The sequence below is a fragment of the Hyla sarda genome, chromosome 1, assembly GCF_029499605.1.
Source record: "Hyla sarda isolate aHylSar1 chromosome 1, aHylSar1.hap1, whole genome shotgun sequence".
Taxonomy (NCBI): Eukaryota; Metazoa; Chordata; class Amphibia; order Anura; family Hylidae; genus Hyla; species Hyla sarda.
In genome coordinates, this window is record NC_079189.1 from 47243768 (window position 1) to 47820483 (window position 576716).

General features: G+C 45.1%; 4 protein-coding genes and 4 long non-coding RNA genes across 17 annotated transcripts; 6 read left to right on the forward strand and 2 right to left on the reverse strand.

Annotated features, from left to right (window-relative positions):
• Positions 1–20767: 20767 nt before the first annotated feature.
• NAT8L (N-acetyltransferase 8 like) lies at positions 20768–101443 on the forward strand. Of its 2 annotated transcripts, none has more exons than XM_056554958.1 (3): positions 20768–21864; positions 39045–39209; positions 100533–101443. In XM_056554958.1, exons 1-3 carry the CDS (start codon positions 21279–21281, stop codon positions 100715–100717), a joined length of 936 nt encoding a protein of 311 aa, XP_056410933.1. In that variant the 5' UTR covers positions 20768–21278; the 3' UTR covers positions 100718–101443. The 2 variants fall into 2 exon arrangements, with proteins under 2 accessions (XP_056410933.1, XP_056410932.1); XM_056554957.1 differs by lacking the exon at positions 100533–101443 and adding an exon at positions 90863–97405 and having other exon boundaries at positions 20774–21864.
• Positions 41930–287369, reverse strand: POLN (DNA polymerase nu). Of its 8 annotated transcripts, none has more exons than XM_056554952.1 (28): positions 287234–287369; positions 284144–284250; positions 274572–274672; positions 267900–267952; positions 266141–266548; positions 264848–265008; positions 251356–251459; positions 245912–246054; positions 237993–238061; positions 236605–236665; positions 232390–232454; positions 231968–232051; positions 221763–221855; positions 218399–218455; positions 217527–217580; positions 216264–216329; positions 215787–215844; positions 212848–212925; positions 203449–203563; positions 162581–162663; positions 150800–150928; positions 130439–130549; positions 127041–127119; positions 113843–113910; positions 113215–113270; positions 110027–110086; positions 74701–74833; positions 41930–42094 (listed from the first exon to the last, which is right to left on the reverse strand). In XM_056554952.1, the coding sequence occupies exons 3-27, from the start codon at positions 274633–274635 to the stop codon at positions 74813–74815; spliced, it is 2340 nt and encodes a 779-aa protein (XP_056410927.1). In that variant the 5' UTR covers positions 274636–274672; positions 284144–284250; positions 287234–287369; the 3' UTR covers positions 41930–42094; positions 74701–74812. The 8 variants fall into 8 exon arrangements, with proteins under 8 accessions (XP_056410927.1, XP_056410926.1, XP_056410924.1 ...); XM_056554951.1 differs by having other exon boundaries at positions 287181–287309; XM_056554949.1 differs by having other exon boundaries at positions 287167–287293.
• HAUS3 (HAUS augmin like complex subunit 3) lies at positions 287231–311196 on the forward strand. Of its 2 annotated transcripts, none has more exons than XM_056554956.1 (5): positions 287231–287371; positions 292271–293189; positions 294376–294815; positions 297112–297337; positions 309377–311196. In XM_056554956.1, the coding sequence occupies exons 2-5, from the start codon at positions 292290–292292 to the stop codon at positions 309596–309598; spliced, it is 1788 nt and encodes a 595-aa protein (XP_056410931.1). In that variant the 5' UTR covers positions 287231–287371; positions 292271–292289; the 3' UTR covers positions 309599–311196. The 2 variants fall into 2 exon arrangements, with proteins under 2 accessions (XP_056410931.1, XP_056410930.1); XM_056554955.1 differs by lacking the exon at positions 287231–287371 and adding an exon at positions 287383–287476.
• A 40804-nt stretch (positions 311197–352000) lies between these two features.
• On the forward strand, positions 352001–353584 carry LOC130300815 (uncharacterized). The gene is made up of 3 exons (XR_008851637.1): positions 352001–352140; positions 352788–352852; positions 352955–353584. It is a non-coding gene; the product is annotated as an uncharacterized LOC130300815 (long non-coding RNA).
• Positions 353585–361315: 7731 nt separating this feature from the next.
• LOC130300825 (uncharacterized) lies at positions 361316–362854 on the forward strand. The gene is made up of 3 exons (XR_008851639.1): positions 361316–361466; positions 362107–362171; positions 362274–362854. It is a non-coding gene; the product is annotated as an uncharacterized LOC130300825 (long non-coding RNA).
• A 21513-nt stretch (positions 362855–384367) lies between these two features.
• Positions 384368–385840, forward strand: LOC130300835 (uncharacterized). The gene is made up of 3 exons (XR_008851640.1): positions 384368–384443; positions 385092–385156; positions 385259–385840. It is a non-coding gene; the product is annotated as an uncharacterized LOC130300835 (long non-coding RNA).
• Positions 385841–407341: 21501 nt separating this feature from the next.
• LOC130300846 (uncharacterized) lies at positions 407342–408828 on the forward strand. Its single transcript, XR_008851641.1, has 3 exons — positions 407342–407407; positions 408055–408119; positions 408222–408828. It is a non-coding gene; the product is annotated as an uncharacterized LOC130300846 (long non-coding RNA).
• A 46912-nt stretch (positions 408829–455740) lies between these two features.
• On the reverse strand, positions 455741–549001 carry MXD4 (MAX dimerization protein 4). Its single transcript, XM_056554959.1, has 6 exons — positions 548555–549001; positions 543884–543983; positions 483978–484007; positions 476503–476617; positions 474601–474760; positions 455741–468139 (listed from the first exon to the last, which is right to left on the reverse strand). The coding sequence occupies exons 1-6, from the start codon at positions 548616–548618 to the stop codon at positions 467991–467993; spliced, it is 618 nt and encodes a 205-aa protein (XP_056410934.1). The 5' UTR covers positions 548619–549001; the 3' UTR covers positions 455741–467990.
• Between the last annotated feature and the right edge of the window lie 27715 nt (positions 549002–576716).

Sequence of the window (576716 nt, forward strand, 5' to 3'; positions counted from 1 at the left end):
CACACCCAACACAGACAAAAGTAAAAGTTTTCTCATACATTCTTTTATGTTTGAAAATCTACCTTCAATATATATAGAGTATATTGCAGCAATTGTAATCTTTCATACATAGGTAGCACTATACGTAAATTAAAAAAGAGAATTCAGGAACATACCGTATATGCTCGAGTATAAGCCGACCCGAATATAAGCCGAGGCCCCTAATTTCACCCCAAAATCCAAGGAAAAGTTATTAACTCGAGTATAAGCCTAGGGTGGGAAATACATCATTCCCCCCCTGTCATCATCCAGACCCCCGTCATTAACACCCTCATCATCATCACCACCTGTCATCATCACCGCCTGTCATCATCCCCCTTCATCATCACCGCCTGTCATCATCACCGCCTGTCATCATCACCGCCTGTCATCATCCCCCTTCATCATCACCGCCTGTCATCATCACCGCCTGTCATCATCCCCCCTTCATCATCACCGCCTGTCATCATCCCACACCCCCCCTTCATCATCCCCTTGTCATCATCACCACCCCCCTTCATCATCCCCTTGTCATCATCCCACACACCCCCTTTCATCATCCCCTTGTCATCATCTCCACCCCCCCTTCATCATCCCCTTGTCATCATCCTCTTGTCATCATCCTCTTGTGAACTCTCCACCCTCAGTGGTCTTCAACCTGCAGACCTCCAGAGGTTTCAAAACTACAACTCCCAGCAAGCCCGGGCAGCCTCTGTAGGTCCGCAGGTTGAAGACCACTGCGGCCTTCGACATCTTCCAGCCCCCTCTCACTCCCTTTAGTTCTGTACTCACCTCCGCTCGGCGCTGGTCCGGTGCTGCAGGACTGTCCGGTGGGGAGGTCGTCCGGTGGGATACTGGTTCCGGGCTGCTATCTTCACCGGGGGGGGGGGGCCTCTTCTCCACGCTTCGGGCCCGGAATAGAGGCGTTGCCTTGACGATGACGTTGGTAATAAACGTACCTCTGCGTCGTCGTCAAGGCAACGTGACTATTCCGGGGCCGGGCCCGAAGCGCGGAGAAGAGGCCCCAGGTGAAGATGGTAGCCGGGGGGGGGGGGGGGTGAAGATGGCAGCCCGGAACCACTATCCCACCGGACGACCTCCCCACCGGACAGTCCTGCAGCACCGGACTAGCGCCGAGCGGAGGTGAGTACAGAACTAAAGGGGGTGAGAGGGGGGTGGATGATGTCGAAGGCCGCAGTGGTCTTCAACCTGCGGACCTCCAGAGGCTTCAAAACTACAACTCCCAGCAAGCCCGGGCTTGCTGGGAGTTGTAGTTTTGAAACCTCTGGAGGTCCGCAGGTTGAAGACCACTGAGGGCGGAGAGTTCACTCGAGAATAAGCCGAGGGGGGTGTTTTTAGCACGAAAAATCGTGCTGAAAAACTCGGCTTATACTTGAGTATATACGGTATACGTGAAGCCCAAAATCTGCATGGTGTGAACATCTCGGATGCTTCACGGCACTTTCATGATATTCACTGTGGAGATTTGACTTTACTCATGTTCCATGGGTGGAATTAAGTTTGCAAACAATGGCGAGGAGGTGACCATCTAAGATTGCTAACAAACAGAGAGGTCTTTTGGATTCATACTTCTCAACCTAGTGGTTTAAATTATAGGTCATATTTAAAGGGGTATTCCAGGCAAAACCTTTTTTTATATATATATCAACTGGCTCCGGAAAGTTAAACAGATTTGTAATTTACTTCTATTAAAAAATCTTAAGCCTTCCAATAGTTATTAGCTTCTGAATTCGAGTTGTTGTTTTCTGTCTAACTGCTCTCTGATGACACACGTCCCGGGAGCTGTGCATGATGGGAGAATATCCCCATAGGAACTGCACAGCTCCCGGGACGTGAGTCATCAGAAAGCAGTTAGACAGAAAACGACAACTCAACTTCAGAAGCTAATAACTATTGGAAGGATTAAGATTTTTTAATAGAAGTAATTTACAAATTTGTTTAACTTTCCGGAGCCAGTTGATATATAAAAAAAAAGTTTTGGCCAGGAATACCCCTTTAATCCTTCATTTCGAACATATACCTACACTTTTTCCACGGTGTAATTTCTTATGAGATCAAGTTTTACTTACAGTCGGTTTTCATACTATGAATTAAATATGTGTTATATGTACTGGTAGATCAATCAGTGGTCAGGTGTGAGTTAACAGGTTTATTCTTGTTATTTGCCCCTCCCCTTGCCCTTAGAGATCACCATAAAAACCTGCCTGTTACTTGTAACCTTGTGCATAGAGAAAGGGTTACAACCCAAAATGCGTCCACTAGAGATGATCGAACTTACAGTAAATTCGATTCGTCACGAACTTCTCGGCTCGGCAGTTGATGACTTATCCTGCATAAATTAGTTCAGCTTTCAGGTGCTCCGGTGGGCTGGAAAAGGTGGATACAGTCCTAGGAGACTCTTTCCTAGGAATGTATCCACCTTTTCCAGCCCACCGGAGCACCTGAAGGCTGAACTAATTTACGCAGGATAAGTCAACAACTGCCGAGCCGAGAAGTTCGTGACGAATCGAATTTACTGTAAGTTCGCTCATCTCTAGCGTCCACACCTTCCTTTGCTCTGTTGCAAGTTTTTAGCCATATGTTGTGCCTTTTACCTGTTCCAATAAAGATGTTGATTTTCCCACTGGCTGATACTGACCTTTGTTCCTAATTTACAAATCTGTATAACTTTCTGGCACCAGTTGACTTTAAAACATCTGTTTTCCACCGGAGTACCCCTTTAGGAGGAATCAAGGGGACATAACAGACATACCCACCATAGAGGTAGTGGTGTTGGCTCTCTGGCTACCTCTCCAATTATCAATTATATAGATTTCAAGGTCCTTCTATGCAAAAAATTAATAAAAATGTTGACCTCCCACCATACATGTGAAGTTAAATTGTGTCCATGTGTATCTGTATCACCCAGTGGTTTAATTTAATGTGTACAGTGGTCCCTCAACATACGATGGTAATCCGTTCCAAATGAACCATCGTTTGTTGAAACCATGGTATGTTGAGGGATCTGTGCAATGTAAAGTATAGGACAGTGGTCTATAACCTGTGGACCTCCAGATGTTGCAAAACTACAACTCCCAGCATGCCCGGACAGCCAACGGCTGTCCGGGCATGCTGGGAGTTGTAGTTTTGCAACATCTAGAGGTCCGCGGGTTGAAGACCACTGGTATTTGAGATTATACTCACGTGTCCCTGCCGCTCCGGACCACTGCCCTGGATGTCGCCTTCCATCACTGTCGCAGCATCCCCGGGGTGTCCCCGACGCTCCGGGAAGGTCTCTGCTGCCTGGGAATGGCGCTCTCTGTCGCCGCCATCACGTCACTACGCACGTCGTTCCTATTGGATGACGGGACGGCGTGCGCAACGACGTGATGTCGACGAAGGAGAGCGACAGCGATGCAGGGGATCCCGAGGAGTACGCTATGGAGCCCCAAGGACAGGTAAGTGTTCTGCAAGGGTTACAACCCGAAACGCGTCCACACCTTCCTATGCTCTGCTGCAGGCTTTTATCCTGGCTATCGCCATGTGTTGGGGCTTTTACCTGTTCAAAAAAAAAATGTAAATTTTACCACTGGCTGATACCTACCTTTGTCCCTGATTGCTTGGAGTCTGCAGCCATGTTGGGGATCGTAGCGAGCGGACCTTCTTTACACTTTCTGCAAGATATGTAAATGACTTCTATTTAAAACCCTTCCAGTACTTATTAGCTGCTGTATGCCCCAGAGGAAGTTGTGTAGTTATTTCCAGTGTGACCACAGTGCCCTCTGCTGCCACCTCTATCTGTGTCAGGAACTGTCCAGAACAGGAGCAAATCCTCATAGGAAATCTATGACCAAGCAATAGACAGAACACCCGACGCTCCGGTAAGGTCTCTGCTGCCTGGGAATGGCGCTCTCTGTCACCGCCATCACGTCACTACGCACGCCGTTCCTACTGGATGACGGGACGGCATGCACCTCGACGTGATCACGACGATGGAGAGCGCCGACGATGCAGGGGATCCCAAAGAGGACGCACCGGAGCCCCGAGGACAGGTAAGTGATCGTCAGCGGACCACACGGGGCACCGTAAACGGCTATCCGGTGGCAGCTGAAGCAGTCTGCGCTGCCGGATAGCCGTTTATGCGATGGCCCCGACATACAAAAGCATCGTATGTTGATGCTGCCTTCAACATGTGATGGCCTCTGAGAGGCTATAGTATGTTGAAATGATCGTATGTTGGGGCCATCGTAGGTTGGTGGGTCACTATATTAGGGTACGAGGGGAAAGTTTAACATGGGTTCTCCTAGTCTTGTGGAAAAACACTCAACAGATTATACCAAATTTGAAAATTTCTTACAGAAAACACTGCAGAAACTGTACACGCCTGAGAATTTGTTGGAAAAAATTGGTTCTGTCTCATCTCAAATCCGTTGTTGGAACTGAATCTCTTCCTGAGTGCTCAAGAAGGAATTTCGAGGTGGTCATGGTGAATTAGAAGTGACTCTGAAGAGATGATGACTCCTCACAATGCTCAGGAGATGGAATTATTCTCTTCTACATTCCAATGAGAGCTATGTTACGTACTGGAACCGGGCTTGCTACGAGCTCAGCATCATTGTCAGCTCCTCAACAGAAGTACCTTTCATGGACCCTTCCATAGATTTCCACCAGTTACCATATTTGTATTCTCCAGTATAAGATACAGAATCGGTTGGTTTATTGGCCTACATTGGGATATTTATCGATATTCCACCTATAATCCAAAATTCATCAACAAATCTCAGTTTTACCATCATCCTGTTATGTCAGTTTAATAAAATTCCATTCACTTATGTCTGTTTTTGGAAAGCTGGGTGATAAATTGTACCCCCACTACACTTACAGCTTGGGGTTGACACACAGTTCTCCCTGATAAGAAAAATACAATCTTAGATTACTTTACAGAAATATGAGTTTGATGGTAGGATTAGGACAATATGCCAGGTTCACCTGTGGGGCCCACAATTTAAACTCCATACAGACCTATCACTGTGTTTTGGGGTGTGGGACAAAGCCCACAAAAACATTGGGAGAATATACAAACTCCTTGCAGCTGTTCCACTAAAAGTTGTGGTGGATTTTGATTGCGGGACTCCAACGCTGCTAACCACTAACCGCTGAACCACCATGCCACCCACAAGGTCTTATCATCCCCTGGTCTCCGTCACACCATGCTGCCCTTACTGCGGTGGCTTCCATTGGGCTCCAATGACAATGAGGAGAATGCAAAAGATAGATAGATGTATGCAGTTGTGGATGAAAATCAAGGAGATCGTAAGCCAGCAAGTTCACAGGACTAACTTTTATTGAAAAAGAAGTCAGAAGAAAAGGGGGGGGGGGACAACGCGTTTCTGCACACACTCGCTCCTTCCTCAGGTCCACAAAATTATTTTCTGTAGTCCTGGCTGGAGTTCCTGTGTGCTGGCTTACAACAAGGTGCTGGATGTTTCAGACCTTACAAGCCTGGTAACTGATTGCACAGAGGCACATTCACATTGTAGGGTCCATCCCAATAAGGTCACCTTATTGTGGTGGGATGGTCCAAACTATTTGGCCAAATGGTGAGCCAAGCGCCTCAATTTTTCATTGTAGCAATATAGCATTTCATGTTTTATCTGTATCTCTGTGCTAGCAGTGTGCTGCTGTATTCTCCTGTTTGTGTATATTTAGCCTAGCAGTGTGCACCTGTATGCCGGGTCCATGCAATAGTTTGGTATCAGTATATGCTGGACAACTTATCCTTTTTAGATAGATAGATAGATAAACATGAGATAGATAGATAGATAGATATGAGATATATAGATATTAGATAGATAGATAGATAGATAGATATGAGAGATAGCAACAGAAGAATAAAGCAGCACTCTGCTAGCACAAAGATGTAGATACAACATGAACAGCTATACAGCTATGGTGCAATAAATGGAAATATGAAATTATGAAGTAATGAAATAGTGAGGTACTTAGCTTGCAATTTGGCGGCCAAATAGCTTGGACCGTCCCACCACGGTAAGGTGACCTCCTTTGTTTAGATATGAGAGATAGATAGATAGATATGGGTCCATATGAATGGGGGCTTCTCATACACTTGAGATTGATAGTATATAATAGTATAAATATGAGCACAGAACTAGTATACTTGCAATATGCTACTATAATATAGTACTGTATTCTGCCAAAAAATGAACCTTTATGGTATAAAGTGACCTTTGCAGACATCACTAGGGTGTCTGTTTCATCACACAAGGAATGAGAGGTGGGGTGGGGTGGCCCCTGGTATCTGGCCAAATAGAGTCTTCAATGAACCCCTGGCTGCATTCAAGGATCAGTGCAGTTTTCAGGGGCCGCCAGCCATCCCTAGCACAATCCCACCATTCACCTGCTCCCTGTGCATAGTTGTGAATGGGGCGGAACAGGGGAGGACAATGTCACCATTCATTTGTATTTGGTGATGAGGCTGGGGAGGGTGATCTCAAGGGAATCTTCAGTGAGAGAGCGAGAAGGGTTGGGGGCAAGGCCAATGCTTCCACTTCGCAAGACAAATTGCTCCTTTTCCTAGAAGCCACCCGCTGGGAACAGGATGACTTTGAGAGAGAGAAAAAAAAAAAGAGAGAAAAATCAATACACATTTTGTAAAGTGAGAGATCAGGATCATGTAAGCGGAGAATGAGGGGTGCGGGGGGTTAAATATATACAGTCATGGCTGTAAATGTTGGCACCCCTGAAATTTTTCAAGAAAATGAAGTATTTCTCACAGAAAAGGATTGCAGCAACACATGTTTTGCTGTACACACACTTATTCCCTTTGTGTGAATTGAAACTAAACCAAAAAAGGGAGGAAAAAAAGCAAATTGGACATAATGTCACCAAACTCCAAAAATGGTCTCGACAAAATGATTGGCACCCTTTCAAAATTGTGGAAAAATAAGATTGTTTCAAGTATGTGATGCTCCTTTAAACTCACCTGGGGCAAGTAACAGGTGTGGACAATATAAAAATCCCACCTGAAAGCAGATAAAAAGGAGAGAAGTTCACGTAGTCTTTGTATTGTGTGTCTGTGTGCCACACTAAGCATAGACAACAGAAAGAGAAGAGAACTGTCTGAGGACCTGAGGACCAAAATTGTGGAAAAATATCAACAATCTCAAAGGGTTTCCTCCCTTTTTTGGTTTAGTTTCCAATAAACACAAAGGGAATAAACATGTGTATAGCAAAAAAAAGTGTTACTCAATCCTTTTCTGTGAGAAATACTTCATTTTCTAGAAAAATTTCAGGGGTGCCAACATTTACGGCCATGACTTTAAGTCTGGTGGCCCAGTATGGGAGTGGTTACCCCGTACCCTTGCTTCCCTGTCAGGCAGCCTCCCTGCAGTGTCCCCGGAGCCCCCCCCCCCCCCCATCTGTTCTACTGTAATTGTATATTATCCCCTATGTTATGTAGATAAGAATGTTGTATCTTTAAGAAATGTTCCCATGTGATCAACAGTTGTCATGTGATTGTTACCCAGGAGGTATCAGTGACCAGGTGACTTAAGGGTGACCAATGGGACCCCACCAAAGTCTCCCCCATAAAAGCCCTGGGAGGAGTCTCTTCTCTCTCTTAGTTTCAGGTCTTTGCTAAGGTGCAGTGGAGCCTAAGAGTCTGGAGTCATAGGAGCCTCAAGTCAAGTCTGCAGCCACAAGCTACAAGTAAGATAAAGTCACAGCTTAGTCTGTCTCCAGTCAAGTCAAGTCAGTCACTGTCATCTATTGTCAAGTCAACGTAGCCTGCGCTAAATTGTCCAAAACCCCTACAAGTCCCAGCAAGCCCTTAAGGTCTCTGAAGTCACTGATCACCTCCGTGGGCCTGGCTATACTGTATAGACTGTACCATCTGTCACTCAGTAAAAATACCATTGTCCGTAACTTGGCGTCAGAGTCACTATTGCCCCCGTGCATACCCCAGGATCCAGCGAAATACCTTTGGGTGGTATTGAGGTTAAACCACGCCCTGGCATCACGAATACAAGGGGTTAATGCCTTCTGCCCCTAGGGTATTTCCATCTGCCCTGCATCTCACACCCAAAATGACATATGCGTTATTTACCGATCTCTAAACTTAATGCTGGAGGAGGTGTCAGCAAAACAGAAAACTGCAAGGACGGATTTCCGGAGACGCAGCACTGAATAAGCAGCTTCTGGAGGAAAATGATAGAAATCAGACTCCATCATTTACACATTGTCAAGGCCTGAAATGCAGTAGTGCTGTTCTATGGAAAAAATATATATACAGTGCTGCAGAATATGTTGGTGATATGCAGGAATGCACAGGTGGCATTCACACCCAGTCCCTCAAGGTCCCTCTACACATCAGTATTATAAATGGTTCATGGGAAGTGGGGGGACTTATTGCAGATATTCATCATAGGTCCAATGATGTGACCAAAACCATCAGCACGGAGGAATGATGAAATATAAGGGAGAAGGTTGAATGGACAGCAGTAATGAGGACAGATAAAGTCCTCAATATAACAGTAGCCATTGCCTATGAAAGGGCATGCACCACACTCTATAATAGGTCCTTACAAAGGTGGCTAGGTCATGTCACACATCAGGTAATGGATATAGAGACCTGAGAATCAATGGGACACAGCTGGTAGATAACCTGTGGTAGGTTCAGTAATGTCCCTATTATAAAAGACCAGTAAGTGAGCAGTATACACACTATGATTACATTCCTGACAAAACCTAAGTAAACATTAAACACAGGGCGTAGCTAGAAACCCAAGGGCCCCGGTGCGAGAAATTGCCTTGGGCCCCCCTACCACCTGACAACCCGCTTCCCCAATGTCGGACGACCCCTTACTCGGCCGCACAAACGTATCAGTGACTACAGCACTGATGGGACACAGTCAGGAGAATACACAACTATATAAGTGACTAACAGGCAGGGCCAGACAGACAAAACATATGTCCAGGCATTTAAGAATAAGCAGCCCATTTTTCTAGTGGGGGTCCAACTGCTGGGACCCCCACCAATCACCCAATCACCCTGGTTCCAGTTGCTCTCCAGCTGTTATAAAGCTATAACTCCCATCATGTCTGGAGAGCCTCCGGCATTATAGGAGTTGTAGTTTTGCAACAGCTGGAGAGCCCCAGATTAGGGTACAGCATCACCCATCATCACTGTGGAACTTACAAGTGACTCCAGCTGATGGGACAGTCAGGAGAATACACAATGATATCAGTGACCTGAGTGATGTCTTCTCTGTTGTCTTTTCTTTTCTTCTTCATCTGGTTCAGACATCAGGACTTCTTCCAGCTCCATCTTCTCTGCAGAGTCTGACGCCCGGACATCATTAACTCCTCATCCTCTGTATGAATATAATAATCATTATTATTCTGCTAAATACTGTACCCCTGAATATAATACTGCCACCCACTGAACCTCCTGCATATACTACCACCCACTGTACCCCCAAATATAATACTGCCACCCACTGTATCCCCTGAATATAATACTGCCACCCACTGTACCCCCTGAATATAATACTGCCTCCTACTGTACCCCCTGAATATAATACTGCCACCTACTGTACCTCCTGAATATAATCCTGCCACCCACTGTACCCCCTGAATATAATCCTGCCACCTACTGTACCCCCTGAATATAATCCTGCCACCTACTGTACCCCCTGAATATAATCCTGCCACCCAATGTACCCCCTGAATATAATACTGCCACCCAATGTACCCCCTGAATATAATACTGCCACATACAGTACATACACACACACCATTCATACATATAGTACATACACACACATCATAGACACGCCGCCTCCGCCCCCCACCCCACACATGCATAATACATACATACACACACATCATGCATACACATATCATACATACACCCGCCGCCTCCAGATCCCCCCCGCATAATACATCTCCACACATCATACATACATCTTGTTTACACACATCTATCATTCATACACACACATCATTCATACATCATACATACAGTACATACACACACACATCATTTACACACACACATCATTCATACATCATACATACAGTACATACACACACATCATTTACACACACATCATTCATACATCATACATACAGTACATACACACACATCATTCATACATCATAGATACAGTACATACCCAAACATCATTTATACACACATATCATTCATACATCATACATACAGTACATACACACACACCATACATACACACGCTGCCTCCGGACCCCAAATTCTATGATCACCTAATGAACAAGCAGATACCATTATTCAGGATGGCTGAACGTGTGCAGCCCACAAATCGCCCCCGCCCCCCTCCCCCCACAGATTCAATAAATTTTCTGCTGCAGATTTGCTGCGGTAGATTGTAGGGTCACATGTAACAGATCAGTAGTGTATGTTACTCTGCTGATCCGTCAATGACTTGACCCTATAGTGTGCCTCCAGCTGTTTTCCCCCGTGTCCTGCTTACAGCAGCAATCCGCCGCTACGAGCCGCTCCATGATGTTTCCGAGTACACAGCATGTGCCCGCGGTGACTCGCAGGTCCCTGTGTGGCTGCTTGTTAGTGGCAGATTGCTGTTGTGAGCAGCACATAGGAGGGGAAAACAGCAGGAGGCACTCTATAGAGTCAAGTCATCGGCAGGTCCGCAGCGTAAAATACACTGCGGATCTGTTACATGTAACTCTACCCTAATGTTAATCTGTACAGGATGATTTATGATAAGAGGGGTTTTCACAATATATATTTCTCTAACCTAAAGGAGCAACCCGAAGGTCCGATCCTTTGGCGATTGACCGTGTCGGCCCATCATCAGGAAAAAGGGCGTATACCCTGTAGAACAGTGGACAGTGTTGTTGTAAATTTCTAGGAGTTCAGGCAACAACCGGGGCCCCTCTTCGTGCTTTGAGACAGAGGCAGCTCTGACCATTTGGATGAACACTTGATTGATCCTCTCGCAGAGCCCCTTCCCTTGGGGATGGTAGGCCGTCGTCCGGAGCTTCTTGCAGTCATGCAACTGGCAAAGTTCTTGAAACAACTGGGCTTCAAAGGCGGTTCCCCGATCCGTGAGGACCGATTCGGGACACCCCAGAGGTTGGACCCAATGACGATAGAAGAGCTGAGCAGCTGTCTTGGCGGTAAGGTCCTTGACAGGGACCACGACCACCCACTTGGAGTAATGATCCACCATGGTCAGAGCATGGCAGTAGCCAGATCTAGTGGGGGCCAACTTCACATGATCCAAGGCAACAATCTGGTTCGGCCTTTCCGTACAGATGGGATGTAAAGGGGCCCTTGCGTCCCTTTGGGGATGCTTGATAACATTGCACACGGAGCATTCAGCGCACCATTTCTCGATGTCTCCCCGCATCTCTATCCAGTAAAATCTTCTTCTAACGGTGGCTTCAGTCTTATGGACCCCGAAATGCCCGGACTGGTCATGATTAGTGTTGAGCGGCATAGGCCATATTCGAATTCGCGAATATTCGCGAATATATGGACGAATATTCGTCATATATTCGCGAATATTCGCATATTCGTTATATTCTCGTTTTATTTTCGCATATGCGAATATTCACGTATGCGAAAATTAGCATATGTGAATATTAGCAAATACAAAATTAGTGCGCGCGAAGAATCGCATATGCGAAAATTAGCATATGCTAATTTTCGCATATGCGAATTTTCGTACGCCAGTCTCACACAGTAGTATTACAGCCTTCTTTACACCACACAAGCTTGAAGCAGAGAGGGGTGATCACTGTGATGTGTACTGTGAAGAAAAAAAAACAAACAAAAAAAAAAACGAATATTCGTCATTACGAATATATAGCGCTATATTCGCGAAATTCGCGAATTTGCGAATATGTGATATTCGCGAATAATATTCAAATTGCGAATATTCGCGAGCAACACTAGTCATGATAGGCATTCAGGACCATGGCTGCATCTCTTCTAGGGACCACAATCTGATGTATGCGATCTCCGGAAACAGGGTCCAGGGAATTTCGGTATACCAACCCTTTGTGCAGGAACAGGCGATTCCTCTGTCGCCACAGCCGTTTCAATTCAAAGTCCCCTTGTGTCTTGTGCAGCTGAGTGGGCATTTTCTTATGGAGGCAATAGTCTAAGAGGTCCCCGATAACCCGGCTTTCGTCCTGAAGTGTCTTCCATGTGGATAAATCTTCAGGGACTTTGAGAGATTCAGGTTCGTCTCCCTCCTGGGCAGTTAGAGCACTCTGGCTCACGAACCTTTGGTAGAAGGGAGGCATCTCCACATCTTCCCACACATCTTCAGCAGGAGGTGCTTCCCTCGGGGCCATACGAGAAAGTACATCCGCACTAACGTTAGTTTTTCCGCTGCGGTACTTGATGTTGAAATCATAGTTGGCCAACCGGGAGGCCCAGCATTGTTCAAGAGCCCCCAACTTAGCAGTGTTCAAATTGGCCAAGGGGTTGTTATCAGTGTAGACCGTGAAGGGAGTAGCAGCCAGATAGTCTTTAAACTTCTCTCTAATGGCCCAGACCAAGGCCAGAAGCTCCAGTTTAAAGGAGCTGTAGTTAGCGTCATTCTTTTCGGCACCTCGGAGATGTCGGCTGGTGTAGGAAATTACCCTCTCTTTGCCATCTTGTACCTGAGATAAGACTGCTCCCAGACCTTCGAAGCTAACGTCTGTATATAAACGGAACGGCAGGCTGTAATCAGGATACACCAAAATAGAGGGTTCCGTGAGGAGGTATTTCAGGGCTCGGAAGGCATTTTCTTGATCTTCGGCCCACTGTATGGGTAGCCTCCCATTATAATTCTCCCGTGCAGTTTCCTTCAGTAACTCGGTCAAGGTTCCGGAAATTTGGGCAAAGTGGGGGATGAAGCGCTGGTAATAACCAGCAAATCCCAGGAAACTTCGGATGTCTTGCACTGTCTTGGGTGTAGGCCACTCTCTCACAGCACTCACTTTGTCCGGATCAGGCTGAACTCCTTGGGCACTGACGACATGTCCCAGATAGTGTACTTGCGGCTTCAACAAGTGACATTTAGAGGGTTTAACCTTGAGCCCATGTTGGATAAGGACTTGGAAAACCTCTTTCAGGTGGTCCAGGTGCTCCTGATATGTCCGGGAATAGACAATGACGTCATCTAGAAACAACAGAACACTCTGGAAGTTGAGATGGCCCAAACATCGCTCCATTAAGCGTTGGAAAGTAGCCGGCGCATTGCACAGTCCGAAGGGCATGCTTTTGAACTCGAAGAGTCCCATGGGGGGGTCACAAATGCTGTCTTCTCTCTATCCTCCTCCGCCATTGGTACCTGCCAGTAACTGCTTGTCAGGTCCAGTGTGGAAAAGTAGGAGGCAGACCCCAATGCAGTCAAGGATTCTTCAATACGGGGGAGAGGATAGGCATCCTTGTGAGTTATACCGTTCAGTTTCCGGTAATCTACGCAAAAGCGGACAGTCCCATCTTTTTTCCTCACAAGGACCAAAGGTGCGGCCCAAGGGCTCTGGCTTTCTTGGATAACATCAGCCTCTTTCATCTCCACGAGCATCTTCTTTATGGTCTGATACATTCCAGGAGCCACAGGGCGATGCCTCTCCTTAATGGGTGGACTGTCCCCAGTGAGAATCCGATGTTTGATCATCTTGGTCCTACCAAAGTCTGTGGGGAACTTGCTGAAAGCCTCTTGATATTGTTTAGTGACTTGGATGACTCCTTCCACCTGTTCCCTGGGGGTGTCTTCGTTCCCTATTTGCAGTTGAACCCACCAGGGTTCCGCTGGACTCTGATCAGGTCCTCGTTGGGCCGTTTGTGACTTAGAGACCACATCTCTTGCGTCCAAATCCTACAGTTTAGCCACGGGGGTATATTTGGGTAGCCGGATGGCAACTTCAGAGAGATTAATTAGTCTTACCGGAACTTTCCCCATTTCGTGCTGTCACCAGGCTTCTAGCGGCTCGCACCAAGGGACGATCTTCCAGCAAGATGGGCTCCAAGAGTGCTTTGTAATCTTGATTTTTCACCCCAGGTCGGGCACAACACCAAATAACTGTCTCCGTCTGTGGTTGCAGAGTAACAGCGCGTATGTCTTGAATCCTGACTCAACAGATTTCTTCTTGATGATTCACAGACTTCTGTTCTGCTTGGAGGATTTTGAGGTGGTGTTGTGCAGCTCGCTGGCCTGGAGGTGACAAGTGAGGGAGAGATGCATGAAGTGCACAGACAATATCATCAAAACAGTGCCTCATGATATTCATTCCTAAAATGAAGTCAGCTGCCCCTTCATCCCTAACATTGGTGACAATCACACCCTGCCTTCCTAACACATGCTCTCCCACCTTCACCGTGGGCTCCCAGTAGCCATGTCTGGGTACTGGTTTCCCGTTCCCTGCAATTACTCTAAATTCCACTTCTCTAGGCTCACACAACCTTTCTGGACCCCAATACTTATAGAAAACTCCCTGCAGAATGGTGGACACCTGAGACCCCGTATCTATCAGAGCTTGTAACCGGATATCCTCAACTATCACCTGTAGATAAGGGCAAGGAGCAACATACATAGACAGTCCTTTCTTGTCGCCGGTTGGTTCTGGACCTTCAGCAGCTACTCCTGGGGTGCGGTCCTCGACCCCAGGGGACGCCCGTTTAAAGCCCAGCATTGGCTTTTCCAGTGTCCATTCTTGTTACAATAACTATAGACAGGTCTCTGACTTCCAGGGGGTCTCACAGGAGGGGTATTAGGTGGATCAGCAGGGCGGGGGTCAGGTTTCTTAGGTGGAGGTGTTGCAGATCTAGAAGGATTGGGCCGCACAGCCATTTCTTTAAAGGCCTTAGCTAACTGTTCAATGTCCTGCTTAATGTCTTGTAGATCAGCTGTCCAAGGGCTAGAAGAAGGTGTTGGAAGGGCAGGCTGAGAAGGGACAGGTGACTGGGGCGAGGGCCCCGGAGATTCTGTAGCGGGAATACTAGCCTCTTGTGTCTGGGGTCCTGATTCGATCACTTTAACCGCTAGTCTCTTAAAAGTTGGGAAAGCCATGTCAGGATTTTGCACGGCCAACATCCTAAGTTGGGCTTTATCCCATTTGCTCAGTGCCTCCAGCAAGATGAAAAAGTAAAGTAACCATGCAGCAAATAAATGTTTTTTTCTCTGGATATATAGGCCCTAGACACATAAAAATTATATGCACGTGATCAGGATTAGGTACTGAGTAACATATAATTTTTATTTATTTATTTATTTTTTGCGCTATGACAGGTACGCTTTAAGCTTATACAGTGTATAATAAAAAGTTCTGTAAATTACCCAGAAAAATAATAATAATATATATATATATATATATATATATATATATATGTATAGATTTAGCCTATGTCACATTACCTCACATTACATCACCTACAACTTGTGTTTTCTTGCGTGGAGAGGTTATACAATAGGTTATTGGTGTGAAGGAACTGCTGTCAAGCTTCTTCTCTCTAAAAAATAAGGTGGAAAATGAGGCTCTAAAAACAGTGTATGAACATAGCCATAGAGTTTGACAGACTACTTGCTAGAGATACTGATGCTAACAACCACACTCTTTTTAATGGAGTTGTCAGACAGTAGGACTAGTGTTGCTCACGAATATTCGCAATTCGAATATTATTCGCGAATATCGCATATTCGCGAATTCGCGAATTTCGCGAATATAGCGCTATATATTCGTAATTACGAATATTCGTTTTTTTTTTTTTTTTTTTTCACAGTACACATCACAGTGATCATCCCTCTCTGCTTCCAGCTTGTGTGGTGTAAAGAAGGCTGTAATACTACTGTGTGAGACTGGCGTGCGCGAAAATTCGCATATACGAAAATTAGCATATGCGAATTTTCGCATATGCGAATTTTCGCGTGTGCTAATTTTGAATATATTCTAATATGCACATATGTTAATTTTCGCATACGCGAATGTTCGCATATGCGAAAATAAAGCGAGAATATAACGAATATGCGAATATTCGCGAATATATGACGAATATTCGTCCATATATTCGCGAATATTCGCGAATTCGAATATGGCCTATGCCGCTCAACACTAAGTAGGACTCCATCTCACTGTTTCCCAACCAGGGTGTCTCCAGCTGTTTCAAAACTACAAGTACATCCTAGCTGTATCTAGAGCCTGTTAGAAGTCTTGCACTCAGACCCCAACTGACCCAAACTTTTGACATGTCCCTGTGCAATGTCAAATGGTTTGTATACCAACAAGGACACTTTAAACTTACATTCATGCAGAATAACTTAACCTCGTTTACACTAGAGAACCCAGTACCATTCCAGTTGCTAGAATCTTCTTACCCAAGGCTGATCAAGTCGTGATTACACTACTGTGTGGGGTTTCAGGAGGTTTACCCAAAGAGTTCAGTCCACGCAGAGTGGGCATCCACTGTTAAGTAGCCTGTTTCCTTCACAGAGTAGGAGAATTCTACAAGTCAGAAGTGGAGAACCAGCAAAGCAAGGACCCTTCTGCTTACCCTAATCTTATTTGAAGTTAGTGCCATGTAGCTAAACACATTACAAAAAGTCCTACAGCATACCCCTGTGATAGGGTATCGTGATTGCTAATTTCTTTGGGTCCAGTTGCTGAGAACTCCGCCAATCTAAAAAAAAACAAGGGTCCTGAGTCTCCTGTCTGAATGGAGTGGCAGTCATATGTGCCCATTGCCGTTCCATTCACTCTCTATGGGACGGCCAGAGATAGTCAAGTACAGCTCTAAGGCATAGCTCCAACTGTTGTAATGGTGACATGGTAATAAAAGACTTTACTTATTTCCACGTTGTGTCAGATGCCGGTGGCCATGTATAGATGGGTCAATTACAGCTGTTTCTTTCCTTTTACTAGATACTCATCAAAATAGCGCAATATTCCATGGTTTACAAATGCAGATTTAGATTTACATGGTAATGACATAGCTCACCTTTAGCTGTCCCAGTTGCAACATAGTCACCATAAAAGTACAATCCAATCTACCGGCATCATGTTATAGAGCAGGAGTCCAGTGGGTGGTGCTAATCAGAGATTGAACTCCTTCCCTGCGTGCATTCAGAGATAGCTGTCACTGATTAGCACCGCCCACTAGACTCCTAAGCCCAGAAGGAACAGAGGTTTCAATGAAAAAAAATACAAGCTGAACAGAATCTTTCCCCACATATCTATATATGGATCTTCTCAGCTCCTTCTGCTCTATAACATGATATTGGCAGATCAGACTTCACTTTTAACAACTAAGGCCCCTTTCACACTTACAGGTATCATCCTGTAAAAAACCTCCGTTATTAAGTCCGGCAAAAAGTCCTGAAAACGTCTGTCAAAAAATCCCATTCATGTCAATGGGATTTTTTGACCATCCTTTTGCATCAGTTATGTCCATTTTTAATAATGTCAGTTGTTTTTGCCAGCACAAAAGACGGTGCATGCACTCATTTTTGGTCCGGCAAAAAACAAATGGTGAAAAATGGGACGTAAAAATTTAACATTGAAGTCTATGGGAACCGGATGTTAAAAAAAAACATCAGTTATTGTCAGGTTTTTTAACATGTTTTTTGTACTGAGCATGCTCAGTACAGCTTTGCTTAAAAATAGGGTTAAAAACCAGATTTAAAAAATGGTTGTAACTGGTAATAACGGATGATAACGGATGATAAAACATCAGGTTTTTAAAGATAAAACCCATAAAAAATAACGGATGATGGTCATCAGTTATCATCCGTTATTACCTGTTATTGCATCCGTTTTTTTTTTCATCCCTTATTGTAAAATAACGGCAATAAAAAAGCAGGATGATACCTGTATTGTGAAAGGGGCCTAAGTCTGACTGCTGTGACCCCTATGAATCTCACCAATTGGGGCCCCATCTTTCATAGCACAGTAAGCAAAGCGTGCAAGAGCTCAATCCATGATCATGTCCTCTATGGGAGATAAAAAAAGAAAAAACAAAAAGGCGCTGCCTGTGGAGTAACATAGGTGTTAAGGGTATGGGGAAATGAAGAATTCAATACCACTTACCGAAAGGGGTTGTGCACCAACATACACAACAATGGTAAAGGTGTGTAGTTGAATAGGCGTCCGTCTGCAGCCTTCCTGGAGTTGTAGTTATCAGTAGAGAGAAAAGACTTCGTAATACCAAGATTTCATGGCGCTGATCAGGACGCAGGACTTACAGGTTAAAAGTAACGACCACCAGGCTTATTGACAATAATGCAACGCGTTTCCCTGCACATGCGCAGCTTCCTCAGGCTTCCTGAGGAAGCTACACATACGCAGCGAAACGTGTTGCATTATTGCTAGTAAACCTGATGGTCGTTACTTTTAACCCAGCACAGCTCCACAAAATCCTGGTATGACAAAGTCTAAGGGAGATATGGAAACAGCAGGGCACGCTCATTCAGCTCTTTCTATATGTCCCATAGTAAAGTGTTTAGTGACGGATCTACCGATTAGCGGGAACTATTGGATTTGTGCTGATGCCAGCAGGAGGAAGAAGGAAAGGAATCATTGGCATATACCCTCCACGAAACATAAACATGCCCACATATTTAGGTTGTAAATTCTTAGGGATTACCAAATCGGGAGATTTTACAAAACAAAATTCACCACTAAGCAATAGCAATATGCCTATCCCCGGGCATTGGTGCCATACTTCTACTAGGTCAGTCATCTCCAAATTGTGGACCTCTATCTGTTGCAAAACTACAACTCCCAGCATGCCCGGACAGCCAACGGCTGTCCGGGCATGCTGGGAGTTGTAGTTTTGCAACAGTTAGAAGTCCACAGTTTGGAGACCACTGTGCTACTAAATGCAACAACATTGCACACTTATGTGAAATGTATTGTGCTGGAACTTGTAGTTCCCATGGTGCCTTACTAACAGTTCTCAGGTATTGTAACCAAAGCTGTGTGTCCTCTGTAGTGTTGCTCGCGAATATTCGCAATGCAAATTTTATTCACGAATATCGCATATTCGTGAATATTCACGAATGTAGCACTATATATTCGTAATTGCGAATATTCGTTTTTTGTTTTTGTTTTTTTCCACAGTACACATCACAGTGATCATCCCTCTCTTCTTCCAGCTTGTGTGGTGTAAAGAAGGCTCTAATACTACTGTGTGAGACTGGCGTGCGAATTTTTGCATATGCGAAAATAAAACGCGAATATTACGAATATGCGAATTTAGCGAATATATGACGTATATTCGTCCATATATTTGCGAAATATCGCAAATTCGAATATGGCCTATGCCGTTCTACACTAGTTCCTCTACAGAAAAATCTTTTTGTCCTGCTGGCTACATACAGTATGTCGGCATCTCAGGAGCATGGGACATCTTACGGGCATCTTTTAAGACTCAAGTAAAGTTGTATTCCCCTTGCAGTATTATCGTTATTGTCATCATCAGTGCATTATACAGTGGGATACATGGGCTTGCTTGTAGTTGTAGTTCCTTTGCAGTATCATCATCATCAGTGCATAATACAGCAGTATATATGGCCTTGCTTGTAGTTGTAGTCCCCTTGAAGTATTATCACTATTATCATCATCAGTGCATTATACAGCGGGATGCATAGGCTTGTTTGTAGTTGTAGTCCCCTTAGAGTATTATCAGCAGTGCATCATACAGCAGGCTATATGGGCTTGCTTGTAGTTGTAGTCCCCTTGAAGTATCATCATTATCAGTGCATCATACAGCAGGATATATAGGCTTGCTTGTAGTTGTAGTGCCCTTGAAGTATCATCATTATCAGTGCATCATACAGCAAAATGCATGGGCGTGCTTGTTGTTGTAGTCCCCTTGCAGTATCATCATCCGAGCAATATACAGCAAAATGCATGGGCTTGCTTGCAGTTGTAGTGACCTTGCAGTATCATCATCATCATCAGTGATTATACAGCAGAATGCATGGGATTGCTTGTAGCTGTGGTCCCTTGCAGTATTATCATCATTGTCATCATCATCATCATCAGTGCATTATACAGCAGGATGCATGGGCATTCTTGAAGTTGAAGTCCCCTTGCAGTATCATCTTGATCATCATCAGTGATTATACAGCAGAATGCATGGGATTGCTTGTAGCTGTGGTCCCTTGCAGTATTATCATCATTGTCATCATCATCATCATCATCATCAGTGCATTATAGAGCAGGATGCATGGGCATTCTTGAAGTTGAAGTCCCCTTACAGTATCATCCTCATCATCAGACTGCAGACTGCATGAGCTTACTTGTAGCTGTGGTCCCTTGCAGTATCATCTTCATCATCATCAGTGATTATACAGCAGAATACATGGGATTGCTTGTAGCTGTGGTTCCTTGCAGTATTATCATCATCGTCATCATCAGTGCATTATACAGCAGGATGTATGGGCATTCTTGTAGTTGAAGTCCCCTTGCAGTATCATCTTCATCATCATCATCATCATCATCATGAGCATGAGCTTACTTGTAGCTGTGGTCCCTTGCAGTATTATCACCATCAGTGCATTATACGGCAGGATACATGGACATTCTTGCAGTTGTAGTCCCCTTGCAGTATCATCATCATCAGTGCATTATATGGCAGGATACATGGACATTCTTGCAGTTGTAGTCCCCTTGCAGTATCATCATCAGTGCATTATACAGCAGGATGCATGGGCATTCTTGAAGTTGAAGTCCCCTTGCAGTATTATCATCATTGTCCTCATCATCATCATCAATTCATTATACAGCAGGATACATGGAAATTCTTGCAGTTGTAGTCCCCTTGCAGTATCATCATCATCATCATCAGTGATTATACAGCAGAATACATGAGTTTGCTTGTAGCTGTGATCCCTTGCAGCATTGTCATCATCAGTGCATTATACAGCAGCATGCATGGGCATTCTTGTAAATGTAGCCCCCTTGCAGTATCATCATCATCATCAGTGATTATACAGCAGAATACATGGGCTTGCACCCAGTATGACCTCAGGTGGTACACATGTAACCCCTTAGTGGTACAGAATTTCCAGCACAGGACATAGAGAGTGTATGTCAAATTTGCAGACAAGCCGGGTCATGACCACTTACAGGCAATAGACAGTGTCTGGATAGGTGGGGGTAAGTGAGATCATTCTATTACCCCACCCAGCCTGCCAGCATCACATGGCCTCGAAGTAGCCGGCGCTAGGACCTGGGAGGCGCCCATGCTGCAGAGTGTACCGGCTTTGCTGCAATATAAATACTTGTGTAAAATGCAGAGCACATTCTTTCCTGCTTCCCAGCTGCAGAGTCCACAGCATCCCCAGTGCCCGGGCAGCATCTCCCCCATCCTTTGCAACCCTCACCATCTTTCTCTCTCTCTTTGCACATCCCCCCTTTTTTTCTCTCCTCTGGCCATTTGCATGCATTTTATTCCTCCAAAAATGGTTTGTGAGACTGGAATCCTGGCAGATGATCACAGCTCCATAGCAGGACCCCAGAAAGACCCCCTGATCGTCTCTTCATCCCAGATGTGGCCCCCTCTGCCCAGTGCAGCCAGCACCACCTCTCCACTGGTGCCCCCCACTTCCACCACCAATACTACCACCAGCTCTGGGGGGGCTGCAGAAGAAGAGGTCTTCATGAAGAACAAGAAGGAGCAGCAGCTTTATATTCGGGAATTTCAACCCTCAGACCAGGAGATTGCAAGGAGAATCTTTTATGAAGGGATTAAAGAGAGGATCCCCAGCTCTGCATTTAGGGGGTTAAAATACCAGCCCCTGCTCCAGTGCCTCTATGCCCTGTTCACATGTAAGTAGAAGAGTGTGTGTGTGTATATGGGGGTAGTGTTGGGTATGATCACTACTGCCTTACTTCTTTTAGTGCCCCATTCATTGCACCCATCATATATATAACTGCAGTGCAGGCCTCCCGGTCCTGGCATTGGCTTAGGTGACATTGCAGAACCGTTGAAAAGTTGATACATTTGTGTTTATTGTTTTGTTTATAACTGATACATTGTTGCTGTCATCAGGAGACCTGAACTGCTTCCTGCCTGGGCTGTAATAGAGTGATGCTGCCCAGGATGCCACTCTTTATAAAGGTGATGCCCATTCATTTCAGGCTTCCATCTGGCATGTAGAACTTTTGCTCAGTCTTGAAGAAAAGGGGTGTGAGCCAGGTGGGTGACACTGCTCTGAATGGAGATAAAGGGATGGGGGGGGGGGGGGGTGGTGGTGTTTTACTTTATATGGGTGCGTTCACACTGAGCAAATCAAGAGGAATTCACGCTGAAAAATTTACGTGCCGAAAAAAGAATTTTCTTTTCGTACGAAATTTGCGCAGAATTTGCGCGGAAATGGGGGAGAAAGAAATGAAGGGTTTTTCTGCCATTTCCGCACAAATTCAGTGCAAATTCCACGCGAAAACGATGTCGGCCGGAATTTTTTTTACCATTGATTTGAAGAATGAACATGCTCTTTCTTCAAGCGGAACGGAATTCAGCTAGCAGAATTTCCGCAGTGTGAACAGGACAGCGGAAATAACATTGAAGTCAATGGGCAGAGGAGATGTGCATTAATTTGGAGCAGAGAATTCAAGAGGAATTACTCGAGTAAATTCCTCTTGAATTACTCAGTGTGAACGCACCCTATCAGTGATCTCCAAACTCCAGACCTATTGCTTTTGCAAAACTACAACTCCCAGTATGCCCGGACAGCCAACGGCTGTCCGGGCATGCCGGGAGTTGTAGTTTTGCAACAGCTGCAGACCATTGATGTATAGAAAGGCTTAATAGGTCCCATCGAATACATGATATCAAGAGAGGGAGTGGAAAGAAACCAGTTCCATCCTGTTTGGACTCAACCACTGCTGCAACGGATAAGGCGTCCCATAGGGTCATTTGGAAAGTTTCCCCCCTTCTGTCATGGACTGGAAACCACTAAGTACTACGACTACACCTGCTGTTGCATTAATGCGACACCTGGGGCAGGTTTGGGCTTGGAATGGTACAGAGTATTTAATCACGGCCAGGAGGCTAGTAGCATGCATGATGAACTTTTTACATTGGTGCACACGTCAATGGGGTCATCATTTCCGCCGTTAGAAGTTTATTACAACATATCCACCTCTGCTACATCTGACATGTTTGAATGCAACACTGCACGATGCCTTTTAGCATTTGCCTAAAGCGTAGTGTTGCATCCTGTAGTATGATCTCAATGATCATGGCCATTCTTGATGCCAACCTTGATGTACCATGTGTAAGGGGCACTTACTAGTGCATCCATGCAATCATGGTTGCGATGTACCGACCTTAGCACAGTTCTGCAAGAATTGCAGATAGATAGGCGGTGCCAAGGGAAAAAGAAGGGATGTGGCCTGGAAGTTTCTGGCTGTCAGAGTGACTTCACTGCATGCATATGTTTTGGTACAGTGTGCCATGCTACGTTTCATTCATTGCTCATAATTGGGCATCCGTCCCTTATAGCATGATCTGCAGTATGCAGCTGCTTCAAAGACCCCTGGCAGTGCGGGCGTTGCAATGGGCTGCAGCATGTAGAGGTAAAGGTGGGTCGGTGCAAAGGAATAGTGTGGGTGTCCTCCGCAAGCCCCTCTTGTGAAACAGTTACCTAGATACAGAATGGAATGTAGGCCAATGAGAGGACAAGCCTGCCTGAGCCTGGCCGCCTTCTCCCCACCCTAGTGCTCTAATACAATGCAGATGTAGAATAATGGTCCCCTCTGCACCTGCGCAGAGAAAGCACGTGCTAATCCATGAATAAAATACATAGAGAAGCAGCAAAGCCGAGTTTGCAATTGGCTGCTGCGTGTGTCACGATGTTACGATAAGTATCGTGGGGGGGCTGAAATATTAATGTGATGGATATATCTGTATCGTACAGAATTTTAGGATCTGCCCCTATAGATATGTTAATATTATAGATGATAAATAAATTGTAACCAATGCACTCGCCCCTGTAGATATATTATTATAAATGATAAATAGATTGTAACCAACACATTCTCCCCTATAGATATATCAATATTATAAATGATTAATAGATTGTAACCAATTCATTCGCCCCTATAGATATATTAATATTATAAATTATTGTAACCAATGCACTCGCCCCTATAGATATATCAATATTATAAATGATAAATAGATTGTAACTAACACATTCGCCCCTATAGATATATCAATATTATAAATGATAAATAGATTGTAACTAACACATTCGCCCCTATAGATATATTAATATTATAAATGATAAATAGATTGTAACCAATACATTCGCCCCTATAGATATATTCATATTATAAATTATTGTAACCAATGCACTCGCCCCTATAGATATATTAATATTATAAATGATAAATAGATTGTAACCAACACATTTTCCCCTATAGATACCGTATATCAATATTATAAATGATAAATAGATTGTAACCAATACATTCGCCCCTATAGATATATTAATATTATAAATGATAGATTTTAACCAATGCACTTGCCCCTATAGATATATTAATATTAGAAATTATAGATTTTAACCAATGCACTCGCCCCTATAGATATATTAATATTATAAATGATAGATTGTAACCAATGCACTTGCCCCTATAGATACATTAATATTATAAATAATAAATAGATTTTAACCAATGCACTCGCCACTATAGATATATTATAAATTATAGATTGTAACCAATGCACTCGCCTCTATAGATATATTATTATAAATGATAGATTGTAACCAATGCACTCGCCCCTATAGATACATTAATATTATAAATGATAAATAGATTGTAACCAATGCACTCACCGCTCCTTGCTGTAATGAATAGATCCTGTATTTGCTCTCTTAATTGTTTGCTACATTTGCGTATTGAGTGATATTGATTGAAGTTGCTGACATTTCAGTCTTGACTATACGCACCCCCTCACCCTTAGCTTATCTCGGTATTTTCTAACCAGCGTGTCTCCAGCTGTTGCAAAACTACAACTCCCAGCTGGTAGTTGTAGTTTTGCAACAGCTATAGACACACGTTAAAAAAAACACTGGCTTATCTTAGTAGTTTATCTTATTTTAGGCTTACAGATATACGTACCCATGTGTACATATCTGTAAAACGGCACCAATATACTGCAATGGACTCTGATTTACACAGATTCCTTTGTATGCCATATCATAGATTTAATACATCTAGGAGATACTAAGACATCCCACATGGCAATAAATCACGTGTCTACCAGCCTATGATACACTAACACATGGTTTAGGCATGTGCATTGACTTGCCTATACAGAAACTGGATGAATTAGTGGTTTAAAGGGGTTCTCCGGTGCTTAAACATCTTATCCCCTATCCAAAGGATAGGGGATAAGATGCCTGATCACAGAAGTCCCGCCGCTGGGGACCCTCGGGATCTTGCACGCGGCACCCCGTTTGTAATCAGTCTCCGGAGTGTGTTCGCTCCTGGTCTGATTACGGGCGACCACTTGGCCTCCGCCCCCGTGTGATGTCACGCTCCGCCCCTCAGTGCAAGTCTATTGGAGGGGGCATGACACGCTACGGGGACTGATTACAAATGGGGTGCCGCGTACAAGATCCCGAGGGTCCACAGCGACTCCCGCTATCAGGCATCTTATCCCCTATCCTTTGGATAGGGGATAAGATGTGTAAGCACCGGAGAACCCCTTTAATGGCTGTTTGGATATCTGAAAGGGTTCTATGGGTCTTAGGCTAGGTTTCCAAACAGGTTTTTTTTCTGGAGTTTTTTGGAAAACTGTCACTGCAGTTTTTGAGCCAAAGCCAGAAGTGTATTCAAAAGGAATAGGACATATAAAGGAAGGACTTACACTTCTCCTTCCTAATAGATCCACTTCTGACTCAAAAACTGCTGGCTCAAAAACTGTAGTGGCAGTATTCCAAAAACTGCCAGAAAAAAACCCTGTGTGGAAACCTAGCCTAAATGGGGAACTACAAATAGAAAAAAAAAATGTTTCAAATAAACTGGGGCCAGAAAGTTAAACAGATTTGTAAATTAATTCTATTTAAAAATCTTAATCCTTCCAGTACTTATCAGCTGCTGTATGCTCCAGAGTAAATTGTGTAGTTCTTTCCAGTCTGATCACAGTGCTCTCTGCTGCCACCTCTTTGTCAGTAACTGTTCAGAGCATTAAAGGTTTGCTATGAGGATTTGCTCCTACTTTCTTTTTAACTTTCTGGCCTCAGTTTATTTGAAAACATTTTTTTTTCTATTTGGAGTTCCCAATTTAGGCTAAGTTTCCACTTGGGTTTTTTTCTGGCAGTTTTTGGATATCTGCCACTGCAGTTTTTGAGCCAGAGTCAGAAGTGGATCCATAAGGGAGGAGAAGTATAAGTCCTTCCTTTATATTTCCAATCCCATTTGAATACACTTCTGGCTTTGGCTCAAAAACTGCAGTGGCAACTATCCAAAAACTGCCAGAAAAAAACCTGTGTGGAAACCTAGCGCCTAAGACCCATAGAACCCTTCCAGATATCCAAACAGCCATTAAAACCCTAATTTATCCAGCAAATCCTCATAGCAAAGCTTTAATGCTCTGAACTGTTCCTGACACAGAGGTGGCAGCAGAGAGCACTGTGGTCAGACTGGAAAGAACTACACAACTTCCTCTGTAGTATACAGCAGCTAATAAGTATTGGAAGGATTAAGATTGGTAACCAGAAGTAATTTACAAATCTGTTTAACTTTCTTGCACCAGCTGGTTTGAAAACATTTCCCTCTGGAGTACCCCTTTAAACTGAGTTTGTGAACAGACAAACATTTCTTCTTAACATGCAGATGTCTATAGTAGATGTCTCTTTCCATATGATATAAGTGATGTTCAGAGAGGGAAGAATATGGATGTATCCTGTCCATAGAGCAACCTTGGCCATAGCTGTGGCCATGAGATCAGCTCTTAAAAATGTTTTGAGGAGTTATCTGTGTAGAAATGTTCTTCCAAATACAGCACCACCCCTGTCCTCAGGTTGTGTGTGGTATTACAAGTTGGCTCCATTCACTTCAATGGAACTGTGCTGCAATACCACACACAACCTGAGGACGAGTGGAGCTGTTTATTTTGGAGGGGCAAGCTGTGCATAACTAGCTTGCCCCCTGACTGGTGAGCAGTTAAGGGGTTAAGAAATATACAGGCAAGGTTTTTAGCCCCCTCCCCCGTCTGTAAAAACTTGTTGGTAACTATAGTGGTATGTCCCATGGGTGGGGGGGAAGGAGTGCACCAATCAGGGGTGTAATAGTTTCCCGGGCTTTCAGGGGCCCTCCCCTGGGTATTTATAGCTGTGGTGCCTCCCTTCCCCCCTCAATCTGCCCAGGACCCGGAGTTTTGACTGCTGGCTGGTATGTGGCTTCCCCTTATTTGTGGCCTGGATGGAGCAGGAGGGTGAGGGCTGGCATGCTCCCTTATGGCTGAGCTGGCCTCCCCTCCTGTTGCGCCCGAGGCGGGTTTGGGAGGCTGGCGGACCTCTCACAGTCCCACTCTCCTACCCACTATAGTCCCTGTGAGCCCTGTCCCGCCCGTTCCTTTTGCCCTCTTCCCTGCCCGGGGCCGAAGCCCTCTCCCCTGCCTGTGCCTGTATCCCTCCCTCAGGGTGTGCTCCTTATGAGCATGCTCTGCTGTTTTCCTTGTCCCCCCCCCCCCCCATCTCTTTTTCCTCTTTGCGGTCCCCTCCGTCTCTTCCCCCCCGTTCCCCCCCCCTGGCTCTGGAGACAACGGCCCCTGGGGGGCTGCTGCTGTTTTAACTCCCTATGTGCAAATGGACGCTTATTAAGCGCGCATTATATCCGTGGGGTCCCGGTTGCTCTTACCAACCAGGACCCATGCTACGCCGGACATCGCCGATCGGGCAGTTGTCCGACATTACATCTTTAGACGCGGCGATCTAAGTTTATCGCTGCGTCTGAAGGTGTACTTTCAAGCATCCCGGCTGCTCAGTCGGGCTGACCGGGACCATCGCGATCTAATCGCGTTGTGCCGATCAGCTGGGACGCAGCAGGAGGGTCACTTACCTACCTCCTGCGCGTCCGCTCGTTGATTGATTGCTCCAAGCCTGAAATTCAGGCTTGAGCAATCAATCGTTGATGGCACCGATCATTGCCATGTTAATACATGGCAAGTGATCAGTGCTAGGAGCAGTGTGTGCAGGGTTATGGCTCCTATGCATGGAGCTATAACATTGCAAACAAAAAAAATAAATAATAATTAAGTCAATAAAGGTCATTTAACCCTTCAATAATAAAAGTTTTGTTTGCCCCCTTTTCCTCATCCAAAATAAATAAAAAAAAAAAATATATATATATATATATATATATATATATATATATAAATAAATGAAAATAATAAAAAAAAAAAAACGATAAATAAATAAATAAAAGTGTGTATATGTGTATGTATGTATATATAGGTATAACTAAAAATAAAAAAATAAATAAATAAAAAAAATATGTGTGTTGCAGACATGCATGTATGTGGTATCTCCTCATGCGTGCATGTCTGGGGTATAACAATATGTCGTTGTTTGAAGTGTTCCGTCTATGGCGTGCACGCAAATATAAATAAATGAATAATTCAAATAAAATTATTTTAAATTAAAAGAAATAAATAAATTTCATTATACACGTGATATACATAATAAATAATATTGGTAATTTAATACACATATTACATTTCTGTTTAGCATATTCGGTCAATTTTTCTACTGTATGTATTAATAAACGGCGTTCACAAAAAAAAAAAAAATAAATAAATAAAAAAATTTAAAAAATAAAAAACAATCCGAGAAAATGGCAAGGGTACTGCGGGCTCTTTCGGATTACGGCGCAAACTATTTGAGCTCTCCTATCGTCCCCTCTCATTTACCCAGCTGCTCACTCCGCCCACGCTGGCACCTCTCCCCTTACCACACCCCCCTGCCCACTGCATCTGCCCCCCCCCCCATCACCTCTCCGCCCCGTGTTCCCAGATCTCCCCCCCCCTTCTTCCTCCTGCCACTCCAATGCCCCCTGTGGAGGGGTAGTGAGTGTGGTGGCGGAGTGCCCGCGACCCGGCGGTTTCCGACTTGCCTTGTCCCACGCCTGCGGCGGTGGTGAAGTGGTTCTTCTAGCTGTTGGCTTCTCCGTCTTCTGGAATTGGTGGGTTTTCTGATGCGGGGCTTGGCCCCTTCCCCGGTTAGTGTGCTTATGGCTGCGTTCTGTGCAGTGTTCGTCCTTTTGTTTCTGTGTGTATGTTGAGTTTGGTCTCTGGTTGGGAGTTGAGTACAACCCTTCTTGGGTTCTGGCTGTAGGTCAGTGGTCTGAGCAGCCATCAGTTGAATGTGTATTGTGTGGGAGACCAGAGTTCTAATCCTGCCTTCCTCCTCTATTTCAGGGTGCTTTGGTAGGGTATCATAAAAAAGTAAAAAAAAAATGTTTTCTGCGGTGAGTGCTCTTTTGGCCTTACGCTCTGGGTGGCCGGGGTTTGGCAGACTTGGCTCCTGCGGCTTGTTCCTTTTCCTGATTCGGTGGGTGCCGCCCAGTTACGGTTTTGTTTCTTTTGGTTTTCTCCCCCTTTTGTTTGGTTTATCTCTCCGAATTTTCCCAAGCTCTGGTAGGCATGGGACTTCTGTATGTCGTTTTGGGTGCTTTAGCTGGTGTGTTCGGTGGGTAGGTTTCGCTTGAGTCTCTGGGGGTAGGTTCGCTTGAGTCTCTGTTTGCCTTGCCTTGTGAGTTTTTCTGTTCGTGGTGGTATTCCGGAGGGTGATTCTCCTGTGCTCTGCGCTTGTGGGGGGTGGTTTGTTGTTGCAAGGCTGACATGCAAATTGTGAAGCGTTCCATATTTGGTGCTCGCTTCGGCAGCACATATGTTAAAATTGGAACAATACTGAGTAGATTAGCATGGGTTCCGCATGCCGCGTTGGCGTTGGTCTGCTGCTTTCCTGTGGTCAGGGTGTGATTGCGTTTTCTATGTTTTGGTTTCTTCGGGGCTCGCTAGGTGCCCTGGTTACGGTCCTTGCTGGTTTCCTGATTGTTCCACGTGGAATATGGTTCCGGGCGGAGTTTTTTCCTCCAGGTTGTCTCTGGCCGCCGAGGGTGTGTGGTATCTGTGCCCCTGCATATGTGCCCCGGGTGCACTAAGGGCTGACGTTTCGGCTGGTTGGGGTTTTTTCATGTGTCGTGCAGTGGACAGGCCTGCTTTCTGTCCCCGTTGCAGCTCACGGGAAGCTCGCTCTGTTTCCGGATGTGGCCGGTTTGGTTGGTTGTTGGTGTGGTTTGGTTTCCCAGTGGTGCTGCTGGGTGGTTTAGCCCTGGGTCTTGGTAGTCAGTGGGTTTCTGCCATGCTTGGGTTTTGTTAGCGCTTTTGCCTTGGTATTGGTTGTGGGACTTTGGGTGCTTGCTTCGGCAGCTCAGGTTCTGGACTTGTAACGATACTGTGTGGGTTGGCTTAGCCCCTGCGCTTGGTAGCGCTCTAATTTGGTGTTACTTTTCTTCTTTTCTGGGGTGCTTTGAGTGATCGTGGCGTGTTTTCGGTCTGACATTCGGGGAGTTGTCACTGATATTACTCTTGCGGATTTCTTCTTGTGTTCGGCTTGTTGTGCCTAGTGCTTCGCTATTTGGAGTTACTATTTATTTTGGGTTTGTGCTCCCTGGGGTCGGTATTGGGTGTTGACGCTTTGTCTTGTTTTTCTCTGGCAGTGGTTCCGGAGGTTGCTCCCTTGGGCGGAGTCGGAAGGTTTGCCTGTGTGGCTGGCCTGTGGGTCATCGTGGAGTTTGGTGTGTATTTCTTGGTCCGCTTTGGTGGCTCCTGCGACTTGGTCACACTCACGGTAAGGCGTTTGCGAGTGGTTGGTGGTGTGGTGGCCGGGATGTCTACAGTGGAGGGGGGTCTCGGAGGTTCCAAATGTGTCTGTGGATAGGGGATTTGTTTTTGGTACCTGGAATGTCCTTTGTAGTAACCTTCCGGGCTCTGATGTTTATTCCTATTTCGTTTTCATATGATGTGATGACGGAAGTTGACTGCTGTGTGACCTCTCCAAGGAGGTTCGAGATTTGGGCTGTGTTCTCTGTGCATCCAAATAACATTCTTAGTACATGACACCGGGTATCTTCACCTGTTCATGTGAATCACCTTCTATTCAAAAAAAGGAGAATACAGGTGGGTGGCTTTCCCATTGTGCTGCGACCCAGTGGGGTGCGGTTGGCGCATGGCGGGGGGTAATTTTTTCTTTTCTACTTTGCGGTTGGTGGGATGTTGGTGCGTACCTAGGGGCTGGGCCCGCGAGTGGGTGGCCTTGCTGTAGGTGAACGGTTTTTCCTATCAGTTTTGGGTCACTTGGTGGCAGCTGCGGGTCGGATTTTTGGTTGTCGCTTTTGCGTCGTTTTACTCATCCGAGGTTTGCGCTGGCTTTTTTCGGGGCTATGTGGATGGGGCACTTCCTTTCTCCTCATCTGGGACTGGGGTGTCTGTTTTTTGGGTGCCTATTTTGTGCAATTTGCGACACAGTAATAAAAAAAAAAAAAAATTATAAAAATTAAAGGCCCTCTTTTTTGTCCGAGACTGCTTCGGCGATCCAGGTAGCGCAGCTTGTGCTGCATGGGGGTCAGCGAATTACAGTTTTTTCGGGTTGTCGTCCTATTGCTTGACGGGGCGGCTGTGGGGCGCCCCCCCCCTTTTTTTTTTTTTTCTTTTTTGCTCCACGCCCCCGATTATTCAGTTTCGAGTTTTTTGTCTGTTTTGGGTTTTGCTTTTCTTTGATAGGATGGGGTGTTGTGAGTTTGAGATTCGCCCTCTCTTGTATCGGGGCCGGCGGGGATGGCTTGGTTTCCGTAGAGGGTAGCGCAGCGCGTGGGGCGCTGGCGATCTGCATGTTGCATTGCTATTTTCGCCCAGTTTGATGTTTCCCATATGTGTTATGTTTTGCGAGTGGTTTTCCGCAAGGTGGTGCGAGTGCTGCGGCTCTCTTCGATGTATGGGTGAGTCTGAGAGATGTGTTCGCACAAGAGTTAGTAAAAAAAAAAAAAGAAAAAAAAAAAAGATTAATAAATAAAATGAATGAATACAAATTTATATAAGAAATAGGTCCTGGCGGCAGGTACCTCGGTTTTCCTGGAGAGGAAATGTGTTGGGCGGATTTCCTGGAGAGGAAATGTGTTGGGTGTGTCCGGGGGGCTGAAGTGGCCCCAGGTGTTGGCTATCCAGTATCTCTTGGGTGGGGGTCGGAGCCCAGTGTAGGGCTAACTGGTCTCCTCCGTGGCGGTAAGAAGACGGTGAAAGCGGGGTCAACCCGGGGTAGACCTCCACACAGGACAGTGTGGCAGCACCTCTCGGGTTGGCAAGAAGCCAATCGGTGTCTTTGTTACAGTTAAATTGTTATTTATATAAGTAGTTTTATAAATAAAGCTGTGGCCGATCCCCACCCATAAAAAGTTGAATTTGTGTCAGTTATTATTTAATTAATTATTGTAATAAGGGGGAGGGGTAGTTATAGCCTGCTAGGAGCTAATTGGGTCTCAACAGTCTGGAGGGGCAAGCTGTGCATAACTAGCTTGCCCCCTGACTGGTGAGCAGTTAAGGGGTTAAGAAATATACAGGCAAGGTTTTTAGCCCCCTCCCCCGTCTGTAAAAACTTGTTGGTAACTATAGTGGTATGTCCCATGGGTGGGGGGGGGAAGGAGTGCACCAATCAGGGGTGTAATAGTTTCCCGGGCTTTCAGGGGCCCTCCCCTGGGTATTTATAGCTGTGGTGCCTCCCTTCCCCCCTCAATCTGCCCAGGACCCGGAGTTTTGCCCTCCCTCCCTCCCTTTTTTTTTTGTATCTCTGTTTATTGTAAGTCACAGCTTGGCGGTAAGAAGACGGTGAAACCGGGGTCAACCCGGGGTAGACCTCCACACAGGACAGTGTGGCAGCACCTCTCGGGTTGGCAAGAAGCCAATCGGTGTCTTTGTTACAGTTAAATTGTTATTTATATAAGTAATTTTATAAATAAAGCTGTGGACGATCCCCACCCATAAAAAGTTGAATTTGTGTCAGTTATTATTTAATTAATTATTGTAATAAGGGGGAGGGGTAGTTATAGCCTGCTAGGAGCTAATTGGGTCTCAACAGTCATTTATGTTGACATATTAGCTCTATTTTTCTAACCCCTTACATAGAGTTCCTATTGGCAATGATCCCCTAATATACCCTTTTAGGGTACATTCACATGTACAGGATCTGCTGCATATTTTCTGCTGCTGAAATCAGCAGATACTGTACATGTGAACGTACCCTTATAGCACTTTTTCACAGTCTTTTTTGCAACTAAAGAATATGTCCAGTGATAAAAAAAAAATGTATCCCTATCCGCAACATAGGGAATTGGTATCTGATTGCAGGGGATCAACCGCCGGGACCCCCCTTGATCTCCAGGGGCCCCGGCTCTGCTCTGTTAAAGTAAGTTCCATACCCAGCACGTCAGCTGGTTGAAACACGTCCCCTCTATTCATCTCTATGGGAGAGGCAGAAACCAATGAATGCTGTGTCTCCACTTCTCCCATAAAGGTGAATGGAGGGGTTTGTTTTGACCAGCTGACGTGCTCTAAACGTCATTTCCTGGAGAAGAGCCAGGGCCCCGTACGGTAGATCGAGGGAAGGGTCACAGCACGATCACAACCACCCCCACGATCAGACACTTATCCCCTATCATGCAGATAGGGAATAAGTTTTGTTTCACTGGACATTGATGACCTCTTCCTTAAGATAGGCTACCAATGTCTTATTGGTGGGTTTAAGAAGAGCAAGTGAATAGGGCTGAGTTGCAATACAGCAGACAGTTGAACCCCCATCAGTCAAAACTACTGGTATATCATAAAGATAGCCATCAGTGTTTTAGTCAGGGTTTTCAGTTTTAGTTTCCCTTTTAAAGGCAATTTGTCAGCTCTTTCATGCTCTGAACTTGTGTCAAGGAGATGTTGCCGAGCTTTAGCATGCATGCCTCCTCCCTCCCCCACCCTCCCTGCCTTGAAGGATTGATGTACAGGGCTTGGTGCTGAAAGCCAGGCCCTGTTCATCAATCATGAAAACCAGAGAAGGTTTGGGGAAGGAAGAGGTGTGCATGCTGCAGCTTGGCAGAACCTCCTTCACACTTGCGCTCTGAGCATAAAAGATTCCCTTTAAAGGGGTACTCTGGTGGAATTATTATTTTTTTTTTAATCAACTGGTGCCAGAAAGTTAAACAAACTTGTAAATGACTTCTATTAAAAAATCTTTACCCTTCCAGTACTTTTTAGCAGCTGTATGCTACAGAGGAAATTCTTCTCTTTTTGAATGTCTTTTTTGTCTTGTCCACAGTGCTCTCTGCTGACACCGGATGCCCGTATCAGTAACTGTCGAGAGCAGGAGATAATCCCCATTGCAAACCTATGCTGCTCTGGACAGTTACTAACACAGACAGAGGTGTCAGCAGAGAGCACTGTGGACAAAACAAAAAGAAATTCAAAAAGAAAAGAATTTCCTCTTTATCATACAGCTGCTTAAAAGTACCGGAAGGGTAAAGATTTTTTAATAGAAGTAATTTACAAATCTGTAACTTTCTGGCACCAGTTGATTTAAAAAAAAATAAATAAATAAATAATGTTTTCCACCGGAGTACCCCTTTAAAGTTTTTTATGGCACATTGATCCACAAAATGCCAAATTTGCCTAGCAGTGCTCCAGTAATGTCTATGGGAGATGCAGCAAATTCCATCCATCCCATAAACCAGTCTTTCCCAACCTGTGGCTCTTCCGCTGTTGATAAAAAAAACTATAATTCCCATCATGCCCTGACCACCTTCAGCTGTCTAGATGGAAGCTGTAATTTTGCAAAAGTCGGAGAGCCAAAGACTGCTTTAGCAGGGTTCTATATGTGCAGCTACCACCAGGTATGGGGGACTTATGCACCCCAGTTCTTAGAATCTATAGGGGGCTTAATGGTGGGATAGCTTAACCCTGTTTAGTGATATTGATCATGCTTGTCATCTTTTGCTGCAGTACAGTGAAGGCATTTATAGATAATGATCCATAAATAGAGGTCATACAACTTTTTGGCACTGTAACCCCATTCACCTATTATCAACGATTTTCTTTTCTTTTTATTTAAAAAAAATGTAGCAGCAGTTAATGAAGCGTTGCAGAACTGTCAGGTAACACGTCACAGAATCTGTTATGCGGTATGTTATACCCAACTGAAGTGACAGGAGGCCATGTTCGATAGCAGCCCTCACGATGAACTCTTCAGGTATCTAGGTTGACCTGTCAGATCTTATAGATATAAAGACAGTTAGACAGAGTTTAAAGGGGTACTCCGGTGAAAACCTTTTTTCTTTTAAATCAACTGGTGGCAGAAAGTTAAACATATTTGTAAATTATTTCTATTAAAAAATCTTGATAGCTGCTGAATACTACAGAGGAAATTCTTTTCTTTTTGGAATGCTCTCTGATGACATCACAAGCACAGTTCTCTCTGCTGACGTTTTTATAATAATAATAACGCTTTATTTATTGTTGTCCTTAGTGGGATTTGAACCCATGGCCCCAGCGCTGCAAGGTAGCAGTGCTAACCACTGAGTCACCATGCTGCCCTTAGCATTCATCTGCTATGCATGGTTGCTAAAATGGACAGAGATGTCAGCAGAGAGCACTGTGCTCGTGATGTCATCAGCGTTCCAAAAAGGAAGGAATTTCCTCTGTTGCATTCAGCAGCTAATAAGTACTGGAAGGATTAAGATTTTTTAATAGAAGTAATTTACAAATATGTTTACCTTTCTGCCACCAGTTGATTTAAAAGAAAAAAGGTTTTCACCGGAGTACCCCTTTAAGAGCTGCACTTCTTAAAGGAGCTGTGCAGAGAAAACTAGCATATGGATGGGGAATAAGTAGCTGATTGGGGGGTCCAACCACTGGGACCTCCCCGAGGTCCTGCAGCCACCATCAAGTTGAGTCAGTCCCTGTCATCTGTCAAGTCAGCGTGGTCTGCATTAAATTTTCCAGTCCTACTACAAGTCCCAGCAAGCACTTAAGGTCTCTGAGCCACTGGTCACCTCCTTGGGCCCTGGCTGAACTTTATAGCAGAGCTACAGTACTAGAAATTAAAAAAAAAATGTTTTTTTAATTTTCTCTGTAATTTAAATTTTTTTTTTAAATGACACACAGACGTCAAAAGTTTGCATCAGTCGGGGTCTCAGAGCTGGAGCAAATATTTGTGAGGGGATCTCAGGAGTCATTCTTAGGTTGTGTCCATTGGTCCTGGAGACTAATGAAATGAAGATAGGACAAGACTTGTTATGTGGAGGATGGGAGGACATAATAGATGATGCTTTCATTGCCAATGTCATACATCCATTGGCAGATTTCCTTATATTGTCCATGTCCAGATGAAAAGGGGGGTGAGCCACCATTCGACTGGTTGTCGTTTCCTACTGTGGTCATAGACATCAGATATCTGTTGGCAGATGAAGCCAACTTTGGTAGGATCTGTAATGTCCATCAGGTCGGTCATTATATATCTGGCCATACTCACTTGCCCATAGGCATGCACCCTGATGAATGTGCAGGTTCATTTTGATCAGGATACGGGGAAAAGTTGCTGCTACAGCTTCTGTTTGAGCTGTCATGTTGAAATTCAACATGGCTCCATTGTTTGTGCTTAAAGTGTACCTGTCTCTTTAAAAAAAACTTTCGTCATGTCCGAAAGATGTCAAAAGGTTTGTTTGTTGGGGGTCTGAGTGTCAGCCATGCTTTTCTCCCCACTGGTTCTTAAAATGGGTTGGGGTCTGAACAGAGACATTCCCATATACTTTCATTGTAAGTTTGTCCTGCGCAGTGTGCTCTTCGATTGCTAAAACTAGCTGAAAGATCGCGGTCTGAACACTGGGAGCCCAGCCAATCAAAACTTTTGACATGTCATTGTGATCCTACAGTCCTATCGGCTTGAGTCCCTGTACGTCCTCAGGGATCACCTGCAGTGTTCCCCCATAAAGTGTATTAGGTTGTACATAAAGTGTAAAGGACCTTTCATATGGTTATTAGTCACATGATGATAGTTGTCATATGTTAAGTCACATGTTTTGTTACCCAGAGAGCACCAGGTGACCAGATGACCCCCAGCTAGCCTATGGGCTCCTTGCACAGCCCCCTTTATAAGGAAGGGAGGAGCTGCAATCTGCCTCTGTGATCATTCATTGCTCTTAGACCCTGAGGTCAAGTCCAGTCCAGACGTCTCAGAGCCAGTGTTCAGCACATCTGGAGGCCTCAAGCCTAAATTACAGCCACAAGTCAGTAAGTCAGGTCATCTCTGTCCGCTGTCACTATCTTCAGTCAAGTCTATTATAGTCAGTGTGGCTGTGCCAAAGTGTGTCAAGTCACTGCAAGTCCCAGCAAGCTGCGAGGTCCCCTGTGTTACTGGTCACCTCTCTGGGATCCTTACTACCCAGTAAAGACTGTTAGACCTGTTCTAACACCATCTACCCCTGGGCAACACCATCTTCCCCTTCACCTCTCATCGCACCCCCGTGGCTCACCACATCATATTTTATTTTTTTTATTTTAAATTAACAGTGCCCATCTATTTTCTTTACTTTCTACCTTGTTTCTATCTATCTATGTAAATTTTTTCTTTTTACAAAAAAATAGAGGACACTTATGGCTGTGACACACAGGGGGGAGATGAGGGGACATTAATAACTGACACACAGGGGGGAGATGAGGGGACATTAATTACTGACACACAGGGGGAGAGATAAGGGGACCGTAATGACTGTGACAAGCAAGGGGAAGATTAGGGGACAGTGATGACTGTGACACACAGAGGGAAGATAAGGAGACATTTATAAATGTGACACACAGATGGAAAATAAGGGGACATTAATAACTGTAACACACAGGGGAAAGATAAGGGGACATTAATAACTGTGACACACAGGGGAAAGATAAGGGGACATTAATAACTGTGACACACAGGGGAAAGATAAGGGGACATTAATAACTGTGAGATGCAGGGAGATGATGAGGGGACATTAATAATTGACACACACGGGGGAAGGAATGAGGGGACAGTAATGACTGACACACGAAGGTGAGGGGACAACAGTAAATGAAACATGGGGGGAATGAGGGGACAGTAATGACTGTGACAATAGGGGAAGTTGAGGGACAGTAGTTACTGTGACACACAGGGAGAGATGTGGGGACAGTAGTTACTGTGACACACAGGGAGAGATGAGGGGACACTGACTTATCATAGGACGTCACATAACATCACATTGCGTAGTGAGGACATGTTACGTCACACGTAGCAAAATGGCTTCTAACTATTTTTTTTTTTTTTTGTGGCTTCTAAATTCATAACTAATTTTGAAGCCCTGATCTGAAAGACAGTCTTGCGATCAATCAGACATCAGCTGCCTTGTGTATCAAAGAATAACCTACATTAGGTTCTGCTGACTTAATGATGTAGCATGGTTGATTTTGTCACATTAACACTTTTGGACTCTCTTATCCCCTCTCTAAAATAAAAAGTGTTGTCCAGAATTGGGGAAAACAGATCTAATTTCTCGTAAAACCAGCACCACCCATGTCAGCAGGATGTATGTGGTATTACAACATTTCTTTATTCATGTCAATGAAATGGTGATGCAATACCACACACAACCTGAGGACAGGGGTGGTGCTGTTTTTGGAAGAAATCAGCCCTGTTTTTCTCATCCTGGATAACCCCATGTAGGTTGATTTGTAAGGTCACTATGCATTGTTATATCACAGTGAATTGTATCAATTTGCCTCTGCTACGTGTGTATTGATATGTGTCCACGTGCATTTGTTTCTGGTCACTGTCATGTGTAAACCTGTGCTCTCTGATTCTTGTTATTTGGGATTTTTCTATTCCGAAATCAACACTAAATTCTCTTTTCTGACAGGTATCGTTTATTTCTCTTCCTTATCTCCATAGTAATATGCTTTGTTGTGACCAACTCCTTGATGCTGGCGTGCTGTATGCCCATCATTCTATTGGGCATGAGATACTACTTCAGTAGAAAAATAATCCTCCACCTTCTCGAGTGTGCTCTACGCACGGATATGTCCGATATTGAACAATATTACATGAAACAGCCGGGTGAGTATAACCCCCCCCCTCCCCTCTACATAAAGGAACATTCTACGCTGAGCCCCTTATCACAGCCCCCCCCTTTATTCTTGCTTCGAGGCAACACTGAAAAATGGCGCAGATATCTTTTCAATTTTTATATATTTTTTTGCTTTAACTAAGTCCGGGAATTTTCATGCATGTTCTTCTGCCTAGGCTAGAAAAAAAAAACAGATTTTTTTCTTGTGGTTATTGTCTGTGTATATATCTGACTGCAAGTCAAGGCTACCAGCGACACGCATTATCTGGACACTGCATGAGCTGGAAAGGTAGGTATGTGTTCATTTATTTAGGTGTCCTGGGGTGTAGTAGTGCAGCAGATGTGTATAACAGGGTTTCGAAACCAGCCAGCCTCCAGAAGCTGCAAAACTACAACTCCCAGCATGCCTGGACTCCCGGGCATGCTGGGAGTTGTAGATTTGCAACAGCTGGAGGCACGCTGGTTGGGAAACACCTGATGTAAACAGTTGTGGTCAAAAGTTTTGACACTGACACACTGGTCCAAAAGCTGGCATCCAACATGTCAGGAAAAATCATCTTGAAAAAGAAGAAATGTCAACGCTGTCAATATGTATTTGTCAATAAAAGAATAAAACCTTATGAAATGCTTAGAATTCTACTTCAGTATAGAAACATCTGACTTAAAATATCGAAAATCAATCAAGCAGCAAACTTTGTAAAAAACTAAAATTTGTGTCGGTCTCAAAACTTTTGGCAATATCTGTCAGCATGGCAGAGTTGAATTTGTCATTGGTTTTATGTAGGACTGTGGGTTATCAGGGTGCATGTACATTCAGCTCTGCTTTATCTGCCTGGCAACTAAAATGGTCACCAATGCAAATAAAAAGAAATATTATTTGGCTATCATATATCTGTCTAGGATAACATAGATATGAGAGAAAGATATGGGAGACATGAGATAGATATGAGATAGATATGAGAGATAGATAGATAGATACAGGACAAATAGAAACGGCACAACCAAAGTCCAAAAGGAAATAAGAGGTAGGGGTGCCCGCATACTTGGAACCTGGGACCACTGGTTCCTCAGTCAGTACACAGAACAATATGATGCAGCATGCCACAAGGTTGCAGAAAATGGTGGTTTATTCCATCATGTGCAAAGACAAGACACATCATGTGCCAGCCTCACACTGGCTTTTTCAATAGATAGATAGATAGATAGATATGAGATAGATATGAGAGATATATAGGAGATAGATAGATAGATAGATATGAGATAGATAGATATGAGATAGATATGAGAGATAGATAGGAGATAGATAGATAGATAGATAGATAGATAGATATGAGATAGATAGATAGATAAATATGAGATAGATAGATATGAGACAGATATGAGATAGATAGATAGATAGATAGATAGATAGATAGATAGATAGAGCAGGAAAGCAGCACTCCAGGGTAAAAAAAGGTGCTCGGGTGCCTACTGTGTCGGGTCTAGGTTGGGGACCCCTCCAAACACAGAAAAATTAAATAGACAGTGGCACACCAGGTGTCAGCAAAAAAAATGTGATTTATTCAAAAGACGCCTAACACGTCTTTTGAATAAATCACATTTTTTTTGCTGACACCTGGTGTGCCACTGTCTATTTAATTTTTCTGTAGATAGATAGATAGATAGATAGATATGAGATAGATAAATAGGAGATAGATATATATGAGATAGATAGATATTAGATAGATAGATAGATATGAGATAGGAGATAGGAGATAGATAGATAGATAGATAGATAGATATGAGAATAAAGATAGATATTAAAATAATTTGAAAACGAGTAGATAGATAGATAGATATGAGATAGATACACTGGGGATCAAAAGTTTGGGCACCCCAGGTAAAAATTTGTATTAAAGAAGTCAAGGCATAAGTCAAGGAAAGATGGAAAAATCTCCAAAATGCATCAAATTACAGATTAGACATTCTTATAATATGTCAACAAAAGTTAGATTTTATTTCCATCATTTACACTTTCAAAATAACAGAAAACCAAAAAATGGTGTCTGCAAAAGTTTGGGCACCCTGCAGAATTTATAGCATGCACTGCCCCCTTTGCAAAGCTGAGACCTGCCAGTGTCATGGATTATTCTCAATCATCATCTGGGAAGACCAGGTGATGTCAATCTCAAAGGTTTTAAATGCCCAGACTCATCTGACCTTGCCCCAACAATCAGCACCATGGGTTCTTCTAAGCAGTTGTCTAGAAATCTGAAACTGAAAATAGTTGACGCTCACAAAGCTGGAGAAGGCTATAAGAAGATAGCAAAACGTTTTCAGATGTCAATATCCTCTGTTCGGAATGTAATTAAGAAACAGCAGTCATCAGGAACAGAGGAAGTTAAAGCAAGATCTGGAAGACCAAGAAAAATATCAGACAGAACAGCTCGCAGGATTGTGCGAAAAACAATTCAAAACCCACGTTTGACTGCACAATCCCTCCAGAAAGATCTGGCAGACACTGGAGTTGTGGTACACTATTCCACTATAAAGAGATACTTGTACAAATATGGTCTTCATGGAAGAGTCATCAGAAGAAAACCTCTTCTACGTCCTCATCACTAAAATCAACGTTTGAACTTTGCAAATGAACATATAGACAAGCCTGATGCATTTTGGAAACAAGTTCTGTGGACCAACCAGAGATTAATGGAAATAACGGAGCACTCACCCCTTTAATTCGGTGCAGACAAAAGCTTCTTTATTCAACCAGTACATGCAGACAGGGATATCAGCAATGCAGGGAAGGCTGATATGATGTTAAGCGGGGGGTCCAGCCATCACACAGTCCGTATCTCGCAGTTGCGCTTCGTCAGGCCCCCAGGCGTTCTGTGGACTGATGAGGTTAAAATGTAACTTTTTGGCCGGAATGAGCTAAGGTACGTTTGGAGAAGAAGGGGAACAGAATTTAATGAAAAGAACCACTGTCCAACTGTTAAGCATAGGGGTGGATCAATCATGCTTTGGGGTTGTATTGCAGCCAGTGGCACAGGGAACATCTCACTAGTAGAAGGAAAAATGGATTCAATAAAACTTCAGCAAATTTTGGATGCTAACTTGATGCCATCTGTGAAAAAGCTGAAGTTAAAGAGAGGATGGCTTCTACAAATGGATAATGATCCTAAACGGGGGATTACATCAAGAGGCGTAAACGGAAGGTTTTGCCATGGCCTTCACAATCTCCTGACCTCAACATAATTAAAAATCTATGGATAGACCTTAAAAGAGCAGTGCGTGACAGACAGCCCAGAAATCTCAAAGAACTGGAAGACTTTGTAAGGAAGAATGGGCAAAGATACCTCAACCAAGAATTGTAAGACTCTTGGCTGGCTTCAAAAAACATTACAAGCTGTGATACTTGCCAAAAGGGGCAGTACAAGATATTGACTCTGCAGGGTGCCCAAACCTTTGCAGATGCCATTTTTTTGTTTTCTGTTATTTTGAAAGTGTAAATGATGGAAATAAAATCTAACTTTTGTTGACATATTATAAGAATGTCTAATCTGTAATTTGTTGCCTTTTGGAGATTTTTCCATCTTTCCTTGGCTTCTTTATGCACATTAATGCAATTTTTAACGTGGGGTGCCCAAACTTTTGATCCCCACTGTAGATATGAGATAGATAGATATGAGATAGATATGAAAATAAAGATAGATATTAAAATAATTAGAAAAAGATTAGATAGATAGATAGATATGAGATAGATAGGTATAAAATGGATAGATAGAAACTCACTGTATCTATCTCAAATCTATCTATATCATATAGATAAACAGACAGATATGATATATATATATATATTGGATAGATAGATATGAGATAGACACAGTGGGGGGGATTTATCAAAATTGTCTATTTTCCGGATCAATATAGACCAACCTAAGGCCGGTCTATTGTGCACCTAATTTATCAAATGGCGCATGGCTCTTGATAAATTCTGTGCACGGACTTGGGGATCTGTGGTTTAGACAGTATTCAAACCTGCTCCAGCATGGTCTAACATTTCAGCATACTTTTGCCCGATGCGAATTTTTGCGGAAAAGTCGCTATTGATAAATTCAGCACCAATGCATTTTTCCATCTAAAATAGACTAGAATGCATCATGAACTAAAAATCCTCCAAAGAAAAAGTTGCGAAAAAGTATTTAGACTGCGACTTTCTGTACGACAATTTTAGACAGGAAAAACCAGTCTAAATCCTTTGATAAATCTCCCCCAGTGAGTTTGTATCTATCCATTTTCTATCTATCTAGCTATCTATCTCATATATATATTATCTATTTCATATGTGTCTGACTGTCTATCTATATATCTATCCATTTTCTATCTATCTCATATATAATATCTATTTCATATGTGTCTTACTGTCTATATATCCTGCTGCAGTCAGATAATGTAGATTTCTACACATTGACAAAGAAAATTTAAAAACAAAGTAAAATATTTTATGACTTGTTAAGGTTGGAGTAATTTTTATGCTTTTACATTTCACATTGTTATTATTAGTTGTTAATCTGAAGTCACATGGTTAGTTGCGCTGTTCCCTTTCAGACAGGAGACTTGATGCGGTCCGCTGACTGTCTATTTTGTATGACTAGAGCCTGGATGCCTCCAGATAGCTCTCGGCTAGAGAAACAATGATCAGACAAGCTGGATTTTTACCTGTTTAATCCTTTGTTTCCACAGATAATCAGCACCTTCCTCCCTAAATAGAAATAATAGGCCGTATTGTACTAGTATACGTATGAGAGAGTCTATAGCATTCAGTCTACCACTACTCTATGGCAATATGAAGGCCTATTGGAGTCTATAGACCTTTGAACTTAAGAAGACATCAGTATTATCAATGGCACCTTGCATTGGGCCCCAGGAGCCTCAAGTAATAACACTAAATATAGTATTCATTCATTCATTGCTATCCAATGGCTGTAGCATTCTGTCACTGGCTTTTAGCCTATCACTATTCCATCACATGAACCTTTAGCCTTTAGCCTACCGCTATTCCATGACTGCAAGGGAAAATGTATCAATACCTGTATAGAGGAAGAGGAGTGGTGCAGTAGCCCATAGCAACCAATCAGAACGCTTCTTTAATTTTTACAGGCCTCTTATAAAAGTCTGGTTGCTATAGGCAATTGCACCACTCTTCCTCTACATAGGTTTTGATTAATCTTCTCCAGTGTCCGTATGCTACCCCAATTTCATCAATATATACTTTAGCCTACCGCTATCGCATCACTATATACATTAGACCACTGCTATCTGATCACTAAATACTTTAGCCTACTGCTATCTCATCACTATATCCTCTAGCCTACTGCTATCTCATCACTATATACTTAGCCTACTACTATCTCATCATTATATACTTTAGCCTAGTACTACATCATCACTATATACTTTAGACTACTGCTATCTCATCACTATATACTTTAGACTACTGCTATCTAATCTCTATATCCTTTAGCCTACTGCTATCTCATCACTATATCCTCTAGCCTACTGCTATCTCATCACTATATACTTTAGCCTACTGCTATCTCATCACTATATACTTTAGACTACTGCTATCTCATCACTATATCCTTTAGCCTACTACTATCTCATCACTATATCCTCTAGCCTACTGCTATCTCATCACTATATCCTTTAGACTACTGCGAACACATCACTATATACTTTAGACAACTGGTACATCATCACTATATACTTTAGACTACTGCTATCTCATCACTATATCCTTTAGCCTACTGCTATCTCATCACTATATCCTCTAGCCTACTGCTATCTCATCACTATATACTTTAGCCTACCGCTATCTCATCACTATATCCTCTAGCCTACTACTATCTCATTACTATATACTTTAGCCTACTGCTATCTCATGACTATATCCTTTAGCCTACTGCTATCTCATCACTAAATACTTTAGCCTACTGCTATCTCATCACTATATCCTCTAGCCTACTACTATCTCATTACTATATACTTTAGCCTACTGCTATCTCATCACTATATACTTTAGACTACTGCTATCTCATCACTATATACTTTAGACTACTGCTATCTCATCACTATATACTTTAGACTACTGCTATCTCATCACTATATCCTTTAGCCTACTGCTATCTCATCCCTATATCCTTTAGCCTACTACTATCTCATCACTATATACTTTAGACTACTGCTATCTCATACTGTATTCTTTACACCACTGCTATCTCATCACTATATCCTTTAGCCTACTGCTATCTCATTACTATATCCTTTAGCCTACTGCTATCTCATCACTATATCCTTTAGCCTACTGCTATCTCATCACTATATCCTTTAGCCTACTGCTATCTCATCACTATATCCTTTAGCCTACTGCTATCTCATCACTATATCCTTTAGCCTACTGCTATCTCATCACTATATCCTTTAGCCTACTACTACCTCATCACTATATACTTTAGACTACTGCTATCTCATCACTATATCCTTTAGCCTACTGCTATCTCATCACTATATTGTTTAGCCTACTGCTATGCTATCAGTTTAGCCTTCAGTCCATCACTATCCCATCACTTTAAGTTTCAGACTACCTCTATTCCATAACTATAGCCTTGAGTCTATCACTGTCCAATCACTTTAGCCTTCAGTCTACAGATATGCCATAACTTCAGCCTTCAGACAAGCACTATCCTATTACTTTAAAGGGGTACTTTGGCCCTAAGACATCTTATCCCCTATCCAAAGGATAGGGGATAAGATGTCTGATCGCGGGAGATCCTGCTGTTGGGGACCCTCGCAATCTTTCATGCAGCACTCACCTGTGTGAGCTGCATGCATCGCTGAAGGCTCCGAGTCTGAAGCCTCACGACCACAGGGCCGGAGTATCGTGACGTCATGACTCCGTCCCCGTGTGACACCACATCCCGTCTCCTCAATGCAAGCCTATGGGAGGGTATCCAGAAAGAAAAAGAAACACGCAAAACAGCGCACACCCATAAATATAAAAAAAAAGTACTCTTTATTAATACATGAATCAAAAAGACAGACAAGATTCTTAAAAACATTTAAAACAGGCCTAAAGCAGCCAAAGCACAAAACAGGGTGAGCTCCCTCAGCAAAGGGATCCCCACCCAGGGCACATGCCTATTACATTACATCAATATCGTCCCTATGTCATACAAATAAGCTACCGCATAACACTAAATTCATCACAACAGCCCATATACAACCTGTATTCTCATGTAGCAAGTAGTGGTGAAGTGACACAGGACGGTTAATGGAGGTGTTACCAGGCAAGTGCCCCCCTAAAGACCCCACGCGTTCCGTTGCCCGTCGGCAACTTCCTCAGGGGTGTTGTGCTTCTATTTCCTTGCATCTGTCTTATATATATTCCATAATCAACTTAATTGCAAAGGTCTGTTTGACCAGAAGGAGATACCTGTGAGTCTCTGTGGTTTCATGTCCGAGCTCCACTTCCGGGTCTCCTACCCGAGCGCTGTCGCTCGCTTGAACTTCCGGATCACACCCGTAGCTTCACATATCAACCACGCATGCACACTCCATACTGCAGACTTCCGGATCACATCCGCAGCTCCGAAACATCATCCACGCATGCGCGCTCCATACTACAAAATTCATTGCTTGCGCTTGCGCAGTGCGCTCCAGAATACACTCCGTCATTCATTCATTCTTGGGCTACGTCCTGACATACCCCTATGTGTATCACTTGTAGCTGTGCGCTCTACCACTATGGTCACAAGCTAATTCATCCATCCCCCTCACTATAAACCATAGTCTTTCAAATAGTGGTCCCTCAATACTATGTATTTCAATAAACCGATCTTATATTATAGACAAAAAAAAAATATATATATATATATACACATAGAAGATTTTATAGACAATTAAAGATCATTATCCTAAGCTAGTAAAAAATATAAATATATACAGAATAAATAGTATACCATATGAACTCTGTGTGATACAGCCAATATTTAACATACCAGTTCAGACCTTATATAGAGAGGGCTGGCTAATATCCCACACATCAGTATGAGACATGGTTATTATTATTGATAACAAGCATTGATAACAAGCATACAAGGGTAGCAACCCACGTGAACACACCCATAAACATAGCCATGGGCGTATATATAGAATATTTTATCACCTAATCTACCTATGTGCACATCAGAACGCACCTACATATATCCAAAGAAAAAAAAAAAATATATATATATATAAAAAATTTTTTTTATATAAATATATAATTAATAAATAATAATAATAGAATGAAATATATTATAATAATGATAAATGGTTAAGTAGCAATATATATATAATCCATATCCCTAAATAAAATCATACACTATTCCCTAGATGAATTCATCATAATACATCCAAGTGATTATGACTCCCAGTGAGTATAAATTAACATAAATACAAAATCACAAAAGTTACATATAGTGTTAAAAAGCAATAAAGATAATAATAATATAGTGTTAAAAAGCAATAAAAATAATAGTAAATATCAACTAGAGCAATTTGTATTATAATCATAAACAATTTTTGTGCCATTATTATTATGTATCATCAATAGAAACCATTTGTTTGTTATTTCAAATGTTGCCATACTCAATACAGGCGTAACCATAGTGACAAGTACGCGCTAAAGAGCCCATAAAATGGGTCCCAGTATCTTTTTATAACCCAGATGAGGTACCTATTTTCTCTCATATAGTACAATAGAGTACATGGTTAGGCCAAGGGGAGCGCACCCCCACATATCCCAATAAAAACCGCAACATACATCAACCCACATTGCTTCATCATACCATACCACATGTGCACATCATACATACAGTACCACACAGTTATTCTTCATCTTCTACCTACTAGACCACAGGTATCTCCTTCGAACTCAATGTATTGTCATGTAACTACATTTTATTGAACAGACTAGTTATTTATAACCAATTAATCAAAGACTACTGTCATATATATATGCAATACACATAGTGCGGCCGACCATAGCCCCCACCAGCTCACCTTACCCTACTATGTTTCTGGTGGTTCTTGCTTTGGAGGGCAAAAACATTTCCAAAAGCAAGACCTATAATAATAATAATAATAACCATGTCTCATACTGATGTGTGGGGTATTAGCCGGCCCTCTCTACATAGGGTCTGAACTGGTATGTTAAATATTGGCTGTATCACACAGAGTTCATATGGTATACTATTTATTCTGTATATATTTATATTTTTTACTAGCTTAGGATAATGATCTTTAATTGTCTATAAAATCTTCTATGTGTGTATATATATATATATATATATTTTTTTTTTTGTCTATAATATAAGATCGGTTTATTGAAATACATAGTATTGAGGGACCACTATTTGAAAGACTATGGTTTATAGTGAGGGGGATGGATGAATTAGCTTGTGACCATAGTGGTAGAGCGCACAGCTACAAGTGATACACATAGGGGTATGTCAGGACGTAGCCCAAGAATGAATGAATGACGGAGTGTATTCTGGAGCGCACTGCGCAAGCAATGAGTTTTGTAGTATGGAGCGCGCATGCGTGGATGATGTTTCGGAGCTGCGGATGTGATCCGGAAGTCTGCAGTATGGAGTGTGCATGCGTGGTTGATATGTGAAGCTACGGGTGTGATCCGGAAGTTCAAGCGAGCGACAGCGCTCGGGTAGGAGACCCGGAAGTGGAGCTCGGACATGAAACCACAGAGACTCACAGGTATCTCCTTCTGGTCAAACAGACCTTTGCAATTAAGTTGATTATGGAATATATATAAGACAGATGCAAGGAAATAGAAGCACAACACCCCTGAGGAAGTTGCCGACGGGCAACGGAACGCGTGGGGTCTTTAGGGGGGCACTTGCCTGGTAACACCTCCATTAACCGTCCTGTGTCACTTCACCACTACTTGCTACATGAGAATACAGGTTGTATATGGGCTGTTGTGATGAATTTAGTGTTATGCGGTAGCTTATTTGTATGACATAGTGACGATATTGATGTAATGTAATAGGCATGTGCCCTGGGTGGGGATCCCTTTGCTGAGGGAGCTTACCCTGTTTTGTGCTTTGGCTGCTTTAGGCCTGTTTTAAATGTTTTTAAGAATCTTGTCTGTCTTTTTGATTCATGTATTAATAAAGAGTACTTTTTTTTTATATTTATGGGTGTGCGCTGTTTTGCGTGTTTCTTTTTCTTTCTGGATACTGTATTACATTGATACGTATAGCAGCACCCCTTTTCTAATTGATGTGGCTGAGCCCGCTCACATTGTAGTGATTGTAGCCTATGGGAGGGGGCGTGACGACAGTCTACAGTCCGTGACAACAGTCCTTAGGGGGTAGGCGAGATAGATATGATGATAGATAGATACAGATAGATAGATAGATATGACAGACAAACAGATAGATATATATGAGACAGATAGAGAAATAGATAGATATTAGAGATGAGCGAACTTACAGTAAATTCGATTCATCACGAACTTCTCGGCTCGGCAGTTGATGACTTTTCCTGCATAAATTAGTTCAGCTTTCCGGTGTTCCTCTTTCCTAGGACTGTATCCACCTTTTCCAGCCCACCGGAGCACCGGAAAGCTGAACTAATTTATGCAGGAAAAGTCATCAACCGCCGAGCTGAGAAGTTCGTGACAAATCGAATTTACTGTAAGTTCGCTCATCTCTAATAGATATGAGACATAGATAGAAACTCACTGTATAGATAGATACAGTGAGTTTCTATCTATGTCTCATATCTATCTATATATCTATTTGTCTGTCATATCTATCTAATATCTATCTATCTGTATCTATCTGTATCTGTCTTATATATATTTTTCTCTATTTCATATCTGTCTGACTGTCTATACATCTATTTCATATCTATGTATCTATCTATCCATCCAAGTATTCACATACTAAACAAAAGTTGACATAATAATACACACATGGGGGCAAATTTATCAAAACCTGTGCAAAGGAAAAGTTGCCCAGTTGCCCATAGCAACCAATCAGATCACTTCTTTCATTTTGCAGAGGCCTTGTTAAAAATGAAAGAAGAAATCTGATTGGTTGCTATGGGCAACTCAGCAACGTTTCCTCTGGACAGGTTTTGATAAATCTCCCCCCATGGGTTTTCCTGCTGCAGTCAGGCAGATAATGTATATTTTTACACATACTTACATAGGGAATAAAAGTTTAACCTATGAGATCCTGGCTGGACTCGCTGACCAGCGCTGTGGGTACACACCACTAGTCTAATGAATATCTCCATTTTGCTTCTGCATTTGATTTTACAGCGGCTTCTCATTTATGAAGCTAACTTAATTTACAGCAGCTTGGCCAGGGACGCATTTACCAGAGCACTTCACTATAAATTGACAGTCTGTATGATTGCCGCGGAATCAATTAGATTTGCCGATTTCCGTATAATCATTGGTCTATTCTGACACATCGAATTCTACAGACTTTGGTTCCAGATGTGGGCAAGCTTCATAAATATGTTATTTTTTTCTGTAGTCTAGGCTAGTGTTTCCTAACCAGTGTGCCTCCAGCTGTTGCAAAACTACAACTCCCAGCATGCCCGTCCAGCCGTTGGCTGGACGGGCATGCTGGGAGTTGTAGTTTTGCAACAGCTGGAGGCACACTGGTTGGTAAACCTTGTCTTATGCATACACTGCAGTGCGGGCTTGCTGGGAGTTGGGGTTTTGCAACAGCTGGAGGCACAATGGTCTAATTCACCCATTGCAGTCCAGGCATGCAGGGATTTTGTTGCTTCTCCCCCTCCTCTTTACTGGCAGCAAACAAACCGGATGAGAGCAAGACATGTGCAGAGACGAGCAAATACAGAGTATTCACATAGATAAGATGCCGGAGTCTCTGTAAGGTGCCAGATTCCTCTAGATTAAGTAATGTCAATTACTATGGAGGTTGGATTATAATACCATGGATCTGTTGATCCATAGTAATGCATGGTAAAGCGTTTCTCTGTCTAAGGCTGGGTTCAGACCACGTTTTTGCAATACAGTTCCCGTACCAGGTTTTTGATAAAAAAATTGATTCCTCAAAACTTGACCAAACTGTATCAAAACATGTGTACACATTTGAATCCGTATACGGTTTGAAAAATGATGTGTGGTTGCATCCGTTTTTTAATAAAAAGTATACGTTTAAAAATTTCCACTCAATTATGAATAAAGATTCACTTGTTTGATTGAAATTCCAAGAAAAAATCTGTGCAAAGTCAAAAACCGTATGGTGAAAACCGGATGGAAACGTACGCACATACTGTTCTGTATGGTTCCCATTGATTCCCATGTTAAAAAAAAAAGTATACGTTTCAATAGGGTTTTTCACCCGGACCAAAAACCGTGGTAGGCTATGGTTTTGGGTACGGGAAAAAAAACTGACAAAACCTTACAGGATGCAAAACAGACACAACCGGAGGCATCGTTTGGCATACAGTTTTCAATGGAGAGTCAATGCATTTGGTTTTCAATACGGTTCCGTATGGTTTTCAAATTGAAAGCGTATACGGGAACTGTATTGCAAAAACGTGGTGTGAACCCAGCCTTAGAAAGAGTATTTTCAAATGCCATATAAGGGAATTGTAAGTAGTTATACTTATAGATAAGGGAGTCAATAGTAGGGGACAGCAAAGGGTCTCTGGAGGACATAGCACATCCATGCATTACACAAGCAGCCCAATGGTTTCAGTGGGAATTATGTAATGCTTACTTTCACCTGTGGAGGTGCTACAGGGAAATCCAACACATGTTGTAAGGTTCCACAGATTGCATTTAATCGCCCTCTAGTCTATATGCTGCCCTCTAGTCTATATGCTGCCCTCTAGTCTATATGCTGCCCTCTAGTCTATATGCTGCCCTCTAGTCTATATGCTGTCCTCTAGTCTATATGCTCCCCTCTAGTCTATATGCTGCCCTCTAGTCTATATGCTGCCCTCTAGTCTATATGCTGCCCTATAGTCTATATGCTCCCATCTAGTCTATATGCTGCCCTCTAGTCTATATGCTGCCCTCTAGTCTATATGCTCCCCTCTAGTCTATATGCTGCCCTCTAGTCTATATGCTCCCCTCTAGTCTATATGCTGTCCTCTAGTCTATATGCTCCCCTCTAGTCTATATGCTGCCCTCTAGTCTATATGCTGCCCTCTAGTCTATATGCTGTCCTCTACACTGTTTGCTGATCTACAGGGTCGGCCATTTATATGGATACACCTTAATAAAATGGGAATGGTTGGTGATATTAACTTCCTGTTTGTGGCACATTAGTATATGTGAGGGGGAAACTTTTCAATATGGGTGGTTGTCACGATGCCGGCTGGCAGGTAGTGGATCCTCTGTGCCAGAGAGGGATTGGCGTGGACCGTGCTAGTGGATCGGTTCTAAGTCACTACTGGTTTTCACCAGAGCCCGCCGCAAAGCGGGATGGTCTTGCTGCGGCGGTAGTGACCAGGTCGTATCCACTAGCAACGGCTCAACCTCTCTGGCTGCTGAAGATAGGCGCGGTACAAGGGAGTAGACAGAAGCAAGGTCGGACGTAGCAGAAGGTCGGGGCAGGCAGCAAGGATCGTAGTCAGGGGCAACGGCAGGAGGTCTGGAACACAGGCTAGGAACATACAAGGAAACACTTTCACTGGCACGATGGCAACAAGATCCGGCAAGGAAGTGCAGGGGAAGTGAGGTGATATAGGGAAGTGCACAGGTGATAACACTAATAGGAACCACTGCGCCAATCAGCGGCGCAGTGGCCCTTTAAATCGCAAAGACCCGGCGCGCGCGCGCCCTAGGGATCGGGGCCGCGCGCGCCGGGACAGGACTGACGGAGAGCGAGTCAGGTACGGGAGCCGGGGTGCGCATCGCGAGCGGGCGCTACCCGCATCGCGAATCGCATCCCGGCTGGAGGCGGTATCGCAGCGCCCCGGGTCAGTGGATCTGACCGGAGCGCTGCAGTGAGGAGAGTGTAGCGAGCGCTCCGGGGAGGAGCGGGGACCCGGAGCGCTCGGCGTAACAGTACCCCCCCCCCCTTGGGTCTCCCCCTCTTCTTAGAGCCTGAGAACCTGAGGAGCAGACTTTTGTCTAGGATATTGTCCTCAGGTTCCCAGGATCTCTCTTCTGGACCACAACCCTCCCAATCCACTAAAAAAAAGGTTTTCCCTCTGACCTTTTTGGATGCCAGAATCTCTTTGACGGAGAAGATGTCCGAGGAGCCGGAAACAGGAGTGGGAGGAACAGATTTGGGAGAGAAACGGTTAATGATAAGTGGTTTAAGAAGAGAAACGTGAAAGGCATTAGGAATACGAAGAGAAGGAGGAAGAAGAAGTTTGTAAGAGACAGGATTAATCTGGCACAAAATTTTGAAAGGACCAAGATAGCGTGGTCCCAACTTATAGCTAGGGACACGGAAGCGGACATATTTAGCGGAGAGCCATACCTTGTCTCCAGGGGAAAAAATGGGAGGAGCTCTTCTTTTCTTATCCGCGAACTTCTTCATGCGTGATGAAGCCTGTAAGAGAGAATTTTGGGTCTCTCTCCATATGATGGAAAGATCACGAGAAATTTCATCCACAGCGGGCAGACCAGAGGGCAAGGGGGTAGGGAGGGGGGGAAGAGGGTGACGGCCGTACACCACGAAAAATGGGGATTTGGAGGAAGATTCAGAGACTCTGAAGTTATACGAGAATTCGGCCCATGGTAGAAGATCTGCCCAGTCATCCTGGCGGGAGGAAACAAAATGTCGTAAATAATCACCCAAGACCTGGTTAATTCTTTCTACTTGTCCATTGGATTGAGGATGATATGCAGAAGAAAAATTTAATTTAATCTTGAGTTGTTTACAGAGAGCCCTCCAGAATTTAGACACGAATTGGACGCCTCTATCCGAGACGATCTGCGTGGGCAACCCGTGAAGACGAAAAATGTGTACAAAAAATTGTTTAGCCAACTGAGGCGCTGAAGGAAGACCAGGAAGAGGGATGAAATGTGCCATTTTGGAGAATCGATCAACGACCACCCAAACAACAGTGTTGCCATGGGATGGGGGTAAGTCTGTAATAAAATCCATACCAATCAGAGACCAAGGCTGTTCGGGGACAGGCAGAGGATGAAGAAAACCAGCGGGCTTCTGGCGAGGAGTCTTATCCCGGGCACAGATAGTGCAGGCTCGCACAAAGTCCACAACATCCGTCTCCAGAGTCGGCCACCAATAGAAGCGAGAGATGAGTTGCACAGATTTCTTGATGCCTGCATGACCTGCGAGATGGGAGGAGTGACCCCATTTGAGGATTCCGAGGCGTTGGCGTGGAGAAACAAAGGTCTTTCCTGGAGGAGTTTGCCTGATGGAGGCTGGAGAAGTGGAAATCAGGCAGTCAGGAGGAATGATGTGTTGCGGAGAGAGTTCAACTTCAGAAGCATCCGAGGAACGAGAGAGAGCATCGGCCCTAATGTTCTTATCGGCAGGCCGAAAGTGAATTTCAAAATTAAATCGGGCAAAGAACAGAGACCACCTGGCCTGGCGAGGATTCAGCCGTTGGGCAGACTGGAGGTAGGAGAGGTTCTTGTGATCGGTGTAAATAATAACTGGAAATCTTGATCCCTCCAGCAGATGCCTCCATTCCTCAAGTGCTAATTTAATGGCTAGAAGCTCTCGATCCCCGATGGAGTAGTTCCTCTCCGCCGGAGAGAAGGTCCTAGAAAAAAAACCACAAGTAACAGCATGCCCGGAAGAATTTTTTTGTAGAAGGACAGCTCCAGCTCCCACAGAGGAGGCATCAACCTCCAATAGGAAGGGTTTAGATGGGTCAGGTCTGGAGAGCACGGGAGTCGAAGAAAAGGCAGACTTGAGCCGTTTAAAGGCGTCTTCCGCTTGAGGAGGCCAAGACTTGGGATCGGCATTTTTTTTGGTTAAAGCCACGATAGGAGCCACAACGGTAGAAAAATGTGGAATAAATTGTCTGTAATAATTGGCGAACCCCAAAAAACGTTGGATAGCACGGAGTCCGGAGGGGCGTGGCCAATCTAAGACGGCAGAGAGTTTGTCTGGATCCATTTGTAGTCCCTGGCCAGAGACCAAGTATCCTAGGAAAGGAAGAGATTGGCATTCAAACAGACATTTCTCTATTTTGGCATAGAGTTGATTGTCACGAAGTCTCTGAAGAACCATACGGACATGCTGGCGGTGTTCTTCTAGATTGGCAGAAAAAATCAGGATATCGTCCAGATATACAACAACACAGGAGTATAAGAGATCACGAAAAATTTCATTAACAAAGTCTTGGAAGACGGCAGGGGCGTTGCACAGGCCAAAGGGCATGACCAGATACTCAAAGTGTCCATCTCTGGTGTTAAATGCCGTTTTCCATTCATCCCCCTCTCTGATGCGGATGAGATTATAAGCACCTCTTAAGTCCAGTTTGGTAAAGATGTGGGCACCTTGGAGGCGATCAAAGAGTTCAGAGATGAGGGGTAGGGGGTAGCGGTTCTTAACCGTGATTTTATTAAGACCGCGGTAGTCAATGCAAGGACGTAGAGAGCCATCTTTTTTGGACACAAAGAAAAATCCGGCTCCGGCAGGAGAGGAGGATTTACGGATAAAGCCCTTTTTTAAATTTTCCTGGACGTATTCAGACATGGCAAGAGTCTCTGGGGCGGACAGAGGATAAATTCTGCCCCGGGGTGGAGTAGTGCCCGGGAGGAGGTCGATAGGACAATCATAAGGCCTGTGAGGAGGTAGAGTCTCAGCTTGTTTTTTGCAAAAAACATCCGCAAAGTCCATATAGGCCTTAGGGAGACCGGTTACAGGAGGAACCACAGAGTCACGGCAAGGGTTACTGGGAACCGGTTTTAGGCAGTCCTTGGAACAAGAGGGCCCCCAACTCTTGATCTCCCCAGTGGACCAATCCAGGGTTGGGGCATGAAGTTGAAGCCAGGGAAGTCCAAGGAGAATTTCAGAAGTGCAATTGGGGAGGACCAAAAGTTCAATCCTCTCGTGATGAGGTCCGATGCACATTAGAAGGGGCTCCGTGCGGAAACGTATGGTACAGTCCAATCTTTCATTGTTTACACAATTGATGTAGAGGGGTCTGGCGAGACTGGTCACCGGGATGTTGAACCTGTTGACGAGAGAGGCCAAAATAAAATTTCCTGCAGATCCGGAGTCCAAGAAGGCCACAGCAGAGAAGGAGAAGGCAGAGGCAGACATCCGCACAGGCACAGTAAGACGTGGAGAAGCAGAGTAGACATCAAGGACTGTCTCACCTTTGTGCGGAGTCAGCGTACGTCTTTCCAGGCGGGGAGGACGGATAGGACAATCCTTCAGGAAGTGTTCGGTACTGGCACAGTACAGGCAGAGATTCTCCATGCGGCGTCGTGTCCTCTCTTGAGGTGTCAGGCGAGACCGGTCGACCTGCATAGCCTCCACGGCGGGAGGCACAGGAACAGATTGCAGGGGACCAGAGGAGAGAGGAGCCGGGGAGAAGAAACGCCTCGTGCGAACAGAGTCCATATCCTGGCGGAGCTCCTGACGCCTTTCGGAAAAACGCATGTCAATGCGAGTGGCTAGGTGAATGAGTTCATGTAGATTAGCAGGGATTTCTCGTGCGGCCAGAACATCTTTAATGTTGCTGGATAGGCCTTTTTTAAAGGTCGCGCAGAGGGCCTCATTATTCCAGGATAATTCTGAAGCAAGAGTACGGAATTGTACGGCATACTCGCCAACGGAAGAATTACCCTGGACCAGGTTCAACAGGGCAGTCTCAGCAGAAGAGGCTCGGGCAGGTTCCTCAAAGACACTTCGAATTTCCGAGAAGAAGGAGTGTACAGAGGCAGTGACGGGGTCATTGCGGTCCCAGAGCGGTGTGGCCCAAGACAGGGCTTTTCCAGACAGAAGGCTGACTACGAAAGCCACCTTAGACCTTTCAGTGGGAAACTGGTCCGACATCATCTCCAAGTGCAGGGAACATTGGGAAAGAAAGCCACGGCAAAACTTAGAGTCCCCATCAAATTTATCCGGCAAGGATAGTCGTAGACCAGAAGCGGCCACTCGCTGCGGAGGAGGTGCAGGAGCTGGCGGAGGAGATGATTGCTGAAGCTGTGGTAGTAACTGCTGTAGCATAATGGTCAGTTGAGACAGCTGTTGGCCTTGTTGCGCTATCTGTTGCGACTGCTGGGTGACCACCGTGGTGAGGTCAGCGACAACTGGCAGAGGAACTTCAGCGGGATCCATGGCCGGATCTACTGTCACGATGCCGGCTGGCAGGTAGTGGATCCTCTGTGCCAGAGAGGGATTGGCGTGGACCGTGCTAGTGGATCGGTTCTAAGTCACTACTGGTTTTCACCAGAGCCCGCCGCAAAGCGGGATGGTCTTGCTGCGGCGGTAGTGACCAGGTCGTATCCACTAGCAACGGCTCAACCTCTCTGGCTGCTGAAGATAGGCGCGGTACAAGGGAGTAGACAGAAGCAAGGTCGGACGTAGCAGAAGGTCGGGGCAGGCAGCAAGGATCGTAGTCAGGGGCAACGGCAGGAGGTCTGGAACACAGGCTAGGAACACACAAGGAAACGCTTTCACTGGCACGATGGCAACAAGATCCGGCAAGGAAGTGCAGGGGAAGTGAGGTGATATAGGGAAGTGCACAGGTGATAACACTAATAGGAACCACTGCGCCAATCAGCGGCGCAGTGGCCCTTTAAATCGCAAAGACCCGGCGCGCGCGCGCCCTAGGGAGCGGGGCCGCGCGCGCCGGGACAGGACTGACGGAGAGCGAGTCAGGTACGGGAGCCGGGGTGCGCATCGCGAGCGGGCGCTACCCGCATCGCGAATCGCATCCCGGCTGGAGGCGGTATCGCAGCGCCCCGGGTCAGTGGATCTGACCGGAGCGCTGCAGTGAGGAGAGTGTAGCGAGCGCTCCGGGGAGGAGCGGGGACCCGGAGCGCTCGGCGTAACAGTGGTGACCATGGCGGCCATTTTGAAGTCCGCCATTTTGAATCCAACTTCTGTTTTTTCAATAGAAAGAGGGTCATGTGACACATCAAACTCACTGGGAATTTCACAATAAAAACAATGATGTGATTGGTTTTAACTCCTGAGGAAGCCGCAGATAGCGGCGGAACGCGTGGAGCTGCTGTGGTCCCCTGTCCTGGTGAGGTATCCCTGGATCACACATTTATATTTGTGATCAGTGGTATTTTTCTTTTTCCCTTGTTTCGTACTATTGGGCTCTTGTGTATTTTCAGTTCATTTTCTGATATATTGTTAATCTTTGTACTGCCCGTACGGATACAGGTTTTTACCTCCCTGTGTGTTGGGACACCCACCAGGGACCATTGTTGGTCTGGCAGGGGGCCTTAGGTGTTTTTGTAGGGCTACAGCCCTCCACCTGATTTATGTATGTGTTTTTAAATTTTGGTGTTGCTGCCTTATGTATCAGTATTAATAAAGATGTGTATATTTTCCGTATGATTTCTGGTGTGCGTCTTCTATAGTGGTTACTTTTTCTTTTTTTCAGTATAGTCTTTGCTTAACCACTGACTGCACCCGCCCATGATTGTGGTGCCCATCCTGTAATTTTGTTTGTGTATTGGTTTTAACGTAACTTTATTCTTTCATGAGTTATTTACAAGTTTCTGACCACTTATAAAATGTGTTCAATGTGCTGCCCATTGTGTTGGATTGTCAATACAACCCTCTTCTCCCACTCTTCACACACAATGCTAGCACAGGCTTCAAGTATCCGTAGTTTCAGGTGCTGCACATCTCGTATCTTCACAGCATAGACAATTGCCTTCAGATGACCCCAAAGATAAAAGTCTAAGGGGGTCAGATCGGGAGACCTTGGGGACCATTCAACTGGCCCACGATGACCAATCCACTTTCCAGGAAACTATTCATCTAGGAATGCTCGGACCTGACACCCATAATGTGGTGGTCACCATCTTGCTGGAAAAACTCAGGGAACATGCCAGCTTCAGGGCATAAAGAGGGAAACACATCATCATGTAGCAATTTTGCATATCCAGTGGCCTTGAGGTTTCCATTGATGAAGAATGGCCCCACTATCTTTCTACCCCATATACCGCACCATACCATCAATTTTTGTGTTCCAAGAGTCTTGGAGGGATCTATCCAATGTGGATTAGTGTCAGACCAATAGCGGTGGTTTTGTTTGTTAACTTCACCATTCACATAAAAGTTTGCCTCATCACTGAACAAAATCTTCTGCGTAAACTGAATTTTTGTTTTGCCCATTCTGCAGCACCTGAAACTACGGATACTGGAAGCCTGTGCTAGCATTTCTCCTGCGGTGTTGCTATCAGTGTGTGGAGAGTGGGAGAAGAGGGTTGCATTGACAATCCAACACAATGGGCAGCACATTGAACACATTTAAACCAAGCACATCATAGTTTTTCTTGTGAAATTTCCAATAAGATTGATGTGTCACATGACCCTCTTCCTATTGAAAAAACAAAAGTTGGATTCAAAATGGCCGACTTCAAAATGGTCGCCATGGTCACCACCCATCTTGAAAAGTTTCCCCCCTCACATATACTAATGTGCCACAAACAGGAAGTTAATATCCCCAACCATTCCCATTTTATTAAGGTGTATCCCTATAAATGGCCCACCCTGTATATGCTATATTCTGGTCTATACGCAGTCCTCTAGTCTATATGTTGTCCTTTAGTCTATCTGTTGTCCTCTGCGCTGTTCGCTGATCTATATGCTGTATTCTGGTCTATACGCAGTCTTCTAGTCTATATGCTGTCTCCATTTGAATGGCTCGAAGACTCAGCATGGTGAATATATAGTATATACCGAGTCAGCAGCACATTAACATGTTCCATAGCACACATCCTCATCAGAGTGATCCCCTGAAGACATACATCTGTTACTGCAGTGAGAGAGTGGATTGAGTTGTAAATGGGATATAATAGGAGTGCCACTAAGTGCTATATTTTTAATGAGTTTATTTTAATAGATGCAAAACGGAGACATTTTCTGGAAGTGTCAGGATTCTAATAATCACCTCAAACATTTGTGTCATGTTCCGACACCCACCTCTGTTTGGATATCGTCTCTAATTTCCGTCACTGTCACAAATATTATTTTTGACATGTTTGGTTGTTCAGACAGTCTGCAGCAAAAAAAAAAAAAAACTATTCTTGGTAATGTGATAAAAGTTAATAGGATACCGTAAATGTGGCTCTCACTTTGTAATTCTAAAGCTGTTCATATACATACTGAATACTCATTCGACTGACTGCTATCCCTTCCATACACATGAACGTTGGACTTGGCTATCATCTGTTGGAGAAGAGTTGGAAGAACCCCACTAATATTAGCTGGTTGGATGGTCCCACTGATATCGTCAGGTTCGACCAACAAGGATGTTGGGCCAATCCCCATAGACCTCAGTGTAGAGGACCACAGGCATCCACAATTGCCTCTCATGTACTCTATGGGGGAGATTTATCAAAACCTGTGCAGAGGAAGAGTGGTGCAGTTGTCCATAGCAACCAATCAGATCGCTTCTTTCATTTTCCACAGGCCTCTAAAGAGGCCTGTGGAAAATGAAAGAAGCAATCTGATTGGTTGCTATGGGCAACTGCACCACTCTTCCTCTGCACAGGTTTTGATAAATCTCCCCATATGAGGCTTTGATAGGGGTCGGGTGAGGTCTACTCCTATGCCCATTTCTTTGTAAATAGATAGGAAGAATTTTAGCCTTAACAATCTTTTCTTATCATAAGAGATATGCATTGCCAGGTGTGTCTGACCACAATTTCCCACATAGAGATCACTTACCCAGTCAACTGAGGCGAAGAAGGTTGTAAATGTGGAAGTTTATAAGGTACACTCTTACAGACAGCATAAGATTCTGATTCCTACCACCCCTATGTAAACGTAAGAAGAAAAATGTAGTTGTTGCATTGCCACAGCCAGAAATCCATCCTGTGGGGTCAAAGTTGCCCCCACATGTATGCCACAATGTGACTACATTTACTTTCATTAGTTGCAATGCAAGCATGTGACACCGGAATCATTGGCCACACAACCTGTGTCACCGTGCAGCCTTTGCCTAAATTCACTCAAATTAGAAGTCAAGAAAAAGAGGTATTTTTGCTAAATCTCTCCAGCCCGAGGCCTATAACCTTTCATCTTGAATCTAAATTTAAAATCAGAAGATTAACCAAGCACAAAACTGCACCGGAAATCTTGTACACTGATTTACTGAGCACAGAGGAGCTGTGGATTAGTCATTTTATGCCATTGCTTTCATTGCCTTTTAATTGCTAACCAAAGTATAGACACAAGAAACAACCTCTGCTACATGGCCTGCAGCTGCTACATTGCCACAGCACGGGGACGGGCAGAAATCAGACAGCGGAGGAATCAGTATATCAGGAGTACATTGTATATATTGTATGTAGACTGCAGGTTAATCTTTATATATCTATAATATATATACTGCTGATTAATCAATATTTCATTAAAGGGGTACTCCGCCCCTAGACATCTTATCCCCTATCCAAAGTGACAGCTGTCCCGCCCCCTCTCATAGATTTGCATTGAGGGGTAGACTGTGACGTCACATGGGGGCGGAGCCTGCACGCCCCCTCAAATAGACTTGCATTGAGGGGCGGGGTGTGATGTCACATGGGGGCGGAGTCGTAACACGTCACGATCTTCCCTACCCGTGGTCGAGATGGACTCAGCCTGAGGACCTCCAGCGGTTCCAGAAGCCACTAAAGGTGGGTGCCGCATGGTAGATCCCGGGGGTCCCCAGCAGCGGGACCCCTGCGATCCGACATCTTATCCCCTATCCTTTGAATAGGGGATAAGATGTCTAGGGGCAGAGTACCCCTTTAATTATATATAGACTACATAATAATCAGTATATCAGTAATTATATATAGACTACATAATAATCAGTATATCAGTAATTATATATAGACTACATAATAATCAGTATATCAGTAATTATATATAGACTACATAATAATCAGTATATCAGTAATTATATATAGACTACATAATAATCAGTATATCAGTAGTTATATATAGACAACATAATAATCAGTATATCAGTAATTATATATAGACTACATAATAATCAGTATATCAGTAATTATATATAGACTACATAATAATCAATATATCAGTAATTATATATAGACTACATAATAATCAGTATATTAGTAATTATATATAGACTACATAATCAGTATATCAGTAATTATATATAGACTACATAATAATCAGTATATCAGTAATTATATATAGACTACATAATAATCAGTATATCAGTAATTATATATAGACTACATAATAATCAGTATATCAGTAATTATATATAGACTACATAATAATCAGTATATCAGTAGTTATATATAGACAACATAATAATCAGTATATCAGTAATTATATATAGACTACATAATAATCAGTATATCAGTAATTATATATAGACTACATAATAATCAATATATCAGTAATTATATATAGACTACATAATAATCAGTATATTAGTAATTATATATAGACTACATAATAATCAGTATATCAGTAATTATATATAGACTACATAATAATCAGTATATCAGTAATTATATATAGACTACATAATAATCAGTATATCAGTAATTATATATAGACTACATAATAATCAGTATATCAGTAATTATATATAGACTACATAATAATCAGTATATCAGTAATTATATATAGACAACATAATAATCAGTATATCAGTAGTTATATATAGACAACATAATAATCAGTATATCAGTAATTATATATAGACTACATAATAATCAGTATATCAGTAATTATATATAGACTACATAATAATCAATATATCAGTAATTATATATAGACTACATAATAATCAGTATATCAGTAATTATATATAGACTACATAATAATCAGTATATCAGTAATTATATATAGACTACATAATAATCAATATATCAGTAATTATATATAGACTACATAATAATCAGTATATCAGTAATTATATATAGACTACATAATAATCAGTATATCAGTAGTTATATATAGACAACATAATAATCAGTATATCAGTAATTATATATAGACAACATAATAATCAGTATATCAGTAATTATATATAGACTGCATAATAATCAGTATATCAGTAATTATATATAGACTGCATAATAATCAGTATATCAGTAGTTATATATAGACTGCATAATAATCAGTATATCAGTAATTATATATAGACAACATAATAATCAGTATATCAGTAGTTATATATAGACAACATAATAATCAGTATATCAGTAATTATATATAGACTACATAATAATCAGTATATCAGTAATTATATATAGACTACATAATAATCAGTATATCAGTAATTATATATAGACTACATAATAATCAGTATATCAGTAATTATATATAGATTGCAGATTAATCAGTAATTATATATAGACTACATAATAATCAGTATATCAGTAATTATATATAGACTACATAATAATCAGTATATCAGTAGTTATATATAGACAACATAATAATCAGTATATCAGTAATTATATATAGACTACATAATAATCAGTATATCAGTAATTATATATAGATTGCAGATTAATCAGTATATCAGTAGTTATATATAGACAACATAATAATCAGTATATCAGTAATTATATATAGACTACATAATAATCACCTCCAGCGATCAGCTCAAGAGACCATAACAAGGGAAACTTGTGGCCAGTCCATGTAACATATAGACATAATGGGGGAGATTTATCAAAACCTGTCCGGAGGAAAAGTTGCTGAGTTGCCCATAGCAACCAATCAGATCGCTTCTTTCATTTTTCAAAGGCCTTTTCAAAAATAAAAGAAGCGATCTGATTGGTCTCTATGGGCAACTCAGCAACTTTTCCTCCGGACAGGTTTTGATAAATCTCCCCCCATTAATATGTTACATGGACTGACCAAGTGGCAATCTGAAAGAGACAATCTGGTTGCTAAGGGCAACTGGGTAAACATTTCCTCTGGACAGATTTTGTTGCCCAGTTGCCCTTAGCAACCAATCAGATTGCCTCTTTCAATGAAAGACGTGATCGATCTTATTGGTTGCTATGGGCAACTGGGAACGTTTCCTCTGGACTGGTGTTGATAATCCAAGTGTCCTCTATAGCAGTGGTCCCCAACCCAGTCCTCAAATCCCACCAACATTTTAGTTACTCCATTGCAATTAAACGGAAAAAAATCTATATCCTGGATTGTTGTGGGCCCGAGGACTGGGTTGGGGACCTTTGGTTTAGAGAATGTTTGTCCCCACCCTTCACTTCTAGCTTACTCTCCAGGATTGTGGTGGTCCCCTACCATCAGACACTTATCCTTTGGGAAGGGAATAAGTGCTATAGACTGGAATACCCCTTTAAGTTCCCCTCCCTTGTAAGCTTATACATACCACATGTTCATGCTATGGATAATGTAATACTACTGTAAATTAGATCATGAAGTAATGGCTGACATTTTAGCCATAACTTTACACATATATCACTGTGGAATATGACATGTCTGTGCGGAATTCATCTCACTGTTCGGCAGAGAGCAGCTTAGTCTTATGTCCTAGGACAAGGGAATGATACAGATGTGTAATAAGGTAAAGTGTATAGCATCCGAATAGCATTTTGTAATAAATATCTAAAAAAAAATCTCCTGTTGCCCCCTGCAGGCTAGGTTCTATTAAAAAAATGTTAATCCTACCAGTACTTATCAGCTTCTGAAGTTGAGTAGTTCTTTCCAGTCTGACCACGGTGCTCTCTGCTAACACCTCTGTCTGTCGGGAACAGTTCAGAGCAGGAAAGGTTTGGCTGGGTTCACACCACATTTTTGTAATACAGTTTTATATCAGGTTTTTGATTTAAAAAAAAAAAAACAGATACCTCAAAACCTGACTAAACTGTATCAAAACGTGTGTACAAATCTTAATCTGTATACGGATTGAAAAATGATGTCCGGTTGCATCCGTTTTTTAAGGAAACTTTTCACTCCATTATGAATAAAGTTTCACTAATTTGATTGAAATTCCAAGAAAAAAAACAGTGGAAAGTCAATAGCCGTATAGTGAAAACTGGATGGAACCACACGCACATACGGCTCTGTACAGTTCCCATTGACTCCCATAATAAAAAAAAAAAAACGTATACGGTTTAATACAGTTTTTCACCCGGACCAAAAACCATGGTAGGCCACGGTTTTCTGTCCGGAAAAAAAAAGTAAAAGACCGTATGGTTTGAAAAACGGAGACAACCGTATACATTATGGTGCATACGGTTTTAAATGGGAAGTCTATGGGCACGGTTTTCTGTACGGTTGCATACTTTTTTTTTATGAAACCGTATGCCAAAACCGTATAGCAAAATCGTGGTGTGAACCCTCCCTTTGCTATGGGGATTTGCTCCTACTCTGGACAGTTCCTGAGACAGACAGAGGTGTCAGCAGAGAGCACTGTGGTCAGACTGGAAAGAACAGCTAAACTTCAGCAGCTGATAAGTACTGGTAGGCGATTTTTTTTAATAGAAGTAATTTACAAATCTGTTTAACTTTTTGGAGCCAGTTGATGTGACGTCTAAGATGTGCGGTTAACCTATGAAGATCCAATACCGGGTATTCATACATTTATTAGAAAGACTGGTCCTGTACTATGTAGAGAGGCAAGGTAATAACATCTGGCAACAGCAGTCTTTTGTCCGGGCATGCAGAAGGAAGTTGTAATTTTGCAACAGCTGGAGGCGCACTGGTTGGGAGACACTGGTCTTATCTAACCATATATGTGTATATGTATGGGCTTTGTTTTCCCATTTGTTGGAGTCTATGTGCCCTTTCTTCTTCACATTCTTTCTCTCCTCTTGCTGACTATTTCTGCTGCCTCACTAGAGATAAGCGAACTTACAGTAAATTCGATTCGTCACGAACTTCTCGGCTCGGCAGTTGATGGCTTATCCTGCGTGAATTAGTTCAGCCTTCAGGTGCTCCGGTTGGCTGGAAAAGGTGGATACAGTCCTCGGAAAGAGTCTCTTAGGACTGTATCCACCTTTTCCAGCCCACCGGAGCACCTGAAAGCTGAACTCATTTATGCAGGAAAAGTCATCAACTGCCGAGCCGAGAAGTTTGTGACGAATCGAATTTACTGTAAGTTCGCTCATCTCTAATCAAACCCACTAACACAGATAAGTACTAGGGCATATTCTCATGGCCGAATCTGACGGATCTGTTGCCCCGCCCCCCGGATCCGCCACTATACACAAAAATGCATCTCTGAGCGGATTCCTCCAGAAAAAAATTACCATGTCTATCCTTTCGCCGGAGGCCGGGATTTCCGCCGGAGATGTTTCCACTACAGAAATTCCGCCACGTGCATGGTGAAACAGAATCCCACTGAATACAATGGGACTCTCAGAATTTCTGAACAGTATTTTGCCGCAGCATTCTGCTCTGTAATTCCATTGTGTGAACATGGCCTTAGGCTCGGGATGAGAGCCACAGTTTGGCGAAATCGGTGCAGATCATTTGTATATGTGAGTCGAAATCCACATTGCTGAATACTGGGGCTTTTAAGTTCCACAAAAGCTGCAGAATGTTGACTCGTCTCTAGGGTGTTTTCGTATAGTCTTTAGATGGTGTACCGCACCGCCCGCCAACTTAATCTCGTATATGGAAAAAAATTAGCTGTTAAGCATGAAATGGAAGCAGCTTTCTGCTCTGAAGCAGATTTCTCCAGACAGCGGGAGGGAAAGCAGAGTGCATCACCGGCCTCCAGTTCTCCAGATTAGCTGCAGGTATTTTATTAAACTAGCGGGAGGTTTTATCATAGCTTTTAGCAGCTTTAAATAGTGGCGCATTGTGTGCTCACTTTCTATTTTGGGCTCGTTTGCGATAGAGTAGCGTATGAACGGCTTGCACACAATGGTCTATTTACAAAGGGAGGTCAAATTGGGGCGTATTGCTGCGGTTACTGGAATATTGCAGCAAAATGCTAAAAAAAAGAAAACTCGACCACATTGTGTTAAACTGGTTTCACCCATTTTTGCATATTTTTGCTATCAGGTACAGATGACATGTGATACCAAGTCAAGGAGGGGACAGGTGAACACTGAGCTGATGTCCAGTCATATCTTCATTAGGATTTCATTAATATTTCTCCATTTATATTTAGTTTCTATCAGTGTTTCCCAACAAGAGTGCCTCCAGCTGTTGCAAAACTACAACTCCCAGCATGCCCGGACAGCTTTCGGCTGTCCGGGCATGCTGGGAGTTGTGGTTTTGCAAAAGCTGGAGGCACACTGTTTGGAAACACTGGTTTCTATATTGAGAGACGGAGCAGTAAAAAAGGTTGGGGCGCTCTCTCATGGATGATGGGGATAAACTTATCAAGAACCACTGCACTCTGGGGTGGTGTGTTGTCCCGCCGAGGTTATCAACAGGGACAGCACCTCACCTGGCGAGTGCAAAGTGGAAAGTAATAACGGCAGTTGTGCTGCTCGAGACCCCCTGTCCGTGACCGCGAGGGGGTACGGAAATATTACAACCAGGAAGAGGAGAGTAGAAAATGGGGATACTAGACGAGCGCTACTGCTAGAATAAAAAGGATGCGGAACGCCAATAAAGCACAGGACATTTTATTGTGGTTTAGAACAAACGGACAACGCGTTTCGGCACCAGCATGTGCCTTCTTCAGGTCCATAAAATAAATGATTTTGGCGTCCTGAAGCCTATGGTGTGCTGTGGTGGCGTGCTGCACACCATAGGCTTCAGGACGCCGAAATCATTTATTTTATGGACCTGAAGAAGGCACATGCTGGTGCCGAAACGCGTTGTCCGTTTGTTCTAAACCACAATAAACTGTCCTGTGCTTTATTGGCGTTCTGCATCCTTTTTATTCTAGCAGTAGCGCTCGTCTAGTATCCCCATTTTCTACTCTCCTCTTCCTGGTTATATTGAGAGACAGTAGCAGGAATGGTGGACGGGGATAGTCATATGTAGCAACCAGGTTTCAGGGAGCACATATCTCATCCAGGGAAAGCTGGGTGAGATATAAGAAATCCCAGACATCCCAGAAATCCCTAGCAGACCATAGTTGCTGAGAATTTTTGTAAAGTCTGTTTTCGGACCTAGATTTTTATAGAAACAGAGGCAAGTTGGTAATGGGGCCTGTCATTCCATTCATTGGCCATTCTAGGTTTTCAGTGTGTCCCGAATCAGCACAGGTGCTGAAGACTGATTGTACCTGGGCTTTAATATAAGGTGCAACTCTGCAAGCTAAGGGACTGGGAGGGACTTCTCTGATGAGAGTTGGTATCTCCCATCAGAATTAGAATCCTGAGATCTGCAGATTCAAAAAGGGGACATTTTGACTTGTGTAACACATTATTTTGTTGGGTGGCTAGTAGTAAGCTACCTGTACACATAAGGAATACTGTGTTAGTGAACGCTTTTAAAAGCAGGATTTATTTTGTCATTTTATGCCTGAAGATAAAAGCTGTTCTTTTGTTTTGATCTGAAAAAAATGACTGGAAAAGACTTACTATACTTCTGTATCACTGTCTCTGATTGCTGTTTTACCATTACTTGCCTGGCTCTATGGAGCTAACCTTCCATTACTGTAAAGGGGGCCCTGTCAGTGTTGGATCAGTGGAGGTTTGACCGTCAGGACCAATCTTCAGAATAAACATGCTGTATCACTACGGCGAGCACCGCTGTTTCACACACAGTCATAGCTGTGAACTAATGTTCATAAAGCATTGTCATGTTGTTGGTAGTGATGAGCGGCGGGGGGGGGGCATATTCGAATTTGTGATATTTTGCGTATAATTGGACGAATATTCGTCGCATGTTCGCAAAAATTAGCATATTTGCTATGTTTTTTTCATGCAAAAATTCCTAATGAAATTTGCATAGTGCGCATGCGCAATTATATCTTTCACCTAAAAGAAGGGAGGAATCAGTGTCCAGTCTGGAAGTGCCGATATTCGCATAAAGTTGCATAAAAATTTGCATTAAAAATATATTCGTCATTATGAATATATATCACTATATTCTAAATATTCGTTAAATCGCGAAGTGCCAATATGCGCGGTAAAAATCAGCATTTCGAATATTCGCGCTCAACACTAGTTGTTGGACTTGCATAAACTAAAATTTTTATCAAAGTATCAGAAAACCGTTGTAGTTGCATATATAAATGTCCCTTTTCATATACAGTGGTCCCTCAACATATGATGGTAATTTGTTCCAAACGAGCCATCGTTTGTCGAATCCATCCTATGTTGAGGGATTCGTGCAATGTAAAGTATAGGAAGCTGGACTCACCTGTCCCCGCCGCTCGAGATGGTGTCCCCGGGCCTCCGCTGGGCTCTCCACTGTCTTCTCTGGTGCTCCGCTGTCTTCTCCGGTCCTCTGCTGTCTTCTCCGGTCCTCTGCTGTCTTCTCCAGTCCTCTGCTTTCTTCTGCAAGGCCTTACTGGGCCTGCGTAGCAACGTCATTACGTCACTGCGTACGCCATTCCTATTAGATGACGTGCCCAGCAGCGTATTGACATCATCGGAGAGGGCCGAGAAGACACCGGAAGACCAGCACTGGACCCAGAGGGCACCCTGGAGCATCATGGAGGGGTAAGTAATACTAACCGCACCACACGGGGAACGTTAAGCTGCTATCCGGCAGTAGCTTAAACATTTGGCGCTGCCGGATAGCACTTAATGTGATGGCCCCGACATAAAAAAGCCATCGCATGTCGATTTGATCATATGTCGGGCCATCGTAGGTCGGGGGGTCACTGTATAAATGCCCCTCATTGTCTACTTACGGTAGTGATGTAGCTGTAGAGGGTGCAGATTTATGCAGTTGCACCCAGGCCTGGTAGTTAGAGGGCCCCTCTGCCATTTTAGAAGACATCAGTATAATAAATAGCACTTAGTAGGTGGTTGGCCCTGGTGAAGATTTTGCAGACTGACTGCTCTTGTCTGTCATAGACATAAGAAACATTGAGGCAGATAGATAATGGCAGTCTGTAAACCTGAATTCTTCAAGGCAATAAACAATTGTGTAAAAGTACCAGAAGTACATAAAACTTAACAATGGCAAAGTAAATTAAATTGCCAAAATTCTAAATAAAGTAAGAATATACAGCATATATATCTGTACTGAGAAGCATCATAACCCTCAGCAGAGACTGACGGAAAACTACACCTGTCCTGCAGACAGTGAGAATACCTCAGGGGTATAGACAAAAACACAGTGGACTCAATATAGACAAAGTATGCCCTGCGAGATAGGGGTCACAAAAAGCATACCCCCAGACAACCCAACTCATTTCTGTTGCAGTGTGACTCATGATTTCCTCAGGGGGGAGAAACCACTGGAGGATATGTGAGCAACAACCAAATATGTGTAATGTGGTGATAGACGCCACCAATCACTCACACAACGAAATACAGTAAGATAGACCTAGACATACGCACTTCTCTGCATGCGTTGGTTAGAATGATGCTTTTCATCTGGTAACATAACAGTAGGGGACACCTCTGCTGTAAGATATAATCACAGTCTCCCAGGAAGCGGCTGCTGTTACCTCCTGCTATATAATTAGAGATGGATTCCAACTTTCTTCTCCTTATTTTGTATTATTTACTTATGTTTATTTCCCTCGACAGACACTTTGTATAGGACGATAGCTAGATGGTGTCTTGTGATGCAACTATCATTGAGAAAATTGTCAGTAATTTCTCTCTGTGTATAATCTCAGAGGCTATTGATTAGTTAATGAGGTTTTCCGACCTCTAACAACTCCCTATACGTTTGCAGTTTTAAAAAAATAATAAAAGGGTTTTCCAAAGATGAAACCTATTTCAACTGTCTATGAAATGAACATATATTTAAAAAAAAATTTTTACTACCTTTCGGGGCTCGATTTCTGAAGCAAACGGTCTGCTCTGCTGTCTTTATTACCCTACTTTTTCTCTAGTGTAAACTTTGTAACAGACTTCCTATTCCTCCTGTACACTCTAGTCGGGAACTCAGCCACAGCTATCTTCCTCTCCCGGTGAGGGAGATTTATTAAAACCCATGTAGAGGAAAAGGTGACCAGTTGCCTATAGCAACCAATTAAATTGCTTCTTTCATTTTTGAATAGAATCAGTGAAAAAAGTCTTCCTGATCAATCGTAATGTACATATTTAAACATAACCTTTAATAACACATCATAAAATATGATACTAATATACAAACATTGTACAGAAATTAGTGTAAAAATTGTGCAACACCATACAAAAGTGTATGTGGAGCCCCGGGGTGTATATCAAATCGACCTAATGGTGGGGATAATAATATCTACTAATGGTCAGATTTAAAGTACAGTCCTCCAGGTATTAAGTACAGTCCTATAGGTATAAAAGTCTAAAGGATGGTTAGATGTTATTACCATTTGAAATAATAGGTAGATATAACAGATTGAATATGAGACTGGGGGAGGGGTGTAGTGCCCACTAGTTCTATGATGCCCGCCCCTCTGTCCCTGCCTTTCGATGGATCCACCTCCTTAACAGGTTGGCATCAACCACGTGCCGGACCCTGTTCTATCCTAAGTGAGGGATAAAACAAGAAACTAAATGACACAGCAAGTAATGGTCAGATACACACCACGGGGCTCCATTGTAAACAAACGCCAAATAAAAAAAAAAAACGTGAGACACACAGGCTTAATAAAATTACCAATGGGAACAAAATTCCCAATTCCAACGTGTTTCAGCTGTCAAATTTATACAGGATCATCAGGGAATCAACATTGGAAATAAGCTAAAGTTAATAGCAGACAAAATAGTTGCACATTGATAATACAACAATAGGTATACACTAATGACTTAGTACACCTAATTGAGAAGATATCTTATTTGCACACACTGGCGCTATAGAGCAAATAAACCACACTGGGAATGTTAGACTGATATTATTTATTAAATATAGACGTATATTTCTTATACAAGTCACAATAAATCGCTCAATGCATGGTGACGCTTTTTTTTAGTTTGACGTTTGTTTACAACGCAGCCCCATGGCGTGTATCTGACCATTACTTGCTGTGTCATTTAGTTTTTTGTTTTATCCCTCACTTAGGATAGAACAGGGTTCGGCACCGTGGTTGAGGCCACCCTGTAAAGAAGGTGGGACCCCCAAAAGGCAGGGACAGAGGGACGGGCATCATAGAACTAGTGGGCACTACCCCCCCTCCCCCATTACCATATTCAATCTGTTATATCTACCTATTATTTCTAATGGTAATAACATCTAACCATCCTTTAGACTATTATACCTATAGGACTGTACTTCATACCTGGAGGACTGTACTTTAAATCTGACCATTAGTAGATATTATTCTATCCCCACCATTAGGTCAATTTGATATTCACCCCGGGGCTCCACATACACGTTTGTATGGTGTTGCACAATTTTTTCACTATTTTTTGTGCAATTTTTGTATATTAGTGTGGTAGCCCTTGGGGGGTGTATGGTAGTTGGGGTGTTGTTTATGTAGATGAGGGGTTAAGGTTAACCCTATAGTTTGTGACACCAGGCTGAGGGCTAGTATGCTGAGGTAATTCTCCGGCCTATCGCCGCCCTTCCCAGTAACGATGGTGCATGCATAAAATGACTGAAGGTCCACAAGGTAGTTGAACTTGGATAACTTTCTACTTAAATGCTTGTGGTACATCCAATGAACAGTAACAGTCTCATGCAAACAGTCTCTATATAGTTCAGTGACTGACAGTTGTTGCGGACCTTGAATAGTAATACAAGTCTCTGAATTTAGGGTAATTTGCGAAGATCCGTCCGGATTTAGGGGATAGATAAGGTCCGGTGATCTTGCAGAGTGCTTAGGGATTGATACACTCACGATTCTGAACAGATCAGCCGTTGCCGCAAGGCTCGGGCCTAACTCACTGCGGAAGATAGCTGCGCAGATCCTGCTCATTTGACAACCCGGGAACAAGAGAGATCCTTACTGCTTGGCTGCGCAAGAACAAGAGAGATGCTGCTTGCTTCGCAGCCCAGGAACAAGAGAGAGAATCATGGCTCCCTTATATGGGCAGGGGCGGGGTTATTTTGATTGGTCCGAATATCTGTCACTCACCGTCACAAAGCATGGTGGGTGCAATATGTCACAGGGACCTCCAAAGGTCCTTAAGCAAAAAACCATAGAGTTTACCTGATCACGTGACCCGCAGGTCCTGCTACGCTCCGGACAGGTAATTAACTAGTTATATACATTAGTACTATTATATTTACATGAATCCTGAATAAACTATTAGTTCAATGACTATCTAGATGAGAGGTGACAAGGGGCAGATCAGACAAAAAGGACCCGACGTCCTAGGGACTCTGGCTATGGGGACCTATATACACAGGTACCATATAGGATGCGGTACCGGGACACCAGATTAGTATGATATGTACAGTGCGATTGATCAGGAGGACTTTTTTCGGTGAGTTTTTGGCTGAATTGCCTTGTGTCTCCTATTGTTTCTACTTCAAACTGCTCCACCGTTTGTAGTCTTTTTTCGATGAAGTTCTGATTTTTGAATAGACATCTAAAAAACAAAAGAAGCAATCTGATTGGTTGCTATGGGCAACTGCTCCACTGTTCCTCTGCACAGGTTTTGATAAATCTCCCCTAATGTGTGTTGTGGGTGGGGTCGTGGTCAAGAAGGTGTAGTGGGAGGGAGAAAGAGCTGGCTGAAATCCTGGCTAGAGTGCACAACAGAAAGTCCACCAGACAGGAAGAGGGGCAATGAAAACAACAAAAACAACAACTTGCATTAGGAGCAGAAGGAAAGCATGAAAGGGAACAGTAGCAAACTTTATTTACCAACATATGTTCATTTATTAGACAGATAAAAATCCACAGGTCAAAAAATGTTAAATCAACCTTCTGTACAAACATGTATTGTATGGTGGTCACTCAAGGAGACAATTGTGTGCAATCTGAATCAAATGAGACAACGATACTGTAATACTAATAAGCCTATATGAATAGTTACTATACTGGAGTATTTACATTGAGGAAGAGGAATATTGATAAAATCAGTCCACAATGTACCACTAATGCTTGCATTCATCTATGACAGTGTTCCACAACCAGTGTACCTCCAGTACCGGACAGCATGCTGGGAGTTATACTTTTGCAACAGTTGGAGGCACACTGGTTGGGGAACAGTCATCTGACATTATACTTTATACATTATACTGGTTTACCCAATTAAATGGCTTTCCTAATGGTTGGACGCACTGATTTCTCTGGCTCACGCTAAGACGTGATATATGTTGCATAGCAAACACTCTTCTTAAGTGAATTTACCTGTTTTCCTGATAGTATCTGAACCAGTAACTAATTTCGGTCCCTTCACGTAAATACTAAATGATTGCGATGTCTGGTTTTAATTTCCATGGGGAAAGTAACTTTGCGAGGATTAACTCCCCAGGGTTCGAAGCTGCGAAAGTGATTACAAAATAAAGTAGATTAAGCTTTTTTAATGACAGAAAAACCAATACAAATATCCCAAAGTCTTTTATTAAGTCCTTAACTCCACTTGAATACCTGAATCGGAGCGAGACAACCTGCCATGAAAACATGAAATTTCATCTGACGGTAGTATTTGAAATTGTGTGTGGATTTTTCCAAGCGATTTAGAATGTTACAGTTACAAAAAAGGAGCAAATGCTAACATAGTTGCCCCCAGCAATACTATTTCTGGCCATTATAAAACTTGTATATGGTATTTTTCAGCAGATTTCTGCTCTGCAGGTTTCATCTATAATTTGCAGTTCTCTCAGAGCTGGTTGGCAGAGCTCCTCCCCCCCTCCATAGACTTGTATTACTTTTCTGGCAGACACATGACAAAGCTAAGCTTATTTTCAGGGAAGAAGATTTTGGCAGGAGAGAGGAAAAAGTTTGATAAGAAAAGAAAGAAGCATTTTTGTCTGAGATACATTACAAAATATATTATATTTGCTTGTACTATTGATCTATGTAACGTTGGTTCAAATTATTTTAATATTTAAATCTAGTTACTGTAAGAAATACAGTAAAGTATCGCCTGGTTTGATCTGTGTACCTTCAGTTCACTGCCAGTTATGTGAGATTACCAATAACATGAGATTAGACTATAAATCAATGGTAATAATAAACACTGGTGCCAAGGGTGTAACTATAGGGGGTATAGTGGTAGCAGTTGCACCGGGGCCCTGGTGCCCAAGGAAGACCCCATGGCACATCTGCCCCATAATAGACTAGTATTATAAAAGACACATGTGGCCCTGTTGCGAATTTTGCATTGGGGCCCCAAAGCTACAAGTTACGCCTCTGACTGGCGCATAAGGATACAACACAAAAGAGTTAAGAAGTGGATATATAAATGAAAAAGATCTTGCCAGTGAATATAGTGAGTGCACAGATAAGGACTCATACACATTACTAGCAAATACAGCATTACCTGGAATACCACAATACAACTTTTTATATAGAAACCTAGATGTTTTCGGCAGATAAGAACCATTTGGCCCATCTAGTCTGACCAATAATCTGAATCCTATCAATCGTCCCTGGCCCTATCTTATATGAAGGATAGCCTTATACCTATCTCTATCTTATATGAAGGATAGCCTTATGCATATCTCTATCTTATATGAAGGATAGCCTTATGCCTATCTCTATCTTATATGAAGGATACCCATATACCTATCTCTATCTTATATGAAGTATAGCCTTATGCCTATCTCTATCTTATATGAAAGATAGCCTTATACCTATCTCTAGCTTATATGAAGGATAGCCTTATGCCTATCTCTATCTTATATGAAGGATAGCCTTATGCCTATCTCTATCTTATATGAAGGATAGCCTTATCCCTATCTCTCTTATATGAAGGATAGCCTTATGCCTATCTCTATCTTATATGAAGGATAGCCTTATGCCTATCTCTATCTTATATGAAGCATAGTCTTATGCCTATCTCTATCTTATATAAAGGATAGCCTTATACCTATCTCTATCTTATATGAAGCATAGTCTTATGCCTATCTCTATCTTATATAAAGGTTAGCCTTATATCTATCTCTATCTTATATGAAGGATAGCCTTATGCCTATCTCTATCTTATATGAAGCATAGCCTTATGCCTATCTCTATCTTATATGAAGGATAGCCTTATGCCTATCTCTATCTTATATGAAGGATAGCCTTATGCCTATCTCTATCTTATATGAAGGATAGCCTTATGCCTATCTCTATCTTATATGAAGGATAGCCTTATGCCTATCTCTATCTTATATGAAGGAGAGCCTTATGCCTATCTCTATCTTATATGAAGGATAGCCTTATGCCTATCTCTATCTTATATGAAGGATAGTCTGATGCCTATCTCTATCTTATATGAAGGATAGCCTTATGCCGGGCTAGCCGACTGCCTTAAAGAAGTACTCCAGCGCAACATAACTATCCGAAGGATAGGGGATAAGTTATAGATCACGGGGGGTCCGAGCGCTGGGGCCCCCCAGTATCTCCTGGACGGTGCCGCAGCAGTATGCTGGAAAGGGGGCGTTCCATCCCCACATGATGTGGCGGCCGATACGCCACCTCCATGTACCCCATAGAGATACATGGAGGAGGCGTGTATGCCGCGGCTTTCTGCTGGGGACGAAACTGCACTTCCTGCAGACTGCCGCAGCTCCGTCCAGGAGATCCCAGGGGGCCCCAGCACTCGGATCCCCCGCAATCTATAACTTATCCCGTATCCTTTGGATAGTTATGTTGCACTAGAGTACTCCTTTAAGGCAGTCGGCTAGCCCTGTATTCTCTTCTACATACCTTCCTTCCTTTGTTTTTAATTTAGTTATTCCTTCCTTTAATTTCCTTTCTTCATTTATATATCTGAAGAATGTCTTATCCACTTTTTTTCACAGACTGAGCTAGTTTTTCTTCTGCCGGCGCTTTAGAAATACTTATAACTTGCTTGGCCTCTTTCTGTCTAGTTTTGTAGATTTCCCTATCTTCATTGCTCTGGGTTGTTTTTTATGATTTTGCCACTTCTGTTGAGTACCGCAGCCTTTTTCTGCTTTTACTGACAAGTCTAATGCTATTTTCTGTTGCCTTCAATAATGCTTCTTTTAAGTAGTCCCATTTCTCCTGGACTCCATGTAATCCGTTCCAGTCTGATAGGGACTCATTTATGACTAATCTCATTTTTGAAACGTCTGTTTTTCTAAAATCTGTGTGGTGTGACTCCTTCACTGTGTGGTGTGACTCCCCTTAAGGAACAAGGGCATACCTGTACGCTGTGAGTCCGCTCCCGCTCTATAACTCGGGGCTACGGTGTGGCCCTGCATCATAGCGGGTCGGGCCCAGCCTCTAACAATGGCCCAGCCTCTACCTGTGGGTAATAGCGCGCGGCACTGATCGTGGTGCTGCACGCTATTAACCCTTTAGACGCGGCGTTCAAAGTTGATCGTCGCGTCTAAAGTGAAACTAAACTACCCTTGGCTAGCTCAGCGGGCTGTTCGGGATCGCAGCAGTGAAATCGCAGCATCCCAAACAGCTGTAGTACAGCAGGAGGGTCCCTACCTGCCTCCTGGTGTCCGATCGCCGAATGACTGCTCAGTGCCTGAGATCCAGGCATGAGCAGTCAAGCGGCAGAATCATCGATCAATGGTTTCCTATGAGAAACCATTGATCAATGTAAAAGATCAGTGTGTGCAGTGTTACAACAATAACATTGCAAAAAAAAGTGAAAATAAAAGTTAATAAAGATCATTTAACCCCTTCCCTAATTAAAGTTTGAATCACCCTCCTTTTGCCATTTAAAAAAAACTTTATAAATAAAAATAAACATGTGTGGTATCGCCGTGTGCGGAAATGTTTGAATTATAAAAAAAATTTGCGCGCACGGTCAATGGCGTACGCGCAAAAAAATTCCAACGTTTAAAATAGTGTATTTTTTATATCATGAAAAAATGAATAAAAAGCGATCAAAAAGTCCGATCAATACAAAAATGGTAAATGGTAAAACTTCAGATCACGGCGCAAAATATGAGCCCTCATACCGCCCCGTACATGGAAAAATAAAAAAGTTATAAGGATCAGAAGATGACAATTTTTTTAAACGTATACATTTTCCTGCATGTAGTTATCATTTTTTCCAGAAGTACAACAAAATCAAACCTATATAAATAGGGGATCATTATAATCGTATGGACCTACAGAATAAAGATAAGGTGTCATTTTTACCGAAATATGCACTGCGTAGAAACGGAAGGCCTCAAAATTTACAAAAATGTGTTTTTTCTTCCATTTTGTAGCACAATGATTTTTTTGTTGTAGAGATAATCCCATGAGGGAATTTAGAATATTTGTACTCTTGGCAGAACTAGCTATTTTGGTTTTTCAGTTTATATAAATTGTGCAAAGGTGTAGGTTGAATTTCCTACGCTTAAAAGTACAATGTAACAGGGCACCTCAACTACCATGTTGTCATTTATAACATTGGCGCCTACTTATATGGCAAAAGAGCAAGCTCTGCAATTCCTATAACTATGTCATTTACCATATTTTTCGCCCTATAGGACGCACCGGCGTATAAGACGCACCCAATTTATAGGTGCAAAATCTAAAAAAATAAAGATTTTGAACCCAATAGTGGTCTTCAACCTGCGGACCTCCAGATGTTGCAAAACTACAACTCCCAGCATGCCCGGACAGCCGTTGGAAGGGGTATTCCAGGCAAAAACTTTTTTTTTATATATCAACTGGCTCCGGAAAGTTAAACAGATTTGTAAATGACTTCTATTAAAAAATCTTAATCCTTCCAATAGTTATTAGCTTCTGAAGTTTTCTGTCTAACTGCTCATTGATGATGTCACGTCCCGGGAGCTGAGCATGATGGGAAAATATCCCCATAAGAACTGCACAGCTCCCGGGACGTGTGTCATCAGAGAGCAGTTAGACAGAAAACAACAACGCAACTTCATAAGCTAATAACTATTGGAAGGATTAAGATCTTTAATCGAAGTAATTTACAAATCTGTTTAACTTGATATATAAAAACAAGTTTTGGCCTGGAATACCCCTTTAAGGACCCAGGGTGTACCTCTATGCCCTTGGGAATTCCGGTCCCCACCGCTCGCCGGGTGGGGACCGGATCGGGATGCCTGCTGAAATTGTTCAGCAGGCATCCCGTGCCAACGCCCAACCACGCCCCCCCCCCCCCCCCCCCATGTGTAAATTTAGAGACCAGTGCCCTAAGGGTATGGACACAAATCGCAGAAATGCTAGATCATGTGGATTTTCCACTGTACATTTTGGTGCAAGACGCTAAAAAGAAATGTTCCACTGACAGCTGCCAGGATGAGCATGGAGATCGGGGACATGATATAGGACATTTACTGCTGCTGGTTGTCTGAAGGGGAAGGAGGGAGCAGTGGCACATCCAGGGGGGGGGGGGGCAACAGGGCAACCACGATGGGACGGTCCAAGCTATTTGACAGTGGAGACAAATTTGCGAGCTAAGTGCCTCACTATCTCATAGTTTCACATTTGCATCTATTACACCATAGCTGTATAGCTCTACAGGTTTTATCTGCATATTCATGTTTCACCTATATCCTTGTGCTGGCAGTGTGCTGCTGCATTCTCTTGTTGCTATCTATCTATCTAATATCTATCTATCTCATATCTATCTATCTCATATCTATCTATCTATCTCATATCTATCTATCTCATATCTATCTATCTCATATCTATCTCATATCTATCTATCTCATATCTATCTATCTCATATCTATCTATCTATCTCTCATATCTATCTATCTCATATCTATCTATCTATCTATCTATCTACCTATCTCATATCCATCTATCTCATATCTATCTATCTCATATCTATCTATCTCATATCTATCTACCTATCTATCTCATATCTATCTATCTAATATCTATCTCATATCTATCTATCTACCTATCTCATATCTATCTATCTCATATCTATCTATCTATCATTTCGAAGGGGGGGGGGGGGGGGGCAGGCCTTGAGCTGTGTAAGGGACCCCATAAATTCTGATGTCAGCCCTGAGTATGAAGAGTATGCTCAGGGCCCAGGGGATTAGGGGGATAGAATATATGCCACTGTTAGGGGCACTATATCGTACAGGAGGAGGGGGAGGGGGATTTAAAAACTTGGGGGCAGAGAAAAGGGAATATTTAATGTGAGGGGCTGCAGGGCAAAGCACAAGGGGCGTTATATGTGAAGAGCACATGACAGGGGGGCCCCCTGTGCTGTGCCCACAGATATAATGCCCCCTGTGCTGTGCCCCTGACATATAATGCCCCCTGTGCTGTGCCCCACACATATAAATTATATGTGTGGGGCACAGCACAGGGGGCATTATATGTCAGGGGCACAGCACAGGGGGCATTATATGTGTGGGCACAGCACAGGGGGCATTATATGTCATAATGCCCCCTGTGCTGTGCCCCACACATATAATACCCCCGGTGTTGTGCCCCTCACATATAATCCCCCCTGTGCTGTGCCCCTCACATATAATGCCCCCCGTGCTGTGCCCCTCAAATATAATGCCCCTTGTGCTGTGCCCCACACATATAATGCCCCTATCATGCACCCCTCATACATAATGCCCCCATCATGCGCCCCTCATATATAATGCCCCCATCATGCACCCCTCACATATAATGCCCCCATCATGCACCCCTCATATATAATGCCCCCATCATGCACCCCTCAAATATAATGCCCCCTGTGCTGTGCCCCTCAGATATAATGCTCCTGTCATGTGCCCCAAACATATAGGGGACAGGACAGGGGGCATTATATGTGAGGGGCACAGCACAGGGGGCATTATATGTGAGGGGTGCATGATGGGGGCATTATATGTGAGGGGCAAAGAACAGGGGCATTATATGTGAAGGGCACAGCACAGGGGGCATTATACGTGTGGGGCACAGCACAGGGGGCATTATATGTGAGGGACGCATGATGGGGGCATTATATATGAGGGGCAAAGAACGGGGGCATTATATGTGAAGAGCACAGGACAGGGGGCATTATATGTGAGGGGCACAGCAAAGGGGGCATTATATGTGAGGGGAACAGCACAGGGGACATTATATGTGAGGGGCACTGCACGGGGGGCATTGTATGTGAGGGACACAGCACAGGGGGCATTATATGTGAGGGACGCATGATGGGGGCATTATATGTGAGGGGCAAAGAACGGGGGCATTATATGTGAAGGGCAAAGCACAGGGGGCAATATATGTTAGCGGCACAGCACAGAGGGCATTATTATTATGTTGGGGGAACAGGACGGGTCATAATTATTATATGTGGGGGCACAGGATGGGGCATTATTACTATATGTGAAGGCACAGAGTGTTCTGCATTTCAGAAGTATAGTGTATATTATGGGGAATTTCTGAGATGGTACGTTTTTTATGGGCCGCAATACATTACGGTATTTTACTCAGAGGGTGTACTGCACAGCAAGTTATATTCAGAGAGTGCAGTGTTTGGTAGCATTAAATTTAGAGGGCACAGTGTGTGGTAGTATTATATTCAGTGGGTACAGTGTGTGATAGTATTATATTTAAGGGCACAGTGTGTGGTAGTATTATAGTCAGAGAGTGCAGTGTGTGATAGTATTATATTTAGAGGGCACAGTGTGTGGTAGTATTATATTCAGAGAGAGCAGTGTGTGATAGTATTATATTTAGAGGGCACAGTGTGTGGTCGTATTATTATTCAGAGAGTGCAGTGTGTGATAGTATTATATTTAGAGGGCACAGTGTGTGGTAGTATTATATTCAGAGAGTGCAGTGTGTGATAGTATTAAATTTAGAGGGCACAGTGTGTGGTCGTATTATTATTCAGAGAGTGCAGTGTGTGGTAGTGTAATATTCAGAGAGCGCAGTGTGTGATAGTATTATATTTAGAGAGCGCAGTGTGTGGTAGTGTAATATTCAGAGAGTGCACTGTGTGATAGTATTATATTTAGAGGGTGCAGTGTGTGATAGTATTATATTTAGAGAGTGCAGTGTGTGATAGTATTATATTTACAGGGCACAGTGTGTGGTAGTATTATATTCAGAGGGTGCAGTGTGTGATAGTATTATATTTAGAGAGTGCAGTGTGTGGTAGTATAATATTCAGAGAGTGCAATGTGTGATAGTATTATATTTAGAGGGCACAGTGTTTGGTCGTATTATTATTCAGAGAGTGCAGTGTGTGATAGTATTATATTTAGAGGGCACAGTGTGTGGTTGTATTATTATTCAGAGAGTGCAGTGTGTGGTAGTATTATATTTAGAGAGTACAGTGTGTGATAGTATTATATTTAGAGGGCGCAATGTGTGGTAGTATTATATTCAGAGGGTACGGTTTGTGGCGGTATTATATTCAGAGAGTGCAGTGTGTGATAGTATTATATATAGAGGGCGCAATGTGTGGTAGTATTATATTCAGAGGGTACGGTGTGTGGCGGTATTATATTCAGAGGGTACAGTGTGTTGTATATTCAGGGGGTACAGTGTGTCAGAATTATATTCAGAGGGTGTGTGCCAGTATTATATTCGAAGAATACAGTGTTTGGCAGTATTATAATAATTATTGTTTTCATATAGAGGATCAGAATCCGCTGACATAGTGAGGAGCCATCTGGGTATCAAGTTCTGCAGAGAGAAGATTTAGCTGGAACAAGTCCTGGTGGTATGTACCAGCTGAATTAGAGAAGGAAAGACTATAGAGAAGACGTCACCTGTAGTCACTGATATCATTGTGTATTCTCCTCACTATAGAGAAGACGTCACCTGTAGTCACTGATATCATTGTGTATTCTCCTCACTATAGAGAAGACGTCACCTGTAGTCACTGATATAATTGTGTATTCTCCTCACTATAGAGAAGACGTCACCTGTAATCACTGATATCATTGTGTATTCTCCTCACTATAGAGAAGACGTCACCTGTAATCACTGATATCATTCTGTATTCTCCTCACTATAGAGAAGACGTCACCTGTAATCACTGATATCATTGTGTGTTCTCCCCACTATAGAGAAGCTTCACCTGTAGTCACTGATATCATTGTGTATTCTCCTCACTATAGAGAAGACGTCACCTGTAGTCACTGATATCATTCTGTATTCTCCTCACTATTTCTCATCAGAGCTGTGGTCACTGAAGAAGTTCTGCAGTAATGATGGGTGAAACAACAACTCCCAGCATCCCCTTACCACTGCTTAGGTCATTCTGGGAGCTGTAGTTTTAATGGTAAAAACTTCTTTAGCACTTTCCCATTCTGTGGCAATTGGTATATTTGATTATTATTCTGACATATGAGCACGGCCTAAGAGTCTTAAACAAGGTTAGGACTGTATGATACATTTAATAATATTGTAAGTTCCGTAATCTTATTTTCTGTCTGCCAACACAAAATACTCTAATAGTGCCCCTCCCGAGACTCGACTCTGGATCCGCCCCTGGAGGGGAGGCTGTAGAGAATTGTTCCTCTGATCTGTCCGCTCCTGTAGGGTTTGCAGAGAACTGTGTCCAGGCACAGCAAGGCTGCAAAATAGTGAGCAGAGCAGACTGCACCCCCCCCCCCCCCAACAACCAATAGTATGGAGCGGGTGTGTGCGTCAATCACAGTGGCTTTGCCTATAATTTATAGTAAGTTATCTTTCTAGGCTTTAAGCAGCAATGCCATTCAGGAGCACTGAAAAACTATGTGATAATTTCTCACCTAGCTTTCTGATGCTCCTGAATGGCATATCTGCTTATAATAGCTCAGCTATTATAGACATATTTGCCTAGAAGTTATAGACAAATGTGCCTAACCCCTTCCTGCAAATAAGTGTTAAAAAAATAAATAAATAAATAAAGTAATACAATGGAATTAACCCCTTCCCTAATAAAAGTTTGAATCATCCCCCAACATGTGGTTATTAAAGTATATTTTATTATATTATATTATAATTATATATTTTTTTTTATTATATATAAATATGTGGCACCCTCTTTAGCCGTGCACCCCACCCCTCTCAGACTGGAGGTGGTTTAGTCAATGGCTGATCCAACATGTCACACAGTCAGATGCTATATGCACAGCAGAGGTGAGTTATCATGTTAGGGTCCCATTCGATATGAGGCCACCTCCGCGTGGTGGATGGGGGGACACATTTTGATCAAAAAGTGTGCTGAGAGCCTCCATTTTTTGACCTAGAGTGCTGTTGCAACTTTCTTGTTTGTACATTATATATATATATATATATATATATATATATATATATATATATGTATTTTATAATCTTATCTATTATATTCTATAAAGTATGTAGTTATTTAAATATAATGTTGAGTAATCCGCATGGTCAATGGCCCAATTTGGATATTGTTGTAATCGTATGGACCTACAGAATAAAGCTAATGGGAGAGATTTATCAAAACCTCTGCGGGCGAAGAGTGTTGCAGTTGCCCATAAAAAAACAATCAGACTGTTCTTTTTTTTTTTTTTTTTTTTAAAGGCCTCTGAAAAATGAAAGAAGCAACCTGATTTGTGTCTATAGACAACTGCATCACTCTTCCTCTACACAGGTTTTGATAAATCTCTCCCAATGTGTCACTGGTTGCGGAAAGTGCATTGTGTAGAAAGCCAGTCAAAATTACATTTTTTTTTTTTTCAATTTTGTCCCACTAATATTTTGTGTGCGTTTCACTGTAGATTTCATGGTAAAATAAGTGATGTCATTGCAAAGTACAAAGGGTGATGCAACAAACAAGCCCTTATATGAGTCTGTAGGTGGAAAAATAAGAGTTATGTCTATTCGAAGGCGAAGTGGAAAAAACGAAATCCCCAAAAATGAAAGTGTTAAGGCTATAAGCAGCAATGGCATTTAGGAGCTTGAAAAAGCTTGGTGCCAATTTTTCACCTGGCTTTTCCATGCTCCTGAATGACATATCTGCTCATAATAGATCTGCTATAAGACAGATGTACCTTTAAGCAGATATGCAATTCAGGAACACAGAAAAGCTTGGTGACAATTTCTCACAATTTCTAGCTTTTTCATGCTCCTCAATGTCGTATCTGCATATATCAGCTCAGCTTTTCTAAACAGATATGCCATTCAGGAGCATGAAAAACACAATTAAAGTTGTTTAAAGTGCATCTGTCGCACATTAGTTTCACACTGCTGTTGTGCCCCGCCCTTAAATGGCCCTTAGGCTCTTTTTTCTGCCTTTAACGGACGTTTTTGGGACAGGGCACAATGGGCAATAACGAGCCCTGATGGATCCCATTTTCTATAATGGGGTTTGTCGGGCGCCGTTATTTTGTAATGGGACTAGAAGGAGAAAATGACGGCACAAGCAGTCCATATTGTATGTTTAAGAGCGGGAAAAGTTGAGCTGATGGTTTTCTCACAGGAGAGGGGATAACTATTGATGGAGGTCCAAACACCACTGATCACAAGTACAGGTACTGTCAAACCACTATGGATTACAAGTATAGAGAAAAACCGTCCCCCTGAATGAATGGAGGGCTGTGCGGGTGCACGGTCAGTGCTACATTCATTCTCTATGGGGCTTCTGGACATTGCCGAACATGGCACGTTCCTCTTTCATTTGAGAGTTTTTTCTTTGAGAGAGTTTATCTTCTGCTCTCGTACCGGTGATGGCCCCGGTGTTCAGACCTTCATCTATCAGTTTGTCTACAGGATAAGGAACAACTTTGCAAGTTGGGAATACCCTTTAAAATAAATGTCTACCTTTTTTAACATCATGTCCTTTTTTTCGGTCCCAGTGGATGGCCGTAGACAGCCAGCATTTTATCACTTTACTCTGTCTGTGCAGATGGTTTCGGCCTCATAAAAACAGACTGCTATAAGAATTCCTGGATCAGAATAGTGTTCTGAAGTGTCTATGATGGAATGAATTATCTCTGTGTGTATCCAGGCCAGGAGATAAATGGTGACACATTCCCATTATAATCTGAATATTCAGAGGGCCGCTAGTAATGTAGCACATGGCCTCTTAACTTACAAGTACTTTCCCAGCATAAAAACTAATGGTGTAAAAATAAAATCCATCTCTAATGATATTAAACCATTGTATCACTTGGCCTGAGAGACATAGTCCTATCAATCACTACAATGCTTCAAAGAGTCACAATGCCTCAGGGAGATGTTCTCAGGATACGGCGGCTGTGTGTGGATATTGCTTCATTATATGGGCTTGAATTCTATTTTGGATAATGTCGATATAAGCTTTGGTCAAACTGTATGACATGATATATATTCCATTATCTCAGGTTTACCTGCAGTAGAAAGACTGTTGCTCCTTTAGTTCAGGTACTGTGGAGATTTAGTAAAGGTTACCCCATACCATGTTGGCCCTTTCCAACAAATCAGCTATATTAGCGAACTAAGGAGGAAGACCTTGTTCAAAGATGAAAAGAGGGAAGGATTATTGCATATTAGCTTCAGAACGAGGGCCCCATTTCATTTTATCTACCGGCCACAAGTCCTTCTCTACCAGCCACAACTTAAAGCTCATGGGCCCCAATGCAAATGGTAACAGCCCTTATATGGAGCACTTATCTTATAGGACCTACAATGTGGAAAGTCATATGTATCCGCTTGAGTAGCCAGATTCTAGTCAGGGCTTCAGCAGATTGTGGTTATTATTTGCCCCACTTCAGCTTCGCTTCTCTTAAGTTAGCCATATACTGTACATTAGATTAACATCTGACAAACCTTATTTCGGTTATACCAGCTGACCATCTAATATTTATGGTGGCCTCTAGACTCTCCTTGGACAGCAGATGGTAGGGAAGAGAAGAATCAGACAGTTGGATTTCGGTGTATCCGAACCTTTTGTTCTCAGGAGAGATAAGCTGCTACCAGAGGTGTCTAGCATCGGCTTACCCCTCTTTTCTTCTTAGAACATGCTGTCAGTTCAATGGGCTTTTGGTCAGCAACTATGTAATGTCGACAGCATTCTTAAAGGGGTACTCCAGGGATGCCGAGATATCATCACACTACCTGGATATGTTCCCTGTAACCCACCCTGCCTGATATGCATGGCTTTACAGCTCTGCCAGCCGTCTAACTTTCTGAGAGCAGCCCCCACCCTCCTGCTCTGAACAGCAGAGAGATCCAGTGTCTGATTGTCTGAGACCACAAACACCTCCCAGTTCTCAGCACTAAAGAAAGCATGACTCATCAGAAACCACATGGTCTGTGTCTCTCAGGAAGGTGGGGGCTGCTTTCAGAGAGGGCAAAGACAGAGAGAGTGAATGGCTGGAAGATGTAATTCCCTCACTTCATGCATGTAAGTGACAAACAACCAAACAGGGGAAACTGCTCTGTGTAGCTAATGAATGATATTTAGACAATTAAATAGGTTGATGAGAGGGGAAGGATGGGCTATGGGTTTAGTTCCGCCAAGTACCCCTTGACCACTATGTGAGTTCTGCAAAGGGGCTTCACCCCACTGTTAAAAAATGTAGATGTAGTTAATGTGTAACTTTGAGGTGAAGTTCCTCTTCCTCTGTCAATTATTATTATGTTGGAAAAAAGGTATAAGATTTCTCCATGAGGAGAGCTCTATAATAATTTAAGGCGATTCATAGGCCATAAGCACTCCACTGCAATCACGCTATGTCCATTGGAAGTAGGCAGTTTATCATGCAAAATCACCTAGCAATCTAGTAAGGAATTTACCCAGATGAATGCCTCAATCCTAGTAAGGAGACTTTGCCATAATCCAGTGAACCCTGCTGAAAAATAAATTATTATTTAGGTTTGGTGACAATTATGGTGAAACATCTCTAAAAGACCACCGCTTAGACACCTAATCCAGATTTTTATGTGACAGATTTTCAGTCCACCATACATTATGTATTGTGGCTATTTTCTTTAAAAAGAAACACATAAAAGACTATGTGAATGGCACAATTGATATTTCTTGTTGGATACGAGGTTGTTCTAACACATAGATGCCGGGAGAGCTGCCCGAGTTTGGTGGTCTGATTGGTGAATGTTAATATCCCTATTATGTCCATTATGTCTGATATTCCAGGTCCCTAATGCTGACATAATCACTAAACAACATTTATACCTTTATTACAGTAGTTTACATATGAATAAATGCCATTTATCTTCTACAGCATTCGTGATCAGTGATATGTTGATGAAGTGATTACAAATGATGATTCCTGTATCTCAATAGACTCTTCTCTAGTAAATGGTGAAAAAGAGATTCAATTTTATTTTTTAGTGTTGTGATGATCATATTACGTTTAGTGCTTCCATGTGATTGAATAGAAATGATTTTAGCATTTGTTTAACCCCTTCAGGTTATAGTATGCAGTAAAGAACATTGGGTAAGGCTCATAGTTACCATCACATTGAAGTCGACCACACACAGGCCAATATTCCTGCCCGATCAGACCATGTAGGGCTGATGTCAGAAGACTATTCATCATACTTAACTTCTTCAGGTAGACATGAAAACACTTGGCCTAGAGGGCAGGGGATTGGCAACAAGAGGGGGGGGGGGGGGCAGATATTGCAGTTGCACATGAATTTGGGTGCCTGAATGGGTCCACAATATCCCATATTAGGAGACCAAAGCTACAAATGATGCATGACCAACTACTGTATGATTCAACTTATCTACAAGGGAACTAGGGCCCCACTGAAATCCACCAACCCAGCTATAACTTGTAAAACCATTTGGGTAAGCCTAGGACGAAAGACACAAGCCAAATGTAAGATTTTAAACTGGTCACAGCTTTATTTAAACATTTAACCAAGAAAACCACCCAACAACATAATATATTTGCCACAGAGACAATATAGAAACCTGAAACACACAAGAGTCTCTAACACAAGATGAATATCCACCATCTCTAGGTCTGACTCCCCAAATATAGCTATAATTGCTCCAAATTTTTTTCCCCAACTCTGCAGCCTTTACCTCTGCCGCATCAGTGGTGGGGTAAACTAAGCGCACAGTGTAAACTGCACCAGATTTTCAGCCTGAGACACTTTAAAAAAAATCTTGCACAATCTTAGACTAACTATTCTTAGTAAAACTAAGCAAATATGTCCTCCGCAGTGCAGACCTTAAAATTTGCACCACAGATAATTTTTTGTGTGTAGATGGGATTTCAAAAATTACATCTACTTTACTGGTGCTCTAATCTGTTGCAGATTTGCCATGCAAATTTCCACTCAGAAAATTAGAAGTAGATCTGTCTAGTGTGCAGTTACCCTTTCTGTATAGATCTTGTCATATAGGAAACATGGAAAAAAATATGGGAGAGTTCCAGGTACATTACAAAAAAAGAGGGAAGCTCTTTAACGCCAGTTGGTGAAAATGCCTATGATCTAGAAAAGTATCCAGAACAATTCTAATGGGCTTCTATTTATCCATACTTATTTTTTCTTCTAAAGTATGTTCTGTCCATGTCTCAGAGTTGAATATTTCACACAATTAACTGTGGCTTTTTAGGTATTGGGGGCTTTTGTTATTGCTCAGGACTAGACTTATTTTGCTTTATCCCCATATAGCAGTGATCTCAGACCTATGGCTCTCCAGATGTTGCATGTTGGGAGTTGTAGATTTGTAACAGCTGGAGAGCCACAGGTTTTAAGATCACTGGTGAGTTTTTTTTAGAATGCTGACACTGCAGTTTTTGAGCCAAAGACTGAAGTGGATTCAGTAGGAATGAGAAGTATAAGTCCTTCCTTTATATTCCCCATTCCTTTTGAATACACTTCTGGCTTTAGCTGAGAAAATGCAGTGGTAGTGTTCCAAAAAATGCAAGAAAAAACCTGTGTGGAAATCTAGCCTTAGTCCATCTTTGATACTTCTCCTTTCTTTTGGATCCACTTCTGACTTTGGTTCAAAAACTGCAGTAGCAGTTTTCCAAAAAACGCCAGAAAAGAAACCTGTGTGGAAACAGTCTAAGGGCTCATGGCATACAGAGTGTATATTGCAGCTCATAGTGGCAGTCATACACATAGCTTTCAGCTGTATAGACTGCTATCTCTCCCGATCTCCCCACACGCATGACCAAACATTTCTGTATTTTGAACAGACAAAGCAGCTGGCAGACTCCACTGGTGGTGGTTTATCTCTCTGTGAAGAAAAGGATTGGGGAAGAGTCAAGAATGGGTACCATACACATTAGTTGAACAACCAGTTCCATACAAATTGGGCCAAGCCATCACACCGAATGGAGGTGTATAGTATTTGCCCATAGCAGTCTACAGATATCAACTCCATGAACCTTCCATGAGTATGATGCCATATGTAGTATTTGGTTACAGTGTATATCTTATTGTGATAATGCTTAGCAGTTCTTCATAGCAGTTCACTTCAGGCTGATTTTAACACCTCTAGACTCTTCCCTTGCTCATACATGTCTTTGCGGTTGTGTTTTTTCAGGATCATGCTTCTGGGTGGCAGTCCTAGAGGGAAAAGTGGTCGGAATAGTGGCAGCTAGAGGCAATGAAGAAGACAACGTCGTTGAGTTACGCCGGATGTCTGTCGATTCCAGCTACCGTGGGAAGGGTATCGCCAAAGCCTTGGGCCATAAGGTCCTTGAGTTCGCCATGTTAAACCACTATTCTTCCATTGTGCTTGGAACGACGGCGGTGAAAATAGCAGCTCACAAGCTGTACGAGTCCTTGGGGTTCAAGCATGTGGGTGTCGTAGAGCATTACACCATTCCTGGGATGACACATTCATTACTGGAAAGAATGTTTTTTCAGCTTCGCTACCATCGCTACTGTCTCCAGCTACGTGAAGAATAATGGAACTCTGTCCACCCTCCCCGTTCCTGCATTCATTTTCTATTAACCCATTCCTGCAGCGACAGCAGATATTTTTTTTTATTTGCTGTTTTATCCCCCCCCCCCCACCCCTTCATTCTCGAATGTATAACAGGCTCTTCCTCGCATGCTGTGAGATGGAAGCTGGGCCATCTTCTTCCTCGCGTGCCGTATGGACAGGTCACCTATTGGTTAGGTAGAATTTACCTAAGAGTTGCATCTGTATAAAGCACAGACACTGGAGCGGTGGCCTGATAAAAATATTGTACTTTTTAGGAAGAAGAAAAAATATATATATATCAATTTACTAACTACCATTCAGATATAGGGATGTGAATTCAACCTAAATGCAATGCATTACACCAGTAGGGAGCGCTATCAATAGATCAGTTAACCTATTTTCAAGACAATGTGAATACTGATGCTTGGTACATACAATGCATGAAAAGGAAGTGTCTGCACGTTCACAAATACAACACACAGCACTGCCAATGAGGCACCGAGGTTGCACTTTCTTGGGTTGCGCCCAAGAATTCTGCCAAACCTAAAATGGATTCTTGGCGCATCCAGATTTTGCAACCTTTCCTAGATGTCATACACCTTTTGAAGCCAGCAGAAAGCCTGTTACATCCAACCTGAGCCCATTTCTAAAGTATTCTGTAGATAAAATAACTCTTCTACATGTTTCATTTGGTCATGATAAGACTTGATTTGAGGTGTGGGGGGAAGTGTCCATATGGGCATTGAAGGGTTTTTCGGGAGGTCCCCTCCCCCCTCTCTCATTCTCTGGCTCATAGAAGATGTCAATGAAGCACAAGAGAAGCTATCATTTCCTCGGCGATGCATTTGCACATTCTTTGCATACCCTTGAGACGTGCAACAATCAATTCCTAGAAGGAAGGAATTTATAGACCACCCATCGACGACACCTTCATGTCATGTATATAGAACCTACACTGCAGATTCTCTTGTAAATGTGACCCGCTTTATCTACCTTGTAAGAATTCTGACTTGTCTCATGCAAATAGCAATGCAAAGCAGATTTGGCATGTGTCTGTACTTGGTATGTCTGTACAGTGCCTGCCAAAATACCGAATCCAAGTCAGCAGCTTCTTCTGTCTTGAAATGTATAGATTTTTTGTAAAATGTGAAAAATCTAGATTTGCATGTAGTATGTATAGGATGGGGGGAGGGTAGATTCCAATTTAAAAAAGAGGAAAAAAAATCTATATTTAAGATGCATTTGATATGTATGTAGAGAAGATATAGTTTTTAGTTACTTTTTAGAGAATGCATTTCTAGATGATAGAATTCTAGTTGTTGTATTTTTGTTTTATAATTTAAGTAAATGACGTTAGACAGGGAAGGGGACAATAGCCACCAGGAGGACAACCGTGGCATTACATAGAGCTGGGTCTCCCAACCAGTGTGCCTCTAGCTGATGCAAAACTACAACTTCCAGCATGCTGGAGGCCCACTTGGTAGGGAAACACTGACAATTCCCTATGCATAGATAGAGGCATATCTCTGTGATCGGAGCTCTGCAAGGGCATTCCTAGATACCACACACTTTCTTAATCCTGACTTTTCTATTAGAAATCCCCCCCCCCCCCCTCCCACCAGCTTTTAAACATGCCCTGAATGTATACAATCACACAGGGAGTCTCATGCTAACAACCATTTTCCATTTTCCTTTTTTTTGCAAAAACAGCACCACTCTTGTCCATATGTAGTAGTGCAGCTCGGTCCTATTTACTTCAATGAAGCCGAGCTGCAATACCAGACACAACCTGCGGACAGGTGTGGTGCTGTTTTTGCAAGAAAGAATTGTTCCTTTTTAACGATAATTTGTTTTCCCTTAGTCATCACAGCATCACAAATGGGGGTTATTTCACCACCACGAACTGGTAAGACCAATGAAATATTTAATGACAAAAGTCAATGACAAAATAGTTAAATATAAGGGGGGAATCACACTCAGTCCTCTGTATATAATTTACAAGAGGAAAAGAAACTCAAAACTAGGGAGGGATATTAGTGTGCTACTGTTAGGACTAAGGGAAAACAGATTGTTAAAAATTGACAATTCTCTTACATCCAACAGCAGCACTGATAGGGATTTAGAAAAAAAAAAGACCCCATGGGATTTTTTTTTTAATGTCTGGTGGACAATAAAATAGATTGCCCAAAGGTAGAATAGCTATAGATCATAGAGTCCAATCTATAATGGGTATCAAAAGTAGATCAACAACTCCAAGAATCAGATTTGTAGATGAGTTCCAGTTGAATAAGGATTCTTTTAGCAAATTATGTAGACAGCATGGTTTCTTGGAAAGTTACAGCTCATAAAAAGAGAACAAACACTAAAATACACTCTTTGCCCACAAAGAGGCGGGGCCCATAGAAAACAAACAACTTCCCCTATACAAAATAGCTTCAAAGCTGCTAAGCAGCTAATAGAGAAAAAGCACCCGCCCGGTCCTGGACAAAAATAAAATCAAAAGGATGCAGAGATTGTAAGGGGTGCCGAGCAGAAGCCACGTCACAGCCCCGTGATGCCACTTTTTTCAAGATGGCAGTACCCGACAGAGACACGTGGGCCAAGAGGAACAGGAAGAAGATCATAAAAAGGTGATCATAAAAAATAGATACAAAATAACTAATGGTGCCTGCAATGTAGCGGACGCCAAAAACTCCTATTAACACCTAGAAAGGGGAAATAAGTCACCAAAGAGGTAACCAGCTCAATAAAAGGAGTGCAAGAGAAACACATATAAGGGTAAAAAGTTTCTGAAATGACTGGCACAGTAAACAATAGCACTACACCTGATGTCCCAGAGTGAAATCACCATCAGTCCTACAGTCCGGGAGGACATTAAAAACACGGTGGGCTGAGGGGGATCTCCCTCTTTATAGGGAGAGGGTGTGTTTAACTCTTTTTAAATCAGTCCTACCCATTTGCAGGGGGTGGAGTACCCCATCTGTGTTTCTTGTAGGATGTAAGAGGAGCAGCATTTTTGTAATCCTAGACAACCTGTTTGATGGAGACGGAGGTCATGTCGGAGAAACAGAGATTCTGCATACTGCCATATTTTTAAATGGTGGTATGCATGGGCCCATGAAAGTGCATCATCGCCATATTCAAAATCGGTGTGTGAAATTCTTTTTTCACTGTTGGTCCGTAAAACTATTTATCCAGGAATCAAAAAACAGATAATTTTTTTCAAAAACCGCTCCCCGTCAGTCTCCCGGTTGGGTGTGGTTCTGCAGCTCAGTTATATTGAAGTAAATGGAGACAAGTTGTAATACTGCACCCAAAGTGGAGACAGACAGGGAGCGGTCTTTGCAAAGAAATTTAGGTCTGTTTTTCGATTCCTGGATAACCCCTTAATTAAAGTTCTCTATTATCAGTTGTGGGGAATTGGGAGACCCTTTGGGAGCCATAAGTAGCACCCCCCAGTCACAATTTCTACGGCACCAACATGCATTCTCCATGTAATGCTCTTAAATAGGCTCATATAGAACACTGATCTCAAGCTGTGGCTATGAGAAGTACAGCCTTCTATGACAGTCTGGCATGCCAAGACTTGCAGTCCATAAATCACAGCACCATAAGCCCATCTTCTTCACCTGCCCATCGTTCAGCATAGCATGCATTCTCTCATGTTGTATTAGAAATATAAGTTTAGGTACCGGACTATTTTTTTCTTTCTATATATATATTATACAGTTTGTATGAATTACACATGTACAGAATAAGCGTCAGTATTGTCCGAGCTTTGCAAGTAAGTGACACAACTTCTGCTGGTCCATATTCTTCTACTCTAGTGTGAACCTAAATCTATGTACAATATAATGACACACTATAGATCTACATATACACACACACACTGCAAAATATGCATTGAGTGAGCGCTTAGGCACCTGCTCTCGTGTTTTTACATTTACTTGATACTCAAGTGGCGCGGCCAGCAGTAGATCACTGTATTACGTTAAGGGAATAATCTTGCATGCTGAAATGTGCCAGCGGGTGCAGTAATATTTACTAACTCTGTATATATATATACGTATGTCTGCCTATTATTATTGTATATGCTATCGCAGATTATGTACATTTTCACCAGACAACAATATAACAATGTACAGAAGGTCCTGTAATGTAAAGGGTTATGTACAGTGTATAGAAATTGGGGAAAGTATTTTCTTGTTGCTTTTAGCCACAGATGAGTTTAAATAGACAGGTGGGAAAATTGTTTAGCCCGGGGATATCAGATTGTGCCTTTCTGTTCCTTTCCTCTCCCCGTTCTGGCAGTGCGGTCGCTACATTCGATTACTGCCAGTGTATGTTGTTCCTGATAACATATCGTCTAACATAAGCACTTACATCTGTCCCCTATTTATGTTCCTTTCTACCGGGGATGTGTGGGCTGTGTGTAAAATATTGACATGTTTTATTCTGATGCAATTTTACAGTATGTCCAGATTGTTAGTAGGATAAAGCAACATATTCTCAATGTAAGATTTGTATTCAAGGTCCTTTAGTGTACTCTAAAATTCTAAAAACAAAAAACTGTCCCCACATGACAAAACTGACTATACACATTGATGAATGTCAGCTGAACCCACCAATTTCAGACTGGTTTACACTAAAGACATTTAGGTGAAATCAGTCGGCACTAGGACCGCTAGGACACTCACCCTCACCATTGATGGCGATGAACATGTTTATTCTTTCGGCGGAGTCTGGAATTGGAATTTTCCGCCACAGAAATTCTGCAGTGTGAAAACAATGGGAGGCTGCTGCACCAGAATTTCTGAGCGTAATTTCTAAGTAGATTTTACGTTTGGAAATTCCATAATGTGGATGCACCTTAAGTGGTGAGAGAAGGATCTGGCATGTTGGATTTCAGATGCTCGATCCTTTTGTTTTTCGGAAGATAACATACTGCTAAAGTAGTCTGGCAGCAGCTTACCTCCTTCTCTCTCTATTGAACACACAGCCATACTCAGCCAGGACGAGCAGGCATGTGTATAAGGGGGTCAACATCTAAATTGTATAGCCAGCTTTATCCATGTGTGTTGTGGCAGTTATGTGTTATTGGGCCCTGTAGCAACAAATCAGATGTTTTCTTTTTTTTCCATCTTCCTATGTTAAAACTGATTGGTTGTTATCAGTGTCCCTGTGATAACACTGGACTTCCAGAGCACTGGGTGGGACTCAGTTACCGAAGACAACTTAAGGCCTTTTGGCACAGGGCAATTATGAGCTGAACATTGCCCCGTATACAAGGCCCAGCGATCAGCTGACAGCAACTTTTATGCAAGCATAAAAAAATCCAAATTTTTCTGCAGTATACCCCGTGTAAACAGAGATGTGCTGCCGACAGTGATGGAAGTAAATGGCCGCATAGACAATCTAGCAATGGATCATATGACCCTACACTTCCAACAATTGCTCTGTGTAGACTGCCATTTCAACTAACTTATCTATAGTCGATCGGCACTTGTATAAGGGAGTTGTCTGCCCTTCTGCAAGGACCTTTACATATCACACAAGCAATATATTTTTATTCACATTTTAGAACACCCTAAAGGGCTTCATTCTTCTGTAAACTATGTACAAAAATGTCTGTTTCAGGACTGCAGCAACATAACCAAGAAAGGCTCCCTCTCCTCCATGGTTTCCTCAGAGCCATCTGAAATATCATAAACAGAAGGTGTAAGAAATGACTCCATGCACTGAAGACTCTAGATTGGCTCTGGATTCAATGGGGGGGGGGGGGATTAAATGGGAGGCTTACTTTTACTACAGACCATCGGGGTTCATGTATCGATCTGCCTAATGCAGTGAGCAGGAAAGAAGGGTGCTAAGGACATGTACCATATTTATTACATTCACCAACATCTAGAAAAGGTGTGTGGCCAACCAGGTGCCATCCTGCAACACACATGGGCTGTCCTCACCCATAAATTGCAACAGTACCACAGAATGGTGCGCCACAGAATGGTGGTATGCTGCAAAATTCATCACAGGATTGGTGCTTTTGATACATAATTATTAAATTCTCCCACAGAGTACCCAGGGTATAAAGATTACTCATACAATTCCCTTCAGGGCATAGAGCCCCTCCGGGACTAAACCCTTTACTAGGGTAACCCCTTAAAAAATCACTTTTACTATTTTCCTTTAAAATTCCCAATAATATGTAAATAATACAAATGTGTTTTGAAAAACACAACCGCGGTGTTGGATTTAGGTCTTCCTTGGACCACTGTTCTATTGGAGATATTGATATAGGATCTTCTATAGGTTGTATTACAATTCCATTCAATAGGCTCCTCTAATTCTCCTCTTATTCCAACCCTGGTTGCTAGTTAAAATACTGTCTTTATTATCCCCCCGAAGTTTCGCCGTTATAAACCGGCTTTGAGAAAGCCGGTTTCTACCGGCAAAATGTCGGGGGGATACTAATGACACGAAGTGTCCTGCACCTTGAGAAAGCCGGTTTCTACCGGCGAAATGTCAGGGGGATACTAAAGACACGAAGTGTCCTGCACCTTGAGAAAGCCGGTTTCTACCGGCAAAATGTCGGGGGAATACTAAAGACAGTATTTTAACCAGCAACCAGGGTTGGAATAAGAGGAGAATTAGAGGACCCTATTTAAGGGAATTGTAATACAATCGATAGATGATCCTATATCAGTATCACCGAACTAACAAAGGTCCAAGGAGGACCTAAAACCAACACCTAGGTTGTGTTTTTAAATACGCATTTGCATTATTTACACATTATTGGGAATTTTTAAGGAAAATAATAAAAGTGATTTTTATTTAAGGGGTTACCCTAGTAAAGGGTTTAGTCCCGGAGGGGCTCTATGCCCTGAAGGGAATTGCTATTGATACATAAAACCTGATGGTTCAGCACCACAGACAGCAACATGATGTCCTATTCCAGTACTATAGTTTCTTTGCACGGCTCACTCGTGTAAAGTGTGCAAAACAGTGGTAGTCACATGATGATGTTGCTATCTGTTGCCTTAATGTGCATTTTGAATACTGAATTGCATCCCTGTGCCTTGCTAATCTGACTCCTAGTAGTGCAAACATCATGGAACCTCCAAGAGGCTGCTCACCTGAACATAACTATGGCTAATGCAGTAATAAGAAGTAGAGAATGTCCTGCCAAGACTCATGGGGGGATTTATCATTGGTTTTAGTCTTTATTGCGGTGTATATTTTTTGCACATGGCTTTTTTTTTTTTGCTAATTTTTGTAACACTAACCTCCACAGTGGTTTGGAAAAACAGAAGTTTTACTCCAGTGGTCAAGAATTTACCAACTATGAACATTTGCAAACATACAATGCAAATGGTCCATAAAAGACTTTATTACACTTTTTTAATCTCACAGCCTTCTAAAGTGTACACATCGTGCAAACTTTTAATAAATTTCCCTCAATTTTAAATTCAATGCAAAAACAACGCAGAGAAAAGCAACTTCACACAAGGTCCAATGATAAATTTCCCCCCATGGACTCTTCTTTGTCCAGAGGTTGAGCAGCAATTTTACATTGAGCTCAAGATCAGAGTAATCTGAGACAGACTGGTTGCTATTGAAGTGGTGCCCTAAAATCTTATTGGTTAGGGGGCGGTACTGCCTAGTGTGCTGGGTCCTAGAAAAGATAAGTATAAGGCACTTTGCCTTGGCCAAGGTATTTAGATACAGGTCTCTGCCACTGGCTTTGGTTGTGGTACTGCAGCTCAGTCCCATTCACTTCAATGGAGCAGAACTGCAATACCAGACACAACCTGTAGACAAGAGTAGTGCTGTTTTGGAAGAAAGAAGCAACTTTTTTCTAATACTGGACAACCCCTTAAATGCAACATTTCTAGACATGGCCTATTAAGATTGTATAAGTAAAGAAAAGTTGGAATATTCTTAGTAGCCTATAGGAGAACAGTTGTTTGGTGAACCCTTATGGGCTTTTATGTCATAAGAAGGATACAGCATAGCCTCAATTTAAATCCAGTTGCTATCTATAGGTTTATAAAGCACAATACTGCAAGGAACTATGAAAAGACTGCAGTAGTATACTCATCTGTGTTCTGCCCACAGATCCTCAGTATATGTTCTGTATTCGGAATTTTACCATTTCTCTACACTCATTTCTACCTCTTAAATTTGAAAACCAAAACCTGTGTGCATATATATAAAAGTATAAAGGAGATTAAGAAGCTGTCACGTGAGTGAGAAGTTAGCATTATCTTAATCAGCATTGACTTGTGCTTAAAATAATAATAATAATTAAAAAAACAAAAATAAAAAAAGCACCCTGGGTAAGGTAAACCTCCTCAAGGCTATGTTAACATGGTGTAATTTCCAAGCAGAATCTGGCTTAAAAAATCTTGTTGCAGCAGAGTCCTGTTGTTTTTAAGGGGATTCTGCTGCAACGTGCAAACGGTGGAATTTGCGTGGTGAAAACCTCTGCCGTGGAAATTCCGATTCCAGCCCCCGCAGAAAGAATTGACACAGAATCCGTTTGTAGATGCATTGCCGTCAATATAGATGGTGCATTTCCAAGTGGTCCTAGTGTTGGCATGTTCCGCCAGTGCCTGCTGTCTGGGGAATATCCACCAGTAAATTTTCTGCGCAGATGTTCCGGCATGCGTACAAAGCCTTAAAGGGGTACTCCACCCCTAGATATCTTATCCCCTATCCAAAGGATAGGGGATAAGATGTCTATTCGCAGGGGGTCCGGTCACTGGGACCCTTCGCGATCTCTGGCACCCCGGTTTTCCGGACATTTATGTTCAGAACTCCGGTTGTGCTAGGCTACATGCGGCCATGGTCGTCAGGCCCCCTCCATTAACGTCTATAAGAGATATATGGAGGGGCGTGACGGCTGTGGTCGCTAGTAATCCGGCCCGGAGCGGTGTCCGCTCTGTGCATGCAGATTACTGGGGTGCCGGAGATCACAGGGGGTCCAGAATTTGGATAGAGGATAAGATGTCTAAGGGCGGAGCATTCCTTTAAAGTAACCTCAGAGAAAGGGAAGCTGTCAGCTGCAGTTCACTTACTGACACCGTCAGACAGCTGTTAGGACAAGTAGACACATGGTACCTTTCATATATCTGTCTGTGTTTCTATTACGTAGAAAAATGCTTTTATCCTGTGGTGTAAAAAGTTGCTCTCCCTCTTATCTCTGTCCCTGCTTTATTGGCAGTCAACTGGAAGCCAAGCCCTGTTTTTAAATCTCACACCTGCATACAATTTGTATACACAGTGCAGGAACGAGATCTGGAACAAGAGAAGATAGTCCCTCCTTTCCATGAGATGAAGCATGAGGAGATAGGCCCCTCCTACAATGGGAGCATAAGACGAATCAGAAGACTATGCAGAGGAAACACATTTGTCATTGCAAGAAGCAGCTTATGGAGACCTAGTTTATCAAAGAGAGTTATAAATTAATTTAATTTAAAGAGCCACGTGTAACCTTGCCAATGCCAATAAATGTGTACTGTACATAGCTGTCAATGTAGCTGCCATTTGTGCAGTCTACAGAATCCATAATGGAGTATTTTGATAGATTTAATACACCAAGACCATACAGATATCATATTAAGAAAATTTTACGTTAACAGCGCAGGGTCTCCGATTTAGGATCACTGGCAGAAATTCTGCCGTGTGAATAGACCTTAAGGAGAAACCTTCCAATAAAAAGGGTTGTCTAAGGTAAAATGCCCTTTAAAACTTGGTTGTTTTAGAATAATGTCATATAATTTATGGCAATATACATTAACAGAATACAAGCTTGGAAGCTACTTATATATTTTTATGGAATATTTTTGCTAAATAGGTGTGAAGAAGAATGAAATTATAAAATCTTATTTCAGAACATATCCTGAATAATGCTTAAAGGGTTATATATTTGCTGCCTGGAAGTTGCACTGGGAATACATGTAGTTTTCTGTTCAGGTTAATGCTTGCATGTTTGAGCAGTATAGTGTTTATATACCATCGCTGCTTGTCTTCGCTTTACTTATACCTTTAGCATTTAATGCTATTAGATTACAGCCTTGTGAGGGAGTCTTGTGCTTGTGTGCACAGCAATAAGGACTCTATTCATGGGTTGTTGTCATGAATGTGCTACAGTAAGGCTAAGTTTCCACTTTTTTTTGGGGGGGGGGGGGGGGGGGGGAATGCCAAGAAAAATGCCAATTCTGCTGCATGGAGTTTTTTCAGCCAAAAACACTGCAGCCAGATGTTAGCTGTAGTTCATTGAGAAATCGCAAAATTCTTTTTCCACTTTGCGTTTTTCAGTTTGGCTTTTTAAAATAATTTTGGCATTGTTTCACTCTTTTTTTGGCGTTTTTCAGCTCCTTGGTGGTTTTGCAAAGCCGCAGCATGTTGAGCCTATGGTATTTTTTTCCCTGAAATCATGGCGTTTTTCTCCCATGGAGGTCTATGGGAGTAAAAACGCCAAGAAAAACAACTTGTGGGTTTTAACTTTGGTGTTTTTGCAGGCAGTTTTAATTATTTTTTTGGACTTTAGCGATCCAAAAAACTGATGGAGATACCTTTTTAATAAAATTTTTAGGGTACTATTAAAAAAAATATTGTAAAAAAAGATACAGTAGTGATGGAAAAAATTGTATTTAACGAAATGTATCTTTATTATAACCAAATTTTAATTAATCTTTAAACAGGTATCAATTTATGTGGGCGGGCAGGGCACTAAAAATGTAGCCAACAATAATAAAAATGTTATGTGTGTGTGTTTTTCACTTTTTAGGTGGTACAACTACTCCCAGCATGGAACACACTGTTCTATGATGGGAGTAGTAGTACCTTTACTAATTGACAGATCGCCCATGTCACTCCTGACACCTGTTGCGATCCTCCTGTATAATGTATAGATGTGGCCTCTCTTCTATGGTCTCCTGCACTGCCCTATATATACACATATTCATATTTCCCACACAGAGCTGTGATTGGCCAGATGGTTCCAGCCAATCACAACTCTCTGTGGGAAATATGAATAGGTGTATATAAATACGTCAGTGCAGGGGACCATAGAAGAGCGGCTGCCCGCATATATACATTATACAGGAGGATCACAGCGATCTGTCTATTAATGCAGCTACTACAATTCCCAGCATGGGGCTGTAGTACCTGCAGTTAAGGACAGATCACAGCGGGTGTCACTCCTGACACTGGCTGCGATCATTCTTCATCCCTGAGATGTGGAGTGGCTTTCTCTTGCACTCGCATCTCTGCTCTGTACTCTCACTCACCATCGGGAAATCGCTGAGAGTGGTGATTGGCTGCCACCATCCAGCAAATCCCCACTCTGGGTGGAAAATATGAATGAGTGATGTGAATTTCTATTCACATCACTGGCCGGCTCAGAATACAAGTGTAGAGATGTGAGCGCTGTAGAGAGCCACTCCGCATCTCTCCTATATTATGGATGATCGTATCTTGTGTCAGGAGTGACACCCGGGGCGATCTGTCTATTAGTACAGGAACTACTACTCCCATCATGGAACAGTGTGTTCCATTCAGGGAGTAGTAGTACTACCTAAAAAAAAATGTTTTTTAAAGTGAAAAACACACACACTACATTTTTATTATTGTCGGCTACATTTTTAGTGTCCTGCCCGAGCTCACATTCTGTCTATTTCCTCATCAGGATTTTATTCACTAATACTTATGCTAAAAACTAGAACCTGCTATTTTTCTGCAAGCCCGGGCACTGCTCACCCTCCCATAGGCGACCGCCAGTGTGAACCAGCTACAAAGGAAGCATCTTTCCAGTACGGCACCAAGATACTTGCAATTTTATTGCATATATTGTTTATAAAAACATTAAGATTTTTGCTAGTTATACCTCGCTGTCACTAAAATATCAGGAAATGGGTAAGAAAAAGTCCGGCGGGGACCACCTTTTCAAATGGGTTGTGTCATCCAGATAACTCTCCACCTAAATGCAACTGCCCTGGTTGCCTGGGACTGGCTGCTGCCACACATTTCCCCTGCAGCGGTCATTGCTGGAGTACTGCGGTATTACACAGCGCCCAATTAAATGCCTGGGTACCATATAACAAAGTTGGGCCTAGTCCTCCGGAGAGGGAGACCTGTTTTACAATGGCTCTCTACTATGGATAACAGTGAGGTCCAACGACTATGATGCCCAAATGAGAAATGGATGTATTGACATTAAACATTGCCTTTCTATTACAAAAATGTTATTAATATATTTTAAAAAATTTTACCTCAGCCATTTAAGAGCAAAATATGCCTTAAAAGGAAAGCTCTGCTTTGTGCATTTCTGCAACATTTAGCAGTATCAATCTATAAAATATAGAGCAGAATTGGGGATACTTTGCACTAGTTTTGAGTTTTATGATGTTTTTTTAAAGTTGAATTTAGAATTTTTGGGGTTTCCTGTTATTAGTACAGTACATTTTTGGAGGCAGTGTAGTAGCTCAGTGGCATACATAGAAGAAAGGGGCATCATGAAATATCAAACTGGGCAACCAATAAGGTACATACACCCTTGATGTAGCTATAAGGGGTGCATTGCAGTGAAACCCAAGACCTGGCGTGTAAAGCTGCCCATACACATAAGATGCACCAAGCATTTATTGTGTATGGTGACTTATCAAATCCCACGTCAGCAAATGTTGGGAGAAAAGAGGGATCAAGTATGTTGGGTTTCAACTACCCAATTCTTTTGTTTTTGGGGAGATTAGCCACCACCAGAGGTGTGCGGCAGCAGCTTCCTTCCTATACCACACACATGCATGCTCAGCCAAGCATGCATGTCTATAAGAAGGTCAGGACAATAATACACCTATAGACAGAGATGTCTCATTATACAAAGGGATATGGCTTTATAATGTACTTAGGTCATTTACAGTGGCAGATGATGGCTGGGGAATAGGGAAGATGGGCAGTTATGTAAAGATGAGCTGTAGATATTATGGGGGACATTAGGGTGTTTCATTTTGCAAGGCAAAAAATAAAATGTTAAATTTTTGCAGAATAAATATATGCCGAATTTCAAGAAGATTGGATAATACTGTATTTAGAGGTTGCACACTTTGATCAATTTTGTAAAAGTTGGCAAAAAATATGATTTTTCAATGTTAATTTTATTGGGAAAACTAGAAATCACAAACTTAAAATAATATTAAAACTAGACACTAAATTAATAGGGAGTATAATAGACAAAACATTAGATTAACTTTTTTTCTTCGCTTGGTGACGACTTTGATGTTTTTGTTGTAAGTCCCTAACAGATTCGTTAAACTTTTTTATCAGAGCAGTTCCTCTTTCTGCGGTATCATTGACCACCTTAAAGGGGTACTCCGCTGCTCAGTGTTTGGAAAAAAACTGTTCCGAACACTTGAGCCGGAAACAGGAGCTCGTGACATCATAGCCCCGCCCCATCATGCCATCACGCTCCGCCCTCTCAATGCAAGTCTATGGGAGGGGGCGTGACGGCTGTCACGCCCCCTCCCATAGACTTGCATTGAGAGGATGTGGCGTGATGGCATGAGGGGGCGGGGCTATGATGTGACTAGCTCCCATTTCCGGCTCAAGTGTTCACATGGCTACTTAGAGAATCTCTGCAATATTCTGTCACGTTGTGGATCCCAAACAATTCGAAGAACGTCTTTGTTTTATTAGTAACGAAATGGCTCAGGTCTTTTCCTTCAAAAATTAGGATTTTACCCTCTAATAGTTTCATTTCGGTTTTCTTTGCAGGTTTGGTTTCTAAATTTTTAGTCATATTTTCCTTATCAGCCTGAGTAATACGTTCGTCCAAAAAAGCCAATCCTACGTTTGTTTCTGGCAGATACCAAAGGTATCTCTTAGCAACTGTGAAAGCACTTTTCTTGACGTCTGCATCTGGGTAAGTGCTCGGAAGCTGTAACATATCCAAATCATTCTTTGGAGCCCATTGACTTACAATTGTCTCGTGCCAAAAGGGAACATATATGAGGCTGACAAAATGTACAACCCGTTTCATTCCTTTCAATTCTCGTTGAGGAATATTCAACTGTTTAGGGAAGAGGACAATATTAAGTGTATACAATGTCTTTGCCATCCACCTTGCTTGATGCAGAGCCCCTGGGATCCCGAAACTGAATATTAGAAATTGATTGAGATAAAAGTGATCAATGTGTGCAACCCTTAAATATTATCTTTCGTTCAGAAACGAAAGAAGCGATCTTATTGGTTGCTATGGGCAAATCAGCAACTTTTCCTCTGTACAGGTTTTGGATAAACCTTCCCCGATGCCTTTTTCCAAGGGCTACCAGCAGGAATGTGAATATTTGTATTTTAATGGGGAAAATAACACAATATAATTCAAATCAGAGCAAAATAAGTGAAGCAACCTATTCACAAAGTAACTTGGTTAAAAGTTTTCAAGTGTACCTGTGTTTTGAAAAAACTTTTAACATGTCACAGAGACATGTCATGAGTTTTGATTGGTTGGGATCTCAGTGCTGAGACCCCCACCATTTAGGATAACAAGCTGGGAGAAGTGTGCTGCACACCCCACCTTGAAGTGGTCAACGCCCTGCGATTACATTATAAGGGACGGAGAAGCTGGACCAAGATGGCTGCAAGCTGGGGAATAAAGTGCCATACCGCCATATGCTTTTTCCTGCTTGTTCTACTGATCAGTGGGGGACTAAGCACTGGGACCCCGACTGATGAAAACTTTTGACATGACTCTGTGACATGTCAAACGTTTGTCTAAATGACAGGTACACTTTAAGGATGATATACATGGCCTGATTCATAGAACCAGTAAAGAAGCCCCTTCATTCAGAGCATCATCTGGGTGTTGGCAGTCGGACCCTCACCAGTGATGTAATAATGGCATAACCTAGTAATATGCAATCACTTACTATGGTGGGAAAACCCTAAGAGGAAAATGAATCCTTCAGACCCCCACAAGACTTTTGCACTAGGCAGATGTGACCACCAAGACACCTCATATATGGCATTAATGTATTTTGCTATATTATTGAGCAGCGTTTCCTGCACCGATTAAATGGGGGTGCTCTTTGTAACATTATCAGCCAGAAATCTGAACAGGACAGCAGTATAATGTCCTTGAGATGTCAATCACCAATCTGTCTCTGTCTATATCTGCTTGTGCGTAGGATACGTATTTTCCGTGAAACAGTACACATATAGCAGCTTGTAGCAAAAACCTTATAGTAAATGTGACTTGTACTGTTGTGGCAACTCCAGCAGGTTCCCCTGTTTACAGAGCACCTTAGTATCGCTCATCGGGGGCAGCCATTTATTTTAGAGATGGTATTCAGATGAGCTAATGCCTCCCAGTTATGGCGTTACGTCTCAATGTAGACTTGGTGTGTCAGGCTCTACAATAATTTAGTCCGTACCTAGGAAATGTGAACAGTTTACAACCAATGCCAAAAGATTTCATAGTGTTTGCTGTATTTTATAGCATTACTGTATAAGCAGCGCCACAGTGCTCCCATGAGGATTATTATTGGGATTCTTGCCTATATATCCCTTTATGTTCTCAGTCCTTATATATATATATATATATATATATATATATATGTATAATGTGTATTTGATTTTGATAATACATAACTCCTCGGTTGCCTTTATTTGTTGAGCAGAAATGATCCGTAGGCACTTAACCCTTTCATCATCTCTGGCTGCATAAGCGTAATGTGGGACCCTGAGGGCCGATGTTACTGTGAATATCCGACTAGCTGCAATGTTTAATATTTCTTTTTTTTTTTTTTGCTGCATAAACTTTCATTGTTTTTTTTCTATAGAAATCAGACGGTTACAAATGATATGTATTCTGCTGATGTAAATAATGTTTCAATAAATCATCAAACCTAAATCTGTCTTATGGTTTTTTTTTTATATGTTTTGACAATTTCCTGGTGCCATTTCCCAGGGTAAAAGGGATACTCCGGAGAAAAAATAATGTTTTCATAAAGGTCTGTGTGCAGGAGGTGCTGCCGGAATCGGCACTAATGTTTACAAGGGCATTAGGCACCGTCATCATTGACAGGTTGAACCCTGCCGAAAAAATTAACATCTTCATTCTTTCAGCAGAATCCAGAATTTCCCCCACGGAAATTCAGCATTTTGCACACAGCAGCAGAATTCCATTAAAAACATTAGGAAGCTGCCACAAGCAGAATTTCCATAGTGTGCATGGCCCTTAAGGAAGAATTTGAATGAAGCGAATGTACCCTATGGCTCTAGTTAGTGTTCAATGTCTTTGGGGCTGATGGAATCAGCCAGGTGCTATACATCCTAAACTCTAAAGACATTAAATGAGTTGGTAGGGCCCATATGTGGCCTCTGCTCCATTCAAACTCCTGCTCACTATGGCCCATGCAATGAAAAGGATTGGGGGTCTATTCTAGTGATTAGTAGGGTCCAAGCAATTATATATTTATTACCAAACTTGTGGATAGCTGATAAATGTTTTTTTTTTTTTTTATAAGATAACCCCTTTTAAAGGGGGTTCTTCGATTTAACTTAAAAACAGACTGGTGTATAGTAGAGTTATACATTAACACATTGTTCTGTGCTCACCTTGCCAGCACCCTGATTGGCCTGGATCCCTGTGGTTACTCACCCTGATGACACACTGAGGCTGCAGTGTGTTTCGTATGTCATCAGTAAGTATGATATTTCACTACCATTCTGCATTCAGAGCTTTCACTGCTCTGTACTGCTCTATAATGTCCTTCATGCTGCTGCTGCTTCTGGGGGAAGGCTATAGAGACATGGGGAGCAGGATTCCCACTTATAACATAGCAGCTAGTCTCTACCCAATAGGTCAGGCACAGCTAAAAATTTAAGATGACGTTTGTGAGAAATATTGCTTAAATTGGCACTGTCATGAAAAAATACCTTTGACATGATGTAGAGACATATCAAAAGTTTTGATTGATCTGAGTGTTCAGACTCCAACCATGAAAACAAGCCGGGAGAAGTGGACGCGTAGCGCCTTCTCTACTGGCTCTGTGTCCCGTGACCAGGACAGACTCATTACGTAAGTCTATGGGACCGTCCTGGTCACCGTCCTTCTTTCGGTGTTTATTCTAATCATCGAGCATGGGCCAAACATTTAGACCAAAAAAACTTTTGACATGTCCCTAGGACGAGTTAAAAGTACATGGTACATTGCTACTTCATGTTCTCCACGCAATTTTTATTACAAGAATGGGTAAATATAATCTTGTTAAAAATGACGCAACTTTTCTAAAGTAGCACACCAGAAAAACTGACACACTGTGTAATCCTGTGGCACATGAGAATGGAAGTCAAAGAACAACATCCCAGAGAATTCCAGTGTCATGTGGTGCTCCCCTCAGGTCCTGCACTATATTGGACAGTGTATCAAGTTTAGGCAGAATGTTGCTTTATTTTGAAGTCATAATTCTATGAAATATGATAGAGCTTTTTGGTAAAGCACATTATTCTACTGTTTACCTAAAACGAATGAGGCCTACAAAGAAAAGAACACAGTGCCTACAGTGAAATATGGTGGAGGTTCAATGATGTTTTGGGGTTGTTTTGCTGCCTCTGGCACTGGGTGCCTTGAATGTGTGCAAGGCATCATGAAATCTAAGGATTACCAACGGATTTTGGGTCGCACTGTACAGCACACATTATTCACACCAAGGGAATAAACATGTGTATAGCAAAACATGTGTTACTGCAATCCTTTTCTGTGAGAAATACTTCATTTCATAGAAAATTTTCACGGATACCAACATTTACGGCCATGACTGTATATACACTGCTCAAAAAAATAAAGGGAACACTTAAACAACACAATGTAGCTCCAAGTCAATGACACTGTCCACTCAGGAAGAACACTGATTGACAATCAATTTCACATGCTGTTGTGCAAATGGAACAGACAACAGGTGGAAATTATAGGCAATTAGCAATAAAGGAGTGGTTCTGAAGGTGGCGACCACAGGGCAGACAGATAAACAATGCTATATGCTTCTGCAATGTTTTAATTTTTATTTTTGCCTGACGTCAGAATACCCCTTTAATGCATTTCAGCAGGTTAAGTGCACAATGCACTAATCCCATGTAGTGTAAGGTGATTTCACACATGGCAGATTTATTGTAGAAACTGCCACAAAAGAATTTCCAGTCACAGACATTTCTGCTACAAATCTGTTACATGTGAATTTCACCTTAAAAGTTCATCCACACAGGACGCTGCCCCGCAGGCCCCAGAGATCGTGGTGCCATAGCAACATAATAATTGAAGAAATTCACACTTCTAATGTAAACGGATATTTAATGCAAACAGGAGAATTAACACCTCTATCCGTGGCTCAGTAATGAGCAGTAACGTATCTGTATTCACACCATTGAAGGATTATGAGAATATATTTCCTCCAAGATAGAGCGCGGTGATGAAGATGGATGTTATTCAGGCCGCTTTTGTTCAATAACCATTGCAATTTAAGAATAAAAACCTGCAGCTGCCGGCTGAGTTCCGCGACTAAAAAAAGTACAATAAACTGGCACGAACCGGCTTCTGTCCTAGCGTGGTTGCCCGTGGCTACAGACAGAATGATACAAGACAAATTTAAATGCCGACTATTAGGTGCTGATGAAAGATCAAGCTAAGCAGTTGCTTAGCGATTCACAAAAGTATCAGCGCAGGCCGGGTAAGTATAAGGTTACCAAATCACAGTCATGTAAGTCTCTGTTCTACTTTACTTGAAGCTCAGTCATGCATCCCCAGGATTTTCCAGAGGTTAGTGTTACTTTCAGAGGCACCTAGGGAGACATAAATATTGGGTTCTTATGAGGATCTACGAATGTATAAATGTGTGAAAATGCAACTGCATAAATCGTAATGTATGGCTTCACGCTTTGTTCTCTAAATATGGTTTTTAAAACAGTGTAACTAATTACAGTGAAAACTAATTACAGTGCAGGGTGAGAGTTGAAAGAACGTTCACAGTCATAGACAGAACTTACCTAAGGTAAGAGAAATCCTGGGCAATTGCAGCAATGGGTGCCCTTTGGGCGGCGCCCATCGCTGCAAGTGCCCAGAATTTCAATCTCTTATTGTTAATTGCCTCCTTCTCCTGCATTTGTTTGACAGCTTCTGAACTTGGTGTTGTAAGCGATTGAAATGCAGAGCATCTGTCGTTTATTTGTATGTATGAAATAACCATAAATACTAAATTACTCTGCTCACAACTTTACGTTCTCACACCTAAAGGTATGACTGTGAAGGTGATTACGAACATGCATGCGATTGAAATGCGTTAGTTTTGTCTGATTCCTATGCACGGAGGTATGTTGTCTTAGAACTTTTAACAAGATGTGCTTTTAAGGTGTGCATGATCAACAAACCTTCTTCTTTTCCATTACTGTGAAGGTGCTTTAGAGCCCCACTTAGTGCTGTGATCTTTCATATGTGAAATCATGAGGCTATGACTAAGCGTCCGTCTCCGTGCTGGCTGCTACCCTATGGCCCAGTGAGCACAATAAAATAATGTGTTTTGATCTAATTGTAAATGCCACGGATATATTCTTTATTGTACTATGTTATATTTTAGGCATACAATCTAGGCCTACAATCAAGTGATTGTGTCTTTAAAGGTTCGCATAAACTTTAGCCACAAGTCAGACAAACCCAACCAACTTCAGTGGGAATGGCTGACTGTCTAAAGTATATGACAGCCTCTTGACTCTCTCTCGACTGTTAATGTTAGGGAAGTAAAGCGTTGAACATGTTGGATTTTAACTGTTTGGCCATTTTGTTCTGAAAGAGATGGGCTGCCATCAAGCCTGTCTGGCATTTGTTTTCCTCTCCTCTTTCCATAGAGAATACATGAACATTTGGCAATGCCTAAAGTTCAAGAGTATAGGGCGACCAGGATAGATAGGTGTTGGCTGAAGAAACGTTCGGCTGACAGCTATTGAAAGAGCTTGGCCACCTTTACAGTGTACCTGTAAAGTTATATGAATAATTATTGTAATGCCAAATTGTGCACAATAATAATTTTTCTAATTGACTCAAAATGTTTAAATCACCATAAATACCTCTACGAAGCAGTTATTGTACGTACTCTTGGCCACTCAGAACTGTGCCTCCTGCTCCATCTCCATAGCACCCATAGCCAGAGAATCACATCTACTGGTGCTAAAGAGATAGAACAAGAGGCTCCATCTCTTAATGCGCAGTTATGAGTGGCAAGGAGCATGGACATTTGTCACTCTCAACAGGTACTTTGAAAATTAAAGTCATTTAGAAAAACTATTATTCTGCACAGTGCTGCACTATAATAATTTTTCATATAGATTTACATGAACACTTTATTTAGTAGCTGAAAAGAAGTTGACACGTTTGCATTATTTAAATTTTTTAGTCCATTGTATGTATCATGTGGTTTTAGAGGAAGAGTTGGAGTTGTACGTTAAATGGCCCAGGAGCTAACTGCAGCTTGGTTAGGATCAGAGATAACTCAGATCCCTGTCCTAGCAACCTAGGTTTTTAGTCTAGTGCCACTCCTGTCTGGCTTACCTAGAGGAACCAATAAAAATGTAATTACCTGTATTTATCGGCGTATAACACGCATTTTTTTGGCTAAAATTTTTAGCCTAAAGTCTATCTGTGTGTTATACGCCGATAAGCCGCTGCAGTTCAATTATTTAAAGCGGGCGCTTTAAATCAATGAACTGCAGCGGCTTTTGCAGGTCCAGAGACCTGCCGTCGCTGCCCGATTCTCTGCCCCTGCCTATCCTGGGATCCAGAGACTGCCGGCGCAGCTGCCCCATCCCTGGTTTTTCTGACCCTGCAGAGGCCCCCAGGAAAAGCAGGGGGAGAGAGGCCGTCGCTGCCCGCTTCTCTCCCCCTGCCTTTCCTGGGGTCTAGAGCCCTGCTGCCGCCGCTTCTCTCCCCCTGGTTATCGGCACCGCTGCCCCATTGCCTCCCCCATCCCCGGTTTTATAATTACCTGTTGCCGGGGTCGGGTCCGCGCTAGTTCTGGCTCCGGTGTTGCGTCTCCTGCGTTGTTGCTATGCGCTGAGCTGCGCAATGACGAGTGATGTCGCATTGAAGATGTCACTCGTCACTGCACCTTGCAGCGCATAGCAACGACGCAGGAGACGCGACACCGGAGCCAGAAACAGCGTGGACCCGAACCCGGCAACAGGTAATTATAAAACCGGGGATGGGGGAGGCAATGGGGCAACGGCGCCGGCAATGGGGCAGCGGCGCCGATAGCCAGGGGGAGAGAAGCGGCGGCAGCAGGGCTCTAGACCCCAGGAAAGGCAGGGGGAGAGAAGCGGGCAGCGACGGCCTCTCTCCCCCCTGCCTTTCCTGGGGGCTTCTGCGGGGTCAGAAACAGTGTATTCGGGTATACACATGCACACACACGCACCCTCATTTTACCAAGGATATTTGGGTAAAAAACTTTTTTTACCCAAATATCCTTGGTAAAATGAGGGTGAGTGATATAGGCCGGTGCGTGGTATAACCTGATAAATACGGTAGTTATTTAATTAATAAAAAATCTTTTTTTAAATCATCCATAGTTAATTCCTCCATAATAAAGATTGAAACAACCCCTTTATCCCATTTTTCCAAATGAAAATACATTTCCAAAAAATGTATATATTTGGTAGTATACAAAAATGTCTCCACTATTGAAATATAATTTTACTTATCCCTCATGATGAATGCTGTAAACACAAAAAAAAAATAAACTAAAGAATACTCAACGCCAAAATCTCTCCCATCCTTCTGAGAGACCCATTGCTTTTATTGTGTGTGTAAGGTTTTTATTTTCCTTTTTCCTTTGCACCGGTGAATTGTGTATTTAAGCATAACAGCATTATATGGATGTATATACCGTCATCTTTAGCACTGAACATTCCAGTTATTATATTACCTTTAATTGAACACCATCGGTGTGTTGCATGGATTCCATTACGCCTTTAACAACTTCTAGAAATATAGGGGGAAAAGATGACGATATAATGAATGTGCTGAACAATCCATAAAACATAAAGAGGTTTCTCATAAATGACTGACTGGAGGTCTGACCAACTTTCACAGTGCAATACCTCTTCATCTACTGTTTGCTCTTATAAGATTTCGCCATTAAGGAAATAAAGTCTGGATCTAATAAGAGGCTGAAGGTTTTCGTAGACAAGCACATGTTGCATCGAGACCATACTGACACTCAATGGAGTCATGGATGAGACACCCCAATTTATACTGACTCAATGCTTGTTTTCAGATATATATGATATTAATGGAAAGGAATGTAATCCAGTGTGTTAAGACGATCATACAAAGATAATTTCCCCCCAATCTGACCAGTGTCCTGACATTTTTTACTGTGGTGCTGGTCACTACCTACATTAAAGCACATCTGCAGTGATGGAAAGATCTTTCATTTGTAATAGTGTTCCAAGTGTTGTAAATATCTCTTATGCGTGGTGCTAAATCTGTATTTTGGACAACCAATGATCTTAATACTATACATATTTCTATCAGCATACTGTATATCTTACCTGCAAATTCTTTTAGCCGTGAATCCTGAACTTCAAACAACAATTCATCATGAATTTGTGCAATAAGCCTGAAAGAAATTCATCATGTATCAGTGGGATTATTCTCTAAGGGTAGGGTCACACTGTCGTATTTTACGGATCCGCAGATGATGGACCCTGCAGTGTGCCTCCAGCTGTGCCTGCTCGTAGCGGCAATTCGCTGCTATGAGCAGACACACGGCGATCTGCGTCACCATGTGCATGAGCAGTGTACTCTCACACATCGCGGCTGCCCTCGTTCTAGCTCAGGGAGCAGGGGGAGCGGGCGCAATGTGTGGGAGTACACTGCGCATGTTCGAGGTGACTCGCAGATCGCTGTGTGTCTGCTTGTAGCGGCAAAATCCCGGTACGAGCAGGGACAGCTGCAGGCACACTGTAGGGTCCATCATCGGCGGATTCGCAGCATAAAATACACTGCGGATCCGTTTTGTGTGACCCTACCCTAAAGCAATGTTTCCCAACCAGGGTACCTCCAGCTGTTGCAAAACTACAATGCCCAGCATGCTCGGACAGCTAAAGGCTGTCCAGGCATGCTGCAAGTTGTAGTTTTGCAACAGCTGGAGGTACCCTGGTTGGGAAACACTGTTCTAAAGTGTAGATCCACTTTTGAAGCTGCTTTGATTGATAACCACATGCAGAAAGGGGTTATGCAGGAAAAGAAAAACATAGCTGCTTCCTTTATAAACAGTGTCACTCTACTACAGAATTATTTTGAGCGGAACTCGGCTTGAAGCAGGCTCCTATTGTTTTTAATGGGATTTTGCTGCTTTATGCACACTGGAAATTTCGGTAGCGGATCCAGGTGTGGTATTGATTTTAGAAGAAAAATGCTACTGCCAATTGAAGGAGCTATATTACTTATTATAGAAATAATGGCTTATAAAATAGACCGTTAGGGGTCCCCATACCATCCGGAACATAATCCTGTCCAGCTGCAGCATCATCTTTGTCTTAACTGAAACACAGGCTGGTATAAAGTCCAGGAAGTGAGGGTGGAACTAGTACTCCTCTGTGCTCACTCCTGTCCTATCAGATTCCAGCATTAAAACAGAGAGGAGGGGGTTACAGAGCAGCCTGCAGTGATATGATGAAGAAACCCAGCACAGCAGACTCAGGGGGGGGGGGGGGAAGAGAGTGCATGGTGAGTGAGGGCAGCCTCAGTGCTTGTCTCGGACATGCCCCTTCCTGAGCAGTGGATGTCAGAATGAGGAAGCAGCAGATCAGTGATTTGTGGGCTAAATACAGAAGCTAGATACATAAAAAAGATATGTTAAGACTGCATTTACCTAGTGAGAAACTGTCACGATTCGGCTGGCAGGAGGTGGATCCTCTGTGCCAGAGAGGGATTGGCGTGGACCGTGCTAGTGGACCGGTTCTAAGTTACTACTGGTATTCACCAGAGCCCGCCGCAAAGCGGGATGGTCTTGCAGCGGCGGTAGTAACCAGGTCGTATCCACTAGCAACGGCTCAACCTCTCTGACTGCTGAAGATAGGCGCGGTACAAGGGAGTAGACAAGAGCAAGGTCGGACGTAGCAGAAGGTCGGGGCAGGCAGCAAGGATCGTAGTCAGGGGCAACGGCAGGAGGTCTGGAACACAGGCTAGGAACACACAAGGAAACGCTTTCACTGGCACAATGGCAACAAGATCCGGCGAGGGAGTGCAGGGGAAGTGAGGTATACATAGGGAGTGCACAGGTGAACACACTAATTAGACCAACTGCGCCAATCAGTGGCGCAGTGGCCCTTTAAATCGCAGAGACCCTGCGCGCGCGCGCCCTAGGGAGCGGGGCCGCGCGCGCCGGGACAGGACCGGCGGAGAGCGAGTCAGGTACGGGAGCCGGGGTGCGCATCGCGAGCGGGCGCCACCCGCATCGCGAATCGCATCCCGGCTGGGGGCGGTATCGCAGCGCACCCGGTCAGTAGATCTGACCGGGGCGCTGCAGTAGCGAGGATGTTGCGAGCGCTCCGGGGAGGAGCGGGGACCCGGAGCGCTCGGCGTAACAGTACCCCCCCCTTGGGTCTCCCCCTCTTCTTGGAGCCTGAGAACCTGAGGACCAGACTTTTGTCTAGGATGTTGTCCTCAGGTTCCCAGGATCTCTCTTCAGGACCACAGCCCTCCCAATCAACCCAAAAAAATTTTTTCCCTCTGACCGTCTTGGAGGCCAGTATCTCCTTCACGGAGAAGATGTCAGAAGAACCGGAAACAGGAGTGGGAGAAACAAGTTTGGGAGAGAAACGGTTGATGATGAGTGGTTTAAGGAGAGAGACATGAAAGGCATTGGGAATACGAAGAGAAGGAGGAAGAAGAAGTTTGTAAGAGACAGGATTAATTTGGCACAAGATTTTGAAAGGACCAAGATAGCGTGGTCCCAGTTTGTAAGTGGGGACACGGAAGCGGACATATTTAGCGGAGAGCCATACCTTGTCTCCGGGAGCAAAAATGGGGGAAGCTCTTCTTTTCTTATCGGCAAACTTTTTCATGCGAGATGAAGCCTGTAAAAGAGAATTTTGGGTCTCTTTCCATATGGTGGAAAGATCACGAGTCACTTCATCCACAGCGGGCAAACCAGAGGGCAAGGGAGTAGGGAGGGGGGGAAGAGGGTGACGGCCGTACACCACGAAAAATGGGGATTTAGCAGAAGATTCAGAGACTCTGAAGTTGTACGAGAATTCGGCCCATGGTAGAAGATCTGCCCAGTCATCCTGGCGGGAGAAACAAAATGCCGTAAATAGTCACCCAGGACCTGGTTAATTCTTTCTACTTGCCCATTGGATTGAGGATGATAAGCAGAAGAGAAGTTTAATTTAATCTTGAGTTGTTTACAGAGAGCCCTCCAGAATTTTGACACGAATTGGACGCCTCTATCCGAGACGATCTGCGTGGGCAAACCGTGAAGACGAAAAATGTGTACAAAAAATTGTTTTGCCAACTGAGGCGCTGAAGGAAGACCAGGAAGAGGAATAAAATGTGCCATCTTGGAAAATCGATCAACGACCACCCAAACAACAGTGTTGCCACGGGATGGGGGTAAATCTGTAATAAAGTCCATACCAATCAGAGACCAAGGCTGTTCGGGGACAGGCAGAGGATGAAGGAGACCAGCAGGCTTCTGGCGAGGAGTCTTATCCCGGGCACAGACAGTACAGGCCCGCACAAAATCAACAACATCCGTCTCCAGAGTCGGCCACCAATAGAAACGAGAGATGAGTTGCAAGGACTTTTTGATGCCCGCATGGCCTTCGAGGTGGGAGGAGTGACCCCATTTGAGAATCCCGAGACGTTGGCGTGGAGAAACGAAGGTCTTCCCTGGAGGAGTTTGCCTGATGGAGACTGGAGAAGTGGAGATCAGACAGTCAGGAGGAATGATGTGTTGCGGAGAGACCTCTACTTCCGAGGCATCCGAGGAACGAGAGAGAGCATCGGCCCTAATGTTCTTGTCGGCAGGGCGAAAATGAATTTCAAAGTTAAAACGGGCAAAGAACAACGACCACCTGGCCTGGCGAGGATTCAGCCGTTGGGCAGACTGGAGATAGGAGAGATTCTTGTGATCGGTGTAAATGATAACTGGAAATTTTGATCCCTCCAGCAGATGCCTCCATTCCTCAAGTGCCAATTTAATGGCCAGTAGTTCTCGATCCCCGATGGAGTAGTTCCTCTCCGCCGGAGAGAAGGTCCTAGAAAAAAAACCACAAGTAACAGCATGCCCGGAAGAATTTTTTTGTAGAAGGACCGCTCCAGCTCCCACTGAGGAGGCATCAACCTCCAATAGGAAGGGTTTAGATGGGTCAGGTCTGGAGAGCACGGGAGCAGAAGAAAAGGCAGACTTGAGCCGTTTAAATGCGTCTTCCGCTTGGGGAGACCAGGACTTAGGATTGGCATTCTTCTTGGTTAAAGCCACGATAGGAGCCACAATAGTGGAAAAATGTGGAATAAATTGTCTGTAATAATTGGCGAACCCCAAAAAACGTTGGATAGCACGGAGTCCGGAGGGGCGTGGCCAATCTAAGACGGCAGAGAGTTTATCTGGGTCCATTTGTAGTCCCTGGCCAGAGACCAAGTATCCTAGGAAAGGAAGAGATTGACATTCAAACAGACATTTCTCCATTTTGGCATAAAGTTGATTGTCTCGAAGTCTCTGAAGAACCATGCGGACATGCTGGCGATGTTCTTCTAAGTTGGCAGAAAAAATCAGAATATCGTCCAGATACACAACAACACAGGAATATAAGAGATCACGAAAAATTTCATTAACAAAGTCTTGGAAGACGGCAGGGGCGTTGCACAGGCCAAAGGGCATGACTAGATACTCAAAGTGTCCATCTCTGGTGTTAAATGCAGTTTTCCATTCGTCCCCCTCCCTGATGCGGATGAGATTATAAGCACCTCTTAAGTCCAGTTTGGTAAAGATGTGGGCACCTTGAAGGCGATCAAAGAGTTCTGAGATAAGAGGTAGGGGGTAGCGGTTCTTTACCGTGATTTTATTAAGTCCGCGGTAATCAATGCAAGGACGTAGGGAGCCATCTTTTTTGGACACAAAGAAAAATCCAGCTCCGGCAGGAGAGGAGGATTTGCGGATAAACCCCTTTTTTAAATTTTCCTGGATGTATTCAGACATAGCAAGAGTCTCTGGGGCGGACAGAGGATAAATTCTGCCCCGGGGTGGAGTAGTGCCCGGGAGGAGGTCAATAGGACAGTCATAAGGCCTGTGAGGAGGTAAAGTCTCAGCTTGTTTTTTGCAAAATACGTCAGCATAGTCCATATAAGCCTTAGGGAGACCGGTTACAGGGGGACCCACAGGGTCACGGCAGGGAGTACTGGGAACCGGTTTAAGACAGTCCTTGAAACAAGAAGTACCCCAGCTTTGATCTCTCCTGTGGACCAATCAAGGGTTGGGGAATGGCGTTGAAGCCACGGTAGTCCAAGGAGAATTTCGGAAGTGCAATTGGAGAGGACCAAAAACTCAATTTTTTCGTGATGAGGTCCGATGCACATTAGGAGGGGCTCCGTGCGGTAACGCACGGTACAGTCCAATCTTTCATTGTTAACACAATTGATGTAGAGGGGTCTGGCGAGACTGGTCACCGGGATGTTGAACCTGTTGATGAGAGAGGCCAAAATAAAATTTCCTGCAGATCCGGAATCCAAGAAGGCCATAGTAGAGAAGGAGAAGGTAGAGGCAGATATCCGCACAGGCACAGTAAGGCGTGGAGAAGCAGAGTTGACATCAAGAACTGTCTCACCTTTGTGCGGAGTCAGCGTACGTCTTTCCAGGCGGGGAGGATGGATAGGACAATCCCTCAAGAAGTGTTCGGTACCGGCACAGTACAGGCACAGATTCTCCATGCGGCGTCGTGTCCTCTCTTGAGGTGTCAAGCGAGACCGGTCAACTTGCATAGCCTCCATGGCGGGAGGCACAGGAACGGATTGCAGAGGACCAGAGGAGAGAGGAGCCGGGGAGAGAAACCGCCTCATGCGAACAAAGTCCATATCCTGGCGGAGCTCCTGACGCCTTTCGGAAAAACGCATGTCAATGCGGGTGGCAAGATGAATAAGTTCATGCAGGTTAGCAGGAATTTCTCGTGCGGCCAGCACATCTTTAATGTTGCTGGATAGGCCTTTTTTAAAGGTCGCGCAGAGGGCCTCATTATTCCAGTATAATTCGGAGGCAAGAGTACGGAATTGGATGGCGTACTCGCCAACAGAAGAATTACCCTGGACCAGGTTCAGCAGGGCAGTCTCAGCAGAAGAGGCTCGGGCAGGTTCCTCAAAGACACTTCGAATCTCCGTGAAGAAGGAGTGTACAGAGGCAGTGACAGGGTCATTGCGGTCCCAGAGCGGTGTGGCCCATGACAGAGCTTTCCCAGACAGAAGGCTGACTACGAAAGCCACCTTAGACCTTTCAGTAGGAAACTGGTCCGACATCATCTCCAAGTGCAGGGAACATTGCGAAAGAAAGCCACGGCATAACTTAGAGTCCCCATCAAATTTATCCGGCAAGGATAATCGTAGGCCGGAAGCGGCCACTCGCTGCGGAGGAGGTGCAGGAGCTGGCGGAGGAGATTGTTGCTGGAGCTGTGGTAATAGCTGCTGTAGCATCACGGTCAGTTGAGACAGCTGGTGGCCTTGTTGCGCTATCTGTTGCGACTGCTGGGCGACCACCGTGGTGAGGTCGGCGACAACTGGCAGTGGGACTTCAGCGGGATCCATGGCCGGATCTACTGTCACGATTCGGCTGGCTGGAGGTGGATCCTCTGTGCCAGAGAGGGATTGGCGTGGACCGTGTTGGTGGACCGGTTCTAAGTTGCTACTGGTATTCACCAGAGCCCGCCGCAAAGCGGGATGGTCTTGCAGCGGCGGTAGCAACCAGGTCGTATCCACCAGCAACGGCTCAACCTCTCTGACTGCTGAAGATAGGCGCGGTACAATGGAGTAGACAAGAGCAAGGTCGGACGTAGCAGAAGGTCAGGGCAGGCAGCAAGGATCGTAGTCAGGGGCAACGGCAGGAGGTCTGGAACACAGGCTAGGAACACACAAGGAAACGCTTTCACTGGCACAATGGCAACAAGATCCGGCGAGGGAGTGCAGGGGAAGTGAGGTATAAGTAGGGAGTGCACAGGTGAACGCACTGATTAAGCCTGCTGCGCCAATCAGTGGCGCAGTGGCCCTTTAAATTGCAGAGACCCGGCGCGCACGCGCCCTAAGCAGCGGGGCCGCGCGCGCCGGGACAAGACAGACGGGGAACGAGTCAGGTACGGGAGCCGGGATGCGCATCGCGAGCGGGCGCCTCCCGCATCGCGAATCGCATCCCGGCTGAGAGAGATATTGCAGCGCACCCGGTCAGCAGGTCTGACCGGGGCGCTGCAAATGCGAGGATGCTGCGAGCGCTCCGGGGAGGCGCGGGGACCCGGAGCGCTCGGCGTAACACATATTTCTTGGTCTTGGGGTAATCAGACCTTACCAGTTAACCTCAGGCTATTTATTGATTGAGCTGCACTACCCTTGATTTTATTATGATTTACAAAGCTGTTTAACTTTCTGGCACCAGTTGATTTAAAAAAAAAAAAAAAGTTTTCCACAGTAGTACCCCTTTAAGGCCCTTTCTCGAGATTGCATGGTCCTACTCTCAGGATAGGGGTTAAATGTTATAACTCGCAAAACCCCATTTATTAATGGCATGAACATGGTCAGCTGATGACTTCGTTCAGACCATATACATTATTATTTAGCTCTACTTAATAGCACAAGCCATGCATTTAATAACAGCACAATAAATATATATCCACAGGAAGTAGCTGATAACCATGGTTAAAGAGAGTGGACCCACTGCTGTGTTCATGAGTATACTTCAGTATCCTTTTTTTTTTCTTTTCTGATGGACACTTGGGACATCCAGCATAAAGCCTGTCTGAATACATCTTTATAATGTTCATGTTTATATTGTTGCGCTCGTTGTGTTAAGGCCCATTACACTATGAAATTTCTACCTGGAGATATCCTGGGCGGAGATCTGTGAGCAGCGGGCACTGTCGAAAACTAAGAATTTGTAATTCTACCAAATGAATGAACAGAACGGAATCATGTCGATAATTCTTTGGAAAATCTGCAGTATGCAAGATGCAGTAGAATCCCATTGAAAACAACGGGAGGCTCCTGCACCCGAATTTTCTGCCAAAATTGCCAAGAGGAATTTTGCTCGGAACGTTTACTGCAATGTGAATTGTTTGTTTGCAAATGTATACCTATTTTATCTGTTTCTACTTTTTAAAAAAAGGTAGGTATTGTCACTAAATACTTCTTCTATTAATGTTGGTGTACGCTTGAGAAAGAGGGCCTCCCCTCCCCTCCTCCCAAAATGACTCAACGGCAGCAGCGTTCCTTAATGTTTGAGTCATGTGTCCTTCTAACAGCTCCAGATGTAGTGAAGGTTACAGCCTGGAGATCATTGGCTGTACTCATGAGCACTTCTGAGTGATTGAATAATGTGTATTAATCAGTAATAGTTTTTTGCAACTAAGAAGATAAACAAGGAATGTTAAAAAGTGAAATACTTTGAGCACCATTTATTGATATAGGGGAACAGCTCCTTGATTATCATTTTGGACAATCCCTTTAGGTTAGAAGGGCCTGACCAAAAGTTGATCCCAGGGTTTCCTACTGCTAAGACCCCCCCAGCGATCAGATGTAATCTATACCACTACAGGGGAAAAAAGCATTACACAGGTTACATTAAAATCAATGTGCTGCCTAAGTAATGGACACATGTGCCAGGCCCTTAAAAGCAATAGACACACTATAGGGGGAGATTTATCAAAACATGTCCAGAGGAAACATTGCCCAGTTGCCCATAGCAACCAATCAGATAGCTTCTTTCATTTTTAACAAGGCCTCTGCAAAATGAAAGAAGAGATCTGATTGGTTGCTATGGGCAACTCAGCAACTTTTCCTTTGCACAGGTTTTAATAAATCTCCCCTATGTTACTACCTGAGGCTATGGCTATTACCTGAGGTTGCTGCCTTCCTCCCCTTTTTATTAAGTCAAAGGGCCGTGATAGAATATTTGGAAATGGATTTTCTAAACTAGACAATTTCTTTATAGAGCAACATTAAAACCCTAAAAAAAATATCATGTGGTAGCCCTTGGGGGGTATAGTGTAGTTGGGGTGTTGCTTCAGAATATAAGGGGTTAATTTAACCCCTGTCACTCGTGACGCCAGGGTGAGGGTTAATACGCTGAGGTAAATCTCCGGCCTATCGCCACCCTTCCCAGGAACGATAGGTGCGTGCTTAAATGAATGAAGGTCCACAATGGAGATGAACTTGAACTTGCATAAACTTTACTGAAGTACTTGCGGTACATCCAATTAACAGCAACAGTCTTAATAAAACAGTCTCTATATAGCATGGCAGTGATTGACAGATGCTGAGGACCATTGACTTATCCAAAGAGTTATTAGATTTAGGATTTTTGCAGAGATCCGTCCGGATTTAGGTGAATATTTAGGTCCGGTGATCTTGCTGAGGTAATAGGGATTGAAGTAACTCACAGTTTTTAGAGATGACCGTTGACGCAAGGCTTAGGCCTGGTTATTGCTGATGACAGCTGTGCAGATCCGTCCTCATCAGCAGCTCACGAGGAAAAAAGAGCTAGTAATGGCCGCCGCTCCCTTATATGGGCAGGGGCAGGGCCGTCCTGGATTGGTCCGTGTCAGCTGTCACTCACCGTTACAAGGCATGGTGGGTGAACACGTCACGGGGACCTCCAAAGGTCCTTAAGCAAAACCATAGAGTTTCTACCTGATCACGTGACCCGCAGGTCCTGCTACGCTCCATACAGGTAAATAACCAGATATATACAGTTTCTATACCTATAGCTATACAAATATCAAATAGAACCACTATATATCTACTGACTAAGTGAGAGGTGACAAGGGGAAGACTAGACAAGAGGGACCCCGACGTCCTAGGGACTCTGGCTATGGGGACCTCTATACAGGAAACGTATAGGATACGGTACCGGGACACCACAATCATATCCACATACATATGGAAATACTGTTTGATAGCAGAGGCTGGTAGACATTTTATCTAACTTTGTGTTAGTCATAAAAATTTATAACACTTCCGTTAGCCCCTTTCCAGCCCAAAGTGGCTGACACCAGAAACAATAGGAGGTAATCCAGGGGTACTCCGCTGGGAAACATTTTTTTTTTTTTAAATCAACTGGTGCCAGAAAGTTAAACAGATTTGTAAATTACTTCTATTTAAAAATCTTAATCCTTCCAGTACTTATCAGCTGCTGTATACTACAGGGGAAGTTCTTTTCTTTTTGAATTTGCTTTCTGTCTGACCACAGTGCTCTCTGCTGACACCTCTGTCCATGTCAGGAACTGTCCAGAGTAGAAGCAAATCCCCATAGCAAACCTATTCTGCTCTGGACAGTTCCTGACATTGACAGAGTTCCTCACATGTCAGCAGAGAGAACTGTGGTCAGATAGAAAGGAAGTTCAAAAAGAAAATAACTTTCTCTGTAGTATACAGTAGCTGATAAGTACTGGAAGGGTTAAGATTTTTAAATAGAAGTAATTTATAAATCTGTTTAACTTTCTGGCACCAGTTGATATAAAAAAAAAATCAACTGGTGTCCCTTTTTAAAACTAGAAGACTCTCCTCCACTTGTCCCAGATTATAAGGGTATGTTCACATTGAGTAATGTGAACAGAATCTCCGCTCTCAGAATTCCTCAAGTGGAGATTCCATCAGGCGGCCCTGCGCCTTCACCATTGACAGCAATGCAGGCCTCGCGGACACAGCTTGTAGACAGAACTTGTTGGTGCACAACAACTGACCACTGAACAGAAGCCTGAAGCCCTAAGGATTAAATGAAGATTTAATTTTTGTGGCTTCAGATATATTTTCCTATGAATAAATTCCTTAATTTATCCGTATAGTAGAACACTCTTGGAGAGGTTCTAAGAATCAGGGATCCACTCCACGTGTAAATGTAGATTTCAAGCATCCATGATTAATCCACTACTCATCATGAAAAGCATCTGGATTGAGGACAGAGAGTACACAGAAGGCTCTCCTGCTGTACCTCACAGCTTTTCCCTTCTTCCCACTTGGCTATAGTGTATAGTATACTGTACTCCTACTAATAAACTGGAGGTGTAACTTAAAAACTCTGGCCCAAAATGCCAAATAAAATCTGTAAGAGGACACCTGCCTGCTAGGTGTTTTCTTACATGGTAGAGAGGGCCTCCTTTGGCACCAGGGTCCTGATATTTCTGCATTAACTAAAAGCAGTACCCATATTGGAGAAGAAGAGAAAGAAGCCGGAGAATATTCATAATGTTCATGGGCCCTGATTGGAAACTAGAGCCGTGCATAGATGGTTTTGTGTTACTTTTGTGCATTTTCTAGGATGCCAATGATGTTGCTGCTCCCCCCCCCCCCCCCCTATTCACTTCTTCACTTTCCAGACGCAAAATCTGCAGCTATTTCCAAAGAGATCGTTTGGGGAAAAAACATTGCTTCTTTGATACTTGTGTGTGCGTATAAACACTAACAGGCATCTGCCACCAAAAAGTGATAATTTTTAGATGTTTTTAAGTTTTAAAAAGCATGAAAAAATCTGCTAGTGCAGTGTGTTTTAACCACTTCTCGCTATGTGACATGGGTAAGTCCTTGCATCGTGTACGTTCCTATAACAGGACATACCCATACGTCACCCAATAGATGCCCTTGTCAATTCTGACCACGGCATCTATTGGACTGATAGTGGGTGGGGGCTCCACCTTTCCCCCATTGGTGACTTCACAATGTGATCGTGCATAACCCCCCTCCCCAGAAGCAAATCTAAAAAAGTCCAGCAGCAGCACAGACCGATGTGGACGTCCACTGCATGGAATGCAGAGAGCATACAGAGAGATAGGTTGCCACTATTACCCCATCAGTGCCCTGGTACGCAACTGCAGGATGCCTTAGGTTTGCATAGCAACCCGGGGGTAAATGACAGTATAGTATGTGATGTTCCGGTACGCGATATGCATCCCACAGTCCTATCAACTTGCAGTGTACCCCTATAATCTGTACAATTGTATATTATGTGTAAAGGACCTTTGATATGGTCACATGGTTGTTAGTCACATGATAATGGTTGTCACATGTTAAAGTCACATGTTTTGTTACCCAGAGAGCACCAGAGGACCAGATGACCTGCAGCTAGTCTATGGGCTCCTTGCTCAGCCCCCCTTTATAAGGAAGGGAGAAGCTGCAACCTGTCTCTTTGATCATTCATTGCTCTTAGATCCTGAGGTCAAGTCCAGTCCAGACGTCTCAGAGCCAGTGTCCAACACATCTGGAGGCCTCAAGCCTAAATTACAGCCACAAGTCAGTAAGTCAAGTCATCTCTGTCCGCTGTCACTATCTCTAGTCAAGTCAAATCTATTATAGTTAGCGTGGTTGTGCTAAAGTCTGTCAAAGTCCCTGCAAGTCCCAGCAAGCTGCGAGGTCCCCTGTGTTACTGGTCACCTCTCTGGGATCCTGGCCTAGCTGTAAAGACTGTACCATCTTTTTACCTCAGTAAAGCTACCGTTAACCCTGACCTGGCCTTAGACTCTTATTTGCCCTGCCTAACTAGGACTAGCGGTGCTACCGTTCAGGTGGTGCTCTGTTAAAACCACGCCCTGGCGTCACGAACACAAAGGGGTTAACAACACTTGCCCCTGGGCTACAACACCTGCCCCATACACCTCACTTCACACCCCATGGCTTCATCACAACTTTGTCAATAATCAAAAGACTGCATGGTCAAGCCCTCTAGTAAGGCTAAGAAAATATAACAATATAAACTATATAAAATAAAAGCTATAAAAAAAATTCAAAATTGTAAAAAGAAAAAAAAACACACAATTTTGTCCTGTTAGGAAATGTAAAAAAAAATACAAAACAATTTTAAAAAGTACACATAATTTGTTATTTATCCTGTACAGGGAAACAAACAGGTAGCCAAAATGTTACCAATGAAAAAGTCAACTCAAAAACATATATATTTTTATTGTCAAAAGAACAAAACAAGTAAAATAAATGACATTTATTTTGTACCACCATTAATCCTGAAAATAGTCAGCAACCTATACTGTGAACCAGTGAGCACTGTGAAAAATATAATTCCCCCTTGCTCTAAAAAAAAAAAAATGTAATAAAATGTTTTCAATATGTTTTCAATAAAATGTTTTCAATATATTATAAGTACCCCACAACAGGCTCTCATGGTTCTCGCCCAGAAGCCAGTGATACCAAAATAAAGCATTAGATATAATGGAGAAACATCTGACTAGAATTCACAGACGTATATTTACTGCTGCTTTTTATATTCAAGGTAAATGATCTTCAACCATAAGAACGTGGGATGTTGGGAATATATTTCTGCCTCAATAAAAACAAATGAATTGCCTTTTTTCTCATTCTGGGTGAAACGTTCTTTTTATATATCTCTTAAATAAAAAATAGTCGTGTTCTCCTAAAACCTCTCTCTCTCCACTGTGTAAATGTCTTACGCTAATTATAGGTACAGATTTCAATAGCTAACCAGAAATAATAAAATTGTAGCTAAAATATGAAGGAAGCTGATTTGCATTTATATGAACATCTACTAACCTCGCTGTTAAGTAGAAAGACGATGTGACTGACGCAGAAATTTTAATCATTGCCAGTTTGCACAAGTCAGCAGCGGATCCTGGAAAAATAAAATTATATCCAACACGACTCAGAGGAATATATTAAAACCAAATGCAGAAATTATTACACACAGAAATACATTTACGTGATCACACCATATTATCCAGTGCCTGCAGGGTTTTTTTTTTTAATATAAGGCAGATTTATTATAAAATAAAAAGTTTTGCTACTTTAAAAAAAAATAATGTTTAAACAATATTTAACACTACTTTCTGTCAGGAAATTAAAACTTTCTTGTTTACATTCAGAGGCTAAAAGCTTATGTAGCTTGAATAGTCCCCTACTATACCTGACACTTCTACTTGTCACACTGAATGTTAGAAACTAGAGATGAGCGAACTTACAGTAAATTCAATCCGTCACGAACTTCTCCGCTCGGCAGTTGATATCTTTTCCTGCATAAATTAGTTCAGTTTTCCGGTGCTCCGGTGGGCTGGAAAAGGTGGACTGTATCCACCTTTCCCAGCCCACCGGAGCACCTGAAGGCTGAACTAATTTACGCAGGAAAAGTCATCAACTGCCGAGCCGAGAAGTTCGTGACGAATCGAATTTACTGTAAGTTCGCTCATCTCTATTAGAAACCACTGGTCCCTTTCACCACAATTTACATATAAAACCCTACATTGTTGTAATGTCCGTAGTCAGGCACTATCGTTTTCAGACTAGGGACCCACAGTGACATCTATTTTACCCTAATAAAGGGAACCTGTGACCACTTTTATGCTGCCCAAATAGCAAGCAGCATAAAGGTGGCTGCAGGCAGCATGATCTTGACATTCTTTGATGTATTTTTATACACAGGGGCGTGTTATGGAAATCATAATATAAAAATGCAGCTGGGACCCGGGTAAGTAGTCATGGAGGGTGGTCCCAGCGGCTGCTCTCCACTCCGCAAGCGTTAAGTGATGCCTCTCTCCCTATCTTGCAGGGGCTCGCTACTATAACTAGTTATCCGGCCCCAGCAGCATTTTTAAACTGTGATGATTCTGAAAGGCCCAAGTGTATCAGAGTTTTTCACTGTATACCAGGATCGTGCTGCATGCAATAGTTTTGGCAGCATAAAACTGGCAACAGGTTCCCCTAAAAATTGAGGCATAACCACAACTCCTGGAAAACTTCAATATTTTCCTATGGAAAATAAAGATACACGTAGCCTTGCCACCATTGACAACATGTGCAAGTTCACTTTTCATAGGGAACCATTGAAGTCCCCTTTGAGCTGCAGTAATCATTAAAAAAAAAATATATATATATATATATATATATATTTACCGTATTTTTCGCCGTATAAGACGCACTTTTTCTTCCCCAAAACTGGGGGGGGAAAGTTGGTGCGTCTTATATGGCGAATACACTTCTATCGCGGCGGTCCCTGCGGCCATCAACGGCCGAGACCCGCGGCTAATACAGGACATCACCGATCGCGGTGATGTCCTGTATTAACCCTTCAGACACGGCCATCAAAGCTGACCGCCACGTCTGAAGGGAAAGTGACACTAACCCGGCTGCACCGGGAGGGACCTTACCTGCCTCCTCGGTGTCTGCTCCGTGCCGGGATTCCCTGCATGGCCGGCGCTCTCCTTCGTCGCCATCACGTCGTCGCGCACGCACGTGAGGATACCGGGCAGCAGAGACGTTCCCGAAGCTAAGGGGACACCCCGGGGACGCGGCGACAGCGATGGAGGGCGACATCCAGGGCAGCGGTGACGGGTCCGGAGCGGCGGGGACACGTGAGTATTACCTCCTATACCAGTGGTCTTCAACCTGCGGACCTTCAGATGTTGCAAAACTACAACTCCTGGCATGCCCGGACAGCCAACGGCTGTCCAAGCATGCCGGGAGTTGTAGTTTTGCAACATCTGGAGGTCCGCTGGTTGAAGATCACTGTGACCTATACTTTACATTGTATTCTAGATTTTCCTCATTTAAAATTGGGTGCGTCTTATATGCCGGAGCGTCCTATAGGGCGAAAAATATGGTATATATATATATATATATATATATATATATATATAAATTTGGTATAGTTGTAATTGTCCTAACCTGAATCAACATGTCAGTTTGACCCCACAGTAAATGACATAAAAAAGAAACCCTAACAAATTAGCAAAATGCATTTTTGTTTTTCAATTTCCCCACACAAATATTTTGTTCAGTTTTGCAGCATATTTTATGGTAAAATGAAGGATGTCATTACAATTGGTTATCATAAGGATCTGTAAGAGATGGAAGAGTTATAGCTATTAAAAGGAAGAAAAATGTCAAAATGAAAATTTCCTGGGTCATAAAAAACTGTGTTTTTACTTATTTGCTATGCTGTACTATCTGATTGACTATCTGTGTTTTCACTGAATAGTCAGATGTGGATGAACTTTCTTTAAAAAATAGTGTGAATATGAGGCTGAGGGGCTGTGAATCCTGTTCAGGGGGTGCGATTCTGAAGCTTCTAATCACATCCCCTTGAGCCCAGCATTCACACCCCATTTTTCAAGATAAAGTGAATGCAGAAAAAAAAAGGATGGATTTTCCTATCTTTACAATTCATTCCTGTTTTCAGCTTCAAAATACCTATTCAAACTAAATCTGTCATCAGGTTTATGCTGCCCAAAGTGCGGGCAGCATAAAACTGTTGCAGGTAGTGCGATGCCAGAACACTATGAATGACTCTGATACGCTCTAATGTTTCAGAGAAATCATAGTTTAAACATGAGCAACTAGTGGTGGGATCGGGTCCTGCGGCCTGCTCCCTACCCCACCAGCACTGAGTGACACATCTCTCCCTACACACATAGGGAGAGACACATCACTCAGAACAGCCAGGTGGAAAGCAGCCACCACCCCCGTGACTGGTTACTGACAGTATTTTTAAAGGGGTACTCCTCAGCTAGGCATCTTACCCCCTATCCCATAGACATGAATGGAGGGGGCGTGGCTTTACGTCACAAGAGGGCATGATGTAACGACCACTGCCACCGGGACCCAGCGTTCGTTCAGAGCGCTGGGTGCTGCACGGAGATTGCAGGGGTCCCAGTGGCAGCACCCCCGTGATCAGACATCTTATCCCCTATCCTTTGGATAGGGGATAAGATGCCTAGTGGCAGAGTACTACTTTAAACTTTGATTACTCTGAAACACCGGCACGTATCAGAGTAAATTATAGAGTGCTCAGAGCGCGATGCATGAACCAATTTTATGCTACCTACGGTTTGGCCAGCATAAAACTTGTTTCCTTTAACAAACCAACAGGTCTTGAACTTGTGACACTGTTTCTGCATCCTTTACTTACTTATGTTTATTGAGTGATCATGGTTATTTACCTTGGATGACAAAGTTGACAGCCTGCCTTTCTGCCTGGGCCCTCAGGACATAGTTCCTTGAATTAATATGAGGGAGAGGCCTTTTGCGTCCCATCAGTGAAATCACATATCCTAGAAAACAGAACATTAATAAAAATTATCTTAAAGAACATAAAAGTAAGCCTCTAATACAAGTGAACCTTGTAAAAAGAGCAGCTTTTATCAGCCACATGCATGTGTTTGTTTCCCGGGCTCCCTGATTTCCTTTAATGCTCCATATAGGGACAATAAATGGGTGTGTGGTGTCCGGTACCGCATCCTATCTGGTACCTTTGTATATAAGTCCCCATAGCCAGAGTCCCTAGGACGTCGGGGTTCTTCTTAACTAGCCCGCCCCTAGTCACCTCTCATTTAGGTATTAGTTATCTAATAATTCTTCAGGATTTGTATATATATATAGGATTGTACAAGTGTATATAAATGTTTAATTACCTAGGCATAGCGTAACAGGACCTGCGGATCACGTGACCGGGTGAACGCTATGGTTTTATGCTTGAGGACCTTTGGAGTTTCCTGTGACGTTTATCTCCCATCACTCCTTGTAACGGTGAGTGACAGTTGATTGGACCAGTAAAAATGGCCCTGCCCATATGAGGGAGCGGCGGCCATTGCTCACTCTCTTTCCTTGTGGGCTGTTGATGGAGAAGGATCTGCGCTGCTGTCATCAGTGAGTTTAGGCCTGAGCCTTGCGGTGACGGCTGATATCTGCTAAATTGTGAGTGTGTCAATCCCTAAACACTCTGCAAGATCACCGGACCTTATCTATCCCCTAAATCCGGACGGATCTTCACAATATTCCCTAATTCAGAGACTTTTATGAGAAGTCAAGGTCCGCAACAACTGTCAGTCATTGCAATAGATAGAGACCGTATTCCTGAGACTGTTACTGTTCATTGGATGTACCGCAAGCATTTAAATAAAGTTATCCAAGTTCAAGTACCTTGTGGACCTTCAGTCATTTTATGCATGCACCTATCGTTACTGGGAAGGGCGGCGATAGGCCGGAGAATTACCTCAGCATACTAGTCCTCAGCCTGGCGTCACGAACTATAGGGTTAACCTTAACCCCTCATCTACCGAAACACCACAACTACCATACACCCCCCAAGGGCTACCAAAGGTGTGCCCAAAAGGGACAGCAATTGACATGACTATTGAAAATCTCATAATAATATAAAGGTGCAATATATGCTTCAGGAATTAAAGTAAAATTATTGTCCTATCGTTCCCAGTCTGCCTAATAAAATACCAAACACTTAAACTCACCTTACCAATACATTCCCTCATAGCGCCGGTATCGGTGTGCCCCATTCGTGGACGATGACTCTACTTTCCCCCGAGCTGCAGAGCATAATGTCTCAGGAGGCAGGGGTTTTGCTGAACTTTCTGTCATTATAGAGAATCTGACAGATAGTTTTCAGACATGTGCCTGTATACTCGATCTGATGCAGTGAGAGTACAAAGATTTTTTTTTTTTAAACTGCACATGGGGGGCAATTTCTCACTGAAGAGTCTTTTGGGGTGAGACTTTCTTGTTTTTCTGATACTGGACAACCCCATTAGGGTTAGTTATTATTATTAGTTAATTATTATGTGGGGAACCAGGAGAGTTGTGGTGTCTGGGGTGTTGCGGTGATGTGAGTGCAGGGTCTGGTGGTATTAATCCTTAGTTGTCGTGACACCAGGGTGAGGTTTCCTTAGTGTTAATGGACCTACCGCCAACCGTCCCGGAAACGGTAGGGAAAATAACGGAATGTCCACAGCAGACTTTATGAATAAACTGAAGAACTTTACATGAAGATTTTATGCAACAGTCTTCAAACATAACAGTCTCTTAAGAGGTAACCGGAATGCAGGTTCCTCACAGGTTTTGCTGGGACTTTCAAGCAATGAGTTTGATGCAGACCACTGTGCTACTAATTATAATATTTTAGCTGGTAGTAGTCACACAGGATTTGATAGATTGAGCTTTGTAACTCACGGTTTAGTGGCTGCAGGTTCTTACAGGCTTTGGCATAGATGAACTGAATTCTGTGCTGAGATATTTGTGCTTGCTTGATAATCCGGAACTCAAGAGAGTGCAGGAACAAGAGATAAGAGAGTGAATTTAGTGGCTACAGCCCTTTATATAATAAGGAGCTGGACTAAGCTCATTGGTCAGCAAACCTGTAAGTCCTGAACCCAGTGAATACATCACATGACCCTGGAAGGTCCTTGAACAATTATACAACCATAATTATCATCACATGACCTGCGAAGGTCCTATACATACCGTATATACTCGAGTATAAGCCGACCCGAGTATAAGCCGAGACCCCTAATTTCAACCCAAAATCCCAGGAAAAGTTATTGACTTGAGTATAAGCCTAGGGTGGGAAATACATCATCCCCCCCCTGTCATCATCCAGACCCGTCATTAACATCATCATCATCACCGCCTGTCATCATCCAGACCCTCATCATCATCACCTGTCATCATCCCCTTGTCATCATCCCACCCCACCCCCCTTTATCATCCCCTTGTCATCATCCCCACCCCCCTTCATCATCCCCTTGTAATCATCCCACCCCCCCCTTCATCATCCCCTTGTAATCATCCCACCCCCCCCCTTCATCATCCCCTTGTCATCATCCCCACCCCCCTTCATCATCCCACACCCCCCCCTTCATCATCCTCTTGTCATCATCCGCCCTCAGTGGTCTTAAACCTGCGGACCTCCAGAGGTTTCAAAACTACAACTCCCAGCAAGCCCGGACAGCCATCGGCTGTCCGGGCTTGCTGGGAGTTGTAGTTTTGAAACCTCCGGAGGTCCACAGGTTGAAGACCACTGCGGCCTTGGACATCATCCAGCCCCCTCTCACCCCCTTTAGTTCTGTACAGTACTCGCCTCCGCTCGGCGCTGGTCCGGTGCTGCAGGGCTGTCCGGTGAGTAGGTCGTCCGGTCGCATAGTGGTTCCGGGCTGCTATCTTCACTGGGGGCGCCTCTTCTCCGCGCTTCGGGCCCGGAATAGAGGCGTTGCCTGGACGATGATGCAGAAGTACGTTGGCAATGAACGTACCTCTGCGTCGTTGTCAAGGCAACGTGACTATTCTGGAGCCGGGCCCGAAGGGCTTAGAAGAGGCCTCCCCGGTGAAGATAGCAGCCCGGAACCACTATCCCACCGGACCACCTCCTCTCCGGACAGTCCTGCAGCACCGGACCAGCGCCGAGCGGAGGCGAGTACTGTACAGAACTAAAGGGGGTGAGAGGGGGCTGGATGATGTCGAAGGCCGCAATGGTCTTCAACCTGCGGACCTCCGGAGGTTTCAAAACTACAACTCTCAGCAAGCCCAGACAGCCGATGGCTGCCTGGGCTTGCTGGGAGTTGTAGTTTTGAAACCTCTGGAGGTCCGCAGGTTGAAGACCACTGCGGGTGGAGAGTTCACTCGAGTATAAGCCGAGGGGGGTGTTTTCAGCACGAAAAATCGTGCTGAAAAACTCGGCTTATACTCGAGTATATACGGTATATATTATCTTTATATATTAAACAATATACAATTTATATGAAGCGACCAGGGGTAAGCCTTGCAGGAGAGTCCTATGGGAATGAAGGGACTCTGGCTGAGGGGACTCTAGACAGGGACAGGACCAGGTCCTGTACTGGGACACCACAATTATAATTATGTAATTTTAATTATTGGAATCTAATACAGAAAAGCCCTGCGTGTGTGTTGGGATCACTTTACAACTGAATCTGTTCTTGGTGTACACAGTAAATGAATATTTCATACACTGGCCATCTGAAAACAACATTGATTTATAAAAATAAACAAGTATCTTGTGGAGATCCTTTTATTGCCTCCTACTTATTATTATTATTATATTCTTACTTATCCCTGTGGTTTTCCCAGAAACCCATTTTGTATTCCACAGCCAACACTTTCTTTGAAACAGCTGTGTATTTTCAAGACGTTTGGTTAAATTTCCCATTTAACTCATTTGATGATTTGTTTTTATTAGAAATTAGGTTAAATTATGATAACATCAGCCTAACAGTATCAACCTACCAAGCCGGAATACATATGTTATCTCCATAGCTAAAGCAAGATTTATAGATTGCATTAAATTGCTGTCATTAAATGGCCTAAAATGCAATTACAGAGAGGACTTATTATAAATCTAATAGAGATCTATAGCAGATAAGGAAAAAAACAAGGTAGAGGAGGACATCCTATTGGGAAACTTAGATTAAATCCATACCTTCTCCACTCACAATTTCTGCCATTATTTATTGTCGGAATGCTGCCTATCAAACATTTCAGACTATTTTCAGAGGCATACACTACCTAAATGCTAAAGGAGTGGTCACCAAATAAAATCCTTTTTTTTTTGTCCAAAGTTGGCTTAAAGGGGTACTCCGGCGAAAAACATCTTAACCCCTATCCGAAGGAAATATTGGAAATATATTTCACTTACAACATTGTGGGCTAAAAATTCTACTTTTTCTGAGTAAGTCATCCCTTCCAGCTATTCATCTGAAATAGGGGTGTGGCATGTACTTCTTCCCAACAGAGAGGGGTTAAGTAAATGAAAACCTCATTGTTTAGTCATTTGGGCACAGTTTGGCACATCTACCCAAAATTCATATTCAAGAATATGAGGGAAAGCGGACTAGAAATTTAACATGGAATGAAAAGAGAAAACATCTGTGTGTACCTCTGTCACGTCAACTGCTTTAATTTAGATGCTACAATTTTAGAAAGAAAGAGACAGAGAGAGCTGAGCCCCTTTTACTACATAAGACATAAATGTATGTCCTGGTGCCCTGGTACTTAACGCACCATGATGTACATTTACGTCCTAAGGGGCATTCCGACTATAAAGCGAGTGAAGGAGTTAAAGTTGCTTCATAAATTGTGGGGGTCCAATAAGTTTATAATGCGGCCGGAGGTCCCTCCGAAGATCTTCTTATATAGTCTGCCCACAGAGGCAGACTATGCAAGTACATCGTTGATATCACAGATTTTTGGTCACATCACATCATAGAAAAAAATGGAATAAAAAGGCATATGTGCGCAGATGTGGTACCGATAAAAACTACAAATCATTGTCCAAAATATAAGCCCTTATACAACCGCGTATATGGAGACAAAAGAAAGATATAGGGGGTCAGAATAGGGCATTTGTTAAGTACAATAATAGAAAAGCATTGAAATATCGGTATCATTTTAATAGTACCGACCTACAGAATAACATGTCCTTTTAACCGTAAAGTGCACTCCATAAAAATGAACCCCCTCAAACATGATCACACCCTATCACGGTGATCATTTTGGTGCATCTTTATGCAGGCTACAACCTTGCACTGTCTAAATATTAGACAGGATTAGTAAAATTGTTCCAGTGTCTCTACAGATTTATTTTAGATAGATTTTTTTGGGAGTCCTGAGAACTGTAATTCTCCTTGCTCTCCAGAATGGAGCTTTACACATTCCCAGCAGAGAGCTATGTGCTCATGGGGGAACATTTATCAATGTTGGTGTGAGGTAGTAGAGATTTTTCCCATGTTTTCTTGGTGTGTTTTTTGGCGCAACCGCTCAAAATTTACCAAAATGGTGCACGGGACTTGATAAATTCAGTAAAATTATAGAAACCAGTGAGCTGCAGAGCTAGGTTTAAAGGGTTTACCCAGGAAAAAACTTATATATATATATATATATAGCAACTGGCTCCAGAAAGTTAAACAGATTAGTAAATTACTTCTATTACAAAATCTTAATCCTTTCAGTACTTATGAGCTGCTGAAGTTGAGTTGTTCTTTTCTGTCTAAGTGGTCTCTGATGACACGAGTCTCGGGAACTGTCCAGAGTAGAAGCAAATCCCCAAACCAAACCTCTCCTACTCTGTGCAGTTCCCGAGACAGACAGAGGTGTCAGCAGAGAGCACTGTTGTCAGACAGAAAAGAACAATTCAACTTCAGCAGCTAGTAATTATTGGAAAGATTAAGATTTTTTAATAGAAATAATTTACAAATCTGTTAACTTTCTGGAGCCAGTTGAGATATGTATATATATATATATATATATATATATATATATATATATATATATATATATATATATATATATATATATATATATATATATATATATATAAATGTTTTTTTCCTGGAATAACCCTTTAAGCTTTGTGCTCTGGCATCTGGCACAGTTGTGAAAAAATATAGGATTTGTAGTGTCAGATGGAGATTAGACCTAATGTGCACTTAGATGGATTAAAACTAATTTAGTCTTTCACTGGGATTTAATGAAAATACAATTATCAATTATGGCACTTAACAATGGACTTCTTCATCCTGTTCTTATGCTGCAAATCTTACTGAAGAAAAATTACATAATTGCAGCTTACCTGAGAAAGTCTTGTCACAAGCATGGTCATACTGTCTAAGAAGCTTACAAGACATTCACTAAGGATGTTCCTGCTCATAACCACTTCATATGTTTTATAAAGGAGTTGGGATATGTCCTATTAAAGTTAATCGTTGGGGCTTACATCCAGAGTTCCTTTGTAAAATCATACACATTCACCTTGGCTCTAAGGCACAGATGAAAACAATGGTGAACCATGAAGACATTTCATGGCTGAGCAGAAGTTGTTTAATTATTTAAAGGAGTACTCCACTGGAAAACAATTAGTACAAGGATTAAGATTTTTAAATAGAAGTAATTTACAAATTTAGAAAAGAACTCCGCCCGGCACCAAAGTATGGGGTAAAAGGCTTGTCTTTATTTATTCCACAGCAGTCTACGATTAAGCCCTGTAAAGGGCGAAACGCGTCAGACATCTTGATCTGTATGTATCCTGCTGTGGAATAAATAAAGACAAGCCTTTTACCCCATACTTTGGTGCCGGACAGAGTTCTTTTCTAGCATAAGGAGTTGCCGGAGGCGGTGCCGGAAGTCCGCTGCACAGGTGTGAGAGGTGTCCAGTACTGGTGAGAGTGGTATCCATATTCTTTTGCCTAATTTACAAATTTGTTTAACTTTCTGGCACCAGTTGATTTAACCCCTTAAGGACTCAGCCCATTTTGGCCTTAAGGACGCAGACAATTAAATTTTTACGTTTTCGTTTTTTCCTCCTCGCCTTCAAAAAATCATAACTATTTTATATTTTCATCCACAGACTAGTATGAGGGCTTGTTTTTTGCGCGACCAGTTATCCGTTGTAATGCCATCACTCACTTTACCATAAAATGTATGGCACAACCAAAAAAAAACTATTTGTGTGGGGAAATTAAAAAGAAAACCGCAATTTTGCTAATTCTGGAAGGTTTTGTTTTCACGCCGTACAATTTACGGTAAAAATGACGTGTTCTTTATTCTTTGGGTCAATGCAATTAAAAAGATACCCATGATAACATACTTTTCTATTAATGTTGCGCTTAAAAAAAATGTGCAAACTTTTTAACCAAATTAGTACGTTTAAAATCCCCCTATTTTGAAGACCTATAACTTTTTCATTTTTACGTATAAGCGGCGGTATGAAGGATAATTTTTTTGCGCCATGATCTGTACATTTTATTGATACCATAATTGCTTATATAGAACTTTTAATCCATTTTTTATAAACATTTTTGGGAATAAAATGTTATAAAAAAGCATCTATTTTGGACTTTTATTTATTTTTACGTTCACGCCGTTCACCGTACGGTATCATTAACATTTTATTTTAATAGCTCAGATATTTACAAGGTGGCCAACTCCATATAAGTTGGCTCAACTTGTAACAGCAGTACACACAGCAATACAGTTGTAACATGAAAACTTGCTTGTAGAACACAGAACACACTTTTCCCCTAAGAACACACTGGTATTGATTCTGTCCCTCTTGATCACACCAACCTGCTTTCTTTCTCTGATATATATGGACTTTTACTAGGCAGTCAGTTTCTCACTACCTTCATTTTCTCCTTCTCACCCTATTAATTTTTCGGTTTTGCTACATGTGGTTTACTAATTCCATGATGTAAGTTCCCTAACAAGTTATAGATGCACTACGATCTTGTATAAATTTACATCCGAACATGTACTTTATAAATAAACACTTTCCTACGTGTAGATGTGGTCCCCATAAGATCAGCTTAGGAGCCATATTATTGAACACAATATAGTAGACAGTGTAAGCATGTCTGTCTTGTGCTATGAGAAGTAATACACCAAAAAGGGGAAGGTAGGATTACTAAATAGCTGCAGGTGAAGTGTTAACAATATCAATATACTCCAAATTTAGGCACTAATACCAAAAATTACAATAAAGTATATAAATCTTTATGAATCCAAAATACAATAGTACATTAAAAAACACATTGTAAATACATCAATTGGCACTTGAAAATAGATCACAACTGGGAGTACACTATTGGGATAGGCAGGGTAACATGATTATTACAAAAAAAGGGGCAGAATCATGCAATGTAAACAAGTAATGGTAGTCAGATCAAATAGCAGTAAAATGCTCAGTGAATATACATACAAGGATAAGACTAAAAACATGAATAGTAATAAATAGGTACCGGCATCCACTATATACATACAAGCAGGGGCGTCGCTAGGGAGGGGCTAATGGGGCTGTACAGTGATGTCCCTGATGCCGTGCAGAGGAGCCGCAGGAGACGCCATTCGTCACAGTCCACAAGACCCGACGCATTACCTGAGCCTGCAGAGTGCGGCCAGGTAAGGAAATATGAAAAATAGAAAAAGCAGCCTGCGGGCACGGGGCCCAGAGCAGGTGCTCCAGGAGCGCCAATGATGATCCGGCCCTGGCTGTAGCCCCGGGTCTTAGGTCTATAGCCCCGGGTCTCAGACGCCACTTTCTTTTCCTTTAAATTCTTGCCACCGCTGCTTTAAGACAGCGGTGGCCCATGGGAGGTGGCGTGTCGTGCCGTGCTGACTGGCCACCTCCCACCTCTGTACAGACACTGACACAGGGACAGTGGGAGCAGACAGGCCTCGCACATGCCCGCATCAGGTTTGCCCTAGCCTCTGCGTACTACCACCAGCACAGAGTGAGGGGGAGGTAGAAAAGGCCGGCATACTATCCTGATCCTCTAAGCGCTGCTGCCAATCCACGCTACATACATTTTCCCTGATGAGCAGCGCTGATCTCCTGCAGTCAGGGTAAGTGAACCAACTGGCAGCCAGGCAAGGGAGCTGGGGTTGGTTGTAAATAGGGGAACTTGGTTGTGGCGGCAATTAGTTGGTTAGGGGATTTGGTGCTGGTTTTAGGTGGAGGGGTGTGTGCATGTATGTATGGTGTATGTGTGATGTATGTTTGTATGATGTATGTATGATTTGTGCATGTATGTATGATATGTGTATGGCAGTGTTTCCCAACCAGGGTGCCTCAAGGTGTTGCAAAACTACAACTCCCAGAATGACTGGACAGCCAAAAGTTGCCAAAGGCTGTCCAGGCATGCTGGGAGTTGTAGTTTTGCAACATCTGGAGTCACCCTGGTTGGGAAACACTGGTGTATGGTATGATGTATTCATATATGTAAGATAGATGTGTGTGGCTGGGCTGCCTCCAAAATTTATAAGATAAATCAGTGTTTCCCAACCTGTGTGCCTCCAGCTGTTGCAAAACTACAACTCCCAGCCTTTGGCTGTCCGGGCTGGGAGTTGTAATTTTGCAACAGCTGGAGGCACACAGGTTGGGAAACACTGTCCTCAGTAATAATAGGGGTGCTGGGAAAACATAAAAAAAAACTTCTTTTCACCTAGCCCCGGTCCCGGTCTGTCACAGCTTCCGTTCTACTTTGTGGGGTCCTGGTAACATCTCTCTTCCCCCATCAAGTACTGGTTTCACAACCTTTTCCACTTATTGACCACAACAGACTCACATGCCAGGCCAGTGATTGGCTGAGTGGGAAAGGTCCTGAAACCATCACTTGTCTGGAGCAGAGAGAAGATACCGGGACTGCGTGAAGGAGAACGGGAGCTGCGGCGGGCTGGCGCTAGGTAAGCATTAGATTCTTAGTTTTTTTTTTTATGTTTCCCCCATGCCCTGGCACAAACTTAATGGGGAAGATGTGACATGAGGGGGAGATGTGACATTATGGGTAGAAATGTGACACGGCGGGGGAGATGTGACAGAGAGCAAATATATTAAACACATTTTTCTTTACTGTATTCACCGAGGAAAATGAAATGCCAGGTGAAATACAGCGAGATAAGGTAAACTCCCCTGTACAGGTCCCCTGTGTAACCCAGGAAGAAGTACAGTGCCGCCTACAAAAAATCTAAATAGACAAATCACCAGGTCCAGATGGCATTGACAACTGTGCTCTAAAGGAGTTCAGTAATGTAACAGACAGACCCCTATTTTTTATATTCATGGACACTATAGTAACAGGGACTGTTCCCCAGGACTAGCGCATGGCAAATGTGGTGCCAATATTTAAAAAGGGGTCAAAAGGTGTCCCCGGGAATTATAGGCCTGTTAGTTTAACCTCCTTTGTATGTAAATTGTTTGAGGGTTTTCTAAGGGATGCTATTTTGGAGTATCTTGATAAAAATAAATGTATGACCCCATATCAGCATGGCTTTATGAGGGATCAGTCCTGTCAAACTAACCGGATCAGCTTTTATGAGGAGGTGAGCTCCAGACTAGATCAGGGGAAATCGCTGGATATCGTATATCTGGATTTTGCCAAAGCATTTGATATGGAGACACATAAAAGATTGGTGCATAAAATTAGACTGCTTGGACTGGGGGAAAATGTGTGCAAGTGGGTAAGTAACTGGCTCTGTGATAGGAAACCGAGGGTGGTTATTAATGGTACATATTCTGATTGGGTGACTGTTACTAGTGGGGTACCACAGGGGTAAGTCTTGGGTCCCGTTCTGTTTAATATTGTTACGCCGAGCGCTCCGGGTCCCCGCTCCTCCCCGGAGCGCTCGCTACACTCTCCCCACTGCAGCGCTCCGGTCAGATCCACTGACCCGGGGCGCTGCGATTCCGCTTCCAGCCGGGATGCGATTCGCGATGCGGGTAGCGCTCGCTCGCGATGCGCACCCCGGCTCCCGTACCTGACTCGCTCTCCCTCGGTCCTGTCCCGGCGCGCGCGGCCCCGCTCCCTAGGGCGCGCGCGCGCCGGGTCTTTGCGATTTAAAGGGCCACTGCGCCGCTGATTGGCGCAGTGATTCCAATTAGTGTGTTCACCTGTGCACTTCCCTATATCACCTCACTTCCCCTGCACTCCCTTGCCGGATCTTGTTGCCATCGTGCCAGTGAAAGCGTTTCCTTGTGTGTTCCTAGCCTGTGTTCCAGACCTCCTGCCGTTGCCCCTGACTACGATCCTTGCTGCCTGCCCCGACCTTCTGCTACGTCCGACCTTGCTTCTGTCTACTCCCTTGTACCGCGCCTATCTTCAGCAGTCAGAGAGGTTGAGCCGTTGCTAGTGGATACGACCTGGTCACTACCGCCGCAGCAAGTCCATCCCGCTTTGCGGCGGGCTCTGGTGAAAACCAGTAGTGACATAGAACCGATCCACTAGCACGGTCCACGCCAATCCCTCTCTGGCACAGAGGATCCACTACCTGCCAGCCGGCATCGTGACAGTAGATCCGGCCATGGATCCCGCTGAAGTTCCTCTGCCAGTTGTCGCTGACCTCACCACGGTGGTCGCCCAGCAGTCACAACAGATAGCGCAACAAGGCCAACAGCTGTCTCAACTGACCGTTATGCTACAGCAGTTACTACCACAGCTTCAGCAATCATCTCCTCCGCCAGCTCCTGCACCTCCTCCGCAGCGAGTGGCCGCCTCTGGTCTACGCCTATCCTTGCCGGATAAATTTGATGGGGACTCTAAGTTTTGCCGTGGCTTTCTTTCCCAATGTTCCCTGCACCTGGAGATGATGTCGGACCAGTTTCCCACTGAAAGGTCTAAGGTGGCTTTCGTAGTCAGCCTTCTGTCTGGAAAAGCCCTGTCTTGGGCCACACCGCTCTGGGACCGCAATGACCCCGTCACTGCCTCTGTACACTCCTTCTTCTCGGAAATCCGAAGTGTCTTTGAGGAACCTGCCCGAGCCTCTTCTGCTGAGACTGCCCTGTTGAACCTGGTCCAGGGTAATTCTTCCGTTGGCGAGTATGCCGTACAATTCCGTACTCTTGCTTCAGAATTATCCTGGAATAATGAGGCCCTCTGCGCGACCTTTAAAAAAGGCCTATCCAGCAACATTAAAGATGTTCTGGCCGCACGAGAAATCCCTGCTAATCTACATGAACTCATTCACCTAGCCACTCGCATTGACATGCGTTTTTCCGAAAGGCGTCAGGAGCTCCGCCAAGATATGGACTCTGTTCGCACGAGGCGTTTCTTCTCCTCGGCTCCTCTCTCCTCTGGTACCCTGCAATCCGTTCCTGTGCCTCCCGCCGTGGAGGCTATGCAGGTCGACCGGTCTCGCCTGACACCTCAAGAGAGGACACGACGCCGCATGGAGAATCTCTGCCTGTACTGTGCTAGTACCGAACACTTCCTGAGGGATTGTCCTATCCGTCCTCCCCGCCTGGAAAAACGTACGCTGACTCCGCACAAAGGTGAGACAGTCCTTGATGTCTACTCTGCTTCTCCACGTCTTACTGTGCCTGTGCGGATGTCTGCCTCTGCCTTCTCCTTCTCTACTATGGCCTTCTTGGACTCTGGATCTGCAGGAAATTTTATTTTGGCCTCTCTCGTCAACAGGTTCAACATCCCAGTGACCAGTCTCGCCAGACCCCTTTACATCAATTGTGTAAACAATGAAAGATTGGACTGTACCATACGTTTCCGCACGGAGCCCCTTCTAATGTGCATCGGATCTCATCACGAGAGGATTGAACTTTTGGTCCTCCCCAATTGCACTTCTGAAATTCTCCTTGGACTTCCCTGGCTTCAACTTCATTCCCCAACCCTGGATTGGTCCACTGGGGAGATCAAGAGTTGGGGGCCCTCTTGTTCCAAGGACTGTCTAAAACCGGTTCCCAGTAACCCTTGCCGTGACTCTGTGGTTCCTCCAGTAACCGGTCTCCCTAAGGCCTATATGGACTTTGCGGATGTTTTCTGCAAAAAACAAGCTGAGACTCTACCTCCTCACAGGCCTTATGATTGTCCTATCGACCTCCTCCCGGGCACTACTCCACCCCGGGGCAGAATTTATCCTCTGTCCGCCCCAGAGACTCTTGCCATGTCTGAATACGTCCAGGAAAATTTAAAAAAGGGCTTTATCCGTAAATCCTCCTCTCCTGCCGGAGCCGGATTTTTCTTTGTGTCCAAAAAAGATGGCTCCCTACGTCCTTGCATTGACTACCGCGGTCTTAATAAAATCACGGTTAAGAACCGCTACCCCCTACCCCTCATCTCTGAACTCTTTGATCGCCTCCAAGGTGCCCACATCTTTACTAAACTGGACTTAAGAGGTGCTTATAATCTCATCCGCATCAGAGAGGGGGATGAGTGGAAAACGGCATTTAACACCAGAGATGGACACTTTGAGTATCTGGTCATGCCCTTTGGCCTGTGCAACGCCCCTGCCGTCTTCCAAGACTTTGTTAATGAAATTTTTCGTGATCTTTTATACTCCTGTGTTGTTGTATATCTGGACGATATCCTAATTTTTTCTGCCAATCTAGAAGAACACCGCCAGCATGTCCGTATGGTTCTTCAGAGACTTCGTGACAATCAACTCTATGCCAAAATTGAGAAATGTCTGTTTGAATGCCAATCTCTTCCTTTTCTAGGATACTTGGTCTCTGGCCAGGGACTACAAATGGATCCAGACAAACTCTCTGCCGTCTTAGATTGGCCACGCCCCTCCGGACTCCGTGCTATCCAACGCTTTTTGGGGTTCGCCAATTATTACAGGCAATTTATTCCACATTTTTCTACCGTTGTGGCTCCTATCGTGGCTTTAACCAAAAAAAATGCCGATCCCAAGTCTTGGCCTCCTCAAGCGGAAGACGCCTTTAAACGACTCAAGTCTGCCTTTTCTTCGGCTCCCGTGCTCTCCAGACCTGACCCTTCCAAACCCTTCCTATTGGAGGTTGATGCCTCCTCAGTGGGAGCTGGAGCTGTTCTTCTACAAAAAAATTCTTCCGGGCATGCTGTCACTTGTGGTTTTTTTTCTAGGACCTTCTCTCCGGCGGAGAGGAACTACTCCATCGGGGATCGAGAGCTTCTAGCCATCAAATTAGCACTTGAGGAATGGAGGCATCTGCTGGAGGGATCAAGATTTCCAGTTATTATTTACACCGATCACAAGAACCTCTCCTACCTCCAGTCTGCCCAACGGCTGAATCCTCGCCAGGCCCGGTGGTCTCTGTTCTTTGCCCGATTTAATTTTGAAATTCACTTTCGGCCTGCCGATAAGAACATTAGGGCCGATGCTCTCTCTCGTTCCTCGGATGCCTCGGAAGTTGAACTCTCTCCGCAACACATCATTCCTCCTGACTGCCTGATTTCCACTTCTCCAGCCTCCATCAGGCAAACTCCTCCAGGAAAGACCTTTGTTTCTCCACGCCAACGCCTCGGAATCCTCAAATGGGGTCACTCCTCCCATCTCGCAGGTCATGTGGGCATCAAGAAATCTGTGCAACTCATCTCCCGCTTCTATTGGTGGCCGACTCTGGAGACGGATGTTGTGGACTTTGTGCGAGCCTGCACTATCTGTGCCCGGGATAAGACTCCTCGCCAGAAGCCCGCTGGTTTTCTTCATCCCCTGCCTGTCCCCGAACAGCCTTGGTCTCTGATTGGTATGGATTTTATTACTGATTTACCCCCTTCCCGTGGCAACACTGTTATTTGGGTGGTCGTTGATCGATTCTCCAAAATGGCACATTTCATCCCTCTTCCTGGTCTTCCTTCAGCGCCTCAGTTGGCTAAACAATTTTTTGTACACATTTTTCGTCTTCACGGGTTGCCTACGCAGATCGTCTCGGATAGAGGCGTCCAATTCGTGTCTAAATTCTGGAGGGCTCTCTGTAAACAACTCAAGATTAAATTAAATTTTTCTTCTGCATATCATCCCCAATCCAATGGACAAGTAGAAAGAATTAACCAGGTCTTGGGTGATTATTTACGACATTTTGTTTCCTCCCGCCAGGATGACTGGGCAGATCTCCTTCCATGGGCCGAATTCTCGTATAACTTCAGAGTCTCTGAATCTTCCTCCAAATCCCCATTTTTCGTGGTGTACGGCCGTCACCCTCTTCCCCCCCTCCCTACTCCCTTGCCCTCTGGTCTGCCCGCTGTGGATGAAATTTCTCGTGACCTTTCCATCATATGGAGAGAGACCCAAAATTCTCTCTTACAGGCTTCATCACGCATGAAGAAGTTCGCGGATAAGAAAAGAAGAGCTCCTCCCATTTTTTCCCCTGGAGACAAGGTATGGCTCTCCGCTAAATATGTCCGCTTCCGTGTCCCTAGCTACAAGTTGGGACCACGCTATCTTGGTCCTTTCAAAATTTTGTGTCAGATTAATCCTGTCTCTTACAAACTTCTTCTTCCTCCTTCTCTTCGTATCCCTAATGCCTTTCACGTTTCTCTTCTTAAACCACTCATCATCAACCGTTTCTCTCCCAAATCTGTTCCTCCCACTCCTGTTTCCGGCTCCTCGGACATCTTCTCCGTCAAAGAGATTCTAGCATCTAAAAAGGTCAGAGGGAAAACCTTTTTTTAGTGGATTGGGAGGGTTGTGGTCCAGAAGAGAGATCCTGGGAACCTGAGGACAACATCCTAGACAAAAGTCTGCTCCTCAGGTTCTCAGGCTCTAAGAAGAGGGGGAGACCCAAGGGGGGGGGTACTGTTACGCCGAGCGCTCCGGGTCCCCGCTCCTCCCCGGAGCGCTCGCTACACTCTCCCCACTGCAGCGCTCCGGTCAGATCCACTGACCCGGGGCGCTGCGATTCCGCTTCCAGCCGGGATGCGATTCGCGATGCGGGTAGCGCCCGCTCGCGATGCGCACCCCGGCTCCCGTACCTGACTCGCTCTCCCTCGGTCCTGTCCCGGCGCGCGCGGCCCCGCTCCCTAGGGCGCGCGCGCGCCGGGTCTTTGCGATTTAAAGGGCCACTGCGCCGCTGATTGGCGCAGTGATTCCAATTAGTGTGTTCACCTGTGCACTTCCCTATATCACCTCACTTCCCCTGCACTCCCTTGCCGGATCTTGTTGCCATCGTGCCAGTGAAAGCGTTTCCTTGTGTGTTCCTAGCCTGTGTTCCAGACCTCCTGCCGTTGCCCCTGACTACGATCCTTGCTGCCTGCCCCGACCTTCTGCTACGTCCGACCTTGCTTCTGTCTACTCCCTTGTACCGCGCCTATCTTCAGCAGTCAGAGAGGTTGAGCCGTTGCTAGTGGATACGACCTGGTCACTACCGCTGCAGCAAGTCCATCCCGCTTTGCGGCGGGCTCTGGTGAAAACCAGTAGTGACTTAGAACCGATCCACTAGCACGGTCCACGCCAATCCCTCTCTGGCACAGAGGATCCACTACCTGCCAGCCGGCATCGTGACAAATATATTTATCAATGACTTGTAGAGGGGTTGAATAGTAAAGCAGCAATCTTTGCAGATGATACTAAACTCTGTAAAGCGGTAAACACAATAGAGGACAGTGCACTGTTACAAATGGATCTGGATAGGTTGGAGGTTTGGGCTGAGAAATGGCAGATAAGGTTCAACACTGATAAATGTAAGGTTATGCACATGGGGAAGAAAAATCTGGGCTGGGATTATGCATTAAATGGGAGAACACTTGGGACGACTGACGTGGAAAAGGACTTGGGAGTCTTAGGTCTTAGTTAACAGTAAATTTAGTTGTAGTGACCAGTGTCGGGCAACTTCTGCCAAGGCAAATAAAATCATAGAGCATCAATAGGGGCATAGCTGCCCACGACATGGAAATAATTCTACTGCTGTATAAATCACTAGTCAGACCACACATGGAATACTGTGTACAGTATTGGGCACCAGTGTACAAGAAAGATATAGTGGAGATGGAGAGGGTTCAATGACGGGCAACCAGAGTAATACGGGGAATGGGAGGACTACAGTACAAGGAAAGATTATCAGAATTAGGGTTATTTAGTTTAGAAAAAAGAAGGCTTAGGGGAGACCTAATAACTATGTATAAATATATCAGGGGGCAGTACAGAGATCTCTCCCATGATCTATTTATACCCAGGACTGTATCTATAACAAGGGGGCATCCTCTACGTTTAGAGGAAAGAAGGTTTCTACACCAGCACAGATGGGGGTCCTTTACTGTAAGAGCAGTGAGACTGCGGAATTCTCTCTGCCTGAGGAGGTGGTCATGGTTAACTTGGTAAAAGAATTTAAAAGGGGCCTGGGTGCATTTTTGGAGAATAATAACATTACAGGTTATGGATTCTAGATCTATAGGGACAGAACGTTGATCCAGAGATCTATTCTGATGCCATTTTGGAGTCGGGAAGGAATTTTTACCTCGAGCATACGTTTTTTTTGCCTTCCTCTGGATCAACTCAGTAGGGACTCATTAGGGTTATAGGTTGAACTTGATGGACTCTGGTCTTTGTTCAACCTTATGAACTATGTTACTAAATGTGACATGAGGGGGAAATGTAACAGGGCGGGGGAGATGTGACATGATGGAGAGAAATGCGACAGGGTGGGGGAGATGTGACAGAGAGAGAGAAATGTGACATGAGGGGGATAATGTGACCGGGAAGGGGAGAAATGTGACACAGCGGGGGAGATGTGACATGAGGGGGGAGAAATGTGACATAGAGGGGGTGATGTAACACGGAGGTGGAGAAATGTGACATTGGGGGAATGACATAAAAAGGGGGATGTGAACATGAAATTAGGGAATTTCCCCCTTTTTTTTTTATATCACATATTAAAATCGCAATATTTACCTCCCTAATCGCAATCACACATTTTCCATAAATCATGAAGCCCTAGTGTGTATGATGTGTACATGTATGATAGATGTGTGTATCATAATTGTGTGTGTATGACTGTCTATCATATATACACCATGCATATACCCATCTATCATACATACACACATATATTGTATGCACATCTATCATACATACATATACAAAAGACTAAGGGTTCTGGGGAGGGGATGGAGGGGTATGGAGAAGGAGGACAAAAGGGTCTGGAGGAGGCAAACAAAGGGGTCTGGAGGAGAAGCCGGGAGGAAAACTGAGGGGTCTGGAGTAGGGGGACAGAGGAGTACAGAGGAGTCTGGAGGATGAGGAAACAGGAGCTGAGAGGAAGATTGAGGGGACTGGAAGAGGGGGACAAAAGAGTCTTAAGGAGGGGAACAAAAGTGTCTTAAGGTGGAGGACAGAGGAGTCTGGAGGAGGAGGACAGAGGAGTCTGGAGGAGGGGGACAGAGGTTTCTGGAGAAGGACAGAAGGGTCTTAAGGAGGAGGACAGAGGAGTCTGGAGGATGAGGACAGAGGAGTCTGGAGGAGGGGGACAGAGGGGTCTGGAGAAAGACAGAAAGGTTGGAGGAGGGGGACAGAGAGGCATGAAGGAGGAGGGCAGAGGGGTCTGGAGGAGGGGACAGAGGGGTCTTGAGAAGGACAGAAGGGTCTGGAGAAGGGGGACAGTGGGGTCTGAAGGAGGACAGTGCAAAGGTGGGATTCAGCAGAACTGAGAAGAAACATTGTGTGGCAGAATTATTATTACAGGTACAGTGTGTGGAAGGGGGCACAATTTCTGGCAAGGTTATATACAGGTGGCACAGTATCTGGCAAGATTATAATGCTTATTGTCTTTATAGAGAGGATGAGGATCTGCTAACAAATTAAGGAACAAATTATGTTAGGGCATTAGACTCTGCAGAGAAGATGTAGCTGGAAAAAGTCCTGGTGCCTGGACCAGATAAAGAAGAAAAGAAAATGATCACCACTGTAGTCACTTGTAAGTTCTGCAGTTATGATGAATGACACTGTACCCCAATCTGTGGCTTTTCAGCTGTTACAAAACTACAAATACCATAATGCCTGAGACTCTCCAGGCATGATGGGAGTTGTAGCTTCACAACAGCTCGAGAGCAACTTGAACTGATGTGATTGGTTGGGGTCCAAGCAGTCGCATCCCTACCAAAATACGGGCTGCTTATGCCAAAATATTTCAGCTCGGCCCTGCTGCAGGCCCCTGTGATGTACTGACAAGTCCCTTGTACTCCCTGTGTGGCGGCCGCTGGATACGAGTGGGCGCCACATGCCATACCAGTGCTATGTCAGTCATACTACTAATATCACCCTAATCATACTACACTAGTGTTATGTCAGTCCTAATATATATATATATATATATATATATATATATATATATATATATATAGTCTGTGGTGGTAATTATGAAGGTTGTTCTCAGTCTGCCAATATAGGAGGTTCCCCTAAACTCAGGTGACAGGCTGGCAGCATTATTGATCTTAGAGGTATCTCTAAGATGTAAAATGATCCCCTATCCACAGTAGATAACTAGGTGATCGGGGGAGGGGGGTCTGACTGCTGAGACGCCCTCTGATCACCAGAATAGAGGATTAATGTCCCCGGAAATGAAGAGAGTGGACCAGCGCTCTATGCATTTTCTTTAGAGAGACACTGCTCCATAAACCATGTTGTCGCGTATGTGCAGTGTGTTGTGTAGAAGTGGGAGAATATTAAAGAAGGGAGCTGGGTGAGGTTGGGGGCGTGTTTTAGTGTCGGGTAATGGTGTGGCTGAAGGTGTGTGTTAGGGGTGGGGTTGGGCTGTGGTCTCTAGCCCCGGGTGCCCCTGCATACAAGCCTTACCAATATGCATACAGACCCCAACATATGTTTCGCTCAAACAACTGAGCTTCCTCAGAGGGCGTGGTTCACGCCCCCTGAGGAAGCTCCGTTGTTTGTGCGAAACATATGTTGGGGTCAGTACGCATATTGGTAAGGCCTGTATATATATAGTGGAGGCCGGGACCTAATTATCACTATCTAATGTTTGTAGTCTTATCCTTGTATATATATATGCACTGAGCACTTTACTGCTATTTGATCTGACTACCATTGCCTGTTTACACTGCATGATTCTGCATATGATATACAACTATTCCCTATTCCAATAGTGTACTCCCAGTTGTGATCTATGTTCAAGTGCCAATTGATATATGAAAATATATATATATTTAAAGTACTATTGTATATTGCTATGATAAGTAAACTGAATTCATTTATGATGACTAAAAACATATGACGATGGAGTGTTTGGCCAACAGCCATCTCTTGATTCATAAACCATCAATAGTGAAAAGTTAAGACACAATTTTCAGTACCTTTACTGTGACACTCTTGAATAACTTTCTGGGTAAAATCAGATACCCTGTACTTTTGAAGAAAGCATTCAATAAATGTATTAGCTTCAGCTGGTGTTGTTCCAAGACATTCTGCAAGACGCTCTTTTCCTACAACACAAGTACTGTTATGTTATACTTCTACCTTTGAAAACAATTGTTTTAATTTTCTCAATGATACAAAATAAAAAATAAAGCAACTTTGCAATAAGTGTTAACTAAAAATGTCTGACCGTTTGGTTCCACAGCTTCCACAGCTTCCACAGCTCCTATACAGACAGTGGTAGCAGGCAATAAACACACTTTGTACACTGTGATCCTGCAGTCATACTCCTTTTTATCTGTCCTCTACTACTGGCCAAACTAACAAATGTGTGTTAGCACAAAGTAGGGGACAGATAGATGAAAGTACACAGAATGTGTTTGTTGTCTGTTATCAGACACTTAGTCTACAAAAGAGCTTTAGAAACCAAACTGTATTAAAAGTTTAGACAAGAACGAGGGTAAAGTTGTTTCATTTTGGATTTCTTTGGAAAAAAACGGTTGCGAACTGTGTACTAACTAATATAAATGTATACAAATGCTAAGTAATAATAATAAACCAAATGTTTCAACTGTGGCTAATTGTAAATAATGGCAATCCTACCATTCTGCCAACCATTTAAAAAGATACCAAAAAGAAAAAAGGAACAACAGCACAACAAGGACTTCAATCAGGCATGCTTAGTATAGCTGAGGGTGCATGACATATAACATTTACCATATTCACCTTAAATAAACTATACACTGACCAGAACAAGTTCTCTGGTTTCGTCAGCTATACATACACCGTACCCAGAAAAATATTCTCCTATATCATCAGGGCAACTTTATAAAGTATACTGACAGACCGCAGTACAGTGGTCCCTCAACATACGATGGTACTCCATTCCAAATGAACCATCGTTTGTTGAAACCATCGTATCATCGTATGTTGAGGGAACCGTGAAATGTAAAGTATAGGAACTTGTACTCACCTGTCCCCGCCGCTCCGGACTGTCACCGCTCGTCACTGCTGCCCTGGATGTAGCCCTCCATCGCTGTTGCCGCAACCCCGTGATGTCCACGTCACTCCGGAATGTCTCTGCTGGCCGGGAACGTCGCTCTCATGTCGCCGTCATCACGTCACTACGCACGCCGCTCCTATTGGATGACGGGACAGGTAGGAGACCATCACCGGAGCACACGAGGCACCATAAACGGCTATCCGGCGGCAGCTGAAGCAGTCAGCGCTGCCGAATAGTCGTTTATGTGATGGCCCCGACATACAAAAGCATCGTATGTTGATACTGCCTTCAACATGCGATGGCCTCTGAGAGGCCATCGCATGTTGAAATTATTGTATGTCGGGGCCATCGTAGGTCGGGGGTTCACTGTATTACATTGGCACAGAGAAAATTTTGGGAGAGGCTCTTATCAGAGTAGTGACCTGCAACCCGAGCAACTCAAATGGCACCTATACCCACGGTATCGAAAATGGCATAGTAAAGAAGTTGAGGCTCAGGGTCTAGAATAAATGGTAAATAAAGTTATTTATATATGTATTTACACAATGTTAAAATTTTATATGTGTACGGTGACTCACAGGGCCCTTGTGGGTCAGTGGAAACACAAATAGATAGAGGCAATATTCAATCAAAAATGGCAAAAATACAACAATCTAAAATATGACAATACTTAAAATAGAATTAATAAAATTAATAATAGGCCACACGTCTGTGGTTATCCAGTTTGTAAAAGAAGTCAGTATCACATGTTTAAAAAATGATCCCAATAAATATAGCAGCAAAAAATAGTAATGAATGAAATCTGTTGGTATTGGTAATGGTAATGACCACAGAAATGGACAAATCAAAGCTCACTAATAGAGACTCAGCCGTCTAATAGATATAGTGATGCTTTGAAGTAGATTCAATGTTAGTGGTGGATACAATGTTAATAAGTAACAGATGGACTGGAATTGCTACAATGTAGCCCCGCTCTCAGAGCAGAGAGCTCACTGTTAGAGACTCCGCAGTCTCACACGTATACAGCGATGTGTGTGGGCTTTAGACAAGGGGACTGCAGTGCCTCAGAATGCAATCACGTACATGGTACCTTATTAGAATGTTAGTCCCGGCTCATATGAGGAATGTGATGGCTGTTAAAGACTCTGCCATCTCAAAATATATAGCGGTGATAGTGGTAAGTCCGGTCTTTTAGGAGCGCTGTGGTGGTTTCATTCATTCAGCCCGAGGGCCGGCAATCTCCTCGCGGCTGTGGTGATGTGCACAGAATTTATCTGTGTCTGAAGGATGCCGCAATGGGAACTGTTACGCCGAGCGCTCCGGGTCCCCGCTCCTCCCCGGAGCGCTCGCTACACTCTCGTTACTGCAGCGCCCCGGTCAGATCCACTGACCGGGTGCGCTGCGATACTGCCTCCAGCCGGGATGCGATTCGCGATGCGGGTGGCGCCCGCTCGCGATGCGCACCCCGACTCCCGTACCTGACTCTCTCTCCGTCGGTCCTGTCCCGGCGCGCGCGGCCCCGCTCCCTAGGGCGCGCGCGCGCCGGGTCTCTGCGATTTAAAGGGCCACTGCGCCGCTGATTGGCGCAGTGGTTCTAATTAGTGTGTTCACCTGTGCACTCCATATATATACCTCACTTCCCCTGCACTCCCTCGCCGGATCTTGTTGCCCTTGTGCCTAGTGAAAGCGTTCCCTTGTGTGTTCCTAGCCTGTGTTCCAGACCTCCTGCCGTTGCCCCTGACTACGATCCTTGCTGCCTGCCCCGACCTTCTGCTACGTCCGACCTTGCTTCTGTCTACTCCCTTGTACCGCGCCTATCTTCAGCAGTCAGAGAGGTTGAGCCGTTGCTAGTGGATGCGACCTGGTCACTACCGCCGCAGCAAGACCATCCCGCTTTGCGGCGGGCTCTGGTGAATACCAGTAGTGACTTAGAACCGGTCCACTAGCACGGTCCACGCCAATCCCTCTCTGGCACAGAGGATCCACCTCCTGCCAGCCGGCATCGTGACAGTAGATCCGGCCATGGATCCCGCTGAAGTACCTCTGCCAGATGTCGCTGACCTCACCACAGTGGTCGCCCAGCAGTCACAACAGATAGCGCAACAAGGCCACCAGCTGTCTCAACTGACCGTGATGCTTCAGCAGCTACTACCACAGCTTCAGCAATCATCTCCTCCGCCAGCTCCTGCACCTCCTCCGCAGCGAGTGGCCGCCTCAGGCTTACGACTATCCTTGCCGGATAAATTTGATGGGGACTCTAAGTTTTGCCGTGGCTTTCTTTCACAATGTTCCCTGCACTTGGAGATGATGTCGGACCAGTTTCCTACTGAAAGGTCTAAGGTGGCTTTCGTAGTCAGCCTTCTGTCTGGAAAAGCTCTGTCATGGGCCACACCGCTCTGGGACCGCAATGACCCCGTCACTGCCTCTGTACACTCCTTCTTCTCGGAAATTCGTAGTGTCTTTGAGGAACCTGCCCGAGCCTCCTCTGCTGAGACTGCCCTGCTGAACCTGGTCCAGGGTAATTCTTCCGTTGGCGAGTACGCCATACAATTCCGTACTCTTGCTTCTGAACTATCCTGGAATAATGAGGCCCTCTGCGCGACCTTTAAAAAAGGCCTATCCAGCAACATTAAAGATGTTCTGGCCGCACGAGAAATTCCTGCTAATCTACATGAACTCATTCATCTTGCCACTTGCATTGACATGCGTTTTTCCGAAAGGCGTCAGGAGCTCTGCCAGGATATGGACTTTGTTCGCACGAGGCGTTTTTTCTCCCCGGCTCCTCTCTCCTCTGGTCCTCTGCAATCCGTTCCTGTGCCTCCCGCCGTGGAGGCTATGCCAGTTGACCGGTCTCGCCTGACACCTCAAGAGAGGACACGACGCCGCATGGAGAATCTCTGCCTGTACTGTGCCGGTACCGAACACTTCCTGAAGGATTGTCCTATCCGCCCTCCCCGCCTGGAAAGACGCACGCAGACTCCGCACAAAAGTGAGACAGTCCTTGATGTCTACTCTGCTTCTCCACGTCTTACTGTGCCTGTGCGGATATCTGCATCTACCTTCTCCTTCTCTACTATGGCCTTCTTGGATTCCGGATCTGCAGGAGACTTTATTTTGGCCTCTCTCATCAACAGGTTCAACATCCCGGTAACCAGTCTCGCCAGGCCCCTCTACATCAATTGTGTTAACAATGAAAGATTGGACTGTACCATACGTTACCGCACGGAGCCCCTTCTAATGTGCATCGGACCTCATCAAGAAAAAATTGAGTTCTTGGTCCTCCCCAATTGCACTTCCGAAATTCTCCTTGGACTACCGTGGCTCCAACGCCATTCCCCAACCCTGGATTGGTCCACGGGGGAGATCAAGAGCTGGGGTATCTCTTGTTTCAAGGACTGCCTTAAACCGGTTCCCAGTACTCCCTGCTGTGACCCTGTGGTTCCCCCTGTAACTGGTCTCCCTAAGGTCTATATGGACTTTGCTGATGTGTTTTGCAAAAAACAAGCTGAGACTCTACCTCCTCACAGGCCTTATGACTGTCCTATTGACCTCCTCCCGGGCACTACTCCACCCCGGGGCAGAATTTATCCTCTGTCCGCCCCAGAGACTCTTGCTATGTCTGAGTACATCCAGGAAAATTTAAAAAAGGGGTTTATCCGCAAATCCTCCTCTCCTGCCGGAGCTGGATTTTTCTTTGTGTCCAAAAAAGATGGCTCCCTACGTCCTTGCATTGACTACCGCGGTCTTAATAAAATCACGGTAAAGAACCGCTACCCTCTACCTCTTATCTCTGAACTCTTTGATCGCCTCTAAGGTGCCCACATCTTTACCAAACTGGACTTAAGAGGTGCTTATAATCTCATCCGCATCAGGGAGGGGGATGAATGGAAAACGGCATTTAACACTAGAGATGGACACTTTGAGTATCTGGTCATGCCCTTTGGCCTGTGCAACGCTCCTGCCGTCTTCCAAGACTTTGTTAATGAAATTTTTCGTGATCTCTTATATTCCTGTGTTGTTGTGTATCTGGACGATATTCTGATTTTTTCTGCCAACCTAGAAGAACACCGCCAGCATGTCCGCATGGTTCTTCAGAGACTTCGTGACAATCAACTTTATGCCAAAATGGAGAAATGTCTGTTTGAATGTCAATCTCTTCCTTTCCTAGGATACTTGGTCTCTGGCCAGGGACTACAAATGGATCCAGACAAACTCTCTGCCGTCTTAGATTGGCCACGCCCCTCCGGACTCCGTGCTATCCAACGTTTTTTGGGGTTCGCCAATTATTACAGACAATTTATTCCACATTTTTCCACCATTGTGGCTCCTATCGTGGCTTTAACCAAGAAGAATGCCAATCCTAAGTCCTGGCCTCCTCAAGCGGAAGACGCCTTTAAACGGCTCAAGTCGGCCTTTTCTTCTGCTCCCGTGCTCTCCAGACCTGACCCATCTAAACCCTTCCTATTGGAGGTTGATGCCTCCTCAGTAGGAGCTGGAGCAGTTCTTCTACAAAAAAATTCTTCCGGGCATGCTGTTACCTGTGGTTTTTTTTCTAGGACCTTCTCTCCGGCGGAGAGGAACTACTCCATCGGGGATCGAGAGCTACTGGCCATTAAATTAGCACTTGAGGAATGGAGGCATCTGCTGGAGGGATCTAAATTTCCAGTTATTATTTACACCGATCACAAGAATCTCTCCTATCTCCAGTCTGCCCAACGGCTGAATCCTCGCCAGGCCAGGTGGTCTCTGTCCTTTGCCCGGTTTAATTTTGAAATTCACTTTCGCCCTGCCGATAAGAACATCAGGGCCGACGCTCTCTCTCGTTCCTCGGATGCCTCGGAAGTAGAGCTCTCTCCGCAACACATCATTCCTCCTGACTGCCTGATCTCCACTTCTCCAGCCTCCATCAGGCAAACTCCTCCAGGGAAGACCTTCGTCTCTCCACGCCAACGCCTCGGAATCCTCAAATGGGGTCACTCCTCCCATCTCGCAGGCCATGCGGGCATCAAGAAATCCGTGCAACTCATCTCTCGTTTCTATTGGTGGCCGACTCTGGAGACGGATGTTGTTGATTTTGTGCGGGCCTGCACTGTCTGTGCCCGGGACAAGACTCCTCGCCAGAAGCCTGCTGGTCTCCTTCACCCTCTGCCTGTCCCCGAACAGCCTTGGTCTCTGATTGGTATGGACTTTATTACAGACTTACCCCCATCCCGTGGCAACACTGTTGTTTGGGTGGTCGTTGATCGATTTTCCAAGATGGCACATTTTATTCCTCTTCCTGGTCTTCCTTCAGCGCCTCAGTTGGCAAAACAATTTTTTGTACACATTTTTCGTCTTCACGGGTTGCCCACGCAGATCGTCTCGGATAGAGGCGTCCAATTCGTGTCAAAATTCTGGAGGGCTCTCTGTAAACAACTCAAGATTAAATTAAACTTTTCTTCTGCTTATCATCCTCAATCCAATGGGCAAGTAGAAAGAATTAACCAGGTCCTGGGTGATTATTTACGGCATTTTGTTTCCTCCCGCCAGGATGACTGGGCAGATCTTCTACCATGGGCCGAATTCTCGTATAACTTCAGAGTCTCTGAATCTTCTTCCAAATCCCCATTTTTCGTGGTGTACGGCCGTCACCCTCTTCCCCCCCTCCCTACTCCCTTGCCCTCTGGCTTGCCCGCTGTGGATGAAATAACTCGTGATCTTTCCACCATATGGAAAGAGACCCAAAATTCTCTCTTACAGGCTTCATCACGCATGAAGAAGTTTGCTGATAAGAAAAGAAGAGCTCCCCCCATTTTTTCTCCCGGAGACAAGGTATGGCTCTCCGCTAAATATGTCCGCTTCCGTGTTCCCAGCTACAAATTGGGACCACGCTATCTTGGTCCTTTCAAAGTTTTGTGCCAGATTAATCCTGTCTCTTACAAACTTCTTCTTCCTCCTTCTCTTCGTATTCCTAATGCCTTTCATGTCTCTCTTCTTAAACCACTCATCCTCAACCGTTTCTCTCCTAAACTTATTTCTCCCACTCCTGTCTCCGGTTCTTCGGACATCTTTTCTGTAAAGGAGATACTGGCCTCCAAAAAGGTCAGAGGGAAAACCTTTTTTTTGGTTGACTGGGAGGGCTGTGGTCCTGAAGAGAGATCCTGGGAACCTGAGGACAATATCCTAGATAAAAGTCTGGTCCTCAGGTTCTCAGGCTCAAAGAAGAGGGGGAGACCCAAGGGGGGGGTACTGTTACGCCGAGCGCTCCGGGTCCCCGCTCCTCCCCGGAGCGCTCGCTACACTCTCGTTACTGCAGCGCCCCGGTCAGATCCACTGACCGGGTGCGCTGCGATACTGCCTCCAGCCGGGATGCGATTCGCGATGCGGGTGGCGCCCGCTCGCGATGCGCACCCCGGCTCCCGTACCTGACTCGCTCTCCGTCGGTCCTGTCCCGGCGCGCGCGGCCCCGCTCCCTAGGGCGCGCGCGCGCCGGGTCTCTGCGATTTAAAGGGCCACTGCGCCGCTGATTGGCGCAGTGGTTCTAATTAGTGTGTTCACCTGTGCACTCCATATATATACCTCACTTCCCCTGCACTCCCTCGCCGGATCTTGTTGCCCTTGTGCCTAGTGAAAGCGTTCCCTTGTGTGTTCCTAGCCTGTGTTCCAGACCTCCTGCCGTTGCCCCTGACTACGATCCTTGCTGCCTGCCCCGACCTTCTGCTACGTCCGACCTTGCTTCTGTCTACTCCCTTGTACCGCGCCTATCTTCAGCAGTCAGAGAGGTTGAGCCGTTGCTAGTGGATACGACCTGGTCACTACCGCCGCAGCAAGACCATCCCGCTTCGCGGCGGGCTCTGGTGAATACCAGTAGTGACTTAGAACCGGTCCACTAGCACGGTCCACGCCAATCCCTCTCTGGCACAGAGGATCCACCTCCTGCCAGCCGGCATCGTGACAGGAACAGATGGTTGAATGCTGGATATGGCTGGATAAAGTGGCGATAATAGATTAAAGCTGGACGCGTTTCAAGTCCTCCAGCAGCAGCTTGGAATATATCCCAAATGGTCTTTTTGGTGGAGTATTTATATAAGTAGCTCCTCCCTTTTAGGGAGGCATCACAACCAATTAGCAAAAAAATTGGATTTTTGTAGAAAACGTGGAAAAAAAGTCAGTTTAAATGCAGACTTTATAATAAAAATAAATAAATAGAGTGTGATGTAACATATATAAAATAATTTAATTTAGACATGCATGACTGAAGTAAGCTTAGGAAGAATTGCAATTGAATAGAATGGAAAAATAGGTTGGAATCGGATAAGATGCAGCAAATCACAAATGATATATGAGTAAAATAGAATAAAATTATATAAAGTAAAATAACATAATTATAAATAGAAAATAAAATAATAAAAATAGAAATAAAAGTAATACGAGATTATGATAAAAATGGAAATAAAAATGATAATAACAATAATATAATAATTAAATTATATGTGTATATAAAAAATGTGAGTAATAAAATGAAAAAAATTATATAGTAGAATATAATAAAAAAATATAAAAAAGATGAAGAAAAGGATTAAATAGAAAACTAGGAAACTGGATAGATAGAAATAGGAAAAGACATTCGGATATATTGGTGAAATAGGTATAAAAATAAGATAGAAGACATTTATTGATATGAATGGAATGAATAAATATAGTGAAGTGATATTGTGAGATTGTGGGGTACTAATAGTCTTGTGATAGTTTTGAGTGCGAAATAGTGAATTGGATAGGTGAAGTGAGGTTGTGGTGTGATAGGGTAAATTATTGTGTATTATGTGATGCATGGGTGATGTTGACTGCAGGAATAACTAAAAAATGGACTATTCTAAAGGGAACTGTTTAAAATGGGCTGACAGTGGATGTTTTTCATTTTGTTATTTGATATTGTATCTGTGTTCGAGTATACGTGTTTTCAGAGCACGTGATTTACACCATATATATTGCTTTTGGCAAGGATATTCTATTATGTACACCACTACAATTGAGGAAATCATTGATTTTATGTGTATATTTGTTGGTTTTAGATTTTACTTCTGTGGTTCTTTTATCAAATTGGGTGGCTTTGCAATTTGGACATTGTCCACATCTAAAGAATTCTTTTAGGTCTACTATTGTAGATAGGGGTTTGCGATTAGAATTAGTCGTCCAGACTGTGGGTGCTATTTTTATACCTAGGTTAGATGCTCTGGTGTATACGATAGGCTGTCGGTCTGGGAGGAATTAGTTTAAAGTTTTGTCTTCGCAAAGTAGTGGGCAGTATTTTTTGATGATATTTTCTATTTTGTGGTGTTGACTGTTAAAGGGGATAATGAGTTTAGGAAGATCCTTATTGGTTGGTGTTTGTGTGATTGGTGTTCTGGGGGTGAAGAATGAAGTCCTATCGAGGTTCCGCACTTTATTGAGGGATTGGTGTAGACTTTCTAATGGATATTTTTGGGTAATGAATTGATTGGTAAGGAATATAGCTTCAATTTCAAATTGCTCATTGTGGGTACAATTTCTTTTTAGTCTCCTAAATTGGCTTGTAGGGACATTAATCAGCCATTGAGGAAGATGGCAGCTTGTATGGAGAATAAACCTGTTCTTTGCTACAGGTTTATGATATGTACTACATGTAAGTTTGTTATCATTGGCTGATATTAAAAGATCTAAAAATTCCACAGATGTGGTACTAGTGTTTGGAGTGAATCTCAGGTTAAAATTGTTAATATTAAAAGAAGAAATAAAATTATTCAAAGAAGATTTACTACCCCGCCAAATAAAAAATATATCATCGATATATTGATGCCAGGTCACCAGAACCCCACACAGGGGTTGATGGCATTATTTTCCCAACTGGCCATAAAAAGGTTGGCATAGCTGGGGGCGAATCTCGTGCCCATAGCAGTCCCGTTTGTCAGTAAGTAAAAATGTGAATCAAATGTAAAATAGTTATGTGTTAAAATGAAGTTAATGCCTTCTAAAATAAAATTGATCTGTTCTGTGGGTAAATCTGCATGTCCCTCTAATGTGTCCCGGATAGCTGCTATGCCTTGCTGATGATTAATAATGGTATATAGGGAGCTCACATCTAGTGTTCCCAAGTGCCATGATGGATCCCAATTCATGGTTTCAACAATTTGAATGATCTGTGTCGTATCTCGTATATAAGATGGCATAGTCTTTACATGGTTGTAGCATTTGGTCAATGTATTGGGAAAAATTGGCTGTGATTGACCCAATGCCTGACACTATTGGGCAGCCTCGTGGTTGTATCGGATCTTTGTGTATCTTAGGTATGGTATAGAAAACTGGTATGCGTTTATGGGGACTTGTGATAAATTCAAATTCGTGTTTGGAGAGAATCCCTATCTCTTAGCATTTGAACATCATTTGGTCAGTTCTTCTAGGAACTGTGCAGTTGGAGCTCCTTTTAATTTGGTATAAGTGGTTGCATCATTAAGTTGTGACATGCATTCGGACATGCTCTCTATTAATGAGCTTTGATAAAAAAAAAAAACTAAAAAAAAAACTGAACTTTATTATTTCTGTGGACATTACCATTACCAATATCAACAGATTTCATTCAATACTATTTTTTTGCTGCTATATTTATTGGGATCATTTTTTAAACGTGTGATACTGACATATTTTACAAACTGGATAACCACAGACGTGTGGCCTATTATTCATTTTATTAATTCTATTTTAAGTATTGTCATATTTTAGATTGTTGTATTTTTGCCATTTTTGATTGAATATTGCCTCTATCCATTTGTGTTTCCACTAACCCACAAGGGCCCTGTGAGTCACGGGACACATATTAAATATTAACATTGCGTAAATTCATATATAAATATAAATACATTTATTTACCATTTATTCTAGACCCTGAGCCTCAATTTCTTTACTATTAAGACCGCAGTATTAGCTACCGCCAACTGTAAGTGATGCGGGCTATTACCTGACTCTGTGAGGAGCCTACATGCAATCTTTCTCTTTTCTGTTCTGCACTGGTCCAGAAGTACATGGTTCTGTGAAGTGAACTGTGCTTTAAGTGGATAAGATCCAGAAGACTACTTTATGACCTCTGCCAAGTGTGGGAGTGCTTCTGCAGGTATGTATAGCTGACGATACCAGAGAGCTTGTTCTGGTCATTTAAGCTGAATATGATATATGTTATGCATGCTCAGCTTCACTAAGCGTGCCTGATTTAGGTCCTTGTTGCACTGTTGTTCCTTTATTGCTATCTCTTTAAAAAAAATAACAGACAGACAGATACAGTAGAAAGATAGACAGATAGATAGACAGACAGATAGATAGACTGATAGACACAAACAGAAAAGGGCCTCTGCAAAAAGCAGTACATGGGCCTCAATATAATAGATAGTAGGAAGCTTCTTGCTACTTTCAAGGTGGTATTGGCCCCCTTATCTATTGGGCCCTGTGTAGCTGCAGAGGTTGCACCAATGGCATGTCCGTAGGTAGAAAGGTAGATAGCTAATTAGACAGATAGATAGATAGATAGATATGAGACAGCATTAACTGTACAGTTTACATTTCTATTCCTCTTCTTTATACTGTTTCCCAATATATAAATAGCATAGGTCAGATGCAAACAAATGTGAAGTGATCTTTGTTTCCTGAGTCATTGCATAATTTTCCAGATACTTTACATTAATCCCGATTAATTTACCTATTCTGTTCTTACCTATTCCATAGATGACAGAGTACACTACTCGCTTTGCTTGTTCTCGCTCAGCCTGGGTTATATTTTCATACTCTACATCTTTCCTGTGTAACAGAAAATACATGTTCGCATAGAATATGAATAAAACTGTCTTATTGACTTAATCCAAAGTAGGCTTAAATGAGTATTCAGTAGAGGCAAGAAAGGACTGAAGACCAAGCTGGCTGACAGAACAGACTGTAAAAGGCATTAAGCAGCTTGCTAGGTATTGTAATGTATGCATGCTGCTGATGCGAAATGGTGCTCAAGACTACAACATATATTAAAAGGGCCGTCCCTACATATTGGGAGCCACGTGATAATGTCTAGTTATGGAACAACCTCTTTAAGTTGTACAACAATGCCAGTTGGAATACTTGTAGTCTGGCAGCATCCTACTCCAGGTGCCCTCACTATCCAAGTATGCTGTTAATACTGTACTTGGGTTTATGATTAAAAGACTTGTTACATGGCTAATACTTAATACATTCACATTGCTGGTATTCAGGCCTTCTGTGCTCAGACCTCAGTTCCTTTGCTGGAAGCATGTGGGTTCTCTTGTTAAGAGTTAAGACTGTGTCACACTGTGACGATTAAGAGTTAAGACTGTGTTGGGCGATGATGCGAGGGCCTCAGTATCAGAGATGGCAACCCTAGTGGATACTGGTCTCCCTAACAGCCGGGGGAACAGCTCAACTAGTAGTGTGGGGGATGGTAGCGCAGGTAGGCCAAGACAGTTAGTTGTGGTAGGGGATTCTATAATCAGGAAGACGGATAGAATAATTTGTCACCAAGACCACCTCAACCGAATGGTTTGCTGTCTCCCTGGTGCCAGGGTTCGGCATGTGGTGGAAAGGGTGGACAAATTACTAGGGGGGGCTGGGGATGACCCAGCTGTCGTGGTCCATGTGGGAACCAACTACAGAATACATGGTAGGTGGAGGTCCTTGAAGAATAATTACAAGGAACTAGGTGCCAAGCTGAAGGGAAGGACCTCTAAGGTTGTGTTCTCTGGAATACTTCCTGTGCCATGCACATCGCAGGAAAGACAGCGGGAGCTTAGAGAGTTAAATGCATGGCTTAAGTCGTGGTGTGAGGGGGAAGGCTTTGGGTTTTTAGAGCACTGGGCTGACTTTTCATTGGGGTACAAACTCTATTCTACGGATAATTTGCACCTGAATGGAAGGGGGTCTGCTGTGCTGGGGGAGAGAATCCTGGAAGGGGTGGCTGAGTATTTAAACTAGGTGAGTGGGGGGAGGATAATAAAGCAAAGAAAGCAGACAGTGGGATGGATAGGTTAGAGAGGGGTCAGGACATAATGGCGGGTGGAGAGGAGTCCTGTGGGGGGAGGTAAAGAGCAGTGGATAAGGAGATTCATGCGTTACAAACCAGCTGTAAAAATAAATGTAGCCCGAAAAATTGTAATCCCAATAATTCAAAAAATTCCATTAGCCCCAATAACTCAATAACTACAATAAGCCCCATTAACTCAAAAAATACCGTTAGCCCCAATAACTTAAATAGCAACGTTAGACGCAATAACGCAAAAAATCCCATTAGCCCCAATAACTTAAATAATAACGTTAGACCCAATAACTCAAAAAATCCCATTAGCCCCAATAACTTAAATGGTACAATTAGCCCTTATAACTCAAAAAATGACATTAACCCCAATAACTCTGAAAATCACATTAGTGAGACTATATGTGTAAAACTTAATGGAAATGTAAAGTATATGTTCACAAATGCCAGAAGCCTAGCAAATAAAATGGGGGAGCTTGAGGCCTTGATACTGGAGGAACATATTGATATAGTTGGGGTCACTGAGACATGGCTGGACTCCTCGCATGACTGGGCTGTTAATCTGCAGGGGTTTACATTGTTTCGCAAGGATAGAATGAAAAGAAAAGGTGGTGGAGTCTGTCTGTATGTTAGAAGTGGTATGAAAGTCAGTGTGAACGATGCCATAGTGTGTGATGATTCTGAGGATGTGGAATCACTGTAGGTAGAATTACAAAAGGAGGGAAATACTGAAAAAATAATATTTGGTGTAATCTACAGACCCCCTAATATCACTGAAGAGATAGAAGGTCAGCTGTATAAACAAATAGAGAGGGCCGCCCGGGCAGGTACAGTGGTAATAATGGGAGATTTTAACTATCCAGATATAGATTGGGGCCGGGGGTTGGCTAAAACTACAAAGGGGAGAAAATTCCTAAATTTATTGCAGGATAATTTTATGGGCCAGTTTGTGGAGGACCCAACAAGAAGTGATGCCTTGTTGGATCTGATCATTTCCAACAACGCAGAGCTGGTTGGTAATGTAACTGTGAGGGAAAACCTTGGTAATAGCGACCACAATATAGTTACTTTTGACTTAAAATGTAGAAAACAAAGACAGACGGGGAAAGCAAAAACATATAACTTTAAAAAGGCAAACTTCCCTGGGCTGAGGGCTGCACTACAGGACATAGACTGGGGGGAGGTGTTCTCAAATACTGATACAGAAGGTAAATGGGACATCTTTAAATCAACTCTAAATAACTATACAGCTAAATATATACCAAAGGGGAACAAATATAAACGATTAAAACTAAATCCTACATGGCTGAAAAATGAGGTTAAAAGAGCAATAAACAACAAAAAAATAGCCTTCAAAAAAATACAAATCTGATGGGTCAGCTATAACATTTAAACAGTACAAGGAGCTTAATAAAATCTGTAAAAATGTAATAAAAACAGCAAAAATTCAAAATGAGAGACAGGTGGCCAAAGAAAGCAAAACTAATCCTAAATATTTTTTTTGATATATAAATACAAAAAAACCAAGGACAGATCATGTAGGACCCATTAATAATGATAATGGGGAGGTTGTCATGGGCGATCAAGAGAAGGCGGAGCTACTGAATGGGTTCTTTAGTTCTGTATATACTATGGAAGAAGGAGCTGACATTGGCCAGGTCAGTGCTGGTAACACATCATATAATGTATTGAACTGGCTTAATGTAGAGATGGTACAAGGTAAGTTAAGTAAAGTAAGTGTAAGCAAATCTCCAGGGCCGGATGGACTACACCCAAGAGTTCTTAGAGAGGTAAGTTCAGTAATATCTGTACCCTTGTTCATGATATTTAGAGATTCTCTGGTGTCTGGTATTGTGCCAAGGGACTGGCGCAAGGCTAATGTGGTACCAATCTTCAAGAAGGGCTCTAGGTCTTCGCCAGGCAATTATAGACCGGTAAGTCTAACGTGCATTGTGGGTAAATTGTTTGAAGGACTTATAAGGGATTATATACAGGAATACATAGGGGATAATAGTATTATAAGTGATAGCCAGCATGGGTTTACTAAGGATAGAAGTTGTCAAACCAATCTAATTTGCTTTTATGAAGAGGTGAGTAGAAGCCTTGACAGAGGAATGGCTGTGGATATAGTGTTTCTGGATTTTGCCAAAGCGTTTGATACTGTCCCTCACAGACATCTGACAGGTAAGTTAAGGTCCTTGGGCTTGGAAACTTTAGTTTGTAACTGGATTGAACACTGGCTCATGGATCGTACCCAGAGAGTGGTGGTCAATGATTCGTACTCTGATTGGTCCCCGGTTATTAGTGGTGTACCCCAAGGTTCAGTACTGGGCCCGCTGCTGTTTAATTTATTTATCAATGATATAGAGGATGGTATTAACAGCTCTGTTTCTATCTTTGCAGATGACACCAAGCTTTGTAGCACGGTACAGTCTATAGAGGATGTGCGTAAGTTACAAGATGACTTGGATAGACTAAGTGTCTGGGCATCCACTTGGCAAATGAGGTTCAATGTGGATAAATGTAAAGTTATGCATCTGGGTACTAATAACCTGCATGCGTCGTATGTCTTAGGGGGGATTAAACTGGCAGAGTCACTGGTAGAGAAGGATCTGGGTGTACTTGTAGATCACAGACTACAAAATAGCATGCAATGTCAGGCTGCTGCTTCCAAAGCCGGCAGGATATTGTCATGTATCAAAAGAGGCATGGACTCAAGGGACAGGGACATAATACTCCCCCTTTATAAAGCATTGGTACGGCCTCACCTGGAATATGCTGTTCAGTTTTGGTCGCCTGTTCATAAAAGGGACACTGCGGAGTTGGAAAGGGTGCAGAGACGCGCGACTAAACTAATATGGGGCATGGAACATCTTAGCTATGAGGAGCGATTAAAGGAGTTACAATTGTTTAGTCTTGAGAAGAGACGTTTAAGGGGGGATATGATAAACGTATATAAGTATATAAATGGCCCATACAAAAAATATGGAGGAAAACTGTTCCAGGTTAAACCCCCCCAAAGGACGAGGGGGCACTCCCTCCGTCTGGAGAAGAAAAGGTTTAGTCTAAAGGGGCGGCACGCCTTCTTTACCGTGAGGACTGTGAATTTATGGAACGCTCTACCTCAGGAACTGGTCACAGCAGGAACAATTAACAGCTTTAAAACAGGGTTAGATACATTCCTGGAACAAAATAACATTAATGCTTATGCAGAATTATAAAACTACATCCCTTTCCCTTATCCCCTTACATCCTTCCCTTCAATCCCCTGGTTGGACTTGATGGACGTATGTCTTTTTTCAACCATACTAACTATGTAACTATGTAACACCAGGAACCAGAAAAACCCTGACCTCTTCCCCTTCTATAGTCTTAGGACATGTTCACACTCAGCAAGGAAAAGTTCTTCCTTGAATGCCTCTGTGGATCCGCATCCTTTCTGCAAAAATGATGATGAATCCACTCTTACTTTGAGAAGAATGTGCCATGGAAATAAGCACTAACAATCTAAATCCAGTTGAGAAGAATGTGCCATGGAAATAAGCAATAACTGTCCAAGTTGGATATTAAAACACCAAATGCTGACAGCATTTGCTGTTTTAATAAGCAGCATAAGGATCAGTACACCTCATACTGGAAATAGTTGGTACCATTATGAATAATTCCCCAAAAATTTAAGGAGGCATCCCAGAGGGGAGCATATATACCAACTATAGGAGATATAAATAGGAGGGCAAACTCCATTATAAACTTATCCAGGAGCTGCGTTTTTAAATACACATCATATTTTGCTTGATTTACACAAGTTTTTAAATATGAACTAATAAAGGAAAATTTTTAATTGGATAGGGTTCCCTAGTTTGGGAATTTAGTCCCAGTAGGGCGCAAGCCTGAATGGGAATTAGTATTTTCGATTGATAACCCTGGGAAACCCTCAGAGAGAGTCTTGGATTTATGTAATCCACATGTGGCCATCCTAATTGTGTAGTAATTCTGTCATTCTTTTCTGGACTCACCCTAAAGAATTGCAAAGTGTCCAGACTACTTTTTCTTAAATCCTGACCGTGTGAATTACCTATAAGTTTCTTCTTGTTAATCGTCTGATCAGAGAAGCTACAATTCACCACGCTCTAGGAATCAAACACAGCTGTAGATGACTTCATTATATTTCACAGCTTGACATTTCTGTGTCTGTTTTCTCTGATTTATTACTTGCCCTGTTATAAACATTTTCCCGCTTGACATATCAGGCCGCCCTGGTAGTGAGCTAAAAACAGTATATTCTGCTAGATTCTTTAAACTGCACTGAACTGTTAAGGTGCAAAGGGTGCAAACAAATGGGAGAAAAAAAGGACCACAAAAGGCGCCTAGTGTGTTACCCCAATAATAGATAGGTAAAACGTATTATGCTCACCTGGAGCGCAATACAAATGCGCATATCACCCAGACTTAGTGGGTACGAAGTTACAGTAAAGTCCAGAGGAATTGCTTGGCTGTAGGGATATTGTCACGATGCCGGCTGGCAGGAGGTGGATCCTCTGTGCCAGAGAGGGATTGGCGTGGACCGTGCTAGTGGACCGGTTCTAAGTCACTACTGGTTTTCACCAGAGCCCGCCGCAAAGCGGGATGGTCTTGCTGCGGCGGTAGTGACCAGGTCGTATCCACTAGCAACGGCTCACCTCTCTGGCTGCTGAAGATAGGCGCGGTACAAGGGAGTAGACAGAAGCAAGGTCGGACGTAGCAGAAGGTCGGGGCAGGCAGCAAGGATCGTAGTCAGGGGCAACGGCAGGAGGTCTGGAACACAGGCTAGGAACACACAAGGAAACGCTTTCACTGGCACAATGGCAACAAGATCCGGCAAGGGAGTGCAGGGGAAGTGAGGTGATATAGGGAAGTGCACAGGTGAACACACTAATTGGAATCACTGCGCCAATCAGCGGCGCAGTGGCCCTTTAAATCGCAAAGACCCGGCGCGCGCGCGCCCTAGGGAGCGGGGCCGCGCGCGCCGGGACAGGACCGAGGGAGAGCGAGTCAGGTACGGGAGCCGGGGTGCGCATCGCGAGCGGGCGCTACCCGCATCGCGAATCGCATCCCGGCTGGAAGCGGAATCGCAGCGCCCCGGGTCAGTGGAACTGACCGGAGCGCTGCAGTGGGGAGAGTGTAGCGAGCGCTCCGGGGAGGAGCGGGGACCCGGAGCGCTCGGCGTAACAGTACCCCCCCCCCTTGGGTCTCCCCCTCTTCTTAGAGCCTGAGAACCTGAGGAGCAGACTTTTGTCTAGGATGTTGTCCTCAGGTTCCCAGGATCTCTCTTCTGGACCACAACCCTCCCAATCCACTAAAAAAAGGTTTTCCCTCTGACCTTTTTAGAAGCTAGGATCTCTTTGACGGAGAAGATGTCCGAGGAGCCGGAAACAGGAGTGGGAGGAACAGATTTGGGAGAGAAACGGTTAATGATGAGTGGTTTAAGAAGAGAAACGTGAAAGGCATTAGGGATACGAAGAGAAGGAGGAAGAAGAAGTTTGTAAGAGACAGGATTAATCTGACACAAAATTTTGAAAGGACCAAGATAGCGTGGTCCCAACTTGTAGCTAGGGACACGGAAGCGGACATATTTAGCGGAGAGCCATACCTTGTCTCCAGGGGAAAAAATGGGAGGAGCTCTTCTTTTCTTATCCGCGAACTTCTTCATGCGTGATGAAGCCTGTAAGAGAGAATTTTGGGTCTCTCTCCATATGATGGAAAGGTCACGAGAAATTTCATCCACAGCGGGCAGACCAGATGGCAAGGGGGTAGGGAGGGGGGGAAGAGGGTGACGGCCGTACACCACGAAAAATGGGGATTTGGAGGAAGATTCAGAGACTCTGAAGTTATACGAGAATTCGGCCCATGGCAGGAGATCTGCCCAGTCATCCTGGCGGGAGGAAACAAAATGTCGTAAATAATCACCCAAGACCTGGTTAATTCTTTCTACTTGTCCATTGGATTGGGGATGATATGCAGAAGAAAAATTTAATTTAATCTTGAGTTGTTTACAAAGAGCCCTCCAGAATTTAGACACGAATTGGACGCCTCTATCCGAGACGATCTGCGTAGGCAACCCGTGAAGACGAAAAATGTGTACAAAAAATTGTTTAGCCAACTGAGGCGCTGAAGGAAGACCAGGAAGAGGGATGAAATGTGCCATTTTGGAGAATCGATCAACGACCACCCAAATAACAGTGTTGCCACGGGAAGAGGGTAAATCAGTAATAAAATCCATACCAATCAGAGACCAAGGCTGTTCGGGGACAGGCAGGGGATGAAGAAAGCCAGCGGGCTTCTGGCGAGGAGTCTTATCCCGGGCACAGATAGTGCAGGCTCGCACAAAGTCCACAACATCCGTCTCCAGAGTCGGCCACCAATAGAAGCGGGAGATGAGTTGCACAGATTTCTTGATGCCCACATGACCTGCGAGATGGGAGGAGTGACCCCATTTGAGGATTCCGAGGCGTTGGCGTGGAGAAACAAAGGTCTTTCCTGGAGGAGTTTGCCTGATGGAGGCTGGAGAAGTGGAGATCAGGCAGTCAGGAGGAATGATGTGTTGCGGAGAGAGTTCAACTTCTGAGGCATCCGAGGAACGAGAGAGAGCATCGGCCCTAATGTTCTTATCGGCAGGCCGAAAGTGAATTTCAAAATTAAATCGGGCAAAGAACAGAGACCACCGGGCCTGGCGAGGATTCAGCCGTTGGGCAGACTGGAGGTAGGAGAGGTTCTTGTGATCGGTGTAAATAATAACTGGAAATCTTGATCCCTCCAGCAGATGCCTCCATTCCTCAAGTGCTAATTTGATGGCTAGAAGCTCTCGATCCCCGATGGAGTAGTTCCTCTCCGCCGGAGAGAAGGTCCTAGAAAAAAAACCACAAGTGACAGCATGCCCGGAAGAATTTTTTTGTAGAAGAACAGCTCCAGCTCCCACTGAGGAGGCATCAACCTCCAATAGGAAGGGTTTGGAAGGGTCAGGTCTGGAGAGCACGGGAGCCGAAGAAAAGGCAGACTTGAGTCGTTTAAAGGCGTCTTCCGCTTGAGGAGGCCAAGACTTGGGATCGGCATTTTTTTTTGTTAAAGCCACGATAGGAGCCACAACGGTAGAAAAATGTGGAATAAATTGCCTGTAATAATTGGCGAACCCCAAAAAACGTTGGATAGCACGGAGTCCGGAGGGGCGTGGCCAATCTAAGACGGCAGAGAGTTTGTCTGGATCCATTTGTAGTCCCTGGCCAGAAACCAAGTATCCTAGAAAAGGAAGAGATTGGCATTCAAACAGACATTTCTCAATTTTGGCATAGAGTTGATTGTCACGAAGTCTCTGAAGAACCATACGGACATGCTGGCGGTGTTCTTCTAGATTGGCAGAAAAAATTAGGATATCGTCCAGATATACAACAACACAGGAGTATAAAAGATCACGAAAAATTTCATTAACAAAGTCTTGGAAGACAGCAGGGGCGTTGCACAGGCCAAAGGGCATGACCAGATACTCAAAGTGTCCATCTCTGGTGTTAAATGCCGTTTTCCACTCATCCCCCTCTCTGATGCGGATGAGGTTATAGGCACCTCTTAAGTCCAGTTTAGTAAAGATGTGGGCACCTTGGAGGCGATCAAAGAGTTCAGAGATGAGGGGTAGGGGGTAGCGGTTCTTAACCGTGATTTTATTAAGACCGCGGTAGTCAATGCAAGGACGTAGGGAGCCATCTTTTTTGGACACAAAGAAAAATCCGGCTCCGGCAGGAGAGGAGGATTTACGGATAAAGCCCTTTTTTAAATTTTCCTGGACGTATTCAGACATGGCAAGAGTCTCTGGGGCAGAGAGAGGATAAATTCTGCCCCGGGGTGGAGTAGTGCCCGGGAGGAGGTCGATAGGACAATCATAAGGCCTGTGAGGAGGTAGAGTCTCAGCTTGTTTTTTGCAGAAAACATCCGCAAAGTCCATATAGGCCTTAGGGAGACCGGTTACTGGAGGAACCACAGAGTCACGGCAAGGGTTACTGGGAACCGGTTTTAAACAGTCCTTGGAACAAGAGGGCCCCCAACTCTTGATCTCCCCAGTGGACCAATCCAGGGTTGGGGAATGAAGTTGAAGCCAGGGAAGTCCAAGGAGAATTTCAGAAGTGCAATTGGGGAGGACCAAAAGTTCAATCCTCTCGTGATGAGATCCGATGCTCATTAGAAGGGGCTCCGTGCGGAAAGTATGGTACAGTCCAATCTTTCATTGTTTACACAATTGATGTAAAGGGGTCTGGCGAGACTGGTCACTGGGATGTTGAACCTGTTGACGAGAGAGGCCAAAATAAAATTTCCTGCAGATCCAGAGTCCAAGAAGGCCATAGTAGAGAAGGAGAAGGCAGAGGCAGACATCCGCACAGGCACAGTAAGACGTGGAGAAGCAGAGTAGACATCAAGGACTGTCTCACCTTTGTGCGGAGTCAGCGTACGTCTTTCCAGGCGGGGAGGACGGATAGGACAATCCCTCAGGAAGTGTTCGGTACTAGCACAGTACAGGCAGAGGTTCTCCATGCGGCGTCGTGTCCTCTCTTGAGGTGTCAGGCGAGACCGGTCGACCTGCATAGCCTCCACGGCGGGAGGCACAGAAACGGATTGCAGAGGACCAGAGGAGAGAGGAGCCGAGGAGAAGAAACGCCTCGTGCGAACAGAGTCCATATCCTGGCGGAGCTCCTGACGCCTTTCGGAAAAACGCATGTCAATGCGAGTAGCAAGGTGAATGAGTTCATGTAGATTAGCAGGGATTTCTCGTGCGGCCAGAACATCTTTAATGTTGCTGGATAGGCCTTTTTTAAAGGTCGCGCAGAGGGCCTCATTATTCCAGGATAATTCTGAAGCAAGAGTACGGAATTGTACGGCATACTCGCCAACGGAAGAATTACCCTGGACCAGGTTCAACAGGGCAGTCTCAGCAGAAGAGGCTCGGGCAGGTTCCTCAAAGACACTTCGGATTTCCGAGAAGAAGGAGTGTACAGAGGCAGTGACGGGGTCATTGCGGTCCCAGAGCGGTGTGGCCCAAGACAGGGCTTTTCCAGACAGAAGGCTGACTACGAAAGCCACCTTAGACCTTTCAGTGGGAAACTGGTCCGACATCATCTCCAGATGCAGGGAACATTGGGAAAGAAAGCCACGGCAAAACTTAGAGTCCCCATCAAATTTATCCGGCAAGGATAGGCGTAGACCAGGAGCGGCCACTCGCTGCGGAGGAGGTGCAGGAGCTGGCGGAGGAGATGACTGCTGAAGCTGTGGTAGTAACTGCTGTAGCATAACGGTCAGTTGAGACAGCTGTTGGCCTTGTTGCGCTATCTGTTGTGACTGCTGGGCGACCACCGTGGTGAGGTCAGCGACAACTGGCAGAGGAACTTCAGCGGGATCCATGGCCGGATCTACTGTCACGATGCCGGCTGGCAGGAGGTGGATCCTCTGTGCGAGAGAGGGATTGGCGTGGACCGTGCTAGTGGACCGGTTCTAAGTCACTACTGGTTTTCACCAGAGCCCGCCGCAAAGCGGGATGGTCTTGCTGCGGCGGTAGTGACCAGGTCGTATCCACTAGCAACGGCTCACCTCTCTGGCTGCTGAAGATAGGCGCGGTACAAGGGAGTAGACAGAAGCAAGGTCGGACGTAGCAGAAGGTCGGGGCAGGCAGCAAGGATCGTAGTCAGGGGCAACGGCAGGAGGTCTGGAACACAGGCTAGGAACACACAAGGAAACGCTTTCACTGGCACAATGGCAACAAGATCCGGCAAGGGAGTGCAGGGGAAGTGAGGTGATATAGGGAAGTGCACAGGTGAACACACTAATTGGAATCACTGCGCCAATCAGCGGCGCAGTGGCCCTTTAAATCGCAAAGACCCGGCGCGCGCGCGCCCTAGGGAGCGGGGCCGCGCGCGCCGGGACAGGACCGAGGGAGGGCGAGTCAGGTACGGGAGCCGGGGTGCGCATCGCGAGCGGGCGCTACCCGCATCGCGAATCGCATCCCGGCTGGAAGCGGAATCGCAGCGCCCCGGGTCAGTGGAACTGACCGGAGCGCTGCAGTGGGGAGAGTGTAGCGAGCGCTCCGGGGAGGAGCGGGGACCCGGAGCGCTCGGCGTAACAGATATGCAGACAGATGGCAATCCGTCCGAATAAGGTAGCAGCAAATTGTGGAAAAAAATCCCTCTATAGGCGCTAAACGTCGGTAAGGATATCACAGATGCAAGATGGTCATAGTAAAAGTATAGTTTAATCACCAATGACACGTTTCGGGTTTAGGCACCCTTCTTCAGATTGATATAGCAAATAAATATACAGACAGTGTATTTATACACACATAAAACTGCCAAAAGGCAGGTAAAATGGGGGGAGGGTTTAGGGTAAAGGTCACAGAAGTGACGTGAAGAGAACTGTACAAAACCACAAAATAAAAAATTGGTAAATGAAATCAAGCATATATAGGCATGAACAAGATCAAGTCCATTTGAATAAATGCAAAACTGTAGAGCATCTAAGAATTTCAGAGGTCCGTGGTGTGTGCGATCGGAATGACCGGAACAGGAAAGTGAAAAATGTTACACATAAGGACGCTTATCCTCTTCCAAGAATCGAAGAGTCACTTACAGCCCTCGGGTCGGCTGCTTACTTCTCCAACCTGGACTTAACCACTGGGTATTAGCAAGTGCCTATGGCTGAGGAAGACCGAGAGAAGACAGCCTTGGTGACACCCATGGGACTGTTCGAGTTCAAGAGTATGCCTTTTGGGCTGTGCAATGCCCCTGCTACTTTCCAGCATCTAATGGAGCAGTGCCTGGGCCATCTAAACTTTCAAAGTGTCCTGTTGTACCTAGATGATGTAATTGTCTACTCCAAGTCCTACCAGAAACACCTTAGTAACCTGTCAGCCGTCTTCTAAGTCTTGATCAAACATGGGCTGAAGATTAAGCCGTCAAAGTGCCATCTGCTCAAACCTCAGGTACACTACCTAGGTCATGTTGTCAGTGCTGAGGGCATCCAGCCTAATCCGGAGAAGGTAGAGATTGTCAAGAACTGGCCTTCCCCTCGCACGGTGAAAGACGTCAATAGCTTCCTGGGATTTGCCAGCTACTACTGCCACTTCATTACCCACTTCACTCAGATTGCAGAACCCCTCACGGCTCTCCTGAGGGGTACGGCGAAGGAGAACTACAGTGGAAGATTACTTTTTCAGTCGGCCAAAGAGCAAGAGACAGCGTTCTGAGCTCTTAAACACCTGCTGACAGAACCACCCATCCTGGTGCATCCAGACTACAGTCAGCCATTCCGGTTGTATACTGATACCAGCTTTGAAGGTCTGGGAGCTGTCCTCTCCCAAGTTCAAGAAGGGCAAGAGCGAGTGATAGCCTAAGCCAGTCATAATCTGCGAGGAGCAGAGAAGATTAATGCTAATTACAGCTCCTTCAAACTGGAACTCCTGGCCCATGTATGGGCCATAGCTGAGATGTTTAAAGTCTACTTAGCTTCCACGCCATTCATTATCTACACAATAACAACCTGTTAGCCCATTTGAATACTGCTAAACTGGGTGCCATCGAGCAGCGTTGGGACTCAAGATTAGCCAATTACAACTTCCCCATCAAGTACAAAAGCGGTAAGTCAAATGTCAATGCTGATGTACTGTCTCAAGTGACCCCCGGCGAAGAACCACGAGTGGGAAGACGTGGAGATGCCCCCATTTTACCAGAGGTTCGTGAGTCAGAATACTGTGACTACCCTTGAAGAGGGTGAACCCAGGTCTGAGAAGGTCCAGAAAGACCAATACACCTGGAAGACTCTACAAGACGAGAATTGATGAAAAAGTTACAAACCCGCCTATGTCTGGCCCAGTGTGACTACGAGTTAAAATGTCTGTGGCGACAGAGGAAGCAACTGTTTGTGCACAAGGGACCATTGTACCAAAACTCTTTGGATCCGGTTTCTGGTGATCTACTTCATCAGATTCTGGTTCCCCGAAGAGAAGCAGCGATGGTCCTCAACGCATACCATGATCAGTCGGGACACTTTGGAGTCCACAAAACCAAAGCTACTGTCAGATTAAGGTTCTACGGGATTTGGATGCGGAGAGTCATCGAGAAATGGTGCAGTGAGTGTGTCGTCTGCAACGTCACCAAGGATGGACATAAAGACACCAGAGCACCCCTCCATTCCATCCAGAGTGAAAGGCCTAACCAGTTGGTTGTGCTAGACCATGTCAAGTTATCTCCTACCCGGTCCGGGTACACTTATGCTCTCACCATGGTGGACCACTACTCCAAGTGGATTGTCGTAGTGCCGGTTAAGGACCTTACAGCCAAAACCACGGCCCAGATGTTCTACACTCATTGGGTACAAATCCTTGGGTGTCCGGAGTCTGTCCTAAAGGACCGAGGAACGACCTTTGAGGCCCAACTCTTCCAGGAGCTATGTCGGTTCCCCGCCTGCAAGAAACTCTGGACTACTGCTTACCACCCTCAAGGGAATGGGCTCTGTGAGCACATCAATCAAGTTTTTATCCACATGCTGCGAGCAGCGTCCGTGTCAAAGCACGAAGAGTGGCCTCGGTTGTTGCCCAAATTGCTGGAAATTTATAATAACACAGTCCACTGTTCTTCTGGATACACCCCATTCTACTTGATGATGGGTCGACACGGGCAGCTGCCAAAATATCAGACGTTTGGACTTCAAGCTGCCTTCAACAACTCTCCGCAAGCTTCTATGGAGTGGGTCTCTGACCACCAAAGAAGGATCCAGGAAGCCAAGGAGATTGTTAATAAAAAGATGGGCAAGGCTCAGCAAAGGCAACAGCAAGACTACAACTGTCATGCCTCCGCCAAACACTTCCAGTTATGTGACAAGGTCTGGCTGCGGAAGTTAACAAGGACCCACAAACTGGACTCCATCTGGGAAATGGAGCCCTACATGGTGACGGCCGTACCCTACCCAGACCCAGATGTGTACGCAATCCAGAAACCAGGGTACGAACTGCAAGTCTTCCACCGTAACCGAATAAAGTCATGTTGCAAGGAAGACCTGTCTGAACCTCCTATACCTCCTCCCCCAGCTGTCAGACCTACACGGGAGTATGTGCATGGAGAAGGGATCCACCCATCCATGGATGTCCCAATGTTCTCTCCCAGTCAACCTGCAATCTTTTGTCTCATGCAATCTCAGGGGCCGGTGCAACCACCTCAAGTCACCCCACCGGCTCCAGTCCTGTCACCTTTGGCACCAGTCTACACTCCGGTCTCCATGTCTCCTGTATCTTTGCCAGCCAGTCCGAGTTCAGATAATCCAGAACCAGTCGTGCCAAGAGCTCCAGAAGAAGGTAGTGTTCCTGATTCACAAGAGGTGGTGCTGAGTAGATCCCAACGGTCTACCCAGGGTCAGCTACCCACCAGATACAATGACTAACACCATGTACAGTCTAGTACCACACACAGTCCTTAAGTACAGATAGTCATGAACACATATCAGTCATGTCATTATATACCACACACCAGTCCATATAAATGTCATTAAATTGTCATATGTATAATGTAATCTTCTTGTGTCCACGTGCTCAGGATACTTTGCTGGCCAGAAGGTATTCCTTTACCGGCAACGCACATAACTAAAACGTCTAAGGTAACAAGTGTCAATTGTTGTCTAGAATCTATATATCTAGTGTTCTGGGGCAAAGTGTGTAATGCCAAGGCCAAGGCATTGGGCAGAAAGCCTCAGGCAACCCAATCCGCAATCATTCTGTCTCTAAAGTAAATATTCAGTTGTAGTCATATGTTAAGTTATCATATGCATAGTCATAGTCTCATAAGTCGTGTTTATAACAGTCATAAGTATGTCGTTGGTGATATATAGTCCTTATCCTCCGACAGTCCTGCAGTTAACAAGGTTATCAGAGCATGTATGGACATTTGTACAGAGACTCTTAATCATCATCCATTCTCTTCAAGCACAGCCTGGATATGGACGTTAAGTGTAATGCCCCAGGACTGCATGCGGCCCCGTGGCCACTTTGCTCCTCCACCCTCCAGGACTGGCGTTGAGGGTGACTTCATTTAAGTAAGGGGGTTTGTAATGTCCTAGCACAGAATGTTGCCGTACTGTACTTCTGCCCTATCAGGCAGAGTCTCTGCGTGTCCTTGGGGTTCACCTGCAGCAAATGCTATAGTATTTACAGGTTATGTGTAGTTATGTATTATGAGTGTAATATACCTTTACATCTGTACCACATGATTGTATTGTTACCCAGAGAACCCCAGTGACCAGGTGACCTCCCAAGTGACCTATGGGCTCCTTGCACAGCCCCCTATATAATATGTAATTTCTCTCTTTTCCATGCTCTTGAGTTCCTACTGAGGTCCAGTGCAGTCAAGTGTTCCAGTGCCTGTGTCCAGCCATTGGAGGCCTCAAGTCTAAATTACTGCAGCCACCAGTTGGCCCTGAGTAAGTCAAGTCAGCTCAATTGTTGTCACGATGCCGGCTGGCAGGAGGTGGATCCTCTGTGCCAGAGAGGGATTGGCGTGGACCGTGCTAGTGGACCGGTTCTAAGTCACTACTGGTTTTCACCAGAGCCCGCCGCAAAGCGGGATGGTCTTGCTGCGGCGGTAGTGACCAGGTCGTATCCACTAGCAACGGCTCAACCTCTCTGACTGCTGAAGATAGGCGCGGTACAAGGGAGTAGGCAGAAGCAAGGTCGGACGTAGCAGAAGGTCGGGGCAGGCAGCAAGGATCGTAGTCAGGGGCAACGGCAGGAGGTCTGGAACACAGGCTAGGAACACATAAGGAAACGCTTTCACTGGCACAATGGCAACAAGATCCGGCGAGGGAGTGCAGGGGAAGTGAGGTATACATAGGGAGTGCACAGGTGAACACACTGATTAGAACCACTTGCGCCAATCAGCGGCGCAGTGGCCCTTTAAATCGCAGAGACCCGGCGCGCGCGCGCCCTAGGGAGCGGGGCCGCGCGCGCCGGGACAGGACCGACGGAGAGCGAGTCAGGTACGGGAGCCGGGGTGCGCATCGCGAGCGGGCGCCACCCGCATCGCGAATCGCATCCCGGCTGGAGGCGGTATCGCAGCGAGAGTGTAGCGAGCGCTCCGGGGAGGAGCGGGGACCCGGAGCGCTCGGCGTAACAGTACCCCCCCCCCTTGGGTCTCCCCCTCTTCTTAGAGCCTGAGAACCTGAGGAGCAGACTTTTGTCTAGGATATTGTCCTCAGGTTCCCAGGATCTCTCTTCAGGACCACAACCCTCCCAATCGACCAAAAAAAAAGTTTTCCCTCTGACCTTCTTGGAGGCCAGTATCTCCTTAACGGAGAAGATGTCCGAGGAGCCAGAAACAGGAGTGGGAGAAACAAGTTTGGGAGAGAAACGGTTGATGATGAGTGGTTTAAGAAGAGAAACGTGAAAGGCATTAGGAATACGAAGAGAAGGAGGAAGAAGAAGTTTGTAAGAGACAGGATTAATCTGGCACAAAATTTTGAAAGGACCAAGATAGCGTGGTCCCAATTTGTAGCTAGGGACACGGAAGCGGACATATTTAGCGGAGAGCCATACCTTGTCTCCAGGAGAAAAAATGGGGGGAGCTCTTCTTTTCTTATCAGCAAACTTCTTCATGCGTGATGAAGCCTGTAAGAGAGAATTTTGGGTCTCTTTCCATATCGTGGAAAGATCACGAGATATTTCATCCACAGCGGGCAAACCAGAGGGCAAGGGAGTAGGGAGGGGGGGAAGAGGGTGACGGCCGTACACCACGAAAAATGGGGATTTGGAGGAAGATTCAGAGACTCTGAAGTTATACGAGAATTCGGCCCATGGTAGAAGATCTGCCCAGTCATCCTGGCGGGAGGAAACAAAATGCCGTAAATAATCACCCAGGACCTGGTTAATTCTTTCTACTTGCCCATTGGATTGAGGATGATAGGCAGAAGAAAAGTTTAATTTAATCTTGAGTTGTTTACAGAGAGCCCTCCAGAATTTTGACACGAATTGGACGCCTCTGTCCGAGACGATCTGCGTGGGCAACCCGTGAAGACGAAAAATGTGTACAAAAATTTTTTTGCCAACTGAGGCGCTGAAGGAAGACCAGGAAGAGGGATGAAATGTGCCATCTTGGAGAATCGATCAACGACCACCCAAACAACAGTGTTGCCACGGGATGGGGGTAAGTCTGTAATAAAGTCCATGCCAATCAGAGACCAAGGCTGTTCGGGGACAGGCAGAGGATGAAGAAGACCAGCGGGCTTCTGGCGAGGAGTCTTATCCCGGGCACAGACAGTGCAGGCTCGCACAAAATCCACAACATCCGTCTCCAGAGTCGGCCACCAATAGAAACGAGAGATGAGTTGCACGGATTTCTTGATGCCCGCATGACCTGCGAGATGGGAGGAGTGACCCCATTTGAGGATACCGAGGCGTTGGCGTGGAGAGACGAAGGTCTTCCCTGGAGGAGTTTGCCTGATGGAGGCTGGAGAAGTGGAGATCAGGCAGTCAGGAGGAATGATGTGTTGCGGAGAGAGCTCTACTTCCGAGGCATCCGAGGAACGAGAGAGAGCATCGGCCCTAATGTTCTTATCGGCAGGCCGAAAGTGAATTTCTAAATTAAATCGGGCAAAGAACAGAGACCACCTGGCCTGGCGAGGATTCAGCCGTTGGGCAGACTGGAGATAGGAGAGGTTCTTGTGATCGGTGTAAATAATAACTGGAAATCTTGATCCCTCCAGCAGATGCCTCCATTCCTCAAGTGCTAATTTAATGGCTAGTAGCTCTCGATCCCCGATGGAGTAGTTCCTCTCCGCCGGAGAGAAGGTCCTAGAAAAAAAACCACAAGTAACAGCATGCCCGGAAGAATTTTTTTGTAGAAGGACCGCTCCAGCTCCTACTGAGGAGGCATCAACCTCCAATAGGAAGGGTTTAGATGGGTCAGGTCTGGAGAGCACGGGAGCCGAAGAAAAGGCAGACTTGAGCTGTTTAAAGGCGTCTTCCGCTTGAGGAGGCCATGACTTAGGATTGGCATTCTTTTTGGTTAAAGCCACGATAGGAGCCACAATGGTAGAAAAATGTGGAATAAATTGTCTGTAATAATTGGCGAACCCCAAAAAACGTTGGATAGCACGGAGTCCGGAGGGGCGTGGCCAATCTAAGACGGCAGAGAGTTTGTCTGGATCCATTTGTAGTCCCTGGCCAGAGACCAAGTATCCTAGGAAAGGAAGAGATTGACATTCAAACAGACATTTCTCCATTTTGGCATAAAGATGATTGTCACGAAGTCTCTGAAGAACCATGCGGACATGCTGGCGGTGTTCTTCTAGGTTGGCAGAAAAAATCAGGATATCGTCCAGATACACAACAACACAGGAATATAAGAGATCACGAAAAATTTCATTAACAAAGTCTTGGAAGACGGCAGGGGCGTTGCACAGGCCAAAGGGCATGACCAGATACTCAAAGTGTCCATCTCTAGTGTTAAATGCCGTTTTCCATTCATCCCCCTCTCTGATGCGGATGAGATTATAAGCACCTCTTAAGTCCAGTTTGGTAAAGATGTGGGCACCTTGGAGGCGATCAAAGAGTTCAGAGATGAGAGGTAGGGGGTAGCGGTTCTTTACCGTGATTTTATTAAGACCGCGGTAGTCAATGCAAGGACGTAGGGAGCCATCTTTTTTGGACACAAAGAAAAAACCGGCTCCGGCAGGAGAGGAGGATTTGCGGATAAATCCCTTTTTTAAATTCTCCTGGATGTACTCAGACATAGCAAGAGTCTCTGGGGCAGAGAGAGGATAAATTCTGCCCCGGGGTGGAGTAGTGCCCGGGAGGAGGTCAATAGGACAGTCATAAGGCCTGTGAGGAGGTAGAGTCTCAGCTTGTTTTTTGCAAAAAAACATCCGCAAAGTCCATATAGGCCTTAGGGAGACCGGTTACAGGGGGAACCACAGGGTCACGGCAAGGAGAACTGGGAACCGGTTTAAGGCAGTCTTTGAAACAAGAGGAACCCCAACTCTTGATCTCCCCAGTGGACCAATCCAGGGTTGGGGAATGGTGTTGAAGCCAGGGTAGTCCGAGGAGAATTTCGGAAGTGCAATTGGGGAGGACCAAAAACTCAATTTTCTCGTGATGAGGTCCGATGCACATTAGGAGGGGCTCCGTGCGGAAACGTATGGTACAGTCCAATCTTTCATTGTTAACACAATTGATGTAGAGGGGTCTGGCGAGACTGGTCACTGGGATGTTGAACCTGTTGATGAGAGAGGCTAAAATAAAATTTCCTGCAGATCCGGAATCCAAGAAGGCCATAGTAGCGAAGGAGAAGGTAGAGGCAGATATCCGCACAGGCACAGTAAGACGTGGAGAAGCAGAGTTGACATCAAGGACTGTCTCGCCTTTGTGCGGAGTCAGCGTACGTCTTTCCAGGCGGGGAGGACGGATAGGACAATCCTTCAGGAAGTGTTCGGTACCGACACAGTACAGGCAGAGATTCTCCATGCGGCGTCGTGTCCTCTCTTGAGGTGTCAGGCGAGACCGGTCGACCTGCATAGCCTCCACGGCGGGAGGCACAGGAACGGATTGCAGGGGACCAGAGGAGAGAGGAGCCGGGGAGAAAAAACGCCTCGTGCGAACAAAGTCCATATCCTGGCGGAGCTCCTGACGCCTTTCGGAAAAACGCATGTCAATGCGAGTGGCTAGATGAATGAGTTCATGTAGGTTAGCAGGGATTTCTCGTGCGGCCAGAACATCTTTAATGTTGCTGGATAGGCCTTTTTTAAAGGTCGCGCAGAGGGCCTCATTATTCCAGGATAGTTCAGAAGCAAGAGTACGGAATTGTACGGCGTACTCGCCAACGGAAGAATTACCCTGGACCAGGTTCAACAGGGCAGTCTCAGCAGAAGAGGCTCGGGCAGGTTCCTCAAAGACACTTCGAATTTCCGAGAAGAAGGAGTGTACAGAGGCAGTGACGGGGTCATTGCGGTCCCAGAGCGGTGTGGCCCATGACAGAGCTTTTCCAGATAGAAGGCTGACTACGAAAGCCACCTTAGACCTTTCAGTAGGAAACTGGTCCGACATCATCTCCAAGTGCAGGGAACATTGAGAAAGAAAGCCACGGCAAAATTTAGAGTCCCCATCAAATTTATCCGGCAAGGATAGTCGTAGGCCTGAAGCGGCCACTCGCTGCGGAGGAGGTGCAGGAGCTGGCGGAGGAGATGATTGCTGAAGCTGTGGTAGTAGCTGCTGTAGCATCACGGTCAGTTGAGACAGCTGGTGGCCTTGTTGCGCTATCTGTTGTGACTGCTGGGCGACCACCGTGGTGAGGTCGGCGACAACTGGCAGAGGGACTTCAGCGGGATCCATGGCCGGATCTACTGTCACGATGCCGGCTGGCAGGAGGTGGATCCTCTGTGCCAGAGAGGGATTGGCGTGGACCGTGCTAGTGGACCGGTTCTAAGTCACTACTGGTTTTCACCAGAGCCCGCCGCAAAGCGGGATGGTCTTGCTGCGGCGGTAGTGACCAGGTCGTATCCACTAGCAACGGCTCAACCTCTCTGACTGCTGAAGATAGGCGCGGTACAAGGGAGTAGGCAGAAGCAAGGTCGGACGTAGCAGAAGGTCGGGGCAGGCAGCAAGGATCGTAGTCAGGGGCAACGGCAGGAGGTCTGGAACACAGGCTAGGAACACACAAGGAAACGCTTTCACTGGCACAATGGCAACAAGATCCGGCGAGGGAGTGCAGGGGAAGTGAGGTATACATAGGGAGTGCACAGGTGAACACACTGATTAGAACCACTTGCGCCAATCAGCGGCGCAGTGGCCCTTTAAATCGCAGAGACCCGGCGCGCGCGCGCCCTAGGGAGCGGGGCCGCGCGCGCCGGGACAGGACCGACGGAGAGCGAGTCAGGTACGGGAGCCGGGGTGCGCATCGCGAGCGGGCGCCACCCGCATCGCGAATCGCATCCCGGCTGGAGGCGGTATCGCAGCGAGAGTGTAGCGAGCGCTCCGGGGAGGAGCGGGGACCCGGAGCGCTCGGCGTAACAATTGTTTGTCACCATCTCAAGTTAAGTCAAGTCATCTATAGTCACTGTGGTCTGCATTATAGTCTTTCAAGTAACTGCAAGTCCCAGCAAGCCTGCGAGGTCTCCCTGTGTCACTGGCCACCTCTCTGGGATATTGGCTGAACTGCATAGACTGAAGCTACCTTTACCCTTAACCTGGCCTTGGACTCATTATTGCACCTGCCTAACCTAGGATTAGCAGTACTACCTTCGGGTGGTTATAAGGCCAAACCATGCCCTGGTGTCACGACAAGAAGGGGTTAATACCATCTAACCCTGGGGCCATAACATCTGCCCCCTTACTCCTCACGTCACACCCCGTGGCGCACCACAGGCAGACTAAGGAACGGCATCTACATCTGGGAAAGCTGGGCACTGCTACAAAAGTGGATGAATGGAAAAAATACAAACACCTACTTGCTGGCGGCATAAAGATGGAAATTACCAGTGGTGTTGCTTCAGGTCTGAGGGTATAGAGTTGGTAGTAATAAATAAAACATGATAGGATGCAATGGGGTCCTCGGAAAAAATACAAGACAAAGTGATAAATATGGACAGTTTGATAAATATAAGTAATATCTATATGGTAAAAACGGCATAATAACTAATTATAAATATGAATAGTATGGATCTTATAAATTATTATAGATAAATAAAAAATATATATGATAAATATGGATAAAAATAAACATAGTTATTTGGACAGTGATACTGAAAGATAATAAATAATAAATAGTAGTGGATAAAAATACGGTGCTGGATAAAAAAGTTAAAACAGCGGCGTAAGGAAGTGTAATTTGAAAAGTTTTAATTGCTTGAATCTATTGTGTCCTTCAGAAATATGTTCAATGGGAGTGATGATAAATGGTTTAAAACAACTGTCATGGTGGATGGTGGCATGCCGAGAAACTGGATGTTACTCCTGTGCTTGTTGATACGGTTTCTCAGGCTTTGGGAGGTGCGTCCTATATATTGGTGACCACACGGACATTCGATTAAATAAATAACAAAAGAAGAGCCACAATAGAGGAATGAGCGTATTCTAGTTTAGTGACTCGAGAGGTGAATTAAGTTTTTCTGTGTGTTATATTGTTGCAACATTTGTAGCGAGAATGTCTGCACTTTTATGCCCCTCTAAGGGGGATGCAAGGAGATATAGCAATGTGACTACCTCTTCTTTTTGATGTTTAAAGTGACTCGGTGCAAAGATATTTTTTAAAGTGCGAGCCTTCCTAAAAGTGACACAGGGTTTAAGTGGTAGGATAGAATGTAAAAAATTGGCCTGCATTAAAATAGGCTAGTGTTTCTCAAGTACTTTCTTAATTTTGCAGTAGTCTTTAGAATATGTATTATAAAATTACACTGACAATCAGTATCATTTTGATGGTTCCTTGGTAACAGGCACTCGCTTGTGTGAGAGTGCTAACTCTTTTAATAGATGCTTCAATAAGTGGTTTAGTATCCTTTTTTGCTTGGAACCTTATTGCTATTACCTTACTCCATTCGTTGTAGTCCTCCGTGGTGGTGCAATTTTGCCGTATCCTTTTAAATTGTTCACAAGCCATTTTCGGTAGTGGTTTCTGTAAAAATGCAAGTAACTATTACTGTTGACTTGCTTGAAGAATGTTTTTGGGGGGATCGGTTTATTTGTTGTGACTACAATGTCTAAAAATTCAGCATTGTTTGGGAAAACAGTATGAGTAAAATTCAGACCCCAATTCTTGGAATTAAGTGCATTTAAAAACAAATCCAATTCAACAGGTGAGCCTTGCCATACAATAAAAATATTGTCAATTTAGCATGTATAAAAACGGCAGTGATGGAATAAAGGGTGATTGTAGATAACATTTTATTCAAAAAGCCCCACAAAAAGGTTGGCAAAGCTAGGGGCAAAATGAGTCCCCATAGCTGTGCCCACATGTTGTTCAAAAATCACTTGGTTGAACTCAAAATAATTATGCTTGAGGATAAACATGATTGCATTCAAAACAAAAGTATTTTGAGGGAGTGGCATATCCGGATCTAGAGATAAAAAATGATCAATGGCATTGACACCTAAATTGTGGTCTATTACCATATATAGGGAGGTGATGTCCATGGTGGCAAAGAGACAATCGTCCTCCCAGGGTACTTGTTTGATGGCCTGGATGAAAACGGCAGTATATTTCAGATAGGAAGTAAGGGAGAGAACATGTTACTATAGTAAAATATCTACACAGTGAGATAGATTACAAGTCAGCGAATTTATACCAGATATAATTGGTCTCCCTGGAGGTTTAGTGATGCTTTTGTGCACTTTCGGGAGAAAGTAGAAAATCGGGAGAGATGGTTCATTGATCAAAATGTAATTCATTTCATGTTTGGTTAGAATTCCAGTTTCATATCCTTTAGTAATTAGTTTTTTTGAGAATAGCAGCGTGTTCCGTAGTAGGGTTGTTTTTGAGTGGTTTATAAAAGGTGGGGTCTGATAGAAGTCTTTCTGCTTCGGGGATATAATCTATTCTGTTCATGATGACGATTCCTCCACCTTTGTCTGCTGGTTTTACAATTATGGAGTTATTTTTAGCTAGAGATTTTACTACTTGTCTCTCCTTGGCAGTGAGATTTTGATTTTGGAAGTTACTAGGGGACTTAGTGATGTTTTCAAGATCCACTAGAACTAGCTTAGAAAAGGTGTCAAGGAAATTACCTTTGCATTGAATGGGGTTAAAATCAGATTTGGGACGCAGGTTGGTGGGAATGGGCAAAGGAATGCTAAGTGAGTCGGGAGTAGTATTGTTGGTGGATGTATCGGTGGGGGGTTTGCAAGGCGCAAGGGAGACATAAAGCCCACTCACCTTCCCCTCCCCAAAAACTGCTGTAAACCTATGATACATGTTATGCTATGGGCCAAATAGAGCACAGGGGTCCGCGCGCTATTTCCTTGTTTGTAAACTCACCTATTGTTAGATAGATGAAACACTGCATGAGATGGCTCTTTGCTGGAGAAAAGGCCATCTGTTTTTCTGGGGAGGATTTTGTTGCTTCTGTACGGCTGGTATTGTGTAATTCTATCTTTACAGATAACTAGTTCTTTTCAAGATAATTGGATTGTGAAAAACGAAGAAAATGTAAATGAAAGGAGAAACATGATGGTACTTCAGCCTTCTTCTAATGGATGCAAAATTACACTGCTCCAATACTGCACACCTGAAAACTAAACATTTTAAGTGATGTTCTATTTTTGGGCAAGTTTACAATAAAATAAAGATAATTTAAATTCATCGAAGAGCAATATGCATTAAAGGGGTTCTCCAACATAAGGTGATTTTAGTACGTACCTGGCAGGCAGTAATGGACATGCTTAGGAAGGATCTGCACTTGTCTTGGGGCTAAATGGCTATGTCATGAGATTACCGTAACACTGTGGCTGTCACGATCCCGGCTGGTAGGAGGTGGATCCTCTGTGCCAGAGAGGGATTGGCGTGGACCGTGCTAGTGGACCGGTTCTAAGTCACTACTGGTGTTCACCAGAGCCCGCCGCAAAGCGGGATGGTCTTGCTGCGGCGGTAGTGACCAGGTCGTATCCACTAGTAACGGCTCAACCTCTCTGACTGCTGAAGATAGGCGCGGTACAAGGGAGTAGACAAAGCAAGGTCGGACGTAGCAGAAGGTCGGGGCAGGCAGCAAGAATCGTAGTCAATAAGGCAAGCAGGAGGTCAAGTACACGGTATGGATAAACACAGTAACGCTTTCACTAGGCTCTAAGGCAACAAGATCCGGCAGGGGAGTGCAGGGGCAGAGATCAGATATAGTCTGTGAGCAGGTGGAAGCCAATAAAGCTAATTGGGCCAGGCACCAATCATTGGTGCACTGGCCCTTAAAGTCTCAGGGAGCTGGCGCGCGCGCGCCCTAGAGAGCGGAGCCGCGCGCTCCAGGACATGACAGCAGGGGACGGGAACGGGTAAGTGACCTGGGATGCGATTCGCGAGCGGGCGCGTCCCGCTGTGCGAATCGCATCCCCGACGGCCATGACAGTGCAGCGCTCCTGGTCAGCGGGACCGACCGGGGCGCTGCGGAGAGAGAGACGCCGTAAGCGCTCCGGGGAGGAGCGGGGACCCGGAGCGCTAGGCGTAACAGTACCCCCCCCCCTTAGGTCTCCCCTTCTCTTTGTCCAGTAACTGCCTCCCCTGGAATGAGGACACCGGGAAAGAATGGAGGGATTCCTCAACGGCAGGCAGTACAGCAGGAGTGGGAATGGGGAGGGAGGGCAGAGGGCGAGGCCTGGCACGGGGCAGTGTGACACCAGGACGGGGGCCATGAGGAGGCACCGAGGCTTGCCTGACTGGACTGGGAGGGGGGGAGAGGCACTTCTTATGGCAGGGCGGCAGACCGGTTACAGGGGGAACCACAGGGTCACGGCAGGGAGTACTGGGAACCGGTTTAAGGCAGTCCTTGAAACAAGAGGAACCCCAGCTCTTGATCTCCCCTGTGGACCAATCCAGGGTTGGGGAATGGTGTTGAAGCCAGGGTAGTCCAAGGAGAATTTCGGAAGTGCAATTGGAGAGGACCAAAAACTCAATTTTTTCGTGATGAGGTCCGATGCACATTAGGAGGGGCTCCGTGCGGTAACGCACGGTGCAATCCAACCTGACTCCGTTGATCGCGGAAATGTAGAGTGGCTTGACGAGACGGGTCACCGGGATGCGGAATTTATTCACCAAGGACTCACGAATAAAATTCCCAGAGGCACCAGAGTCCAGGCAGGCCACGGCTGAGAGGGAGGAGTTGGCTGAAGGGGAAATCCGCACGGGCACCGTGAGACGTGGAGAAGCCGACTTAGAATCAAGAGACGCCACACCCACGAGAGCTGGGTGCGAGCGTGCGTTTCCCAGACGTGGAGGACGGATAGGGCAATCCACCAAGAAATGTTTGGTACTGGCACAGTACAGACAAAGATTCTCTTCCCTACGGCGATTGCTCTCCTCCTGGGTCAGGCGAGACCGATCCACTTGCATGGCCTCCTCGGCGGGAGGCCTAGGCGTAGATTGCAACGGAGACTGTGGGAGAGGTGCCCAGAGATCTAAGTCTTTTTCCTGGCGGAGCTCTTGATGTCTCTCAGAAAAACGCATGTCAATGCGAGTGGCTAGATGAATGAGTTCATGCAGGTTAGCAGGAATTTCTCGTGCGGCCAGAACATCTTTAATGTTGCTGGATAGGCCTTTTTTAAAGGTCGCGCAGAGGGCCTCATTATTCCAGGATAGTTCAGAAGCAAGAGTACGGAATTGTATGGCGTACTCGCCAACGGAAGAATTACCCTGGACCAGGTTCAGCAGGGCAGTCTCAGCAGAAGAGGCTCGGGCAGGTTCCTCAAAGACACTTCGAATTTCCGAGAAGAAGGAGTGTACAGAGGCAGTGACGGGGTCATCGCGGTCCCAGAGCGGTGTGGCCCATGACAGGGCTTTTCCAGACAGAAGGCTGACTACGAAAGCCACCTTAGACCTTTCAGTAGGAAACTGGTCCGACATCATCTCCAAGTGCAGGGAACATTGTGAAAGAAAGCCACGGCAAAACTTAGAGTCCCCATCAAATTTGTCCGGCAGGGACAAGCGGAGGCTAGGAGTGGCCACTCGCTGCGGAAGAGGTGCAGGAGCTGGCGGAGGAGATGGTTGTTGCTGCTGTAGCTGAGACTGAAATTGCTGTAGCTGTGACTGAAGCTGCTGTAGCTGCGACTGGAGTTGCTGTGTCATGGTGGTCAAGTACGACAGCTGGTGATCCTGTTGGGCGATCTGTCGGGCTTGCTGGGCGACCAGTGTAGGGAGGTCGGCGACAACCGGCAGAGGAACTTCAGCGGGATCCATGGCCGGATCTACTGTCACGATCCCGGCTGGTAGGAGGTGGATCCTCTGTGCCAGAGAGGGATTGGCGTGGACCGTGCTAGTGGACCGGTTCTAAGTCACTACTGGTGTTCACCAGAGCCCGCCGCAAAGCGGGATGGTCTTGCTGCGGCGGTAGTGACCAGGTCGTATCCACTAGCAACGGCTCAACCTCTCTGACTGCTGAAGATAGGCGCGGTACAAGGGAGTAGACAAAGCAAGGTCGGACGTAGCAGAAGGTCGGGGCAGGCAGCAAGAATCGTAGTCAATAAGGCAAGCAGGAGGTCAAGTACACGGTATGGATAAACACAGTAACGCTTTCACTAGGCTCTAAGGCAACAAGATCCGGCAGGGGAGTGCAGGGGCAGAGATCAGATATAGTCTGTGAGCAGGTGGAAGCCAATAAAGCTAATTGGGCCAGGCACCAATCATTGGTGCACTGGCCCTTTAAGTCTCAGGGAGCTGGCGCGCGCGCCCTAGAGAGCGGAGCCGCGCGCGCCAGGACATGACAGCAGGGGACGGGAACGGGTAAGTGACCTGGGATGCGATTCGCGAGCGGGCGCGTCCCGCTGTGCGAATCGCATCCTCGACGGCCATGACAGTGCAGCGCTCCCGGTCAGCGGGACCGACCGGGGCGCTGCGGAGAGAGAGACGCCGTAAGCGCTCCGGGGAGGAGCGGGGACCCGGAGCGCTAGGCGTAACAGTGGCTAGCTTTTTGTGAACTTGTATTTCTTGTTTTACTTATGTTTTTTTGACTACAAATCCCACAATGCCCTTTTCCTCCCTCCCACACATCAACCCATTGAAACAAAAAACCTGTGGTTTTCAATCAGGGTGCCTACAGCTGTTGCATTAGTTGCAGATTGATCCCTCCACCCATTGAAGCAGATAGGCTCTCTGTCATCAGCTGACTAGTGAGTCAGGTCTCGGCCACATTGCAAGCTGGGAAAAATCTGAGACAACGGTCATTTTGTATGCTGTTAAAAATAAATAGTGGCGTGAAAATCACAGAAGAATTGTGAGAAAACCGTCACACACAGGAACATACACTATATTATGAACTCATGAACTTTACAGCCCCTGTAGAATAGTCAAATAAAAAAAAAATCCTGGAATACCCCTTTAAGCTCCTACGATTCCCTAGTGGGGGCTGCAGGCAGCATCACTTTACAGTATTTTATGATTCTATGTCTTCACTAGGGGAGATGGGGCGCTGTTTGGGTAAACCAAAGCACTGTTTATGTAATTAAGTTTTAGTGATGATTTGTAGACCACAGGTTGTTCAGCTGTTCACACTCCATGCATTCAGCTACAAACTATAGGAAAATTTGAAGACAATTATTTAATTTCCCTGCATTGCCACCTCAAGGGAAACTGAAGTATTAGGGTGGGTTCACACTACGTTTTCTCCCATACGGGAGCGCATACGGCAGGGGGGAGCTAAAATCTCCCGCTCCCGTATGTCACAGTATGCGCTCCCGTATGTCATTCATTTCAATGAGCCGGCCGGAGTGAAATGTTCGGTCCGGTCGGCTCATTTTTGCGCCGTATGCGCTTTTACAACCGGACCTAAAACTCCCGTATGGGAGAAAACGTAGTGTGAACCCAGCATTAGACTGTTTTTTATCACAAGAGGTTATCCAGCTAATAAAACTTAGCCCCTTATCCACAGATCTGCAGAACGTAGCCCATTTCTTAACCAGACACTTATTGCCTATCCACAGTTTAGCAATCCTCTATCTATAATAGTTATAATAATAATATCTATTCCATTTTAAGAAATGCTATGAAATGCATAGTGTTGGGTCCTCCAGGGCCAGGAAAACACTTTGTAGCTGCTAATAAAAAATAAAATAAAAAGTAATTCTTCATTATTGAAGTTATCTGACATTAGTTACACAGGATCGGCAATTACTAGCTGGACAGTGGGATTCCTACTGATCGTAAGAGCAGGGGTAAATTGTCCCCTTGTGGATTGGAGTGGCAGAACTCATGCTTGACCACCGCTCCATTGATTCTCTTTGGGATCTGGAAACCATCTGGAAACCATCACCTATGTATGGAAAGTCTGACAGACAGTGAATGGAGCAGTGGCCAAGCAGGTGGAAGACACTCCATTCACCCAAGGGATAGATGACCTAGCTGAAAAGTACTGGAAGGATTAAGATTTTTTTTAATAGAAGTAATTTACAAATCTGTTTAACTTCTTAGAGCCAGTTGATACAAAAAAAAAAATAAAGTCTTTCCACCGGAGTACCCCTTTAAACATTCACCCATGTGATACAGAAATTGGCCTGCAGTGAAGCCGAAAACGTTTAAGATGGCTGCCTTACATAATTTACATAACTCCCATTGACATTGACAGGAGTTGCATAAACAGCATAGCCCAGTTAGCTACTCTGTTTACGTAGCTCAGTGTTTTCCGAACAGCCAAAGGCTGTCCTTGCATGCTGGAAGTTGTAGTTTTGCAACAGCTGGAGATACACTGTTTGAAAAAACACTGGCATAGCTTCCAAAAGTACATCACAAGTGTTGCTCCTGGTGAAACGCCATTTATGCAACGCCCATTAATGCCCATCTCCGGTAGCTGCAAAGAGGCCATGAGTAGATGAGAACAACATTTAGGCTTCACGGACAAACCTCTTTCTAATTTATTATGTGTTCAGACACTTTTTGCACTATTCTAGACAGTTTTGAAAAGTGCCTAGAAAAGGATGGGCGGCTATGAAGAATTGTAAAATGCATCAGCACAGTTGGCCAGACAAGAGGTAGAGTAAGAAACAAAAAAAGTGTCTGACATATCTAGCAGGGTGTGCCATATGCACTGTAATAACCTTTAGCTACCTGCTTTATTTTTATCCTTTCTAAATTTTAGCACAGAATTAGTAAGCCCCCCCATCCCCAATGAATAGAGAAATATCTCACAAGAGAGATAATGTATATTCGTCAGGACCATGGACAAGGCTTGTTCTAGTACAGGTGAATATAAACATGTTGGTAGAACAAAGAACACTTACTAAAGACATAATAATTGTAGTGCGCCGCTAGAAATTGTGTTTGCAAAGTATAGGAAGTAGAAATGCAATTGTATTTATATATTTTAGACTTTGGAAAAGCCTCCCATAAACCACATGGTGAATGTCTGACCTCCTCCCAGCTTTTGTATTGTTCCCTATAGTAACACATCATCTGCTTCATTTATGGCTTGTTTAGAAGGAACCGCGCTTTTCTTGCCTACATGCTGTGTCTGGTGTTGCAGTCCCATTCAAGTGAGTACTGTCATATCACACAAGACTGTTGCAAACCTACAACTCACAGCTGTGGAGGAACACTGGTTGGAAAACACTGCCATAGACAATGGTGGCGCTATTGCAGATTCTATTCTTTTTCTAGTCTTGTATTACTTCTTTAAGTAACATACCCAGCAATTTATGCTCTAGATCAGTGATTTCCAAACTCTGGCCCCCAAGATGTTACAAAACTACAACTCCCAGCATGCCCAGACAGCCGTTGGCTGTCTGGGCATGCTCGGAGTTGTAGTTTTGCAACATCTGGAGGACCACAGTTTGGAGACCACTGCTCCAGATGGTATATCCCTAAGTAAAAAATGACGGAAGCCTAGTTAGAACATTGGAACGCATTTACTGAAACTCTAATTAATTAACTAGACGGTCTAAAGCCATGTTCACGCATTGTAAAATCAGTAGTTTTATTCTCGCCCCTAAATAGTTAAAAAAAACGGATTTATTTTGCTTTACAAATGGCTTTCTAGATCTAAAAAGGACAAAAAAAGTCTGTGAGGCAAAACACTGCTGTGTCACAGACTTTTTATACTCACTTTTTACTTATAAAGTAAGTAATTATACTTATTTGTTTACTTATTATTTGGCTTAACCCCTTAAGGACTGAGCCCTTTTTCACCTTAAGGACTCGGCCATTTTTTGCACATCTGACCACTGTCACTTTAAACATTAATAACTCTGGAATGCTTTTACTTATCATTCTGATTCCGAGATTGTTTTTTCGTGACATATTCTACTTTAACGTAGTGGTAAAATTTTTTGGTAACTTGCATCCTTTCTTGGTGAAAAATCCCAAAATTTTATGAAAAATTTGAAAATTTTGCATTTTTCTAACTTTGAAGCTCTCTGCTTGTAAGGAAAATGGATATTCCAAATATTTTTTTTTTATTCACATATACAATATGTCTACTTTATGTTTGCATCATAAAATTGATGAGTTTTTACTTTTGGAAGACACCAGAGAGCTTCAAAGTTCCGCAGCAATTTTCCAATTTTTCACAAAATTTTGAAACTCGCTTTTTTTCAGGGACCAGTTCAGGTTTGAAGTGGATTTGAAGGGTCTTCATATTAGAAATACCCCTTAATTGACCCCATTATAAAAACTGCACCCCAGAAAGTATTCAAAATGACATTCAGTAAGCGTTTTAACCCTTTACGGGTTTCACAAAAACAGCAAAAAACCCCACATGGCATACCATTTTGGAAACTAGACCCCTCGGGGAACGTAACAAGGGGTAATGTGAACCTTAATACCCCACAGGTGATTCACGACTTTTGCATATGTAAAAAAAAAAAAAAATTTTTACCTAAAATGCTTGGTTTCCCTAAAGTTTTACATTTTTAAAAAGGGTAATAGCAGAAAATACCCCCCAAATTTGAAGCCCAATTTCTCCCGATTCAGAAAACACCCCATATGGGGGTGAAAAGTGCTCTGCTGGCGCACTACAGGTCTCAGAAGAGAAGGAGTAACATTTGGCTTTTTTGAAGGAAATTTTGCTCTGGGGGCATGCCGCATTTAGGAAGCCCCTATGGTGCCAGGACAGCAAAAAAAAAACACATGGCATACCATTTTGGAAACTAGACCCCTCGGGGAACGTAACAAGGGGTAAAGTGAACCTTAATACTGTACAGGTGTTTCACGACTTTTGCATATGTAAAAAAAAATAAAAAAATTTACCTAAAATGCTTGGTTTCCCAAAAAAATTACATTTATACAAAGGGTTAAAGCAGAAAATACCCCCCAAAATTTAAAGCCCAATTTCTCCCGATTCAGAAAACACCCCATATGGGGGTGAAAAGTGCTCTGCTGGCGCACTACAGGTCTCAGAAGAGAAGGAGTAACATTTGGCTTTTTTGAAGGAAATTTTGCTCTGGGGGCATGCCGCATTTAGGAAGCCCCTATGGTGCCAGGACCGCAAAAAAAACCCACATGGCATACCATTTTGGAAACTAGAGCCCTCGGGGAATGTAACAAGGGGTTAAGTGAACCTTAATACCCCACAGGCGTTTCACGACTATTGCATATGTAAAAAAAATAAAACATTTTTTACCTAAAATGCTTCTTTCCCAAAAACTTTACATTTTTAAAAATGGTAAAAGCAGAAAATACCCCCCAAAATTTGTTAGGCAATTTCTCCCGAGTACGGCGATACCCCATATGTGACCCTTAACTGTTGCCTTGAAATACGACAGGGCTCCAAAGTGAGAGCGCCATGCGCATTTGAGGCCTAAATTAGGGATTGCATAGGGGTGGACATACAAACATCCCAAACAGGGTGCCTCCAGATGTTGCAAAACTCCAAGCATGCCTGGACAGTCAACGGCTGTCCGACAATACTGGGAGTTGTTGTTTTGCAACAGCTGGAGGCTCCGTTTTGGAAACCGTGGCGTACCAGACGTTTTTCATTTTTATTGGGGAGGGGAGGGGGGCTGTGTAGGGGTATGTGTATATGTAGTGTTTTTTACTTTTTATTTTATTTTTTGTTAGTGTAGTGTAGTGTTTTTAGGGTACAGTCACACGGGCGGGGGTTCACAGTAGTTTCTCGCTGGCAGTTTGAGCTGTTGCAGAAAATTTGCTGCAGCTCAAACTTGCAGCCCGATACTTACTGTAAGCCTCCGCCCATGTGAGTGTACCCTGTACGTTCACATTGGGGGGGGGGACGGGGGGACATCCAGCTGTTGCAAAACTACAACTCCCAGCATGCGCTGACAGACTGTACATGCTGAGAGTTTTAGTTTTGCAACAGCTGTAGGCACACTGATTATGTATCACGGAGTTTGTGACCTTACTCAGTGTTTCAAAACCAGTGTGCCTCCAGCTGTTGCAAAACTACAACTCCCAGCATGTACGGTGCATGGTGTAAGGTGACTGCTGGGAGTTGTAGTTTGCAACAGCTGGAGGCACACCGGTCGTGAAACACTGAGTTAGGTAAAAAAAAAAATCTAAGTTTCACAACCAGTGTGCCTTCAGCTGTTGCAAAACTACAACTCTCAGCAGTCACCGACAGCCAACGGGCATGCTGGGAGTTGTAGTTATGCAACCAGCAGATGCACCACTACAACTCCCAGCATGCACTTTAGCTGTTTGTGCAAGCTGGGAGTTGTAGTTATACAACAGCTGAAGGTACACTTTTCCATAGAAAAAATGTGCCTCCAGCTGTTGCAAAACCATAAGTCCCAGCATGCCCATAAGGGAATGCTGGGAGTTGTGGTGGTCTGCCTCCTGCTGTTGCATAACTACAGCTCCCAGCATGCCCTTGTTGCATGCTGGCAGCTGTTGCTGAGCAACAGCAGGAGGCTGTAACTCACCTCCTGCTGCTGCTCCATCGCAGGCTGTTCCTCGCCGCCGCCGTCGCTCCTGGGGCCCCGATCCCAACATGGACGCCGAGGATCGGGGTCTCCAGCACCCGGGGTCGTCTTCCCGCACCCGCTCACACCCTCCGGAAGAGGGGCGGAGCGGGTGCGGGAGTGACGCCCGCAGCAGGCGCCCTGATTGGTCGGCCGGTAATCCAGCCGACGAATCAGGGCGATCGTGAGGTGGCACCAGTGCCACCTCACCCCTGCAGGCTCTGGCTGTTCGGGGCCGTCAGAGATGGCCCCGAACAGCCAGTAATTCCGGGTCACCGGGTCACTGGAGACCCGATTGACTCGGAATCGCCGCAGATCGCTGGACAATTCAGTCCAGCGATCTGCGGCGATTCCGAGTCAATCGGGTCTCCAGTGACCCGGTGACCCGGAATTACTGGCTGTTCGGGGCCATCTCTGACGATCGCCGACATGGGGGGGCATAATGACCCCCCTGGGCGATATGCCGGGATGCCTGCTGAACGATTTCAGCAGGCATCCGGCTCCGGTCCCCAACCGGCTAGCGGTGGGGACCGGAATTCCCACGGGCGTATGGATACGCCCTGCGTCCTTAAGGACTCGGGATGCAGGGCGTATCCATACGCCCTGCGTCCTTAAGAGGTTAAAGAGTACCTGTCATGTTCTTGTTAAATTTTCTAATCCTCCCAGTTCACTGCCCCCATCATGATAAACCACCTCCTGCCTTTTTAAAAAAAAATTATTTCTTGTTTTCTACCTTGATATTGTTCTGTATTTTCTGCTCAGTCTCAGTCAGATTCACAGACTGGGAAGGAGTGTTCCCCAGCAGGTGTGACATCATCTGAAGCCATACAGGGGATAACTTCCTCCCTCACTTTGCTACACACAGCCCAGCGCAGTACAGTATGAGATGAGCTATGATTGGCTAAGGCTGCACACACATAACCTCAGCACTTCAGACTGCATTTCCTAATTTTGAGAGAGAGAGAGAGAGAGAGAGAGAGAGATGAGATAGATATAAGATAGATAGATATGAGATAGATAGATAGATATGAGATAGATAGATAGATATGAGATAGATAGTTATGAGATAGATAGATATGAGATAGATAGATAGATATGAGATAGATAGATATGAGATAGATAGTTATGAGATAGATAGATATGAGATAGATAGATAGATAGATAGATAGATATCCAGCAAAAAGAAGTCCAGCAGAACACCAATCTTAGTGAAAAACTCAATGTACTTTATTCACCCAGTGGCTGCCCACTTGCAGCCTTTCTCAAGCATAGCACATGTGATACAAACAGGGTATTATATACAAGTGGTTCCAATTAGTGAAACAAGCCAGCTTAACCCCTTAAGGACTCTGGGTTTTTCCGTTTTTGCACTTTCGTTTCTTCCTTCTTACATTTTAAAAATCATCATCTTATTTTTTGCACCACCAATTCTGCAGTGACTTTAGTCATTTTACCAAAAAATCCATGGCGAACGGAAAAAAAATTCATTGTGCAACAAAATTGAAGAAAAAATGCAATTTTGTAACTTTTGGGGGCTTTCGTTTCTACGCAGTGCATTTTCTGGTAAGAATAACACTTTTTCTTTATTTTGTAGGTCCATACGATTAAAATGATACCCTACTTATATAGGTTTGAATTTGTTGTACTTCTGGAAAAAATCATAACTACATCCACGAAAATGAATACGTTTAAAATTGTCATATTTTGACTCCTATAACTTTATTATTTTACCATTTATGGGGCAGTATGAGGGCTCATTTTTCGCGCCGTGATCTGGAGTTTTTACCGGTACCATTTTTAGATTGATCGGACTTTTTTGATCGCTTTTTATTCATTTTTCATGATATAAAAAGTGACCAAAAATACGCTATTATGGATTTTGGAATTTTTTTACGCGTACGCCATTGACCGTTCAGTTTAATTAATGATATATTGTTATAGTACAGACATTTCCGCATGCGGCGATACCACATATATTTATATTTATTTTTATTTACACAGTTTTTTTTTTAATGGGAAAAGGGGGCTGATTCTTACTTTTATTAGGTAAGGTGTTAAATGATCTTTATTAACTTTTTTACCCTTTTTGTTTTTTACCCCCTGGTGGCTATTTCACTGCACATGCCGATCTTATACACAGATCATTGCCGTGCATTGACACGGCAAAGACCGGTGTAATCGGCGGTCGAATGCTCAAGCCTGGATTTCAGGCGTGGAGCAATCAATTGCCGATCGTACGTGATGGAGGCAGGTAAGGGGACCTTCGCTCGCGTTCTAGCTGATCGGGACATCGCGATTTCGCCGCGATGGTCCCGATCAGCCCGACTGAGCTGCCGGGAAGAATTTACTTTCATTTTAGACATGGCGATCAAATTTGAACGCTGCGTCTAAAGGTTTACTAGCACGCGGCACAACGATCGGTGCCGCGCGATATTAGCCCAGGGTCCCGGCTGTCATAAGCCACCGGGACCGACCCGATTTGACGCAGGGTCACGGGTCCTGCGTCCTTAACAGGTTAAGTGTATGATCATCTGATCTCTCAATAGGTAACCGTTAACGCTATACCAGCTGTCACCAGATAGTAAACAGGGAGAGAATAGAACATTATTTTCAGGACCGACTGGGGGAGACAGGGAGAGTGAACCCTAAAACTGACCCTGAAAACACTCTCCCTGTCTACTTGCCCATCCATCCTAAATGATGGATCGACAACTGGGTGCCGGTCCTTTCCAGCGCTAAAGTGCAGTGGCATAAAAACAAATAATAAAACACAGTTGGTCACGAGCCAGAACATTACAGAAACATAAATCCTGGACTCGGATAACTAACATAAACAGATAAAGTTCAGAGGACACAGATCAGAGAGTTAGCACAAAGGAACACTATAGACCAATGGTAAAGCACAGAGGAAACACAATTCAGTGATCAAGAACTCTATGATCAGTGCATGTACTAACAAACTCTAAAGATCCTTTCAACCAAATAGGATATAAATATAGGACACTGTTCACACTGGACACAGATAACTAACTAACAGATTAGGTCCAGAACACAAGACTGGGAAACGGATGAGTCTGCATAGCAACAAACATGAATAATAAACTCAATACCCCAGAACACCTCCAGTAAACACTGGAATGTCTTGATACCAGAACGCAATCTCCCAGAGTCCGATATGGAGCACGGAGATCTCTTGTCCTAATTCTCAATTCCCCATAAAAAAGGTAACAGGGATGTCTTGTTACAAAAATACAGAAAATGGATACAGTGTGAACAGCTACTTAGCAGAAAGGACATACTAATCAAACACAGATTAAAATCTACTATGAGCATGCTATATAACCATGGCTAAAAACCCAAAGATAAATACAAAGTGCATGCTAAGGCAAAATAGTAGATTTAAAGCTCAAACAAACAAAGTGTTTCACCAACAGCTTCATAGCAGCATGTCATTCACCAGCCCAGAAGCTTGACTGAGCTGGAGATTTCTAGGTACATCTGCACAGCTATTGGGTGAAAAGATAAAAGCTTTAACTATTTCCTAGCCAGGAAAATATCAACCTGTTCAGACACAACCAAAATCCAATGGCCGAGTCTGAACAGAAACCAAGACAGACATTACAATTATATGCAATAGATAGATGGATAGAGATAGCAGACCCAGTATACACTGACAAGAAAAGATAATTTGGAGTATAATAGGAAAAATTATAGAATAGTTAAAAGGAGTAGAAATATATCAAATAAAAATAAAATAAGCATAAAAAAGAAATATAACACAAGTAAAATTAAGTATTAAATGTGATTGCGCTCACGTGACCGTTTACTCTAAGACATGCTATTTTGAAGTATCTTGATAAAAATAAATGAATGACTCCATATCAGCATGGCTTTATGAGGGATCGGTCCTGTCAAACTAACCTGATCAGCTTTTATGAGGAGGTGAGCTCCAGACTGGACCAGGAGGGATCGCTGGATGTCATATATCTGGATTTTTCCAAAGCATTTGATACGGTTCCACATAAAATGAGAGGTTTGTACATAAAATGAGAGGGATTGGGCTGGGGGGAGAATGTGTGCAAGTGGGTAAGTAACTGGCTCAGTGATAGGAAACAGATGGTGGTTATTAATGCTACTTATTCTGATTGGGTGACTGTTACTAGTGGGAAGTGGCAGATGAGGTTCAACACTGATAAATGTAAGGTTATGCACATGGGGAAGAAAAATCTGGGCTAGGATTATGTATTAAATGGGAGAACACTTGGGACAACTGACATGGAAAAGGACTTGGGAGTCTTAGTTAATAGTAAATTTAGCTGTAGAGACCAGTGTCGGGCAGCTGCTGCCAAGGCAAATAAAAGCATGGGGTGCATCAATAGGGGCATAGATGCCCACGACAAGGAAATAATTCTACCGCTGTACAAATCACTAGTCAGACCACACATAGAATACTGTGTACAGTACTGGGAACCAGTGTACAAGAAAGATATAGTGGAGCTGGAGAGGGTTCAAAGACGGGCAACCAGGGTAATATCGGGAATGGGAGGACTACAGTATCCAGAAAGATTATCAAAATTGGGGTTATTTAGTTTAGAAAAAAGAAGGCTTAGGGGCGACCTAAAACTATGTATAAATATATCAGGGGACAGTACAGAGATTTCTCCCAGGACTGTATCTATTAGAAGGGGGCATCCTCTACGTCTTGAGGAAAGAAGGTTTCTACACCAGCACAGATGGGGGTTCTTTACTGTAAGAGCAGTGAGACTATGGAACTCTCTGCCAGAGGAGGTGGTCATGGTGAACTCTGTAAAAGAGTTCAAAAAGGGTCTGAATGCATTTTTGGAGAAAAATAACATTGCTGGTTATGTATACTAGATTTATCGAGACAGAACGTTGATCCAGGGATTTATTCTGATGCCATATTTGGAGTCAGGAAGGAATTTTTACCTCTAGTATGAGGGTTTTTTGCCTTCCTCTGGATCAACTCAACTCAGTAGGGACTTATTAGAGGTATAGGTTGAACTTGATGGACTCTGGTCTTTTTTCAACCTTATGAACTATGTTACTATGTTACTCAGATACACGCAGGCGCAGTGGATTCTACTCCACGCTTATGGCGCCATGTTGTCCCTACATAGCGGCATCACCTCTTTGTATATTTGTATATATTTGTAATTCTGTATTATAATCATGTGTTTGCAATTAATTTATGATCATGTGTGATCTATTGCATAATTTATGTATAGTTATGGGAGTCATGTTTTTCAAGCATCTTTTATTAGATTTTAAACACTATTGCACATCTGTATGCACTGTATTATATGTATGGCACGGAAAAATAGATATGGACAAGAAGAGATGATCCAGCTCTTGCAGGTAAAAACTAGGTTTTATTGGCACCCAACCACAGGAAACATGGACAGAAGTAACGCATTTCAAGCGCCAAACACTGCGCTCTTAGTCATGTATGACTAAGAGCGCAGTGTTTGGCGCTTGAAACACGTTACTTCTGTCCATGTTTCCTGTAGTTGGGTGCCAATAAAACCTAGTTTTTACCTGCAAGAGCTGGATCATCTCTTCTTGTCTATTTGCTTGTGGCTGACACAGTCCGGTGTCGTAGATCCGCTGCTCCATCTGTCCGGGCTGGGTGAGCTGGAGCTCTCTCTCTGTCCACGGAAAAATAGATATATATGAATAATTAAAAGGTTTTTATACTTTCATGTTTAATTGTGATTTGATCGATATTGGATTCACGTGATTTGTCATTATATCACTTTTGCTGGGTATTTATACCCCCTATAATGTGTGGATCACTAAGCTTTAAAATGGTTCCATAGGAGCAGAAACATTGCTGTGTTGAGACATGAATGAATAAATGCACTTTGTTTATTTGAGTGCTGCACCATTGGAATTTCTTTATCTGGAGGGACCCTGATCAGGTTTAGGGCGCTGGCACCACAACTACAGATTTGGCTGAGTAGTCCTGCGACTTTTTTCTATTTTTTATTGATAGATAGATATGAGATAGATGGATAGGTAGATAGATAGATATGAGATAGATGGATGGATGGATAGATGAGGAAATGTAATCATCAAAGCCTCTATGTGCCATTACGGCTCCCAGGCCTGACCCACGCTCTTACATTCTGTCCTGCTGATAAAGAGCCTCGGGTTATTAGTCCCTTAGCAACTAAAATGTTACAAATGCTTCACTGCCATATAATTGTGCCTCATATTGTAAGTGCTTTCTCCAAGCCTCAGTCCGTCATTCTGTAGCTCTGCATCTAGCATGGCCAGGTTATTGGCTCATTAACAGGATACAACAGCCACATATCCAAAAGCTTTTGCCAGAATCAATAGTAACATATGCATGTGGCCATTGTGACCCTTTCTAACCTTTCTGTATTACAATATAGATGCATTCCCTATGAAATAACAATTCTAGAATATATTTTCTTATTGCTGTTGTCCCATTCTTACTAATAATTTATCACTCAATTGCCAACTGAGTGTTACCAGCTGGTAGCGTGTGCGTACACAATGTAGCAGTGTCAGATTTGACTGGATTGTGTTGGACAGTGTATGGACACAATTGGCTATTTATGTATACATTTCTAGTTAAACTAACAAATAAATAGTATAACACAGAGCTGTAACAAATATGCTCCAGAATTGTTACTTCGCGTGGCGTTGGTGTGCAGGCTCTGGTATGTCCTTCATATGAGGATATACTGGCGAATGTCTCAATTTTAACATCAGTGTTGAGGGATAGCCAATGTCATTGTATACATCTACCACAGTAGTGCACCATATTCCTGTATTGTATTATCCCCCAAGGATATTAGAAAGTTCTACAATTCCTCATAATATAAATTCTCTCTCTCCTCATAATATACATTCTCTCTCTCATCATTGTGGTATAGTGATGCAATTTGTTTTCTAATTAATAATACTCAATATAACTTATACTCACCACTGGGAAGCTAGGGCTGTAAATACATCAGTTCTTTCTGTTTCATGGAATAATTTCAGAATGGCTGGATCAGCAGAAAAGTGAGCAAGTAAACGCAGTTCTATCTGAGAAAAATCTGTAAAGAATTTTATTTTTTTTACCTAGCATAAAATAATCAATTAGATGGGTAGAAACACAACACATAATGAGAACTCGGCCTCCAGTGCTAATAGATCAGGAAATGCAATGCCAGCACTTTTATAAAATACATAACATTAGGACTATGTTGCGGTGTTTAAGGGTCTGTTCTCTTTTACTTTATATTAAGCACATGTGCCAGGAAAGCTCCCAGTGCACAAGTCAAGCATATCCATTAGTCCTCATACCCCACACATATGCAAAAAGAGTGTCAAGAGTGTTTAAAAGACCTTTTTCTACTATATAGGAAGCTGTACTGTGATAGCCTGGGGAGTGTAGGGTATGGGGAGTGTAGCTGTGCAGTAATTAAAGGGTGCTTGTTAACCCTTGCTAGTCGTGACGCCAGGGTGAGGGTTCTTCAATAACGCTTTTCTACCGCCACCCTTCCCAAGAGCGATAGGGAGGTAGATAAGAAGAATAGATTGTCCACAACCGGAGAGTTTCTGAAACAGCATTAACTTTTACTGAAGGTTTTCTGCAAGCTTCAATAATACAACACTCTCTGAGCATAACAACAGCTTTTCTTGGAGATTGACAAAGGTTGGGACTTTAGCAATAAGAGTCTTTTAGTACTATGCGTTGCTCCACTGGATTTAGGGGTTAGTTGCGGTCAAGTAGTCACGCTAGCATTAGCGGGGATTTAGATTTGAACTCACGGTTTTGGTTGCGCTGAGGCCAGAGGTTTTGAGGCCTAGCGTGTCTTTGAAAGTTGTGTAGCACCGTCCTGTTAGTCCAGCATCCACGAGAGCAGCAACCCAAGAGAGCGATAATTGAACGCAGCTTCTTTATGTGGGCAGGGGCTGGACTAACGTTAATTGGTCCATACTGATGTCAATCCCCATTACAGAGATTTGTGGGTAACACGTGACCCAAGGACCTCTTAAGGTCCTACAACATACCATAGAGGTTACTAGCATGGTCACATGAACGAAGGTCCTGCGATGCTGAACAAGGTAAGTACTATACATTACTATGGAAAATATAATTATTAAATATATACATATATATTAACATTAGACATAGACTTTAGGAGAGGCGGCTAGGGGCTGTCCCACCTGAGGAACCCTACCTGAACGTAGTTACTCTGACTTTGGGGACCTCTACACTAGGTACGGTATGCAATATGGTACTGGGACACCACAGTACTTTTATGGCTGCTTCTCTACATGGCAAAAAGTATGCTGCACAGTATGCCTATACACTCCAATGGAAGTCAATGGCAACAGATGCCACAATATAAAAGAGGTGTATATATGGATATATATACTGATTGCATATTTTCTCAAATCGGGGCTTATATAGTTAGTTAAATACTAAATAGTTGTAAATAAATTGATTTATGTGTTGGTGGTATAAGGTGAAAGAAAGAAAAGGATGTGATATATATATATATATATATATATATATATATATCCAGGTATATCACCTGAGTATATGTGTATGTAGAAAATGTGTATAAATATTAAGTAGAAATTACAATAAGTGATTGGGTGATGTGAGTGGATAGTGTATGGGTGGTAAATAAGTGATTTAGGAGAATTCAATATATTTCAATATTTATTTATAATATAGTGACTATCTACCCCTGCAGGGCCCTTGCATAGGGTAGAATAGTACAATTGATAGTAAAATAGTTTAAAATGTATAACTTTTAATTAAAAATAATAAAAAAATAATAATAAAGCTTATAAAACTTATACACATATATACATATATATATATATATATATATATATATATATATACAGGTGTGTATATATATGGAAACCAGCTATTGTTCGCTTTCCAGGATAAAAGGCAATAGTATTGGATAACCTTGCAGTATTATAGTTTGTATCCGGTTTGTGAAGATAGTTTAGTGTTCAATTGTTAGTATCACAATGGTTGTGGTAAAACGTGGATACCGGTATCCTTAAAAAAATTGTTTTTATAGCATATATTCCTATGGACAAAGGTGGTATATTGCAATTATGTATCCATATGATGGTGCACAGCACCACTTACCGATCCTCCTAGCGGTAATCCTAGGCACACAGTCAGGCTGGCGCGGCTTGCATCCGGCTCTAGGTTGGTAGATGCCTGTCTGGAGGATAAGCCGCAAAGCAGGTACGTGGGATCCCGTGATGCCGGACTGGCACGGCTGGCGTCCAGCCGATGGAAACTGTCCGGGCTGAGCGGGTGTCCACGGAAGCGGTGGTAAAATAGAGGATCAGCAGTGGATGCTGGCAATGGATACTGGCAGTGTCCTCGTGTGCTGATGCGCACGTATTGCAGTGGGCCCCAGTTCTAGGGTCTCCAGCGGTTGCAAATCGTAAAGTGTGTTCCTGGCTTTTGATCAAGGTGTCTGTATCAGACTGCTGGTATAAGGTGGGTGGGCTAGACACGTTTCGAGACACGCTTCGGTCTCTTTTTCAATAGCTATTGAAAAAGAGACCAAAGCGTGTCTTGAAACGGTTGTATGGGTTACACAACCGTGTCTCGAAAAGGTTGTATGGGTTACACAACCTTGGAATGAGTACTCATCTGGCAGTGAATTCCATACAATCACATTTTCGGTTGCAGCTACCTCCCTACATTTTTCATTTTAGATGCCACAATATGCCTATACACTGGCATGCATTGAAGGCACACATCTGTGAACAATCCATGCAAATATGCTTTATGGACAAAGGTGCAGGCACTTTTACAACATCCCATTCTTAATATATAGGCATCAATATGGACATTCCCCTCCCCCTTTTAAAGATATAACAGTTCCCACTCCTCTGGGAAGACTTCTTACAAGATTTTAGAGGTGTCTGTGGAAAATTTTCTCTATTTATCCAGAAGAGCATTTATAAGATCTGATACTGCTGTTGAATGAGAGGGTTTTGATTGCAATTTCCATTCTGATTCATCCCATGTTGGATTGGGTTGAGATGCAGCAAGTCAAGTTCTTCCACAACAGACTCCTCCAACCATGGCTTTATGGCCCTTGCCTTGTGCACTGGGACACAGCTGGAGAAAAATAGGGCCGAGCCCAATCTGGCAGAAGTAAAAAAAACGAATCCTGATTCACAATCTGTATTATAGTCTATTTACTACTCTGTAGGCTCCAAAGCCAAAATCTCATGAATTCTCTGATAACTTGACAATTGCTTACACTGGTGACTTACATTCTTGTTAGACTATTATACACACCAAGGCACTACACAGTAATCTAATGTAAGAAAAGCCACCATACACATTAGATTGAAGTAGATTGATAGTGAAACACTGAATGACCGATTATCTAGTAAGCAATTGTCTCACAGACACAGCTATACACATGTTACCCCATATTGAGAGTTACAGTTAGTCAAACTAGTCGTACACAATTAAACATGGAGAAGAATGAACAATCTGTCTGGGAATGTTCTGGGAATGTCCTTTCAGTACAGGTTGCTTGTCCGAACACTGGCTGCAGTGATGTCCCATCTTGCCCAGCCATTCTCTAAGTTGCAGTATGACACATTGGGCCCGGGTGCTTCTGTTTTCGACGCTGCAGCTTCAGGAAGAAAATCACTGCAGGAGACCGGAGCAGGACACCTGAGGCACCGCGGGTGCACTAGAGGTAAGTAGATGTTTATTTATTTATTTATTTTTTATCTCCCACACAATGGCCATGATTAGAAAAAAGAAAAACCTTCCCATCGGAGCTGGGATCCCCTCAACTCCTATAGCTATGACACTGGACAGGGGTCCACTACTGAAAATTTTCAGTAATTTGCTTTACAGCAGCTCTTCTGTTGGATTGGACCAGATGGGCACTACCTCTCACTTCCCACATGCATCAGTGAGTCTTGGGCACTTAAGACCTTGTTGCCAATTCACCGGTTGTCCTTCTTTGGAGCATTTTTGATAGGTTCCTGTATACTGGGAATACCACACAAGCTATGCTGGTTTGGAGATACTGTGACCCAGCTGTCTAGCAATCAGAATTTGGCCTTTGTCAAACTCACTCAGATCCTTATCCTTAGCCATTTTTCCTGCTTCCAACTCCATCAACTTCAATAATTCACTGCAAGATTAGGCTGAAAAAATACACTACCGATACCCTTATTAGGGAAATCAATCAACTTCAGAACACCAGTGCCAAAAAGGCACAAAAAGCCCATTACCCCTAATAATAAAACTTAACTTTTATTTGATATTTATTTGATATATATGGTGTTCTCAAGATTAGGTTGGGCTCACATGTTGTATTTTGGTCAGTATTTGGTTCTCTGTTTGGTGCTCATTTTAGTCAGTATTTTCAATACAATTATAGTTTTTCTCTTTGTCTGTTACTGTGGTGTCCCGGTACTGTATTGCATACCGTACTTTGTATGGTGGTCCCCAAAGTCAGAAAGTCAGAGTAACTACGCTCAGGTAGGGTCCCCCAGGTGGGACAGCCCCTAGTCGCCTCTTCTCTACTCTAATTCTGTGATGTTCATATATGTATATATTTAATAATAATGTGTATATTTAATATAATGTATAGTATACTTACCTTGACCTTCGGTCATGTGACTGGGTTAAATCATCTATGGTATGTTAGAGGACCTTTGGAGGTCCTTGGGTCACATGTTACCCATAATCCTGTGTGAAGGTGATTGACATCTGTATTGGACCAATTAGCACTAGTCCAGCCCCTGCCCATATAAGGGAGCTGTAGCCAATTATCGCTCTCTTGGGTTGCGGCTCTCGTGGATGCCGGACTAGCAGGACGGATCTGCGGAACTTTCAAAGACACACTAGGCCAGAAAACCTACCAGCCTCAGCAGAACCTAAACCCGTGAGTTCTAAACTAATCCCCGCTAAAGCTAGCGTGACTACTGGACCGCAACTAAATCCCCTAAATCCAGTGGAACAACGCATACCAATCTAAAGACTCTAAATTGCTTAAGGTCCCAACCTTTGTCAATCTCCAAGAGAATTTGCATTTGTAGAGACTGTTCCTGTTGTGAAGTTGCATAAAATCCTCAGTAAAAGTTCCAACTGTTTTCAGCAAACTCTCCGGTTGTGGACATTCAATTATTCAATACCTCCCTATCGCTCTTGGGAAGGGTGGCGGTAGGACAAGCATTACTGAGGACCCCTCACCCTGGCGTCACAAATAGCAAGGGTTAATCAGACACCCTTCAGTCACCGCACAGCTACACCCCATATACCCTACTCCCCCCAGGCTATCACATAACATTTAAGGTTTTGGCTAAAAATACCGAGCAAATACTTTGTGTGAAGCAAGACTTCTTTATTAATAATAAGTTATAATAACCCACTTTCTACATTCAGTTAACAGATGCAGAGGGCAAACATTAAATACAGACTGTGTCCTTGAGAAATTGTGTAAGGAACCCCACAACTATGGTGACTGCAATGAATTTCAATCTAGCAAATATTTACATTTGTGTCATTAACGCTATCCAGTATGACCGAAGAATAAATCACAGCATAGTTATTACGCTCCGCAGGGTGCAAGTAATCACTGGAAAAGCATTGCAGGATGTAGAAGCAAAGGTCTCCCTCTTGTGGACACCAGCATCTCACAGAGGTAAGAACAACCTTGTAACACACTTCATATGATCCGAAATGGGCATTCAAGGTTCAGCACTGATTTGTATACTAAATTTGTGCCTATTCAGCATCCAAAACATGTTTTTATCTGAGCATAAGTGTTATCTGATTTGTTTTTTTTAAAGTGTACCTATCATTTGCAAAAACTTTTTATATAATGTAGAAAATAACATTATATGTATATTTGCAATATACAGGGTGGGCCATTTATATGGATACACCTTAATGAAATGGGAATGGTTGGTGATATTAACTTCCTGTTTGTGGCACATTAGTATATGTGAGGGGGGAAACTTTTCAAGATGGGTGATGACCATGGCGGTCATTTTTAAGTTAACTTTACAGCCCCTGTAGCATAGTCAAATAAAAAAAAAATCCTGGAATACCCCTTTAATTGGTGAAATACCTCACAGAATACATTGCTGTCTATGGGAATCAGCAATGTTCATGCAGTCCTAGCACTCACTTATTTAGTCTGCGTCGGCCACCCTCGAAATGTTCAGCAGGAATATTTCCGGCTGAGGATTATGTAATGTAAACCCAGACTAAGTGTTCAACTGTCTCTCTACAGTGCTAGATTCACAGTGACACTGCCTATTGCTGCTGTGAAAGGTCTACCATGCTGCTGCTCCTATGAGTTAGGCCCCATTCACACCATGGACTCCGCCTTGTACCAGACTCCTATTGATTTCAATGGGTTTTTCAGGGCTCAGTTCATGCGTCGGAATTTTTGTGACAGAACTTTCAAAGAGGAACTGGATTCCAGCGGAAGGAGTGGCAGAATCTGTTGTCACGTACCTGGATGCGGATGTCACGGAGCTGGTAGTGAATCCTCTACCTGTGTGGCTAATGACTCGGACCGTATCGGGGAGCTGAGTCTAAGGTGCCGCTGGTCTTCACCAGAGCCTGCCGCAAAGCAGGATGGATTTGCTGCGGCAGGCGACACCCAGGTCGCTACCCCCGACAGGGCTCGACCACACAGGTACTGGGAAAGGCGCGGTACAAGAGGATGAGACAGAGGCGTAGTCAACGTAACAGAAGGTCAAGTAGGCGGCAAAGGTTCGGAGTCAATAAACGTAGCAAGAGGGTCTGGAAACACAGGTAGACAAAACAGGCTATGGGAACGCTTTCTCTAGGCAATGAGCACTGAAGATCCGGCAGGGGAGTGTGGGAGGTGCAACAACTTTATAATGTGCTGTTCAGGTGCATACTAATTATGGGTTTACTGGCCCATTAAATATCAGAGCACCAGCGTGCGCGCCCTAGGAGACGGGGACACGCGCGCTGGAGCTGAGACACAGTCGGAGGCAGCCAAAGAACTAGGTAAGTGGCGGGCGGGCACACGCACGCGGTCACGTCCCGCGATGCGAATCCCGGCCCCGCCGGGAACAGGGACAGTGCGCTCACGGCCGACATGTGCGGCCGGAGCGCAGGTTGTAACATCTGTTTACGTTCCAATTGTCAATGGAGCAGCGATTATACACACGACAAATTCCCATCTACATATGCATCAGTTCTGGATCATTTCTGTGCATCCACAGAGGAATTCCTCTCTTAATTTCCACAGTGTGAACATAAGTAACCCTAATAGGGTAACAGGATCTCCTCACCTGAATGCACAATAACGATGGTTAGGCCGTGTTCACATGGCAGAATTTCTGCACTGAATTCTACATGGAATTCTGCATGAAAGTTCTACATGAATTTATAGCCAATACACTTCAATGGGATTTCACTGTCCCATTCACACAGCAGAATTTCCACTGTTGGAATTTCATTGAAGTGAATTGGCTATAAATTAATGCAGAATTTTCATGCAGAAATGCTTCCTATCTGCATAAATTCTGCATTCACATTGATTTTCGGCAAATTCCACAGTTTTTCAACATTTGTGGAGTCGGATGGGGAATTCATGTGGAATTTGTATGAGTAATTTCCACACCAATTCTGCATGATTCCACAAATGTTGAATAATTAATTTAATAATTAATTTAATAAAGCTTGTGCGGATTCCGGGTGGAATCTGCATGCATTCCACACACATTCTGGGCAAATTCTGCACAAATACGGCAGAAATCAAGCCCCATTCACTTCAATTGGATTCTGTAGCCAAAGTTATTTATTTTCGGACTGCGAAAATCAGGGGTAGATGGTACAACACACAGTACGGAGCAGAGTAGAAGGGGTGCAGTGTAAACTTTGGGAGCACTGTTGCCTTGCTGGGACTTATGGGGAGTTTTACCCACTTGAATTATATAGACTTGAGATTTGAGACTTGAAGATATCCCACGCTGACTAGGGTTCTGACAAGGTCCAATTACTAACCCCGCCAGGGTATGATTCACCAATTGTACGGGGGAACGCTTGCAGAATGGTGGGGCTGACTTGATGAAATATTTTCTTTAGGCTTCCCTCTGGATCACCACACAATCTCCTTTCCACACTGCAGCTCACGTGGAGCTCTGCACACAGCAGTGACTGGAACTAATCTGGGGCAACTCCTACCCCCCTACACTATATACAGGACAATATGGGGGCTCCCATTGGGCAGACAGGGTCACCTGGTTGTTTCGCATCTCCTTCTTAAAGGTACAGTACATAAATGATACAAAAATATAGTGAATATAATAAAGTGCCTGAACATGATAAACAATGTAACAGTGGGCCCAACACAGGAGCAGCAGGCATGCCCGAGGAGATCCTCAGCCCACAGGACAGCCTTTGGTGCTGTGACACCACAGATCCTTAATCATGGCATAATAATTAAAGGGGTACTCCGCCCCTAGACATCTTATCCCCTATCCAAAGGATAAGGGATAAGATGTCTGATCGCGGGGGTCCCACCGCTGGGACCCCCTGCGATCTCTGCTGCGGCACTGCAGTCATCCAGTGCACAGAGCGATCTTTGATCCGTGCCTGATGACTAGCGATGCAGCGCTGACATCACGGCCATGCCCCCCTTGTGACGCCCCCTCCCATAGACTTGCATTCAGGGGACGTGGCCGTGACATCACAAGGGGAGTGGCCATGACATCACGAGCCTCCGGTGCCACAGCTGGCATTGCAAACTAACGCCAGGTGCTGCAGGGAGATCGCAGGGGGGTTCCCAGCAGCGGGAACCCCGTGATCAGACATCTTATCCCCTATCCTTTGGATAGGGAATAAGATGTCAAGGGGCGGAGTACCCCTTTAAGGATCTACCTTAATCCGAAACGTGTCAGAGTTATTTGTGGTTGGATGTATCCTGTTTGATCCAATAAAGAAGTTCCTAATTTCACTGTATCCATATCGTTGGGCATTCCTTCTTTTCTTACCATGGGACTTCTGAGCTACCTTATGTAATTTCTACAAAATAAATAGAAACGTGACACTCTTTTTTCTTCTTTGCAATTTCACCATGGTAAGGATTCCATTAAAGTTAATTGAACCTTTTTGTAAGAGCTGAACAGGCAAATCAATGCTGATTGCCGCCGTGTAAATAGGGCTTTAACATTTATTATTATAATTGCTCCAAGACTTCTCTTGTGCCGCACCACAGGGTACACAGTCTATATTTAAAGCAAATACTGTACATAGTTATTTGGGACAAAGATTATGTAATCAAAAGAAATCTAATGTTATAGCACAGTTTGCTGTGTACCTTACCTGCTGCGAGGAATGAATAGCCCTTAGTGGACACAAACATGGACCTTGGGTTGATAGCTATTTCTTCTTTGCTTTTTCCTTTTATATAGAAATACAAATTTTAAATATCAATGATAATTGGTTTATTCACGGATAGTTAGATTATGCTGACCCAAATAAGCTGCTGTACCTCACATCTGAAAATGAACAATTTAGCACACATAGCAAGTAGTATGATATTTTCCTACTCACCAGTCTTTTCTTATTTCTCAAAGTGGTCATCTGGACAACCTTTTTGGCATATCAACACTATGGGGAAATGTTTTCCAACCAGTGTGCCTCCAGCTGTTGCAAAGCTACAACTGGGAGTTGTAGTTTTGCAACAGCTGGAAGCACGCTGGTTAGGAGACACTGCTATAGGGGATTGTTCAAGAGGCGGTTCAGTTATTGGTACTGAGGTGCAGCACCAGGTAGGGTCATTACAAAACTTATGACAAACTGACTCTTGAGGGTGCCTGCGGATAGACCATCAATACTAACGTCCCAGAAAAATCTCTTTAAATGCTCATTGTAGTGGTAAAAGTAAATACAGGAAAAATGGCAATATAGGTAACCACAGCTTATGTCTCCTAAACTCCTCATGCGATGGATACACTCAGGTTACAGCTGTCCATAGAGGGAAGGGAGAGTGATTAGAGAGAGGCAGAGGCAGAATGACGCACACAGCTAGAGGCTCCAGCAGCTTGCATTTAGTGTAATATCCAACCCCAATGCTGGACTTACATCTTACTTCTTTGTACTGAACTATAATGCTCAAATCAACTGGTTTCAGAAAGTTAAACAGATTTGTAAATTACTTATATTCAAATAATCTTAATCCTTCCGGTACTTAACAGCTGCTGTATGTTCCCGAGAAAATTGTTAAGTTCTTTTCAGTCTGACCACAGTGCTCTCTGCTGACACCTCTGACTGTGTCAGGAACTGTCCAGAGTAGGAGCAAATCCCCATAGCAAACCCCTACTGCTTTGGACAGTTCCTGACACGGACAGAGGTGTCAGCAGAGAGCACTGTGGTCAGACTGAAAAGTCAGTATAGACTGGTTCCTATCTTCTAAGTATATGCGCAGGTCTCTGTGCGCATAAAACTGGCGCATGCGCTCATTTACCAAAGATCAGTCACGGACACTATCAGTCAGCGCAACTTTGTCTGCACAGTCAGGGCCACCTGTTTTTCCGACAGGATTGATCAATCAGATGACGATACATATCTCTCCCCTATTGGCTCTTTAAGAAGTACCCAGGAGTTGTTCATTCAGCTGTCCATCATGTTTTCAAGTCTTTGGGATAGGTTCTCACTCACATCAATCAGAAATATCCACTCCTATTGGAGTGACAATTTATTGATGTCTCCAAGGCTAAGTTTCCACTTGGTTTTTTTCTGGCAGTTTTTGGATATCTGCCACTGCAGTTTTTGAGCCAAAGCCAGAAGTGTATTCAAAAGGAATAGGACATATAAAGGAAGGACTTACACTTCTCCTCCCTTATGGATCCACTTTTGACTTTGGCTCAAAAACTGCAGTGGCAGTTTTCCAAAAACTGCCAGAAGAAAACCAAAGTGGAAACTTAGACTTAGGCTGGGTTCACACTATGTTTTCTCCCATACGGGAGCGCATACGGCAGGGGGAGCTAAAAGCTCGCGCTCCTGTATGTGACCGTATGCGCTCCCGTATGTCATTCATTTCAATGAGCCGACCGGAGTGAAACGTTCGGTCCGGTCGGCTCATTTTTGCGCCGTATGCGCTTTTACAACCGGACCTAAAACTGTGGTCAACCACGGTTTTAGGTCCGGTTGTAAAAGCGCATACGGCGCAAGAATGAGCCGACCGGACCGAACGTTTCACTCCGGTCGGCTCATTGAAATGAATGACATATGGGAGCGCATACGGTCACATACGGGAGCGCGAGCTTTTAGCTCCCCCCTGCCGTATGCGCTCCCGTATGGGAGAAAACGTAGTGTGAACCCAGCCTAAGGAAGGTTTTATAACCTCCTCTTGGTGTTTGGGACATGCATTGCCCTTTTGCCTTTTGACAAAGCCACAGCTGTGGAGGGCATTGTGTTATGATTTTAACTCCTGTGTGCGTTAGCCCTAAATGTGTAGCATCTACTGCAGAGATGCTCTTTATTACAAATAGTGACATTACCAGAAGGTGCTAATGTGTAGCAGCTAATTTAGCTCACACTCATTCCTTTCCTCCATGTGAAGATGGACAGAATGCACACAGTATAGTTTTTAATCTTTTGTGTTTTTCAAGATAATAAAGATTATATAGTGCAGTTTATTTTATTTTGGTTGGTAAATGTAGGGTATTAGTGACCACCTCAGGTGGTTTATAGTAAATTGCAGACTGAAAAGAACCTCAAAACTTCCTCTGGAGCATACAGCAGGGGAATTTCACAATATAAACTTATCCCCTAGACAGGATTGGGAATAAGTGTCTGATCGCTGCAGGGTCTGAGCTCTGGGACAGGGACCCGACTCCCAGCTGAATGGATCTGTCGGTATGCGCTCCATTGATTCTCCATGGAGCCACCAAAGATGGTCGAATGCATCTCCCAACGGCTCCACAGAGAATGAAGAAGCTAGATGCGCATGCAGTTTCATTTACCGGGAAGAGTCAGGCCCCTGCACATACATTTCAGCTCCATAACTATCCACATAATAGCAATATTCAGCTTTTACCAAATATTAGTGATTCCCAACCAGTATGCCTCCAACTGTTGCAAAACTATAACTCCCAGCATCACAGGACAGCCTTTAGCTGTCCAGACACGTTGGGAGTTGATATTTTGCAACAGTTGGAGGCACCCTGGTTGGGAAACACTGATATATATATATATACCATTTGCAACTACTTTCTTACACAAAATTAATCTTTAATAAAAATTTAAAAAATGTTCACCTTGTATTTGTGGTTGCTTCTCAAACTGAACTGAAAACTTGGAAATACCTTGGATGTTCTACAACACAAACATTACACATACACATTATATTACACATAAAATTTCCCCAATATGATTTACCCAGAGGTTATGGTTTAATATCACAATCATGCGCTAGAAATCAGAAGCTTGCTATTGTATAACTTATGTGGTACATTGAATGACTGCTTTACTATATATAGTAACATTGTGTTGATACTGTAAAAGAATATACCATTGCCAATTGGTGGTGCCCAGGTTCCCACTGCTCATCGCTACCTGTGACATGCGGATATGCAGGAAATGCCCGCATGGCCACAGCAGTAATTGCTGGTCAAATAAAAGTATTTCTGCTGCTGTTTACGTTACTACAGTTCAGTTTACTGCCAATAATATGGGGGATGAAGCACTTGTGAATTTGCTATGTGGCTTTATAAATGAGTGTAACACCAACTTACAGGATGTTTTGCTGAAAGCCTCCCGCTTACAGTGCCTGTCTGATTCCAGGTGGGAGACACGCAGCCCTAGAATATAAGACAAGAATGTAAACTTACAGCAGATAAATTCACATTGAAGAGACTCTGTCAGGTCCCTGTGCCCCACACAACCAGCCCCTAGTATCTGACAGATTGGGAGAACAGCTGTCTGATGATGTTCTCCTATCTTCTGTTCAATGCAGCAACAAATCACTCTTATGCAGTCAAAATTACCAGACAAATGATGGGAACACCGCTGTTGTTACTACAAACAGGATGTTTCTGGGTATAGCAGGAGGAGCTGTTTGCCTGGCTACAGCGACAATGTAGCTGGTATCCTCCAGGGCTTGCACCCCCCTCTTCTAGATACCAAACTACAAATTTACTAAGGGTCTACCACTATATGGGGACACAGAGTGGGCACTATTACTGTGTGGGGGGCAATACACATGGGGATTTTGTATAAAGGTAGGGATTTGTGCTGGAGCAAGGTGCCTAAAATGTGTGTCTGGCAGATTCTGTGGAGACGAGCCTTTGCCTGGGAGAAGTCTTCATGGCAGTCTGAATTGGATAGAGAAGAACAGGAACAAGTGACGCTGTCACATGTGAGTAGCTTGATGTAATCGTAATCACCTATATGGTCAGCAGAGCGCTAACGTGCAACTGGTCTCTACCACTATATGGTCACTAAGCAAACCAAAAAACAATGGAGCTACTCAAAATCAGTATACACCGGGACTACTGCTTATATACTACTATATGGTCACTGTGGGGGAGATTTATCAAAACCTGTCCAGAGGAAAAGTTGCTGAGTTGCCCATAGCACCCAATCAGATCGCTTCTTTCATTTCTCAGAGGCATTTCCTAAAAATGAAAGCAACTTTTCCTCAGACAGGTTTTGATAAATCTCTCCCTGTATGTGGGAATACTGGTTTTTGTATAGTGGATTTTATTCAGTAACAATATAGCAGTACTATTCAGTAGGAATGGGGGTCATGTTGTGGCAGTGGTATTTGAAAAAGGGGTGGAGTTTACATAGGAAGGAGTGGGCTTAAGCAGAAAGAGAAGTGGACTTGGCACAAAGGGATGAAACACATTTTATTTAAGGAATGCCCAAGTTAAGCCAGGCCTAAGGAAGCACAAAACATATCATTTATTTATTTTGAGGGAAGCGTTTTGAAAGTTAAATATATGAAACACATTTAAGCACAGCATAAACACAGTAAAGCACAGCATCATTAATACCTTATTGACATAGGTTAGGAGGCCGTCAACAAATGTTGACTTTATTTTTTGTATCTGTAAAAAACATGAGAATTATAATAGCATGACTGATCAATAATCTTGTATACTAGCTCCTTTATATACTGTATTACACCATAAAATACAGTATTTCACAGTAGAAACATGAAACAGCTGAATAAACATTAGAATAAAGGATATTAAAGGAAACCAATTAGATTGTACCACGTATAATGCTTGGCAATGCGTTAAATATAGTAAAATCTGTATCCCTAGGGGAAGTTTTTGCCCCCAGGGATGTTGAATTTATGAAGTTACTAGCTGAGTACCCGGCGTTGCCCGGTTTTTCCTACCTAATCCTTGTGGTGAAGAAAAAGCATCATAGGAGGAAGTACTTGTCTTCATATCCCATCCTCATATCCCGACCTCATATCCTGTCCTCATATCCCGACCTCATATCTCGTCCTCATATCCTGACCTCATATCCTGTCCTCATATACTGTCCTCATATCCCGACCTCATATCCTGTCCTCATATCCCGACCTCATATCCCGTCCTCCTATCCCGACCTCATATCCCGACCTCATATCCGTCCTCATATCCTGTCCTCATATCCTGTCCTCATATCCTGTCCTCATATCACGTCCTCCTATCCCTTCCTCATATCCCGTCCTTATATCCCGACTTCATATCCCATCCTTATATTCCGACCTTATATCCCATCCTCATATCCCGAACTCATAATAGCTTTCATTGGTATGCTTACCGCATACACTGGTGGATTTCTCAGTGCATAAAGCACAACACAAAATAAATGTGGTATGAAAAGAGGCTAAATCATGTAAGTAAATGAATAATAAACATATATATCTTACTTGTCTAAATTGTAAAATAATTCCAGGCAATGGATGCAGGTCTTTAAGTTGATTTAACTACAATAATAATAGAAAAGATCATTTCCAATCCCTTTTTACAGGTCTTACAACAAAAAGTATATATATATATATATATATATATATATATATATATATATATATACACACACACATGCACTGCTCAAAAAAATAAAGGAACTCTTAAATAACACAATGTAACTCCAAGTCAATGACACTTCTGTGAAATCCCACTGTCCACTCAGGAAGCAACACTGATTGACAATCAATTTCACATGCTGTTGTGCAAATGAAACAGATAACAAGTGGAAATTATAGGCAATTAGCAAGACACCCCCAATAGAGGAGTGATTCTGCAGGTGGTGACCACAGACCACTTCTCAGTTCCTATGCTTCCTGGCTGATGTTTTGGTCACTTTTGAATGTTGGTGGTGCTTTCACTCTAGTGGTAGCATGAGACAGAGTCTACAACCCACACAAGTGGCTCAGGTAGTTCAGCTCATCCAGGATGGCACATCAATGCGAGCTGTGGAACAAAGATCAAAGGTCTGTCAACGTAGTGTCCAGAGCATGGAGGCGCTACCAGAAGACAGGCCAGTACATAAGGAGATGTGGAGGAGGCCGTAGGAGGGCAATAACCCAGCAGCAGGACCGCTACCTCCGCCATTGTGCAAGGAGGAGCACTGCCAGAGCCCTGCAAAATCATCTCCAGCAGGCCACAAATGTGCATGTGTCCACTCAAACGGTCAGAAACAGACTCCATGAGGGTGGTATGAGGACCCGACGTTCACAGGTAGGGGTTGTGCTTACAGCCCAACACCGTACAGGAAGTTTGGAATTTGCCAGAGAGCATCAAGATTAGCAAATTTGCCACTGGCACCCTGTGCTCTTCACAGATGAAAGCAGGTTCGCACTGAGCACATGTGACAGATGTGACAGAGTCTGGAGACGCCATGGAGAACGTTCTGCTTCCCGCAACATCCTCCAGCATGACCGGTTTAGCAATGAGTCAGTAATGGTGTGGGGTGGCATTTCTTGTGCTTGCCAGATGTAGCCTGTCTGCCATTAGGTACCAAGATGAGATCCTCAGACTCCTTGTGAGACCATATGCTGATGCGGTTGGCCCTGGGTTCCTCCTAATGCAAGACAATGCTAGACCTCATGTGGCTGGAGTGTGTCAGCAGTTCCTGCAAGAGGAAGGCATTGACGCTATGGACTGGCCCGCCCGTTCCCCAGACCTGAATCCGTTTGAGCACATCTGGGATATCATGTCTCGCTCCATCCACCGCCTTCTGCAGATGTCCAGAAGGTGGCCACCTCATCAGGAGCATGCCCAGGCATGTAGGGAGGGCATACGGGTATGTGGAGGCCACACACACGCACTACTGAGCCTCATTTTGACTTGTTTTAGGGACATTATATCAAAGTTGGATCAGCCTGTAGTGTGGTTTTCCACGACAAATTTGATTTCTATTGATAATTTTTGTGTGGTTTTGTTGTCAGCACATTCAACTATGAAAAGACATATGCAGGGATAGCGATGCTATCTGGTAAAATGCCAGGGTACGAGGCGCAATCCGCTTGGATGGAGACCAATACAAGTTGAGTATTGTGCAAGGTTTCTTTATTTAGCCAATATCAGACGCGTTTCGGGACCGCACATCTCTTTCTATATGAACAAATGGCTTCCATTGGAGTACTGTTCTATAGGAAGCTCTGCCTTTTTTTCTTTATAGTTCAACTATGTAAAGACCAAAGTATTTCATACGATTAGTTCATTCATTCAGATCTAGGATGTGTTATCTTAGTGTTCCCTTTATTTTTTTGTAGTGTGTCTTGCCTACAGTCAAGGGGACAGTCATTGAGGGAACCATGAATTCCAACATGTACTGTGACATACTGAAGCAGAGCATGATCCCCTCCCTTCAGAGACTGGGCTGTGGGGGCAGTATATTCGAACATGACAATAACGACAAACACACCTCGAAGGCGACCACTGCCTTGCAAAAAAGCTAAGGGTAAAGGCCAGGCATATCTCTAGATCTAAACCCTATTAAGCATCTGTGAGGCATCCTCAAACAGACGGTGGGGGAGCACAAGGGTTCTAACATCCATCAGCTCTGTGATGTGGTCATGGAGAAGGGGAAGAGGACTCACTACCCACTACTTTAAATTGTGTCAGATTGTCATTTCTTCAGTGTTGTCACATGAAAAGATAAAAAAAATATCAGGGGAGGACTCACATGTGAGATACTGGCTGTACTCACATGTGACATTTAATTTCCTGAACTTGCGGTAAAAATTGTGCAAATGTAAAATATTAAAAATATTATTATTATTATTTTTTTTTTACTCTTGGCTAAATCCACCCCTTTCCCTTCCTGTCACCTTAGGCACTCGGCCAAGAGTGCCTAGTGACAGATACGGACCTGTATTTTCAGTCATATATTCACTTTAGTCATCAAATGACAAAAACTACATCTACATATAACAAAAACGTGTACAAAACTGTACTGTCTACTCTAAATACACATACAGATCACTATTATTAGTGATTTACATAATGCATACATGAAAATCTTTGCTTTTATAAATCATATTGGTAAATGCAAAGTTTAGATGAGGAAAATATTGATGATTTAGCAGCATTTACCAATAATCCATGCCTCTGAAATAAACTTGCATAAAAAATAAATAAAATGGCACAGATACCACAATTACATTGATGGGAAGGTTCATTCGGCAGTTGTTGTAACATTTGGCATGGAATCCCTTTTATCATCATGTCGCTTTAAACTTCAAAGCTCTGCACTTGTAAATTTCCTAATATATCTTTACAGTCGGAGGGTACGGCTGTGATACAGAGATCCAAATTCCCAGCATTGACATAGAGGTAAAAGATAACATTTTGGCTTCCTACAGCTGCCTTAGAGAGAAATTCATAGAGGGGAGCCCCTTCTATGAAATCAATAAGTCCTTATTGGGCATATGGACAACAACTGTCCAGAGGGGAACATTTTAAATTTTTATTGGTGAAACAATTGTACAAGGAAAACAGTGTGCCAGTCTATGCAACAGCATTAAAAAAAAAGAAGAAAAATTGCACAAAAGAAGATTTTTTATTTCTTTTACACTTATGAGTACAACAAACCCCCAGCCCTCCCAGAAAATCTCTTAGTAACGTTGCAGCATCATTGCTCATGCAAATGACTAAGGGAAATGAATACTGTGAGATATAAATGTTTTCCAGCCTAGATATAGGACTACACTTATATATATTATGATATATGTTGCATACATAAACAAATATGCACAGAATACTGTGCACCACATATACTGACATTACCGCAGGTTCCGCTGTAGATAAGCGATGGCCCAAGTTTGTCTGGGGAAGCTTACTTTTACACTTCAAGTGCAGACGGAACTTTTCATAAAGTATCTAAAACAACAAAATAAGAACGATAACATTACCAACACATTTTAGTTCTGAGCAAAGGCATAAACAGCTAATGGTCTTTCCTTTTTTTTTTAGGTATTTATTTAGTTTTGCACTTTAAAGAACAGACATTACCAACAAGGTAAAAAAAAAAAATAACATAAACAACAGCTTCCGTAGGTCCCAGAGACCGACTCCATAATAATAACAAGAAGTCAAAGGTATGCGTAAACATTCGTCAACAGTAAAGAAGGGCACACCTGAGACTCGACCAGAGAAGGCCCAGCACAGACAGACAACCAAGCACTCACTCAAGCAAACTTCCCGGTAACCCCAACCCCCACAACCCAGGCCCCTCCCATATAAGACAGCACCAGGGGCGTACCTAGAGCATTTAGCACCCGGGGCGGACCCTTTGTTTGGCACCCCCCACCCGCACCCCCCCCCCCCCTTAATTACACCCCCTCCCTCCCCCCCCCCCTTAATTACACCCCCTCCCAGGAGCAGACTGACAACACTCGGGGCCCGCGGACCAAAAAAAGCAAGGGCCCCTACTAGGCTCTGCAGCTCGACAATCTTCTGCCACGCCCCTATTCCACCTAAATCCCACACACAATAAACTAAAATTTATATATGTAAGAAACACTTTAACATAGGTAAATTTCCATGACCAATAATACTGGCATACAAGGAGTAAATATATACCACCACACAATAACTGGATAATACCGCCATACTGTACTGACTAAAACCCCCATACACAGACAAGTATACTATAAAGGATCTGTATAAGTGATTATATACAGGACCATATGGCGGTAGATATCAGCTGTACACAGGATCTGTATACCATATAAGTGATTGCAGTTACATTTTGGGACTCAAAATTACGTATTTTTTGATCAGCGGCGTCCTCTTTCCTTTTCTTCTCCGTCCGGATAAGACCGCCATGTGGATCTCTTAACATCTGCAGGAAAAACATGTCAGACTCTGCATTTTTCCAGTGCTCTCCCCTCCTCTACAATCTTTCCATCTATAGGCCCAAAAACTGTAATAATGCCCTCCTTGGTGTCCTGCACAGTAAACGGGCAGGTAAGTAGGTAGCCAGGTAAATAGGTAACTAGGTAGGTAGATCAGGAAGCCAGATATGTAGGTAGGTGACAAGTTAGGTAGGTAGGGGGCTAGCTAGGTAGTTAGGCAGCCATGTATGAAGGCCAGGTATGTACATAGTTAGGTAGCTGGGTATGTAGGTAAGTAGTTAGGCATCCAGGTATAAAGTTAGGTAGCCCCCTTCCCTGTAGGTATAGGCAGCAGAGTTAAACCCCCTTCCCAATAGGTATAGGAACAGAGTAAATCCCACTTTCTCCTTAGGTATAGGCAGCAGAGTCCCCCCACCCCCTTTCCCCGTAGGTATAGGCAGAGTTAAAAAAAAACAACTCCCCCCCCCGTTTCCCATAGGTATAGACAGAGTTAAACCCCTTTTTTCCCATAGGTATAGGCAGATTCCCCCCCCCCCCCCCTTCCCAATTGGTATAGGCAGAGTTACCCAACTATTCCCCATTGGTATAGGCAGAGTTACCCCCCTCTTCCCCATTGGTATAAGCAGAGTTACCCCCTCTTCCCCATTGGTATAGGCAGTACCCCCTCCCTTTCCTCCCCTTTCCCCATAGGTATAGTTACCTTCCCCCCTCTTTCCCATAGGTATAAGCAGGTACACCCCCCCTCTTTCCCATAGGTATATGCAGTTACACCCCCCCTCTTTCCCATAGGTATATGCAGTTACACCCCCCCTCTTTCCCATAGGTATATGCACTTACACCCCCCCCTCATTCCCATAGGTATATGAAGTTACACCCCCCCTTCCCATAGGTATATGCAGATACACCCCCTTTCCCATAGGTATATGCAGTTACACCCCCCCCTCTTTCCCATAGGTATATGCAGTTACCCCCCCCTTTCCCATAGGTATATGCAGTTACACCCCCCCTTCCCATAGGTATATGCAGATACACCCCCCCCTTTCCCATAGGTATATGCAGTTACACCCCCCTCTTTCCCATATGTATATGCAGCTACACCCCCCCCTCTTGCCCATGGGTATATGTAGAGTAACCCCCCTCCCATTTACCATAGGTATATGCAGTTACACGCCCTCTTTCCCATATGTATATGCAGCTACATCTCCCCCCCCTCTTTCCCATAGGTATATGTAGAGTAACCCCCCCTTCCCTTCCCCATAGGTATATGTAGAGTAACCCCCCCTCCCCTTCCCCATAGGTATATGTAGAGTAACCCCCCCCTCCCCATAGGTATATGTAGAGTAACCCCCCCTCCCCTTCCCCATAGGTATATGTAGAGTAACCCCCCCCCCTCCCCTTCCCCATAGGTATATGTAGAGTAACCCCCCCTCCCCTTCCCCATAGGTATATGTACAGTAACCCCCCCCCTCCCCTTCCCCATAAGTATATGTAGAGAGTAACCCCCCCTCCCCTATAGGTATATGTAGAGTAACCCCCCCCCCCCTCCCCATAGGTATATATGTAGAGTAACCCCCCCTTTCCCTTAAGTATATGTAGAGTAACCCCCCTCCCCTTAGGTATATGTAGAGTAACCCCCCCCTCCCCTTCCCCATAGGTATATGTAGAGTAACCCCCCCCCCCTCCTCCCCTATAGGTATATGTAGAGTAACCTCCCCCATAGGTTTATGTAGAGTAACCCCCCCCCCTTCCCCATAGGTATATGTAGATTAACCCCCCCCCCCTCTTCCCCATAGGTATATGTAGATTAACCCTTCCCCCTCCCCTCCCCTATAGGCAGAGTTGAGGAAAAATAAATAAAAAAAGGATGCTCACCTGATATCCCACGCAGCGATCTCCTCAGCTGCAGGGCCTGCGTCTTCTCCCCTCCACAGTACAGGCGCCGATGAGTGACGTCATCAGCGCCTGTACTGCGTGCTGATTGGGGGCGGAGGTCACGTCTCCTCTGTGTAAGCTGCAGGTGCAGCTCACACAGAGGGGACGCCTTCTCCTGTATGTGCGTGTATCGCTGTCTGCTGGGAGTGTCCCAGATCCTCAGTAGTGGTGGCGGCGGGTCAGTCCGCCCCTGGAACCCCCCTTGTGAGCGGCACCCGGGGCAGGGCGGGCCCCCCGCCCCCCCCCCTTAGTACGGCACTGGACAGCACCATACCACATAAGACCTACTGGGACAATCTAGCCAGGGGGTCAGCTGACACATCAAGTAAGAGCCAGGGGGTCCACACCTTGTCAAATTTCTTAGGGCACCTACGACTCACATACAATGCCTGGTACAACGGGACATATTTGTTAATCAGATTTAGCCAGTTAGACAAAGGGGGAGGAGAGGTATCTTTCCAAGCCATCACTACCACCTTAGGAGCACAGAAGAGGAGGAAATGGATTAGCAAGCATCTATGTGAACCAGAGATAACCTCATTAATAACTCCCAACAGGCACACTACAGGCGAGAGTAAAAAGGGGAAGTCCAGGTTATCTGCCAAAAACCCTATCACTTCCCTCCAGAAGGAGGCAATTACAGGACAATCCCTGAAGAGCAATGAAAACACAGATCAGACAGGGAAACACCTATGCATTTCAATTTAGCAGGGGTATAATACAACCTCAATACATTAATTGGATCAACATGTCTCTACTACTAACCACAGTGGAGTAATAAGTACCCTCAACCTCCTTCCACTGGCATTCAGACAAATCAGGGATATCAGCCACCCATTTATGAAAGGCTTCAGAGAAAGGGCTAGGCCCCACCGACTGAAGGAGAGCATAGGTTGAGTAAGGGATTTAGAAAGATCTGTGGTGCCCAGGAGAAGCTCCACATCAGAAAACACAGAAGTAAATGTCAAGGAGCCAAACTGCACCTGAACCACATACCTAAGCTGTAGATACCTATAAAAGGCATTTCCAGGGATGCTATAACGTTCCTTCATGTCCGAAAAGGATAAGAAAACCTGATCCTCTCCAAACAAGTGGATCACAAATTTGACTCCATGAGTTCCCCAGAAATTGTCCTCCTGTAACCCATGCAGGTGTGGAAAATGCACATTCCCCCACAAAGTTGTGCCCTAGGAGATAGCAGAGGCTGCGGTAATTTGCCCGACACCACGGACCACACTTTAGCTATAGTTTGAAGAGGGATAAAAAAAGAAGAGCGAGAGTGATACCTGTAGAGTGGGTTAGTAAGAGCTTCTTAGAAACCCATAAGTGTTCCAGCCAAGCAGGGCCGGTTTTGCCCATAAGCAGAGTAGGCGGCCGCCTATAGCGCCCTCTTGAGGTGGGCGCCGCTCTGTCTGTAGCCGCAACCACCCAGCAAAGCCCATATAATATCCCCGTCCCATGTTTGAGGAGCGCGGTAAGCGAAAAGCCGCACGCCCCAGCTCAAAACATGCCCTGCCCGTCCCGCATGTTAATACAGGAGCAGAGCAGGGCTGAGAAACCGCCCATCCCCCCCCCCCCCCCCGCATCAGCCTACCGCCGCACTCACCATTCTAATTGGCCTGCGGCTGGCCGGCACTGGAGGACGAGTGACGCCCCTGACTGATCTGAGCAGGTGAGACGGCAGCTGTGGGGGGGGTGGGGGGGTAGTGGAGTGGGGAGTTAATTAAGTCGTCGTACAGGGGTGGAGGGTCAATTAAATCATACAGGGGTGGGGTGGAGGGGTCATGTAATCACCTTACTACTGGGGTGACACACTGTAACAAAACCACTCCTTATGTAATCTCCTTACTACTGGGGTGACACACTGTACCAAACCCCCTCCTCATATAATCCCCTTACTACTGGGGTGACACACTGTAACAAACCCCCTCCTCGTGTAATCACCTTACTACTGGGGTGAAACACTGTAACAAACCCACTCCTTATGTAATCACCTTACTAGTGGGGTGATACACTGTAACAAACCTCCTCATGTAAGGGAGAGGAGGGGGGGAGTTAATTAAATCGCACAGGGGGGCAGGAGGGGGGATCGGCAATAGAGAGCGCTAGAAAAATGCAGGGTCTAACATGTTTGTCCTGCAGATGCTGAAGAGATGAAGCTTTGGCTGAAAGAAGACGCCGTGGCGGTCTGAGCCGGATGGAGAAGAAAAGGAAAGAGGACGACGCTGATCAGAAGAGATGTAATTGTGAGTGCCAAAATGTAACTGTAATCACTTATACGGTATACAGATCTGGGAAACACATATCTAATCGCTCTATGTGTGATATTGTCTGTGGAGCTGTATATCTAATCCCCCTATAGATACACAGATACTGGTTGTTGAGTCCCTGTATCTAATGCTATAATGTGTGATACTGTATGCTATACTTGTGTAAGGAGATTACATGAGGAGGAGGTTTGTTACAGTGAGTCACCCCAGTAGTAAGGAGATTACATGAAGAGTGGGTTTGTTACAGTGTGTCACCCCAGTAGTAAGGAGATTACATGTGGAGTGGGTTTGTTACAGTATGTCACCCCAGTAGTAAGGAGATTACATTAGGAGGAGGTTTGTTACAGTGTGTCACCCCAGTAGTAAGGAGATTACATGAGGAGTGGGTTTGTTACAGTGTGTCATCCCAGTAGTAACGAGATTAAATGAGGAAGGGGTATGTTACAGTGTGTCAGCCCAGTAGTAAAGTGGGGCGAGTAAAAGGACGGAGCCAGTGGGCGGGGTCAAGGGGGCGGCAAAATTTACTTTCGCCCAGGGCGGCAAAAATCCTTGCACCAGCCCTGCAGCCAAGGCTGTAGCTGAATTCGACAGATCCAGGTCGATCCCCCACACTGCATAGACCATTTGAGAGGCAAGAAAATAGTTATACACATCAGGGGCAGCCAAGCCGCCCTGCCATTTAGGAGCCTGGAGAAGGGCCCCACCAAGTCGGGAGGCTTTTCCTGCCAATAGAAGGTTCCCAGAGCACCACACAGTGTATTAAAATAATTCTTGGGAGGAATCAGAGGAGCTAAATGAAAGAGGTGCAGGAATTTAGGAAGGTAAATAATTTTGAATATATTGATCCTGCCAGCTAAGGATAGAGGGAGTGGGGATCAGGCCTTCAACCCCTCCACAGTGGAGCATAAGAGCAGTTCCAAATTTAGGGAAAAATAATCCTTCAGGGACGCAGGTCCCTCCTATCTAAAACGAGGGACCACCTGTACACCCGCTGGAAGAGAGGAGGGAAGGGGAACCCCAGGTGAGAGCGCAATTAGAGAGGACTTAGCCCAGTTGACCCATAAGCCCGAAATTGAACCAAGCCAGTAAAGTAGGTCAATTAGCGACAGGAGAGACCCCTTTGCATCTGCCAAGTACACTAACGTGTCATCCGCATAAAGGGAAACCTTCTCTACAATAGAACCCCTGGGAATACCACAGATAGTGGGGTCACTGCGAATGGCTGCTACCAGAGGCTCAACCGCTAGTGCAAAAAGGAAGGGAGAAAGTGGGTACGCCTGCCTCGTTCCACGGCCCAGGAGAAAGGGAGCAGAAACATCTAAGTTAGTGCGAATATGGGCCCTAGGGCTATCATATAACAAAAATGGGGCCCAAACCCAAATGCACCCAAAACCTTCCACAAATACGGCCACACCACCGACTCAAAGGCCTTCTAGACATCCAGACTAACTACCACTCTAGTAGGAAAACCCTACCCTTCCGCTGAAATATTGAGTTACAGGCGCTTTACATTCACATGAGTAGCTGTACCCGGCATAAACCCAGTTTGGTCAGGATGAATGATGGAGGAAATGGTACCACGTAGGCGAGTAGCCAGTACTCTAGCCAAGATCTTAATATCAACATTTAAAAGGGAGATAGGTCTATAAGAATCAGGCAACAACAGGTCCTTTCCAGGCTTGGGGAGTACCACAATCAACGCGTCCCTCATAGAGTCAGGAAGAAAATCTCCAACAGCCATTGAGTAAAACAGTTTAAGGAGGATAGGAGACAGCCTCTCCCCATTCATCCTATACCAATCACCAACCATCCCATCTAGACCCATGGTTTTCCCATGAGGAACTAATGGCCTGCTTCAACCTCTTCAAGTGTCCAACGCCTCCGCCTGCGCACGACTGAGCATGGGAAGGGATAGCTCACGTAGGAAAAACTAAATGTCCCCTTGACAGGGCTTAGGGGCAGAATACAAGGAGGAGTAAAAGTCCCTGAAGACTGAGTTAACCAACTGGGGGTCAGCCACTACAGAAGCATCCCCGCCCCTAATACATGGGATAGAGGCAGCAGGTCGGCTAGCTCTCGCCAAGTAGGCCAGCAGCCTCCCATTCTTGTCCCCAAACTCAAATAGGGCAGCTTCCCTGTCCGCTAACTGCAACTGAACCCTATTCTTCTGGACAACTAAAAGAGACCTCTGAGCCTTGGTCCACACCCTCTCATTATCAGGAGAGGGATCCCTAATATAAACCACCTCTAAAGCACTCACTTCCTGCAGCAACTTGCTCTCCATAGCCGACCTAATTCTCCTCTGACCCGCTACACCCGCTATAAAAGAGCCCCATTACTGTGGCCTTGTGCACATCCCATTGTACTAGAGGGTCAGGACAAGCAGCATTATGCCCCAGTATTCAGCATGGGCAACCCCCAAAGCCTCCACAACAGCCTCTGCCTGCAGAATGCATGCGCCAAACATGGGAAGGGGAACTAGGACCTAGGTTAAGGACTACAAGTATAGCAACTACAAGGTTAAGGACTACAAGTTTGAGATCCCCCTAGTGGTGTAGGAAACATCTCTTACCACCTGGAGAAGGTCCCCCAGAGCAATATCAATGCGAGAAAAGGACTTATGGACCGCAGAGTAAAAGGAAAAAGAAGATGCAGTCGGTTACTTCCACCTCCAGAGGTCAGTCAGGCCCAACGCCAAGCGCCAGGTATTAAAAGAGGAGGAGCCAGGGTCAGCAGCAGTGGTGCGGTCGAGCAGAGGATCAGGAGCCAAATTGAAATCACCTATGAAAAGGACAGGATAGAAGAGAAAAGACAACAGTTTGTTAGCAATCAACTCCAACACAGAGACCTGAAAAGGTGCAGGGACATAAACGGAGACAAGAACAAAGGAGAAACAACACAGAGAACAATGTAATATCACAAACCTCCCAAAGTGGTCACATGCTACCTGGGAAACAACCAATGGCAAGGACTTAGTAATTAAAACAGAGACACCTCTAGCTTAAATAGAAAAGGAGGCATGATAGCCCCTTGCTATCCAAACCTACTTCAGGGCAAGAACTTTCTGGCGCGTAATATGAGTTTCCCTCAGACATATCATGTGAGGAGAAATCCAGACAAAATTCAGACATAAGGCCCTCTTGAACTTGGAGTTAAGCCTCTGAACATTCCAGCTAATAACTTTTAGGGTCCCCATCACTAAAGACATCCAGAGACAAAAGCAGGATGGACCAAGGCAGGACCAGGTCAAAGAAGGAGAGAGCACCGGGACCACACACACCACACACAATCAACATAAAACAGACAGGGCACAAACATAAAACACAGAAAAAGATGCAACAAGGCAAAAGCAAAACATTCCCCAAAACATTCCCCAGAACACTAAATGGGACATAGTAAAACGCCCTAACACAGTGTAGACCTATACCCTAAATACAACTACTGCGGAGCGTCAGAAGTACGCCAAGTAAACTTAAAGCACTACTAATACCAGAACCCTCCTGCCACCCAGCCACAAACAGCTAATGGTCTTTCCTTTATGATTTTCATATGCTCATCAAACTATGCTTAAAGGAGTACTCCGGGGAAAATTAAGTTGTACTCGGGGCTACAAGACTTGTACTCGGGGTTGCAACATTGCATACCTACCTGTATTAAATAATATAACTTTAGTAAAGTGATCAGAGGTGTGCCATTAACCGCGTTCAAGGGCACACCTATAGAGGGCATGCCCTGTGGATAAATAAGAGAATAAATAAGGGAGGGATGGGCGAATTTCCAAAAAATCACATGCGCTCTGCCCTAAGGAAAAGGGGGCGTTATCTACCCATCCTTCTCCACCCTTACTCCTATAATCCCGCCTAGAGGTGGAGGGGTTGATGGATACCCACACCCATCGTACAAATACAGCCCTTTACAGGCTTAATACTTATCTCATCCACACGATAGGGGATAAGCAGCTGATCACAGGGGGTATGACTGCTGAGGCCCCCTGCAATCACCGGGACGGGACTCTGGCGCTCTCAGTAAGGAGCGCGTGCCATCTTTCAATAGACGGGACACCATCCATTCATTCCTATGGGAGCACTGATGATGCCAGAGGGCTGTACTCAAGTCTTTTTGGCCATAGAAATGAATGGAGCCTGTGACGGCTGCGGCACATGCTCCTCACTGAGCGCCGGGCCCCTGCGATCTGCTACTTATCCCCTATCCCCACAGGGGTGATGAAATGGCACAAGGGGGTGATGAAATAGCAAAAGAGGATGATGAAATAGCACAAGGGGTGATAAAATGGCATGGAAGGGTAAGAAAAATGGCAATAAATAGCAAAAGGGTGATCATATGGCATGGGAGGGGGGTGATAAAATGGCACAAAGGGGTACTATCTCTTAAAACTGTGACACAATGTTTGCGGGAGCAGCCAGGATTGAACATACATGTTGTGGGAGCGGGCGGAAATGGAACACACACCTTATGGGAGTGGGCAGTAATGGTCAGAAATCCAGTGGTAGCGAGATTAAGAAAATAGTCCCACCCAGGGCTCTACCACAGACTGTACATCAGGTAAAAGCAAACACCACACAAATAGAAGTAGATTTAGTTTCTTGGACCACACGAGAATACATTTTTAAATTGAAAGAACTGTAAATAGTCAATGAGGTCCCAGGCCAGGGAGGGAAAAGGGCATGACCGAAAGGTCAGTATAACTTCTTAGTAAAGTTGACATTTCTAGCTTACTTGTGCTTCATTCTTTACACACAACATTTCTTAGACTTTTGTTCCTTCCTCCCTTGTTAGGATCTTTCTTCCAGATGTACTGGAGGTGGCGCATTACACCATGAATCTCATTGTTCATATCTTGCACCAGCCCCTCAGGCTGGTACTACACAAGTGATTAATATTACAGGGAACACACACATGCACACTCATTTACCTCCCTAAGTTCATTACTGCTAGTTAACCTGAACGTTTGTCCTGCAGCATGATGAGCTTCTTTCTCTAGCCCTTTAAGATGAATCTGTAAAGCAGATTACTTTAGACATATAAAGGTATACATACTCACATTACTCTTCATATTGACATCAGAAAAATGATATATCCCTAAATCTACCCACTAACAAAAACTATTTTAGGGACCTGAGAAACTTGCAAAGTAACCCCTTCACCCCTCATCCATTTTTTGACAACTGTTATTTTAATTTTAACTACCATACTGCCATTAGGTGCCAACATAATACTGCCCACATAACACCACCATGAAGTGCCCTATTAATATGCAGTATCTAAGTAATACTTCTACAAGGAGCCCACATAATACAGTACTGCAGTTCAATTCATAAATAATATCATATTTACCCCCAACAGTACAGATGTCTTCTTAAGTTCTTCTTGATTTATTTCAATGGAACAGTTTTCCATTACTAGAAATCAAAAAAGAAAAAAATACAAAAATTATATTTTAATTTAGTCAACAGGACATGCTGCAAATCATAAGATAACATCGTAGCTTAGTCTGTCATTTTAGTATGCTGTTTTTCGGTATTGCCAGCAGAGACTAGCTCTTTATGTGGTTAAATTCACTGACAGTGCTTAAAGTGTACCTGTCATTAGCAAAAACTTTCTATATAATGTAGAAAACATCATTATATGTATATTTGTAATATACATTGGTTAAAAAATGTGTATATTTTTGTCCCTGCAGCTATTACCTGTGTGTCTCTGTGAGGAGTCCAAATACAGGAAGTGTGGATGGACATGCAGGGCTCTGTGCACTGAGGACAAGCAGGGCTCTGTACACTTAGGACAAGCAGGGCTCTGTACACTGAGGACAAGCAGGCTCTGTACACTGAGGACAAGCGGGGCACTGTACACTGAGGACAAGCAGAGCTCTGTACACTGATGACAAGAAGGGCTCTGTACACTGAGGACAAGCAGGGCTCTGTACACTGAGGACAAGCAGGGCTCTGTACACAAAGGACAAGCGGGGCTCTGTACACTAAGGACAAGCGGGGCTCTGTACCTGAGGACAAGCAGGGCTCTGTACACTGAGGACAGGCGGGGCTCTGTACCTGAGGACAAGCAGGGCTCTGTACCTGAGGACAAGCAGGGCTCTGTACACTGAGGACAAGCAGGGCTCTGTACACTGAGGACAAGCAGGGCTCTGTACACTGAGGACAAGCAGGGCTCTGTACACTGAGGACAAGCAGGGCTCTGTACACTGAGGACAAGCAGGGCTCTGTACACTGAGGACAAGCGGGGCTCTGTACACTGAGGACAAGCGGGGCTCTTTACACTGAGGACAAGCAGAGCTCTGTACACTGATGACAAGCAGCGCTCTGTGCACTGAGGACAAGCAGGGCTCTGTACACTGAGGACAAGCAGGGCTCTGTACACTGATGACAAGCAGGGCCCTGTACACTGAGGACAAGCAGGGCTCTGTACACTGAGGACAAGCAGGGCTCTGTACACTGAGGACAGGCGGGGCTCTGTACCTGAGGACAAGCAGGGCTCTGTGCACTGAGGACAAGCAGGGCTCTGTGCACTAAGGACAAGCAGGGCTCTGTACACTGAGGACAAGCAGGGCTCTGTACACTGAGGACAGGCGGGGCTCTGTACCTGAGGACAAGCAGGGCTCTGTGCACTGAGGACAAGCAGGGCTCTGTGCACTGAGGTCAAGCAGGGCTCTGTACACTGAGGACAAGCAGGGCTATGTGAACTGAGGACAAGCAGGGCTATGTGCACTGAGGACAAGCAGGGCTATGTGCACTGAGGACAAGCAGGGCTCTGTACACTGAGGACAAGCAGGGCTCTGTACACTGAGGACAAGCAGAGCTCTGTACACTGAGGACAAGCAGAGCTCTGTACACTGATGACAAGCAGGGCTCTGTACACTGATGACAAGCAGGGCTCTGTACACTGAGGACAAGCAGGGCTCTGTACACTGAGGACAAGCAGGGCTCTGTACACTGAGGACAAGCAGGGCTCTGTACACTGAGGACAAGCAGGGCTCTGTACACTGAGGACAGGCGGGGCTCTGTACCTGAGGACAAGCAGGGCTCTGTGCACTGAGGACAAGCAGGGCTCTGTGCACTGAGGACAAGCAGGGCTCTGTGCACTGAGGACAAGCGGGGCTCTGTACACTGAGGACAAGCGGAGCTCTGTACACTGAGGACAGGCGGGGCTCTGTACCTGAGGACAAGCAGGGCTCTGTACACTGAGGACAAGCAGGGCTCTGTACACTGAGGACAAGCAGGGCTCTGTACACTGAGGACAAGCAGGGCTCTTTACACTGAGGACAAGCAGGGCTCTTTACACTGAGGACAAGCAGGGCTCTGTACACTGAGGACAAGCAGGGCTCTGTGCACTGAGGACAAGCAGGGCTCTGTGCACTGAGGACAAGCAGGGCTCTGTACACTGAGGACAAGCAGAGCTCTGTGCACTGAGGACAAGCATGGCTCTGTACACTGAGGACAAGCAGGGCTCTGTACACTGAGGACAGGCGGGGCTCTGTACCTGAGGACAAGCAAGGCTCTGTACACTGAGGACAAGCAGGGCTATGTACACTGAGGACAAACAGGGCTCTGTACACTGAGGACAAGCGGGGCTCGGTACACTGAGGACAAGCAGAGCTCTGTACACTGAGGACAAGCAGGGCTCTGTACACTGAGGACAAGCAGGGCTCTGTACACTGAGGACAAGCAGGGCTCTGTACACTGAGGACAAGCAGGGCTCTGTACACTGAGGACAGGCGGGGCTCTGTACCTGAGGACAAGCAGGGCTCTGTGCACTGAGGACAAGCAGGGCTCTGTGCACTGAGGACAAGCAGGGCTCTGTGCACTGAGGACAAGCGGGGCTCTGTACACTGAGGACAAGCGGAGCTCTGTACACTGAGGACAGGCGGGGCTCTGTACCTGAGGACAAGCAGGGCTCTGTACACTGAGGACAAGCAGGGCTCTGTACACTGAGGACAAGCAGGGCTCTGTACACTGAGGACAAGCAGGGCTCTTTACACTGAGGACAAGCAGGGCTCTTTACACTGAGGACAAGCAGGGCTCTGTACACTGAGGACAAGCAGGGCTCTGTGCACTGAGGACAAGCAGGGCTCTGTGCACTGAGGACAAGCAGGGCTCTGTACACTGAGGACAAGCAGAGCTCTGTGCACTGAGGACAAGCATGGCTCTGTACACTGAGGACAAGCAGGGCTCTGTACACTGAGGACAGGCGGGGCTCTGTACCTGAGGACAAGCAAGGCTCTGTACACTGAGGACAAGCAGGGCTATGTACACTGAGGACAAACAGGGCTCTGTACACTGAGGACAAGCGGGGCTCGGTACACTGAGGACAAGCAGAGCTCTGTACACTGAGGACAAGCAGGACTCTGTACACTGAGGACAAGCAGGGCTCTGTACACTGAGGACAAGCAGGACTCTGTGCACTGAGGACAAGCAGGGCTCTGTACACTGAGGACAAGCAGGGCTCTGTACACTGAGGACAAGCAGGGCTCTGAACACTGAGGACAAGCGGGGCTCTGTGCAGTTAGGCTCTGTGACATGTTCTCAGCTCACACAGCACAATGGTTGACAAGACAGGAACTCTGAGGACAAGCAGGGCTCTGTACACTGAGGACAAGCAGGGCTCTGTACACTGAGGACAAGCAGGGCTCTGTACACTGAGGACAAGCAGGGCTCTGCACACTGAGGGCAAGCAGGGCTCTGTACACTGAGGACAAGCAGGGCTCTGTACACTGAGGACAAGCGGGGCTCTGTACACTGAGGACAAGCAGGGCTCTGTACACTGAGGACAAGCGGGGCTCTGTGCAGTTAGGCTCTGTGACATGTTCTCAGCTCACACAGCACAATGGTTGACAAGACAGGAACATGCACAGAGCCCTGCTTGTCCGGCCCACACTTCCTGTATTTGGTCTCCTCACAGAGACACACAGACAATAGCTGCAGGGACAGCATTTTTTCATCCAAAAATATACACATTTTATAACCATAGTATATTACAAATATACACATAATGATATTATCTACAATATATAAAAAAAAATGTTAATGACAGGTACACTTTAAACTGTTGACTGTAATGCTTATGCATTTCTAAAGCTGTTACTAAGCAGTCGTCATGTGGGGATTTGGTGTAAACATTGTATATGACAGGCCTCTAGAGTAGAATTTGCTGGTAAAGAAAAGCTTCATTTTGAATTGTTTGAATAAATATTGTTGGAATAATGTATAGATTTCTGCTGTGACGCTCAGAAATATAATCCTCTGAGTGTCCACTTTAGACTATGCTATATATCTTATAAGACAATCTTCTACTTGGAAGTGCCAACGTCCACTGATATCCATAGCACACATTAATAAAATATGATCTCTTAATTTTATAATGAAGGTTAAAGTGCCCCTGTAACTTAAAAAAAAAAATATTAATATGTTAAAAAAATATGTCAAAAATTTAGATCAGTGAGTGTCTGGGCGTTCAAACCCACACCTATCCTAGATTCCAAACTTTTGCTTACATGAATTAAAACAAATAAGCAAAATTACAAATAATATACGTTCCTACCAGCCAGAATAGTAATAAGTGGAAGTTCAATGGTGTAAAACAAGTCCCACAATCCTTCTTCCTGCAAAATAATAATAATAATATTAATAAAATTACAAGCAGAAATATAAATAGATTAGAAAAAAAAGTACTTGACTCTAATCTGTAAAAAAAATTAAAAAAAATAAAAAACACATCTTAGTGATACATTCCCTTAAAGGCTTCAGTTAGGTTTACACAGTTTACCCACAGAGTTGTATGTAGCCTTTACTACACCTCCATATGCCTTTGAGTTCACACAAACTATACCTCCATATGCCTATGGATTATATCCAAAAAATGAATTGTGGCATATTGCACCAGACATATGGAGGCATAGCTGCTTAAAGGGGTTATCCAGGAAAAAACTTTTTTTTTATATATCAACTGGCTCCAGAAAGTTAAACAGATTTGTAAATAACTTCTATTAAAAAATCTTAATCCTTTCAGTACTTATGAGCTTCTGAAGTTAAGGTTATTCTTTTCTGTCTAAGTGCTCTCTGATGACACGTGCCTCAGGAACCGCCCAGTTTAGAAGAGGTTTGCTATGGGGATTTGTTTCTAAACTGGGCGGTTGCCGAGACACGTGTCATCAGAGAGCACTTAGACAGAAAAGAACAACCTTATCTTCAGAAGCTCATAAGTACTGAAAGGATTAAGATTTTGTAATGGAAGTAATTTACAAATTTGTTTAACTTTCTGGAGCCAGTTGATTATATATATATATATATAAAGTTTTTTTTTCTAGATAACCCCTTCAAAGGCATTGCTGCAGGTGAAGCACCTGACAGAGGCAGGTATGGCCTCACATGTTATGGATGGAGCCACAAAGCTGTACTCATGAGGCCTAAGCATCACTTATCTTTGGTTACAAATAAAAGACATGTAAATACTGCACCCAACATGAAACATCTTAAGTTGTATTTATTGTGTCTGGATAAACAGACACAAGGTTTTTGTATTATTTTGTTGGGTGCTTTTAAACAAACCACATCAGTCAGATGTTAAATGTCACTGAGACTTTATAAAACTTACAATCACACCTTACATTGTTCCCCTTGTGGTTTTATGAATGTTTTACAGCACGCTGTGTATTTTTTATAGCATTACATTATGCTCCAAGTGCTGTATTTTTCTTACTGAAGGCAATGAGATACCTATGGTCATAAAAGACGTATGCAGAACTGTTTATGAAATGGTCACTACATATAAGGTTTTCTCTAGACACAGTTCTAAGAGCCGTAACTAAAACTTAACATGACATTTATTGGTGGTTTTCAGTCTTATTAGTAGGGCTATATTTATGTACCTTTTATTTAATGGAATATTTATAAGGTGCAACTCATGTACTGATGGTATACAGTACTCACCTGCAGTTTGTGTTCTAGGCTCACCATAAGATTGTATAAAGCAGCTAAATTCTTGCAAGTGGTTTGGAGCTGGAACACAAAACACAGATTTGGAAGACTAAAACCAATGGACAGACAGTCTGGTTGTTTCTGCTTGAAATAATGGGAGGAATAATGGGAGGAATTTACTAAGACTGGTGTGTCACATGCTGGTCTTTAAAGGGGTACTCCAGCCCTAAGATGTCTGATCGCGGGGGTTCTGACGCTGGGGACCCTCGTTATGTTGCATGCAGCACCCACCTCTGGGAACTGCACGCAGCACTGCAGCCTCGGAGTCTGCCGGGTCACGACTACGGGGCCGGAGTATCATGACAACGCAACTACACCCCCGTGTGACGTCACACCCTGCCCCTGCAATCCAAGTCTATGGGAGGGGGCATGACGGCTGCGTGCAGTTCCCAGAGGTGGGTGCTACATGCAAGATAGCGGGGGTCCCCAGTGCTGCATGCAGCTCCCAGAGGTGGATCAGACATCGTATCCCCTATTCCTTTGGATAGGAGATAAGATGTCTTAGGGCCGGAGTATCCCTTTAAGGGATATTCCACAAATTTATTTTTCAGGCTTTGAGCATGTTATGTTATAATACTGTGTAATTTGCTTCTATTACCTCCATGCGATGCTTTGCTCCGTTTTCATACACATCACCCACACCCTGAAGTTCTGGAGTGCAAGCCTTTTTATTTTACTGTTGTTTCTGACCTTTCCTAGCATTCCATGCAGCCAGAGACAATATGTCATAAGTCACATGGTCAGGGGGCGTGGGTGGGTGAATAGCATTTTTTTTTTTATTGAAAGCCGAGGTACGTGCTCTCAAATCACCCAAGTGCAAGTAAAAAGTGCAAGTGTTCACACAAAAAAACGTGCACGAGGATGCGGACTATCGCAAGCCCTTCTCCAAAAGGAGAGAGGCCCCCCAACAAACCAAACCCTTCGCCTCCAGGCCAAAAGGCACCTGCGAGGTTCCAGGTACGATGTCTCCTTTCGCCGAAGCTACTCAGGGACCGAAAGTGTTCCCGGCAAACAACTAGGCGTTGTCACCAAGGAACCAGTAAAACCGGTTTGGCATCCTGCCGAAACAGGATGCCACGAGCTATAGCAGGGAGGTGAGGAACCTAATGGCCACACACACCTCCCCTAGACCGGCAGGAGGGACACCCAGAAGGGCTACCGCACCCTACCAAATCCTAGTGAACAAACGAACACAAAAAGTGGACACAGTGACAAAAAATAAATAAATAAATAAGTGGATGTGCGCATTGTGTAATACTGCCCGGACATCCGACCGGATCTATAAAAATTCCCCGATCCTAGCCGGAAGGCCGGGATACTAAGGGTGAGTGCCCAGAAGAGTGAGAGAAAAAGTGCGTGCTATGTGCTTTCATTCAAAGCTGAAATGGTTTTGGGGGGGGGGGGGGCATGTCGCATTTAGGAAGCCCCTATGCTGCCAGAACAGCAAAAAAAAAAAAAAAAACTACATGGCATACTATTTTGGTAACTACACCCCTCAAGGAATGTAACAAGGGGTACAGTGAGCCTTAAAACCTTACAGGTGTTTGACGACTTTTTGTTAAAGTTGGATGTGTAAATGAAAAAAAAAATTTTCACAAAAATGCTGTTTTTTCCCCAAATTTTACATTTTTACAAGGGGTAATAGGAGAAAATGACCCCCAAAATGTATAACCCAATTTCTTCTGAGTAAGAAGATACCCCATATGTGGACGTCAAGTGCTCTGCTGGCGCACTACAATGCTCAGAAGATGAGGAGCGCCATTGAGCTATTGGAAAGAAAATTTGTTTGGAATGGAAGTCAGGGACCATGTGCATTTAAAAAGTCCCCTGTGGTGCCAGAACAGTGGACCCCCCCCCCCCCCCCCACATATGACCCCATTTTGGAAACTACACTACTCATAGAATTTAATAAGGGGGGCAGTGAGTATTTACACCCCACTGGCATTTGACAGATCTTTGGAACAGTGGGCTGTGCAAATGAGAAATAAAATTTTTCATTTTCACAAACCTCTGTTCCAAAAACCTGTCAGACACCTGTGGGGCATAAATGCTCACTGTACCCCTTATTACATTATGTGAGGGGTGTAGTTTCCAAAATCGGGTCACATGTGGGGGGGGGGGGTTCCATTGTTCTGACACTATGGGGCTTTGTAAACACATGTGGCCTACAATTCCGGACAAATTTTCTCTTCAAAAGCCTAATGGCGCTCCTTCTCTTCTGAGCAATGTGGTTTGCCAGCAGAGCACTTTACATCCACATATGGGGTATCTTCTTACTCAGAAGAAATTGGGTTATACATTTTAGGGGGCTTTTTTACTATATTCCCTTGCGAAAATGAAAAATTTAGGGTAACACCAGCATTTTAGTAAAATCTTTATTTAATTTTTTTTCACTTTTCCATCCAACTTTGAAGAATTTTCCTTAAACACCTGTGGGGTGTTAAGGCTCACTTTACCCCTTGTTACGTTCCGTGAGGGGTGTAGTTTCCAAAATGGGGTCACATGTGGGTATTTCTTTTTTTGCGTTTATGTCAGAGCCGCTGTAAAATCAGCCACCCCTGTGCAAATCACCAATTTAGGCCTCAAATATACATAGTGCGCTCTCACTCCTGAGCCTTGTTGTGCGCCCGCAGAGCATTTTACACCCACATATGGGGTATTTCCGTTCTCAGGAGAAATTGTGTTACAAATTTTGGGGGTCTTTTTTTCCTTTTAACGCTTGTGAAAATAAAAAGTATGGGGCAACACCAGCATGTTAGTCTAAAAAAAATTTTTTTTACACTAACAGGCTGGTGTAGCCCCCAAATTTTCCTTTTCATAAGGGGTAAAAGGAGAAAAAGCCCCCAAACATTTTTAGTGCAATTTCTCCCGAGTAAAGAAATACCCCATATGTGGTCCTAAACTGTTTTCTTGAAATATGACAGGGCTCCGAAGTGAGAGCACACCATGCGCATTTGAGGACTAAATTAGGGATTACATAGGGGTGGACATAGGACTATTCTACGCCAGTGATTCCCAAACAGGGTGCCTCCAGCTGTTGCTAAACTCCTAGTATGCCTGGACAGTCAGTGGCTGTCCGGAAATGCTGGGAGTTGTTGTTTTGCAACAGCTGGAGGCTCAGTTTTGGAAACACTGCCGTACGATACGTTTTTCATTTTTATTGGCGGGGGGGGGGACAGTGTAAGGGGTGTATATGTAGTGTTTTACCCTTTATTTTGTGTTAGTGTAGTGTTTTTAGGGTACATTTGCACTGGCGGAGGTTGATAGTGAGTTTCCCGCTAGGAGTTTGCGCTGCGGCGAAAAATTTGCCGCAACTCAAACTTCAAGCAGGAAACTTACTGTAAACTCGCCCGTGTGAATGTACCCTGTACAAACCTGGGCAAATCTCCAGCTGTTTCAAAACTACAACTTCCAGCATGTACTGACAGACCGTGCATGCTGGGAGTTGTAGTTTTGTAACAGCTGGAAGCACACTGGTTGGAAAACCTTCAGTTAGGTTCTGTTACCTAACTCAGTATTTTCCAAACAGTGTGTCTCCAACTGTTGCAAAACTACAACTCCCAGCATGAACTGATCGCCGAAGGGCATGCTGGGAGATGTAGTTATGCAACAGCTGGAGGTACGCAATTACAACTCCCAGCATGCCGAGACAGCTGTTTGCTGTTTGGGCATGTGTGGATTTGCAGTTTTGCAACATCTGGAGGGCTACAGTTTAGAGACCACTGCACAGTGATCTCCAAACTGTGGCCCTCCAGATGCTGCAAAACTATAAATCCCAGCATGCCAAGACAGCAAACTGCTGTGTGGGCATGCTAGGAGTTGTAGTTTTGCAAGATCTGCTATTGGTCGTCACTTCTATACGACCAATAGCAAGGATAGGAGGGGTGGCACCCCTGCCACCTCACTCCTATCCCTTCAGGAGGATTGTGGGTGTCTTGGAGAACCCCGATCCCCCTTATTTTCTGGGTCACCGGGTCACCATAAACCTGTATGACCCGGAATAGCCGCAAATTGCCGGTGTGAATTCACCGCCGACATGGGGGGGGGAATCTCATGACCCCCTTGGGCATTTGTGCGGGGTGCCTGCTGATCGATATCAGCAGGCACCCCGATCCCCGCCCGGCGAGCGGCGGGGACCGAAATTCCCACGGGCGTACAGGTACGTCCTGGGTCCTTAACCCCTTAAGGACCGGAGGTTTTTCCGTTTTTGCATTTTCGTTTTTTGCTCCTTGCCTTTAAAAAATCATAACTCTTTCAAATTTACACCTAAAAATCCATATGATGGCTTATTTTTTGCGCCACCAATTCTACTTTGTAATGACGTCAGTCATTTTGCCCAAAAATCTATGGTGAAGCGGGAAAAAAAATCATTGTGTGACAAAATTGAAAAAAAAAACGCTGTTTTGTAACTTTTGGGGGCTTCCGTTTCTACGTAGTACATTTTTCGGTAAAAATGACACCTGATATGTATTCTGTAGGTCCATACGATTAAAATGATACCCTACTTATATAGGTTTGATTTTGTCGGACTTCTGGAAAAAATCATAACTACATGCAGGAAAATTAATACGTTTAAAATTGTCATCTTCTGACCCCTATAACTTTTTTATTTTTCCGTGTATGGGGCGGTATGAGCGCTCACTTTTTGCGCCGTGATCTGAAGTTTTTAACGGTACCATTTTTGCATTGATAGGACTTATTGATCACTTTTTATTCATTTTTAAATGATATAAAAAGTGACCAAAAATGCACTATTTTGGACTTTGGAATTTTTTTGCGCGCACGCCATTGACCGAGCGGTTTAATTAATGATATATTTTTATAATTCGGACATTTCCGCACGCGGTGATACCACATTTTTATTTACACTGTGTTTTTTTTTTTATTGGAAAAGGGGGGTGATTCAAACTTTTAATAGGGGAGGAGTTAAATGATCTTTATTCACTTTTTTTTTCACTTTTTTTTTGCAGTGTTATAGCTCCCATAGGGACCTATAACACTGCACACACTGATCTTCTATGTTGATCACTGGTTTCTCATAAGAAACCAGTGATCAACGATTCTGCCGGATGACTGCTCATGCCTGGATCTCAGGCACTGAGCAGTCATTCGGCGATCTGACAGCGAGGAGGCAGGAAGGGGCCCTCCCGCTGTCCTGTCAGCTGTTCGGGATGCCGCGATTAGCCGCGGCTATCCCGAACAGCCCGACTGAGCTAGCCGGGAACTTTGTCTTTCACTTTTAGCCGCGCGGCTCAGCTTTGAGCGCGCGGCTAAAGGGTTAATAGCGCGCGGCGCCGCGATCGGAGCTGCGCGCTATTAGAGGCGGGTCCCGGCTTCACTATGACGCCGGGCCCGCCATGATATGACGCGGGGTTACTGTGTAACCCCGCGTTATATCAGAAGAGCAGGACCAAGCACGTACCGGTACGTAAGGGGTACCAGGGTTAAGTACCAGGGTGTCAGGACGTACCCATACGCCCTGGGTCCTTAACAGGTTAAAGGAGTACTCCGGTAAAAAACTTTTTTTTTTTTTAAATCAACTGGTGCCAGAAAGTTAAACAGATTTGTAAATTACTTCTATTAAAAACCGTAATCCTTCCAGTAATTATTAGCTGCTGAATACTACAGAGGAAATACTTTTCTTTTTGGAACACAGTGCTCTCTGCTGACACCTCTGAAATGTGCCGGATTTACAAAGAGGTGCACACCATCATCTGAGGCTGCCCCATGCAACTGCCTCAGAAAACTATGTCAATTTACAGCTACATAGATTTCCACTATAATTTATGCCTGCTGGCAGGACTTAATTGTAGTAAATTTGGCATGTGGGAGCAAATACATCAGGGGGATTGTGCAAAAATGTGTGACCTTAATAAATTCCCCCCAATGTCATTATATTTCCTTATTCATCAATGCATTGATCTTATTGGTGGACTGTTGGCCTCTTTGACCATACATTTCAAAAAGCTGTTCCCCTATAAACAAAAACAAAAGCCCGACTCTTCTCTCTGCCAACATCAGTTATCTGTATACATTGAATGGTTGAAGGATCCTCTAATGATGGTCCTGGCAAAATGATTTCTGTTTAAAATTCCTGGCAAGTTTGACAGAAACACTCATGACAGAAACCCTTATTTGTTAGAGGGACTGTTATAGTGGAGTTTCGGAACATTTAGGTACAATGCCACCTAATGTGTACTGTAACTAATACATATATTGAGCCCTTAATGTGAGCGGTAACAATCAAGAGTACTGTGTTACTGTGGTGTGAAGAAAAAAACACAAGAAATAATGTGGTGGCCCAGTACAGGAGTTGCACCCCTGTACCTTTGCTGCCCTGTCCGGCAGACTCAATTCCATGACCCCCATCCCCCCCACCCCTGTACTTGTGTCATATGTATTCCCCTAAGTGCCTATGTTATAAGTAATGTACATATAATGTTATATACCTTTCCTTTACGTGTGGTTGTCATGTGATTTTAGCCAGATTAAGGTACCAGTGACCATGTGACCTACAGTGTGATCTATGAGACCAACTCCAGAGTTTCCCCCATATAAGCCCTGGGTGGAGCTAGCTCAGTCTCTTTTCCTGGTTAGCTGAGTTGCAGTGAGGTCAAGTCTGGAGAGAGTGTCTGGTGTCCTAAAGAGGCCTAAAGTCTATCACGCAGCCACGGATCCACAAGTCCACTACCCGTCAGGTCCAAGTCAAAGCCCGGTAAGCTATAAACGGGGTGAAGTCTGTCATAGTCAGTCTCAGTCAAGTCAGTCCAAGTCAAGTCTGTCTCAAGTCAGCGTGGCCCTGCATCAAATTGTCCAAGTCCACTATAAGTCCCAGCAAGCTCTGTGGTCTCTGAAGTCACTGGTCACCTCCTTGGGCCTAACCAAGCTGTCTAGACTGTTACACCTCTCTGACTCAGTAAAGCTGCCGTTGTTCCATCAGAGTCATTATATGCCCCCATGCCTAGCCCATGATCCGGCGGTATACCTTCGGGTGGTGTAGAGGTAAAACTACATCCTGGCGTCACAAGCACAAGGGGTTAATGCCTTCTGCCCCTAGGGTAATTCCATCTGCCCTCATCACACCCACACCACAATACGTCTTTAGTTGTTCACCAATTTAAAGAGGTTATCCACCACAGGGTGATTTTAGTACATACTTGGCAGACAGTAATGGATATGCTTACTGAAGGATCTGTGCTTGTCTTGGGGATAAATGGCTATGTTGTGAGATTACCATAATCCTGTGGCTAGCTTTTTGTGAACTGGTATTTCCTGTTTGACTTTTCTTTTTTTGACTACAAATGCCATAATTAATTTTCCTTCCTCCCACACATCAGCCACCCCACCCATTGAAACATAAATGAGCTGCATCAATTCAAAAGACCTGTGGTTTTCAATCAGGGTACCTACAGCTATTACATTAGTTGCAGATTGATCTCTCTCCCACCAAGCGATCACTCCACCCATTGAAGCAGACAGGCTCCCTGTCATCAGCTGACTAGTGAGTCCGGTCTCGGCTGCTTTGCCACCTGGGAAAAATCTGAGACAACAGTCATTTTGTATGCTGGTAAAAATAAATATTGGGGTGAAAATCACATAAGAATTGTGAGAAAAGTGTCACACACAGGTACAGACACTATATAATGAACTACACTAACTTTACAGCCTCTGTAGCATAGTCAAATAAAAAAAATCCTGGAATACCCCTATAATCTGTGGCTTTGTCCTTAAAAGAGAACCTTCAACCACATATTACGTGGTGGAATCCTTCTTTATCATTTGGTATGTATAAATGTATGTCATCTCATGTTGTGTCTGTGTAATAGTGGAAAAGCATCTACAACTGTAGTAGAAATACTTGTTATACAAACACAAGAATGTGGAGCATTGCTTGTAGCTCCCGTGTCCAAAGTTGCAGAGTGTTTCTTCACTAAATCTTCAAAGGAAGAACTACTGTCAGCTGGATTTAAAAGCCAGGCTGCTATTCTTGGATCTATGAAAACACTTTGGGCCACTAAGGAAATAAAAAAAACATAACAAATAAAAATAAATATCACATAGACTTAAGGTTCTGCCATCACATTCAAAAATACTTTGCTAACTAAACATAACAAAATGTAGAAAATATATGCATGACCTAAACCTCCATCATTGCCCTGTAATGCCATGTAAACACACCAGATTTTTCACCAGAATTTTAGCACTAAAGTCTCTGTACATTCAACCCCCCCCCCCCTAAGCATTCTTTTTTTTTATAGAAACCTGTGACATTGTTCATACTACATTTACTACACTATGTTTAAATGGGCACTGTCAGAATCAAAAACATTTTATATGTTGTACATCTTGGCAACATTAACCTTTCTAATATATTTAATTAAATATTTATGTGGTGGCCCAGTACAGGAGAGGTTGCCCCATACCCTTTCTGCCCTGTCAGACAGCCTCCTTCAGTGTCCCCAGGGCCCCTTGCACCTGTTTCCCCCCTGTACATATGTTCTGCAGTGTATTGTATTATAAATTGTGTTGTATCTTTAAGAGTTATGTCATGTGATTGTTACCCAGGAGGTACCAGTGACCAGGTGATCCCAAGAGTGACCTATGGGCTCCCTGCTAGTCTCCCCCATTTAAGCCCTGAGTGGAGCTAGCTTGTCTCTCTTGGAGCTTAGAGCTCTTGCTTCCTGCTGAGGTCCAGTGGAGTCGCCTAGTGTGTGTGCCCAGAGTGTTGGAGGCCTTAAAGTCAAGTCCTGCAGCCACCATCATTTCAAGTAAGCTAAAGTCACAGCTTTATGAGTCAAGTCAGTCCCTGTCATCTGTCAAGTCAGCGTGCTCTGCATTCAATTGTCCAGTCCTACTACAAGTCCCAGCAAGCCCTTAAGGTCTCTGTGTCACTGGTCACCTCCGTGGGCCCTGTCTGAACTGTATAGACTTTACCAACTGTCTACCCTTAGTAAAGCTACTGTTGTCCGTAACTTGGCATCGGAATCTTTATTGCCCCCATGCCTAGCCCAGGATCCAGCGATATACCTTTGGGTGGTTTTAGGCTAAACAACACCCTGGCGTCACGAATACAAGGGGTTAATGCCATCTGCCCCCATCACACCCCATACCACAACTTTTGGTGTCCTACGAAGAGCATACAGGTGTGCGCCTCATGCGACAAGTCCTCCCCCACTCTGAACTGTGTCCAGTATTGTCAGAAAATCGAATGCCGAGGCGAATAAAATTTGCACCAGAAAGTGTACAGGACAGTGGAAAGTGTTTTACCCGAGGCGTTTGTGAAATAGAGGGGGAGGTGAAGTAAGGACTATTATTCACCATTGTGAACCGTTGGTACCTGAAAGGGTTAACTTGGTCCTGTGTCCCCCGTGCACGAGCGGTCACAGCTCCGCCTCGTCAGTCGTCAGCGGTGACGCCAATTCAGTACAGCGAGGAGGAACCAAAGAGCCGCCCTGAGTTGCACAGGGGAAGATTTTCCTGAATGGACCAAAACCGGAAGTTCCCTGGGCTCAGCCACATTGAAAGCTCCAGCTACTGCGCTCATCTCTGCTGTTATCTGTCAAGCACCTTCTGCAGCTCAGAATCTGCAAACACCAACGATTGTCAGTATTAAAGGAGTAGTCCAGTGGTGACTCAGTGGTGAGCAACTTATCCCCTATCCTAAGGATAGGGGATAAGTTGCAGATCGCGGGGGGTCCGACCGCTGGGGCCCCCTGCGATCTCCTGTACGGAGCCCCGACAGCCCGCGGGAAGGGGGCGTGTCGACCTCCGCACGAGGCGGCGGCCGACACGCCCCCTCAATACAACTCTATGGCAGAGCCGAAGCGCTGCCTTCGGCAATCTCCGGCTCTGCCATTGAGATGTATTGAGGGGGCGTGTCGGCCGCCGCTTCGTGCGGGGGTCGACACCCGCTATCTGGGCCGAGAGCCGGGGCCCCGTACAGAGAGATCGCAGGGGGCCCCAGCGGTCGGACCCCCCGCGATCTCAAACTTATCCCCTATCCTTAGGATAGGGGATACGTTTTTCACCACTGGACTACCCCTTTAAGTCTCCGGTGCCAGCAGCTGTCAGTATGAACCCATTAGTGCCCGCAAGTCTGGTCGCAAGACTATTCACAACCGGGTACCTGCAAAATAGAGGGGGAGCATCCATTACAGTATCCCCATTGGTCAATTCAAAACCACTGCAGCGCTTCAGCAAGCATCTTAAAGGAGAACATACATTATTTCTCTTAAAGCGACAGCGCACTCAAAAATCAACAGGATGTCAGAATCCACCTCTCCAGATCAACCAGGCGGCAGCGCACTTTCATCTCCAGCAGCGAGGTCATCGCCTTCCCCAACAGTCGGGACCTTGACCTCCCTGCCTGCAGTCAACATCAACATTCCTGGTGTTCCAGCATCTTCACCGGTATTCATGGGGAACCCTGTCCTCCCTACCAACAATGGAGACCCTTTCACCTTGAGGGATTTAAAAGAGAGGATCCAGAGTTTGTTTGTCATTTCCTCTTTCCCTCCTAACCAACAGGTGCAATTGTTCACAGGACAACTACAGGGACCAGCGTTAGAGGAAGTCCGCACCTGGTCAGCCTCCGAGAAGACAACTGTATAACAGATCTTTGAAGGACTGTACCAGGTATTTGAGTCACATTCTCCATCAGAGGTACGTCTCCGGCTGTATGAAAGGCGACATACTGGGAGAAAGAACCATACACACTGACGGCCATACACTATCCTGAGTCTACCCTATGTCTCAAAGAAGATCTACCAATGCTCACAGCGCCACCTCCTCCAGCTGTCAGGCCTGCAAAAGAGTATGTACCGGGCGAGGGAATCCACCCATATATGGATTTCCCCATGTTTTCTCCAAATCAGCCTGCGCTCTTCTGTGTCTCACCAACCTTGGGGCTGGTTCAACCCACATTAGTCTCCACACCAGTCCCAGTCTTGTCACCAGCCTATACACCAGTCTCCAGAGTGCCAACCCTGTCACCAGCCTATCCAGCACAGCTGCTGGACTCTGAGTCCAGCCAGTCCTGAACTAATACCAGCTCCTGAGTTCACTGAGGGAGAGCCAGCCACAGCTCCAGAAGTCCTAAGAGCTCCAGAAATCTCAAGAGTACCATATTTTCCAGAGGTGGTGTTGCGCAGATAGAGTTGTATAGATGTATAAAGTTCTGGGGAGAAGTTGTTCGTGCCGAGGGGCCCCAGTAACTAAGGCATCAGGTAGAGAGCCTCAGGCAACCTGATCAGAGTCAAGTATATTAAATGTGATAAAAATGTAGTTAGAAGGGTAATGATTCCCACTTGTTTATGTCCCGTTATTGAAAAGAACATGTGTGGACATTTTCACAAAAATGCTACATGGACTTTTTATTCAGACCTATTCAGTGAAGGACATTCGTCAATAATGTCCCAGGAACTGTCAGTTTAGGCCCCAGTGGCTACTTCGAGTCGTCCGCCCTCCAGAACTGGGCACCAAGGACGGCTATGTTTAAGAGGGGGAGTTTGTGGTGGCCCAGTTCGGGAGTTGTTACCCTGTACCCTCCCTGCAGTGTGCCCTGGGCCCCCCCTGCATCTGTTCTACTGTAATTGTATATTATCCCCTATGTTATGTATATAAGAATGTTGTAGGAAAGGTTAACATGTGATCACCAGTTGTTATGTGAGTTGTCATATAAGTGTTACCCAGAAGGTATCAGTAACCAGGTGACTTTAGGGTAACCAATGGGACCCCACCAGAGTCTCCCCCATAAAAGCCCTGGGAGGAGTCTCTTCTCTCTCTTAGTTGCTTAGTCTTTGCTGAAGAGCAGTCGAGCCTAACAATGTGTCTGGAGTCATAAGAGGCCTCAAGTCAAGTCTGCAGCCACAAGCTACAAGTCTACAAGTAAGCTAAAGTCACAGCTTAGTTTGTCTCCAGTCAAGCCAGTCACTGTCATCTATTGTGAAGTCAATGTGGCCTGCGCTAAATTGTCCAAAACCACTGCAAGTCCCAGCAAGCCCTTAAGGTCTCTGAAGTCACTGGTCACCTCCGTGGGCCTGGCTACACTGTATAGACTGTATCATCTGTCACTTAGTAAAGCTACTGTTATCCGTAACTTGGCGTCAGAGTCATTATTGCCCCTGTGCCCAGCCCAGGATCCAGTGGTATAACTTCGGGTGGTATTGAGGATAAACCATGCCCTGGCATCACAAATACAAGGGGCTAATGCCATCTGTCCCTAGGTTAATTCCATCTGCCCTGCATTACACCCCATACAACATCTCCTTTTTATAGATATCATGTCTAATAAAAAACACACTAGGAGACCCCATACCATCCAGAACATAATCCTGTCCTAATGCAGCATCATCTTTGTCCTAGCTGTAGCACAGGCAGGGACAAAGTCCAGGAAGTGAGGGTGGGATTAGCACTCTTCTGTGCTCACTCCTGTCCTATCAGACTGCAGCATGAAAACCGAGAGGAGTAGGTTAAAAAGCAGCCTGCAGTGATTGGATGAATATACACAGCACAGCAGACTCAGGGAGGAAGTGAATGCATGGTGAGTGAGGGTGGGCTCAGTGCTTGTCTAGGACACATCCCTTCCTAAGCAGTGGATGTCAGAATAAGTGAGCAGCAGGGGGGATTTGAAAGCCAAATACAGAACTTAGACACATAGATAAGACATGTAAAGCATCTGCATGACCTAGTGAGTAACATATATAAGCATTATTTTTTTCATGATATGACAGGTACACTTTAAACATCTGCCTGTGCAAAAAATAGGGACATGTAGCTTATTGATGTGGTTTTTGTGCAAAACCTGTTATAAGTAGACAGGACACATAGTAGCTTCACGGAATGGGGCTAATCCACATCCAAAGCTTCAGCAAAATATTCTGCATACAAAGTGAATGTCTTGGATTCCTGCTGTGGATCAGTGACAGATTTTTTCAACCAAAAAGTCCATTGTGTAAACAAGCACCAAACCATCCCTCCATCCCTCACTTGCACACTGAACAATCAGTTATCTAAACCATGGGGACCATTAAAATAGCCTCTTCCATACAGTCTAGTAGGCACCAGGAAGAACTACTACATTACTACTGGGCCCCTGTGTAGCTTCACTGGTTGACTGCACGTATATACACTGGAAATAAAATGATGACTAAGCACTTACCCAAGGTATGCAATAGACTAATAAAATATAAATTATAACTTGGCTATTTCAAATTATCAGAGGCGTTACAATCTGTTGCATTCAATTCATGACACTTGTCTTTTCATGTGGCAGAAGGTGAATTTTCTACCCTTTCTTAATAACCCTGCGTCTTACCGTTACTGCAGTTCATAAACTTCCCATAAATTGCTCGAAGGAAATCCTTTGCATTGAAGCAAATAACCGGAGCTCTGCTTTGTAAGATGTGGAGTAGTGTGGTTCTGTAAATAATGTATCACAAGATTTAAAAAAATTTAATTTACACGTAGGATTTATGTTGTTTAATTTAATTAAAGATGTATACTTAGGATTGGAGGTAACTAGCAGATCAGCAGGGGTCAGACCACTGGGACCCCTTCCGATTCAAAAACACAAATAAACAATACATAAAGGGAATCTGTCCGCTGCAATTCCCATTCCAAACTGTGAACATTGTACGATAGCTGTTAGGACAAGGAGACACATAGGATCTTTTATATATCTGTCTGTGCTTCCATAATGTTAAAAATTATTTTATTCTATGGTGCAAAAAGTCAAAGAGGTGCAGGTGGGAAACCATCTTCCCCTTCGCTATTTTTGTTCCATTGAGTCAGCTGGAAGCCGAGTCCTGTTTTCAAATCTTGCATCTGTGTACAATTTGTATGCAGAAAGCAGAAATGATATTAGGAAACAGGGCTTGGCTTTTAGTTATGTGTCAATGAAGCAGAAACAGGAATGGGAGAGGAGCGAGGAGGTGTTACAGCCCTCAGCACTTTGGGGTATAGGGAACACCTCTTTGGCTCTTTGCTCCACAAAATAAAAGTATTTTTCTACATTACAGAAGCCCAGACAGATATATGAAAGGTCAATTTGTCCCCCTGCCCTATCAGCTATCTAACAGCGTCAGCACTAGGTATGATACAGAATATAACTCAGGATCCGTACAGCATAAGTAATGTAATGTATGTACACAGTCACTCCACCAGCAGAATAGTGAGTACAGCTCTGGAGTATAATACAGAATATAACTCAGAGTAGGGCTGTCCACTGGAAGGGGTACTTGCTGTCCTTGGATCAGGCAAAAGCGTTTGATCGGGTTAATCATGAGTACCTCTGGTCTGACCTTCTGAGATATGGCCTGCCAGGGGGGTTTGTTGATTGGCTTAAGACCTTGTATGTAGGGGCAGAGAGTTTCCCACTTGTGAATGGTTGGATTGGCCGCTCTTTTGAGGTTGGGTCTGGTGTCCGTCAGGGTTGTCCTTTGAGCTCTTTGCTGTATGTGTTTGCAATCGATCCTTTCCTTAGGAGGATTGATTGTGGACCGTTGGCGGGGGTGAGAATGGACCTGGCGGTGCCGGATTCGGCTCTGAGGGCGGTAGCGTTCGCTGATGATGTCACCGTGTTTGTCTCCTCACAAGAGGAGGACAGATGGGTGATGTCAGAGGTGGACCGCTACTCGGAGGCATCCGGGTCCAAGATCAATCAGGATAAGTGTGAGAGTCTCTGGCTGGGAGGGGGAGATCTTGATTTTGATCTCCCGGACACCCTTCCAGAGCCCCAGGAATCCGCAAAAGTCCTCGGCATCGAATTTGGTCAAGGGGATTACCCCAAACAAAACTGGGACAGCAGGCTTAAGATCGCCGCTCAGAAGGTGGATCAGTGAAAGGGTTGGTCTTTGACCCTCCGGGAAAGGGTTAACCTGATGAAAACATTCCTGCTCCCTTTGTTGATATATCTGGGCAGTGTATGCATGTTGCCAGAACCTCTTTGGACCCGGGTCTACAGTGTGTTCTTCCAAATGTTATGGGGGAATAGACTGAACCTAGTGAAGAGGGAGGTTACTTACCGTACGAGGAGACTAGGGGGGTTGTGTATGGTCAACCCTGTGGTGTTCCTAGTGAATACCTTTCTTAAGACCAATATAGCAAACCTCTGGTCAGAGAGGGCTCCTCCGTGGGTATCCTACTGTAGGGGATGGTTTTGGCCTTTCTTCCAGGAATGGGAGACAGGAGGGCAAGTGAAGGATCTTTGCACACCACACGGACATCTCCCGGCTTATGCTACCCTGGTTCTGAAGGTTATTCGTCGGTGGGGTCTGGGGATGTGGGAGATTAGGACTCTGTCGAGGAAATTCCTTGACAAGAGGGTCCTGTCTTCTCATTTCCAGAGGCCATTGGCGCTCAAGGACTGCCCAAGTCGGGATCTGGAGGTGGGTTTAGAGCTTTTGAATTCTATCAGGATCCCCTTGAAGTTTTGGGACTTGACTTGGCGCTGCTTCCATGGGAAACTGTGTGTGAGGGACAATCTGAAGTGCAGGAGCTCTGATGACCGGGGATGTCCCCGCGAAGAGTGTGGAGGCATGCTGGAAAGCATGGAGCATTTTCTGCTTCATTGTCCCTTTAACACAGAGGTTTACAACAGAGTGGGCGCTTCCATTGGTTGGCCTCGGCTGGCCAGACTCTCCTATGCGGAATGGGCCTATGGGGCATTCAGAAACCTTGGAGGCTGGGACCGGTGCACTTTATTCCTAGTCAGCTCAGTGATCAGGTACTACACGTGGAACGCATGGTGTTTAGTGTCGACGCAGCGTAAAATCCTCCCTGTGGGTGAGGTTGTTAGGAACATTCTCGGTGACCTGGTGAAGGTGCGTTCTCTGGAGTACGAGAGGCTGGGTGATGGCAGGGCCTCTCGTCTGTGGAGGGGGTCTGCCTTTAAAGTGCCTTAGCCTGTTGTCTCCTCCTGGTGGTGGGCTGATGCTGGCACATTAGTCTTTTTGTTTTGTGCTGTAGATATATATTGATATAGGGCTTGCAGGCACTGAACTTGAGCTTTAGGGGCTTGTGTGATTGAAAAGCCTTATTGTTGTTTGTTGTTTGGTTTGTATAGTTTGTATTATTTTGTATATATTTGTTTTGTTTGTACATTTATGTATATGTGTATATGTAGGGGTTGTGTTGTGTTGTGTTGGGGTTTAGTGTTAGGTTGGGTGGTGGGTAGATGGGGGGAGGGGGGATTCTGTGTGGGACTTTTTATTAAAAAAATAAATAAATAAATCCTGGACTGGTTCATGGACGTCTGTATCATGGGATGCGGGACCAGCTCAGGGCCAAAAAATTAATAAAAAAATTGTATATTCTGTTTTTCTGTTTGCGGTGTTTGTTGGTGGTTTGACACATATTTATTATTTTGGGAAGGGAAATGCAACCGGACCAGTTTTTAGTTATTATTGTTGTTATTATTATTACTATAAGTATTATTATTATTGTAGAGTGTTTAGTAGTTGTTGCTATTATAGCGGTGTGTTAGGTGAGAATGAGGCTGGACCAGAAGATACCTGGTTGGACATTTTTGGACTAATATGGACTCATTTTTGTATATATTATACAGGTGTATGTTGTTTGTATTATTGTTATGGTGATGTTTATTCTTTTTGTAATGTTTTATATTTTTTTTAATAAAAGATCTACAGGATATAACTCAGGATCAGTACAGGATAAGTAATGTAATGTATGTACACAGTGATCTCACCAGCAGAATAGTGAGTGCAGCTCTGGAATGTAATACAGGATATAACTCAGGATCAGTACAGGATAAGTAATGTATGTACACAGTGACCCCACCAGCAGTATAGTGAGTGCAGCTGTGGAGTATAATAAAAAATATAACTCAGGATCAGTACAGGATAAGTAATGTAATGTATGTACACAGTGACCTCACCAGCAGAATAGTGAGTACAGCTTTGGAGTAGAATACAGGATATAACTCAGGATCAGTACAGGATAAGTAATGTAATGTATGAACACAGTGATCCCACCAGCAGAATAGTGAGTACATCTCTGAAATATAATACAGGATATAACTCAGGATCAGTACAGGATAAGTAATGTAATATATGTACACAGTGACCTCACCAGCAGAATAGTGAGTACAGCTCTGGAGGGTGTGGTCACTAGGTGTGTCTGTCTGTTGCTGAGCTCCTGAGACTCCAGACTTCCAGAGGAGAGAGGCTGATTATTCCACCTGCTTTCCCAGGAAGGTGGCAGCTTCCTGGGGGAGCCATCAGCATTAATCCCCTGACCTCAACTCCTCGGTCCAGGCTGGCGAGGGGTGTAGAGGGAAAGCTACCAGCCAGTGCCCCGGCTGGAGGGGTTAGAAGATCTGGCAGGGTCCGCAGCGATGTGGATTCTGTCCCTCCAGCAATGGTTGGGAGCCGCAAGGCTCTCAGCCAGGAAGAAAAGCCTGCAAGCAAGACAGGTTTAAAGAAGGTCTCTGCAGCACAGAAGAGCTCCTCTAAGAGATAGGTTATGGAGCAGTGGGGCCAGAGAAGACCCAAGGAGTCTATGGCTATATACAGCTCCAGACTTGCTGCCATGTTTGGTGAGTACGAACTCCTTGGGAAGAAGCTGAGGGAGCTGAGAGAGGAGCTAAAGTTTGCTAGGTATCAGGCGAGCACGACCACAAAGCGGAGGAAACCAGAGTACTCTGCAAGGGTTAAGTACTTGAGGCTGGAGCTGGAGGAGACTGAGCTGAGGAGAATGGCTGTCCTGGAGGGGAGCGATTTATTTAGGGAGAAACTTCTTAATGAGGATCGCTCCTCCAGGATGAAATCCCCAGTAAAAGAAGAGGAGATTGGGGGTGATTGTTCAGCAGAAGGTGAGAGCAGTAGTGAGGATGTGGTCCAAGAAATGGAGGCTGAAGAGGCTGAGGTGCTGGCAAGTAGGGAAGCTGTGGAAGCCAAGCCACAGCCAATGCAGGGTGTGAACATGTCCCAATAAGTCTGCCTGCAGGACAAGTGGCATTATCACCTTCATCAGGCGAGAGTGCTGGCGAGGAGGAGGAGGGTTGTGGTGGCGCTCTGCTGGCACAAATTGTAAAGATGGAGTCCCCCATGCATTCGGATAATTTTAGTTTTGGTGACGACCTTGGAGAGGAACAAATAATAAAAAAGAAGAAGAAAAGCCAGAAAAAAAACATCCGAGCAAGTAAAAATGATTTATGTTACTTTTGTGCACCCTGGGCCGGCTGCAAAGTCAGTTCAGGGTGCAGACCCTGGTAATCTGCCTGTCCCCCCTTCTGCAAATGTGGAGCGGGGCCTGAACACCGGGGATAATACTGTAAAGATGGGGGACAGCGTTGACCTTGCTTGTCATAGTAGTGGGGCCAGCACCTGTAAAGATACGGCCAAGGGGCCGGACAGTGTTGCGTACAAGGTAGCATGTCCCCAGTTAGGGGATATTGGCGCTGCGGGGCACTGCTCTGCAGGTGAGGGGGGGAGTGTCCAGCTGCCAGAGGCTGGTATGGAGCTCGGGCAGCCGAGCATAAGTAATGATAAGGAAGAGGGCGGCTCCCAGAACAGGTCTGGCACTGCAGGGCACTCCTCTGCAGGCAAAGGGGGGAGTGTCCGGGTGTCTGGAACCGGAGCGCCATTCTCGGCGGCCCAGTCAGCGGTGTCTGGCTCTTTTGAGTTGTGGCGCCGTGGTGGGGCTGCTGTGGGTGGAGCTGGCTGTGGAGGACTGATACCACAGGAACATGGACATGATACAACCCATGAAATGTTACTAGCGGTTAAAGAAATTGAAGTCGAGGTATTGGCGGAGGCTGAGGGCAAAGTATGCAACATTCCTATTCCTAAAGGGAAGATTGGTGCAAGGTTGAGTGTGCCCAATGAAGCCAATGATGCAAGTGTAAAGCCCGGCATCATAAAGCCAGCAAGATTACATCCCGGCCAGTCCAGTGCAGCTAGACAGGAGGAGACAGGCACAAATGTTATGTGTAATGTTACTGCCTCTACTGTTGTGTCTGGGGGGAGTGGTGTCAGTCCGGCTGCCCCCCCGGTAGCAACTGCTCCAATAAGGAGTTATGCTAATGTCGTTGCTGGGGGTCCCAGGGGATCCTCATCTCTTAATCCAGGGGTAGGTAACTTGCAACAGCACCTCCTGGAGGCTTTTTGGATAGAAAGACATGGACTTGGGGCATTCCGAGAGCATAATGGGGAGGTGGTCTGGTCCCTTCCAACAAGCGGGCAGGAGCGTGGTCGGAGGAATGTGGCCCGTCTGGTATGGAGAGGCGGTGATGCATGCCCTTCTAGGGCAAAAGTTGTGGAGCTTCTTTTCCAGATAGGATTCAGGGCTAATGACAGCTTTGCTCTGATCCACCCCTTCGGTACCTCTGAGTTCGACATCAGTTTTGTGAAGCCAGAAGGGCTTGAGCTCTTTTGGTCTAATCACGCACTGGTGAAGGACGAGCCTGTCTGGCGGGATTTTGCTGTGAAGGCGGTATCCCGCCAGAGTTTTGTCAAGAAAGTGACCGTTCTGACACGTAACGAGTCTCTTTCTTGCTATGACATCATGACCTGGCTGAGCAGGTATGGGGAGGTGACGGACGTCCCCAAGAAAAATCTGGATGAACATGGCATTTGGTCCGGAGCCTGGACGTTTTCCGTCCGCCTCCGCCGTTCAGGTAACACTGTCGCACACATTCCATCAGTCGCCTTTCTCGGCCGCGATAGGATCCAAGTCTTTTACCAGGGACAGCCGAAGCTGTGACACAAGTGTGGTGATCCCACCCACTTTAGCGCAAACTGCACTAAGCAGATGTGCGCATTGTGCGGTGCGGAGGGTCATCTGGCTGCTACCTGTGGCCGGATTCGCTGTAACCTGTGTGGTGACCTTGGTCACCCATTTAGCCTGTGTCACCGCTCATTCTCCAATGCTGTGACCACCCAGGATGGGGAGAGCAGTGAGGTTGCCTCATATGGGGTGGGGACCAGCAGAGGAGAAGGGGCACTAGAGCCAGTGAAGAGAGTTAAGAACAAGAGCCCCTCTAAGCTTAGGAGGGAGGAGAGACGCAGAAGGAGCAGGGATCTTGAAAGTTCCCTGGTAGAAGGTGTAGTCCGGGATCCTGCTCCGGACGCTGGCTCAGAGAAGACAGCTGAGGCTCTTGGGGACACCGATGAAGAGATAAGGAAACTTCGTAAAACGGAGGCAAATAGGGCCATTTCCTCAAGTTCCTCTCAATATGAAAGTTTGGATGAGGAAGATGGGAAAGGGCAAAAGGAAAAACAAAAGTGCGGCAGAAGGAGGCAGGGCCAGAGGGTACTCAGGGCATCATCTTCCTCCTCCGGTGTTGCAGGCCAAGTGTCTGGGAAAAGCCTGACCAACCCCCCTCTGATCGTTCTATCCAATAGGTATCGGGCCCTTGGAAAGGACTCATCCCTTTCTTTGGAGGGGGAGGCGGAGAGTATTTGTTCAGAGGCGGAGGAACCTCCGGGAGGTGCTGAGCCTGTTCCTTCTGAGGTAACTTTCTTGGGAGGGCAGGTGGCCCCTGAGTCAGGAGATGAGGATCATGGGATAGATATGTCAGCATCCCTAAAGAGGTCTAAAAAGAAGGAAAGGGGTTCTTCTTCTGACGGGGAAGGGGGGAAGAAGAAGGGTAAGAGGTAAAGGGGATAGGCCATCCAACTCGATCACTCAGGATGGCGGCACTCACCCCATTGATGCTGGCATCCATTAACTGTGCCAGCATTAAGTCTGATATGGCTAGATTTGCAGCCTTTGATTTTCTCGGCCGAGTTGAAGCCGACATTTTGTATCTGCAAGAGACCAGGTTGTCAGATCTAGCCTCCCTGGTAAAAGCCAGGAGAGAGTGGAGGCGCGGGCCCTCCCACTGGTCTCTTGCGACGTATAGTGGTGTGGCGGTCCTTTTTACCGCTCCTGTTGAATGCAGATGGGTTATCGAGTTGGAAATGGGGAGGTGCCTGATCTTAGATGTCCTCATGAAGGGGCAAGAGCTGCGGCTCATTAACATCTACGCCCCACAAACAAAGTGGGACCGTAAAAGCCTCTTTATGAGGATCAAGCCCTTCCTTTTTACAAGTCGGCAAGTGATCTTTGGAGGGGACTTCAATACTGTCACGAGGTCCCAAGATAGGAGAGGCTCCAATGGTCCTCTGGCTTATGATAGTATAGCCCTCAATAGCATAGTTAGGGAAGCTCGACTAGAGGATGCCCACATCCGGAGCCCCTCAGGCCACGCAGGTTTCACCTATCATCGAGGTAGCAGCAGGTCTAGAATAGACAGGTTTTACTTAAAGGAGGAAGCCGTCTCTTCCGCAGTGTCCGTGGTTGAGGTGGAGTTCTCCGATCACTGTAAGATTTTGTTTTCCTTGAATGTTTCAGAGACCCCCCAGATGGGTAAAGGTTATTGGAAGCTGAATTCGTCCCTCCTGGAGGAAGCACAAGTAAGACAGTCCTTTGAGGTTTTTCTTCAGAGTCAAGTACCTTTACTGGGCCTTTGTAGTAGTAAGTCAGAGTGGTGGGAGATATTCAAGAAGCGGGTTGCGGGGTTCTTCCGCCAGCTCTCGAGACTCAGGTCCCTGAACAGGTATCGCTTGTATCAGGGTCTGAGGAGGAAATTCGAGCTTCTCGTCTCAACTGGAGGTAGCCGAGAGGATATGTCCAGAGTGAAATCCTTGCTGATGAGGTGTCAGTACGATAGGCACGCATCTTTGGTTTTTGAGAGGGATTTCGGGAAGTACCGCTCGCCCGACCCTTGCAGAAACTGCAAGATGTCAGTGAGTAGTAAGATCATCTCAGGACTGATTGATAGTACGGGATCTCTGAATCGGTCCAGATCAGGGATCCTGGAGGTTGTCAGATCCTTCTACTCGCACCTCTTGGGGAGGAAGGATCTAGATCGGGACAAGATGTCGGCTTTCCTAGCTGAAACCATTCCTGAGCCAGGGGTAGACCCCTCTCTTGATGTTTTGGCAGAAGAAATCAGGGAAGAGGAAGTGAGACTGGCGATTGAGGGGCTCGCCCCTAAGAAGTCTCCAGGTCCGGATGGCTTAACATCCGAGTGGTACAAGACCTTTAAGGAGTCTTTAGCTCCCCTCTTGACCGAGGTATTCAATGAGTGTCTCTCCCTGGTCATTGAGGAGGTCGGCCCTGATTCTTCTCTCAAAGGGTAAGGATCCTAGATTGAGAATTGGAGGCCCATAGCTCTTCTCAATATAGACAGGAAGCTTCTGGCCAAGATACTGTTTAATCGGTTGGTGAAGTTTGCACCCCGGCTCCTTTCGGGGGCTCAGCACTGCTCTGTTCTGGGCCGAAGCACCTTAAGTGCTGTCCTTAGTGTCACGGAGGCAGTGGAGTGGAGTAGTGCGGGTCTCTGGAAGGGGTACTTGTTGTCCCTGGATCAGGCCAAAGAATTTGATCGGGTGAACCACGAGTATCTCTGGTCTGTCCTCCTGAGATATGGCTTACCGAGTACTTTTGTGAATTGGCTTGTCACTTTATATGCAGGGGCAGAGAGTTTCCCGCTGGTGAACGGTTGGTCTGGCCGCTCTTTTGAGGTGGGGTCTGGAGTCCGTCAGGGTAGATTGTGGGCCGTTGGCAGGAGTCGGGATGAGTCTGGCAGAGCTGGATGTCGCCCAGAGAGTGGTAGCGTATGCTGATGATGTCACCATTTTCGTCTCCTCGAGGGGGAGGTCGATGTGGTGATGTCAGAGGTGGAACGCTACTCGGAGGCATCCAGGTCTGAGATCAACCGGGATAAGTGTGAAAGTCTCTGGCTGGGAGGGGGAGATCCCACGTTTGATCTCCCGGACACTCTTCCAGGGCCCCAAGAGTCAGCAAACGTTTTGGACATCACATTCGGCCAGGATGATTATCCCACCAAAAACTGGGATGGTAAGCTCCAGGATGCCACTCAGAAGGTGGACCAGTGGAAGGGTTGGTCTATGACCCTCAGGGAAAGGGTACACCTGATAAAATCGTACCTGCTCCCTATCTGGACAATGTATGTACCTTGCCAGAGGCTTACTACACTAGGGTCTACAGCCTGTTTTTCCAACTGTTATGGGGGAACAGGTTGAACCTAGTCAAGAGGGAGGTTACATGCCGCACGAGGAGACTAGGGGGTTTATCTATGGTAAACCCTGTGGTGTTCTTAACGAACACCTTCTTGAAAGCCAACATTGCAAACCTCTGGAAAGAGAGGGCTCCTCCATGGGTACTCTCCTGCAGGGAATGGTTTCGGCCTTTCTTCCAGGAATGGGAGACAGGAGGGCAAGTGAAGGACCTCCGTACACCACATGGATATCTTCCGGCTTACGCTACCCCGACTCTGAAGGCGATACGTTGGTGGGGTCTGGGAGTGTGGGAGATCAGGACCCAGTCAAGGCGTTCCCTTGACAAATGGGTTCTGTTGACCCACTTCCAGAAGCCTCTGGCGCTCAGGGACTGCCCAGGTCGGGATCTGAGGGTTGGTTTAAGTCTTTTGAACTCAAAACGGATCCCCCAGAATTTTTGGGACTTGGCCTGGCACTGCTTTCAGGGGAAGCTATGTGTAAGGGACAACCTGAAGTGTAGGAGATCTGATGACCGGGACTGTCCCCGAGAAGAGTGCGGGAACACGCTGGAAAGCATGGACCACTTCCTGCTTCATTGTCCCTTTAACATAGGGGTCCATAACAGGGTGGGCGTTTCCATTGGCTGGAGTCAACTTGCCGGCCTTGCCTATCCGGAGTGGGCTTATGGAGCATTCAAGATCCTGTGTGGCCGAGATCGGTGCACATTATTTTTAGTTAGCTTAGAGGTTAGGTATCACACGTGGAATGCACAGTGTTTAGTATCTACACAGTGAAAAGTCTTTTCTGAGGTGGAGGTCTGTAGGAATATCACTGGTGACCTTGGGAAGATCAGGTCTTTAGAGTGTGGCAGATTGGGTACAAGTAGGGCTTCTCTCCTATGGAGAGGGTTTTCATTTGATGTGCCCTAGATGCTGAACCCTTTGGGGGAGGCACATCAATTCTGGTTAGGGATAGAGTGGTAGGGTCAGTGTTAGGGTCAGTGTGTAGGGACAGCTTAAACTTTAGGGTCAGCGATAGTGTGAGTCTAGGGAAAGTAGGTGAGGGATAGGTTTAAAAATTATTTGGTATCTTGTCTGCCATACTCTGATCCCGGTGGAGGGCTAGCGCATGTCACCTTTAGCTTTTTGTTTTGTTTTAGGGAAATGAGTGTATGAAGGGCTTGCAGGTAAATGAACTTGGGCCTTACAATTGTTATGTATATAGTAATGTAGTTATATGTATAGTTATGTTATGTATATAGTTATGTTATGTGTATAGTTATGCACTTACATTATTATGTTAATAAGTGTATAGTATGCGTTTAAGTAATTATGTTGTTGTTACGCTGAGCGCTCCGGGTCCCCGCTCCTCCCCGGAGTGCTCACAGCGTTTTCCTGTTCGCAGCGCCCCAGTCAGACCCGCTGACCGGGAGCGCTACGATAATGTCTCTAGCCGGGATGCGATCCGCGATGCGGGACGCGCCCGCTCGCGATTCGCATCCCGGCCCGCTTACCAGACTCGTTCCCCGTCTGTTCTGTCCCGGCGCGCACGGCCCCGCTCCCTAGGGCGCGTGCGTGCGATTTAAAGAACTGGTGCGCCACTGATTGGCGCCTGGTTCTAATTGGTGTGTTCACCTGTGCACTTCCTATATAACCTCACTTCCCCTTCCCTTCCTTGCTTTTACCTTGCCGGATCTTGTTGCCATTGTGCCAGTGAAAGCGTTCTTTGTATGTCCCAAGCCAGTGTTCCAGACCTCTTGCCGTTGCCCCTGACTATGATCCTTGCTGCCTGCCCTGACCTTCTGCTACGTCCGACCTTGCTCTTGCCTAATCCCTTGTACCGCGCCTATCTCAGCAGTCAGAGAGGTTGAGCCGTTGCCGGTGGATACGACCTGGTTGCTACCGCCGCTGCAAGACCATCCTGCTTTGCGGCGGGCTCTGGTGAATACCAGTAGCAACTTAGAACCGGTCCGCCGGCACGGTCCACGCCAATCCCTCTCTGACACAGAGGATCCACCTCCAGCTTGCCGAATCCTGACAGCTGTGTGGCAAACCTTTTGATGGCATGGCTGAATAGGCCTTGCTTTTACCTTCTTGTATATATGTATATAGGGGGCTATATAATAGGTTGGGTGGGGGAATGGGGGGTAAGAGGTGAGCTGGGTGGAGCCATTGATGAACATGCCTGGCTCCTGGTGTGGATTATGGACTGGACTGGACGTTTATACCATCTCATGGCCAGAGGGGCTGGAGGGGCTTTGGGATTAGATAGTGAAAGAGTTGTTATTGTTATTCATTTACCTGTATTTCTGTATATTTATGCTTACTAATGTTTAGATACCTTTCATTTTAGTTAAGGCAGCCGGATCTATTTGTTTTGAAATTTTTTGATATATATTAGGAGAGGATGGGTGTGAGTGTGGAATCCGCTAATGATGGTGGTGAGGATGGGTGTGAGTGAGTGTGGAATCAGCTGGTGGGAGAGAGAGAGAGAGAGAGAGAAAGGGAAAAAAAAATGTGTATGTATGTTTATATGTATGGTTATATGTAAGTGTTGTCTGTAATGTATCTGCTGCCTGTTAGTCAATATTTTCATTATGTCCAGGTTTGGACGGCTTTTATCTTCTATTGCCGGGCATGGCAGAGTTTTTGTTTGTGTAATTGGTGTGAGTTTAGTGTGATGTAAGGTGTTGGGGTACACATATTATTTCATTAGTTTTATATACGTGTACGTAATTAGCTTTAGTTGAAACTGGACTGGCTGGTAAAACGTTTAGTTTTTGTTATAATGACAATTTGTCTTATTTTGTTTCATATTTATGGCGCATGTAAGCTGAGTTTATGTTATGTATTATTGATTATGTCTGTTATGTTTTTTATTTTTATAATAAAAAGATTTACAGGATATACCGTATTTATCGGCGTATAACACGCACTTTTTAGGCAAAAATTTTTAGCCTAAAGTCTATGTGCGTGTTATACGCCGATACACCCCCAGGAAAGGCAGGGGGAGAGAGGCCGTCGCTGCCTGCTTCTCTCCCCCTGCCTTTCCTGGGGTCTAGAGCCCTGCTGCCGGCCCTTCTCTCCCCCTGGCTATCGGCGCCGCTGCCCGTTCTGTCCCCCTGACTATCGGTGCCGGCGCCCCATTGCCGGCGCCGATAGCCAGGGGGAGAGAAGCGGCGCCGACAGCCAGGGGGAGAGAAGGGGCAGCGGCACCCATTACCGGTGCCGCTGCCCTGTTGCCTCCCCCCATCCCCGGTGGCATAATTACCTGTTGCCGGGGTCGGGTCCGCGCTGCTTCAGGCCTCCGGTGTGCATCCCCTGCGTCGTTGCTATGCACTGCACGGCGCGGAGCATGACGTCAGTGACGGCCTCTCTCCCCCTGCCTTTCCTGGGGGTGTATCGGGGTATACACGCGCACATCCGCACCCTCATTTTACCATGGATATTTGGGTAAAAAACTTTTTTTACCCAAATATCCTTGGTAAAATGAGGGTGCGTGTTATAGGCCGGTGCGTGGTATACCCCGATAAATACGGTAACTCAGGATTAGTACAGGATAAGTAATGTATGTACAAAGTGATTTCCCCAGCAGAATAGTGAGTGCAGCTCTGAAGTCTAGAACAAGCTGTAAGTCAGGATAACTACAAAAAAAGTAATGTATCTAGAAAGTTATCTATATGTAAACTGTAAAATAGTGCATAAAATGTCTATCAAGCACAAAAGTCATGTTTTTATTCAGTTATTATGTTTCAAGGTTAAATGTAACATGCATGCTCACCTTAGCAAACTATGTTGTATCTGACCTTCTTCCCATAAGGCATCATCCGTAATAGTTATATGAATGTAAGTATTGTTGGCATGATAGATTTCGGCATCAGACACAGATTCATTTTTCTTTTTAATTAATAATAAAATTCCATTCATTGATGTATTGTCATCCTGCGAGAATATATTAATGTATAAACTGCTAAAGAAATGTATTATTAAACTATATTTAGCAATGAAACATATTAATGAATGAAGAATAAAATAATTAAAGAGGAAATGTGTGTTGTCTATCTCTATAGCAGGATGGAAAACGTTCATGGAAATAAAGAATAAGGTGAATCAGGACTGGGCTCAGGGGACACATTCATTTAAAAACGTGTGTTGCAGGAACGTTGCATTCAGGCTGTAACTCAGGATCAATACAGGATAAGTAATGTATGTACACAGTGACTCTACCAGCAGAATAGTGAGTGCAGCTCTGGAGTATACTTCATCTATGTCTGCAAAACTCCCAAAAAATGTCAAAGCATGTTGATAGGATTTGTTAAAGGTGTATTCCGGCTTCATACATCTTACCCCCTATTCAAAGGATAGGGATAAGATGTATGATCACAGGGGTCCCGCTGTTGGGACCTCCATGATCTCAGTGCAGCCCCCAAGAAGAGACGTAATGATCACGCCCCCTCGTGCCGTCACACCACGCCCCCTCCATTCATGTCTATGGGAGGTGGCATGACAGCCATCACGCCCCCTCCCATAGACATGAACAGAGGGGACATGGCGTGACGTTGCGAGAGGCGTGCCCGTGACGTCACGTCTTGGAGACAGCACCCGACACAGAATGCCGGGGGCTGCACCGAGATCGTGGGGATCCCAGCGGCGGGACCCCTGCAATCATACATCTTATCTCCTATCCTTTGGATAGGAGATAAGATGTAAAAAGCTAGAATACCCCTTCAAAATTTCACCTCATGCCTTGTATTGTCCTATACTATGTATAAATCTGTAAGAAAAATGTGCAACAATTCCAAGCAGTGTAGATGACAGTGCCTTGTCAGGGTACATAGTACACATAACACAAGGGAAACCATATTTCTCTAATTTTCCGGATAAATCTGCTATGTTTCCTACTTACTAACTAACAGTACAATGCAGCATACTGTATTGATCACAATGTGCCCTATTTATGACCTATTGTATGTATCAGGACAATAGTGCTATATTATGGAGGTAAATGTAAATGTCTATCCATGCAATGTTGTTTTTTATTGTCATCTGGAAAATGAGAGCCAAGAATACTGACCTTCGATGGACAAAGCTGTGATGATCCGTTCTGAAAAAGCATAGTTAGTACAATGGCCTCAGCATGCCGGATCTCCTCTAGTAACCTGCACTGCTGCTCCTCATTCATAGTCCAAATATTCCACAACTTTATCCCATCACTTACACCATTCCATTTTCTCTTAACTTCAATTTCAGGAACACTCATCTCTAGCTTTTCAGATGAAGATGGAATTGATAGACTATTATTATTTGTTCCTAATGCTACTGGTTTCTTCTTCTGTCTTTCTCTATCCTCTTGCACTATATCTGAACAAATATTCACGAATGGTTGGACATAATCTTGATCAATATCACTCCTGGTCAAAATTTTTGGTGACAGAGATGATGAAAGGACTTGACGTTTTACAGGTAATCCAGCATAAGCAATCTATTAACAAAACACACATAATCACTAACAAAAGAACCAGTAATAGTTTTCCTGATACTTTTACTAGATTTACATTAGCAGGGGGTGTCATGTATTACTGACTGCTTACACTACATATCTTCACTGTGTTATAAGCCATAACAATAAAACCACTGAGAGGTATCAAGAGTAACTTGGCCTCCAAATTCTTCAGATCTCAATCCTAATAATCATTTGTGGAAATTGCTGAAAATACAAGTCTGATCCACGGAGGCCGCACATCACAATTTACAGGACAGAATCTGCTACTAACATATTGGTTCTAGATACCATAGGTATTGTAGAGGCCATGCCTCAACAGGTTAGAGCTGTTTTGGAAGCACAAGGGGGACCTACACAATATTGAAGGGGTACTCTGGTGGAAAACTTTTTATTTATTTTTTTTTTAAATCAACTGATGCCAGAAAGTTGATTATATTTGTAAATTACTTCTATTTAAAAAATCTTAATCCTTCCAGTACTTATTAGTGGCTGTATACTACAGAGGAAATTCTTTTCTTTTTGGTTTCTTTTCTGTCACGACCACAGTGCTCTCTGCTGACACCTCTGTCAATTTTAGGAACTGTCCAGAGCAGGAGAAAATCCCCATAGCAAATATATGCTGCTCTAGACATTTCCTAAAATGGACAGAGAGAGCACTGTGGTCATGACAGAAAAGAAATCTAAAAAGAAAATAATTTCCTCTGTAGTATACAGCCGCTAATAAGTACTGGAAGGATTAAAACATTTTAATAGAAGTAATTTACAAATCTGTTTAACTTTCTGGCACCAGTTGAAAAGTTTTCCACTGGAGTAGTCCTTTAAAGTTATGGTTGGTTGGTGTAAATTCTACTGTAAAAATGTGGTCAAAGTGCCTATCCACTTTAAGGGGCATTTCTACAACCTGTCGTTGTCACTGTCAGGACTATGACCACACAAAAACAGGTGCAGGCTCCCTTCCTGCTCCACTGTGCTTGATTGATAGATCTTCTCCTATACATTAACATTGTATATTAATAAATTAGAAATAGGCAAAGTTCATATTTATGTCTTTATAATTAAAAAGGTATTTCAATATTTCTCTTTTGTTGCCATTGTGGGTGTCACATCTGAATTTGCTTTTCAGAAACCAATAATGATTTCTCAATTTGGCAGCCTGTTCTATTAATGTTTATCGTCAGTTTCTGAAAAGATAGTTAGGAACGTATGACCAATATGGCATTCTTTTCTTCATATTTGTGTTGCCGGGTTTGCACGCTCCTGAGAGCATAATGTGACAATAGTCTGGTGTATAAAACATAAAAGTGCTGCACATTATTTTCTTAGAACTTGCCTTGTCATAATATCCTGTGAAAAAGGAATTGCTGCTATGAGTTTCTGACCTATCTGTCAAAACAGAAAAAAAACTTGTGGTAATGAACAATGCTCTTTCCAATATTAAAGGGAAAATTTCAAAGTTATATGATATTTCCTTACTTTGAATGAATTTATAGCAGCTGGTAACAATACAGTGTAGCAGTTTCATTAAAAATAATTATAATTTCTCTTAAACCCAACAGTACAGTCAATTTTCCAAGCAGACGTGGGCTGCTCTACAGCAACTTGTATCTACCACTCCACAGACAGGCTGCAATACTGCCTGTATTTATGATTGCCTGTATACATAACTGCCTGTATATATGATTGCCTGTATATATGACTGCCTATATACATGATTGCCTGTATATATGATTGCCTGTATATATAACTGCCTGTATATATGACTGCCTGTATATATGATTGTCTGTATATATGATTGCCTGTATATATGACTGCCGGTATACATGACTGCCGGTATACATGATTGCCTGTATAAATGACTGCCTATATATATGATTGTCTATATATATGATTGTCTATATATATGATTGTCTGTATATATGATTGCCTGTATATATGACTGCCTGTATATATGACTGCCTGTATATATGACTGCCTGTTTATATGATTGCCTGTATACATGACTGCCTGTATATATGATTACCTGTATACATGACTGCCTGTATACATGATTGCCTGTATATATGATTGCCTGTATACATAACTGCCTGTATATATATTGCCTGTATATATGATTGCCTGTATACATAATTGCCTGTATATATGACTGCCTGTATACATGATTGCCTGTATACATAACTGCCTGTATATATGATTGCCTGTATATATGATTGCCTGTATACATAACTGCCTGTATATATGATTGCCTGTATATATGACTGCCTGTATATATGATTGCCTGTATATATGATTGCCTGTATACATAACTGCCTGTATATATGATTGCCTGTATATATGATTGCCTGTATACATAACTGCCTGTATATATGATTGCCTGTATACATGACTGCCGGTATACATGACTGCCGGTATACATGACTGCCTGTATACATGACTGCCTGTATACATGACTGCCTGTATATATGACTGCCTGTATACATGACTGCCTGTATATATGATTGCCTGGATATATGACTGCCTGTATACATGACTGCCTGTATACATGACTGCCTGTATACATGACTGCCTGTATATATATATGATTGCCTGGATATATGACTGCCTGTATACATGATTGCCTGTATATATGATTGCCTGCATACATAACTGTCTGTATATATGATTGCCTGTATATATGACTGCCGGTATACATGACTGCCAGTATACATGACTGCCGGTATACATGATTGACTGTATACATGACTGCCTGTATACATGACTGCCTGTATACATGACTGCCTGTATATATGACTGCCTGTATATATGATTGTCTGTATATATATGATTGCCTGTATATATGACTGCCTGTACACATGATTGCCTGTATACATGATTGCCTGTATACATAACTGCCTGTATACATAACTGCCTGTATACATGATTGCCTGTATACATAACTGCCTGTATACATGATTGCCTGTATACATAACTGCCTGTATACATAACTGCCTGTATACATGATTGCCTGTATATGTGATTGCCTGTATATATGACTGCCTGTATACATGATTGCCTGTATATATGATTGCCTGTATACATGATTGCCTGTATATATGATTGCCTGTATACATGACTGCCTGTATATGACTGCCTGTATATGACTGTCTGTATATATGATTGCCTGTATACATAACTGCCTGTATATATGATTGCTTGTATACATCACTGCCTGTATATATGATTGCCTGTATACATGACTGCCGGTATATATGATTGTCTGTATACATGATTGTCTGTATATATGATTGTCTGTATATATGATTGTCTGTATACATGATTGCCTGTATACATGATTGCCTGTATACATGATTGCCTGTATACATGATTGTCTGTATACATGATTGCCTGTATATATGATTGTCTGTATATATGATTGATTGCCTGTATATATGACTGCCTGTATATATGACTGCCTGTATATATGACTGCCTGTATATATAACTGCCTGTATATATAACTGACTGTATATATGATTGCCTGTATATATGACTGCCTGTTTATATGATTGCCTGTATACATGACTGCCTGTATATATGATTGCCTGTATATATGATTGTCTGTATATATGATTGTCTGTATATATGATTGTCTGTATATATGATTGACTCAAGACCAACCAAAATAGCTAAAATTTAACAACTTTTATTAAATCCAGTTAAAACCTATAGTTACTATAAAATGGATACAGAGTCATCGGTCTACAATACATAAAGACTCAAAACAGGGTAGATTCCCTCCAGGGTCGATCCCCTATTTAACACCCTTGTCAAACCCGACGCGTTTCCCCGTGGGTTAGATATGTCCATGGTTCATCAGGGGTTATACTTAAACCCCGGACACACAGTGGAGAAATATAACTTATTCTATTCAATGTGTAACAGGCAGGATGAACACATAGAACACACAGCAAGCAGGGTTAATTAATGTACAATATAGTTTCTGTAGGATTCCTCTTCATAGATAGTCTCCAATAGTGTCTTTGATAACCAATAGACCCAAGGTCCTTGATATGACCTCCAGGTTTAGTTCCAGTTCCTGAATATCAAAGTACATCAAAGAGCGCCCATATGATATGAAATAGGCTAATAAATACAATTATTTTCTTCCTTAGCAATGGCCCCTATTAGCTCCGTGTGTGTACACTGATGATAACCAAGGCTGGATCGGAGTCTGGTATGGTCATTATCTGTACCCGGATCATAGTGGAGACAGGGTAGACCTTAAGCAAGCAGGGGAGTTTGACCTGTGTGGATTTGTGGCAGTCAGGGATATATTGAGCCTCTCTGCAGTGAAGGATAGGAAGTGTGGGAATTATTATTGGCTACATAGTCCCTCACATGGAGGAAACCTATCTTTAAAGTGTGGATTCTGTGGGAGCTACAACAGTACCTTGGTTATCATCAGTGTACACACACGGAGCTAATAGGGGCCATTGCTGAGGAAGAAAATAATTGTATTTATTAGCCTATTTCATATCATATGGGCGCTCTTTGATGTACTTTGATATTCAGGAAGTGGAACTAAACCTGGAGGTCATATCAAGGACCTTGGGTCTATTGGTTATCAAAGACACTATTGGAGACTATCTATGAAGAGGAATCCTACAGAAACTATATTGTACATTAATTAACCCTGCTTGCTGTGTGTTCTATGTGTTCATCCTGCCTGTAACACATTGAATAGAATAAGTTATATTTCTCCACTGTGCGTCCGGGGCTTAAGTATAACCCCTGATGAACCGTGGACATATCTAACCCACGGGGAAACACGTCGGGTTTGACAAGGGTGTTAAATAGGGGATCGACCCTGGAGGGAATCTACCCTGTTTTGAGTCTTTATGTATTGTAGACCGATGACTCTGTATCCATTTTATAGTAACTATAGGTTTTAACTGGATTTAATAAGAGTTGTTAAATTTTAGCTATTTTGGTTGGTCTTGAGTTAGTAATTAGCTAAATTGGATTTATGTTCCATATATCAGTGATTTTCTGTATATATGATTGCCTGTATATATGATTGCCTGTATATATGACTGCCTGTATATATAATTGCCTGAATTCTACAGACAAACTTGGGTTATTTCTCTGCTCTGTAATAAAACTCTCTTCCACATACAAGACGAATGATAACAGCATATTATATATTTTATTTCATCTGCAACTCTATAATTATTATAAGGAATTTAATACTCTACTTTGATACAAAAATATGTGCTCTGACATTATATTTAAATAAAGCTTGGTGTATTAGCAAAAACTCATGTAATTTGTCTGTCGACATAGTAGTATGAGGGCTTTGGCTATATAATGTATTAAAAATATATGTTTTTTGTGGGGAGGGTGGGGAGGCAGAAAAAAACAGCAATTTAGCAAAAAATTAAAATAATTTTTTTTTAAATATATATATATATATATATATATATATATATATATTTGTTTTTGGTTTTTTTTCTTTCAAAAACTGCTCCACATCTGTCTTCAGGTTGGGTGCAGTTCTGCTGCTCAGTCCCATTGTAGTGAATGGAGCCAAGTAGTAATACCACACACAACCTGGGGACAGACGTGGAGCCGTTTTTTGAAAGAAATTAGCTCGGTTTTTCTATTCCTGAATAACCCTTTTAATTCACAGTGCAGTAGTAGTGACATGTAAACTTTTTACTGTTTGTCCATACAATTACAGTGAAATGACATTTCTATATTTTTTTTATGTTTTACTACTTCTGCACAATGTAAAAACACTTCTTTAGCCTCTTAATGGCCATCAATAAGCCTTTTTATGGGTTTTGGCGGTCACTCAAGAATCACTCATTGTTTAAATTCTAAGTCCATTAAAGTTAATGGGTAACAAAATCAGCTGCACACAATATGCAGCAGATCCTGTACCTGTGAACCTACCCTCTGTTACGCCGAGCGCTCCGGGTCCCTGCTCCTCCCCGGAGCACTCGCGGCATTCTCCTCTCTGCAGCGCCCCGGTCAGACCCGCTGACCGGGAGCGCTGCACTGACACTCACGACGGGGATGCGATTCGCATAGCGGGACGCGCCCGCTCGCGAATCGCATCCCAAGCCACTTACCTGTCCCGGCTGTCACGTTCTGGCGCGCACGGCTCCGCTCTCTAGGGCGTGCGCGCGCCAGCTCTCTAAGATTTACAATGATTGGTGCCTGGCCCAATCAGTCTAATTAGCCTCCACCTGCTCCCTGCTCAAATAACCTCACTTCCCCTTCACTGCTTTGCCGGATCTTGTTGCCTTGTGCCAGAGAAAGCGTTTAGTGTATGTCCCAAGCCTGTGTTCCAGACCTTCTGCTGTTGCCCCTGACTACGACCCTTGCTGCCTTCCCTGACCTTCTGCTACGTCCGACCTTGCTCTTGCCTTGTCCTTTTGTACCGTGCCTGTCTCAGCAGTCAGAGAGGTTGAGCCGTTACCGGTGGATACGACCTGGTTGCTACTGCTGCAGCAAGACCATCCCGCTTTGCGGCGGGCTCTGGTGAATACCAGTAGCAACTTAGAACCGGTCCACCGGTACGGTCCACGCCAATCCACAGAAGATCCACCTCCAGCCTGCCGAATCATAACAGTAGATCCGGCCATGGATCCCGCTGAGGTGCTGCTGTCAAGTTTCGCTGACCTACCCACGGTGGTCGCCCAGCAATCCCAACAAATCGCCCAACAAGGACAGCAGCTGTCGCAGTTGACTGCCATGCTACAGCAACTTCTGCCACTGCTACAGCAGCAACCATCTCCTCCGCCAGCTCCTGCACCTCCTCCGCAGCGAGTGGCCGCTCCTAGCCTCCGCTTGTCTCTGCCGGACAAATTTGATGGGGACTCTAATCTCTGCCGTGGTTTCCTGTCTCAATGTTCCCTACATTTGGAGATGTTGTCGGACCAATTTCCTACAGAACGGTCTAAGGTGGCTTTCGTAGTTAGTCTTCTGTCTGGAAAGGCCTTGTCTTGGGCCACACCGCTCTGGGACCGCAATGATCCTGCCACAGGCACAGTCCAGTCCTTCTTCGCTGAAGTACGTAGTGTCTTCGAGGAGCCAGCCCGGGCCTCCTCTGCCGAGACTGCTCTGCTGAACCTAGTCCAAGGAACTTCTTCCGTAGGTGAATACGCCATCCAGTTTCGTACCCTTGCCTCAGAGCTAGCCTGGAACAATGAGGCCCTCTGCGCGACCTTCAAGAAAGGCTTATCCAGCAACATCAAAGATGTACTGGCCGCACAAGAAATTCCAGCTAACCTGTCTGAACTTATCCTTTTGGTCACCCGCATCGACAAGCGTTTTTCTGAAAGACACCAAGAGCTCCGCCAGGAAAAGAACCTTGATCTCTGGGCACCTCTCTCCCAGTATCCTTTGCAATCTACCCCTGTGCCTCCTGCCGAGGAGGCTATGCAAGTGGATCGGTCTCACCTGACCCATGAAGAGAGGACTCGCCGCAGAGATAAAAATTTATGTTTGTACCGCGCCTGTCTCAGCAGTCAGAGAGGTTGAGATGTTACCGGTGGATACGACCTGGTTGCTACCGCCGCAGCAAGACCATCCCGCTTTGCGGCGGGCTCTGGTGAATACCAGTAGCAACTTAGAACCGGTCCACCGGTACGGTCCACGCCAATCCCTCTCTGACAGAGAGGATCCACCTCCAGCCTGCCGAATCATAACACCCTCAATGTACATTTTATAGTAAAATTGATTCTGCAGAAGAAAAAAAACATTGTGATATAATTAACTCAACATTTTTGTATTTTGGAGTTATCAGAGTTATCTCTGATCCCAGCCGTTGCCCACAGTGCCTGGGCCCTCACTATTCCTAGCACTAGGAGTATGGGTCTGTAATGCACCATATTTAGCTGACAGATCTACTTTTATTATCTATAAAGTAAAGGTGGAAGATCTCCCTTTACATGTGATGTGATGTCTTATCTTACAAAAGAACTGATACTTCATTAGAGTTTATGGCATTTCTGACTTACTGTGACTAGCCTGGGTCTCCTCTACTTCCCTCATTCGTTCTTTCTTGTAATTCCAGTTATCCATATCATTTGCTATAATACTGAAGTGCTGAAAACGCTCACTTAAAAAATAAAAAAAAATATACATATATTATGATCTTGTGATATAGTGTATTGTTTGCATGATGTAAAATACATTGTAATGAGGGAGTTGTGTTGGAATGCAGATACAGTATAATTGACCTAAATGTGCATTCCCTGGTCTGTTTATATCAACATGGAAGGCGTATCATAGTTATTTGTACTGGTAGAGTGCACATATTTGCCCACATGTGTTTGAAAGATTAAAGGGGTTATCCAGGAAAAAAAAGGAGATTTTTTAGACTTACAGTAAAATCTCTCTCTCGAAGGATCCATTGGGGGACACGGACCTTGGTTATATGCTGCTGTCTCTATGAGGCTTGACACTATGGTAACCAAAAAGTCGGCTCCTCCCAGCAAGATATACCTGCCTCCAGGCCACTGAGCAATTCAGTTTTAGTCCCAGAGCAATAGGAGGAGACCGACAGCTCAAAGGAAAAAAAACATGAACTGTCCGAGAACCAGAAGAAAAATCAATTGAACACTCCCTCGGACAGATAACCGAAAAGGAACCCCAGAAAAGGGCGGTAGCTGTGTGCCCCAATGGATCCTTCGAGAAAGAGATTTTACGGTAAGTCTAAAAAATTTCCTTTTCTCTATCGGCTCCATTGGGGGACACAGACTCTGGGATGCACCAAAGCCGTCCCTTGGGTGGGCAGAGAAAAAAAAGGTCAGGCAGTTGGCTGTACCACCGCAGCCTGCAACACTTTACGGCCCAGACTAGCCTCAGACGAAGCGAAAGTATGAACCTGGTATAATCTCGAAAAAGTGTGCAAAGACGACCAGGTGGCCGCTTTACAGATCTGCGAGGCCGAGGCCTTGTTTCGGAGAGCCCAGGATGCTCCCACAGAGTGGGTGGAATGAGCCAAAACCCTGAAGGGTGGGATCTTCCCCTTGCAGCGGTAAGCTTCTGAAATAGCACATCGGATCCACCGAGAAATGGTGGCCTTAGAGGAAGGCTGTCCCTTCCGACGACCTTCCGTAAGGACGGAAAAAGAATCGCACTGACGAAAGGAAGAGGGTACGGAAAGATAAGTCCGAACAGCTCGAACCACATCCAATTTGTGGAGCAGGCGCTCCCTGGGATGAGAAGGAGCGGGACAAAAGGACGGAAGAACGATGTCCTCATTGAGATGAAAAGCCAAAACGACTTTAGGCAAGAAAGACGGATCTGGTCGGAAAACAACCTTGTCCTGATGAACTATCAGGAAAGGAGAACGGCAGGAGAGAGCTGCCAGTTCAGATACTATCCTAATGGATATAGTAATAGCTATAAGAAAATCCACCTTCCAGGATAGGAGGCGAAGGGGAACCTCCCTAAGAGGCTCAAAAGGTGCGTCCTGGAGCGCGCGTAGAACTAGGTTCAAGTCCCAAGGGGGAGAAGGGGACCGATAAGGAGGGACAGCGTGTGCCACGCCCTGAAGGAAGGTCCGGACATGTGAGTTGGAAGCCAGAGGACGCTGAAAGAGAATGGAAAGGGCCGAAACCTGACCCTTAAGGGAGCTGAGAGCCAGCCCTTGTTCCAACCCCCGACTGCAAAAAGGAGAGGAGACAGGGAACGGAAAAGGTAACTGGAGAAATGGTCTGAGCTTCGCACAAACGAAAGTAAGCCCGCCAGGTACGGTGATGCATTTTCGCAGAGGAGGGCTTGCGAATTACCTGGGAAGAGAAGCCGCGGGCCCTTAGAACCGCGGTCTCAACCGCCACGCCGTCAAATGTAGCGACTGTAAATTGGGGTGGCAAAGGGGACCCTGCGACAGTAGGTCTGGATGAAGTGGAAGGCGGAGCAGAACGTCGTCCAGAAGCCAGACCACGTCGGCGTACCATGCCCTTTGAGGCCAGTCTGGAGCCACAAGGAATGGCGGGGACTCGTTCCGCCTTGAGCTTCCTCAGAACCTTGGGAAGGAGGGGGAGAGGAGGGAACAGGTAGGGCAGAACAAAGCCCGACCACAGAATTACTACGACAACCACGTCGGAATTTTTATGGTTGTGTCGGGACGCGAAAAGATCCACGTCTGGGGTCCCCCAGAGGTCGCAGATCTGTGCGAACACCTCCGGAAGAAGGGACCACTCTCCGGGGTCGGCTGAGAACCGACTGAGGAAATCCGCTTCCCAGTTGAGCACTCCCGGAATGTGAATCGCCGAAATGGCTGGAACTACTTGTTCTGCCCAGAGGAGGATCTTTGTCACCTCGGACATGGCTGCTGAGCTGCGAGTGCCGCCCTGCCGATTGACGTACGCCACAGCCGTGGCGTTGTCCGACTGGGCATGGACAGGGTGGCCCTGAAGTAGGGACTCCCAATGCTTCAGACAAAGATAAATTGCCCTCAGTTCCAGGAAGTTTATGGAAAGAAGGGCTTCTTGGGGAGGCCAAAGGCCTTGAACCGTCTGATCTCTGAAAACATCCCCCCCCCCAGCCCAACAGACTGGCATCTGTCGTGACCCCCTGCCAGTGGAGGGGAAGGAACGAATGCCCCTGAAGAAGAAGGGGGGAGCGGAGGCACCAGCGCAGAGACCGACGGGTCCGGAGAGGGAGAGCAATCTTGCGATCGAGAGAGAGAGGAGACCTGTCCCATCGTGCAAGAATCGCCAGCTGAAGGGGACGGTAGTGAAACTGGGCAAAGGGTACGGCCTCCATGGCTGCCACCATCCGACCCAGGACTTCCATGCAAGTACGGATGGTGACCGGGGATGGTGTCCGGAGGAAGCGGACTCCCGACAAGAGGGCCAGACGTTTGTCCGGCGGGAGGCGATTCCAAGCCGAGGCCGAGTCGAACTGAAGCCCCAAGAAGATCAGAGACTGGGTGGGGGAGAGAACTGACTTGTCTCGGTTGACCATCCACCCGAAGCGAGATAAGGTCTGAAGAGTGATGTTCACATTCTCCAGAGCCTGGGCTCTGGTGGAGGCCTTGATGAGGAGGTCGTCCAAGTAGGGTCTCAACTAAACCCCTCTTGACCGTAACAGAGCTACCACAGGCGCCAGAATCTTGGTAAAGACTCGTGGCGCTGTGGCCAGACCGAAGGGGAGAGCCACAAATTGATAATGACATTCCGGAACCGCAAAGCGGAGGTACCACTGGTGTCCGGGAAAAATTGGAACGTGGAGGTAGGCATCCTTGATGTCCACCGAGGAAAGAAACTCCCCATGATCCATAGATGCAACCACCGAACGGAGAGATTCCATTCGGAAATGGCGGATAAGAAAATGTTGGTTGAGACGTTTGAGATCCAGAATTGGCCGCATAGAACCGTTTTTCTTGGGAGCCACGAAAAGATTGGAATAGAAACCCCGAAAGCATTCCCTTGAAGGAACTGGGACAATGACACCCTGGACGAGAAGGGACTGAAGAGCCTCCCGAAATTCCCTCGCAAGCGAGGGAGATCGAGGAGCACGTGACTGAGAAAAACGATCCCTCGGAAGGGAGGCAAATTCTATCTGGTATCCGTTGGATACCACGTCCCTGTCCCAGGAGTCCTGAATGTGCGTGGTCCAAACGTCTCGAAAGAGCAAGAGGCGACCTCACACCCGAGAAAAAGCTGCGAGTGGGGGCGTCCCTTCATGCAGAAGTGGGTTTGCGGTTGCCTGATTTGGCCGCAAAACGGTCGGAACGGTTGGTGTCCGACTTCCAAGAGGGACGCGCCTTGAAAAGGGGGGCCTTCTTGTCACGTGGAGGTGCCTGGCCGAACCCTTTAGAGGGGCCAGACGTCCGAAAGGAAGAAGACTTTCTGCGGAAAGAAGTGCTAGACTTGTTTTGAGGTAATAAAGAGCTCTTGCCACCTGTCGCCTCAGAGATAATCTCATCCAGGCACTTGCCGAAAAGTCGGGAACCGGTAAAAGGAATCTGAGTGAGAGACTTCTTAGATGCAGCATCCGCGTTCCAAGTTTTAAGCCAAATGGAATGATGGAGGGCCACTAGATTACCGGTGGCAAAGGCAGCGCAGTGAGCTGAGTGCAAAGTAGCAGAACACAGAAAGTCTCCAGCTTTGGAACATTGGAGGGCCAGAGTGGACAGTTCTTCCGGGGGAGACCCCGAAAGAATGCCCTGACGGAATTGGGAATGCGAAACCGAAAGGGCCTTAGACACCCAGGTGGAGGCGAAGGCAGGAAGCAGGGAGGAACCCGCTGCTTCAAAGGCATACTTCGCTAAAGACTCAACCTTTTTGTCTGCCGGATCCTTGAAGGCAGCTGCATTCGCCAGCAGCAAAGTAGTAGCTTTAGAGAGGCAGGAAACCAGAGGATCCACCGACGGAGAGGAAGTCACTTTGGAGACAAGGTCCTTGGCGAAAGGATATCGCGCTTGAACCTTCTTCAGTCCCTAAAACTTCTTTTCAGGGTGCTTCCAGGCAGATTCTAGAATGGCATCAAAATCAGCGTGAGAGCTGAACACTTTGGGTGCCAGTCGGACACGATGAAAGGATACTTCTGGAGCTGCGTCCGAAGTTCCTGGGTCCTCTAGGTTAAAGGTGTCTCTTATGGCCATAACCAATGAGTTCACCGTGTCCACTGAGTCCGAACGGTCCTCTGAATTGGATGCCAAATTGGAAACCTCGTCCGCCAGTTCTCCAGGAGAGTGTGAACGAGTGGAGGCGGCCCTGGAAGAGGGAGACTCCGACCTGGTACGTGGCTCAGGAGAGCCAGAGCGGTGACCACGGGAACGTCCTCTGGAAGAGTGACGCGTGTGGCCTGAAGAAGCGGTCGGGCAAGACCTGCGAGAGGAACGCCTGTGTCTACCCGAAGACTCCGGGGATGAGTCAGAGGAGACACCCCTATTATGCTTATGCGAAGCATAGGGAGAAGGGGAACGAGACCTTCTAGAGGGCCGGTGAAGGGTAGACCTCTCCAAGGCAGTCACCACAGAACGGGAGACCTGTGCCAAGTCGGATATAAACTGGGAGAGGGAGGAAACCCAGGCTGGAGGGGTGGTCAAACCCACCGGGTCTGAAGGAGCACCTGGGTTAGAAATAGCAGGGGGGTCTGGGGGAGCAGTGGAGCAGGCAGAACAAGTGGGTTCAGCAGAACCTGGCATTTTTGCAGAGCAAATTTTACAAGCGTAATGGGTAACTAACATTCCCGATATCTGCTTAGAGGGAGGAACAGTTCTGGGCACGGACATAGCAACAAAATGAACAGTCTCACCCAAGTCTGTGTCCCAAGGCAGCTGCTGTGAGGAAAACTCTGCACCGTGGCTGTGAGGAGAGAGAAAAGACGCCGGCCAATAGGAGGAAGAGGCCGGGTCAGAGGCAAGGGCGCTGTGATTGGCGGCTATTTCGCGCTGCTGAAGCGCTTATGCGGCCTGGTGGGTGGAGCCAACGTACGCCGGGCCGCTGAAGAAACACAGCGGGACTTAGTAATGGCGCCCGCTCCGAACCCCGAGCGCACACGCTGCCTGTAGCGAGCACCTATGCGAGGAACGGAACGGAGCGAGCGAAGTGCCATCGGCAGCCGCGGCTGCCGAAAGTGAAAGTGAAAAGGCGCACACGCCCGCAGGGAGAAACCTGCGGCGTGTAAAAGTAACACACATTGCCCAAATAAAGTGTCCGTACTGTGAAACACTGCCCCATAGCTCCACTGCAGCAAGCCAAGCTCATAGCGAGGCGAACAGGGAGGTAGGGGGACCCGGACCCATGAGGTACAACCCCAAGCGCTGACCGTTGGCGAGAGGGGGTTAACAGTACATCCAAGATGCCTGCCACCTCTCGCAATGGGGAAACAGTGAACCGCAGTTCCTGAGTCCCCACCTGAAAACAGAAAGAAAAAGGAATAAAGCACTAACACATTCCCTAAACCTAAAAAATAAAAAATATGAGACCTGGTCTGGAGAACACCAGACCAATGTCCACCTCCTTAAGACACTAAGCAAAAACTGAATTGCTCAGTGGCCTGGAGGCGGGTATATCCTGCTGGGAGGAGACGACTTTTTGGTTACGAAAGTGTCAAGCCTCCTAGAGACAGCAGCATATACCAAGAGTCTGTGTCCCCCAATGGAGCCAATAGAGATTTTTTTTAATATATATATCAACTGGCTCCAGAAAGTTAAACAGATTTGTAAATTACTTCTATTAAAAAATCTTATTTCTTTCAGTACTTATGAGCTGCTGAAGTTGAGTTGTTCTTTTCTGTCTAAGTGCTCTCTGATGACACGTGTCTGGGGAACTGTCCAGAGTAAAAGCAAATCCCCATAGCAGTTCTCTTCTACTCTGTGCAGTTCCAGAGACAAGCAGAGATGTCAGCAGAGAGAACTATTGCCAGACAGAAAAGAACAACTCAATTTCAGCAGCTGATAATTATTGGAAGGATTAAGATTTTTTATTAGAAGTAATTTACAAATCTACACATAGAAGATAGGTCTCAGCACCTTTCCTTACGTTGCATAGAACTCAAATGGATGGACATCTGATCCACACAGTCCCTGGAAACCAGTAACTTCAACCTCTTCAGTGCTACCATGCCAAGCATATACAGCAAATGACATCAAATGAAAAGAAGATAGCGGAGCACTCACCAGGTCAGTAAAAGGCTTCTTTGTTGATCATGTTGATCAGTCAGGATACATGCAGGGGAGGATGGAATGGATGCGGGGGTACAGGGAACGGCGCCGGACCGTTTACGTGCTGGAGCGCTTTGTCAGGCCTGACGAAGCGATCCCGCGCGTAAACGGTCCATCGCCGTTCCCTGTACCCTTACAAATCTGTTTATCTTTCTGGAGCCAGTTGATATATAAAAAAAGTTTTTCCTGGAATACCCCTTTAACTACTGTCTCCATTTTGGATTAAGATTTGTTTACTTACAAATCATATTTTTCTTGGAATGTGTCAGATAAACACGGCTCATCTGCAAAAGAAAAAGCTAAAAAGCTATTTCAGTTATCATTATTATCTATGTCTATCTATTATCTTTCTATCTATCTATTTATATATATTTTTTTGGCTGAAAATCTCCAGAAAATATTGTACTTAAACAAAGACATTCGTTATAATTTTCAGTAGACTTCAAAGAGACTTACGTAAGTTTTTCTATATGTTTCTTATTGATATATGAAAACATTTTGAAAAACAGTACATTCAGCTCAGTGCCAAAGAAAATTGAAGATGGACTCTGATTGGTTGTCATGAACAAGTGCTCCACATATGCTTTGCAACCACTTTGATAAATACATCACCTTCTGTATTTTTCAAAACCAAAATGCATACTAAAGGCAATAGAGAGATAGCAAAAGCAAAACAGGAGACACAGCCAGATAGTTTTTGTGTAAGGAATTTCAAATTATACATTGGAGATTTTTTTTTTTTTAAACAAAGAGGCGGTCTGATTGTTTGCTATGAATAACTCCTATAATTTCTAATAGTCTTAATAAATCCTGGTGTGTTCTGATGCCTTATAGCAGTGGTCTTTAACCTGCGGACCTCCAAATGTTGCAAAACTACAACTACAAATATCCAGGAATAGAACAACAGAGCTAATTTCTTTCCAAAAACAGCTCCACATCTGTCTCCAGGTTGTATGCTCCATTCACTTCAATGGAACTGAGCTGCAGAACCCCACCTAACCTGGAGACAGACTGGGAGCAGTTTTTGAAATTAATTATCTCTGTTTTTCTATTCCTAGATAACCCCTATAATGTTAGGGTCTGGTAAATATTAAGGTCCTATCTGGGGTCTGATTATTTAGGGGTCTCGTCTGGGATTTAATAATGTTGAGGTCAGGTCTGGGATATGGTAACTTAGGAGTCTGGTCTGGGGTAAGGTAAGTCGGTAACGTTGAGAGTGTTGAAGTACAGATATAGTAAGCAATGAAAGAGTCAGAGAAAGAGCAAAGAAAATATATAGATACACAGGATATTGCAAAACCCATATACAATTACATAAACATACTAAAAACACTACTACAGTTTCCAGTGCATTTAAAGGGGTACTCCACTGGAGTAAGACTGCAGTGAATTGATAGTCCAAAACACGATGATTTCTTCCTCTGACAGGTTAATGATGCGATATTCCAAGGCTTTGACATCAATGAGTTCGATGTCCTCTTTGGTATTACACTCCATGAAATATCCCCCGGTGTCCTCCCTCCCTGTGAGTAAAACAGTCTCCATTTGCTCAAACATTCCATCCACTCCAGTGTCCATATTTTGTGGCGTGGCTTCTGACATGTTGAGCGTGCTCAAGAACCATACAAGAAAGAAGACAAATGGCAAAGGAACACAAAAGTTGGTTCGGCACTGCAAGGGTCAGCAAGCCAGACACACGGGCTAGGAAAGAGCAGAGTCTGTATAGCCTGGAGTAACGGTGGTGCTCTGGTTCCAAACAAAGCAATTGAACTGTACAAGAATGAAGATCAGAGGAAAAAAACAGCTGACTCACCGACAGGTACTCTTCAGGACTTTCTTCTTTATTGAAATACTCACAATTACATGGTAGAACGTGGGGAGGGACGGGACGGGGGGTACACAAATCCGGCTACAGAGTCTGTTTCACACGTCAAGCGTGCTTCATCTGGCCTGCCGTGTAGAATCTCTTGCGGCTTCATATACAGGTGAGTCTTGATTAGGATGACATCAGAGACTCCACCTGTCCTGATGTCGTCAATAGGGGGCGTGCCAAACTAATGGACTAACCACTCGGCTCCCTGACTGAAAAACCGCATCAGGTAAAGAAAAGCAATTACATAATAGTAATTAGTAAAGAGATACTAGTTAAAACCAAGGGGATAAAAAAGGAAGGACATAGTGTGAATTAAAAGCAAGGTGCATAGTCAATCTTGCCATTGAGTCCAAGTGGACCTATCGCAGCGGTTTTTAAGATCCAGTGCGTTTCTCTATTTAACAGGAATTTATCCAGGTTGATGCCTGGTTTAGGTTTTACCCTTTCAATTCCTGCGAAACGCAATGTGTCTGGTTTACCTTCGTGGCATTGTACCACGTGTGCAATAAAGCGGGGGGCACCCTTTAAGGTGCGCAAAGAATAGAAATGTTCTTGTATTCGGGCATGTAACTTTCGGATCGTTTTGCCTATATAATAATACCCGCATGGACAGAAAATAACGTACATAGAATGCAGGTGATGCACGGAGATCGCGGGGGTCCCAGAGACGGGCCCCCTGCCTATCCCCTATCCTTGAGGATTTTGGCTTCTCCAGTGAAGTGAAGTAACAAGTCCAATTCGATCAACTATAATAAATTGGCACCTAAAACAGTCAGAAGTTTAATATTTTAAGGGGGCTCACATACAGCTTTTTTTGTGACAGTTTTTGTGTCAGAATTGGATTCAAAAGGAACAGTGCTGGATCCACCTCTGGCTTTGAGAAGACCACCCCCACAGATGACCTTTTTATTGCAATTTTAGATGGTCTGCTGAAAAAAGAGTTTACCCTGTATTTCCCTGACCTGGTTCGGGATCACAATTTCCTGCTGACTGTAAATCGGCTGCAGTGATTACATCGGATATAACATTACCTGAATGCTCGGGCTGCAGAGCTGACAATATTTTTCCGGCAATAACAGATATTGGTTCTTTGCTGCAATAAAATCCAAAGTCTTGTCTATAGTTTTCCATGTTTTACCTTAAAAACACAAGTGAACAATAACATCAAACATCCCTCAAATAAAGACTAAACAACCCCTGTCCATATGGTCTATTTTAATATGGATGTTGGAGGTCACATGTGCTGGGTTCCCCTTTATCATAACTCTTTACACCAAATTACATTGTTTTCAATAGAAAAAATGTATAAAGAGGAGTGAGGAAAATAACATAACCTAGGTTCGTATTTTCTAGTGGGCCTGGTCTATAATTTTTGTAGGTGGTCTGGGGTCTGTATTTAAAGGGGTACTCCACTGGGAAAAAAAAATGTTTAAATCACCTGGTGCCAGAAAGTTACACAGTTTTGTAAATTACTTATATTTAAAAATCTTAATCCTTCCAGTATTTATCAGCAGCTGTATGATCCACAGGAAGTTCTTTTCTTTTAGAATTTCCTTTCTGTCTGACCACAGTGCTCTCTGCTGACACCTCTGTCCATGTCAGGAACTGTCCAGAGCAGGATAGGTTTGCTATGGGTATTTGCTTCTACTCTGGACAGTTCCTAAAATGGACAGAAGTGTCAGTCAAGAGCACTGTGGTCCGACAGAAAGGAAATTCAAAAAGAAAAGAACTTCCTGTGGATCATACAGCTGCTGATAAGTACTTGAAGGATTAAGATTTTTAAATAGAAGTAATATACAAATCTGTTTAACTTTGTGGCATCAGTTGATATAAAAAAAAATATATTTTCCAGTGGAGTACCCCTTTTATAGGGGGTCTGATTTGTATTTGCATTTGCAGTGCGTTCTATTTTTATTGGCAGTATTGGGGTCTGAATTTTGCGGTTATCTGAAGTTTGCATTTTTAGGAGGTCTGCTCTGTATTTTTTAGGTGGTCTGGGGGGGATTTTATTTTTAGGGGTCTACACTGTATTTTATAGGAGGTCTAGGGGTCTACACTGTATTTATATAGGTGGTCGGGGGGGAGGGCTCTTTATTTTTTAAGGGGTCTGGTCTGTAGTTATATATAGGCGGTCTGTGGGGAATTGTTCATGGGAAGGACTGGTCTGAAGCCTGTATTTTCTTACAGAGGCTATAGTTATTTAGGAGGCCTTTTTGGGGGGGCTATGTGATCTCTATTTTTAGGGCTCATTTACATCTATACCACAGCAGTATGCCAAGAGATACATTTAAATGGTACCTAAATGTACAATGTGGTATACGCGTAGTCTTCCATTATGGCAATGTAGTCATAATGATGTCACTTTTGGCAACATTTTGTCCCCTGTGTTATTGTCCACAATAATTGTTTTGTAGTATAGATAAGTTCTGCACACACTACTTTTCTGTACCACAAAAAAATTATAATTGCATACACACGAATACGTTTCTTTTCCTCATAAAACTGTATTAGTGATGTATTGTGTGGTATAGGTCTATGTGTGTATACAGTTAAAATGTACTGTATATGTTTTTTGTTATGTGTATTTACTCAGGGTCTGTGATCTGCAATTATTTGGAGGGATTGTTGATGGGGGACTTTTATCGGGTCTGGAATCTGTAGTAATATAGGAGGTCTTATTTGTGGGGTTACGGATCTCTATTTTCTTAGGGGGTCTGTAGTTACTTAGGAGTTTTTTTGGGGGGGGTATGGGATCTCTGTTTTGTTGAGGGGATCTGTAGTTATTTATTTGGTCTTATTTAGGAAGTATGAGATCTCTGTTTTCTTAGGCGGTCTGTAGTTATTTAGGAGGTCTTATTTGGGGTGTACAGGATCTTTTTTTTTTTTCTCCAGGGAGTCTCTAGTCCTTTAGGAGGTCTAATTTGGGGGTATAGGATCTCTATTTTCTTATGGGTCTGTATTATTTGAGAGATATGGGATCTCCAGTTTCCTTAGGGGGTCTGTAGCTATCTAGGAGGTCTTATGGGGGGGGGGGGCTACAGAATTAATATTCTTGTTAGGGGTTCTGTTAGGAGAGCTTATTTTGTAAATATGGGGTCTGTATTTTTTAGGGGTCTGGTTATTAAAGAAGACTTATTGGGGGGGGTACAGGATCTATATTTTTTTGTTAGGGGGTCTGTAGTTATTTAGGAGAGCTTATTTGGGGATATGGGATCTGTATTTTTTTAAAGGGGTCTGTGGTTATCAAGGTTGACTTATTTTGGGGGTTTGGGATCTCTATTTTCTTAAGGGTGTGTAGTTATTTAGGAGGTCTTATTTGAGGGACACAATATCTATTTTCTTAGGGGTCTGTAGTTATTTAGGAGGTCTTATTTGAGGGTCACGATATCTCTATTTTCTTAAGGGTCTGTAGTTATTTAGGAGGTCTTATTTGAGGGTCACGATATCTCTATTTTCTTAAGGGTGTGTAGTTATTTAGGAGGTCTTATTTGAGGGACACAATATCTATTTTCTTAGGGGTCTGTAGTTATTTAGGAGGTCTTATTTGAGGGTCACGATATCTCTATTTTCTTAAGGGTCTGTAGTTATTTAGGAGGTCTTATTTGAGGGTCACGATATCTCTATTTTCTGAGGGGTCTGTAGTTATTTAGGACTTATTGGTGAGGGGGGGGGGGGGGGGGGGGGTTATGGGATCTCTATTTTATAGTGGTCTGCTCTGGATCAGTATAAGGCACTGCTCCCCTAGCTGTATCTCTCCACTTGTTGGCCCTTAATGTCCTGACAGGACTGGAGGGTCTGGGGCCCCTATAGTTATGTATGTCTCTGTATTCATATTGAGGGGATGATATATTGTGCTTGTGAGCCTGATACCCCATTTTAGGACCATACTAAGTAACTCTCCCACTGACGCTAATCTTCACATTAACTGACTCCACAATTCATCGAGTTTTCCCTCAGTACAAGGCTTCCTCCTTCATAACGCCACAGGATGCACAACAACCAAGCGCCGCGTCTCACCAGCGCCCCCTCCCGATTACTACTGTTCACTACATACGTCCCAGTTGTTACCGCTCGTCCACGTCGCGCCGCTGCCCCCCTCTGGTCAAAAGCCGCTCACGCACTGTGGGTGTAACCAGAAATGGGCGCGTTTTCTCCTCTTGATAGAGTTTGGTCTCTCGCGATCCCCGTAGTCCTTGCCGTGACGTCACCCGGGCGAAGTCGTACCGAATCAACAGCGGGAAAATATAAAGGCAGAGACAGTACGTATATACGACATGATATTATGTACAGATAGTAGTGCACCGGAGCCTGCACTACAAGTCCCAGAATACCTTGCACTGGCTATTTCTATATCAACCAATGAGGTTGCTGCTTTCAATATGTAAACTGCACTATGATTGGTCGCTAGGGGGAAATGGCATTGGTTGCCATGGGAGACGCCAGTGAGATATATATATATATATATATATATGGACTATCTAGCCACCCATTTATAATCTATGGCTGTGTTCAGACTGTCATATTTTGGCATCTGCATTACAGCTTCAAGACTTAGGCCTTTAGGGCGGTGTTTCCCAACCTGGGGGCCTCCAGCTGTTGCAAAACTACAACTCTCAGCATGCCCACTGTGAAACACTTTAATGTTATTATTTAGCGCTAGTAAACAGTGGTATAAGGCTCTGTTTAGAGATGAGCGAATTTACAGTAAATTCGATTCGTCACGAACTTCTCGGCTCGGCAGTTGATGGCTTTTCCTGCATAAATTAGTTCAGCTTTCAGGTGCTCGGGTGGGCTGGAAAAGGTGGATCCAGTCCTATGAAAGAGTCTCCTAGGACTGTATCCACCTTTTCCAGCCCACGGGAGCACCTGAAAGCTGAACTAATTTATGCAGGAAAAGTCATCAACTGCCGAGCCGAGAAGTTCGTGACTAATCGAATTTACTGTAAGTTCGCTCATATCTAGCTCTGTTCACACCTGCATCGTCAAATCTGCTTCATTGTCACATTGACAACAACAGAACTGTATAACGGTGTCTATCTGGTTCCGTAATGGTGGTTGTCACTAGAACGGGAAGGATAGTGCTGCACGCTGTGCTCTTCTATCAGATATGACTAAATCTGCAGCGGTGTCTCTGACTAGAGATGAGCGAACTTACAGTAAATTCGATTCGTCACGAACTTCTCGGCTCGGCAGTTGATGACTTATCCTGCATAAATTAGTTCAGCTTTCAGGTGCTCCGGTGGGCTGGAAAAGGTGGATACTGTCCTAGAAAAGAGTCTCCTAGGACTGTATCCACCTTTTCCAGCCCACCGGAGCACCTGAAGGCTGAACTAATTTATGCAGGAAAAGTCATCAACTGCCGAGCCGAGAAGTTCGTGACGAATCGAATTTACTGTAAGTTCGCTCATATCTATCTCTGATCATAGTGAACAGAGCCTTAGGTCCCCTCAGATGTATTTAGTCCTTAGTGCAGTGTTTTCCAAACCAGTGTGCCTCCAGTTGTTGCAAAACTACAACTCTCAGCATGCCCGGACAGCCTTCGGCTGTCCGGGCATGCTGGGAGTTGTAGTTTTGCAACAGCTGGAGGCACACTGGTTTGGAAATACTGGCTTAGTGTTTGTTGTTGTAGAAATATTTTGGCATACGTCTAGGATACAGTCTGTACCGTGTGTGTTGTTTATGCACTTCTGTTTGCACAATAAAGTTTAGTTGTAGTTTTATAATGTTTTTATTTTATTTAGGATACTTTGCACAGACATTGCATATTCATAGGATATACATGTGTAATATATGGGAAAATGGGGATCCTGTAATTACTATTGTCCTGTAGAAAGTGGATGGTAGCTGAAAAGAGGAGAAACAGGGACCCTTCATTTTTCTGAATGGAATTTACAGCATTTAGAGATTTGCTTTACAGCAGCCCCATGTACGTAGGCAACAGTAGACTGGAGCTGACCCTATTGACTTCTGTGGAGGAGACTGAAAAGATGAGAATCACCTGCAGACTCACTGCATGCACAATGTAATACCCATTGATGGCGCCTGCTAGGGCAAACTACATGGGACTGCTGTGGGCAGGCAAGCCCTCTGTGCCAATCACCAGGCAGAGCAGCCGGGACCTCAGTGGAGGGAGGTGTTGTGGCCCTGAGGCATAATGGACCCTGGGCCACATAGTTTTGTTTGTTTTTTATTATTATTGCAATAAAACAACCAAATCTGCTAACAAAGGTATGCCATGTATATACTTGATTTATTGTTGTCCTTAGTGGGATTTGAACCCAAGAACCCAACACTGCAAGGCAGCAGTGCTAAACACTGAGCCACCATGCTGCCCTTATGCTTTATTTATTGTTGTCCTTAGTGGGATTTGAACCCAACACTGCAAGGCAGCAGTGCTAAACACTGAGCCACCATGCTGCCACCATGTATATACTTGTTAACCCCTACTAGACTGTCTCGCTGGTTTAACTATAGATGAAGTGGCAGATGCTCTTTAAAGGGGTACACCGGTGAAAACCTTTTTTCTTTTAAATCAACTGGTGGCAGAAAGTTAAACATATTTGTAAATTACTTCTATTAAAGAATCTTAAAACTTCCTGTACTTATTAGCTGCTGAATACTACAGAGGAAATTCTTTTCTTTTTGGAATGCTCTCTGATGACATCACGAGCACAGTTCTCTCTGCTGACGTTATTATAATAATAATGCTTTATTTATTGTTGTCCTTAGTGGGATTTGAACCCAAGTCCCCAGCACTCCAAGGCAGCAGAGCTAACCACTGAGCCACCATGCTGCCCTTAGCAAACATCTGCTATGCATGGTTGCTAAAATGGACAGAGATGTCAGCAGAGAGCACTGTGCTCGTGATGTCATCAGTGTTCCAAAAAAAAAAGGAATTTCCTCTGTAGCATTCAGCAGCTAATAAGTACTGGAAGGATTAAGATTTTTTAATAGAAGTAATTTACAAATATCTTTAATTTTCCGCCACCAGTTGATTTAAAAGAAAAAGGGTTTTCACCGGAGTGCCCCTTTAAGGTGCCCATACACCTTGAAAGGGGTACTCTGGTGCAAAACATCTTATCTCCTATCAGAAGGAAAGGGGATAAGATGTTAGATTGTGGGGGTCCCGCCCCTGGGGACCCCGCAAGCTCTGGGCCGGCAGCAGCGGTGTCCAGAACACTGGAGCCTGGAGCTCTCGTGTTCGTGACGTCAAGCCATGCCCACTCAATGGGAGGGGGCGTGACGGCTAGTACGTAGCCGTCATGCCTCGATCACGGGGGGTCCCCAGTGGCGAGATCCCCACGATCTAACATCTTGTCCCCTATCCTTTTCATAGGGAATAAGATGTTTTGCACCAGAGTACCCCTTTAATAGCTGTCTGATGAAGGCTTATTTAGCTAACAGCTATTTTCCCCAACCTCCCTACATACATGAAACCTCAGTATGCCCAAATCTACGTGTGTTGGCAGTATGGAGTATAGGTCGAAGTACACAGCCCGTCCTTTTGTTTTATTAAGCCATCAACTGCATATACCCTATTAAATAGAAATATATGAGACTAATGGACGATCATTTTTTGATGGGTCGAGATGACTTGATCAGGCAATTGCAATTCGGCCTTGTAATTTAAAGGGGTTATCCACCATAAGGTGATTTTAGTACTTACCTGGCAGACAGTAATAGACATGGTTGGGAAGGATCTGCGCTTGTCTTGGGGCTAAATGGCTATGTTGTGAGATACCATAATACTGTGGCTAGCTGTTTGTGAACTGGTATTTCCTTTTTGACTTTTCTTTTTTTGCCTACAAATCCCACAATTCCATTTTCCTCCCTCCCACACATCAGCCACCCCACCCATTGAAACATAAATGAGCTGCATTTATCAAAAGACCTGTGGTTTTCAATCAGGGTGCCTCCAGCTGTTGCATTGAAGCAGACAGGCTCCCTGTCATCAGCGGACTAGTGATGTCAGGTCTCGGCCGCATTGTAAGCTGGGAAAAATCTGAGACAAGTCATTTTGTATGCTGGTAAAAATAAATATTGGAGTGAAAATCACATAAGAATTGTGAGAAAACCGTCACACACAGGTACAGACACTTTATTATGAACTACACTAACTTTACAGCCCCTGTAGCATAGTCAAATAAAAAAAAATCCTGGAATACCCCTTTAACATGCCCAATCTTTCTTTCCAAGCACATTGTCAGGGGTGAGCTGGGATACCCCCATACACATTAAGGGCACGTTCCCACTTGGCGTATACACAGCGTATTTCACACTGCGCAAAATCTGCAGCGGCAGCCCTATGTGTGCAGTGAGTTTTGGAGGTGGAGCCGCGTGTCACAGTCACGTCAGCACACAGCCCCGCCTCCAAAACACACTACACACATAGGGCTGCCACCGGAAAACCCTGTGTGTATGGTGAGTGAGGGATACGCAGCGTATTTCCGGCTGCTGCTGCAGATTTTGTACAGTGTGAAATACGCTGCGTATATGGCAAGTGGAAAGGTGCCCTAAATAGTCCAATGGATCTGGTGAGATTGGCAGGTTCATCCACTCTTATGTGTATGAGGGCCTTAAAGGGGGTATCCCCTAAACTTTGATCAGTGGCCAACTGCTGGGATCCCACTGATCACAAGAGGCCGTGTACAGACTGTTATAATGGGACTCTATTCCGGGATCTGCATTATCACTACAAGACTCAAATCCTCTTGGGCAGTGGTCTCCAAACTGTGGATCTTGCGCTGTTGCAAAACTACAACTCTCAGCATGCCCAAACAGCCGTTGGCTGTCCGGGCATGCTGGGAGTTGCAGTTTTGCAACAGCTGGAGGTCCACACTTTGAAGAACACTGCTTAGGGCAGTGTTTCCCCATTCTTGCCTTTGCTCCATTCATTCTCTACTGGACTTCCGAACAATGTTGGGCACTGGACACACCTTTTGTTATGAAGCCCAACAGAGAATGAATGGTGCAGCAGTCAAGCATGTGCGCTGCTTCCAAATTCATACGGGGGGCATTCTCGTGACTAGTGGGGGTCCCAATGGTCAGACTCCCACTAATAACCTATGCTGTGGATAGGGGATGACTTTTTAATCTTGTGATAACCAGAAAAGGTATTGGTCACATCCTCTTGATCTAACTAATGTGTTCACTTTCAGCGGTCCTACAGATACAGTCATGAATTGTGGAGATCGACTTGTTCAGACGTTACGGAAGCTGAGCTATCCTAAAGCTTCTAAGTTGGATGGAGAAGACTTTGACTGGCTCTTCGAAACCACAGATGCCAGATCTTTCCTAGACTGGTTCTGTGCCAACATCACTGAGCAAAATGTGGTATCGGAGGAGAAACAGCAGGCTTTTAATGAATTAAAGGAGTCTGGGAAAGTTCTGGATGAAAAGGCTTTAGAGGAGGTAATGAAGATGGTGAAGCCATCCAGCTCTAAGGGCTCTGCTCTGGAGGAGTTGGCTGTGGAGAAACTGGAGGAAGAGCTTCACACCTTGCAGAAATTACGAGCTCTGCGCCTACAGAGGAGGAACAAGCTTCAAATGCTGGCATCTGCCAATGCCCACTCTTGTCTGAAGCTGCAATATAAAGAGGATAAAGACTCCAAAGCCTTGAGTGAAACCTTGAGCCGCCTGCAGGTGACTGGTACCAAGCTGAATCATGAGCTCCAAACAGTTGTCGAGGGAATTCAGAAGCTCGTGTCCTTCTACCGTCCACAAGAAAAGGGTCAGACCTCATCATCACCACCAATATTCTTATTCCAGGTTCTCCTAGATAAATACTTATCATGTGAAGAACAAAGCACTGTGACACTGACACAGTTTACTAAAGAACATTTCTTTGAGGGCTTGTCTAGGTGTATTGAAGGGACAGATGAAGACTTTGAGCTCATTCAGCTGGATGGAGACGTCCGTAATGATCCTGCCCTGGAGGAAAAGTGCAAAGAAATGATGAGACTCCAGCTGGCTTACATCAGTGCAAAACACAAGCTAATAGAGACAAAGGCCAAGAATTCAAGTATAAAGGCTGGTCTGCAATGGGTAGAGGCCAATAGCAGTGCAGTGCAGAGCAAGGTAAGATTATAATACCATATATGTGTCATATTTGTGACAACAATCAGGTCCAGAGAGACATGGAAAGCATTCATAGTAATAGAGAATGCAAGTAGAAGTAGAAGATGTTCACATTACCAGCCATATTGCAAAAATCTAGCAGTCACCCTCCTGGCTTTACACTGCTCAGTACTGCTTTATAATGTTCTCCATGCTGCCGCTTCTGAGGGTTTGCTATAGGGATATAGGAGAGCAGGTTCTCCTCTACATTATGTGTGGTGTATGCAAGCCAAAATGACAGCTAGTCTACATCCCCTAGCTCAGGAACAACTGAAATAAAAAAATAAAGATATTTGGTATTGGTGCGTGCGTAATTGTCCGAACTATTAAAAAATAACATTTTATATCCCGTACGGTCAATGACGTTAACATATAAAAAAAATAAAAAAAACAGAATTATGTTTATAGCATCATATCCCAGAAAAAAAATTAAGTTAAAGGATTCAAAAAGCCAGATCAATACCAAAATGGTACTGATACAAACAGCAGATTAAGACCCAAAAAATTTGCCCTAATACAGCCAGGTATATAAAAAACTAAAAATGTTATAGGGATAAGGAATTTTTTTCAAAAATTTAAAAGTTTATAAAAAAAATGTAAATTTAGTAAAATATGATGAAAACTAAACACATTTGGTATTGGTGTAATAAGGCCGACATGAAGTATCAAAATAACATGTAAGTTTGACCACAAGGTGAATAGCGAAATAAAGAAAAAAAACCAAATTAGCATTTTTTATTTTTTTTGTTTCAGAGCATAAGTTATGGAAAAATGAAAGGTGTCATTACAAATTATAATTGATCCCGCAAAAAACAAGCCTCATATGGGTCTGTAGATGGAAAAAATAGGCGTTATCGCTATTATAGGGCGAGGAGGAAAAAACAAAAGTGCAGAAACTAATTTACAGACTATTTTGGTTGAAATTATCTTGTCTACCAGGACAAGTGGATTTTCATGAGGGACAAGTAGATTTTTGCTCCGTTTTAGTACCTTGGACAAGTGTTTTTTTTATTTTTTTTTATTATTATTATTTTTTTTTTAATTTCTTCACCCCTGCTCAATGTTATCTATATTTTATCAGTCATCATTTTCTTTCTGAATTACATATTATACATGATGAGAAACCATATTTCTTTCCATTATAAAGGCCGCTCAGAAAGACAAGCTGATGGTGAGACTATCGAGTTTGAAGAATGAGACATTGCAGATTGAAGACCAAATAGAATCCATTAAGAGGGAGACTCTTCCAGCTCTAGTCCGGGAGAGTGCTCAGCTATTGAATATGCCCATTGTTAAAGGAGACTACGATATGCAGATTGCCCAGCACAATGTATACAAGGCCAGGCAGGACCTGGTGTGCGATCATCTGATGAAGCAGAGGACCTCCTTCGAGCTCTTACAGCTAGGCTTTGAACTGGAGTTAAGGAAACAAAGAAATGTGAACCGTCAACTGGAAGCATTAATACAGGAGCTGAGAAAAAGCGCTGAGACACTGGAAGCAAGATTACTGATGATGTCTGATGCTTCCTTGTTGGCTTCAAACAAGCCGAGGATTAACATAGATTCTAGAGATCTGGCCACGCACGGGTAAGATTCCCAAAAAGCTCTAAAAAAAAAAATGTCTACACCTGTAGGGTTACATAACACATGGTTGCTGGTGAGTCATTGCAGAACTACAACACGTCCGCCCTGCAACCTCACAAAATCCCTATAGGCAAATGATTGATATTTGAAAAAAAATAAATCCACCCTAGTCAAATGTTTTACAATAACTGAAAAGTCTCTTATAGTTTTGTTTGCCGTAGGTATAATACCCAAGCTCAAAGACATCTCATAAAGTGAAAACGTATTGTTAGGATATACCATTACTTAAAGGGGTAGTCCAGTGGTGAAAAGGATAGGGGATAAGTTTGAGATCGCGGGGGGTCCGACCACTGGGGCCCCCTGCAATCTCTCTGTACGGGGGCCAGGCTCTCCGGCTAGATAGCAGGTGTTGACCACCGCACGAAGCGGCGGCCGATACGCCCCCTCAATACATCTCTATGGCAGAGCCGGAGTTTGCCGAAGGCAGCGCTCCGGCTCTGCCGTAGAGTTGTATTGAGGGGGCGTGTCGGCCGCCGCTTCGTGCGGAGGTCGACACGCCCCCTTCCCGCGGGCTGTCGGGGCTCCGTACAGGGGATCGCAGGGGGCCCCTAGCGGTCGGACCCCCCCATGATCTGCAACTTATCCCCTATGCTTAGGATAGGGGATTAGTTGTTCACCACTGGATATCTCCTTTAATCGTTGGTGGTGGTCTTAAAGGGGTACTCCGCTGCTCAGCTTTTGGAACAAACTGTTCCGAACGCTGGAGCCGGCGACGGGAGCTAGTGATGTTATAGCCCCACCCCCTCGTGCCGTCATGTCCCACCCCCTCAACGCAAGTCTATGGGAGGGGGCGTGACAGCCATCACGCCCCCTCCAATAGACTTGCATTGAGGGGGTTGGGTGTGACGTCACGAGGGGGCGGGGCTATGACGTCATGAGCTGCCGGCTCCAGCGTTCGGAACAGTTTGTTCAAAACGCTAAGAAGCAGAGTACCCCCTTAATTCTGGGACCACCGAATGTTCCTGAGAATGAAAAGGGGCAACAGCATCGCAGTTCCATTACTGTTTTTTCCCTACATGGCTGTGCTGTGTACTGCAGTTGGCCCTGTTCACTTGAATGGAGCTTTGCTGCTGTTCCCTTGTAGAGCTAATGGTCAGCGGCTGCTGGTAGGTAAATGGTAGGAAATTTCTGATGAAGACTTTTTAGGAAGTAGCTCAATTATGCCTTCAGGCAAAAATGAACAACAATATTAGATAAACAGCAGTATATCTGGTATTGCCACCATAATGCATACACTAAAATGCAGTCATAGTACGAGTGGAATTTGACTAGGGCCTTTTCTGTTGCGCAAAAACATTAAGACCGACAGTTATCATTGTCTTTAGACTGTTTTTTGTGTGCAAAAAAGGCGCAAGCAGGGTTTATTTGCGCCTTTTGGTTTACACATTTCTGCTGATTTTGAGTTGCAATCCACTGATTTTAGCAATACACATGATATGGAAGGGTTTTATGAACTGCACCTTTTTGTGAAAAGGTGCAAAAAAAAGTGCAAAGCCACAGAAATGTCTCTAAAACTACACCAGCCCAGACTTAGCTTAGCTTTTTGGTGTGAAGAGAGACATTTCAGAAAATGTTTACCTGCACAAAATGTATTAAATGCTGTGACCATTTAATAAATGTGGTGCTCCTACACATTACAGCACACAAAAAAGGTGTAGAAAAATGCTTCACTTACACCTACAATGATAAATGCTTCACTTACACCTACAATGATAAATGCTTCACTTACACCTACAATGATACATGCTTCACTTACACCTACAATGATAAATGCCGGCCTAAATGCTCTAGAACAAGGACAAAAGTTGCATTCATTTGCATGTTGAGGTTAACAAGTCATTAGTCAGATCATTGGGTCCAGCATTTATCTAGTGAATGAGCATATCCCTGTGTTTTGTAAAGAGGTGTCTGAGTATACGTGCTTCCTATATAAAGGTATCCGGGAGTTGTATTTTTAGAATAAGAGGAGTATATGTATCCAGGACCCATTCATTGCTCTAGACTCTTCCGGCAGAACCCCAATTCCGATATGGAAGTTTCACTCTGGATCTTCTAAAGTGTGAACTGAGAAGTAGAATTCCATTAAGCTGGATGGGATTCTGCTACAAGCGAAATCTGTGCAGAATTTCCACAAGGGAATTCCGTAGTGGGGCATTATGCTATAAAGCCAGTCAGATCCCTGCATTTGTTCGGTATGTGTATACTTCATGTGTGTGTTTTATGCTTTTGTATATTCCAGATTATACCAGCTTCTAGATGGAGACAACTCTCAGAAACTCTTCAGAACCTACAGCACTTTAGAATCGGTAGCACAGAAGCTATCCCTGGATATCCAGTCTGTGCAGGACCAGCTAGCCGTTTCTCAGCAAGAACAGTCTATTTTTATGTCAAAGCTTGAATCCGATCTGAAGACATTACAAGACAATATGTATGAGGATGGACATCAACTCATGCTAACTATCCCGGTAAGTGCGTCCTAGGCTTTGACCATGCTAGGGGTTAGCTGGGGACATTTACACAGCCAACATACAATGCAGAGAAAGTCCACAATAGAAAAAAAAAAAAAAAAAGGGGGCACTCACGTTTCCATCTGGTGTGGTTTCTCTATATTTTCGGTGCATTAAAACAGCAATAGCAGGACGCCAATTGGCGTCCTGCTATTGCTGTTTTAATGCACCGAAAATAAAGAGAAACCGCACCAGATGGAAACGTGAGTGCCCTTTTCTTTTTTTATTTTGGTCTTTGTTATACGTAGCTGGCTGGCATCAGGAGGAGAGCACCACTTTCCTTGGGGCTGGTGTTGCTGTATTCCACCATGCTGTGGAGTACAGGGTCTGTGAAAGCCTGGAGTGACGAGAATTGAAGCCAGTGCCGACTGCTCTCTTATTCATGCTATAACATGCAGAGAACCTACAGCTGGGCACGTGGGTAGTGTTAGGAACCCGGTATGAACCTGTAGACAGCAGTATAGCCAGGTTTTATCTTCTGGCCACTAGTGTAGTGCCTTAGGATCCTTCCTCCTCATACACACTATTTGTTTAGCAGTGTATATATTATAATACCGTAACTCTAGTTTTGTCTGGATGCAACACATCTCATTGGGGTTGGTAGCAAGAGCTTTGTATTGCATCATATAAAACTGGGTCCAGTTCAATGTGACCGCTGCAGCTGGCTGGACCCTATATCTCTGTCCAGGAAGTTTTCAGCGTATGGCAACAATAGGAGTGCACAGCTATTTCCCCAGCCTGCAATGAATGAATTTGAAACTTAGTTCAAAGGGGTTTTCTCACAAAGGGCACTCATTCTCTAATCGCAGAATAGGAAATGAGTGTCTGGTTGGTTGAGATCTACCTGCTAGGACCCCTTCTGATCACAAGAACATGGGTTCCCTATCCTCAGTTTGAATGGAATGGCAGTCAGACTTTTGCACTGCCACTCCATTCCACTGTATGGGCTGGATGAAAATAGCCAAACACTTTAATCTGGCCCATAGAGATTAACAGAATGGTAGTGCGCAAGTCCGACTGCCACTCCACTCAAATGTATAGATATGGAGCTCCTGTTCTTGTCATCAGTGAGGGGTTCCAGTGGTTAGAGCCCCAAGGAAGAGACACAGATCCTAGGGAATGAGGGTCCTTTGTAAGAAACCCCTTTGAATTATTAAATAAAATGTACTAGGTTATTAGATAAAATTGTGTCCATGAATTATCACATACTGTCATATTTCCTGTCTGCCATAATTTTTGTCTGTTTACACAGACAGATCCCATCCACTTTAAGGTGTTGATTAGGATCCCTACTGTACTGGATGCCCCTTGATAGAATAGGACAGTCAACTAGCCCATCCTGCACAGTTTATGGATATATATATTAATCAAGTATTTTTTTTTTCTTTTTATCCTGCACCCCCTTAAGGGGGCTATCTAACATAAGGTGACTTTAGTACTTACCTGCCAGACAGTAATGCATAAGCTTAGGAAGGATCTGTGTTTGCCTTAGGGCTAAATGGCTGTATTGTAAGTCCACCATAACACTGCTGCTTTCTTTTTGTGAACTGGCTATTTCCTGTTGAAGTTTCCTCCCTCCAACTACAAGTGCCAGGATCCCTTGTTTGTGTGAGGTCACTTTCCTCCCTCCCACACAACCGTCACCCCACCCATTACAGCACAGCTAGGCTCCCTTCCATGCGTGCTGTGTTTAAAACTACAGTTCCCTGCAGCCCTATGGAGATGATGTCTCTCCCACCCAGCGATCCCTCTACCCTTTGAAGCACAGACAAGCTCCCTTTTAACACCTGACTAGTGATGTAATGTTTTGGGCCGCACTGCAACCTGAGATGCTGCTAAAAATTAACACAGGTATGAACTATGGGTCCCAGTTGTAATACCAATACTCTACCAACTGGCCCAAAGGGCCACAAACACTCCCCAAAGCTTAGCTTTTTGTAAAGATCATATATATGAAAAATATAACAAAAGTATAAACAAAGAAACAGCATTGTTATATTATTGGCAGGGGGGGGGGGGGCAACTCTCCACCCCCATATATCGTGACTCCATCTCCCTGCATATGCCGGTAGCTGCAGACTATTGGTATATTACAGGTGTGTGTTAGCTGGCTTTAAACTCAAAGTACAAATGCCAACAGGTTTCGCGTGGTGTCCTCAAGACTTATGAAGCAAGTGGCACCACAAAATACTGGTCAGGGGTTTATATAGTCTCTTATGATGACAAAATTGGGTCCCAACACACTAGGTCCAATCACTATTGACTTTTCATATAGTACCAACAGAGTCCAATCACATTGCTCTTATACTGACCGGTAATGGTCTTTTTATATATAACATTCACCTCCCACCATATATATGCTAATAGGTCACAAACGGGGATGATCCAGCAGGGTAAGTTTATTAAAATTGTAATCTTCATACCAAAACATTAAAAACCAAACAGCAAAAAACAGGACAAAAACAGACTTCAGTGCCTACATGTCCTGGCAGCTAACACACACACACACACACTAGTAATATACCAGTAGTTTACAGCTACTGGCATATATAGTCACAATATATTGGGGTGGAGAGTTGCCCCCTCCCCCCCCCCCCCCCCACACACACACACACCTAAAATACAAAAGTGTAGAAATCCATCTTTCAATAATACTGTATAACACATGTTGTTGCATCTATACATCCATACTGGTGTGTTCTAATGATTTTTTTTAAGCTATCGCATGTTTTCATTGTTTATACACTTTTTATTTTAATATTCATTTTTGTGATCTTAATTAAAAGTTAAAGTTACATTTTGGGGAGGGGCGTACAACCATTAATAGGGGTGTTTGTGACCCATAGGGCTAGTGCGTAGGGTACAGTAGTCCCTCAAGTTACAATATTAATTGGTTTTGGGACGACCATTGTATGTTGAAACCATCGTATGTTGAGACCAGAACTCTATGGAAACCTGGTAATTGGTTCTGAAGCCACCAAAATGTCATCCAAAAATAGGGAAAAAAGTGAGGATTAAAGAAAAATAAGTAGATAACTAATATAGATAAAGCAAGATTGTACATATTAAAGTAATAAAGATCTGCTGGGAGCTGTAACTCTTTTTATTATAAAAATGAAAAACAAATCTGATACAAAACATAAAACAAAAACAAGCTCAACCAGCTATAACAAACATAACATAAATAAAATTACAAAAACAAAATCTGCCTAACCGGCCAGCCCAAATTTACTAAAATATACTTTTACTTTTTTCCTCATACCAAAAGACAAAAAACACACACAAACACTCATTCCAAAAAAAAAAAAGAACATAAAAATAGCCCAACTTGGCTTAAAAAAATTATAAAACATAAAATAAAGCACGACTTGGCTATAAAACAAAAGAAAAGGAACATAAAAGTAGCACAACTTGGCTGTAACTCAAAAATTACCCTTACCCAGGGGGAAAAAAAAAAAAAAAAAAAAAAAAAAAAAAAAAAAAATTATTTTATAATATTTCGGCACAACTTGCTACTAAATAACACTCTGCCTCCCAGCCAGAGATCCACCGGTGAAAGAAGGGCAGGGAAAAACAGCGCGGAGACGCGGCCGGAGAGAGGGCCCAAAGAGCCCAGCCCCACGCACCGCCCCCGCACGGCCGCAAGGCCCGCGAAGCACGCCCAGCACGGCAAGAAGCCGAGGACGGCCAGAGAGGACCCGCGCACGGCCCAGAAACCGGCGAGCGCCGGACCCAAAAAGAGCAAGCCAGAAGCAAAGAAGAGGACAACACCGCCGAAAAGCGAGACCGCGAAGCCGGAGGCGAGGAGAGCAGAGACACCAGAGGGGAGCAGCCCCCCCAAGGAGGAAAAAATTAAATATAAAATTTTATACACAAACATGTATTTAACATGCATATACGCAAGCATACACATACACACATATATATATATATATATACATACACATGTATATACACATAAACGCACACATATATATACACATAAACACATATGACACCACTTAACTACTGACCCGACTGCCACTATACACTATATAATATAAAATAATATAAAACAATATAAATACAAAACACAATATATACAAAAATCACTGAAAATACACAAAAATATACTACAGAAAATAACGGAAAGCACCTACACTAAAACTGTCCCCTCACCCACACCACCCCTCCTGTACATGGGTCAGAGTCCATACCGTCCATACCGTTCTCAAAGTCCAGTCCTTCACTGACCCATGTCAGGACCCCAAAACACCACAAAACCACCACCCACAAATACACCCTCCCCACCTAACACTCCTCCCAACCAACTTATATACAAACTTATACATTCTGAACCACCACCCCTTTTAGGCCCAAGTTTGGTTGCCTGTAAGCCCTTCATACCATGTCCACTAAAAACAAAACAAAAAGCTAATGTGTACATGCATCAGCCCACCACCAGGGAGAAGGATGGCAGACCTGATACATAAATCATTTTATACTCTTTCCCTAACTCCCCCTACAATTCTCCCTAATTCTATCCCTACAAGAAATCTGACCCTGCCCTCACCCTATCTCTACCCCTATAACAACCCCTAACCAAAAATAAAAGGTACTCTACCCAAAAGGTTTAGTACCTAGGGCACATGAAATGAGAAACCTCTCCACAGGAGAGAAGCCCTACTGGTACCAAGACTGCCATACTCCAAAGACCTGATCTTCCCGAGGTCACCAGTGATGTTCCTACATACCTCCACCTCGGAGAGGATTTTCTGTTGGGTCGACACTAAGCACCGTGCGTTCCACGTGTAGTACCTAACCACTAAACTGACTAAGAATAAAGTGCCCCGATCTCGGCCACCCAGGTTCCTGAATGCCCCATAAGCCCACTCCGGATAGGCAAGGCCGGCAAGTTGACTCCAGCCGATGGAAGCGCCCACCCTGTTATAGACCCCTATGTTAAAGGGACAATGAAGCAGGAAGTGGTCCATGCTTTCCAGCGTGTCCCCGCACTCTTCTCGGGGACATCCCCGGTCATCAGAGTTCCTGTACTTCAGGTTGTCCTTTACACATAGCTTCCCCTGAAAGCAGCGCCAGGCCAAGTCCCAAAACTTCTGGGGGATCCTTTTCATGTTTAAAAGATACAACCCCACCCTCAGATCCCGACCTGGGCAGTCCCTGAGCGCCAGAGGCTTCTGGAAGTGGGTCAACAGAACCCGTTTGTCAAGGAACTGCCTTGACTGGGTCCTGATCTCCCACACTCCCAGACCCCACCGACGTATCGCCTTCAGAGTCGGGGTAGCGTAAGCCGGAAGATATCCATGTGGTGTACGGAGGTCCTTCACTTGCCCTCCTGTCTCCCATTCCTGGAAGAAAGGCCGAAACCACTCCTTGCAGGAGAGTACCCACGGAGGAGCCCTCTCTTTCCAGAGGTTTGCAATGTTGGCTTTCAAGAAGGTGTTCGTTAAGAACACCACGGGGTTTACCATAGATAAACCCCCTAGTCTCCTCGTGCGGTACGTAACCTCCCTCTTGACTAGGTTCAACCTGTTCCCCCATAACAGTTGGAAAAACAGGCTGTAGACCCTAGTGTAGTAAGCCTCTGGTAAGATACATACACTGCCCAGATAGATAAACAAGGGGAGCAGGTACGATTTGATCAGGTGTACCCTTTCCCTGAGGGTCATAGACCAACCCTTCCACTGGTTCACCCTCTGAGTGGCATCCTGGAGCTTACCATCCCAGTTTTTGGTGGGATAATCATCCTGGCCGAATGTGATGCCCAGAATTTTTGCTGACTCTTGGAGCCCTGGAAGGGTGTCAGGGAGATCAAACGTGGGATCTCCCCCTCCCAGCCAGAGACTTTCACACTTATCCCGGTTGATCTTGGACCCGGATGCCTCCGAGTAGCGGTCCACCTCTGACATCACCACATCGACCTCCTCCCGTGAGGAGACGAAAATAGTGACATCATCAGCGTACGCCACCACTCTCTGGGCGACATCCGGCTCCGCCAGAGTCATCCCGACTCCCGCCAACGGCCCACAATCTACCCTCCGGACGAAGGGATCGATTGCGAACACGTATAACAGCGGGCTCAAAGGACAACCCTGACGGACCCCGGACCCCACCTCAAAAGAGCGGCCAGACCAACCGTTCACCAGCGGGAAACTCTCTGCCCCTGCATATAAGGTGACAAGCCAATTCACAAAAGTACTCGGTAAGCCATATCTCAGGAGGACGGACCAGAGGTACTCGTGGTTCACCCGATCAAATGCTTTGGCCTGATCCAAGGACAGCATGTACCCCTTCCAGAGACCCGCACTACTCCGCTCCACTGCCTCCCTGACACTGAGGACAGCACTTAAGGTGCTTCGGCCCGGAACAGAGCAGTGCTGGGCCCCCGAAAGGAGCCGGGGTGCAAACTTCACCAACCGATTAAACAGTATCTTGGCCAGAAGCTTCCTGTCCGTATTGAGAAGAGCTATGGGCCTCCAATTCTCAATCCGGCTAGGATCTTTACCCTTTGACAGAAGAATCAGGGCTGACCTCCTCATTGACTTTGGTAGAGTGCCCGAGGAGAGACACTCATTGAATACCTCAGTCAAGAGGGGAGCTAAAGACTCCTTAAAGGTCCTGTACCACTCGGATGTTAAGCCATCCGGACCTGGTGACTTCTTGGGGGCAAGCCCCTCGATCGCCAGTCTCACTTCCTCTTCCCTGATTTCTTCTGCCAAAACATCAAGAGAGGGGTCTACCCCTGGCTCAGGAATAGTTTCAGCCAGGAAAGCCGACATCCCGTCTCGATTTAGATCCTTCCTTCCCAAGAGGTGCGAGTAGAAGGATCTGACGACCTCCAGGATCCCTGATCTGGACCGATTCAGAGATCCCGTACTATCAATCAGTCCTGAGACCACTTTACTACTCACTGACATCTTACAGTTCTTGTAAGGGTCGGGCGAGCGGTACCTCCCGTAATCCCTCTCAAAAACCAAAGATGCGTGCCTATCGTACTGACACCTCATCAGCAAGGATTTCACTCTGGAGATATCCTCCCGGCTACCTCCAGTCGAGACAAGGAGCTCGAGTTTCCTCCTCAGACCCCGATACAGGCGGTACCTATTCAGGGACCTGAGGCTCGAGAGCTGGCGGAAAAACCCCGCAACCCGCTTCTTGAATATCTCCCACCACTCTGACTTACTACTACAAAAGTCCAGTAAAGGTACCTGACTCTGAAGAAAGTCCTCAAAGGACTGTCTTATCTCCGCTTCCTCCAGGAGGGACGAATTCAGCTTCCAATAACCTTTACCCATCCGGGGGGTCTCTGAAACATTCAAGGAAAACAAAATCATACAGTGATCGGAGAATTCCACCTCAACCACGGACACTGCGGAAGAGACGGCTTCCTCCTTTAAATAAAACCTGTCTATCCTAGACCTGCAGCTACCTCGATGATAGGTGAAACCCACGTGGCCTGAGGGGCTCCGGATGTGGGCATCCTCTAGGCGAGCTTCCCTAACTATATTATTGAGGGCCACGCTATCGTAAGCCAGCGGACCATTGGAACCTCTCCTATCTTGGGACCTCGTGACATTATTGAAGTCCCCTCCAAAAATCACTTGCCGGCTAGTAAAAAGGAAGGGCTTAATCCTCATAAAGAGATCTTTGCGGCCCCACTTGGTTTGTGGGGCGTAGATGTTAATGAGCCGGAGCTCTTGCCCCTCCATGAGGACATCTAAGATCAGGCACCTCCCCATTTCTAACTCAATAACCCGTCGGCATTCAACCGGAGCGGTAAAAAGGACCGCCACCCCACTATACGGCTCAGCCGCAAGAGACCAGTGGGAGGGCCCGCGCCTCCACTCTCTTCTGGCTTTTACCAGGGAGGCTAGATCTGACAACCTGGTCTCTTGCAGATACAAAATGTCGGCTTCAACACGGCCGAGAAAATCAAAGGCTGCGAATCTAGCCGTATCCGACTTTATGCTGGCACAGTTAATGGATGCCAGCGTCAATGGGGTGAGTGCCGCCATCATGGGTGATTAAGTTAGACGGCCTCACCTTTATTTCTTCTTCCCCTTCTTCTTCGTGCCCTCATCCCCAGAAGAAGAAGAAAGGGCAGGACCACTTTTAACCCTTTTTTTGGATTCGCTCTGATCCATATGGTCCCCGTCTCCGTCCGACCCCGGTCTAGCCCTGCCCTCCGAGGAAGGTGCCTCAACAGGACAGGGCCCAGTTCCCCCCAGAGGCTCTCTCTCCCTAGGCACCCCGCCCTCACCTTCCCCCTCCAAGGAGGGGGAGGAGATGTTATCAAGGACGAGGTACCGGTTTGACAGGTCAACCAGAGGGGGGGCAGTCAGGCTTCCGCTTTGGACCCGGCCCGCAGTACGAGGGAGAGAGGGCTTGGACCTCTTCTTTCTCCCTTTCCTTTTGCCCTTGTCTTTCTTTTTGGCCTTCTCTACACTCTCCTCATCCACACTTTCATAGTGGGAGGAATCGGAAGAGTCGGCCATATTGCCTTCCTCTTCGCCCAGTCTCCTGACCTCCTCATCCAGCACGTCCTCCTCCAGGGCTTCAGTCATTTCAGGGCCAGCTTCAGGAGCAGGGGCCGGAGCTACCCCCGTCACTTGGGCACTCTCCTGCTCCCTACTCCTCCTCCGATTTTCCTCCCGCCTTAGTTTGGCGGGGCCCTTCTTCCTCACTAGCCCTGGTGCGCCCCCATCCCTGCTCGTACCCTCTCCAGCCGAGGCAACCTCACAGCTCTCCCCAGCCGGAGCGGCCGCCGCACGGGCGAAGGCGCTAGGACAACGGCTGAAAGGGTGCCCGAGGACACCACACAGATGGCAGCGGATCTGCCTACAGGATGCGGCCAGATGACCCACCCCACCACACAAAGCACAGACCTGTACAGTACAGGCTGCGCTAAAATGGGTGGGGCTACCGCACCTGTGACAGACCTTAGGCTGCCCCTGGTAGAAGACCTGGATCCTGTCACGTCCAAGGAAGGCGGCTGACGGAATGTGGGCAACCGTACTCCCTGAACGCCTGAGTTTGACGGAAAACGTCCAGGCCCCGGACCAGATCCCGTGCTCATCAATGTTTTTCTTGGGCATGTCCGTCACATCCCCATACCGACCGAGCCAGGTCATGATGTCGTAACAAGAAAGTGACTCGTTACGGGTCAAAACGGTCACCTTCTTGACCGAGTTCTGACGGGAAATTGCCTTTACGGCAAAATCCTGCCAGCCGGGCTCGTTCTTCGCCACCTCGTAGTTTGACCAGAAGAGTTCGAGACCCTCTGGCCGAACGAAGCTGACGTCAAACTCGGACGTACCGTAGGGGTGGATCAGGGCAAAGATGTCACTCGCCCTGAATTCCATCTGGAGGAGGAGCTCAACCACTTTAGCGCGAGGTGGGCATGCATCCTCACCCCTCCAAATCAGACGGACCACATTCCTGCGGTTATTGTCCTGCCCGGTTGTCGGGAGGGACCAGACCACCTCCCCATTCTGCTCTCGGAAAGCCCCCAAACCGTGCCTCTCTATCCAGAAAGACAGGTCGACCTCACCCCTTCCCTCTACCTGGATCGACCTGTCTCCCCTACGCAGAGCCTCCAGGAGGCGCTGTTGCAAGTAACCCCCGGGGATGGACGGAGACGGGGACCCCCCTGGACCCCCGGCAGCGACATTAGCATAGCTCCTAGGAGCAGTCACTGCCGGGGGGGCAGCCGGGCCAGACCCAGACCCAGAACCACCATTCACACCACCACTCACATCATCCTTTTTTCCATCCATACCACTACTCCCACCAACATTCACTCCACTGACACTCCTCTCATCCACAACACTACTACACTCAGCATTCTCACTCATACCCTGCCTGACTGATTCTGGGCTGGCTGGGAATTGTAGTACCGCTGGCTTAACTACAGACTTTTTTTCTGGCTTGACTGCTGCTGACGATGGCTCCTCCTTCTGAATGGACACCGATCCCGGCACCGGGACACTCCCCCCCCCTCACAGGGGAGTGCCCCGCAGTGCCCACAGAACAAACTGTACTCGGGGGACCGCCCCCCGAGCACACGGACTCAACGCTCTCTGGCGCCCGGACACTCCCCCCCCTCACAGGGGAGTGCCCCGCGGCGCCAGTAGTGCCCACAGTACTCGGGGAACCGCCCCCCGAGCACACGGCAGCGTAACTCTCCTCTGGCACTTGGACACGCCCCCTGCCACCCTGGGGCGGTTCTGCAGTGCCAGAGCTGCCCGGCATGAGCCCATCCTGCCCTTCCCTACCGACAGGATGGGTGGGCTTCACAACTATTGCGCCCTTAGCCGTTGCTGACGCCTTACTGTACTCCCCGTGCTGGCCCCGCTCCACCTCAGGAACGGGGTCTGGCAGTTTGGGGGAGCCCGCAGCCTGAACCAGCTTTGCAGCTGGCCCAGACTGCTGGAAGGGGACAAATACATATTGTACCGTCTCCTTTGTCTTCCTTTTCTTGGACCTCTGCTTTACCACCACATCTTCACACTCCTCGTCCCCAAAGGTGAAATTCTGGAGGTGGGCTGGGGACTCCTGCATCACAATTGCCCTCAGCAGACCCCCAGCCTCACCCTCCACGTCATCCTCCTCACTCTCGCTTGGCGGAAGTGCCACCTGTCCAGCCTCAATGTAGCTGTCCTGGGTCTGGGTGTCACCTGGAGTAGCTACAACTCCCACACTTTCCTCCATCTTCTCCTCTTCACCACCATCCTCACTATCTTCACCGCCACTACTCTCCCCATCATCCACCTCCACCTTACCTGGGGATTTCGTGGCGGCAAACCGATCGCTGTTGATCAGCTTCTCCTTGAAGAGACCGCTCCCCTCCAGTATCTCCGCTCTCCTCGCCTCCAGCTTCACAATCTCGCCCTTCAGCGATGTTATCCTCTTCTTCAGTTCTGGCTTGCTCTTTCTGGATCCTGTACTCATCAGACTCTGGGTCGCACGCAGATCCTCTCTGGCCATCCTCAGCTCCTTGCCGCGCTGCTCGTACTCCGCAAACCTTGCGGCCATGCGGGAGCAGTACGTGGAACTGGACTCGCCGGGCCCACTCTCCGACCACATCTCCACACTGCTTTTCCTTGCCTTTCTTCCACCAGTGGATCTCTGGCTGGCATCCGTAGCCTGGGTAGCAGAGCCTGCATTGCTGCAGACTCTGCCCGATCTTCTCCCGGCCGGAACAATGGCTGTTGAAGTTTTCACTCCACTTCCCGCCAGCCTGGAACGGGGAGTGGAGCCACGAGGCTCCATTGCAGGAGCTTCTTCCCCAGGAATCTGCCACAAACCTGGGGAAGGCTTGTTGGAAATCTCTGCTTGGCTCTGCTCTGCTGGAAGTCTCAGGAGACACACCCGCACACACCCTGCTGGGAGCTGTAATCACTGTCTGTGTCAGTGTTTCCCAACCAGGGTGCCTCCAGCTGTTGCAAAACTACAACTCCCAGCATGCCCGGACAGCCAAGGGCTGTCTGGGCATGCTGGGAGTTGTAGTTTTGCAACAGCTGGAGGCACCCTGGCTGGGAAAGAATGGTTTATGTAGAGGGCAGGAGATTCTTCAGGGTTCTATACAGTACACAGTGTCCCAAATGGAGCCGCCCTTACCTGGTGTCCAAAGGAGCAGCTAACCCTGGCACAGGTAAGGAGTAGTACAGAACTGGTAGTTCCTCCCTGTACTGTAGGGGGCGCTACCAGACAGCCAGTCAGTGCATGCACTTCAGTAATACAGGTGATTTACCAGTAAAATGCCCATTTTGATCGGTTCTTCCAGCAATTGACACGTTTCACAGATCTAGACTGTCCGTAGCATTGTATGTTGAGTTTGGTTACAATAGTCCAGAAAAGACCATTGTATGTTGAAACTATTGTATGTTGAGGCCATTGTAAGTTGAGGGATCACTGTATTGAATTTGATCAACACAAAACCTGTATTTGTCAAACTAAAAAATTCTTGATAAATAATTCTATATCCGTCTCTTTCAGGAGCTGTCCTCCAGTTTTCAGCAACTAACTTCCCATCTAGACCAGTTAAATCAGATTTTATTGGAAGTTCTGGAAGATGTGAGGGTGAAGCAGAAGATTTTACAGTCAAGCAAGTTTGAGAAATTGGAAAAAGAACTTTACGTTTACTTCTTCCAGAATGAAGAGCTTCTAAGGAGGATTGTGCAAAATCTGGAGTCCCGGGTAGACAGTCAGACCTTGTAGTAATACATATACTGTATATAATTAAATTTTTTAAACTTTTTTTTAATTATAGATCCAATCACTGTCTTCCAGTGTTCCCTCACCTGTGTCCCTCCAGCTATTGAAAAACTACAACTCTCAGCATGCCCGGACAGCCTTCTTCTGGGGGTTGTAGTTTTTTGCAAAAGGTTTGGGAACACTGGTATATACATAATTAACAGCTTGTTTTTACTCTATGTAAATATTCATCCATTTGGTTTAAGCAACAAAATTATTTTAACATTCACTTTGATGGGTAGGGGTCTCTCAACTGGCACCCACACTGAAATTTGGGGCAAAGATTCTGTGGCCGTACCTCTATGATTTAGACATTGGTGGCCCACCCTAGGTTTATTCTGTCTCTCTGGTGGAGAAACCCCCTTATTAAGAGGTTATTGCATAATGGCAGCCTATCACCGATCCACAGGAAAGAGAAGTGTCTGATTGGTGGAGGCCCAAGTGCAGCTGTTTAAGTGGAGACACCTGCTCAATAGGTGATAAGTTGTCTTTATGGGAACCCCACCTTTAAAGGCGTACTCTGCCCCTAAACATCTTATCCCCTATCCAAAGTATAGGGGATAAAATGTCTAAACGCTGGGGGGGGTCCGGCTGTTGGGCCTCCCCGGCAACTCCGCTCTGTGCTGGATGACAGGCAACCACAGCCGTCACGCCCCCTCCTATAGACATGAATGGAAGGGGCATGGAGTGACATCACAAACACGGAAGCTTCAAGCTTACGTGTTTGGAACGTTGCAGTGCCGGCCCCGGAGATTGCGAGATCAGACATGTTATCTAGATTAAGATTTCTAGGGGCGGAGTACCTCTTTAAAGGGAATTGCCTTTAGATCATATAGCAGTGTTTCCCAACCAGGGTGCCTCCAGCTGTTACAAAACTACAACTCCCAGCTTTTGCAACAGCTGGAGGCATCCTGATTGGGAAACACTGTCATATAGACATGCCAGAAAATAGATAGGATTACTGGAAATAAGACCCACTCACCCATTTTATGGAGTGCTGAATGGGTTTGACTTATAGTACATAGCACTGTGGCACTTTTTTCTTTTAGGAAATTATTGAGTTGCCCCAGTTTATGATTCCCATCCAATGTCAGAAGATGAAGTCCACATTTATTATTTTAACATAATATAAATATACAGTATTTTTATTTACAGTTTCATTATCTTATGGCTGTATTGTTTTTAACCTTTTACATTTGTTTCAATGCATTAACAAAAAAAACAAACAAAAAAATCTATTGTTGTTTTGCCATCCTTTACAATCTTCCAATAATGGGTTGGTCCAGTCTCAGAACTTTGTGATAAGTATTCTAGGTAGTATGGATTCCCTCCTCTTTGGGACTGGACACAGTAGGACAATAGTTTTTTTTTTTCCATAATACATTTTTTATTATATATTTTCACAAACAATAAAACAAAACATAGTAGCGAAGCAGAGGACATCTAATAGTAACAGAAGAGGGCGCAAGTACGCCAGGACACATGGCTATGAGGACAATAGTTTTATTGAGTCGAGGCAGACAAGAGAGTATATGTATATGATTCGTGCAAGTAAACGTACATTAAAGGGGTACTCCGCTGCTCAGCGTTTGGAACAAACTGTTCTGAACACTGGAGCCGGCAGCTCATGATGTCAAGCCCCGCCCCCTCAATGAAAGTCTATGGGAGGGGACGTGACAGCCGTCACGCCCCTCCCATAGACTTTCATTGAGGGGCGTGGCTTGACATCATGAGGGGGCGGGGCTATGTCGTCACGAACTCCCTTTGCCGGGATGACTTATCTGTGCTTACCAAGTAGTGGTGTACTATGATTACAACTTTATCATGTACACTTGTTGCACCAACATATTCCGCAGCCCTGTACAGGCATTGCTGTCACTCACATCAGTCCCTGTCACCAATAGGGCTTTCAATCTTATTTTCTAATCTTCCACACACTGGTGCCAAAACCTGAGATGACAGTAATTTTGTATGCTGGTAAAAATAAACCTTGGGGCAAAAATCACAGAGGAATTGAGAGATCACCATGAAACACAGGTACAGACAATATATTATGAACTACACATACTTTACAGCCCCTGTAGCATAGTCAAATAATAAAATATTCCTGACTACCCCTTTAAAGGGGTTGTCCATTTTTTTTTTTTTTTCCCCTAAAACCTATAAAATAGAAATGCCTCATGGATAGTCACATGACCCATAACACTTCAATCACATCTAAGGAGAATAGTAGTTAATTGAGGAGCAGAACATTCTGCTCAGAAATTTCGCTGCACTAATGTAACATTGGTACTGACCCACTGACAATGCGATATTTCCGCAGCAGAAAATCTCCCCCCCCCCCCCCCCCATAGAAATTCACCCTCTAAAGGATTTTGGTGGCCGCCGCTCAGGTGGAACCTCCAACCTGGAATATCACTAGGTGGAGATTCCACAGTGTGGACATACTCTTAAAGGGGAACTCCGGTGGGAAAACATTTTTACATTTTTATTTTTTCAAATCAACTGGTGGCATGAAGTTAAACAGATTTGTAAATTACTCCTATTATAAAAATGTAATCCTTCCAGTACATATCAGCTGTTGTATACTAAAGAGAAATCTGTGAAGTTCTTTCCAGTCTGACCACAGTACTCTTTGCTGACACCTCTGTCCGTGTCAGGAACTGTCTAGAGCAGGAGAGGTTTTCTATGAGGATTTGCTTCTAATCTGAACAGTTCCTGACATGGACAGAGGTGTCAGCAGAGAGCACTGTGGTCAGACTGGAAAGAACTTAACAAATTTCTTTGTAGCATACAGCAGCTGATAAGTACTGGAAGGATTAAGTAATTTACAAATCTGTTTAACTTTCTGGCACCAGTTGATTTGAAAACATTTGTTTTCCACTTGTTTCCACCGGAGTTCCCCTTTAATATCACCTAAAGACAAACATTGTCATGTTGTTGAAGATGCACTCTGTTTTTTTTTTCTTTTCCCTTATATATTGCAGATAGGCTGCTATTAGAGAATAATGTCGAGGTTCTTGTGTATGCCTTTTGCTTACCTATTTTGGCTGATGTGTTAGGCATGGGTTGGGCTCAAAATCTGATGCAAATCTATTACTAAATGACTTGATAATGCTGCCTACATTTCCTATGAATTCTCTGGGTCAGGGTGTGGTGTTGAATCACCTTACCGGGTTATTTAATTATGCTGCTGGTGCTCGAGATCACCAAGACTCGTGGGTTGATGTCAGTTCACATTATGTGCAGTTCTGATGCATGTTCTTATTCGAAGTGTGATTTTCAGAGAAATATTGCCATGAGGCCTAGCCTCATGTTTTGACCTAAACAAATGAGGTGCATTATGAAGATTTGAAGTCTTTAGGCTGTGTTTGCATATTGAATTTTTACTGCAGTTTTGCTGTTTCCCACAGTAAATATGACACATTATTACCCTGATTTGCACAATTGCAGCAAAATGGCATCTTATTTGCTGCAATTTTAGGAAGGTCACATCAAAAACAAAGCAGGAAACACAGCTTCATGAGATGTGTATATCTACTATATATCCTGAGATAGCAGTATACAGAGAGAGCTGGGAGGGGTGGGGAGCTAGCAGGTGCGATTTAATAGGTGTTTATGCTATCCTGTAGTTCACAGGAAGTCAGCTGACCCAGGACTGACTTCCTTTTCACACATTAAGCCATGTAACTTTTAGAGAGTCATGGTAGTGATCATATGACCCACTTACTGTAATGAAACGCAGAAAATGGAATTAAACAAATGGAGCTGTTCAACTAGTAATGGTGAATGTGCATGTTATGTGCAAAAATATAAAAAAAAAACTGGAGTACTTCTTTAAAGAGTACCTATCATCAACTAAACTGTCCCTGATACTCACTAACTCTATCCCTGTCTTTATTTTGACATAAAAATGCTCATAAGTACCTTTTTAGCCATTACTATGGCTGCTCCGTTCTTCTGATGTGTGCGAGTCAGGAAGGGGGAGTGGCCCAGCAGGTGCGATGTCATCTGAAGCCTGGCCGGGCTCACTTCAGCCCTTTTTCCTTCTCAGTGTTTCACAACCATGTCACCTCCAGCTGTTGCAAAACTACTACTAGCAGCTGGAGGCACCCTATTTGTGAAACACTAAATTAGCATCTTATTAGTACACTTACTTCAAAGTTTTTTTTTTGAGCTTTAGAAGACCTCGATCATAGAAGTCAGACCCGATCCTCAGTCAGAGCAGTGATGCGCTGACATATGGCCAGCACGTGTCGGTTCTCCTTCTCAGGCAGGAGGAGCCTGATGATGCGACCTGCCATGTCAGGAGTGCGCTCTGCTCTACTCCATGCTGTGGAGTCCCTGAGCTCTTCTCGGGTGGGCTCATTCCCTGACAATCCGGCGGGGGTACGAACTCCATCTCGGTAGCAAGTAAGGTGAGCCCAGCAGCGTGCATGGCGCACACAGTGCTCGCTTCCGCCTGTCTCATAGGCAGGGAGCAGCGCTGTGCGCGTCACGTGACCCAGCTGCAGTCTGAGATTTCTGACTCAGGCCAGGCATGAGTCCGAAATCTATAAAAGACTAGCGGCCGAACCATCTAGGGAGACCCCTAGTGGTAGCTTTTACAAACAGAAAATTCACTAGGAAATATACATTTTTTTTAAATTATATGCATGTAGAAAAGTGTTCTAAATGCCTTAATGTTGAACATATCAAAAGTTTTTTTCATGATAGGTACTCTTTTTTTAATTAATTAGAACTATAAATTATCCCTTATACACAGGATAGGGGATAAGTAGCTGATTGGTGGTGGTCTAACTGTGGAAGCCCCCAGTGGTCACGAAAATAGTGGTCAGTTGTCTCCTAAATGAATGGAGCTACAGTGCACAACACTTCATTCACTCACTTTGGGAGTTCTGCAGTTAGCTGAACATTACTCAGCTATCTTACGTAGTCCCAGAGAAACAAAGGACCCTCATTTTTTTAATCAGTATGGTCCGAACAGATCGTAATCCGCAATCCAGTATATATTGCTGTTTAAAGCAAAAATTACTCTTAAAGGGTTAACTGCACTTAGAACATTGTATTCCAGCTAACATAAATTCTTCCATGATCAAGTATTTGGGACTCCAAAGATGTGAATATAAAACAAACAGTGACAATGAATGATCACAAAGAAACAGGGTGACCTTTCCAGCTCCAGTGTAAACATAGAAGAACATAAGGTCCTCTCCTAGCAGCTGCCCGTCTGGCCCGGCTATTTTCTGGCTGGAACAGAACTTTGCAAGGACGAAGCTCATCTTGAGGCTTCAGGCATCTTGTGTCAAAAACAAATATTGGTGCCTGTGGCAAGACTAATGTTTTAGTACTCTTCATCTGCAGAACATGACTAGTAATCTGACTGCCTGCAAAAGGAAACAATATATGAAGAGTAATGAGATAATGGTGGTAATGCTAAAATAAATTAACAAAAAAACATTTTTAAATGGATCCGAGGCATCCATTCTGTCTCTCCCCCCCCCCCCTTTTTCTGACCTCCAGTGAGAGCAGCAGACCTTACGCCTTATGTTTGAATGCAAATTTGTTGCATTTTTTTTTCCCCTTTCTAGGAGTCCATGGGCAGCACTACCAGGCAGAAGAGACATGTTATTTCAATTAATTAACATACAATTAAACTAGTCAAACTAAATAACTCCCATATTAAAGACATAAAACCCCAGAGGACACAAAAAGATACTGTGTTGTGATGCAGAAAACGCATTTCTGGGTTGCTGTGCTGCCTACGGACTCATGGAAAGAAGACATTTGGGTGAGAAATTGAAAATGTTAACGTCCTCCTATGTCAGCACCACAGGTGCCCTTGTCCTCCCGAAATTTCCACACAAGATCTTACGTGGTTGCTGCTTACAAAACAAGGGTTTCAAGAGTGCTGTGGCTTCTGTACCACTAGAAGAAAATGGGAGTCTCATATGAGCCCTGGACGAGGATGCTGCCTCGGGGGTGGACGTCAGTACTCTCATATCCATCCAGACGGAGATTACTCACACCCGCCATCAACTTGAATGCTGTCTTTATCTTGATGATGAACCCTAGGAACTTTCATATCTTGGATGGCACCAGGTTGGGCTTCTGGAAGTTTAAGATAAAGCTGTGCCACTCCAATGTGTCGATGGTCATCTCTATGTTCTGGAGAAGAAGGTGTCCAAGTATGGGTAAGACTTGTAGACCAAGATAAGCTGCTAGGACCGCCACCACTTTAGTATAAACTCTGGGGGGCCGATGACAAGCCAAAGGAAAGGCAGGTGAACTGCAGATGATGGGTTCTCCCTCCTTGCTGAATGGCCACCCTGAGGAACCACTGATGAGCACGTCTGATGTGGACACGGAGGCAGGCGTCCATGAGATCTAAGGTGGCTGCTTCGTCTCCTTCCTGCAGGAAGGTTTTGACAGACCTGATCCATGGATGTTTCCATCCAGAAGTGCTTGCCCCTGATGAATTGTTCAGAAAGGAGAGATGTATCACAAAGCACCAAAGGCCTTCCTCCTTGGGAACAGCAAAAATCCTGGTCTTTTATTAGCCTGAATTTGCCTCTTTTTTTTTTTTTTTTTGCTTTTGCTGTGGTGGACTGATGCTTACCTATCATGAATCTATGCTAACAGTCCTGCTACCTTGATCTTCTGACAGGAAATCACCTCTGCTGTCCCTGGAATTGCTGACATTTTTGCTTCCTGTTGACCTGCGAGGGAGAGATATCCCTTTTGGCTTGTTCAGAGACATTAGAATTTGATTCGACTGTGGCCCAAACAAGTTCCGAAAGAGAGCAAAAATGGTTGGAGGAGGGGATATCCCCCACTCTAACGGGGTACTCTGCCCCTAGACATCTTATCCCCTAACCAAAGGATAAAGGATAAGATGTCTGACCGCGGGGGGGTCCCGCCGCTGGGGAGCCCCGCGGTCTCTCCTGCAGCACCCCCGTTTCTCAGCTGTACAGAGCAAGGGTTGCTCTGTGGCTGATGATGGGAGATGCAGGGGACGAAGTATCGTAATGTCACAGCTCCGCCCCCCTCGTGACATCATACCCCACCCTCCCAATGCAAGGGGGTGTGACGTCATGAGGGGGCAGAGCCGTGACATCACGATACTCCGTCCCCTGCATCGCCCGACCCTTGCTCTGTGCAGCTGAGAAATGGGGGTGCTGCAGGAGAGATCGCGGGGGTCCCCAGCAGCAGGACCCCCGCGATCGGGGATAAGATGTCTAGTGGTGGAGTACCCCTTAAAGCCACAGGGCTCTTCGTGCTGCCGTAGATAAAGCTAGCGTTTGGAACCTAATCTGAGCAAATCCAGGGAAAGTTACCCAGGAAATCCCTAGCTGTCTGGGATACTTTTGAGAATTTCTTCTCTAGAAAACCCATCGACCAGGTGTCTGGACAATTGACTGATCCACAGTTGAATAGCCCTAGCCACTGGGACTGTAGCCAGAGAGTCAGTTTAGGGCTGCTGTAGCATAAACCTTTTTAAGCCCTCTTGTCAATAGCATTCTTGAGTTATCTTAGAGAATCAAGCCTGTAGATAGACTTGAAACAGGAGCTGGGCTCAAATCTTTTCTCTGACTTTGACCGGTCAGCCTGCATGAACCTTCCAGAAGAGAGGGTCACAGAAGAACTCTGTTTCTGATCATAGGAAAATAAAACAATGCTCCTTTAGATGGCAGGTCACCTGACTATGTCTGTGTTACAACGGTCTGAAAGGAACATAGCGTCCTCATAACCTTTGTGGGCACATGGAGCAGCCAGGCATCGCAGTCTCTGCACTTTACAGACACGCCAGTCAGGAGCAGATACTATGACCGTTGCCACAACCACCTGCAGCCAGAGCTATGGGAACATCTTAGCATCCCCTACATCCCATTAACAACACGGGGAGCTGTGGGGAGACAGACAGGGGAGTATGCAGTCAGAGAGACAGCTGTTTTAAACATCAGCACGCTCTTTCTCTCTCAAGCTACATGAGAAAGAGCGTTTTGATGCTTGAAACAGCTGTCCGCTGATTGCATACTCCGCTGCAGTTTTGTATATGCACAGAATAAAATAAATAAGTTCCACTGATCATGAGTGCTGTTGTTTCATAATTCTCTATACAAAATGCTGCATTAGAGACTACACTTTATAACAGAGCACCACCCCAGTAATGCATATAACCATTCATTACAACCAAGGTATGCAGAATACCATCTGTGATCACACATCATGTCCAATCTTGAAGTAGATGGGCTACAGCAGCTGAAGACCACACCGGGTACCACTCCTATTGATTAAGAACAAGAGCCTGCAATTTCCACAGGTTCCTTAAAATTGGACAATGGAAGCACGTTGCCTGGTCTGATGAGTCTCGATTCCAGCTGCAACATTTAGATGGCAGGGTCAGAATTTGGCGTAAACAACATGAAAGCATGGATCCGTCCTGCCTTGTATCTCCCATTCAAGTTGGTGTAACAGTGAGGGGGACATTTTCTGGACACACTCTGGGCCCCTTAGTACCAATTGAGCATGGTATAAACGTGACCGCCTACTTGAGTATTGTTGCTGACCATGTCTATCCCTTTATGACCACAGTGGACCCATGTACTGATGATACCTCCAGCAGGATAATGCACCATGTCACATGACATCATCTCATACATGACAGTAAGGTCAGTGGACTCCAATGGCCTCCACAGTCACCAGATCTCATCCAATAGATCACCGATGGGATGTGGTGGAACAGGAGATCCTCATCATGGATGTGCAGCTGGCAAATCTGCAGCAACTACGTTATCCAATCATGTCTATATAGATTAAAATATCTGAGGAAGGTTTCTAGCACCTTGTAGAAAGTATGCCATGAAGGCAAAAGGGTTTTCGACCCAGGACTAGCAAGTTGTCTTACTAATAGTTAATATGCAGGATGCAGTAAGTGCACTTCATTTTAGTGCTAGTCAAGATGTGAGTCAACCAGCAGCTCCATTTTATACAAAATAATTAAAGGTGAGTTCATCTACAGTATTAAGCCCGAAATTTTAGCACTCTCACAGCTGAACAAATCTTGCAAAGCAAAACAAATCATCGGGAGATTTATTAGATTCAGATTCATGTGAAAATACTGTAGATTTGCGCAAATTTAGAATTGATATTAAGTACTATATATGTGCAATGTCACAAAATCAACAAGCGCTGTTTACGGTAGTTTGTAATCCGTGACCAGTGATGCAGCGCTGTCCTAAACCCCGTCTCTATTCAATCTGCAATGAAATAACACAAATTATTATTGTTCTTCCTTTTGTAGATTTTCTTCATTATCGATATCGCTTTTAAAGGAAATCGGGGCAGGAGTACCAAATTTCCATTGCCATTCACAACTATAAAACAAGGGTTTTGATGAAAGCCTTTGGATTTTGGAATAGCAACATGTGTGTTAGTCCTTGCCATGGTGTAACAAGGCATTCCTTAAATATTTGGAGAAGGTGTGTTTGTAATAAGTGTGTGCTGTCAGCTGGTTAACAGGACCTCCACCGCCATCTCCCTCCCTGTTAAAGGAGCTTTTACTAAGTTTCTGACATATGTTTTGTATGTTTTTTACGGATCCTAAATATTTTGCTGTGATTTTCAAGTGAAGTTTGTAAAAGTATGATTTTATAAGGTGACCTATAGCTAGGGGATTACTGTAAAAGATTCTATTAGGTTTTACTATGGCTTGTTAACACAATAGAGGCCATAAAACCATGGCTGAAAGACAGGAGGCTAAGTGCTTTTTGACAGCCTGAATCCGAACTGAAACACATGTTGAAAACAGACGATGAATGTAAAGATTGCAGAGCGAATGCTGAAGTCATTGATGGTACAGTATATACATCTAGACCAGTGATGCCCTACAGACAGCTCATAGGCCTGCAGTCTGGCTGGGGCCCCAGTGAAGTACAGCAGCATGGTATACATCACCTTTCATGGATCGAAACATATGTTATGAAAAGCTTTGCCGGGCCTTAACTACATGATATGGCTACAAGTATATGGATGCCTGACCATCACACCAATAAAAGATTGCTGGACCACCAATTCTAAAACCATGGGTTTAATTATAGAGTTGGTCCTCCTTTTGTGTCTCTAACAGTTTCCACTCTTCTGGAAAGGCTTTCTACACGATTTCAGGGTGTGCCTGTTGTAATTTTTGCCTAAAAGAACATCTGTAAGGTCAAGCATTGAGGTTGAAAACGATGTTTGCAATCTGCATTCTTGTTCAACCCAAAAATGTTGCAAGGTCTGGTCAGGTCTCTATGAGGCTCTTAAAGGGGTATTCCGGGCAAAAACATTTTATCCCCTATCCAAAGGATAGGGGAGAAGATGTCTGATCGCGGGGAGCCCCACTCCTGAGACCCCCACAATCTCCCTGCAGCACCCGCATTCTATGCGCGGGTGCTGAATCTCCAGTTTCGGAAACCTCCGGGACTGGGGACGTGACGCCACGCCCCCTCCATTCATGTCTATGCATACTGTAACATTGGGAAAAAATTCAAAAAAACGGCACATAATATAATCCCACCTCCACCAAACTTAACAGTAGGCATCCTGGTAGGTAGCAGTCTCCAGGCAGCCACGAAACCCAGCTTTATCCATCAAACTGCCAGTACAGACTTGCAAAGAGTCCCAAGTTTCTAATGGGTGTATAAAAAAAATTTTAAGTACCTATAGAAAGCAAGAACATTGGATGTGCTGGTATTGTTTTAGCACTGTATTGTGGTATTTTATTTGGCATTGTGTGGCCCTTTAGTGTGTATTTTGCAATGTATAGCCGTTCTCGCACTGTATAGCATTGTGATGTAAGCTATAGTTTATTTTAGAATCGTATAGTATTATACATTGCTCCAAAAAATAAAGGGAACACTTAAAAACACAATGTAACTCCAGGTCAATCACACTTCTGTGAAATCACACTGTCCACTCAGGAAGCAACACTGATTGACAATCAATTTCACATGCTGTTGTGCAAATGGAACAGACAACAGGTGGAAATTATAGGCAATTATCAAGACACCCCCAATAAAGGAGTGGTTCTGCAGGTACCACAGACTACTTCTCAGCTCCTATGCTTTCTGGCTGATGTTTTGGTCACTTTTTAATGCTGGCGGTGTTTTCGCTCTAGTGGTAGCATGAGACGGAGTCTACAACCCACACAAGTGGCTCAGGTAGTGCAGCTAATCCAGGATGGCACATCAATACGAATATATGAATACGAATATGGCAAGAAGGTTTGCTGTGTCTGTCAGTGTAGTGTCCAGAGCATGGAGGCGCTACCAGAAGATAGGCCAGTACATCAGGAGACGTGGAGGAGGCCGTAGGAGGGAAACAACCCAGCAGCAGGACCGCTACCTCCGCCTTTGTGCAATGAGGTGTGCTGCCAGAGCCTTGCAAAATGACCACCTGTAGGCCATAAATGTGCATGTGTCCACTCAAACGGTCACAAACAGATTGTATGAGGGCCCGACGTCCACAGATGGGGGTTGTGCTTTCAGCCCAACACCGTGCAGGACATTTGGCATTTGCCAGAGAACACCAAGGTTGGCAAATTTGCCTCTGGCGCCATGTGCTTTTCACAGATGAAAGCCGGTTTACACTGAGCACATGTGATGTGACAGAGTCTGGAGATGCCGTGGAGAACGTTCTGCTGCCTGCAACATCCTCCAGCATGACCGATTTGGTTGTGGGTCAGTAATGGTGTGGGGAGGCATTTCATTTGCGGGGCTGCACAGCCCTCCATGGACTTGCCAGAGGTAGCCTGACTGCCAGTAGGTATCAAGATGAGATCCTCAGACCCCTTGTGAGACCATATGTTGGTGTGGTTGGCCCTGGGTTCCTCCTAATGCAAGACAATGCTAGACATCATGTGGCTGGAGTGTGTCCGCCGTTCCTGCATGAGGAAGGCATTGATGCTATGGACTGGCCCGCCTGTTCCCCAGACCTGAATCTGATTAAGCACATCTGGGACATCATGTCTCTCTCCATCCACCAATGCCATGTTGCACCACAGACTGTCCATGAGTTTGGTGGATGCTTTAGTCCAGGTCTGGGAGGACATCCTTCGGGAGACCATCCGCCACCTTATCAGAAGCATGCCCAGGTGTTGTAGGGAGGTCATACGGGCACGTGGAGGCCACCCACACTACTGAGCCTCATTTTGACATGTTTTAAGGACATTACATAAAGTTGGATCAGGATGTGTTATCTTAGTGTTCCCTTAAATTTTTTTGAGCAGTGTTATTTGAACTCCATACTGTATAGTGTTTACAGTTAAACGTTGTAAGTTATAGTGTACTGTATACCACATTGGTTAGGGGAGGCGGCAACGGAAAAAAAAAAAACATCGGGTACATCCTATGCAAGGTCAGCTCTTTGGTTACTTCTGTATGCAACCATTGCATGATAAAAACCCATTTGCTTTTTTTTTTTTTACTTGACCACAAACATCTCTTTTATTTTCTTTTTTTAGCAGGGGCCTAGCTATAGGTGGTGCCAAGGTAGCGCCTACATCTGGGCCCTGATGCCACATACATAAGAAACTCCCATATGAATGACAATATCATAGGTATCCCAGTGCGGGGCCTCCACTTTAAGTGCTCTGCTTTTGCAGATGACCTTCTCCTCTATATCTCCTCCCCTGAGTCCTCGCTCCCTGCACTCCTTTCAGCCATTGTAGAGTTTTGAGCGTTGTGCAATTATAAGATCAATTTTTCTAAGAGTGTGGTGATGAATGTCTCTAAGGACTCTGCTCTGGCCCTCAGGCTCCATGGGTTATTTCCCTTTTCTTGGCACCCTTCCTTGTTCCGCTATCTGGGGGTCCTCATCCCTAAAGATCTCTCCTGCATAGTAGACTTGAATCTCACCCCGTTACTGACCCGGTTCAAAGGTGATCTGGCCAAATGGGACCGTAAGGACTTTTCGTGGATAGGGCGTATCAACATACTTAAGATGAACTTGCTTCCTCACCTGCTATATCTGTTTCAGACCTTGCCAGTGATGCTTCCTAAGGCCTTCTTTCGAACCTCTCACTGCACTCTTTACTAAATTTGTGTGGTCAGTTGGCCGCCACAGACTCTCCAAGGACACTCTGGCTCAGCCTAAAACAGATGTTGGTGTTACGCCGAGCGCTCCGGGTCCCCGCTCCTCCCCGGAGCGCTCGCGGCGTTCTCTTATTCACAGCGCCCCGGTCAGACCTGCCGACCGGGTGCGCTGCGACATTGCTCCCAGCCGGGATGCGATTCGCGATGCGGGACGCGCATCTCGGCGCCCGTACCTGACCCGTTCCCCGTCTGTGCTGTCCCGGCGCGCGCGGCCCCGCTCCCTAGGGCGCGCGCGCGCCGGGTCTCTGCGATTTAAAGGGCCACTGCGCCACTGATAGGCGCAGCAGGCCTAATCAGTATCATTACCTGTGCACTCCCTACTTATACCTCACTTCCCCTGCATTCCCTCGCCGGATCTTGTTGCCATTGTGCCAGTGAAAGCGTTTCCTTGTGTGTTCCTAGCCTGTGTTCCAGACCTCCTGCCGTTGCCCCTGACTACGATCCTTGCTGCCTGCCCTGACCTTCTGCTACGTCCGACCTTGCTCTTGTCTACTCCCTTGTACCGCGCCTATCTCAGCAGTCAGAGAGGTTGAGCTGTTGCCGGTGGATACGACCTGGTTGCTACCGCCGCTGCAAGACCATCCCGCTTTGCGGCGGGCTCTGGTGAATACCAGTAGCAACTTAGAACCGGTCCACCGACACGGTCCACGCCAATCCCTCTCTGGCACAGAGGATCCACCTCCAGCCAGCCGAATCGTGACAGTTGGTTTAGCCTTCCCTGACCTGTACACATACTACTTGGCCACTACAGCGGCCCGTATCCTAGACGGTTTTCACTCGGCCCCCATTAAGCTCTGGGTCCGCTTGGAAACTGAACTTTCTCCCTTCCTTCTCACCTCCCTACCCTGGATCCGCCCATCGTACTGGACAGCAAGTTCTAAAATCCCCCTCTCATTTATCTCCAGGGTTGTGTTGCATTCCTGCCTTTCTCATCTCACAAAGGCAGGTTTACTTAATCCGGTAGGCCCCCTGACCCCACTAACTGGAAACCCAGACTTCCTCCCGGGTTCTTCCCCGGGCGGCTTCCTCACTATCCCGCCATCTGGTCCCCTGCCCATAACTAAGGTCCTCCACTACTCATCCTTAAAAGATCTCTCCGACATAGTGGGCGACCCCGCCCCCTCCGCCCTGTGTGTGCTCCAATATCATCAGCTTCGACATTTCTACGACACGTGGCGGGTTTCGGGTGAATTGCATAGAGAGATCCTACCCTTTGAACAGCTTTGCTTGAGCAATACCAGACCCACACGTACAATATCCCTACTCTATGCTATGCTACGCAACAGGGACTCCCGGGCATTACTACCTTATCAAAGGGGTTGGGTTAAAGAGCTCGGCTACACCCCCAGCACCGAGGAGTGGGCGACCTCATTCATGCTGTGCCACAAGGCATCCGGAGCAGTAACTCTACAAGAAACGAAGTACAAAATATTCTCTAGATGGTACATGGTCCTGGCCCTGCTTCATCGCTACTACCCATCGGTATCTGCTCTCTGCTGGAGGTGTGGCTGGGACACCTCGTGTGGTTGTCTTGTCCCCGGCTGGCTGGCTTCTGGCACACTGTTCGGGGCCCTGATTAGCGATATCACAGGCACCCAGGTTGCGAACACCCCTCAAGTCCTCCTCCTCTCCATGTTACCTGGCTCCTCCGACTTTCTGAGGAAAAGCCTTGTTGGAGTACTCCTGGCAGCGGCTAGACGTGTCATACCCAGATGCTGGAAATCATCATCCCCCCTACTGCTACTGATTGGCTTAGTGAAGTCCTTTATCTCCAGGTCTTAGAGGAGTGGCTAGCTGACCTCCATGGTACTTCAGAGCAGTATATCAAGTGCTTGCGACTCTGGATGGACTTTGCTGCCTCCCCTAGTTTCCTACGGTTTGGGCTCTCTACCTCCTCTTCTCTTCCCTCATGATCCCTCCTACATCCTCTGGCATCTAGTTCTCTGGTCTCTGGACCTTCTCCCTCTCTCCCACCCCCTCTTCCTGACCCCTCTCCTTCTCCCTCATCTAGCATCTGTCCCCCTTTTATTCTATCCCCTCGTCTACCCCTTTGTACCCTTTTTACTTTGTTACTTCTCTATATGTTTTGAACTGTATTGCTCACCTATGTACCACCTCATATTGAGCCCTGTTATGATGTCTGTTCTTATTGTTCTTACGTTTTCAATAAACTCTTTTTGGAAAAAAAAAAAAAAAAAAAAAGAATCCAACATTTTTCATTAAAAAAAAAACCTCCCATATGGCATATGGGAGCCTTGTTATATATTTTACATTGTGGCTCAGGAACTACAAGTTACATCACTGGGGGTTAGCTTTATTTACACATAACAGTAATATTATGCCCTTATTATATACATGCATATTGGTTTATAGTCATTCTTCTGATGCCGCTGTGTTCTGTGTTGAGATTAAGTTGTGACTTTCCAAGATCCTATTACACTGCCCAATGAGCATCCGAATTCCCGGCATTCTGCAGTCATTCTACCATCTGCTTCCATATCTGACTTATGGCAGTTACAGCGGCCTCCTCTAGAAACCCGAAAGGAGATTGTATGACTAAAATAATAGATTAGATTTTAGTGTTCATCATTATTTTTCCGGACCTAAAACTAAGGATGGTAAAAAATTATTTAGCATTCCTAATACACATTTAATTACATTTTTTTCTTATTATGTTGGGTTATTATTGTGGATCTTTGAGTATTATGACTATACTTATGGCTAAAACATAAATGGATTAAACCCTAGGTGCACACACACACACAAAAAGCCTCCACCAGCAAAGCTGTGACCTGTAGGTCCAACAAAGTTCTTCGCTGTACATGAAGTATTCTGGAGCATTTACATGGCTGTATTTTTGGCCTATTTTTTGATAAAGAATATACATTTCAAACATGGGGACATATCCCAGGATAGAATCCCAGGATTTCTTTTCTGTTCCATTTTGAAAAAAAGCTACATGTGGAGGAGAATTACAATGGGGCAAACAAGTATTTAGTAAGCCACCAATTGAGCAAGTTCTCCCACTTAAAAAGATGAGAGAGGCCTGTAATTTACATTATAGGTATACCTCAACTATGAGAGACAGAATAAGAAAAAAGATACATAAAATCACATTGTCTGATTTTTAAAGAATTTATTTGCAAATTATGGTGGAAGTATTTGGTCACCTACAAACGATTTCTGGCTCTCAAAGACCTGTAACTTCTTTAAGAGTCTCCTCTGTCCTCCACTTGTTACCTGTATTAATAGAACCTGTGTGAACTTATCAGTATCAAAGACACCTGTCCACAACCTCAAACAGTCACACTCCAAACTACACTATGGCCAAGACCAAAGAGCTGTCGAAGGACACCAGAAACAAAATTGTAGACCTGCACCAGGCTGGGAAGACTGAATCTTCAATAGGCAAGCAGCTTGGTGTGAAGAAATCAACTGTGGGATCAAAGAAAATGGAAGACATACAAGACCACTGATGATCTGCCTCGATCTGGGGCTCCACGCAAGATCTCACCCCGTGGTGTCAAAATGTTCACAAGAGCAGTGAGCAAAAATCCCACAACCACACGGGGGGACCTAGTGAATGATCTGCAGAGAGGTGGGACCAAAGTAAAAAAGGCTACCATCAGTAACACACTACACCTCCAGGCACTCAAATCATGCAGTGCCAGATGTGTCCCCCTGCTTAAACCCTTGGGGACGGAGCCCATTATCACCCTAAGGACGGGAGCATTTTTTGCAATTCTGACCACTGTCACTTTAAGCATTAATAACTCTGGGATGCTTTTACTTTTCATTCTAATTCCGAGAGAGTTTTTTCATGACATATTTTACTTTATGATAGTGGCAAATTTTTGTCGATACTTGCATCATTTCTTGGTGAAAAATTCCCAAATTTGATGAAAAGATTGAAAATTTGGCATTTTTCTAACTTTGAAGCTCTCTGATTGTAAGGAAAACAGACATTCCAAATAAATTATATATTGATTCACAAATACAATATGTCTACTTTATATTTTCATCATAAAGTTGACATGCTTTTGGAAAACATCAGAGGGCTTCAAAGTTCAACAGCAATTTTCAAATTTTTCTCAAAATTTTCAAAATCTGACTTTTTCAGGGAATAGTTGAGTTTTGAAGTGGATTTGAAGGGCCTTCATATAGGAAATGCCCCATAAATGAACCCATCATAAAAACTGTACCCCTCAAAGTATTCAAAATGACATTCAGAAAGTTTGTTAACCCTTTAGGTGTTTCACAGGAATAGCAGCAAAGTGAAGGAGAAAATTCAAAATCTTCATTTTTTACACTCGCATGTTCTTATAGACCCAGTTTTTGATTTTTTTTTTATATTTAAAGTTTTTTTTTCATAAAATAACCTACAGCATAGTACAATGAACAGGTGAGACGTTACAATAGTACATTAGGCAGGAGCCAGTAAAGCAGGAGAATAATAACTGGTATCATCAATAGGTCAGAGATAGGTAGAAACATTAAGTGTCATATTCTTAAAAAGAACAAAACATGAGGGAAAGCAATTCCCAATGCAATAACATTGTGATATAAAAGTGCAGGTAGTTCAACCAAAGTGTGTATGTTGCTAAATATAGTAACACCAATGTAGTAGGCTCAAAGAGAAGAGAAGGGGGGATAGGGGAGAAAGGTAAAGAGGAGGCGAGAAACAGAAGGGTGAAGAAAAGCCTTGGGAAGAGGGCAGAAAACAAAGAGTACACAAAAAACAAATGGGGGGACAACAGAACCGACAAACGTGCGTAAGACGGACACAGAAGGGGAGATTCCAATGGAGTCGGAGGGGGGGAAAGGGACTCTAGAAAAAGGGTGGGGAGGAGTTGGCCAACCGAAGGAACTGGCAAATCTGCAGAGGTATGCAAACCTCGGAAACCAGGAGAGGATTGAAATGTCAACCAATTAAACCAGGTTTTGGTGTATCGGTCGTGCTCCGCAGGCGTCAAAGCGAGCAATTCCTCCATACGTTGTGTAAGAGCTATTTCCTCCAACCACTCACCGACAGAAGAAGGTATCACAGAGCGCCACTTGCGAGGGATGACCGTGCGTGCTGCCTGCAACATGTGACAAGAGAGACTTGCGATATGAAGTGGAGGACATGGGAATTTGAAACAGGAGGGTGGCCTCTGGGGTGTCAGGGACGGAAATCCCTGTAACCTCACGTATGGTCCGTAGAACAGAGGACCAAAAGGAAGATAGCGAGGGGCAACTCCACCAAATATGTGACATGGTGCCCATCGATCCCCCGCAGCGCCAGCAAGACTCCGGGACCAACGGATACCAGCGATGTAGCTGTAATGGGACGCAAAACCACCGGGATAGAACTTTATAATTAGTTTATTGGGCTTTGATAGCTATAATTGATTTATGTGTGAGCTGGAAGCATTTCGACCATTGGGTGGCAGTTAAAGAATTACCTAGTTTGTGTTCCCATGCAGCACAAAACGGAGGCAGATCGGATGTGTGACGAGATAGCAGCATGTGATACAGGAATCCGATTGTGTGTGGAGGAACAGGGGGCGAGAGACATAACCTCTCAAAGGTGGTCAACTCCCTATGCAAATGCAAAGTATGCTTAATAGAAGCATAATAATGCTGGAGTTGAAGATAAGTATAGGAGTCACCACCTCGAGAAGTCACATCGCCACCTAGTGCTTCAGGAGATTTGAGAGCTGTGGGGGAGACAACATGAGCAAACCGTAAGGGAGCATGCCCGAGGCGACCTAAGAAGGTGCCAGAGGTTAGTCCAGGAGGAAACAAAGGGTTTCCAGTTATAGGGAGTATAGGACCCCTGGGGTCCACTAAGAAATCCCGGGGGTTGCATCTTCCCAGGGCAGAAAGCATCTGCCTAGAGGAGAAGGATAAAATAGAAAGAGAGGAAGGGGGTGGGGGCCCCAACTAAGGAAGGTCAGTCAGTTTACCAGGAGACACGGCATGTGCAATTTGCACCCAAAGTTTGGTCGCAGAGCCATGCATCAAGTCTAGCAATCTGGCATGTACTGCCGCTAAATAGTATAGGTGGCAGTCAGGACGGCCCACACCCCCAGCCTCTTTAGGACGGAACAGTATCCTACGATTCAAACGAAACCACTGATTAGCCTATAAAAACGACCCAAACTTACTGTGAAGCGTGTGCCAATATGAATTAGGGAGTGGAATTGGTATAGTCTGCTGGAGGTACAATAATTTGGGCAGGAGGGTCATCTTAAGGGCGTTCACTCTCCCGAACCAAGACAGGGATTTGGCTTGCCACTTATCGAGATGAGAGGCAAATTGACATAATAGGGGGACCAAATTTTGCTGATAAAATAGGGATAAATCCGAGGGTACTATAATCCCCAGGTAAGTAATCCCCTGTGTGGGCCAGGCGAATGGGAAGTTAACCTTGAGTAAATCAATGGCCTGGGGAGGGAGGGATACATTAAGCGCCTCGGATTTGGATACATTAATTTTAAAATTGGACCAACAACCAAAACCAGATAGCTCGGACATCAGCGAAGGGAGGGAAATGTGGGGGTTAGTAACATAGACCAAGAGGTCATCTGCAAATGCCGAACATTTATATTCAACTCCACCAATCCTAATCCCCGAGATATCTGGGTTCCAGCGAATGGAGGTCAAAAGGTGTTCCATAATGAGAACATACAACAAGGCTGACAGGGGGCAGCCCTGATGGGGGCCGTTCTGAATAAAAAAGAGAGGAGAAAGAGATCCATTTATACGCAGTCTAGCTGAGAGAGAATGATATAAGGCCATCATTTTTGCAGTGAGGACAGGGCCCACTCCTATAGTGCGTAAGGTATCTCGGAGAGATGCAGTCAAACGCCTTTTCGGCGTCAACCGATAAGATCATGAAGCGGATTTTGTTAACCTGCGCATAGTGCATGATGTCCAGGGTTTTAAGCGTATTGTCGCGAGCCTCCCTACCCGGCACAAAGCCCACCTGATCCGGGTGAATAAGCTGTGGTAAGTGAGCATTAAGCCTATTATCTATAAGCTTAGCAAATATCTTAATGTCCACATTCAGTAAGGATATGGGCCTATAGTTGGAGCAGAGCATGTGGTCCTTGCCCAGCTTAGGGAGGACCGCGACATGTGCTAATGTGGTTTGGGGTGGAAAAGTATCCTGTAGACCAACAGTCTCGTAGGTGGCTATTAGTAAGGGAGCAAGGAGTTCCCCAAACTTTTTATAGAAGCCCGCCGTATAACCGTCAGGGCCCAGGCTCTTCCCCCCTGGTAAGGAGGAGATAACTCCCAAGATCTGTTCTATAGAGAACGGTGCATCCAACTCAGCCGTCAAGTCAGAGGAGAGTTTGGGGAGGTCAGAGAGGGGGAAAGAGCTGGGCCCTGAGGCAAGAAAGGCAGGATTAGGGAGGTTATAAAGATCAGTGTAGTATGCGGTGAAAACCTGAGCTATCTCCGGAGTGATGTGGACTTTCGTTCCAGGGCTTTGTTTAATGCAGGGGATATGGGACGTAGTAATGCGCTCTCTAAGGGCCCTGGCCAACATACGCCCACTCTTGTTGCCGAATTCGTAAAATTTACTTCTGCACAGTTGCAGAGCACGTTTGGAGGAGGCGTCTAGTAATCGTCGCGCTTCCTGACGTGCCAACAATAGATCGCTTAGAGCAGGGGCTGAGAAAGCATGTTTGTGGGCCAGTTCCAGTTCCTCAACTTTTTTAAGTGCGTTTTTTAAAGACTGGGCTTTCTCCTTCTTGAGTCTAGCGCCATGTTTTATAAAAGAAAACTCCCCTAATAACACATTTCATTGCTCCCCACTTCGTTGGGGGAGAAGTGGCGTCTTGGGCATGATCCAAAATGAAATTTGCTATAGACCGCTCCACATCAAAGACGCATACAGGATCCAGCAAAAGAGAGTCATTCAAGCGCCAAGTCCACTCACCCCCAACGAGAGAAGGCAAGTGCAGGGTACAAATCATGGCTGCGTGATCCGACCATAGGATGCTGCCTATGGTGGATGAAACCAGAATTGTGAGAGAATTGTGTTGCAACATAATATAATCGATCCTACTATACGAGTTATGTGAGGAGGAATAAAAACTGTAGTCCCTATCAGCCGGGTGAAGCAGGCGCCAGGTGTCGCATAGCTGCAACATGGCAAATGCCCTTTTCAAGTGCTTAATAGCAGCATAGGAAATGCATGACCTACCAGTAGAAGTGTCTAGGGCTGGGTCTAACGAGAGGTTAAAGTCCCCACAGAGGACCACCGTACCTCTCAAAAGGGGGAGAACCTTATCGGTTAAGTCCACGAAAAACGGGATTTGATTAGCGTTGGGTGCATAAACATTTAGAATGGTGAATTCATATCCACTAATTAGAAGTGTGAGGAGGACATAATGAGCCTCGGGGTCAACCAAATAATGCAGGACCTGGTGAGGAAGAGATTTATGGATAGCAATCGCCACCCCACAGGACCTGGATTGGGGGTTGTCAGCACAGAACCATGTGGTGTAGTGTGGGTGACGAAGGGAGGGGGCATGTCCTACCTTGAAATGAGTCTCCTGGAAGCACACCAACTGCACCCTCTGCTTGTGAAAGTGATGGAGCACTTGGGAGCGCTTCTCAGGCGTGTTCAGGCCCTTTGCGTTTTAGGATGCTATCTTGAGATCCGCCATGGTGACCAAGAGAAAGAAGAAAAAATATTCACCAAAGTCTTAGGGGGGGAGAAAGGGTGGGGGAACGGAAGGAAACAGGGGGAAACGACAAAAGGGAGGAACACAAAAGGAAGAGACAACGGGAAGGACCACGAAAGAGGGAAGAAGAGGGAATACAGACAATAGACACCTAAACAAGACAAACTAAACCAGAGTAAAGGAAAAGAAAGTGAGAAAGAGAAAATAAGAAGGAAAGAAGGGAGAGAGGGGAGGGAAAGGAAGTAGGAGAGATGACCAAAACAAAAGAAGCAGTAGACACATCGAGAGAAGACTACTGCTGCAAGAACTAAGAATGAGAACCCACAAAGAAAGAGAATAGACCAAAGGACCAGAGCGCCCCTAGGAACCCTAAACCTATCGGGGGTAAAGTTAGTCAGGCAGCGAGAAAACCAGAACTCATAGCACTGCCAGGAAAGAAAAAGAAACTGAAATGGAGCAAAGGGTGCAGGAAGACAATGAAAAAGAGTGAATGGATAGGGGGGAAAAAAGCAAGGATATTTAAGGCACAGAGGGAAGCACATGTAGGCTGCAAAAAATACACTTTCAACTGGCAGGGACAGTGAATAGTAACTAAGCATACAAAATAAAGCTATTAAACAACTGCCTAGTTTTTCATTCCACATAGTAGGTAAGTGAACTGCCTAGTAATCCAGACCACTGTGAGGAAGTCAGGTCAGGGGCTGTGTAGCCCCACGAGGTACATCCGCCGCTACAGGCAGCCGTGTCTGGTGAGGCAGAGGGGCCGCCCGTAGGCCACGGGGGCGAGGATCCCTAGGTGGAAGTCCAGAGCGAGGGGCCCTTGCGGGAGAGGAGACTGGAGGTTGTGGAGGCCGTTTGGACGGTGGAGACTGCAGCATAGGCCATTCCGGAAGGATCACGTCCGGCAAATCCTAAGCTTGAAGAAAGTCCGGGAGATCATTAGGAGAGCGCAGGGTGAACATGCGTCCTTTGTTGCGCACCATGATGGAGAAGGGGAACCCCCAGCGATACGGAATGTCTCTATCTCGGAGGATCTGCAGGAGAGGCTTAAGGGCAGCTCGCTGAGCCAGGGTGTGGCGGGAGAGATCCGGGAACAGTTGGATAGAGACATCCTTATATGTAATCTGCCTACGTCTCCTCGCATTTTGTAATATGTCCTCTTTTAGGGCATAAAAGTGGATCCTGCAGATGACGTCCCTAGGATTACGGTCATCAGCGCTAGGAGGGCGCCCTATGAGCCCTATCCATTTTAATATACACATCAGAAGGTCGGTCCAGAAGATCATTAAAAATAGCAGGGAGGGCTTCCCACAGCTCCCTCAGGGACACCGCCTCCGGCAGACCCCGGATTCTGATATTGTTTCTACAACTTCTATTTTCGATATCGTCTAAATGTTGCTGGAAATGGAACAGCTGATCAGTATGCCCCTTTACCACAGCCTGCAGGGCCCGAAGGGAGGACAAAGTAGAGTCCTGGGTCGCCTCCACAGCATCCACCCTAGCAGATACAGAGGAAAGTTCTGTACGGAGTTGCGCAAATTCTTGCTTGCACTCATTCACCACCTGTTTAGTGAGATTGGTAATATCTTCTTTGGTGGGAAGAGAGCGGACCAGGAACTGTAGGTCAGCCAATGTTATGGGGGCCGAGGGCACAACAGTAGGAGGCTCAACTGGAGTGCAATCCAAAGAGGGCTGGCAGAAGTCCTCAGCACGGGGCCTTGATCCAGAGAATTGTGGTTGTGTGCGCAACAGTGGTGGAGTGGCATCCAAACTGCAGGCCAAGTCCAGTGGCATCCGGGGGAGCTGGGGAAAAGGGGGAGATGAGGGAGAGTGCCCCTAACTGTTAGAAGCAGGAGGAGAGACAGCCAGGGCAGATCCAGCAGGGGACTGTGCAGAGGGGGACTCAGCAGCCCAGGGGGAGCAAGACAACCATGCAGGGGAGGGAGGCTCAGCCACCAGGGGAGCAGGCAGTGGAGATGGTGGTGGAAGAAAAGCAGGCAGCAAAGCAGGGGAGTTTGGTGATGAGATCCCACACGCATCATGGCAGTGGCGGGACCCTTATAGAGAGGGGGTATGGGCCCAGAGGAGACTGCAGATGAGGCACTACAGGGGTTAATGAATTGTCCCCTGTCAGGAGGTCCAGGACAGTCTTGGGGCCCTGAGTCAGCACTTCACCGTCACTCACGGGTTCCTGTGCAGCGGCGAGGTCCGGAGCGCTCACAGGCAAGGCAGGGTCTGCAGCAGGTGAGCGCTGTTGCGCTCCGCCGGTCTCCTTGCAGAAAGAGCCGGAAAGCAGAGGGCCAGGGACGGAAGCCGGAGGAGACCGCTCTGCAGGAGGAGCGACCCGCGGATCAGGAGGTGAGCGGTGCTGAGCGTTCTGCGGGCGTGTGGGAGCCTCTGTAGTGTGTAGCAGGAGTGACGGCATTTCTGTGTGCAGAGAAGAGGCCGGGAGCTCACAGGGCCGCGCTTCCAAGATGGCGCCGGGTCCCGGAGCAGGCAGCGTGGTCCCCGATCTGGAGAGCTGAGACCTGGTAAAATAGGTCTCTAAAGACATATGGAGTGACGGGGGGACTGCTGCAGACTTCTTCTTATTTCTTGTCTTGTTCCCCATAAAAACGGCACCACAGACAGAGTAAAGGCAAGCAGCAGGCAGGAGCTCTGTAACCTCACGTCCTCACGCTACCATGGCTAGACACGCCCCCCCAGTTTCTGAATTTTTACAAGTGGTAATAGGAGAAAAAGCCCCCCAAAATTTTTAACCCAATTTCTCGAGTAAGGAAATACCTCATATGTGTATGTCAAGAGTTCGGCGGGCGCAGTAGAGGGCTCAGAAGGGAAGGGGCAACAATGAGATTTTGAAGAGTGAATTTTTATGAAATGGTTTTTGAGGGGCATGTCACATTTAGGATGCCCCTATGGTGCCAGAACAACAAAAAAAAGAAAATCCACATGGCATACTATTTTGAAAACTACACCCCTCAAGGCACGTAACAAGGGGTCCAGTGAGCCTTAACACCCCACAGGTGTTTGATGACTTTTCGTTAAAGTCGGATGTGTAAATGAAAAAAAAATGTTTTCACTAAAGTGCAGTATTTTCCCAAATTTACCATTTTTACAAAGGGTAATGGGAGAAAATGCCCCCCAAAATTTTAACCCCATCTCTTCTGAGTATGGAAATACCCCATGTTAGGGCGTGAAATGCTCTGCGGGCGAACTACAATGCTCAGAAGAGAAGGAGTTCCATTTGGCTTTTGGAAAGCAAATTTAGCTGAAATGGTTTTTGGGGGGGGGGCGTGAAAATGAAAAATTAGATTTTTAACACTAAAATGCTGGTGTTACCCCAAACTTTTCATTTTCACACGGAGTAATAGGAGAAAATGCCCCACAAAATGTGTAACCCCATTTCTCTCGAGTAAGGAAATACCTCATATGTGTATGTAAAGTGCTCTGCGGGTGCACTATAGGGCTCAGAAGGGTAGGAGCGACATTGGGCTTTTGGAGAGCGAATTTTGCTGAAATGTTTTTTGGGGGCATGTCGCATTTAGGAAGCCCCCATGATGCCAGAACAGTAAAAAAAAAAACAAAAACACATGGCATACTATTTTGGAAACTACACCCCTCACATAATTTAATAAGGGGTGCAGTGAGCATTTACACCCCACTGGCATTTGACAGATCTTTGGAACAGTGGGCTGTGCAAATGAAAAATTACATTTTTCATTTCTACGGACGACTGTTCAAAAATATTTACTGATGCTGCTGGGTCTGGGCCCAAAAATGTTTTTATGGTAGCACTAGCTACCCTAAATCTTCAATTTCATTTCTAAATTCATCATTTAATCTCAGAGATTGTGAAGCCCTAGTGTCTACTCATGCTGCTGCCAACTCCAGGCTGTGCCATTCAAACACTATATGGCCTCCCCATGCTTCAGCCACATCCAAGCTTTGTCATTCAGCCATTATATGGTCTCCTCATGCTGCCAACACCTCCACGCTGTGTCATTCTGCCACTATATGGTCTCCTCATGCTGCCAACACCTCCACGCTGTGTCATTTAGCCACAATATATGGTTTACTGATGCTGCTGGGCCTGGGTGTGGCCCTAAAAAAAATGTTATGGTAGCACTAGCTACCCTAAATCTTCAATTTAAATTTCAAAATTCATCATTTATTCTTAGGTATTGTGAAGCCCTAGTGTCTACTCATGCTGCTGCCAACTCCAGGCTGTGCCATTCAGACACTACATGGTCTCCTCATGCTTCAGCCAACTCCAAGCTTTGTCATTCAGACACTATATGGTCTCCTCATGCTGCCAACACCTCCAGGCTGTGTCATTTAGCCACAAGATGGTCTCCTAATGCTTCAGCCACATCCAAGCTGTGTCATACAGCCACTATATGGTCTCCTCATGCTGCTAACACCTCCAACTCCATTTGGCGAATTGGCCAAATCAAATTTTTCAAAAGTTTGCTCATCTCTAATCACTGTGTATCCTCCATTCCATCTATCTTCATCATCATAGATCTTCACGGCCCCCAGTGTGCCCCACCAAAAATATAAAGCTGGAGACCCCACTGGCATCCTGCTCTCCATTCACTGCAGGCGGCTCAGAGTCCTGTAGACTATCTGCACTGTCTGCTGCAGTCTTTGGAGTTGGCTCCAATGTTTGTTGAGTCTCAGTTACATTGCTTAGCACCACTTGCATTGACTTCAGATTCCTCAATGCTTAACACCTTGTTGGCTGGCACACAGTCTTCTGAAGCTCTTAGACCCCTCACGTGCTGTACTTGGGTGCAGTGACCCCTCAGTATCTGCAACCCCACATATTAAAGATTTTTCCTGCTCCACCATGTCACCATCAGTGTCTTTTTTTGCAATGTTTTCTCTCCTCACACTCTGGGCTCTGGTCTCCCTTCTTCTGTCCCCCAGTTTTTGCACTTTAGGCACCATCTATGTGCCCCCCTCCATCCGCTCCTGCAGTGGTGCGCTCCCGCATACAGTCATCCAGCCTCTCACACTTCATCAGCTTTATTTTAGGATCAGTCTCCTTCTTCTATTTCGTCTCTTAATTTACAGATCAGCATTTCCTTCTTAAATAAACATTTTTGTGTGCTTAATCCAATGACATTACAAGATTCAGACGACTCACCAGCCACCATCTACAGATCCTCACCACCACCAGCTCCATGCTGCAGCCCGCATTCCAGACCCGGGCCTCTCCCAGGATCCTCTGCCCAGCTTCCTTCCCCTCCTCTCCCCCTGGGTCAGAAGTCATGCCTCCTACCCACAGGGAGCTCACCAGCACTACTATACTATATAACTACTATAATACTGCTCCTATGGACAAGAATATAACTACTATACTACTGCCTCCTATGTACAAATATATAACTGCTATAATACTGCCTTCTATGTAAAGAATATTAATACTATAATACTGCTCTTATACACAAGAATATAACTACTATAATGAATCCGTAAAAAGAAATTCACATCTGCACTCACCTGTGTAAAACTTCACTTTTATTTCATCATCATCATCATAAAATATAAGCCGGCCTGGTGGGATCAGGAAACAAGGAGCGCAGCAGCCGAGGCTGTGCGGGTGGGTGGGCCGCCCACCCGCACAGCCTCAGCTGCTGCACTCCTTGTTTCCCGATCCCACCAGGCCGGCTTGTATTTTATGATGATGATGAAATAAAAGTGAAGTTTTACACAGGTGAGTGCAGATGTGAATTTCTTTCTACGGATTCATGCACAGATGTCTCTATTTCACATGCATCTAGCACCCCTGTTCTCCGGAATCTGCTCCTCCTGCACGGGATCATTTAAATTTTTTTGCAAGCTATGACCATCGGTAGTGCCGTCTTACCCTTTCTCTACTGTCTCAGTATAACTACTATAATACTGCCTCCTATGTACAAGAATATAACTACTATAATACTGCCCATATATACAAGAATATAACTACTATAATACTGCCCCTATATACAAGAATATAACTACTATAATACTGCCCCCTATATACAAGAATATTACTATAATACTGCCTCCTATGTACAAGAATATAACTACTATAATACTGCCTCCTATGTACAAGAATATAACTACTATAATACTGACCCTATATACAAGAATATAACTACTATAATACTGCCTCCTATGTACAAGAATATAACTACTATAATACTGCATCCTATATACAAGAATAAAACTACTATAATACTGCCTCCTATGTACAAGAATATAACTACTATAATACTGCATCCTATGTACAGCAATATAACTACTATAATACTGCCTCCTATATACAATAATATAACTACTATAATACTGCTCCTATATAAAAGAATATAACTACTATAATACTGCCCCCTATATACAAGAATATAACTACTATAATACTGCCTCCTATATACAATAATATAACTACTATAATACTGCCCCCCTATATACAAGAATATAACTGCTATAATACTGCCTCCTATGTGCAAGAATATAACTACTATAATACTGCATCCTATGTACAGCAATATAACTACTATAATATTGCTCCAATGTACAACAATATGCCTACAATAATGTACAATGATCTTTTATTTAAAAACTTGCAACAAAATATTACAATGAAATCATAAATAATTAAAAAAAAAATGAAGTTTCATCACTGATATTATTGTAAACATTAAAGGGGTACTCCGGTGAAACATTTTTTTTTTTTTTTTTTTTTAAATCAACTGGTGCCAGAAAGTTAAACAGATTTGTAAATTACTTCTATTAAAAAATCTTAATCCTTCCTGTACTTATTAGCTGCTGAATACTACAGCAGAAATTCTTTTCTTTTTGAAACACAGAACCGGTTACTTTTCGGGTCTTACACTAAGGCTTGGAGGGAAGTGTTCTCTCAGTCCTTACACTGATCACATTTTAAAGACATTTCTCAGCCTCATCCAGGTCACTTAGGCTTCTTGGTCTTTTTCTTTCGTGCCCTGCTGTGACCTGTAGTGCCCCATCTCCTGGTGGACACTGAGGGTCCAGGATCATCTTCTTGAAGATCATCATCTGGGAAGGTTGAGGGAACTTACTCCCTTGGTGTCTCCGGATCTTCTTCCTCCAGTGCTAGGGTTTTCACCTGGCCGGTATTTTACCAGCACAGCTGGTATTCTCATCTCCCTACCGGTATATTTGTAATAAAAATACTGGCCATACAAAGGCAGAGCCCGGCTGAATCAGCAGCCACAGATCACTATTCTAAGTGGCTGCCAGGGCCAGCGTCACCTATAGGCCAGGGAGCACGGGCATTTTTTTTTCAGTTCCTTCCCTCTGTTAGGACATGTCAGTGTATGCAGAGGGAGAGAGCTGAGCCCCATGTTCTCCCCCACCCCCACCCCCCTCTCCTCTCACAGAGCACTGCTATCAGCCTGTCATCTCCCTTCACCTTGTCCTAGCATATGGAGGCTGCATTAACCCTTAACCCTCTCCTGGCAGCCTGGATAGCAGATAGTGACTGGAGGAGAATGTTGAAGGTAGAATAGCACAGTACTTCACTGTCAGTGATGTCGTGTAGGGGGAGGGGGTTAAAGGTGCCACTGGAGGCTCCGTACTATATACTGCATTATATACAAAAAAGAAGGTTGCAGCAGCACTCTTGGTCAAAAATGGAGGCTCTAAGCGCACTTTTTGATTAAAACGTGTCCCCCATCCACCACACCGAGGTAGGTATATGGGTCTGTAGGTGCAAAACTAAAAGCATTATGATTTTTATAAGGGGAGGAGGAAACAACAAAACGAAAAAAACGAAAAATCGCCAAAATGGGCTCCGTCTTTAAGGGTTTAATCGTGAAGATAACTGGCAAGTGAAAATTGGGTCGTTTTCAGGCTTAAAGAGGTACTCCAGCGCTAAGACATCTTATCCCCTATCCAAAGGATAGGGGATATGATGCCTGACCGCGGGAGTCCCACGGGGTGCGGCGTGGTGATCTTCCACGCCGCACCCCGTTAGAATCAGCCCAGCCCCGGAGCGTGCAAGCTCCGGGTCTGATTACTGGCGATCACGGGGACGGAGCATAGTGATGTCACGGCTCCGCCCCCGTGTGACGTCACGCTCTGCACCCCTCAATGCAAGTCTATGGAGGGGGCGTGACAGCGGTCACGCCCCCTCCCATAGGCTTGCATTGAGGGGGCGGAGCGTGATGTCACACGGGCGGAGCCGTGACGTCACTATGCTCCGTCCCCGTGATCGCCAGTAATCAGACCCGTAGCAAGCACGCTCCGGGGGCTGATCTAACGGGGTGCGGCGTGGAAGATCATGGGGGTGCCCAGCGTTGGGACCCCCGTGATCAGGCATCTTATCCCCTATCCTTTGGATAGAGGATAAGATGTCTTAGCGCCGGAGTACCCCTTTAATGCGTAATGCAGCAGAAGCTTTGTGCACTGTGGCTAATCATTGCATGCTGCATCCCAAATCACAGATTATTGTGAATGTAGCAGCGCCCAGGCCAGGCAGATGTTTTTTTTTTTTTTTTATCAATTTAAAGACACAGCCCATTTTATTTTAGCATTTTCGTTTTAGTCTCCTCGCCTTCTAAAATCTATATGTTTTTTACTATTTCCATATACAGACACATGTGAGGGCTTAGTTTTTTGCACAACCAATTTTACTTTGTAAAGCCATCACTCATTTTACTATGAAATGTACGGCAAACCCAAACAACTATTATTTGCATGAGGAAATTTAAACGAAAACTGCAGTTTTGAAAATTTTGGAGGTGTTTGTGTTCACACTGTATACTTTACGGTAAAAAGGACATGTTTTCTTTATTCTCTGGGTCAATACGATAATAATGATATCCATGGTTACATGCTTTTCTATTATTGTACTACTTGTAAAAAAACTAAAACTTTTTTTTTTTTTTTACAAAATAAGTATTGACCACCTATAACTTTTCAAATTCGAGAAAGTTTATTGAAAAACCAGAGGAATAAAAAACAGATGTTATGACTTTTCCATTTTTCTGTATACAGGGCTGTTTGAGGGCAAATTTTTTGCACGCTTTAATATGTAATTTATTTATTTTTTATTCTTTTCGGCGGAAAAATGGGAAAAATATGCAATTTACATTTTTATTGGGGAGGGGAGATTTTTTTACTTTTTGTTTAACTTTTTAAAAATTTTTTTTACACCTTTTATGTCCCCATAGGGGACTATTTATAGCAATCATTAGATGCTGGGTGATCCCGTGGATAACACCCGCATTGCCGCAGATGCCGTGTTCTGTATTGATCATGACATCTGAGAGGTTAATGACAGACATCAGTGCGATCGTTGATTTCTGCCATTACCAGCGGGCCCTGGCTGCTGACAGCAGCCGGGAACTGCCATGCATGATGCGAGCACCGAACCGGCCCGCCTACAATGGCCCCGACATACAATAATGTCCACATGCGATGGTCTCTCAGAGGCCATCGCTTGTTGAAGGTAGCATCGACATACGATGCTTTTGTATGTCGGGGCCATCGCATAAACCGCTGCACAATTTCCGTGCGGAAATCCTGATGTGTGAACATAACCTAAGAATTATTAAAAAGGTGGAGGGAGCAAAGAAGGGGTGAGACCTAAGGGCAGGACAAAGGCGCGGCAAAATGAGGTTTTGCCTATGGTGGCAAAAATCCTTGCACCAACCCTGGTGGTGGCAGCCCCCTTTTTGATAAGCATGTGCCATTCCAATCCTCAGTCCCCCTCTGATTCCCGCCCCCCATCCCCCCCGTGCCATCTCAATCAGCCTAGTCCCAGCTGGAGTGGTTGGTGTGCAAAACTTTGCTACTTTTGCACAAGTTGCAAGTCATAAATCAGTGTGTAAACTGTGCACCTAGAAAACCACACCCATTGCCAGCGCAGAAAGCCATATATACCATAAAAAAGCTTCCACATAAATGCAGAACGCGCTGTACGCTGCAAATATATAGCACAACCTGCAGCCTGGTCCAACCTATTGTGAAAACAATCATTTAGGCTGGGATTACACTTGGCGCATGTTACCGGGCACATGTTAGGTTGGAATCAATAGGGTAATAAGAGACACCAGACTCTAATGGTGTTTTCTTCATCTTTTTATTGCGTTTTTATCAAAATTTGTGGGAGGCCGAGAGTATGGTTCTTTGTTTTTTTTGTATTTAATGAAGTTCTGGCGTTTTTCTTCCCAAATTTTCAATAGAAACATAATAAAAGTCACATAATAAAAGAATCAAATGACTTGTAAAGAGAAAAGCCAGGGGGTAAAAAAAACGTCAAAGGGGGAAAAAATAAGCCTATAACAATAATAATAATCATAATAATCATACACATTGGGGGAGATGTATGAAAACCGGTGCAGAGGAAGTTGACCAGTTGCCCATAGCAACCAATCACATTGCTTCTCTCACTTTTCAGAGGCCTTTTTAAAAATGAAAGAAGCAATCTGATTGGTTGCTATGGGCAACCTCTTTTCCTTTTCACAGGTTTTGATAAATCTCCCCCAGTGTTTTTGGCAAAAATAACAAAAAGATGTTATCTTGGAGGAAAAGAAACCCTTAGATAACAGTCATGCAGAATATGTTAAAAAGCTTTTTTAGGTTTCAGCCAATCAGAGAGCAGCATTGCTCAAATAGAACTCCCAGGAGGTAACAGCGTGTCACACATGTGATGTCATAACCATTGTCCACCAGAGAGCAGCACTGAGCAGATATAACACGGCTCCTGCTCATTCTTCATCAGTGAGGGGCCGGTGCTGGACACTGTAGGGACGCGGGAATGTGAAGTCAAAAACATGACTGTGACTGGTAATTGCCACATTAGTGTTTAGTGCAGTACCATGTGCATTTCTATAATAACCATGTAAATAATCGACCTTTTTGTTTTCCCATCTTAGATGCACTATTTCCAGCATGTGGAGTAGCATTTCCGGACTTACTGCAAGAAGTTGGATGATGGCCTAGATTTCCGGACTTACAGCAAGACGTTGGATGAAGGCCTAGATTTCCGGACCTACAGCAAGAAGTTGGATGAAGGCACAGCCCCTCAAATCACGCACATACACTGACACATTAGCCCAAATTCTAGAGGTAACCTCCTTTAGTATGCCCAGAGGAAGGGCAATACAGTAGCCATGGATTCCCTACAGGTTTCCTCCCCTCTGGAGGTTTTTCCTGTCCTGAGTTAGTTACTGTACGCTCTCTGTGAGTGATGGACGGTTACAAAAATCCCCTACACAAACATTTTAATAAATAATAAATAAAGTTTCCCTTTTTTAAACTGTTCTTTGACTTGTTGAACTCATTTATTTTATTTCTTTGTGTGAAAAATAGTGTTAGCAAAATGTGGATGACATGACATTTTTTTAAGTGTCAAAAGCTGCTCTCCTACGTGATCTGCACAATACGGTGTGGAGAGAGGGGGGTGCTCTGCATTTACCTATAGGCAAGGGGGGGAGAGGGAGGGGGATGCTCTGCATTTACCTATAGGGAAGGGGGGGGGAGAGGGGGGTGCTCTGCATTTACCTATAGGGAAGGGGGGAGAGGGGGGGGTGCTCTGCATATACCTAGGGCTGGGCGGTATGACCATATATGTGTATCACGGTATTTTTTTAACTTACGATGGTTCCACGGTATATAACGGTATTCCCCCCCCCCCCCCAAAATCATGTGACCCGCCAGCACTGTTCTGCTCCCCCCAATCAATGATCAGCCCAGCGGGTTACTACTCACATATTTGACATATGCCCTCCTTCTCTTTGTTGGGGGCCGCTGGCGGTAGAACTCACTGTACACCAGTGGTCTCCAACCTGCGGACCTCAAGTTGTTGCAAAACTACAACTCCCGGCATGCCTGGACAGCCAACGGCTGTCCGGGCATGCTGGGAGTTGTAGTTTTGCAACAGCTGGAGGTCCGCAGGTTTGAGACCACTGCTGTACGCTGTATACGGCTTCATACATGACAGTGGGCTCAGCCTATTACTGGCAGGGGCGGGGCATCGCTCTGGCCGGTGATAGGCTGACGGCTGTCCGGCATTCCCGTCCCCAGCGACGTGGGTGAGTTAAAAGTTTATTTTCTGTATCTTTTGCAGCCCGGGCATAGGTATACAGCGTACAGCAGTGGTCTAAAAGCTGCGGACCTCCAGCTGTTGCAAAACTACAACTCCCAGTATGCCCGGACAGCCGTTGGCTGTCCGGGCATGCTGGGAGTTGTAGTTTTGCAACAACTGGAGGTCCGCAGGGTGGAGACCACTGGCGTACGGAGAGTTCCATCGCCGGCTGTCCGGGCATGCTGGGAGTTGTAGTTTTGCAACATCTGGAGGTCTGCAGGTTGGAGACCACTGGCGTACAGTATAGAGTTCCAGCGCCCGGCGGCCCCCAACAAAGAGGAGGAGGGCAGTGCTTGACATATGTGAGTAGTACCCAGCTGGGCTGATCATTAATTGGGGGGAGCAGAACAGTGCTGGCGGGTAACATAGGATTAGTTCCCCGATGTGGGGACAGCGCTGCGCTAGGCTGATCATACATTCCCGAGGGGGAGGGGCCCAACCGGTATTGCGGTATGGGGGAAAATCCATATTGTGCAGCCCAAAAAATGTGGTATTCGGTATGAACCGGTATACCGCCCAGCCCTAGATATACCTATGGGAAAGAGGGGTGGTGTAGCTCTGCATATACCTATGGGAAAGAGGGGGGGTATAGCTCTGCATATACCTATGGGGAAGAGGGGGTGGGGGGTTTAGCTCTGAATATACCTATGGGAAAGAGGGGGGGTGTAACTCTGCATATACCTATGGGAAAGAGGGGGGGTGTAGCATAGCTCTGCATATACCTATGGGAAAGAGAGGGGGGTGTAACTCTGCATATACCTATGGGAAAGAGGGAGGTGCAACTCTGCATATACCTATTGGGAAAAAGGGGGTTACCTGGCTACCTACCTACCTGCCCTTTTACTGTGCAGGACACCAAGGAGGGCATTATTACAGTTTGTGGGCCTATAGATGGGAAGATTGTGTAGAGGAGGGCACTGAAAATATGCAGAGTCTGACATGTTTTTCCTGCAGATGTTAAGAGATTCACATGGCGGTCTTATCCGGACGGAGAAGAAAAGGAAAGAGGACGCCGCTGATCAGAAAAGACGTAATTGTGAGTCCCAAAATGTAACTGTAATCACTTATATGGTATACACATCCTGTGTACAGCTGATATCTACCACCATATGGTCCTGTATATAATCACTTATATTGTATACAGATCCTGTATAGTATACTGGTCTGTGTATAGTGGTTTAATTCAGTACAGTATGGCGGTATTATCCAGTTATTGTGTGGTGGTATATATTTACTCCTTGTATACCAGTATTATTGGTTTTAGAAATTTACTTACGTTAAAGTGTTTCTTACATATATAAATTTTAGTTTATTGTGTGTGGGATCTGGGTTGAATAGAAGTGTGGCAGAAGATTGACGAGCTGCAGGGGCCCTTGCTTTTTTTTTGGTCCGGGGGCCCCGAGTGTTGTCAGTCTGCTCCTGGGGGGAGGGGAGAGAGGGTATGTAATTAAGGGAGGGTGCGTGTGTGTTTGTGTGTGGGGGGGTGCCAAACAAAGGGTCCGCCCTAGGTGCCAAATGCTCTAGGTATGCCCCTGGATAAGGGATAAGTAGCTGATCACGGTGGTCTGACCGCTGGGGCCCCCTACGATTTCTGGGATGAGACCCGGGGCTCAGTGAGAAGTGTGTGCTGCAGACGGCACTCACTCTATTATTTTCTATGAGAGCGCCCAAAAAAAAAAAACAGTACAGCACTTGGGCATCATCGATGCTGCCATAGAAATGTATAAAGTGCGTGTCATCTACCTGGGATACGTGGCAAAGCTTCTTGTGCGTATGATAAAGATGGGAGCCTATACTTTCTAACTGGACAGATTGGTATTTCTGCAGTTTATTTGCCTGCTCTTGCCTAAGTCTATAATCCGGTGCGGGGTATGTGTAGGGGAGTAGCTGGAAACCACAGGGTCCCGATGAAAAAAAATTTCCCTGGACCCCCCGTCCCTTCATGGTAGCCACAGATGACCCTAAGAATGCTGTCAAAGTTTTATGCCCAGAAATGGTTGGCTACTCACTTTGTCAGTAGATTCTAATCCTATATATGAAGACAATCGGGGAGATTTATCAAAACTTGTGGAGATGAAAAGCTGACCAGTTGCCCATAGCAACCAATCAGACTATACAAATATATAGCACAACCTGCAGCCTGGTCCAACCTATTGTGAAAACAATCATTTAGGCTGGGATTACACTTGGCGCATGTTACCGGGCACATGTTAGGTTGGAATCAATAGGGTAATATGAGACACCAGACACTAATGGTGTTTTCTTCATCTTTTTATTGCGTTTTTATCGAAATTTGTGGGAGGCCGAGAGTATGTTTTTTTTTTTTTTTGTATTTAATGTTCTGGCGTTTTTCTTCCCAAATTTTCAATAGAAACCCTTGAGTCACATAATGAAAGAATCACATGACTTGTAAAGATAAAAGCCGGGGGGTAAAAAAAAAAAAACCAAAGGGGGAAAAATATGCCTATAATAATAATAATCGTAATAATCATACACATTGGGGGAGATGTATGAAAACCTGTGCAGAGGAAGTTGACCAGTTGCCCATAGCAACCAATCAGATCGCTTCTCTCACTTTTTAGAGGCCTTTTTAAAAATGAAAGAAGCAATCTGATTGGTTGCTATGGGCAACCACCAAAAAAACTGAGGTGGGGCAGTTTTTTTGGTGTCTTTTAAAAAATTGTGACTGTTACTAGGCGTAGGCTGGGATTAAACACGGTTTATATGTGACATTTTTCAAATCACACATTGCTTTATCCCCCCCCCCCCATGTCAAAGCATGCTGGGAGTTGTAGTTTTGCAACAGGTGGACAACCACAAGGGATAACTGATGCAGTATGTCAATCTAGGGCCATGGTGTCTGATCTTGAACTGGCAGCAGGAGCCACGACCACTTTAAATCAATGGCTGCCGGGACGTCTGATGAGTGACATCCTACGCTGCAGACCCCACGTCAGGGACGTCACTCGTCAGACGCCCAGGCTGTTGGGGCCACAAAATGATATTACAAATACTAAGCGTCTGGTTAGGAGAAACAAATATAACACACCCATAGGGAGTAGCGCCATTTTAGTAAAAAAAAATGCAAAATAAAAAACCCTTAGATAACAGTCATGCAGAATATGTTAAAAAGCTTTTTTAGGTTTCAGCCAATCAGAGAGCAGCACTGCTCAAATAGAACTCCCAGGAGGTAACAGCGTGTCACACATGTGATGTCATAACCATTGTCCACCAGAGAGCAGCACTGAGCAGATATAACACTGCTCCTGCTCATTCTTCACCAGTGAGGGGCCGGTGCTGGACACTGTAGGGACGCGGGAATGTGAAGTCAAAAACATGACTGTGACTGGTAAGTGCCACATTGTTTTTTCCAAAAGGTTTTAGTGCAGTTCCATGTGCATTTCTACAATAAACATGTAAATAATCAATCTTTTTGTTTTCCCATCTTAGATGCACTATTTCCAGCATGTGGAGTAGCATTTCCGGACTTACTGCAAGAAGTTGGATGATGGCCTAGATTTCCGGACTTACAGCAAAACGTTGGATGAAGGCCTAGATTTCCGGACCTACAGCAAGAAGTTGGATGAAGGCACAGCCCCTCGAATCACGCACATACACAGACACATTTGCCCAAATTCTAGAGGTAACCTCCTTTAGTATGCCCAGAGGAAGGGCAATACAGTAGCCATGGATTCCCTACAGGTTTCCTCCCCTCTGGAGGTTTTTCCTGTCCTGAGTTAGTTACTGTACGCTCTTTGTGAGTGATGGGAGGTTACAAAAATCCCTACACAAACATTTTAATAAATAATAAATAAAGTTTCCCTTTTTTTAAACTGTTCTTTGACTTGTTGAACTCATTTATTTTATTTCTTTGTGTGAAAAATAGTGTCAGCAAAATGTGGATGACATGACATTTTTTTAAGTGTCAAAAGCTGCTCTCCTACGTGATCTGCACAATACGGTGTGGATAGAGGCGGCTGATGCTGGTTTGTACAGTTGCTGAGGCAACCGTAGGACACCCAGCAAGTTCCGTGCACAAGCCTTTTTCTGATGAATGGGGACTTGTTAGGGGTCATACAGTTGCAAAGGAACAACTTTTGGGTACATGCACTGGCACTTAACGGAGATATCTTATTCCCTATCTTAAGGATAGGGGATAAGATGTCTAATGGTGAGGGACCTGCTGCTGGGACCATAGTGATCTCCATGCAGCTCCCGAAATTCTAAATAGTATGTTTAGATCGCTGAATTCCCGTGGCAGGATTCATGACATCACATAGACATGAATGGAGGGGGCGTGGCATGACATCATTTCCCGCACCACAAGAACTCAGTGTTCTACATTTATTGTTTAGAACGCCGGGTGCTGCATGGAGATCACGAGGGTGAGAGCGACAGGACCTCCATGATCAGACATCTTATACCCTATACTTTGGATAGGGAATAAGATTTTTAGGGGCGGAATACCCCTTTAAGGAAGTAGGAAGGGTGTGTAGGCATGCATTACAAGCAATTACAAAAAGAGCAGCTGGAAGAAATGGCAGGATGCAAAGCAAAGTTTGGCTGGGACTGATGTTTAGTGTGTTGTGGCCGATTAAAGGAGAACTATGGCAAAAATTAACTTATGCCCTATCCATGGGATAAGGGCAGTGACGTACCAAGGCGGGGGGCGGGGCGGCCCGGGTGCCACTCTCAAGGGGGGTGCCAGGGGCGGACTGACCCTCTGCCGCCGCTGCTGAGGTCCCACTCGTCCCAGATCCCCAGCAGTAAGCGCTACCTTCTCCTGTATGCACGATACACGCACATACAGGAGAAGGCGTCCCCTCTGTGTGAGCCGCATCTGCAGCTACACAGAGGAGACGTGACCTCCGCCCCCACGCAGCACGCAGTACAGGCGCCGGTGACGTCACTCATCCAGCGCCTGTACTGTGGAAGGGAGAAGACGCGGGCCCTGCAGCTGAGGAGATCGCTCCATGGGATATCAGGTGAGCATCCTTTCTTATTTTATATTTTTTGCTCTACATTTACCTATGGGGGGAGGGGGGCTGCTCTGCATTTACCTATAGGGAAGGGGGAGAGAGGGGGGGTGCTCTGCATTTACCTATAGGGAAGGGGGGGGGAGAGGGAGGGGGGGTGCTCTGCATTTACCTATAGGGAAGGGGGGAGAGGGAGGGGGGGTGCTCTGCATTTACCTATAGGGAAGGGGGGAGAGGGAGGGGGGGTGCTCTGCATTTACCTATAGGGAAGGGGGGGGAGAGGGAGGGGGGGTGCTCTGCATTTACCTATAGGGAAGGGGGGGGGGAAAGGGGGGTGCTCTGCATTTACCTATAGGGAAGCGGGGAGAGGGAGGGGGTTCTCTGCATTTACCTATAGGGAAGGGGGAGAGAGGGGGGGTGCTCTGCATTTACCTATAGGGAACGGGGGGTGCTCTGCATTTACCTATAGGCAAGGGGGGGAGAGGGAGGGGGGTGCTCTGCATTTACCTATAGGGAAGGGGGGGGAGAGGGGAGTGCTCTGCATTTACCTATAGGGAAGGGGGGAGAGGGGGGGGTGCTCTGCATATACCTAGGGCTGGGCGGTATGACCATATATGTGTATCACGGTATTTTTTTAACTTACGGTGGTTCCACGGTATATAACGGTATTTCCCCCCCCAAAATCATGTGACCCGCCAGCGCTTTTCTGCCCCCCCTATCATGTGACCTGCGCGCAGTGTTCGGTTTCCCCCCCTCAAAATCATGTGACCCGCCAGCACTGTTCTGCTCCCCCAATCAATGATCAGCCCAGCGGGGTACTACTCACATATTTGACATATGCTCTCCTCCTCTTTGTTGGGGGCCGCTGGCGGTAGAACTCACTGTACGCCAGTGGTCTCCACCCTGCGGACCTCCAGTTGTTGCAAAACTACAACTCCCAGCATGCCCGGACAGCCGTTGCCTGTCCGGGCATGCTGGAAGTTGTAGTTTTGCAACAACTGGAGGTCCGCAGGGTGGAGACCACTGGCGTACAGAGAGTTCCATCACCGGCTGTCCGGGCATGCTGGGAGTTGTAGTTTTGCAACATCTGGAGGTCTGCAGGTTGGAGACCACTGGCGTACAGTATAGAGTTCCAGCGCCCGGCGGCCCCCAACAAAGAGGAGGAGGGCAGTGCTTGACATATGTGAGTAGTACCCAGCTGGGCTGATCATTAATTGGGGGGAGCAGAACAGTGCTGGCGGGTAACATAGGATTAGTTCCCCGATGTGGGGACAGAGCTGTGCTAGGCTGATCATACATTCCCGAGGGGGAGGGGCCCAACCGGTATTGCGGTATGGGGGAAAATCCATATTGTGCAGCCCAAAAAATGTGGTATTCGGTATGAACCGGTATACCGCCCAGCCCTAGATATACCTATGGGAAAGAGAGGTGGTGTAGCTCTGCATATACCTATGGGAAAGAGGGGGGGTGTAGCTCTGCATATACCTATGGGAAAGAGGGGGTGGGGGGTTTAGCTCTGCATATACCTATGGGAAAGAGGGGGGGTGTAACTCTGCATATACCTATGGGAAAGAGGGGGGTGTAGCATAGCTCTGCATATACCTATGGGAAAGAGAGAGGGGTGTAACTCTGCATATACCTATGGGAAAGAGGGGGGGTGTAACTCTGCATATACCTATGGGAAAAAGGGGGTTACCTGGCTACCTACCTACCTGCCCTTTTACTGTGCACGACACCAAGGAGGGCATTATTACAGTTTGTGGGCCTATAGATGGGAAGATTGTGTAGAGGAGGGCACTGAAAACATGCAGAGTCTGACATGTTTTTCCTGCAGATGTTAAGAGATTCACATGGCGGTCTTATCCGTACGGAGAAGAAAAGGAAAGAGGACGCCGCTGATCAGAAAAGACGTAATTGTGAGTCCCAAAATGTAACTGTAATCACTTATATGGTATACACATCCTGTGTACAGCTGATATCTACCACCATATGGTCCTGTATATAATCACTTATATTGTATACAGATCCTGTATAGTATACTGGTCTGTGTATAGTGGTTTAATTCAGTACAGTATGGCGGTATTATCCAGTTATTGTGTGGTGGTATATATTTATTTCTTGTATACCAGTATTATTGGTTTTAGAAATTTACTTACGTTAAAGTGTTTCTTACATATATAAATTTTAGTTTATTGTGTGTGGGATTTGGGTGGAATAGAAGTGTGGCAGAAGATTGACGAGCTGCAGGGGCCCTTGCTTTTTTTTTGGTCCGGGGGCCCCGAGTGTTGTCAGTCTGCTCCTGGGGGGAGGGGAGGGAGGGGGTGTAATTAAGGGTGGGTGCGAGTGTGTGTGTGTGGGGGGGGGGGTACCAAACAAAGGGTCCGCCCTGGGTGCCAAATGCTCTAGGTACGCCCCTGGATTAGGGATAAGTAGCTGATCACGGTGGTCTGACCGCTGGGGCCCCCTACGATTTCTGGGATGAGACCCGGGGCTCAGTGAGAAGTGTGTGCTGCAGACGGCACTCACTCTATTATTTTCTATGAGAGCGCCCAAAAAAAAAAAACAGTACAGCACTTGGGCATCATCGATGCTGCCATAGAAATGTATAAAGTGCGTGTCATCTACCTGGGATACGCGGCAAAGCTTCTTGTGAGTATGATAAAGATGGGAGCCTATACTTTCTAACTGGACAGATTGGTATTCCTGCAGTTTATTTGCCTGCTCTTGCCTAAGTGTATAATCCGGTGCGGGGTATGTGCGGGGTATGTGTAGGGGAGTAGCAGGAAACCACAGGGTCCCGATGAAAAAAAAATTTCATGGTAGCCACAGACGACCCTAAGAATGCTGTCAAAGTTTTATGCCCAGAAATGGTTGGCTACTCACTTTGTCAGTAGATTCTAATCCTATATATGAAGACAATCAGGGAGATTTATCAAAACTTGCGGAGATGAAAAGCTGACCAGTTGCCCATAGCAACCAATCAGACTATACAAATATATAGCACAACCTGCAGCCTGGTCCAACCTATTGTGAAAACAATCATTTAGGCTGGGATTACACTTGGCGCATGTTACCGGGCACATGTTAGGTTGGAATCAATAGGGTAATATGAGACACCAGACACTAATGGTGTATTCTTCATCTTTTTATTGCGTTTTTATCGAAATTTGTGGGAGGCCGAGAGTATGGTTTTTTAGTTTTTTTGTATTTAATGATGTTCTGGCGTTTTTCTTCCCAAATTTTCAATAGAAACCCTTGAGTCACATAATGAAAGAATCACATGACTTGTAAAGAGAAAAGCCGGGGGGTAAGAAAAAAACCAAAGGGGGAAAAATATGCCTATAATAATAATAATCATAATAATCATACACATTGGGGGAGATGTATGAAAACCGATGCAGAGGAAGTTGACCAGTTGCCCATAGCAACCAATCACATCGCTTCTCTCACTTTTCAGAGGCCTTTTTAAAAATGAAAGAAGCAATCTGATTGGTTGCTATGGGCAACCACTTTTCCTCTTCACAGGTTTTGATAAATCTCCCCCAGTGTTTTTGGCAAAAATAACACAAAGATGTCATCTTGGAGGAAAAGAAATGAGGTGGGGCAGTTTTTTTGGTGTCTTTTAAAAAATTGTGACTGTTACTAGGCGTAGGCTGGGATTAAACACAGTTTATATGTGACATTTTTCAAATCACACATTGCTTTAACTCTGGCGCCCCCCCCCCCCCCCATGTCAATGCATGCTGGGAGTTGTAGCTTTGCAACAGGTGGACAACCACAAGGGATAACTGATGCAGTATGTCAATCTAGGGCCATGGTGTCTGATCTTGATCTGGCAGCAGGAGCCACGACCACTTTAAATCAATGGCTGCCGGGACGTCTGATGAGTGACATCCTACGCTGCAGACCCCACGTCAGGGACGTCACTCGTCAGACGCCCAGGCTGTTGGGGCCACAAAATGATATTACAAATACTAAGCGTCTGGATAGGAGAAACAAATATAACACACCCATAGGGAGTAGCGCCATTTTAATAAAAAAAAATGCGAAATAAAAAACCCTTAGATAACAGTCATGCAGAATATGTTAAACAGCTTTTTTAGGTTTCAGCCAATCAGAGAGCAGCACTGCTCAAATAGAACTCCCAGGAGGTAACAGCGTGTCACACATGTGATGTCATAACCATTGTCCACCAGAGAGCAGCACTGAGCAGATATAACACTGCTCCTGCTCATTCTTCACCAGTGAGGGGCCGGTGCTGGACACTGTAGGGACGCGGGAATGTGAAGTCAAAAACATGACTGTGACTGGTAAGTGCCACATTGTTTTTTCCAAAAGGTCTTTAGTGCAGTTCCATGTGCATTTCTATAATAAACATGTAAATAATCGATCTTTTTGTTTTCCTATCTTAGATGCACTATTTCCAGCATGTGGAGTAGCATTTCCGGACTTACTGCAAGAAGTTGGATGATGGCCTAGATTTCCGGACTTACAGCAAGACGTGGGATGAAGGCCTAGATTTCCGGACCTACAGCAAGAAGTTGGATGAAGGCACAGCCCCTCAAATCACGCACATACACTGACACATTTGCCCAAATTCTAGAGGTAACCTCCGTTAGTATGCCCAGAGGAAGGGCAATACAGTAGCCATGGATTCCCTACAGGTTTCCTCCCCTCTGGAGGTTTTTCCTGTCCTGAGTTAGTTACTGTCCGCTCTTTGTGAGTGATGGACGGTTACAAAAATCCCTACACAAACATTTTAATAAATAATAAATAAAGTTTCCCTTTTTTTAAACTGTTCTTTGACTTGTTGAACTCATTTATTTTATTTCTTTGTGTGAAAAATAGTGTCAGCAAAATGTGGATGACATGACATTTTTTTAAGTGTCAAAAGCTGCTCTCCTACGTGATCTGCACAATACGGTGTGGAGAGAGGCGGCTGATGCTGGTTTGTACAGTTGCTGAGGCAACCGTAGGACACCCAGCAAGTTCCGTGCACAAGCCTTTTTCTGATGAATGGGGACTTGCTAGGGGTCATACAGTTGCAAAGGATCAACTTTTGGGTACGTGCACTGGCACTTAACGGAGATATCTTATTCCCTATCATAAGGATAGGGGATAAGATGTCTAATGGTGAGAGTCCTGCTGCTGGGACCACAGTAATCTCCATGCAGCTCCAGGCATTCTAAATAGTATGTTTAGATCGCTGGCTTCCCGTGGCAGGATTCATGACATCACATAGACATGAATGGAGGGGGCGTGGCATGACATCATTTTCCGCACCACGAGAACTCAGTGTTCTACATTTATTGTTTAGAACGCCGGGTGCTGCATGGAGATCACGAGGGTGAGAGCGACAGGACCTCAATGATCAGACATCTTATACCCTATACTTTGGATAGGGAATAAGATTTTTAGGGGCGGAATACCCCTTTAAGGAAGTAGGAAGGGTGTGTAGGCATGCATTACAAGCAACTACAAAAAGAGCAGCTGGGAGAAATGGCAGGATGCAAAGCAAAGTTTGGCTGGGACTGATTTTTTGTGTGTTGTGGCCGATTAAAGGAGAACTATGGCAAAAATTAACTTATGCCCTATCCATGGGATAAGGGCAGTGGCGTACCAAGGCGGGGGGCGGGGCGGCCCGGGTGCCACTCTCAAGGGGGGGGCCAGGGGCGAACTGACCCGCCGCCGCCGCTTCTGAGGTCCCATTCGTCACAGATCCCCAGCAGTAAGCGCTACCTTCTCCTGTATGCGCGATACACGCACATACAGGAGAAGGCGACCCCTCTGTGTGAGCCGCATCTGCAGCTACACAGAGGAGACGTGACCTCCGCCCCCACACAGCACGCAGTACAGGCGCCGGTGACGTCACTCATCCGGCGCCTGTACTGTGGAAGGGAGAAGACGCGGGCCCTGCAGCTGAGGAGATCACTCCGTGGGATATCAGGTGAGCATCCTTTTTTATTTTATATTTTTTGCTCTACATTTACCTATGGGGGGAGGGGGGGGCTGCTCTGCATTTACCTATAGGGAAGGGGGAGAGAGGGGGGGTGCTCTGCATTTACCTATAGGGAAGGGGGGGAGAGGGAGGGGGGGTGCTCTGCATTTACCTATAGGGAAGGGGGGGGAGGGAGGGGGGGTGCTCTGCATTTACCTATAGGGAAGGGGGGGGAGAGGGAGGGGGGGTTCTCTGCATTTACCTATAGGGAAGGGGGGGAGAGGGAGGGGGGTGCTCTGCATTTACCTATAGGGAAGGGGGGAGGAAAGGGGGGTGCTCTGCATTTACCTATAGGGAAGGGAGGAGAGGGAGGGGGTGCTCTGCATTTACCTATAGGGAAGGGGGAGAGAGGGGGGTGCTCTGCATTTACCTATAGGAAAGGGGGGGTGCTCTGTATTTACCTATAGGCAAGGGGGGGAGAGGGAGGGGGGTGCTCTGCATTTACCTATAGGGAAGGGGGGGGGAGAGGGGGTGCTCTGCATTTAACTATAGGGAAGGGGGATAGAGGGTGGGGGTGCTCTGCATATACCTCTAGGGAAGGGGGGGAAAGGGGGGGTGCTCTGCATATACCTAGGGCTGGGCGGTATGACCATATATGTGTATCACGGTATTTTTTTAACTTACGGTGGTTCCACGGTATATAACGGTATTTCCCCCCCCCCCAAATCATGTGACCCGCCAGCGCTTTTTTGCCCCCCCCCCCCCCATCATGTGACCTGCGCGCAGTGTTCGGTTTCCCCCCCCTCAAAATGATGTGACCCGCCAGCATTGTTCTGCTCCCCCCAATCAATGATCAGCCCAGCGGGGTTCTACTCACATATTTGACATATGCCCTCCTCCTCTTTGTTGGGGGCCGCTGGCGGTAGAACTCACTGTACGCCAGTGGTCTCCAACCTGCGGACCTCCAGTTGTTGCAAAACTACAACTCCCAGCATGCCCGGACAGCCAATGGCTGTCCAGGCATGCTGGGAGTTGTAGTTTTGCAACAGCTGGAGGTCCGCAGGTTTGAGACCACTGCTGTACGCTGTATACAGCTTCATACATGACAGTGGGCTCAGCCTATCACTGGCAGGGGCGGGGCATCGCTCTGGCCGTTGATAGGCTGACGGCTGTCCGGCATTCCCGTCCCCAGCGACGTGGGTGAGTTAAAAGTTTATTTTCTGTATCTTTTGCAGCCCGGGCATAGGTATACAGCGTACAGCAGTGGTCTAAAACCTGCGGACCTCCATGCCGGAAGTTGTAGTTTTGCAACAACTGGAGGTCCGCAGGGTGGAGACCACTGGCGTACAGAGAGTTCCATCGCCGGCTGTCCGGGCATGCTGGGAGTTGTAGTTTTGCAACATCTGGAGGTCTGCAGGTTGGAGACCACTGGCGTACAGTATAGAGTTCCAGCGCCCGGCTGCCCCCAACAAAGAGGAGGAGGGCAGTGCTTGACATATGTGAGTAGTACCCAGCTGGGCTTATCATTAATTGGGGGGAGCAGAACAGTGCTGGCGGGTAACATAGGATTAGTTCCCCGATGTGGGGACAGAGCTGTGCTAGGCTGATCATACATTCCCGAGGGGGAGGGGCCCAACTGGTATTGCGGTATGGGGGAAAATCCATATTGTGCAGCCCAAAAAATGTGGTATTCGGTATGAACCGGTATACCGCCCAGCCCTAGATATACCTATGGGAAAGAGGTGGTGTAGCTCTGCATATACCTATGGGAAAGAGGGGGGGGGGTGTAGCTCTGCATATACCTATGGGGAAGAGGGGTGGGGGGTTTAGCTCTGCATATACCTATGGGAAAGAGAGGGGGTGTAACTCTGCATATACCTATGGGAAAGAGGGGGAGTGTAGCATAGCTCTGCATATACCTATGGGAAAGAGAGGGGTGTGTAACTCTGCATATACCTATGGGAAAGAGGGGGGGTGTAACTCTGCATATACCTATGGGAAAAAGGGGGCTACCTGGCTACCTACCTACCTGCCCTTTTACTGTGCAGGACACCAAGGAGGGCATTATTACAGTTTGTGGGCCTATAGATGGGAAGATTGTGTAGAGGAGGGCACTGAAAACATGCAGAGTCTGACATGTTTTTCCTGCAGATGTTAAGAGATTCACATGGCGGTCTTATCCGGACGGAGAAGAAAAGGAAAGAGGACGCCGCTGATCAGAAAAGACGTAATTGTGAGTCCCAAAATGTAACTGTAATCACTTATATGGTATACACATCCTGTGTACAGCTGATATCTACCACCATATGGTCCTGTATATAATCACTTATATTGTATACAGATCCTGTATAGTATACTGGTCTGTGTATAGTGGTTTAATTCAGTACAGTATGGCGGTATTATCCAGTTATTGTGTGGTGGTATATATTTACTCCTTGTATACCAGTATTATTGGTTTTAGAAATTTACTGTCACGATCCCGGCTGGTAGGAGGTGGATTCTCTGTGCCAGAGAGGGATTGGCGAGGACCGTGCTAGTGGACCGGTTCTAAGTCACTACTGGTTTTCACCAGAGCCCGCCGCAAAGCGGGATGGTCTTGCTGCGGCGGTAGTGACCAGGTCGTATCCACTAGCAACGGCTCAACCTCTCTGACTGCTGAAGATAGGCGCGGTACAAGGGAGTAGACAGAAGCAAGGTCGGACGTAGCAGAAGGTCGGGGCAGGCAGCAAGGATCGTAGTCAGGGGCAACGGCAGGAGGTCTGGAACACGGGCTAGGAACAAACAAGGGAACGCTTTCACTAGGCACAAGGGCAACAAGATCCGGCAAGGGAGTGCAGGGGAAGTGAGGTATAAGTAGGGAGTGCACAGGTGGAAACTAATCAAGGTAATTGGGAAGATTGGACCAGGCACCATCATTGGTGCACTGGCCCTTTAAATCGCAGAGACCCGGCGCGCGCGCGCCCTAGGGAGCGGGGCCGCGCGCGCCGGGACAGGACCGACGGAGAGCGAGTCAGGTACGGGGGCCGGGGTGCGCATCGCGAGCGGGCGCCACCCGCATCACGAATCGCATCCCGGCTGGAGGCGGGTACCGCAGCGCACCCGGTCAGTGGATCTGACCGGGGCGCTGCAGCAACGAGGATGAGGCGAGCGCTCCGGGGAGGAACGGGGATCCGGAGCGCTCGGCGTAACAGTACCCCCCCCCTTGGGTCTCCCCCTCTTCTTGGGGCCAAAGAACCTGAGGATCAAAAACTCAATTTTTCCGTGATGAGGTCCGAGGCACATTAGGAGGGGTTCCGTGCGGTAACGCACGGCACAGTCCAATCTTTCATTGTTAACACAATTGATGTAGAGGGGTCTGGCGAGACTGGTCACAGGGACGTTGAACCTGTTGATAAGAGAGGCCAAAAAAAAATTTCCTGCAGATCCGGAATCCAAGAAGGCCATAGTAGAGAAGGAGAAGGTAGAGGCAGATATCCGCACAGGCACAGTAAAGCGTGGAGAAGCAGAGTTGACATCAAGAACTGTGTCACCTTTGTGCGGAGTCAGCGTACGTCTTTCCAGGCGGGGAGGACGGATAGGACAATCCTTCAGGAAGTGTTCGGTACCGGCATAGTACAGGCAAAGATTCTCCATGCGGCGTCGTGTCCTCTCTTGAGGTGTCAAGCGAGACCGGTCAACTTGCATAGCCTCCACGGCGGGAGGCACAGGAACGGTTTGCAGAGGACCAGAGGAGAGAGGAGCCGGGGAGAAAAAACGCCTCGTGCGAACAAAGTCCATATCCAGGCGGAGCTCCAGACGCCATCCGGAAAAACGCATGTCAATGCGAGTGGCAAGATGAATGAGTTCATGTAGGTTAGCAGGAGTTTCTCGTGCGGCCAGAACATCTTTAATGTTGCTGGATAGGCCTTTTTTAAAGGTCGCGCAGAGAGCCTCACTATTCCAGGACAACTCGGAAGCAAGAGCACGGAACTGAATGGCGTACTCGCCAACTGAAGAAACACCCTGGGCCAGGTTCAGCAGGGCAGTCTCGGCAGAAGAAGCTCGGGCAGGCTCCTCGAAGACACCACGGACCTCAGCGAAGAAGGACTGGACTGTGGCTGTGGCAGGATCATTGCGGTCCCAGAGTGGTGTGGCCCCAGACAAGGCTTTTCCAGAAAGGAGACCACGGCAGAGTCTAGAGTCCTCATCAAATTTGTCCGGCAGGGACAAGCAGGGGTTAGGAGCGGCCGGTTGCTGCGGAGGAGTTGCAGGAGCCGGCGGAGGAGATGGTTGTTGCAGCTGCTGTGTCTGTGACTGAAGTTGCTGTATCTGCGGCAGCAGCTGCTGTATCTGTGACTGAAGTTGCAGTGTCACGGTGGTCAAGTATGCCAGCTGGTGATTTCGTTGGGCAATCTGTCGGGCTTGCTGGGCGACCAGTGTGGGGAGGTCGGCGACAAGTGGCAGAGGAACTTCAGCGGAATCCATGGCCGAATCTACTGTCACGATCCCGGCTGGTAGGAGGTGGATTCTCTGTGCCAGAGAGGGATTGGCGAGGACCGTGCTAGTGGACCGGTTCTAAGTCACTACTGGTTTTCACCAGAGCCCGCCGCAAAGCGGGATGGTCTTGCTGCGGCGGTAGTGACCAGGTCGTATCCACTAGCAACGGCTCAACCTCTCTGACTGCTGAAGATAGGCGCGGTACAAGGGAGTAGACAGAAGCAAGGTCGGACGTAGCAGAAGGTCGGGGCAGGCAGCAAGGATCGTAGTCAGGGGCAACGGCAGGAGGTCTGGAACACGGGCTAGGAACAAACAAGGGAACGCTTTCACTAGGCACAAGGGCAACAAGATCCGGCAAGGGAGTGCAGGGGAAGTGAGGTATAAGTAGGGAGTGCACAGGTGGAAACTAATCAAGGTAATTGGGAAGATTGGACCAGGCACCATCATTGGTGCACTGGCCCTTTAAATCGCAGAGACCCGGCGCGCGCGCCCTAGGGAGCGGGGCCGCGCGCGCCGGGACAGGACCGACGGAGAGCGAGTCAGGTACGGGGGCCGGGGTGCGCATCGCGAGCGGGCGCCACCCGCATCGCGAATCGCATCCCGGCTGGAGGCGGTACCGCAGCGCACCCGGTCAGTGGATCTGACCGGGGCGCTGCAGCAACGAGGATGAGGCGAGCGCTCCGGGGAGGAACGGGGACCCGGAGCGCTCGGCGTAACATTTACCTATGTTAAAGTGTTTCTCACATATATAAATTTTAGTTTATTGTGAGTGGGATTTGGGTGGAATAGAGTGTGGCAGAAGATTGATGAGGTGCAGAGGCCCTTGCTTTTTTTTTGGTCCGGGGGCCCCGAGTGTTGTCAGTCTGCTCCTGGGGGGAGTGGGTGTAATTAAGGGAGGGTGAGTGTGTGTGTGTGTGGGGGGGTGCCAAACAAAGGGTCCGCCCTGGGTGCCAAATGCTCTAGGTACGCCCCTGGATAAGGGATAAGTAGCTGATCATGGTGGTCTGACCGCTGGGGCCCCCTACGATTTCTGGGATGAGACCCGGGGCTCAGTCAGAAGTGTGTGTTGCAGACGGCACTCACTCTATTATTTTCTATGAGAGCGCCAAAAAAAACAGAGTAAAGCACTTGGGCATCATCGATGCTGCCATAGAAATGTATAAAGTGCGTGTCATCTACCTGGGATACGCGGCAAAGCTTCTTGTGCGTATGATAAAGATGGGAGCCTATACTTTCTAACTGGACAGATTGGTATTCCTGCAGTTTATTTGCCTGCTCTTGCTTAAGTGTATAATCCGGTGCGGGGTATGTGTAGGGGAGTAGCTGGAAACCACAGGGTCCCGATGAAAAAAAATTTCCCTGGACCCCCCGTCCCTTCATGGTAGCCACAGACGACCCTAAGAATGCTGTCAAAGTTTTATGCCCAGAAATGGTTGGCTACTCACTTTGTCAGTAGATTCTAATCCTATATATGAAGACAATCAGGGAGATTTATCAAAACTTGCGGAGATGAAAAGCTGACCAGTTGCCCATAGCAACCAATCAGACTATACAAATATATAGCACAACCTGCAGCCTGGTCCAACCTATTGTGAAAACAATCATTTAGGCTGGGGTTACACTTGGCGCATGTTACCGGGCACATGTTAGGTTGGAATCAATAGGGTAATATGGGACACCAGACACTAATGGTGTTTTCTTCATCTTTTTATTGCGTTTTTATCGAAATTTGTGGGAGGCCGAGAGTATGGTTTTTTGTTTTTTTTGTATTTAAAGTTCTGGCGTTTTTCTTCCCAAATTTTCAATAGAAACCCTTGAGTCACATAATAAAAGAATCACATGACTTGTAAAGAGAAAAGCCGGGGGAATAAAAAAAAAACGCCAAAGGGGGAAAAAATAAGCCTATAACAATAATAATAATCAAAAGCAAAATGTCCAGCGCGAATATCAAGGAACAGGATGTTTATTCCAATGAAAGCCAAAAAGACCAGGAAAACATGACAAGGTGACGCGTTTCGGTCCTAAGACTGGACCTTAGTCATACATAGACGTGTATGACTAAGGTCCAGTCTTAGGACCGAAACGCGTCACCTTGTCATGTTCTCCTGGTCTTTTTGGCTTTCATTGGAATAAACATCCTGTTCCTTGATATTCGCGCTGGACATTTTGCTTGTTGGTTCCAGTCGGTGTTGCCCACGCCGGTCCTGGCGCGACGGGCTGAGGGAGTGAGCTGGACTATACACTTCTTTGTCTGCAATAATAATAATCATAATAATCATACACATTGGGGGAGATGTATGAAAACCGATGCAGAGGAAGTTGACCAGTTGCCCATAGCAACCAATCACATTGCTTCTCTCACTTTTCAGAGGCCTTTTTAAAAATGAAAGAAGCGATCTGATTGGTTGCTATGGGCAACCACTTTTCCTCTTCACAGGTTTTGATAAATCTCCTCCAGTGTTTTTGGCAAAAATAACACAAAGATGTCATCTTGGAGGAAAAGAAATGAGGTGGGGCAGTTTTTTTGGTGTCTTTTAAAAAATTGTGACTGTTACTAGGCGTAGGCTGGGATTAAACACAGTTTATATGTGACATTTTTCAAATCACACATTGCTTTAACTCTGGCGGCCCCCCCCATGTCATAGCATGCTGGGAGTTGTAGTTTTGCAACAGGTGGACAACCACAAGGGATAACTGATGCAGTATGTCAATCTAGGGCCATGGTGTCTGATCTTGAACTGGCAGCAGGAGCCACGACCACTTTAAATCAATGACTGCCGGGACGTCTGACGAGTGACATCCTACGCTGCAGACCCCACGTCAGGGACGTCACTCGTCAGACGCCCATGCTGTTGGGGCCACAAAATGATATTACAAATACTAAGCGTCTGGTTAGGAGAAACAAATATAACACACCCATAGGGAGTAGCGCCATTTTAATTAAAAAAATGCAAAATAAAAAACCCTTAGATAATAGTCATGCAGAATATGTTAAAAAGCTTTTTTAGGTTTCAGCCAATCAGAGAGCAGCACTGCTCAAATAGAACTCCCAGGAGGTAACAGCGTGTCACACATGTGATGTCATAACCATTGTCCACCAGAGAGCAGCACTGAGCAGATATAACACTGCTCCTGCTCATTCTTCACCAGTGAGGGGCCGGTGCTGGACACTGTAGGGACGCGGGAATGTGAAGTCAAAAACATGACTGTGACTGGTAAGTGCCACATTGTTTTTTCCAAAAGGTCTTTAGTGCAGTTCCATGTGCATTTCTATAATAAACATGTAAATAATCGATCTTTTTGTTTTCCCATCTTAGATGCACTATTTCCAGCATGTGGAGTAGCATTTCCGGACTTACTGCAAGAAGTTGGATGATGGCCTAGATTTCCGGACTTACAGCAAAACGTTGGATGAAGGCCTAGATTTCCGGACCTACAGCAAGAAGTTGGATGAAGGCACAGCCCCTCAAATCACGCACATACACAGACACATTTGCCCAAATTCTAGAGGTAACCTCCTTTAGTATGCCCAGAGGAAGGGCAATACAGTAGCCATGGATTCCCTACAGGTTTCCTCCCCTCTGGAGGTTTTTCCTGTCCTGAGTTAGTTACTGTACGCTCTTTGTGAGTGATGGACGGTTACAAAAATCCCTACACAAACATTTTAATAAATAATAAATAAAGTTTCCCTTTTTTTAAACTGTTCTTTGACTTGTTGAACTCATTTATTTTATTTCTTTGTGTGAAAAATAGTGTCAGCAAAATGTGGATGACATGACATTTTTTTAAGTGTCAAAAGCTGCTCTCCTACGTGATCTGCACAATACGGTGTGGAGAGAGGCAGCTGATGCTGGTTTGTACAGTTGCTGAGGCAACCGTAGGACACCCAGCAAGTTCCCTGCACAAGCCTTTTTCTGATGAATGGGGACTTGCTAGGGGTCATACAGTTGCAAAGGATCAACTTTTGGGTACGTGCACTGGCACTTAACGGAGATATCTTATTCCCTATCTTAAGGATAGGGGATAAGATGTCTAATGGTGAGGGTCCTGCTGCTGGGACCACAGTGATCTCCATGCAGCTCCCGAAATTCTAAAAAGTATGTTTAGATCGCTGGCTTCCCGTGGCAGGATTCATGACATCACATAGACATGAATGGAGGGGGCGTGGCATGACGTCATTTCCCGCACCACGAGAACTCAGTGTTCTACATATATTGTTTAGAACGCCGGGTGCTGCATGGAGATCTCGAGGGTGAGAGCGACAGGACCTCAATGATAAGACATCTTATACCCTATACTTTGGATAGGGAATAAGATTTTTAGGGGCGGAATACCCCTTTAAGGAAGTAGGAAGGGTGTGTAGGCATGCATTACAAGCAATTACAAAAAGAGCAGCTGGGAGAAATGGCAGGATGCAAAGCAAAGTTTGGCTGGGACTGATTTTTAGTGTGTTGTGGCCGATTAAAGGAGAACTATGGCAAAAATTAACTTATGCCCTATCCATGGGATAAGGGCAGTGGCGTACCAAGGCGGGGGGCGGGGCGGCCTGGGTGCCACTCTCAAGGGGGGTGCCAGGGGCGGACCGACCCGCCGCCGCCGCTGCTGAGGTCCCACTCGTCCCAGATCCCCAGCAGTAAGCGCTACCTTCTCCTGTATGCGCGATACACGCACAAACAAGAGAAGGCGTCCCCTCTGTGTGAGCCGCATCTGCAGCTACACAGAGGAGACGTGACCTCCACCCCCACGCAGCATGCAGTACAGGCGCCGGTGACGTCACTCATCCGGCGCCTGTACTGTGGAGGGGACAAGACGCGGGCCCTGCAGCTGAGGAGATCGCTGCGTGGGATATCAGGTGAGCATCCTTTTTTATTTTATATTTTTTGCTCTACATTTACCTATGGGGGGAGGGGGGGCTGCTCTGCATTTACCTATAGGGAAGGGGGAGAGAGGGGGGGGGGGTGCTCTGCATTTACCTATAGGGAAGGGGGGAGAGGGAGGGGGGGTGCTCTGCATTTACCTATAGGGAAGGGGGGGAGTGGGAGGGGGGGTGTTCTGCATTTACTTATAGGGAAGGGGGGGGAGAGGGAGGGGGGGCTCTGCATTTACCTATAGGGAAGGGGGGGAGAGGGAGGGAGGGTGCTCTGCATTTACCTATAGGGAAGGTGGGTGCTCTGCATTTACCTATAGGGAAGGGGGATAGAGGGTGGGGGTGCTCTGCATATACCTCTAGGGAAGGGGGGGTGCTCTGCATATACCTAGGGCTGGGCGGTATGACCATATATGTGTATCACGGTATTTTTTTTAACTTACGGTGGTTCCACAGTATATAACGGTATTTCCCCCCCCCCCTCCAAAATCATGTGACCCGCCAGCGCTTTTCTGCACCACCCCCCCCCCCCCCCCCGCCCCTATCATGTGACCTGGGCGGAATGTTCGGTTTCCCCCCCCCCCCCAAAATCATGTGACCCGCCAGCACTGTTCTTCTCCCCCCAATCAATGATCAGCCCAGCGGGGTACTACTCACATATTTGACATATGCCCTCCTCCTCTTTGTTGGGGGCTGCTGGCGGTAGAACTCACTGTACACCAGTGGTATCCAACCTGCGGACCTCCAATTGTTGCAAAACTACAACTCCCAGCATGCCCGGACAGCCAACGGCTGTCCGGGCATGCTGGGAGTTGTAGTTTTGCAACAGCTGGAGGTCCGCAGGTTTGAGACCACTGCTGTACGCTGTATACGGCTTCATACATGACAGTGGGCTCAGCCTATCACTGGCAGGGGCGGGGCATCGCTCTGGCCGGTGATAGGCTGACGGCTGTCCGGCATTCCCGTCCCCAGCGACGTGGGTGAGTTAAAAGTTTATTTTCTGTATCTTTTGCAGCCCCGGCATGGGTATACAGCGTACAGCAGTGGTCTAAAACCTGCGGACCTCCAGTTGTTGCAAAACTACAACTCCCAGTATGCCCGGACAGCCGTTGGCTGTCCGGGCATGCCAGGAGTTGTAGTTTTGCAACAACTGGAGGTCCGCAGGGTGTAGACCACTGGCGTACAGAGAGTTCTATCGCCGGCTGTCCGAGCATGCTGGGAGTTGTAGTTTTGCAGCATCTGGAGGTCTGCAGGTTGGAGACCACTGGCGTACAGTATAGAGTTCCAGCGCCCGGCGGCCCCCAACAAAGAGGAGGAGGGCAGTGCTTGACATATGTGAGTAGTACCCAGCTGGGCTGATCATTAATTGGGGGGAGCAGAACAGTGCTGGCGGGTAACACAGGATTAGTTCCCCGATGTGGGGACAGAGCTGTGCTAGGCTGATCATACATTCCCGAGGGGGAGGGGCCCAACCGGTATTGCGGTATGGGGGAAAATCCATATTGTGCAGCCCAAAAAATGTGGTATTCGGTATGAACCGGTATACCGCCCAGCCCTAGACATACCTATGGGAAAGAGGGGTGGTGTAGCTCTGCATATACCTATGGGAAAGAGGGGGTGGGGGGTTTAGCTCTGCATATACCTATGGGAAAGAGGGGGGGTGTAACTCTGCATATACCTATGGGAAAGAGGGGGGGGTGTAGCATAGCTCTGCATATACCTATGGGAAAGAGAGGGGGTGTAACTCTGCATATACCTATGGGAAAGAGGGGGGGGTGTAACTCTGCATATACCTATGGGAAAAAGGGGGTTACCTGGCTACCTACCTACCTGCCCTTTTACTGTGCAGGACACCAAGGAGGGCATTATTACAGTTTGTGGGCCTATAGATGGGAAGATTGTGTAGAGGAGGGCACTGAAAACATGCAGAGTCTGACATGTTTTTCCTGCAGATGTTAAGAGATTCACATGGCGGTCTTATCCGGATGGAGAAGAAAAGGAAAGAGGACGCCGCTGATCAGAAAAGACGTAATTGTGAGTCCCAAAATGTAACTGTAATCACTTATATGGTATACACATCCTGTGTACAGCTGGTATCTACCACCATATGGTCCTGTATATAATCACTTATATTGTATACAGATCCTGTATAGTATACTGGTCTGTGTATAGTGGTTTAATTCAGTACAGTATGGCGGTATTATCCAGTTATTGTGTGGTGGTATATATTTACTCCTTGTATACCAGTATTATTGGTTTTAGAAATTTACCTACGTTAAAGTGTTTCTCACATATATAAATTTTAGTTTATTGTGAGTGGGATTTGGGTGGAATAGAAGTGTGACAGAAGATTGATGAGGTGCAGAGGCCCTTGCTTTTTTTTTGGTCCGGGGGCCTCGAGTGTTGTCAGTCTGCTCCTGGGGGGAGGGGAGGGAGGGGGTGTAATTAAGGGAGGGTGCGTGTGTGTGTGTGGGGGGGGGGGTGCCAAACAAAGGGTCCGCCCTGAGTACCAAATGCTCTAGGTACGCCCCTGGATAAGGGATAAGTAGCTGATCACGGTGGTCTGACCGTTGGGGCCCCCTACGATTTCTGGGATGAGACCCGGGGCTCAGTGAGAAGTGTGTGCTGCAGACAGCACTCACTCTATTATTTTCTATGAGAACGCCCAAAAAAAAAACAGAGTACAGCACTTGGGCATCATCGATGCTGCCATAGAAATGTATAAAGTGCGTGTCATCTACCTGGAATACGCGGCAAAGCTTCTTGTGCGTATGATAAAGATGGGAGCCTATACTTTCTAACTGGACAGATTGGTATTCCTGCAGTTTATTTGCCTGCTCTTGCCTAAGTGTATAATCCGGTGCGGGGTATGTGTAGGGGAGTAGCTGGAAACCACAGGGTCCCGATGAAAAAAAATTTCCCTGGACCCCCCGTCCCTTCATGGTAGCCACAGACGACCCTAAGAATGCTGTCAAAGTTTTATGCCCAGAAATGGTTGGCTACTCACTTTGTCAGTAGATTCTAATCCTATATATGAAGACAATCGGGGAGATTTATCAAAACTTGTGGAGATGAAAAGCTGACCAGTTGCCCATAGCAACCAATCAGACTATACAAATATAAAGCACAACCTGCAGCCTGGTCCAACCTGTTGTGAAAACAATCATTTAGGCTGGGATTACACTTGGCGCATGTTACCGGGCACATGTTACGTTGGAATCAATAGGGTAATATGAGACACCAGACCAGTGTTTCCCAACCTTTTTCGGGTCGGGGCACACCTCGGAAATTTTTTTTTCCACGGGGCACCGCTACCGAGGTTGACGAGCAAGAAAAAAAAAAAAGGAAAAATGGTAAAAAACGCAATGCACTATATCTATTTATGTAGTTTAAGTGCTGCTTTATACAGCAACTCACCAACGACGTCTTCTCTAATTTGCTTCATTGCCTTCTCTTCTCCATTTGGTCTGGGCCATCATCACAATTTCTTCCACTCACAATTCTTCACCGTTAAACCTGCAAAACAAACCTATTAGGCGCCGAACTTTTTTTTCTTTTTTTTTTTACATGGGTGACAGAGGGGTGTAGAAGAGTGGACATGGGTGACAGAGGGGTTTAGAGGGGTGTAGAGGAGTGTACAGAGGGGTGTAGAGGAGTTTACATAGGGGTGTAGAGGAGTGTACATGGGTGACAGGGGTGTAGAGGAGCGTACATGGGTGACAGAGGGGTGTAGAGGAGCGTTAAGAGGGGTGTAGAGGAGCGTACATGGGTGACAGAGGTATAGAGGAGCGTACATGGGTGACAGGGGTGTAGAGGAGCGTACATGGGTGACAGGGGTGTAGAGGAGCGTACATGTGTGACAGAGGGAAATAGAGGAGTGTACATGAGTGACAGAGGGGTATAGAGGAGTGTACATGAGTGACAGAGGGATATAGAGGAGCGTACATGGGTGACAGATGGGTGTGAATGGGTGACAGAGGGGTGTAGAGGAGTGTACATGGGTGACAGATGGGTGTACATGGGTGACAGAGGGGTGTAGAGGAGTGTACATGAGTGACAGAGGGGTTTAGAGGAGTGTACATGGGTGACAGATGGGTGTACATGGGTGACAGAGGGGTGTAGAGGAGTGTACATGGGTGACAGATGGGTGTACATGGGTGACAGAGGGGTGTAGAGGAGTGTACATGGGTGACATTTGGGTGTACATGGGTGACAGAGGGGTGTAGAGGAGTGTACATGGGTGACAGATGGGTGTACATGGGTGACAGAGGGGTGTAGAGGAGTGTACATGGGCGACAGAGGGGTATAGAGGAGTGTACAAGAGTGACAGAGGGGTATAGAGGAGTGTACATGGGTGACAGATGGGTGTACATGGGTGACAGGGGTGTAGAGGAGTGTACATGGGTGACAGATGGGTGTACATGGGTGACAGAGGGGTGTAGAGGAGTGTACAAGGGTGACAGATGGGTGTACATGGGTGACAGAGGGGTGTAGAGGAGTTTACATGGGTGACAGATGGGTGTACATGGGTGACAGAGGGGTGTAGAGGAGTGTACATGGGTGACAGAGGGGTGTAGAGGAGTGTACATGGGTGACAGATGGGTGTACATGGGTGACAGAGGGGTGTAGAGGAGTGTACATGGGTGACAGAGGGGTATAGAGGAGTGTACATGAGTGACAGAGGGGTATAGAGGAGTGTACATGGGTGACAGAGGGGTGTAGAGGAGTGTACATGGGTGACAGATGGGTGTACATGGGTGACAGAGGGGTATAGAGGAGTGTACATGGGTGACAGAGGGGTATAGAGGAGTATACATGGGTGACAGAGGGGTGTAGAGGAGTGTACATGGGTGACAGAGGGGTGTACATGGGTGACAGAGGGGTGTAGAGGAGTGTACAGAGGGGTGTAGAGGAGGGTACATGTGTGACAGGGGTATAGAGGAGTGTACATGGGTGACAGATGGGTGTAAAAGGGTGACAGAGGGGTGTAGAGGAGTGTACATGGGTGACAGAGGGGTGTAGAGGAGCGTACATGGGTGACAGAGGGGTGTAGAGGAGTGTACAGAGGGGTGTAGAAGAGTGTACATGGGTGACAGAGGGGTATAGAGGGGTGTACATCGGTGACAGAGGGGTGTAGAGGAGTGTACATGGGTGACAGAGGGGTGTAGAGGAGTATACATGAGTGACAGAGGGGTATAGAGGAGTGTACATGGGTGACAGAGGGGTGTAGAGGAGTGTACATGGGTGACAGATGGGTGTACATGGGTGACAGAGGGGTATAGAGGAGTGTACATGGGTGACAGAGGGGTATAGAGGAGTATACATGGGTGACAGAGGGGTGTAGAGGAGTGTACAGAGGGGTGTAGAGGAGTGTACATGGGTGACAGAGGGGTGTACATGGGTGACAGAGGGGTGTAGAGGAGTGTACAGAGGGGTGTAGAGGAGTGTACATGTGTGACAGGGGTATAGAGGAGTGTACATGGGTGACAGATGGGTGTACAAGGGTGACAGAGGGGTGTAGAGGAGTGTACATGGGTGACAGAGGGGTGTAGAGGAGCGTACATGGGTGACAGAGGGGTGTAGAGGAGTGTACAGAGGGGTGTAGAGGAGTGTACATGGATGACAGAGGGGTATAGAGGGGTGTACATCGGTGACAGAGGGGTGTAGAGAAGTGTACAGAGGGGTGTAGAGGAGTGTACATGGGTGACAGAGGGGTGTAGAGGAGTGAACATGGGTGATAGATGGGTGTACATGGGTGACAGAGGGGTGTACATGGGTGACAGAGGGGTGTAGAGGAGTGTACATGGGTGACAGAGGGGTGAAGAGGAGTGTACATGGGTGACAGAGGGGTATAGACGAGTGTACATGGGTGACAGAGGGTTGCAGAAGAGTGTACATGGGTGACAGGGGTGTAGAGGAGTGTACATGGATGACAGGGGTGTAGAGGAGCATACATGGGTGAAAGGGGTGTAGAGGAGCGTACATGGGTGACGGGGGTGTAGAGGAGTGTACAGAGTGGTGTTGAGGAGTGTACAAAGGGTTGTAGAGGAGCATACATGGGTGACAGGGGTGTAGAGGAGGGGACAGAGGGGTGTAGAGGAGTGGATAGATGGGTGTAGAGGAGTGGACAGACGGGTGTAGAGGAGTGGACATGGGTGACAGATGGGTGTACATGGGTGACAGAGGGATATAGAGGAGTGTACATGGGTGACAGAGGGGTATAGAGGTGTGTACACGGGAGACAGAGGGGTATAGAGGAGTGTACATGGGTGACAGAGGGGTGTAGAGGAGCGTACATGGGTGACAGAGGGGTGTAGAGGAGTGTACAGAGGGGTGTAGAGGAGTGTACATGAGTGACAGAGGGGTATAGAGGAGTGTACATGGGTGACAGAGGGGTGTAGAGGAGTGTACATGGGTGACAGAGGGGTGTAGAGGAGTGTACATGAGTGACAGAGGGGTATAGAGGAGTGTACATGGGTGACAGAGGGGTGTAGAGGAGTGTACATGGGTGACAGATGGGTGTACATGGGTGACAGAGGGGTATAGAGGAGTGTACATGGGTGACAGAGGGGTATAGAGGAGTATACATGGGTGACAGAGGGGTGTAGAGGAGTGTACAGAGGGGTGTAGAGGAGTGTACATGGGTGACAGAGGGGTGTACATGGGTGACAGAGGGGTGTAGAGGAGTGTACAGAGGGGTGTAGAGGAGTGTACATGTGTGACAGGGGTATAGAGGAGTATACATGGGTGACAGATGGGTGTACAAGGGTGACAGAGGGGTGTAGAGGAGTGTACATGGGTGACAGAGGGGTGTAGAGGAGCGTACATGGGTGACAGAGGGATGTTGAGGAGTGTACAGAGGGGTGTAGAGGAGTGTACATGGGTGACAGAGGGGTATAGAGGGGTGTACATCGGTGACAGAGGGGTGTAGAGGAGTGTACAGAGGGGTGTAGAGGAGTGTACATGGGTGACAGAGGGGTGTAGAGGAGTGAATATGGGTGATAGATGGGTGTACATGGGTGACAGAGGGGTGTACATGGGTGACAGAGGGGTGTAGAGGAGTGTACATGGGTGACAGAGGGGTGTAGACGAGTGTAAATGGGTGACAGAGAGGTGCAGAAGAGTGTACATGGGTGACAGGGGTGTAGAGGAGTGTACATGGATGACAGGGGTGTAGAGGAGCATACATGGGTGAAAGGGGTGTAGAGGAGCGTACATGGGTGACGGGGGTGTAGAGGAGTGTACAGAGTGGTGTTGAGGAGTGTACAAAGGGTTGTAGAGGAGCGTACATGGGTGACAGGGGTGTAGAGGAGTGGACAGAGGGGTGTAGAGGAGTGGATAGATGGGTGTAGAGGAGTGGACAGACGGGTGTAGAGGAGTGGACATGGGTGACAGATGGGTGTACATGGGTGACAGAGGGGTATAGAGGAGTGTACATGGGTGACAGAGGGGTATAGAGGAGTGTACACAGGTGACAGAGGGGTATAGAGGAGTGTACATGGGTGACAGAGGGGTGTTGAGAAGTGTACATGGGTGACAGATGGGTGTACATGGGTGACAGAGGGGTGTAGAGGAGTGTACATGAGTGACAGAGGGGTATAAAGGAGTGTACATGAGTGACAGAGGGGTATAGAGGAGTGTACATGGGTGACAGATGGATGTACATGGGTGACAGAGGGGTGTAGAGGAGTGTACATGGGTGACAGATGGGTGTACATGGGTGACAGAGGGGTGTAGAGGAGTGTACATGGGTGACAGATGGGTGTACATGGGGGACAGAGGGGTGTAGAGGAGTGTAAATGGGTGACAGAGGGGTGTAGAGGAGTGTACAAGGGTGGCAGAGGGGTGTTTAGGAGTGTACATGGGTGACAGAGGGGTGTAGAGGAGTGTACATGTGTGACAGAGGGGTATAGAGGAGTGTACATGGGTGACAGATGGGTGTACATGGGTGACAGAGGGGTGTAGAGGAGTGTACATGGATGACAGAGGGGTATAGAGGAGTGTACATGGGTGACAGAGGGGTGTTGAGAAGTGTACATGGGTGACAGATGGGTGTACATGGGTGACAGAGGGGTGTAGAGGAGTGTACATGAGTGACAGAGGGGTATAGAGGAGTGTACATGAGTGACAGAGGGGTATAGAGGAGTGCACATGGGTGACAGATGGGTGTACATGGGTGACAGAGGGGTGTAGAGGAGTGTACATGGGTGACAGATGGGTGTACATGGGTGACAGAGGGGTGTAGAGGAGTGTACATGGGTGACAGATGGGTGTACATGGGTGACAGAGGGGTGTAGAGGAGTGTAAATGGGTGACAGAGGGGTGTAGAGGAGTGTACATGGGTGGCAGAGGGGTGTAGAGGAGTGTACATGGGTGACAGAGGGGTGAAGAGGAGTGTACATGGGTGACAGAGGGGTGTAGAGGAGTGTACATGTGTGACAGAGGGGTATAGAGGAGTGTACATGGGCGACAGATGGATGTACATGGGTGACAGAGGTGTGTAGAGGAGTGTACATGGGTGACAGATGGGTGTACATGGGTGACAGAGGGGTGTAGAGGAGTGTACATGGGTGACAGATGGGTGTACATGGGGGACAGAGGGGTGTAGAGGAGTGTAAATGGGTGACAGAGGGGTGTAGAGGAGTGTACAAGGGTGGCAGAGGGGTGTAGAGGAGTGTACATGGGTAACAGAGGGGTGTAGAGGAGTGTACATGTGTGACAGAGGGGTATAGAGGAGTGTACATGGGTGACAGATGGGTGTGAATGGGTGACAGCGGGGTGTAGAGGAGTGTACATGGGTGACAGATGGGTGTACATGGGTGACAGAGGGGTGTAGAGGAGTGTACATGAGTGACAGAGGGGTATAGAGGAGTGTACATGGGTGACAGATGGGTGTACATGGGTGACAGAGGGGTGTAGAGGAGTGTACATGGGTGACAGATGGGTGTACATGGGTGACAGAGGGGTGTAGAGGAGTGTACATGGGTGACATTTGGGTGTACATGGGTGACAGAGGGGTGTAGAGGAGTGTACATGGGCGACAGATGGGTGTACATGGTTGACAGAGGGGTGTAGAGGAGTGTACATGGGTGACAGAGGGGTGTAGAGGAGTGTACATGGGTGACAGATGGGTGTGCATGGGTGACAGAGGGGTGTAGAGGAGTGTACATGGGTGACAGAGGGGTATAGAGGAGAGTACATGAGTGACAGAGGGGTATAGAGGAGTGTACATGGGTGACAGATGGGTGTACATGGGTGACAGAGGGATGTAGAGGAGTGTACATGGGTGACAGATGGGTGTACTTGGGTGACAGAGGGGTATAGAGGAGTGTACATGGGTGACAGAGGGGTATAGAGGAGTGTACATGGGTGACAGATGGGTGTACTTGGGTGACAGAGGGGTATAGAGGAGTGTACATGGGTGACAGAGGGGTATAGAGGAGTATACATGGGTGACAGATGGGTGTGAATGGGTGACAGCGGGGTGTAGAGGAGTGTACATGGGTGACAGATGGGTGTACATGGGTGACAGAGGGGTGTAGAGGAGTGTACATGAGTGACAGAGGGGTATAGAGGAGTGTACATGGGTGACAGATGGGTGTACATGGGTGACAGAGGGGTGTAGAGGAGTGTACATGGGTGACAGATGGGTGTACATGGGTGACAGAGGGGTGTAGAGGAGTGTACATGGGTGACATTTGGGTGTACATGGGTGACAGAGGGGTGTAGAGGAGTGTACATGGGCGACAGATGGGTGTACATGGGTGTAGAGGAGTGTACATGGGTGACAGAGGGGTGTAGAGGAGTGTACATGGGTGACAGATGGGTGTGCATGGGTGACAGAGGGGTGTAGAGGAGTGTACATGGGTGACAGAGGGGTATAGAGGAGAGTACATGAGTGACAGAGGGGTATAGAGGAGTGTACATGGGTGACAGATGGGTGTACATGGGTGACAGAGGGATGTAGAGGAGTGTACATGGGTGACAGATGGGTGTACTTGGGTGACAGAGGGGTATAGAGGAGTGTACATGGGTGACAGAGGGGTATAGAGGAGTGTACATGGGTGACAGATGGGTGTACTTGGGTGACAGAGGGGTATAGAGGAGTGTACATGGGTGACAGAGGGGTATAGAGGAGTATACATGGGTGACAGAGGGGTGTAGAGGAGTGTACATGGGTGACAGAGGGGTGTACATGGGTGACAGAGGGGTGTAGAGGAGTGTACAGAGGGGTGTAGAGGAGGGTACATGTGTGACAGGGGTATAGAGGAGTGTACATGGGTGACAGATGGGTGTACAAGGGTGACAGAGGGGTGTAGAGGAGTGTACATGGGTGACAGAGGGGTGTAGAGGAGCGTACATGGGTGACAGAGGGGTGTAGAGGAGTGTACAGAGGGGTGTAGAGGAGTGTACATGGGTGAAAGAGGGGTATAGAGGGGTGTACATCGGTGACAGAGGGGTGTAGAGGAGAGTACATGGGTGACAGAGGGGTGTAGAGGAGTGTACATGAGTGACAGAGGGGTATAGAGGAGTGTACATGGGTGACAGAGGGGTGTAGAGGAGTGTACATGGGTGACAGATGGGTGTACATGGGTGACAGAGGGGTATAGAGGAGTGTACATGGGTGACAGAGGGGTATAGAGGAGTATACATGGGTGACAGAGGGGTGTAGAGGAGTGTACAGAGGGGTGTAGAGGAGTGTACATGGGTGACAGAGGGGTGTACATGGGTGACAGAGGGGTGTAGAGGAGTGTACAGAGGGGTGTAGAGGAGTGTACATGTGTGACAGGGGTAGAGAGGAGTGTACATGGGTGACAGATGGGTGTACAAGGGTGACAGAGGGGTGTAGAGGAGTGTACATGGGTGACAGAGGGGTGTAGAGGAGCGTACATGGGTGACAGAGGGGTGTAGAGGAGTGTACAGAGGGGTGTAGAGGAGTGTACATGGGTGACAGAGGAGTGTAGAGGAGTGAACATGGGTGATAGATGGGTGTACATGGGTGACAGAGGGGTGTACATGGGTGACAGAGGGGTGTAGAGGAGTGTACATGGGTGACAGAGGGATGTAGAGGAGTGTACATGGGTGACAGAGGGGTGTAGAGGAGTGTACATGGGTGACAGAGGGGTGCAGAAGAGTGTACATGGGTGACAGGGGTGTAGAGGAGTGTACATGGATGACAGGGGTGTAGAGGAGCATACATGGGTGAAAGGGGTGTAGAGGAGCGTACATGGGTGACGGGGGTGTATAGGAGTGTACAGAGTGGTGTTGAGGAGTGCACAAAGGGTTGTAAAGGAGCGTACATGGGTGACAGGGGTGTAGAGGAGTGGACAGAGGGGTGTAGAGGAGTGGACATGGGTGACAGATGGGTGTACATGGGTGACAGAGGGGTATAGAGGAGTGTACATGGGTGACAGAGGGGTATAGAGGAGTGTACACGGGTGACAGAGGGGTATAGAGGAGTGTACATGGGTGACAGAGGGGTGTTGAGAAGTGTACATGGGTGTCAGATGGGTGTACATGGGTGACAGAGGGGTGTAGAGGAGTGTACATGAGTGACAGAGGGGTATAGAGGAGTGTACATGAGTGACAGAGGGGTATAGAGGAGTGTACATGGGTGACAGATGGATGTACATGGGTGACAGAGGGGTGTAGAGAAGTGTACATGGGTGACAGATGGGTGTACATGGGTGACAGAGGGGTGTAGAGGAGTGTACATGGGTGACAGATGGGTGTACATGGGGGACAGAGGGGTGTAGAGGAGTGTAAATGGGTGACAGAGGGGTGTAAAGGAGTGTACAAGGGTGGCAGAGGGGTGTAGAGGAGTGTACATGGGTGACAGAGGGGTGTAGAGGAGTGTACATGTGTGACAGAGGGGTATAGAGGAGTGTACATGGGTGACAGATGGGTGTACATGGGTGACAGAGGGGTGTAGAGGAGTGTACATGTATGACAGAGGGGTATAGAGGAGTGTACATGGGTGACAGAGGGGTGTTGAGAAGTGTACATGGGTGACAGATGGGTGTACATGGATGACAGAGGGGTGTAGAGGAGTGTACATGAGTGACAGAGGGGTATAGAGGAGTGTACATGAGTGACAGAGGGGTATAGAGGAGTGTAGATGGGTGACAGATGGGTGTACATGGGTGACAGAGGGGTGTAGAGGAGTGTACATGGGTGACAGATGGGTGTACATGGGTGACAGAGGGGTGTAGAGGAGTGTACATGGGTGACAGATGGGTGTACATGGGTGACAGAGGGGTGTAGAGGAGTGTACATGGGTGACAGAGGGGTGTACATGGGGGACAGAGGGGTGTAGAGGAGTGTAAATGGGTGACAGAGGGGTGTAGAGGAGTGTACATGGGTGGCAGAGGGGTGTAGAGGAGTGTACATGGGTGACAGAGGGGTGTAGAGGAGTGTACATGTGTGACAGAGGGGTATAGAGGAGTGTACATGGGTGACAAATGGATGTACATGGGTGACAGAGGGGTGTAGAGGAGTGTACATGGGTGACAGATGGGTGTACATGGGTGACAGAGGGGTGTAGAGGAGTGTACATGGGTGACAGATGGGTGTACATGGGGGACAGAGGGGTGTAGAGGAGTGTACAAGGGTGGCAGTGGGGTGTAGAGGAGTGTACATGGGTGACAGAGGGGTATAGAGGAGTGTACATGGGTGACAGAGGGGTATAGAGGAGTGTACACGGGTGACAGAGGGGTATAGAGGAGTGTACATGGGTGACAGAGGGGTGTTGAGAAGTGTACATGGGTGTCAGATGGGTGTACATGGGTGACAGAGGGGTGTAGAGGAGTGTACATGAGTGACAGAGGGGTATAGAGGAGTGTACATGAGTGACAGAGGGGTATAGAGGAGTGTACATGGGTGACAGATGGATGTACATGGGTGACAGAGGGGTGTAGAGGAGTGTACATGGGTGACAGATGGGTGTACATGGGTGACAGAGGGGTGTAGAGGAGTGTACATGGGTGACAGATGGGTGTACATGGGGGACAGAGGGGTGTAGAGGAGTGTAAATGGGTGACAGAGGGGTGTAAAGGAGTGTACAAGGGTGGCAGAGGGGTGTAGAGGAGTGTACATGGGTGACAGAGGGGTGTAGAGGAGTGTACATGTGTAACAGAGGGGTATAGAGGAGTGTACATGGGTGACAGATGGGTGTACATGGGTGACAGAGGGGTGTAGAGGAGTGTACATGTATGACAGAGGGGTATAGAGGAGTGTACATGGGTGACAGAGGGGTGTTGAGAAGTGTACATGGGTGACAGATGGGTGTACATGGGTGACAGAGGGGTGTAGAGGAGTGTACATGAGTGACAGAGGGGTATAGAGGAGTGTACATGAGTGACAGAGGGGTATAGAGGAGTGTACATGGGTGACAGATGGGTGTACATGGGTGACAGAGGGGTGTAGAGGAGTGTACATGGGTGACAGATGGGTGTACATGGGTGACAGAGGGGTGTAGAGGAGTGTACATGGGTGACAGATGGGTGTACATGGGTGACAGAGGGGTGTAGAGGAGTGTACATGGGTGACAGATGGGTGTACATGGGGGACAGAGGGGTGTAGAGGAGTGTAAATGGGTGACAGAGGGGTGTAGAGGAGTGTACATGGGTGGCAGAGGGGTGTAGAGGAGTGTACATGGGTGACAGAGGGGTGTAGAGGAGTGTACATGTGTGACAGAGGGGTATAGAGGAGTGTACATGGGTGACAGATGGATGTACATGGGTGACAAAGGGGTGTAGAGGAGTGTACATGGGTGAGAGATGGGTGTACATGGGTGACAGAGGGGTGTAGAGGAGTGTACATGGGTGACAGATGGGTGTACATGGGGGACAGAGGGGTGTAGAGGAGTGTACAAGGGTGGCAGTGGGGTGTAGAGGAGTGTACATGGGTGACAGATGGGTGTACATGGGTGACAGAGGGGTGTAGAGGAGTGTACATGGGTGACAGATGGGTGTACATGGGTGACAGAGGGGTGTAGAGGAGTGTACATGGGTGACAGATGGGTGTACATGGGTGACAGAGGGGTGTAGAGGAGTTTACATGGGTGACAGATGGGTGTACATGGGGGACAGAGGGGTGTAGAGGAGTGTAAATGGGTGACAGAGGGGTGTAGAGGAGTGTACATGGGTGACAGAGGGGTGTAGAGGAGTGTACATGTGTGACAGAGGGGTATAGAGGAGTGTACATGTGTGACAGAGGGGTATAGAGGAGTGTACATGGGTGACAAATGGATGTACATGGGTGACAGAGGGGTGTAGAGGAGTGTACATGGGTGGCAGAGGGGTGTAGAGGAGTGTAAATGGGTGACAGAGGGGTGTAGAGGAGTGTACATGGGTGGCAGAGGGGTGTAGAGGAGTGTACATGGGTGACAGAGGGGTGTAGAGGAGTGTACATGTGTGACAGAGGGGTATAGAGGAGTGTACATGGGTGACAAATGGATGTACATGGGTGACAGAGGGGTGTAGAGGAGTGTACATGGGTGACAGATGGGTGTACATGGGTGACAGAGGGGTGTAGAGGAGTGTACATGGGTGACAGATGGGTGTACATGGGGGACAGAGGGGTGTAGAGGAGTGTACAAGGGTGGCAGTGGGGTGTAGAGGAGTGTACATGGGTGACAGAGGGGTATAGAGGAGTGTACATGGGTGACAGAGGGGTATAGAGGAGTGTACACGGGTGACAGAGGGGTATAGAGGAGTGTACATGGGTGACAGAGGGGTGTTGAGAAGTGTACATGGGTGTCAGATGGGTGTACATGGGTGACAGAGGGGTGTAGAGGAGTGTACATGAGTGACAGAGGGGTATAGAGGAGTGTACATGAGTGACAGAGGGGTATAGAGGAGTGTACATGGGTGACAGATGGATGTACATGGGTGACAGAGGGGTGTAGAGGAGTGTACATGGGTGACAGATGGGTGTACATGGGTGACAGAGGGGTGTAGAGGAGTGTACATGGGTGACAGATGGGTGTACATGGGGGACAGAGGGGTGTAGAGGAGTGTAAATGGGTGACAGAGGGGTGTAAAGGAGTGTACAAGGGTGGCAGAGGGGTGTAGAGGAGTGTACATGGGTGACAGAGGGGTGTAGAGGAGTGTACATGTGTGACAGAGGGGTATAGAGGAGTGTACATGGGTGACAGATGGGTGTACATGGGTGACAGAGGGGTGTAGAGGAGTGTACATGTATGACAGAGGGGTATAGAGGAGTGTACATGGGTGACAGAGGGGTGTTGAGAAGTGTACATGGGTGACAGATGGGTGTACATGGGTGACAGAGGGGTGTAGAGGAGTGTACATGGGTGACAGATGGGTGTACATGGGTGACAGAGGGGTGTAGAGGAGTGTACATGGGTGACAGAGGGGTGTAGAGGAGTGTACATGAGTGACAGAGGGGTATAGAGGAGTGTACATGAGTGACAGAGGGGTATAGAGGAGTGTACATGGGTGACAGATGGGTGTACATGGGTGACAGAGGGGTGTAGAGGAGTGTACATGGGTGACAGAGGGGTGTAGAGGAGTGTACATGAGTGACAGAGGGGTATAGAGGAGTGTACATGAGTGACAGAGGGGTGTTGAGAAGTGTACATGGGTGACAGATGGGTGTACATGGGTGACAGAGGGGTGTAGAGGAGTGTACATGGGTGACAGAGGGGTGTAGAGGAGTGTACATGAGTGACAGAGGGGTATAGAGGAGTGTACATGAGTGACAGAGGGGTATAGAGGAGTGTACATGGGTGACAGATGGGTGTACATGGGTGACAGAGGGGTGTAGAGGAGTGTACATGGGTGACAGATGGGTGTACATGGGTGACAGAGGGGTGTAGAGGAGTGTACATGGGTGACAGATGGGTGTACATGGGTGACAGAGGGGTGTAGAGGAGTGTACATGGGTGACAGATGGGTGTACATGGGGGACAGAGGGGTGTAGAGGAGTGTAAATGGGTGACAGAGGGGTGTAGAGGAGTGTACATGGGTGGCAGAGGGGTGTAGAGGAGTGTACATGGGTGACAGAGGGGTGTAGAGGAGTGTACATGTGTGACAGAGGGGTATAGAGGAGTGTACATGGGTGACAGATGGATGTACATGGGTGACAAAGGGGTGTAGAGGAGTGTACATGGGTGAGAGATGGGTGTACATGGGTGACAGAGGGGTGTAGAGGAGTGTACATGGGTGACAGATGGGTGTACATGGGGGACAGAGGGGTGTAGAGGAGTGTACAAGGGTGGCAGTGGGGTGTAGAGGAGTGTACATGGGTGACAGAGGGGTGTAGAGGAGTGTACATGTGTGACAGAGGGGTATAGAGGAATGTACATGGGTGACAGATGGGTGTACATGGGTGACAGAGGGGTGTAGAGGAGTGTACATGGATGACAGAGGGGTATAGAGGAGTGTACATGGGTGACAGAGGGGTGTTGAGAAGTGTACATGGGTGACAGATGGGTGTACATGGGTGACAGAGGGGTGTAGAGGAGTGTACATGAGTGACAGAGGGGTATAGAGGAGTGTACATGAGTGACAGAGGGGTATAGAGGAGTGTACATGGGTGACAGATGGGTGTACATGGGTGACAGAGGGGTGTAGAGGAGTGTACATGGGTGACAGATTGGTGTACATGGGTGACAGAGGGGTGTAGAGGAGTGTACATGGGTGACAGATGGGTGTACATGAGGGACAGAGGGGTGTAGAGGAGTGTAAATGGGTGACAGAGGGGTGTAGAGGAGTGTACATGGGTGGCAGAGGGGTGTAGAGGAGTGTACATGGGTGACAGAGGGGTGTAGAGGAGTGTACATGTGTGACAGAGGGGTATAGAGGAGTGTACATGGGTGACAGATGGGTGTACATGGGTGACAGAGGGGTGTAGAGGAGTGTACATGGGTGACAGATGGGTGTAGAGGAGTGTACATGGGTGACAGAGGGGTATAGAGGAGTGCACATGGGTGACAGATGGGTGTACATGGGTGACAGAGGGGTGTAGAGAAGTGTACATGGGTGACAGAGGGGTGTACAGAGGGGTGTAGAGGAGTGTACATGGGTGACAAAGGGGTGTAGAGAAGTGTACATGGGTGACAGAGGGGTGTAGAGAAGTGCACATGGGTGACAGAGGGGTGTAGAGAAGTGTACATGGGTGACAGAGGGGTGTAGAGAAGTGTACATGGGTGACAGAGGGGTGTAGAGAAGTGTACATGGGTGACAGATGGGTGTACATGGGTGACAGAGGGGTGTAGAGGAGTGTACATGGGTGACAGAGGGGTGTAGAGGAGTGTACATGGGTGACAGATGGGTGTACATGGGTGACAGAGGGGTGTAGAGGAGTGTACATGGGTGACAGATGGGTGTACATGGGGGACAGAGGGGTGTAGAGGAGTGTAAATGGGTGACAGAGGGGTGTAGAGGAGTGTACAAGGGTTGCAGAGGGGTGTAGAGGAGTGTACATGGGTGACAGAGGGGTATAGAGGAGTGCACATGGGTGACAGATGGGTGTACATGGGTGACAGAGGGGTGTAGAGAAGTGTACATGGGTGACAGAGGGGTGTACAGAGGGGTGTAGAGGAGTGTACATGGGTGACAAAGGGGTGTAGAGAAGTGTACATGGGTGACAGAGGGGTGTAGAGAAGTGCACATGGGTGACAGAGGGGTGTAGAGAAGTGTACATGGGTGACAGAGGGGTGTAGAGAAGTGTACATGGGTGACAGAGGGGTGTAGAGGAGTGTACAGAGGGGTGTAGGGAGGTGTACAAGGGTGATAGATGGGTGTAGAAGAGTGAACATGGGTGACGGGGCATAGGGGTGACAGAGGGGTGGACAGGGGTGGACATGGGTGACAGAAGGGTGGACAGGGGAGACAGGGGGTAAAAGAGGGACAGGAGTGACAGTGAGGGGTGGACTGGGGTAACAAAGGGACAGATGGGTGAACAGGAGGGTGGACATGGATGACAGAGTAGACTACGGGGGTAGACAAGGGGGTAAACATGAGTGACAGGAATGGACAGGGGAGTGGACAAGGCAGACGTGGATGACAGGAGGGTGGACATGGGTGAGAGGGGGGGTGGACATGGGTGACGGGGATGATAGGTGGGGGGACATGTGTGAGTGCGGGTGGACATGAGTGATGGGGGGTGGACATGGGTGACAGGAAAGAGTGGACATGAGTGACAGGGAGGGTGGACATGGGTGACAAGGAGGGTGGACATGGGTGACAGGGAGGGTGGACATGGGTGACAGGGAGGGTGGACATGGGTGACAGGGAAGGGTGGACATGGGTGACAGGGAAGGGTGGACATGGGTGACAGGGAAGGGTGGACATGGGTGACAGGGAAGGGTGGACATGGGTGACAGGGGGGTTGGACATGGGTGACGGGGGGTGGACATGGGTGACAGGGGGGGTGGACATGGGTGACAGGGGGGGTGGACATGGGTGAAAGGGGGGTGAACATGGGTGAAAGGGGGGTGGACATGGGTGACAGGGGGGTGGACATGGGTGACAGGGGGGTGGAAATGGGTGACAGGGGGGTGAATAGGGGGTGGACATGGGTGACAAGAATGTGGTCAGAGGGGTGGACAATGGAGGGTGAACATGGGTGACAGGGATTGGCAGGGGTGACAGAGGGTTGGATGGGGGGTGGACATGGATGACAGGAGAGTGGACATGGGAGACAGGGGGTCAGAGGGGTGGACAAGGGTGACAAACGGACAGATGGGTGAACAGGAAGGTGGACATGGGTGACAGGGTAGACTACGGGGGGAGACGGGGGGTAAACATGAGTGACAGGGATGGACAGGGGAGTGGACAAGGCAGACATGGATGACAGGAGGGTGGACATGGGTGAGAGGGGAGGTGGACATGGGTGAGAGGGATGATAGGTGGGGGGACATGTGTGAGAGGGGGTGGACATGAGTGACGGGGGTTGGACATGGGTGACAGGAAGGTGAACATGGGTGACAGGGGGGGGTGTGGACATGAGTGACAGGGAGGGTGGACATGGGTGACAGCGGGAGGTGGACATGGGTGACAGGGAGGGTGGACATGGGTGACAGGGAGGGTGGACATGGGTGACAGGGGGGGGCATGGACATGGGTGACAGGGGGGCGTGGACATGGGTGACAGGGGGGGTGGACATGGGTGACAGGGGGGTGGACATGGGTGACAGGGGGGTGGACATGGGTGACAGGGAGGGATTACATGGGTGACTGGGGGGGTGGACATGGGTGACTGGGGGGGTGGACATGGGTGACTGGGGGGGTGGACATGGGTGACAGGGGGGGTGGACATGGGTGACAGGGGGGGTGGACATGGGTGACAGGGGGGTGGACATGGGTGACGGGGGGGTGGACATGGGTGACAGTGGGGGTGGACATGGGTGACAGGGGGGGTGGACATGGGTGACAGGGGGGGTGGACATGGGTGACGGGGGGGTGGACATGGGTGACAGGGGGGGTGGACATGGGTGACAGGGGGGTGGACATGGGTGACAGGGGGGTGGACATGGGTGACAGGGAGGGATTACATGGGTGACAGGGGGGATGGACATGGGTGATAGAGATGGACAGGGAGGTGGACAAGGCGGAAATGGCTGACAGGGGGGGGTGGACATGAGTGACGGGGGGGGGGTAGAGGGTGGACCTGGGTGATGGTGGGGGGGTTTAGACAGGGTTGAGAAGGTGAACAGAGGGGTGGAAAGGGTACAGTACCTTAAGCAAGCCGGCCCGCGCAGCTTGCAGTTCCACAGCAGGCACGGGAGTCCGGCGCAGGTGCAGCTCGTTCCGCCCCAGGGCACCATTTTCGGCTCACTGCGCCGCAAGGGAGAGGGGGACGGAGGGAGACGCAGGAGACGGAGGGTGAAGGAGGCGGACGCGGGGGACACAGGGAACAGAGGGGCAAGGAGGGGAACATGGGGGACGCGGGAGACGCAGGGGACGGAGGGGAACACAGGAGACGCAGTTGGACGCTGTGCGCGCAGTGCGCACGCAGACTTCCCTTCCCCCCTGCGCCGTCAGGCCGGGGCGGGACATTTAAAAAAAATAATAATAATAAAAAATTTAAAAAATCACGGCAAAATCCCGCGGCACCACGGGCAGTGCTGAACGGCACACACGTGTGCCGCGGCACCGCGGTTGGGAATCACTGCACCAGACACTAATGGTGTTTTCTTTATCTTTTTATTGCGTTTTTATAGAAATTTGTGGGAGGTCGAGAGTATGGTTTTTAGTTTTTTTTGTATTTAATGAAGTTCTGCCGTTTTTCTTCCCAAATTTTCAATAGAAACCCTTGAGTCACATGATGAATCACATGACTTGTAAAGAGAAAAGCCGGGGGGTAAAAAAAAACCAAAGGGGGAAAAATATGCCTATAATAATAATAATCGTAATAATCATACACATTGGGGGAGATGTATGAAAACCGATGCAGAGGAAGTTGACCAGTTGCCCATAGCAACCAATCACATCGCTTCTCTCACTTTTCAGAGGCCTTTTTAAAAATGAAAGAAGCGATCTGATTGGTTGCTATGGGCAACCACTTTTCCTCTTCACAGTTTTTGATAAATCTCCCCCAGTGTTTTTGGCAAAAATAACACAAAGATGTCATCTTGGAGGAAAAGAAATGAGGTGGGGCAGTTTTTTTGGTGTCTTTTAAAAAATTGTGACTGTTACTAGGCGTAGGCTGGGATTAAACACAGTTTATATGTGACATTTTTCAAATCACACATTGCTTTAACTCTGGCGGTCCCCCCCCCCCCATGTCAAAGCATGCTGGGAGTTGTAGTTTTGCAACAGGTGGACAACCACAAGGGATAAGTGATGCAGTATGTCAATCTAGGGCCATGGTGTCTGATCTTGATCTGGCAGCAGGAGCCACGACCACTTTAAATCAATGGCTGCCGGGACGTCTGACGAGTGACATCCTACGCTGCAGACCCCCACGTTCAGGGACGTCACTCGTCAGACGCCTAGGCTCTTGGGGCCACAAAATGATATTACAAATACTAAGCGTCTGGTTAGGAGAAACAAACACAAAACACCCATAGGGAGTAGCGCCATTTTAATAAAAAAAAATGCAAAATAAAAAACCCTTAGATAACAGTCATGCAGAATATGTTAAAAAGCTTTTTTAGGTTTCAGCCAATCAGAGAGCAGCACTGCTCAAATAGAACTCCCAGGAGGTAACAGCGTGTCACACATGTGATGTCATAACCATTGTCCACCAGAGAGCAGCACTGAGCAGATATAACACTGCTCCTGCTCATTCTTCACCAGTGAGGGGCCGGTGCTGGACACTGTAGGGACGCGGGAATGTGAAGTCAAAAACATGACTGTGACTGGTAAGTGCCACATTGTTTTTTCCAAAAGGTCTTTAGTGCAGTTCCATGTGCATTTCTATAATAAACATGTAAATAATCGATCTTTTTGTTTTCCCATCTTAGATGCACTATTTCCAGCATGTGGAGTAGCATTTCCGGACTTACTGCAAGAAGTTGGATGATGGCCTAGATTTCCGGACTTACAGCAAAACGTTGGATGAAGGCCTAGATTTCCGGACCTACAGCAAGAAGTTGGATGAAGGCACAGCCCCTCAAATCACGCACATACACAGACACATTTGCCCAAATTCTAGAGGTAACCTCCTTTAGTATGCCCAGAGGAAGGGCAATACAGTAGCCATGGATTCCCTACAGGTTTCCTCCCCTCTGGAGGTTTTTCCTGTCCTGAGTTAGTTACTGTACGCTCTTTGTGAGTGATGGACGGTTACAAAAATCCCTACACAAACATTTTAATAAATAATAAATAAAGTTTCCCTTTTTTTAAACTGTTCTTTGACTTGTTGAACTCATTTATTTTATTTCTTTGTGTGAAAAATAGTGTCAGCAAAATGTGGATGACATGACATTTTTTTAAGTGTCAAAAGCTGCTCTCCTACGTGATCTGCACAATACGGTGTGGAGAGAGGCAGCTGATGCTGGTTTGTACAGTTGCTGAGGCAACCGTAGGACACCCAGCAAGTTCCCTGCACAAGCCTTTTTCTGATGAATGGGGACTTGCTAGGGGTCATACAGTTGCAAAGGATCAACTTTTGGGTACGTGCACTGGCACTTAACGGAGATATCTTATTCCCTATCTTAAGGATAGGGGATAAGATGTCTAATGGTGAGGGTCCTGCTGCTGGGACCACAGTGATCTCCATGCAGCTCCCGAAATTCTAAAAAGTATGTTTAGATCGCTGGCTTCCCGTGGCAGGATTCATGACATCACATAGACATGAATGGAGGGGGCGTGGCATGACGTCATTTCCCGCACCACGAGAACTCAGTGTTCTACATATATTGTTTAGAACGCCGGGTGCTGCATGGAGATCTCGAGGGTGAGAGCGACAGGACCTCAATGATAAGACATCTTATACCCTATACTTTGGATAGGGAATAAGATTTTTAGGGGCGGAATACCCCTTTAAGGAAGTAGGAAGGGTGTGTAGGCATGCATTACAAGCAATTACAAAAAGAGCAGCTGGGAGAAATGGCAGGATGCAAAGCAAAGTTTGGCTGGGACTGATTTTTAGTGTGTTGTGGCCGATTAAAGGAGAACTATGGCAAAAATTAACTTATGCCCTATCCATGGGATAAGGGCAGTGGCGTACCAAGGCGGGGGGCGGGGCGGCCTGGGTGCCACTCTCAAGGGGGGTGCCAGGGGCGGACCGACCCGCCGCCGCCGCTGCTGAGGTCCCACTCGTCCCAGATCCCCAGCAGTAAGCGCTACCTTCTCCTGTATGCGCGATACACGCACAAACAAGAGAAGGCGTCCCCTCTGTGTGAGCCGCATCTGCAGCTACACAGAGGAGACGTGACCTCCACCCCCACGCAGCATGCAGTACAGGCGCCGGTGACGTCACTCATCCGGCGCCTGTACTGTGGAGGGGACAAGACGCGGGCCCTGCAGCTGAGGAGATCGCTGCGTGGGATATCAGGTGAGCATCCTTTTTTATTTTATATTTTTTGCTCTACATTTACCTATGGGGGGAGGGGGGGCTGCTCTGCATTTACCTATAGGGAAGGGGGAGAGAGGGGGGGGGGGTGCTCTGCATTTACCTATAGGGAAGGGGGGAGAGGGAGGGGGGGTGCTCTGCATTTACCTATAGGGAAGGGGGGGAGTGGGAGGGGGGGTGTTCTGCATTTACTTATAGGGAAGGGGGGGGAGAGGGAGGGGGGGCTCTGCATTTACCTATAGGGAAGGGGGGGAGAGGGAGGGAGGGTGCTCTGCATTTACCTATAGGGAAGGTGGGTGCTCTGCATTTACCTATAGGGAAGGGGGATAGAGGGTGGGGGTGCTCTGCATATACCTCTAGGGAAGGGGGGGTGCTCTGCATATACCTAGGGCTGGGCGGTATGACCATATATGTGTATCACGGTATTTTTTTTAACTTACGGTGGTTCCACAGTATATAACGGTATTTCCCCCCCCCCCTCCAAAATCATGTGACCCGCCAGCGCTTTTCTGCACCACCCCCCCCCCCCCCCCCGCCCCTATCATGTGACCTGGGCGGAATGTTCGGTTTCCCCCCCCCCCCCAAAATCATGTGACCCGCCAGCACTGTTCTTCTCCCCCCAATCAATGATCAGCCCAGCGGGGTACTACTCACATATTTGACATATGCCCTCCTCCTCTTTGTTGGGGGCTGCTGGCGGTAGAACTCACTGTACACCAGTGGTATCCAACCTGCGGACCTCCAATTGTTGCAAAACTACAACTCCCAGCATGCCCGGACAGCCAACGGCTGTCCGGGCATGCTGGGAGTTGTAGTTTTGCAACAGCTGGAGGTCCGCAGGTTTGAGACCACTGCTGTACGCTGTATACGGCTTCATACATGACAGTGGGCTCAGCCTATCACTGGCAGGGGCGGGGCATCGCTCTGGCCGGTGATAGGCTGACGGCTGTCCGGCATTCCCGTCCCCAGCGACGTGGGTGAGTTAAAAGTTTATTTTCTGTATCTTTTGCAGCCCCGGCATGGGTATACAGCGTACAGCAGTGGTCTAAAACCTGCGGACCTCCAGTTGTTGCAAAACTACAACTCCCAGTATGCCCGGACAGCCGTTGGCTGTCCGGGCATGCCAGGAGTTGTAGTTTTGCAACAACTGGAGGTCCGCAGGGTGTAGACCACTGGCGTACAGAGAGTTCTATCGCCGGCTGTCCGAGCATGCTGGGAGTTGTAGTTTTGCAGCATCTGGAGGTCTGCAGGTTGGAGACCACTGGCGTACAGTATAGAGTTCCAGCGCCCGGCGGCCCCCAACAAAGAGGAGGAGGGCAGTGCTTGACATATGTGAGTAGTACCCAGCTGGGCTGATCATTAATTGGGGGGAGCAGAACAGTGCTGGCGGGTAACACAGGATTAGTTCCCCGATGTGGGGACAGAGCTGTGCTAGGCTGATCATACATTCCCGAGGGGGAGGGGCCCAACCGGTATTGCGGTATGGGGGAAAATCCATATTGTGCAGCCCAAAAAATGTGGTATTCGGTATGAACCGGTATACCGCCCAGCCCTAGACATACCTATGGGAAAGAGGGGTGGTGTAGCTCTGCATATACCTATGGGAAAGAGGGGGTGGGGGGTTTAGCTCTGCATATACCTATGGGAAAGAGGGGGGGTGTAACTCTGCATATACCTATGGGAAAGAGGGGGGGGTGTAGCATAGCTCTGCATATACCTATGGGAAAGAGAGGGGGTGTAACTCTGCATATACCTATGGGAAAGAGGGGGGGGTGTAACTCTGCATATACCTATGGGAAAAAGGGGGTTACCTGGCTACCTACCTACCTGCCCTTTTACTGTGCAGGACACCAAGGAGGGCATTATTACAGTTTGTGGGCCTATAGATGGGAAGATTGTGTAGAGGAGGGCACTGAAAACATGCAGAGTCTGACATGTTTTTCCTGCAGATGTTAAGAGATTCACATGGCGGTCTTATCCGGATGGAGAAGAAAAGGAAAGAGGACGCCGCTGATCAGAAAAGACGTAATTGTGAGTCCCAAAATGTAACTGTAATCACTTATATGGTATACACATCCTGTGTACAGCTGGTATCTACCACCATATGGTCCTGTATATAATCACTTATATTGTATACAGATCCTGTATAGTATACTGGTCTGTGTATAGTGGTTTAATTCAGTACAGTATGGCGGTATTATCCAGTTATTGTGTGGTGGTATATATTTACTCCTTGTATACCAGTATTATTGGTTTTAGAAATTTACCTACGTTAAAGTGTTTCTCACATATATAAATTTTAGTTTATTGTGAGTGGGATTTGGGTGGAATAGAAGTGTGACAGAAGATTGATGAGGTGCAGAGGCCCTTGCTTTTTTTTTGGTCCGGGGGCCTCGAGTGTTGTCAGTCTGCTCCTGGGGGGAGGGGAGGGAGGGGGTGTAATTAAGGGAGGGTGCGTGTGTGTGTGTGGGGGGGGGGGTGCCAAACAAAGGGTCCGCCCTGAGTACCAAATGCTCTAGGTACGCCCCTGGATAAGGGATAAGTAGCTGATCACGGTGGTCTGACCGTTGGGGCCCCCTACGATTTCTGGGATGAGACCCGGGGCTCAGTGAGAAGTGTGTGCTGCAGACAGCACTCACTCTATTATTTTCTATGAGAACGCCCAAAAAAAAAACAGAGTACAGCACTTGGGCATCATCGATGCTGCCATAGAAATGTATAAAGTGCGTGTCATCTACCTGGAATACGCGGCAAAGCTTCTTGTGCGTATGATAAAGATGGGAGCCTATACTTTCTAACTGGACAGATTGGTATTCCTGCAGTTTATTTGCCTGCTCTTGCCTAAGTGTATAATCCGGTGCGGGGTATGTGTAGGGGAGTAGCTGGAAACCACAGGGTCCCGATGAAAAAAAATTTCCCTGGACCCCCCGTCCCTTCATGGTAGCCACAGACGACCCTAAGAATGCTGTCAAAGTTTTATGCCCAGAAATGGTTGGCTACTCACTTTGTCAGTAGATTCTAATCCTATATATGAAGACAATCGGGGAGATTTATCAAAACTTGTGGAGATGAAAAGCTGACCAGTTGCCCATAGCAACCAATCAGACTATACAAATATAAAGCACAACCTGCAGCCTGGTCCAACCTGTTGTGAAAACAATCATTTAGGCTGGGATTACACTTGGCGCATGTTACCGGGCACATGTTACGTTGGAATCAATAGGGTAATATGAGACACCAGACCAGTGTTTCCCAACCTTTTTCGGGTCGGGGCACACCTCGGAAATTTTTTTTTCCACGGGGCACCGCTACCGAGGTTGACGAGCAAGAAAAAAAAAAAAGGAAAAATGGTAAAAAACGCAATGCACTATATCTATTTATGTAGTTTAAGTGCTGCTTTATACAGCAACTCACCAACGACGTCTTCTCTAATTTGCTTCATTGCCTTCTCTTCTCCATTTGGTCTGGGCCATCATCACAATTTCTTCCACTCACAATTCTTCACCGTTAAACCTGCAAAACAAACCTATTAGGCGCCGAACTTTTTTTTCTTTTTTTTTTTACATGGGTGACAGAGGGGTGTAGAAGAGTGGACATGGGTGACAGAGGGGTTTAGAGGGGTGTAGAGGAGTGTACAGAGGGGTGTAGAGGAGTTTACATAGGGGTGTAGAGGAGTGTACATGGGTGACAGGGGTGTAGAGGAGCGTACATGGGTGACAGAGGGGTGTAGAGGAGCGTTAAGAGGGGTGTAGAGGAGCGTACATGGGTGACAGAGGTATAGAGGAGCGTACATGGGTGACAGGGGTGTAGAGGAGCGTACATGGGTGACAGGGGTGTAGAGGAGCGTACATGTGTGACAGAGGGAAATAGAGGAGTGTACATGAGTGACAGAGGGGTATAGAGGAGTGTACATGAGTGACAGAGGGATATAGAGGAGCGTACATGGGTGACAGATGGGTGTGAATGGGTGACAGAGGGGTGTAGAGGAGTGTACATGGGTGACAGATGGGTGTACATGGGTGACAGAGGGGTGTAGAGGAGTGTACATGAGTGACAGAGGGGTTTAGAGGAGTGTACATGGGTGACAGATGGGTGTACATGGGTGACAGAGGGGTGTAGAGGAGTGTACATGGGTGACAGATGGGTGTACATGGGTGACAGAGGGGTGTAGAGGAGTGTACATGGGTGACATTTGGGTGTACATGGGTGACAGAGGGGTGTAGAGGAGTGTACATGGGTGACAGATGGGTGTACATGGGTGACAGAGGGGTGTAGAGGAGTGTACATGGGCGACAGAGGGGTATAGAGGAGTGTACAAGAGTGACAGAGGGGTATAGAGGAGTGTACATGGGTGACAGATGGGTGTACATGGGTGACAGGGGTGTAGAGGAGTGTACATGGGTGACAGATGGGTGTACATGGGTGACAGAGGGGTGTAGAGGAGTGTACAAGGGTGACAGATGGGTGTACATGGGTGACAGAGGGGTGTAGAGGAGTTTACATGGGTGACAGATGGGTGTACATGGGTGACAGAGGGGTGTAGAGGAGTGTACATGGGTGACAGAGGGGTGTAGAGGAGTGTACATGGGTGACAGATGGGTGTACATGGGTGACAGAGGGGTGTAGAGGAGTGTACATGGGTGACAGAGGGGTATAGAGGAGTGTACATGAGTGACAGAGGGGTATAGAGGAGTGTACATGGGTGACAGAGGGGTGTAGAGGAGTGTACATGGGTGACAGATGGGTGTACATGGGTGACAGAGGGGTATAGAGGAGTGTACATGGGTGACAGAGGGGTATAGAGGAGTATACATGGGTGACAGAGGGGTGTAGAGGAGTGTACATGGGTGACAGAGGGGTGTACATGGGTGACAGAGGGGTGTAGAGGAGTGTACAGAGGGGTGTAGAGGAGGGTACATGTGTGACAGGGGTATAGAGGAGTGTACATGGGTGACAGATGGGTGTAAAAGGGTGACAGAGGGGTGTAGAGGAGTGTACATGGGTGACAGAGGGGTGTAGAGGAGCGTACATGGGTGACAGAGGGGTGTAGAGGAGTGTACAGAGGGGTGTAGAAGAGTGTACATGGGTGACAGAGGGGTATAGAGGGGTGTACATCGGTGACAGAGGGGTGTAGAGGAGTGTACATGGGTGACAGAGGGGTGTAGAGGAGTATACATGAGTGACAGAGGGGTATAGAGGAGTGTACATGGGTGACAGAGGGGTGTAGAGGAGTGTACATGGGTGACAGATGGGTGTACATGGGTGACAGAGGGGTATAGAGGAGTGTACATGGGTGACAGAGGGGTATAGAGGAGTATACATGGGTGACAGAGGGGTGTAGAGGAGTGTACAGAGGGGTGTAGAGGAGTGTACATGGGTGACAGAGGGGTGTACATGGGTGACAGAGGGGTGTAGAGGAGTGTACAGAGGGGTGTAGAGGAGTGTACATGTGTGACAGGGGTATAGAGGAGTGTACATGGGTGACAGATGGGTGTACAAGGGTGACAGAGGGGTGTAGAGGAGTGTACATGGGTGACAGAGGGGTGTAGAGGAGCGTACATGGGTGACAGAGGGGTGTAGAGGAGTGTACAGAGGGGTGTAGAGGAGTGTACATGGATGACAGAGGGGTATAGAGGGGTGTACATCGGTGACAGAGGGGTGTAGAGAAGTGTACAGAGGGGTGTAGAGGAGTGTACATGGGTGACAGAGGGGTGTAGAGGAGTGAACATGGGTGATAGATGGGTGTACATGGGTGACAGAGGGGTGTACATGGGTGACAGAGGGGTGTAGAGGAGTGTACATGGGTGACAGAGGGGTGAAGAGGAGTGTACATGGGTGACAGAGGGGTATAGACGAGTGTACATGGGTGACAGAGGGTTGCAGAAGAGTGTACATGGGTGACAGGGGTGTAGAGGAGTGTACATGGATGACAGGGGTGTAGAGGAGCATACATGGGTGAAAGGGGTGTAGAGGAGCGTACATGGGTGACGGGGGTGTAGAGGAGTGTACAGAGTGGTGTTGAGGAGTGTACAAAGGGTTGTAGAGGAGCATACATGGGTGACAGGGGTGTAGAGGAGGGGACAGAGGGGTGTAGAGGAGTGGATAGATGGGTGTAGAGGAGTGGACAGACGGGTGTAGAGGAGTGGACATGGGTGACAGATGGGTGTACATGGGTGACAGAGGGATATAGAGGAGTGTACATGGGTGACAGAGGGGTATAGAGGTGTGTACACGGGAGACAGAGGGGTATAGAGGAGTGTACATGGGTGACAGAGGGGTGTAGAGGAGCGTACATGGGTGACAGAGGGGTGTAGAGGAGTGTACAGAGGGGTGTAGAGGAGTGTACATGAGTGACAGAGGGGTATAGAGGAGTGTACATGGGTGACAGAGGGGTGTAGAGGAGTGTACATGGGTGACAGAGGGGTGTAGAGGAGTGTACATGAGTGACAGAGGGGTATAGAGGAGTGTACATGGGTGACAGAGGGGTGTAGAGGAGTGTACATGGGTGACAGATGGGTGTACATGGGTGACAGAGGGGTATAGAGGAGTGTACATGGGTGACAGAGGGGTATAGAGGAGTATACATGGGTGACAGAGGGGTGTAGAGGAGTGTACAGAGGGGTGTAGAGGAGTGTACATGGGTGACAGAGGGGTGTACATGGGTGACAGAGGGGTGTAGAGGAGTGTACAGAGGGGTGTAGAGGAGTGTACATGTGTGACAGGGGTATAGAGGAGTATACATGGGTGACAGATGGGTGTACAAGGGTGACAGAGGGGTGTAGAGGAGTGTACATGGGTGACAGAGGGGTGTAGAGGAGCGTACATGGGTGACAGAGGGATGTTGAGGAGTGTACAGAGGGGTGTAGAGGAGTGTACATGGGTGACAGAGGGGTATAGAGGGGTGTACATCGGTGACAGAGGGGTGTAGAGGAGTGTACAGAGGGGTGTAGAGGAGTGTACATGGGTGACAGAGGGGTGTAGAGGAGTGAATATGGGTGATAGATGGGTGTACATGGGTGACAGAGGGGTGTACATGGGTGACAGAGGGGTGTAGAGGAGTGTACATGGGTGACAGAGGGGTGTAGACGAGTGTAAATGGGTGACAGAGAGGTGCAGAAGAGTGTACATGGGTGACAGGGGTGTAGAGGAGTGTACATGGATGACAGGGGTGTAGAGGAGCATACATGGGTGAAAGGGGTGTAGAGGAGCGTACATGGGTGACGGGGGTGTAGAGGAGTGTACAGAGTGGTGTTGAGGAGTGTACAAAGGGTTGTAGAGGAGCGTACATGGGTGACAGGGGTGTAGAGGAGTGGACAGAGGGGTGTAGAGGAGTGGATAGATGGGTGTAGAGGAGTGGACAGACGGGTGTAGAGGAGTGGACATGGGTGACAGATGGGTGTACATGGGTGACAGAGGGGTATAGAGGAGTGTACATGGGTGACAGAGGGGTATAGAGGAGTGTACACAGGTGACAGAGGGGTATAGAGGAGTGTACATGGGTGACAGAGGGGTGTTGAGAAGTGTACATGGGTGACAGATGGGTGTACATGGGTGACAGAGGGGTGTAGAGGAGTGTACATGAGTGACAGAGGGGTATAAAGGAGTGTACATGAGTGACAGAGGGGTATAGAGGAGTGTACATGGGTGACAGATGGATGTACATGGGTGACAGAGGGGTGTAGAGGAGTGTACATGGGTGACAGATGGGTGTACATGGGTGACAGAGGGGTGTAGAGGAGTGTACATGGGTGACAGATGGGTGTACATGGGGGACAGAGGGGTGTAGAGGAGTGTAAATGGGTGACAGAGGGGTGTAGAGGAGTGTACAAGGGTGGCAGAGGGGTGTTTAGGAGTGTACATGGGTGACAGAGGGGTGTAGAGGAGTGTACATGTGTGACAGAGGGGTATAGAGGAGTGTACATGGGTGACAGATGGGTGTACATGGGTGACAGAGGGGTGTAGAGGAGTGTACATGGATGACAGAGGGGTATAGAGGAGTGTACATGGGTGACAGAGGGGTGTTGAGAAGTGTACATGGGTGACAGATGGGTGTACATGGGTGACAGAGGGGTGTAGAGGAGTGTACATGAGTGACAGAGGGGTATAGAGGAGTGTACATGAGTGACAGAGGGGTATAGAGGAGTGCACATGGGTGACAGATGGGTGTACATGGGTGACAGAGGGGTGTGGAGGAGTGTACATGGGTGACAGATGGGTGTACATGGGTGACAGAGGGGTGTAGAGGAGTGTACATGGGTGACAGATGGGTGTACATGGGTGACAGAGGGGTGTAGAGGAGTGTAAATGGGTGACAGAGGGGTGTAGAGGAGTGTACATGGGTGGCAGAGGGGTGTAGAGGAGTGTACATGGGTGACAGAGGGGTGAAGAGGAGTGTACATGGGTGACAGAGGGGTGTAGAGGAGTGTACATGTGTGACAGAGGGGTATAGAGGAGTGTACATGGGCGACAGATGGATGTACATGGGTGACAGAGGTGTGTAGAGGAGTGTACATGGGTGACAGATGGGTGTACATGGGTGACAGAGGGGTGTAGAGGAGTGTACATGGGTGACAGATGGGTGTACATGGGGGACAGAGGGGTGTAGAGGAGTGTAAATGGGTGACAGAGGGGTGTAGAGGAGTGTACAAGGGTGGCAGAGGGGTGTAGAGGAGTGTACATGGGTAACAGAGGGGTGTAGAGGAGTGTACATGTGTGACAGAGGGGTATAGAGGAGTGTACATGGGTGACAGATGGGTGTGAATGGGTGACAGCGGGGTGTAGAGGAGTGTACATGGGTGACAGATGGGTGTACATGGGTGACAGAGGGGTGTAGAGGAGTGTACATGAGTGACAGAGGGGTATAGAGGAGTGTACATGGGTGACAGATGGGTGTACATGGGTGACAGAGGGGTGTAGAGGAGTGTACATGGGTGACAGATGGGTGTACATGGGTGACAGAGGGGTGTAGAGGAGTGTACATGGGTGACATTTGGGTGTACATGGGTGACAGAGGGGTGTAGAGGAGTGTACATGGGCGACAGATGGGTGTACATGGTTGACAGAGGGGTGTAGAGGAGTGTACATGGGTGACAGAGGGGTGTAGAGGAGTGTACATGGGTGACAGATGGGTGTGCATGGGTGACAGAGGGGTGTAGAGGAGTGTACATGGGTGACAGAGGGGTATAGAGGAGAGTACATGAGTGACAGAGGGGTATAGAGGAGTGTACATGGGTGACAGATGGGTGTACATGGGTGACAGAGGGATGTAGAGGAGTGTACATGGGTGACAGATGGGTGTACTTGGGTGACAGAGGGGTATAGAGGAGTGTACATGGGTGACAGAGGGGTATAGAGGAGTGTACATGGGTGACAGATGGGTGTACTTGGGTGACAGAGGGGTATAGAGGAGTGTACATGGGTGACAGAGGGGTATAGAGGAGTATACATGGGTGACAGATGGGTGTGAATGGGTGACAGCGGGGTGTAGAGGAGTGTACATGGGTGACAGATGGGTGTACATGGGTGACAGAGGGGTGTAGAGGAGTGTACATGAGTGACAGAGGGGTATAGAGGAGTGTACATGGGTGACAGATGGGTGTACATGGGTGACAGAGGGGTGTAGAGGAGTGTACATGGGTGACAGATGGGTGTACATGGGTGACAGAGGGGTGTAGAGGAGTGTACATGGGTGACATTTGGGTGTACATGGGTGACAGAGGGGTGTAGAGGAGTGTACATGGGCGACAGATGGGTGTACATGGGTGTAGAGGAGTGTACATGGGTGACAGAGGGGTGTAGAGGAGTGTACATGGGTGACAGATGGGTGTGCATGGGTGACAGAGGGGTGTAGAGGAGTGTACATGGGTGACAGAGGGGTATAGAGGAGAGTACATGAGTGACAGAGGGGTATAGAGGAGTGTACATGGGTGACAGATGGGTGTACATGGGTGACAGAGGGATGTAGAGGAGTGTACATGGGTGACAGATGGGTGTACTTGGGTGACAGAGGGGTATAGAGGAGTGTACATGGGTGACAGAGGGGTATAGAGGAGTGTACATGGGTGACAGATGGGTGTACTTGGGTGACAGAGGGGTATAGAGGAGTGTACATGGGTGACAGAGGGGTATAGAGGAGTATACATGGGTGACAGAGGGGTGTAGAGGAGTGTACATGGGTGACAGAGGGGTGTACATGGGTGACAGAGGGGTGTAGAGGAGTGTACAGAGGGGTGTAGAGGAGGGTACATGTGTGACAGGGGTATAGAGGAGTGTACATGGGTGACAGATGGGTGTACAAGGGTGACAGAGGGGTGTAGAGGAGTGTACATGGGTGACAGAGGGGTGTAGAGGAGCGTACATGGGTGACAGAGGGGTGTAGAGGAGTGTACAGAGGGGTGTAGAGGAGTGTACATGGGTGAAAGAGGGGTATAGAGGGGTGTACATCGGTGACAGAGGGGTGTAGAGGAGAGTACATGGGTGACAGAGGGGTGTAGAGGAGTGTACATGAGTGACAGAGGGGTATAGAGGAGTGTACATGGGTGACAGAGGGGTGTAGAGGAGTGTACATGGGTGACAGATGGGTGTACATGGGTGACAGAGGGGTATAGAGGAGTGTACATGGGTGACAGAGGGGTATAGAGGAGTATACATGGGTGACAGAGGGGTGTAGAGGAGTGTACAGAGGGGTGTAGAGGAGTGTACATGGGTGACAGAGGGGTGTACATGGGTGACAGAGGGGTGTAGAGGAGTGTACAGAGGGGTGTAGAGGAGTGTACATGTGTGACAGGGGTAGAGAGGAGTGTACATGGGTGACAGATGGGTGTACAAGGGTGACAGAGGGGTGTAGAGGAGTGTACATGGGTGACAGAGGGGTGTAGAGGAGCGTACATGGGTGACAGAGGGGTGTAGAGGAGTGTACAGAGGGGTGTAGAGGAGTGTACATGGGTGACAGAGGAGTGTAGAGGAGTGAACATGGGTGATAGATGGGTGTACATGGGTGACAGAGGGGTGTACATGGGTGACAGAGGGGTGTAGAGGAGTGTACATGGGTGACAGAGGGATGTAGAGGAGTGTACATGGGTGACAGAGGGGTGTAGAGGAGTGTACATGGGTGACAGAGGGGTGCAGAAGAGTGTACATGGGTGACAGGGGTGTAGAGGAGTGTACATGGATGACAGGGGTGTAGAGGAGCATACATGGGTGAAAGGGGTGTAGAGGAGCGTACATGGGTGACGGGGGTGTATAGGAGTGTACAGAGTGGTGTTGAGGAGTGCACAAAGGGTTGTAAAGGAGCGTACATGGGTGACAGGGGTGTAGAGGAGTGGACAGAGGGGTGTAGAGGAGTGGACATGGGTGACAGATGGGTGTACATGGGTGACAGAGGGGTATAGAGGAGTGTACATGGGTGACAGAGGGGTATAGAGGAGTGTACACGGGTGACAGAGGGGTATAGAGGAGTGTACATGGGTGACAGAGGGGTGTTGAGAAGTGTACATGGGTGTCAGATGGGTGTACATGGGTGACAGAGGGGTGTAGAGGAGTGTACATGAGTGACAGAGGGGTATAGAGGAGTGTACATGAGTGACAGAGGGGTATAGAGGAGTGTACATGGGTGACAGATGGATGTACATGGGTGACAGAGGGGTGTAGAGAAGTGTACATGGGTGACAGATGGGTGTACATGGGTGACAGAGGGGTGTAGAGGAGTGTACATGGGTGACAGATGGGTGTACATGGGGGACAGAGGGGTGTAGAGGAGTGTAAATGGGTGACAGAGGGGTGTAAAGGAGTGTACAAGGGTGGCAGAGGGGTGTAGAGGAGTGTACATGGGTGACAGAGGGGTGTAGAGGAGTGTACATGTGTGACAGAGGGGTATAGAGGAGTGTACATGGGTGACAGATGGGTGTACATGGGTGACAGAGGGGTGTAGAGGAGTGTACATGTATGACAGAGGGGTATAGAGGAGTGTACATGGGTGACAGAGGGGTGTTGAGAAGTGTACATGGGTGACAGATGGGTGTACATGGATGACAGAGGGGTGTAGAGGAGTGTACATGAGTGACAGAGGGGTATAGAGGAGTGTACATGAGTGACAGAGGGGTATAGAGGAGTGTAGATGGGTGACAGATGGGTGTACATGGGTGACAGAGGGGTGTAGAGGAGTGTACATGGGTGACAGATGGGTGTACATGGGTGACAGAGGGGTGTAGAGGAGTGTACATGGGTGACAGATGGGTGTACATGGGTGACAGAGGGGTGTAGAGGAGTGTACATGGGTGACAGAGGGGTGTACATGGGGGACAGAGGGGTGTAGAGGAGTGTAAATGGGTGACAGAGGGGTGTAGAGGAGTGTACATGGGTGGCAGAGGGGTGTAGAGGAGTGTACATGGGTGACAGAGGGGTGTAGAGGAGTGTACATGTGTGACAGAGGGGTATAGAGGAGTGTACATGGGTGACAAATGGATGTACATGGGTGACAGAGGGGTGTAGAGGAGTGTACATGGGTGACAGATGGGTGTACATGGGTGACAGAGGGGTGTAGAGGAGTGTACATGGGTGACAGATGGGTGTACATGGGGGACAGAGGGGTGTAGAGGAGTGTACAAGGGTGGCAGTGGGGTGTAGAGGAGTGTACATGGGTGACAGAGGGGTATAGAGGAGTGTACATGGGTGACAGAGGGGTATAGAGGAGTGTACACGGGTGACAGAGGGGTATAGAGGAGTGTACATGGGTGACAGAGGGGTGTTGAGAAGTGTACATGGGTGTCAGATGGGTGTACATGGGTGACAGAGGGGTGTAGAGGAGTGTACATGAGTGACAGAGGGGTATAGAGGAGTGTACATGAGTGACAGAGGGGTATAGAGGAGTGTACATGGGTGACAGATGGATGTACATGGGTGACAGAGGGGTGTAGAGGAGTGTACATGGGTGACAGATGGGTGTACATGGGTGACAGAGGGGTGTAGAGGAGTGTACATGGGTGACAGATGGGTGTACATGGGGGACAGAGGGGTGTAGAGGAGTGTAAATGGGTGACAGAGGGGTGTAAAGGAGTGTACAAGGGTGGCAGAGGGGTGTAGAGGAGTGTACATGGGTGACAGAGGGGTGTAGAGGAGTGTACATGTGTGACAGAGGGGTATAGAGGAGTGTACATGGGTGACAGATGGGTGTACATGGGTGACAGAGGGGTGTAGAGGAGTGTACATGTATGACAGAGGGGTATAGAGGAGTGTACATGGGTGACAGAGGGGTGTTGAGAAGTGTACATGGGTGACAGATGGGTGTACATGGGTGACAGAGGGGTGTAGAGGAGTGTACATGAGTGACAGAGGGGTATAGAGGAGTGTACATGAGTGACAGAGGGGTATAGAGGAGTGTACATGGGTGACAGATGGGTGTACATGGGTGACAGAGGGGTGTAGAGGAGTGTACATGGGTGACAGATGGGTGTACATGGGTGACAGAGGGGTGTAGAGGAGTGTACATGGGTGACAGATGGGTGTACATGGGTGACAGAGGGGTGTAGAGGAGTGTACATGGGTGACAGATGGGTGTACATGGGGGACAGAGGGGTGTAGAGGAGTGTAAATGGGTGACAGAGGGGTGTAGAGGAGTGTACATGGGTGGCAGAGGGGTGTAGAGGAGTGTACATGGGTGACAGAGGGGTGTAGAGGAGTGTACATGTGTGACAGAGGGGTATAGAGGAGTGTACATGGGTGACAGATGGATGTACATGGGTGACAAAGGGGTGTAGAGGAGTGTACATGGGTGAGAGATGGGTGTACATGGGTGACAGAGGGGTGTAGAGGAGTGTACATGGGTGACAGATGGGTGTACATGGGGGACAGAGGGGTGTAGAGGAGTGTACAAGGGTGGCAGTGGGGTGTAGAGGAGTGTACATGGGTGACAGATGGGTGTACATGGGTGACAGAGGGGTGTAGAGGAGTGTACATGGGTGACAGATGGGTGTACATGGGTGACAGAGGGGTGTAGAGGAGTGTACATGGGTGACAGATGGGTGTACATGGGTGACAGAGGGGTGTAGAGGAGTTTACATGGGTGACAGATGGGTGTACATGGGGGACAGAGGGGTGTAGAGGAGTGTAAATGGGTGACAGAGGGGTGTAGAGGAGTGTACATGGGTGACAGAGGGGTGTAGAGGAGTGTACATGTGTGACAGAGGGGTATAGAGGAGTGTACATGTGTGACAGAGGGGTATAGAGGAGTGTACATGGGTGACAAATGGATGTACATGGGTGACAGAGGGGTGTAGAGGAGTGTACATGGGTGGCAGAGGGGTGTAGAGGAGTGTAAATGGGTGACAGAGGGGTGTAGAGGAGTGTACATGGGTGGCAGAGGGGTGTAGAGGAGTGTACATGGGTGACAGAGGGGTGTAGAGGAGTGTACATGTGTGACAGAGGGGTATAGAGGAGTGTACATGGGTGACAAATGGATGTACATGGGTGACAGAGGGGTGTAGAGGAGTGTACATGGGTGACAGATGGGTGTACATGGGTGACAGAGGGGTGTAGAGGAGTGTACATGGGTGACAGATGGGTGTACATGGGGGACAGAGGGGTGTAGAGGAGTGTACAAGGGTGGCAGTGGGGTGTAGAGGAGTGTACATGGGTGACAGAGGGGTATAGAGGAGTGTACATGGGTGACAGAGGGGTATAGAGGAGTGTACACGGGTGACAGAGGGGTATAGAGGAGTGTACATGGGTGACAGAGGGGTGTTGAGAAGTGTACATGGGTGTCAGATGGGTGTACATGGGTGACAGAGGGGTGTAGAGGAGTGTACATGAGTGACAGAGGGGTATAGAGGAGTGTACATGAGTGACAGAGGGGTATAGAGGAGTGTACATGGGTGACAGATGGATGTACATGGGTGACAGAGGGGTGTAGAGGAGTGTACATGGGTGACAGATGGGTGTACATGGGTGACAGAGGGGTGTAGAGGAGTGTACATGGGTGACAGATGGGTGTACATGGGGGACAGAGGGGTGTAGAGGAGTGTAAATGGGTGACAGAGGGGTGTAAAGGAGTGTACAAGGGTGGCAGAGGGGTGTAGAGGAGTGTACATGGGTGACAGAGGGGTGTAGAGGAGTGTACATGTGTGACAGAGGGGTATAGAGGAGTGTACATGGGTGACAGATGGGTGTACATGGGTGACAGAGGGGTGTAGAGGAGTGTACATGTATGACAGAGGGGTATAGAGGAGTGTACATGGGTGACAGAGGGGTGTTGAGAAGTGTACATGGGTGACAGATGGGTGTACATGGGTGACAGAGGGGTGTAGAGGAGTGTACATGGGTGACAGATGGGTGTACATGGGTGACAGAGGGGTGTAGAGGAGTGTACATGGGTGACAGAGGGGTGTAGAGGAGTGTACATGAGTGACAGAGGGGTATAGAGGAGTGTACATGAGTGACAGAGGGGTATAGAGGAGTGTACATGGGTGACAGATGGGTGTACATGGGTGACAGAGGGGTGTAGAGGAGTGTACATGGGTGACAGAGGGGTGTAGAGGAGTGTACATGAGTGACAGAGGGGTATAGAGGAGTGTACATGAGTGACAGAGGGGTGTTGAGAAGTGTACATGGGTGACAGATGGGTGTACATGGGTGACAGAGGGGTGTAGAGGAGTGTACATGGGTGACAGAGGGGTGTAGAGGAGTGTACATGAGTGACAGAGGGGTATAGAGGAGTGTACATGAGTGACAGAGGGGTATAGAGGAGTGTACATGGGTGACAGATGGGTGTACATGGGTGACAGAGGGGTGTAGAGGAGTGTACATGGGTGACAGATGGGTGTACATGGGTGACAGAGGGGTGTAGAGGAGTGTACATGGGTGACAGATGGGTGTACATGGGTGACAGAGGGGTGTAGAGGAGTGTACATGGGTGACAGATGGGTGTACATGGGGGACAGAGGGGTGTAGAGGAGTGTAAATGGGTGACAGAGGGGTGTAGAGGAGTGTACATGGGTGGCAGAGGGGTGTAGAGGAGTGTACATGGGTGACAGAGGGGTGTAGAGGAGTGTACATGTGTGACAGAGGGGTATAGAGGAGTGTACATGGGTGACAGATGGATGTACATGGGTGACAAAGGGGTGTAGAGGAGTGTACATGGGTGAGAGATGGGTGTACATGGGTGACAGAGGGGTGTAGAGGAGTGTACATGGGTGACAGATGGGTGTACATGGGGGACAGAGGGGTGTAGAGGAGTGTACAAGGGTGGCAGTGGGGTGTAGAGGAGTGTACATGGGTGACAGAGGGGTGTAGAGGAGTGTACATGTGTGACAGAGGGGTATAGAGGAATGTACATGGGTGACAGATGGGTGTACATGGGTGACAGAGGGGTGTAGAGGAGTGTACATGGATGACAGAGGGGTATAGAGGAGTGTACATGGGTGACAGAGGGGTGTTGAGAAGTGTACATGGGTGACAGATGGGTGTACATGGGTGACAGAGGGGTGTAGAGGAGTGTACATGAGTGACAGAGGGGTATAGAGGAGTGTACATGAGTGACAGAGGGGTATAGAGGAGTGTACATGGGTGACAGATGGGTGTACATGGGTGACAGAGGGGTGTAGAGGAGTGTACATGGGTGACAGATTGGTGTACATGGGTGACAGAGGGGTGTAGAGGAGTGTACATGGGTGACAGATGGGTGTACATGAGGGACAGAGGGGTGTAGAGGAGTGTAAATGGGTGACAGAGGGGTGTAGAGGAGTGTACATGGGTGGCAGAGGGGTGTAGAGGAGTGTACATGGGTGACAGAGGGGTGTAGAGGAGTGTACATGTGTGACAGAGGGGTATAGAGGAGTGTACATGGGTGACAGATGGGTGTACATGGGTGACAGAGGGGTGTAGAGGAGTGTACATGGGTGACAGATGGGTGTAGAGGAGTGTACATGGGTGACAGAGGGGTATAGAGGAGTGCACATGGGTGACAGATGGGTGTACATGGGTGACAGAGGGGTGTAGAGAAGTGTACATGGGTGACAGAGGGGTGTACAGAGGGGTGTAGAGGAGTGTACATGGGTGACAAAGGGGTGTAGAGAAGTGTACATGGGTGACAGAGGGGTGTAGAGAAGTGCACATGGGTGACAGAGGGGTGTAGAGAAGTGTACATGGGTGACAGAGGGGTGTAGAGAAGTGTACATGGGTGACAGAGGGGTGTAGAGAAGTGTACATGGGTGACAGATGGGTGTACATGGGTGACAGAGGGGTGTAGAGGAGTGTACATGGGTGACAGAGGGGTGTAGAGGAGTGTACATGGGTGACAGATGGGTGTACATGGGTGACAGAGGGGTGTAGAGGAGTGTACATGGGTGACAGATGGGTGTACATGGGGGACAGAGGGGTGTAGAGGAGTGTAAATGGGTGACAGAGGGGTGTAGAGGAGTGTACAAGGGTTGCAGAGGGGTGTAGAGGAGTGTACATGGGTGACAGAGGGGTATAGAGGAGTGCACATGGGTGACAGATGGGTGTACATGGGTGACAGAGGGGTGTAGAGAAGTGTACATGGGTGACAGAGGGGTGTACAGAGGGGTGTAGAGGAGTGTACATGGGTGACAAAGGGGTGTAGAGAAGTGTACATGGGTGACAGAGGGGTGTAGAGAAGTGCACATGGGTGACAGAGGGGTGTAGAGAAGTGTACATGGGTGACAGAGGGGTGTAGAGAAGTGTACATGGGTGACAGAGGGGTGTAGAGGAGTGTACAGAGGGGTGTAGGGAGGTGTACAAGGGTGATAGATGGGTGTAGAAGAGTGAACATGGGTGACGGGGCATAGGGGTGACAGAGGGGTGGACAGGGGTGGACATGGGTGACAGAAGGGTGGACAGGGGAGACAGGGGGTAAAAGAGGGACAGGAGTGACAGTGAGGGGTGGACTGGGGTAACAAAGGGACAGATGGGTGAACAGGAGGGTGGACATGGATGACAGAGTAGACTACGGGGGTAGACAAGGGGGTAAACATGAGTGACAGGAATGGACAGGGGAGTGGACAAGGCAGACGTGGATGACAGGAGGGTGGACATGGGTGAGAGGGGGGGTGGACATGGGTGACGGGGATGATAGGTGGGGGGACATGTGTGAGTGCGGGTGGACATGAGTGATGGGGGGTGGACATGGGTGACAGGAAAGAGTGGACATGAGTGACAGGGAGGGTGGACATGGGTGACAAGGAGGGTGGACATGGGTGACAGGGAGGGTGGACATGGGTGACAGGGAGGGTGGACATGGGTGACAGGGAAGGGTGGACATGGGTGACAGGGAAGGGTGGACATGGGTGACAGGGAAGGGTGGACATGGGTGACAGGGAAGGGTGGACATGGGTGACAGGGGGGTTGGACATGGGTGACGGGGGGTGGACATGGGTGACAGGGGGGGTGGACATGGGTGACAGGGGGGGTGGACATGGGTGAAAGGGGGGTGAACATGGGTGAAAGGGGGGTGGACATGGGTGACAGGGGGGTGGACATGGGTGACAGGGGGGTGGAAATGGGTGACAGGGGGGTGAATAGGGGGTGGACATGGGTGACAAGAATGTGGTCAGAGGGGTGGACAATGGAGGGTGAACATGGGTGACAGGGATTGGCAGGGGTGACAGAGGGTTGGATGGGGGGTGGACATGGATGACAGGAGAGTGGACATGGGAGACAGGGGGTCAGAGGGGTGGACAAGGGTGACAAACGGACAGATGGGTGAACAGGAAGGTGGACATGGGTGACAGGGTAGACTACGGGGGGAGACGGGGGGTAAACATGAGTGACAGGGATGGACAGGGGAGTGGACAAGGCAGACATGGATGACAGGAGGGTGGACATGGGTGAGAGGGGAGGTGGACATGGGTGAGAGGGATGATAGGTGGGGGGACATGTGTGAGAGGGGGTGGACATGAGTGACGGGGGTTGGACATGGGTGACAGGAAGGTGAACATGGGTGACAGGGGGGGGTGTGGACATGAGTGACAGGGAGGGTGGACATGGGTGACAGCGGGAGGTGGACATGGGTGACAGGGAGGGTGGACATGGGTGACAGGGAGGGTGGACATGGGTGACAGGGGGGGGCATGGACATGGGTGACAGGGGGGCGTGGACATGGGTGACAGGGGGGGTGGACATGGGTGACAGGGGGGTGGACATGGGTGACAGGGGGGTGGACATGGGTGACAGGGAGGGATTACATGGGTGACTGGGGGGGTGGACATGGGTGACTGGGGGGGTGGACATGGGTGACTGGGGGGGTGGACATGGGTGACAGGGGGGGTGGACATGGGTGACAGGGGGGGTGGACATGGGTGACAGGGGGGTGGACATGGGTGACGGGGGGGTGGACATGGGTGACAGTGGGGGTGGACATGGGTGACAGGGGGGGTGGACATGGGTGACAGGGGGGGTGGACATGGGTGACGGGGGGGTGGACATGGGTGACAGGGGGGGTGGACATGGGTGACAGGGGGGTGGACATGGGTGACAGGGAGGGATTACATGGGTGACAGGGGGGATGGACATGGGTGATAGAGATGGACAGGGAGGTGGACAAGGCGGAAATGGCTGACAGGGGGGGGTGGACATGAGTGACGGGGGGGGGGTAGAGGGTGGACCTGAGTGATGGTGGGGGGGTTTAGACAGGGTTGAGAAGGTGAACAGAGGGGTGGAAAGGGTACAGTACCTTAAGCAAGCCGGCCCGCGCAGCTTGCAGTTCCACAGCAGGCACGGGAGTCCGGCGCAGGTGCAGCTCGTTCCGCCCCAGGGCACCATTTTCGGCTCACTGCGCCGCAAGGGAGAGGGGGACGGAGGGAGACGCAGGAGACGGAGGGTGAAGGAGGCGGACGCGGGGGACACAGGGAACAGAGGGGCAAGGAGGGGAACATGGGGGACGCGGGAGACGCAGGGGACGGAGGGGAACACAGGAGACGCAGTTGGACGCTGTGCGCGCAGTGCGCACGCAGACTTCCCTTCCCCCCTGCGCCGTCAGGCCGGGGCGGGACATTTAAAAAAAATAATAATAATAAAAAATTTAAAAAATCACGGCAAAATCCCGCGGCACCACGGGCAGTGCTGAACGGCACACACGTGTGCCGCGGCACCGCGGTTGGGAATCACTGCACCAGACACTAATGGTGTTTTCTTTATCTTTTTATTGCGTTTTTATAGAAATTTGTGGGAGGTCGAGAGTATGGTTTTTAGTTTTTTTTGTATTTAATGAAGTTCTGCCGTTTTTCTTCCCAAATTTTCAATAGAAACCCTTGAGTCACATGATGAATCACATGACTTGTAAAGAGAAAAGCCGGGGGGTAAAAAAAAACCAAAGGGGGAAAAATATGCCTATAATAATAATAATCGTAATAATCATACACATTGGGGGAGATGTATGAAAACCGATGCAGAGGAAGTTGACCAGTTGCCCATAGCAACCAATCACATCGCTTCTCTCACTTTTCAGAGGCCTTTTTAAAAATGAAAGAAGCGATCTGATTGGTTGCTATGGGCAACCACTTTTCCTCTTCACAGTTTTTGATAAATCTCCCCCAGTGTTTTTGGCAAAAATAACACAAAGATGTCATCTTGGAGGAAAAGAAATGAGGTGGGGCAGTTTTTTTGGTGTCTTTTAAAAAATTGTGACTGTTACTAGGCGTAGGCTGGGATTAAACACAGTTTATATGTGACATTTTTCAAATCACACATTGCTTTAACTCTGGCGGTCCCCCCCCCCCCATGTCAAAGCATGCTGGGAGTTGTAGTTTTGCAACAGGTGGACAACCACAAGGGATAAGTGATGCAGTATGTCAATCTAGGGCCATGGTGTCTGATCTTGATCTGGCAGCAGGAGCCACGACCACTTTAAATCAATGGCTGCCGGGACGTCTGACGAGTGACATCCTACGCTGCAGACCCCCACGTCAGGGACGTCACTCGTCAGACGCCTAGGCTCTTGGGGCCACAAAATGATATTACAAATACTAAGCGTCTGGTTAGGAGAAACAAACACAAAACACCCATAGGGAGTAGCGCCATTTTAATAAAAAAAAATGCAAAATAAAAAACCCTTAGATAACAGTCATGCAGAATATGTTAAAAAGCTTTTTTAGGTTTCAGCCAATCAGAGAGCAGCACTGCTCAAATAGAACTCCCAGGAGGTAACAGCGTGTCACACATGTGATGTCATAACCATTGTCCACCAGAGAGCAGCACTGAGCAGATATAACACTGCTCCTGCTCATTCTTCACCAGTGAGGGGCCGGTGCTGGACACTGTAGGGACGCGGGAATGTGAAGTCAAAAACATGACTGTGACTGGTAAGTGCCACATTGTTTTTTCCAAAAGGTCTTTAGTGCAGTTCTATGTGCATTTCTATAATAAACATGTAAATAATCAATCTTTTTGTTTTCCCATCTTAGATGCACTATTTCCAGCATGTGGAGTAGCATTTCCGGACTTGCTGCAAGAAGTTGGATGATGGCCTAGATTTCCGGACTTACAGCAAGACGTTGGATGAAGGCCTAGATTTCCGGACCTACAGCAAGAAGTTGGATGAAGGCACAGCCCCTCAAATCACGCACATACACTGACACATTTGCCCAAATTCTAGAGGTAACCTCCTTTAGTATGCCCAGAGGAAGGGCAATACAGTAGCCATGGATTCCCTACAGGTTTCCTCCCCTCTGGAGGTTTTTCCTGTCCTGAGTTAGTTACTGTACGCTCTTTGTGAGTGATGGACGGTTACAAAAATCCCTACACAAACATTTTAATAAATAATAAATAAAGTTTCCCTTTTTTTAAACTGTTCTTTGACTTGTTGAACTCATTTATTTTATTTCTTTGTGTGAAAAATAGTGTCAGCAAAATGTGGATGACATGACATTTTTTTAAGTGTCAAAAGCTGCTCTCCTACGTGATCTGCACAATACGGTGTGGAGAGAGGCAGCTGATGCTGGTTTGTACAGTTGCTGAGGCAACCGTAGGACACCCAGCAAGTTCCGTGCACAAGCCTTTTTCTGATGAATGGGGACTTGCTAGGGGTCATACAGTTGCAAAGGATCAACTTTTGGGTACATGCACTGGCACTTAACGGAGATATCTTATTCCCTATCTTAAGGATAGGGGATAAGATGTCTAATGGTGAGGGTCCTGCTGCTGGGACCACAGTGATCTCCATGCAGCTCCCGAAATTCTAAATAGTATGTTTAGATCGCTGGCTTCCCGTGGCAGGATTCATGACATCACATAGACATGAATGGAGGGGGCGTGGCATGACGTCATTTCCCGCACCACGAGAACTCAGTGTTCTACATATATTGTTTAGAACGCCGGGTGCTGCATGGAGATCACGAGGGTGAGAGCGACAGGACCTCCATGATCAGACATCTTATACCCTATACTTTGGATAGGGAATAAGATTTTTAGGGGCGGAGTACCCCTTTAAGGAAGTAGGAAGGGTGTGTAGGCATGCATTACAAGCAACTACAAAAAGTGCAGCTGGGAGAAATGGCAGGATGCAAAGCAAAGTTTGGCTGGGACTGATTTTTAGTGTGTTTTGGGCAATTAAAGGAGAACTATGGCAAAAATTAACTTATGCCCTATCCATGGGATAGGGGATAAGTAGCTGATCACGGTGGTCTGACTGCTGGGGCCCCCTACGATTTCTGGGATGAGACCCGGGGCTCAGTGAGAAGTGTGTGCTGCAGACGGCACTCACTCTATTATTTTCTATGAGAGCGCCAAGAAAAAACAGAGTACAGCACTTGGGCATCATCGATGCTGCCATAGAAATGTATAAAGTGCGTGTCATCTACCTGGGATACGCGGCAAAGCTTCTTGTGCGTATGATAAAGATGGGAGCCTATACTTTCTAACTGGACAGATTGGTATTCCTGCAGTTTATTTGCCTGCTCTTGCCTAAGTGTATAATCCGATGCGGGGTATGTGCGGGGTATGTGTAGGGGAGTAGCTGGAAACCACAGGGTCCCGATGAAAAAAAATTTCCCTGGACCCCCCGTCCCTTCATGGTAGCCACAGATGACCCTAAGAATGCTGTCAAAGGTTTATGCCCAGAAATGGTTTTTGATCTTCAGCCAATCAGAGAGCAGCACTACTGTAGGCCCTCGAATCACGCTCATACACGGACACATTTGCCCAAATTCTAGAGGTAACCTCCTTTAGTAAGGCCAGAGGAAGGGCAATACAGTAGCCATGGATTCCCTACAGGTTTCCTGCCCTCTGGAGGTTTTTCCTGTCCTGAGTTAGTTACTGTACGCTCTTTGTGAGTGATGGACGGTTGCAAAAATCCCTACACAAACATTTTAATAAATAATAAATAAAGTTCCCCTTTTTAAACCATTTTTTTACTTGTTTGACTCATTTATTTTATTTCTTTGTGTGAAAAATAGTGTTAGCAAAACGTAGATGACATGATTATTTTTTTAGCTTCCAAAGCTGCTCTCCTGCGCGATCTGCACAATGCGGTGCGGAGATTGAGATGTTTGATCGTGGGGGTCCTGCTGCTGGGACCCCAGCGATCTCCATGCAGCGCCCGGCATTCTAAACAGTATGTATAGAACGCTGGGTTCCCGTGGCAAGTGTCGTGATGTCATGTCACACCATCTCCCATAGACATGAATGGAGAGGGTGTGGCATAACGTCACGACCCGTGCCGCAAGAACCCACAAACAAATTGTTTAGAACGCTGGGTGCTGCACAGAAATCTTGGGGGTCCCAGTGGCGGGACCTCCGTGATCAGACATCTTATCGTCAATCCTTTGCCTTAGGGTCAGTTCTCACATCCTTATTTATGCTACAGATTTTGCTGTCTATGCTTATGGGTAAATAAATCTACAGCAGAAAATAATGAAGTCTGTGGCAGATTTTCCAGAGGAAATTCTGCTGCTGTATATATGTGCCGCAGACAACCTGCAGAGAGCGCATCCTCATTCAGACTCACAACGGGAAACACAGTACGAGTTTAAAAACAAATCCACCCGTGTGAACCCATATTTAGCTGCCCTATGACTTCAACGGGAATGAAAATCAGCAGTGAAACACACAGTAAAATATGCACATGTCAATGTACCCTAATACAGAATGATGGCTTATATAGTGGTATTGTTCAATCATGGTTTAGTGGTATTGTTCAGTCATGGTATGGTGGTATTGTTCAGTCATGGTATGGTGGTATTGTTCAGTCATGGTATGATGGTATTGTTCAGTCATGGTATGGTGGTATTGTTCAGTCATGGTATGGTGGTATTGTTCAGTCATGGTATGATGGTATTGTTCAGTCATGGTATCGTGGTATTGTTCAGTCATGGTATGATGGTATTGTTCAGTCATGGTATAGTGGTATTGTTCAGTCATGGTTTAGTGGTATTGTTCAGTCATGGTATGGTGGTATTGTTCAGTCATGGTATGATGGTATTGTTCAGTCATGGTATGGTGGTATTGTTCAGTCATGGTATAGTGGTATTGTTCAGTCATGGTTTAGTGGTATTGTTCAGTCATGGTATGGTGGTATTGTTCAGTCATGGTTTAGTGGTATTGTTCAGTCATGGTATGGTGGTATTGTTCAGTCATGGTAGGGTGGTATTGTTCAGTCATGGTATGGTGGTATTGTTCAGTCATGGTATGGTGGTATTGTTCAATCATGGTTTAGTGGTATTGTTCAGTCATGGTATGGTGGTATTGTTCAGTCATGGTATGGTGGTATTGTTCAGTCATGGTATGGTGGTATTGTTCAGTCATGGTATGGTGGTATTGTTCAGTCATGGTATGGTGGTATTGTTCAGTCATGGTATGATGGTATTGTTCAGTCATGGTATGGTGGTATTGTTCAGTCATGGTATGATGGTATTGTTCAGTCATGGTATGGTGGTATTGTTCAGTCATGGTATGGTGGTATTGTTCTGTCATGGTATGGTGGTATTGTTCAGTCATGGTATGGTGGTATTGTTCAGTCATGGTATGGTGGTGTTATCTAGTCTTGGTATGGTGGTATTGTTCAGTTATGGTATGGTGGTATTGTTCAGTCATGGTATGGTGGAATTGTTCAGTCATGGTATGGTGGTGTTATCTAGTCTTGGTATGGTGGTATTTTTCAGCCCTGTTACAATCCACCCCTGCCTCCCACTTTGGACCTCGCTGCAGACTCGGAAGGTTGAGGAGTTAATTTGTCGATGAAGAGCTGGTACGTGACTGGACATGGGTGGAGCTTCCTGTTATGTCGCGCATATACAATTGATGATACAAATTATCATGGCCAGTATTTTTTTGCAGGAAAGGTGGCATCCCTACCCAGTGCACGGATGTGGGAACTGTACTGCACCTAATGTGGGGGAACTATACTGCACCTAATGTGGGGGAAACTATACTGCACCTAATGTGGGGGAACTATACTGCACCTAATGTGGGGGAACTATACTGCACCTAATGTGGGGGAAACTATACTGCACCTAATGTGGGGGAAACTATACTGCACCTAATGTGGGGAACTGTACTGCACCTAATGTGGGGGAATTATACTGCACCTAATGTGGGGGAACTGTACTGCACCTAATGTGGGGGAAACTATACTGCACCTAATGTGGGGGAACTGTACTGCACCTAATGTGGGGAACTATACTGCACCTAATGTGGGGAACTATACTGCACCTAATGTGGGGGAAACTATACTGCACCTAATGTGGGGGAACTATACTGCACCTAATGTGGGGGAGCTATACTGCACCTAATGTGGGGAACTATACTGCCAACCTAATGTGGGGAACTATACTGCACCTAATGTGGAGAACTGTACTGCACCTAGTGTAGAGAACTGTACTGCACCTAATGTGGGGGAACTATACTGCACCTAATGTGTGGGAAACTATACTGCACCTAATGGGGGGAACTATACTGCACCTAATGTGGGGGAAACTATACTGCACCTAATGTGGGGGAAACTATACTGCACCTAATGTGGGGAACTGTACTGCACCTAATGTGGGAGAACTATACTGCACCTAATGTGGGGGAACTATATTGCACGTAATATGGGGGAACTATGCTGCACCTAATGTGGGGGAAACTATACTGCACGTAATGTGGGGAACTATACTGCACCTAATGTGGGGGAACTATACTGCACCTAATGTGGAGAACTATACTGCACCTAATGTGGGGGAACTACACTGCACCTAATGTGGGGGAACTGTACTGCACCTAATGGGGGGGAAACTATACTGCACCTCATGTGGGGGAACTGTACTGCACCTAATGGGGGGGGGGGGAACTGTACTGCACCTAATGAGGGGAACTGAACTGCACCTAATGTGGGTAACTATACTGCACATAGTGGGGGGAACTATACTGCACCTAATGTGGGCAACTATACTGCCACTGCACCTAATGTGGGGGAACTATATTGCACCTAATATGGGGGAACTATACTGCACCTAATGTGGGGGAAACTATACTGCACCTAATGTGGGGAACTATACTGCACCTAATGTGGGGGAACTGTACTGCACCTAATGTGGAGAACTATACAGCACCTAATGTGGAGAACTATACTGCACCTAATGTGGGGGAACTATACTGCACCTAATGTGAAGAACTATACTGCACCTAATGTGGGGGAACTGTACTGTACCTAATGGGGGGAAACTATACTGCACCTTATGTGGGGGAACTGTACTGCACCTAATGGAGGGAACTGTACTGCACCTAATGTGGGGAACTGAACTGCACCTAATGTGGGGAACTATACTGCACCTAATGGGGGGGGGGAACTATACTGCACCTAATGTGGACAACTATACTGCCAACCTAATGTGGGGGAAACTATACTGCACCTAATGTGGGGGAAACTATACTGAACCTAATGTGGGGGAAACTATACTGCACCTAATGTGGGGAACTGTACTGCACCTAATGTGGGGAACTATACTACACCTAATGTGGGGGAACTGTACTGCACCTAATGTGGGGGAAACTGTACTGCACCTAGTGTGGGGAACTATACTGCACCTAATGTGGGGAACTATACTGCACCTAATGTGGGGGAACTATACTGCACCTAATGTGGGGGAACTATATTGCACCTAATATGGGGGAACTATACTGCACCTAATGTGGGGGAACTAAAGTGCACCTAATGTGGGTAACTATACTGCACTTAATTTGGGGGAACTGTACTGCACCTAATGTGGAGAACTATACTGCACCTAATGTGGAGAACTATACTGCACCTAATGTGTGGGAAACTATACTGCACCTAATGTGGGAGAGCTGTACTGCACCTAATTGGGGGAAACTATACTGCACCTTGTGTGGGGGAACTGTACTGCATCTAATGGGGGGAACTGTACTCCACCTAATGTGGGGAACTGTACTGCACCTAATGTGGGAAACTGTACTACACCTAATGTGGGGGAACTATACTACACCTAATGTGGGGGAACTGTACTGCACGTAATGTGGGGAACTGTACTGCACCTAATGTGGGGTACTATACTGCACCTAAAGTGGGGAACTATACTGCACCGAATGTGGGGGAACTATACTGCACCTAATGTGGGGGAAGTATACTGAACCTAATGTGGGGGAACTATACTGCACCTAATGTGGGGGAAACTATACTGCACCTAATGTGGCGGAACTGTACTGCGCCTAATGTGGGGAACTATACTGCACCTAATGTGGGGGAACTATACTACACCTAAAGTGGGGAAACTATACTGCACCTAATGTGGGGGAACTGTTGGGGGGGGGGGGCAACATAATGAAGTGCTTTGTCTTCCAGGCAGCCTTAATCTTGCCCTGGGTGTACAGTGTGAAAACGTAACCCTCCAAAATGTGCAAAATTGTGGTTTTCATTTAAATTTCCTCCCTAAAAAAAAATAATTTTTTGGGTTCGCCGTACATTTTATGGTAAAATGTTGCAAATTACTATTGGTCACGCAAAAAACAAGCCCTTATATGGGTCTGTAGATGGAAATATAAAAGAGTTATGGATTTTAGAAGGTGAGGAGGAAGAAACAAAAACGCAAAAATAAAATTGGCTTGGCCCTTAAGGTTAAAATGGGCTTGGTCCTGGGGGGCGTGGCTTGGCCGCGAGCTGATATGGCCACTTAATCTAACAGCTCCGTAGCAGACACTCGCAAAAGCGGAGATATATACCTGCCAGCGACTTCATTGCGACCCGAATTACACCGGGAAGATCATGGTTACTACGGGCAGGAAACGGACTAACAAGCCGGGGGATAGCACCTCGCTGAAGCACTTTTTCTCGGGCGGAGGATCCGGGACTCAGGAAAACAAAGATGGCGCGGGTCTCCCTGCATCGCAGCGAGCGAACCCGAACTCCCTGAGGTCGCAGCTCCCTCTGCCACAGAGGCCCCGCGGAAATCCAGCAAAACAAGTAGGTGACCGGGTCCCCAGCTCCCGAGCTCTGCAGGACTGTGTCTTACCTTCCGCGTGGGAGTCCCAGACGCCTGAGTGAGGCCTCCCTGACCCTGGATAGCGAGTGCTGCCCCTCCTCACAGCATCTTACCTCTTCCCCCCAAGTGAGCCCGGCGAAACGGAAACCTCGCCTGGATTCCAGTGCTGGGGAAGACTGGGCGGCAGAATCGGAGGCCAGCTCTGCACCTCAGACAAAACAGAGGGATTTATTTGCTATGTATCCGACATCTGATAAAGCAGTCTCTGAGGCAATGCTTAAGGACATGCTCCAGCTCCTCCGCTCCTCTCTGCATGCTGACTTGGCATTTTTGATGGCACCTCTCAAAACCTCAGTCCGGTGCCTTGAAAGCAAGCTGTCGCACGTTGAAACGAAAATGGCATAATTTTCCTCTGCGCATAATGATTTGGTAGACGCCCATAACACACTGGATGAAAAAATTCAGGCTATACAGGAGAAGCTAGTGGATGCAGAGGACCGCAATAGGCGAAATAATGTAAAATTCCGCCGAATTCCTGAGACAGTGCCTAATTCGCAACTTACCAAGTATGTGACAGAGTTGACGCGCCATTTCCTGTCTGACCTTTTGGTCTTTGAATATAGTATTGACAGAGCACACCGGGTGGGGAAACCTAAATCCCTGCCCGAAGATCTCCCCAGAGATGTTCTTGCCCGGTTTACGTTTTATAAGATCAAGGATCTACTGCTGCAGTACTCTAGAAGACGCAAGACCCTGCCAGCACCTTATGATGATATTCAACTCTTCGTAGACTTATCTGCGGCAACACTTCAGGCGAGAAGGAATCTGCACCCATTAACATCTAAACTTCATTGCTTCGAGATACCCGACCGTTGGGGCTTCCCAACGAAAATCATTGTGATGCGCCATAATAAGATGCATATCTTCACGTCGGTAGAAATGGGACTTGCGGCTCTGCAACACTGGGGACACTCCAACATTGATGCACACAGACCGCCGAGCCGTTCTCCGCAAGCGGCCTCAACTGGATCCGTTGAACCTGCTTGACTGAGACTTGCCATGATTATATCGTGTCCGGCTTAACCTGATGAGTATATCTTGCATTGAGTGTTTATGCTGTTGATATTTTATTGTGTTCTCTCCCCACGTACCTCCAATTGGTGCTACCTGTTGAACGCACCACCACAACTCTTTTTGTCTTCTCAGTTTATTGTTTCTCTATTTGTGTTCACATTTTTGTCTCTATATTTAGTAAGCTTTACCTGTTTGTAGACCTCTTGGGCTTCGGTCCTACCCAGCAGACTCTACTTTCTCCTTTCTCTCAACTTCTTCCTTTCTGCTCTCATTTTTCTTTTCCATTCTTTCTCTCCATTGTCTTCGTTCTGGATTTTCATGGGCTTAAAAATTATGTTCTCACGATTCGGCTGGCTGGAGGTGGATCCTCTGTGCCAGAGAGGGATTGGCGTGGACAGTGTCGGTGGACCGGTTCTAAGTTGCTACTGGTATTCACCAGAGCCCGCCGCAAAGCGGGATGGTCTTGCAGCGGCGGTAGCAACCAGGTCGTATCCACCAGCAACGGCTCAACCTCTCTGACTGCTGAGATAAGCGCGGTACAAGGGAGTAGACAAGAGCAAGGTCGGACGTAGCAGAAGGTCAGGGCAGGCAGCAAGGATCGTAGTCAGGGGCAATGGCAGGAGGTCTGGAACACAGGCTAGGAACACACAAGGAAACGCTTTCACTGGCACAATGGCAACAAGATCCGGCGAGGGAGTGCAGGGGAAGTGAGGTATAAGTAGGGAGTGCACAGGTGAAGGTACTGATTAAAACCTACTGGGCCAATCAGTGGCGCACCGGCCCTTTAAATCGCAAAGACCCGGCGCGTGCGCGCCCTAAGGAGCGGGGCCGCGCGCCGGGACAGCACAGACGGGGAACGGGTCTGGTAAGGGAATCGAGATGCGCATCGCGAGCGGGCGAGTCCTGCATCGCGAATCGCATCCCGGCTGGGAGCAATATCGCAGCGCACCCGGTCGGCAGGTCTGACCGGGGCGCTGTGAATAAGAGAACGCTGTGAGCACTCCGGGGAGGAGCGGGGACCCGGAGCACTCAGCGTAACAGTACCCCCCCCCCCCTTGGGTCTCCCCCTCTTCTTGGAGCCTGAGAACCTGAGGATAAGACTCTTGTCCAGGATGTTGTCCTCAGGTTCCCAAGATCTCTCCTCTGGGCCGCAATTCTCCCAGTCAACCAAAAAGAATTTTTTACCTCTGACCGTCTTGGATGCTAGAATTTCCTTCACCGAAAAGACGTCAGAGGACCCGGAAACTGGAGTGGGAGAAACAACTTTGGGAGAGAAGCGGTTAAGGATGAGTGGTTTAAGGAGAGAGACATGGAAAGCATTGGGAATACGGAGAGAAGGAGGAAGAAGGAGTTTGTAAGAGACAGGGTTGATCTGGCACTTGACTTTGAAAGGACCAAGATAACGTGGTCCCAGTTTATAACTGGGGACACGAAAGCGGACATACTTGGCGGAGAGCCATACCTTGTCTCCGGGAGAAAAAATGGGGGAGATTCTTCTTTTCTTATCAGCATATTTTTTTATCCGGGATGAATCCTGTAAAAGAGAATTTTGAGTTTCTTTCCATATGGTGGAGAGGTCTCGAGTCACTTCATCAACAGCGGGCAAACCAGAGGGCATGGGAGTGGGGAGGGGGGGGGGAAGAGGGTGACGGCCGTACACCACGAAGAATGGGGATTTAGCAGAGGATTCGGAGACTCTGAAATTGTACGAGAATTCGGCCCATGGTAGAAGATCTGCCCAGTCATCCTGGCGGGAGGAAACAAAATGTCGCAAATAGTCACACAGGACCTGATTAATTCTTTCTACTTGCCCATTGGATTGGGGATGATAAGAAGAAGAGAAGTTTAATTTGATTTTGAGCTGATTACAGAGGGCCCTCCAGAATTTAGACACAAATTGAACGCCTCTATCCGAGACGATATGCGTGGGCAACCCGTGAAGGCGAAAATGTGTATAAAAAATTGCTTCGCCAACTGAGGCGCCGAAGGAAGACCTGGAAGAGGGATAAAATGTGCCATCTTGGAGAATCGATCAACGACCACCCAAACAACTGTGTTGCCATGGGATAAAGGTAAGTCAGTAATAAAGTCCATACCAATCTGAGACCAAGGTCGTTCAGGAACAGGCAGAGGATGGAGGAGACAAGCAGGCTTCTGGCGAGGGGTCTTGTCCTGGGCACAGACTGTACAAGCCCGCACAAAATCAACAACATCAGTCTCCAGGGTAGGCCACCAATAAAATCGAGAGATGAGTTGGATGGATTTTTTGATGCCAGCATGGCCTGCGAGGTGAGAGGAGTGTCCCCACTTGAGAATCCTGAGGCGCTGGCGTGGAGAGACGAAGGTCTTCCCTGGAGGAGTTTGTCTGATGGAAGCTGGAGAAGTGGAGATCAGACAGTCCGGAGGAATAATATGTTGCGGGGAAGATTCCACTTCAGAGGCATCTGATGAACGAGAGAGGGCATCGGCCCTAATGTTCTTGTCAGCAGGGCGAAAATGAATTTCAAAGTTAAAACGGGCAAAGAACAACGACCACCTAGCCTGGCGAGGGTACAGCCATTGGGCAGACTGGAGATAAGAGAGATTCTTGTGGTCAGTGTATATAATAACTGGATATTTGGATCCATCCAGCATGTGCCTCCATTCTTCAAGCGACAATTTTATGGCCAGTAGTTCTCGATCACCAATGGAGTAGTTTTTCTCCGCCGGAGAGAAGGTCCTAGAAAAAAAAACCACAAGTAACAGCATGCCCGGAAGAATTTTTTTGTAGGAGAACTGCTCCAGCTCCCACCGAGGAGGCGTCTACCTCCAATGAGAAGGGCTTAGATGGATCAGGTCTGGAGAGTACGGGAGCAGAAGAAAAGGCAGTCTTGAGATGTTTGAATGCGTCTTCCGCTTGAGGAGGCCAGGACTTAGCATTGGCGTTTTTCTTGGTTAGAGCCACGATAGGAGCCACAATAGTGGAAAAGTGTGGGATAAATTGTCTGTAATAATTGGCGAACCTCAAAAAACGTTGGATAGCACGGAGTCCGGAGGGGCATGGCCAATCCAATACGGAAGATAGTTTTTCTGGGTCCATTTGTAGTCCCTGGCCAGAGACTAAGTATCCTAGGAAGGGAAGAGACTGACATTCAAAGAGACATTTTTCCATTTTGGCATATAATTGATTGTCCCGAAGTCTCTGAAGAACCATGCGGACATGCTGACGGTGTTCTTCTAGGTTAGCAGAAAAAATCTGAATATCGTCTAGGTAAACCACAACACAGGTATATAGAAGATCACAAAAAATTTCATTTACAAAGTCTTGGAAGACAGCAGGGGCATTGCAAAGGCCAAAGGGCATAACCAGATATTCAAAGTGTCCATCTCTGGTGTTAAATGCAGTCTTCCACTCGTCCCCCTCCCTGATGCGGATGAGATTATAAGCACCTCTTAAGTCCAGCTTGGTAAAGATGTGAGCGCCTCGTAGGCGGTCAAAGAGTGCCGAGATAAGAGGTAGGGGGTAGCGGTTTTTTACAGTGATTTTATTAAGTCCGCGGTAATCAATGCAAGGGCGTAGGGAGCCGTCTTTTTTGGAAACAAAAAAAAATCCAGCTCCGGCAGGGGAGGAGGACTTGCGGATAAACCCCTTTTTTAAGTTCTCTTGGATGTACTCCGACATGGCTTGAGTTTCCGGAGCAGACAGAGGATAGATTCTGCCCCGGGGTGGAGTAGTACCAGGGAGGAGGTCAATAGGACAGTCATAAGGACTGTGAGGAGGCAAAGTCTCTGCTTGTTTTTTGCAAAAAACATCAGCATAATCCAGATAGGCCTTGGGAAGACCAGATACCGGGGGAACCACAGGGTCTTGACTGAGAGTACAGGGAGCCGGTTTAAGACAGTCCTTGTGGCAAGAAGTACCCCAGTTCTTGATTTCCCCGGTGGTCCAATCAAGGGTTGGGGAATGGCGTTGAAGCCACGGTAATCCAAGAAGAATTTTTGAAGTGCAGTTAGAGAGGACCAAAAATTCAATTTTTTCGTGATGGGGTCCGATGCACATTAAGAGAGGTTCCGGCGAGCAGGCTTCTGGCGAGGGGTCTTGTCCTGGGCACAGACTGTACAAGCCCGCACAAAATCAACAACATCAGTCTCCAGGGTAGGCCACCAATAAAATCGAGAGATGAGTTGGATGGATTTTTTGATGCCAGCATGGCCTGCGAGGTGAGAGGAGTGTCCCCACTTGAGAATCCTGAGGCGCTGGCGTGGAGAGACGAAGGTCTTCCCTGGAGGAGTTTGTCTGATGGAAGCTGGAGAAGTGGAGATCAGACAGTCCGGAGGAATAATATGTTGCGGGGAAGATTCCACTTCAGAGGCATCTGATGAACGAGAGAGGGCATCGGCCCTAATGTTCTTGTCAGCAGGGCGAAAATGAATTTCAAAGTTAAAACGGGCAAAGAACAACGACCACCTAGCCTGGCGAGGGTACAGCCGTTGGGCAGACTGGAGATAAGAGAGATTCTTGTGGTCAGTGTATATAATAACTGGATATTTGGATCCATCCAGCATGTGCCTCCATTCTTCAAGCGACAATTTTATGGCCAGTAGTTCTCGATCACCAATGGAGTAGTTTTTCTCCGCCGGAGAGAAGGTCCTAGAAAAAAAAACCACAAGTAACAGCATGCCCGGAAGAATTTTTTTGTAGGAGAACTGCTCCAGCTCCCACCGAGGAGGCGTCTACCTCCAATGAGAAGGGCTTAGATGGATCAGGTCTGGAGAGTACGGGAGCAGAAGAAAAGGCAGTCTTGAGATGTTTGAATGCGTCTTCCGCTTGAGGAGGCCAGGACTTAGCATTGGCGTTTTTCTTGGTTAGAGCCACGATAGGAGCCACAATAGTGGAAAAGTGTGGGATAAATTGTCTGTAATAATTGGCGAACCTCATAAAACGTTGGATAGCACGGAGTCCGGAGGGGCATGGCCAATCCAATACGGAAGATAGTTTATCTGGGTCCATTTGTAGTCCCTGGCCAGAGACTAAGTATCCTAGGAAGGGAAGAGACTGACATTCAAAGAGACATTTTTCCATTTTGGCATATAATTGATTGTCCCGAAGTCTCTGAAGAACCATGCGGACATGCTGACGGTGTTCTTCTAGGTTAGCAGAAAAAATCTGAATATCGTCTAGGTAAACCACAACACAGGTATATAGAAGATCACAAAAAATTTCATTTACAAAGTCTTGGAAGACAGCAGGGGCATTGCAAAGGCCAAAGGGCATAACCAGATATTCAAAGTGTCCATCTCTGGTGTTAAATGCAGTCTTCCACTCGTCCCCCTCCCTGATGCGGATGAGATTATAAGCACCTCTTAAGTCCAGCTTGGTAAAGATGTGAGCGCCTCGTAGGCGGTCAAAGAGTGCCGAGATAAGAGGTAGGGGGTAGCGGTTTTTTACAGTGATTTTATTAAGTCCGCGGTAATCAATGCAAGGGCGTAGGGAGCCGTCTTTTTTGGAAACAAAAAAAAATCCAGCTCCGGCAGGGGAGGAGGACTTGCGGATAAACCCCTTTTTTAAGTTCTCTTGGATGTACTCCGACATGGCTTGAGTTTCCGGAGCAGACAGAGGATAGATTCTGCCCCGGGGTGGAGTAGTACCAGGGAGGAGGTCAATAGGACAGTCATAAGGACTGTGAGGAGGCAAAGTCTCTGCTTGTTTTTTGCAAAAAACATCAGCATAATCCAGATAGGCCTTGGGAAGACCAGATACCGGGGGAACCACAGGGTCTTGACTGAGAGTACAGGGAGCCGGTTTAAGACAGTCCTTGTGGCAAGAAGTACCCCAGTTCTTGATTTCCCCGGTGGTCCAATCAAGGGTTGGGGAATGGCGTTGAAGCCACGGTAATCCAAGAAGAATTTTTGAAGTGCAGTTAGAGAGGACCAAAAATTCAATTTTTTCGTGATGCGGTCCGATGCACATTAAGAGAGGTTCCGTGCGGTAACGCACAGTACAGTCCAATATTTCATTATTAACAGAGTCAATGTAGAGGGGTCTGGCGAGACTGGTCACCGGGATGTTGAACCTGTTGATGAGAGAGGCCAAAATAAAATTTCCTGCAGATCCGGAATCCAAGAAGGCCATAGCTGAGAAGGAGAAGGTAGAAGAAGAAATCCGCACAGGCACAGTAAGACGTGGAGAAGCAGAGTTCACATCAAGAGCTGTCTCACCTTTGTGCGGAGTCAGCGTGCGTCTTTCCTGGCGAGGAGGTCGGATAGGACAATCCTTCAAGAAATGTTCGGTACTGGCACAGTATAGGCAAAGGTTCTCCATGCGGCGTCGTGTCCTCTCTTGAGGTGTCAAGCGAGACCGGTCAACTTGCATAGTCTCCACGGCGGAAGGCACAGGAACAGATTGCAGTGGACCAGAGGAGAGAGGAGCCGGGGACAGAAACCGCCTCGTGCGAACAAAGTCCATATCCTGGCGGAGCTCCTGACGCCTTTCGGAAAAAACGCATGTCAATGCGGGTGGCAAGATGAATAAATTCATGCAGGTTAGCAGGAATTCCTCGTGCGGCCAGCACATCTTTAATGTTACTGGATAGGCCTTTTTTAAAGGTCGGGCAGAGGGCCTCGTTATTCCAGGACAATTCGGGGGCGAGAGTACGGAATTGGATGGCGTACTTGCCAACAGAAGAATTACCCTGGACCAGGTTCAGCAGGGCAGTCTCGGCAGAAGAGGCTCGGGCAGGTTCCTCAAAGACACTTTGAATCTCCGTGAAGAAGGAGTGTACAGAGGCAGTGACAGGATCATTGCGGTCCCAGAGCGGTGTGGCCCATGACAGGGATTTCCCAGACAGAAGGCTGACTACGAAAGCCACCTTTGACCTTTCAGTTGGAAACTGGTCCGACATCATCTCCAAATGCAGGGAACATTGCGAAAGAAATCCACGGCAAAATTTTGAGTCCCCATCAAATTTATTCGGCAAAGATAATCGGAGGCTGGATGCGGCCACTCGCTGCGGAGGAGGTGCAGGAGCTGGCGGAGGAGATGATTGTTGAAGCTGTGGTAGTAGCTGCTGTAGCATCACGGTCAGTTAAGACAGCTGGTGGCCTTGTTGCGCTATCTGTTGCGACTGCTGGGCGACCACCGTGGTGAGGTTGGCGACAACTGGCAGCGGGACCTCAGCGGAATCCATGGCCGGATCTACTGTCACGATTCGGCTGGCTGGAGGTGGATCCTCTGTGCCAGAGAGGGATTGGCGTGGACCGTGTCGGTGGACCGGTTCTAAGTTGCTACTGGTATTCACCAGAGCCCGCCGCAAAGCGGGATGGTCTTGCAGCGGCGGTAGCAACCAGGTTGTATCCACCGGCAACGGCTCAACCTCTCTGACTGCTGAGATAAGTGCGGTACAAGGGAGTAGACAAGAGCAAGGTCGGACGTAGCAGAAGGTCAGGGCAGGCAGCAAGGATCATAGTCAGGGGCAACGGCAGGAGGTCTGGAACACAGGCTAGGAACACACAAGGAAACGCTTTCACTGGCACAATGGCAACAAGATCCGGCAAGGGAGTGCAGGGAAGTGAGGTATAAGTAGGGAGTGCACAGGTGAAGGTACTGATTAAAACCTGCTGCACCAATCAGCACACCGGCCCTTTAAATCGCAAAGACCCGGCGCGCGCGCGCCCTAATCAGCGCACCGGCCCTTTAAATCGCAAAGACCCGGCGCGCGCACCCTAAGGAGCGGGGCCGCGCGCGCCGGGACAGCACAGACGGGGAACGGGTCTGGTAAGGGAATCGAGATGCGCATCGCGAGCAGGCGTGTCCCGCATCGCGAATCGCATCCCGGCTGGGAGCAATATCGCAGCGCACCCGGTCGGCAGGTCTGACCGGGGCGCTGTGAATAAGAGAACGCTGTGAGCGCTCCGGGGAGGAGCGGGGACCCGGAGCGCTCGGCATAACATATGTCCTTTAATGTCAACGGAGTTAACAGTCCACAAAAGAGGGGCTTCCTCTGGCGGGAGGCGATTGTAGGTAATGCCGATATTCTGTGTATACAGGAGACTCATTTGTCTTCCAAAAATCCTCCAGCCTTGCGCCACAGGAAATACCCAGTTGTTATCACCACGTCCTTTCCTAAAAAGAAACGTGGTGTTATGCTTGCTTTTAGCGATAAGCTTGCGCTTCAAATTACTGACCAAATAATTGATGCGCAAAGTAGATATATTATTGTGACGGGTCTTTTTGATAATGTTGCATACACTGTTGTTAATATCTATGCTCCTAATACACATCAGAAGCGATTTCTGACCAAACTTATGCGCAAGATTTAAAAGGTCCTCAAGGGTGCAATGATATTATGTGGAGACTTTAATGCTGTGGTTTCCCCCTCCATGGACCTTTCGTCCACTAACGCTACTCGCCCCTTCTATCTAGATACTGTACTTTCAGAATTTGATTTGTTTGACATTTGGAGGCTCCAACACGCCTCTGAGCGTGATTACACCCACTGCTCTGCGAGACACCACACATATTCGAGAATTGACCTCATACTAGTTGACAGGTCTTTGGTGGAAAGGGTTGACTCGTCAGGGAATGGACAGAGAACATGGTCTGACCATGCCCCCGTGCACATGATGGGGTCTTGAAGCGTAGCGACTTTGTCTGGAGGGCAAACACACACCTCATAGCGCATTCTGATCACTCCGCCTTTCTAGAAGGGGTTTTGTCAGAATATTTTGCACTTAATGTTACCCCTGATGTCGGTCCCAATACTACCTGGCTTGCCCATAAGGCGGTGATCCGATGCTCTTTCATTCAATTGGGTGCCGCCCTGAAAAAACGTAGGTCCATGGCATTTACTGAGTCTCTGAATAAAATAGCTGCTTTAGAGACCATACAAAAACAAAAATTCTCGACCACAAATGAAACTCACCTAAGGGATGAGCGGTTACGTATGAGGAGGCTACTTCTACATGAATATGAGAAAGTGACTAAAAATTCAACATTATCCTTTTATCTCAATGATAACAAGGCTGGCTCGCTTCTTGCCAAAAAGCTTAAACCAGCCTTCCATAAGCAACGCATAGCTGTTATCAAACACCCTAAGACGCAGTCTCCTCGGATGTCCCCGCACCTTATAGCAGATGCCTTTAGAGATTACTATGAATCTTTATATAATCTGAATACTGATCCCGACTGCCCTCAGCCGACCCAGGAAGCCATAGATGGATTTCTTTCTTCTTTACACCTTCCTAAGCTTTCCCTACCCACTTTAGAATCTTTGAATATACCCATCTCCGCCCAGGAGATAGTCGATGCTGTCAAATCCCTTCCAACTAAAAAAGCCCCGGGTCCTGATGGCCTTCCGAACGAATATTACAAGAGATTTCTCCCTGTCCTTGCTCCTCATCTGTTATCTGTTTTCAATTTAGCTATGGAAACTGGATCCTTACCACCCGATATTTTAGATGCCCTTATTACAACTATCCATAAACCGGGAAAGCCCACAGATGACACTGCCAACTATCACCCGATATCTCTTCTAAACGGGGACGCCAAGATATATGCTATGATTCTGGCCGTGCGATTGCGCCCATATCTACCTGCTCTATTGGGGAAAGACCAAGTGGGTTTTACACTGGGGAGACAGGCTCCGGACAATACGAGAAGGGTGATTTTGCTGTTGCAACACTGCGAAATAACGCAAACCCTGGCAGTCTTCCTAACGCTCGACGCTGAGAAAGCATTCGACAGGGTGAATTGGCAATATACTTTTTCTGCTCTGAAAACTTTCGGCTTTGCTGGCCCGATTTTTACGGCCGTACAGGCCTTATACTCAAATCCAGTGGCTAGTGTGTTTACAAATGGAGCACTCTCTCGGAGATTCACCCTGTCGAACGGGACGAGACAGGGCTTCCCCTTGTCCCCATTGATATTTCTCCTAACCATAGAGCCCTTGGCACAGGCAATTCACCTTAACGAGGAAATTGAGGGGGTATCCATTGGGGGAGTTAGCCATAAACTGGCATTGTTTGCCGACGACATACTGTTGTCCATCACTAACCCTGCTACATCTCTAGCATCATTGTTCACCACTATTGACCAATTTAGTCGCCTTTCCTATTATAAATTAAATGTTGCTAAATCACAGGCCCTCTCGGTAGGCGTACATCCTTCGATTCTGGAGGTTCTCCAACCTGGATAACCCCTTGATCGGCAGCATCGATCCGTCTCCTATTTGGGCATCCAACTCACATATCCCTCATCTTCACTGTTCCAGGCTAATTATTTACCCTTGCTTTTGAGTCATTCTAACACCCTTGCTGACTTTGACTCTAAAATGCTCCCCTGGTTGGGCAGACAGGCTGCATTTAAAATTATACTTCTCCCGAAGTTGCTTTATTTCTTTCGCACTCTCCCAATTGACATACCTAGGTCCTTTTTCAGATCAGTGGACAAGTTTATAGATGACTTTATCTGGAGTAAGAAACGCCCTAGACTTGCTAAGAAGGTGATGGTTCGGGGACGGCTTGCGGGTGGGCTGGGATGACCGGATGTAGAAGGATACTATAAAGCCTGTACTCTAGATCAGATCAGACACTGGTGGTCAGCTAATGCAGACAAATTGTGGGTCTCCATTGAGCACAGTGGCGGATCCAGGGGGGGGGGGCAACGGGGCAATTGCCCCCCCGAGATTGCTGCCCCCCACCCTCTAGAATGGTGGAGCCGAAGCTGTAAGCTTCCGCTCCACCATTCACTAACCTAGGCAGTCACGCTGTGAGTACACATCGAGTGAGCTGCGGGGACGCGATCCTCTGCAGGCCGGCGCGATGACGTCACATCATCGCGCCGGCGCCCGGAAATCCCGTCCCCGCGGCCAGCATACAGTAAGTAAGAAGAGTATGCTCAGGGCCCAGGGGATTTGGGAGACAGAATATCTGCCACTGTTAAGGGCACTGTATCGGAGGGGAGGGGGATTTAAAAACTTAGGGAGGGGGGAGAAAGGGGAATTTTTAATGTGAGGTGCTGCAGGGCAAAGCACTGGGGGCACTATATGTTAAGAGCACATGACAGGGGGGCCCCCTGTGCTGTGCCCCTTACATATAATGCCCCCTGTGCTGTGCCCCACACATATAATACCCCCTGTGCTGTGCCCCACACATATAATACCCCCTGTGCTGTGCTCCCCACACATATAATGTATATGTGTGGGCACAGCACAGGGGGCATTATATGTGAGGGGCACAGCACAGGGGGTATTATATGTGTGGGGCACAGCACAGGGGGCATTATATGATATAATGCCCTCTGTGCTGTGCCCCACACATAATTCCCCCTGTGCTGTGCCCCACACATATAATGCCCCCTGTGCTGTGCCCCACACATATAATGCCCCCTGTGCTGTGCCCACACATATAAATGATATGTGTGGGGGGCACAGCACAGGGGGTATTATATGTGTGGGGCACAGCACAGGGGGTATTATATGTGTGGGGCACAGCACAGGGGGCATTATATGATATAATGCCCCCTGTGCTGTTCCCCACACATATAATACCCCCTGTGCTGTGCCCCACACATATAATGCCCCCTGTGCTGTGCCCCACACATATAATGCCCCCTGTGCCCCACACATAATGTCCCCTGTGCTGTTCCCCTCACATATAATGCCCGTGCTGTGCCCCACACATATAATGCCCCTTGTTCTGTGCCCATCACATATAATGCCCCCTGTGCTGTGCCCGACACATATAATGCCCCCTGTGCTGTGCCCCTCACAAATAATGCCCCCATCATGCGCCCCTCATATATAATGCCCCCTGTCCTGTGCCCCTCACATATAATGCTCCTGTCATGTGCCCCAAACATATAATGCCCCCTGTGCTATGCCCCTCACATATAATGCCCCCTCACTGGACAGGACAGGGGGCATTATATGTGAGGGGCACAGCACAGGGGGCATTATATGTGAGGGGCAAAGAACGGGGGCATTATATGCTAAGGGCACAGCACGGGGCATTATATGTGAGGGGTGCATGATGGGGGCATTATATGTGAGGGGCAAAGAACGGGGGCATTATATGTGAAGGGCACAGCACAGGGGGCATTATATGTGAGGGACGCATGATGGGGGCATTATATGTGAGGGGCAAAGAACGGGGAATTATATGTGAAGGGCACAGCACAGGGGGCAATATATGTTAGGGGCACAGGGCATTATTATGTGGGGGAACAGGACGGGTCATAATTATTATATGTAGGGGCACAAGATGGGGCATTATTACTATATGTGAAGGCACAGAGTGTTCTGCATTTCAGAAGTATATTGTAGATTATGAGGAATTTCTGGGGTGGTACGTTTTTTATGGGCCACAATACATTTGGGTATTTTATTCAGAGGGTGCACTGCACAGAAAGTTATATTCAGAGAATGCAGTGTGTGGTAGTATTAAATTTAGAGGGTACAGTGTGTGGTAGTATTATATTCAGAGATTGCAGTGTGTGGTAGTATTATATACAGAGGGTACAGTGTGTGGTAGTATTCTATTCAGAGAGTGCAGTGTGTGGTAGTATTAAATTTAGAGGGCACAGTGTGTGGTAGTATTAAATTTAGAGGGCACAGTGTGTGGTAGTATTATATTCAGAGAGTGCAGTGTGTGGTAGTATTCTATTCAGAGAGTGCAGTGTGTGGTAGTATTATATTTAGAGGGCACAGTGTGTGGTAGTGTTATGTTCAGAGAGTGCAGTGTTTGCTAGTATTAAATTTAGAGGGCACATTGTGTGGTAGTGTTATATTCAGAGGGCACAGTGTGTGGTAGTATTATATTTAGATGGCGCAGTGTGTGGTAGTATTATATTCAGAGGGTACGGTGTGTGATAGTATTATATTCAGAGGGTACGGTGTGTGGCGGTATTATATTCAGAGGGTACAGTGTGTTGTATATTCAGGAGGTACAATGTGTCAGAATTATATTCAGAAGGCATGTGCCAGTATTATATTCAAAGAATACAGTGTCTGGCAGTATTATAATAATTATTGTTTTCATATAGAGGATCAGAATCCGCTGACATAGTGAGGAGACGTCTGGGCATCAAGTTCTGCAGAGAGAGCATTTAGCTGGAACAAGTCCCGGTGGTATGTACTATCTGAATTAGATAAGGAAAGACTATAGAGAAGACGTCACCTGTAGTCACTGATATCATTCTGTATCCTCCTGTGTGTGTCCCATCAGAGCTGGAGTCACTGATGAAGTTCTGCAGTAATGATGGGTGAAACAACAACTCCCAGCATCCCCTTAGCACTGCTTAGGTCATACTGGGAGCTGTAGTTTTAAATGGTAAAAACTTCTTTAGCACTTTCCCATTCTGTGGCAATTGGTATATTTGATAATTATTCTGACATGTGAACACGGCCTAAGAGTCTTAAACAAGGTTAGGACTGTATGATACATTTAATAATATTGTAAGTTCCGTAAGCAACACCTTTTTTTTTTTGGCCGCCAACACAAAATACTCTAATGGTGCCCCTCCCCAGACTCGACTCTGGATCCGCCCCTGATTGAGCAGACTTATAGTCCGGAGTGTTCTTTAAAGACTAGATTGTTAGCTACACTAGCTCAGAGACCTTTACCTAAAACCGGTCTAAGTGCAATAGATGTTATGGAGAAGGTATGGAGGTCCAGCCTCAAGGAACTCCCCAACTTCACAAGTGCTCACCTCGTAATATACCACTGGACTTCCTGTCCTTACGTATTCCAGATTTAGATCTCGCTAATTGGAAGACAGCAGGGATCTTTACTATTGGTGAAATACTGGATGATAATGGACAGGTACATTTTCCATTAACTAGGGAACGCTTTCATATACCGCGCAGGGACTTCTAGAAAAGTTTACAGATCAGAAGTGTCCTTTCTACGGGTATACTTGACAATGTTACAATACCAGCACGACTTTTAGGTACATTGAATGTGTGTTCCAGTAGATTTAGAGGAATCTCTTTTTTCTATGATCTCTTGGGTGACAAATCTACTATCCAACACTCTCCTTTTATGCAGAAATGGGACAAAGACCTAAACCTCACCATTACTCTAGAGCAATGGCAGTTGGCCTTTCATAACATACGTGCTATTTTTAAATGTGCTAATCACCAAGAGGCAATTATCAAGACGATACACAGATGGTACTATACACCATACAGACTGAACTTGATTGATCCCTCCTGCTCTGATAAGTGTTGGAGAGGATGTGGGGAGAAGGGAACACTCTTGCATACGCTATGGGATTGTCCAGTGATCCAACATGTGTGGAAGGGCATAGAGCTGACTATATGGAGACTTCTGGGCACGACATATCACTTGGGCCCATCAGCTGCACTCCTAATGATAGACTTAGATATCCTCCCCCCCCCCCCCCAGAATGAGAACGGTGACTGCACACCTCCTTATTACAACGAAGCTTTTCATTACAAGGAGATGGAAATCCCTACTTGCCCCGACATTGCCAGAAATTCTTTCATATGTCAATGTTACCTGTGACTATGAACGCATTTTTGCTCTGAGAGACTCGTGAGATCAGCGTTTTTTGTCTCAATGGGATCTTTGGATACATAGCCCACATCATGTTTCCCTGTGAGAAATGTATCTGTTGACAACACTGGTTCTCTATGCACGCTATTGCTCTGTTTTATCTCTTTTGATATTATTGTCTCCTTTTCTTTTCCTTTCTTCTCCTTTTTTCTTCTTACTCTTTCCTATGAGAGTCTGCTGCACGTGAAGTGTGTTATTGCTTACATATATGTTTTAGTTATGATGTGACGATTAATGCGATTGGGACTGATACACCTCACCCAGTGTGCTTCTATGGTGGGACTGTAACGCTTAGAAGTGTCATTACCCACCATGGGACTTCCACAGGACTACTCCTTATTTGATCTCCGCCCCAATGCTAATGAGGACTTGTTGTATTGATGCTGGTCCCTTACATGCGAAGCTTGGACTATAAGACTTCTCATTTTGTTCTTCCAATGTAACTGATATGTTAACCTGTTACTTGCTCCATAATATTTGAAAATTAAAAAAGTTTTAAAATTAAAATGGGCTTGGGCCTTAAGGGCTTAAACATGCAGTGTGTAACAGAGCCGTGTAGTGTCTAGCATTACCACCAAAGTAGTACCATTCGGGAGACGAGAAGGAAAGAATTGGAGAATTGATAATAAAAAATTGTAATTTAGCCCTTTTTATGTAGGTGTTGTCCCTTACAGAGGTGATCCCATGATCTTCCTATCATCGGGTGGAGGTCTGGACAGAGACAAGACATAACAGCCATGAAGGACCCAACCGACCTGAGGCCTAACTCAGGTACCACTTAGCTTACTATATAACCAATACCCTATTTAAGATATAACTTTTATTGTATCTTTAGTAAAATATATTACTGATACCACCAGCAGACTGCTGTATATGGATAAAAATGATGCTCACATCTGGTTATTATCCACACATATCAAAGATATGCACACTTAACAATATAGTTAGATGCAGACAAATCAATAATTAATATAAATAGATGTAACTCACATACTGCAACTTGTATTTCCTTTTCAGTCCTTTGGTAGAGGAGACTGTAGTAGGGTAAGATGCAATTAGGGGGGTATAATGGTATATATAGTAAATAGCCTAACTACCACTCCTATCAGATGAAATGCCTTACCCTACCTAACAGTGGGGGAGGCGCCCCCACTTCAACCGTTGACTCTCCACTCCCTTAGGCTGACTAAACAATGTGTACATACATGTAAATACATAACCATTATAATATATAATGATGCATCATTATACAGCACATCTATGTGTATAGAAAAGTGAGAAAAATAATAATAATAATCCAAATTATATCCTTCACCAATTGACAAAAATAATAAGGAAGATAAAGAAGGATAAAATATAAACTTATGGAACACCTCTACGCGTTTCCCCCCGGTAGCAGAATGGTAGCCGGGGTTCCTCAGGAGGTTTTTACTAAAGAGTTTACTGTGCAGGTATAGATGGAAGCAATGTTACACAACAATCATTGATCCACCAAAAATACAAAATACACCTGCACAGGGAGGCATGCGTGTAGCCACACTGCATGCCACCAACTAACTCAGGTACCAGTCTGATGCTTTGGGGACCTCATACTCCATTACCCTCTGACGGTTGTAGTTAAAGAAAGTTCAGATGGGTGAGATGGCTGCTTGGACTTTTCTTCTCACTTTGTAGAAACAGCAGCCACAGACCCTGCTGCCCTAGTTGGCCTCTGTATCTCTAGCTCTGGATGTAGTAGACTCTGACTTTAACTCAAACTTTAGACTCCCCAAAAAAACATATTGGGGTTTATTTACTAACGTGATCCCGACTCTTTTTTCTCCATTTTACAAGAAAAACCCCAAAAAGGGGGCATGGCCATGGGAGAAAGTGGGCTTGTCCCAGGGGAAAGGGGGCGTGTCCCTGACAGTTTTGAAAAGTCCCAACATATTTACTAAGGTTTCTACAGAAAATGTGGTGGATTTGAGCTGAGAAAAACCAGATCAGAACAGTTGTAAAAAGTGCAATATGTAGGGAAAAGTTTAAAATGTAGGGAAACCTTAGTAAAAACCTGTCGGAAAATACCTGTTGGAAATCAAAACCCACAAAGAAAACTACACTCCACTCTTAGAAAATAAACCCCATTGGGTCTGGTAAAACTGAGGATTTATAGACTACTGACAATATTTCCTTTTGCTAGAAAACTTTACCAAGTCCTACAAAGTTCCGAAACTTTTTACCTGTTACCAGTAAAGAGAATCTAAAACGGAATACAGTGACCCCCCCCGACCTACGATGGCCCCGACATACGATCATTTCAAAATACGATGGCCTCTCAGAGGCCATCGCATGTTGAAGGCAGCATCAACATACGATGCTTTTGTATGTCGGGGCCATCGCATAAACGGTTATCCGACAGCGCAGACTGCTTCAGCTGCCACCGGAGAGCTGTTTACGGTGCCCCGTGTGGTCCGCTGACGATCACTTACCTGTCCTCGGGGCTCCGGCGCGTCCTCTTCTGGATCCCTTGCATCGTTGGCGCTCTCCATTGTCGTCATCACGTCGCTGCGCACGCCGTCCCGTCATCCAATAGGAGCGGCATGCATAACGATGTGATGGCGGCGATGGAGAGCGAGGATCCCGGGGAAGCAGAGGCCTTGCCAGAGTGTCGGGGATACCTCGGGGACGCGGCGACAGCGATGGAGGGCGACATCCAGGGCAGCGGTGACGAGCGATGACGGGTGACGGTGACGAGCGGCGGGGAAACGTGAGTATAACCTCCAATACTAGTGGTCTTCAAGCTGCGGACCGCCAGATGTTGCAAAACTACAACTCCCAGCATGCCCGGACAGCCGTTGGCTGTCCGGGCATGCTGGGTGTTGTAGTTTTGCAACATCTGGAGGTCCGCAGGTTGTAGACCACTGTCCTATACTTTACATTGCTCTGATTCCTCAACATACGATGGTTTCAACAAACGATGGTCCATTTGGAACGGATTACCATCGTATGTTGAGGGACCACTGTACTATTGTATGTATGTGCTTTGAATTTCGGTCAAGGACATGGTACAGCAATACAATACCATTTAAACTAGGGATGCACCGAAAGGGAAATATTTGGCCAAAACCAAAAATTTAGGCTGTGCTTGGCCGAAAACAAAAACCGAAAATGCATTGGCCAGCCCCCTTTTTTAAATATAGTTTTTGTTACATTTTCAAAATTTTTGGGGATGTGGTGAGAACAAAATCAGCAATTTTTGCGTTTAAAACTTTCTTGCATTTACATTGTTCACACGGCAGGATCAGAAACAAAATTATTTAATAGTTGGAACAATTACGAACGATACCAAATATGTTTATTTTAATAATTTTTTTATATGGAAAATGGGAAAAGGAGGGTGATTTAAACATTTATGGAAGGGGTTAATGGATGTTTTTTAACCCCTTGGGGATGGAGGGTTTTTCCGTTTTTGCACTTTTGTTTTTTACTCCTTACCTTTTAAAAATCCTAACCCTTTCAATTTTGCACCTAAATATCCATATGACGGCTTATTTTTTGCGCAACCAATTCTACTTTGTAATGACATCAGTCACTTTACCCAAAAATCTACGACGAAACGGAAAAAAAATCATTGTGCAACAAAATTCAAGAAAAATTTCCATTTTGTAAATTTTGGGTGCTTTCGTTTCTACGCAGTACATTTTTCGGTGTATATGACACTATCTTTATTCTGTAGGTCCATACGATTAAAATGATACCCTACTTATATAGGTTTGATTTTGTCGTACTTCTGGAAAAAATCATAACAACATGCAGTAAAATGTATATGTTTAAAGTTGTCATCTTCTGACCCCTATAACTTTTTTATTTTTCTGCGTACGAGGTGGTATGAGGGCTCATTTTTTGCGCCGTGATCTGAAGTTTTTAGCGGTATCATTTATGTAATGATCAAACTTTTTGATCACTTTTTATTCATTTTTTTATGATATAAAAAGTGACCAAAAATACGCTATTTTGGACTTTGGAATTTTTTTGCATGTACACCATTGACCGTGCGGATTAATTAATATATTTTTATAATTCGGACATTTCTGCACGCGGTGATACCACATATGTTTATTTTTATTTACACTGGGTTTTTTTTTAAATGGGAAAAGGGGGGGGGGGGTGATTCAAACTTTTATTAGGGAAGGGGTTAAATGATCTTTATTCACTTTTTTCCCACTTTTTTTTTGCAATGTTATAGCTCCCAAAGGGGGCTATAACACTGCACACACTGATCTTTTACATTGATCAATGGTTTCTTATAGGTAACCATTGATCAATGATTCTGCCGTTTAACTGCTCATGCCTAGATCTCAGGCACTGAGCAGTCATTCGGCGATCGGACAGCGAGGAGGCAGGTAGGGACCCTCCTGCTGTCCTGTAAGCTGTTCGGGATGCCGCGATTTCATCGCGGCGATCCCGAACAGCCCCCTGAGCTAACCGGCAATGGTTTAGTTTCACTTTAAAAGTTGAACTTTGTGTCTAAAGGGTTAATAGTGCGCGGCACCGCGATCAGTGCCGCGCGCTATTAGCCACGGGTCTCCGCCGTTGCTAGGTGCCAGGCCCGACCCGCTATGACGCATGGCCCACGGCATGGCCCAGCGTTATAGACAGGGAGCGGGCTGAGGGAGTACAGGTACGCCCTCCGTCACCAACAGGTTAAACTTTTATTTAACTTTTTTTTTTACACTTACAGATCAATGGAGTTCCATAGAACTTTATTGATCTGTGTGCTCTGCGATCATTTGGTTGAGCCTGCTTAGCCAGGTTCAATCAAATGAAGAGCCACGGGATACAGAGTTAAGCCCTCCGGCTACCTCCACAGTGGATCGCTGCGGGGTGGGGGCGATCCACCCCACTAGACCACCAGGGAGTGTTTAAAGCACCCTTTAGACGCCTCTGTCAGCTATGACAGCGGCGATCTAAAGGGTTAATAGCTGTCCGCGGCGATCGCAGCGTGGCGGCTATTAGCTGAGGCCCCCTGCTACAAGAATCAGCAGGGGCAATCTGGTAAAGTGCAGGCTCGAGTCAGGAGCCCGCGCCATACACTGTGGCAACCAGTTAATGTGGGACATCGACACAATCTCTGATGTCCGTCATTACAGGCAGATGTTAGCTGCTGATAGCAGCAGGAATCTCACTGTTATGACGGGGACCCGACCCGCGGCCCCCATCATGTCCTCACCCGATCCATGACGTACATGTATGTCATTGGTCGGGAAAGGGTTAAGCCACGGCCACTGAAATTATCGGCGGAAAATTCACTTAGCCGAAAATGACGAAAGGGGCATTTTCGGACGAAAATTTTGGCGGACGAAATTTCGGTGCATCCCTAATTTAAACATTATTTGTTACATTCAAACAAAAAAGTACCGGGACCTTACATTCTGTTACAGCTGCTTCCTTAGGAAATGTATCAACAATTTATATATTTTTTTTTTTACTAATTAAAGGGGTATTTCGCCCCAAGACATATTATCCCTCACGAAAAGGATAGGGGAAAAGATGTCAGCATCCAGATCCCCCGCGATGTCAGGGGCGGCATCGTAGCATTAAAAACATGGAAACTTGGAGCTTCTGTGTTCATGATGTCATGCTACACCCCTCCATTCATGTCTATGGGAGGGGGGGTGACAGCTGTGGTCACCAGTCATCCGGCAGGGAGCGGAGTTGACTGGGGTTGGGTTTTAGCGATGACCCCCCCCCCCCCCCCACATTCAGATATCTTATCCCCTATCCTTTGCATAGGGGATAAGATGTCTAGTGGCGGAGTACCCCTTTAACCCCTTAAGGACCCTTGACGTACGCATAAGTCATGACACCCTGGTACTGAAGGACCCATGACGTACGCAAACGTCATGGAGAATTCCGGCCCCCGCTGCGCGCCGGGCGGGGATCGGACTGGGATGCCTGCTGAAATCATTCAGCAGGCAGTCCCTTGCAAATGCCCAGGGGGGTCATCAGACCCCCCCCCCCCATGTCGACGATCGCGGCAAATCTCAAGTGAATTCACACTTGAGATTTGCGCGATTCCGGGTCATTACGGGTCTATGGTGACCCGGAATATAAGGGGGATCGCGGTTCTCCAAGACACCCACAATCCCCCTGAAGGGATAGGAGTGAGGTGGCAGGGGTGCCACCCCTCCTATCCCTGCTATTGATCGTATAGACGCGACGACCAATAGCAGATCGGAGGCGGGGGTGTTACTTTCGGTTTTCCCATTCTGCCCACCCACAATAGGCGGGGCAGGACCTGGAAACCGACAGGGACCAGGCCCCGAAGTTCACTTACCGATCTGAGAAGGCTGCGGGAGACAGTGATTGACTGGCGGCGATGTCGTGCGGCTTGCTCCCTGGATCCTACGAAAGCCGGTGAGTTGCCTAGCAACATCTGGAGGGCTACGGTCTGAGACCACTATACAGTGGTCTCTAAACTATAGCCCTCCAGATGTTGCAAAACTACAACTACCAACATGCCCAGACAGCTGTTTGGGCATGCTGGGAGTTGTAGTTTTGCAACAGCTGGAGGTCTACAATTTAGAGACCACTGCACAGTGACCTCCAAACTGTAGCCCTCTAGATCTTGCAAAACTACAACTCCTAGCATGCCCACACAGCAGTTTGCTGTGTGGGCATGCTGGGATTTGTAGTTTTGCAACATCTGGAGGGCCAAAGTTTGGAGATCACTGTGCAGTGGACTCTAAACTGTAGCCCTCCAGATGTTGCAAAACTGCAAATCCCAGCATGCCCAAACAGCAAACAACTGTCTCGGCATGCTGAGAGTTGTGGTTGTGCACCTCTAGCTGTTGCATAACTACATCTCCCAGCATGCCCTTCGACGATCAGTACATGCTGGGAGTTGTAGTTGCGCACCTCCAGCTGTTCCGCAGTGTAAACTCCTAGCGGGAAACTCACCGTAACCCACCAGTGCGAATGTACCCTAAAAACACTACACTACACTAACACATAATAAAGGGTAAAACACTACATATACACCCCCTTACACTGCCCCCCCCCCCAAAAAAAAAAAAATGAAAAACATATTGTATGGCAGTGTTTCCAAAATGGAGCATCCAGCTGTTGCAAAACAACAACTCCCAGCATTTCTGGACAGCCACTGACTGTCCAGACATGCTGGGAGTTTAGCAACAGCTGGAGGCACCCTGTTTGGGAATCACTGGCATAGAATACCCCTATGTCCACCCCTATGCAAATCCCTAATGTAGTCCTCAAATGCGCATGGCGCTCTCTCACTTCGGAGCCCTGTCGTATTTCAAGGAAACAGTTTAGGGCCACTTATGGGGTATTTCCGTACTCGGGAGAAATTGCACTACAAATTTTGGGGGGCTTTTTCTCCTTTTACCCCTTATGAAAATGAAAAGTTGGGGGCTACACCAGCTTGTTAGTGTAAAAAAATAAAACATTTTACACTAACATGCTGGTGTTCCAAACTATTTTTTTTCCCAAAAGCTCAATGGCGCTCCTTCTCTTCTGAGCATTGTAGTGCGCCAGCAGAGCACTTGACATCCACACATGGGGTATTTCCATACTCAGAAGAGATGGGGTTACACATTTTGGGGGGCATTTTGTCCTATTATCCCTTGTAAAAAATTTAAATTTGAGGGAAAACTAGCATTTTAGTGAAAAAATAAATTAATCATTTACACATCCTGTGGGGTGTTATGGCTCACTGAACCCCTTGTTACGTGCCTTGAGGGGTGTAGTTTCCAAAATAGTATGCCATGTGGTTTTTTTTTTTGCTGTTCTGGCACCACAGGGGCTTCCTAAATGCAACATGCCCCCCAAAAACCATTTCAGAAAAACTCACTCTCCAAAATCCCAGTGTCGCTCTTTCCCTTCTGAGCCCTCTACTGCGCCCGCCGAACACTTTACATACACATATGAGGTATTTCCATACTTGAGAGAAATTGGGTTACAAATTTTGAGAGGATTTTTTTCCTTTTACCCCTTGTAAAAATTCAATAACTGGGTCTACAAGAACATGCCAGTGTAAAAAATAAAGATTTTGAATTTTCTCCTTCAATTTGCTGCTACTCCTGTGAAACACCTAAAGGGTAAACAAACCTTTTGAATGTCATTTTGAATACTTTGAGGGGTGCAGTTTTTATAATGAGGTCATTTGTGGGGTATTCCTAAAAAGAAGGCCCTTCAAATCCACTTCAAAACAGAACTGGACCCTGAAAATTTTTGATTTAGAAAATTTTGTGAAAAATTGGAAAATTGCTGCTATATTTTGAAGCCCTCTGGTGTCTTCCAAAAGTAAAAACATGTCAACGTTATGATGCAAACATAAAGTAGACATATTGTATATGTGAATCAATATATAATTTATTTGGAATATCCATTTTCCTTATAAGCAGAGAGCTTCAAAGAAAAAAAAAGCTAAATTTTCAATTTTTTCATCAAATTTGCAAGTATCGACAAAATTTAACCACTAACATAAAGTAGAATATGTCACGAAAAATTAATCTCGGAATCAGAATGAAAGGTAAAAGCGTCCCAGAGTTATTAATGCTTAAAGTGACAGTGGCCAGATGTGCAAAAAATGGCCGGGTCCTACAGTGAAAATTGGCTGGGTCCTTAAGGGGTTAAAGCTACATAGTCAAACAATCTTTATCATTCTGTTTTCTGCTCTTGATTACGGAGGAAGCCATCTTGCCTGAGTTGGTGTTAAAGGGGTACTCCACTGGCCAGCGTTCAGAATGTCATGACACAATACCTCAATGCAGGTCTATGGGATAGGGCGTGACATGACGTCACGAGGGGCGTGTCCGACCCCCGCAGGGTGCACACAGCGTTCTGAACTAAATGTTCTGAACGCTGGCCAGTGGAGTACCCCTTTAACAGCATTTACACTTATTGCTTTACAGCAGCCACATGGACTGTAGAAAACAACAGACTGGACTATTATTTCAAACCATACTCCAAAGACTTGTATAACATTTTCTAATTGAGTGGAACCTTTTCTAACTGCAGAGGGGGAAACAACTTCATATTACTCATCGGGATTTAGAATGGGATGCCCTAAAAGCTCCCTACAGTGTGTATGTCAGGAAATCCTCCCAATGTATACCTCTGATGGTTACTGCAAGATAACTGTTCTCTCCCCCTCCATGGCCTTCCATTGACCCCACAAGGGGTTACAGAAACAGGATATAGCTTCTCCGATTCTCATATTAAGGCTGGGATCGCAAAAAGTATTTTGGTCATTATTTTTAGCCAAAACCAGGAATGCCTTAGGGGGTCTTTTGCACATCTTATACCCCCTGACACCAACCAGATCATATCTTAAAGGGGTTATCCGGGAAAAAACTTTTTTTTTATATATATATCAACTCCAGATTTGTAAATTACTAATTTACAAGAGAGAATTGGGGCTCAGGGTAAATGATGTGTGGACACAACTGGCTTGTTATGTTAAATATTAATATTTATTAATTTATTATAGTAATTAATTTGCTTCAATTGTGAGACGTGGTAAGTACCGTGACCCACAGGGCCCTTGTAAAGCCACGGCACTCCCTACAAATAATTATATAGTATGAATAAAATAAACATAAAATAATATAATACTATACATAAATATAATATTTATATTTATGTATAGTATTATATTATTTTATATTATTTTATGTTTATTTTATTCATACTATATAATTATTTGTAGGGAGTGCCGTGGCTTTACAAGGGCCCTGTGGGTCACGGTACTTACCACGTCTCACAATTGAAGCAAATTAATTACTATAATAAATTAATAAATATTAATATTTAACATAACAAGCCAGTTGTGTCCACACATCATTTACCCTGAGCCCCAATCTCTCTTGTAAATTAGTAATATTTTTATTCACCTTGGGTATAGGTGATATTGTTGGGTAGCCCGGGTTGCTATTGGTTACGGTCTGAACAAAGAGCCACTCTAAATCCTCCTTTTAGATTTGTAAATTACTTGTATTAAAAAACGTAATCCTTTCCGTACTTATGAGCTTCTGAAGTTAAGGTTGTTCTTTTCTGTCTAAGTGCTCTCTGATGACACCTGTCTCGGGAAACGCCCAGTTTAGAAGCAAATCTCCATAGCAAACCTCTTCTAAACCGGGCGTTTCCCGAGACACGTGTCATCAGAGAGGATTTAGACAGAAAAGAACAACCTTAACTTCAGAAGCTCATAAATACTGAAAAGATTAAGATTTTTTTAATGGAAGTAATTTACAAAACTGTTTAACTTTCTGGAGCCAGTTGATATATATAAAAAAGTTTTTCCCTGGAATACCCCTTTAATGCTGAGACTCAGATATTTACTGGAATTTGGAGATTTTTGGTTCCTTCAGTTTTGGACGACATGTGAAGATATGCGCATGTAGACATGGATATAAGTGACATGTGTGAACTCTGCAGCTTTTACTTTTACCACCAGTCTGTGTCTCAGGCTTATTTGAGTCAGATTTCTGTCCAAAAATATGAATTTGTATGTATTTTTTTTTTTTTTTTTTTACATAAGTGTAAAGTGCTTGGGGGCATTTTCACAGTGTGCCATGTAGCAACTTTCAGAAAATATAAGTATGGAGGTAGAGTGTATATGTTTTTCTGTTGTCAATGTATTTTTATTCAGGTCCTTATTCAGGTTTCATTCACCCTTGTACAGTGGTCCCTCAACATATGATGGTAATACGTTCCTAATGGACCATCGTTTGTTGAAACCATCGTATGTTGAGGGATCCGTGCAATGGAAAGTATAGGACAGTGGTCTACAACCTGCGGACCTCCAGATGTTGCAAAACTACAACACCCAGCATGCCCGGACAGCCGTTGGCTGTCCGGGCATGCTGGGAGTTGTAGTTTTGCAATATCTGGAGGTCCGCAGGTTGTAGACCACTGGTATTGGAGGTTATACTCACGTGTCCCCGCCACTCCAGACCATCACCGCTCATCACCACTGCCCTGGATGTCGCCCTCCATCGCTGTCGGCGCGTCCCCGGGGTGTCCCTGACGCTCCGGCAATGCCTCTGCTTCCCCGGCATCCTCACTTTCTGTCGCCGCCATCACCACGTCGCTACGCACGCCGCTCCTACTGGATGACGGGACGGCGTGCGCAGCAACGTGATGACGATAGAGAGCGCCAACAATGCAGGGGACCCCGAAGAGGACGCGCCGGAACCCCGAGGACAGGTGATTGTCAGCGGACCACACGGGGCACCGTAAACGGCTATCCGGTGGCAGCTGAAGCAGTCTGCACTGCCGGATAGCCGTTTATGTGATGGCCCCGACATACAAAAGCATCATATGTTGATGCTGCCTTCAACATGTGATGGATTCTGAGAGACCATTGTATGTTGAAATGATCGTATGTCGGGGCCATCGTAGGTTGGGGGGCCACTGTAATTCTACAACAACACACGTTTATGTTCCCGCTCTGTTCTCTACTACAGATACATATAATACCGCCACTCATGTGCACATAATGCAAGAAAGCAGGTCACATCCTTCCCAAAATGCTGCGCAAATCCAACTTCTGACAAGCTCAGCCAGAAAATAGCATTTTCTACATTTTAGTATTCACTGGAGTGCGGCTGAGGAAAGAGCAAAACAGCTGAAGGCAACAAGAGCGGAGAACAGAAGACATTCATATTCATTAGAATACAATATTCATTGCTTATTTATCCAGACTGGAGCACGTGGCGCTCGCTGCTTGATAATATTTCTTTCATCTGGGACTCTCGGTTACACACGGATGTCTGCTCTGGGGTTTGGGACACTTAGCAAATCATCTCTGAAAGGAATGTTGGAACGGCGGCGATTGCGGTGCCTCCTCGTAATTGCTTGTGCGTTAGGCCACAGCTGATCTGTTGTCATTTCCTGTGCAATAAAGCCATTATTTACGAGTTTAAGGGTGTTTATGATTACGTTTTATTGCTCCATTTGCATAAAAAAATATGAAATACAGTAACCCCCCGACCTACGATGGCCCCGACATACGATCATTTCAACATACGATGGTCTCTCAGAAGCCATCGCATGTTGAAGGCAGCATCAACATACGATGCTTTTGTATGTCGGGGCCATCGCATAAACGGCTATCCGGCAGCGCTGACTGCTTCAGCTGCCACCGGATAGCCGTTTACAGTGCCCCGTGTGGTCCGTTGACGATTACTTACCTGTCCTCGGGGCTCCGGCGCGTCCTCTTCGGGATCCCCTGCATCGTCGGCGCTCTCCATCGTCGTCATCACGTCGCTGCGCACACCGTGCCGTCATCCAATAGGAGCGGCGTGCGTAGCAACATGATGGCGGTGACGGAGAGTGAGGATGCCGGGGAAGCAGAGGCCTTGCCGGAGAGTCGGGGACACCCCGGGGACGCGGCGACAGCGATGGAAGGCGACATCCAGGGCAGCGGTGACGGTCCGGAGCGGCGCAGCGGGGACACGTGAGTATAGCTTCCAATACCAGTGGTCTTCAACCTGCGGACCTCCAGATGTTGCAAAACTACAACTCCCAGCATGCCCGGACAGCCGTTGGCTGTCCGGGCATGCTGGGTGTTGTAGTTTTGCAACATCTGGAGGTCCGCAGATTGTAGACCACTGTCCTATACTTTACATTGCACGGATCCCTCAACATACGATGGTTTCAACAAACGATGGTCCATTTGGACCGGATTACCATCGTATGTTGAGGGACCACTGTAGTCGACTACAAAATATTTAAACTGCCTTGCAAAAGTGTCCACCGAACTTGGTGTTTTATTCATTTTTTGTAGCTTTATAACCTAGAACAAAATGTTTTTTTTATTTACATTTTATCTAACGGACCTGGCAAGATTGTCCAAATTATTACAGGTGAATTGAAAAAAAAAAATACCTTGTTTAATAATAAAGAAATAAAAAGTTTTCATACTCAACTATGAAACAAAGGATTGGCCCAACCGATGAACTTCACGTCACAAAATGAGTTAAATGTGTGACACTTGGGAATGGGAAACACATTTAACTCATTTTGTGAGGTGAAGTTCATTGGTTGGGCCAAACCTTTGTTTCATAGTTGAGTATGAAAAGGTTTTATTTCTTTATTTTTAAACAAGGTATTTATTTTTTTCCTTTCAATTCACCTGTAATAATTTGGACAATCTTGCCAGGTCCGTTAGATAAAGCTACAAAAACTGAAAAAAACACCAAGTTGGGTGGACACTTTTGCAAGGCAGTGTAAATATTTAGTAGTTGACTAATTTCATATTTTTAATGCAATGGAGCAATAAAACGTAATCATAAACATCCTTAAACTCGTAATGTGAGACCTTGATCTATATTAGTGTCATTTACTGTTTCAGGTCCATTGTAATTGTGTTTGTGTTATACGCATTTCAACCCCTTATCCTATGTGCCCTGGAACTATGGACTCTCTATAAAAAGAAATAATAGGCAAACAACATGAAGAACAAGGGGTTCTCCGGACAACAAAGAGACTAAGTGTCCACTTTAGGTAAAAATTATCCAAACCTGCCAATTTTGGTGGGACTAGCTGATTGTCTAAAGTGTATGGGGGGGGAGGGGGCCTTCTGACTCCCAGCAACAGATGATGATAGAGGAGCGAAGAGTCAGTCATGTTGGATTTCAACTGCCTGAGCTTTTTGTTCAATGAGAAATAAGCCACTGAGAGAGGTCTCTGGCAGCTGCTTACCCCTCCTCTCTCCATTGAGAACACATGAATGTTCAACCTTGCCAAAAAATAGGTGTAGGGAGATCGTGAGAGACAGTTGTTGGCAAAATGGATGTTTGGCTTAGTGGTGTTGAAGGGTTATGGCGACCAATGGTTGTAGTGGCACAACTACAAATCTAAAAAAAAAGGGGGCCACCAGCCAGAGATTCAAAAAAGAAACCAACAAGAACACTGGGGTTGCCCTAAAGATCCACAACTAAGAAAGGATCTATCCAATAGGACCACTATAAGCAGTACGTTTCACAAAGTGGGGCTTTATGGAAAATTGGCCACTGCTTAAAAAGAAATAGAAGAAAACATGTCTGGAGTTGACCAAACAGCATGTGGTAGATCACCCAAATACATGGAAGAAGGTTCTCTGGTCAGATTTAAATAATACTTTTTGGCCAAGCCATTTGTGGAGCAAATCCAGCATTTCCCATCACACCAAGAACACCATTTCCACAGTGAGGTTTGATGGTGGCACCATGATGCTGTGGGCATGCTTTTCATAAACAGGGACTAGAAATCTGTTCAGGAAGAACAAAGATGGATGGCCGTAAATACAGAGCAATTCTTGGGCACTTCTTGTTTGTCTGCTAGAGATTTAAGTATAGGATAGGGGGTCACTTTCTAGCAGGACACTGACCTTAATCATAGGAACTCTTTATCTATTCCCTTCTGGGCCTAAGTCCAACAGAGACTAGATCCCTATTTCTAGGGAACCCCCTAAAATTCAAATGTTATTGGTTCCCACTTAAAATAACCACCCTGTGTCTTCATATATACAGTGACAATAAAATTTAAAATGACAGAGGGGGAAGAGAGATCCTTTTATGAGTGGCTCCTTTGTTTTCTGTTATATGTTGGAGTTTCTTGCAGTAATCCCATTGAACACAGTCAATACTGTCAATACAGTTATTACTTGCGGGTATAACCCTTAGTCATATTCAAAGTGGTATGCTGCCATATCTCCCTATTAGGATCTGCCCCCAATGCTTTTAAAATTTCACACACATGTACCTCCCCGACGTTTCGCCGGTAGAACCAGCTTTGTCAAGGGCCGAGGTAACACTAGCGTTACAGACACTCCACTCAGTCTTATATCAGCTCCATTTGTAGGTGTGGACAGTGTATCCCCCAATTAGAAAGTATCTTCTGAGGTCAAGGTATCATCCGGACCTCCATCTCTGTTTCCACTTACCGCCCCTGTGAACTAGATAGGTATCTCCCGTGATGTTACCTTTTACGGGTCAGCATCACTGTTTACACTCATCATGTGATCCTGACACACTGGTCACATGTATCAACACCGCGCACGTGACACTGTGATCACGTGACGGTCCCATCTCCTCGGATCACATGACCTCCTCTGCTCTTCTATCTCCTCCATACTCCGGATTCTTCAATGTAAAGTATATTGGTGTTCTTTAATAGGAAATCACTGAAATATCTGTGAATGACCTAGTCAAAGCCCAAGGAATCTGTGGCATGACTTACAACAAACATTTAGACAAAAACTGAGACTTTTATAAGTATTCACCTCCTGAAAGTCAATACTTTGTTTTTATCTTAATAAAAAAAGATGGAAATCCAACACAGAGTGGGGTGGAAGATGTTGGTTGTGCCCAGACAGATTTGTGTAAAATTTGGTGCAAGTCTAAGGAAAATGGGAAGATTAATAAAGGAAAACATTATTGTCAGGAAACACTGGACGTAATCCACATTACCCCATCATATATGATATAGAGTATATGCCAAGTAAAGGACAAGAGGAGATGGCGATCATTACCTCACTAGACTATGCACAACAGGAGAAGAGGGGGGGGGGGGCACTTTTCTGAAGTCATTGCTTTGTTTTTTACAGTATGATAATGTATCTTGCTACAGAACAAAAAATAAAAGGGTTATCCATGATCCATGAACCTGTAGGTTGTGTGTGGTATAAGAGTTGAGTTCCAATGCAGTGAATGGAGCCGAGTTGTAATTCCACACACAGCCTGAGGACAGGTGTGGTGCTGTTTTTGGAAGAAATTAGCTCAGTTTTTTTTGATTCCTAGATAACCCCCTTTATATGTGTAAAGGGGTTCTCCATCATATTTTAGTACATACCTGCCAGACAGTAATGGACATGCTTAGGAAGGATCTGCGCTTGTCTTGGGGCTAAATGGCTGTGTTGTGAGATTACCATAATACTGTGGCTAGCTTTTTGTGAACTGGTATTTCTTGTTTGAGTTTTCTTCTTTGCCTACAAATCCCATAATTCCATTTTCCTCCCTCCCACACATCAGCCACCCCACCCATTGAAACATAAATGAACTGAATCCATTCAAAAGACCTGTGATTTTCAATCAGGGTGCCTACAGATGTTGCATTAGTGTTACGCCGAGCGCTCCGGGTCCCTGCTCCTCCCCGGAGCGCTCGCGGCGTTCTCCTCTCTGCAGCGCCCCGGTCAGACCCGCTGACCGGGAGCGCTGCACTGACACTGACGACGAGGATGCGATTCGCATAGCGGGACGCGCCCGCTCGCGAATCGCATCCCAAGTCACATACCTGTCCCGGTCCCCGGCTGTCACGTTCTGGCGCGCGCGGCTCCACTCTCTAGGGCGCGCGCGCGCCAGCTCTCTAAGATTTAAAGGTCCAGTGCACCAATGATTGGTGCCTGGCCCAATCAGTCTAATTAGCTTCCACCTGCTCCCTGCTTATATTACCTCACTTCCCCTTCCCAGGATTGCCGGATCTTGTTGCCTTGTGCCAGAGAAAACGTTTATAGTGTTTGCCTTACCAGTGTTCCTGACCTCTTGCTATCGCCATTGACTACGAACCTTGCCGCCTGCCCCGACCTTCTGCTACGTCTGACCTTGCCTCTGTCTAGTCCTTCTGTCCCACGCCTTCTCAGCAGTCAGCGAGGTTGAGCCATTGCCGGTGGATACGACATGGTTGCTACCGCCGCAGCAAGACCATCCCGCTTTGCGGCGGGCTCTGGTGAATACCAGTAGCAACCTAGAACCGGTCCACCGACACGGTCCACGCCAATCCCTCGCTGACACAGAGGATCCACATCCAGCCTGCCGAATCCTGACAATTAGTTGCAGATTGATCTCTCTCCCACCAAGCGATCACTCCACCCATTGAAGCAGACAGGCTCCCTGTCATCAGCCGACTAGTGAGGTAAGGTCTCGGCCGCATTGCAACCTGGGAAAAATCTGAGACAACAGTCATTTTGTATGCTGGGAAAAATAAATATTGGGGTGAAAATCACATAAGTATTTTGAGAAAACCGTCACACACAGGTACAGACACTATATTATGAACTACACTAACTTTACAGCCTCTGTAGCATAGTCAAAAAAAAACATGGACTACCCCCTTTAAAGCTTTTATTCAGGAAAGACAATGTTCCACATCCTAACCTGGTTAAAGAATTGTGGTGGAAATTGGTTCATGAGAAAACTCTTGTGATTTGCCACCACTCCCATTAAGCTAAACAAACATTGTTTTGTGTCATATCTGTGCTTTGTGAATTTGCTATGAAAAAAAAAAAGAATAACTGAGAAACAGTGGAAATGTCATCATATTTCAATGGGCCACAGAGAGAAAGGCCCCAGCTGTCTGTGTGTGTCCGTCTCTCTCTTTTCCTGCATGTGTTTCCAATACAGTACATGACTCTGGCTTAAAGGGGTACTCTGCTAGAGACGGCGCCGGGAGCTCGTGACGTCATATCCCAGCCCCCCTCATGATGTCACACGCCGCCCCCTCAATGCAAGTCTATGGGAGGGGGCGTGCCACGCCCCCTCGGATAGACTTGCATTGAGGGGGTGGGAGGTGACATCATGAGGGGGCGGGGCTATTACTTAACGAGCTCCCGGCTCCAGCGTTCAGAACAGTTTGTTCCATACGCTGAGCAGCGGAGTACCCCTTTAACTACTAGATGTCCCTGTCTGCTGTCTTGTTCTGCATTATATCTCCTATGTCTAACCTTGGCCTCTATCTGACCATGAACCTGTGCTGCCCACCTTAATCAGTGCGGCTGCTTTTGACCCAAACCTCAGCTAGTATCCAGATGTCATTCTTGCCTGACCCCTAAGTGTCTTGCACTGTTGTTTCAGTAGCCCTGAGACCAGCCTCCACCTAATATTAGGACCACTCCTAGAGGTAGCAACCTGATGCCCCCCTGCAGCAAAGTCTTGATACTTTTATAAGGGTTAAAGGGGTTATTCACCATAAGGTGATTTTAGTATATACCTGCCAGAGAGTAATGCACATGCTTAGGAAGAACCTGCGCTTGTCTTAGGGCTAAATGGCCCATAATTCTATTTTCCACCCTCCCACACATCAACCACCCCACCCATTGAAACATAAATGAGCTGCATCCATTCAAAAGACCTATGTTTTTCAATCAGGGTGCCTACAGCTGTTGCGTTAGTTGCAGATTGATCTCTCTCGCACCAAGCGATAGCTCCACCCAATGAAGCAGACAGGCCCCCTGTCATCAGCTGACTAGTGAGTCAGGTCTCGGCCGCATTGCAACCTGGGAAAAATCTGAGACAACAGTCATTTTGTATGCTGTTAAAAATAAATATTGGGGTGAAAATCACATAAGAATTGTGAGAAAACCGTCACACACAGGTACAGACACTATATTATGAACTACACTAACTTTACAGTCCCTGTAGCATAGTCAAATAAAAAAAAAAATCCTGGAATACCCCTTTAAAGTTGGAAAGACAGGTGTCCGCTTAGACAACACCCTCAAGAACAGCCCTAAATCAAACCACAGTGGCACAGTGTGCCCACAACCACAGGTTGTTATACAGTCTTATCATCTTCTAAGATTTGACACCGGTACTCACACCATAGGGTTCAGATGCCATTTCTAAGCACTGCAGGCCCTTTATTGTGGCCATGGACACACTGAGACCCTTTAAGACATGAACAGGTAAGCCCCTCATACGAGTTCACATGTACATTAAACAATACAAAGCATATAAAAAAAACACAAGAAACAAGTGAGATATAGAAATCTGTATATTACAATGAAAGTTTGACAGAGCACAATACTATCAGCAAGCTACAAGGTTGTAGCAACCACCATGTTTGTGTGAACAGAATAAAACCTGACAAAGCTAAAAAAAAAAAAAAAAAAAAAAAAAAAAAAGACAAGACCTTTTTAGATTTTCATGTATTTCTGGCCCAGAACTACATTTTTACGAACTACATAGGCCTTGATTTGTGGTCACATTGTGTCCAAGGTCACCTTTGGGGACATCATTACTGACTAGCACACAGTCGACTACAAGACTGTGCATGTGTCCAAACCCCCAGCGTTTCAAAAACATTAGGATTTTTTTTTTATTTTTTTTTATTTCAGTGTTAAATTCATAATAAAATAGTTTTAGGGGCTTTATGTCCAATAGTTGCTCTAGGTATAATGTATACGGATCTGCCCCATGTGTTGTATATTGTGCCCTTGCAATAGGCTTGTGCTCTCACACTGCACATTTGGGCAAAATTGCAACTGGGTTTTGTTCATTAGGCTTCATAAAAAATTTGGAATAATAAAACAACTATAATAATAAAACAATTGAATATTGTATCTTCTGTAGATCTCTCCAATGGTTGATACATTATGTTCTTTGATGAACATTCTCAATGGACTAAGAATCCTGACATGATCCATGTTCCTTTTGTATGTGTTTCCCCTAAAAGAGAGTAGATTAGTAGGCAGACCTTTTCCTTTGGTTTTTCTTCTTCTGTTTGCTGAGATTTGGCCAAAAATATACAAGACCCTACAAATGACATGACTACTGACAGGGCATAGAAATCCGTATGGGCCAACATGGTGATCTCAAAAAGGTTCTTCTAGGTAGGGGTCTTTTAGAAGTTTTCCTCAAAAATATTTATTTATGGTTCCTGACCATTTTGGGTCCATAATGTAAATAATAAGGAATGAGAAGTAACAACCATTCTGAACACAAAATGGAGGGTTTTACATAATTTTGTACACATCAAACTATAATCCTAATTCCATTCATATTGCACTCTGTGGATCACCTTGCAGGTGACGTACCGTATTTTCCGGCATATGAGATGACTGAGCGTATATGACAACCCCCATCTTTTACAGTTAAAATATAGAGTTTGGGATATACTCACCATATAAGACTACCCTCTACCGCGATGTACGGTACCTTACCAGTGATTGGCTGGTTGTTGTATACAATGCCTGCTTGGATTGGTCAGCTCTCCCTGTCTCCAAGACTATCAGAGCGGTACATGCCTCTTCCACCCGTCCGGACCGCCACTGTATCCTATTACCGTAACTCCTTCTCCGCCTCTCTGATCTCGCACATGCACACCAGCGCCACCTGTCAGATTTTGCAAATGCGCACCTGCGCCGCCTCTCAGATGTTGCACATTCACGCCTGCGCCGCCTCTCAGATATTGCACATTCACGCCTGCGCCGCCTCTCAGATATTGCATTCACGTCTGCGCCGCCTCAGATCTTGCCCATGCGCACCGCTTCACTGCAGTCCTCAGGAGTGAGATCTGAGAGGCAGAGAAAGAGGTACGGTAATAGGATACATACAAGGGCGGGCCGGACGGTTGAAAAATGTGTGTTTTTCTGGGCACAGCGCCGCTCTCTCCCTATCCATACCCCAGGTGCCCCACTCTATCCATACCCTGGCCGACTGCAGCACCCGCCCTATAAGACGACACCCAGCATATAAGACGACCCCCGACTTTTGAGAACATTTTCTTGGGTTAAAAAGTAGTCTTATACGCCAGAAAATACAGTATATATTCGGGTGGAATTGCTCCTTGCCAAAAATCCAAAACAAAAGGAGAACAAAAAACTTGTACTGCCCAATGTACAGTTAGAAAATTCCTTTAATCCCACATTTGATCATGTGGAAATTCACAAATACAGAAGACTAATAACCATTTAAGATATTCCTATAGTTACAATATTTTTAGTTTGAGCTTCACCTTGCCTGCCCCTTATCCTCACCCACGGAATGGAATAAAGTTCTGCAAGCGCTTCTATGTCGATGTCAGAATATCTGGCACTTATCAGGTCCCCTTGATGTCAGATCAAAAGGAATATTTTTTACATTTAGTGCTTGGTTTTCACAAAAAAAGCTAAGTATTTTCCTTTTGGCCATGTGACAGCACAAAATGACCTAAAATTCAGCAATTAACACAAATCCCAAACCGTGGACTTTGGTCGAATACAACAAGGTGATTATATCCGACTATGCAGCCCTGGCCTGTCCCACTTTAGACATTCGTCCTTATGCTGCGCAAATTAAGGTGGTTTAACCAATGGTCCCACCCATGTGCTTTTAATAGACCGTAACTGATAATTGGGAATGGGACTAAATCATTCACCTGGACATGTGGATAAATAACTTGTACAAGGAAGACAAATCTTATAAATGAGCCTAAATAAAGAGACCTGTAGGTTACTGTCCAGTATGTATGGAAAATAAATTCAAAAAGACAATGCATGAAATAACCCTGCAACTTTTTTAGCAATTAATACCAGGGAAAAAAAACTGGATTCTTGGTTAAAACCAGAGTACTCTTACCCAAGACTACTATAACCTGTGAGGGCCTGAGGTTGGAGACAAGTGGTCTAAACCAAACAAAAAAATATATCATATTAGAGATAGCAATGATGATGGTTGTGCTCCTAAAATATATATTCGATAGGTTTGCATACGTCCAAGTCACAAAGGTCATTGTGGTGTCACACATCGAAAACTCTACATTCCAGGTAAGTTACTCTTGGCATAGACTTGGAGGAATATTTCTCACGGCCAATGGTTGAAGTTGGTTGACTCTAAGAGGTCAGTAAAAATAATGAGCAGCAATTGTTGTCCCACTCACATGACATCACGTTCATTGAGGACTGTGTCTGATGGTGTCATATCTTAGGGGTCCCATGAAAGAACCACGTGAGTCTAAAGTCAGTAACCACCCATACATATCGAAATGTCTGAAGGGTTTGCCAAATAGAATTTTTATCCATAGAGATCCATGATGTATACTGTCACTATGGGTTGCAGTAGATCTTCTCCGTAGCAAACAATAAGATTGCAGCTGTCAGTTGTCTATTACAGTTAATACTCCTTCTGGATACTTAAAGGGGTACTCTGCTGCTCAGCGTTTGGAACAAAATGTTCAGAATGCTTAGAGCCGGCGCCGGGAGCTCATGACGTCCCCACCCCTCATGACATCATGCCCCGCCCCCTCAATGCAAGTTTATGGGAGGGGGCGTGGCAGCCCCCTCCCATAAACTTGCATTGAGGGGGCGGGGTGTGACATCATGAGGGGCGGGGCTATGACGTCACGAGCTACCGATGCCGCAAGCCACGTTTCTCAGCGTGAACCAAAACTTGTATATGCTCACAAAATGTAGCTGACTATGCTCGTGCCTGTTTGAGGATGGATATATCGGCACGTCATTTGGACAGTTTCCTGATGATTGTGGGGTGTGAACAAAGTTTAGACAGTCAGCTGGTCCAGTTGAAATTAGCACATTTTGCTGACTTTTAAAAAAATCTTTTATGTGTGCAGAGGCCTTTTAACTCACAATAGTGCAGTACGGTGGCTTAGTGGCTGGCAGTCTTGCAGCATTGGGGTCCTAGGTTCTGATTCCACCATGTACAACTGCTGCAAAAAAATGTTGTATGTTCTCCTCATGTTTGTATGGATTTCCTTTCGGTACTCCGGTTACCTCCCACAATCCAAAAACGTACAGATAGGGAATATTGGAATTTAGATTGTGAGCCCCAATGGGGACAGGGAGTGATAGAAACATAGAATGTGTCGGTAGATAAGAACCATTTGGCCCATCTAGTCTTCCCAATAATCTGAATCCTATCTTGGCCCTGGCCCTATCCTATATGAAGGATAGCCTTATGCCTATCTCTATCTTATATGAAGGATAGCCTTATACCTATCTCTATCTTATGTGAAGGATAGCCTTATGCCTATATCTATCTTATTTGAAGGACAGCCTTATGCCTATATCTATCTTATATGAAGGATAGCCATATCCCTATCTTATATGAAGGATAGCCTTATCCCTATCTCTATCTTATATGAAGGATAGCCTTATACCTATCTCTATCTTATATGAAGGATAGCCTTATGCTTATCTCTATCTTATATGAAGGATAGCCTTATGCTTATCTCTATCTTATATGAAGGATAGCCTTATACCTATCCCTATCTTATATGAAGGATAGCCTTATACCTATCTCTATCTTATATGAAGGATAGCCTTATGCCTATCTCTATCTTATATGAAGGATAGCCTTATACCTATCTCTATCTTATATGAAGGATAGCCTTATACCTATCTCTATCTTATATGAAGGATAGCCTTATGCCTATCTCTATCTTATATGAAGGATAGCCTTATCCCTATCTCTATCTTATATGAAGGATAGCCTTATGCTTATCTCTATCTTATATGAAGGATAGCCTTATACCTATCCCTATCTTATATGAAGGATAGCCTTATACCTATCTCTATCTTATATGAAGGATAGCCTTATGCCTATCTCTATCTTATATGAAGGATAGCCTTATCCCTATCTCTATCTTATATGAAGGATAGCCTTATACCTATCTCTATCTTATATGAAGGATAGCCTTATGCCTATCTCTATCTTATATGAAGGATAGCCTTATACCTATCTCTATCTTATATGAAGGATAGCCTTATGCCTATCCCATGCATGCTTAAACTCCTTCATAAAACTGCACTCCTCAAAGAATTCAAAATGACATTCAGAAAGTTTGTTAACCCTTTAGGTGTCTCACTGGAATAGCAGCATAGTGAAGGATAAAATTCAAAATCTTCCTTTTCTACACTCGCATGTTCTTGCAGAGCCATTTTTTGAATTTTTACAAGGGGTAAAAGGATTGAAATCCCCCCAAAATTTGTAACCCCATTTCTCTGGAGTAAGGAAATACCTCATACGTGGGTGCACTAGAGGGCTCAGAAGGGAAGAAGCCACAATGGGATTTTAGAGACTAAATTTTGCTGAAATGGTTTTTGGGGGGCATGTCACATTTAGGAAGCCCCTATGGTGCCAGAACAGAAAAAAAAAACACATGGCATACTATTTTGGAAACTACACCCCTTGAGGAACATAACAAAGAGTGCAGTGAGCCTTAACACCCCACAGGTGTTTGACGACTTTTCGTTAAAGTCAGATGTGTAAATGAAAAAAAAATGTTTTTTCACTAAAATGCTGGTTTTCTCCAAATTTTACATTTTCACAAGGGGTAATAGGAGAAAATGCCCCCCAAAATTTGTAACCCCATCTCTTCTGAGTATGGAAATACTCCAGGTGTGGACGTTAAGTGCTCTGCTGGCGAACTACAATGCTCAGAAGAGGAGTCACATTTGGCTTTTGGAAAGCAAATTTTGCTGAAATGGTTTTTGGGGGGCTTTGTAAACACACATGGCCTTCAATTCCAGACAAATTCTCTCTCCAAAAGCCCAATGGTGCTCCTTCTGTTCTGAGCATTGTAGTTTGCATGCAGAGCACTTTACATCCACATATGGGGTATGTTCTTACTTAATTTTGGGGGGCTTTTTTTCCCTATTTTCCCTTGTGAAAATGAAACATTTAGGGTAACTCCGGCATTTTAGTTAAAAAATGTTTTTTCATTTTCCCATCCAACTTTAACGAAAATTCGTCAAACACCTGTGAGGTGTTAAGGCTCACTATGCCCCTTGTTACGTTCCATGAGGGGTGTAGTTTCCATAATGGGGTCACATGTGGGTATTTATTTTTTTGCGTTTATGTCAGAACCGCTGTAAAATCAGCCACCCCTGTGCAAATCATCAACTTAGGCCTCAAATGTACATGGTGCGCTCTCACTCCTGAGCCTTGTTGTGCGTCCGCAGAGCATTTTACGCCCACATATGGGGTATTTCCAAATTGTGTTACAAATTTTGGGGGTCTTTTTTTACAAGACCTTGTTCTGAATATTCTCCATTGACTACAACCCTGACAAGCTCTGTACAGCGCTGTGGAATATGCTGGCGCTATATAAAGATTTATTATACTTAAACATGTGTATGCCATAGTCTACAATGCAGCCATGAAACCCACAACAAGTTGTTCTCTTTATAGACAATTTATTTTCATACATCACTTGTATTGCAGCATCGTGTTAAACATACGTACAAGATATTCTCAAATTGAAAGGACAAAGTCCTGTAGAACATAGAACAAGTCTCAAGGCTCCAGGACATGATAGGACAGCGTCATCCACCGGACGTCTGGACATTCACAGCTCCTCCTTCTGACCTCTGTTGTCAGCAAGAAGCTGCACCAGCGCCAAATCTTACAGAATAGAGTGAGGCCGGATTCACACATGGCACATTTCGGTGCGGCGCAATGAGCTCTGGGTTTAAGAGTGATTCTATTCACCGACAGCAAACAGAGGTCTTAAAACACATTATTGGACAGAAACACATAACAGATTAAATACTCCTCAGAATTGGGTAAATAAACACATTTCCATTATTAATTGACAGTTAAGAAAGTGGCGCCGTTAATGGTAATGCAGCACATAAAAGACGCCATGTGTGAACCTGGATATAAAAGGCTAAAGAAAAAAAAAAAACAACTTGCATAGCAACGTTAATTTATTAATGCTAAAACATTATGAACAATAATTGGAATGTGTTGCTAAGAAGGAGGCGGACATTTTTTGTGCTGAAAAAAACCTTTGTGTGGATGTCAATTTACAGATTACCCCACAAAATGGCTGCTTGAGGCCTCAACCAGTGCAGACTATATGTAGCAGAGTTACCATAGCAACCAACCATTGGTTTTTGCAGGTTAGTAAATGTAAACTGTAATCTGATTGGTTGCTATAGGCAACTGCTTTATCCTTTGTACATTAACTTTGAACCTCTTGTTTAAAGGGGTATTTCAGCCATAGGGTAGGGGGATAAATGTCTGATCACGAGGGGTCTTACTGATAGGCCTCTCCATTGAGAATGGTTACCCGACTCTCCCTGCTAAATAGAGTGGTGGGTGGACATATTTTCTCTATAGAGCCAATGGAGATATCCAAGCACTGTACTCTAGTCGTTCCTATATAAATGAATGGAGCACAGAAGATAGACCCCCTCCTACCCGGTAGATAGAAGAAATGTTTTTAGTGGCTTGAATACCCCTTTAGGTAGTCTAGTTGCCAGCATCAACCAATCATAGAACAGCTTTCATTTTCTAACCTGAAGTAGCTGCCATCTGATTGGCTATCACAGGCAAATGCTTTATTTTATGCAGTAAAACAAATGACCATTGGCCATTGCCTCAGATGATCCTGTTGACTACAGCAACCAATCAGAGTTCAGCTTTAATTTTCCATTCTGAATTGAGAAAAAGAAAAGTTTTAGGCCTTTTTTACACTACGGAAATTCCTTCCAGAATTTCCAGAAGTAAATTCCATGCAGATTCCACTTAAAGCAGCTTTCATTAGAATTGGCACTTTAATGTAAGTGCCGTTCCATTCAACACAGCGCAGTGTTGGGTCTTCTCCAGTGGATTCCTCCAAAAGATTAAACATGGTTAATCTTCTTGTGGAATCCAAAACTTGGCGCTACAAAACTTTGGTAGTGTGTACTTCACAGGAGAATCCCATTAAGTTCAATAGGAGTCTGCTGCAAGCGGAGTCCACACAGAATTTCCTTGTGAAAATCCTGTAGTGTGAACAGGCCTTGAATCTGATTGGTTGCCGGGGGGGGGGTACTTTTTCTCTGTGACTTGATTGGGGCATGAAACCCATTGTGCGCTGGGTGTTAGTGCATATTTTGTAAGATGGACAATAAAAAATATGGAAGAACTCAAGAGATGGCTAGAAAACCAGTAATCTCTACCCCATGACCGTCTAGCTGTTGCGAAACTACAACTCTCAGCATGCCCTGACAGCCGCAGGCATACCCATAGCTTGTAATTTTACAATTGTCGGCAAACCAAAAAGTGCCAATCTTAACATTTAACGAGATAAAGACTCTGATTGGCTGACTTCACAATTTACAATATTTTACTTTATTTGATCATCTTAGGAAGTCACAAATTATTGACAGAATCCACTTGTATATTGTTTGGGTTCTGTCCGCTTTGCTGATTCTTATTCATGACCAGGTACCAAAGAAATGGTTAAATCAGGGGCATTCCTATATACATTGAGGGCGGCCATGTTTTGGGCATAATTTGTTCACATTTGTGGTTTTTCGTTTAAAAGGGTTATCCCAAGATTAGAAGTTATCCCCTATCTACAGCTGATTAAGTGGGGGGTCCGACAGCTGGGACCTCCACCGATCACCAGCGTAGAGGTGAGATGTCCCCCAAGTGAGGAGCAACTATTTGCATGCTCAGCCACCACTCCATTATGGCATTTCCAGCAATGTTCAAAAGTTCCATAGAGAGAGAATTGAGTGGTAGCTGAGCATGCTCCATTTACTGAGGGATCAATTGACTTCAGTTCTTATTAGTCGGGTTCCCAGGAATTGGACTTACCGATCATAAGTGATTTTCACGTTTCATTTTAAGATAACCCCTTTAAAGGAAAACTCCACTTTTGCATAACATACTTATATCATCCCATAGTCTGAACCTCAATAACATATTGAACATTTTTCTAAATACTTTGTTTTATTTATCTTGCACTTTTTTATATAAATTTTAGGATGTTTTTTACTCCCTTTTGGCAGAAAATTACATATTCTAGTGGACTTCCAGAAAGCAGTGCATTGTGGGACCTCAGATGTTAGGTCACATGAATGGAAGCAGAATACATGCAGATAACAAGAAACTTACAACTTTTTTTTACCTTTACTTGGGGTATTAATGGAGAAGAAGAAAGCGAAGCACCAAATTAGTACAAGAAAAGTTACAGAAAGTGCATATGAAGTTACTCAAGTTTTTATACAAATTTGAACTATGAAAATTAATTCATAAGGAAAAATATCTTTGAAAGTAAGGTATTCTCTGATGCTGGTTGGTTGGTAGAATAGCACCTGCTGTAGGATCCACACCAACATTAGGGTTGGCCACAAGATAGCACATCCATCTTGGGCGCCATTTGCATCTCCTTTCTAAGGCTCCTATGCAGGACTTGAAATGGGGCCCATCACATTTTTAAGTCCCGCACATACATTGTATATGCTAGGAAAAAAAAAATGTAGTCACACTTGGACAACATTCGGCCCATTCAAGTCTACGTGCCAATTGACATTCCTTTTTGACAGGATGCGATACAGCTGATGGAGACCTGAGTACATAATGTGAACTGGCTGAAATGATTACATGACCCAATCCATCTTGTCTTAAAGGAGGTTTCTAGGAAAAATTATGGACAGCCTATCCACAAGATAGGCTATCAATGGTTGATCGTTAGGGTGCCAATACCTGGCACTGGCACCCCCCTCTGATCAGCTGTTGGTGCTAGATTCCAATTGGCATTCCTTTTTGACAGGTTGCGATACAGTTGATGGAGACCTGAAAACATAACGTTAATGGAGCCTAAGTTAACTGGCTGAAATGATCACATGACCCAATCCACTGTGTCGTAAAGGAGGTTTCTAGGAATAATTATGGGCAGCCTATCCACAGGATAGGCTATTAATGGCTGATCATTAGGGTGCCAATGCCTGGCACCCCTTACTGATCAGCTGTTGGGTTCCCACAGTACAACGAGAACTGGGTGGGAAGCAATTATCTCCGCACTCTGTGTAGCAAGTTGTAATACTTGCAAATATTGGGTAAAATATAGGAAAAATTTTTTAGGAGGTATGTATTACACAGGCACTCTGTTTTTGGTGTTTTTGGAATCAATGTGTCATGCACCGTTTCCTTAGAATCCCACAATAAACATAAGACAGTGTCTGTGCCTGGAGTGTTCCTTTAAACAAGACGCACCTCTTATGTTTGAATACATACATTTTTCAGCCCACAGTGGGAGAGATTTATCAAAATCTGTCCAGAGGAAGAGTAGCTGAGTTGGCCATAGCAACCAATCAGATCACTTCGTTCATTTTTCAGAGGCCTTTTCAAAAATGAAAGAAGCGATCTGATTGGATGCTATGGGCAACTTTTAATCTGGACAGGTTTTGATAAATCTCCCCCAATATGGCTACGATAGGCACACAAGACTTAACACAGGGGCTGTCCATTTCTGTTGTCCAATACAAGCAAATATTGCTAAATTCTTAGGAGATAATAATGAGCAAAAGATTATAACACTAGGAGGTCACCCTCTTCTTTAGGGCAGTCACAGGGAGAATAGTCAGCTGCCATGTAGTGACTGCACCCAACCCTCAGTATTCTCTAGCAAAGGGTTGAACCTGAATTACATGAAAAAATAAACCATACAAAAATATATGATGTCGTTGGCAAGACACGAGTCAAGTAAGTGCAAAACATAGGGCACATAAAAAAAACAAAGAAATTCAAATACAGGAAAAGGTTCCATTACGACTAATCAGATGTTTGTAGACAAAGGATTCTGATTGGTCGGCTGAACCCTCTTCCTTTCATGCAGTGTATGCCCTTCACTGATCTTAAGCTGCCACAATTTATACGTATAGTAATTGGTGTTCAGAGAGATTGTGACTGATTCCTTGCTAGAAATTATTCGTTTTCATCGTTCGTTTTTTATATCCAACCCAAAAACTTGGCAAAACCCAGAATCTATCTTCTGACAACCTGAAGTGGTAAGTTAACGCTGACTTTTTTTTCCCCACAACTGCATCTATCTCGCTTGTTCAACATTTCGTCTCATAAAGTACTGACCACAAAATGACCTAAATGTAGGTCAACATTTAGTGATGGAAACCAAAATGGGACCAGCAAAAGTCAATGAAGGTTCATAAAAGGATATAAGCACCTTTAGCGACCATCAGAAGATGGTAATCGTAAGTGGTCTGTGAGCTGGGATGCTCATTGATAACAGGGATAAAGACATATTGGTGATCTACCCATAACCATACTACGTTGCTTTCCCCCCATTGATTTCCATTACAGTATAATTAATATCAATGGTTGTGATCGGCTGAGATTTCAGTCCATGGACCACATGTTATTTTCTGACATGTCAAGAAAACCTGCCACACTGAACATGTTATAGAGTAGAAGGAGCTGAGCAGATTGATATATAATTTGTTGATTAGATTTAATATCATTTGTTTTTTTATTGTTATTATTTAAATCTGCTCATTCTGGGATTAGGGGTCCAGTGGGAAGTCCTATAATAATGATTGACAGTTGTCACTGTATTCACATACAGGGAAGGCTGTCAACCAATGAGTAGGACCAACCACTGGACTTCTAAACCCATAATGAGCAGAAATATAAGATTAATGAATCACAAGCTCTACAGATTCTTACAAGATCGGCACCATTATATATTAATTTTCTCTTCCTGCTCTATAACATGCTACCCACACAATGTTCAATGTGACTGATTTCCTTTTGGGTTGCTTATACTTTATTGAGCATAAACGTAGAAACATATGATAGAAGATATGGCACTCTCCTAATTAGATGGTGCCCAAGTAGGCCTCTCCTAGTCAGATGGTGCCCAAATAGGCCTCTCCTAGTCAGATGGTGCCCAAGTAGGCCTCTCCTAGTCAGATGGTGCCCAAATAGGCCTCTCCTAGTCAGATGGTGCCCAAGTAGGCCTCTCCTAGTCAGATGGTGACCAAGTAGGATCCCAATCCGTGTACATTGAAGAAAGAAACTTGGAACTCGATATTTAGAGTTCATGGTTCTTAATTTGGCAATCCTTTTTACACTCAGGACTTGGAGAGGAATTGAAAATAAATAATTTTGGTCAGGAAAATGTTGAATTTTGCCATTTTCTCCCTTTCACGGAAAAGAAGAGGATTAGAGGAGGAGGAGGAGAAGGAAATGCTGTGGGAGGGGAAATTCCGTGTAAATGCAGTTTGAAACTCATTTCATCAGGGAAGAAAAATCCCATTGACTTCAATAGGGTCTTTTAGCCTGAAGAATGAACATGTTCAATCTTCAGACGAAACAGAATTCAAATTCCTCAGTGTGAACAGGGTAGCAGAAAGTCCATTAAAATCAATGGAATTTTCATTTAACCTCTTGGGGACGAAGCCCATTTTGACCTTAAAGGGGTTCTCCGCTACTCAGCTGTCACGCCCCTTCCAATAGACTTGCATTGAGGGGGCAGGGCGTGACGTCATGAGGGGCAGGCCTATGACATCACAAGCTCCCGGCGCCAGCTCCAGCGTTCGGAACAGTTTGTTCCGAATGCTGAGCAGCGGAGTACCCCTTTAAGGACGAGGCCAATTTTTGTTTGTGCACTTTCATTTTTTCCTCCTCCCCTTCTAAAAATCATAACGCTTGAAATTTTTTCACTTACAGATGCATATAAGGGCTTTATTTTTGCACCAATTGTACTTTGTACTGAGAACACTTATTCTATAACATAATCTGTGGCGAAACCAAAAAAAAAAAAAAAAACATTTGTGGGGGTGAAAAAAACAAAAACGCCATTTTGTAAATTTTGGGGGCTTCCGTTTCTACGCAGTGCACTTTTCGGTAAAAGTGACACCTTTTCTTTATTCTGTAGGTACATACAGTTACAAGGATAGGTTTTATTTTATTTTAATACTTTAAAAAAAATTATAACTACATGCACCAAAATTTGTATGTTTTAAATTGTCATCTTCTGACCCCTACAACTTTTTAAATTATTCTGCGTACAGAGCTATATGAGGACCCATTTTTTGTGCCGTGGTCTGTAGTTTTTATCAGCACCATTTTTGTTTTGATGGGACTTTTTGATCGCTTTTTATAATTTTTATATGGTATATGAAGTGACCAAAAATGCACAATTTTGGACTTTGGTACTTTTTTACGTGTACGCCATCGACCGTGCGGTTTAACTACCCTTATATTTTAATAGTTTGAAGATTTACGCACGCGGCGTCACCTCATTTGATTATTTTAGATTTTATTTAAAAAATGGGAATGGGCATGGAGCAGCAGATCACAGATCAGACAGTGAGGAGGCAGATGAGGACCCTCCTGCTGTCCAGTTAGCAGATCGGTACATCGCAATGGTCCCGATCAGCTCCGCTCAGCTGCCGGGACGTTTTATTTTCATATTTATAATGCCGGGCATCGGCCCAATCGGCGGTGCCCGGCATTAACCCTGGGTCCTGGCTGCTGATAGCAGTCAGGATCCACCGGGTTTGACACGTGCTCTGCTAGTGAGCGCGCTTCAAATTCCAGGAACGGGACAAGGGCGTACAGGTACGCCCTTCGTCCTTAAGTACCGGGATGCAAGGGAGTACCCATACACCCTCCGTCCCCAACAGGTTAAGGATGATTGCAAGCGGAATTACTCAAGTAAATTTCTCTCCAATTCCTCAGTGTGAACATACCCTAACACATACATGCAGTTCCGGTCTCATCGAACCGAACCATCATATACGTGTTAACAGAATTGCTTAAAAGTGGCAAGTTTCTTTCAATATAGAAGCCGCCATCTCCTTTGTCCAAACCGGACCCATCCTATAGGTCTACGTTCTGTGGGAAATTGTGACCTATCTTCTATTCCAACACAATTTTTCTCCCAAGTGTCCTTCTCGATACATAGAGAGAAGAGAACTTACAATATTTCTTATCTTTACATCTTGGTGCCTCCCGTTTCCTATAAGTATGACCCAAAATGAGTCTGTTTAATAAGGTGAGGCAGTGTATTGTATGGCAGATTTACCTTCCTAATTCGGCAAGAGTATCTACAGTACATGTGCTCCAATGGTGGTCGAGGAAGTCAAGTGGTAGCTAGACAAAGTAAAGTCAAGCTCAACACGAGTGGACTAAGATACTAAAAAGTAGAAAATCTTAAAACATGGCTATGAATAATTCACTGATATAAAATGCCATTATTATACGGTAAGGTAGACTAAAGTAGCCTAAAGATAAAATGCAGATGAATTAGTGTTTATAGTCTTAGGGCACTATAGATTTGAACTTTTGCCTTTCCCATCAGGGCAGTGTTTCCCAACCAGTGTACCTCCAGCTGTTGCACAACTACAACTCCCAGAATGCCCGGACAGCCAGAGGCTGTCCGGGCATGTTGGGAGTTGTAGTTTTGCAACAGGGGTTTGAAGGGGGGGGCTCTTATGTATTTCCATGTATATCTATCATTTCAACTTCCTATATTAGTTGACGTACACTGGACATAGATGTGACACGTTGCATGTAATAAAAATAAAGTCTCGTAACCAAATAAAAATAATCTCGGAAATAGCCGAAAAAAATATAATTGATTAACAAGGCACAATATGAAAAAAATAAAAATAAAAGAGTCCCTGAGACTCTAGTTTGGATTCTCCCCTTCCCCCCCCCCCACCCTCCCCTCCTCTAATATAATGAGAACATTTAGGAAAATATAATACAAAATCTTTTACAGGAAATATAGACTACACTTACTAAAATCACTCTTCAGAAAAGTGTCAATAGCTTTATCGTCTTTTACTACAACCCCTAACTTTTTTTCTATATGTTCTGGATACCCAGAACATAAGACATTCTGACACAAATCGTACTGTCTTGATCACGTGGTAGAGGTGGCCATTACAACCAATGCTGTTCCGGGACTTCAGAAACGCAGCTATTTGTTCTAATTCAAAATGGCCGGTGTCATAGATGTCTATGGACGCAAATGACCTCCATGGAGAGTGACTCCTGGAAAAGTGGCTAGGGAACAACATTTTTTATTATAGTGTTAAAAAGCTTGTCTAATCCGTAAAGTTTGGGTCATTGTCTAATAAAAAGTTTCTAATATATTATGGGAACCTTAATGGGTATCTATGGTGCTCCTATATACAAAGTATGGAGCACGTCCTGTCCCTCCACTCTATGCAGCAGGGAGATTTTAGGGCCCCGTTTTCAAGATCGTGGGTGGTCCCAGAGGACGGACCTCCCCCTGGAGATCAGATACTTGTTCCCTATATTGTGAATAGGGGATAAGTTTATGAAATGCTGGGCACAGTTTTTCACGATGGTCGTAATGCAAGGATGCACTTAAAGGGGAACTCCGCTGCTCAGCGTTTGGAACAAACTGTTCCGAACGCTGGAGCCAGGAGCTCGTGACATCATAGCCCCGCCCCCTCATGATGTCACGCCCCCTACCCCTCAATGCAAGTCTATGGGAGGGGGCTATGACGTCATGAGCTCCCGGGGCCGGCTCCAGCGTTCGGAACAGTTTGTTCAAAATGCTGAGCAGCGAAGTACCCCTTTAAGTAAGATATGCCAAATTTAATAAGGGGGTGCAATCTTGACTGTCCCGGCACCTGGCCCTTAAATGTATGTACAGCTGCATACAGTTCTGCTATAATTTACAACAAATACGGAGGCCATGACCATCCCGCTAAGCCCCACTAGTTTTTGGGGTCACTTTTAAAAAGTGACGTGAGAGGCGTGAAACCTGAGAATGTTGAGGAATAGAAACAGGTATATTAGAAAGTTTCAGCACTCTCCATTATAAAATTACTTGGCGTTACTGCAGATAAACTGGGAAACTAGGCTCTGTTCACATCAGCATTGGAGAATCTGTTAGGACAGTGGTTCCTGAACACAGTCCTCAAGGCCCACCAATATTACGGGTTTTGTAAGTTACTCCATTGGAATAGAACAGGAAAAAATCCTGAACTGATGGTGGACCTTGAAGACTGGGTTGGGGACCTCTGCGTTAGAAGACTCCTTGGCAGATCCTTTTTCGTTTGAGTAAAGAGAATGGCGCAGCATGCTGCACTATAATTCCGGTAAAATAAAGGCCACCATGATGGAACCCGGTGGATCCCATTATAGATCAATAGGATTTGTTGGCACTTTATGATGGATTTACATTTGAACATTTTCGGTTCTCCTATGATGGAACAAAACACCAACCAATAACGTAGGTGTGAAAAGAATCTAATAGCTGTTATTCTGAAGTCCCAGAAAATATTATCAACTAGTGTTACCATAAAGTTCCCCATCTGGATTGGTTGATCCCACAAAGTGGCTCTCTCCACTGTAATAATAAGCCAGGACTGGGGGCTACACGACAGACTTTGCCTGATGTAACCCAATGGTGGCTTGTCATGTTGTCAGTGCATCCAGAAAACAGTTTTACTCCAGATGGCTCCGCCTCCTCACCCGTCATGGGATTCACCACCCAGCAAAGTCTGCAACGCATTTGGCAGCTCTAACACTGTCACCCATGTAGCCCCAGCGTGCACCGGTCGCACTACCATCTACCCACCTAGCCTTGCTCTAACAGACTTCACAAGAGAAAATGAGGCTGTGTTACACAAATAAAAACTAGACTACGACTTCATAGTATTGCTACAATTCTCATAGATACATATTTAAAGTATACAAAATAAACAGTGCCGTTTCACAGCATGATTTTTTTCCCTACATTTTTTTTGTTACTTATTTTTTTCATTCTAGACGTCAAAACATAGTTCCTAGTGTGCTGAGGAAACACAACGTAATACGCAGCAGCCGTAAGCCATGCCTTCAGTAAAAATGCATCGGTAGCGGAAAGGTTACACACATAACAAGCAGTTTTCTCCTTAGTCATTAAATTCTAAACAGCTTTTGTGTTATCAAACCGAGTACCATGTTTAGAGGGGAGTCTCAGGGGAGGTTCACGAGTGCATAATATAGAAGACTTAGATAGATGGTCCCGCCACTGTATACTGCATCAGATAATACTGGAGACCCATAACATTAAGGTGTTGTGATAGACATAGCAATAGCGGCTGCAGAAGTAATATTTTCCAATAAGAACTCCTTACTTGGGGGGGGACACACTTCTGCCATATCGGACAATAGGGGAAATTTATCAAGGCTTGCATGCCAGTTTTTGCACAAGTCTCATCACTCTAAAAAGTGTGCGACTATTCTGTGTTTTAGGTACTTTTGCACTTTGTTCAACCAAATGGAGTGATTTCAATCGTAGTTTAAGTGTAGTGAGTTTTTAGACACCTTTTTAAAAAAGTTGCAAAGGTTTTGTGCAACTCCACTCCACTTGATAGGTGGCGTACAAATCCCATGTCCAAAAATATGCATTGAAAAAATTTTTGTGCCGATACATTGTGCTACTGAACTTTGTGCAAGTACAACTGGCAAAAAGAAGAAAGGGCAAGCGTGAATAAGTTGCAAAGGCTAAAATCCCCTCAATGTTTTTAGCAGAGGCCCCCGCAGCATTTCATTACTTCATTATTATCTTGTGTTATTATTATTATCATGATGTAGAACTCCAAGTCAACCAAGGGCACGTAAATCATATAGGCAGACATTGTGGCCTTTGGTCTCGTCCCCATTGTCACTGACAACCTCTGTAGGACTCCACCCTCTGCATAGTAAGCAAAAAGCAAGGGAAAGGAATTGGCCCAAGGGTCACTAAAAGAACCGGGGGGGCAGACCCAGCACCATAATGGGGGTCCAATTTTTGACACCACTAAGGTATGCCTCTGCATGAGGTTCTGTTATAATCTGTCCCGTATTATCTGCATGCAGTAATCCTAATATCGAAAGACCATTCCCCTGAACATGAGATTTTATTCGGTATGCCTTAGGCTAATCCGCAGCACCATATACTGCAATGTAAAAGCATATTGGTCAGCAGCGAAGAGATAGAATGCGACGTGCGTTTACATGAAGTCACTCTTAGAACAGCCTTTCCATGCGTCCTTGTATACAGTACAACCTGTACATTGTAATCTCCACCAGAAGTTAGGGACATTTTTTGCTCCTCTCCTCCTGCTCTCCCAATCCAAGTGCTTGAAATACTGACTCTGATAAAGTCCTACTACCTGTTCTTCAGACAAGCCATAAACCTTTATTTTGTTATGTCTAGCTATGAAGATTCGCCGGTGTGTACAAATACTACTTCATTCTGAAAAACTATATGATCTCTGGTAATCAAAAATATCTGACCTGCTTTTTTTTTCTTCTGTATATTCATGTAATACTTAATAATGGAATGATAGGACTGCAAAACTGGGCTTAACTTTTTTTTTTTTTTTTTTTGCTACTACCATAACATCCTCCTCCCCGCCAGATGACAACACAGGATTCCACCAGAAGTTGGATGTGGTCTCCAGTGCTGTATGTTGAGACGAAGGGAGCCCCTCAGCAAGAATGCTCCTCTGCAGGACTTTAACATTGGATCGAGTCCTGGCTGAGTGGCAGGTAACACATTTTTTTTTTTTCAGTTGTTTCCTTAGTTTTTTTTTTTTTTTTATAAAGTTTTTTTTTGTTTTGTTTTTTTTCAACATAAGTGCCTTCAGCCGGATGGTCCTGAGTTGGTCCAGTATTTTGGCCACTATAAGAGACTGGAATTAAGTCTCAGGGAATGTGTGTAGCTGCTATTGCTTGAGCTGCTTTGCAAACTGTAGTGGTCATCGATATCGCTGGCACTTCCAATACTGTCCATTTCTCCTGGTGCAAACTCCATGCCTTCGATGTCCACTTCTGAAGATACAAAGAGAACAGGTATTATCAGTACATTACAGTGACTTGAGAAAAAAAATAAAAATACAATCATCACTGATGCTTCATGGTCATACCAAAGTCCTGATCTACTGTATATTGCTGTTTTAAAAGTAATCTGTAGTGTTCACAGGAAATTTGTTATGTTTATTGCTTCCATGCATCCCCCTTAGTGCTTCTGAGGGGACATGGTCTGGACAGAATCAGTCTCCTTCCCCTTCTGGCAGCTGTGTATTAAAGGAGTTATCCAGGAAAAAACTTTATATATATATATATATATATATCTGTAGCAAAGTATGAGCCGCTCACCACTAGCACGCCCTTCTCACCCCCTGTGCCGTAGACCGGCTGGTACCGCCTCCAGCTTACTAATGGATAAGAACAAAGACGAGGTCCGGCACCAGGATGGTTGCAGATAAAAGCTTGCGTTACTTTATTGAAGATATCGCAGTACAAGGTAGGACATCTGACGCGTTTCGCACATGAATGTGCTTAATCGTAAATGTGCGAAACGCGTCAGATGTCCTACCTTGTACTGCGATATCTTCAATAAAGTAACGCAAGCTTTTATCTGCAACCATCCTGGTGCCGGACCTCGTCTTTGTTCTTACATATAATATATATATATATATATATATATATATATATATATATATATATACTGGCTCCAGAAAGTTAAATAGATTTGTAAATTGCTTCAATTAAAAAATCTTAATCCTTTCAGTCCTTATGAGCTTCTGAAGTTGAGTTGTTCTTTTCTGTCTGCCCATAGCAAACCCCTTCTACTCTGTGCAGTTCCCGAGACAAGCAGAGATGTCAGCAGAGAGCACTGTTGCCAGACAGAAAAGAACAACTCAACTTTAGCAGCTGATAATTATTGGAAGGATTAAGATTTTTTAATAGAAGTAATTTACAAATCTATTTAACTTTCTGGAGCCATTTAAAAAAAATAAATAAAAAAAAAAAAAGGTTTTTCCTGGAATACCCCTTTAACCTTAGGCAGGATAAGGAAAGGGAAGGAATGTTTGATTATCCTATAAGGAAAATCACATTTTCTTCTCTTCTTTTCATTCTGCCTCACAAGGTTAACTCAGGGTCTATTTACACGGCAGAACTTCCGCTTGCGGAATTTCGCCCCAAATTAAAGTTCATAGACTCCTATGGGTTTCCGCACTCCCATTCACACTTCTGAATTTCCGCTTGCGGAATTCCGCAAGCGGAAATTCAGAAGTGTGAATGGGAGTACGGAATCTCATAGGAGTCTATGGGCTTTAGTTTAAGGCGCAATTCCGCAAGCGGAAATTCTGCCGTGTGAATAGTCCCTTTGAGTGTGATTATTTAAAAATAGGCAATGTGACATTGTTAAAGTATACCCTCTGGCAGCTGAACATAAGGGGGGAGATTTATCAAAACCTGTCATGAGGAAAAATTGCTGAGTTGCCCATAGCAACCAATCAGATCACTTCTTTCATTTTTCAGAGGCCTTTTCAAAAAATGAAAGAAGTGATCTGATTGGTTGCTATGGTTAACTCTGCAACTTTTCCTCTGGACGGGTTTTGATAAATCTCCTGCACACAAAGTGTGACATGTAGGCAAAAAATGAGCAAAACTAGTGTCCCTATATACAGTCCTGCTTGCGGGGAGGGTATGTTCACATATATTTACATGAGGATCTGCTAACAGAAATAGGAGCCTGGCATTAGAATATATTCGCACAGGCAAATAAAAAAGGCTAAAAAAAAATGCAATTTCCAGCTCCCATTGACTTTAATAGGGATTGCTCAAAACAGCAAGAAAACAGCGCTGATGGTGGTTAATGGTCCCCTGAAATAATGGCGTGGCAGTGCATATGCTTGACCACTGTTCCTTTAACTCTCTATGGAATTTATAAACATGGCAATGTTTGGCAATGACCAAAAGTCAAGCATGGACGCTCCATTCACTCATTCAAATATTAAAGGGGTACTCCGATGGAAAACTATTTTTTCTTTTAAATCAACTGGTGCCAGAAAGTTAAACAGATTTGTAAATGACTTCTATTAAAAAATCTTTACCCTTCCAGTACTTATTAGCAGCTGTATGCTACAGAGGAAATTAATTTCTTTTTTAAAGGGGTATTCCAGGAAAAAACTTTTTTGATATATATCAACTGGCTCCAGAAAGTTAAACAGATTTGTAAATTACTTCCATTAAAAAATCTTAATCCTTTCAGTACTTATGAGCTTCTGAAGTTAAGGTTGTTCTTTTCTGTCTAAATTCTCTCTGATGACACCTGACTCGGGAAATGCCCAGTTTAGAAGAGGTTTGCTATGGGGATTTGCTTCTAAACCGGGAGTTTCCCGAGACAGGTGTCATCAGAGAGGATTTAGACAGAAAAGAACAACCTTAACTTCAGAAGCTCATAAGTACTGAAAGGATAAATATTTTTTAATAGAAGTAATTTACAAATCTGTTTAACATTCTGGAGCCAGTTGATATATAATAAAAAGTTTTTTCCTGGAATACCCCTTTAATTTCTTTTTTGTCTTGTCCACAGTGCTCTCTATTGACACCTGATGCCCGTATCAGGAACTGTCCCGAGCAGGAGAAAATCCCCATAGCAATCCTATGCTGCTCTGGACAGTTCCTGAGACAGACAGAGGTGTCAGCAGAGAGCACTGTGGACAAGACAAAAAAAAAATTCTAAAAGAAAAGAATTTCCTCTGTATTACACAGCAGCTAATAAGTACTGAAAGGATTAAGATTTCTAAATAGAAGTAATTTACAAATCTGTTTAACTTTCTAGCACCAGTTCATTTAAAAAAAAAAAAGTTTTCCACCAGAGTACCCCTTTAATCCTGCCAGTACTTATCATCTACTTTATGCTCCAGAGGAAGTTGTGTACTTCTTTCCAATCTGACCACAATGCTGGCACCTCTGTCCGTCGCAGGAACTGTGCATAGCAGAAGCAAATCCCCATAGCAAACCTCTCCTGCTCTGGACAGTTCCTAAAATGGACAAGAGGTGTCAGCAGAGAGTACTGTGGTCAGACAGAAAAGAAATACACAACTTCCTCTGGAGCATACAGCAGCTGATAAGTAGTGGAAGGATTAAGATTTTTAAATTGAAGTAATTTACAAATCTGTTTAACTTTCTGGCACTGGTTGATTTGAAAACATTTATTTTTCTTCAGAGTACCCCATTAATAGACAGAACCCTCTCCCCACCAGTGATCTCACATGACCTATTAGCGTCATTACCTACATTACCCCCCCCCCCCCTTGTGCAGTGAGAACAGTCTCCATGACCTAATATCACATCCTGGCCAACCCCAAATTGCACTGTACAACGTGGCTATTGGGTCCATGTGATTATAATAATTACTTCTCGACCAGAGCCATTTACTGTATTAAACGTCAAGAAAGGAATGAGACGTGAGAATGGGGATCTACGCGGCTGGAGGTCTGTGCTCGCTGTAATTTAACCACTTACAGGCTATTGTCCGGCCCGCTGACAGTGTCCAACCAGACCAATTGTCCCGCCCGAATCTCGGGATTAACACTAATAATATAATTGGATTACTACTATTACTGGGTAGTGTTCTTTCCCATAAATCTCAAATTCCCTAATCTTAATTTATCTTGACCAAATCATGGAAAAATGAGTATTATGCGGCATAGTTAAAAGATAGTACAACCCAAAATTCTGCTTGGATCCACTATGCTTTATGGCAGTGTTTCCCAACCAGGGTGCCTCCAGCTGTTGCAAAACTGCAACTCCCAGCATGCCCAGACAGCCTTCGGCTGTCTGGGCATGCTGGGAGTTGTAGTTTTGCAACAGCTGGAAGCACACTGCTTGGGAAACACTTATGGGCACTGTTATAGCCATAGCATCTAGTTTCTAGATAAGTGATAACCAGTATGACCACTATTATATCTACAGGAGTAACATTACAGGGTATATAAGGGATTAGAAAGGAAAAAATAAACATAGCCGCTTTTTTCCAGAAAAAGCGCCACTCTTGTCCTTAGTTTGTGCGTGGTATTGCAGCTCAATTCCACTGAAGTGAATTGAGCCAAGTTGTAATATCGCACATAACCTAAAACAAGGGTGGCGCTGTTTTGGGGAGAAAAAAAATCAGCTATGTTGTTCCAATAAATGGCTTATTCAGGATCAGAAAAAAACATAACATCCTTCTTCCAAAAAAAGGCGCCACTCTTGTCTTCAGTTTGTGCATGGTATTACAGCTCAATTCCACTGAAGTGAACTGAGCCAAGTTGAAATACCACACACAACCTGAAGGCAGGGGTGGTGCTGTTTTAGGGGGAAAAAAAATTGCTATGTTCTTTTAATCCTGGATAAAGGGTTTATCCAGGATTAGAAAAAAAAAAACACAGCTGCTTTCTTCCAGAAGAAACACCACTCTTGTCCCTCAGTTTGTATGTGGTATTGCAGCTAAATTCCACTGAAGTGAATTGAGCCTAGTTGTAATGCCACACACAACCTGGAGACAGGGGTGGCGCTGTTTGTGAAAAAAATACAGCTATTGTCCATTCTTGTCCTGAGTTTGTGTGTTGGTATTGCAGATGAATTCCGCTGAAGTAAATTGAGCCAAGTTGTAATACCACAGACAACCTGAAGACAAGGGTGGCGCGGTTTTTGGAAAAAAGCAGCTATGGATAAGGGGTTTATTGAGGATTAGAAAAAAAAAGCTGGAGACAGCTGTGTCACTGTTTCTGGGGAAAAAGACCGCTATTGTCCACTCTTGTCCTCAGTTTGTGTGTGGTATTTCAGCTCAATTCCACTGATGTGAATGGAGCAAAGTTGTAATACCACACACAACCTGAAGACAGCGGTGGCGCTGTTTTTGGGAAAAAAAGCAGCTGTGTGCTTCAGATCCCACAGCGTATTGTGCTTGTGTCTAATTCCAACTAAGGCTAAGTTTCCACTTGTTTTTTTTTTTCTGGCAGTTTTTGAGCCAAAGTCAGAAGTGGATCCATATGGGAGGAGAAGTATAAATCCTTCCTTTATATGTCCCATTCCTTTTGAATACACTTCTGGCTTTGGCTCAAAAACTGCAGTGGCAGATATCCAAAAACTGCCAGAAAAAAAAAAGTGGAAACTTAGCCTTAGTTGAAATTAGACAACTTAGCCTAACAGGACCTGTGAATGATATCTGGAGTGTTGAGAGATGCTGCTGCATGCCTGGCTGGACAACTTACAGATATACTGTACTTGGTGTCAGGCATGCAGCAGCATCTCTCAACACTCCAGGTTAGATGAGGAGGAGAAAAAGGTGCTGCACCACCCCTTTCATACTGTGTCTAAACAATGTTTTAAAGGGGTTATCTCAAAGAAAACATTGATGGTATCCTATGTCTAAATTAGACCATCAATGTCTGATCAGCGAGAGTCTGACCATCAGGCCTTAGAACAAAGTGGAAGAAACGCGATGAAAATGTTGCACACTTTCGACTCCACTTTGCAGTATGGTTGACTCAATAAAGTCAATGGCCATCCAAAATAAACAGTGTTGCCTTTGTTCTAGGCTAGTGTTTCCCAACCAGGATGCCTCCAACTGTTGCAAAACTACAACTCCCAGCATGCCCGGTCAGCCTTTGGCTGTCCGGGCATGCTGGGAGTTGTAGTTTTACAACAGCTGGAGGCACCCTGGTTGGGAAACACTGTTTTAGGCTCTGCGCTCTACTTAAAGGGGTACTCCTGTGGTGCCAGAGAGTGAAACCGATTTGTATATTACTTCTATTAAAAAATCTTAATCCTTCCAGTACTTATCAGCAGCTGTATGCTCCACAGGGAGTGCTTTTCTTTTTGAATTTCCTTGCTGTCTAACCACATTGCTCACTGCTGACACCTCTGTCCATGTCAGGAACTGCCCAGAGCAGGATAGGTTTACTATGGGAATTTGCTCCTGCTCTGGACAGCTCCTGGCATCGACAGAGGTGTCAGCAGAGAGCACTGTGGTAAGACAGAAAAGAAATTCAAAAAGAAAAGAACTGTTAAGTAGTTAAGTACTGGAAGGATTAAGATTTTTTTTATAGAAGTAATTTACAAATCTGTTTAACTTTCTGGCACCAGTTGATTTAAAAAAAAAAAAAAAATAATAATAATAGTCTTCCACCGGAGTACCCCTTTAAATTCTATTGGAAATATTGAGCTAGTACCTTCCTCCTCAATGGTGTCATCCAGAGTGTGAGATCTGCTTCTCTTTTTGGGTGGGGTGTCACTGCCAGTAAGTGAACAAAATTATAAGGGTAGGAGGGAGGAGAAAGGGGAGAAAAAATGGCACACTCTTATAATCTGAAAAAAGGAGACTGGAGCGGTATGGGTTACTATTGGGCCTGTCTTCTGCATCCTGGGTCTATGGACTCCTCCGCCTGGAGCCTACAGGTCTTGCTTCTGCTGACAATGATACATGGCACATGACAGCTGTAAGTCACCCTCACCTTGTTCAGAGTCAGTGGATAGGATGGAGCCCATACTGTCAGTGCGCATGCGCTCCATCCCGTGTACGGAGAGCTGCTCTAGACGGCGCTTGAGGTAGCGATGTTCTCTCTGAAGCTGCTCTTTAACGTTCAGTGCTTTTCGGTCCTGTTCTTCTAATTTCTGACATGAAAAGAACAGAGACAAGCCTGAATCTGCGGGTTTACTTTACACCTGATAAAGCAATGTCCACTGACATTCCTGCCAATAACAGGTGGGGCGATGTCATGTATGAGCAGATACAGGACACTGGAGGGATTCTTTGGTGTCACAAATAGGGTTATATAAAGAAAAAGCTACAGAGTAAGACAGCAACATAGAAGTAGATTTAAAGAGAAAGTCCATGTGAAATATCAGGGTGCATATATAAAGTCCTGGAAATCTCAATAGTTTAGAAAGAGATAGATATTATATAGATGCAGAAATATGATGTAGATAGATAGATATGAGATAAACAGTCAGATGTGACATAGGTAAATAGATAATTATGAGATAGATATGAGATAAATAGATAGATAGATAGAGAGAGAGAGAGAGAGAGAGAGAGAGATATGAGATAGATAGATAGATAGATAGATATGAGATAGACAGATATGAGAGATAGATAGATATGAGATAGATAGATATGAGATAGATAGATAGATAGATAGATATGAGATAGATAGATATGAGAGATAGATAGATATGATATGATATAGATCGATATGAGATAGATATGAGATAGATAGATAGATAGATAGATAGATATGAGATAGATAGATGATAGATAGATAGATATGAGATAGATAGATATGAGATAGATAGATAGATAGATATGAGATAGATAGATGATAGATAGATATGAGATAGATAGATATGAGATAGATAGATAGATAGATAGATAGATATGAGATAGATAGATAGATAGATATGAGATAGATAGATAGATAGATAGATATGAGATAGATATGAGATAGATAGATAGATATGAGATAGACAGTTAGATAGATAGATTGATAGATAGATAGATAGATAGATAGATATGAGATAGACAGATAGATAGATAGATAGATAGATATGAGATAGATAGATATGAGATAGATAGATAGATAGATAGATATGAGATAGATAGGTATGACATAGATAGATGGATATGAGATAGATAGGTATGAGATAGATAGATATGAGATAGACAGATAGATATGAGATAGATAGATATGAGATAGATAGATATGAGATAGAAAGATAGCTAGACAGATAGATATGAGATAGATAGATAGATATGAGATAGATATGATACAGATAGATATGAGAGACAAATAGATATATAGCTATCAGACAGACAGACAGACATTAGATAGATAGACAGACAGAGTTATTCCCATCACTTGACTTGGAGTTGGTCCCAGCAATTTGACTTACAGGAGTACTCCGGTATGCAACTCTTTTTTTTTAACCTGTCCAGAATGCCAACATAAAAAAAAAAACAAAAAAAAAACTGGACTTACCTCCCACTGCTCCCCCGCTGCCCATGGTATCCCACTTCTGGCCTCAGATGCGATCTTCTTCCTGCTTCTTGTGGTAGACTCATCACACTGCAGCTCAGCTAATCACCACCTGCAGCCATGTCCCGCCTCCGCCGGTGATAGGCTGAGCGTCAGTGTGACATATTGAGCCCCAGCACCAGGAAGAAGACCGCAGCGGAGGCCAGGAGAGGGATGCCGCGAGCACTGGGGGGAGCAGCGGGAACACTTTTTTTTTAAATGTTGGCATTCTGGGCAGGTAACAATAAAAAGGTTGCATCGCGGAGTACTCCTTTAATGGGACCTAGACAAGGGTAAGCATTTAAGCCCTCCAAAAACAGCAGAGGGATCAGAAAACCCTACCTTAATGTGCATTTTTGCCCTTTTCAAGAGACTTAGAGTGGTATGTCTGTTGCTTTCAGGTCCCAGCGGCACAAGCTGCTTCAGCTGCTCCAGATACAGCCTTAGTTTTGCTCGCCTAAAAAGACAAAAAAAAAGTCATTAAAATGACGTAATGGTACATATACTGTAGTAGTAAAGGCTAAGTCTGACACCCCATAATGTTGCATATTAATATTAACTGTGTATCACCGTGTATTCGGGAGTTCCATTTACAACAATTCCCTATTATATTTCTATTATCATATTATATATTATGCCTTTTGACGTCCCTGCAGATTCCCTATTCTACAATCAGAAGTGATCCCGCTGATCTCCACAACCATTTGTTCTATTGCTCCAATGCGTCTACAATGTAAAAATGATTGAAAATGAAAATTTCCTAAGGGTACGTTCACACGCGCGGATTTTCGCAGCGTATTTAGCTGCGGATCCGCTGGTGAAGGCCCCGCTCTAAGCTTGCTTTACATGTGCATGCTGGTAGCGGCAATACGTCGCTACGAGCAGACACACTGCAGCGATGTGCGCGGCGTACTCGCACATCGCCACCGCTCTCCCTGCTCTGAGCTAGGCAGAGAGCTCCCGCGATGTGCGAGTATACTGCGTATTGCCACTACGAGCAGGCACGTGTAAAGACAGCATAGAGTGGGGCCTTCACCAGCGGATCTGCAGCGTAAAATCCGCTGAAAATCCGCGCGTGTGAACGTACCCTAAGGCTGCAATGCAAACCTATGCATCTCTATGGTAACAGACTACAGACGACCCCTGTGTAGTCGTATCCTGCAGTAATACTACCTTTCATTTATCCCATTCTTTTTTCTAATTTAAAAAAATATTATAATAATTCGAGGACAGATAGAAGGACGCCATGCTGCAGGATCAGACAGCGCAAGGTTTGTTTGTTGCCTGTTACCATGGAAATGCTTAAAGGGGTACTCCGGTAGAAAACTAATTTTTTTTTTTTTTATTAATTAGTGCCAGAAAGTTAAACAGATTTGTAAACTACTTCAATTTTGACAATCTTAATCCTTCCAGTACTTATCAACTGCTGTATGTTCTTCTCTTTTTGAATTTCCTTTCTGTCTGACCACAGTGCTCTCTGCTGACACCTCTGTCCATGTTAGGAACTGTGCAGAGTAGGAGCAAATCCCCATAGCAAACTTCTCCTGCTCTGGACAGTTCCTGACATGGACAGAGGTGTCAGCAGAGAGCACTGTGGTCAGACAGAAAAGAACTACACAAACTTCCTCTGTAGTATACAGCGGCTGATAAGTACTGGAAGGATTAAGATTTTTTTAATAGAAATAATTTACAAATCTGTTTAACTTTCTGGCATCAGCTGATTTAAAAAAAAAAAAAAAAAAAATTTGTTTTCCACCGGAGTACCCCTTTAAATCTGTAGAGCAGCTGCAGACACAAAACGGAAGTACATTTTTATTCTGTTGCTTTTTCATTTTGTATAAGCCAAAATGACCCTGTACTATATTCTCTCTCTAGGCTAGTGTTTCCCAACCAGTGTGCCTCCAGCTGTTGCTAAACTACAACTCCAGACATGCCCGGACAGCCAACGGCTGTCCGGGCATGTCTGGAGTTGTAGTTTTGCAACAGCTGGAGGCACACTGGTTGGGAAACAGTCACTTCTATATGATGACAACTATAACAATAACACAAAGACAAGAAGGTAAACATTTCCGATCTGCGCCGAAAATCGTGCTTTTATCATGTAACGTGTAGCCGCGCTCAAAAGAATTCCAAAATGTCGCCAAATAACCAAGAGGTGACGTAAAAGACACAAAGCATCTGGAGAAATACACATTCCTATGTAAAGGATACGTCCCGTGTTATACAGTACTCGTATGCTTAGTTGCATAGAGTGTCTGTAAATGAACCTGTCAAAACTATTTTTTAGTTTTTCCCTTTTTAGGGTGAATTCCCACGTGGCAAATTCTTGGGACTGTCCCATTCATCTGAATGCAGCCTGCAGAAATCTAGGGGTTTACCGCCAAAAACAGTTCAAGATGAATGCAACTGCTATTCCTCTAGCGATGCCTAGTGGGGCCACAATTTTGACATATAGCAGTTTTTAGGTAGTTTTATTTTCTGAAGATATTCCATGCAGAAATGCGTAAAATCCACAGCAAATACAACTTGCCTCTCCTTCAGTTCTGGACCGTTCAACAGCCCAAATGACTACACAACAACACTCACAGAATATGGCTTCATGCAGGACCGGCTCTACCTATAGGCAAAATAGGCAGCAGTCTAGGGGCGCCGCTCTGCCTGCCGCAAGAAAGTCAGACAACCAGCATCCGAACCACTCACTCAGCCAGCAGCATGAGGAGGAGGTTTGTTACAGTGTGTCACCCCAGTAGCAAGGAGATTACATGAGGAGGAGGTTTGTTACAGTGTGTCACCCCAGTAGTAAGGTGGGGCAAGTCAAGGAGTGGAACAATGGGCGGAGTCAAGGGCGTGGCAAAATTAGCCTTTGCCTAGGGTGGCAAAAATCCTTGCACTAGCCCTGGCTGCATGGCTGTATACCAGGTCCAAAATACGTTCACTCTTAGGGTGCGTTCACACGGCCGTCTGTCCCCGTTTTTTTATCCCCATTTCGGTTCCATTCTTGCAGGCTGTCAACAGTTTAAATAAAATATCCCATCCATGTCAATGGGATTTTTTTACAATCCGTTTACATCCGTTTGTACCCATCTGCACTCATTTCCGTAAGAAAAAACGGATACAGTAAATTTAACATTGAAGTCTATAGAAAACGGATGAGCCTTTAATGTCATCGGTTTGCATCCGTTTTTTCAATCAGTTTTTTTTATCCGTTTTTACTTCTGAGCATGTCCAGAACAAAAAGAGTTGTTTTTTTTTGGTTTATTAACTGAAAAAAAACATCCAAAGGGATCCAAATGGATAACATCCGTTTGCATCCGTTATTGTTCATTTTTTTTAAAGTCCGTTTTTATTTTTGACGGGAGAAGAATGGGACGGCCGTGTGAACGCAGTCTTACTTATCAAACAGGAGGGCAGGATAAGACTTCACTAGAGAGTTTGGTTTTCTGTGCATAACACTTATTCATTCTAGAATTAAAGGGGATCTCTGGAGAAAATATTTTCAAATGAACTGGTGCCAGAAAGTTACTCACTACTGGTGCTCACTGCTGCCACCTCTGTACGTGTCAGGAACTGTCGGGAGAAGGAGAGGTTTGCTGTGGGAATTTACTCCTGTTCTGGACAGTTCCTGACATGGACAGAGGTGTCAGCAGAGAGCACTGTGGTCAGACTGAAAACAACTACACAACTTCCTCTGTAGCATACAGCAGCTGATAAGTACTGGAAGGATTAAGATTTTTGTTAATAGAAATAATTTACAAATCTGTTTAACTTTCTGGCATCAGCTGATTTAAAAAAAAAATAAAAAAAAATTGTTTTCCACCGGAGTACCCCTTTAAATCTGTGGAGCAGATGAGTTTTTTTTCTTCATAAATAGAAGTCATTTACAAATCTGTTTTTGATTTTAAAACATTTTATTCTCAAGAGTACCCCTTTAAACTCCCTTGTTCTCTATAGTTAATTTTTTTTTTATATATCAACTGGCTCCAGAAAGTTAAACAGATTTGTAAATTACTTCTATTAAAAAATCTTAATCCTTTCAGTACTTATGAGCTTCTGAACTTAAAGTTGTTCTTTTCTGTCTAAGTCCTCTCTGATGACACCTGTTTCGGGAAACGCCCAGTTTAGAAGCAAATCCCTATAGCAAACCTCTTCTAAACTGGGCAGTTCCCGAGACAGGTGTCATCAGAGAGCACTTAGACAGAAAAGAACAACCTTAACTTCAGAAGCTCATAAGTACTGAAAGGATTAAGATTTTTTAATAGAAGTAATTTACAAATCTGTTTAACTTTCTGGAGCCAGTTGATATATATAAAAAAGTTTTTTTTCTTGGATAACCCCTTTAAATGAGGTTGTCTCATCTTGTCAACTTGCCTTTCTGCCCACCTCAAACCTGTTTGCGGCCACCAGAAACAACCGAAGCAATTTACGTAACTCCCATTGAATTTAATGGAACCAGCGTAGCCTAGCAAGGAGTTTTTTTTTTCTGTTTTCGGCTTGGAAAAGCTAAAGGACAAAATGGGACAACCCCTATGAGATCTCTGCTTGCTGTTCAGGAATGCAAACGTCTGCAGGATTTATCACTGTGTGCCTATAGCTGTTGCAAAACTGCAACTCCCAGCATGCCCGGACAGCCAACGGCTGTCCGGGCATGCTGGGAGTTGTAGTTTTGCAACAGCTGGAGGCACCCTGATTGGGAAACACTGGTGTATTCGTTCTCTCGCTAATTGTGTGATCTGAAAAATTATCAGGAGAGGTTGTTAGTCTTCGTTTTCCTTCACTGACAGCAAGCAGAGATTTCCGGAAATGTTGCATTTCTAAAAAAAGAAGAGCATATCCGAGTGGTATAACTTTTCAGTATACGGTTAAAGGGGTATTCCAGGAAAAAACTTTTTTTTATATATCAACTGGCTCCAGAAAGTTAAACAGATTTGTAAATGACTTCTATAAAAAAATCTTAATCCTTTCAGTACTTATGAGCTTCTGAAGTTAAGGTTGTTCTTTTCTGTGTAAGTGCTCTCTGATGACACCTGTCTCGGGAAACGCCCATTTTTGAAGAGGTTTGCTATGGGGATTTGCTTCTACACTGGACAGTTCCCGAGACAGGTGTCATCAGAGAGCACTTAGACAGAAAAGAACAACCTTAACTTCAGAAGCTCATAAGTACTGAAAGGATTCAGATTTTTTAATAGAAGTAATTTACAAATTTGTTTAACTTTCTGGAGCCAGTTGATGTATAAAAAAAAGTTTTTTCCTGGATAACCCTTTTAAACTTGCTTAGTTGACATAAAAACAGATACACACTGCCATCGGTATGCACTGGGGAACCACCACTCGTTCCGTGCCATAGGCTGAGCCCATTCAATGAGCCTTTTTCTCTCTCCTTAAAACACGCCAACCACAATCTTCCAACGTGTCCCGTAAAGGGCAAATGAGTCACGCATAGCGCGGCAGAGAGCTCTTAAAATAGATCTGGAAGCAGGAAAAGCTGGGAGGGAGCAGTGCCGGGTCCTGGTAACACTGCTACACTACACACAACACTGCGCCCCTGCCTGCCGGATACTGCCGCACCACAGTCCTCCACATCCCATATACGAGGAGTGCAAAGTAAACCGGAAAGGGAAACTTTCCTGCAGATTTACCGAACACACGCATCTTAATCATTTCCTACGTCTTTAGCCACATTTCATTCATTATTGAGAAAGATTATAAATGTTACTTTGTCCCTGTTTATTGAAAAAAAAAAAATTCCTAACCAAGGTATCTCCAGCTGTTGCAAATCTACAACTTCCAGCACGCCCGGACAGCCTGCGGCTGTCCGGGCATGCTGGGAGTTGTAGTTTTGCAACAGCTGGAGGAACCCTGAGTGGGAAACACTGGAGGTTATTCGAAAGGGCTTGGCCTGCGCCAAATATTAAAGGGGTATTCCATGAAAAAAAAAATATTCTTCATTTCAACTGGCTCCAGAAACTTGAACAGATTTGTAAATTACTTCTATTAAAAATTTTTTTTTTATCCTACCAGTACTTATTAGCTGCTAACGTTGAGTTGTTCTTTTCTGTCTGACAACAGTGCTCTCTGCTGACACCTCTGTCTGTCTCAGGAACTGTCCAGAGCAGGAGAGGTTTGCTATGGGGATTTGCTTCTCCTCTGGATTCAGGCAGAGAGCACTGTTGTCAGACAGAAAAGAACAACTGAACTTTAGCAGCTGGTAAATACTGTTAGGATTAAGATTTTTATAATAAAAGTAATTTACAAATCTGTTCAAATTTCTGGAGCCAGTTAATATGAAGACAAATCTTTTTTTTTCATGGAATATGTCACCAGTGTCTGATCTGTAGAGGGTCTGACGACTGGGACCTCCACCCATAGAATGAATTGTTACGGCACTTTGTCAATCAAGTCTAGATGAGATGGGTTGCAATGGTAATTTGCATATGACCGGTTTCAGACAGGGATGGGTTTTTATGTCTGTATTACGTCCCCAAATTCTGACCAGAGATCTAAAGACGTGAACGGACAGCCCCTTAGGGATCTATAATGCAGTCATACTGGGTCAGTACAGCCATGTTACACTGACAGCGGGATTTATGATGCTCTCAGTTTTGTTCTTTTTTTCTCCCGCACGTTGGATGGAAAGGTGATTAACGGTATGTTTATAGCAGATAAAATATTGGAATATATTGTCTTTTTTGTTGTTGTTTTTTTTCTTGTATTGTATCTGATTCGATGTGTAAAAGAAATAAAGAATTTAAATAAATAAAACAAAACGACGCTCTCAGTTCGGGTCAACAGACCAATAGTCAGGCCAGGACTTGTGAGCCATAAAACAGACAGAAATACATCCGTATTAGGGAGCATTTACACCACGTTTTAGCAGACATCAAAATCCGTAGTGTGAATGAGCCCTTATTTTATGGTATGCTGCATTACTGCTGCTATGCGGTACATGGATATATCCAGAAATGTCTCTCTAGCCCCTTTGTAGTAGTGATAAAGGTTTAGGGTCATCCAAACTGATGACAGGTTCCTTTTAACATTAGGTGTCTATACGTAACTGATACCCCCCCCCCCCCCCCCATAACTACTGCTGTATACCTGTCCATAGCTTTAGGTAAAACCAAGGTAGATAAGTGTTTCTGCTAGACTTAGCTCTAATAATAAACACATTGTCATAAGCAGCACTTATATAAAGTTTTTAATATACATCATCTGGCTCCAGAAAGTTAATCAGATTATTCCATTAAAAAATCTCAATCCTTTCAGTACTTATGAGCTGCTGAAGTTGAGTTGTTCTTTTCTGTCTAAGTGCTCTCTGATGGCACCTGTCTCAGGAACTGTCCAAAGTAGAAGCAAATTCCCATAACAAACCTCTTCTACTCCGTGCTGTTCCCGAGACATGCAGAGATGTCAGCAGAGAGCACTGTTGCCAGACAGAAAAGAACAACTCAACTTCAGCAGCTGATAATTATTTGAAGCATTAAGATTTTTTAATAGAAGAAATTCTTTCTAGAGCCAATTGATATATATATATATATATATATATATATATATATGTATATATATTTATATATATATATATACACGTTTTTTTCCTGGAATACCCCTTTAAGCCTGCCTGCTGTAGCAAAATGGGCCTAAAGTGGTGTGTAAAGTTGCCCCTTCCATGCAAAGCCGCAGTACATTCCTGCAACTTAAAAAAATTATAATAATAATACGTCACTCATTAAGCTTGGTAACGTTTTCCTATTACACAGTATATGAAGACAGCCCTACACGTAACATGAAAGACCATCAGCAAGTGACAGCAACGGCCATCTTACCTGTGCTTTTCTAGTTCGTTGTGCGATGACCTGTAAAAGAAAAGATCATCAGAAATAGGTTCATATTAAGCAATTCATCATCACTTACATCAACTTAGAAGAGCTCCTGTTATATAAGGTGCTTTACTGATTTTCTTCTTTAAACATTTATTCATTTTTCTTTTGTAATTTCAATGGGGGATGAATTTTCTTCCACTTTTTTATTTTTATTTATACATATATATATATATATATATATATATATATATATATATATAGTTCTGTACAGTCCTTAATTCCCCTCAGGAAGAGTTCCTAAGGTCCACAGGGCTCTCATGAAGGGTTACTCCTAGGTTATATGGTGTTTAATGCATTGTATATTCACTATGTACATTTATTGTATGTGTTCTACTGAGAATGTCATTATGCATAAAGCTGTACAGATTGTATAAAATGTATAGGACCTTCCTTGGTCATGTGACCTGCAGTCACATGATACACCCAGAGTTCCAAGGGCACAGGTACCCCAGGCAACCAGCTACCAATGGGCTTTAGTCCAGCCCCCTAGTATATGAGGGGCTGTAGTCTCTATTCTCTCTTGTTCCTGCACTCCCTTAGCTCTTAGTTCCTGGACCTTAAATGGGCAGAGTCACCAAACTTTTTTTTTTGATATGTTGTAGTACTTATGTACTACAACTACAACATATCTCTAATATAAATCTATAAAAAAAAAAAAAAAAATGTCATTAAAATAGTTTATTTTAATGTTGAAAACCGGCCACTAGGGGTCTCCCTCCTAGTGGCCGGCTGCAGGCCGGCATGACGTCACGCATGAATTCGGACCGATGCGGCCGGGAATCGGCCCTAATTCATTTAGCCTGCGCTCGCTCCCTGCTTGTCAATCAGACAGGGGGAGCGAGCGCTGAGAGCGGAGTGGCTCCCTGGCTTCACACGCCGGCCCCGCCTCCCGGCATCTACACGCCGCCGCCGCTGCTGCTCTGCACTCAGGTATGGCTGGGGGGGGGAGCGGGGTTCAGGGTGACTTTTGATTTCAACGGGCGGGGGGTGGGGGGGGGGGGGGTTGAGGATGTCGGGTAGCACAGTAGCGCCACGGCATGTGGCAACTATCGATTTCAACAGGGGGGGGGGGGGGGGAGCGGGGTTCAGGGTAGTGCCTCGGCGCTAACAAAGTTATTGTTTTCACCACAGGGTGCCTCCAGTTATTTCCCCACTACAACTCCCAGCATGCCCTGACAGCCAGTAGATGTCAAGGCAAGCTGGGAGTTGTAGTGGTGAAACAGCTGGAGGCACCCTGTATAAAGAACTAGGGGCGGAAGCATTGGCCCCAGCAGGCATCAGTGACGTTGCGACTGCTGGGGAAGTTTGCCTGGTAGTGAGCACACTACCAGGCAGACAAAAAAGCATTTTTTATATAGAAAAAAAAAAGTAAAGGCAGGGAGGGGTTAGGGATAGATGGGCAATAGGCAGAGACAGAAAAAAAATGGATGGTGGGAGCTACCCTTTAAAGCAAGCACAAGTCCTGTACAAGTCAAGTCCAGAATATCTAGGCCAAAGCCTATAAATCTGCAGCCACATCAAATCTGTGAGCACAAGTCAAGTCTCCACTGTCCCTACCAAAGTCATAACAGTAGTACAGTGGCCTGCATCATTATTATTAAAGCAACTACAAGTCCAAGCAAGCCTGAGAGGTTCCCTGTGTCCCGGTCACCACTGTGGAAGTTGGCTGTTTGTAAAGACTGTTTTCTGCCTTCTTCAAGTAAAAGTTCAAGTTGCATCAAATCTCTGCTTTGGACTCTCATTCATCACATGCCGTTTTGGGGTTGTCGGCGGTGCCCTACACCATACAATCACATCCTGGCGTCATGAACACTAGGGGTTAACAACATCTTTCCCCAGGGGTTAATACCATCCAGCCCCACCACTCACTGCAGCACCCCGTGGTCACCACACAGACACACACACACACACACATATATATATATATATATATATATATATATATATATATATATATATATATGAATTAGGCTGCATTAACACCACGTCTTTGCAATACAGTTCCCGTATCAGGTTTCTGATGAAAAACGTATTCCTCAAAACCGGACTAAACTGTATCAAAACGTGTGTACAAATTTCAACCCGTATACAGTTAAAAACCGTATATGGTTTGCAAAATGATGTCCGGTTGCATCCGTTTTGTAAGAAAAAACATATACGTTTTTAACTTTTCACTCCATTTTGAATAAAGTTCCACTTGTTTGATTGAAATTCCAAGAAAAAAAACTGTGCAAAGTCAAAAAGTGGATGGTGAAAACCGGATGGAACCGTACGCACATACAGTTCTGTACGGTTCCCATTGACTCCCATGTTAAAAAAAAAATGTATACGGTTTAATACAGTTTTTCACCCGGACCAAAAAACGTGGTAGACTACGGTTTTGGGTACAGGAAAAAAAAAACTGACAAAACCGTACAGGATGCAAAACGGACACAACCAGATGCATCTTTTGGCATACGGTTTTCAATGGAGAGTCAATGCATACGGTTTATCAATACGGTTTTCCCATTGAAAACGTATACGGGAACTGTATTGCACCCTGGTGTGACTGCTCCCTTATATATACCGTATATATATATATATATATATATATATATATATTTATATGTCAATATATTGGCCAGTGTACATACAGGGCATACGCATACTGTGGCCTGACAAGAGAATTAAGGTCACTACAATTGATAATTCACTTGTACAGAATGACATAATTGGGGGAAATTTATCAAAATCATCTAAAACAAAAAACTTCCCTAGTTGCCCATAGCAACAAATTACAGCCCAGCTATCGTTTTGCAGTCTGCTGTTGAAAAATAAAAGCTGCGCTGGTTGCTACGGGCAACAACAGAAATGTTTTCCTTTACTAGGTCTGCTCCACAGGGCCTCATTTGTAAACTGCTTTGTTGCCCATAGCAACCAATTACAATTCAGCTTTTTTTCCCCCCCTCCCCAGAGCTTTTTAGGAATTGAAAGTTGAGTTCTGATTGGTTGCTATGGGCAACAACAGAATTTTTTTCCTTTAATAGGTCTGCTCCACAGGGCCTCATTTGTCACAGGCAAACTGCTTTGTTGCCCATAGCAACCAATTACAATTCAGCTTTTGTTTTCTTTCCTCCCCAGAGCTTTTTAGGAATTGAAAGTTGAGTTCTGATTGGTTGCTATGGGCAACAAGGACAGGTTTACTGTTAAGTCAGATTTGATAAATAAGGCCTATGGATTCCAGACAAGCCCAGCCATGGTGGATTTCATACGAAAGGCAAATAACACATTGAACACTGATATAATATCGCCAACATGGACGGCTGCCATCCCAGAAAGTCTCAGCCTCTTGGAATGCGACACATTCGGTATAACGGAATAAACGCGCGAGACGTCTGCGATCAAATATGTCAAAAAGCTATTCTAGTATCCTGATACATACGTGCAGCAACGCGGGGGTGAAGGAGTTAATGGCTGCCGTAGGTGGGTCATTCTGCATCCACCAAATTTGAGTACAATATGGGGATTGTATGTGACTGGGAACACATTACGACAGTGTTTTCCAAACGATGTGTCTCCAGCTGTTGCAAAACTACAACTCCCAGCATGCCCGGACAGCCGAAGGCTGTCCGGGCATGCTGGGAGTTGTAGTTTTGCAACAGCTGGAGACTTACTGCTTGGAGAACAATATAAGCTGCAGAGTCCGAGAGCGTCTTTCTTCTCTTTCCACCCTGAGAACACATGCACACTTGGCTGAGCTGAGCGTGCATGTGTATCTGTAGAATAATATGACCAAACATCCAGATATATAATTACTATCTGAAAATGAGCATCTGGGTCATTTCTGCAGCTACTGAGCCATTTCCAAGACGGAAGTGAAGGGAGGAGGGGAGAAGGGAGAACAGTATTTATAATAATTCGGCAGGCGACAGCCGTAGACGCCAAAGCTTTGCAATGTCTCTACCTCCACCGTATACGGGCTCCGGTTTATTCCGTGCACCAAATAAAATCAGGAGCCATGACACCTGCCGTCTGACTGCCGTGTGAAGAAAGAAAGAACTATTTACCACTGAAGACAGGTTATATCCGGCCTGCGCTGCCATGTAAACAGTCATTAACAGCAATGGATACCTGAGGGGAGGGTGGCTGGGGCCACAATGCTCACATACCGCTAATAATACATCCAGAAGAGTGTGAGCTCTGCAGGCAAATAACAGCTACCTTCATAGATACCAGTTCTTGGTAATGAATTTAGTCATTTTAGGGGGTTTTGTTTCTACGTTGTTAAGTCTGCTGGGGGGTAGAGGGAGAGGTATTAGCAGTAGAGGGAAGTGCTCATGGGTGTAAAGGAGGAGGTATTAGCAGTAGATAGAGGGAAGTGCTCATGGGTGTATAAGGGAAGGTATTAGCAGTAGAGAGGAAAGTGCTCTTGAGTGTATAAGGAGAGATATTTGCAGTACAGAGGGAAGTGCGCATGGGTGTATAGGGAGAGGTATTGGCAGTAGAGAAGGGGTCTCACACTGGTGGCCCTCTAGATGTTGCAAAACTTCAACTCCCAGCATGCCTCGACACGCCCAGACAGCCATTTGCTGCAGCTAACTGCTGACGGGAATGCTGGGAGTTGAAGTTTTGCAACATCTGGAGGGCTACCAGTTTGAGACCCCTGCAGTAGAGGAAAGTGCTAATGGGTGTATAGGGGGAGGTATTAGTAGTAGATAGAGGGAAGTGCTCCTGGGTGTATAGGGGAAGGTATTAGCAGTAGAGAGGGAAGTGCTCATTAATGTGAATAAGGAGAGATATTAGCAGTACAGAGGGAAGTGCGCATGGGTGTATAGGGAGAGGTATTGGCAGTAGAGGGAAGTGCTCATGGGTGTATAGGGAGAGGTATTGGCAGTATAGAGGGAAGTGCTCATGAGTGTATAAGAAGAGGTATTTGCAGTAGAGAGGGAAGTGCTCATGGGTGTATAGAGTACGGTATTAACAGTAGAGGGAAGTGCTCATGGGTGTTTAGGGAGAGGAATTGGCAGTAGAGGGAAGTGCTCATGGGTGTATAGGGAGAGGTATTGGCAGTAGACCGGAAAGAGCTCATGGGTGTACAGGGAGATGTATTGGCATTAGAGTGGAAAGTGCTTATGGGTGTATTGGGAGAAGTAATAGCAGTAGAGAGAGGGAAGTGCTCATGGGTGTATAGAGAGAGGTACTAGCAGTAGAAAGAGAGGTGTATAGGGAGAGGGATTAGCAGTAGAAAGAGGGAAGTGCTCATGAGTGTATAGGGAGAGGTATTAGGAGTAGAGGGAAATGCTCCTCGGTGTAAAGAAAGAGGGATTTGTAATAGAAAGAAGGAAGTGCTCATGGGTGTATAGGAAGATGAATTAGTGGTAGAGAGGGAAGAGCTCATGGGTGTTCAGGGAAAGGTACTAGCAGTAGAGAGGGAAGTGTTCATGGGTGTATAGGGAGTGAATATATAGTGTCTAAAATCTGGCTATAATCCACTACGGCGTGGCCCATGTAAGCATCCTACTCATCCTACTAGGAATCTCAAGATCGGCGTTTCCGAACCAGCATGCCCCCAGCTGTTGCAAAACTACAACTTCCAGCATGCTGGCAGTTGTAGTAATGCAACAGCTGGAGGCACGCTGGTTGCGACACACTGCATGAAACAAATGTTTGCTCCATCCAACCCTGGAAAGTTCAGCAAAGAATTCTGGACAGAACTGGGAGTGAATTAATAAAACATGGTTATCATGAATAAGTAATGCTGCATCTGGGACTGCAATCTATGGTGTTTTCGTTTCTGCGCCACGCGTGCGTTTCGTCAGATTCTCCCACCTGGCACCTTCCACGTTCTGTAAAACCTATGAAACATATGTTGAGAATTGAAATGAAAACAAATGTTCAGTCCGCAGCGGGCGTATTCAATTACTGCATATTTACAGTGAAAACATTCCCTGTCACAAGCTCGGAGGAAGGGGTACGGTTACTCTGCTTCATGGACGTCTGATCTTGCACCTTAAATACACAAGCCAGGGGCTAAGGAGGAAAAGCAGCTGCACCGGCCACGCCACGCCATGGCATAGCAGTGCCAGACCAGTAGTGAATATAAAACTCTCACCACTTCAGGATTTGCTTGTTTTTACATTTTTCGATCTGCAAGTTTATAGTCAATGCAAAATGTGCGCCCGTAATATAAACCATGAAGCATACATGTATACTTTCTAGTATAGTATGAACTTAAAATATACCGCAAACATGTTTTTTTTAGGCTGTGTTCATATGTTGCAGCTAATTAGCGGAATGAGCACTAATTACGGCATACATTTTTGCCACAAATGGCCAAAATGCCGTTTTACCACAATTATGATAAATTACGCATGTGGTAATTACAGGCGGCACTGCTAATGAGCCTCAACATGTAACACAGGCTAATGATCAACGTTTTGTAGATCCACAATGCAGCACCCACAGCAGTGGCGTTTTCCATTACATGTTATACTACAGAGGTATTCTCCCTGTTACCATACCGTCTGGTAGCAAGATGACAAATCTGGATTTTATTAAGGACAAGTTCACACGGTGGAAAGTGTGCAAAAAAAAATCTGCACAGACATTATGCTGCAGCAGGGTCCTATTGATTTCAATAGGATTCTGCTGCACTGTGCACATGGTCGGAAATCTGAAATTCCCAATTCTGGTGTCCGAAGAAATTCTTTCTTCGGAATCCACTTGGAAATGCACTGCCATCTATGGAGACAGTTACAAGTGCTCCTAGCGCCGGCATGTTCTGTCAGCGCCCGCAGTCTGCGGAATGTCCATCCGAAAAAACACAAGAAAACAAGCACACAGAGCAAACATTATAATCTGCAATATACTGCAAAAGCCAGGGACCTTTAAAGCAAGGTTAACCAATCAGAAACTCCACTGTAAACTAGGACAGAGCTGAGCAGTCAAGACTGGTTGATCCAGAGCAATAGATCAGCTGTGAGATAGCAGAATAGCATTGCCCCAAACAAATAGATAAAAGAAGAAAGAAAAGAGGGATGATCCCTTCTACACTCCTATAGAAGTGTACCATACAGCAGCTGAAGTGTCATGCTAGCCCAAGGGAATGACCCTCCTCCTCAGTGAACTGCATGTAGTGTGAGCAACATAAACAAGGGATTTCAGAGCCATAAAATGAAAACCATGATGAAAATCATGATCAGGTAAAGTGTAAACCTGAAGCATTTTTTTAAATCTCCTGACAGGTACACTTTAAATGCCTGAATTTAGAACATACCAATGGAATATACTGAGCAGTTCCACCACTAAAACTGGTGAAATTCAAGCACATAAATGCAGGTAATGCAACATGCTTCTACATGAAAACACTTTTTAGAAGGGCAAACAGCCTGCCGCTTACATTAGATGTATGTTTACACACATATATATATATATATATATATATATATATATATGTTTATCACATATAAAGACGGGTTTGAAAACTTTCCACTGAAAGAATAGATGACAATCCACTGGGACTTCATTGTACCAGGAGCCAATACTTTCTACTGTAACCTCCAGGGCCATAAATCACGAGGCTCTGAATATTTACATTACTTTTCAGGAACATTTTCTGCTTACTCTGCACATTCTGACCCTATTCAGCGATCAGGAGGGAAGATGAATTACACAAATCTGCCAAAATGATTACCATGTGTAAACACCAGATTCTTAAAGGGTAAGTAACCTCCAAACATTTCAGAAACCTCAACATGTTGTGCCTTGTTGTCTGCAAAAGAAAATACCTTATTTTGCTGCATGTGACCTGAGTTATGTAACAGAGGCTCCTGGTTCCTCTTTGCCAACAAAAACATTTAGGGTGCGTTCACACGGAGTAATTCAAGAGGAATTTACTCGAGTAATTCCTCTTGAATTCTCCGCTCCAAATTAATGCACATCCCCTCTGCCCATTGACTTTAATGTTATTTTTGCTGTCCTGTTCACACTGCGGAAATTCTGGTAGCATAATTCCGACGCTGAATTCCGTTCCGCTTGAAGAAAGAACATGTTCATTCTTCAAGCGGAATCCACTAGCAGAAATCAATTGAAGTCAATGGTAAAAAAAAATTCCGCCCAACATCGTTTTCGCGCGGAATTCGCACACAATTCGTGGGCAATTTGCGTGGAAATGGCTGAAAAACCCTTCACTTCTTTCTCCCCCATGTCCCCGCGCAATTCTGCGCAAATTGCACGCAAATTTCGCGCGGAAAAAAAAATGTTTCCGCCCGTAAATTTTTCAGCGTGAATTACTCTTCATTTACTCCGTGTGAACGCACCCTTAAAAGGAGTTTTTTTTTTTTTTTTTTAAATGGGGTTTTCCCTGATGCTAATACAGTATACTTATTTTAATGCACCCATTTAAAGGGAATATATTGCTTTGAATTTCTTAACTGATCAGAACTATATACTGAAACTTCTATTTTCTAGTTGCAATTTTTATTTTTTTTGTATTACATTTTTTGTATTAATATTATTATGGGGGCTGCCATTTTGCCTGAGCTTTTTAACATCATTTAGAGAAATGCTTTACAGCAAGCCCAATGGACATGAGCCAATAATAGACAGGAGCTTTCCAAGTCAAACGAATGGGAAACATTACTGGAAATATTCTGTGACCTTTTGTAAGTGTCATTCTACAGGGAGGGGGGAGACTAAGAAGTGAGCTTTATCTATTTTCATCTCTATCTACTGTTGTCACCTTTTGCTGTAATGCTGTACAGATCACTTTCCGACAGCCTCCTCCTTATCGTCACAGACAGAACAAGAAGTCTTAGTTTATTTTTTGGCTTAAGGGTGAAAGCAAACATTTTAAGATTTCAGGATTATTTGTAATAACTATGTTTAACATAAAAAAAATCGATTTAACCCCTTAAGGACCAAGCATTTTTCTGTTTTTGCACTTTCGATTTTTCCTCCTTACCTTTTAAAAATCATAACCCTTTAAATTTTGCACCTAAAAATCCATATGATGGCTTATTTTTTGCGCCACATTTTTCGGTAAAAGTGAAACTTTATCTTTATTCTGTAGGTCCCTACGATTAAAATGATACCCTACTTATACAGGTTTGATTTTGTCGTACTTTTGTAAAAAAATTATAACTACATACACGAAAATTAATACATTTAACCCCTTAAGGACTCAGGGTTTTTTCGTTTTTGCACTTTCGTTTTTTCCTCCTTACCTTTTAAAAATCATAACCCTTTCAATTTTCCACCTAAAAATCCATATTATGGCTTATTTTTTGCATCACCAATTCTACTTTGCAGTGACATCAGTCATTTTACCCAAAAATTCACGACGAAACGGAAAAAAAAAATCATTGTGCGACAAAATCGAAGAAAAAACGCCATTTTGTAACTTTTGGGGGCTTCCGTTTCTACGCAGTGCATATTTCGGTAAAAATGACACCTTATCATTATTCTGTAGGTCCATATGGTTAAAATGATACCCTACTTATATAGGTTTCATTTTGTCATACTTCTGGAAAAAATCATAACTACATGCAGGAAAATGTATACGTTTAAAAATGTCATCTTCTGACCTCTACAACTTTTTTATTTTTCCACGTACAGGGCGGTATGAGGGCTCATTTTTTGCGCCGTGATCTGAAGTTTTTATTGGTATGATTTTTGTTTTGATCGGACTTTTTGATCACTTTTTATTCATTTTTAATGGTATAAAAAGTGACCAAAATACGCTTTTTTGGACCTTGGAATTTTTTTGCGCGTACGCCATTGACCGTGCAGTTTAATTAATGATATATTTTTATAGTTCGGACATTTACGCACGCGGCGATACCACATATGTTTATTTTTATTTACACTGTTTTATTTTTTTTATGGGAAAAGGGGGGTGATTCAAACTTTTATTAGGGAAGGGGTTAAATGACCTTTATTAACACTTTTTTTTTTACTTTTTTTTGCATAGGGACCTATAGGGACCTATAACACTGCACACACTGATCTCTCATGCTGATCACTGGCGTGTATTAACACGCCTGTGATCAGTGTTATCGGCGCTTGACTGCTCCTGCCTGGATCTCAGGCACGGAGCAGTCATTCGTCGATCGGACACCGAGGAGGCAGGTAAGGGCCCTCCCGGTGTCCTGCAAGCTGTTCGGGACGCCGCAATTTCACCGCGGCGGTCCCGGACAGCCCGACTGACTAGCTGGGATACTTTCACTTTCACTTTATAAGTGGCAGTCAGCTTTGACCGCCGCTTCTAAAGGGTTAATACCGCACATCGCCGCGATCGGTGATGTGTGGTTTTAACCGCGGGTCCCGGCTGTTGATGAGCGCCGGGACCGACGCGATGTGATGCTTCATATCGCGGGAGCCGGCGCAGGACGTAAATATACGTCCTGCTTCGTTGTAGGGTTAAATTTGTCCTTTCTGACCCCTATAAGTTTTTTTATTTTTCCACCTACAGGTTAGTTTGAGGGCTCATTTTTTGCACCGTGATCTGAAATTTTTATCATTACCATTTTTGTTTTGATCGGACTTTTGGATCACTTTTTATTTATTTTTTTATGGTAAAAAAAGTGACCAAAAATACGCTATTTTGGACTTTGGAATTTTTTTGCACCTCCGCCCTTGACCGTGCGGGTAAATTAACAATATATACATACCACATATGTTTATTTTTATTATGTTTATATATTTTTTATATGGAATTTGGGAAAAGGGGAGTGATTTAAACTTTTAATAAGGAAGGGGTTAATGTGTGTTTTTATACTTTTTTAAAACTTTTTTTTTTTTTTTTACACTTTTAGTCCCCTTAGGGGACTTTTAGGAGGAATCATTTGATTCTTCATACAAATCAATATGGTTCCATAGAACCATATTGATCAGTGTGCTCTCCGCTCAACACAGGAGGAGAGGTAAGCCCTGAGGCTACCTCAGCAGTGGATCCCCCCCCCCCCCCTTCGCTCGATTGCGCTGCGGAGGGGCAATCAACCCCACTGGACTACCACGGATGGAATAAAGGCACCTTTAGACACCACTGTCAGCTTTGACAGCGGAGATCTAAAGGGTTAATAGCCGGCCGCGGCTATCGCCGCATGTCGGCTATTAACGCCGGCCCCCATCTACAAGAATCAGCTGTGGGCCAGCCAGGATGACACTGGCTCGAGTTGGGAGCCCACGCCATACCACCTTAATGGCCATTGGTCGAGTATACACGTCTATGGTCGTTAAGGGGTTAAACAACATTTTCTGATGACACATCAAGGACCCCATCTATAAGCCAGAGGGAAGAACGGCGGAAGAACTAATAAAGTCTCTTCTTTGAGCAATACTGGCCAGCCCATAGATTTCAATGAGAAACTCGCAATACTTTTTTTCAACTGTGGAGGCACTATTTTTGCTCTTGCTGTGCCCCCACTTGGAGCACCAGCAGCAGGACACCCAGTGTTCAGCTTCTCATCTAGAAACATTTCTAACAAAAAGGATGCTCTAAAGTAGTGGAAGTTTTCTTTGTAGGGGGTCTGAGTGCTGAGTGACCGTACAATCGTGGACGTGCTGAGTGACCGTACAATCGTGGAAAGAAGGAGCGGAAGCACTCTGCTGAGGGTTCATTTGGCTGTGTTCACGGCTTTCCTTGATTTTAATTGGTCTAAATGGTTTTGGGACTTTTTGGAAGCCCATACACCCCAAAACCTAACTCTCCCAGCTAAGCTGAGCACTGCTGAAAAAGGTACAGTGCTGGGCTCACCACTTCCACCCCTTTATTTTAGCAGTTGTGGGGGTCTTAGAAACTGGAGTCATCTCAGAAACTGTACAGAGTCTTACACACAATGCACCATGGGGAAAAAAGTATGCAAATTGAAGGGGTGCTTCGGGGAAGTTAAGAAGAATAAAAATGCCTTAAAGCCACCACAATACCTGTTCTGTGTCCCCTAAAGTTGTCCATGTAGTTTGGGCAGCTCTTGAGGCACGTGTTGTCTCCTGAATATAATGTTTCCTTTCTCGCAGCCCAGACTACAACTCCCAGAAATCAGTGCAGCTCTGTGTAATGGCTGCCAGCCAATTGCTTTCACTATCTGAGTGCATGCTCTGCTTGTTGTAAACAGTCAGCAGCACACACTGTACAAGTCTTTTCTTTCAAACTATCCTTCCCCCCCCCCCCCCAGCAATAAATCATGCTATGCTCTGAATGGCAGCAGTCAGTGATAAGATCTACCGCATAGTCATCTTGCAAGGCTCCTAAAGAGGTTGGATATTGACTTAAAAGGTAGCTACCTTGGCATTAGATAAACAATTCCCTTTCTTCTAGAGAACTTCAAACTTTTTTCCATGAGGCAATGTGTGCAAGACACTGGCCCTACACCAGCTGGATAATCCTAATGAGAACTAGTAACACGTAAAGCAGTGCTCTCTAAACTATGGATCTCCAGATGTTCCAAAACTTCAACTTCCAGCATGCTTGGACAGCCGTCGGCTGTCAGGGCATGTTGGAAGTTGTAGTTTTGCAAGGTATGGAAGTCCAAAGTTTAGAGACCACTGAGTTATAGGGATGACAGCGGGCAAACATCATGGATGGCCATATGGAAAGCTGGCCAAACCTACAGGTTTGGACTGAACTGACTAATCTAATGTGACCTCTTTAATCACCCCTCAAATCCATCTTTAAAAGATGAGAGAGGCCTGTAATTTTCATCATAGGTATAACTCAACTATGAGAGACAGAATGGGGGAAAGAATAAAGGAAAGCACATTGTAGGATTTCTAATGAATTAATTGGTTAATTCCTCAGTAAAATAAGTATTTGGTCACCTAAAAACAAGCAAGATTTCTGGCTCTCACAGACCTGTAACTTCTTCTTTAAGAGTCTCCTATGTCCTCCACTTGTTACCTGTATTAATGGCCCCTGTTTGAACTTGTAATCAGTATAAAAGACACCTGTCCACAACCTCAAACAGTCACACTCCAAACTCCACTATGGTCAAGACCAAAGAGCTGTCGAAGGTCACCAGAAACAAAATTGTAGACCTGCACCAGGCTGGGAAGACTGAATCTGCAATAGGCAAGCAGCTTGGTGTGAAGAAATCAACTGTGGGAGCAATTATTAGAAAATGGAAGACATACAAGACCACTGATAATCTCCCTCGATCAGGGGCTCCATGCAAGATCTCACCCCATGGTGTCAAAATGATCACAAGAGAGGTGAGCAAACATCCCAGAACGTGCAGAGAGCTGGGACCAAAGTAACAAAGGCTACCATCAGTAAAACACTACGCCGCCAGGGACTCAAATCATGCAGTGCCAGACGTGTCCCCCTGCTTAAGCCAGTACATGTCCGGGCCCATCTGAAGTTTGATAGAAAGCTTTTGGATGATCCAGAAGAGGATTGGGAGAATGTCATATGGTCAGATGAAACCAAAGTAGAACTTTTTGGTAAAAACTCAACTCGTCATGTTTGGAGAAGAAAGAATGCTGAGTTGCCTTCAAAGACCACCATACCTACTGTGAAGCATGGGGGTGGAAACATCATGCTTTGGGGCTGTTTTTCTGCTAAGGGACCAGGATGACTGATCCGTGTAAAGGAAAGAATGAATGGGGCCATGTATCGTGAGATTTTGAGTGAAAACCTCCTTCCATCAGAAAGGGCATTGAAGATGAAACGTGGCTGGGTCTTTTAGCTTGGGCAAACACACTGCCCGGGCAACAAAGGAGTGGCTTCGTAAGAAGCATTTTAAGGTCCTGGAGTGGCCTAGCCAGTCTCCAGATCTCAACCCCATAGAAAACCTTTGGAGGGAGTTGAAAGTCCGTGTTGCCTGGCGACAGCCCCAAAACATCACTGCTCTAGAGGAGATCTGCATGGAGGAATGGGCCAAAATACCAGCAACAGTGTGTGAAAACCTTGTGAAGACTTACAGAAAACTTTGACCTCTGTCATTGCCAACAAAGGGTATATAACAAAGTATTGAGATGAACTTTTATTATTGACCAAATGCTTATTTTCCACCATAATTTGCAAATAAATTCTTAAAAAATCAGACAATGTGAAAATGTGATTTTATGGATTTTTTTTTCTCATTATGTCTCTCATAGTTGAGGTATACCTATGATGAAAATTACAGGCCTCTCTCATCTTTTTAAAGGAGATGGACTATTCTTATTCCATCCTGCCCGGGCTGCAAAAAAAGAGAAAATAAACTTTCACTTACCTTCCTACGTTCCCCCGAGGCTCCACAACAGCTGATCGGTCGGCCAGGCTGTCTGCTTCCTACTTCCTTTAGCCCGAGACGTCACACAGCGGTTCAGCCTATAACCGGCCGCAGCGATGTCCCGCCTTGGCTGGTGATAGGCTGAAGTGCCATGTGTGGGGTCCCAGGCTAAGGGAAGTAGAAAGTAGACGGCCCGGCCGACCGATCAGCTGTTGTGGAGCCTCGGGGGAACGTAGGAAGGTAAGTGAAAGTTTACCTTCTTTTCTTTTTTGCAGCCCTGCAGGATGGAATAAGAAAAGTCTGCACCGGACATCTCCTTTAAGTGGGAGAACTTGCACAATTGGTGGCTGACTAAATACTTTTTTGCCCCACTGTAGATTTCTATAAGTAACTTTCTTCTGAGAGCTAAAGCATCTCAACCTGTTAACTAAAATCCTGCAGTGTCCTGAAAAGGGACAAGCACCTAGAACACCCGTCAACAGATTTTGGCTTGCCTGATATTCTTGATCTTGTTGCAAGGTGAGCAATTTTTGGCTTGGCCAATACTCCGATTATGTTGCAACGTAAGCAATTTTTAGCTTGGCCAATACTCCTGATATTTTACAAGGTGAGCAACTTTTCGCTTGTCCGATACTCCGATCATGTTGCAATTACGGTAAAAAAAGAAATGTAGAAGAATCCAATTTCCAACAGCAACCTTTCCAGTACCATAAAGAGGCAGCATACTATCTCTTGCAGTTTACAATTGCACCCAGCTCCTATGCTATAAACATTGAGAAGCCTTAACTTTAGCACTAAAATATGCATTTTGCTAGTGTCCAGGATATAACAGATGGGGCACTGGACGTCCCTGTGTGAACCTAGGGATAGGTTTTTCAGCTGAGTTTAATGGCTGTACAGCCCTCATTGGCCACTTAAAGCTCACTGCTGACCCTGTAAATTATCCTGTGACGTTAACTCATGTGGATAGAGAGACTCACAGGGAATCAGCACAAAAATGCTTAAATGCTAGAAAACAGATGATTTTCCAATTGGCAATGTAAGTAAAACCCTCTGCAGAGTGCTGCTGCTGACCTTCATTGGATGTCAGCTTCTAGCTAACGTTAAATCCTTATTGGACGTAACGGTTTTAAATACGCTCATAAATCATCATTTGCTTTCAGACAACCACAATATTCTGTCAGTGAGATGAAAAGTGACTGGTTACAGATGGGTGCACGCAACCTCTATAACACTCTTTTATGTGGGTCTAAGAACGGAGTCCCCAACCCACACAGAGGATGTACAATAGGGAAGCCTAAAAAACAGATGAGCAAAGCCAAAGGGGCACACACACTCACGGTCTTAGATAACAAACATCAATTTTCTTTTTTGAGATTTTTATTTTTTTTTACATTTTAAGTAAAAATACAAAAAATAAAGCAGCAAATGAGCCGACAAAGCACTGTGACACATACAAGATACACTGCTCACAAAAATAAAGGGAACACTTAAACAACACAATGTAACTCCAAGTCAATCACACTTCTGTGAAATCACACTGTCCAATCAGGAAGCAACACTGATAAGTGTTGGGCGGTATGACCAAAAATGCATATCACAGTATTTTTGAAAGCTATGGCGGTTCCACGGTATTTAACGGTATACACCCCCCCCCTTTAACCCCTTAAGGACCCAAGGGTTTTTCCGTTTTTGCATTTTCGTCTTTTTCTCCTTACCTTTAAAAAATCATAACTCTTTCAATTTTGCACCTAAAAATCCATATGATGGCTTATTTTTTGCGCCACCAATTCTACTTTGTAATGACAGTCAGTCATTTAACCCAAAAATCTACGGCGAAACGAAAAAAAAATCATTGTGAGACAAAATAAAAGTAAAAAACACCATTTTGTAAAATTTTGGGGGCTTCCGTTTCTGCACAGTACATTTTTTGGTAAAAATAACACCTTATCTTTATTCTGGAGGTCCATACAATTAAAATAATATCCTATTTATATAGGTTTGATTTTGCCGTACTTCTGGAAAAAATCATAACTACATGCAGGAAAATTCATACGTTTAAAATTGTCATATTCTGACCCCTATAACTTTTTAATTTTTCCGCGTATGGGGCGGTATTAGGGCTCATTTTTTTGCGCCGTGATCTGAAGTTTTTAACGGTACCATTTTTGCATTGATAGGACTTATTGATCGCTTTTTATAAATTTTTTCATGATATAAAAAGTGACCAAAAATGCACTATTTGGGATTTTGGAATTTTTTTGCGCGTACGCCATTGACCGTGCGGTTTAATTAACGATATATTTTTATAATTCTGACATTTCCGCACGCGGCGATACCACATATGTTTATTTTTATTTACACAGTTTTTTTTGTTTTGTTATTTAATGGGAAAAGGGGGGTGATTCAAACTTTTATTAGGGGAGGTGTTAAAGGATCTTTATTCACTTTTTTTTTTTTGCAATGTTATAGCTCCCGTTTCTCATAAGAAACCACTGATCGATGATTCTGCGCTTGACTGCTCATGCCTGGATCTCAGGCACTGAGCAGTCATTCAGCGATCGGACAGCGAGGAGGCAGGTAGGGACCATCCAGCTGTCTTGTAAGCTGTTCAGGATCGCCTCGGCATGGTTTTACTTTCACTTTAGACGTGGCGTTCAACTTTGAATGCCACGTCTAAAGGGTTAATAGCACGCGGCGCCGCGATCAATGCTGCGCGCTATTAGCCACGGGTCCCGACCCTGCCGTGGCCCCGCATTATAGATCGGGAGCGGACTCATGACGTACGCGTACGTCATGGGTCCTTAAGAGGTTAAATGAATGAGATGCTAGCCGCTGTGCTTTAAATGAATGAGATGCCGGCCGCTGTGCTTTAAATGGTTAAGTTGCTGGCCGCTGTGCTTTAAATGGTTAAGTTGCCGGCCGCCTGCGCTTTCAATGAATGAAATGCAGATGTGGGGTTGCAAAACTTCACCTCACACCGGCCACGGCGCTGGAAACGATTAAGTTGTGAGCCGGAAGCTGTCACCTTCTCCTGCAAGCGCTAAAAGCCAAGTTTTTTATCGCTTGCAGGGGGAGGTGACAGCTTGCCGCAGCTCGCATCTCATTCATTTAAAGCGCAGGCGGACAGCAACTTAACCATTTAAAGGACAGGTGGCTGGCAACTTAGCCATTTAAAGCGCAGTGGCATGCAACTTAACCATTTAAAGCGCCGGAGTCTACAACCCACACAAGTGGCTCAGGTAGTGCAGCTCATGCAGGATGGCACATCAATGCAAGCTGTGGCAAGAAGGTTTGCTGTGTCTGTCAGCGTAGTGTCCAGAGCATGGAGGCGCTACCAGGAGACAGGCCAGTACATCAGGAGACATGGAGGCCGTAGGAGGGAAACAACCCAGCAGCAGGACCGCTACCTCCACCTTTTTGCAAGGAGAAGCAGGAGGAGCACTGCCAGAGCCCTGCAAAATGACCTCCAGCAGGCCACAAATGTGCATGTGTCCACTCAAACAGTCCGAAACATACTCCATGATGGTGGTATGAGGGCCCAACGTCCACAGGTGGGGGTTGTGCTTACAGCCCAACACTGTGCAGGATGTTTGGCATTTGCCAAAGAACACCAAGATTGGCAAATTCGCCACTGGTGCCCTGTGCTCTTCACAGATGAAAGCAGGTTCATACTGAGCACATGTGACAGACGTGACATAGTCTGGAGACGCCGTGGAGAACGTTCAGCTGTCTGCAACATCCTACAGCAGTAATGGCGTGTGGTGGCATTCCTTTGGGGGGGTCGCACAGCCCTCCACGTGCTTGCCAGAGGTAGTCTGACTGCCATTAGGTACTGAGATGAGATCCTCAGACCCCTTGTGAGACCATATGCTGGTGCGGTTGGCCCTGGGTTCCTCCTAATGCAAGACAATGCTAGACCTCATGTGGCTGGAGTGTGTCAGCAGTTCCTGCAAGAGAAAGGCATTGATGCTATGGACTGGCCCGCCCGTTCCCCAGACCTGAATCTGATTGAGCACATCTGGGACATTATGTCTCGCTCCATCCACCAACACCATGTTGCACCACAGACTGTCCAGGAGTTGGCGGATGCTTTAGTCCAGGTCGGGGAGGACATCCCTCAGGAGACCATCCTCATCAGGAGCATGCCCAGGCATTGTAGGGAGGCCACAAACACTACTGAGCCTCATTTTGACTTGTTTTAAGGACATTACATCAAAGTTGGATCAGCCTGTAGTGTGATTTTCCACTGTGATTTTGAGTGTGACTCCATATCCAGACCTCCATGGGTTGATAAATTTGATTTCCAATGCTAATTTTTGTGTGATATTGTTGTCAGCACATTCAACTATGTAAAGAGAAGAGAATTTCATATGATTAGTTCATTCATTGAGATCTAGGATGTGTTATCTTAGTGTTCCCTTTATTTTTTTGAGCAGTGTACAAATTTCCACTTTTATGTAACTATGAAGTCTTATGCTGGCTAGACAACTAAGATAGCTACTGGATAAAAGTTTGTTTGGCCGATAGGTATCATTCCCATCCAGATCCTTAGTGTTTCAGTAGAGAATTCTCCCACAACAGCTAAACACCCTGAGAGCAAAAGGATGGTGGCCTCTTACCCCTCAGGGCAGATGGTGGGGGAGATAGGGTTTGGGTCACTGGAATTCAAGAGGAGAGAGCAGTCGCATTCATAGAAGAGATGGGGCCCCCGTAACAAAGCTAGAAACTGGTCCCCTACTATCACATCTGATTTTGCCTCCCAGGACAGAGGGGTCCATTTGCTTTCTGTCACTCATTGGTCAATTCCTCCATCCTGGAGAGAGGACTGGGACCAACTGGGGTAACATAGCAGCTGCTTGGTCTTTCATTATGGTACGTACACCCTTGGTCAGGAGGCCACCATACACATTAGGCTCCTTTCACACTACCGTCTTTGCCCGGTAGGTAACGTCCGTTAGTATGATAGTGGGTGAAAAATTTGTGCATGACACGTCCTTTTCTCCCGCTATCTTCAGCCGCAATAACAGGAGTTCTAACGGATGTTAGAGGAATCCCATTCAAGTGAATGGGATCCTCTCTGCCCGTTATAACTCCCGTTAGGCTTTGTTACAATAACGGACATTAATGGCAGACAAAGTAGGAGAAAAAAAAGAGCCATTAACATCCGTTAGTAACAGAGCCTCAAACACAGTGTGAAAGAAGCCTTAGATTGTAGGCCAGTCCTGCCCAAACTGTCAGGTTCAGCCGACACGTACCTAACATGTATGCCCACCTTTACTCAAAAATGTTGCCCAGTCAGGGGGAAGGGGCAGGTTAGTTCTGAAGGGCCAAGTGCGTCCCTGTATTTCACAGAAGCCCCCCTTAATTTTAATAGACACCCTCTATGCTGAAAGGGGTATTCCAACCATTAACATTTATCATGTATCTATGGAGGACACCATATACATTAGATGGTAGGCCAGTCCTACCAAAATTGCCAGGTTCAGCAGACAATTAACTAACATGGCCGCCCACCTTTACTTAAAAAAATAATGTTGCCTAGCCAAGAAGAAAGGGGGCAGGTTGGTTCTAAAGGGCCAAGTGCATCCCTGTAATTCCCACCTGATTTTAGTTCACACAATCTATGCTAAAGTATTTCAGCCATGAACATTTATCATGTATCAATTTAAATGTTAGATCAGTCCTGTTCCCACCACTAAGAATCCCACCAATGTAAGATTTGTCACCAAGAATTAGGAACCCCAGTATCCACAGTTTGGAAGGGGAAATATGGATGTGCAGTGCTGATTTAGCGCTGTGTCCCATTCACCGTCAATGGAGCCAAGGCAGTGATTTGTCAGGTCAGACTACCATCGACAATAAAGTGAAGGCATAACCACGCAATATGCCATCACTTTACAAGATGGTAAAAACGTAAAAGACGGAGATATGTAATGTCGATAAATATTTGTACATAGTAATTTATACATCTTGATCAAATTTTAAGTTACGCAAGATAGATATCAACCAAAAAGTTGTTGCTCTCAATAGAAGTCCCTTTTTGTTGGAAGGGACCCATGACAATAAGTGACGGTAGGGTGTCCTGCTGCTATCACCAGTGACCAGCTGTGGCAGAAGCGTTCAATAGGTACCGTATTAAATTTTCCAACAGCACCCCCAAAGGAGAAATAAAGTATTGCACCGTTTTTATTTATATCAATGGGCTGCCTGAGCAACATTTGGACATCAATAATCATCTAGAGCAGTGTTCTCCAAACTGTGGTCCTCCAGCTGTTGCAAAACCACAACTGCTAGCATGCCTGGACAGCCGAAGGTAGCTCTTTGAAGCTACTAGTTGCTCTGGGACCCCTTCTGCTATTTGAAAATGGGTTTTTGGATGCGTCACCTACACCCACTGACTATTTCTGATGGGCTCTATTATGACTCTTCTTCCCTGTAGCGTCTTTATCACCCACCTGATGCATGATTCACCCAACCTCTGTATATTAAGCCATAGTCCTCCAGCCTCCATAGTCTCATGTTATACATAGGAGTATACGCGTCTGGCTGTATATTGCTCATCCAGCACTAGACTGCTGTATCCTCTGTGTCTAGACTCCAGGGCATTGTAACCACGCTCTGTTTAACCTTGCAAAACCTTTTTAACATATGTATTGATGTATTGACTACACATACATTAATATACTATGTTGGATCACCAGGGACCTGGTTTGTCTCTTAACTAATCAGCAGACTAGGTCATTTATGGCTTCTCGGCTGTCGTAAAACTACAACTCTCAACATATTATGCAAGAAATTATGTATTCCTCACAATTTATAAGGGTCTGAGATTTAACTAAAGTAAACATTTAGGAAAAAACTGACTAACGTCTATCAGTAAGGATGTAATTTATGAATAACCCTCGTTGTGTCACCAAAATGTCTCCAAGGTGCGCACAAATATAGATTGTGAATAAATGCCAGGGATGTGGCCGGATGGGAGTCGCAGGAGGGGGGGAAAAAAAATCCCCATTACATAAGGCGGCCGGGATACCAAAAGGGCAAATTACACACTCGGCCATGCGATATACTATATAATTAGCTCAATGGTGATGTCATTTACATGCTGATGAAGCTAAAACACCGTTCCCGTTACCATGGCAACACTCACTGCCGGTAAACACGGGCGGCAAAATACTCCGAAACAAAAGAAATTCAGAAATGAACATTAATTAAGACCCTGATCATTAACCACTTCACTACAAACGGAATTGGCCAGATATCATTTTACAACTTTTTTCTTTTTCTTTTTTGTTTACAAAATCCTATGGCATGTTAGATCTTTCATCCATTAGTTGCATTCTAAAGTTCAGTTTATGTATTTATTTTGCTTGCTTATCAATTTTTTATTTTATTTTTCCAATCGAGAACATAGTCATGGGTAAAGAATTTTCTTGGATCTACTTTCTGGAGCATGATCCTCACCCCCTCCAGCTGCATAGTGGTTCATGCAGCTAAATCGGGTGATCGCATACATAAATCCTTTAGAGATACATTTACCCCATAATAAAAATGTAAAAATAACTACATTTTAGACATTTTTGTTTAAAAATAAAAAGCTAAAATGGCATGGACATAACTATTCAGACCCTTTACTATGACACCTGAAATTAAAGGGGTTATCTAGCATAAGTTGATTTTAGTACGTACCTGGCAGACAGTAATGGACATGCTTAGGAAGGATCTGCGCTTGTTTGCCTACAAATCCCATGATACCATTTCCTCCTTCCCATACATCAGCTACCCCACCCATTGAAACATAAATGAGCTGCAGACCTATGGTTTTCAATCAGGGTGCCTCCAGCTGTTGCATTACTTGCAGATTGCTCTCTCCACCCATTGAAGCAGACAGGCTCCCTATCATCAGCTGACTAGTGATGTCAGGTCTTGGCCGCATTGCAAGCTGGGAAAAATCCGAGACAGCAGTCATTTTGTATGCTGTTAAAAATAAATATTGGGATGAAAATCACATAAGAATTGTGAGAAAACCATCACACACAGGTACAGACACTATATTATGAACTACACTAACTTTACAGCCCCTGTAGCATAGTCAAATAAAAAAAACATCCTGGAATACCCCTTTAAGCTCTGGGATTCTCCAATCGTTGTTGATCATCTTTGAGATGTTTCTACAACTGGACAAATCCAGATGATTGGACATGATATGGAAAGACACAGCCCTTTCTATGTAAGGTCCCACCACTGACAATGCATATTAGAGCAAACAACAAGCCAAAAAATGGAAAGAACTGCCTGTAGAGCTCAGAGACAGGATTGTGGGGAGGAACAAATCTGAAGAAGGGTGCAAAAAAATAAAAATAAATTATTGAATTGAAAGGACCTTGGTAAGAGAGGAGACCAAGAACCCAATGGACACTCTGGATGAGCCCCAAAGATCCTTGTGCAGTTGGGGGAAACTTATCGGTGGCTTCTACCCTCTCCTTCTCATCAAAATGTCTGCGATCAGGGTAGAGTAGGAAGGCCTCCATACACATTTCATATTGTCCAGTCCATCTAAAATTACCAGCTTCAGCTGACAATAAAATAATGTATATGGACAGCTAGGGAACATGCCTGTTTAATTTGGAATGGAATCTGGCAGACACTTTTTCTCCTTTAATTATTGCAAAAAACATTATAGTTCAACCAATAAATTTCTAGTTAGCATCAGAGGTTGAAAGAAAGAGAAATGGCTTCTGGGTCCTATGTATTATAATGCTTCGAGTGTTTGGAATGCAGTCAGGAGACCTGGATGGTAGAAGCACTGGACAATTGTCCTTTTTGCCCTCCCTATAATCTGGCCCTGAACACCAATAGCTTTGGAATACACACCAGCTAATCATATAATGCGTGTGGCGGCCTCCTGTGCCCTGATGCCAAATGTTGTGGGGGAGAAGGGTTCATGAAATTCGTCATGCCCAACTATTCTCTCAATTCTCCCTCAGAAGTCTAGTGTCCTTGTTGTCCATGCCAACCAAACATTTCCTCATGCAAGCCTGCCAGGACTGACTAACCCCCCTAAGCTCACCTCCCCACCAAGAAAACAAATTTCATTCAGTATGCATGTTTGGCCAAGCTGAGTGTGCATCTGTATTGTAGAATCGAGAGAGGTAGATTTCAAATTTAAAAAAAGTTTAGTTTTATCATGATATAAATAGCTGGTCCGGCTGACAGCTATCTAACATGTATGGCCAGCTTTAAGGTGCCCATACACATCCGACTGAACGTGTCATTATTGGTGGAACAAGCCAACTATCTAATTTATAGAAAAGACAAAATGGAAAATTGCAGACAACATGCAGGATACAAACAAGTGATTCCAAGGAGCAAAACTCCAGAACTCAAGTTAAGCAGTTACAACAATAGTTACAATAATTTTTTGTTACAATAAGAATTCACTTGTGATATGCTCCTTAAACAGGAGAGATAGGAGTATTGATGTCATATATCTATTTTTTCCAGATAATATTATTTGTAAATTACACCTTGATAAAGGACTTCTAATCCAAAACCCGTTGGTTTACTTATTATTGTACTAGTCCACCATGTATTTTTAAAATAAAAAATAAAATAAAAAACGAATGTGCATGCGTGGAAGTCGTCAGGGAAAAGAAAGATCAGGCATGTTGCGTTTTAACATACCCGATCCTTTGTTATCACAACAGATAAGCCACGACCACCAGTGTTTTAAGGGAACAGAGGTGTCTGGCAGCAATTTATTCCCTTTCCTGTTTGTAGCCAAGCCAAGTTGAGCATACATGTGTCTAGTAGAGTGGCCAGGAGGAACAGTTATGTAAGGTTTATGGTCACCTTTAGTCCCTGTAGATGTCTACAGTGAGAATTCCCTATCGCGTGAATACATCATTGTCCATTCATCAAGCTATGTCACTGGGCCCCTCTGAAACAACAGCAGCCTGGTTACAAATGCATCCCCTTTGGCTACATTTTTTCTTCCACATTTCAGCAGTGGCCGACGATTGTCTTGCCAAAATTACCTTGTGATCAAAGTCCCCACTGCTGTAATGTGGTGGAATAAAGGCCCGAAACCATATGGGCGTGATGCTGATCAATGAGGAATTTAAAGGGAAATTACACCAAAACCTGAAAGCAACGGTAAGGGAATGTGATGACGGTAGGAGGTCCCGGACTACTATATTCATTCCGAGACAGAGTCACCGCACTGTTGTTGTGTTCCTATTCAGTCGCCTTGTTTGTGTTTGGGCTGGAGGTTTAATAGTCTCCATATAAAGCGTAGGCTCTGATTCGTAATGAATAGCAGACATTCACACATCGCTCGCTGCCATTGTTTGCAGTCTGGAGCTGCCGCTTTTATTTTAGATAGCCGGCCATTGACTTCGTAATAAAAGGCAAAAAAAACCAAAAAAACAAAACAAACCTGGGAGAACCTCAAAACCATCATATCCAGGAAAGTTGTCTCCCAAGTCTACTAGACATCGTGACAATGTGTCTTTAAAAATGCCCCAGTTATAATAACCTGTTAATATACTTTATTTCTCTTTTTATTTTAGCTGGGCCATAAAAACTGCAAAACAACAACACGAAGATGCAAAAGCATTAATGTGTTTACGACAAATTTTTTGATATTTCTTCTGAATTGTTTATTGTTTGTATTAAGTTTTTTTTAAATCTTTTCTTTTCTTTCTTAGTCAGTCCTGGCAGGCTCGCATGATGAATAGCTTGGTTGGCATGGGCAACAGGGACATTTTACCTCGGAGGCAGAATTGAGGCCCATTTTTGTTTTACTAAATACAAAACTGGCAGTCAGTAACAACCACTTCTATAGAGACTTCAAAACCTTATACCTTTTGGAAATAAACTATTTTATTGTTTTTCTAGTTTCTGGAACTGCCGTATAGGATATAAAAGGAACCTTAGGTGAATATGAAATAGCGGCTGGATTTTTTTATTTTATTTTTTATTAAAAAATATTTTAAGCATATCTTCAGTTATAACTAAATTAGTGTATGTTAAAGGGGTACTCGGCTGCTCAGCATTTGGAACAAAATGTTCCAAAGGCTTAGAGCTGGCACCGGGAGCTCGTGATGTCATAGCCCCGCCCCTCATGATGACCGGAACGGATACAATAAGAAAAGTGAGCACCGGACATGTCTTTTAAAGCCGGCGTCGGGAGCTCATCCTGTCATAGACCCGCCCCCTCATGATGTCATGCTTCGCCCCCTCAATGCAAGTCTATGGGAGGGGGCGTGACATCCATCAAGCTCCCTCCCATAGACTTGCATTGACGGGGCGGGGTGTGACATCATGAGGGGGCGGGTCTATGACATCATGAGCTCCCGACGCCGGCTTTAAAGGACATGTCCGGTGCTCACTTTTCTTATTGTATCCGTTCGGGTCTGCAAAATAAAAGAAAACAAACTTTCTCTTACCTGCCTACACTCCCCCGGTGCTCCGGTACAGGTGTCCGGTCCCCAGGCTGTATTCTTCTTACTTCCTGTTAGCCCGGCACGTCACACGAAGCTTCAGCCTATCACCGGCCGCAGCGATGTCCCGCCTCAGCCAGTAATAGGCTGAAGCTCTGTGTGACGTGCCGGGCTAACAGGAAGTAAGAAGAATACAGCCCGGGGACCAAACACCTGTACCGAAGCACCGGGGGAGCGTAGGCAGGTAAGAGAAAGCTTTTTTTTGTTTTTTTGCAGCCCGGAACGGATACAATAAGAAAAGTGAGCACCAGACATGTCCTTTAAGAGTTCCGAACATTTTGTTCCAAATGCTGAGTAGCGGAGTACCCCTTTAAGGAAATGTTTCCCAACCAGTGGGCCTCCAGCTATAGCAAAACTACATCTCCCAGCATGCCCGGACACCTAGAGGCTGCTAGGAGGAGTAGTATTGCAACAGCTGAAGGCACACTGGTTGGGAAAAAGTGTGTTAAGGAACAGGCGAACAGGTTTCTTGGGGTTGAAGAGTTCTTGGGCAACGGTCCATTTCACGCAATCAGCATTTTATTGGGTCACGCTACATGCATGAAACTGACCGCCGCCTGAGAACGCCCCCTACTCCCATGCACCTGTCCGTCTCCCATGTACTGCACAGTGTATGATTCTATATGTTTGTAGTTTTGTCTGTAGCTTTCTACATACAATCGGGGAGATTTATCAAAACCTGTCCAAAGGAAAAGTTGCCCAGTTGCACATAGCAACCAATCAGATCGCTACTTTCATTTTTCAGAGGCCTTTTCAAAAATGAAAGAAGTGATCTGATTGGTTGCTATGGGCAACTCAGCAACTTCTCCTCTGGACAAGTTTTGATAAATCTTCTGCAATTTATTCGATGATGGGAATGTTCCGACAAGTGACACACTTGTTTCCCAATCCTTGTTTTCAGAAGTTTGTCACACAGGCTTCCTATTGCGATCAGAGCACAAACATAGACCAACCTACAACTGGTTTACGGATATGTATATGTATAAAGAGAAGTGCAAATAGGAATAATCTATACCCTAGGACTAGATGCAAGTCACTAAAATGGTAGATCAACTGATGAAGAATGGGCCATGTCCTGTATGCAAAATCTGTAATACAGTTCTTTCAGCTACCCCTTGGGCACCAAGACCCAGATAGGACCGCTCACACTGCCATTATTATCCATGCATGCTCAACCGCATCATGATTAATCTGGTTTAGGCATATTTTTCAGGTACGATCGGCCCAATCCTCATTTCTTTGCAACCCCAGGGCTTCAATCTACTGGTTGTACCATCTACTGCCCATCATTTCTCTGCATAGACAGGAATCAGCCATGTGTCTACAACCTTCCCTTTTCTCCTCAAACACACAAGTATTACGTGGCCACTATTTATATATAGAAGCACTCGAAGGCAGAAAATAATCATGCTGACCATATTTCTACCACAGATGAATGTAAAATGTATTTTCGTCTAGAGGGATAGCATTCCAGTGCCCGCGTGATCCTAAATATAGACCTTTCCCAGCAAGAAACACAGTCGAATGCCAGAAGAACCTGAATGAAGCGTCTTATGATGATCAGAGAATTAGATTCTTCTGCACTAACCCTGGTTGGCTATCAGTTACCGCACCCAATGCCACCTATTAATATTGGCTCAGGGGTGACATGGTAGAGCTGGGCGGTATGACCAAAAATGTGTATCACTGTATTTTTGCAAGTTATGGCGGTTCCACAATATATAACGGTATTTTTCACCCCTAATCATGTGACCCGTGGGCGCTGCTTCTCTAACACCCCCCCCGGTTATTAGCCATATCACTACTAGCTGACACCAGTTTGCATTACTTTACACTTGGCCAGGATCATATAACTTTTGTTATGGTACCAACAAAACATGTCAACAGTCTGATACTAGAACATGGCATACCAGAAAGTCAAATAACAAATTCCATGATCGTGTGTCCAAGGGAGTTTTTAATGCCGGTAAGTTAACATCATTGTACCACGAGAATATTAGGGAATTTTTCAAATGACACGGCTATGCTAAAAGGAGGAGGAATGGACAAGATCACAGGTCTCTCAATACAAAGATTTAGGGGAGTTCCTGGATAACTGAACAAACTATTTGCTTTTCTAATAAAATGGTGAAGATAATTTCCTTTTGAATTTTTTTTAGATACTGTAGGCCAGGTTGTCACAGGTATGACGATGCCGACATATATACATTATTTTCTGGTTGATGATAATTTTTTTTACATGAGAAACAAACAGCAATGACATCATTGTTTTTTTGTATATTTATTTTTGACACTAAGGCTAAGTTTCCACTTGTTTTTTTCTGGCGTTTTTTTGGAATACTGCCACTGCAGTTGTTGAGCCAAAGTCAGAAGTGGATCCATAAGGGAGAAGTATAAGTCCTTCCTATATATATTCCCAATCCCTTTTGAATACATTGCTGGCTTTGACTCAAAAACTGCAGTGGCAGTTTTCCAAAAAACACCAGAAAAAAAGCTATATGGAAACCTAGCCTAAGTGTGAGGAAGATGTTTTTTTCTACACGTCCAATATGGTTGTGGCGGTAACATATCAAATCTTTTTTTTTTTTTTTTTACATGTCATCTTTTTTATTTTATAAAAAATGTATTGAACTTCATTTAACTTTTTTTGTCCTACTAGGGAACCAAAGGCTGCGATCCTTTGATCCTATTTATTATGCAATATCAGGACCCAGGATACCCTGGAGACCCATTAGCACAGTCATAGGATGCAGATGGGGTGACCAAATGACTCCTCCCTGTAAAACTCCTCAGATGCAGAAGTGTCACGATGCCGGCTGGCAGGTAGTGGATCCTCTGTGCCAGAGAGGGATTGGCGTGGACCGTGCTAGTGGATCGGTTCTAAGCCACTACTGGTTTTCACCAGAGCCCGCCGCAAAGCGGGATGGTCTTGCTGCGGCGGTAGTGACCAGGTCGTATCCACTAGCAACGGCTCAACCTCTCTGGCTGCTGAAGATAGGCGCGGTACAAGGGAGTAGACAGAAGCAAGGTCGGACGTAGCAGAAGGTCGGGGCAGGCAGCAAGGATCGTAGTCAGGGGCAACGGCAGGAGGTCTGGAACACAGGCTAGGAACACACAAGGAACGCTTTCACTGGCACAATGGCAACAAGATCCGGCAAGGAAGTGCAGGGGAAGTGAGGTGATATAGGGAAGTGCACAGGTGAAGACACTAATTGGAATCACTGCGCCAATCAGCGGCGCAGTGGCCCTTTAAATCGCAAAGACCCGGCGCGCGCGCGCCCTAGGGAGCGGGGCCGCGCGCGCCGGGACAGGACCGAGGGAGAGCGAGTCAGGTACGGGAGCCGGGGTGCGCATCGCGAGCGGGCGCTACCCGCATCGCGAATCGCATCCCGGCTGGCAGCGGAATCGCAGCGCCCCGGGTCAGTGGATCTGACCGGAGCGCTGCAGCGGGGAGAGTGAAGCGAGCGCTCCGGGGAGGAGCGGGGACCCGGAGCGCTCGGCGTAACAGTACCCCCCCCCTTGGGTCTCCCCCTCTTCTAAGAGCCTGAGAACCTGAGGAGCAGACTTTTGTCTAGGATGTTGTCCTCAGGTTCCCAGGATCTCTCTTCAGGACCACAACCCTCCCAGTCCACTAAAAAAAAAGTTTTCCCTCTGACCTTTTTGGAAGCTAAGATCTCTTTGACAGAGAAGATGTCCGAGGAGCCGGAAACAGGAGTGGGAGGAACAGATTTGGGAGAAAAACGGTTGAGGATGAGTGGTTTGAGAAGAGAGACGTGAAAGGCATTAGGGATACGAAGAGAAGGAGGAAGAAGAAGTTTATAAGAGACAGGATTAATTTGACACAAAATTTTGAAAGGACCAAGATAGCGTGGTCCCAACTTGTAGCTAGGGACACGGAAGCGGACATATTTAGCGGAGAGCCATACCTTGTCTCCAGGGGAAAAAACGGGAGGAGCTCTTCTTTTCTTATCCGCGAACTTCTTCATGCGTGATGAAGCCTGTAAGAGAGAATTTTGGGTCTCTCTCCATATGATGGAAAGGTCACGAGAAATTTCATCCACAGCGGGCAGACCAGAGGGCAAGGGGGTAGGGAGGGGGGGAAGAGGGTGACGGCCGTACACCACGAAAAATGGGGATTTGGAGGAAGATTCAGAGACCCTGAAGTTATACGAGAATTCGGCCCATGGAAGGAGATCTGCCCAGTCATCCTGGCGGGAGGAAACAAAATGTCGCAAATAATCACCCAAGATCTGGTTAATTCTTTCTACTTGTCCATTGGACTGGGGATGATATGCAGAAGAAAAATTTAATTTAATCTTGAGTTGTTTACAGAGAGCCCTCCAGAATTTAGACACGAATTGGACGCCTCTATCCGAGACAATCTGCGTAGGCAACCCGTGAAGACGAAAAATGTGTACAAAAAATTGTTTAGCCAACTGAGGCGCAGAAGGAAGACCAGGAAGAGGGATGAAATGTGCCATTTTGGAGAATCGATCAACGACCACCCAAATAACAGTGTTGCCACGGGAAGGGGGTAAATCAGTAATAAAATCCATACCAATCAGAGACCAAGGCTGTTCGGGGACAGGCAGGGGATGAAGAAAACCAGCGGGCTTCTGGCGAGGAGTCTTATCCCGGGCACAGATAGTGCAGGCTCGCACAAAGTCCACAACATCCGTCTCCAGAGTCGGCCACCAATAGAAGCGGGAGATGAGTTGCACAGATTTCTTGATGCCCGCATGACCTGCGAGATGGGAGGAGTGACCCCATTTGAGGATTCCGAGGCGTCGGCGTGGAGAAACAAAGGTCTTTCCTGGAGGAGTTTGCCTGATGGAGGCAGGAGAAGTGGAGATCAGGCAGTCAGGTGGAATGATGTGTTGCGGAGAGAGTTCAACTTCTGAGGCATCCGAGGAACGAGAGAGAGCATCGGCCCTAATGTTCTTATCGGCAGGACGAAAGTGAATCTCAAAATTAAATCGGGCAAAGAACAGAGACCACCGGGCCTGGCGAGGATTCAGCCGTTGGGCAGACTGGAGGTAGGAGAGGTTCTTGTGGTCGGTGTAGATAATAACAGGAAAACTTGATCCCTCCAGCAGATGCCTCCATTCCTCAAGTGCTAATTTAATGGCTAGAAGCTCTCGATCCCCGATGGAGTAGTTCCTCTCCGCTGGAGAGAAGGTCCTAGAGAAAAAACCACAAGTGACAGCATGCCCGGAAGAATTTTTTTGTAGAAGATCAGCTCCAGCTCCCACTGAGGAGGCATCAACCTCCAATAGGAAGGGTTTGGAAGGGTCAGGTCTGGAGAGCACGGGAGCCGAAGAAAAGGCAGACTTGAGTCGTTTAAAGGCGTCTTCTGCTTGAGGAGGCCAAGACTTGGGATCAGCATTTTTTTTGGTTAAAGCCACGATAGGAGCCACAACGGTAGAAAAAAGTGGAATAAATTGCCTGTAATAATTGGCGAACCCCAAAAAGCGTTGGATAGCACGGAGTCCGGAGGGGCGTGGCCAATCTAAGACGGCAGAGAGTTTGTCTGGATCCATCTGTAGTCCCTGGCCAGAGACCAAATATCCTAGAAAAGGAAGAGATTGGCATTCAAACAGATATTTCTCAATTTTGGCATAGAGTTGATTGTCACGAAGTCTCTGAAGAACCATACGGACATGCTGGCGGTGTTCTTCTAGATTGGCAGAAAAAATTAGGATATCGTCCAGATATACAACAACACAGGAGTATAACAGATCACGAAAAATTTCATTAACAAAGTCTTGGAAGACGGCAGGGGCGTTGCACAGGCCAAAGGGCATGACCAGATACTCAAAGTGTCCATCTCTGGTGTTAAATGCCGTTTTCCACTCATCCCCCTCTCTGATGCGGATGAGGTTATAGGCGCCTCTTAAGTCCAATTTAGTAAAGATGTGGGCACCTTGGAGGCGATCAAAGAGTTCAGAGATGAGGGGTAAGGGGTAGCGGTTCTTAACCGTGATTTTATTAAGACCGCGGTAGTCAATGCAAGGACGTAGGGAGCCATCTTTTTTGGACACAAAGAAAAATCCGGCTCCGGCAGGAGAGGAGGATTTACGGATAAAGCCCTTTTTTAGATTCTCCTGGACGTATTCAGACATGGCAAGAGTCTCTGGGGCAGAGAGGGGATAAATTCTGCCCCGGGGTGGAGTAGTGCCCGGGAGGAGGTCGATAGGACAATCATAAGGCCTGTGAGGAGGTAGAGTCTCAGCTTGTTTTTTGCAGAAAACATCCGCGAAGTCCATATAGGCCTTAGGGAGACCGGTTACTGGAGGAACCACAGAGTTACGGCAAGGGTTACTGGGAACCGGTTTTAGACAGTTCTTGGAACAAGAGGACCCCCAACTCTTGATCTCCCCAGTGGACCAATCCAGGGTTGGGGAATGAAGTTGAAGCCAGGGAAGTCCAAGGAGAATTTCCGAGGTGCAATTGGGGAGGACCAAAAGTTCAATCCTCTCGTGATGAGATCCGATGCTCATAAGAAGGGGCTCCGTGCGGAAACGTATGGTACAGTCCAATCTTTCATTGTTTACACAATTGATGTAAAGGGGTCTGGCGAGACTGGTCACTGGGATGTTGAACTTGTTGACGAGAGAGGCCAAAATAAAATTTCCTGCAGATCCAGAGTCCAAGAAGGCCACAGTAGAGAAGGAGAAGGCAGAGGCAGACATCCGCACAGGCACAGTAAGACGTGGAGAAGCAGAGTAGACATCAAGGACTGTCTCACCTTTGTGCGGAGTCAGCGTACGTCTTTCCAGGCGGGGAGGACGGATAGGACAATCCCTCAGGAAGTGTTCGGTACTAGCACAGTACAGGCAGAGGTTCTCCATACGGCGTCGTGTCCTCTCTTGAGGTGTCAGGCGAGACCGGTCGACCTGCATAGCCTCCACGGCGGGAGGCACAGGAACAGATTGCAGGGGACCAGAGGAGAGAGGAGCCGAGGAGAAGAAACGCCTCGTGCGAACAGAGTCCATATCTTGGCGGAGTTCCTGACGCCTTTCGGAAAAACGCATGTCAATGCGAGTGGCTAGGTGAATAAGTTCATGTAGATTAGCAGGAATTTCTCGTGCGGCCAGAACATCTTTAATGTTGCTGGATAGGCCTTTTTTAAAGGTCGCGCAGAGGGCCTCATTATTCCAGGATAATTCTGAAGCAAGAGTACGGAATTGTACGGCATACTCGCCAACGGAAGAATTACCCTGGACCAGGTTCAACAGGGCAGTCTCAGCAGAAGAGGCTCGGGCAGGTTCCTCAAAGACACTTCGGATTTCCGAGAAGAAGGAGTGTACAGAGGCAGTGACGGGGTCATTGCGGTCCCAGAGCGGTGTGGCCCAAGACAGGGCTTTTCCAGACAGAAGGCTGACTACGAAAGCCACCTTAGACCTTTCAGTGGGAAACAGGTCCGACATCATCTCCAGATGCAGGGAACATTGGGAAAGAAAGCCACGGCAAAACTTAGAGTCCCCATCAAATTTATCCGGCAAGGATAGGCGTAGACCAGGAGCGGCCACTCGCTGCGGAGGAGGTGCAGGAGCCGGTGGAGGAGATGACTGCTGAAGCTGTGGTAGTAACTGCTGTAGCATAACGGTCAGTTGAGACAGCTGTTGGCCTTGTTGCGCTATCTGTTGTGACTGCTGGGCGACCACCGTGGTAAGGTCAGCGACAACTGGCAGAGGAACTTCAGCGGGATCCATGGCCGGATCTACTGTCACGATGCCGGCTGGCAGGTAGTGGATCCTCTGTGCCAGAGAGGGATTGGCGTGGACCGTGCTAGTGGATCGGTTCTAAGCCACTACTGGTTTTCACCAGAGCCCGCCGCAAAGCGGGATGGTCTTGCTGCGGCGGTAGTGACCAGGTCAATCGCATCCCGGCTGGCAGCGGAATCGCAGCGCCCCGGGTCAGTGGATCTGACCGGAGCGCTGCAGCGGGGAGAGTGAAGCGAGCGCTCCGGGGAGGAGCGGGGACCCGGAGCGCTCGGCGTAACAAGAAGTAGCTTCTGACTGCAGCATCTAAGGGGCTCAATGGCCAGGATCAGAGGTAACTCCTATCCCAGTCATTGCAGTGAAACGACTGCTGCTTACAGACCTGAGGGCCTTTATTAGGACCCTGGCTGCCATGGAGACCCATCACACCACATGATCACTTCATAGGACACCTAAGGGACCACCTGTCAAACTCCTCAGATGCAACAGTAACTCCTGACTGCAGCACCTAAGGGGTTCAATGGCCAGGAGGTAATTCCTATCCCTGCAGTGGAACAACGGCTGTATTTTATAGCCAATACTCGGTGCTAACGGCAACCATCCACTGGATGTAGTATTATGTCAATACCACCCCCTCCAACTCTTCCTGTCTATCTGCAGGAGGAGGTTTATTCTATACACTCTGTAACCAGAATGAAGACACTAAAAAGAAAACAGTGCAAAACTAATATACGTTTTTTATGACACTGTGACGTTATCTGTTATTTTAGGACTGAAAAGCTTTATTTAAAAAAAAGGACAAAATCTGGACACAATTACTGATAAATTCAGAAAACATTTATTTATTCCTTTTCGTATCTTATTTTAATTCTGCATTTTAACTTTTAGGCCTAAAATGAAAAATCAGACCCAGATGAAACACGTGACGTCTGTGATCATTTGGAGGACACCTGCTGTTTTAGGAAAGTCACATTTGGCCGGAGAGCTCGGTTTAAATGTTACCACAACAAAGAAGCTGAACAAAATGTCCCTGTTCATGTCACGCTGAATGACCTGTAACGCTGCCCAGCAAACATGTGAAGTGTGGGGCCAAGAGTAATCTCATTTCATTGGCTGCGCCGGGCGGCTGCTGAATATAATGCTGCTGCAGAATGCATGTCTGTGTGAACCCGTCGCCTACACGTACTACACAGAGCCGGTCTGTGTCCTGGCTATAGCCTACCAATCTGCACCTAAAAGTGACAATTACTAATACATAGATTTATTCTGCCAAGTTTTCTAAAACTGGTATCTTTTCTACAGAGAAGATGCAACCTATGGGGTCGCCATTACTGTTCTGGCTGACATTTATCAGTGCAATACACTTGCACGACGCCGTAATGCTTGTACCTGATTGCAAGATTAAAGGGGTTTTCCAGGCAAAATATATTTATTCTCAGAATATGCCAGATCAGTGAGGGCGATAACAACTGGCAATCCCTTTTATTTATTTTTTTTTTTTTAAAGAGATGAGGAACATGTTCAATTTGCTCAGTGCAAAAAAAATATGCAAAAAGTGTTCACACAAAAAAAATGTGCACTAGGATGCGGTCTATGCGAAAGGATCTCTCCTTTTCCTCCAGGCCAGAAGGCACCTTCAAGGTTCAGGGTTCAATGTCCCTTTTCGCTACTAAGGGACCTCAAGTGCTCCCAGCATCAACCTAGGTGTTAACCAGGGTATGAGCCAAGAAGCCATATACAGATGGCATCCCTGCCAAAGCAGAGGATGGCCTGGTTTAGGGCCACAAACACCTCCCCTAGACAGGCAATCCGTGGCAGAGCAAGAAGCAGACAGCTCCGTACTAGGGCTGGGCGGTATACCGGTTCATACCGAATACCGAAATTTGTGTGCTGCACGATATGAATTTTAACCCGTACCGCACTACCGGTTTTGCCCCTCCCCCTCGGGAATGAATGAATTATCAGCCCAGCGCTGCGCTGTCCCCACATCGGGGAACTTATCATATGTGACCCACGAGCGCTGTTCTGCTCCCCCCCCCCAATTAACTATTAGCCCAGTGCTGCGCTGTCCCCATCGGGGTACTACTCACATATGTCACCCTCAAGCGCTGCCCTCCTCGTCCTCCTGTTTGTTGCGGCCGCCGGCACTGACACTCTATACCAGTGGTCTTCAGCCTCCAGATGTTGCAAAACTACAACTCCCAGCATGCTGGGAGTTGTAGTTTTGCAACATCTGGAGGTCCGCAGGTTGAAGACCACTGCTCTATACTGTATCCCTATGCCCGGGCTGCAAAAGGTAAACAAAATAAACTTTAACTCGCCTTCCCCGTCGGTCCATACTTGCTTCCTAGGGAATGGAACCTCGGAGAGCCGTCAGCCTATCACCGGCCGCAGCGATGTTCCGCCTCGGCCGGTGATAGGTTGAGCCCACTGTCATGTAAGAAGCCGGCTTCTTACATGACAGTGGGCTCAGCCTATCACCGGCCAAGGCATAACATAGCTGCGGCCGGTGATAGGCTGACGGCTGTCCGACGTTCACGTCCCCAGGAAAAGCGTAAGGCTGGCGTAGGAACATGCGTTAAAGTTTATTTTTGTTTACCTTTTGCAGCCCGGGCATAGGGATACAGTATAGTGTGTCAGCACCGGCGGCCGCAACAAACAGGACGACGAGGAGAGCAGCACTTGTGGGTGACGTGAGTAGTATCCAGATGGGGACAGCGCAGCGCTCGGCTAATAATTAATTTTTTTTTGGGGGGGGGGGAATACAGTTATATACCGTGGAACTACCATAAGTTACAAAAATACCGCGATACACATATTTGGCCATACTGCCCAGCCCTACTCCGTACATTGTGAGGTAGCCACCCATATAAGTGGGGTGTGTCCTTACAAATTCTGACATTGTCCACTTAGTGTTGACACACACCCAGTTGTCAATTTATCAATTTATTCATACATTTACAGAAGGAATTACAAAAGAACGGCCCAATACATAGTTCTAAGAAAGGATGTTTTAGAAAGATTATTAATGGAGAATACAAGCATTTACTAAGACAGATATTTCAGGAGAACAGACCAAGACCTAGACCAGTGGTCTTCAACCTGCGGACCTACAGATGTTGCAAAACTACAACTCCCAGCATGCCCGGACAGCCAACAGAGTTGTAGTTTTGCAACATCTGGAGGTCCACAGGTTTAAGATCACTGACCTAGACTATGTTAAGGGGGTACACCAGGAAAAAAAATTTTAGGTCTTTATAAGTCAACTGGTGCCAGAAAGTTAAACAGATTTGTAAATCACTTCTATTAAAAAATCTTTACCCTTCCAGTACTTTTTAGCAGCTGTATGCTACAGAGGAAATTCTGTTCTTTTTTAATTTCTTTTTTGTCTTGTCCACAGTGCTCTCTGCTGACACCTCTGTCCATGTCAGGAACTGTCCAGAGCAGCATAGGTTTGCTATGGGGATTTTCTCCTGCTCTGGACAGTTCCTGATATGGACATCAGGTGTCAGCAGAGAGCAATGTGGACAAGACAAAAAAGAAATAAAAAAAGAACAGAATTTCCTCTGTAGCATACAGCTGCTAATAAGTACAGGAACGGTAAAGATTTTTTAATAGAAGTAATTTACAAATCCGGCAGCAGTTCATAAAAAAAAATGTTTTCCACTGGAGTACCCCTTTAAGAGAGCCAATAACTAGGAAACAGACTTACTTTCTGCAATTCCAAAAAGACAAAAAATAAAATGTTGAATGCAGAGGGAATACAAAAAAAATGTGATAATGTTTAATTAAAGGGGGGGGGGAAAAGTGCTGCAGCAGCGTTACAGAAGAAAATAATTGAGAACCCTATTGAGAAAGAGCTGGCCACAATCCTGGGGAACAGTGGGGGCTTCAGAGGACGGGATTTGGAGTCACACTATGCACTTGTTATACTATGAAAACTTTTCTTTCATTTAAAGGGCCCAGTAGCAAACTAAGGTTTAAGCTGATCACTACAAATCCTATGCAACAACATTTCTCATGGTTTGGCACCTAATTAAACCCTCAGGAGCTGAGATCCTTAAAGGAAAATTGCTTTGGAAATGTTAACAACATTTCACTGGTTAAATCTACCCTGAGCACTCAGTAACTCTGCAATTACTGATTAGGCTGGGTCCTCGTCTGTTTTGGAGATCCGTTAGCAGAATGTGTACCTAGCCTTATCTTGCACTGATTTGGGTAGTAAAAACCTAAATCTAAACTTTAAATAAAAATAAAAATATGCACCTGTTCCCATTCTGTGTTTTATTTACTTCCCTCTGCATAGGGACGGTTTTGCAGTAAGTCTATGCTTAAAGATACCTGTAACCAAATTAACTATACTAAACTAACTCACATTATATCCCCTAACTACACCTAACACCCCCTCCTGCCCTTAATTTTTTTTTTAGAGCTTTAAAAAGCTCTGTTTCTCACCAGTCTTCTTCTCACATAGTGTGAGCTGTCGGCAGGAGAATGTGGGCGTGCCCCAGCAGGCGTGACGTCACTGAAGCCTGCTGGGGGGACCGCTTCCGCCCCTCACATCTCTGCTGCACTCTGTGTTGGAAACACGCAGGGATGCTCAGCCTGGGGCACGGCAGGCTGCTCTGGGGCCTCCTCCTCCTACTTGTTTAGCACTGCACGTGCTTTGGAGGGAGGAGGAGTATAGGAGTGAGACCTGCCGTCCGAGCAGTGCTGCCTACGGAGGAAAAATACAATATGGTGGGTGGCCATAATATATAATATTATAAAAAAAATATGACTGATGGCACAGGCACAGTGCTCATGACAGGCAGGGAGCTGTGACTGACAGGCAGGGAGCTGTGCTGTGCTTCTCAGTGTTTCCCGGCTGCACTGACAGAGTTCAGACTTATGCCAGGCCAGCATGAGTCCAAACTCTATGGGAGACTTGTGGCCGGGACATGTAGGGAGACCCCTAGAGGCCATTTTTAATTTTTTTTGTATAAATAAGGAATGCAATTGATAAGTTGTTTATTAGAGCATAAGAAACAACATATCAAAAGTTTTTTGGTGACAGGTACTCTTTAAAATAAAAAATAATAAACTGCATAATCCATTATTAGAATGGTAAAATCTACAGTATGATTCACCAACCGCAAATCTAATGAATGAACTCAAATCTAATCAATCGACTTATTTAGTCTGTTAAAATCGTTCAGTTTTCTAAGTGTTCCAATTCCCTGTAGAAGTCATGAATGAGATATTACAAAGTCTCTGCACAGATTCGGAACGCATGGAAAGCAGGACGACTTTTACAAAAATGAATCGCCGGCCAATTCATTAGATTCGGTTTTGCCGAATCTTACTGTAGATTTGCTTAACTCTAGTTAAAAATTCACTTTGCATGCGAGTGGAGAGAAAAAACATAATTAGGCAATGTCCTGAGAAAAAAAAAAAATACTTTTAATATGTTGTGACACCAACCGAAAGTGTGGGTCATGTGCAATATTCCGATCAGTCGACAAACCTAGTAGTAGGTCTAAACAACAGAAAAAAGGTGCACATTTTTGGTGTTGGTTCCACTGCTGGGTTTGGCAGAAAATACGAACCTGAAATACTGATCAAAACAATATGACCTGAATGTATCAATCAGTGTGAGGCAAAAATGAGTAATTTTTCCAAAGCAACCAATGACAGCTCAGCTTTCATTTCATAAGGAGCCCTGGTAAAATGAAAGCTGGACTGTGACTGGTGACTGTGGGAAAATCCAGTTTTTGTCTCACACAGGATGATAATGTGTGAGCCCGGCCTAAAAGTGTTTTTCTTTATTAATTTTTTTACATTTTTTATTGATTTTACAAATATATACAAAAAGAACGAACATAAACACCACAATAGTACAATGAGGAAGAAGGTAAGGGAGGAGAAAGAAAATAGATAAAAATAAAGATAAAATTTAATTAGAGAAAAAAAAAAATTTAAAAAGGGGGGGGGGAGGGGGAAGAAAAAATATATGTCTTGGGATTCATCAATTTATCACTATCTTATCAAAAAAGGGAAAAAAAGGAAAAAATGCAGTTTATTTCACTGGCCGAAACTTTGTAAAATAGGCCTGGTCTCCTTGTTTCTCCTTTAGGTCTAGGTATTTATACGGATTTAAATTTCTATCGCCAGACGCCAGGGACATGCAGTTCCGGGCGCCGGGCAGGTGAATTTTTCCGGCCCTTAGCCCGGCTTCAGGCAAGCAGGGCCGGACCTGACAAGCGCTGTGGCTTCGGACTCGTGCCCACTGGAACGGGCTTCGGACTCGTGCCCGCTCCATACTCTGCAGCCCCGGCTGTGGAAACTTGCATCCTCCGAATGCAGAGCAGGGGGAGGGGAGATGAGAAGCTGTGTACGTCCTATCTCCCCTGCTCTGCCTTCTTTCTCCCTGTGCAGACCTGTGTCCTCTGCCTTTGCTCCACACAGCTCTAGCTTCGGAGAGCTAAGGGGAGGAGCGGTCGCACGTCTGCACGGGGCGCAAGTTTCCACCTCACACCGCCGCTAATAGCCAGCATGCGGCGCTCAGCAGTCTGCATGGAGCGGGCTCCGGATTCCTGCCCGCTCCATACTCTGCAGCCCCGGCTGTTTTTAGTAGCCGGGGCCGCCGCTGATAGCCAGCATGCCGCGATCGCAGCAGCTGGCTATTAACCCTTTAGATCACCGCTGTCAAAGCTGACAGCGGATTCTAAAGGGACATGTATGCTCCCTGGTGGTGTGGATCGCCCCCCCCCCCCCCCCCCCCACACACACAGAGTGATCGCAGGGGGGCGATCCGCTATAGAGGTAGCCGGAGGGCTTACCTCTGCTCCCTGCTGTCCTGCTCTGTCATTGATAGATCCTGGCTGGACCAGGCTCTATCAATGGATCGCAGAGCACAGAGATCAATTGAGTTCAATAGAACTCTATTGATCTGTATGAGGAATCTAATGATTACTCCTAAAAGTCTAATAAAGTGTAAAAAAATTAAAATAAAGTATTAATAAAAGTTTAAAAGACACACATTAACCCCTTTTCACCCCCTTTTCCTATATAAAAACATGCAAACATAATAAACATATTTGGTATTGCTTTGTGCGTAAATGTACGACCTATTAAAATATAACATTATGTATCCCGTACGGTAAATGTAAAAAAATACCAAACCACAGAATTGCAATTTTTATAATATCCCCAGGGGAAAAAAAGTTAAAAAGCGATTAAAAAGTCAGATCAATACCAAAATGGTACCGATACAAAAAAACTGATTATGGTGCAAAAAATAAGCTCTCATACAGCCTGGTATGCGGAAAAAAAGCTACAGGGGTAAAAAATGGCAATTCAAAAAAAATTCAAAAAAGTTCAGAATTTTTTTAAAATTTGTAAAACATGACGTAAACTATAGAAATCTGGTATCGCTGTAATCAGGCGGCCTAATGTATGAAACTAACATGTTCTCTGACCACAAGGTAAATGGCGTAGAAAAGAAAACCACCAAATCTGCAAAATTATCTTTTACTATTTCAATTTAACTTCACCTAATATATATATATATATATATATATATATATACCGTATTTTTCGGCGTATAACACGCACTTTTTAGGCTAAAATTTTTAGCCTAAAGTCTGTGTGCGTGTTATACGCCGATACACCCCCAGGAAAGGCAGGGGGAGAGAGGCCGTCGCTGCCCGCTTCTCTCCCCCTGCCTTTCCTGGGGTCTAGAGCGCTGCTGCCGGCCCTTTTCACCCCTTGGCTATCGGCGACGCTGCCCGTTCTGTCCCCCTGACTATCGGTGCCGGCGCCGATTGCCAGGGAGAGAGAAGCGGCGCCGACAGCCAGGGGGAGAGAAGGGGCAGCGGCACCCATTGCCGGCGCCGCTGCCCCGTTGCCTCCCCTCATCCCCGGTGGCATAATTACCTGAGTCCGGTCCGCGCTGCTCCAGGCCTCCGTCGTGCGTCCCCGGCGTCATTGCTATGCGCTGAACGGCGCGGCGCATGACGTCAGAGCGCCGCGCCGTATATAGCAACGACGCTGGGGACGCACGACGGAGGCCTGGAGCAGCGCGGACCGGACTCAGGTAATTATGCCACCGGGGATGGGGGGAGGCAACGGGGCAGCAGCGCCGGCAATGGGTGCCGCTGCCCCTTCTCTCCCCCTGGCTGTCGGCGCCGGCACAGATAGTCAGGGGGACAGAACGGGCAGCGGCGCCGATAGCCAGGGGGAGAGAAGGGCCGGCAGCAGGGCTCTAGACCCCAGGAAAGGCAGGGGGAGAGAAGCAGGCAGCGATGGCCTCTCTCCCCCTGCCTTTCCTGGGGGTATATCGGGGTATACACGCGCACACACGCACCCTCATTTTTTCATGGATATTTGGGTAAAAAACTTTTTTTTACCCAAATATCCTTGGTAAAATGAGGGTGCGTGTTATAGGCCGGTGCGTGGTATACCCCGATAAATACGGTATATATATATATATTTATATAAATATATATAAATAATATATTATTTGGTTCAGAGAATATGTTATTGAAAAATTAAAAAGGTATCATTATAGTAGGTAGTTATGGCTATTAAAGGGCGTGGAGGGAAAAATTTGAGCGTAAAAGCGAAAATTGGCCCGGACAAGTGGATAGCAACAGATACATGCAATGGTCAGGACTCGTCCCAGCTCCAGACCAAACCTCTGACACGTTTTTCCCGGGAAAGGCTTTATCCAGGAGATTTGTAAATTACTTCTATTAAAAAATGTTAATCCTTCCAGTACTTATTAGCGGCTGTATACTACAGAGGAAATTCTTTTCTTTTTAGATTTCTTTTTTGTCACGACCACAGTGCTCTCTGCTGACACCTCTGTCCATGTCAGGAACTGTCCAGAGCAGGAGCAAATCCCCATAGCAAACCTATCCTGCTCAGGACAGTTCCAAAAATGGACCAAGCTGTCAGCAGAGAGCACTGTGGTCGTGACAGAAAAGAAATCTCAAAAGAAAAGAATTTCCTCTGTAGTATACAGCCGCTAATAAGTACTGGGAGGATTAAGAATTTATAATAGAAGTAATTTACTAATCTGTTTAACTTCCTGGCACCAGTTTCTGGCAAAGTTTTTCACCGGAGTACCCCTTTAAGGCTAAAAGAGGTCAACCCCTTTAAGAGAAGTGAAATTGTCACAAACCAGTAAGGAGGAGAGGCTCGTTAAAGGGTTGCACCAGAGGAAAATAAATGTTTTTAAATCAACTGGTGTATGCTGTATGCTCCAGAGGAAGTTGTGTAGTTCTGTTCAGTCTGACCACAGTGCTCTCTGCTTCGACCTCTGTCCACCAAATCCCCAAAGCAAACAGGACAGTTCCTGACTCAGACAGAGGTGGTAACAGAGAGCACTGTGGTCAGACTGAAAATAACTACACAACTTCCTCTGGAGCATATAACAGCTGATAAGTACTGGAAGGGTTTAGATTTTTAAATAGAAGTAATTTACAAAACTGTACAACTTTCTGGCACCAGTTGACTGGACAACATGTTTCCCTCAGGAGTACCCCTTTAAATACTCTTGTTTTGGCAAATAACAAATGGAAAAAGCATTTAAAAAACATAATGAAATAGTAGAAGGAATTGTGCGTATTTGTGTAACGGGAGGTTGGTGATTGGCGAGTTGTGAATGACAGATGTCTGTATATAAACTACTGTGTTCATAGCACACAACATGTCATGTTGGACCGCCCGGTGTTTTTGGAAGACATAGCATGTTCTCATCGGGACACATCATTTCCATAGCATCACAATAGAGTCGTCCCACATGGTAACACGCTGTGCATAAAGTAACCATTATCTGCCAATGACAGCCCATGCACGCTGTATACCAATCATAACCTGGGTGAGACACAATTAAAGGAGTATTCCAGTGAAAAAAATTTTTTCATATCAACTGGCTCCAGAAAGTTAAACAGATTTGTGAACCTCAAGAATACCACCCTGCTGGGTACACAATAAATGATTGTTGGAGACAGATGGTTTTGAAAAAAAATGCAGGAAATAATTAAAATAACAATTGAAATAAAAAATATAATATAATATAGTATAAAAATATCAGAGCAATATATCAATAATAACTTATACTGTCTTTGGGCCCTAATGACAGAATTAGAGTAATATTTATGGAGCAACTACCGATTCTAAAAATATCTCAGCAAATGTCAATGGTCCGGTATGGACTTGTTAGTCCGGCACTTGTGGTGGTAAAAGCAAAGTCACTTTTTTAACTAGTGTAAATGAAGCTGCCCACAGTCTGTAAACAGATGGATGGTTTGATCTCACCGTAGCAGCTGGTCCCGTACTGCGACGGGCCGATGGGTGTGAGTCCTGCAATAGCTGCGTTGTTCTCGGCGTGCAAGCCTATACGGGTGAAGGGCTCCGGCAGGAGGCTCTTCTGTGAGCGGTGTCGGCAAACACCCGTGCAGGTGTCGGACCCTCGCTGTACAGGTGTCGGACCCTCTGGGCATACCAGCTTAAAGGGGTATTCCAGGCAAAAACTTTTTTTTTATATATCAACTGGCTCCGGAAAGTTAAACAGATTTGTAAATTACTTCTATTAAAAAATCTTAATCCTTCCAATAGTTATTAGCTTCTGAAGTTTTCTGTCTAACTGCTCAATGATGATGTCACGTCCCGGGAGCTGTGCATGATGGGAGAATATCCTCATAGGAACTGGACAGCTCCCGGGACGTGAGTCATCAGAAAGCAGTTAGACAGAAAACAGCAACTCAACTTCAGAAGCTAATAACTATTGGAAGGATTAAGATTTTTTAATAGAAGTAATTTACAAATCTGTTTAACTTTCCGGAGCCAGTTGATATATATAAAAAAAAGTTTTTGCCTGGAATACCCCTTTAATATCAATGAATATATACTGGATCGTACCATACTTCTATATGTTTGCATTTATTATCTTAGGCATACAGAAAGATTAAACCTAAGGGACAACATACATTCCTTTACTGTTGATTTAAACTCTGTGATCTGAATACGTCCACTAACCAGGTTTTGCCGTTAAGTCCATTCCACAGGTTTTCTCTGTCCCATTAATGAAGGACACATGTGCACCCACCATATAAAGGATGTACATGTATTATTTCCTACACTTGCCTAGTGAGGAAGGGGTCGTTTTTAGCACCCTGAAACGCGTCTAGGCCAATATCTAGTCTGAACAGAGCATTATCCACATGCACTACCTTGATTGAAGCCGGCACGGAACAACGGAATACAACCATTTATTCACACCTGCTGCACCTACCAATCAGTCCTTCTTACCGAGCGCACTACAAACCTGCTGCTTTCACCACCAGAACCCAGCCGCAAAGAATACAGCGAGGGTCCGACACCTGCACGGGTGTTTGCCGACACCGCTCACAGAAGAGCCTCCTGCCGGAGCCCTTCACCCGTATAGGCTTGCACGCCGAGAACAACGCAGCTATTGCAGGACTCACACCCATCGGCCCGTCGCAGTACGGGACCAGCTGCTACGGTGAGATCAAACCATCCATCTGTTTACAGACTGTGGGCAGCTTCATTTACACTAGTTAAAAAAGTGACTTTGCTTTTACCACCACAAGTGCCGGACTAACAAGTCCATTCCGGACCATTGACATTTGCTGAGATATTTTTAGAATCGGTAGTTGCTCCATAAATATTACTCTAATTCTGTCATTAGGGCCCAATGACAGTATAAGTTATTATTGATATATTGCTCTGATATTTTTATATTAATAGGTCTTTTTTATTTCAATATTTGTTATTTTAATAAATTCCTGCATTTTTTTCAAAACCATCTGTCTCCAACAATCATTTATTGTGTACCCAGCAGGGTGGTATTCTTGAGGTGTGGTTGATCTTTGTTTCAGTCTCATACCCAATTTGGATCGGTGGGGATCGATCTTTTAACAACATTGACCTCGAATACCTGGTTGTGAGCTGCACACATTTCTCTTCTAGATTTGTAAATTACTTCTATTAAAAAAAAAAATCTTAATCCTTCCAGTACTTATCAGCTGCTGAAGTTGAGTTGTTCTTTTCTGTCTGGCCACAGTGCTCTCTGCTGACACCTCTGTCCATATAAGGAACTGTCCAGAGCAAAATAGGTTTGCTATGGGGATTTGCTTCTACTCTGGACAGTTCCCTAGACATACAGAGGTGTCAGCAGAGAGCACTGTTGTCAAACAGAAAACAACAACTTAACTTCAGCACATGATAAGAACTGGTAGGATTAAAAATTTTAATAGAAGTAATTTACAAATCTGTTTAACTTTCTGGAGCCAGTTGATATGAAAAAAAATAGTTTTTTACTGGAATATTCCTTTAACCCCTTAATGACCAAGCCCATTTTCACCTTAAGGACCAGGCCAATTTTATTTTTTGCGTCTTAATTTTTTCCTCCACGCAAACTAAAATCCATAACTCTTTTATATTTCCATCTACAGACTCATATAAGGGCTTGTTTTTTGCATGACCAATTGTACTTTGTAATGAAACCTCTCATTTTACCATAAAATGTACGGCGAGCCCCCCCCCAAAAAAATTTTTAGGGAGGAAATTTTAAGGAAAATCACAATTTTGCACATTTTGGAGGGTTTTGTTTTCACACTGTACACTTTATGGTAAAAATAACATGTGTTCTTTATTCTGTGGGTCAATACGATTAAAATGATACCCATGGCTAGATACTTTTATATTTTTGTACCGCTTAAAAAAAATCTAAAACTTTTTGTACAAAATCAGTAATCTAAAATCGCACTATTTTGACTGCCTATAAATTTTTTATTTTTCCGTATATAGGGCGGTATGAGGGCTCATTTTTTGCGCCGTCATCTGTACTTTTTTTTACATACCACATTTACATAAATAAAACTTTTAAATCATTTTTTTATTCATTTTTATTTTTTTTATAAAATGTGACAAAAAAGCAGCATTTTTGGACTTTTTTTTTTTTTTATGTTTACCCAATTCACCGTCCGGGATCATTAACATTATATTTTGATAGTTCAGACATTTACGCACGCGGTGATATCAAATATGTTTATTTTTAAAAAAATGTTTACGCTTTTTGGGGATACTCCGTACAAGAACATATTTAGGCATTGGAGACTATCAATGTACGATGGGGGGGGTCAGACAGCTGGCCCCTCTACTGTACACTATATGGGACCAAAATCCATATGGGATCTGTTGTGGTAAAACCTGCAGCAGGTTATATTACCATACAGGTTTATAAGAGTTTACAAATCTTGGGTTATGTTCACACAGCGTAAAAATTCTGCCCCATATTCTATTTTAAGCTCCAGCCACATTTTTTTTTTTTTTTACTGATTACAGGCGAAAATGGATGTGTAAAATAAAATATGCGACCGAATTGTTACGCTGTGTGAACATAGCCTAAGATTGGTAAAATCGTAACCACATATGTATGGTAATATTATCTGCTGTGGATTTTTTTTCTGCACAGAAATTGATTCCGTAGTGCGAATGCGCCCTTCTAAATTTTCACTAATGATTTCACCCCTTACAGGCTATGTTCACACGGTGGATGTTTTGCGGACTATTCGTACGGAAAATTTCCGGCGAACATTCCGCAGACAACGGGCACCAGGAGAACATGCCGGTGCTAGGACCGCTTGGAAATGTGCCGTCTACATTGATAGCAAGAGGATTCCACAGAAAGAATTGACAGGCCGGATTCTGCTCAGAAATTCTGCAGTGGGAACAAGTCCTTAAAGGGGTACTCCGGTGGATTTTTTTTTTTTTAAATCAACTGGTGCCAGAAAGTTAAACAGATTTGTAAATGACTTCTATTAAAAAATCTTTACTCTTCCAGTACTTTTTAGCAGCTGTATGCTACAGAGGAAATGCTTTAATTTTTAATTAGTTTTTTGTCTTGTCCACAGTGCTCTCTGCTGACACCTGATGCCCGTATCAGGAACTGTCCAGAGCAGGAGAAAATTCCCATAGCAAACCTATGCTGCTCTGGACAGTTCCCGACATGGAGAGAGGTGTCAGCAGGGAGCACTGTGGACAAGACAAAACAGAAATTCAAAAAGAAAATAATTTTCTCTGTAGCATACAGCTGCTAAAAAGTACTGGAAGGGTAAAGATTTTTTTACAGTCATTTACAAATCTGTTTAACTTTCTGGCACCAGTTGATTTGAAAAATTTTTTTTTTTTCCACCGGAGTACCCCTTTAAAGGGGTACTCATCCCCTATCCAAAGGATAGGGGATAAGATGTCTGATCTGATTGCTGGGGACCCCCCACGATCTCTGCTGCGGCACCCCAGACATCCGGTGCACGGAGCGAACTTCGCTCCGTGCCGAATGACTGGCGATGCGGGTCAGAGGTTGGTGACGTCGCGGCCATGCCCCCTCAATGCAAGTCTATGGGAGGGGGCGTGACGGCCGTCACGCCCCCTCCCATAGACTTGCATTGAGGGGGCGCAGCTGTGACATCACGAGCCTCTGGCGCTGAACCCGACGCTCTAAACTGACGCTGGGTGCCGCAGGAAGATCACGGGGGTCCCGCCGCTGGATAGCAGATAAGATATCTAGGGGCAGAGTACCCCTTTAATGTAGAAAGCTGAAATTTGTGGCTTAAAAATATTTTGCTGCGGGTGAACGTACCCCAATAATTTTTCCTTTCGCCCTAGCCATGCATTCATTGCCTGTCTAGATATTGTAGTTGTACAAGGCGCATTCCACAACAAAAACCACATATCTTGCATGAGGCTTTTGCTGCAGATTCACCATGGATTGAAACCTCCCCTCGAAAATCCGTGCATAAAATCTGCAGATTAAAAAATACGCGCCTTAGGTTTTGTTTACCTCTTATTCTGTCTGTACTTATGTCATACTACGGTACTGAATCCATGTATCGATGCGTCACCGTCACCGCCAAATGTTTTTATTTGTGAAATTGATTGAAAAATGATTAATAAAAAATATATCTAATTAAAAAAAAATATATATATATATATTTTGTGTACAACAATATTTATGCAGCATGCCCATTGTATTCCGCTGTGTATTTATAGGTCTATAAAATCCAGCATCGCTATAATAAATATTCATGACTTTATTTCTTCCTGCTGCCAATGTTGACGGATCTGATTCAAATGATAGGTCTCTGGTACCGTATGGAGGGCTATGAATTTCCAATACAAGTTACAGATATTTATAGGAGTGGTTCATGTGTTTATGAACTGTTTTCTCTATGAAGTCATATAAGCCATAATGAGATAAATTATAAAGCTACAATTTAACGCGCAAAATGCATTTTTTAATGGTTTCCATTAGAGATGAGCGAACTTACAGTAAATTCGATTCGTCACGAACTTCTCGGCTCTTGATGACTTATCCTGCATAAATTAGTTCAGCTTTCAGGTGCTCCCGTGGGCTGGAAAAGGTGGGTACAGTCCTAGGAGACTCTTTCCTAGGACTGTATCCACCTTTTCCAGCCCACCGGAGCACCGGAAAGCTGAACTAATTTATGCAGGAAAAGTCAGCAACCGCCGAGCTGAGAAGTTCGTGACGAATCGAATTTACTGTAAGTTCGCTCATCTCTAGTTTCCATGTACAACACAAAAGTACCCACTTATGTTGTGCAAAAATGAGGCTGTAAATGACTACCGTATATACTCGAGTATGAGCCGACCCGTATATAAGTCGAGGCCCCTAATTTTACCCCAAAAACCCAGGAAAAGTTATTGACTCGACTATAAGCCTAGGGTGGGAAATACATCATCCCCCCATGTAATCATCCAGACCCCTGTCATCATCCCCCCCCCTTCATCATCACCGCCTGTCAATCCCTTCATCAGTGGTCTTCAACCTGCAGCATGCCCGGACAGCCATCAGCATGACTGGACAGCCATCGTCACTAGTACGCAGTGGTCTTCAACCTGCCGGACCTCCAGATGTTGCAAAACTACAACTGCCAGCATGCCCGGACAGCCATCGGCTGTCCGGGCATGCTGGGTGTTGTAGTTTTGAAACCTCTGGAGGTCCAGCAGGTTGAAGACCACTGCGGACTAGTGACGTTGCCTTGACGACGACGCATAGGGACGTTCATGCGCAACATCTATGTGCGTCGTCGTCAAGGCAACATCACTAGTCCGGGGCCAGGCGCGCAGAAGATGCCCCCCCGGTGAAAACAGACAGCCTGCAACGACTAACCATCCCCACCGGACGGTCCCTGCAGCATAGATGGCCCGGACCAACTCACCCTAACCTCCCGCCGAGGGGAGGTGAGTACAAAACAAAAGGGCTGGATGATGACGAAGGCCGCAGTGGTCTTCAATCTGTGGACCTCCATATGTTGCAAAACTACAACTCCCAGCATGACCGGACATGCTGGGAGTTGTAGTTTTGCAACATCTGGAGGTCCGCAGGTTGAAGACCACTGATGAAGGGATTGACAGGCGGAGAGTTCACTCGAGTATAAGCCGAGGGGGGCGTTTTCAGCACGAAAAATTGTGCTGAAAAACTCGGCTTATACTCGAGTATATACGGTAAATATAACATAAACTGATACACTTCAACACAGACCATGTCGGCCTAAGGACACAGACTATTTTATTTTTGCATTTTTGTTTTTTCCTCCTCGCCTACTAAAAATCCTAACTCTTTTATATTTTCATCCACAGATCCATATGAGGGCTTGTTTTTTTTTACAACTAATCGTCCTTTGTAATGACATCACTCATTTTACCATAAAATGTATGGCGCAACCAAAAAAATATTATTTTGTTGGAAAGTTAAAAAGAAAACCGCAATTTTGCTAATTTTGGAAGGTTTCGTCTTCACGGTGTACACTTTATGGTAAAAATTATGTTTTCTATATTCTGTGGGTCAATACGATTAAAATGATACCAATGATTATATACTTTTCTAGAACTTTTCTTATACCTATCTCTATCTTATATGAAGAATAGCCTTATACCTATCTCTATCTTATATGAAGGATAGCCTTATGCCTATCTCTATCTTATATGAAGGATAGCCTTATACCTTTCTCTATCTTATATGAAGGATAGCCTTATGCCTATCTCTCATCTTATATGAAGGATAGCCTTATGCCTATCTCTATGTTATATGAAGGATAGCCTTATGCATATCTCTATCTTATATGAAGGATAGCCTTATCCCTATCTTTATCTTATATGAAGGATAGCCTTATCCCTATCTCTATCTTATATGAAGGATAGCCTTATCCCTATCTCTCTTATATGAAGGATAGCCTTATGACGATCTCTATCTTATATGAAGTATAGCCTTATACCTATCTCTATGTTATATGAAGGATAGCCTTATGCCTATCTCTATCTTATATGAAGGATAGCCTTATGCCTATCTCTATCTTATATGAAGGATAGCCTTATACCTATCTCTATCTTATATGAAGGATAGCCTTATATCTATCTCTATCTTATATGAAGGATAGCCTTATACCTATCTCTATCTTATATGAAGGATAGCCTTATGCCTATCTCTATCTTATATGGAGGATAGCTTTATATCTATCTCTATCTTATATGAAGGATAGCCTTATACCTATCTCTATCTTATATGAAGGATAGCCTTATGCCTATCTCTATCCTATATGAAGGATAGCCTTATATCTATCTCTATCTTATATGAAGGATAGCCTTATGCCTATCTCTATCTTATATGAAGGATAGCCTTATCCCTATCTCTATCTTATATGAAGGATAGCCTTATACCTATCTCTATCTTATATGAAGGATAGCCTTATGCCTATCTCTATCTTATATGAAGGATAGCCTTATATCTATCTCTATCTTATATGAAGGATAGCCTTATACCTATCTCTATCTTATATGAAGGATAGCCTTATGCCTATCTCTATCCTATATGAAGGATAGCCTTATACCTATCTCTATCTTATATGAAGGATAGCCTTATGCCTATCTCTATCTTATATGAAGGATAGCCTTATACCTATCTCTATCTTATATGAAGGATAGCCTTATGCCTATCTCTATCTTATATGAAGGATAGCCTTATATCTATCTCTATCTTATATGAAGGATAGCCTTATACCTATCTCTATCTTATATGAAGGATAGCCTTATGCCTATCTCTATCCTATATGAAGGATAGCCTTATATCTATCTCTATCTTATATGAAGGATAGCCTTATACCTATCTCTATCTTATATGAAGGATAGCCTTATGCCTATCTCTATCCTATATGAAGGATAGCCTTATATCTATCTCTATCTTATATGAAGGATAGCCTTATACCTATCCCTATCTTATATGAAGGATAGCCTTATGCTTATCTCTATCTTATATGGAGGATAGCCTTATACCTATCCCATGCATGTTTAAACTCCTTCACTGTATTTGCAGGGACCACTTCTGCAGGAAGGCTATTCCATGCATCCACTACTCTCTCAGTAAATACTTCCTGATATTACTGCAGAAACCTTTGCCCCCACTATGGACACTGGCTGGTGGAACATACATCAAGATCCTGTAGAACAGGAATGGTGCAGGATGTAAAAGGTAAGTGAATTCATTTTTGTTATGTTAATTTTGAGATTTTATTTTACAGGCACATTTTGTATCAATAATCAGCAAATAAAAAATTTTGGAAATTGCGGCTGCATTTCTGTCCATCAAGGACAAAAATGTGAGTGTAAAATAAAATAACGCCATAAAAATGGCCTTATGTTCTTATAGCTTCCGGGCACATGGGGGGTGGTCTGGCTTTTTTACATGGACTTTGTTATATGCAGAACAGTTATGTCTATAGGACACCTCTATCTGAAGGACGGGGAAGGTAAAGAGTCCTCACACCGTATGACCATTCACAAAGGCACACAGGAGATCCATCATCCACATACTGGTGGCCGAGCAGATGTCCAGCTATAAATACCAGACAAGGTGTAGCATACGGCTTCATTCAGCGCCATTGTTGTAGAAGCCAGAAGAGGCTTATCAAAACATTTTCTACATGTTCTCAGAGGACTTTCCATGTGGAAAACCACCTGCATCATTTTAAATGTCCATCTCCACTGCTGACAAGCATCCGTCCAAAATATTGTAACACCACCCATCTATGGTCATTATACATGTGATATAGAATTGTACTTATATATAGTTTAATAACTTTACATCACTTATCCTGTACTGATCCTGAGTTATATCCTGTATTATACTCCAGAGCTGTACTCACTATTCTGCTGGTGAGGTCACTGTGTACATACATTACATTACTTATCCTGTACTGATCCTGAGTTATATCCTGTATTATACTCCAGAGCTGCACTCACTATTCTGCTGGTGAGTTCACTGTGTATATACATTACATTACTTATCCTGTACTGATCCTGAGTTATATCCTGTATTATACTCCAGAGCTGTACTCACTATTCTGCTGGTGAGGTCACTGTGTACATACATTACATTACTTATCCTGTACTGATCCTGAGTTATATCCTGTATTATACTCCAGAGCTGTACTCACTATTCTGCTGGTGGGGTCACTGTGTACATACATTACATTACTTATCCTGTACTGATCCTGAGTTATATCCTGTATTATACTCCAGAGCTGTACTCACTCTTCTGCTGGTGAGGTCACTGTGTACATACATTACATTACTTATCCTGTACTGATCCTGAGTTATATCCTGTATTATACTCCAGAGCTGTACTCAATATTCTGCTGGTGAGGTCACTGTGTACATACATTACATTACTTATCCTGTACTGATCCTGAGTTATATCCTGTATTATACTCCAGAGCTGTACTCACTATTCTGCTGGTGAGATCACTGTGTACATTCATTACATTACTTATCCTGTACTGATCCTGAGTTATATCCTGTGTTATACTCCAGAGCTGTACTCACTATTCTGCTGGTGAGATCACTGTGTACATACATTACATTACTTATCCTGTACTGATCCTGAGTTATATCCTGTGTTATACTCCAGAGCTGTACTCACTATTCTGCTGGTGAGGTCACTGTGTACATACATTACATTACTTATCCTGTACTGATCCTGTGCTATATCCTGTATTATACTCCAGAGCTGTACTCACTACTCACGGGCTAGTGCTGTAGCGGGGGGGGTAAAACGGGCTAGCAAAAAAAAAAAAAAATAGGATGGTGGGAGCTACCCTTTAAATGAAGCATCTGGCATGAACCACAGGCTGCAATAAATTAGCAATCAGTCATTATTAAATTCTTTACTACAAGAAAACCTGTGACTGTACCTAAGAAAAGCAGAATACTCTAAAATCATAGTCCCTGAATTTCTGTATTCTAAACTCTATGAATATAGGATGATTTGGCCGATACAACAACTGGCGCTCATACTGAGAATTTCAGGATCTAAAGTGACAACAGGACTATTTTCTAAGTATTAAAAATTGTTCTATTCACAGGAATGTATATTCTGTTTTGTTCTTTTACTTTACACGTCTATAGACCCTTAAAGACAAGGCCTCGTTTTGGCACTACAGAGGTAGCAATTGGTTTAGATTTTTTTTATTGCCAAAACCATAACTTTTTTAATTTTTCCATCCAACATAGTTGTATGAGGGCTTGTTTTTTGCTGGATAATTTGTATTTTTTATGTAATCATTAAAGGGGCATTCCAGGAAAAAAACTTTAACTGGCTCCAGAAAGTTAAACAGATTTTTAAATTACTTCTATTAAAAAATCTTAATCCTTTCAGTACTTTTCAGCTGCTGAAGTTGAGTTGTTCTTTTCTGTCTAAGTGCTCTCTGATGACACGTGTCTCGGGAACTGTCCAGAGTAGAAGCAAATCCCCATAGCAAATCTCTTCTACTCTGTGCAGTTCCCGAGACAAGCAGAGATGTCAGCAGAGAGCAATGTTGCCAGACAGACAGAAAAGAACAACTCAAATTCAGCAGCTGATAATTATTGGAAGGATTAAGATTTTTTAATAGAAGTAATTTACAAATTTGTTTAACTTTCTGGAGCCAGTTGAAAATGTTTTTGCCTGGAATACCCCTTTAATGTATTGTATAACATTTTTAGTGGAAGAAGAATAGGTAAATACTCCAAAATTTCCCAATGGAATTCTGTTTTGAAATTCTCCTTGAAAATTCCGGTGCACCCTAATCCCATTGCTGGCCACGGCATATTCCTGCGCAGTGCATGTTACGAAATTTTTGTGGCAAAGCTTCTGTCTCTGAAATTCCGAAAGAATAATATTGCTTATTCTTTTGAAGGAATCTGCATGGAATACATAGCTGCCTATGGGGGACGGCAATGTCCGTGCGGTCCTAGAGTCGAATGATTCAATCGGCACAGGATGCCCTTGAAATTTCCAAAGGGAGTTTCCACGGTATGAATCCTGCCTTAGTGTTTTCTTTTTATGCCATTCACTGAGTGACACAATAACTTTATTCTGTAATGCCAAATAGTTTTTGCTTTGCAGAATTCAAAGATTCAATGGCCCTCATTTACTATTCTAAACCCGACTTGTTTTGTTGGGTTCTTTTGGCGCATCTTTGTCTGCGACATGTCGCAGACATCTTGCGCCAGTCTGCAACACGATGCGAAATTTTTTCCCCGACGGACCCGATGTGGATTCTCCCAAACCCGAAAAAAGGGGCGTAACCCGACATTTCTGAGCTTTCCCACGTATTTATAAAGGTTTCCAACCCGAATTTGTTGAATTGTTGTGGATTTTTTCCCGACAACTCAGAGGAGTTGGAAACCAAAACCAACAAAACCCACGTGCGACAAACAGGATGCGACATAATAATAAATACCAGGGGAAAAAAGCAGTCGGGTAAGAAAGCAACATAGACTTACAACCTGATTTTCTAAGTAAATGAGGACCAATACGTTGATTTTATGAGCTTTATTTCTTCAAAGCCAGTTAACATTCTCATCGTTACCATTTTGATTTGCATAGGACTTTGTTTTTTTTGGGGTTTTTTTGTACCATTTTATGGTAGGTCCGGCCTTTAGAAAAAAAACAACAGTTATTTTTTATTTATTTGTTTACTTATTTTCAATAAGGTTCACTGTGCATGATAAAAACATTTTATAGTTTTGGTCATTAAAGGGGTACTCTGGTGAGAAAAAAAAAAATTTTCAGTCAATCAGAAAGTTAAACAGATTTGTAAATGACTTCTATAAAAAAAATATTAACCCTTTCAGTACTTTTTAGCAGCTGTATGCTACAGAGGAAATTCTTCTCTTTTTGAATTTCTTTTTTGTCTTCTCCACAGTGCTCTCTGCTGACACCTGATGCCCGTATCAGGAACTGTCCAGAGCAGGAGAAAATCCTCATAGCAAACCTATGCTGCTCTGGACAGTTCCTGACATGGACACGGGTGTCAGCAGAGAGCACTGTGGACAAGACAAAAAAATAAAAATAAAAAAATAAAAGAATTTCCTCTGTAGAAAACAGCTGCTAAAAAGTACTGGAAGGGTAAAGATTTTTTAATAGAAGTCATTTACAAATCTGTTTAACTTTCTGGAACCAGTTGATTTAAAAAAAAAAAAAATTACACCGGAGTACCCCTTTAAGGATCCACCTATTCCAATTATGTGTATTTTTTTTTTATATATTTTTTATATTTTTAGGGGGTATTTTTCCTATAATAATGCATTTTTTAAGGGAAAATGTTATGTTTTGTTTTTGTTTCTTTAACTTGGTTTTTCTTTATCTTTTCTACAAACTGTGTGCACTATGCACTGAATCCCATTACAAACAACGGGACTCTGCTGCAACGGAATTCCGCTGTGTAAACAAGGCCTTATGCCAGTGTTTCCCAAGCAGGGTGCCTCCAGCTGTTGCAAAACTACAACTCCCAGCATGCCCGGACAGCCGTTGGCTGTCCGGGCATGCTGGGAGTTGTAGTTTTGCAACAGCTGGAGGCCCCCTGGTTGGAAATCACTGCCTTAGGCCCTGTTCACATTACCATCAGGAGTTTCCATTGCCAGTTTTTGTCATACTTGACAGGAGGATTAATGTAGGACAGTTTCAAGCCCACGTATTACAGGTATATTTCTGTTACTTTATCATGGGCGCTAGTTACGACCAGACAGCTGTGAATCCAGGTCCTCAAAAACGCGGACAGGCCAGGACTTGAGACCGTAATATGGCTGTCCGGGCATGCTGGGAGTTGTAGTTTTGCAACAGCTGGAGGCATCCTGGTTGGGAAACACTGTTCTATATAATTGCTGGGCAGTTGAATGCAGTCTATTGTTCCCTGTTATCAGCATTTCCTCATACATTGTAAGTAGAGATGAGCGAACTTACAGTAAATTCGATTCGTCACAAACTTCTCGGCTCGGCAGTTGATGACTTATCCTGCGTAAATTAGTTCAGCCTTCAGGTGCTCCGGTGGGCTGGAAAAGGTGGATACATTCCTAGGAAAGAGTCTCCTAGGACTGTATCCACCTTTTCCGGCCCACCGGAGCACCGGAAAGCTGAACTAATTTAGGCAGGAAAAGTCATCAACTGCCGAGCCGAGAAGTTCGTGACGAATCGAATTTACTGTAAGTTCGCTCATCTCTAATTGTAAGCTCTCGCCAGCAGGGCCTTCACTCCTCTTGTGTGAATATTTAGAGGGCAAAATTTATCATTAGCACAGATTTTTGCGCAATGCGAAGATGTGTGACTTTTCCAGTTTCTGTGCAAAATTTGCAATTATGTCGCCAAAATCACTTTATAAATTTGAACAAATGAAAGGAAATCCCTGGATAGTACAATAAAAGACCAAAGAGCTCACACACATTCCTACACACCATCTGATCACCGGAGTACATCTGCGCAAAAATAATTTTAGCGAAAGTGATAAATTCAGTGCACCAAGCAGCGCATCTGTTAACCACGTCCCCTGGAATCATACAACAGCAAAAATAAGTAAGCCAGCTCAAGCATCATAAACGGTGCAAAATTAGATGATGATTTTGGCGCAAATGAAAAACACCCAATGCGCACACGCAATTTTGCAGATGCACGCCAGTTGATAAATTCTCCCGTTTGTGTCCGTTCACATGGGCGGATTTCGTGCGCATGTTGTTACCAGTGACTTCAATGGGTCAGCAGAAATTCAGCAAAACTGGCAGATTTGCGGATTTTCAGCAGACCTATTGGGTCAATGTTAGCAAAATCCTACCGGATTTTCTGCAGCAAATACGCTGTGAAAAATCCGCAGGAAATCCAATCGTGTGAACGGACCCTAAGGGTACGTTCACATGACTGTACTTTTGAAATCAATGGGTAGCAAAATCAGTTGCAGAAAATAGAGACAAAATATACGTGTGAACATACCTTAAGACTATGTTGAGATGGCGGAATTTCCGCAATTCTGCACAATTTCTGTTCTGCAAAGATTGCTGAATGGAATTGCGGATTTTCGCCGGAATTGCAGCAGAATTTCAATGAAATTCTGTGTTCTTAAGGGTACATTCCCACACGGCGTATTTGCTGCGTATTTGCTGCGTATTTGCTGCTGCGTATTTTATTTTCTCTGTTGAAGTCAATGGGTAGGAAAATACGCAGCACCAAATACGCAGCAAATACGCAGCAAATACGCAGCAAAATATGCCGTGTGGGAACGTACCCTGAAACACAGAATTCCGCTGAAATTCAAAGCCCCATTGTTGCTGCGGAAAATTCCGGCAGAATTCTTTAGCGGAACTCTGCACAAAAATGTCACCGTCTGAACATGGCCTAAAGGTCATTTCACATGTCCTTATTTTTGCTGTAGCCGATTTTGCTGAGCATAGACAGCAACAAAAAATAAGGATGTGTGAACGGACCCTAAAAGTACGTTCACACAGGGGGGGTTTACGGAGAATTTCCTGCAGCGAGTTTGAGTCACGACGAGCTTTCTGCAACGCAATAGCTGCAGGGGAAAATGCAGCAGACCTCATTGAAGTCAATGTAACCTGCTTTGTTTTTTTCGCTGCAGAAAATCCAAAATTCTCTGTGGCTCAAACTTGCTTTAAACCCGCTTAGTGCGTAAATAAATATAATAAATATATATATATATATACATACATTTATAAATATATAAATAAAATAAAAACAAATATATATATATTTATTTATATATATGTGTATATATATATATATATATATATGTATATTATACTTAATTATAGTATCCTACTAATACAGATATAGGTAACCTTTAGCACTGCAGATGTTTTGGACTACATCTCCCATGATGCTCTTACAGCCAAAATGCTGCCAAAGCATCATAGAAGTTGAAGTCAAAAACATCTGCCATGCCGAAGATTTGCCTGTGCCTGTCCTAATATGTCCCGAAATTAGTTGCTGTAGAAAAACTCTGCGGTTTGGTGTAAATTCTAGAACCAAGTTTGTACACGCCACAAGGAGGGGGGGGGGGGTATTCAAAACAACAACAAGAACTTTACGTTTTCACATTAGTACATCAGTACATGACCTAAATTAGAATTTCGTAGTGACAGCAATGCCCACAAATGCGACACGACAACGGGGCCGCGTTCTAATTTAGGAAGATATCGTGTTCACACCACGTTTTTGCAATACAGTTCCCGTACGAGGTTTTTGATAGAAAACGGATTCCTCAAAACCTGACTAAATTTTATCAAAACGTGTGTACAAATTTTAATCCGTATACGGTTTGAAAAATGATGTCTGGTTGCATCCGTTTTTTAAGAAAAAAAAGTATACGTTTTTAACTTTTCACTCCCTTGTGAATAAAGTTTCACTTGTTTGATTGAAATTTCAAGAAAAAAACTGTGCAAAGTCAAAACCCGTATGGTAAAAACCGTATGGAACCATACGCACATACGGTTCTCTACGGTCCCCATGTTAAAAAATACAGTTTTTCACCCGGACCAAAAACAGTGGTAGGCGACGGTTTTGGGTACGGGAAAAAACTGACAAAACCGTACAAGATGCAAAACGGACACAACCTGATGAATCTTTTGGCATACGGTTTTCAATGGAGAGTCCATGCATACGGTTTTCAATACGGTTCCGTACGGTTTCCAAATTGAAAACATATACGGGAACTGTATTGCAAAAACGTGGTGTGAACCCGGCCTAAGGCGTGTGTGTACTGAATGTGTGCGGGTGCAGCACAGCAGAGACGTGTCATCTGTAGGGGATCAGTGAGGAGAGTACAGGATTAGTATAAAGTAGTGCAAGGACAGTGTGATAGATGCGTGCACGGAAAGGGGGACGGCGCGAGTGACACTGTGCGTGAGAGGGATCAGGGAGGAAGTGCAGAGACGACTCGCAGGCATGGTGTACGCGTGGCAGTGTTTATATGAAATCAAAACAGAGCCAAGCCCAGGCAGGAAAGATGGCGACGGCCCCCGGCACCTCCCCCCTCATGTCCTCCGAGGGATTGGTGCTCAGGGCCTTCTCTGGTTACCTGTTATTCTGGGATTTTCGAGATAGTGAGGCTGCTTTGGTTTTTTTCAAGGAGTAATCGCTGTCGAAGGGTAAAACTGATGCATAGCCGTGCTCTGCTTCTGCAACGAGAGAAAGACAAGGGGGGTGGCGGGGTCATTCGGTGCGACAAAATACTCATGGAGCACACACATACAGAGCTTGTTTGTGGATGTAGCAGAGCTCATTGTGTAACTGCAGTGGTAACTAAATTGTGGACCTCCAGATGTTGTAAAACTACAACTCTCAGCATGCGGAGTAGTAGTTTTGCCACATCTGGAGGTCCACTGGTGGAGACCACTGTTCTGCATGTAGCAGAGCAGTGTGTGTTGCAAAACTACAACTATCAGTGCATGCTGGGAGTTGTAGTTTTGCAACATCTGGAGGTCCACAGTGTGGAGACCACTGTTCTGCATGTAGCAGAGCAGTGTGTGTTGCAAAACTACAACTACCAGTATGCCCGGACAGCCAACGGCTGTCTGGGCATGCTGGGAGTTGTAGTTTTGTAACATCTGGAGGTCCACTGGTGGAGACCACTGTTCTGCATGTAGCAGAGCAGTGTGTATTGCAAAACTACAACTCTCAGTATGCCCGGACAGCCAACGGCTGTCCGGGCATGCTGGGAGTTGTAGTTTTGCAACATCTGGAGGTCCACATCTGGAGGGCCACCGGGAGTTGTAGTTTTGCAACGTATGGAGGTCCACAACGTGGAGACCACTGTTCTGCATGTAGCAGAGCAGTGTGTGTTGCAAAACTACAACTCTCAGTATGCCGTCAGCTGTCCAGGCATGCTGGGAGCTGTAGTTTTGTAACATCTGAAGGTCCACCGGGAGTTGTAGTCTTGCAATATCTGGAGGTCCACTGGTGGAGACCACAGTTCTACATGTAGCAGAGCGGAGCGTATTTCAAAACTACGATACTCAGTATGCTATGGGAGTTGTAGTTTTGCAACGTCTGGAGGTCCACAATTAGGAGACCACTCTTCTAAATGTAGCAGAGCGGAGAGAGTGTTAGATCTGGCAGAGCTGATTTTGTACTGCAGAAGAGCATGCAACGGTGAAAGTAGCGATTTTATTCATTTTTTTTCAACGCAGCAGAGCCGATTATGCAGTTGTACCTGAGCCTAATATGTGGTTGTAGTAAAGAAGAGTCTAATTATGTGCTGTACGGGGAGGTGAGCTTTGGAATGTAGCAGAGCTGAGTATGTGCCTTGTCCTAGAGATGAACACGGTTGCAGCAGAGGTGAGTTAGCGGCTCGAGCAAAAAGGCCGATTATGCAATGTGGCCGAGCTGGTGCTTTTGAATGTAGCAGTGTCGATAATGCGCGGGTAGCAGAGCTGATTGTGTGGACGTTCGGGAAGCTAGAAAAAGTTGACAATATGGCCGAAGTAGCGTTGAGTATGAAAACTTGACAAATTTAGCAATGCTACCGTGCTATTTATGGGTTTTCCATAGACGGTAATAAGATAAAGACTACATTATCTCATTACCGTGTTGCACAAACAATGGAGTCCCAAAGAAATTCAGCTCTGCTACATTGCATAACAAACACCCCCCCCCTCCTCCTCCATGTGTCAGCTGCAGCTGATCTGACAGGCAGGGGTGATCTCACTACTGACACGGAGACTGCTGCACAGCACATACGTGTAACAACATATAGCGGCACACGCAGTCACGACATACACGTGACGGGCATGTAATGCTGCCTGAACACAGCCCTTTGTCCAGCCCGGTAGCTATACATACACAATGCAGCATGGGTGCTCCGTCCTGACTGCACAGGGTCACCATTTTTTTTTTGCAAGATCCGCCATGTCTGTGCAAATGTTACATGCTGCAAATACTTGACTATATATATATATATATATATATATATATATATAAAAAGAACATGCAAAGTGTGTCTACGTGTATGTGGACGTGTATGCCAGTGTGAAACGTGTATTTAAAGACAGCACAGTGCACAGAGACCTATATACTGATATGGTGCAAACAAAGCTAAGTGCAAAGTATGTTTACATGTATCTGCGTGTGCAAATTGGGTATATATAGGCGGAGTGCCTAGATAGGTATATAGTTATATAGTGCATGTGCACATACAGAAGATGAACAGCAGTGGGTGTATATACAAGCAGTGTGGTGCATATATAGGGCTATATACTGATTGGAGTACATGCGTATATATATATATATATATACATAAATATATATATATATATATATATATATATATATATATATATACACACACACATATATATATATATATATATATACATACACAAATATATATTTATACACACACAAATATATATATATATATATATATATATATATATATATATATATTAGTGTTTCCCAACCAGGGGGCCTCCAGATGCTGCAAAACTACAACAACCAGCATGCCCGGACAGCCGTTGGCTGTCCGGGCATGCTGGGAGTTGTAGTTTTGCAACATCTGGAGGCACCCTGGTTGAAGAACACTGGTATATATGAAAAGCTCAGTGCAAAGTGTATATATACAAGCAGTGCAGAGGGAGCTATATACTGATATATATATATATATATATATATATATATACTGGGACTGTATTGACTTGCCTGCACCCTGGAACTACATGCTACTATTGTTGTGGCTGTGCTGCCTACCCACTGGATTGAGATATATATATATAAATCTCAGTGCAAAGTGAGATCACATGTATGTGCACATGCATGTAAATTGTGTACAGCCAGTGTAGTGCAATCTGCGCTATATACTGATATAATGCATGTGTATATACAAAAGCTAAGTGCAAAGTGTCTATATAGAAGCGGTACAGCGTATAAAGAGCTATATACTGATATGCAACGCTCTGTGCAAAGCGAGTTTACATGTAAGTGCACACGTATGCAGAGCGTGTACAGACAGCGCAGTGCATATGTAGCTATATACTGATCTAGTGCCTGTGTATATGCAAAAGCCAAGTGCAAAGTGCGTACATGTCGAGCTATGGACTGATCTAATGCGTTTCTATATACAGAAAGCAAAGTGAAAAATAGGTATATACACAGTGCAATGTGTATCCATATCAAGTGCAGTATATTTAATCCTGTACAATGTTTATGAATAAGTCTATTGACTGTGCACTATATAGGTTTATATAGAATGTGTAATGCATGTATATAGTGCAATATATGTAAATATGTATATAGACAGTGCAATATATGTAAATATGTATATAGACAGTGCAATATATGTAAGTATGTATAAAGACAGTGCAATATATGTAAATATGTATATAGACAGTGCAATATATGTAAGTATGTATAAAGACAGTGCAATATATGTATATAGACAGTGCAATATATGTAAATATGTATATAGACAGTGCAATATATGTATATAGACAGTGCAATATATGTAAATATGTATAAAGACAGTGCAATATATGTATATAGACAGTGCAATATATGTAAATATGTATATAGACAGTGCAATATATGTATATAGACAGTGCAATATATGTATATAGACAGTGCAATATATGTAAATATGTATATAGACAGTGCAATATATGTAAATATGTATATAGACAGTGCAATATATGTATATAGACAGTGCAATATATGTAAATATGTATATAGACAGTGCAATATATGTATATAGACAGTGCAATATATGTAAATATGTATATAGACAGTGAAATATATGTATATAGACAGTGCAATATATGTATATAGACAGTGCAATATATGTAAATATGTATATAGACAGTGCAATATATGTAAATATGTATATAGACAGTGCAATATATGTATATAGACAGTGCAATATATGTAAACATGTATATAGACAGTGCAATATATGTATATAGACAGTGCAATATATGTAAATATGTATATAGACAGTGAAATATATGTATATAGACAGTGCAATATATGTAAATATGTATATAGACAGTGTAATATATGTAAATATGTATATAGACAGTGCAATATATGTAAATATGTATATAGATAGTCCAATATATGTAAATATTTACATAGAAAAAGTGCAATATATGCAAATATGTATATAGAAAGTGCAGTAAATGTAAATATGTGTAAAGACAGTGCAATATATGTATATAGAAAGTGCAGTATACGTAAATGTGTATATAAAGTGCATTATATGTACATGTGTGTATATAAAGAGCATTATTTGTAAATATTTATATATAAAGTGCATTATATGTACATGTGTGTGTATATAAAGTGCATTATTAGTAAATATTTATATATAAAGTGCATTATTTGTAAATATGTATATATAAAGTGCATTATATGTACATGTGTGTGTATATAAAGTGCAATATATGTACATGTGTGTATATAAAGTGCAATATATGTACATGTGTGTATATAAAGTGCAATATATGTACATGTGTGTATATAAAGTGCATTCTTAGTAAATATTTATATATAAAGTGCAGTATTTGTAAATATTCATATATAAAGTGCAGTATTTGTAAATATTTATATATAAAGTGCATTCTTAGTAAATCTAGACTATTATTTCAGCCAGCAGTAAGTGGACGATGACTTGCAGTGTCACCAATGCCATGCAAGCCCCATATACTAGGCAGGGCAGCCCCCTCCCTCCATATAACAACCCAGTGTCACTGACAAATACCTCGGTCTCTTCTCTCCAAATATTCAGCTGCCTCCAGAAGGATTAACAGAGAGTTCAACTCCATACTTGTGTATATAAATATAAGTCTCTCTATAGAATATATTTAGATATATATAGATGCAAAACTAGAAATCTGCTCTGGTGGAAAAATAAAAACTCTGCACTTCACCCCGGGCTGAGGGAGGAAAAAAACAAAACAAGATGAAGTGGGACGAACTACCAGGAGTTCAGACGCTTCGGGGGGACTTCTTAGTTCATATAAACGGGAGCACGGCTTCGTTTGACATACGGTGACTGACAAGGCGGAGGGCCAATGGGAAGGCGGTAAATGGTGGAGGGCGTGGTTTTCGGTTTCGCCTAAACCAATAGGAGAGCGTTTCGTCAGAGGAGGTGGGCGTGGTCTAAGGCCGAGGGAGGAGCAGTCGCGGAGAATGTTGACAGATCCCAATCAAGTTACTGAAAGGGATGGTAACGATTGAGATGCCGAAGCTTAGCAACAAGGAGCGGAGCCCCGCCCACCTTTTACGGCATTGGACGCTTTCGTGCATGTTAAGTAGGCGCTCAACGCTGATTGGTCATGTAAAGTGAGGGTGACAGCGGGGATGCTCGCTCGGGCGCTGGCCAATGGGAGGCGTTGAACTTGACGTTGCTGTGAGGAAGAGAAAAGTTGAAAAGGAGAGATGGAAAAAAAAAAAAAAAAAACACACACACACTCACACACACAAGGGGACATGTCCGGTTAAGGGAGTGTAGTTAAAGACAAAGGCCGAAGCAAAAACGTACAATTACCCATAGGCATAATGTTCTGGATTACGTTAGGTTACTTTGCTTTGGAGTTTGGGTGAGCTCTAGACTAGACCATTATAATGTATAGTTTTATTATACTACCAAAAAGTATGTAGAGTTATGTACCTGTATGTATAGGGGGGAAATTATAGACGTTTATACAGGAGTAGTAGTTTAAAATAAAAATTGTTATTTTATATAAAAAAATAAATAAAAAAAAAGTACATACAATATAAGCCAGCCCAATCATGGCGTAGATTTGTGCCGAAATGCAAAAAATAAAAAGGTAAAAAAAAAAAAAAAATTAACCACATAGGAGGAGGAAAAGTTGCTAAGTTGCCCATAGCAACCAATCAGCTTGCTTCTTTCATTTTTGAAAAGGTTTCTGAAAAATGAAAGAAGCGATCTGATTGGTTGCTATGGGCAACTCAGCAACTTTTCCTCTGGACAGGTTTTGATAAATCTGCCCCAAAGTGTTTGTTCTATTATGGATGAGCTTTGAAAAAAATGTCTACACCAGTGTTTCCCAACCAGGGTGCCTCCAGCTGTTGCAAAACTACAACACCCAGCATGCCCGGACAGCCAACGGCTGTCCGGGCATGCTGGGTGTTGTAGTTTTGCAACGGCTGGAGGCACCCTGGTTGGGAAACACTAGTCTACACCGAAAGTCTCAACCGCTGAACTGCGCTAAAATATGCGCCCAATATACACAACAAAACCAGTGTACTTCCAATGATAAATCTCCCCTCCCCCATATGCTTAGTTATTGTGTGTCATAGTAGTAAAAATCGTATCGACATTTTTTTTTGTTTTACCCATAAGCCTCATCTGCAAAAACTGTCCATACCATTCACAAACAAAAACGTAAACCATAAACTGTACCAACCACCGATCTACCGCATCAATTCGCTCCATAAAATGCGCCGGACAGCCACCATGACAAACTGAAGTAATATTTTACTTTAAGGCGGTATTGACAACCCTATCAGTATTTTCTACACGCAACATCCCTTACTCTACCCTGTCCAACGTTTACCCCGCATGCCCATGGTCCATGATGAAGGTTGTGGAACTACAATGATCAGCCCGGAGATTTTTCAATCCACTAAGGCCATGTTCACTCGACCGAAAATGTGCTGAATGGCTGCCAGAAAATACGGGCCGATATTTCTCACAATAACTTGGTGCGGCGGTACTAGGACTACTTGGAAATACAGTGGTCCCTCAACATACGATGGTAATTCGTACCAAACGAGCCAACGTTTGTTGAATCCATCGTATGTTGAGGGATTCGTGCAATGTAAAGTATAGGAAGCTGTACTCACCTGTCCCCGCCGCTCGCGATGGTATCCCCGCTGCTCCCGATGGTGACCCCGGGCCTCCGCTGGGCTCTCCGCTGTCTTCTCCGGTCCTCCGCTGTCTTCTCCGGTCCTCCGCTGTCTTCTCCGGTCCTCCGCTGTCTTCCGCAAGGCCTTACTGGGCCTGCATAGCGACGTCATTACGCCGCTGCGTACGCCATTCCTATTGGATGACGTGCACAGCGGCGTATTGACGTAATCGGAGAGGGCCGAGAAGACACCGGAAGACCAGCGCTGGACCCGGAGGGCACCCCGGAGCATTGTGGAGGGGTAAGTAATACTTACCGCACCACACGGGGAACATTAAGCTGCTATGCGGCAGCAGCTTAAGCATTTTGCGCTGCCGGATAGCACTTAATGCGATGTCCCCGACATAAAAAAGCATCGTATGTCGATGCTGACATCGACATGCGATGGCCTCTGAGAGGCCATCGTATGTCGATTTGATCATATGTCGGGGCCATCGTAGGTCGGGGGGTCACTGTATGCCATTTCCATAGACGGCAATGCTTTTCCGAGCAGAAACAGGTTCAATGTTTCTGCAGATGCCGTTGTAGGGATTTTTGCAGCGGCAATTACACCGTGTGCACAGTGCAGTAGAATCCTACTCAAATCAATGGGACTTGGCTGCAGCGGGAATTTCCAAGCGGAATATTCCCGCAAAATTCCGCTCTGAAATTCTGCTGTGTGAACATAGCCTAAGCCCTATTGCAAGTCGAGTCCAACCAGGCTGCCTAGCCTGATCCTGCCCCAGGATTACAGGTGCCCAAAAAAACATATTGAAATTTCGGCAATGGATGCACTCAACTGCATAGAACTTGCAGGAACCCATGTATTTCCTGAAGGAACAACCCCCTTCAGATGAATGAACTGATTTTACGTTATGCTCACACGTTATTTTGGGCCATTTTTTCATTATAAAACTGATCATAATTCACATTCAGTACTATTTTATGGTAGTTTTATGGTCCTAAGATTATTTTTAATTTGCCCTTTTTTTTGGGGGGGGGGACGACATTTTTGTCCCAAAAACAGCTGCTTTGCTAATGTGGTAGAGGGTGTGATGAGGGCAGATGGAATGGCCCTAGGGGAAGATGGCATTAACCCTTGTGTTCGTGACGCCAGGGCGTGGTTTATCCTCAATACCACCCAAAGGTATACTGCTGGATCCTGGGCTAGGCACGGGGGCAATAATGACTCCGACGCAAAGTTACGGAACGGTAGCTTTACTGAGTTAGACAGGGGGAATAGTTTATACAGCTTAGCCAGGCCCACGGAGGTGACCAGTGACTTCAGAGACCTTAGGGCTTGCTGGGACTTGCAGTGGACTGAGACAATTTTGAAGCAGGCCACGCTGACTGAAGACAGGTTGACTTTGACTGACTTGACTGAGACTGACTATACCCCATTTGTTGCTTACCAGGCTCTGACTGGGACCTGGGGGTTGTGGACTTTGAGGGGTTTACGGACCTGAGGCCTCCTCTGGACTCCAGACACACTTTTAGGACTTGACTGCACTTGACCTCAGCAAAGACTTAACTGGAAATCAAGAGATCGAGCTAGCTCCTCCCAGGGCTTATATGGGGGAGACTAGGAGGGGTCCCATAGGTCACCCTAAGGTCACATGGTCACTGATACCTCACTTGGTTACAATCACATGACACTGGTTAATCACATTTCAATGGTTCTTAAAGACTTAACACTTTTATATACAATACACAGCATAAAGATAACTGTACAAGGGGAACAGGTGCAGGGGGCCCAGGGGACACTGCAGGGAGGCTGCATGACAGGGCAGCTAGGAAACAGGGGTACAGCTCCTGTACCGGGACACCACACTAAATTAACGTAAAAGCATATGCTGTAGCAAAAAAACTGCATGAAAACATCTTTAAAAAAGTAGCAAAAATAGCAAAAAAACAACAATGAAATAAGAAGAAAAAAACACAAAAAACTGCGTGTTCAACAAGCCTTAGGGTATGTTCAGACGAACGGATACACAGTGTATTTTACGCTGTAGATCCGTCACCGAAGGACCCCTACAGGGAGCCTCAGATGTGCCTGCTCAGAGCGGCAATCCGCCGCCACGAGCAAACACACTGCGATTTGCGAGTTGCCGCACATGCGCAGCGTACTCGCACACATCGCGGCCGCTCCCCCTGCTCTCTGAGCTAGCCCGAGAGCAGTGTGCGAGTATACTGCGCATGCACGTGGCGACTTACACTTAGCAGTGTGTCTGCTCGTAGCGGCGGATTGCCACTTTGAGGAGGAACATTTGTGGTACCCTGTAGCATTGGATTGGATTTCTACAGTCTATTTTAAGGGATTATCCACCATAAGGTGATTTTAGTACGTACCTATTGTCCATTACAGACAGTAATGGACATGCTTAGGAAGGATCTGCGCTTGTCTTGGGGCTAAATGGCTATGTTGTGAGATTACCATAATACTGAGGCTAGCTTTTTGTGAACTGGCTATTTCCTGTTTGTTTCCTCAAGTCCCATGATTCCTTCTTTGTAAGTGTGAGGTCACTTTTCTCCCTCTCGCACATCAGCCACCCCACCCATTGAAATACACCTGTGATCCTTTCCATGCAATAGACCAGTGTTTATTGACCAGGGTGCCTCCAATTGTTGCAAAACTACAATTCTTGCAGAATGATCTCCCTCCCACCCAGCGGTCGCTCCACCCATTGAAGCAAAGACAGGCTCCCTCTGATCACCTGACTGGTGATGTCCCCTGAGACGTCATTTTGTATGCTGTTAAAAATAAACATTGGGGCAAAGATCACAGAAGAATTGCGAAACCACCATGAAAACACAGGTACAGACAATATATTATGAACTACACTAACTTTACAGCCCCTGTAGCATAGGCAAATAAAAAAAATCCCGGAATACCCCTTAAATGCTTTTGACCTTTTTTTTTCAGATGCAGATTAGCCCTATTTTGATGGTCCTATGTCTTCAATAGGTGCAAAGTGCAGATTTTGTTGCAGGCACTAAATCTGCAACTAAGGATATTTAGCCTTTAACCCCTAAACGACGTAGGATGTAAATGTACGTCCTGGTGAGCTGGTACTTAACGCACCAGGACGTACATTTACGTCCTATACATAACAGCGAGCATCGGAGCGATGCTCGTGTCATGCGTGGCAGGTCCCGGCTGCTGATAGCAGTGGATGTCTGCCATTAACCCCTCAGATGCCATGATCAATACAGATCACGGCATCTGCAGCATTGCGGACACTAAAGTGGATGATCGGATCGCCTGCAGCGCTGCCGCGGCGATCCGATCATCCAGCATGGCAGACGGAGGTCCCCTCACCTGCCTCCGCTGCCTTCCACGGTGAACAGCGTGAACTTAAAAAAAAAAAGTCCAAAATAGCTGCTTTTTTATAACATTTTATTCCAAAAAAATTTATAAAAAATGTATTAAAAGTTTTATATAAGCAAATATGGTATCAATCACGGCGCAAAAAATGAGCCCTCATACCGCCGCTTATACGGAAAAATGAAAAAGTTATAGGTCGTCAAAATAGGGGGATTTTAAATGTACTAATTTAGTTAAACAGTTTGCGATTTTTTTTAAGCGCAACAGTAACAGAAAAGTATGTTATCATGGGTATCATTTTAATCGTATTGACCCAAAGAATAAAGAACACGTCATTTTTACCATAAATTGTACAGCGTGAAAACGAAACCTTCCAAAATTTGCTAAATTGCGGTTTTCTTTTTAATTTCCCCACACAAATAGTATTTTTTTGGTTGCGCCATACATTTTATGGTAAAATGAGTGATGGCATTACAACGGACAACTGGTCACGCAAAAAACAAGCCCTCATACTAGTCTGTGGATGAAAATATAAAAGAGTTATGATTTTTTGAAGGCGAGGAGGAAAAAACGAAAACGTAAAAATAAGGCCCAAATGGGCTGAGTCCTTAAGGGGTTAAAAAAATTAAAGGAAACTAGCAAAAACGGCAAATATCCACATGATTTTGCACAACCTCCAGCTGGCGCTTACTGAGTTTGTGTGGCTTAGCAAAAAGGGCGCGATTTGGGGTGAAGGGGCATGTTCAGTTCATTCGCCAGATTTATGGCACAATCTTGATAAATTCCCCACAGTTTGTTTTACCTAATTCAACAAAATCTCTTCCAATTCAGTATGATTAGGTGCAAATTTCCAGCCGTGGAGTTACTGCCACAGAAAATCTGCAGCATTTACAGTACGTATGCCTGTACCCATATGGTCCCAGAATCTGAATATAGATTACACTACAGACTTACTCCCTTTAATTCCTGTCAGCTGTAGTACTGTTATAAAGACTTTGCGCAACTCTAAATCACCATATATAGCGCATCAATCTGTTCTTCCATAATTGCCAACAATCTCGAAAAGCGGACCACAAAAGTGACAGTTTATGTAAACTCTGCCCAAAAGTAGGAATTTTGGAGGTGGAGCTGAAAGCATAACTACCATAAAAAATTAAAATAAAAAATTACTTTTGACATGTCTGTAAAAAGTTTTGATTGGTCAGGGTACTAGTGCTGAGACCCTCACCAATAATTAGTTATATATAGCAGGGGAAGTCCCAACACTGAGACTCTGACCAAGGAACCCTTTTGACATGTCTGCATGACATGTCAAAAGTATTTTGTAATGATTATATAGAGCAGTGTCCCCTCTTTGGTTGTCACTTACATGCAAAAAGTGAGGGAATTACATCATCCAGCCATCCACTCTGTCTCTGTCCAAATCTCACTCTGAAAGCAGCACCCGCCCTCCTATGAGACACAGACCATGTGGTTTCTGCCCTGCACTGATGAGTCATGCTCTCTTTAGTGCTGAGAACTGGGAGGTGTGTTCAGCCTCAGCCAATCAGACACAGAAACTCTCTCTGCTTCTCAGAGCAGGAGGGTGGGGGATGCTCACAGAGAGTGATCTGGCTGGCAGAGCTGCAATAATTGCTGGGAGATATAGGCAAGGGAAGAGAATGATGGCCAAGAATATCAAGCAGCCAGGGAATACAACAGAGGCCACATGAGCCATGTATATCAGGCAGGAGGGTTTACACGTAACATGTCCAGGAAGTGTGGTGGCTCTGGAGCTTACATATATATTTCTCTGGAGTACCCTTTAAAAAATGGTTTTCACATTTTGCATTTTTCACTTTTTTTAAATATCAATATAGCTTTTAAAATCAGGGTTGTCAGAAAAGATCTAGTTTATAATAAGGAGTGAGCAAAAGGTTGAAAATTCAGTCTTTTTTTCCCTAGCACAAATGTATCTAAAAATGTAGTAAATGTCAATGAAAATGTTGAAAGGAATCTGTCATCTGTATATGCTACTAAGAGTGCAGACACCATTGGATAGTCAAATGTAAGCTTTAACTTTCAACCACAGCTGTGTCTGTCTGCAGATGTTCTGCTTGACTATGCATACTGAGATGGCATTAAGCTGTTAAGGACACAGGGCATATGGGTACGCCATTGTGTCCTTGCAGTCTGGTACGCCTGGTACTGCTGTTTGAAGCACGCTCACGAGGTGGGTCCTGACTGCTATCAGCAGCCAGGACCCAGGGTTATTGCTAGACATCGCTGATCGTGGCGTCTGAAATGTAAAAGAAAAAAAAAAAACGATCTCAGCAGCTCACCGGAGCCTCCTCGCCGTCCGATCGGTGCTCTGATGTCCCCAGCCAGCCATGGCAGGCTGGAGCAGCAGAGCGACGATAACACTTATTAATGCTGTTCTATGGAGTAGATCTAAAGATTGCATGGTATAGCCCCCTATGGGGATAAAAAAAAAAAAGAGGTTAATAAATGTGAATAGGACAATCACCTAATAACAGTTTGAATCACCCTCCCCCCCCCCCCCCCCCATTAACCATTTTTTAAATAAAATAATGTAATAAAAAATAAGCAAACTTATGTAGCATCGCCGCATGCGTAAATGTCCGAACTATTAAAATATAAGGTTAGCTAAACCGCACAGCCCTCATATAGCCCTGCATGCATAAAAATAAAATACCATATTTATCGGGGTATACCACGCACTGGCCTATAACACGCGCCCTCATTTTACCAAGGATATTTGGGTAAAAAAAGTTTTTTACCCAAATATCCTTGGTAAAATGAGGGTGCGTGTGTGTGCATGCGTTTACCCCGATACACTGTTTCTGACACCGCAGAAGCCCCCAGGAAAGGCAGGGGGAGAGAGGCCGTCACTGCCCACTTCTTTCCCCCTGCCTTTCCTGGGGTCTAGAGCCCTGCTGCCGGCCCTTCTCTCCTGCTGGCTATCTGCGCCGCTGCCCGTTCTCTCCCCCTGACTATAGGTGACGGCATCCCTTTGCCCTATGCACTGCACGATGCGGCGCAATGACGAGTTACGTCATTGCGTCTCGCAGCGCATAACAACGACGCAGGGGACGCACACCGGAGGCCTGAAGCAGCGCGGACCCGACCCCGGCAACAGGTAATTATACAACCGGGGATGGGGGAGGCAACGGGGCAGCGGCGCCGGCAATGGGTGTCGCTGCCCCTTCTCTCCCCCTGTCGGCGCCGCTGCCCCATTGCCGGCGCCGCTTCTCTCCCCCTGGCTATCGGCGCAGGCAATGGGGCAGCGGCACCTATAGCCAGGGGGAGAGAACGGGCATCGGCACCGATAGCCAGGGGGAGAGAAGGACCGGCAGCAGGGCTCTAGACCCCAGGACAGGCAGGGGCAGAGAAGCCGGCAGCGATGGCAGGTCTCTGCACCTGCAAAGCCGCTGCAGTTCATTGATTTAAAGCGCCCGCTTTAAATCATTGAACTGCAGCGGCTTATCGGCGTACAACACGCAGGTAGACTTTAGGCAAAAAAATTTAGCCTAAAAAGTGCGTGTTATACGCCGATAAATACGGTAGTTATAGGGGTCAGAAGGTGACAATTTTAAACATTAATTTTTGTCCATGAAGTTATAATTTTTTTAAGTAGTAAAATAAATTAAAAACTACATAAATTGGGTATCTTTGTAATCATATGGACCTACAGAATAGACATAATGTGTAATTTTTACCGAAAATAATTGTAGAAACAGAAGCCCACAAAAGTTACAAAATGGCGTTTTTTATTTTAATTTCACCCCACAAATAATTTTTTTGTTTTTTTGTTTCGCCGCAGATTATGTTATAAAATAAAGGATGTCATTACAAAATACAATTGATGACGCAAAAAACAAGCCATTATATGGGTCTGTGAGTGCAAAATTGAAAGCGTTATGATTTTTAGAAAAAACGAAATTGCAAAAACAAAAATTGTCCGGATCCTTAAAGGGGTACTCCAGTGGAAAACATTTTTTTTTTAAATCAACTGTTGCCATAAAGTTAAACAGATTTGTACATTACTTCTATTTAAAAATGTTAATCCATTCCAGTACTTATCAGCTGCAGGAAGTTCTTTTCTTTTTAAATTTATTTTCAGTCTAGCCACAGCGCTCTCTGCTGACACCTCTGTCAGGGACCCGCCGTAATGGCGGACATCCGTGATTGCGCAGATGGCCGCTATGAACCCCTCAGATGCCGTGATCAATACAGATTATGGCATCTGCGGCAGTGCGGTACTTTGAATGGATGATCGGATCGCCCGCAGCGCTACTGCGGGGATCCGATCATCCAGCATGGCAGCTGGAGGTCCCCTCACCTGGCTCCTGCTGTCTCCCAGGGTCTTCTGCTCTGGTATGAGATCGAGCAGATGAGAGCAGAAGATCACCGATAACACTGATCAGTGCTATGCTCTATACATAGCACTGAACAGTATTAGCAATCAACTGACTGTTATAAATAGTCCCCTAAGGGGACTATTAAAGTGTAAAAAAAAAAAAATGTCAATAAAAAAGTAAAAAAATTTGAAAAATCCCCTCCCCCAATAAAACAGTAAAACGGCAGTTTTTCCCATTTTACCCCCCAAAAAGTGTAAAAAAAATTTTTTTACACATATTTGGTATTGACGCATGCGTAAAAGTCTGAACTATTGAAATATATTGTTAATTATCCTGTACGGTGAATGGCGTAAACGTAAAAAAAAAAAGTCCAAAATTGCTGCTTATTTGTCACATTTTATTCCAAACAAAATTAATAAAAAATTTATAAAAAGTGAAACCTAAGCAAAAGTGGTACTGATAAAAACTACAGATCATGGCACAAAAAAATGAGCCCTCATACCACCCCATATACGGAAAAATTACAAAGTTATAGGTGGTCAAAATAGGGCAATTTCAAACATACTAATTTTGTATAAATGGTTTGAGATTTTTTTAATCGTATTGACTCACAGAATAAAGAAAACATGTCATTTTTACTGGAAAGTGTACAGCGTGAAAACAAAACCTTCCAAAATTTGCTAAATTGCTGTTTCCTTTTCAATTTTCCCACATAAATAATATTTGTTTGTTTGCGCCGTACATTTTATGGTAAAATAAGTGATGTGATTACAAAGTACAATTGGTGATGCAAAAAAACAAGCCTCATATGGGTCTGTGGATGGAAATATAAGAGAGTTATGATTTTTAGAAGGCGAGGAGGAAAAAACGAAAATGCTAAAATAAAATTGGTCTGGTCCTTAAGGCCAAAATGGGCCTGGTCCTTAAGGGGTTAAGGCAAAAATGGTCTGAGTCCTTAAGGGGTTCAAGGAGGATTCCCCGGTGTGCCGATATTGCTCTCCTGCCAAGGCCCCTTACATTGCACTGCCGCTCAGCCAGACTGCCAGGAATTTGCTGCATTAACTAGGATCCTTACCTTTTTAGCATGCTTTCCACCTTTCCCCATCCCCTACACAGACTCATCATCCATAGTGCCCCAGATGTTAATAGTGCCACAGATAGGACCCCTTTTTGTTTTATATATATATATATATATATATATATATATATATATATATAGATATATATATATGTTACTAAAGCCCCAAAACACAATTGTGCAACACACAATAGTAATGTCCCCCTTTGTGCACCCATAGAATAGTAGTCCACCTCTATTCCCCCTCCTGGTAGTAGTATACCTGACTTGGCACTTATATTGCCCCATCTGTACCAATGAAAAAAAATAAAAATAAATAACTGAAACTCACATCTTTATGTTTCCATAATGAGCAACTGAGGGCTTTTTTTTATTGTCACGGTCTGGCACAGGTGACATGATCCAGTGACATCATCACTGAGGTTGTCATTAGCTTGTGTGGTAGCCTTTGGGGGGTGTATGGTAGTGGTGGTATGGTATCGGTATAGGAGGGGTTAATGTTAACCCTATAGTTCGTGACGCGAGGCTGAGGGCTGGTATGCTGAGTCAATGCTCCGGCCTATCGCCGCCCTTCCCAGTAACGATAGGTGCATGAAATGACTGAAGGTCCGCAAAGAGATTGAACTTGAACTTGAAAAGTGCTTGCAGTATCCAAGGCACAGTAACAGTCTCATATAAACAGTCCTTATCTTGCTTAATGACTGGCAGTTGTTGCGGACCTTGAGCTAGTCATACAGTCTCTGAATTTAGGGTAGATATTTGCAGATCCGTCCGGATTTAGGGGTATTATTAGGTCCGGTGATTCTGCAGAGTGTCTGGGGATTGATATACTCTAGACTTAGAATTGTTCAGCCGTTGCCGCAAGGCTTGGGCCTAACTCACTGCGTTAGTTGCTGCGCAGATCCTTCTCTCATTACAGCCCACGAGGTAAGAGAGAGAAACATGACCGCCGCTCCCTTATATGGGCAGGGGGCGAGGCAAATCCGATTGGTCCGAACATCTGCCATTCACCATTACAGAGAGTAATGGGATTGCTTATGTCACAGGGCCTCCAAAGGTCCTTAAGCTTAATACCATAGAGTTCACCTAGTCACATGACCCACAGGTCCTGCAACGCTATGGCACAGGTAATTAACCATTTATTTACAGATATATCATTATATTTACATTAACCTTATATAGGCCACTGGTCTATTAGTAGAAATAGAGGCGACAAGGGGTTAATTAAATGACAGGGATCCCTACATCCTAGGGACTCTGGCTATGGGGGCCCACACATACATAGGTACCGTATAGTATGCGGTACTGGGACACCACACTTGCTCCCACCTCTGGTAGGCCACAGGCCTAAAGCAGCTGTAATTTACAAGACTATAGGCAAGGCACAGGGCCAATGGCTTCCTTTTCCGTCATTTTCAACAAGATCTTCAAGGCTAGGTTCATACTGAGGAACTTCCAAGTGTAATTCTGCTTAGAATTCTGCTTGGAAATTTTGGTGCCGCCAGAATGCTGTTAATGGGTTCCTGCAGGAGCTTCCGCCGCTGAAATTCTGCCACGAAAGAATGATCTCGGTCATTCTTTTGGCGAAATCTGTGCGGAATACATTGCAGTTTATGGAAATGGCAATGTCCATGTGGTCCTAGTGCCAACCCAGGGCACCCTTGGAATCTCTGTTCGGAATAAACCTAGCTTAATAGTTAGGCTATATTCCGCACGGATTCCTCATCAAATTAAACCCAATTAACTTAAATGGGATTTAGAATTTCCCATTCACACTTCAGAATTTCAGCATGCAAATTTTTGGAATTTCAGCATGCAAGTTTATGGAAATGGCAATGTCCATGTGGTCCTAGTGCCAACCCATGGCACCGTTGGAATCTCTGTTCGGAATAAACCTAGCTTAATAGTTAGGCTATATTCCGCACGGATTCCTCATCAAATTAAACCCAATAGACTTAAATGGGATTTAGAATTTCCCATTCACACTTCAGAATTTCAGCATGCAAATTCCGCACGGAATCATCACCGATTCAGCACGAAATCTGCACAACCCAAAAACCACCCAAATGAATGCGGATGCGGAGTTGATGCGGAAATTCTGACATGTGAATATCCCCTTAAGACGAGCTTGCCCGGGGCACTGAGTTATGCAACCAAGTGCAGCCCAAGTGTAAATAAATAGTCTTCCAAACTACCGGTACTGAGAGTGGAAGTATTCAGGCCCTGAACACAATTGCCCAATTTACAACGCCATCCTTTAAGAAACAGCACTGTTCTGACCTCTGCATAATTCCTGAAGAACATTAAAGCCATGTTTCATCACTTTTGATGACCTTATGGGATGACAAAAATGTCTTTTTCTATAAGAAAAGAGTCTGTCTGGGAGCGTTACTATGGAGAAATCAGCGGTGCAACAGAGATGATATACTCTTCCCAGTGGGATAGTCTCCTCTCATGCTGACTACCACAACTGGATGATTGCTTTGGCACCTGAAGTCACTGGGGATGGTACTTTTCCATTTACTCAGGAATTACAAGCTGATGCAAGCTAATAATGAATGCACAGTGTCACTTTCCTTCCAAATAGGAGGAATGATATCAACTACAGAACAGTATGACATAATCTGCTTTATTACACACATTGCCCGCTTTACTGCACTTGTGTTTTTTACAACATTGGCTACGGGGAGCCATCAATACAAGACTGTAATATGTACAAAGCTTATACAGCAGTCTTTATGAGCCGGGTCCTGTTTCATAGATCGCCGGGGGCCCCAGCAGTCGGACCCCTGTAATCATCTACTTATCCCCTATCCTTTTGATAGTGGATAAGTTAGTTTTAGATGGAGTTCTCCTTTCACATATAAAATAAATAGTCTAGGCTCTGGGGCTTGCTAGTGTGATGTCCCAGTACGGCATATGGCCTCATACTGTCATTCTGTCCTGTCAGGCAGAGTCCCTGCATGTCCCCAGGGCTCTCCTTCAGCAAGCCCCATTGTATATATGAGTTGTACATTGTAAGTGTAGTGTTGCTTTAAGTGGTTGTACCACATGATTTTTACCCAGAGGGCTCCAGTGACCAGGTGACCCCCCCAAGTGACCTATGGGCTCCTTGCACAGCCCCCCTATATAACAAGGGAAGGAGCTGCAATCGCTTTCTTGTGATTCTGCTGAGGTAAAGTCCAGTCAAGTGTTCCAGTGTCTGTGTCCAGAGCATTGGAGGCCTCAAGCCTAAAGTCCTGCAGCCACAAGTCGGTCATCAGTAAGTCAAGTGTCACCATCTCTATCACGTCAAGTCTAGCAGTAGTCACCGTGGCCTGCACTAAAGTAATTCTAACTACTGCAACTCCCAGCAAGCCTGTGAGGTCCCCCAATGTCACTGGTCACCTCCCTGGGATATTGGCTGTACCACAAAGACTATTCCACCTGTCTTGCCTCAGTAAAGCTACTGTTATCCTTAACCCTGGTGTTGGAGTCTTCATTTCCCCTGCCCAGCCTAGGATCAGCGGTATTACCTTCAGGTGGTTAAGGCTAAACCACGCCCTGTCATCATGACAAGAACGGGTTAATAACATCTGCCCTTTGGGTTATAACATCTGCCCTGCATTGCACCCCGCTGACACCACAACTTTATCACTAGTAGCCAAAGTTATGTATACTTTTCAAGCCCATGCCATTTTTTTTGTAGAAATAGCGCCTCTCTTTAGACTGTGCCTTGTATTTTAGGATTCATTTTAAAGGAGTATTGCAGAAAAAAACTTTTTTTATATATATCAACTGGCTCCAGAAAGTTAAACAGATTTGTAAATTACTTCTATTAAAAAATCTTAATCCTTCTAGTAGTTATCAGCTGCTGAAGTTGAGTCTTCTTTTCTGTCTGACAACAGTGCTCTCTGCTGACACCTCTGTCTGTCTCAGGAACTGCCCAGAGCAGAAGTGGTTTCCTATGGGGATTTTCTCCTACTCTGGACAGTTCCTGAGACAGACAGAGATGTCAGCAGAGAGCACCATTGTCAGACAGAAAATAACAACCCAACTTCAGCAGCTACTGGAAGGATTAAGATTTTTTAATAGAAGTAATTTACAAATCTGTTTAACTTTCTGGAGCCAGTTGATTTAAAAAAAAAAAATGTTTTTTCCTGGAATAAAGCCTCTTTTACACATTTTATTGAGGATTTTTTTTTGTGGCTTCAAGAAAACCCCCAACAAAAAAGAACCTTTTTATGCAGTTTTTGTAGCAAAAAGTGAGGAAAAGCACCACAAATAAAACAGTGTAAAGCTTTTTATATTTCCCTTTTAACTTCAGTCTAACATCTGGCTGCAGTGTTTTTATCAAAAAAGAAATGCCTTTTTTCTGGCTTTTTTATGTTTTTTTTTTTTTATAGGGAAAGTATCCTAAGACCATACTAATGGGGCTGGACTAACCAGTAATCACATTATTTAAAGTCATTACATGCCAATGTCTGTGAGAATTGACAAAAGTTGGTTTGCCTCATTTCAAGCAAATTGGCTCAGATTTACAAAATACATTTACTGCGAATTTTTCGCACTTTTGGCACAAAGGGACATGTCAAAGGAATGTCTGGGCATTGGGAATTGGCGCATTCGCAGCGTATTTTACTCTGCGGATGTGCTGACGGCAGTCACAGAGGGACTGCAGAGCAAGCTCCCGACTGCAGCCGGGAGCTTGCTCTGCAGTCCCTCTATGACTGCCGTCGGCACATCCGCAGCATGAAATACCTTGTGGATGCGCCGTGTGTGGCCCTGCCCTCATAGAGCATTGTCTAGAATGGACAGAACTATATTCACTTTTCAGCTAAAGGAAAGACAAGGTCAGGGCCAGCTCCACCTATAGGCAAAATAGGCAGCCACCTAGAGCGCCCTCTTAATGGGGGCTTTCTTGCTATCCACTGCAAGAAACTTATTGCACCCTGGCTCCACTCCCCAGTAGTAATGTGATTATATGAGAAGGAGGTTAGTTTGTTAATGTGTCACCCCTTAGTAAGGTGGGGTGCCTAAAAGGGCGGAGCTGATGGCCTGAGTCAAGGGGGCGGCAGAATTAGCTTTTGCCTAGGGTGGCAAAAATCCTTGCACCAGTCCTGGACAGGGTATATACCATTTTGCAACCTCAGCATGTAAATAAGAATGATTTTGCACACTGATAGCTAACAAAACGTATACAAAATATATTAGAAAGTCTGGCAGTATGGAATTTCTGAAAATGCGACACATGTAAATATGTACATTTTCCACTAAGTTTTGTTATTTTGAAGCCATAACAATGAAACAAAGTCTACAGCAGAATCTGAACTCATGTTACTCGTAGAGTTGAGAGTTTAAGCGAGGCATATAGCTCTCCAGGGAAGTGTATCAGGTTACTCAATAAGCCCGTCAGCCTCACAGAACCTCTACTCTCCCTTGTCCTATCACCTTCCATCTATTCTCCAGACCTATGAACTTGCGATTCGAACCTACTATATTTTCTCCCTGTGCCTTTTTACAATCCAATACAACCTTCCTATGCTTCTTGCTACAATTGTTCCCTGATGCAATTAAATTTGCAGGTACCTGCCAAGATATCTACCAGCTGAGCCTGTGAAAATCCCTGAAAATCCATGTAGTCCTGCTTCTGTCCAGATACACGGAAAAGGGCCGTTAAAAAGCTCCATTTATGGACTAAAGCTTCATCATGGTGACTGGTGGGCGAATACAAGAATCTTCTGCAAATGTTGCTAAATCCACTTCAATAAAAATAAAAGTGTGTAAACTAAAAACATATATATAAGGCATCATTTGTCCTCATGTACACAACCATATTAGGGATCCATGCCAGTTCTACGTGATGAGGATCTATAATACGCTGCTAATGTTATCCTATGAAGGTTTCTGTATTATGGCGCAGGCTGTTGCCATATTACATACAATGGATGCTCCACTGGATGCTACAGTCATGGCCGTAAATGTTGGCACCCCTGAAATTTTTCAAGAAAATGAAGTATTTCTCACAGAAAAGGATTGCAGTAACACATGTTTTGCTATACACACGTTTGTTCCCTTGGTGTTTATTGGAACTAAACCAAAAAAGGGAGGAAAAAAAGCAAATTGGACATAATGTCACACCAAACTCCAAAAATGGGCTGGACCAAATTATTGGCACCCTTTCAAAATTGTGGAAAAATAAGATTGTTTCAAGCATGTGATGCTCCTTTAAACTCACCTGGGACAGGTGTTGGAAATATAAAAATCACACCTGAAAGCAGATAAAAAAGGAGAGAAGTTCACTTAATCTTTGCATTGTGTGTCTGTGTGTGCCACACTAAGCATGGACAACTGAAAGAGGAGAAGAGAACTGTCTGAGGACCTAAAAACCAAAATTGTCAAAAAAATATCAACAATCTCAAGGTTACAAGTCCATCTCCAGAGATCTAGATTTGTTTTTGTCCACTGCGCAACATTATCAAGTTTGCAACCCATGGCACTGTAGCTAATCTCCCTGATTAGATCCTATACTGTATATTAGATCCTATATTCAGCCATGGCCCAGGAGGACGAGAGGGTGTATTATGGACATTCAATCGGCTATTCCAATATTATTCAACCTGTGGCTCTCTTGTCAGGGCATGATGGAAGTTGCAGTTTAGCAATAGACCTATCCCTATTTTTGTAGAGTATCACATTCCCAGCACTGTATAACTGGTGTTTTTCTTGCTCTATCACTACTGTTGATTGTAAATACTGTGTTTATACGTTTCCTGTCTCGGCGCCAGTACGAGAAGTAAAAATATGCACCTAATAGCAGATAATAGCTGGAAGACGTGTCACCTAAAAGGCACATGCTATCAAGGAAACCCTATCATTATCTGCTAGCTCCAGACCAGACAGAGATTTTACTTTACTATCACACGCAAATGTCTTTTAAACTTTTCTTATGGGTATATTCAAAACCAGCAAGATGTCATGCAATGGGGTATATAGACATTTCATGGTATATAAAATATGCAATACAACTTAGCTACTTATAAAGTATACGGGTATGCCATAACTGGTAAAGGGTAACTGTAATTTAAAAAAAAAAAACTTGATCAAATAAAATTTTGATCAATGGAGGTCTAGGCCCTAAGACCCCAGCAACTGCCTTATCCAGTACTAAAAGTTAGGTCTAGTATTGCAGCTCAGCTCTATTGATGTAAATGCAGCAATACTGGACCGAAGCTGTTCACAATGTTGGTGATTTCTGGAAAAAAAATGCTATTTATTTAAGTCTTGTACAACCCCTTTGAGGTGGGAATACCCTTTTAACTCAACCCCAAATGCTAGGTTATGCCATAACATAATGATCTGGGGGGGGGGGTCTGATCTCTGGGACCACTGCTGTTCCTGATAACCTGGGGGCCAAGGTTCTTTCAGCTTTTCACTTATACAATGACCTGCCTATGCAGTAAGCTGCAGCATAGCTCCATTAGGCTCCATTTGACACATGGATTTTTTTGGGGCAAAAACAGCTGCGGCCAGATTAGTTGAAATGCCATGGCATTTGAATCGCCATGAAACACCATGGAATGTTTTTTTTAAGGAAATATTTGCGTTTTTTCCTCTCCCCCCCCCCCCCCCCCCCAAAAAAAAAATGCCAGGAAAAACACAATAGGGGTCTAATATTGGCATCGGAAAGCCCAATGGTAGATAGGGATTTAGGTAGTCCCACCTGTTTGGGGTAAGTAATGCCCCTGGTTGGTTGGTAGTTAGGCAGAGCCCCCTCCTTAATAAAATATCCCACTTACCTTTCCCCCGCTCCCTTGCTGACACCAGGGCCTCCACTTGCTCCTCCAGTCTGAGCTCCTGGAGTGGCACAGGACTTTCTCTGCATACTGTATGGCATCATCACACGTGGTGTGCAGGGTAAGCATAGTGCTGCCCGGGTACAGTAGTGGAGCAGGGAATAATGTTCCCTGCTCCTGTAGAGTACTAAGTGACAATACAAAACTTTTTGGGGGTGGGGGGTGTCGCCTATGATCCAAATCTCATGCCAGTGGCTGAGGATTTAGATTTTTCCACCCCCCCCCCCCCACTACCGGTGCCCTGAGGCAGCTGCCTTAGCTGCCTTATGGTAGTCCCGGTCCTTTGTGCAGTAAAATTCTATGATGCAGAAAAGGCTCAACTTGATTCCAGCAGTCAGACTCCCTCTGATCAGACAAAAAAAAGTAAGTTTGCTAGTTGATGGCTTTGTAACACATTATATATTAAAAAGTACAACTTGGCCCACACAAACAACTTTGTAAGTGGAAAATAAAAATGTTATGGGTCTTCAAAGGTGTGGAGGATTAAAACATAAGGTAAAAATCATAATTCGTGGGGTCAGGAGTGGATTAAAATTGATATTGAGAAACATGATTTTTATATCAACTATTGACATTTTTCCCTGCAGCACCTAAAACCCCAATTGTATTTCTGTGGGATGTTTCCACATTTTTATGCTTGCGCTAAATGTAACCTACCTTGTTCTTCAGTATATTACAAGATTTTATTTGTCAGAATTATTTTGCTTCCAATTATATTATATTACTAGCTGAGTACCCGGCATTGCCCGGTTTTTCCTTCCTCATCCTTGTTGGGGAGGAAAATCAACAAAGGAGGAAGCTTTTGACTTCATATCCCGTCCTCATATATTGTTGTCATATCCCAACCCCATATCCCGTCCTCATTTCTCGACCTCCTATCCCGACCTCCTATCCTGACCTCCTATCCCGTCCTCTTATCCCGTCCTCATATCCTGTCTTCATATCCCGACCTCATATCCCGACCTCATATCCTAACCTCATATCCCGACCTCATATCCCGACTTCCTATCTCGCCCTCCTATCCCGACCTCCTATCCCGTCCTCATATCCTGACCTCATATCCCGTCCTCATATGCCGACCTCCTCTCTTTGTGAGATGGGGTGTGGCTTGCAAGCCGGATTGACACATTGACCAGGAGATGCAGAGCGGAGCTTGTGGAGTAAGGTACTGGAAGTCCCATATACTCACATGGGACTTGAAACAAAAAGCCATCTTTTATGTAAGGGTGTAGATAAGGGTTAATTTAACTATCATATTTTTTTATTTGACATATAAGTAATATGTGTACCAGGTATTATTGAAATATCTCCAGCCGTACAGAAGTTATGTGGGAACATACATTTCCCATTGATTTTCATGGGACTTTAACCCCTTAAGGACTCAGCCCATTTTGGCCTTAAGGACTCAGACAATTACATTTTTACGTTTTCATTTTTTCCTCCTCGCCTTCTAAAAATCATAACTCTTTTATATTTTCATCCACAGACTAGTATGAGGGCTTGTTTTTTGCGCGACCAGTTGTCCTTTGTAATGACATCACTCATTATATCATAAAATGTATGGCGCAACAAAAAAACACTATTTTTGTGGGGAAATTAAAACGAAAAACGCAATTTTACTAATTTTGGAAGGTTTTGTTTTCACGCCGTACAATTTATGGTAAAAATGACATGTGTTCTTTATTCTGAGGGTCAATACGATTAAAATGATACCCATTATTATATACTTTTATATTATTGTTGTGCTTAAAAAAAATCACAAACTTTTTAACCAAATTAGTACGTTTATAGTCCCTTTATTTTGATGACCTCTAACTTTTTTATTTTTCCGTATAAGCGGCGGTATGGGGGCTCATTTTTTGCGCCATGATCTGTACTTTTTTTTGATACCACATTTGCATATAAAAAACTTTTAATACATTTTTTATAATTTTTTTTTTTATAAAATGTATTAAAAAAGTAGGAATTTTGGACTTTTTTATTTTTTTTCGTTCACGCCGTTCACCGTACGGGATCATTAACATTTTATTTTAATAGTTCGGACATTTACGCACGCGGCGATACCAAATATGTCTATAAAAAATGTTTTTTACGCTTTTTGGGGGTAAAATAGGAAAAAACGGACGTTTTACTTTTTTATTGGGGGAGGGGATTTTTCACTTTTTTTTTACTTTTACTTTTACATTTTTTTACATTTTTTTTTACACTTGAATAGTCCCCATAGGGGACTATTCATAGCAATACCATGATTGCTAATACTGATCTGTTCTATGTATAGGACATAGAACAGATCAGTATTATCGGTCATCTCCTGCTCTGGTCTGCTCGATCACAGACCAGAGCAGGAGACGCCGGGAGCCGCACGGAGGAAGGAGAGGGGACCTCCGTGCGGCGTTATGAATGATCGGATCCCCGCAGCAGCGCTGCGGGCGATCCGATCGTTCATTTAAATCGCGAACTGCCGCAGATGCCGGGATCTGTATTGATCCCGGCACCTGAGGGGTTAATGGCGGACGCCCGCGAGATCGCGGGCGTCGGCCATTGCCGGCGGGTCCCTGGCTGCGATCAGCAGCCGGGATCAGCCGCGCATGACACGGGCATCGCTCCGATGCCCGCGGTTATGCTTAGGACGTGTCACGATGCCGGCTGGCAGGAGGTGGATCCTCTGTGCCAGAGAGGGATAGCGAGGACCGTGCTAGTGGACCGGTTCTAAGACACTACAGGTTTTCACCAGAGCCCGCCGCAAAGCGGGATGGTCTTGCTGCGGCGGTAGTGACCAGGTCGTATCCACTAGCAACGGCTCACCTCTCTGGCTGCTGAAGATAGGCGAGGTACAAGGGAGTAGGCAGAAGCAAAGTCGGACGTAGCAGAAGGTCGGGGGCAGGCGGCAAGGTTCGTAGTCAGGGGAGATAGCAAAGTTCTGGTACACAGGGTATAAACACACAAAAACGCTTTCACTAGGCTCTAGGGCAACAAGATCCGGCAAGGAAGTGCAAGGGAGGAGACTAGATATAGCCAGGAAACAGATGGGAACCAATTAAGCTAATTGGGCCAGGCACCAATCATTGGTGCACTGGCCCTTTAAGTCTCAGGGAGCTGGCGCGCGCGCGCCCTAGAGAGCGGAGCCGCGCGCGCCAGCACATGACCGCAGGAGACGGGAACGGGTAAGTGACCTGGGATGCGATTCGCGAGCGGGCGCGTCCCGCTGTGCGAATCGCATCCCCAACGGCCATGACAGGGCAGCGCTCCCGGTCAGCGCTGACCGGGGAGCTGCAGGGAGAAAGGCGCCGTGAGCGCTCCGGGGAGGAGCGGGGACCCGGAGCGCTAGGCGTAACAGTACCCCCCCCCCTTAGGTCTCCCCTTCTCTTTATCGGGTAACTGCCTCCCCTGGGATGAGGACACCGGGAAAGGAAGGAGGGATTCCTCAACGGCAGGCAGAACCGCAGGAGTAGGAATGGGGAGAGAGGGCAGAGGGCGAGACCTGGCACGGGGCAGTGTGACACCAGGACGAGGGCCATGAGGGGACACAGAAGCTTGCCTGGGAGGGGGGGAGGGGCATTTCCTGTGGCAGGCAGAGTCCTTAATGACCTTAGGGGGACCGGATACAGGAGGAACCACAGAGTTACGGCAAGGGTTACTGGGAACCGGTTTTAGACAGTTCTTGGCACAAGAGGACCCCCAACTCTTGATCTCCCCAGTGGACCAATCCAGGGTTGGGGAATGAAGTTGAAGCCAGGGAAGTCCAAGGAGAATTTCCGAGGTGCAATTGGGGAGGACCAAAAGTTCAATCCTCTCGTGATGAGATCCGATGCTCATAAGAAGGGGCTCCGTGCGGAAACGTATGGTACAGTCCAACCTGGCTCCGTTGACCGCGGAGATGCGGAGTGGCTTGACAAGACGGGTCACCGGAATATGGAATTTATTCACAAAGGACTCCCGAATAAAATTCCCAGAAGCTCCAGAGTCCAGACAGGCCACGGCTGAGAGGGGAGAGCTGGCTGAAGTGGAAATCCGAACAGGTACCGTGAGACGTGGAGAAGCCGACTTGGCATCAAGAGACGCCACACCCACGAGAGCTGAGTGTGAGCGTGCGTTTCCCAGACGTGGAGGACGGATTGGGCAATCCACCAGAAAATGTTCAGTACTGGCACAGTACAAACAAAGATTCTCTTCCTTACGGCGATTCCTCTCTTCCAGGGTCAGGCGAGACCGATCCACTTGCATGGCCTCCTCGGCGGGAGGCCTAGGCGCAGATTGCAGTGGAGACTGTGGGAGAGGTGGCCAGAGATCTAAGTCTTTTTCCTGGCGGAGCTCTTGATGCCTCTCAGAAAAACGCATGTCAATGCGAGTGGCTAGATGAATGAGTTCATGCAGGCTAGCAGGAGTCTCTCGTGCGGCCAGAACATCTTTAATGTTGCTGGATAGGCCTTTTTTAAAGGTCGCGCAGAGAGCCTCATTATTCCAGGAAAGTTCAGAAGCAAGAGTACGGAATTGTATGGCGTACTCGCCAACGGAGGAATTACCCTGGACCAGGTTCAGCAGGGCAGTCTCAGCAGAAGAGGCTCGGGCAGGTTCCTCAAAGACACTTCGAATTTCCGAGAAGAAGGAGTGTACAGAGGCAGTGACGGGGTCATCACGGTCCCAGAGCGGTGTGGCCCATGACAGGGCTTTTCCAGACAGAAGGCTGACTACGAAAGCCACCTTAGACCTTTCAGTAGGAAACTGATCCGACATCATCTCCAGATGCAGGGAACATTGGGAAAGAAAGCCACGGCAAAACTTAGAGTCCCCATTAAATTTGTCCGGCAAAGACAGGCGGAGGCTAGGAGTGGCCACTCGCTGCGGAAGAGGTGCAGGAGCTGGCGGAGGAGATGGTTGCTGCTGCTGTAGCTGAGACTGAATCTGCTGTAGCTGCGACTGGAGTTGCTGAGTCATGGTGGTCAAGTACGACAGCTGGTGATCTTGTTGGGCAATCTGTCGGGCTTGCTGGGCGACCAGTGTGGGGAGGTCGGCGACAACAGGCAGAGGAACTTCAGCGGGATCCATGGCCGGATCTACTGTCACGATGCCGGCTGGCAGGAGGTGGATCCTCTGTGCCAGAGAGGGATAGCGAGGACCGTGCTAGTGGACCGGTTCTAAGACACTACAGGTTTTCACCAGAGCCCGCCGCAAAGCGGGATGGTCTTGCTGCGGCGGTAGTGACCAGGTCGTATCCACTAGCAACGGCTCACCTCTCTGGCTGCTGAAGATAGGCGAGGTACAAGGGAGTAGGCAGAAGCAAAGTCGGACGTAGCAGAAGGTCGGGGGCAGGCGGCAAGGTTCGTAGTCAGGGGAGATAGCAAAGTTCTGGTACACAGGGTATAAACACACAAAAACGCTTTCACTAGGCTCTAGGGCAACAAGATCCGGCAAGGAAGTGCAAGGGAGGAGACTAGATATAGCCAGGAAACAGATGGGAACCAATTAAGCTAATTGGGCCAGGCACCAATCATTGGTGCACTGGCCCTTTAAGTCTCAGGGAGCTGGCGCGCGCGCGCCCTAGAGAGCGGAGCCGCGCGCGCCAGCACATGACCGCAGGAGACGGGAACGGGTAAGTGACCTGGGATGCGATTCGCGAGCGGGCGCGTCCCGCTGTGCGAATCGCATCCCCAACGGCCATGACAGGGCAGCGCTCCCGGTCAGCGCTGACCGGGGAGCTGCAGGGAGAAAGGCGCCGTGAGCGCTCCGGGGAGGAGCGGGGACCCGGAGCGCTAGGCGTAACAGGACGTAAATGTACGTCCTGGTGCGTTAAGTACCACCTCACCAGGACGTACATTTACGTCCTGCGTCCTTAAGGGGTTAAACAAAAACCCCGACCCTCACAAATGGAGGTAGTTAAGGGTTAAATTAACCATCCTATTTTCTAAGTGGACATATAAGTAACATGTGACCAAGTTTTATCGAAATATCTCCAGCAGTTTGAAAGTTATGCAGTAACAAATATTTCCCATAGACTTGTATGGGACTTTAAACAAAAACCCGACCCTGGCAAACAGGGGTGAGTAAGGGTTAAATTACCTATCCTATGTTTCTTGTTGACATATAAGTAACATGTGTACCAAGTTTCATGTTAATATCTTCAGCCGTTTGGACGTGATGCTGGAACATACATACACACATACATACATACATACACACACACACATACACACACACACATACACACACACACATACACACACACACATACACACACACATATTGGGCCTCGGCTGAAACCGACCAGTTTTTGCCTGGTTATTTTGGTGCAGAGTGTCTGAGACATGTCTGCGCCAGCGTGCGCCTGGAAAATCTGACAAACCCGACATTGCACTTTGAAAAACCAAAAAAGGGGCGTGGTCTGTCACAAAGGGGCACGTCCGGTCTGAAAAGGGGCTTGGTTTCACGATTTACTTTTGAATTCACAGAAAATCCTGTGAATAAATAGCTGGAAAGATCCACCTAGAAAAAGCTGGTCAGAAAATGTTCCCGACTTTTCCCAATAGTAAATAGAGAGGAATTCTGCAAGTCTGAAACAACATTTCCCACTAGTAAAAATCTGACACTCTTAGTAAATGAGGCCCATTGAGTTTTATATATATAGATGAGAATATGATATCATAATATGATTATTATAGTAGCTTTAAAAGCCGCAAGTAAAGGGTGGCGTTGTTGGAAAATTCTAAGTAATATACAGCAGTAGTTAAAAAAATTTAAAAAAGACATTAAAGTTAATGGTTACCCATCAGTCATGTAATGCTTTCACTTTTTTTCTGAACAGTAAATTCCATGACCTTTACACAGGAAAAGATCCTGATGGTTCATGTAATATTATAAAGCTAATAGAAACTGAAGTCTCCTCCATTATATTTTTTACAGCTCAGCTGTGCTAATCTCTGAACTATTACAGCATCTGAGGAACAAGAAACATTACACCAACTTCAGTGCATGCACTACATGGCCGAAAGTATGTGCACACCCAACCATCACATCTCTGCTTTCTAAATATCTTCATTGTCCAAAACCATGCCCTTCAATATGGACTTGTTCCCCTCTGTGATGATCCCATTTGTATGAGAAAGGTCAGCACGGAAATTAGGTGATAAAATCTGACTCACAGCTAGCGTCCAATATATTCTAAAGGACCTCAATAAAGTCTGAGACTCTGTACAGGCTTTGTTTATTTTAAGAGATGAGTAAATCAATTTGGCACAAATCCATGTAATGTCCCAGTACAGCACATGGTCCTGCACTACACTTAGGCCCTGTCAGGTTGAGTCCCTCAGTGACCTGGGGGCTCTCCTGCAGTGTCTCCCCTGCTGTTATTATAAGTGTCCTTTATTGTCATAGGATTCTAGTCAGTGTTATATGTATAGAAAGTCTAAAGGACCTGTGAGATGTCTGAAGGGCCTGTGGAGTTCTGTTATGTTGTCACATGATGTTACCCAGAGAGCACCAGCTTAACCTACAGCTTAACCTATGATCCACAGCTTGACCAATGGGCTTTAGTCCAGCCCCCCACTATATAAAGGGGCGGCCATTACAATTCTAGTTTCTTATCTCTTTTGCCATCAGTCTTTACTGAGACCAGCAACCACCAGAGATCTCAGTGCTAGTGACCAGCATCTGGAAGTCCAGTCATTCAGTAAGTCAAGTCTATGTCTGCTGTCACTACCTACAGTCCAGTCAAGCCTAAAGTCAAATCTCTAATGTCTGTTACAAGTCTAATCGGTCCCAGCAAGCTGCGAGATCCTTTTGGGTTCCTGGCCACCTCTCTGGGAATCTGGCCTTAGCTGTGAAGATAATTCCATCTGTCTTAACTTAGTAAAGCCTCCATTAAACCATAACTGGTCGTGGACTCTCTTTTCACTAACTTGCCATTGGAATAGCGGAGATACCATTCATGTGGTTCCGGTACCCAAAAACCACTCTGGCGTCATGAACACTAGGGATTAACAACATCTTGCCGCAGGGGTTAATACCATCTGGCCCCACCACCTACACCGCTACACCCTGTGGTCCCGCCATACACCGTGGGTCACCATAATCAAGGTGTCATGAACAGGATATGGGTGTGTGCCTTAACCACTCAACCACCAGGCCACCCGCAACAGGATATGGGTGTGTGCCTTAACCACTCAACCACCAGGCCACCCATTAACAGTATGCAGGTGTGTTCCATATGCAAGTTGCCGCAAGTCCTCCCCCCCAAGTCTGAACTGTGTCAAGTCAAAATCGCATGCCGTTGCGAAAAATTGTGCGCCAACAAAATGTACGGTACTGTGTCATTGAAATATGTTTCTGTGCTGGCGCTGAAAAAGTAGATGGGGAGGTGAAAATTGCAGTATTGTCGGTGGTAAAGAAATCTGCAAAAATTGGATTTACAATGTGCAAAGTTATTGCCAAAATGTCTACAGTACCTCCAAGGGTTAACTTGCTAGTCGAGAAGCGCGCCAATGGTTCCCGCCAGATCCAGAGTCCTGGTGTGGAAATAATGTTGTGGTGTTCAGCCCAAAATGGAACTTGAAAGGTTCGCCCCTTGCCAGGGGGGCGGATGAAGAGGATGCACCGCTGACTCGCTTCCACTCCCAGGCCCTGCTGATGACGTCTTCCAGCCGGCGGCCATCTTGTCGGAGACCATTACATAAGGCGATGCAGAATTCCACCTCTTCAGTCTACAGGAAGTGCTGACAGTGAGAAGCAACATGGTGGAGTCACAGCGATCCACGTGCATCGGGAGTCCCAAGATGGAGCTGGAGGATGGGATGCTTGCCGCTGCTGCGGCGAAGATGTTCCCTGAGTTATCGGAGCGTCTGCATCAATTGTCCCTCGGGGCCGACGATGTCTGCATGAAGGTGCCACTACCCGAGGATGATGGCGAGTGGACTTCAACTCCTTCCTGTGGAGTCCACTTTCTCCCTCTGTCTCTCCGGGTCCACTACTAGGGCCTATGTCTTTTTCCCATTATCTATCTCAGTATTGCTCCAGAAAGTTTAAGCTTTTTTCTTCTCTTTCTCCCCTTAAGACAGGGACAGGACAAGGTCCTATACCGGGACACCACACCACACACAACCTAAGGATACATGTGGCCCTGTTTTTGGTTGTTCCAATCCTGGATATCCTCTTTAAGTAATAGGACAAGGTTCAGAAGACATTGCCATGTATTGGGTCAGATCAACATCACTTGTTAAGGTCTAGTTTAACTTAATGGCAGATGTCGATGGAAAGTAGGGTCAAATTCTTAACAACCTTAAGGACACAGCCCATTTCAGCCTTAAAGGGGTACTCCGCCCCAAGATATCTTATTCCCTAAATCCCCTCAATGCAAGTTTATGGGAGGGGCCATGGCGGCCATCACGCCCTCTCCAATCCCATAGAGTTGCAGCTATCCCC

Excerpts from the sequence above, each read along its gene's own strand:
- NAT8L (XM_056554957.1), top strand. The coding sequence starts at position 21,279 with ATGCTGCAGAGTGTACCGGCTTTGCTGCAATATAAATACTTGTGTAAA. Across the intron at positions 21,865-39,044 it reads CCTCTATGCCCTGTTCACAT|TAATATGCTTTGTTGTGACC; the intron begins GTAAGTAGAAGA and ends TTATCTCCATAG. Across the intron at positions 39,210-90,862 it reads ATATTACATGAAACAGCCGG|GATCATGCTTCTGGGTGGCA; the intron begins GTGAGTATAACC and ends GTGTTTTTTCAG.
- POLN (XM_056554952.1), bottom strand. The coding sequence starts at position 274,635 with ATGGATAACTGGAATTACAAGAAAGAACGAATGAGGGAAGTAGAGGAG. Across the intron at positions 218,456-221,762 it reads TATCTACAGCGGAACCTGCG|TTAAATCAACTTAAAGACCT; the intron begins GTAATGTCAGTA and ends TTATTATTGTAG. Across the intron at positions 212,926-215,786 it reads GAAGCAACCACAAATACAAG|GAAAAAGCAAAGAAGAAATA; the intron begins GTGAACATTTTT and ends TCTATATAAAAG.
- HAUS3 (XM_056554955.1), top strand. Across the intron at positions 293,190-294,375 it reads GCAGTGCAGTGCAGAGCAAG|GCCGCTCAGAAAGACAAGCT; the intron begins GTAAGATTATAA and ends TCCATTATAAAG. Across the intron at positions 294,816-297,111 it reads AGAGATCTGGCCACGCACGG|ATTATACCAGCTTCTAGATG; the intron begins GTAAGATTCCCA and ends TGTATATTCCAG.
- MXD4 (XM_056554959.1), bottom strand. The coding sequence starts at position 548,618 with ATGGAGTTGAACTCTCTGTTAATCCTTCTGGAGGCAGCTGAATATTTG. Across the intron at positions 543,984-548,554 it reads TTTGGAGAGAAGAGACCGAG|AAGCAGAGCACGGCTATGCA; the intron begins GTATTTGTCAGT and ends CTCTCGTTGCAG. Across the intron at positions 474,761-476,502 it reads GGGCAAAAATGCACATTAAG|AAATTAGAAGAACAGGACCG; the intron begins GTAGGGTTTTCT and ends TTTTCATGTCAG.